We start from the raw sequence: 487587 nt of genomic DNA on the forward strand, positions 1-487587 counted from the left end.
TCCTCTGCAGGCAGGCACAGGGCTCATTCTCTTCAGTGGAGCTTGGGCGTGAAAACAATGACATAAGCTTCCATCTGGCTGCCAAAGCACTTCTGAAACTGTTCCGTCACAAGGCCATTCATTTTACGGGTGCTCTAAAGACAGGGCAAACTGGAGGTCATCATCTGGAATCTCCCTCGTTCCGTCTTTGTCATCTGTGTCCTTCCCGCCCGCCAGCTGCCTCTCTTCTGCCTCTCTGTCCTTCTCCCTCCCACCTGCCTTGCTCCCCTTCTGGGGGCCTCTCCCCGACTGGGGCCCGGCTCCAGCTCCATCCACGAACAACGTTTCCAGAGTGCCCACTCTGTACAAGGCCCGTGCTTAGTACTGGAGATTCCAGGGGGAGCAGGACAGAGCACGAACCTCAAGGAGCTGCTGTAAAATGGGATGGCCCCGTCTGGACACCTTCCCAAGATGCCCGCTTTGGTCCGTTCCACCTACGACCCCCCCCCCTCCCAGGCACCCGTCCTGCTCAGAGTCCGCTGTGAGCCAAGCAATGAGCTAAGGCTTTGCGTGCATTCTTTCCTGTAGGGTTTCACCGCGGGGAGAGTCTATACCCATTTTCTAGGTAAATAAGGCTTAAGGGGCTCTATAAATAGTCCAAGGTCACACAGCGTAGGAAGGGGCGCGCTGGGACCCCTCTCAGATCGCCTGCCTTCAAGACCCATCTTCCTCCTCCTCTGCCAGGCGGCCGCCCCGCACTCGGCAGCCAGCTGCCTGCACTCAGAATAGAAAGAACAAGGCCCGTGAGGGCTGTAGCCCCACCACCGCCGTTCGGAGAGTTTCTTAGAGAGTCTAGTGATTCCTTCTAAAGACCAGGGACTTGGAGATCAGTGTCTCCTCATATTCTTGGGGTTCTAAAAGCTGGATTTTTTTTTTTTTTATCCTCACCCGAGGACATTTTTTTGCATTTATCTTCAGATAGAGTAGGAGGGAGAGAGGGAGGAAGAGAGAGAGAGAAACATCGATGTGAGAGAGAGACACATCGAGTGGTTACCACCCACATGACCCCAACCAGGGCCAGGGACAAACTGCAACCAAGGCACATGCCCTTAGCGGAAACCGAACCCGGGACTCTCCGGTCCGCAGTCCAACGCTCTAACCGCTGAGCCAAACCGGCCAGGGCATAAAAGCTGGATGTTTTGATCATTTCTTTACCTCCAAGACGGTAGGAGAACTCTCCTGATACCACCACGTTAGCATTCTGGTTTGACGCCGGGCCAGTGGCCACTGTCCCAGGGGTCATCCCTGGAGCCCTGAAACCACAGGGAGACCGGGCTGTCTCTCCGCAGCCTGGGACGGGGTCTCAGCAGTCTGAGAAGTGGCTCGTCTGCCGGCCTCCTGGCGAGCCCACGCACGGCCCTCTTCTCACCCTACGAGCCCCTGGACGGGCAGGTGCAGGGACCCCGTGGAGGTGTCTGAAGGGTCGCGTCCAGGAACATGGAAAGCACGGGACGGCTGTCTGTTGGCTGCCCTGTGGTTTGCGTGTGGCGTGTGATTTCCAAGCACGCTTATAAACCGGTGAAATGTTATTTACAGCTCGGTCCACGGGGAATGTTGTTTTTCTGCTGTTTGAAACTGTCAAGTCCTGGTTTTCCCCCCGTATTTCATCTCACGTACTCCAGCCAGCTCAAATTCCCTGTGCCACAAGTGTGGGGGGAGCGGGACTCAGGAAAACTGGGGCGACTCCCCATGTGGTCTTTTGGGGTCACCCAGCCCTCCCAGACAATTTGGGGGCTGACCGCCTCCAGGAACGTTGGCTGTCAGTCTCTTGCCCACCTGCGCTCGCCAAGCCTCCGCACTGAGCTCTGTCTTGCAGGCAGCATTGCGGGGTGGTAATCACGGCTCAGGTAGCTGCCCAGCAAGGGCAGACAGGGAGCTGAGAACAGGGCAGCTGGGAATCCAGAAAAAGGCAGGAAGTCCCGTGTTAGCCTCAGGGAAGTCCACCAGCAGGTAGTGAAGCTTGGGACCTAGGCCAGCTTCAGGGTAAAGACCCCAGTCCCCCAGGAGTCCAGTTCTAGACAGACTGTGTTCCTGGGGCAGGTTCCAGAGTGGGTTTTATGCTGTGTAGGGTGAAGAACAATGGCCAGTTTCAACAGTCCAGGCGGGGATTTGTTATTTCATCCACGGCTTATTTTTAAGGGCTGAGTCTTAATATCTGCGTCATAGAAGTAACAACAGTAAGTCAGCGCCGAGGGGCAGGAGATTAAAGTCGAGCTACCGAGATCTCTCCAGCGGAAGCCAGGCATACTGGACACATACTTTTGTCTGTCCAGCTCCTCCCACGCCCAGTTCCGATAACCTCCACGCAGTTACCTTCCCCACGCAGCCATGGCTACTACGGAATCATCAGCTATTTCGGACGACATAACCTTGGCCCATGGCCCCAGTCGACTGGTCCCAAGGCGACATCTGACCGAAGATAGGCTGACCCGGGCCCTTCCCAGATGTTTGCTCTTGGGATCCAAGTGGCCCAGGCAGCTTGCTCTTGGTGAGGAGCTGGCCCCGGTCAGTGCTCAGCACCTTCCCTCACCCGTGCTCTCTGTTCTGACTTCATATGATGAATCGCCCTTGGTGGGTCTCACACAATGTGCTGACCGACAGCTTCTCCGAACGGTTCATGGGCCGCTGACAGTCTGATGTTCCTGCCTTGCTCTTGCCAAACACCAGAAGATCAAGAGTGATTTAGTCCTTTTCTTCACTGGGTTTCACCGGCTTCCTTCAGAACAGTGGGGAGATCCTGACTCACTTGGCAGCAGGAGGATTCCTTTCAACTCTGCGCTCCCTCCCATCCCCCAGGGTCTGTCCCGCATTCAGGCCTTCTGAGGGGCCCTTTTTATACCAGACACCGGAGCCAAACCTTAGCTCACTTCAGGGAAACCCCTCACGGTTTGGGAGTTAGGTGAACTTAGAGTAAGCTATTTTTTTTTCTTAGCAGCTTTATTGAGGGGTGATTGAGATACAAACGCTGCATAAATGTGATGTACACGATTTGACCGGTTTGGGTATATGCAAACACCCGTTATACCATCAACATAATCCAGGTAACAGACATATCAAACACCTCTCCAAGTTTCTCTGTGTCTCCTTTTTGGTTTGTTGATATAGTGGTAAGAACACTTCATGTGAGATGGATCCTCAGGGAATTTTGACTTGCAGCCCTGGCCAGTTTGGCTCTGTGGTTAGAGCGTTGGCCTGCAGACTGAAGGGTTGAGGATTTGATTCCTAGTCAAGGGCACGTACCTGGTTGCAGGTTCGATCCCTGGGCCCTGTCGGGGTGCATGTGGGAGACAACCAATCAATGTGTCTCTCTCAAATTGATGTTTCTCTCTCTCTCCCTCCCTCCCTTCCACTCTCTCTAAAAAAAAAAAAAAAAAAAAAAAAGAAGAAGAAGAAGTCAGTGGAAAATATCCTTGGGTGAGGATTAACAAAAAAAAAGAAGAAAAAGAAAGAAAGTTTTACTTGCACAATGCCACTTGATGAACCATAGTCAGTAAGCTGACTTTTTGAAGAAGCAGGCTAATTCTGACATGGAACCTCATTTAGTAATTGTGCTGTGCACTCATATCATCCAGTCGATCATGCTTTGGGTGGAGTGTTAAGTATCTGTATCCCTTGGCTCGCAACCCAACACTTAGTAAATACTCAATAAATACAATTTAATATATAAATGAGTCATTCAAACACATTCTTCATGTTTAAATATAAAATTAATTTAAGGACCAGTAATCAAATAGGTAACCCCACTAGGATCCATTTCAAGATATACTGTTACACACTACAGTGGTTTTATAATAGACCCCAATATCAATAAAATTGGGCAAAACTGTCATTTGTGGTTTTTGTTTTGTTTTGTTTTAATCTAGCATAGATGAGGGCCCCAACTGCGGAGGGCCCAGTTTCCAAATATGCATCCTATGTAATGAAGATCTCCTGCCTTGTTTGACCCTCTGGTGAAATGGGAAAGTCTCGCTGGCAAAGCAGAAATGGAGTTTGTCCAAGGGAGTGGCGGGGACACACTGAATGGCCAGTGTGTGTTCTGTCTGGCATGGGTCAGAGCTCAGAAACAACTTCGGAGAGCCCTCCCTTTACCCCAGTCCAGAAAGCAGGGGTCACAGTACCCCTGACAGGTGCACAGGGAAGAACCCATAGGAAGTGGGTACAGAAAGCCCAGTTGGCAGGACTGACAGCATGTGAATGAGGACAGAGCAGCCCCCATGGAGAGAAGCACTAGCTCCAGGGGCAGTGTGGGCCCCAAAAGCCTGGGACACGGTTACTCCAGCCTCTCCACTTCTTGCCACACCCAGACTCCCACACGTGGCAGGCCTGGCCTCCGGTGTAAAGCCCTTGTATGGTCCCAGATTTTCTGTGTGTTGAGGGAAAGCCGTACCCTATCAGAGAAACAGAAATGCCTACCACCTCGCAGCCGAGTGTGGAGACCTGAGGGCCTAGAGCAGAGAAAAAACGTGTATAAACATACACCTGTCTCTGCCTCTAGGCTGTGACCTGGGTGACTCACATCTGCACAGAGAAATGAACATTAGGATTCCAGGCTCCGTGGATGCACAGGGGTGGGCAGAAACCCTCTGCTCCGATCGCCTCTCCAGCCTCTCCAGCCTCGGTGGCTCCAGCTATGTCCCTTGTTAGCATAGGTCAGACGGCTGGAGGCCATTGGTTCTGACCCGCCCAGTTTCCAACCTCTGGTAACAGCACCCTGATTCTCCCCTGGGGACCTACCCTCCCCCCACTTTCATTCCTGGTGACCTCATAGTCCTGCTCTAGAAGTGGACATGTATCCCTGTGCTGGTCAAAAGGTGAGTTCTATCTCTCTGGCCACAGGGTTGATTTAAGAGGAGGGATGTGACCCAGCTTGGCCCAGTTAGCCCAGGACAGATGCTGGAATAGAGGAACGAGGCACCTTTTCCCAGGGGGAAGTCCAGAGGCTGGGGGTGGGAGTGGAGGAGCCGAGGGCACTGTGAGGGCAGCTGGTAAGATTAGAACCAACACAGGGCAGGTCAAAGGGAACCAATGATCCAAGCAAGAAACTCCCTATTCTGAACCCAGCTCGAGTGGGTTCTTGATGCAACCAACAGCCCTCCAGATGAATACAACTGCTAATGGTCCCGCCAATTCGAAAAGGGAAAAAGGGGGCAGCCCTGCCACTGGGCCCCGTTACTGTGGTGCCAACCCGGAGGAGCTCCACTTCTGGGCCTTTTGCATTTTCTCCCTTGAGAGCTTCTCACGCACAGGCACTTCCTGCAAATCCTGATAGGAGAGCACTGGCTCCCCTCCTGCTTCCTCCTCCTTGCATCACCTGATGGGGGGGGGGGGGGGCTGTGAATACCCTTAAATACCTTCAAAGCCATTTTTAGACCTTTTATTCTATAGACTAGAAAGCTACAAAATTAGGAGATGTTTGAAGTGGCTCTTCATCGAGCCCGGAGAGAGTTCTGCTGTTGCTATATTTAAAGGGCCAGCAGCAGGTTTGGGGGCTTATGTCCAACTGTTATGTAATGAATGTGATGTTAAGCTTTGAGAGCCCTGAACACTGGTTGGGAAGGAGGAAAACAGTAGCCTTACAAAGGTTCATGCCCTGGAGATTCTTTTTTTTTATTCCTCACCAGAGGATACTTTTCTATTTATCATCAGATTGGGGGGGGGGGGGGGGAGGAGACAGAGAGACAGAGAGAAACATCAAGGTGATAGAGCCACTTCGACTGGTTGCCTCCTGCATGACCTGACCAGGGCCAGGGACAAACTGCAACTGAGGTATGTGCTCTTGACTGGAATCGAACCTGTGACTCACTGGTCTGCGGACCAACGCTCTAACCACTGAACAAACTGGCCAGGTGCCCTGGAGATTTTTTATGGAGGTTAAGGAGAAGATAATATAGTTTTCTGTGTTAAATAGTGTTGAAGTAATAATGTGTGCACAGATTTGCATTACTATGTAAATTCCCAAAGGAAACTACAAAAAAAAAAAGAAGAAGAAGAAAGGAGGTTATGTATTAATAAGAAAGAAAAATGATAAAGGTAATCAATGGCCAAACAGAAGCTATTTTTAATAAGATAAAGGGACCCATGTGGATTGATCTCTTGTAGAAAAGAGATTGAATTAGTTTTCTCTGCAGTGTGAAAATTACCATAAACTTAAAATGTGGCCTAAGACAACACAATTTATCTGAAATATGGGGTCCTCTCCCAAGCTCATGGGGCTTTAGACAGAATTATTTGCTTGCAATTGTAAGGCTAAGCTTTCCATTTTCTTGTTGAGTGTTGCTGGGGACTGCTGTCAGCTCCTGGAGGCCTCCCGTGTTTTCTCACCACGTGGCCCCTTTCGTAGGCCCTTCCACAACATAGCTGTTAGATCCTTCAGGGCCCCAGGAAATCCCTCTCATGCTCCTAATCTCTCTGGCTTTTTTCCGTCTCTGACCTCTAGACCCTCTTTTAAAGAGCTCACCTGATTAGGGCAGGCCCATCCAGCACAAAGGAGGGAATGCATAGGGGTGTACATCAAGAACCTTGGGGTCATCCTAAATTTATGTCTACCTCAGTGATCAAACTTCTGTACAAAAGCTGAGACTTAAAACATGTCATCTTAATACACTTCTTTTGTTGTTGTTAATCCTCACCTGAGGACATTTTCCATTGACCTTTAGAGAGAGTGGAAGGGAGGAAGGGAGGGAGAGAGAAACATCAATTTGAGAGAGACACAATTGATTGGTTGCCTCCCACACTACCCTGACCGGGGCTGAGAATCGAACCTGCAACCCAGTACATGCCCTTGACTACAACTGAACCCATGCCCCTTTGGTCCTCGGGCTGACACTCTAATCACTGGTCCAAACTGGCCAGGGCAATACACTGCTGTTATGGACTGAATGTTTATGTCTCACTAAAATTCATATGTTGAAGCTGTAACACCTCCCTCATGTGATGGTATTTGGAGGTAGGGCCTTTGAGAGCTGATTAAGTTTAGACAAGGTCATGAGGGTGGGGCCCCAAAGAAGGATTGGTGTCCTTATAAGAAGAGGAAGAGAGACCAGAAGTCATTCTTCAAGCCAGTAAAAGGGTTCTCACCAGAAACTAAACCAGCCAGCACCTTGATCTGGGATTTTTCCAGTCTCCAGAACTTAAAAAAAAAAAAAAAGGCTGTTGTGTCAGCCACCCAGTCTGTGGTATTTTGTTATAGCAGCCTGAGCTAACACAATTCCACTATTAAAGATCCCGTTAATCTATGCCAATATAACCCTTCTGGAAAACAGGCTGTTCAAAAGCTGTGAAATGCCCAGTGTCTCAAGTTTTCTAATGAGTGTGTCCTCCCCCGTACACCTCATTTGTTGATTCATTCAGCAGCTGAGCTCCTAGTCTCTTCTTGGCACTGTGCTTGACCCCAGGGCTAGGACTGCCGTGTGGCCAGTGAGGCACCCAGCGGACAAAATTTAAGGAGGTGCTCCTTTGCACACCCCTGGCTCCATTCTGAGTGCCCTGCCCCCAGGGCCTTGACAATCTTCAGGCACAAAGCTTGTCTGGACCATGGACCTCAGCCCTAAAGCCGTGCCCAGGAAAGGCGACCATCTCCGATGTCTCCTGCTTGGGATCTTCTGGGGGACCCTTCTCTGCTCACTGCTCTTAGCTCGCCTGCTGATTGAGGCTGGGAGTCCTGGAATACCTTGCTCAGGATAAACTTTCTCAAGTAACCAAGGACAGACCTGAATTAGATTTCCCATGGCATTTCTCTGTGCCGAGTGCTTACCCAGGATCAATGTTAGAGCACTGAGCTGATGGTAAATACTGACCATTTCCTCAACCAATTTATCTCAGAAGGAACTTGCCCCCCACCAAGTTAGAACAATCTAGATCTGTTTCTTCTAGAATTCTTTGCATAACAGCAAACCTATATTGAGAACTTTTCCTTATCCCCTCCCTCAGGCCTCAAGCAAGTCAGATGTTTACTTTCCACACTACAACAAGGAGGGATTGAGGGCAAAAACTGGGTGGAATGCTAACCATAGCTAACCTAAATCAGATTGCCAGGCTGGCCACTACCCAGGGTTTGTTTCATACTCTGGAGACAACATACACTGAAAGCTGTATCTTTATACCCTGCTCTGAAGGTCGAGTTCTGATTCAAGACTTATTCACTCCCCTTCAATGCTATTATTTATCCATCCCTTTGCAGTATAAACAACAAAAAGTACTGGAGACTGACCCTCATCTAGGGCCTGTCATTAATTTCTCTCAACCTCATTGTCCTTATACAAAAAAGTAGGGGTAATTCCAGTTGGCTTGCAGGGTCTCTTTGGAGAATTATAAATTATTTATCTGGCACAATTCTTGGAAACTAGTACCCCTTAAGAAAGGGTTACTGCTGCTATAATTGTTATCCCTTCCCATAAGTATGTATTACTGATCTCGGCTTTGAGTGTGAGAGCAGACTGTATCTGTATTGCTGCTGGCATTACAGTGCCTGACACAGAGGAGGCACTCAGTCACTGAATAAGTGTTGAGAGTCTGGAATTTAAGCCAGGATAGAAGGCACTAGGAAATAAGAGTCTACATGCAATTTCCTGCTTTATTTCCTGGGTCTCAATTTTTTTTGTGTTTGGGACATATCTGAAGGGACTGACATATTCAGACAACTGTGCATTAGCAGTAATTGCAACTCAATCCTTACTACTGAAGAACAGTGTCTCCCAATATTTTCAAAAGCAACCTCTGTGGTTCTCACATTGATTAGGATGCTCCCTCATTATACCAACTCAGGTTCAGCTGCCTGCCACTTCAAAAGCCAATACTTGAGAGACAGGTGCTGGTGCAAGGAAAGAGGGTTTATTCAAGTACTGGCAGCCTGAGAAGATGGCAGACTCCCATCCCAAAGACTGTCTTGACATCTCAGTGCAGGCAGGAGTTTTATTCAGGAGAGAGAGGGAAAGCAGAACAAAGAAGTCAGGGGGAGGGGAATGGAAAGTTCTCCACATGTAAATTAGCACAGTCCATTCCAGTGATTATCTTGAAACTGGTCAAGTGGAGGTCCGGTTTTTATGGTCCGGTTTTCACGTCTCCTGGAGCCAGAACATCTGACTCCTCCCCTAAAGCTAGTTCCTGAAACTCTTACACAAATATGCCACTTATACACAGGTTACATATTAGTTAACAATTCATCTTTTATAAGAACACCTTTAACAGAAACAATATAAAGAAATAGAGGGGTGGGTTACACTCCCACTGTGGTTCAGCAGCTAGAATGTTTACTGTCCTTACCTCCCCCCTAATGTACATGAGAAGAATCCTCACCTGTCCAAGGCACCACCATATTCCTCAGCCCCTCATCTGACAACACACTTTCCCCTGCACAGCCCTGCAGTTTCCAGCGGTGGTGTGTTGGCTTGCAGATCTCAGGCAGGCACATCACCATTGCCCGTGGGTCCCAGGATTTAGCTTTGCCGTTTCTATTTGTCAGCAATCCCAAAGGTCCTTAACAGGTAGTTATTTGTAATTTTAAGATGTCAATTTTTAAAAATCAGTGTATTACATAAGATGTTGGTATTACTTATACCAGGTATTATTACTTAATATCTGGTATTGCCAGATGCTCATACAATAGAGAACTATAAAGAAGAAAAGCTATAGACATCTTCCTTTATTTGTTTCAGTCAGGGTAGGCCGCCATGGTACACTAGAGTAACAACCCCCTCCCCCAAATCTCAGCGTCTATAGCAACAAATGTTTATTTCTTGTTCACATTACACGTTTTTTACAAGATGGCTACAGCCCTGCTTCTTGCCTTTTTCACTCCAGCACCAAAGCTAATGGGAAAACCTAACTTCTATCTGGAGCATTGTCAGCCTCACAGGAGAAAGAATGAGACGAAGCAAACGATGTCCTGACTTCTAAAACTTTGCACAAAAGTGACCAATATCGCTGTTTTGGTGAAAGCAAGTTGCATGACCATTCCTGAGGTCAACAGCATGGGAATATATCCTCATGCAGAGAGGAGTCCTGCAAGGAAGAAACTTGGACATTTGGTGAGAGAGAGTTCATCTCCACTACCTCCCCTCGGACGACTTCTCTCCCAAGGTAACTGTTCTCAACAGTTCGGTCTCCTTTCTCATGTGTTTGCCTAAATACATATGTTTTTCATATTTGTGTGTATATATGTATATATACATACATATACATATGTACATGCAAATAAATATGGAATATTGTACATATTGTTCTGTAATGTACTCTGTTCCCTTTATCCTTTGAAGACCTTTTCATATCAGTATATATAAATCTATCCAGTCTTTCTAACAATTATATGCCATTTCATGCCATAATATATTTCAGATCTTGGTGTTTTTTTGGACCTTTCGAAGATTTTTTGCTATTACAAATAAGGCCATGATGTTTTATCCTTAGATTCACATATCTTTGTGTACTTGTATGTGTCTGAATAGGTTTCTGAAAGTCAGTTAAAACAGGACATGTGTGCAGTACAATTTTCAATAGATAGCTGCTAATTTGCCTTGAGAAATGCACGTGGCCATCAGCAATGTAAAAAGTACCTGATTTCCCAAATCCTCAACATCGCTTAATATTATCAAATGTTTTCTTTTTTGCCTGTCCGATTCATTTTTAAAAGAGTAGTTCATTGTTTTAATGTATTTAGTGAATTTTCTGGTTTGTTAGTGAGTTTGGGTATGGTTTGTATGTATTGGCCAATATCACAGTTAGCCTTTTGTGAATTGTCTGTTTCCATTCTGTCCCCATTCTCTGGTGGTATTTTCTTTCACATTGGAATAAGCAATTTTATATATTTTTCTCAATATTAATCTTTTGTCTGTACTACTGGTTGTAAATACAAGCATCTCTCTTTTACCATCAGAAACCTTCCAAAAAACCAGACACCAAGTGCAAATAAGAACCAGCAGCCCCTTTCCTGTCAGTTCATCACTACCAACTCATTTCCTAAAGCAGAAAAAACTCTACATATGTAACAAATTCCTTAGTCTGTCAGATGCATGAAACATTGCCTCCTGATGTCAGGACAGTGAATGTAACTTTTAGTAGGCATGTATTTGCATGTGTGCAGCCACTCCGCCTACCTGAGCACCATCAGCATCTAAGTCACATCACTTTGTTGACATTCTATGCGTTTCAAAACATCTGCGTGTAATCCGGGCATTCCTCCATTCTGTTTGGAAAGTAACTGGAGAACTACTCCCCCATCATACACATACTACTCTTTTGTTAATGTTACATTGAGTTTAGGGGGTATACAAATAAATGTTTCTGTATAAACCTATGCCCCAAACATGTGGTATTGGAGAGAGATATATACTCTATGAAGTCTGAGTGTGAAAGATAAGAGGAGTTCCACCACCCAAAGATTGCCTGGGGAGGCAGCTGGTGAGATGGAGCTCTATTTGCTTACAGTCTGGCCATTTGGTTGTTTGGGTTTCCCCCCAGCTTTACTGAGATATAATTGACATATAACATTGTGGAAGTTTAAGATGTACAATGTGATGGTTTAATATATGTATGTATTGCAAAGTGATCGTCATAGTAAGGTTAGTTAACATGTCTACCACCTCACATAATTATCGTGTGTGTATGTGTGTGTGTATGTGTGTGTGTGTGCGTGTGTGTATGTATGAGATAAGGACATTTAAGATCTACTCTCTTAGCCACTTTCAAGTACACAATATGGTATTAGTAACTATAGTCATCCATGCTGTGCATTAGATCCCTAGAACTTTATCATCTTAACTGGAAGTTTGTATCTATTGACCAACATCTCCCCATTTCTCCCCCTCCAGCCCCTGGAAACCGCCATTCTATTGTCTGTTTCTGAATTTGGCTTTTTGAGATTTCACATGTAAGTGCGACACATGGTATTTGTCTTTCTCTGTCTGACTTATTTCACTTAGCATAACTCCCTCAAGGTTTAATCATGTTTTCACAAATGGCAAGATTTTCTCCTTTTTTATGGCTGAGTATTATTCCATTGTATATGTATACCACATTTACTTTATCCTTTCATCTGTCAATAAACACTTATGTTGTTTCTATGTCCTGGCTACTGTGAATAATGCTGCAATGAACATGGGAGGGCAGATGTCTCTTGGAAACAATAATTTCATTTCATTAAGACATATACACAGAAGTGGAATTGCTGGGTCATATGGTAGTTCTAATTTTAATTTTTTGAGGTATTTCCATATTATTTTTCATAGTGGCTATACTGTTGTTTTAAATTTAATTTAATACTGTTCATGGCATCTTTTTAGTTGCAAAATTTTCTTTTTTCATGTAATCTAATCTGTCAGTTATTTTGTTTAAGGTTTTGGATTAGGAGCCTTACTTTAAGAGAGTTTCTCTATCTCAGAATTATTTCTAAAAAAAATTCCCCTACATATACATATATTTTAAAGGTGATAGTTTTGTTTTGTGTGTAGTTCTTTAATCACAAGGAATTAATTATTGGGTAAGGTGTGAGGTGAGGCAGAGGGAGTTTAATTTATCTGTGTTCCGACAGGTACCATTTCCACCTAATACCATTTATTGAATATTTCCTGCTTTCTCTAGTTGGTTTGAAATGCACCATACATTAAATTCTCAGTGTTTTAAAAAATGTGTTTTTTATCTTAAGCCATCACATTTTATGGTGAGGCTGGTGTACAGGAGGGCAAGTCTCAGGACCACAAGGTTAATTACCAGCATCCATGGATCAACACAGGCATGCTCTGCTCACTGCAGTTCTTGTCACACAGGTGAAAACTGCTCTGATAGGTGTGGCAACTATTCTGATAGCCAGACACCTGCTAGCGTGAAATACCATCATGAATAACTGGAGCCCAGCAGTCATAGATTATTTAGGTTTTTAAGGGGTCATTTGAATTTGTCAGCTATCCTTTAGTGTGTTTTACTTCGGGCCTTTGTAGGTTTGACGATATCCAAAAATTTAAGGGTTCAATAGTTCTGGGGTGAGCCCCTGCAAACGTTCAGGTTCTTCTGAGTGGTGAGCTTTCCTGGTCCAGAGAATCAGAGATTCGCCTGCAACCACACCACTCTGGGGGGCCGTGGGTGAGACCTTGCCAAGTGTTTCCACTCCTCCCCCTTTGTGAAATTGAAGGCTGCCCTCTCCACCTCCACTTCCTGCTCTCTAGTCAGTCCCTCTTCACCCCTCCTCATGCCCTCAGAAGGGGCCATCGGGGCACCCCTCCCCTGCACCTCAGAAATGCCTCAGGCAATCTCTCAGAGAAGTCTGGAGATGCTGGGGTAGCAGGGTACAGCTGATACTATGTGACCACTGCCTTTGAGCCCTCTGTATCCCAGGGATGGAATCACACCAGGTAATTAACAGACAAGTTGACAACAGCCCAAAGAGAGAGGAGGAAAGAGTGGATTAGGAAAGCGGAGGGGGGCAGATGTCTGTTCCCCTCCCCACCTCCCCTTGGAGTGTGTGCCCACCAGCTCCTTTGTGTCCCAGGACAGAGGGTGTCACCAACACCCCCAGGGAAGATGAGATGACAAGTCCGAGGAGAGGGGCAGCCTGGGCTGAGGAGGCAGCCTGACATCGGCGGTGGCTGACAACCTGGGCCAGGGATCATCAGGCCCCAGGCTGCCCCCCAGCTGATCAGGAGTGTCCTTGTTTCTTCAGAAGGCTTCACGGCTGGAGCCCAAGCCCTGGGTGCCGGGCCAGGGCTTCTCGAACTCTTCCTGCTCAGCCACCCCTGCAGCTGGAGGCCTCCTCCCCGGCTCTGCAGGGCACAGCCGCCGCCCCGCAAGTGCAGTGGTTCTCTGCCGCCTCCGGCGTCATCCTGGAAACCGAAGCAACGTTTGTGTCCTACCTCATGTGTCTCTGCTCGTTTGGATATAAAAATGTCCTTTTCAAGTTCATGCCTACCCCTCCCTCCTCTTCCCCAGAATAAAATCCAGTAGAGCTCTGTACTCAGGGGGCTCGTTACGACTGTAATTCATTCACATTCGCCCAATGATTCATTCGCTGTCTTTCCCAATAGACTGGAAGCTCCAGGAAGGCAGCGGCCGTGTCTGTTCTGCTCAGTGAATTCTCGGTGGCTCGCCGGCGTCTGTCTGAGGCTGTGGCTTTTATCTAACCCCTTAGCCTTCTCATTACAAGGCTGCTGGGAATTCCAGTCCTCAGGCAGGTCCGTGTCTGTACCTCCTTTCACAAGCAGCAAGGCCTGGGCAGCGGCCTCACAAAGGAGTTACTGTTCACGAGGGGTCCAGGTGAGAGGCACAATCCATCATTGCTGGGGGCCCAGCCTATCACTCCTGGCACCCTCCCAGTGACAGCGAGACCATGACATCACCTCCAAACACACACAAAGGACGGCCTATTCTGTAAAGCCCTCCAAGGGGAGTTACTTTAGGCTCGTTCTTGCTGCATGAGGTGTGTGATACCACAACTCAGCTTCCCAGGTTCAGTTCAAGCGCACAGATGATTTGGTAGGCGTTTGATTTATCAGACGTTCCCCTAGTCAGAGAAGAAATTGAAGCATGTTTTGCTGAAGTTAGGAAAACACGCCAGTTTGGAAAAGGAGCTGATTTCTCAAATAAGTAATTATAAATTATATCAATCTCCTTCACCTTTGGGCCTAATTCTCCCATCTCCTTCGCAGATTTCCAGTGACAGCCTTTGTCCTTATCATTCTTGATATCCACAGAAGATTTATTGGTTTAAAAAAAAATGCAAATTCCATAAAACAGCATAGCTCTATCTCCAAGTTTCATGCAAAGATGTAGGTAAACAAATTTGTCAGCATTTGAAGATAATGCTAAAGAAAATAATAGTAAGAAATCTGAATTGTGGAATAACTATCACCCTAATTGCATACATGTATTAAATATTTGTTATATGTCAGATACTAAGCTGAGTTCTTTGTCTGCATGAGCTTGTTTAGTCCTCATGGCAACCATTTGAATATGGAGAATCATTGTTCCCATTTCACAGATGAGGAAAGTGATCGTTGGAGAACTTACGTAACTTTCCTAATTCAGTGCCCAGTGGGAGAAACAGAGCCAAAGCTCCGGTGCTGACATACATCATTCTGTGGCCCAGTCTCCTATCCCTGGCCATGAACAAGCAATGGACACTTGTATTTTAGAAAGAAGTAAACCTCCATCATGCCAAGTACAAGCGCTGGTTAGCATGTGTTGTTCCATTCAGGGCCTAACCGATTTGTTCCAGTGAACAAATGCATGCAGATCTGTCCTAAGTGGCTCATTTGTTGACTCTTTTTCCAGGTGATCGAAAATCTATTTTCCTCTTGAGAATGTTAAGCACTGCCCCTCCCGCCCAACCCATCACAATCTGACAGATGAAATTTTCATAAGCGAGTCTGGCTCATTTCTGAGTTCTAGCAAGGCCCGACTCCGGTTTGCCCCGCCGTCAGACGGGAAGCGCTCGCCAGCAGTGCTCCCCTGCTCAGTGTCGACGGTCACCGCCCCCGTGCAAGTCCTTCCTCTGACGCACAGCCCTGCGGCTCCTTTCAGCCACTCGAGTGGGTTGGAGTTTGGTGGTGGTTTCACACCACGTTTGTGGAGTGCTCACTGCAGGCCACCTAAGCGCCATGTGACCTTCCTGCCCCAACCTGGTCCACAACCATCCTCCACTTTGAAACACATTTTCAGTTCCCTTCAGTTCAGTGCAACAGTGAGCAGATACTGTGTGTCCAACGCTGTGCTACTCCGAGCTGCGCGGAGGAGACTATATCGTGCATATTGATCATGGCTCACATGTATGAGGCCTGCTTCTACTCAGACATTCTCTCACGGTGTGCACCACCTCACTCCCTTCTCGCTGCCACAATCTGGTCCCATTTCCCAGAGGAGGAAGCGGGCTCAGAGTGGACGAGCCCCGGGCTATACAGCTGTCAGGCTGAGGACTGAGACTGATGGCAGGTCTGACGCCCCGGTCTGAGCTTTACCCCTGTTCTTCAGTCCCATTTCAGTGCCGCCCAGAGAGAGGTGGAGTGGTCCGGGAGAGCCCACTGGAGGAAAGGGAAGCTGAACTGGATTCTGAGGATTGCACGGGCAGGAAAACAAACAGAGCAGGTTCTCTTGCTTCTGGTTTTTTTTTTTTTTTTCCTTTTCTTTTCTGCAGAGCAGTGGAGAAGGTAAATTAAACCATTTTGTAGTTGGCGTTACTAATTAATTTTAAATTCCACACCTGCCTTGCCATTTGAGCTCAATCTTATTATAGCAGATCTCTCCACATTTCTTTTGTTAGTGTAGATTTTGCACGCAGGGGTTTTAAGTCAATCAAAGAGCATCTGTGCTGAAAGGAATTATTTTTGTGTGCATTAAAACAAGTGGCCCAATTCCTCTCTGAACCAACAAGGAAAACCGATCTAATTCCTGTTTTAGAGGTAAAGTAATGCAGCATAGGAAGAAAGCATTCAGCTAACTACCTCTTTTTTTATTTTTAGTCCATGGTATGATGTCCAGGAAAATGAATTTATACTGTTTGGAGGAAGAGCTGAGATCAGCATAACTAGCCTGAACTTAGCCTTGAGACAGTGTCCTTGACAGTAATGCTTAATACATATGATAAGTGAGCAAGTTATTCCAATAGCAGAAAGGGGACAGTCTGAGAAACAAATTTGAACTTTAATATCCCACATATGACATCTGGATACACCACTGTCCTCTTTTGTTCCACTTTGTACCCTCCCACCCTGAAAGTACCTTCTATAAAATATTCTTTCTGAAATACCCAGGCTTTGTTTGTAAGTCATTTAATTTTCCCCGGGTTGTTGGCTCTATGTCCTTGGCTTTAAATCCTCTACCTCTTTCACAATTCCAATCTTCTTGTCTCTTTTTCAGAAAATAATTTTTCCAAAGTCATATTTTAATGCATATAAGGAGAAAATTACTTGACTTTTATTTAGCATTTCTGAAAGAACTTTCTCTGTTTCAGAGAAGGCTAGGATCAGGCGACTTTCTTTATATCTGGGCAACCCAGCCTCTCCATCCCTATATAGAAATAAACATTGTTGGCGGTAGCCATGTAGCGTGGGCGGGACCAAGCCTACCGTCAGCTGCAGCAGAAAGCCCTGATTGATCTAGGCCGCAGGCAATCCAATTATGGTCACAGGATTTGGTTCAGAGATGAGCCAATCAGCATGAAGCTTTGTGTTGCTATTGGCTGTTTATAGGCAACAACCTCTTCTGTTTCATGGGAACACAGCAGTGTGTAGGCCTGATGGCAGCCAGTCCTCCTACAACCACCAGGAAGTTAGCCCGAGGAGGCAACCAGCATGGGGTATGAAAGAGAAGCGAGGTTGGGAAGAACCAGAGTCTTCACATCATCTTAGTGATCACTGCAGGCCACTGGACCTCTGGACTCCCAGTTAGCCATAAACCCCTTCTTGATTATGAGTTTAAATTAGGTTTTGTTTTTGTTGTTGTTACTTGCAGCCCAAATACACCAACTACTGGGCAGTTGAACTACAGTGGGCAATACCACAACCCCAATGCACTTTATCCATTCTGTCTAACAATCGCATATTGGGTGATTGCATAGTATCCATCGATGGTGTATCAGCTAGGACAGATGAGGCTGTTATGCACAGAAGGGTCCTTTTTACTTGCATAACAGTCTGAAGCAAGTGTTCCTGGTCAGCACTTGGCTCTCTTCCTCGTGGTTCAGTTGGTTTTCCAGGAGCCAGGCTCCTTCCCCCTGGTGGCCCGCCCACCTCCTAGGGCCTTGTCATTCTCATCAGCTGGCAGAGAGGAAGGAGGGTGAAGGGGACACCCCTGCTTCTTAAAAGCCTTGGCCCAGAAATGGTACAAATCATTTCCACTTTCCCTTGGCTAAAATCCAGTCACATGACCACCTCTAACTGCAAAGGAGCCCAGGAAAAAGAAGTGGAATTTTGGTGAACACTTTAGGAGATTAATAAATTACATGAGAAAACATTAGCAGAGCAGTGTGCATAGTATCAGCCCAAGTTCCCGAAAGGCCCCTCTAGGGATACATGAGCTGTGTCTGTTTCAGCGTCAGCCCAATGGCAAGACTTTGCTCTTGCTCTCCTCCGGCCACATTCTGCTTCTGGTACACTCATCGTGACCCCGTCTAAATATACTCTGTCATCCGTATACTCTGTCATACAGACTTAACTGAAGATCTTGTATGGAGACAGAAGTGGAATCAAATTCTCTGCTCCTTTCTCTAAAAACCTTGTCCCATACCGTCAGTCTGTCCTCACCTGATACTCTACTCTGGCCACATGCCTCCCTTCCGCCATCACCAGTCCCTACAAGTCTGCTTCTTGCCCGAGCAACTCAGCTCTTGATCTTTGCAATATGCCCACTCAGCCAGACAAACACCTGGTAGGAAACCAAACACCAACAAAATATTGTTTTCTTCCAACATACTCCTCAGGGAACTTAGCCAATAATTCACTGAATGAAAAGGGTCTCTTCTTGGGGCAGAGCTGGGTGGGGAATCACTAAATAAGAAAATAAATTTTTGCCATAAAAATTCATTTACATACTAAAAAGGACCACAAGGCTATTTCTCCGATGTCAACAGCGTTTACTTCCAGGTAATAGAATTACATGTGGATTTTTTTCTCTTGTATGTTTCTATACTTAATTTTTTTTTCAATTTTTTATATGATGCATCTCTTTAATAATCTGAAAAAAACATAGTAAGGAAATGTATTTTTTGCTCAATTTTACTGAACATTAGGGAACTGTGAATCAAACTACAATGAGATACCACTTCACACCCATTAGGATGGCTATTATGAAAAAAAGAACACAGCAGAAAATAGCAAGTGTCGGCAGAAATGTAGACACATTAGAACCCTTGTGCATGTTGGTGGGGATGTAAAATAATGCAGCCACTGTGGAAAATATGGTGATTCCTCAAAAAATTAAACATCGTATTACCACATGATCCAGCAATTGCCCTCTGGGTTTATAACCAAAAGAACCAAAAGCAGGGTCTCAAAGAGCTGTCTGTACGTGTCCGTGCTCATAGCAGCATTTCTCACAATAACCAAGAGACGAGAGCTACCCGAGCGTCAATCAGCAGATGAACGAGCAAACGAGATGTGGCACGTACATATGCTGGAATAGTATTCAGCCCTAAAAGGAAGGAAATCCTGATGCATGCACATGGATGGACCTTGAGGACACTATGCCAAGTGAAATAAGCCAGTCACAAAACGACAGATTGTATGATTCCACGAGTGAGGTAGAGGGCTCAAATTCATAGAGACAGAAAGTGGAATGGCTGTTGACAGGGGCTGGGGAAGGGGGAAATAGAGAGTTGATGTTTAATGGATACGAAGTTTGAATTGGAAAAGGTGAGAACATTTTGGAGATGGAGGGTGAAAGATGATGATAGATGTACGAAAATGTAAATGTACTTAAGTCCACTGAACTGTACACTTAAAAATGATCCACTGTGGCTCAGTGGATTGAGCATTGCCCCATGGACTGAGTGGTCCCAGTTCGATTCCCACTCAGGCACATGCCCGGGTTGCAGGCTCGGTCCCCAGTAGGAGGCGTGCAGGAGGCAGCCAATTGATGTTTCTCTCTCACATCAATGTTTCTATCTCTTTCTCCCTTCCCCTCTCTCTAAAAATATCAATTTAAAAATGGCTAGAGTGGTAAATTTTGTTATGTATATTCTACCATAATTTTCTTAAAAGAAATTTATCTTTCCATGGAAAGTTCACGAGAATTTTTGACTTGGAAAGCTGTGATCTCTTTTGAATGCCTGCTATCTCCCTAGTTTGGGCTTTCCATCTAAACAGTATTCCTTATGAAATTAAGTTGTAAGTGACATAAAGGAAAATACTGATGATACCCGTATTACACAAGGCTCTGGGATTAATAACATGGCTTCCCTTTCCAAGGATTTGCTATCTCATGAGTGAGACAGACCGGTAAGCTATTAACTGCAGTCCACAGGGAAACAAAATAGCGGCCAAGTGTGGAGATACGAGCCGCGAATTCTGCCTGGGCAGTTTGGGGGGCTTCCCAGAAAAGTAGTGTTTAAACCAGACCTTGAAGAACACGTAGGAGTTTACTAATAGAGAAGAAGGGGTGAATGTGGGGCACACATTAGAATATAGAGTAAAGAGAGATGGGGGACAGCACTGTGACACGAGGAAATCGGCTGACCCACCAGTGCCATCCCCTGAGGCCTCTGCCCCGCCACAGGGCTTCACGGCACTTTGAACACGTCTGGCTGCAGGAAGGCCGGCAGGAAGGCAAGCTCAGGCCTGCGCACGGCAGTGTTGTCTTTCCTGGGGAGATGACCCAGGAAGTGGGCCGACCTCAGAAAGCAGAGTCAAAGCGAGCCATGGGTCAGGGCCAGAGGTGAGACCTGGCTGGCCCGGGGGTGTGGCTCGAGGGAACCACAGAGCTGCAGGAGCTTCTTGTGCAAACAGGGAGCCGGCTCCCTGCTCGTTGGTGCCTGATTGTGTGCAGCTGTTGGTGTTGTAGTCTAACACCAGAAAGAATAGAAGCTTTTCCATTAAATCCAAAAGCTATGTAGTGTTCCTTTGTTGGCACCTAGGACGCAGCCCGTCTGCAGCGCACATCTCCACCCAGACCTACATGCATGGCTGTGTTGTGGGGTGACGCCATGCGAACGGTGCGCAGCTGTGCACCACGCGTGGCCTGGGTGGAGGGAGAACGGAGCATGCGTGTGAACGGGAAATCCGGGGGTGCCGTGCAGTCAGTTGTGGGATGTGAGGAGATCAGCTTACAAAAAGGAGACAGAAGCCATGGAGAATGTTAAGGTCAAAGTCAACTCATTCACATAGTCGCTCTGGTCATGGTGGCTGTTTCCACTCTTTGGGGCCTCTGCCACGTGCTGGTCCCCTGCCTCCTACTGAGCACTTCTACTCTAGGTGACCACAAAGATGGTCCTCACAGCTCCTCCCCACAGCTCCAACCTCCCCTAAGAGGATCCTTGACCCTGCTCCCAAGGCCACAGCACTGTCTAGTACCCGTGAGCATCCACAACCGTCTCTCATCTGGCTACAGCCGGGGCACACATTGTAGGGGACAGGCTAGGTGGAGAATCCCATAACCCCACCCCTTCGTGTTCACCAAGTTCCCAGGATTCAACCACCTCCCAGGGGTCAGGCCCTGACACTCTCTAACCCACAAAACACAAACACCTCTACCCACCTCCCTTCTTGGAAGGCTCCTGAATTTCCCCAGGTGGGCCTGACTCACAAAGAGCTGGAAATTCCCTGCCTGGGGTCAGGACACCCAAGTCTGGGAACACAAAGCCCTGGCTGTCTTTCTTGGAAGGGAAAGGGGAAATTTATCTTTCCATTGTTTTTGGCTGATAGGTCAGAGTAGCAAAAAAAGATAAGCTGCAATTAATTTCTCAATATCTCACCTCATTGCACATGGATGGTCTCCCTCACCTGAGCACCTGGGCTCACTCATCTGCCACCGTAATGGAACCATTGGCCCTACCACCTGTTAGTCTGTTCATGGGCCTTTCTTGGCTCCCCAGGATGTAACTCTTGGATACTTCTGGGTGGGCCACTAATTGCTCCTTAATTTCCTTTAATGTATGTTCAGTGCTGCTCCTAGGTGGCACCTCCTACTTCCTCCCACTCTGTCTCCTGCCCACTCCCAGCTGTTCTCCTGCACTCCCAGGCCCCAGCCTAAAGGGTCTGACCTTAGTGCCAAGTCACACTGAGGCAGCAGGAACTGACCTAGCAAAGCATGACTGAGGGTTAGGAATCCGAGGTGTGAACCCTCCTCGCTTTCATACGAGTCTTTATTGTTCCCAGTTTTATTGAGATATAATTGACATACAGCACTGTGTATGTTTCAGGAGTATGGCACGGTAACTTCATACGATTCTAAAACTACTCTGGAGCTAGGAATCCTGGCATGTCCAACCCAGAGGAGTACTGTCATTTGTATCAAGCCAGCTGACCCCAGGCCCGGTCAAGGAGCTCTGGGATCGCTGGCCTGAACTCAGCTCAGTGGGCAAGGCCCCTTTTTCTCTGGACCCTGGAGTGATGAAGTGGCTCAGGGGAGGTGCTTTTCTTTGTTCATCGAAGAAAGGACTTAGTTGGTTGGCTTTTTCCAGAATATTCTTTGAGGAACTGGCCAACCTGGCAGATTCTGCATATTTGATTTTTCATCTTGACCAGGTTCCTGGTGAAGCTGAAGCCAACCTTCCATCTGATGTCCAAACTCAGGGACTTGACAAGCCTTTATCGCGGGAGACGTGCTCGCGTCGCGGCCTCTCCTGGGCTCCCTTCTCCAGCCACTCCCGGCAGCTCTCAGCTGAGCCCCCCTTCAGCCTCGTGTCTGGTGTGCGGGATGTATGGCAACAGCTTTAAGGCCTCTTCCGAAAGTCAGCTCCTGACTTCCTCGCCCACCTTCCCCAGGCCTGGAAGCTGTGTCCTTTAACCTCCTGGGGGCAGCCCTCGGAGAGCGGTGGGCGTGCCTTGTGCCTGCTGCGGCCCGGGCGCGCCGGCGGATCCAGCATCCGGCGATCCGATTATGTTCCCCAGATTGATCGCATCTCTCGCATTCCCAGGCCGGGCTGATATTTTAGGAGCGTGAATCAGAGTGTCTGGCATGGCTCCCTCTGCAGCAGAGTGCCGGCTGCAGGCATAATGAAGTTGGGAGGGGGAAGAACTTACTTCTCAGGGAGCAATGTGTGTCCCTAACAAGTAAGTCTGCCTGGCAACAGCACCAGGAAAGATACCAGGCTCCAACATCAGAGCCAGAAACTTTATACTGGTGGCTGCATCACAGGGCACAATTTTCCTCCTCGTTTGCTGACCACACTCAGAGAGAGAGAGAGAGAGAGAGAGAGAGAGAGAGAGAGAGAGAGAGAGAATAGAAGTGTTCGTACATGCATTCTCTAAATGATATCCCCTAACCTGCCACCAAACAGGGAGACGGATGAGCTGACATGTCACCAAGCTGTGACTACCGTGGCTGTGTTGTGACTGAGTAATAAGAAATGAGTTTCTGGCCCTGGCCAGTTTGGCTCAGCGGTTGGAGCGTCGGCCTGTGGTACAGAGAGACCCGGGTTCGGTTCCCGCTAAGGGCACGTACTTTGGTTGCAGTTTGTCCCCGGCCCTGGTTGGTCGTGCGGGTGGCAGCCACTTGATGTGTCCCTTCACATCAATGTTTCTCTCTCTCTCTCTTCCTCTCTCTCCCTCCCGCTCTATCTGAACAAAAAATGGAAAAATGTCCTCAGGTGAGGATTAAAAGAAAAAAAAAAGAAATGCGCTTCTGCAGTGGGGTGAGAGGCAGAGAGATGAAACTGCAAGGGGCGGAGCTCATGGACCCTCCGGCTAAATGTAGGACTCTGCTTGGGGAGTGGGGCCCAACCCTAGGGAGCCAGGGGATAGTCCTTTATTTTTTCCCAGTCTCTTAGGCATGTGCTGAATGAGGGGGAAAGTAAAACAGGTCTGATCCAGACGTTCGAACACCTGGGGCTGCCTCCAAAGCAGTGGTCGTTTCCACCCGGCTCTGATCACAATGCCCAGGGCAGCCATAGGCACAGGTGGAAGCTGAGTACAGCTGTGTTGAACTACACCTGGCCTTGACTGTTTGCTCACTGAGTGCCCTTGAGTGTCTCTCTACCCCCCCAGGCATCCCTTTCACCATCTGGAGAATGAACCGATGATCTCTTAGAGGGGGTCCCAGGTCTGACATTCTAGGATTCCAAGGTGAAAACCAGTTTTATAATCTTAAAGTAGGGAATTAAAACTATTTCCATAAGTGTTTATACCTCAAATGCCTGATCTCCGGGCTCTGCTTTGTTACACCGTGTGTGCATCCGAGACCCCAGGCTCAGTGTCCCTGTGAAGACGTATCTGGGATACATTTACATTTTTAGCATCAGTGTAATTCTATTGGTTTTCTGCCACAGGAAGTTCAAGCCTGATTCAATAAAGGGCTTTTATAAAATGAGTTCTTAAAAAGGAAAAACAATGCCTTGCATATGTTAGACCATTGTTCTCTGCATTGTTATCCAATCCAGCATGTTGGGGGTAGCTTATGCTTCAGTCCAAGAATCTGTTAGCAATCCAAAAATTGCATTTTTACTATCTTATTTGGAAGCATGGAATTTAAGATCTGGAATGGACCTTTGTGGTAGGCAGGCACTCCTACTAAATAAAACAAGGGCAAAGAGCCTTTTTGTACATTTTTGTATACCACTCGGCTCCTAATGTAGCTTTCAGATTGTGGGCCTGAAACACTGAACAGAAAAAGCCCCGGTTGCTAACGTAGGAATGAGGAGAGTGTCGTGACCTAGGGTGTGTCCAATCCGAAAGGCTTCCCCTTCCACAGCAGCCATAGCAATGGGGCATTCCGTCTTCAGAGGCAGGGGAGGCCACCGGGCAGGGCCTCTGCCGGTCACGGCGCAGCTGACTTCCCGCGAAGTGCACGTGAAGAGAAGCAGCCTTCCATGGGAATCGAGTTGAAGGCTCCTCCGGGCTTCGCGGGATTACTTTGAGCCAGTCAGACAGAGAGACTGAGGAGTCACAGCCACTGGATAAGCACCTCTGGTCTGAGAGAGCAGGTGTGGCAGCAGGAGAACCCGGGAGAAACCAAAAAGGACAAGAAACAAAACTCCTGAGATGACCCAAATGAGCGATGAGATGGGAGGGGAAATCACAGGGACATTTACCTAAGTCCTGCTGGGGCCGTGTAGTTGCTGAGAGACCCTGAACCTTGACCAGTGGGAAGTCTAAACAGTAATGGACAAGGCAGCACTCAAGGTCAAGCCTGAGGAAGAGGAGGAGTTGAATACTGGCAGGTGGAAAAAAGAAGTCAAAAGCTGGGCCCTGCCGGTATTGCTCAGTGGAGTGAGTGGCGTTCCATGGACTGAGAAGTTCCGGTTCGGTTCCCGGTCAGGGCACATGCCTAGATTTCAGGCTCGATCCCCCGTGGGGGGCATGCAGGAGGAAGCCAATTGATGTTTCTATCTCTCTCTCTATAAAACCAATTTTTTAAAAAGTCAAAAGCTGGGATAATTGAGGGCAGGGGAGGGTAAAGACAGCAGATGCAGAACAAAGATAGTGAGTCTTAAATTTCTGGAGTTCTTTTATACGACGCTTGACCTCATGTAATGAGGTTGACCATTTAAAGGAACTACATAGAGGTTTGGACAAAGACAATAGAATAAGAGAATCCACGTGGGGTCAGGACAAAATTATATCCTTTAGAAATGTCCTCAGATGTTAGAAGTTAACACCAGAACTACAATCCGTATGCGTTTGTCTCTGTTGTACTTTTGGCCACAAGAAACAAGACTCAGCAGAAATGAGTCTGGAATATTTATTATCTCATAACACAAGAAGTTAGGCAAGAGAGGGCAGTGCCAGGGTTCTTCCAACCAGGGGCTGCGTCCCTCCCGCAGTACCCAGTCTTTCCATTTTCCCCTAACTCATCCTCAGACTGCTGTCCCCTTACAATGGTTCTCCTCATGGCTTCTTCAGTTGTAGGCGTCCTTGTAGGTAAAAACACTCAAGACAGGAAACAAGAAAGCCTCTCCCTTATGAAACTTCTCGAGAGCAAGGGATCCCTTCCCGGAAGTGCCTCTTACAACTCTCCCTCGCATCTTTCCAGCCACAGCTTCATTGCACTGCCTCGTGATTGCCCGGAGCCACGTTGGCCAGGGAAACGCTAGACAAACCCCGGCTGAAGCTCTAAGGTTCCTTCTGCGGGGTCTTTCCCTGTAGCACATGGCCGTTCAGGCAGGGTGAACAGACCTGGGATTATTCAGTCTTTGAAGGAGAAGGATTGAGGATTGAAACTGCACTGGGAATTAATTGCTCTGGGTAATGGCGATGGGAGGGCAGAGTGGGGCCCCGATCCAGGCCTGCAGAGCCCCTCTGTGGACTCTGGGGAGCCAAGGTGTGGCTGTAAGAAGTTAGGTGACATATCAGGGCTTCCCAGTTAGGAAGACAGCTCTCCCACCTCAGCCCCTGACTCAGCCCTGTTCACCACCCCGCTGCTCTCTTCTGGTAACATTTTAAACCATCTTAGCTAAGGCTCAATGCAAGGCAAATACTTTTTTTCTACTTTATTAAGATATACTTGACTTACAACATTGGATAACATTGAGATGTACAATGCAATAATGTGGTCCACACACACATATATAGCAAAATGATGACCACAATAGATGAGTTAACATACCTATCACCTCACATATCTTTGTGTGGGTGTGTTGAGAACATTTAAGATATCCTCTTAGCAAATTTCAAATATATAATACAGTATTGTTATCTATAGTCACGATGCTGTAGATGAGATCCCCAGAACTTACTCATCTTATAACCAGAAGTTTGTATCCATTGACCGACAGCTTCCCATTTCCCCACCCCCACTCCTTGGCAACCACCATTCCACTCTCTGTTTTGGTGAGTTTGGCTTGTTTTAGATTCCACATATAAGTGAGTTCATGCAGTATTTGTTTTTGCCTGATCTATTTCACTTAGCATAATGCCCTCAAGTTTCAGCCATGTTGTAACAAAGGGCAGAATTTCTTTTATTTTTATTTTTTAAAATAAGTTTTTATTGATTTTTTTAGAGAGAGGAAGGGAAAGAGAGATAGAAACATCGATGTGAGAGAGAAACATTGACCAGCTGTCTCCTGCATGACTCTACTGAGGATAAAGCCCAAAACCTGAGCATGTGCCCTGACCAGGAATTGAACCGGGATCTTTCAGTCTATGGGACAACACTCAGTCCACTGAGCCAAACTGGCTGGGCAGAGCAGGGTTTCTTTAATCTTTAAGGCTGTGCATGTGTATGGGGGTGCTCATGTGTGTAACATTTTATTTATCCATTCATACATTGATGGACATTTAGGTTGTTTCCATAGCTTGGCTCTTGTAAATATGCTATAATGAACATGAAAGTGCAGACATCTTTTTGAGATAGTAATTTCATTTCCTTCAGATATATACATGGAAATGGGATTGCTGGATCATATGGCAGTTCTATTTTTAAGTTTTTGAGAAACCGCCAGACTGTTTTCCATAATGTCTGTACCAATTTGCATTCCTACCAACAAGGCACAAGGGTTTCCTTATCTCCACATCCTCACCAACACTATTTATCTTTTGTCCTTTTGATATAACAGGTGTATCTTTTTTATTCTAACAGGTGTAAGTTGATATCTCGTTGTGGTTTTGATTTGCATTTCCTTGATGGTTAGTGATGTTAAGCATCTTTTCATATACCTGTTGGTAATCAATATGTCTTCTTTGGGAAAATGTCTATTGAGTTCCTCTGCCAATTTTTTAATCAGATTATTTGTGATTTTGCTATTGAGTTGTATATAAGGAACTTTCCTTATATATTTGTGGCATTAACCCCTTATGTGATATGTGGTTTGTAAATAATTTCTCTCATTCTATAAGTTGCTTCTTCACTTTGTTGATTGTTTCCTTTAATGTGCAGAAGCTTTTTAGTTTGATGGAGTTCCATTTATTTGTTTTTGCTTGTGCTTGTGCTTTTATTGCCAAGACCAATGCCCAGGAGTTTCCTCTTATATTTCTTTTTTTACAGTTCAGGTCTTACATTTAAGTATTTAATAGTTCAAGTTACTTTTTAATTTTTTTTAAATTTTTTCTTTCTTTCTTCATTTTAGAGAGAGAAGGGAGAGGGAGAGAGATAGAGAAACAATGATGAGAGAGAACATTGATTGGCTGCCTCCTGCATGCCCCACCCCCCTCCGGGGATTTGGCCCACAACATGGGCATGTGCCCTGACCAGGAATCAAACTGACGACCTCTTGGTGCATCGGTCGACACTCAACCACTGAGCCACACCAGCCAGGCTCAAGTTACTTTTTATGAGTAGTGTAAGATAGGGGTCCAGTTTTACTCATTTGCATATATTCAGTTTTCCCAGCACCAGTTATTGAAAAGATTATCTTTCCCCCATTGAATACTCTTGGCTCCTTTGTCAAATATTAGTTGGCTGTATATGCATGGGTTAATATCTGGACTCTCAATTCTAGTTCATTGGTCTATGTGTTTGTTTTTATGCCACTACCATACAGTTTTGATTACTATAGCTTTGTAGTATAGTTTAAAATCATGAAATATGACTCCAGCTTTGTTCTTCTTAAGGTTGCTTCGGCTTTTGTGTTTTCATAAAAATCTTATGGTGGTTTTTCCCATTTCTGTGAAACAATGTCATTGGAATTTTGATAGGGATTGCATTGATTCTATAGGTGACTTTGGGTAGTATAAACATTTTAATAATATTAATTCTTCCACAAATACAGGATATCTTTTTATTTATTTGTGTCTTTTGCAGTTTTTTTCATCACTGTCTTATTGTTTTCAGTGTACAGATCTTTCACCTCCTTGGTACATTTATTCCTAATTATTTTCGTGTTTTTGATGCTATTGTGAATGAGATTGTTTTCTTTATTTTTGTTTCAGGTAGTTTATTGTTAATGTATAGAAATGCAACTGATTTTTGTATGTTGATTTTGTATCCTGAAACCCTACTAAATTCATTTATCAGTTCTAAACAGTATAGTCTTTAAGGTTTTTTATATATGATCATGTCATTTGCAAACAGAGATAATTTCACTTTTTTCATTCCAATTTAGATGCCTTTTATTTCTTTTTCTTGTTTGATTGTTCTGGTTAAGACTTCCAGTACTGTATTAAATAGGAGTGGTGAGAGTTGTCACCCTTGTCTTGTTCCTGATTTTAAATAAAAATCTTTCAGTTCCTCACAGTTGCATATGATGTTAGTTGTGGATTTTTCACACATGGCCTTTATTATGTTGTGGGATGTTACTTCTATACCTAATTTGCTGAGAGCTTTTATTATAAAAAGGGGTTGAATTTTGTCAAATGCTTTTTCTGAATCTACTGAGAGGATCATATGACTTTTATCCTTATTCTATTAATGAGGTGTGTAACATTTATTGATTTGCATATGTTCAACCATCCTTGTGTTGCAGGCATAAATCCCACTTGATCATGATGTATGATTCTTTTTATGTGCTGTTGAATTCAGCTTGCTAAAATTTTGTTGAGAATTTTTACATCTATATTCATCAAGGATATTGCCTATAGTTTTCTTTACTTATAGTGTCCTTATCCAGCTTTGGTATTAGGGTTATGCTGGCCTCATAACATGAGTTGGGAGTGTTCATTAATATTTGGAGAAACTGGAGATGGGTTGATATTCATTCTTCTTTAAATGCTTGATAAAATTCACCAATGAAACCATCTGGTATTTTTTTTGTTGGGAAGTTTTGATTATTGCTTCAATTCCTTAGTCATTGGTCTGTTCAGATTTTCTATCTCTTCATGAGTCAATGTTGGTAGGTTGTATATTTCTAGGAATTTATCTATTTTTTCTAGGTTATCCAGTTGGTGTTAATTGTTCCTAGGGGTATTAGTTGTAATGTCTCCTCCTGTATCTATAATTTTGTTTGAGTGCTCTTTTTTATTTCTTGATTAGTCTAGCTAAAGTTTTAACAACTTTGTTTATCTTTCCCAAGAACCAATTCTTAGTTTCATTGACTTTTTCTATTGTGTTTCTAGTCTCTGTTTTTATTTATGTCTGCTCTAATCTTTAGTGGTTTCTTCCTTTTTGCTAACTTTGGGCTTAGTTTGTTCTTCTTTTTCTAACTGCTTGAAATGTGAAATTATGTTGTTTACTTGATACCTTTTTTTTAGCGTTTATGTAAGTAATTTAATCTCTCATCCTTGAAACTGATCAAGAAAGGTTTTCATTTTTACTAAATAATAATGCCTATGGGTTTCTTTGTTTAATGTAGGGGGTTATTGCTATAAACTTCCTTCTTAGAACTGCTTTTGCTGCATGCCATGAGTTTGGATATATTGTGTTTTTATTTTCATTTGTCTCAAGATACCTTCTGGTTTCCCTTTAGATTTCTTCTTCTTTTTCTTTTTTTAAAATCTTCTTTATTTATTTTTTAATTAATTAATTTATTTTTGTTACAGATGTTTCTCCTTTTTACCCCACTGATTCCCCCCTCCCTCTCTCTCCCCACCCTGTCCCTTTGGTTGTTCAGGAATATGTTATTTAATTTCCATGTGTTTGCAAATTTTCAGTTTTCTTCCTGTTATTGATTTTTAGTTTCACCTTTGTGATTGGAAGAGATACTAGATATAATTTCTATCTTAAATTTGTTAAGGCTTGATTGGTGGCTCAACATATGATCTATCCTGGAGAATGTTCCATGCACTTCAGAAGGATGTATATGCTGGTGTTGATTGGAATGTTCTAATATATCTGTTAGTTTTATTTGGTCTATAGTGTTATTCAGGTCAGAGCAAACTCATTTTGCCATGAAATTGAGACAATCCAACATGGCAATAAAGAGATGTTGTCCTTGGTAGAAACAGCAAGGGGTTCAGAATTGCACAGACTTGGTTTTATTCCTTAATTCACTTTCTGGTTGAGAGGCGGTGGGCAGTTACTTCATTTCTCTAGACCCATGATAATCACCACAACTCCTTTGACATGTGAGTTCTTCCTCTGGAGGAAGAGTTGTGAGGGATACCGTGCCAAAGAATGAAGCGTTCTGTACATCTACAAAACAAGTGCTGGCCTAGGGGCTGTGGACAAGGTGGCACGGGAAACAAATGTCCCCATTCTTCGCTCCTCCCACCCTCTGATCTCCATGACTATCCTCCCCACCTTGGCCAGACCCAGTAAGAAGCAAAAAGGAAAAAGAAGGGCAGAGAAGGATGGAGGGGGAGCAGTATTATAAAGGAAAATAGCCAGTACAGTTGTATGTACCTGGTATATACCATCAGGTTTATGGACATAAATGGATATTATTTTTATTTTCAGATTTCTGAAGTTAAGTTTTGGAAAAAAAGAAAAGTTAAATTCCCCATGTATAAGAAACAACCTTAGCACCCTAGACCATGTGGCAGGGACCATGGCTCCTGGCCTTCCCGCTCCTCTCTCCTCTCCTCCAGAGATCAAGCCATGCTAAAGAGAAATGACTATCTACTGAAACTCAGCTTTGTGAGGAATCCCGTGAGAAGTGTGTGCAGAATGATCTTCCTGCCCAGGTAAATGCATTATGCCCGCCCCCCTCAAACCGTCTTCGTGTGCCAAATGAGTTCTTCCACCCTACACTGACCTGTCAGTATAGCCAGACCCTCGATAAACAAGTCTGACAGAAGCCGTGGTAATGACACCGTGGAACGCCATTTGTCTTCTGCTGTGATGACAGCACCAGTCATGCGTGCATCTTGAGTCGTTTTCCTGAAGCGCTGGTGACTCCGGCTGACCATTTAATACAGCCGCGCTCTGTTCCCTGTACTCGTCAGTGACCCACGAGTGATGACAGGGCCCTGTTCCGTTCTGAACTCAAGAGCCAAACATCTGCTGTCCATGCAAGTTTCTCCCAGCGCAGAGATGAGTCAGTGTGCAGTCAGACTAATGAATTATGAATGGGATCGGATGAGTATGGGCGTTTACATGCGCACCTTCCTCACACCTCCCGTTCTCATTTCTACTCCTACTAGGTTCCACTCCTCACCTTGTTCCATTTATCCTCCCTACCTCAGCTTTAAGTCCTCCTCACTGTCTCCTCACTGCAGAGCCATTAGCTCCAAGGCCCCTATCTGTGGATTCGGGTAAAAGGAATCAGTACATCCAACCAGGTATTGCAACCTTATAGGGATGGGGCACATTCCCCAACCCCACAAGAAAACTAGCTGAGCTTCTAAAGCAGATCAGTCTTCCTCATTCTAATTTTCCTTGAGACAGTAACAAATACAGCCTCCAGTTTTGATTATTTAAGACCTTGGGAGTTGGGTCCCCGTTGTTTATTTCACAAATTATACTTTTCTGGTGGCTTGACTCATCACAGGTATGCCAGATACTGACTGACAACTTCTGTTCCCAGGGAACTAACAAATCCCTTCCCTGCTGCCCAGCTGGAGTGGCTCAGTTGGTTGAATATCATCCCGAGCACCAAAAGGTTGCTGGTTCAATTCCTGGTCAGGGCACACACCTGGAATGCAGGTTCAAACCCCAGAAGGTTCATATTGATCATATTGATGTTTCTCTCTCTCTCTCTCTCTCTCTCTCTCTCTCTCTCTCTCTCTCTCCCTCCCTTTCTTCCTTCCTCTTTCTTAGCATGTCCTTGGGAAAGATTAAAAAAAAATCCCTTCCCTGCAAACTCTTTACTCAACTGTGGAATGAGCCAAAGAGGAAATATTTTCAATTGGATTCCTGTTTTGGTTAGATTTTATGTGTTGCCTTTAAAATAAACTCTGAAGGACTTCCTCTCCCCTGCTCTCAACCTGTAGGGAAAGGAATAAAATGAAAGCACTTTGGGGAAGGGCAGACAGGGGAAGGAGGTAGTCTCTCGAAAATAAGAAATGTCTTAATAACTACAAGTTAATTTAGAAATTTGTGGATAATTCCAAAGATAAGATTTAGTACAAATTAGGTTTCTTCTCTAAGCAGCAGTTGCCTTTATGTAATGAATATGTGGAAGAAATTTTTGTCATCTGTGCCTGGAGTTATTTGCTTCAATTGTCTTATTGGATTTCAGTTCTACCTCCTCTTCCCTTGAAAGAGAGAACATTGTTTATTAAAAGGGAGATCCAGTTCCCTTCTAAAGTATCAGGTGCCTGTAATGTCACCCAAAAACGTGTCTATAAACAGCCTCCTCTGCAGAAGTAGTGTAGGAACCTTGCTCAGGTAAGATTATTAGGTCTGAGCATCACATTCAAAGAGGTGCAGGCTTGAGTGTCACCCTTAGAGCAATGTCTCTCAACCCAGTTTTCACATTAGAATCACCTGGGAGAGTGTGTGCATACGTACCAGGCACACTGATTCCTGGGCCGCACCCTGGGGAATCTGTTTCAGCTGGTCTGAGGTAGGGCCAGGCACTGGTAGGTTTTAAAAGCTCCCTGTTGATTCTAATGTGCATCCAGGTTAAGAATTACTGGTTTAGAGCTTGGAGAAGTCTGCCCATGGCTGGATTTGTTGCCCTGTGAACTAGGTAAATTTCTTCCGAAATTCAAAGGGTATTCTCTAGCTGGTCACCTGTCTGTAGCTGATGACAGCCAATAACAAAAAAAGAAAGAAAGAAAGAAAGAGAGAGAGAGAGAGAGAGAGAGAGAGAGAGAGAGAGAGAGAGAGAAAGAAAGAAGGAAGGAAGGAAGGAAGGAAGGAAGGAAGGAAGGAAGGAAGGAAGGAAGGAAGGAAGGAAGGAAGGAAAGAAAGAAAGAAAGAAAGAAAAGAAAAGAAATCTAACACCTGAAGCCAACAAGGGCCAAAGTTCTAAAAAGTCAAATGTTCGCATCTGGACACTGGGTGAATTACAATGATCCTTTCCCTCCCCCCACCATGCGCATACACACACACACACACACACACACACACACACACACACACAGTGACATACTAGAGCTCTACACACAAATTCCAGTTTTGGCCCACTTGGCACAAAACACTGAAGCAGCTGGGTTCTGTCAAAATGGTCTGTCTGCCCTGGCTGGTTTGGCTCAGCGGTAGAGCGTCAGCCCTCAGACCAGTGAGTTCTGGGTTCGATTCCAGCAAGGGCACATACCTCAGTTGTAGTTCATCCTCGGCTCTGGTCAGGGTCGTGCGGGAGGCAACCAGTCGATGTGTCTCTCACATTGATGTTTCTCTCTCTCTCTCCCTCTCTCTATACCTGAAGATAAATAGAAAAATATCCTCGAGGATTTAAAAAAAAATGGTCTGCCTGCCCTTACTGGGATGCAGGTGGCCCCAACTTAGTGACAAGTTGTATTCCATCTTAAATTATTGATTTGGAATCTGAACACATGTCCCCATAGAAATGGTGTGATCATGGTGATAACGTTCTTAAGTTAGCCTAGTACAGCCTTTTAACCCATGAACTACGGAACCAAAGCATACAAGAAGTATCTAGGGCAATCACTGGATTTAGAGCGCTAACAACATGGGTCCACTTTGCTGGATTCCTGCAAACTGAGATGTTCCCTGAAAGAATAATGGTAGAGGCAGGAAAAGTAACATAAAATGTTAATGATACAGGGAAAGGAGAAAGGGGTGGATCAAGCTAATGGGTGAAAACTGGCTTTGGAGACCAAGGAGGGAGGGCATAAGAGCTGAATTTCCAGATCTAAGGGATAGGATAGCGTAGCTGTGAGTAAGGTAGTGTGAGAGGGGGGCTGCCTGTTTAGTAGACCACTGACATTCACAAGGAGATATTGGAGATCTTAAAATTCCCAAATATGTAAACAGGGAGCCATTTATGGAGGCTCTGGCTTTCTTCCAAAGCACATGTCCATGGAGATTTTTCTCTAATTTTTGTGAAGATTTTGGTATCCCTTGATCATGTTTTCAACTTAAACAGAAATTTTAACCTTCTCTTGATTGACATTTTTCACAAAGCAACAAAGTGTTGTTACCAGGAAGTGGTAAGAACTGTAGAGAACAAGAAGCATATGATTCATCTAAAAAGCAGCCATTAATTAACTCCATGCAAAGTCTGCCAAAATAGGGCTCCTTGCCCAGTTCTCTCTTTTTTTTCTAGAGAAGTGAGAAGTATAGCTATTTATATGGAATGTCCTGATTTTTATCATGGAAGTACTCGTTTATGTAATAAGACAAGAAAAGTAAATAGAAGGTATACAGATTTAGGAAGAAAGAAATAAAACTGTCTTTGTTTGTAAATGACATGATCGTCTATGTAGAAAATCCCAAGAATTGACAAATAAAAACCTTGGAATTAATAAGCGTTTTTAGCAAGATTTCAGGGTACTAGGTGATCCTCAAATGAAATAAAAAAATGGAATTTGAAATTAGAAAAACACCACTATTTACATTAATGTAAAAATTTAAATACTTAGGTACAAATCTAAAAAAACATGTATAAGATCTATACAAGGAAAACTACAAAACCCTGAGAAAGAAGTCAGAGCTAAATAAATGAAGAGGTATTCCGTGTTTATGAATAAGAACACTTGACGTTGTTAAGATGTACATTCTTTACAATTTGATGTATAAGTTCAACACAAACCCAATCAAAATTTCAGTAATTATATTTTTGTTATCAATAAACTGATTCCAATGTTTATATGGGACAGCAAAAGACCCAGAACAGTCAACACAATACTAAAGAAGAAGAGGTAGAGGACTTACACAACCCAAATTCAAGATGTGCTACCAAATTACAGTAATCAAGAGAGAGTATTGGTAAAAGAATAGACAAATAGATGGGGAACAAAATAGAAAGCACAGCAATAAACCCATGGTTGGGGGAAAGCCCCAAACATCTAAAATCAGGATTGGTTCCAAAGAACTGCAATATAGCCTTATTCAAATTTGTAAGAACTTTGATAGGAAAAATTTACATACATGGGCAAAGCAGCTGCTTCCTGTGGTGGTGGACCAGGAAAAATCCACACCCCTTCCAGGTCAGAATCCCTTTTTTAAAGGGGGTTAATAGCAAACCATATGGTGGGTAGGCACATAGACAACCAGAAAGAACAATGCATTCCTAAGTTAAATGATAATGTCCTCAGGCAATTATTACACTCTATACATTCATTAATTCCCTCCTGGGCCATTGCCTTTGTCTTTGGGCAGCATTCTGGCTTTCCAGGCAGTCAGCCAAGCACGAGGCTGCAGAGACTCACAGAGAGTTCAGTACTCACAGAGGGTACAGCACTTCCCAGATGCCTTTGCTTCAGGAGCCATATTACATCTCTAAAGTGAGGCCCCCTACACCTACACAAATATAGTCAACTGATTATTGACAAAGGAACACAACTTATTCAATGGAGAAAGGACCATCTTTTTAAAAAATGCCTGTATCCACATGCAAAAAAATAAATCTAGACCCAGACCTTACACCTTTTACAAAGTTAACTCAAAATGGATCACATACCTAAATGTAAAATAAAAACTTGTAGAAGATACCATAGGAGAAGATCTAGGCAAGCTTGGGTTTGGCAATGACAGTTTTAAAAAATTTTATCTTTATTGTTGAGAATATTACAGATGTCCCTCCTTTCCCTCCCCCCCGCATTGACCCCCACCTCCCACAACCACCCCCTGCTGCTTTCCCCACACTGTTGTCTGTATGCATTGGTTATGCATACATGCATATAAGTTCTTTAGTTTATCTCTTCCCACCCCAGCCCCCCACACCCCTTCCCTCTGAGGTTTATCAGTCTGTTTTCTACTTCCCTGTCTCTGAATCTATTTTGTTCATCAGTTTATTTTGTTCATTAAAGTTCACATATAAGTGAGATCATGTGATATTTGTCCTTCTCTCACTGGCTTATCTCACTTAGCATAATACTCTTCAGTTCCCTCCATGTAATCTCAAAGAGATCTTTCTTTCTTATAGCTAATAGTATTTCATTGTATAAATATACCACAATTTTTTTATCCACTGATCTACTGATGGACATTTGGGCTGTTTCTAGATCTTAGCTATTGTAAATAGCACTGCTAGGAACATAGGGGTGCATATATTCTTTCTGATGGGTTTTCAGGCTTCTTAGGATATATTCCTAGAAGTAGGATCACTGAGTCAAATGGCAGTTCAATTTTTAATTTAAAAAAATGTTTTTCCCTTTATTGATTTTAGAGAGAAAGGAAGTAAGAGGGAGAAAAAGATAGAAACATCGATGACAGAGAACATTGATTGGCTGCCTCCTGCATGCCCCCTACCGGGGATCGGGCTCACAAACTGAGCATGTGTCCTGACTGGGAATTGAACTGGTGACCTCTTGGTGCATGGATCGATGCTCAACCACTGAGCCACACCAGCCAGACCAATTTTTAATTTTTTGAGGAAACACAATAAGTTTTTATAGTGGCTGTACCATGGAACATTCCCATTAGCAGTACACTAGACTACCCTTTTCTCCACATCCTTGCCAGCACCTGTTTGATGATTTGTAGATGACCACTATTCTGGCAGGTGTGAGGTGATACCTCATAGTCATTTTAATTTGCATCTCTCTGATGATTAGAGATGCTGAGCATTTTTTCATATGTCTCCTGGCCATTTGTATGTCCTGTTTGGAGAAGTGTCTATTCAGATCCTCTGTCCATTTTTAAATTGGATTATTTGTCTTCTTTTTGTTGAGTTGTATGAGTATTTTATATAATTTGGAAATTTACCCCTTATCCAATGTATCGCCAGCAAATATGTTCTCCTATGCAGTGGGTTCTCTTTTCATTTTGATGCCAGTTTCTTTTACTGTACAGAAGTTTTTTAGTTTGATGTAGTCCCATTTACTTACTTTTTCTTTTGTTTCTCTTGCCTTTGGCGATGTACACATTATGTCTGAGATTTTTCTGCCTACATTTTCTTCTAGCATTTTTATGGTTTCATGACTTACATTTAAATCTGTTATCCATTTTTAGTTTATTCTTGTGTATGGTGTCCTGTAGTTTTCTGAGAATAGGTCTTTTATCTTCTTGGTTAAGTTTATTCCTAAGTATCTTAAATTTTTTGTTGTGGTGGTAAATGGAATTGTTTTTTTAGTTTCTCTTTCTCAATGTTCATTATTGGTACATGAAAATGCCATCAATTTCTTGGTTAAGTTTATTCCTAAGTATCTTAAATTTTTTGTTGTGGCGGTAAATGGAATTGTTTTTTTAGTTTCTCTTTCTCGATGTTCATTATTGGTACATGAAAATGCCATCAATTTCTAGATTTAATTTTGTATCCTGCTACTTTGCCAAATTCATTTATTAAATCTAGTAGTTTTTTGGTGGAGTCTTTAGGGTTTTCTATGTACAATATCATATCATCTACAAATAATGACAGTTATATTTCCTCCTTTCCAAATTGAATGCCTTTTATTTCTTTCTTCTCTTCTGATTGCTGTGGATAAGACTTCCAGTACTATGTTGAATAAAAGTAGTGGAGGCAATGCCTTTTTTGATACAACACCAAAAGCACGATCCATTGTTAGGAGAATGAAAAGACAAGACACAGATTTGGAGAAAATCTTTGAAAAACACATATCCTATGGAACGTGTATCCAAAATATAAAAAGAACTCAAAGCTCAACAATAAGAAAACAAACAACCAAGTTAGAAATGGAAAAAATATCTAACTAGACACTTTACCAAAGAGATATACAGATGGCAAATAAGCATATGAAAAGATGCTCACCATCACGAGTCATTAGGAAACTGCAAATTTAAAAAATGAAATACCAATACACACCTATTAGAATGACTAAAATCCAAAACACTGGCAACACTACATGCTAGTAAGGATGTAGAGCAACAGGAACTCTTTCATTCATTGCTAGGGGGAATGCAAGACAGGATAGCCACTTCAGAAAAGAGAGTGGCAGTTTCTTACAAAGTTAAACATAGTCTTATCATACAATCCAGCAATCATGTTCATTGGGACCAAGCTGTGTTTCCATCAATATTACCAGACATAAAAAAGAAGCTGATCTGTATGGGGAAAAAAATTCTTCAGTTTTGCCCTGGCCGGTTTGGCTCAGCGGTTAGAGCGTCGGCCTGCAGTCCAGAGAGACTCAGGTTCGGTTCCCGCTAAGGGCACGTACCTCCGTTGCAGTTTGTCCCCGGCCCAGGTTGGGTCGTGTGGGTGGCAGCCACTCGATGTGTCCCTTTCACGTCGATGTTTCTCTCTCTCTCTCCCCCTCCCACTCTATCTGAACAAAATATGGAAAAATGTCCTCAGGTGAGGATAAAAAAAAACCAAAAATTCTTCAGTTTTAAAATAGAGTGAGGGGTAATTTTCTGAGAAAGGAGTCACTATGTTTCCAGGTTAGGTCTAAATCAGTTCAGTGCACATTAACTGGAAATCTTTTTACTTTTTTATGCCCTATAGATGCCTTGTAAGTTGATGTGTATTGGGCTGTGCTCTAGGAGACTGAGAGAGACAAAATAGTCAATGACATTTGCAGTTGACTAAGGGAAGACAAGCACACAAACAACTAGCCTTGAAGATAGTGACAGAAGCAATTCTTTTTTTTTAAATTGATGAGAGAGAGAAACATTGATTTGTTGTTCCACTTATTTATTCATTCACTGGTTGATTCTCATATGTGCCCTTTGCCAGGATCAAACCCACAATCTTGGCATATTGAGATGATGCTCTAACCAAAGAAGCTACCTGGCCAGGGCCAAGTCACAGGTGAGGATTCTGTGCAATTAAGGAGAATAGGGCATTCAATAGAGACAATAAAATAAAGCTTTCAAGGTAGAAGGGCATTTTGGAAGAGCCTTGAAGGATTGGTAGAGTTTTTATAGAAGGAGATCAGACAAGGTGACAGTCCAGGTCAAGAGGACATTGTGGGCAATGATCCAGATCAACAAGGCTAGATATTAAGCGATGCAGTTTGGCTGGGGTGGGGCACACACAGAGGAATAATGGAAAGTGTGGCTAAGTGAAGAGATGTAGATGCTATGTGGAGAATTCTGAGTATCAGCCTAAAGCACTTAATTCAGTAGGCTCTTATCAAGCATTATACACTAGCTGGGACCCTAAAATGTTCCTTCTCTTCTCTGTTCTTAGACCTGATGCTGATGGGAAATTTCCTTCCTTCCCATATATATCTTTCTTCTCTTGTCTTCCTCTTTGCCATCCTTCTCCCCTTTCTCATTCTATTCCTGATAAATTTCAGTTCTCCTTCCAGCATATTCCTCTACTTTAGGCAAAGAGTGATGGCTATGACCTAATCTAATTCCATTCTCCTTGGCCCCATTTTTATGAATTTTGGGGGTATATTTCTAACAGCCTAACCTAACATAAGCTCTCTGATTTATGCCTTAAAAGAACTTCTAAATCACCACCAGCTCCATTAAGAGATGAAAAAGCTTCTGCTGTGTGGTTATGAGGTGACAGATAGTGTTGGTGGCCCATTGTGGAGTGGTTCCTATTATTTGCTAGACGGTGATAGTTCATGGAAACCGAGGAATGAAACATAGCCTGCCAGCCTCGGGTGCAGCCCTCACCAAAGGCAAACAACCTCTTAGTAGATGCGTTATCCCCATTTTATTCAGTCTGTAAGCATTTATTGAGTGTTTAATCTGCACCAATTACTGTATAGGTTTAAGGGATAGAATTATAAAAGACAATATTAGCTCACATCCTAGAAAAGGAAAAAAGAAAACATCACAACAGAGTGATAAGTAGTATGATAATGACTGGAACTGTGCTTCTCAAAAATAATGTGTGTGCAGCCCGGCCAGTGTGGCTCAGTGGATTGAGCATCGTCCTATGGACTGAGAGGTCCCAGTTTGATTTCTGGACAGGTCACGTGCCCAGGTTGCAGGTTAGATCCCCAGTAAGGGGCATGCAGGAAGCAGAGATCAATGTCTCTCACATCAATGTTTCTCTATCTTCCTATCTCTCAATAACAACAACAACAATAATAATAATAATAATGCAAAATCACCCAGAAGTCTTATTAAAAGTATATTTTCGCTTTGGCTGGTTTGGCTCAGTGGTTAGAGCGTTGGCCCGTGGTCCAGAGAGACCTGGGTTCAGTTACTGCTAAAGGCACGTACCTCAGTTGCAGTTTGTCCCCGGCCCCAATTGGGGTTGTGCGGGAGGCAGCCACTCAATGTGTTCCTTTCACGTCGATGTTTCTCTCTCTCTCTCTTCCTCTCTCTTCCTCTCTCTCCCTCCCACTCTGTCTGAGCAAAAATGGAAAAATGCCCTCGGGTGAGGATAAAAAAAAAAAAAGTATATTTTCACCCAGTAGGTCTGGGGTTGGGCAAGTCTGCTGGAAATTGCAATCTACAGAAAAGAATCAAGAGCACCAGAAATAGTAAAACATGGTACATGTAAATGACTACATCAATCTGGCCAGTCTGGCTCAGCAGTTAGAACATCAGCACTTGGACCAAAGAGTCGTAGGTTCGATTCCGGTCAAGGGCATGTACCTCGGTTGTGGTTCAGGCCCCGGCCCTGGTTGGGGTCATGCAGGAGGCAACCAATCGACATGTCTCTCTCACATCAATGTTTCTCTCTCCCCCCCCCCTCCTTCCTCCTATTCTATCTGAAAATAAATGGAAAAATATCCTCAGGTGAGGATTAAAAAAAAAGAATACATCAGCTAAGTCCTGCATGAAGCAGATTCCATGACAGAATTAGACATGCATGAGATGTTCTGGGGGAAATGCCCATGAAGGACGCAGGGAAGTAGAAAGAGGAGTAGGAAGGGCTTCAGACAACAATGTAGGTCTGACTCCTGTGAAAGGAGAGGGAAAGGAAGGAGGACCGTGTAGGAGAAGCCTTTTTGAAGTGCAGCTCTTAGAAAACTTTGGCCAGGCCAATTGGGATCTCCAGGGCAAAGATTGCCCATGAGAAGAGCCCCACGTGGGCAAGAATGGCCTGCCTCTAGGATCTCTGCTGTGCTTGGTCATTGGCTGGGAGCAGCCTGGGGATGCTGTGGTCTCAGCAGGAATCCTGCAGCAGGCCTGCAAGCGCCGTAGCTGGCAGCTGTCCAACAACCACTTTCCTCACAGCAGCTTTCTTTCTTTCTTTCTTTCTTTCTTTCTTTCTTTCTTTCTTTCTTTCTTTCTTTCTTTCTTTCTTTCTTTCTTTTTTTTTTTAATAGTATGAGCTCATTTTTATGAAAAAATAAGATAAAAACATCCTTGGAGTACCAGGAGAGACAGGCTGGCCTCCAGCACAGGAGTCACCAGGGGAGCTGGTTACAGATGCAGATCTCTGGGCCTCACCCCTCAGAGGTTCCAGTTCTGGAGGTCTGAGGTAGAGCCTGGGATTCTGTTGCTGCTGCTTTTTCTTTTTCTTTTTAAACTTATCTTTACTGTTGAATGTATTACAGATGTCCCTCTTTTCTCCCCCATTGACCCCCTCCTCCCTGCTCCAGGCCCCCTCCTGCCTTCCCCACACTATTGTTTGTGTCCACTGGTTATGTATATATGCATGTAAGTTCTTTGGTTTATCTCCCCCCTCCCTTCCCTTGCAGGTTTGTCAGTCTAACAACCAATTTATACTTCTTAATTTCTTCACCTTTTTCACCCATTCCCCCAACCCTTCTCATCTGACAACCAACCAAAAGTTCTCTGTATCTGAGTCTGTTTCTGTTCTGCTTGCTCATTTTGTTTGCAGATTCAATTGTTGATAGATATGTATTTGTTGCCATTTTATTGTTCATACTTTTGTTCATCTTCTTCAAGAAGACCCTTCAATATTTCATATAATACTAGTTTGGTGGTGATAAAATCCTTTAGCTTTTTCTTGTTTGGGAAACTCTTTATATGCCCACCAATTCTAAATGATAGCTTTGCAGGATAGAGTAATCTTGATTGTAGGTCCTTGCTTTTCATCACTTTGAATATTTCTTGCCACTCCCTTCTGATCTGCAAAGTTTCTTTTGAGAAATCAGCTGACAGTCTTATGGGAGCTCCGTTGTAAGTAACTAACTGCTTCACTCTTGCTGCTTTTAAGACTCTCTCTTTATCTTTAACCTTTGCATTTTGATGATGATGTGTCTGGTGTGGACCCCTTTGGGTTCATCTTGTTTGGGACTCTGTGCTTGTTGGACTTATGTGTCTGTTTCCTTCACCAAGTTAGGGAAGTTTTCTGTCATTATTTTTTCAAATAGGTTTTCAATTTCTTGCTCTCTCTTCTCCTTCTGGCACCCCCATTATGCGAATGTTGGTATGCTTGAAGTTGTCCCAGAGGCTCTTTACACTATCCGTATCTTTTTGATTCTTTGCTCTGTTTGGGTGTTTTTTTGCTTCATTATATTCCAAATTGATGGTTTGCTTCTTGGCTTCACCAACTCTACTATTGATTCCCTGTAAATTATTTTTTATTTCAGTTTGTGCCTCCTTCATTTCTGACTGGTCCTTTTTATGCTCTTGAGGCCCTCACTAAGTTCCTTGACTATCCTTATAACCAGTGTTTTGAACTCTGAACCTGTTAGATTGCTTATCTCTGTTTTGTTTAGTTCTTTTCCTGGAGTTTTGTTTTGTTCTTTCATTTGGGACATGTTGCTTTGTCTCCTCATTTTGACTGCCTCTCTGTGTTTGTTTCTATGTATTAGGTAGAGTTTCTATGTCTCCTAGGCTTCTTGGAGTGGCTATTGTAGTAGATGTCCTATAGGGTCTAGTGTCACAGCCTCCCTGGTCACCCCAGCAGGGCCCTCAAGGTGTACCCCTAGTGTGGACTTTATACCCTTCTGATACAACTGAGTCTTCATTGCTTTTGGCACATCAATGGGAGGATTTTACTCAGGCTAATCAACTGCAATGACTGGCTTTTCCACAGCCCACAGACCTCTGACTACCTTGGAGGATCAGCTGTGCAGGAGCCCACCACACAGAGCAAGACTTACTTCAGCAGGGCTCTGGTACCCACTGAGTCCATTCCTTGAGTGTGTCACTTGTGGAGGTAGTTGGGGGGTGGTGCTTCGACGTGGTGTAAAGCTGTCCACTAGGTGTGCTGGCTCTGGGGTAAGGTCAGCCATTGCCTGTGTTCTATCCTGGGCCACCAGGCATAAGCTACAAAATGATTTACAGATGGCTGCTTCTTGTGCTGGTCTTGGAGGTGCCCAGGCAAAGCCAAGTTGAGAACCAAGGCTGGCTGCTTCTAGTGCCAGACCTGGGGTCACTTAGTGAGAGATATGGGGCTCACTGAGGCCAGATGCTGTGAATTTCACAGAATTTAGGAAAATATGAAGCAGGAGCCAAGACAGGCCAATCCTATGGTAAAGCCACTGGAATCACCTTGGGTGGGCCTGAAAGTTGGGTGGGGAGGGCCTCAGGGAATCACCAGGGCAGGGCAAACAGTGTGAGCCAGGTTGCTGGAGTCCCAGATATGGTGGTCATCTGTAGGCCCTGTGGGGGAAGGGCTCACCAAAAGAACAACATCCGCCACCAGCATGTCTGTCTGAGAGAAAGCTACCTCTCCACTTCTCACCCCATTGCCACACCACTCAGTTCTTCCCTGTATGTTTCTGGTGCCTTTCAAGCTACCTCCCCGACGATGGAGCCTGAAGGGAGCGAGTCCAAGTAAGTCTGTGTGCGGGCCCTTTAAGAGGAGCTGCCTGGGACTCCAGAAGCTTCATCCTCCCTCAGCCTCATTTCCCACTGGTGTTTACAGCCAGAAGTGATGGGGACTTCTCTTCCTGGCACTTGAACCCTGAGCTGGGTGCCTGGTATGGGGCAGGGACCCCTCACTCCTCAAGAGGACCTTCACAGCTGAGGTGTCCCTCCTGATTTTTATCCACCACATGTGGGTGTGGGACCAGCCTGTCCCAGACTCTGCCTTTCCTACCAGTCTCGCTGTGGCTGCTTCTTTATTTTTATAGTTGTAAGACAGCGGTTCTCAACCTGGGGTCATGACCCCTTTGGGGGTCAAACGGCCCTTTCACAGGGGTTGCCTAAGACATAACAGTAGCAAAATTACAGTCATGAAGTAGCAACAAAAATAATTTTATGGTTGGGGGTCACCACAACATGAGGAACTGTATTAAAGGGTCGTGGCATTAGGAAGGTTGAGAACCACAGTTGTAGGATTTCCTTTCAGCTTGATTTCAGGTTCTGAATGATGGTTATTCTGTAGTTGTGTTGTAATTTTGATGTGGTTGTGGGAGGAGGAAAGTACTATGTTTATCTACACCACCATCTTGACCGGAAGCTCATAGCCACTTTCTTGAAGGGACATGAAGTGGTACAAGATTAAGTAGGTTGTGATAAGTTAAAGATGCATATTTATAGTAGAGCAACCCCTAAAAAAAAAAAATGCAAATGAATACAAAGAGGTATAGCTACAAAGCCAACAGAAGACTTAAACTCAAATAGTTAAAAATGTTTTTTATTAACCGCAAAAAACAAGAAAGGAAGGATGGAGAGACAAAAAAATAGACGGACAAATAAAAAACAAATAGCAATTGACACACCTAATTCTAGTCATTTTTATATGTACATCAAAAGATAATAAACTAACACTCCAAATGAAAAATAAATGATCAGAGTGGATTAAAAAAATCAAGGCCTACTTATATTTTGTCTACAAGAGATACACCTTAAATGTAAAAACTTAGATTGAAAGTAATAAGATGAATAAAGACATGCCTTACAGATAGTAAATGTAAGTTGGAGTAGCTAAATTAAAATCAGACAAATAAACTTAAGACAAAGAGTATTACCAGGAATAAAAAGGGGCATGTCAAAAAAATGAGTTTTAACTCATAAGGAAGACATAACTATTATAAATGATTCTTAGAAAGTTAAACAAGCACTTATCTATGGGCCATTAATTCCATTCCTAGGTAATTAACCCAGAGAATAGAAACATGTCCACAAAAATACTGTACAAGAATGTTCAGAGCAGTTTTCTTTATAACAGCCTAATTTGAGAACAAATCAAATGTTCATCAGCAAGAGAACAGATAAGCAAATTTTGTACATCAATACAACAGAATACGACTTGTCAAGGAAACTAAATCTGCTGATATACCCAACAACATGGATAAATTTTACAGACATTATGCTGAGCAAAGAAGTGAGAAACATGGGAGTACATTCTGCGTGAATCCTTTTCTATGAAGTTTTATAACAGCAAAACTCATCTATTTTGAAAAAAATTTCCTTCTGGGACCAAGGGACACAAGTGAACTTTCTGAGTGGTGAAAATATTCATGGTCTTGGTAGAGATAGGGATTACCTGGGGGCATGCATTTGTTAAAATCCATCAGATTGTATAGCAAGGGGAAAAAAGAACTTGGAAACAAATATAAAGATGTATAAAACATGATATCTGTCCTTAAAATAAAACAAGAAAATTTTTGAGAAAGTGATAGACGAAAGAACACATGGCAACTTCATGAGAAACAAAATATACCACATACTGCAGAACCTTTGTGTTTTCTTTTGCTTGGAGTTGACAACCAATGATTTAGAGACATTGAATAGCAGCACCTGAATATACATGTATGACATAGTTTGTTCGAGCCAATAAAAATAGTAGTAATCTCAAAAGGAACAGAAGTGTGATCTATAGCTTCCAATGCAAATGAAGAGAAAAAAAGTAAAGAATCCTCAACTTTGTGATCTTCTACAGAAGGCAGAAAAGGAGAAAGAAAGAAAGAAGCAAAGGAAAAATAGCAAACAGAAAATACAAAATAAAATGACAAAAATTATTCCAAATATGTCAGTAATAACAAGAAATGTAAGTTAATTAATTCCACAATTAAAATATAGACATTAACAAATTACATCTGGAAATGTATTTTATTTTATTGTGGTAAGAACAGTTAATATGAGATCTACTCTCCTAAATTAAAAAAAACAAAACTTTTTTTTTCTTTATTGATTTTTAGAGAGAGAGAGAGAGAAACATTGATTGGCCGCCTCTTGCATGCCCCAATTGGGGATCAGGCCCACAACCTGGGCATGTGCCCTGACTGGGAATCACAAACCCGTGACCTTTTGGTGCATGGGTGGATGCTCAACCACTAAGCCACACCGGCTGGGCTATTCTCTTAAACTTTTAAGAATACAACACAGTATTGTTAATTATAGGTATGGTTTTATTCAGATCTCTAGAACTTATTCATCTTGCATAACTGAAACTTTATGTTCATTGATTAGCAACTCTCTATTTCCTCCGTCCTCTCTCCCCACAGCCTCTGATAACCACTATTTTAGTGGAATCATGCAATATTTGCCCTTCTGTGACTGGCTTATTTCACTTAGCATAGTACCCTCAGTGTTCATCCATGTTGTCACATATTGTAGAATTTCCTTCTAAAAAGCTGATTAACTACCCAGCTGGTGTGGCTCAGTGGATTGAGCGTCATCCCATGGACTGAGGGGTCCTGGTTCAATTCCTGGTCAGGGCACATGCCCGGGTTGTGGGCTCGATCCCCAGTAGAGGGCATGCAGAAGGCAGCCAATTGATGTTTCTGCCTCACATCGATGTTTCTATCTCTCTCTAAAAAAATCAATAAAAACATATTTTAAAATAAATAAAATAAAATAAAAAGCCCGTTAACATTCCATTGTATGCTTATGCTACATTTCCTTTGTCTATTCCTCTATCAGTGTACATTTAGGTTATTTCCACATCTTGGCTGTTGTGAATAGAGCTGCAATGAACATGGGAGTGCTTATATTTTTTCAAGATCCTGATTTCAATTCATTTGGACAAATATCCAGAAGTGAGATTGCTGGATCATACAGTAGTTCTAGTTTTAATATTTTAAGGTATCGTCATATGGTTTTCCATAGTTGCTGCACTATTTTCCATTCCTACCAAGTATACAAGGTTCCAATTTCTCCATAACACTTGTCTCTGTTTATTGTGGTTTTGACTTGCATTTCCCTGATGATTAGTGACAATGAGCATGTTTTCATATATCTGTGGGCTATTTGTATGTCTTCTTTGGAGAAATGTTTACTCAAGTTTTTAGTCCATTTTAAAATTGGGTTATTAAAGGCTTTTTTTTTTTTTTTTTTGCTATGGAGTTGTAAGGATTCCTTATATTTTTTGAAAATTAACCCTTTATTTATTGGCTATATGGCTTGCGAATATTTTCTCTAGTGTATATTTTTCCTTTTTTCCACCTGCGATTTTGGTGTTGTATCTATGAAATCATTGTCAGGACCAATGTCATGAAGCTTTTCCCATTTTTTTTCTAGGAGTTTTTCAGTTTCAGGTCTTACTTTTTAGTCTTTAATCTATTTTGAGGTTTTTTGTTTGTTTGTTTTTTTGTATATGGGGTGTAAGATAAGAGCCCAATTTCATCCTTTTGTATTTGGATATACAGTTTTCCCAAAACTATTTATTGAAGAAACTATTCTTTCCACGATATGTGTTATTGGCATCATCAAAGATTAGTCAACCATATATATGTGAATTTATTTCAGGTCTCTCTATCCTGTCCCATTGGTTTAAATGTTTGCCTTTATGCCCATACATTGCTGTTTTTATTAATGTAGCTTTATAATATAGTTTGAAATCAGGGCATATGATGTCTACAGCTTTGTTCTTCTTTCTCAAGATTGATTTAGTTATTCAGGGTCTATTGTGATTCCATATGAATTTCAGAATTGTTTTTTTCTATTTTTGTTAAAAAATACCATTGGGATTTTGATATGTATTGCATTGAATATGGAGGTTGCTTTGGGTAGTATGAAGATTTAACAATATTATGTCTTCTAATTTATAAAAACAAGATGTTATTCCATTTGTTTATGTCTTCTTTCATTTCTTTCAACAATATTTTGTAGTTTTCCATGTGCAGGTCTTTCACATCCTTAGGTAAGTTTATTTTTAAGTATTTTATTCTTTTTGATGCTATGGTAAATAGGATTGTTTTTTGAACTTCCTTCTCACTTCATCATTAGTATAAAACCCAGACTAACATAGCTGTAAGAACATGCCCTAAAATGTAAAAAAAAGATTACGATGCAAATGCTAATCAAAAGAAAACCTAGCCCTAGCCAATTTGGCTCAGCAGTTAGAGCGTTGGCCTTCGGACCAGAGAGTCCCAGGTTCGGTTACCACTAGGAGAATGTGCCTCAGTTGCAGTTTGTCCCTGCCCCACTGGGGTTGTGTGAGTGGCAACCAGTCGATGTGTCTTTCTCACAATAATGCTTCTCTCTCTCTCTTCCTCCCTCCCACCCTCCCGCTCTGTCTGAAGATAAATGCAAAAATGTCCTTAAGTGAGGATTAAAAAAGAAGAAAGAAAACAGAAAACCTATATACCAAGATTAATAGCATACAAAATAGAATTTTTTTAAAAAAGTTTAATAAGTTTTAAAAGTGAGGCTTTACAACAATAAAAAGTCTACCAATAATGTAATTGTTAATATTTAGTTAAGGATGATGTGCTATGATGTCTGCAACTTACATTTAAATGCTTCACCAAAAACAAAACAAAACGAACAAGCAAACAAAAACATTTAATGGAGGAAAACATATGGCAAAATGTTAATGTGTCAATCTAAGTAAGTGGTATAGGGGCGTGTATTTTACTATTATTTCAATTTATTGAAACTATTTCAGTGTTTCTATAGTTTTGAAATTTTTCAAAATAAAATTAAAATTTTACAAAGTAAAAATTTTGGGAAAAATTTACTCCAATAACTCATGAGGTAAAGAGAAAAATCGGAAGAAATTATAAAATATGTATAATAAAAACAAAAGCCTTATATATTAAAACCTGTGACCCTGGCCAGTTTGGCTCAGCGGTTGCAGCATCGGCCTGCGGACTAGAGAGTCCCGGGTTCGGTTCCCACTAGGGGCATGTACCAAAAAAAAATAATAATAATAATAATGCAGCCCTGGCCGGTTTGGCTCAGCGGTTAGAGCGTCGGCCTGCGGTCCTGAGAGACCCGGGTTCGGTTCCCGCTAAGGGCACGTGCCTCGGTTGCAGTTTGTCCCCGGCCCTGGTCGGTTGTGCGGGTGGCAGCCACTCGATGTGTCCCTTTCACATCGATGTTTCTCTCTCTCTCTCTCTGTTCCTCTCTCTCCCTCCCACTCTACCTGAACAACAAAAAAAAAAACCTGTGGAAGACAACAAAGTAGTACTCAGAGGGACATCCGTAGCCTTAAATAAATTTATTTAAACAAGAACGATTTTAAATAAATGGGTAAATCCTTACACTCAAATAGCTAAAAAAATTTGAATAACAGAGTAAGTCCAAAGAAAGTAAAATGAAGCCAATAACTAAGAGATGAGCAAATGCTGATGAAATAGAAAACAAACAATGAAAAGATTCACTAAAACCAAGGACCTGTACTTAGAAAAAAATTAAGGGATACAATACCTAGAAAGACTGAAAGAACATTTTTAAAAGTTCAAATAAACAACATTAACTAAAAAGAGGAGATAGATATAGGAACTATATTAAAAATCATGAATATGATAATACAAATGAATGTAGCCATTAAGTTTTAAAAACTTAGATAAAATATGTATTTTATGAAACAACCAAAATTAACCTAAGAAGAAGTAGATTATTTGTATAAACCAATACCCATTAGAGAAAGTAAATCAGTAATTTCAACTACAAGCATCAAGTGTGTTTCATGCAAGTTTTAGTAGACTTTCAAGGAACGATCACCTTTTTTTTCTTTTCTTTCTGAGAATAAAAGAAAGAAAGCTTCATCTTCAATTTGTCATTTTGTTCATGCACAAATTTATGGATAAATTCCCAGCAAAAAAAATTTGCTGGATCAAGGATATGTGCATCTGTCATTTTGATCACTGTTAACATAAAGATTATGCCAATTTATACTTCCATCCGCAGTGTGTGAATGGAATGCTTGTTTCCACATATTCTTACCAACCATGTTTTCAAAAATTTTAACCTTTGTTAATCTAAGCGATAAAAACTGGTATTCCATTGTAGTTTTAATTGCATTCTCTTATGAACAATAAAGTCTATAGTAAAGTTCACCTTTCGATTTTTAAAAAGCCATACGTAACTCTTTTTTGCATACTACTTTGTATTCTTTGCCCATTTTTTTAAAAGTTTTTTTCTTCACTGATTTTAGAGAGGAGGAAGAAAGAGATAGAAACATCGATTGGCCACCTCCTGCATGCTCCCCAGTGGGGATCAGGCCCACAACCTGGGCATGTGTCCTGACTAGGAATTGAACTGGTGACCTCTTGGTGCATGGCTCGATGCTCAACCACTGAGCCACACCGGCCGGGCTATTCTTTGCCCATTTTTATGTGTTTCTTTTCTTATTGATGTGTGGGGACTCTATATAAAATATGTTCAAGTTTTCGCCATTTATTATTTGTGCTTAGATTTGGTTAATAATGTTTTTGACATGAAGAATTTAATTTTTAATATATAATCATATTCAATGGTCTTTCTAAAGTAGCTTTTATGTTTTATGTCATATATTTAAAGACTTTCCCCACTCCAAGATTATTTTTAATCCTATCTTTTGATCCACTGGGAAATTTCTATGATGTATAGACTGAACTAGGGATCCAATTTTATCTCCCCCCCCACAGAGCTGAAAGTGCACCCCAGGTGCTTTTTCTACCACGCTCATGGCCATGGTCACAGATGATGAGGGTGCTATAATGAGCCCTGTCTACGCTGAAAGGGAACACAGGGACATTTGCTTGTAAAAGACCACACCTGAGATGAATCTTAAGGAATATGTAAAAAGTAGCCAGACAAATAAGGACAGGAGAATTGAAATAGTCCATTCCAGCTGAAGACCAGCACGTTAGCGAGGGAACGGCAGGAGACAGGTCTCGAGGGATGAGCAGGGTGGCCTTGGATGCCATACTTAGAAATTTGAACTTTATTTTGAAAATGAAGGGGTACCATTAAAGGTTTTTTTAGGTGGATGAAGGTAATATGCTCGGATTTACATATTAGAAAGTTTATTCTGACAGCACTGTGGAAATGGCTCCAAATGGGGTAAACTTGAAGGCAGCAGAACCCATTTAAGTAAAAACTGGCTTTTGAGAAGGCCACCTGCCCCACGGCCTCTGGATTAATAAGTGGTTGGACTGGACCACACACCTAAGTACCTGACTTTTAATTATTTCCCCATAGTTTCAACAAAACCAGCAGCCAACTTGCCAGGAAAAGATAAAACCTACCAATCGGTGGTTTTAAGTGTGACTATTTTAAAGCTCACGTCCTGTATACTTGAACTCTAATAAGCTCATCTGAAACCTGAGTGTACAGCAGTTTCTAAGTCAGTTCAGCTATAGGATCTCATAGTTGGAGAGAAGCCCAGAGGTCTCTTTTCTACCCAGGACTGGAATCTCTTCCAAAACACACCCAACAGATGGCCTCAGGGCCCCTGTGTGACTGCTCTCTACCTTCAAAGGGAGCTCCCAGGCCTCCTGTTCCTCTGTTGGTCAGATCTAAATATAGAGAGTTCTTTCTCATGTTGAGCCAAATTCTTCCTTCCGGTTACTGTCACCCATCAGCCGCAATGTCTTTTTCCTGGGTCTTCTTTCCTCAAAGAAAAACCATTAGCCGTAGAGAGAGTGGGCATTAGGAAATGCTGTCAAGGGGCAATTATAACGGTTATTATGAAGCAATCTTCAACCTTTACCATCTCATGGCACACACAAACTAATTACTAAAATTCTGCGGCACACCAAAAAAATATATTTTTTGCCACACAAAAAAATAGATATAATAAAATAGATATCATAAAAACAATTTTAGTAGTTTCCTATCCTTTTTGCTCCAAAGTGATTAAAAAAAAAATCAGGTACCTACCCGGCCAGTATGGCTCAGTGGATTTAGCGCCGTCCCATGGACATACTAGACAGCTATTGTATTAGCTGTTGTTATTTTTTTTTTAATTTGACAATCTAAGGGAAAAGAGGTCAGTGCCCCTGACTAAATAGTCAGGTGTTGCATGTTTTAAAAATTATTGTGGCACACCAGTTGAAAAATCTCTGTTATTATGTTTAAAATGTACCAACGGGCAGGAAGGAGGGGGTCAATGGGGGAAAAATGGAGGACAGCTGTAATACTTTCAACAATAAAAAGAAATGTACCAAGGGTTGCACAACATTGTAAATGTACTTAATTAATGCCACTGAAATGTGCACATAAAAATAGTTAAGATGACAGCCTGGCCGGTGTGGCTCAGTGGTTGACCCATGCACTAAGAGGCTGCTGATTCGATTCCCGGTCGAGGCACATGCCCAGGTTGTGGGCCCAATCCCCAGTGGGAGGTGTGCAGTTGATGTTCTCTCTTATCGGTGTTTCTATCTCTTCTCTCTCCCTAAAAATCAATAAAGAGAAAAAAGAAAAAAAAATAGTTAAGATGATAAATTTTATGTTATGTGTCATGCCATAATTTAAAAAAACATTTAGTTTATTAAAATGCCAACAATGCACTGACCGGTTAAAATAACATGGCATGATGCTTTGAACTTTAAATGTTGGTGGCTCTTCAAAAGGACACTGAATTTTAACATTGTCTTCTTCCAACTCACTGTTGCTTCCATCTCATGATGCTTTCATAGATTACTCCCATTCCTCTGTCCTTCAGCCTGGTTTTCCTCTCCAGCTGCCTCTGAGTCTTGATGGATCATTGAATCATGTGAACTTGCTTTAAAAAAATCTAAGTTAGGATAATTAGATCAGTTATTTCAGGACCAAAATTATAGTCCTTTGAACCCAACAGTCCCATGTTGCTCTAGCACAGTTCGAGAGAAGGAAAGATTTTTCAACTATTTTCATTCCAAAATGTTAAGACCTTTTAACCTATGCAAGAGAAGCTTCAGTTTTAAAAGAGAAATCTGAGCGAACAATCATAACCCCAAAGAATCAATGATAATAGTGGAGTTTTTAACTGGCTTATATTTACTAATCCATGAACCAGTTACCTGGTTGTCAGACTAGCTTCAATTATGTGATATTAAATTTTTTTATTTGCATGAGATATTTACTATAAAATTTTCTTGCCGAAGAGTTGAACCTGAGTTTTTCTGTGGGGACAAAATCTGTCATGACCTCTGCTCATCAAACAGTCCAATCCTTGATGGGCTGCTGCTCTCTCTGCCCCCCCCCCCCCCAGCAAGGACCCTGGGTCTCTCAGATCACTCTGTAACCTGGCACCCTCAGCCTCATTAGCTGTGTGGCACCTGCTTTAGTCACCACCTCAGAGGTGCTTGCTGTTTGTCATTTATAGTTGCAGATAATCTGAATAATCTGAATGAGGTGGAATCAAATTGGAAGCCATCTAACATAGTGATTGATCTCAATTTGTTTAAAATCTGGGACTTTGGCCCATCTGGTGTGCCTCAGTGGTTGAGCGTCAACCCATGCACCAAGAAGTCGCTGGTTCGATTCCCAGCCAGGGCACATGCCCAGGTTGTGGGCCTGATTCCCAGTGGGGGGCATGCAGGAGGCAGCCAGTCAATGTTCTCTCTCATCAATGTCTCTCTCTCTCTCCCTCTTCCTTCCTCTCTCTCTAAAATCAATAATGGAAAAAAAAAAATCTGAAACTCTGAATTGAATGCAGCAATGCATCAAGCTCTTTAATGTTAAACAAAGTCTTCTATGAAAAATACCAATTTTTTAATTTGACATAATAGTCTGACTGGTTAGTTCCCTTTCAGTTTACTTTCCTTTTAAAGAACTAATGTATGCACCTCGGAGAGATAAATGTTATATTCCCATAAAGATTTATATCTCCCTAATTTTGATAATATTCTTAGTAAATCTTTATTCTTTCCAAAACTACATTCTTAAAAGATATTATACCCAGATCCCTTTCATATAAGATCCTTGCTAGAGTTGTGCTTTTTAAAAATTGTTTAAAAACAAATTTTGACTTCTGATAATGGTAGAGTAGAATCAAATGGAAATTTTAGAGCTGAAAACTACAACAATTAAAATGAAAAAATGTATTGGGTGTTTTTAACAACATTTCGGAGGCAGCTAAAGAAAGAAACGGTGAACGTGAAGATAGATCAGTAGAGATCATTTATATGTAGGATATACATAAAAGTCTCAAACATTTGGAAATTTAATCAATACATTTATAAAAATCTGTTTTATTTCACAAGTGAAATTTGAAAATGTTTGAATGGGGTTATAATGAAAGTATAAAAAATCAAAGTCTGTGTGACATACCAGGAGAGTGCTCAGAGAGTGCTCAGAGTATAAGCATAAGTAAATGCTTATACTAGGAATTAAGAAAACTTGAAATCAATCATCTATTCATCAGTTGATGACTGGATACATAAAATGTGGTGTATCCATACAATGGAATATTATCTGGCAATAAAAATGAATGAAGTATGATACATGCTACAACATGGATGAACCTTGAAAACTTGTTAAGGGAAAGAAGTTGTTCACAAAAGACCACATATTGTATGATTCCACTTATAGGAAATGTTCAGACTAGGCAAAATATAGAGACAGACGTTAGATTGGTGGTTGTTTAGAGCTGGGGGAAGGGGCTAGCAAGGGGTGGGGTGGCTGATAAAGGGTATAGAATTTCCTTTGGGGGCTGATGAAAATGTTCTAAAATTTATTTGATGTTGGTTTCACTACAGTGTGAATATACTCAAAATCATTGAATTGTATACTTTGAATAGTATGTGAATTATATCTCAACAAAGCTGTTACCTCCCCCCAAATTATCTAAATTTTCAACATAAAGAACTAGAAGGAAAGTGAGCATATGAAACCCAAAGTAAGTAAAAATAAGGAAATAATAAAAAGCACAAGTCAATGAACTAGAACACAGGTGAGCAATAGAGAAAATAAAGCCCAAAGTTGGTTCTTTGAAATGATTATTGAACGTGGGAAACACCTGGCAAGACTGATAAAGAAAAAAGAGAGAATATAAATGACCTAGATCAGAATAAAAGAGGAGTAAAGTCCTACAGACATTGGGGTGGGTGTGTATATGTGCCAAACTCATTGAACTAGATGCTTAAAATGGATGAGTTTTATTGTAAGCAAGTTATACCTCAATTAAGCTTTAAAGGAAGCAATCAAGGTAATCCACCTGATTAACAGACTTTTAAAAAAGTGTGATTATATCAACCAATGCCATTTCTCCGGGCTTTGAGATAGAGGACTCTTAAATTAGTTTTATTCAAACCGATCTAAGCCTTTCTCGCTGGTTGATAACAGTGACACCCCCACCCCTGCATCTCCACTATGTGAGTGTACACATTTCAAAGGCTAAGTTATTACCTCTCATCAAGGTACCCCATGATTTGTAATGATCATTTCAACCCTGCCACTACGCCTTTTTATTATGCACTTTAAAAAGTCCCAGGTGAAACTGAAGATTTACTTGTGCTAGCCATTTCTGTCTTGGCAGGATTCTAAGACCTCGTCAGTGACTAATAGCTACCACAGGGTTTTGACCTTGTTACAACAAAATCCATACTCTGAGCACAGGTCAGTCCATTCAGCGGTTTCTTTTCCCTCCTGTGGCGGTTATGTGTCACAACAAAACAATGTTCAGTACCTGGATGTGTGAGTGAGCACACACCCTGGGAGGATCAAACAGGCGTAGACCAGGACCTGCGGGAACCTCACCTCAGGTCTACGACAGAGAACAAGAAAAGCCCGAGATGTTCTTTAAAACATAACCAGAAGGCACAGTTAGTGTCTACTGAGTAAAGGGAATAAAAGGTGAAAATAAATTTCCTTTACTCCTATGTTATTCACACTGCTGAAACCATCCATGGGAGGTCTTTTGTATGATTCTGGAGGTTTTGTCAACGAATATTTTATTAGCACTTTGTGTCTTTGCGGAGTCTCAGACTTATTCTGAGCAGTACTGCTCTCTACCACATTCTAGCCTTTGCAGTGTTAGGGCTTCTGGTCGGAATCTTGAGGCAAGACAGAGGAGTCTTTCTATATTTCTCCATGGACACTACAGACCCTCACGTCTGTGAGGCAGTAGAGTTCAGGGTTTGAGAGAATGGATTTGGTGTCAGACAAACCTACGATCCAGTCTTAATTTTGCCAGTGATTCAGTATATGGCCTTGGGCAAGCTATTTAACCATTCTGATCCTCAGTTTCTTCGTCTCTACGATGGGCTTAATAATGCCATCTATCTCTTAGGGTAGTCAGATGAGTTTTGTGAAATAATGATTGTAAAGGGCACACGACCGTATCTGACAAAGAATAAAAGAATACTGTTTATTTCTTCATGTTTACATATATTTTCTGCTAGGGAAATTGGCACTCTGGTACAATGCCAGTAGGAACATAAATTGGTCTAACCTTTTTGGAGGGCAATTCAATCTTTTCTGTTCAATTGTTTAAATCCCATGGGCTTCAACCCTGCAATTGCACGCCTTGATGTCTGTATTGGAGAACTACTCATAGGTGCATATTTAACTCTGAAAAACTTGAGTTTGGTGTACAAATTCGCCTTATCACACATAGCGATGGACAGTACTTTTCCTGCATAGTGCACTGGTATGCTGAAGAGTGCTGGCGTTAGTGAAGAAGGTTTTTCACACTTCCGAGAAAGTCTGTTGTAGAAATGATATTATATAAGGATTTAGAATTACGGATGGGAGATTTTTTTTTTTTTAATCATCTTCTCTTATGGATGAGAAAATTTTAGGCCCACTAAGGTGAGACAACCAACCCCAGTTGCCCAACTAGCTGCTGGTGGAACCCCCGGTACAAATTGGTGCTGTTACCCAGCTGTGCCCTGAGAATTCACTCTTACTTATTGTCAGTGCGACAGGCAGAGCTAGTTGTTGACCCGAGAACCATCCTCCCTTTTGTCCTTCCTAAGAGTTAAAACACTAACTCCCCAGACCCCTTGCAGCCAGACCTGGTTCTGGCCGGCTAGACGTAGTGGCCGTCTCCCTGGTGGGCCTTCAGGAAGGCTATTGTTTTCCCGATTTAAAAAGAGAAGGATGTAGCTGGCATGCAATTTCTTTACCCCTCTCCATGTTTCCTCCTGAAACGAAGACAGTATCTGCAATGTCAGCTGCCATATTTCTGTGTAATGACAGGAGCCACACACGGAGTCGAGCAGGTAGGAAGGTAGGAGTCTGGGCGTTGGGTACATCGGAAAGCATCGGTAGGAGCCAAGGTCGGACTACCTCTTATTGCTTCTTGATATGCCAGAAAAGTAAATTCTTTTTTGGATAAGCCACCGTGATCCTATTTCCACTTTCCTTTCATTTTTCAAGGAGAATAGAGGCTGTTGGTGTAAACTCCGCCTTATCTACATTCATGTTGCCTTGGTCACCCCTGTCTCAGAGCAGGAAGGGACCGTCCCTCTTTCCAAACTGAACTACTTAATTGCTTCCTGTCTCCTCCCATCTCCTTCTTTCCTTAAGTTCCCCTCTACCTCTAACCCCCACTCCTTCCTCTAAGAACATCTATTAAATTTTCCTTCAGGTCCGGCCGGTGTGGCTCAGTGGCTGAGCGCCGACCCATGCACCAAGAGGTCACCGGTTCAATTCCCAGTCAGGGCACATGCCCGGGTTGTGGGCCCGATCCCCAGTGGGGGCATGCAGAGAGGCAGCCAATCGATGTTCTCTCTCATCGATGTTTCCATCTCTCTCCCTCTTACTTCCTCTCTCTCTAAAATCAATAAAGGAAAAAAAATTGTTCCTTCCGTTTTGATTCCCTTACGAAATACCATTCTTTTCTTTTCTTCGTGTCCTAAAAGTCTGGGGAGAAGAGGCTCCGAAAGCCTGCCTCCCCCTGGGTGAAAATGGAGTATGCGTGCCCTAATCCAACATATTTTCACTACTCATTCTGTCTGAACTTTTGTAACCTTTGTGGTTATTGGGCTTTTCCATCTTGAACTCTGACCTGTTTCGACGTCTTGACATCACTCTCTCCCAGCTCTCTGACCTGAGTGCTGCTCTGGCCTCTCTACCCGCCTCGCCCTTGGACGCTCCTGACCCTCAGGTCTCCTCCAGGCTCGTCTGCTCTCTCCCTTCCCCTCTCCGGGAAGCTTCAGTTGCCTTGTATTAGCTAGTCGTTTCCAAAACAATGTGTGTATCCCTAGTTGTTTTTTTCCCTGATGTTCAGATTAATATTTTTAATGATCCTCCAGATACTTTCCAATATCTCCTACAACTTGTAACTCAGTAGTACATCCAAAGCCAAAGCCACAATCTCTCTGTCACTCACCAAACCCCCTTTCAGTAAAGTGTATCATTGTTAAGTCCAGATATCTGAACCAGAAAAATGTAAGGTACAGTCAGTTCTACTATAAGCAATATATGTGTTCCTGAAAATCAGCATGTGGTGTGAAATTGATCAATAAAATCCACAGGGCTATGGGGAAAATGGGCACAACACTTAAAACGTTCATCAGGAACATTAGAAAAAAGAGATAGGAAGCTAACAAAAATGGTAGCATTTTTGCAACCTGTGAAATGGTTGAGCAGTGCATAGATAATACCAAAAATGTGGCATTTTAACAAAACCTGAAGCTTGCTCGTGGAAGTGGGTGTCGAAAAGGCTGCAGTTTGTGGGTTATTGTGAAGTGGTAGGAGGAAGATGACTAGAAATCAGACAAAAAGTTGTAACACCGGATGTGGAGGAGTGTGGCTCGTAACACTCATGGTGAACTGAGGCAGCGGGTAGGTGTTTGGGATGTGTGTGTGTGTGTGTGTGTGTGTGTGTGCATGCACACATGTGTTTTGTGTATTCCTAAATTGGATGCATTTTCTACATTCACCTAGTGTTTCTTGAGGGATAATTGTGTATAACTAATCCTGAAATTTGCATTATGTTCAAATTATTCCCTAATATCTCAGTAGGGTTGGAACATATTTGAATTTTCAAAGTTAGGATTACAGTTGAACTGACTGTATCTGATAGGAAAACTCTTTTCACCCACACAGGTGCTGGGTCATGAACTCGCATGACTTTTGCTCTTAGTCACATCTGTGTTAGTCTCCATCCCTGATGTTGCTCCAATCCAGATGCTCATCACCTGCCTTCTGTGCCATTGCAACAGCCATGTCACACCCTTGTCACCACAGTGCCTTGTCCTGCCCCACCGTCAGGGCTCAGGGACTGCCACACCTACAGCTGTGTCCCCGAGCAAACATCAGTCAGTGAGGGCTTCTGTTACTTAATCAGGCTGTGATCCCTGATCCCTGTGCCATTTGTTCATTGTACGATGGGGCAATTTATAGCTGTCAACTGGGGTTGTGGGGTGTAAAGGAGGGAGTCTATACGGTATCCACACAGCCTCTAGAACATAGCAGACATCCAGTAAGTGGTTTTTCTTCTTCCCCTCTCCTAGTTCTTTTTTAAAAAATTAATTTTATCTTTTTTTAATGTTTTTATTAATTTTTAGGAGAGAGAGGGGAGGAAGAGATAGAAACATAGATGAGAGAGGAACATTGATCGGCTGCCTCCTACTCGACCCTGTTGGGGATTGAGCCCTGACTGGGAATCCAGCTGGGACCTCTCAGTCCATGGGAGGACATTCAATCCACTGAGCCACACCAGCCGGGCTCCTTTCCTAGTTCTTATTATTTAAATATATTTTATATCATATTTTTTGTCTGTTTGTTTTATCCTCACCCAAGGATATTTTTCCATTTATCTTCGGATAGAGTGTGAGGAAGAGAGAGAGAGAGAGAAACATCAATGTGAGAGGGACACATCGACTGGTTGCCTCCCGCCTGACCCAGGAGGGCCACGGACGAACCGCAACCAAGGTACATGCCCTTGACCAGAATCAGACCCAAGACTCATTGTTCCGCGGGCTGACGCTCTAACCACTGAGCAAAATCGGCCAGGGCTTATATCATATTTTAAATATGATTTAAAAATAGTAAAGCTATGCATAGCATATCTATGCTTCCTGTAGGATTAAGCCAACTCCTTTAAAAAGGGCTGATCCTCTCAGTCTTGATCTGCCACAACTTTCAACCTCATATTCTTTATCCCTAGCCCAGCTCCCAAACCACCTTTCTGAAGTCTTTCCAACTGTTTCTTCCACACCCTCATCCAGAAAAAACTGTGTCCCTCCCTCTGAACTCCCACCATGCAATGTACACATACCTCTGACACAGCAGCTCCCCATCCTCAGAGCCCTCACCCCATTCACCTTCACTGGCAGAACTCAGATTCATTCAGGGATTCACTCCTCCCCCATGAGACTCCGGGATGCTGGCTCCTCTCTCTGTATCAGGGCACATCCTGACTACTCTGTGCCTATCAGGGTTATCTCATTCCCTTTGCTATGAAGTTTGGAGTGGGCACAGGACCCGATTCTGGGAACTAAGACATGAAGAAAAATCTACCCTGAAATTTGTGAAAAAGATGTCCTCTCTTCTAAAAAACAGATACAGGAAGAAATTGTTTTCTTTCTTGCTTTGGATGTTAGGATGTCTGCTGTGATGGCTGGAACTACTGCAGCCACATTACCTCTAGCCTGGTTTGGACACCAATAGACATAGATCAGGGCAAATCTAAGAGTATTACAGAGAAGGGAAGCTGGAATGTCATGTAATGCACATGGCACCTGCCCTACTTCTGGACTATTTGATATTTGAGACAATAAGTGCCTTTGTTGTTCAAGCCACTCTGAGTTTGGTTTTCTGAATTTGTAGTGGAACACAGCTTGATGAAAACTGACATTAGAGTTATTTATGAGTCTCTCTCCCCATCGATGTTGATAACCCCAAAGGACTTCTTTAATTTTATATCCCCTGCAGTAGGAAGCATATGCCACATACTCAATGCTCAGCAAATATTTGTTGGCTGGGTGGATGGATGGATGCCTCTCCTGGCATCCTGCCTATTGTGCTGTCCAGTATCTGCCTCCTTCTCAAATATCCTGCTAATCGTGGAATCTTGGCATCAGATAAAAGCCCAAGGGAAGGCAAGGTGTCCAGACAGTAAGTCCAGAAAGCCATAAAACACAAAAGTAGCCAAGACTGGTTTCCTGGGAGTGCCTCAAAGTCACCCAGAGTTCTTTCCATTTTCCAATCCCACAGCTGCTTCCATTCTCGACTCTGGCAAGAGCCTGGAGAAGATCATCTGTACGTAAGACGGTACCTGTGCATTAAATCCGGATAGGAAGGCCAACATTTTGTGACAGAATTGGAGAATGATGACCTGTATTCCCAAACAATTGAAGTACCAACAACTAGTCACAGAAGACCCTGAAACTGGGGCCAAATGTTTTTTGCTGACAGTAGTGTGCTCACTGGAAGGAATAATGTGACTTGTCTTGTTTGCCCAAGTTGGGTAAATTCTGCCCTCATGTGATTTCAACTAGTAGCTGAACTACTGGCGGCTGGGTGCAGGCTGGCTCCACCTACAGGGCAGCTCTGGCCCTGCTCAAGAGGGAAACCAGTGTTGGCCAAGGCCCTTGAATTCCAAACCACACAGTTGCCCCTGGTTCCCTTTCTCAGGAATGGTACCTTTGTCTATCCAGGTGCCCACGGTCAAAAGTCATAGAGTCATCCTCTGAAAATGCAAATCTGACCATGTCCCTCCTTTAAAGAAAACCCTTCACTGGTTCCCTGCAACTTTAGGATCATGACCAGTCGTCAGCATTCTGGACACAGCCCTGCAGGAACAGGCCCTCCCTTCTTTAGCATTAACCCACCACCCTGGCTCCCAGCTCACTGTGCTTCAGCCTCTTTGGTCTTGTTTCAGTTCCCCCAATAAGCCTGCGCTCTCGTGCCTGGTCTTTGCAGGTGTATTCCCCATCCCTGGAAAGCTCCTCACTCCGTTCTTTATCTCCTCTACTTCTACTCTTCCCTTAAATCTCAGCTTAAAATCACTTCCTCCAGGAAGCCTTCCCTTGGATCCTCAGACTAGATCAGATACTGTAGATTTCCAAAGCATTCTGCTCTTCTCTTTCCAGTTTCCATTACTTGTCTTCCCCACAAGGTCATCAGTTTTCTTGCTGCTTACGGTGGAAAATGCTCGGCTCTGGAGGTGGCACTTCCCACACAGCAGCCAGAGGTCCTTCTAAAGCAGGTCCTTCTAAAAGAGAAGTCAGTTCTTATCACTCCTCTGTTCAAAACTTGAAATGGCTTCATCACTTTCTCAATAAACTTTAAGGTCTGCTCGGCCTACAAAGCCCTACCATGTCTGACATCTTTTGTCTCCCTGTCTCTTACTCTGCTCTAGCCACAGTGGCTTTCTGGCTCTTCCTGGACTATGGCAAACACAGTCCTGCCTCAGGACGTTTGCATGTGCTGTTTCTTCGGCAAGAAAACCACATTTACTCTCTCATTTTCTTCAGATCTCTGCTAAAATGTTACTTCTCAGGGAAACCTTCATGGCCCACCTTATCTGACTTCAATGTGTGTTTCTCAACCATCAAGCAATTCGCTGATTCTCAGGAGACACTAACTGGGTGTCCTACAAATTTGATTAAATTCTTACACCATCTACCTAGAGATAGTGTCAGATCCCACAGGTTAAGGGCTCAGTCCCACAAGACGGCCCCACCTCAGACACAAATCACAAGTCCAAGGTGTTCCCTGTGCTTGTGGCCTACTGACTCTAAAAGGGAGGTTTGCACAACGCCCTCTTCAGTTTGATTAATTTGCAGAGAGGCCCATAGAGCTCAGAGAAACACTGACTTACATTTATTGGTTTATTATAAAGGACATTGTAAGGGATACAGTGAACAGCCAGAAGAAGAGGTACATAGGGCGAGGTCTGGAAGGGTCCCAAGCACAGGGGCTTCTGTCCCCATGGAACTGAAGGGCACCACCCTCCTGGCACATGGATGCACTCACCAACCCCCACGCTCATCAAATCTCATTGTCCAAGAGTTTTCATAGAGTTTAGTCTGCAGCCCCCCAGCTCCCCCTCTCAGAAGGGCGGGGCCGAAAGCTCCAACCTTCTAATCACTTGCTCCCTCCAGTGACCAGCCCCATCCTGAGGCTATCGAGGGGGCTCCTTATGAGTAACAAAAGAGACTCCTATCACTCAAGAAATTCCGAATTAGGAGCTGTGTGCCAGGAACGGGGCACAAAGACTAAATATGTTTCTTATTACATGACACCAACCAAACGCCCATCTCATTAGTATCTCTCTCCCTTACCCTGGTCTTTTTCTTCACAGCGCTGTCTTCATATGACAAATTATATACTTCTGGGCTCATTTGTTTACGGCCTGTCTCCTGCCCTCTGGAAGCGGCGCTCCGCCGGAGCAGGAGTGTCGTCTATTTTGAGCAGAACAGCACCTGGCTTTAATAGCACTGCCTTCAGGATGATGTGTTCAATTGCTGAGTCCTGGGAAGGTCTGGGGAAGAATCTCAGGATGACTCCTGCACATTGCTTCTTATTTTTAGTAACAGTGCCCCGGGTGATCCATTTACTTGTATTTTCTGGTAATATCCTTGTAGCACTGGTCACTCTACTTTTTCACTAATTCATCTTTTCTTGGAGAAAATGGACCCCTGGGCCATAGCTCCAGCACTTAAAATGGACAATCAGAAGCAGCCTTTGCAAAGAGGAAAAGGAGGGAGGAGGAGACCGTATGACCCGCCTGGGCTGACCACATTGAGCAAATGCAGCTACTTTAATACCAAAGGTCAGAGGCACGGTTTCTTTTATCCTCTTTCCTTCAGAAGACATTACTTTTAGTTTCAAGAACATGCCCAGGTAATTTCTATCGGTAAACAAGGAGAATTAGAAAGTAAATGGATTAACATGCCCATATTTGCTCAGTACAAGCCAATCAAAAGCGTTTCCTTTGTTCCGTCTTGTCTCAAGGACAGCACCAGAGGTCAGAGCAACTTTCTGGGACTCCTGACACTTGGAAATGACAAGTGATAGATCAGGCTTGGCCTGGGGAGGAGCGCCGGTTCCCATCCATTTAGAACAGGAGAGGGGGAGACAGATAAGAAGCAGGGTGGCATCTGAGTCCTGACATTTCCATGACAACTGTTAGGCCGGAACTGAACCCGTTTCCTGCCAACAGAGGCTGACTGGACCCGTTTCCACTCCACCCTGTCCTTGGCTCTGCCGTGATGTGCGGCTTGGGCTGGAGCAGTTCCGTGACTTCCTGGGGCTCGGCTTCCTTGGCCTGGTGCGCAGCGGGATCCTGCAGAGCGGTGGTCAGGTGCACCGGCTCCGGGGCGTCATCCCGGCGCGGGCTCTGACACGCACCAGGTTTCAGGTCTGGGCACGCTGCTAGTCTCTCTCGGCCTCAGCTCTCTCCCTTGTAAAATGAGGAAATGAGTGTACCCACCACTTAAGTCTGTTGTAAAGATGAAGTGATAGCTTAAAACAGTGTCTGGCGCATGGTAAACGTTCAGTGTTCGTGTGAGGGAGAATTCTGTTTTCTCCTCATCTCTGCTCCTCACACTGAACTGTTCTGCACCACGTGTGTGCGTGACTTTCCCACACCAAGCGCTTCTCTTCGCACCAACTGGGTATCTTACAATTTAGCTCTATTCTGACACTGTCTACGTGAAGATAGCGTCAGATCCCACAGGGCACGGACTCAGTCCCTCAAGACCGCCCCTCCCCTGTCAGATGCCAGTCCCCCCTCCAGGTGGTCCCTTGTGCTTCCGACCGTCAGCTATAAGTCAGATATTCCCATGACCCCCCACTCAGGCTTGATCAGTGTGCTAACGTGGCTCACAAAACTTGGGGAAGCAGTTAATTTACTAGATTCATTTATTTACTGTGTTTATTATGAAGATATAACTCGGAACAGCTAGATGGAAGAGATGCATAGGGCAAGGTATGGGGGAAGGGTCATGGACCTTCCGCGCCCTCTCCAGGAATGCCACCCTCCTAGCCCCTCCACCCGTTCACCAGCACAGAAGTTCTCTGAATCCCATCCTTTTGAGCTTTTCGTGGAGGCTCCATTATGTAGCCAAGGTTTATTAAATCACTGGCCATTATGATTAACTTGACCTTCATCCCCTCTCTACTCCTCAGAGATCTGGGGCATGGGGCTAAAAGTTCCAATTCTCTAACCATGACTGGTTCCCCTGGCAACCAGCAGGCATCTTAAGGGGCTTTGCAAAAGTCACCTCATTAACACAAACTAAGGTATGGCTGAAAGGGGCTTGTTATGAATAACAAGAGACATCTTTATCCTCTTATCACTTAGGAAATGTTATTATAAATTACAATAGTGCAGTTAGCTAATATTGTTATCCTCTTAGGGAGTTAAGATGCTTTGGCTGTGGGTAATAAGAAACAGAACTAGAAGTGATTTAAACAAATGTTTTCCAAACTTTTATGATCACATAGGCCTATTGCAAAAAATTTTTTTGAACATACTCTCTAATACAAGCATTTATTTTAAAATTATGTTCTTGTATTATTGTATTAATATTTATATGCATCATAAAAATTTAACTAGAAAACTTTAGAGAATGAGATAACAAACAAGTATAAATAGTTGTTGTAATATTTTCTTTGTACAACCATTTTGGAGACCCCGGGCCTAAACCAGTGGTTCTCAACCAGAGTGGACTTTACCCCCCCAGGGGACATTTGGAGACTCTGGAGACAGTTTTGCTTTCCATTTGTGGTGCTACTGGCATTTGTGGGTAGAGGCCAGGGATGCTGCTACACATCCTACAATGCACAGGACAACCTCTCACAACCAAGAATCATCCTGCCAAAAATTTCAGTGCTGCGAAGGTCGAGAAGCCCTGGCAGCACAATAAGAAAAAGCTAGTATCCCACATGCTCAAAGCCCTGCGATGATGTGGTTCCGAGGCCGGCTCATTCAGAGGCTCGTGGCCCACCTCTTTCTCCCCCTCCTCTCCGCCATTTCCACATCTTGGTCTCGTCCCCTCGTGGTCCCAGGATGCTGCAGCAGCTTCAAGCATCCCATCCACCTGCCCACCACACCATCTAAAGGCAGAAAGGAAGAGCTTCTTCCTATGACACTAGAAAAGAGCAAGGAAACTTCCCAGAACCTTCTAGTCACTTCCGTGTCCGACTCTCAATCAGTCCGGCTGGGAGTTGGACCAACCACGACTCACCACCTGCAGCTGGGGCCCTGCCCTTGGAAGCACATGGCCTTTCAGGGGAGTGATTAAGAGGAGCACTGTGTGAGGGGAAGAAGAAAGAATGGCTTCTGGGTAGACAACGGGGTTGCCCACAGATCTTGTCTCACTTTCTCTGAGAGAGATGCTCACCATAAGAACAGAACCTTCATTTGGAGGTGGCTACTCTAGGCTCTGAAGCCAGACCGCCAGGGTTCAAATTCCAGCTCTGCTACTGATTACTGTGTGGCTTTGGGCAAATTACTTGGCATCTCTGTGCCTCAGTTCCCTCATACACCAAATGAGGATAATCATAGACCCTACTTCCTGGGTTTTGTAAAAGTTAAAAGAGTTAATACACATAGAACCCTGAGAACAGTGGCTGGCTCATAAGAAGTACCCAGTGGTGATACTTGAGTTCTGTCTGAGTGCAGGGTGGGCCCTGGACTTCCGGACTCCTAGGGTAGTCTTGGGACAGATGACATAGGACAGGCAGAGTCTGGAAGCCATTTGTGTGCCACCAATTCATGCATCCCTGACAAGTTTCTTATCCAGAATCTTTACTTTCTCTGTTTGCAGCATGATGAGCAGCAGTTGCCAACATACCTGCTTAGAGGGTGGGATGACCACATGGCATGAATCCGTGAGCTGGGAAAGGCCTTCCTTGGCAGGCTCAGGGACTGACACAGAAGCTTGGCAGCGGTGTGCATGCTAACCCTTTGCCCTGTGTTGACTATTTGTTTAGTCCTAGCTGGAGGACGATGGCAGTATTGCCACACGGTGATGTCAGGGGCTAGGACATATATCTGACATGAATGATTCACAGAATGCAGCAAGGATGTGTGCGTTCTGCAGAGACGAGAGAAGAAAATAGCCAACTCCCACACATTCTGTCACACGGCACCAATACCTGTCTCTAACCCGCTGAGGGATTTGCCTGCAGGGCCTTACTCATTTCATTGGACAAGGTCTGGAAAATGCTTGTAATAAAAGAAAAAGAGATGGGGCCTGGCCGGAGTGGCTCAGTGGTTGAGTGTCAACCCATGCACCAAGAGGTCGCGAGTTCAATTTCTGGTCAAGGCACATGCCCAGTGGGAGGCAGCCAATAGATGTTTCTATCTCTCCCTACTTCTCCCTTCCTCTCTCTCTAAAATCAATAAAAAAAAAAAAAAAAAAAAAAGAAAGAAAAGAGATGGGCAATAAAGCTTAGTTTCCATAGAATAATGCTATAAGTCTCATGAATTAAGCAGGAGTTCTGGCTGTTATTAAATGGTGGGGGCTGCCCTGGCCAGTTTTGCTCAGTGGTTAGAGCGTCGGCCTATAGACCAAAGGGTCCAGGGTTCTATTCATAGTCAAGGACACATACCTGGGTTTCAGGTTTGATCCCCAACCCCATGTGGAGGAAAGCAATTAATGTGTCTCTCTCACATCCATGTTTCTCTCTCTTTCTCCCTCCCCCTCCCTCCCTTTCACTCTATCTAAAAATTAATAAAAAAAATTCTCAGGTGAGGATTAACAACAACAACAAAATAAATGGTAGCTCTGACTAATTTGGTTGAAGCGTCAGCCCGGGGACCAAAGAGTCACGGGTTCTATTCCAGTCAAGGGCACATGCCTCGGTTTCGGTTTGGTCCCCAGCCCTGGTCAGGGTTGTGTGGATGGCAGCCAGTTAATGTATCTTTCTCACATCGATGTTTCTTTCTCTCTCTCTCTTCCTCCCACTCTATCTGAAGATAAATGGAAAAATATCCTTGGGTGAAGATTTAAAGCAAATAATAATAATAATGAAAATAAATGGTAGCCCTGGCCGGGTTTGCTCAGTGGTTAGAGCATCGGCCCGCGGTCCAGAGAGACCTGGGTTTGGTTCCCACTAAGGGCACGTACCTCGGTTGCAGTTTCCCGGTTGCATGTTGTCCCTGGCCCCTGTTGGGGTCATGTGGGTGGCAGCCGGTCAATGTGTCTCTCTCACATAGATGCTTCTTTCTTTCTTCCCTCCCACTCTATCTGAAGATAAATGCAAAAATGCCCTTGGGTGAGGATAAAATATAAATTAATTACAAATAAATAAATAAATGTGTAAATAAATAAATAATAAATGGTAGGGGCTGGTCACAGAGCAGAGAGTAGAGCACCGAGTTCACCAGAGCACCCGCCGCGGCCTGGGAAGTGTTCATGAACCGGCTGTGTGACACGTGGCCATGCCCGGGAGGACCACAGCTCTGTGGAAGGAGGGAAACAAGTGCTCTGGCCACTGCCATTCCTTACAGCTGGTGGGTGTGTCGGTGGCTAGAACAAGAACAGCACCAGGTGTTGGACCGGTGGAGTCAGAGTGGACCTTCATTCAACAACCTCGGTACTTGAGTTCTGGCTAAGAAGGAATTCAGAGCCAAGACTAGAACTATAAGAGAAAGTTTACTTAGAAGGTCACAGAGGTGGAAGAAGTGAGCGGTAGAAGAAATGGGCTCAGGAAACAAGTTACAGAAGCAAAAGAAGGGCCCTTGGAGCTCAGGAGAGAGAGAGAGGCCATGAGAATGTGCTGGGGGTGGGTGGGGGTCCTGGGTATGCTCCAAAGAAAGAGCGGCATGGGTCCTCCGGCATGGGTCCTCCGGCTTGAGGGTGTTTATCTGGAGGTCTCAGGGGAGGCTCCCAATAGACTCTTCATCAGCTTTCCAGGTGTGTCCTTTCAGGGTCGTGGTCTCTACTGATTGGTCAGTGCCAGGGCAGGGGGTCATTAGTCAATGCAGCTGGTCCTGAGGTCAGCCATGGCGTCACTTGCCTGGTTTTGCTGCTTTCCTGGGCCTGGAGCTGAAATACAACTGAGGCCCAGACATATTTGGTGTGGGTCAGAACTTCACTGTCCGGGGGGCTTAATGCTTAAGGGCTTTTTCTGGCCTCCTTGTTTGTTCCTCCTCTAAGGGGGTCTAACCTGCATGACTAGCAACATACCAGGGGAGGAAAGGTCAGAGGAGAGTTGAAACTGAATGACTAGCAATATGCTAGGGGAAGAAAGGTCACCCTCGGGACGAGGTCCTTGTTTTCCCAGTTTTGCCCATCACTAGGCACCCGGGGCTTTCTGCCCTGGTGACCTTCAGCACCTGCCCATCGTCTTTGCTGTGCTCTTGTCTGTCTAACTGCCTACTGCAGGTTAAAGTAAAACCCGCTCCTGCCCCCACTATGGGCAAAGCCCATAAAGACAGCTGCTGAAGCCATCTTGCCATATACTTGGGATAGAGGCCTAGATTTTAAACATTCAGAAGGTAAAAAGACATATAAATAAGTGAGAAGAAAAGGACGAAGAACAGAAGTCCAGTGAAGGAGGAGAGGAGGGAAGGAGGAGACCGAGTCTGCAGGGGGCTCAGTCCACACCTTGAACACCTTGAACTCCTGGCCAACGTGAGATCAAGTCAGCCCTCGAGGAATTAGCGACCCAGTTAGGAAAACCACATCCACAGATATAAAGCAAACGTCAACTAGCACCACCTAACAAAATCCCGAAAGAGGGACAGCACAGAATGGAAGAGGATTCTGGGGCAGTTAGTGAAGGCTCCTGGAATAAATGAGTGCTGAGCCAGGCTGACTTTCTAGGGGATGAGAATTGGAGACTGCGTAAGTAGAAGGTCAAAGGCACCATTTCAAAGGAGGCTAAATTTTGCAAGGCATTACAAAGACACTGGAAAGACAACTTAGATATGAATCCCAACATCTTCTTTATAGCTGTGTGACCTTAGGGTTCTCTAAATTTGAATTTCCTGACTTGCAAAATAAGGATTATAATATCTCCCTCTTGGGTAATTGTGGAGAATAGATAAGACATGTGGATAGAGGGTCCAGCCAAGCAGTTAGCATGCAGTTGACACTTAGTACAGTCTAGTTCCCTTTCTCTTTCCAGTCTTGAATAGAAACCTACTGCTCAGGCTTTGATCAATGTGAAGTCACTTTCTTTCACAGTTGGTACAGGTCATTACTTGCCCCTGAGTTGTCCTATGGTTTCAGGTTCTAAAAAGAAAGTGGCTCAAAAGAGAGAAAAAAATATCAAAAATGGAATTGTGACAAAGCAATCGACTGCATTGCAGCCGCCTATCCATTTGTCTGCACCGCCCTCCTTCTTGAGAATGGGAATTACGTGTTGTAACCCCAGTGCTCAGCCAGGGTCGGCACACGGTTCAACCTTGATCAATATTTTCTAAATAAATAAAAAAGACTGGGGAGGGAAAAATGGGGAGATAGCAAAAAAATTAGATGTGATTATACGGGGGCACTGGGAGACAGTATGAGAATGAAGAACACACACACACACACACACACGCACACACATGGGAGAAAAGAAAGCTTTAAAAACCCAAAGAGGATTAGAAAGAGCAGCACCTATACTTGATTTAATAACCAAAGACAAGAGCAAGAACAGAAATGAGAGAAAGAGGGTGTGTGTGGGAGGGGCCGGGGGGTCATCCTCAACTCAACTTGTAAAGGCCACAGGGATTCTAAAACCCAGAGCAGCTGGGTCCTGTGTAACTGCTAAGACAATGGAGAGGGCTTTTCAGTTATAGGAGGAAGGAGAATAAGGCAGACAAAGTCTCTTTGCTTGGGGCAAGATGTGCAATGATAACAGGTGACAGAAAATAGAGCTGCTGGGTCCTGGCCTCTGCCTCCCCTGCAGAGGAAGCTCAGCATCCTGAAGAGGGCGCTATAGGAGGTGATGAGCAGGAGGGAAAACCGGGAGTTAAGAGTTTCCTGAACCTTAGGTGGACTTGAGTCTCTCAACCCAAGTGAGTTACATCCCAGGGGTCAGGAAGAACTTACTGCAGATAAAGTTGGTGCCTTTCCTCTGTGATCTTTGATAAACCATAAAGAACTGGGACATTTTTCTCAAACTCAAGGGGAGCAAAGATTAAAAAGGTGACATCTCAAAATAGCTAAGACCAGTTATTTCCAAATGTTGACTCTCAGATCCCTCCTGCTGGCCTTTTTAAAAAATGTATCTAAATCTCTGAAGCTCAGATATAGAAAACTGGTCAAAGTGGAGATACTCTGGATGTCATAGGGATAGGAAGGCTGGGGACACCCTCAGTTTGCCTTCCCTTCTTTCCCCGAGACACTCCGTTGAGCCCTAGGGTGAAAACCACCTCTGTAGATCAATGAGGTGTGCCTTTGCCGAATAGGTCATTCATTACTCCCTATACAGGGAAACAGTGAACCCTGGAGGCCAGGAAGCAAGGGTTCCCCAGGAGAGAGCAAGGCCAGACCAACCAAAGTTCCTTCTCCATAGGCTGTGGGTGGAATGCTGCCGTTTCATTCACATGAGATTTGAGCTATATATGTAACAACACCTTTCATTATAACCTTACAAACAAAATAACATTTTTTATGATGGTGGCAGTCGGTGGATGTAACACTATGAAGACCATCCCCAAAGGCTGTTGGTTAAAGAGTTCATGCAAACCTTGGCGGTATGTCTAATGGCTGCCAACACGCTCTTTTCCTGTCGGCTCCTGTTTGGTACTTTAATCAGTAATGTTAACAATATTGCCTTTTATTAAATGCTTAATATATGCCAGGCACAGTGCGAAGTACTACATTTAATCCTAAAGGTAGATATCATTTTTTCACCATTTCATAGATGAGAAATTGAGGCTCAAAAGGACAATTAGCTTATTCAATATCATATAACTAGTAAGTAGGAAGTGAAGACTTAAACCTATACCTAACAAATACCCAAAACTTTGCTATAGCCAGATTAAGGCATTGGTGACATTCTTATGACATGGAGCTTTCAAGCATAGCTAATGCATCAGAAAATAAAATTATGACCCAAAAGATCAGCAGTTCAAAATGGTAGCCCAAATTTAAAATAATGAATGTAAACAGCGTGAATAACCAAAGGTCTAAAACAAAAATAAGCAAGAATAGCAAAACAGCGACACAAATATAAGATAGGAGAGATAGGGGTTAACAGTAGCACATTTGAAAAAGTCTTCGAGGTTTTAATTAAAGACAAATTCATCATGAGTTAATGGTAACTATGGCTGCCCAAATGGTGACCATGAACTTGAGCCATAATCGCAGACTTAGAGAGTCCAAAACAAAGCAAGGCCCAGGCCTGCTGGCACTGCAGTGCTCATGGTCATATCTGCAGTGTTCTGCTCAGGGAATCATGTTTTATGATGGATGGTGATAAAGAGAAGTCCAATAAAGACTGCAAAATGTGTGGAAATGATCTGGGAATACTTGCCTTGGAAAAGAGAAGACAGAATAGGAGAGCTACCTTCAAATATACGAGGCCACTTCTCAGGTTGCTACTTGCGACAGGAGTGTATTCTGCACTGGCAGAGAGAACCAGCCTGCAGGGACACTGGCTTTGTGTGTCAACATTTAAGACCAATAGGGGCCCTACAGCTTGCTTATCAAATGGGGCTTCCAACACTCATCTTCCAAATTAGTTCTTGGAGAGTTTCAGGTAAAGATGGCAAAAAAGAACTTTGGTTCTCAGATTAATATACAATAATATGCAAGTAATAAAATCTGACTCTTCAAAACAAACAAAAGAACAGCCAGCTATCCACTAAACATATACATAGGCTTCACTAGTACAACCATACAAAGAGAGAAGTGTAACTTCTTGCCAGAAATTGTTTAAAGACTTAGGAATAAAATCAAGTTAGCCAGGGGGTGAATAGCTAAACTGTAGTTAAAAAAAAATGGGCACAATACTCAATGCTAGGTGACAATAAAACAATGTTTGCCACATGCTAAGGGAAAAGACTTGTGACGTAAGATTTTATTGAGATAAGGATACTGGCACTAGGCAGGTAGTTTCAAGCATGCAAGAATTCGGTATATATCACCATGGATCCTTCTTGGAAAAAAAAAAATAACATGTTGATCAAGTGGAAATGCAGGCAGGTAAGAAATGAATCAAACTAAAGAAAAATGGACAGGCCAGAACAAAAGAATTAGACATTAGCATTGAATTCTATGGGATTTATGCCATAAAAGTCCATGTAAATGTTAAAATCTTGATAAGGTAAAAATTAGCATAATCAAAATGTAGTAATCGGAGGGGTATTGGGAACAAGCTATGAATGTGTACTTGAATGTCAAAATACCTCGTCTACAAATGAAATGGTTGTTTAGAAACACTCTAACCTATTAAATTTTGTTTTATTTTAAATACTCTTTTCTTCTTAATTGTAGGTGGTTCTTGTAGGAAGCAATATTTTTTTTTCCTTTTTTATCCTCATCTGAGGACATTTTTCCATTTTTTGTTCACATAGAGTGGGAGGGAGAAAGAGGAAGAGAGAGAGAGAGAAACATCGACGTGAAAGGGACACATCGAGTGGCTGCCTCCTGCAGGATCCATCCAGTGCAGGGGACAAACTGCAACTGAGGTACGTGCCCTTAGCGAGAACTGAACCTGGGCCTCTCTGGACCGCAGGTTGACGCTCTAACCCCTGAGCCAGGGCGGAAGCAATATCTTGAGTGGTGAAATGTATTAATCTGAAGGTTGGCACTTTCCTCTTTTTGTTTCAATTTCTTTTCTTTTCTTCCTTTCTTTTTTTATTTTTTGAGTCATTAAATTTAATAGCTTACTAAAAATATCATGGATAGTATGATACATACAGTGGATTATTTAACATCTCTTCCACTTTTAGGCCACTGTGTTTTCCTGTTCTTCAGGGGCCAAAATGGGAATAGTAATGTTCTCCAAGGCTCTCAGGGAAAACCTCCTCCTTGCCTCTCCCGTCTTCTGGAGGCTGCCAGCATTCCTTGGCTTGTGGATGTCTCTCTCTTTAAACACCTCCTGTTTTGTCTGAGTTAAATCTCCCTCTGCCTCCCTTTTATAAGGATACCTCTGAGCACCTTTAGAGCCCACGCTGATAATCAGGATAATTCTATCTTAAGACCCTCAGTGGAATCACATCTACAGAGACCCCATTTCCACATAAAGTAACATCCAATGATTAGGACGTCGATATCTCTAGGGAGCCATTTTCCAGTTTACGTCAAGTGTTATAATCCTGGAACTTGAATTTGGGACTGTAGCTTCCTGATTCTCCAGCTTGCTGATTGTGGCAGAAGTAAACACTGCGTGACATACCAGTTATGAAAAGTTCTGTAAGTGTTTTCTAGAGGCCCAAGTAGACGCCTGATCCCCCTTCCATTAGTGCATTTGCACCCAACTCCCTGTCTGCTTAAACTGCAAGCGTTTCTCCTGTGTACAGCTGAATCCTAATGAGTACGTACAATGTGGTCACATGTTGGTACGATTCGTTATATTTATCTCTCAATACTTCTATCTGTGTATCTGTATAAGAGAGCTGTAAATTTACTATATTCATCTGTACAAAGAAAAGACTCCATCTTTTTTAAAAAAGTATTGCTCTCATTTTGCATATAATCTCCTTCAGCTATATGGTAGTGGTTGTTATGCCGGGAGGAATACAAGGGAAAAGGGATCTAAAGTATACCCCAATCTGGTAAGCTTAATAGAATGAAGTGGTTTAAGGAGTTCATTTAGGTAAATTCTCAGTCTCTCAAATTTCTTCTTCTCCTTGCTTCTCTCCAAGGTGAAATCTGTCTTTATAGGGTAAAGTGGATTATATAAATTTATGGTGGCCTCAGGGAGAGACAAAGTCTTCAAATCCATGCTCAATCCTTTGATCACCTACAGCTCTGCTTTGAACTCGCTGCTGTATGTAGACTCTTTCCTGGACTGGTAGCTTCTGAGGCACCCACCACTGGCATTTACAATCCTGGCCATTCGCCTCTGGTCCTGCAGTCTCACACAATCAGGCTTCTGCCTGTCCACAGACCCTATTGATTCCTCTGCATTCCTGCCCTCAGACATACAGGGACTTCTGGGCCCCTTGCAGGACACACACACGGCATGGGCAATGAGGAATGCTGTCTCAGGTGGAACTGGCTACGTGGAGCCCACCAATGCTGCCGCACTGTTGCCTTGTGCTCTTTTGGAGGTAGGGGCATGCAGGGTTGCTCTAGAGACTGCCGGCCTCCTTGTAGGATGGGTGGGGAAGCCCTTGAGTTCCTGGACTCCTCTTACCTATCTGACAACCTTCCTCTGTGCACATGAGTTGGGTTCTAAAGCAGGTCGAAAACCAGAACCTCGTGTCTGACTTTCTCGATTCCCGTCTGATTCTTCTTTTTGTATAATTCTTGGGGCCAGAATTGGACAGGTTTGGGGGCTCCCATTTCAGCTGTAGCACATCCTCCTTCTCACATACTCTTCTTAGAGTAGCCAGCCTCATGGCGTGGCCCTCACAGGAAGGAGAGAGGTTCCCTCTGTGCTGAAGAAGAAGCTCTGTGATCTAGCATGTTGTGTGTGTGTGTGGGGGGGGGGGGGTGGCATGGCTTAATAATCCTTTTCTCTCTTGATAATGTCTGGCTTTCATGTATATTTTCTTGTTTGAAACTAAGAGGTCAAAGAAATCAGTTGTGATCAGTTTCCCTGTTCCAGGTAGATCTGTAATTTCCCGGTTACAGTAAGCCTTGTAACTCAACAACTCAACCCTGATGATGGAAGGCTGCTGGGAACCCGTTAGGAAGAGAATTAGAATGGATCAGTTTACTATTTTAAAATATTATCCATAACCCTATGTGCTAAGAATGTCTGGAATGATAGCACCCACATTTTAATCATGGTTACTTTTGGACTCAAGCAGTTTAGGTGTGGTGATTACTTTATTCTTTGCACTTTTGGTTTTAGCTTGGATTTTAAAATAATAAGCTGTGGTCTGATAAAATGTCCTTAACAACTTTCTAAAATACACATTTAACTTTATCATTGTCATTTAAAGCTTGATTTTAACAATTTGGTTAGAATCCTTTCTCCCTGTAACTACCCCCCTTGTTCCCCATAGCAAGAACTAGAACCATATAGACTGTCCATAATTTACTCATTCATGAATTGATTGGGCATCTATTGAGCTCTAGGCCATATGTCAGTTATTGAGGAAACAAAAATGAATAAATGTCATTATTTGCCTCTTAGGAAACCACAATTTAATGGAGAATACTAAGCACACAACTGTAACACATTCTGATAAGTATGGTTCCATGATTGTATGACTTTACATGACTCAGTTTCACAACACATCTTTTTTGTTTGTTTGTTTGTTTTTATCCTCACCCGAGGACATTTTTCCATTTTCTGTTCAGGTAGAGTGGGAGAGAGAGAGAGGAACAGAGAGAGAGAAACATCGATGTGAAGGGACACATCGAGTGGTTGCCACCCGCACAACCGACCAGGGCCGGGGACAAACTGCAACCGAGGTACGCGCCCTTAGCGAGAACCGAACCCGGGTCTCTCCGGACCACAGGCCGACGCTCTAACCGCTGAGCCAAACTGGCCAGGGCCACAACACATCTTTATTAAGCATCCACATATGAGCCAAGCCCTATGCTAGGTGCTGGGGACAAAACACATCATTTCCTCTGGAGAGTTTTCACCAGGGGGGCTCTCAGGGTCAGCAAGACCCTCTGCCCCCCACATACACACACACACACACACAAGTCTGCAGGGTGGAGTCCATAGGCCCAAACTCTCTTCACCCTCAACCTCCAGCCAGTTGGTCTACCTGCAGGAAACGAGCAGTTCGAAGAAATCAGAAGTGACAAGTTCTGTGTCATAGATCAAAGAAAACACAGGTGGCAGGATGGGCAGCTGCATAAAGCTCGGTCGGGTCCCTCCAGCCACCCGGGAGGAAATGACTAAGGCAAGGAGCCAGAGTTCTGCACCGGTCCACCCAGGAGGTCTCTCTTGCGATCCGTCTCCACACTGAGCTGACTCACTCGCAGAGCTGCCTGTCCCCCAGCTGCATGGAGAGATTGCTTGTTTCAGGGGACATTGTGAAAAACGTGTTTCATTTCTCATTTCCATTTCTAGGTATGTCACTGACTGCTGAGTCATATTTGGCAAGCTCAGACTCTCTCTTTTCCCTCTGGAAATATGGTTTATAAAGAGCTCGAAGGCATTTTGAAAAATGTATAAGCATAAAAAAAGAATAGTGCTGTTTACCAAAAGGGTTTTACCTATACATAGCTCAATTAAAACATTATCTTATTGCAATAAAAATATTTTGCCTATTTTGTTCTTCACTGAGATGAAAGGTCTTGGAAAACTGGGATCATTTGTGTACTTATTTATATTCCCAGCACTCAGTACAGTACAGGGTAATGGAGACAGGTGTGCTCTACCCGGTCCCTGAACCCAGTGGGAAATCCAGGCATGTTGGCAAACAGCCCAGAAGTGTCAGGAAGGTTTGTGGTGCATTTGGGCATCTTTTGAGGTGCAAGTCTATAGCTCTCATCTGATTTTCAACAGTGTGAGCAAAACAAACAGCTAAAACCATAAAGGAGGCCCTTAGCATCTATTGAATGAACGAGTAATTGTGCAGCTGCTACTCTCTCTCTCTCGACATTAAACAATTAATTGTGGTCATTCTTCAGAAGTACCAGGGTTCGGGAGGAACCTGCACTCTTCATAATACCTGCATTGTTTATTTAGTACCCAATCCAAAGGGAGAAAATAGAAAGAAAAGGAGAAGTTGGACACCATGACAATATCTTCTTGACCCCAAAATAACAAGAGATAGACGACAATCACTTAACATTAGTATTCTGCTCTTGCCCCAGCTAAATGGCACTATGCCTGGGTTATTTATTTCAATTTAACAATAATCGAGCTATTGTAAAACCCAATAACAGTGTCTTACAAAAAGAAGACAGTAAATAGTTGATGGTGATAAGAAGGAATCAAGATGAAGTAAAAATAAGATACTATGAAAATATCACCAAAAAAGTTTTGCTAGAGCTTAGTTCTGTCAGAAATATTTAGGAAAGTTTTAGATTGGGGTTATACCTGTGACTTCTAAATTTATACTCATATTTTTTTTAAAATATGTTTTTATTGATTTTTTTATAGACAGAGAGGAGGGGAGAGAGAGAGAGAGAAACATCAATGTGAGAGAGAAAAATCTATTGACTGCCTCCTGCATGCATCCCCCCCCCCCCCCCCCGAGATCGAGCCTGCAGCCAGGCATGTGCCCTGACCAGGAATCGAACCAGGACCTCTTGGTCCATAAGACGATGCTCAGTCCATTTAGCCACACCGACTGGGCTATTCTTGTAAACATTTTAAAGAAAGTCAAATGAATTGAAGAGAGCAATGAAAGTATAGTCAATGTTTCTAATTTTATATAGCTTTATTTGTAGTTTAAAAAAAAAATCTTCCTCTCCCCAGTAGACCAAAAGTGCCTTGAGGATTCATGTTTTCTTTGGGAAGGCAGCTGTGCCCCCCACTTTACCACCAATGCATACCATGTTTTGTTTCTAACTCCCCACATTTTATACTGAGCACAGGGGTTTACTTTTATTGGTGCTTCAGAAATATCAGTGGTAAAGATAAGTGAGAAGTATCTAGTTATGAATAAATTGTTAAGTGTCTCTCATATATGAGATTGTTCCATTTCTCAGTGATTTACCTGATTTCTGTAGAAGGGCACATGAGAGCTTATCCCGAGTCTAGAACTAAACTACGGACTGAGCATGTGATATATGAGACAGACGTGCAGGCCCAGATTCTGGTTTTGGAACCTGAGGAAATCACTCAATTGGACCGTAAAAATTAGAAGTCTATATATTTGTTTAATTTGCAGAATTTTGACTTTTTAACTTCATTATTATAAAATAAAACTCAGATACAAAAAAAAAAAAAACCCTATCTAAAACAAATGTTTAACTTATGAGTTATAATAAGGCTCTTATAACCATCACCAAAGAAATAGAATGTAGCCAGCCACCTGTCCTCATTTCTTTGTTACTTTCCCATCCCAAGTAAACCACTGTCCTGACTTATAGCAGCGTGGTCTCAGGACCAGAGGTTTTATCACTACCTGGGAACTTGATTGTAATGCAAATTCTTGGTCCTGATCACAGACCTGCTAAATCTGAAACCAGAGGAACAGAGCCGGTGATCAGTGCTTTGAGAAATCCTCCAGGTGTATGTTTCAAGTTTGAGAACCATTGTTTTATAGTAATCACTTCCTTGTGTTTCTTTATAGTTTTATTGCCAAAGTATGCATCTCTAAACACTGTAGTATATTCTTGTCTATTTTTAAAGTTGAATGTGACTTGTAAGGCTCTTTTAATCTTAAGGTTTCCCATCCAGCCCTTTCTTTTCCTTATAATTTATCTGTTAAAAAACCAAGGCTGGCCCTGGCCAGTTTTGCTCAGTGGTTAGAGTGCTGACCCTCGGACTTAAGTGTTGCAGGTTTGATCCTGGTCCTGGGAGGTAACCAATCCATGTGTCTCTCTCACATTGATGTTTCTCTCTCTCTCTCTCTCTCTCTCTCTCTCTCTCTCTCTCTCTCTCTCTCTTCCACCAATGGAAAAAAATATCCTCTGGTGAGGATTAAAAAAAGAACCCAGGCTATGTGAGGTGTAAAATTCCCCACAGTTTGACTTTCCTGACCAACACACAATTTAAATTTGAATATGTGAACTTGCTGATTGTATGCACGGTGCAGTTCAACATTCTTCTTTCCTCTGAGTTTCCTGCAAATTGGCAGCTGGACCCTGGCACTTAATTGGACTTTTGATCTTGTTGGCAAGACTATAAGTGACCTTCTGTTCTTTTGTGATGCTAGAGGCTGTTAATAATGTCTAGATTCATTAATTCATTAGGGGTTGCAAAATAATGATGTTCTAATTGTAGCATTTCTTTTTCATTTATTAGCTAGAATACTTCTATAAAGAGACATTTCCATCTTCTACTAATCCAGTGGTACAATTTATATACAAAGGTAATAAGTGCTTGAATATTTTCTATTTTTTAAAACCAGTTTTGAAGATAATAAATTTGTTCCCCATTATCCTCCAAAGGCGACCAATCATTTTCTAATATAATTATTCATGAGTTACATATATCTGCTAGGTTTTAATCCATTGCTATTATTTTCATTATTGAAGCTCAAATCATCCCATCTTTGGCTAGTGGGAGTCACTCGAAGTTGACTCCTAAGTCCTACTGAGAGGACCCTAGTGGTCTAGTGGCTCTTTGGAATAAGATGCTCAGGTTCATTTTGTATTTGTCCTACCCTGGACCTGAAATCACTGCTCCAAGAAACCCTGATTCTTTTTAGAGCAAAGTGGTATTTCAAGACCAGTCTGAGCACTAGGAGAGCCTGCTAGAAGAAACATTGTTTTTATGACTTCTCAGTGAGTGGACAAAGTTATAAAGAGTGTGTGTGTGTGTGTGTGTGTGTGTGTGTGTGTGTGTGTTACCTAGTATTATGTAACAAATTACCCCCAAATGTAGCTGCTTAAAACAATAAACAGTTACTATTTCAAACAGTTTCTGTAGGTCAGGAATCCAAGAGCAGCTTACCCTGGCAGTTGTGACCTAGGCTGTCGTCGAGATGTTGGCCAGGGCTGCAGTCATCTGAAGCTTGCCTGGATGGTCCCCTTCTGGGGTGGTGCACCCCAAGTCCGGCAAGTTGGTGCTGGCCGTTGACAGGCCTCAGTCCCTCACCACTTGGTCCTCTCCAAAGGCTGCTTAAATGTCCTCACAGAGTGGCAGCTGGCTGTCCCCAGAGCAAGTGATCCAAGAGAACAAGGCAGAAGCCACAGTGTTTTTTTATGATCTAGCCTCGGAAGTCATGCTCTGTCATTCTCAAGCTATTCCTATGGCTACACAGGTCAGTCGAGCGGTGGGGCCTACACGAGGCCACGAACAGACAGAAGACAGAATCCCTGGGAACCATCCTGGAGGTTCGTTGGCATTTAAAGACGAAATACCTCACACATTCATACCGATACTTCCATTTCACATGTAGGATTCGGGGTTTTTATTTAACTTATTCTATAGGATATCTCCTTTCTTTCATACTGAGAATCCTAGCAATTAGAGTATCTCATAATTACCCATTTGCTTTTAGGTTAGTTCAGGTCTTGCAAGAGGCATATGCCAAGATGGGATCAGACATGCAAGAGATTTTGGAGGGGAACCACCTTGGCAGAGTAAAGGGACAGCCTGCAGAACACACTGCCGAGTCTAACGCCTGTGAAAGGGACGGAGGAGGAAGGAGGACAGGTAGGAAGAGCCCCAGACCGCTGCTCAGGTCTAAGAGAGTTTGGACCAGGTGGATGGGGAGCCCTCTAGTCAAAAAGGCCCCGTATAGGAGTCCTGGGACCAGCAGAAACGAGCCCGCACTAGCTAGCCCCACCAAGCTCCATCACTGGCTGGGAGCAGGCCTGGGCGTGGCCTCGGTGAAAGCACAGTGGGGTCCCGAAGCTGGGACTGTCAGTCAGCTATGAGAAGCTCTGGGACAGCAGCTCATTCACATGAGAGCTACAGCTTCATCTCGGAACATACACAGCAGACTCAGTAACACACCAGTGCCCTCACCAGCAGGATCACTGAGAAGAGTTAAGTCGCTTTTGTACATGTTTTCCCCATAACCCTCCTTGTAAAAATATTTATTTTAATTGATTTTTCAGAGGGATGGGGGAAGAAGGGGGGGTGGTGGAGACAGAGACAGAGAGAGACAGAGAAACATCGGTTTGTTGTTCCACTTATTTATGCGTTCATTTGTTGATTCTTCCATGTGCCTTGACCAGGAATTGAACCTGCAAACTTGGTGTATCAGGACGATGTTCTAACGAACCAAACTACTTGGCCATGGCCTGCTTTTATATTTATGATTCAGGATATAGTCATGCACAACTAACAACGGGGATTCGTTCTGAGACATGTGTCATTAGGTGATTTTTATCGTGAGAACATCATGGAGTGTATTTGCACAACACTTAGAGAGGCTAGCCTGCTACACACTTAGGCTGTGCGGTACAGCACTGTAGTATATGCTGCCCCTTGTTGACGAACATTGTTAGGTGGCACATGGCTGCATTGTCACTGCATACTGCATTCTCCCCCTTTACCCTCATTTAAGATGTTCATCTTTCACATATCCTCTGCCCAGTTAAAGTGACACACATCCTCTCCCTTTACTGTCTCCTCTGCCTTTACCAAAATCAGTTCAATGTAGTCTGATTTCAGTGCATCCTTTCGTATTTGAGAAAGGAACTGAAATTCTGATGGTAGCACCCACAGTCTGGTTAGTCATATCACGCCAAGTACAATGTATGGGTCTGTGACATGTGACCTCAAAGCCCAGACTACACGATCCAGCGCTGTTCTGACGGCTCAGTAGGTGGACGCATGACCTGCACCCATCTCCTCTTGCCAGGGTAACTCACATCCCCAGGGCCAAAGCAAGGGGTAAAATCTACGTGAATTTTTGGCTAAAACAGGTCTTGAGGAAGATGTGCTTCTGAGTGGGTTCCTTCTATGACCCTCCAGCATCAGGAGAGTGTGGGGGGCCAGGAGCAGAGCATGTGGCTCAACCCTGCTGTTGTCACAAGTACTTCAGCTGAAAAGTTTGAGAAGCATTAATCTATGTATAGCTTAGGGAGACATTTCAGCTTTTAAAACACAATTTAAATAACAATAAGCGAAGATTCATAAAGCAGCTGGCACAGTGGAGCGGTTATTCTGGGAACATAGGTTTTTAGTCTGGGTTTTGTGTCTTCCCTCCCCTTTCTTAATCACGGCCCCAGAGTTTTCACAGTTCAAAAGGGCTCTGTAAATCAGTTAGGTACACAGAGACAAATCCGGGCAAACTCACATTCCTGAGAAGAATCCCATCAAGATCCCCGAGGTGCAGGCTCTCTGTGAGAAAGTGCCCTTGGACTTGCTGGTGTTCACCCCTGTGGAATACGTGGACGAGTGCAGAGGCTCTCTTTGGCCTTCTGTATGAGAACTGATGAACGTTTTTCTCTCATTTCCTTGATCTTTACCCAAAATTGAATGATGCTGGCTTTCCAGATGCCAGTGGTCTGGATCAGTGGGCTCCCCGGGCTGCCCTGGAGTGCCCTGTGGGGCGTCTTGCTGGGCAAGGCAACAGTCCCCTGGCATGAGGATAGTAACTACCCAGGCAGAGAAATTCATTTCCAGTGCAGCCATGCCCACTCTTGGTCTATATTCCATCTTGCCCCTTAGATTTAAGGAGAGCCCGGCTGGTGTGGCTCAGTGGTTGAGCATCGACCCCTGCACCAAGAGGTCACCAGTTCAATTCCCGGTCAGGGCACATGCCCAGGTTGTGGGCCCAATTTCCAGTGGGGGGCATGCAGGAGGCGGCCAATCGATGTTCTCTCTCATCGATGTTTCTATCTCTCCCTCCCTCTCCCTTTCTCTCTCTCTCTCTAAATCAACAAAGAAAAATATTTTTAAAAGGAGAAGGTGAAGGAGAAGGGGAGCCTGGCTGGTGTGGCTCAGTGGTTGAGCCACCAAGAAGAAGGATATAAAAGCAAATGGGCTTCTGGCTTTGGCTCCTGATTTCTCCTTGAGGCTAAATTCTCCCCAACTCAAACCAAACACCTCCCACCTGCCAAGAAAAAAAAAAATCTGGTGTTAAAAAATATATATATATACTTGTAAAACAGAACATGAACTGATTATTTTTATTACAAGAATTTTTCATTTTCAAGGAGAACATTTGCCAATAGATTCCTTTATTTTTTATTATTTATTTATTTATTTTTTAATCCTCACCCGAGGATATTTTTCTATTTATCTTCAGATAGAGGGAGGAAGGAGGAGAGAGAGAGAGAGAGAGAGAGAGAGAGAGAGAGAGAGAGAGAGAGAGAGGAACATCGATGTGAGAGAGACACATCGACTAGTTGCCTCCCGCAGGACCCCAACCAGGGCTGGGAATGAACCACAACCGAGGTATGTGCCCTTGACTAGAATCAAACCCATGACTCTTTTATTCGCAGGCTGATGCTGTAACCACTGAGCCAAACCAGCCAGGGCACCAAGAGATTCCTTTAAATAACCAATTCTCTGGGCATCTTTAAAAGGAGATTGATTGACAATGGCATGACTTATGTAGAACATTTTTGGTAACACATCCCATGTATGTCCTTGGGGTAGCCTTGCCAGATAAGGACAATGCAAATCCAGGTGAACCAAGGTTGCACTGAAACAGTATTTCTAGAATCATGGTGGACAGAAATAATCTCTGAACATCCAAAGTCTGACTCAGATGTTATAAAACCAGGTTGTGCCTGGTCCTCGCTCCTATTCAATTCAATTCGGTCTGCAGTTGCAGACTACCGTGAGACTTAAGGGTAAAAGGCCTAGAGACTGACTGCCTGGATTTCAGTCCCAGCTGTGCCCCTTACTATTTCTGTGACCTTGGGAGAGTTATTGAGCCCTTTTGAGCCTCTGTTTTTTCATCTGGAAAATGGTTGACATGAGGATTAAATGTGATAATATATTAAATGTGGTAATAGATGTAAAACTAATCTGCCCAGCATGTACTCAGTTATTAATAACTGCGAGATGAGCAGGATGCCATTCGTCAGGCTCAGCACATAGGAGGACAGATGTCCTGTTCTATTCTGATTACACAATCCATGAACCAAGAGCAGGCTCAATGTGCAGCTTCTCCTAACATCTAATTAGCACTGAGAGGACAAGTCTACATTAGTTATACTACACTCCAAACTGCTGTCTTCAGCTAATATCCCTTTAGAGTTCAAATGGTTAATATGAAACAACATATTCAGATATCAGGATTCATACATGATGCTATCATATTTGCTACGTCAGTTTCTGCAGGGCACCAAGGGCCAACTGCATGCTCACTTGCCCTCCATCCGGACAGATAGCATTAATGAAACCGAGCATCCTTCCCATTGAGTCTGGATGGAATCTCAGAGCTCCTTTCAGCACAGTGCCCACAACCACTGCAAATCGATCAGAGCTGGCATGCCTGGTCGGTGGATGGTACTCTGAGGTCTCAAGTAAGCATTCATTCAACTATTTGAATTTCCCTGAAGGAAAATTGTGGCTCTACCTTAAGAGGTCAAAAGACCCTCAGGACAGTAAGAAAAGAAGTTGGATTTCTGAACTTTTTCTTTTTTTAAATATGTTTTTATTGATTTTTTTTAATCCTTACCTGAGGACATTTTTGCATTTATCTTCAGTTAGAGCGGGAGGGAGAGAGGGAGGAAGAGAGAGAAACATCAATGTGAGAGAGATGCATCAACTGGTTGCCACCCACACAACCCCAACCAGGGCCAGGGACAAACTGCAACCGAGGTACATGCCCTTAGTGGGAACTGAACCCGGGACTCTCTGGTCCACAGGCCAATGCTCTAACCGCTGAGCCAAACCTGCCAGAGCTTGATTTATTTTTTTAAAGAGAGAGAGGAAGGGAGAGAGAGAAACATCCATGCGAGAGAAACACATGAATCAGCTGCCTCCTGCACGCCCCTCACTGGGGATCGAGCCTGCAATTCGGGCACGTGCCCTGACCAGGAACTGAACAGGGACCTCTCAGTCCATGAGACGACACTCAATCCACTGAGCCACAGATTTCTGAACTTTTATAATCAAAGATCACCCCTGACGTAGGCCTACCCAGTAACCACAGCATATACAACGTTCCCCAGTTAGCAACATGGGCACAGTGTCTGCAGTGCAAGCTCTTGCCAGAGAGCTCAACCTTGATGTTATTCCAACCCTGCCAACCCATGTTAACTGTGCAACTGACATCACATGAAAGTCAATGCGATCTACCTGTTTAATTCTAGTTATTCAAATAAGCTACATTTTGTAAAAAGCTAGATCACAAAAAACTTGTATGCCAGGAACTGATGAACTTCAATCACTTTGGGCAGTCCCCCTTAAAAAAAAACACACCACAAAAAAACAAATAAAACCGTTTGTAAACAGACTTTGGATGGCTTTCAATGGGCCATTTATATATACAATTTAAAAACACAGAAAATCAAAAGCTTTACGGAATTATGGAGCTGCACAGATACCAGGACTCTAGGAAAATGTGGTTATTGTGGTTATGCATTATTCTTAGCTCTGAGCTATAGGAAAAATGGTAGGTTAAATCATTCTCATTATCTCAGTAAAAGCAAGTATTTCCCCTCTTCAGATGAGACACTTTCCTGGAATATAGATATCAGGATTCATGCACGATGTTATCATATTTGCTACTCAGTTATTCGATAAGTCTCCTGACTTTCTGCTTTTGCTTCTTTTATCGGAACGCTTAGTCACCAAATATTCAATATAGATTGGTCATATTGCACAGGATCAACTCATATCCAGACTTGTCCTGTTTTATCACTGTCTGTTGCTGTGGTTCATTATTCAGTGTATGAAACTTTCAAAAGTTTCTCTCTGAAAAGTAGAACTTCATTTATCTTTGACCATATTGCCTAATAAATCGAAGTTTACTTGCTACAAATCTTCGTCGAATGAGGTCACTTCCTCAGCAGCATTTCTGACAGATGGCAATTGCTGTTAGTAACAGCAGTTGACATCCTGGGAATTCAAATATTCAAAGCAATTCCACAAGACTTTATTTAGTAATCTATTTATGTCTTATAAACAATGTGGCTTGAGCTTCAAGGCATGCTGGGAGTTCCCAGCTAGGGAAAGGATTTGAGCTAAAACCAGCCAAGACCAAAACCCAATGCAGGCCCAAGTCCATAGTCAAGAAGTCTGCATGGGAAAGGTAAAGTGGGGCATGGAGCAGATATTTATGAGCCACAAGTGCTCTAGTTCTTAGGGGTCAAGTCTGAGTCCAAGACATCTGTTGAGATTGCTGATAGTTATAACTGGTTGCAGGGTTCAGAGAAAGAGATTGGCAGGAATTCGCTAAATTCATGGCTTCTGTTTGTAGCTGGACTTCTGTTCTAGCAGGGTACCAGTAGGGTCAGGAGGGAGGCTGTAGCTGGATGTATATATTGCTGCCCAAAGACTAATTTCATCCCCTGAGCAACTCAGACATTGGATGGATGTAGGGCCCCAGATGACTTTCATGCTCCACATGGCAGCACTGTTATAAGCCCCTGTGGTATCCAGGACCTTCTCCTCCCTTGTTTCTGGGCAGCAATGTGCCCAGGCAATGGACTATGAAAGGTCTAAGCTGGTCATAGCAGTCATGTTCTCCAGCTTCCTAGCGGACCTTGCAGCAGTGAGCACCATGTGACCCACGTGTAGCCAGTGAGACAGAAGGGATGTTTGCTGAAGAGGCATTTGGGAAAGTTTTTTTTTTTTTTTAAGAAACAGAACAGACATAGCCCTTCACTCCTTCCCCCACCCCCCTCCTCCCGACTCCCTGCACTGGTAACTAGGAAGGAAAGGCCAAGGGAATTGAAGAGATGCCAGCCCTGCCATCATTGGGCCACTAAAATAATGCCAGCAGTCAATTTGTCTTGCCTGCTATTATATAAGAAGTAAACCCCTTGTTTAAGCCATTGATAAATATTTCATTAATCACAAAAAGCATTCCTAACTGATAGCCTGCTCATAATGGAGAAGGAAATCTTAACCACTATCACGTTCAGAAATTGGCGCTGAGTGTACCTGTGGCAGCAGATGGGAACTGATACGCGCTTGGGGCTGAGGGCCATGCAAGGAGAGCAGCGATGGCCCTGGCTGAAGAGCTGTATGATTCTGTTCGGGAGACCAGACTTGTGGCACGGTCTAATCAGATCCCATCTGAGATATCTGCTCTAGTTCAGAAGACCATGTTTTAAGATGGACTTTACCTAAGATTAGCCTAGCAGAGTCAAGACACTGGAAAACGTGCCATGGAACAAATGGTTGAAGTGAGAGAATTCTAGCAGCAAGGATGTTGGTATGCGGAAGGCATCGCACGGTAGGTGGGGCGTTCTATGTATTCCACCTTTTCTATGCTGGGCAGCAGGTGAGTGTTCTCTAGATGGAGTCATAGCAGGTTCCAGCCCGTACTAGCTATATGATCTTGACAAAGCTGTTAAAGTACTCTCTCTCTAATGTAAACCATGGTGATTATAGTTGATTACACAGTATTATATAACTGAAATTTGCTAAGAGAGCAGAACTTAAATGTTCTCCCCAAAACAGAAAAACTTACTACCTCCCAGTTTCCTTGTCCTTCAAATGGGACAATAATACTACCTACCTTATAGATGTATGTGAAAATAAATAAAATAATCCATGTTAGTTAAATGCCTGGAACACAGTACATATTCAGCAAATGTTATCAGTATTATTTTGAGAAGTAAAGTACATGGACTCTAGAGCCAGACTACTTGGATTCAAATCCTAAATTCATTATTTGCTGGCCATATAACCTTGATTAAGTCTCAGTTTCCTCATCTGTAAAGTGGGGGTAATGACAGCACCACTCTCAAAGGATGGTTATGAGCATGAAATCAAATAATGCAATTAAAACTCTTGGCACAGGTAAGTGCTCAGTAAACACTGGCTTTTATTATTTTTAGCTAGACCTTGAGCAATATAAACTGTATAGAATTGACTTCTTATTCTCAAAATACTTATTTTAGTTTCTAAAAACTAATAAGAGAATTAAAAAATTATACACATGCAAGAGGATATCAGGGAGGGAGGTAATCAGCTTAGGATGAAAATGTGAGAGAAAACACAATGGAGGACGTTGTATTTCAGTGACGGGTCGAGTTGGGATACTGGGGAGAATGAATACTGGGGATTGCCATTATCTTCCATTTTCAGAAGACTACTTTATACATATTACTTATTCTTCCTTCTCTTCGTCTCATTTTTCTGCAGTACACTGAATATTTTAATAATGTAGTTTAGAAAAACACAACATGTGAAATACTTGACACCTTATTTCATAATTGCTCATGTGAAATCATTGCACAATGCACAGTTCAGGCCATGTCTAAACCAAGAAATATGTAAGAACAAGAAGTTACTGGATATAGGAATTGGTACCAAGAAGCAGTAGGCATTTGATCTCATACATAAATTATGTTTAACAGAGATATATGTAGCATGCAGGCGCTATTCCTTTTTCTGTGAACTGTGGATTATGCCTTTGGAAAGGTATCTATCAAGAGTTCTTTAAAGCAAACAAAGAATTTTCTACCTCTAGAATGAGGACTACTGGCTTTAAGACTTTGGTAGAAGACTCAAGTATCTCCCTAACTTGGCCATGCCTACGTTGCTAACCTTCTCTCCTATCATTCTTCAATCACCCATTGACAGGGGTGCTGGGCGGATCTCCTCACAGCCTCCTGTGCCCTGGTCCCATGCTTTGCTCATCATCAGCCAATGCCTGCCTTAGAGTAGGTGCACAAAGACCACTGGAAGAACCTCATCCATTTCTTACCTGTGCTGTTTTGCCAGCCTGGAATCTTCTTCTTCAACATCTCATTAGCTAAAGCTTATGAGGCCTTTCCCCCCATGTGGGTCCTCATTGCTCTCTCTCTTGTCTATGCAACAGCAGTTGTCATCTGTATCACTGTTGGGAAACATATACCTTCCAAATACTGGGCTACTGGGACCACTTCTTTAGTCCCAACAACCTTCTCATGTTTTCCTTTCCAGTATGACTCAGGTGTCCCAGGTGAGATAGCAACATGGGCAAAGCCCCAAAGCCCAAAAGAACTTGGTGTTCAGGGAACAGTGTGTGGGTTTATGATTTGATGGCCGTGTTCCTCAGGAAACATCCCTAAAAAGCAGAATCTCAATCAGTTTCTCCATAGTCAAAGTCTTTATCATATTTTCGCTTTAGGAATGCAATATCCTATTAGAGTCCAACCATATTATTCCAGACTCTTGCTAGAAATCTCATACCCTAACCAACTGTGACATGGCAGTCTATTAAGCTAAGTGGCTTCAAGCCTAACAGCTCTGCTTTAGGGCGAGGCAGCATCCTGGCTAGAAGGCTGCTGAACTAGAAACATTATCTTCCCTCTTCTCCCAAGACGATGCGTGATTGCTCTGTCTTTCCTTTATGATCCTAGCAATCTGTTACAAGAGGAAGCCTTCTCTGATTTGTGACTGACAGGTTTGCTAAGGGTGATAGCTGGCCTAACCGCATGCTGTACCGATGAGAACGGAAGTCATTAGAATTTATCCTGCTACCACTGAGCTCGGACTACAATTTCTTCTTAGCCTGCACAAGTTCTAGTCCTCAAGAAGTTATCTCTGCCATTTATCTTTCCTTTACCACTTCAGGCTTCAGCTCCACACCACAATTTATTTATATGCCAAGTATTATTAGATAAGCAAACATTTGAATTATGGGCAACTGGAGATTATTAGACAGTGGATTTTTTTTTTTTCCCTTTTACCTTTAAAATTCTCTCTTTCTAAAATTCACTACTGATTTCACTGATTTGTGGTCTTGGAGAGCTCCTGAAAGATGGTGGGTAGCAACTGTATAACACATCCAGGCTGTGGGCTCACTAGTGGCAGGGAGTGAGTTAACTTCTCTTTGTTCCTAGAGTCTCACACTGGGCCCAGGCCTAACGACATGTTCTACAAACATTCGGTGAATCATCTCCGTGATGAGTTAAAGATGGCCACACATTCTTTACTCTTCCTCTCTCTTACTGCACAGGGAGGGATGTAATTGCTTGACCAGTGAAATGTGGCAGAAGTGACATCATGCCACTTCTGGGCCCAGGTCTTAAGGGACTAGCAGTTTCCACTTCCTGTGCCTCAGAACACTCTGGAAGCTCTGCCCAGTGAGACTGCTACCCTGAGACTACTTTGCTGAAGAAGCCAGTAGGCAGTCCCAGCAAAGCTCAGCCTCCCACCCATCCCTACTGAGGTGCAGACTTGTGAGTCAAGACTCTCAACGACAAGGTGGACGTCACTTGGAACAGAAGAATGGCCTGGCTGGGCTCTGCCAGAACGTCACGAGCCACCAAATCGTGGGCTAGAAAAGTGGCCGCTGTTTTAAGCCTCTGAGTTTTAGGCTAATTTGTTACATAATGATAATCAGAACACAATCCTGAGGGGAGGTTTCGTGTATATTATTCAGAACCCCAGAGACCAACTTGTGTACTTACAGCTGTCGTTCCCCTGGCTAGAGCGGAATGGAACACATGTAAGAGAAGCCGGGCTAATTCACTGCAGACAGCCACAGTCCGGTAGATGCTGTTGTCATCTTGTGTGCTCCGGGGTGATGCAGACCAGAGAATCAGACTAACCTCAGGACACAGATTTCAGATAGCATTATGTTTGGTCCTTGGAACCCAAGAGGACTGAGTTATCATAGTTCTTTCTTCTGATTAATGGAAGAGTTAACCACTGGATAGAAATAACATTTCTAATAGAATGGGATTAGATGGAAATGAAACAGAAGACCCAAAGACTGTTCATACTGATGGTGGGGTGATAACCACTAGACTAAATGAACATCGCCTTTCTTTCCTCATCCTCAAGGTAGGTTCAGAAAAATATGGTTGCAAATATCAGACTGGGAATAGGATGAAGAACAAGATAAATTCGAGCAGAGAAGGAGGAAGATCTAATCATTAGTGTGTACTTGGAATTCTGGTTCAAGTGACTGCAAAACATCTTATTAGCATTTTAAATTTTTCTGAAAACAACTGAAGGAAACAATTCAAGAATAAAATAGTGACAATATAATGGCTTAATAAGAAAACCTTTGGGTGGGGTGTTAAGAAACCTCAGTTTCAGTCCCAACACCTTAAAAATGATTTGACTTATTCTTAACTCTGTTTCTTTTTGTAAAATAATACCTCAGTAGAAATCATGTGGGTTGAATTACAGGAGAGGAGAAAAAAAGTGTCTTAGAAAAAGACATACTGTATGATTAATAAATAGTAGCAACTCCTGAGTTTAGAGTAGAAACTTCCTTTTCAAACAACCTCTTTTTAAACAAACATCAAGATAAATAAATCACTCTTTTACTGTTATATAAATGCTGCTTATTAAGTTTATATAAAATATTAACTGTGGTTAGATAATGAAAGACAAGTGATTGAACTAGGGAGACATAAATAGCAACATTGTCTAAGAAGAATTCAACAGCTAGATAGTTTCTGTTGCATCTTGAGCTGGGTGTTACTGCCTCACAGTGACAGGCTGTGTGATGAAGGTCAGATCAGCTGGTGATCAAGTGGTCCCTCTGGGCATTGAGGGCAGGAAAGAGCCTAGGAGGTTGCCACGTGGCACTGGCTGAGAGCAGCTCTCCTGGACCAGAAGAGACTTCATAGTCTGGTAGTTAGCCACTGTCACCGAGGGAACACATACTCAAAAGGAGAGGCCATTTCTTTTGTCTAGCAGGCAGCACCAGTGCTTCCCAAGGGGTACTCTGCAGACCCCCTGGGGCACAAGCCCTAAGGTGTTCATTAGATGTGTCCAATCCAGGGACTCACTCCAGGCCAACTATATCATAATTTCTGCACCAGGGGCCCAGGAATCTGTATTTTACAGGCACTCTGGGTGCTTTCCCCGGGTATCCCACAGTGGAAGGACTGCGGCTCTGTGCGTCCTTGCACGCTCACTCCAGCTGCAGTTCCTATGTTCACTGTCTCCTCCAGGAATGCCCCAGAACCCTCCACCTTCTTTTCCCCTCTGGCCGAGATTCCACTGGCTTCATAGAGCCAAACTTCTTGATCTCTTTTTCATAGCCTCTAATTATGCTACTCAATCCTGCCTTATTTTGTAACCTCTTTCATGTGTATAGTAAATCCCCCTTTATGGCTTAATTCCATTAGTTCCTGCCCTGGACAGATAGATCCCACTTTAAATGTTTCTTCTCTCTGAGCAGACCTGTTTCCTACCGTCTTTTATTTTGAATAAGTGTTTTTATTTTTTCTCCTAAGGCAGAAGGAAGGTCAATGCCTACATACCACACCCACCATTGCATTGGGCTTCATTGATTGAACCTAAAGCACAATATTTCTTCTACCAATATTGTTTTGGAATAATTGTGTTTTTTAAAAAAAACAAAAAACAGTATCACCCTCAGCATCAAAATCAATTTATTAAAAATATTTTTTATTGATTTTTATAGAGAGAAGTATCAATGTGAAAGCGAAACATCTATTGCTGCCTCCTGCATTCCCCACCCCGGGGATCAAGCCTGTTACCTGGGCATGTGCCCTGAACTGGAATCGAACCAGCAAACTTTGGTGCATAGAACAATGCCCAACCAACTGGGCCACACTGGCCAGGGCTCAAAATCAATTTTAACTGAAGACTTGATGTTTCTTAATGTTCCCCAACTACATGATAATCTCCTTAGGGGCTAAAACCTAGTCTTATACCTGTTATGTAATCCCTCACCCTACACATTTATTGTGTGCTATTCCTCTTCTCTGGGAACTGCCACCCCACAGACTTGTCATGCTTCCCCTATGCCATTTTATACAGCATGGCCTGGACTCTTGGTCACAGCTGATTGGTAGAGGCAGGCACCCAATCCAAAGCTGGTCAGCCAGGTCCATTCCTTTCTAGGTATTTTGTAAACTTTGAAGATGTTTGAGTTCAGAAGGAACCCAGGAGGTACTTTCCCTATGTGACCAAAAAAGTCAAGGAAGCATCCTACAGAAGGAGAGAAGAACGCTACAGGGGCTGTTGCAGAGGGCACATGAGTGACGGACGGAGTTTGGGTGGCACTACATTTCTGTCCCTGGGAATCTGTTGGAACTCAGAATTTTCAGAATAAAGTCCCTGTTCTGTGTAAACTATTCTGGAGGCTTCAAGGAAGTCTGGAAGGAATGAGAACAAGCGAAAAGGGGTTGTGGATGGCTTTTAGGTAGTCAATCAACAGAGTCTAACAAAACATTATTATCTCAGTCTTCAAAACAACCATGTGCTTTTGCCCGGCTGGTGTGGCTCAGTGGCTGAGCATCGACCCATGCACCAAGAGGTCGCAGGTTCAATTCCCGGTCAGGACACATGCCCAGGTTGTGGGCCCGGTCCCCAGTGGGGGCCATGCAGGAGGCAGCCAGTCAATGTTCTTGCTCATCAGTGTTTCTATCTCTCTCCCCCTTCCTTTCTCTCTAAAATCAATAAAGAAAATAAATTAAAACAAAAACAACATGTGCTTTCAAAATCTATTATTATAACTATTACTATTATTGCTTTAAAGGTAAGAAAACTGAGGCTTAAAGGGGTTAAATAACTTTTCCCCAAACTTGGCTACTGAGCGGGGAGGGGGAAGTGGGACTTGAGGCCAGGCCCCTCTGGTTCCACCGAGCAGAGCTGCCTTCAGGTGAAGACCCGTGGGTGTGACTCTTTCTTGCTCCCAGAACATGAGCCCAGGCTAGGGGTGTTTGAATGAATTCTACAAGCCAGTCCTGCATCTTTGAGTTGTCCCCAACTCCTTGGCAGGGACAGGGATTTGTGCTGCCCTCTGGAGGAAGTACGGAACAAGTGCCGTGTATCTGCCCAGCAGCCCTGGGAGTCAAACTAGTAGAAGTGGGAGCAGCAGGGTGCAGCAGTCCTGAGAGTTCTGCTGCCAACCAGAGCAGCTAGTCTGGGCTGGCCCTGCCACCAGCAATGGCGGAGATCCACTGTAGCAGCGCCAACCACAGCCACCAGGGGGACACTACAGGAAGGAGGTGACTAAGAATTGATCTGGGGCATCTCCACCCCTCTCCACCCTACCGGCATGACTAGAGTTGCCCTTAATATCTGAGATGGATTTGTGGAATGGGTGTGTGTGTGTAGGGGGCCTAGAAGAGGTGAAGGGAGGGTTGGAGGGCAAAACCAATAGGAATGGAGGGAGAGATTCAGGAAACTTTTTTCATTTTCAGACCTCAGATTCTTGACTAAGAGCATATATAGACCCCTGAAAGATGGCAACATGTCAACCTACAAATATTTAGTCTAGAAGGACAGGTCCTTAGTCCTCTCCTTTTTCATTTAAAGAGAAATCCAGAAAAATTAAATAACTTTATTAAAGTTAGAATTGAGCTGCTTGAGTCAGAGCCCAGAAACCCAAGCCAGAAACTAAGATTTAGTGGATTTTCTTTGACTCCACTGGGTGATATTTTCTTTGTGCATCTGTAGGATACATAAAAAATTACACGTAATGGCCTTGGCCATTTCTCACACCTAAGTAGATCTACTCATCACTAGCCCCCCATATGAAAAGAAACTTTTAAAAGCTTTAATTTCTGAAAAGTGATTTGTAAAAATTCAGGGTGAGTGCTGAGGTGTTTTAAGGCCCTAAAATATATTTGAAGTATCAGCATATTCAGTTTTTTCCTCTTTTCCCTTAAATAATGGCTTTGATGGCTTTAACATTCCAGGTGTGCTCCTTGGTATGCCCATGAACAGACACCCTCATTCCACGTTTCCTGCACTCAGGAACACGCAAGGCGGGATTTCTCCTGAAGATTCACACTGCGTCTCCTTGGACGCCACTAGGCAGCTGCAACTCAGGCGCCCCTGGGGCTCCTGGGTTCTTGTGAGTGTCGCCCTGACTTAGGCTGGCAATGGAACGAGCCAGATGGCTCTAGGCGACCTCGGCCCACCACTTCCAAGTCATGAGCAAGCCTCTTCTCATTTCTAGGGATTTAAAAAAGACAAGGGAGTGGAGAGAGATCCTTTCCCCCTACCTTCCTTCCCTGCCACATTCTCCACTATGAAATCTGATGAAAGGAACAGAGACAAGGGTTAGTTGGAAGGAAAATTCCAGCTCCTAAGAAAATATTTGAGTTATTTTAAACAGTGCAAAGAACTCCCTGAAAGGAAATACTACTGGAGGGACAAATAAAAAATGTTTGAAATGGTTCAGAGAAGAATTCTTTTAAAATTAAAGCTGGAATAGGAAAAAGTCAAAAGGATTGGTGAGCTGTGGCATTTTTTATTGAGCCCATGTTAACAAGAAAATCAGAAGAAAACCAGGAATGGCGTGAATGAAGATAGCTATGAGAAGGAAAGAAAAATCTGTGAGGGTGCTTTTAATCAAAATGTTGTTATCTACATGCAAAAATATGTCGGCAACTATAAGCTCCTGCCTCCTACATTTATGACTGTACTTCTGACCTCTTCTCTGACCATGAATTTCTCAATTTCAGGCTTTAAGTGTGCTATCCTTACTAAATGCAAATTTGAGTATGTCTCTGCCTTGCTGAAATCCTTCAGTGGCTCCCTATTGCCTACAGAATAAAGCCCAAGCTCCTGAACATATCACACAAAACCCCTTGTGACTTGCCTTATTTCTATAGCTGACATTGATGCCCACACCCTGGACTGTCTCCCTGCCTTGGGCCCCTATCTTTTCACGGCTGAAGAAGCTCAAGAAGGCTTCCTAATAGCAACTGAAGTCAGGTAAAGGCAGGTAAGCGATTTCATCCCTCCACCAGGATGGGAGCTCTGATTCTGCTTTGCTATTATACTTCATTGGTTTATTCCTCAAACCTTTACCAAGTGCCTTGCTTGGATAGGAACTATGCTAAACATCAAGGATTTAAGAGTGAACTAGATATTTATCCTGCCTACATAGAGTTTCCACACCGAGAAAACTCTGTGTATTAGTTTCCTATCACTGCTGTAACAAATTACCACAAATTTAGTGGCTTAAAAATAACACCAGTTTATTATCTTACAGTTCTAGGGGTCAGAAGTCCAAAATGAGTTTCATTGGGCTACAATCAAGATGCCAGCAAGGCTCTAACCCTTCTGAAGGCTCTAGAGGAGAATTCATTTCCTTTGTCTTTTCTAGCTTCTAGAGGCTACCCATATTCCTTGGCTCCTGGCCCCTTCCTCCAAGGTCAAAGCCAGGAGCGTAGCATCTTCTCTGACTCTCTCTCTCCTACCACCCTCTTATGAGAACCTTGTGATTATACTGGGCCCACTTGGATAATCCAGAATCCCCATCTCAAGATCCGTAACTTAATAACATCTGCACAGTCCCTTTTGCCATGTAAGGTAACATTCACAGGTTCCAAGCATTAGGACATGGACATTTTCGGGGGGGATTAGTCTGCCTACCATATTCGGCTAGTCCTTTTACTTTGTCTTTAAAAACAGTCCTATTTCTATCTCTCTCTCCTTCTCTCTTCCTCTCTCTCCATAAAAATTAAAAAAATAAAAATAAAAACAGTCCTATTTGCTCATTCAGTACACACGTGTTGAGTGCCTACTATGTGCCAGACACTATTCTAGGTGCTGGGAATACAGCAATAATACCCATCAGTAACATACTGACATAAAGCTGCTGCTCTCATGGATCTTACATTCTAGATGAGAGCTAGACGATAAAACAAGTTACACAGTATGTCAGAGTGATGAGGCTTCTGGAGAAAAACAACGCTGGGCGAGGGCCTGGAAAATATGAGATTGGGGTGATTACTATTTCATAAAGAGTGGCTGTAACAGGAAAATAGAAACTAATCTTGGTAATTTAAAAAGAGGGAATTTGCCCAGCTGGTGTGGCTCAGTGGCTGAGCGTCGACCCATGCACCAAGAGCTCGCCGGTTCGATTCCCGGTCAGAGCACATGCCCAGGTTGTGGGCCTGATCCCCAGTTGGGGGCATGTGGGAGGCAGCCAATCGATGTTCTCTCTCATTGATGTTTCTCTCCCTTTCTCCCTTCCCCTATCTAAAATCAATAAGGAAAAAAAATTTAAAAAGAGGGAGTTTAACATAGGAGAACTGTTACACAGGTGATAGAAGCTAACCAGGGTAACAAGGCAACCCATAAATTTTCTTAACACTAAAAAGCTGCTGTCACCCATAGGCTAACGATATGACCAGAGCTTGGGAATGATTCTCATTCCGTGCAACCTAGGGCCAAAGAGGAGATGCATCTACTGCTAAAACACTGCCCAAGGCACAGAGAGAGGAGGAGAAAGGCTTGCCCCTTCCATCTGTCCAAATTCCTCTCATGTTTCTCAAAGGCTAAACCCAGCAGTAAGCTCTTGACAGGGGAGCCTGGGAAACAGCCCAGGGTGGGGCTAGGGTGTGTCAGCACCCTTGCAAGATATGGAAGGAGAAGAGAGGGTGCCAGAGAGCAAGCAGGCAAATGACTAACACAGATCTTTGAACAGACACCTAAAGGAACTCAGAGAATGAGCCATAGAGGTTCCTGGGGAGAGAGCATTCCAGGAGGAGGGAACAGCAAATGCAGATTGGAGGCAGGAGAGTGCCTGCTGTATACTCAGGGAACAGAAAGAAGCCGGTGTGGCTGGAATGGAGAGAGGGAGGATGAGAGGAAGGATATGAGACCAGAGCTCTAGATTGGAGTCAGAGATAATATACAGATCTCTAGACCCGAATAGGAACGCAGGCTTTTCTCTGAGGGAGATGAGAAGCCCTGGTCTCTGCTCTGCTCCAAGCCACCCAGGGTTTCTCACAGGCTCTTCAACAGAAGCTACATGAAGAAAGGGCTTAAAGGATGAGAGTGGTTGCCTGGCTTGGTTGCCCAGCCATTGTGGCTCAGTGGAATGAGCATTGTCCCATGGACGGAGAAGTCCTGGTTCCGTTCCTGGTCAGGGCACATGCCTGGGTTGTAGGCTCGATTCCCAGCAGGGGGCATGCAGGCAGCCGATTGATGCTTCTCTCTCTTCCTTCCCCTCTCTGAAAAGCAATAAAAACTTATTTAAGAAAAAAAAAAAAGGATGAAACTGGTCTATTTCTTCCCTGCCGCTGAGCCATAGGGTGAGGTGAGGATGGGAACTGACCACTGGATTTGGCAATGAGGGAGTCACTCAGGGCCCGAGAAGCTGCTTTCCTGGAGTGGGGGGTGTGGCGGTCTGCTCGGGGTGGAACCAAGAGAATGGGAGGAGAGGAAACGAAGACATGGAGGCAGGTGTGTGAAACCTTTGGAAGATTCCAGTGGTAAAGTGAAGTACAGGGAAATAGGAAATCTAGAAAATGTTTTATTTTTGACCATGGAAAATATTACAGCACGCTTGTAAGCTCTAAAAATGACGCAATCGAGAGAAAATTTCGTGATGCAACAGAGAGAGGGGCAATTGCTGAATCAGTGCCCCTGAGTCGGAGCGGATGGGACTAGCACATGGGTGGAGAGGTTAATCTTCCTTAGGAGCACTGCGAGTTCATCCTAAGCCACAGGGGGACAGAAGGGTGTATGCAGATAGATGCAAGTAGATTGGTAGAGAGGGAGTGTACTAAGTTCTCTTCTGATTGCTTCTATTATACCAATGAAAGAAAAGCACGGCTATTGGCTGTATCAAGCTGGAGGTTTGATGAGGGAGGAGAAGGTATGAAGAGTCCTTTAGAAGAGTGGGAGAGAGGACAAGAAAGTGTAGTATCTTTGCTGAGGAATGTTATTTATTTATTATTTTTGTTAATCCTCCTCACCCAAGGCTATTTTTCCATTGAATTTTTTTTTTCCTTATTGCTTTTAGAGACAAAGGGAGAGGGAGAGAGATAGAAACATCAATGAGAGGGAACATCGATTGGCCACCTCCTGCATGCCCCCCACTGGGGATTGATCCACATCCTGGGCATGTGCCCAGACCGGGAATCATACTGGCAACCTCTTGGTGCATGGGACAATGCTCAACCACTGAGCCACACCGGCTGGGCTCCACTGATTTTTGATAGAGTGAAAGGGAGGGAGGGAGGGAGAGAGAAACATCAATGTGAGAGAGACACATCAGTTGGTTGCCTCTCGCACAACCCGGACCAGGGCTGGGGATTGAACCTGCAACCTAAGTACATGCCCTTGACCAGGAATTGAACCTGCAACTGTTCAGTCCGTGGGTTGATGCTCTAACCACTGAGCAAAACAGACCAGGACAAAATAGTTAGTGTTTTAGACATGTAATAAATACTGCTATGAAGACAGGAGCATGAGGTATTTTAAGAACTCTAGTATTAAGGTAAATAGAATTACACCACATAGGCCCAGCCAATGTGGCTCAGTGGATTGAGCATTGTCCCATGGACTGAGAGGTCTCGGTTTGATTCTGGGTCAGAGCACATGCCCAGTTGTGGGCTTGAACCCCAGTCGGGAGTGTGCAGGATGTAGCCGATTGATGTTTCTCTCTCACGTCGATGTTTCTATCTCTCTCTTTAAAAAATCAATAAAATATATTTTAAAAATTACATCACATAGGAATAAAGTAATAAATCAAAAAATTGAAACAACATTGGACATAATTTAATCCTTGATGATTTGGGGGCACTTTGGTTCTTTTGAATAGTTGAGTAATTTTGCCCAGCTGGTGTGGCTCAGTGGTTGAGCACTGACCCATACACCAAGAGGTTGCTGGTTCGATTCCTGGTCAGGGCACATGCCCAGGTTGTGGGCCTGAGCCCAGTGGAGGGCATACTGGAGGCAGCCGATCGATGTTTCTCTCTCTCTCATTGTCCCTTCCTCTCCCTCTAGTATCAATAAAAGAAAAAAGAAAAAAGAAAATCTGATGCCTTTACAAAAAAAATAGTTGAGTAATTTTTCTGAATGTGTTAGTAATGCCTTGTAGATGTATAGCCAGTAACAGGAAGTTCTGAACTTATGATAGGATGGATAAACCAGATTTTAACTGCAAATCATGAAGATGTGAATTGATGTTTATATTATTTAAAAACATAAATTCTCCTTGCTTGGTAGGCCTCGGTGTCAAAATTCTTTCCATATTTGATATGCTATTGTGTGCTCTGTAGAAGTGATAAACAAACCAGAGGGAAATTAACTCAACTGCACTTTGGCAAACTAAGAAGTGAACAGAGAGTAAGATGGTGACTGGATGCTCACCTTGTCACTAAGAAAGGTTATGTACACATCCCTTAGGTGTGTGAGAAGGGGGTGTGCAGAGATAGAGGAGCCGAGAAAGGGAGCAGACAGGAAGTGGGTTGAGATCTAATCTGTGCTGTTTCTCATTTCCCTCTTCTGCTGCCCTTGTCTGCTACTTTGAAACCTCTGGAAGGTCAGGGAGGATACAAAAGGAATCCCTGACCCAGAAAATCTGAACTTTGGTTGGTTTTTGCCTTTTATTTCCTTCAGAAACACTGGTGAAAGTTCTGCCCAGGGTCTTGAAAGAGCAGTTTTTCTCTAGAACATTTTCTACTATTCTACCATGCCTGAAGGTTAGGGAAGTTATCTTTGTATGTCGAGGCCAATACCTATCTCTTGAGCCTCATAAGAATCACTGAATAAAGTTAATAGATTTGGCTTGCACTTGGGTCAATTATTTCAAATGTATCAAATGGCTATCCAGGAGTCATAAAACAGGTGGCCCTGAAATTGTACTGTCTGGTGGATATAGATTGGCAACCATCCTTTAAGGGCAAAACTATGTTAAAAGTTGAACCAGAGCAAATGAACAACTGATTGTGTGCTATGCGATGAAAGATGATTCCTTAAAACAGATCAACACCTTGATGGTGATGCTCCATTGTGTGTGAAAATTCGATATTAAAAATACCAGTCTGGCCCTGGCTGGTTTGGCTCAGCGGTTAGAGCGTCGGCCTGTAGACCAAAGAGTCCCGGGTTCGATTTCAGCCAAGGGCACATACCTCGGTTGTGGTTTGTCCCCAGCCCCAGTTGGGGTCATGTGGGTGGCAACCAATTGATGTTTCTCACTCTCCCTCTCCCTCGCACTCTGCCTGAAGACAAATGTAAAAATATCTTCAGGTGAGGATTAAAAAAAAAAATAAGTCTGGCCCTGGCTGGTGTGACTCAGTTTGTTGGGCATCACCCCAGACACCCAAAGGTTGCTGGTTTGATTCCCAGTTAGGGCACATGCCCCAGTCGTGGGCTCTATCCCTGGTGGGGGGCATGCAGGAGGCAGCTGGTCGATGCTTCTCTCTCAAAATCAATTAAATAAACACAAACAAAAACACACACCAGTCTGAATTTAAGGCCCTTTCTCCTTTCCTTGGTTCCATCTTTCTTCTTCCTTCTCTCCCTCCTTCCTTCTTAAAGTTATTTTGCTGGGGGTGTGCATGTATTTAGTTTGCGTCTTTGGTTTGAGTTAGTACATTTATTAAATAACAAGGAATCTGTTTTGAGTTAGTGTAAAAGCAAACCAGGAACAATGGATTCCCTTTGAAATTACTGTAACATGGTCAATATTTTTGTTGTTTTATACTTGAGACAGGAGAACTTTAAAATCAACTTGTCAACATGTAGCTAAACTTTGTGAAACTGACCTACTATAAAATGAAACACTCATTTTTAAAAATTCTGTTTGATGTGAAAGGAAAATATTTGTTATTTATTGGAACTTTTCCTAGGTCTAAGAGCTATAGAATTTTAAAGCTGTAATGCCTTAACATCTCGGCTACTCCTCATTTTATAGATGAAGAATATTAAAGATTAAATTAGTGACACAGGAAAAACTCAAACGCTAGCTTCCTAACTTTGTCTAGTGCTTTTTATCACTGTATCACTGTTTCTAATATAAAAACTTTCATCCACATAGTATTTAATCTTACATGTAACCGAGTTTTCATGTACTTTTTTAGGTGTCTAGTTCTAATTGATTGGATTCAATAATGGTTCCCCCATATTGATGTAAATAGGGATGGAATTTATTTTATTATTATTATTATTATTGATTTTAGAGAGAGGAAGGGAGAGAAACATCTAATTCATATGCCATGGGATCAATTTTTACTCATTCATTTTGATATAGAAAGTCCAAACTTAACTTTTTTTTTCTTTTTTTTTTTAATCATCCTCACCCGAGGACATTTTTCCACTTTTTGTTCAGGTAGAGTGGGAGGGAGAGAGAGGAACAGAGAGAGAGAGAAACATCGATGTGAAAGGAACACATCGAGTGGTTGCCACCCACACAACCAACCAGGGCTGGGGACAAACTGCAACCGATGTACATGCCCTTAGCGGGAACTGAACCCGGGTCTCTCCGGACCGCAGGCCGATGCTCTAACTGATGAGCCAAACCGGCCAGGGCCAAACTTAACTTCTTTTTAAAACCCCCAAAGAAAAAACTGGGATGAAAAAAGTTCATGTTCATCCTTAACAACATTTTCGAGTGGGTATAAATGCGTCAGAAGAACCTTAATGATTAAAATAAAATAGCCCCCACGGTGATTAGGGTTTTTTATGAAACAATAATAGAGAAAGGAGGGATTATAACCATGAAAAACAGGCACATTCTGTGTGAACAGAACTGGGAGGTTAGTTTAGTAGAGTCAAAAACATAACAGTGGAGCAAAAACTTACGTTCTAAGCCTAAGTATTTTTCCAGGGTAGAGTGACAGAAAAGTACTGAGAACAGGCACAGATTGTTGTGTTCATCCCCCGGCCCCCCACTTCCCTAATAGACATTAAGTAACCTACTATGTACCAAGCCTGTGGAAGGCTGGGAATACAAAGATGAATCAGGCAGATACCCAAGGAGCCCAGTCTGGTGGGGTGGCTATGCGGAGGAGGTGGGCGGGTGGTGGCAAGACGGAGGGGAGGGAATGGAGTGGGTGGGGGTTGAGGGATGAGATTAGTCTGGGTGGTAGGAATTTAAGTGAACAGATATGTGCAACTTTCTTTCGCAGAAATCTGCACCAGACCCTCTTAAAAAACAGCCTCATTCGCCAGATTTGGCCAGCTATCATGACGCTGGTCTCCTACAGATGTCCTCTCGGAGTAGGTCTGAAAATCCTCCTCCCACTTCTAGTCCTTGCTTTCCTCACCATTAGGGAGTCGGGCAAGTGAGGGGGCGGGCTGAAAACTGCACCCACGTTTGCTGCCTCTGCTGTCTTCAGGAGACAGGAATCCAGGGCTTTGCCGTCGTCATAGCAACCAGGAGTTCCGCGGTCCCCCACCTTCCTCCGACTCATTCCACTTCCCCTGTCGCCTGTGCTGAGCGGCCGCTTCTCTCGCGAGATTTGCGTTCAGCGCTGTGCAGCTCAGCGGTGATCTCACCCGAGACCCGGGGGAGGGAGGTTGCGAAGGAGGGGAAGGAATGGGGCGGGGAGAGGAGGGGAGGGAACGGGAAGGGCGAGTTCGGCGCCACCACCGCCGGCAACTTTGTGAACGAGTTCAGTGCGTGCGTGAGCGAGTCAGCGAAAGTCAGTGCGGCGCTGAGTACCCGGGAGAGGGGTCCCCGGGGAGGGCCAGGTCTGGGCTTCAGAGGCCGCCCCCCCACCCCGGCCACGCCATCCCCTCCAGCCTCCGTGGTTCCCTTCCCATTTCCTCCCGCCAACGATCTTCCCGGGCCTTCCCGCCCCCTTCTGCAGTTACCTGTCCCCTCCCCCGCTCGGCACGCACCTCCCTTTTCCCCGGCGACCACCTTGGACCTCTGCTCCTCGGACCCCCAGACACCCCGCACTTGTTTCCCGCGCCGGCCTTTCCTTCAGCTCCTTCTCCGGAGGCCAGGCGGGCGGGATGGGGGGCGCTGAGCCTCGGAGGTGGTGTGAGCGGGGACCCGAGTGCCCAGACAATAGTTGATGCTCGGGGACGGGGCATCTTCGCCAGGAACGCGCCCCCCGCCGGCTGCTCTCCAGTTTGCATTCCGGGTCTCCCTCGGAGTCTGGCTTCGGAGTTGGGCTGATTCGCCCCCGCCTCCCCCGGGCCCCCCTCAGCTCGGCGCCCGCCCTGGCCCAGCCTCGCCGCCTGCCGTTCTCTGCAGAGGAGGCGGCGAGTGAGTGCGCGCCGACGGTCTACACGGTTTCTCTTTCTCCCCAGGGAGAACGCGCGGCGGACCCGCCCGGGACGCGCGGCGGTGGCACCGGGAGGCCGGGCCCAGCGGTGAGTGGCCACCCTGCCCCGGGTGCGGGCAGGGGAGTGGGGCCGCAGGACTGTTGACAGCCCCCTCCCCACCCCATTTCTAGCCAAGGCTTGGGTCCAGGACCTGGAGCAGGACACCGGGAGGCCGGTCAAAGTTTTATTTCCGATTTGGTGGCGCGCTGATAGCGCAGCCCGGCGGGGGCGAGTCCGGGCTGCGTGCGCGCGCGCACCTTGGAATCCGAAGCTGCACAACTATCCGCCTGGCGCCTGTGGGAGAGGCTGAGAGACCCGCGCCTCGGTTGGGGTAGCTGCGCCCACCCCGCTGCTGTCGTCTCCGCCGGGCGACCCTTCCCATTCAGTTACCTGGGTGAGCGCTTTGCAGGCTGAGCTGAAGGGGAGAGATCTAATCGTGAGAGAGGTAGACGAGCAGCACGGTGCGAGCGGGTGGTTCATTTCTGTCCCTGGGGTCTGGGGGAGTGAATTTTCGGGATGCTCTAATCTGCCCTAAGTATACCGCAAGAGGGCTGGGGAGGCGTGAGGGTACTGCAGAAAGAACTTTACCTCCCTCGCCCCATCTGTTTTCAACTTCCCTCCCGACCTTTAAAAAATTTGCGAGGCTCTATCGCTCCACGGCATTTCTAGGAGGACAAGTAATCGTGTTGGGCAGGTTGAAATTTCATCGGGTTCGCCGTTTAGAAAACATGTAGACAAGGGGAATGGCTCACTTTCAGGGAAGATGTTTAATTGAATCGTTGGCATTCGTTTCGAAGGGGAGCCTTTGGGGACTGATAGCTCCTAGACGGCATCTACCTTGTAGATGTTAGTTTTCATGACGGGAGGGAGCAGTCACTGAAATTGTTGCTACCTGCTAAACGATTATATTTCTAAACTGGGAGCCAGTGATGCGATGTAAATTTCAGAGTAAAGGTGTCGACTTTCATCAGGTTCCAGGTCTATCTGGATGAACTGGGGTTGGCGTTTCCTCTATAAAGCAAACCTTTCATGTTGAAACTCTGACTCAGACTCTTAAAGCCATTGTTTTTATACTGGTACTCTGTGGGAGTTAAGTGTCTACTTTCTCTTATTTCCTCCTGTGGCATATTCGTCCTAGGCAAAGATTCTCTGGCTTAATCTTTTGGAAAAGTACAAGAAAAGTACAATTACTTTTTGAAATAATTTAACAATCAATTCTCTGTAGCTTAGTAACGGTATTTTTTATTTTATATAATCTTGATTTAATGACTTTCACTTTTTACTTTTTCATTTTTTGAAAGCTGTAATTAAGTCACTTTTACGAGGATGGGGAAAAAAAGCCGATGGGAATGATATAGAACAGTGGTAACAGCAGTAGTTTCAAATAAAAGGTATACATAAAGCAGTTTATGGTCACTGATGTCTCTGACTATTAGATGACTTACCAGTTATTAACAAGAATATTAATAGTAAAGCATTTTTCCCATGGAATAAATTATTTATTACTAAAGCATTAGCAATTAACAATGCATTTAAAATGACTTGGGTGATGATTTGCACATAAATGGTTAGGGGCAAAATAAGAGATTTGGGGGGATGAATGGTTTCATGTGGCTATTTTCTTATCTCATTATGCTTAAGGAAAGGACTCTTGAAGTTGTATCATTAGATTTCTCTAGTTGACTGAGAGAACAAGTTTGGCAAGTGGCTCAAGACAGTCAGTAGGTGTTGCTATTAGCTTCTCTGCAGTTCCTGGTACTGCTCCTCTAGTTTGAAATTGCAATGCTGGTGCAGTGAACTTAGATCTGAAGTGTCAGGCAGTTTTGTGACTTCACAGAATTCCATGGCAAGCTTGACTTGAACTCTTGGTAATAATTCCAAAGCACCTCACTGAAATTGTACATTGAGATTGTTTTTACTTTATCCTTTCACTTTTCTGGCTTTTCTGTTTGCTTTTGCTCTGAATTAGGTATATAATTTTGGTGCTCCCCACCCCCTCCATTTTAAAACAACTTTTAAAAAACTACCTTTTAGTAACTTCATTGAAGTCATAGATTGAAGATTGCTTGAGATTAGCAATTCTGTAGACTTTGGGGAATCTAGGTTGACTATGAGTTGAGATATGTGTCTTTTCAAGTTTGCATTTTGAAATTTTCAATAAATGGCTGTTCTTGATGTCTTTGAGCTATGAAACAGGAGCATGAGAAGAGATGGAACAGTATGAGTACAGATTCCCTGACTCTTTCCCATTTAGGGGAAAGTATATTCTTGTGATTAATGATAACATGATTGTGTGTTTCCTATCGGTCCTCACTGTTGTGTTATTATTTCTGTTGGTCCACATCAGTGCGCATATGAATAGTCTGAAGATTTTCCAGTGATGTCTCAGATTTGAGCCTTTTGATTCACTGACCAAATTGGACTTCCTCTGAGGAAGACAAATAGACTCATCCTCATTAATGTAGAGTTAGAGCTCTGATGTAGCATGCTTCTTTCTTCCTTTTGACTCAAATCACAGAAGTTCGTATCTCAAATTCAGACCCCACTCTCCCGTCATAATACTACTACATTCCTAACCTTTTGAGATTTGTGGTAAGCCAGATAGTATTTAGTGAGTGCCGCTATCTGGAAGGCATGCTCTTAGATTCTGTGATTCCAGTGGTGAGTTAATGTGTGTTCCTGGTCTCAAGGAACTTCTGTGCAGTGGGGCCATTCGTAGTGGCCGTTCCTGGTTCGGTGTTAGGTCTTGCATAGCAGGCAATTATCTTTAAGTTTTAACTTATTTAAATTACTTTTTGAAATAATTTAACAATTAAATAATTTAAAAGTAATTTTTTGAAAAATAATTTTGAAATAATGAAGTACTAAAGTATTTGTTCTCAGAAAGTCTGGGCTTAAATTTTTCAGCTATGGGAATCTTGAAAAAAATAGAAAGACTTTTTCTGGAGAGATGGGCGTAATACTTGCCTCACAGCTTTGCTGCAGAAATTGTGTGAGTACTTTATAAACCCATAAAGTCTATTTGCCGTTGCATTTTCTTACTTTCTGACGAACAGACTCATAGACTGTCAGAGGTAGAAGGGATTTTGAGCAAAAATCATTTTGTCCATTTCCCTCATTTTACAGATGGGTAAAGACCAGAAAGTTGGAGTGATTTGCAGAAGGTTATAGAACTTAGTCAGTGATCAGGCAATGCTTGGAAGGTGGGTTTCCAGACTTAGCTGTACTCCTGTTTCCTGTTTTTGCCCCCCTCCCCCCACCAGAGTCTATTATGTTAAAATTTGTTTACTACCTTTTCCCCCTCGCACTTAAGTGTTCAGTATTCACTAAATGTCTGAAATGAGAAGCAGCAAAACTTAAGGAAACAAAATGTGCGTAAAGGTTGAAAAGCTATGAAAACAGCATTGATGTAGTGTTTGGTAACTAAGCTTTTGTTAGAGTTACTCAAATTACAAAATTATGGAAAAAGAAATTATGAGTTAAAGTATTTATATGGTAGAGCCTGTAGGCTTTTTTTTTAAAAAAAGGAATCTTTGTTAACTCAGAGCACTTGTATGTATGTTCTTTAGAGAAGCCAAACTTAATTTATTCTAGCTTACCATTTTCTTCCCTTCTTAAACTCATTTTTCATTTGTAAAAGAAGTGGGTTGTATCTTCCTTATTTCTGGAACAGTGGTAACTTTTAGACCTTTCCTCTCAGCTACCTGTAAAGGGTAACCAGGGGGCAGGGGTGGGGGATGGGGAGGATCAGTCAGGTGGAAGGATAACGGCATAGAAAACTGGGAAATGTAGGAACTTCCTGTTGAGAACGTGACTGATTTATACAGCAGTACCCTACCTTGCACTGGGGTAATCTGAGCCCGGGAGACAAGAAACATTCCTGCCGGTTGGGTGACTGCCCTTTAAACGAGGGGCTCTCCCTGTTCCTGGGAGGGTTAAGCGTTATTTTATGCCTTCAGTGCTCACGCAGAAGTTTGTGTCTTGTTCCATATTCTGTGCTATTTAAAATATGAGTGTTTCACTATCACTTGAAATTGGCAATCTAACCTCTATCCACTGCACCTCTACTTTTTTGGTATGGGAAATAAATTGGCCTCACTGGATTTTTGCTTTTCATTTTCTTCTAAAAAAACAAACAAAAACAAAACAAAGCCCATACACTCACATTTTCATGGCACTTTGTTTTTCAAAGGTTATGCAGTTTACCCTTGACAACACAGATTGGAACTGTGCGGGTCCACGTATACACACATTTTTTTTTCAGTAAGTACTGTGAATGTATTTTCTCTTCCTTATGATTTTCTTAATAATGTTTCATTTTCTCTAGCTTACTTTACTGTAAGACTACAATATATAATACATATGTGTTAACTGACTCTTTATGTTATCAGTAAGGCTTCCGGTCAACAGTAGGCAATTAGTAGTTAAGTTTTGGGAGAGTTAAAAGTTATAATCAGATTTTTTACTGTACTGGGGTGGAGGTGGTTGGGGTCCCTCACCCCTGCATTGTTTCAGGGTCAACTGTATATAAGGTAATTATTCTTAGATGAAGCTCATGTATTCTTTCCGTAGGCTCTCCATGAGCCCTGGAGTGAGTCAGAAACATGGGTAAGACTCCCTTTTGTTAGGCTTTCTTAAACAGAGGATTTGAGTCAGGGTGGACTGACATGCGTGTGGTAGCGTTGGTGATCATAAAGGTAAGACAGTCTATCCAGTGTATCTTTTGAGGATAGAGGCCATTCCACATCCACTTTCTACTATTGTTCTGGTCCGGGAGAGTAAGGTAAATCCAGCTGCAAATAGAACACTAGTGTCTTCTTGAAGATCGAGAGAGGTGACACCAAAATGACACACGGGACCTTCGGACGCTTCCTTAGTTGGACCTTAAAGTAGCAGTGCTTGGTGGGTATGCCACTGAGTCAGTGGAAACTGTTTCTCTGCCTCTGGAGGTCTGAGGTGAGAAAGTTCAGCCTTTAGATTTCTAATTTGTTACTTGTCCTATTGCACTAAGTTGTTCTCTCTTTAATTAGGATTGCAGTATGTACGCCTAACTTTAAACTGTGGGAAACAGGCAATGGCATGATGTTCGCTTTCCCCTCTCAGTTCAGGAGAAGCAGGAGGAGGATGCACGCTTGTTGGAGAATGCTCGCTTGCAGAGAGACAGTGACATTTGTACAAACACAGGGGTCACTCAGAGGCAACTTGAGCAGACAGGACAGACATCCATCTGTGGTGGCCACTGGATTCCTTTTTTCCTCTTCTCCCCCAGAGCAGGTCCCGGTTAAATGAATTTCACAGACCCAGTGGTGAATTTTGGTTATTCCTCCTTTCTCTGTCTACTTTTTCCACAAAGCCTTTTTTTTACCAAAGCTACAAGGATAGTCATTGATTGTTTTTATTTTTCTGTGCTTCAGCATTTTGCTTCCTTTTAGAATGATTTCTGAACTTCTCAGAATAAAGCTATTGAGAAATAAAAAGCAAAGAGCTGTGTGCTGAACGATTGTGTTCAATAATCAAGACTTGACTGTGATCAGTATCTTTTACTTTGGCTCCTGTATTATTTTTCCGTAATTCCCCCCCCCCCCCCCCATATTCTCAGTTGTTTGCCAAGGTAGGAATTCTAGTTTGATACATTGTGAGATTCTTGCCTGTTCTATGACAGTCTCAATTCCCAGAACTGAGTGACTATTTGTAAATGTTACAAGTTTATTTTCAGTTCTTAGTGCTTTCAGAGAAGCAACTGATAATTGACCTGTGGCACTGCACCCCTTTAAAAAGAGAAAGTACTTATAAGGAGGTACCTCTAAGATATGTAATTATAAATTAATAGAATATTTAAAATTTTTCACCCAATTTGACTAACTTTTATTGCTTGTTTCACTGGTATGTACCTAGGGAAGAAATGGAGAGCAGCAGTATTTTCCAATGTTTTCACAAGAAGTATAAGTTTGTGACTTGGACTTGTTAGAACCATAGTACTTTTCTTTTGAAGACTTCAGAAACACATGTTCTTAGTCTTAAAATGAGGATTAGTGTATAAATTGATTTGACTCTTCCTGTTTCCCTAATCATCCTCTGGCTGCTCCACTAAAGATCTCAGAAGTTTCTGCCAGTATACTTTGCCAGGGTCTAACTTCTGAGTAGCTGGTATTGCATGTGTAAAGAGAGTGTACTCTGTGTGTATACATGTTTGGGGTGGGGTTGACTCCTGGCTCCAGATGTGTACTTGGAGAACCTGTTAGGAAGGCATGCCCCGGCGGAGCCTGGATGTAGTTCCTAACTCTGTCTCTTTTCCAGTTTGAGAAATGCCTGTGATTTTTCAAAGAGTTTCAGTGTTACTTAATTTTATTTTTTAAATTAAGATATTAGTGCTGGTTATTAGAAGTAGGAAATGAGGTATAATAACTGCGTAACAAAACTGTGCCACTAGATAAATGATAGGTTATGGAGAGCTGCAGGTTCACAGATAAGACTTATTACAAATCCAGACAACTCAGTCCATAATTGCTTTTGGTGGGATTGTTCTGAAGGCCATTTTCAAGGTAAGTTTAAAAATAGTGGTTTTCAGTGGCTTGGATAGGATGTGTTTGGGGAGCAGTGAGTGTTTGGTGGAGAGGGTAGAGAATCGAGGTGAATGCTGGGGCGTTTTCTCTGGGGGAGCATTTTAACTATCAGGTGAATAGATGGTTTGACGAAACTCAGTAGGTGATTCTGCTTTGCTTCTCCCTCACTCAGCTGAGAACACAGTGGTTTTTATATCACTTTCGGTTAATCAGGAAGCAGCTGCTTGGGGATTGTGGAGACTTCATTTTGGATGGGTGACACAGAGAGCCTCCTACCTTCTGTACAATCCTTTTGATTAACAAAGATAAAAGAGGTCTGGCCAGGTTGCTCAGTTGGTTAGAGCGTCATCCCAAAACGCCAAGATTACGGGTTCAGTCCCCAGTCAGGGCACATACAAGAATCGACCAATGAATGCATACATAAATGGAACAACAAATCAGTCTCTCTCCCTCTTCCTCTCTCTCTCTCAAATAAAAAAATTAAAAAATACAAAGTGAAAAGTGGCACCAAAGTATGGCTCACTTTTCTTTTTCTTTTATTTAATTTTAATTTTAATTTTTTAAAAATCACCTCCATCTACCTGATTACCAGGCCTGGGAGTCTTTTAAAAAAATTTTTTTTTTCTTTTATTGATTTTAGAGACAGAGAGGAAATAAGAGGGAGAGAGAGATAGAAACATCCATGAGAGAGAACATCGATTGGCTGCCTCTTGCATGCCCCCAACTGGGGATCAGGCCCACAACCTGGGCATGTGCCCTGACCAGGAATTGAACTGGCGACCTCTTGGTGCATGGGTTGACACTCAACCACTGAGCCACACTGGCTGGGCTCCATAATATTTCTTATAGTGATTACTCCATTTTACATTCCCACCAGCAAGGAATAAGAATTACTTCTCGTCCTTGACAACACTTAAAACTTTGTTGTTGTTGTTTTTTTATAGTAGCCATCTTAATGGGCGTGAGGTGATAATTTCATTGTGGTTTTGAATTGCACTTCTCTGATAAGTAATAGTGAGCATCTTTCATATGCTTGTTAGCCATTTATATATCATCTCTGGAAAAGTGTCTATCCAGTTCTGCCCATTTTTCAATTGGGTTATTTGATTTTTTTTGTTGTTGAGTTGTAGGAGTATATATATTCTGGATGTTAATACCTCTTAACAGATATATGCTCTGCAAATATTTTCTCCTATTCAGTAGGTTACCTTCTCACGCTTTCAACTGTGTCCTTTGATGCACAGAAGTTTTCAAGTTTGATGTAGTCTCATTATCTATTTTTGGTTTTGTTGCCTGTGCTTTTGGTGTCTCAGCCAAGAAATCATTGCCGTGTACAATGTTATGAAGCTTCCCCCCTTTGTTTTCTTCTAGAAGTTTTTTTTTTTTTTTTATCCTCACCCGAGGACATTTTTCCATTTTTTGTTCAGATAGAGCGGGAGGGAGAGAGAGGGAGAGAGAGAGAGGGAAACATCGATGTGAAGGGACACATCGAGTGGCTGCCACCCGCACGACCAACCAGGGCCGGGGGCAAACTGCAACCGAGGTACGTGCCCTTAGCGGGAACCGAACCCGGGTCTCTCTGTACTGCAGGCCGACACTCCAACCGCTGAGCCAAACCAGCCAGGGCTTCTTCTAGAAGTTTTATAGTTTTAGTTCTTATGTTAGGTCTTTAATACATTTTGGGTTAATTTTTATCTGTGGTGTAAGATAAGCGTTTAACTTCATTCTTTTGCATGGATATCCAGTTTTCCCAGCACCATTTGTGGCAGAGACTGCCCTTTCCCCACTGAGCGGTTTGGAACCCTAGTTGAAGCCCAGGGGACCATTTGAGTCTTGTTTATTTCTGGGCTCTTCTATTCTGCTGGTCTAATTCTCTCTATGCCAGTGTCACCCAGTTGTGATTACATTAGCTTTGTAATGCATTTTGAAATCAGGAAGTGTGAGTGGCACTTACTTTTAATTTTTGCCATTGTACGGGTTGAGTAATAAGAAAATAGAGAAGTTGACAATAGAGAAAACAATTCAAATAACTTTTGATTTCTTTGAGGGGACTAGACACACTTAGAAATGAAGTAACATGATTTAAATGGCAGAATGTTTGCATGGCTACCAATTGGCAACTAGTATAGTAAGAGCTATGTGCTAGAACTTCCTAGTTTACAAAGTACTTGCACTGATATTTAGTCTAATGGCTTGGGACAGCTTCAAAAGGGTGATGGACCTTGAGTTGATCTTGAAGATTGGATGTGTACTTCAGTGGGTATGAATACCTCAAACCATCCATGTCAATTGCATCACATTGCTGTAGGGAAGTCTTTAATGAAAGCCTCTAGTAATCTCAAGATTTTCAGTGGGATCAGTTATTATCAAAACTATCACTTGGGCCCTGGCCGGTTTGGCTCAGTGGTTATAGCGTCGGCCTGTGGACCAGAGAGGCCTGGGTTACGTTTCCGCTAAGGTCACGTACCTCTCTTGCAGTTTGTCCCTGGCCCTGGTTGGTGGCCCTGGTTGGAGTTGTGTGGGTGGCAGCCACTTGATGTGACTCTCTCACATCGATGTTTCTTTCTCTCTCTTCCTCCCTGTCTCCTTCCCGCTCTATCTCAAGATAAAAATGCAAAAAAAAAAAAAAAAAAAATGTCCCCTGGTGAGGATTAAAAACAAACAAACAATCACTTGTGATTTTTTTTGGACGCAGTGTTGCCTTTCCTATTTGCGGTCCAGTAGTTTCTGATTCTTCATATCTGCTCATTGAATAGCAGTGGACCACATACAGAGATAGTGTACTTAGCCACAGCACTGTTTTCATTTGTATGATGTGCCCAAAACAGAAACTTAACCTGGCTGGGTTGTATAGGATGAGTTGAAGGAGAGAGCTTACAGCCAGAACAGCAAATTGAGTGGCTGTTTCAGTAAGTAATTTAGGATACTTCAGATCTATGTTCTCAGCTTCTTAATATAACTATGGGAATAATTTTGATTGGGTGTATTACTTGAAGGGACATTTAGTCGAGTTTCTGTGGAGGGCAGTCGTAGTTTGCTTACATATAGTAGGCCTGTAGTAAAGAGTTATTCAATGCTGACCAGATGAATTTATGTCTAGATGGGTAGTTCTCTAAGCTGTAACTTACTCATTTTTCTCATAAGTATTTATTGACTCCCACTGGATTCGGGGGGGTACTGGTAGCTGCTTCTGGTGAACAAAGGATAGGTACATGGTCCCTGCTTTCGTGAGGCTGATACTCTCCTAGGGACTGCGGTGATCCTCTTCAGTGTTCTGTCCTCTCATCTGGTTGGATTTTCTTTTAGTCCAAGGCCCCCTGTGTTACTTCGGATATATAACGGTGGTAGTTGTTTATTATGAAACTAGCCCTATATTAAATATCTTTGTGTAGAGGAAGAAAGAAACATTAGACACTTTTGCCTTTTGGTTTCCAAGGAGAGATGTCTTGACTAAATTTATTTTATCAAGTGCTTTTCTAAGTAACAACTAAAGGAAACTGGCTTTAATGAATTTTGGTTAAGGTTTTCCTGAGGAACCAAATAAGGTTTTTTTGTTGTTATTGTTAATCCTCACTCAAGGATATTTTTCCATTGATTTTTAGAGAGAATGGGAGTGAGGGAGGGAGAGAGAGAAACATCAATGTGAGAGAGAGACATTGATCGGTTGCTTCCTGCACAACCCTGGGGACCAAACCTGCAATGCATGTACATGCCCTCGACCAGGAATTGAAACCAAGGACCGATATTCCAACTGCTCCGCCAAACTGGCCAGGGCCCAAATAAGGGTTTTAAATTTTTATTTCTTCTTTCATACCTGTGCCAGGAGAATCTAGAAACCTGTTTTCGGATAACTGGATTTTTCCATTATTTGTCAGATCTTAAAAGAGCCATATACCCTTTTTGGATCTTCTTTCAGTTTATTCGTTGTTTGGTCATGTAACACATTTTCAGTGTGCACGTACTATATACCAGGTGATTTTTTTCATTGTAAAAGGAAGAAGGTTGAGTGTTTCCTCGAAGGGCAACTGTTAAAATTCTGTGAATGTATTAGTGTGATTGTGATTTAGTGAGATTTGGGGGATTTTTGCAGATAGTAGATAGAAAAGTTTTTGAAAGAACTAAAGACATAGAAATGTAGAGTTTTTGTTTTTAACTCTAAAACATTTTAGTGGGAAAATTCCATAATGTTGGATAATATAGGCATTAGTTTCACTCCAATCTGAAAAAAAATCAACATTTTCACTCAGGTTTGAGAGTCTTTCCTCGTATTTTTGGTAGAAGACAGATCTGAATCTAACCTTTCTGCTGTTAATTATAACACCCTAGAAGCTGCATTCCTGTTTCAGATGATTGTTGTAGTGCCAGGGTGAGAGATTTGAAATGCTTATCACGTCTTCTAGGTGCTCAGTCCCAAATCTTTTAGGGCTCGTATCATTTTTGTGTATGGTAGTCTTGAGATATGGTGACATCATGTCACTGATGCAGCAGTCTCACGGAAGATACTAGTAACAACACTGTGTTAATTAGCTGGCAGTTGCCCATGCTGCCAAATTATGGCTTTATAAAATGATATTTTCATTTTAATTTGTTGTTAGAAATTCAACAGAGTATTGCTTATGTGTTATAAGATGCAGGTACGGTCCTGGCCAGTTTGGCTCAGCGGTTAAGCATTGGCCTGTGGACTCGAGAGTCCTGGGTTCAGTTCCCGCTAAGGGCACGTAATTCAGTTGCAGTTTGTCCTTGGCCCCAGTTGGGGTCGAGTGGGTGGCAACCACTTGACGTGTCTCTCTCACATCGATGGTTCTCTCTCTCTCTTTCTCCCTCTCTCCCTCCCGCTCTATCTGAAGATAAATGCAAAAAGGTCCTCAGGTGAGGATAAAAAAAAAAAAGGCACAAAAATGAAAAAAAAAAAGATGCAGTTACGTAAAGTAAAACTTAAACATTTTCTTCATGTGGTTTGTTGGCTGTTGGAAGTCTGGTCTCATTGGCACCGAAGAACATTGGAAATTTGTAGTAGTCCTGGCTCTGTGGCTTTGCCATTTTTCTTTCATTTACTAATCAGCAACATTCACTGAGCACCTTCTGGATGGCAGGTACAGTTCTCATCCTGGACATACAGCAGTCAACAACTCTGAGTGAGCTAGGAAGCCACTAGACAGTACAAAGGGTTTTGATCTGACATATTTTTCGAGGATAAAACTCTGCCGTGTAGAGAATAGAATGAAATGTGTTTAGTGGGGAGGCAAGGGTGGAAACAGGGTGCTATTAGGGGGTTCTAGCCATAATCTAGGTGAGTTGTGATGATAGTGGTAGTGGAGGCGATGAGAAGTGGCTGGATTCTGGACATAACCCAAGTGTGGCTGATGTGATTCACTGAGGGGTGAGATGATAGGGAGTGAAAAAGAGCAGAGTCAAGGGCAACACCAAGGTTCTGGCTGAGCAACCGGAATAATGGAGCTGCCATTTATTGATGGGGAAGACTGGAGGAGCAGGTTTGGGTGGGGAATTAAGAGCTGATTTGTACTTGTTGGGTATGAGATACCAGTGGATGTGCAGGTGGAGAAGTCAGGTTGGCAGCTGGGCAGGCCTGTCCATCTTCGTGAGCTTCAGTTTTCTCATTTGTGGAATGGGGAGGGTATTTGCACTTCTCAGAATTCTTGAGATCAAATGAAAAAAAAACTTAAAGCTTCAAAACTTCTGTCCTGTAGTGGTGATATTTTTTCTAGAAGGTACACTGTTCCCATCTTATGTACTTTGTGGTCTCTTTTGAGCTACTTAACTCATAGGCCAGAATGTATTGTGGAAAGTTGGCATTTGTCCTCCAAAGCCTGGCTTTTTCTCTGAATAGATAGAAAAACTTTTTTTTAAATCTATTCTGTGATTTCTGGGCGGCTCTCGGAGAACTTGGTGTTTTGGTTCCTTCCCGGGTGTCTTGGGCTTCATGTGTGTAAAGCCTTTGGAGCACTCCCTGTGCGGCACCAGACTCGCCTCTTAATACACAGTTTCGGGCGAAGGTCATTTTATAGGTGGGAGGACATTGTAGTAGGAAAACAAAAAGACCCTTTCCTTTCTCAAAGTCTTTATTATTTTAGGCTCAGTTAACAAGTATGGTCTCATAGGTCAGATTTATTGGGGAGACCACTCTCCATGTTTCTTGGTTTAGAATATCTATTTTTATAATCCTAGGTTTTTTTGATTGCGTAGAACTTGGTTATAAGCCAGTGAAATATGTTCAAATGTATATTTGAACCCACTGAATTAAAATTTGTTTAAGTTCGGCTGGTGTGGCTCAGTGGTTGAGCGTTGACCCATGCACCAAGAGGTCGCCAGTTTGATTTCCCGGTCAGGACACATGCCCAGGTTGAGGGCCCAATCCCCAGTGACAGGCATGCAGGAGGCGGCCAGTTGATGTTCTTTCTCATCGATGTTTCTGTCTCTCTCTCCCTCTCACTTCCTCTCTCTGAAATCTTTAAAGGAAAAAAATATTTGTTTAAGATACAAGTGAAAAAGTTGAAAGCATCAGCCTTATATTTCAGTCAGTGGTATTTTGAATTTATTAAATGTCTTTCCTTGGAGGTTGTAATAAATAGCTGTATCCTTAAAATGAAGTATTTGTTGATAAGTGATATCTTCCCAACAGTGAGCTATTGCTTTCGGAACATCTTTAGTCAAGAGATGTGGTGCTGGTTCTGTTCCATGGGGCAGTTTGAACAGAAATACCGCTGCTGTTTCTTCACTGCCCTGCTGGTTTCATCATCGCCCACAGGAGCCCTTGCAACCGGCTGCCGCAGGAGGCAGTGGATTTTGGAACATGCAGGACCTGGCTGGTCAGGGGCGCGGCCTCTTTTCCCTTAGGCTGTCAAGTGAAAAATGGCAACAGCCAACACAATAGCTGTCTGGTGTGAATGAATCAAAATGATACCTATCGCCCTGGCCGGTTTGGTTAGAGCGTCGGCCTGCGGTCCGGAGAGACCCGGGTTCGGTTCCCGCTAAGGGCACGTACTTCGGTTGCAGTTTGTCCCCGGCCCTGGTTGGTCGTGCGGGTGGCAACCACTTGATGTGTCCCTTTCACATCGATGTTTCTCTCTCTCTCTCCCTCTCTCTCCCTCCCACTCTATCTGAACAAAAAATGGAAAAATGTCCTCCGGTGAGGATAAAAAAAATAAAATAAAAAACAAAATGATACCTACTTTTTATTTTCTGGTCAGATCGGTAAAAAATGTACTTTTTTTTGTGTGCTGCAGAATTGTAGTAATTAGTTTATAGGTCCCATGGGATGAAAAAGGTTGAAAGTGTATAAGATTCAGGTGGGCATCAGCTGTCCGTGCCCAGTGCAGAGTATGTGAAATTATGTGCCCTGGAGTGCCTAACACACGTTTGTGAGTAACTGACAGTCGTGGGGGACTGAGTGGGGAGTCCAGGTGTTCAGTGCCAAGGGCAGCGCTGGCTTTAATGAGGGAGTGTGTCGGCAACAGGAGCTCAGTGTGTCAGTGGGTATGGTGGAGGCAGAAAGTGTTCGGGTTATTCTCTGGAATCTTTCAAATGAGGACATCTTTCTGTATTAGGGTTTTTGTCAGGTCCTCAAACTTATAAAAAAGATTTACTCATCTGCTCAGTAGTTGTTAAGTTACATAATCTTTCGCTTTTCATTGAATTGGCTTACTATACATTCTTTTACTTCAGCTTCTAAAAAAACCCAAAAAGACCATAGGTAACTAGTGTAATATCACTTGGCATAATTGTTGGGGAAAAAAACCCATGTCATTGTCTTTCCTATTGACGTACATATTAGGGTATTTAGGGCAATTGTAAGAAATAATTTTAAAGGAGTATATCTGTTTAAATCTCTATCTTTTCTATGCTTGTTTCCCTCTAGAAGGAATACAGCTTACTTACATTTTCTAAACTGTCTTTTAGTATTTTCCAAATTGCCTCATTTTTTATTTGAACTGGAGTCTAATAGTCATTTTTACTGGGGAGATACTCTAAGTTTCTGAATCACGGTACCGACATATGCATTCCTAAGTTTTTTAAAATAACACCTTTATTGAATTATAGTTTACTTACTATACAGTTCTCCCATTTGAAGTGTGTAAGTCAGTTGTTTTGAGTACATTTGTAGAATTATGTAACCATCTCCATAAACAATGTGAGAACATCTTAGTCCACCCCAAAAAGGAACTCCAACCCCATTTGCCGTCACTCCCGTTTCTTCCCAGCTCCTCCGCCTTTCTCCACTCCAGTTCCCAGCCGCCATTCATCTGCTTTTCATTTTTGTAGGTTTGCCTGTTCTGGATGTTTTACATGAATTTTGTGCTATTTTGTGACTAGCTTCCTTTCACCTAGCTCTATCAAAGCACATTTAATTTTTTAAAAAAGAATTTTAACTTTGGTGTTAATGTTACAGATTTCAGAATCAAAACCAGATATCCCTGTCTGCTGACAGAAACTACAGCCTGTGCTGGTACCAGAGAAAATAGCAAAACCACATTACCGTGTGTGTGTGTGTGTGTCTGTGTGTGTAGAGTGGGGAGTGAACTTTGAAACTTTCCTGAACAAAAAAGTCACCTGGCTACTGATTCTCGTCTTGCCTGAGCATTATGTGCTTCCTCTTGAATTTTTCGGGTACCTCTTAGAAATCATCTCAGAGTTTTCTGTTTGTTTTACATTTGGTCTGATCTGGGACCAACCCTTGCCATTTTTTTTTTTTTTTTCTGAATTGATTCGCATTTTCAACTTCTCTTAGTTTTATTGCCACCATCTTAGAACAGACCCTTGACTTTCACAGGTGGCAGTAGCAATGTCCTTTCTGACCTCCTTGACACCTGCTGCCGTGTCTTCAGCCCATCTTGTCTGATTACTTCTAATGCATCGCTGAGGTGCCAGTGCCACCCCGGAGGAGCTAAAGTGGTTCCTGTACCTCGCCACATCAAACTCACTCTCTCCTCTTCGCTCTGTGACCTTTTTCTTGGTTCTCTCTTTTCCTGTTTATCTGATTTTCTTTTGCCCTTTCAGGACTGTGTCTCTGCCTTTATATGCTGGGCCTCTGCTCTCTCCTCTTTCCAACTATTGCAACTTCCTTTGAGCCTTTGTTCATTTTCAATTGTAGTTCTATTCCATTAAAAATGCATGTAAAATCTGCCATGTTCCTCACTCACAGCTTTCTCTCTTTTCCCCTTCCTGCGTACCATGCTCCTTACCATTAACTTGTCTCCCTGTTCCCACAAATGCAGTACTAGCCCCTGAACTCTAGTTTTATCTGTATCTTTGTCATCCTTCAAGGCCCACCTCTTCACTGATATTTTCTGGTTTCTATAGCTCACCCTGATTTTTCCCTTCGCTGAAATGCTGTTGTACTGTGTTGTATACTTAAAGAGCTCAGCATTTACTAATCAATGCATGATTCATCAAGAATGTTTAACTTGGAGAAGACTCAGAAGGGACATCGTCTATTGTGAGAAGAGTTGAAAGTCTGTCATGTGGAAGGAGGAGAGATTACCTCTGTCTTTTCAGACTCCACAGGGTAGGACAATGAGAGAAGACATACTGGAACTTTTCTAGTAGAGCCGCATGAGGTATGACAGGTATGCACGGGCTAGTTCCTTCTGGACGGGGTCATTGTAAAGGACAAGCAGACGTTTCACGGGGGCTTGATGAGGGTAGCAGTTCTCAGACTCCTTAGTGTCACAGTCACCTGGGGAGCATTTTAAGTACACAGATTCTCAGTTTTTGGAAAGTTTAGATTAAGCGGTCTGTGAAGCCAGGCTTGGACACTTTTGAGATCCTATGAGAGTCTCGTTTGTTTACCAGATTTTATTGAGTGCCTGCATGTGTGACAATGTAAAGTTGTGGGTTTTGCCTCCAAAGGACCCAGAATCTAGATGAGCCCTGGCCAGTTTGGGTCAGTGGTTAGAGTGTTGGCCCTCGGACAGAAGAGTCGTGGATTTGATTCTGCTCAAGGGCACATACCTGGGTTGTGGTTTGTCCCCGGCCTTGGTTGGGGTTATGGGGGAAGCAGCCAATCGATGTGTCTCTCCTGCATTGATGTTTCTCTCTCTCTCTCTCTCTTTCCCCTTCCCACTCTATCCGAAGATAAATGGAAAAGTGTCCTCTGGTGAGGATTAAAAAAAAGGAAAAGACAGGTGAAACCATGTGATTTCTCTTCAGGTAGATGTGGATTCTTTAAGGATAGGGACCGTTTCTTATTTTGTATGTTCGTTTATCTCAGGGGAATGGGCCTATTGGCATTGCTGTTGACTGGTTTGCACCTTGTTGTAAGGCTTGTCCCTTGCATTCTACATTCATTGCTTTCATACACTTACTTTCATGGTTTAAAAGGAGCCACTCTGTCTACAATTGCTTCATGGCAGGTTAAACCTTTTGATTTTTTGAGGCTTCCTACTAATAAAATTAACACTAGTTACCACTTAGAATGAGTACCCAGTGTGCCAGGCACTTTATGTCGAATTACTGCTAATCTTTGTAACAAGCTGCAAGACAGACATTGGGACTCTGAGTGGGATCCAGGATGTTGAGTTTCTTTGATATAATTTTTTCTTATATTAACATCCATTGCAGCAGCTGCTGAGTTAAGAAATTATCTAGTGCAGCCATCTGCTGGGACCAGGATAGTGGCAGTCATGTTTTAGCTGTGTGCATAGAATGTATCTTATTTGGAATGTCAGAAAGCCTGTCTACATATAATAGGGTAGTCATGACCAGCACCCTGTTGGTTAACTAGTGATTTGTTTTAAACACTGTGCCACACACTGATGATAGAAGCTCTCCGATGAAAGCCTGGTCTTACTGGTAGATTTTTAAAAAAATTGTATCTATGTATTGATTTTTTAGAGTGAGAGAAGGGGAGAGAGAGAGAAAGAGAGAGAGAGAGAGAAAGAGAAAGAAAAGAGAAAGAGAGAAACATGGATTGTTGTTCCACTTATTTATGCATTCATTGGTTGATTCTTGTATGTGCCCTGACCCGAGATTGAACCCACAGCTTTGGTGTATTGGGATGACGCTCTGACCAACTGAACTACCAGGCCAGGTAGATTTTTAAGCCTGGTATGTAGTTTATCATTCGTCCATGTTGAGCCACAGTGGAGAGTCAGGGACCATTTTTGTTTTTTTCAGTGATGATCAGGATTTCCCAGAACTGGCATATGACCTATTTGGTGTGTTTTCCTTCTGTATCTGTTGTAGGACTCTGACCTGTCAAGGTGACCTCCGGAGTACTCAGTTAATAATGGCCATACATGTCTTTTGCTGAACTTTACCAATAATTAATTCTGTGTTAGGTTTTTTATTTATACCATCTAAGTTTATCCTTATGAAATTTCTGTGAAATAGATATCATCAGCATTTAACAGACAATGAAACTGGAGCTTAGAAAGGTTAATAACTTACCTAGCTTTCAGTCTCCCAACTGTTTGCATTTTTTCCAGGGGTTTGCACAGTAGTGATGCCATTTCTTTTCATTTTTGTCACCTTCTACTGCTGGATTTACTAAGAAATGTTAGTGGTAGATGAGTAAACTTTTAGGAGGTGAAGAAGAGCAAGTATCTCAGACTCCTAGAGAAAATTCTTGGATAATATATTGAATTTTCTCCCTTCCAGTGGAGTCAAGGTGATAGTTATCATTGAGTGTTCTCTCTGACCAATTGAACTTAACTGAGATCTGGGAAACAACCTCACTATGGGGTCACATGTGCTAGAGAAGTTCAAGGCCTGGAGTTGCAGATGTTTCTAGTACAGATTGCTAGATGAAATGTAAATATTTATAGTGGTGATGAAATAAATATAAATCTTCACTGAGTTTGTAATAACCACAGAATTTTTTCTTTCCTAGTAAGAACACCTTCACTTTCCAACTGAAGGCAAGACAAGAACCATGAGAACTTTATATTCTGGGTGGAATACTTTCTCATCTTGCAGCGTGGGTTCTGCTGTTAAGTCATCCTGTCCCTGGCTTCCTGCTATGGTCCTACAGTGATCATGCTGTTATCAAGTCAGCATTTGATCCGTTTTGAAATACATGTCTTAAGAGTCTGGAAGCATATCAGAAGCATATAAATTTTAAAAGAGGCTAATGAACTAAAGTTAATTGAAAATACAAAAACAGGTGTAAGATCAACCTTGGCAATCAAATGTCTTTCTAGGAAACACATTTAGTTCATCAAACTGAACTGAAGTTGTTACAGGTGTAGAGAGATCCTTGTCTCTGCTGGTTGCTCCTGGGAGTGGGCTTCTTGTGATATCCTGAGAAAAAGAATTTTCTGAGACTTATATGGGAGGATGTGATATTGTGAAAGCTTTATATCTGTGGAATGAAACCCCTGAGTTTCCAAGGTCCCATTTCCCATCTTCCCCCAAGGAAGAAGTGTAGCTGTGGCTTTAGCAGAGCTAGAATCAGAGCCAGAGTCCAGTTTTCACTCCATGTTGCAGCAGCGTCTAGTCCAGCATCAGGCTAACTTAGTTTGTGTTCCTAGTTGCAGTCTCTCCGTCCATTGCATGAGGGTTCCACATGACCACATGGCTTGGAGGAACATGGTCAGGAGCTAAGGAACAGGAACAAGAGAGCCCTATGAGCCAAGAGGTGAGCTACTTTGTTTGGAGATTATGTATCCCCAAATTTTTATGGGCTTGCCTTGGCTCCACGCATTCTGGTCATTGATTTCTGTTCTAAGGATTGACTGACAGGCACCTTCCAAGTCACCCCAACTGTGCATGTGTAAATCCCCCTTTTGTGGGATCCCTTCCCCCTGTGATCTATGGGGAATGACCTGGTGGTTCCTGGAGAGTGTGAAATTGCAGCTTCCTGGGAAAGCTGCCCAAATGACATGCCTATGATGTCTGGCTTCCCCCTTTGCTTCTTTCCTATTATTATTAGCTAGCTAATTACAACAGTATCAAAGTCACTAGTAAAAGTTCACTTAGTTAACTTAGATCATGATGAAAAAGGAGAACATTTTTACTACCTCAGCTTTTCTGTTGAATTGTGGGCTTTGTAATTTCATTGAATTCATTATACACTTCTTTCAACTTTATGTACAGGTCATTTCTCCAAACCAAATATTTGAGACTTCTCTTTTCTGTTAAATAAATCCTCAAGATTTTCTGCTTTGGTTTATTAGATAAAGATTTTTGGTGGCGTAACAACATGGCTGGATGGTTTTATGTTAGGCTTATTATTTAACTTTAAGAACAAAGATTAATTTTTAAGAATATTGTTAAATTTTGGTGGCTGACCAGGGCCATGATGTGCCTTCTAAATGGGGCAGAGAGCTCAGAGGCTATTTAAGGAATTCAATTCTGGGTGCCCTCGTTATAGCAAGATGCATAAGGACCTTAGTTGTGTTCACGGTTCTTTTCTTCATTGACCACTGCAGCAACGAATCACTGTGAGCAGCTCACCTTGTCTTCAGGTTGCAGTCTTTCATATTTAAGTGCTTTAATTGTTTGAAAGCTCCCTTTTTAATAATGATATATAACTACAATACTCTAAGTCCATTAAGGGCATGCCCCATTATCACCTTGGTCCACCTGCCATCCGCCGCCAAAGTCCATTTCCAAGTAATACCTGAATAGTTATCATTCACCCAGCAAATTCTTACTGAGCTGTTTTGTGCCAGGCACCTGCTGTGGATGAGGGACTGTGCTGAGTTTTGTGCAGAAAATTTAGCAGTCCCGTTCTCAAGATGCTTCATTGGGAACTTGGGAAGAGTTGGGGAAAATGTCCAGCAGGAGATGCAGGAAATAATTTAAATGTATTGTCTCCTTTGTTTTTATTACTACAAATGCATTACATAAGGTTTTGTGGAAAATTTGGAAACTATAAGAAAGCTCGAGGAAGAAGAAAAAAGTCATCCACCCTTCTATCACTCAAGGAATATCATCACCATTAACATTTTTGTGTTTCCTGTCTTTTAAAAATGACTTCTAAAAATAAGCAAAACACGGAGATCTGTTCAGTAAAAGGGGGCTTTAAGGTGAAATTCAATGGGGAGAAGGACACGGCCCCCAGAAAACAGCAGTGTTTGCTCCATGGGGGACTACGGCATCCAACACAGTGTGGCCTTAGGGAAGGTTTCTGGGATTTCTCAGGAAGAAAACATTGGGGAACAAACCAGCAGCAGTATTAACCTTATATTTCTCTGTGCATAGTTTCCGACTCACAAGTGTGTTGTATTCTGAAACTTTGTAAAATGGTAGTTGGCATTCCAAATGCTTTCTCGAACATTTTATTTTAATCTATTCTAGATGAGTAAAACAGAGCCTGCCCTTTGGGATGGGATGCGAGACATGATTTACAAATTACTGTGTGTCCACTGCATGGCCATGGTTTAAGGCTAGGAGAGGTTCCTAACAGGAGCAAGAAAAGAAACAATTTTTTTTTCTTTATTGATTTTAGAGAGAGAGGAAGGGAGAGGGAGAGAGAGAGAGAAACGTCCATGAGAGAGAACATTGATTGACTGCCTCCTGCATGACTCTCGCTGGGGATTGGGCCCACAACCTGGGCATGTGCCCTGACCAAGAATCGAACCAGTGACCTCTTGGTGCATGGGTCGATGCTCAACCACTGAGCTACACTGGCTGGGTGAAACAATTTTATTTTTGAGCGTCTGTTATGTACTAGCACCTTTTTATAGTAAATTGTCTCATTTTATTTTTATAGTGGGCATTTGAGGAAGGGATTTTCCTCATTTTTCTTTTTTTTCTAAATTTTTTTATTTATTGATTTTGAAAGAGAGAGGGAGAGGAATGGAGAGAGAGAGAGAAGAAGGGGGGGAGAGAGAGAGAGAGAGAAACATTGATTTGTTGTTTCACTTAGTTATACATTCATTGGTTGATTCTTGTATGTGCTTTGACCAGGGATTGAACCCACAATCTTGGCGTATTGGGACAGCATTCTAATCAGCTGAGCTACCCGGCATCTGGCTTGTTGGCAATCCTACTTTTAGAAGATAGAAGTAGAAATTGTGATGATTCATGCTAAGAACTTTGGGTGAAAGTGGCTGTTTCTTCACAATGGAAGAGAGTCTTATGGCCTAGATTTTCAGACAGAGATTTGATAAAGCTCAGAGAAAAGAAAGTGTCCCTCCAAGGCCAGCAGAACTGTAAACAGGAGTAGGGTTTCATGTAGATGGGTGGGAAGCTTCAAGAAACAGAAGTTATGACTGTACAATTCCAGGTCATACTAAAAAGCAAAAGTGTGGCCCGCTTCTGAAGAAGCCAGGTTAAAAAAAAAATAGCTATATTGATATCTAATTCACATACGTTATACCTAGCCCGTTTGAAGTGTACAATTCCATGGTTTTTAGTGTATTCACAGCTGTGCGCAGCCATCACATGTCAGTTTTAGAACATTCATTTCCTCAGAAACGCCATGCCCTTGGCTCTCACTTCCCTCCCTAACCCCCTCCCCCCCCACTTAAGCAACCACTGATGTACTTTCTGTCTTTAGATTTGTATATTTTGGATATTTCATGTAAATGGAATAACACAGTATGTGGTCTTTGTGACTGGCTTCTTTCACTTAGTATGATGTTTTCAAAGTTCATACATGTATCAGCTCTTAAATTTTTATTGCTGAGTAATATTCCATTGAATGGCTATATAACATTTTGTTAATTCATGAATTGATGGACATTTGGGTTGTTTTCACTTTTTGGGTATTGGGAATAATGTTTGTGTTCATGGATAAGTCTTTGTGTGCACGTGTTTTCATTTCTCTTGGGTACATACCTATGAGTGGAATTGCTGGCTTATGTTGTAACTCTGTGTTTAACCTTTTGATGAACTTCCAGACTGTATTCCAAGGTGGCAGTCCCCTTTGTCCTCCCACTAGCAGTGTGTGGAGCCTTCCGTGTGTCCGCGTCCTTGCCAGTACTTGTTGCTGTGCTGGCTTGTTCTTGTAGCTGTCCGAATGGGTGTGGAGCAGTATCTCGTTTACTTTGCATTTCCTTTGTAAAAAATAAAATTTAAAATAATTTTTAAATAAACTATTCCTTTTTAAATAATTTATTTTCAATTACAGTTGACATATTAGTTTCAGGTGTACAACATAGTGATTAGACATATAATTTATGAAGTGATCACCCTCACAAGTCTAGTTCCCATCTGACACTGTACACAGTTCTTACAATATTATTGACTATTTCCCAGGCTGTACTTACCTCGCCATGGTTTTAAAATTGACACTTTACATATCTTAATCCCTTCCCCTTTTTTATTCATCCCCCAACTTCCCTCCCATCTGGCTGATGTGCATTTCCTTAATGAGTAAATGACGTTGAGCCTCTTTTCGTGTGTTTATTGGTTATTTGTATGTTTTCCTTGGAGAAATATCTATTCAGATCCTCTTACTAAGAAATTATTTGTCTTTTTATTATTATTTGAGTATAAGAGTTGTTTATATACCCTTGATACAAATCTTTTATCAGATATGTGATTTGCAAACATGTTTTCCTATTCTGTGGATTCATTAATTTTTTTTTTTTAAATCCTCACCTGAGGATATGTTTTTATTGATTTTTAGAGAGAGAAAGGAATGGGGAGAGAAATACTTCCTCTATACACCCCGACCTGGGATTGAACTCATAACCTGGATATGTGCCCTGACTGGAAATTGAATCCACCATCCTTTGGTGTATGGGATGATGCTCCAACCAACTGAGCCACCTGGCCAGGGCATCTTTTTACTTTTTATAGGAAGCTAGATTTTTAAGTGGTGTACAAAAGAGAAAAGGGCATGTAATAATCATGGGAACAAAAGAATAGGCTGAATGGTTGAATGTGGTTGGATATGGACATGTTTTGAGAGCAGGGCTGACAGGATATGCTCAAGGTCTGGATGTGGGGTGTGAAAGAGAGGAGTCCAGAATGCATTAGGTTTTATTTTATTTTTGCTTTTTTCCTGAGCAACCGGAAGGAGGGAAGTTGGGATGTGGGAGACAGGAAAGGCAAAGAAAATCTGGAGGGAGTTAATTGTACCCAAACTTTTGCATTTTATGTATGCAATAAAAATTTTTTTTAGCATTTAAAAAGAAAGACCATTTGAATACCCCCAAAATGGGGGTGGGGGAGGACATCATCATCTCAGAATAAAAGGCAACCTTTTAAATTGGATAAATTTAGCTTTATGAAATACTCACGGACAGGTTCTTTCTCTCGTTTCTCTGAGGACCTACAAATGCTGGTATTGCTGTGCAGACCAGCTTTGGGGATCACTGATTTGTAGCGTTATGTATACATCCTTTGAGTTTGATACTAATAATAAATGAGCATCATGTCTGTCCTGAAACTTGCAGTAAGATTGATTGAGGTTAGAGTCTAAATATGAGAAACCATAAAAAACTTCAGAGTAGGCCATGTGTCATTTCTAGCCCAGAAATACTTCATTTCTTAAAAACAGAGAGCCAGATGCCTTCAAAGAACACATATGGTACACGTGCAGTCATAGTAAAGCTGATACTCATCTTGGTAACGTCTCTGCTAACAGGCTCTATGAAATCATTGTTTCTAAAATTTTGTTTTGAAGTAGCCAAGCTCTAAGTTTTCTTCGGCAAATTGATCTGCCTTGTTTGAGGGGCAAATATAGCTGTGTTTTAACTTTTGGGTATACCACCCCCTCCCCTGCCATTGTGTGTGTGTGTGTGTGTGTTTTTAAACAAGGGATTTTCTTTCTTTTTTAAAAATAATTTTTCTTTATTGATTTTAAAGGGAAATGGAGAGAGAGAGAGATATCGATGAGAGAGAACATTGATTGGCCGCCTCCTGCATGCCCCCCACTGGGGACCAGGCCCACAACCTGGGCATGTGCCCTGACCGGGAATCGAACTGATGACCTCTTGGTGCATAGGTCCAAGTTCAATCAATGAGCCACACCAGCTGGGCTCCTTAGCCATTGTTAAAGCTCAGTGCACTTCGGAGTATTTGGTGAAAGTCACTGGGGGGAAGTGGTACTGCAGTAACAAAGGTGGAGCTGAGTGCCGTGACCCAGAGCTTGGCTCGCACTAGCAAGCAGACTTGTCTGGAGTCCCCGTTGAGGTGTACTTGTGCTTTCCTTTGGTCGAATACCCATCTCCTCTTTGGCAGAGCATTGAGACGCCTCTCAATGAGTGTCACTTTCATTAATTGTCTTCAGAAGTGTGAAAGTGTTGCCTTTGAGTATTACCTGAGAAATATTGTGTGCAGTTAGATAGTACAGAGTAATCTGATTATTCAGTGATATCAAATGCCCTTTGTAAAACTCTGTGACCATGTTAAAGAACAATATTATTAACAACTTTCCCATCCTTGCCAACCGGTTCTATGCGACTTAATGTCTTTTCCCCAAGAAGAGAACTTGAACATGCAGACTCACTTCTCAGCATTTCCCGTCTGCTTTTGGTGTTAGGTAATAGTGTCGTATTGTAGTTGCCTGATGTGTCTGTGGTTTTAACTTGATTGTCTTGCCCTGAGGGATTGGAGAAAATAAGTGAAAAGTTCATTGCTGCTTTGTGAATCAAGCTGTGCCTTGGCACAGAGCGCTGATCATTTTGGCACTGAATCACAGCATTAGATCACCTTGTCTGCAGTTCGGTGCTACCTAACACTGTAGGATTCTCCATAAACTTGAGCTGGTAAAAAAAAAAAAAAGTGTTGTTTATTGTATTCTATTCTCAAATATCTTGCCAAGTTACTGTCATCAGACTCTTTATTGATAGAAAATTAGTTAGGCAAAAATCATTTTCTTCTCCTTGCATAGAAGAGGTGATGAAACTTATGAGAAAGTACATATAAGGAAAGGTTGGAAGTGTTGATTGTGGATTTGAGCCCTGGCTTGAAACAAAGAACTCTTGACTTATAGTGGAATGTTCTATGTATCACTTGTTTCTTTCAGTCTTAGCTTTTGTATGTGAAGTAATGAAAGGAATATGTGCTCCGTGAATCGGTCAGGGTTTTTGGTTCCAGATACTAAGATCTAGTCTAGATAGTGTAAGCACAAAGGGATTTATTAAGGGGAATACGTAGCTTAGCAGATCATCAGGAGAGCTGAAGAAAGACGGAGGCTGAGTTTCTGGGAACGGTTGCCAGTATACTGCACTGTGGAACCCGCCTTCCTAGGAGCTGCTGCCCCTGCTTGGGTCAGAAGGATGCTCCAAATCGGGAAGCCAGAGCCAGAATCACTTCACTTTTGTCTGCCAGCAGAGTGGTTGTCACACACTCTGCCACCTTGCTTCTTTCCCCAGGTACTCCATTCTGTAAGGAGACTTCTGTGGTATGTCTAGTTGGCAGAATATAATCCATAAGTTTCCCTGTACTAAAGGGTAGAGAGGCAGGAAACATAATCCTCCCATCACTGATTTATTTATTTATTTGTTTTTTACATTCTGGGCTTGACACAGTAGGAAACTATTCAACTGTGGTGCTCATTAGAGTACAATTTTGAAATAATAAAACTTTTTTGTATCCAGTGAATACTTGGACATTTGTTCTTGAGTTTTAAGGAAAATGAATCACATAAGTAAGAATTTTATTCAAAACTACACTTGGGGAGAAAACACACAGTGAGCATGTCTAATTATAGATGTAACTTTTAAGGAAACCTACTGTTTAAAAACACTTTTAAAAATTAGAGGTGGTAGTGTTTAAAGAATGTTTAAAACCCTAGCAATTCGTGCTGTGTCATTGTAGAATTGCCATATTAATTTAATAAGAGTATGTTGATAATGAAGCCAAGACACGAATACTTTCCTTTTGCAGGTTGTTTTTTCTTTGGTGAACTAGTCAAAACCCATTCTTGTGCATCTGAGCTTTTGATCAGAGAGAGAGAGTCGAGAGTATGTGGATGGGTCAGTATACATTTATTACTGTTATTAGAAGAACAAGGTAAAATGTATGGATCTGTGATAGTGGGTTAGCAAATTACAAAGGATACGTTATTATAATTTTTAATATGTGGTTATTCAGTGAAAGTTTTATTTTTCTGAAATGAACTTGGCCCTAGAAGGGACTTGGACATCACATGGTCCAGTACCCTAATTTTGTAGCTGAGGAAATGGAAGCCTAGGGGGAAAGGTTAGACAGGTGCGAGGCCTCCTGACTTCACAGCCTGGTGTTTTCCCACGAAACCTCTAGGAAAGCAAAAGTTTCTCCACAGCTAGTGCCTCTTGGGTTCACTTGACATTTAAGTCTTGATATAGTAGTTGGGTTGTCTTTGTGGCATTGATGTTGGTTGGATGACATTGGTGTGCTTGTATATGTCAACTGAATACTTGGAAATTTGTTGTTGAGTTTTAAGGAAAATGAATCACAGAAGTAAGAATTTTGCTTAAAACCACACTTGACTGGGGCGGGGGATTGGAAATGCACAATGAGCATGTCTAATTAAAGATGAAAGTTTCACTTGGCACATACACCAAGCTACAAAAATGAAGGGGGTACATACAGCTCTCTTCTGGGCTGTTCATAAATTTGCTCATATACAACTATTTGAATAAAGCATTCCTCATTGCATGCATAGTTAGTACAAGGTCAAAATTACTAGGGAACTTTAGTCTGGCTCATTTGTCACCTCCTCCAAGTCTGTGCTCAGAGCTTTCGCAGTGTCGTACCCTGGCTTGTTCTGTTTAAGATTGCAGCCCATCTTCTCTCCATTTATTCCTGAACCCCTTTATTCTGCCATCCTGGCCTTTTTCTTTTTAATAACACATATTCCCTCTAACATTATATTGTGTAGGTCCCATAAAATTTGTCTGTATATTATGTTTATTGCTTATGGTATATCTCTTCCAGGCTACAAGCTCCATAAAGGCAGATTTTTCTCAGTTTGTGTATCCTTAATATGTAGAATAAGTAGTGCCTGCCCTATAGTAGATACTCAATAAATGTATGTTGAATGAATACACTTGGCAAAAGCAGCTACTCTTTAGGATTCCTACTAGTAAAAAAAAAAGTAGCGCTTTTTTCTTTTTTTTTTTTTTTGTGGTGGTGTTAATTCTCACCAGAGGGTATATTTTCATTATTTCCATTAATTAATTTTTTTTTAAGAGACTAGTAAAAAGACAGATTCTCAACCCCAGTTAATATTTTATTCATGAACTCATTGGGGATGGCAGAATCATCAGTTGAAATGTAAAGAAAATAAGTGTGTGAGTTATGTTATATACAGTATTCTGGCACTACCTTGCTTTTTTTTGCCAATAAATGAGGAACTTGGATCCAGATGAAAACAATTATTAAATTTTCAGATATTATCTGTGGAACACATTGTTTAGTTATTAAAATTTAGATTACTACATGATAAAAATGCACACAGAGTTTTACATCTACAGACTTGGAAAAGTAGCTGTTTTTTGTGTGTGTGTGTGGTGGTGGTAATTCTCACCAGAGGGTATATTTCCATTAATTAATTAATTTTTTTTTTTTTTTTAAGAGAGTAGAAGGGAGGGAGGGAGAGAAAGATAGAGAAATATCCATGAGAGAGACACATTGATTGGTTGCCTTCCTTGTGACCCTGACTCTGACCCCGACCAGGGCTGGGGATTGAACCCACGACCTAGGTACGTGCACTTGACTGGAAATTGAACCCACGACCCTTCCGTCTGTAGGCTGATGCTCTAACTGCTGAAGCAAACAAGCCAGGTCTACTGTAGCTGGTTTTAAACAAATGATTTAGGTTTTCTTTCTTTCTTTCTTTCTTTTCATTTATTTATTTTTATTTTCAACATTGTGGCAAAAACAAACAAGTAAGAGTATCAAGGTCCTGAGGCAATGGGGAGGGAAGAGGCAGGAACCAAGGTCTCTGTGGAGTGGAAAAATGCTTCTGCAGTCATCCAGATGTGAAAGTACATTCTGAACCTTTCTGGAAAAGCTGAGACATGAGACAGAGAGGTACATTTCATGAAATTAAAGTCTATAATGTTCTAAAATTTTCATTTAGCGAAGCTGGTGGTAATCGCTTAATAACTAAATTGTTTAATAACTAAACAATGTGTTTAGTAAGTTCTAGGGCATAATGTAGTTTATAATGGCTATTTTTATTATATAAAGGTATATTTGACTTTTAGAATTCAAGGGAAATAAAGATGAGACCCAGTGTCTTAGGAAGATGTTAAGTCCAAAACTTAAATGAGTTGCGTAACATCACCCAACAAAGTCAGAACTGGTACTAATTTTTGTCACAGATTTTCACTGAAGTATCCTTAATAGGAGAGGTGTGGATAGACCTGTCTCTGGAGGTAATCCAGGGAACAATTATGAGTTTGTGTAGAGATTTACATTTTATCTTAACATTTTAAAAAATTTATGCAGATTTTTATTCTATACAGATTATTTATGGCTTTCTCTTTTTATGTGTATAAGCATGTGGTGGTTCTTCTTTTTGTTGTTGTTGTTGTTTTGTGTGTAAGAAATGTGCTTATTTAAGGAATTGTCATTTGGAACTTGAGGAAATGAGCAGAATGAAACATCACCTTAGGTTGTTGTCTTAGAAGTGTTAAAAAAATCAGAGTTTTAAAGAACATTACAGCAACCCGGCCGGTATGGCTCAGTGGTTGAGCATTGACCCATGCACCAAGAGGTCTCTGGTTCGAGTTCCAGTCAGGACACATGCCCAGGTTGTGACCCCGGATCCCCAGTGGGGGGCATGCAGGAGGCTGCCAATTGATGTTCTATCTCTCTCTCCCTCTCCCTTCCTCTTTCTCTAAAATCAATGAAGGAAGAAAAGAAAAGAGAACAGTACACTAGGGAAATAAATCAACTTGATCTGTTTTGATGTTAAATATATTATATGAGAGGAAATTAATAACAGTTCAGTGAAAATACCTTATGTAGAAAATATTTTAAATCTTAATTTGAGCCCTGGCCATTGTGGCTCAGGGTTAGAGTGTTGGCCCACATGTTAAAGGGACCCAAGTTTGATTCCTGGTCAAGGGAGTGTGTGCCTGAGGCAACCAATTGATGTGTCCCTCACATCAATGTCCCTCCCTCCCTCCCTCCCTCCCTCTCTCCCTCCCTCCCTCCCTTCCTCTCTCTCTAAAAAAATCAATGGAAAAAAATATTCTCAAGTGGGAATTAACAAAAAAAATACTAATTTGAGTAGACAGGGTTATTATTTTTGTCATTTCAACATTCTGTGTAAGTGAACTAAGATACCATATTTTGTATATTTTTGCTAGAGGTAGTGGTTTGGAAGTGATCAGATGTTTTAAAAAGAGAGGGGGTGGAGATATATGATTTGTGTAGATAATTTGTACATAGTTTCTCCTAACCATGAAATTAGACCATACTTGTATGGAGAAAGACAGCCAACCCCTACCCTACCCCTTCACCAGCAGGGAAGACTCTGAAGGTTTTTACTTCTTAGTCCTTTGTGTAAATCATTTCTTTTTAAATACATGGTTAAATGAGATTTGTCATGCAACTGAGTTACTACTTTATTTTAATATATTCCAAAATATATTTTTCCCAATTGATTAGAGAACAGGGTGTCATAGGAGGAACACTGTGCTCCTGTCAGGAGATTTTGACTTAGTGTTGCTTGTAGAAGGGGGGTTTGCAGTGGCAAATGGGACATTGAGGTCTCCTCCAGCTCTGAAAGCTCATGATCTGTATTTGCTCATGATCCACTCAGTGCCTCCATGCACACATTTTCTAAAATTAAACGTACAGTTGTACGTATTTCATTGTCTCCACACAAAATAGTTCCCTTGAGATGAATATTTTGGGAGCCCACGCCCCTTGCTTTAGTCTGGTCAGTGGGTTTTCCTGCGTGGCTACCAGAGGAATCAGGCAAAAACGTGCTGAGCAGTCACTGGTGGCTCAGGAAGGGTCCTTCTCTGCTAAGCAGGGAGAACTCGATGAACCTCTTAACAATTCCAGACAGCCTCCTAAGACATGAGGAATTTTCGTGTTGGGCCTGGAATCTTCAATGAACAGTTTCCACCCCTGAGCAGTTCGTCACTTGGAGTCCTAATATTAATGTCAGAAATAGCCATCTGAATTTTTATTGCCTTCTGTTTGCAGAGTTTTTGTTGATTGTAGGTGTAAATGTCAGAAGGCCTTTGCAGACATGTATACAGCAGGGCCTCAGTGTTTTGTTGTAATTAATGAGATGCTTAGAAACTTAACCTTTATTTATATCATTTAGCTTGTGGCAAACTTGGTTGCATTATATGTCATTTCACTGAAAGCTGCAGAACCTATCGACAACACTACCACGATTGTTTTACCATGTTTTACCACGCGTCTGCACATACCCGCAGTCCTTTTCTCCTGGAAGGCGTGCTGTTGTGTGTGTTTTCAGTTGAGTGTGTACCACACCAGCCAGTTTACTAGCTCTAGGTGGAGATGCAGAAATACCCTACTGAATTACTGGATTCTTATTCCAGTCTGGCAGTTATGCTTAGAAGTTCATATGTGGTATGTGTTGGCAGGCACGTCTTGGCGAATGGTGAGTGACGTGGGTGGGGAAGAGTGCGGCCGTGGTTTAGATGACTGGGCTGGAAGCCCCTGCTCCACGGTTACGCTGCTCGTGTCGCTTAGTACCCAACGGAGATCTCTAGTCAGTTTTTAGAAATCAGAGCTCCAAAGTCAGAGATAGTTCTAAAGCCCCTGCATTATTTTGTGATTTTGTTTTCTTTATTTTTCACATACTCTGGATTTGAGTTTTGAGGAACTTGGCAGTTTGTTTAAACATGGTCTATATGGAATAAACTAAAGTACTGCATTACAGTCTGACCGTGAGGCTGAAGAAAGCCTGTGTTCCTCTTTGATCTCCCTAAGGTGTGACAGTATTAGAGCAGATGCAAGGCAGGTTTGAGCTTCCGTTGTGTGAAAACTTCATCAGCCAGTTGGCTGACTCTTGGTGGGAAGACAGGAAGAACCACCCACATTTTCCCGTTTGGATTTGAGTCACAGAAAACAGGTTTCCTACAGAAACCACTTGGCTTCAAGTGTACGGAAATTTCATCTTTGATCATAGTGATGGTTTTGTCTTCAGTGTGCATGCATTTTAAATTAAGTGTTTCCCCTCTTTTTAATCCATAGGTTCAGTTTCAAATTTGAATCTTCTGTAGAACTGCCTGTAACCTAATTTCCAAGATTTAAATGTAAGAGGTAGACCAAAAGGACTGTACGGATCAGGTAAGGATCTAATTTTACTTTATCCTAATAATACTCAGCTACTTTGGTAGAAATCTAGACTTACCTTTACCCCCTTTCACATGCATAGAAGGATAGGTGCATTTTTTAAAAGGTGGCAAATTGAATTCTCCAGACAGGTTTTCACCTGTTTGGGATTACCTAAGAGGTGTCAGTGGGGTTGTCTACTTAGACATTTAGAGAAGCGATATGTGGTGGCAGTCCATTTAAAGTGGCTTGTAAAACAATGTTTAAGGTTTTCCTTTTTTTTTGGGGAAGGAAATCATCCTCTCCTCTAATACCTGCCATTTTTCTTCCAGATTCATCAGTTGATCTATCACCTATCTATCTATCCATCCATCCATGTATTTATATTTAAAACTTACAGACATGTGTGGCTTTAAGGTTAATGTCTCTACCTTCGTGGCATCCCACAGTACTTACAATAATTCTGGCATGAGAAGATGAGAGAACAAGATCTGTACTTGAAATAATTTACAATTTACAGGGTTAGTACTTAGACATGAATTTTCCCCAGGAGGAAAGGGAACTGTGTAGACTGGAAACAAACACCTCCCTCTGACACCCAAACAAACAAACAAACAAAACACCCCACATTGATTGCACAGAACAAATTGTGTTAAGTTGGGATTATCATAGTGTTTCTGGATGCAAATGAAAGCACATTTCAGAGAAGTAATATATCGGCTTTTTAAGCAATTATCTAATTGTCTTAATTGATTTTGAGGTATTGAGTCACTTCTGAATTGGTTTCTATACCTCTTTAGGATGGTGACTTTCCAATTTTAAAATGTGTGAAACTCAGTTTTAAATTAATGGCATCGTCTGAAGAGGGGCAGTAGCAATTGAGCAAATAATCCAAAAATCACTTATCAGTAATGCATTGTAGGATGTCCCTTGCAGCAGATTTAGTTCCCTAATTTTATTACCAGTTAACAGGATTTAGTCTATAAAACATTAGCACACCAGCAAAGAGCACAGTGAAGAGAAACTGGCTTGGGATTTGTAACACACTACAGATAATGTGTGGACAAAATTTCTTTCCAGTGCACCCTGGGATCAGCCTTAATCAGAGCTTTGTAGTAACTTCTCAACTGATTTCCTTGCACCAATCTTTGTAAAGTTGGGTCTTGTTACTCTTTGCTTAGAATACTTCTACAGCAGTATTATCTTCTGCTATAGATAATACTCCCCACTGTCTATAGCAGTGATTCTCAAACTTTTTGGTCTCAGAAACCGTTTATACTGTTAAATTATTGAAGCCCTAAGAGAGGGTTTGTTTAGGTTGGTTATATTTTTCACTATTTACTGTGTTTGAAATTAAAACAGAAGAATTTAAAACATGAGAATATATAAACTTAATTTCCTAAGTTAAGAGTGGTGACATCATGGTCATGCAGCTTCTGGAGAACATGGTACACTTACGAGAAAATGAGAGTGAGAAAGGCAAGTAGCACGGTATTATTTTTAAAGGTTAGATTTATTGAGGTATAATATACAAAGTGAAACCCACCCTTTTTAGTATGCAGTTCTTCCCTGGGTTTTGACAAACATATATGGTAGAGTAACCACAATGAAGTTATAGAACATTTCTATTTCCCCAAAATGTTCTCCTACCCTTAGCCTCAGTACCTTTTGACCTATTTTCTAGTCTTATAGTTTTGCTTTTGCCTAAATGTCCTAAATAGAATTATATGGTCTATAGCCTTTTGAGTCTGGCTTTTTTCATTTAACATAATGCACTTGAGGTTCCTCCATACTGTTGTGTGTATCACTAATTTATTCCTTTTTATTGTTGATTCGTATTCCAATGTATGATTTACCAGCTGGGTTGTTTCTAGTTTTTGGTGGTGGTGTGTGTTTTATTAGTATTATCATTAAAATAGTTTTAACTGCCCAGTTGATGTGGCTCAGTAGTTGAGCGTCGACCCATGCAAGAGGTCGCCCATTCGATTCCCGGTCAGGGCACATGCCCAGGTTGTGGGCCAAATCACCAGTGGGGCACGTGCAGGAGGTGGCCAATTGATGTTCTCTCTCATCGATGTTTCTGTCTCTCCCTCTCTCTCTCTCTCAAATCAATAGGGGGAAAATAGTTTTGACCTCACAGATCCCCTGAAAAGGTCTTGGGTACCTCCAGGATCCCGACACCTCTCTCTCAGAACCTCTGGCTCTCCTGAATACTTGCCTGGGTGTGATGTACATGCCAGAATCTAGCCCAAAGTTCTCCTCTGTGCAGGCCTAAGCTCTCTTCTCACCATGAGGCCTACGTGCCTTCTGACCCACCGCTGGGTTGGTCACCACCGTCTTTTGCTGCTGCTTCATTTCCCCATTGCTCAGTAGTTATTTGAGGATGTGATAGTTTTCCAACTTCTTGAGGGCAGTGCCTTTCCTCTCCATCCCAAGCACATGCCCTGCACATAGGTGATGCAATACATGTTTGAATGAAAAAATAATAATTTCTTTACATTTGTAAGGCATCTATTGTATACAAGAGGCTTTCCCATGTAGCATTCATCCCTCATTTCAACTCTGCCTCACACAAATGATTTTTATATCTCACTTTTATCAGATAAGGATATTAAGTCTTAAAGTTGTGGTCTTAACCAAGCTGCACCTTAGAATAACCTGGGGAGCTTCTAATAAATGTGCTTTTACCTCACCAATTAAATGTTAATCTCTGGAGGTCAGGCCTGGTTCTCAATATTTTAAAATATATCACTGTGGAATCTGATGCACAGCCACAGAAAAGTGTGGTGTAGAGTTTGATTTACCATGAAGTCTTAGTGGTGATGTAGTCAAGACTAGAACCAAGGTCTTTGATTACTTCTCTAAGGCCTTTTTCCTCCGTGCTGGGAACTTGTGTGTGGCTCTTTCATGCGAACAGAAGCGCTACAGAGATTGAGAGAGCTGTGGTGTAGGTGTCAGCGTTTGCAATTTGTGGAGATGCTGTAGCCTGAAGACCAGGACACTGGATTTAGAGTCAGGAGGCCATGTTTCCATTTTGGCTCTGCATTTATTAATTGTGAACTAATAAATACTTAAGTCTGTTCTCACGTTTAAAATAAGGATACTACCTTAATTTCTAGAAGCTTATTGTGGGGATCAAATTAGGTAATGTGTTAAAGGATTTATTTAAAAGATTACAAGATCCTTTTGTAAACTATAGTATTTTCTAAAACTTATTTTTTACTTGATTTTAGACTAGTGTGTTTATTGGCTAACTTTCCTTGGGGTTCATAAATTACACAAATAATGCATAAATACAGTCTTGCTGAAATAGTCAAATAACAGAACTATGCAGAGTAAAACCAAGAGGTCACCACCATTGGTTGCATATTTTCAATTCTTTGTGTATTTATTTAAGTGCATAAATATGTATGAATGTGACATGTTATTTTATGGTTGTCTAAACAAAGAGTCATACTTTATATGTTTTGTGGTTATTTGAACTTGATAACATGTCTTAGATCATTCCATATTAGTATACATAAATCCTTTTCATTTTGTTTATTGCTGCTTAATTTTCCCATATATTTTCCATATTGATAGACATTAGCCTGTTTCTAAATTTTTACTTTTGCAAAAAATGCTAATGAACATTCTTAGCTCTTTCTTATTAAAATATTAGTTAATTTTTATTCAAAACATTATCCTCCCTGGTTGGTGTGGCTCAGTTGGTTGGGCATCATCCTGTGCATTGAAAGGTTGCAAGTTCGATTCCCTGTCAGGGCACATGCCTGGATTTTGGGCTCGATCCCAGGAGGAGCCTATAGATGTTTTGCTCACATCGATGTTTCTCTCTCTCTCCAAAAATCAATAAAATATCTTTAAAATTTTTATCCTGTTTTCAGGATATTGAGAGATGAAGTAGTATGTCTTGCTTATGAAATCTTAGACATTTGATGCTCAAGTCAGAACAGAACTTAAATTTTTTTAAAAATTTGTGGTAAAATATACTAGATCTTGGAGAAATTATTCATATGGTTTTTGTAAAATTGGCTTGCTTTATTTATTTATTTTTTGTAGTCTCATTTCACTCTTTGGATAGACTTTTAAAGAGCAGTGTGTGCGTTGCTCAGTTTAACTCCTTTAGATGTGATTGCTACATACTTTTCCCTTTAATAATAGCAGCAGCACAGCAGTATGGCCAGTACTGTTTACGTGGGGCCCTGTGCTGAGAATTTCTTGTATACACCTTCTCATTTCTTCCTCTCAATAACGCAATGCTGTTGGTGGTGTTCTCCAGGTTAGGCATTTAGAAATGAAGAATCAGAGATGTCAAGTCACTTGTGAAGGTTAGATACAGGATTCAAAGATTCTGCTTCCAACTATGGTGTCAGGATTTCGCAGAATCTGAGGTGGTACTCTGCATCTGTGGCATCATGCTTACTTTTTAAATTAGTTATATTTCTGTATTTTGCTTTGTAATACTAATAATAATTTAACAAATGCAGAGATAGAATATGCTTTGGAGCTCTACTTTATAGAAAGTATTTATAATAAAAGCAATATACTAATATAATATAATACAAGCAAATTCTTTTTTTAAAAGTTGAATTTATTGAGGTGATATTGGCTGGCAAAACCATATAGGCTTCAAGTGTACAACTTAACAAACATCCTTTGCACCCTGCATCATGCACCCACTGCACCAAGCCGAGTCCCTCTTCGTCTCCATTCCCCTCTCCACCCTTTGCCCACCTCCACCTACCCTCCACCTCCCTTTCCTTCTGGCTGTCACCACACTATTTCTGTGTCTATGTGTGATCGATCTATCTATCTATCTATCTATCTATCTATCTATCTATCTATCTATCTATCTATCTTCCTAGAAGTGGGATCAATGGGTCAAAGGCAGTTCTATTTTTAATTTTTTGAGGAAAACTCCATACTGTTTTTCATAGTGGCTGCCCAAGTCTGCATTCTCACCAGCCGTACACAAGGATTCCATTTTCTCTACATCTCGACAACACTTGTTGTTTGTTGATTTATTGATGATAGCCATTCTGACAGATGTGAAGTGATATCTCATTGTGGCTTTAATCTGTATCACTTTGAAGATTAATGACATCGAGCATTTTTTCATATGTCTATTGGCCATCTTTATGTCCTCCTTGGAGGAGTATCTATTCAGGTCATTTGCTCATTTTTTATTTGGGTTGGTCTTCTTGGTATTGAGTTGTATAAGTTCTTAATATATTTTGAATATTAACCCCTTATCAGATGTATCATTGGCAAATATGTTCTTCCATTCAGTGGATTCTCTTTATTTTGTTGATGGTTTCTTTTTCTGTGCAAAAGCTTAGTTTGATGGAATCCCATTTGTTTATTTTTTCCATTGTTTTCCTTGCCCAAGGAGATATATTGGCAAACATATTGCTATGAGAGGTGTCTGAAATTTTACTGTTTTCTTCTATGACTTTTATGATGTGATTTACATTTAAGTCTTTTATCCATTTTTAATTTATTCTTGTGTATGGTGTAAGTTGGAGGTCTCATTTTAGTTTTTTGCATGTATCTGTCCAATTTCTCCAACATTTATTGAAGAGACTGTCTTTACTTCATTGTTTGCTCTTGCCTCCGTTGTCGTATCCTAATTGACCATAATTGCATGGGTTGATTTCTGGGTTCTCTGATCTGTTCCATTGATCTTTATGCCTGTTGTTGTGCCAGTACCAGGCTGTTTTGATTACAGTGGCTTTGTAGTATAGTTTGATATCAGGTAGTGTGATCCTTCCAACTTTGTTCTTCTTTGTCAAGGTTACTGTGGCTATTCAGGGTCTTTTTTTTTGGTTCCATATACATTTTTGGAATATTTGTTCTAGATCTGTGAAATATGCCTTTGGTATTTTAATAGGAATTGCTTTGAACCTATAGATTGCTTTGGGTAATATGGACATTTTCATAATGTTAATTCTTTCAATCCTTGAATGTGGTATATGCTTCTTTTATTTGTATCTTCCTCAGTTTCTTTCTTTAATGTCCTATAGTTTTCCAAGTACAGGTCTTTTATCTCCATTACAAGCAAATTCTTATTGAACTTAATAAGAATGGTATTTTGGAGTGAAAATGGCCACTATATGAGGAGATGATTTTGAATTCTGTTTATTAACTAACAGGATGACCTTGCTAAAATAATGCTGTTTCCTCACTGTTAAAGAAAGTGGACTAAATAGTTCACTTTATGCTTAATTTGCCATCAATTCTGAGTAACATTAGTGTGAATAAGATATACCTGTGAGAACATTTGGCAGTGTTCTGGATGAATTGCAAAATAGAATTCTAGTAATATTTCCCCTTACTTGGAATATTAAGGAGAACATTTCCGGAAGGATATGTTTATTCATGAGAAATGAAGGATTAAAATGATTTGTCCCTATTGAAAGTACCAGAAGGGAGATCAAAAATTTTTAAACACTCTGAAATGTATGTTCTTGTCATTTTATTATAGTCATAATTGAGTGTTTTAAGGAGCCATGGGTGGTTACTTCTCCATAATGATTATTATAAATGGAATTAAAAAATATGTTTTTATTTATTATTATAGAGAGAGAAAGGGAGAGAGAAATAGAAACATCCATGTGAGAGAGGAACATCTATTGGCTGCCTCCTGTACGCCCCCTACCGGGGATCAAGCCTGTAACCTGGGCATGTGCCCTGACTGGGAATAGAACTGGGACTTCTCAATTCATGGGACAATGCTCAATCCACTGAGCCACACCAGCTGAGCTTTAAGTGGGATTTTACAGATACATGGTTTCACATATATTCTTTGTGTGCTCCTGTGTCACATTTCACTTGCATGATAAAATAAAATGGATGTTTAAGTGGCATGGACTGGAGTCCATGTGATGGGGAACGTCAGCTTTCTGATCCTTACTCAGTTTCCTTGATAGATGAGACTCCTTTTAAAACTTGAAACATGGTGTCTGAATGGTTGAAACAGACATCATATTGGGTGGGCTCTCAGCCTTACAGATTGAACTCTGTATTTTATTAAGAAGTGAGAGAATGTTTGATAAACCACAGTTCAGACATTATCATACTGTCTCATTTCCGGTTTTTAATTGATGAACATTCTTTACAAGAAATATTTTTGGGCAACACATATTTGATAACTAATTGACAGAAAAGAATGAGTGTGTTGGCTCACCTTCTTGTGTTGACTTGTTCACTAAGAATTGGTCTGGCACTGCAGTATGGGTTTAAGTCACAGGAAGCAACAGTTTGGTAGTGACTTGTAGTTAATATTGATATGTAATAGACTCCAATCAGTAACCTAGTGCAATCTGCTCTAAACAATACATTTAGAAAATGGTCTCAGATTCATTTTTTTCTCCTATTTCTAGACTTGCTAATTTGCTTGGATAGATCCAGAAACCACATTGTACTTTTTTGCCACCTACTTGGGGCTGCTTTCTGAGATGACACACTCCGCCCTTCTGAGGAATTCATTCCTTTTTCCAAAATTTACTATGTTATTTTTATCTATGTTCTGTGCTTAAATTTCCAGCTTTTAGAATTTAAATACTCATGTACATTCTGTCCTAGTGACTAAGGGGCATTATATAAGGACCCCCCCACCCCCTTACTATGTGGACATTACATTCCTTGGCCTAGTATTTGTTTTGCATCTGTATTTCAGTGTAATCCTAACAAGTTCATTCAAGCAGTGGTTGAACTGAGGTTAAGTGGTATTTTGGTTGTTTGGCAGGGTATGACCATAACACTTCTCTTTAAACACAGAATGGCCTGGGGTGACTGTAATATTCAGTTGCATAATCACAGATTACACTTGACAAACACTGGAATGAGTACATGGGTTGAATACATCTTCTGTGAGAAACTGCCCCACAGGATGGAATCTGCCTTAGAAACTATCTGTAGAATTCCCTTGAGATAATTATAATTAATATTATGCTTTTAATTAGAATGTTTTTGATTGGATGGATCTAGGAATAGTTTTTTAGGGTTTCCAGAAAGTTTCCCACCTAACATGTAAAGGAATAGGTTAAAATGTTACCAGTGTTTTAAATACATATTGTATAGATTAAAAACATCCTCCCCACCCCCTTGCCAGTGTGGCTCAGTGGTTGAGCGTCAACCCATGCATCAAGAGGTCGCTGGTTCGATTCCTGGTCAGGGCACATGCCCAGGTTGTGGGCCCGATCCCCAGTGTGGGGACATGCAGGAGGCAGCCAATCAGTGTTCTCTCTCATCAGTGTTTCTATCTCTCTCTCCCTCTCCCTTCTTCTCTCTCTAAAATCAATAAAGAAAAAAAAAATTAAATATATTTTAAAATTATATTTTCTCCTTTCTCTCTCCTCCCTCCTTTCCTGGTATTTTTGTGATTTGAAAACTATTTTTCTAAAGATACCCTCAGAGGTAATTCATTCTCTAGAGACTAGATGGAGTGGGTTTAGAGTCATTGTATTGAAATGAGTGGTAATGTGTCTGTGCGGAGCAACTCTATGGATGTGAGGAATTGCTCTTAGGTAGTCTTGGACAGTACTCCATGTTACTGTGGGCAGCTCAAGAAATGAAATAAGATGCCTATTACAGGGGCCTTTGGGGCATATTATTTATATCTTGAGCCTGATGTGAATATTTTTGAAAAGTTTTTACTTCCTTAATTATTATGTGCAATATTAGGAAATTGGATATATTTGATATGGGACTCAGTGTTTCCATACTCTTAACTTTTACTAATTTTTATTTTTTTAACCACTTGCTTTTTTTTTTATCCTTACCCGAGGACATTTTTCCATTTTTTTGTTCAGATAGAGTCGGAGGGAGAGAGAGAGAGAGAGAGAAACATCGACGTGAAAGGGACATGTCGAGTGGCTGCCACCCAACCATGTCTGGGGACAAACTGCAACCGAGGTATGTGCCCTTAGCAGGAACCGAACCTGGGTCTCGCGGGACCGCAGGCCAACACTTAAACCGCTGAGCCAAACCGGCCAGGGCTAACCACTTGCTTTTTAATTTAAAGTAAGAGTTTTAAATTTTTGTAACTGTTAACATATATTTCTCAGGTATGTTATTCAAGCAGATTTTGCTTGTAATCTTGTTTTTAGAGAAACCAAATTCTGTTGGAAATATTTCCTCTACAGAGGCCCCAAGGTTGGACATTATAGACTTTTTTTGGAAGTATTTATTTATTATTTTAAATTTAATTGGTAGTTTTTAGCTAATAACATGCTTGGTTTAAATAGTATAAAATAGTAGAATAGCTTAAAAGGAGAAACATCATGTGCTCCACTCCTCTTACCGCTCTTCAGAGGCAACTGTTTCCATGCCTTTTTTTTAAAGCTGTTTCTTCTGGCATTTACTGCCATATATCTAAATAATTTACTATACTTCTACAGCTTGAGTTTTCAGTTCTGAACAGTATCTTTTTGCTTCTTTCTACACATGATGAGCATGTAATTCCCTGACTTCCCTTTTCTGTCTGGCTTCCACAGAGCTGCCATTTGGGGACATCTTGGGGATTCCCTTGGGGTTGCTTTTTTTTTTTTTTGAATCTTCTGTTTTCTGGATTCTGTGTTATTATCTTTCTTTGTTCCCTCACTTTGGTGGGAGACGTGTGTGTGTGTGTGTGTGTGTGTGTGTGTGTGTGTGTATACCATTAGCCATACATCCATGAGTGGGATTTAAACTAAGCTTTATTTTCTAATTGTTGGCTGCTACTATGTAAGAACACACTTGATTTTTTTTACATCAAGTTGTATTTTGCAATCTTGATAAATTCATGTATTAGTTCTAGTAGTTCTTTTGTGGATTCCTTGGAATTTTCTACAAAACCGATCATATGATCTACAAATAAGTTTTAATTCTTTGTTTCTGATCTTTATGCTGTTTGTTTCTTTTTGTTACCTTATTGCAATGGCTGGAACCTTCAGTACAGCATTGACTAGAAATTGGTAAATGTGAGTGTTCTTGCTTTATTTTTCAGGAGAAAACAGTGCAGTCTTTCACCTTTAACTGTGATGTTGGTTTTGCAAAAATTGACCTTTCTAAGGAAGCTTATAAGCTTGGGACTTGATTACCCACTGCGACCTGCCCAGTTAGGAAATTATGATCAGTGACTGAAAGTAACCACACGAGATGGTCTGATCATAATTTCCTAACTTAAGTACTATTTTAGCAGCAATGTATAAGTCTTGATGTTTTATTTTTATTGCCATTTGGTACAAAATACTTTCTAATTAAAAAAATTATCTTTGATCCATGAACCCTTTAGAGGTGTGTTGTTCAAATTCTATATATTTGGAATTTTTCTAGATATCTTATTGTTACTTATTTCTAATTTAATTATATTGTGGTTAGAGAATATTCTTTGTGATTCTGATCCTTTAAATTTATTGAGAATTCATAGCTTACCACATGGTCTGTCTTGGTAATGCCCCATGTTTATTTGAAAGGAATGTGTATTCTTTAGTAGTTAGATTTTCTTTTTTTTATTTTTATTTTTATTTTTATTTTTTTTTATCCTCACCCGAGGACATTTTTCCATTTTTTGTTCAGATAGAGCGGGAGGGAGAGAGAGGAAGAGAGAGAGAGAGAAACATCGATGTGAAGGGACACATCGAGTGGCCGGGGACAAACTGCAACCGAGGTACGTGCCCTTAGTGGGAACCGAACCCGGGTCTCTCTGTACCGCAGGCCGACGCTCCAACCGCTGAGCCAAACCGGCCAGGGCTAGTAGTTAGATTTTCAATGAATGTCAGTAAGGTCATGGTAGTTGATAGTGCTGTTCAGATCTTTATCTTTCCTGATTTCTTTTTTGTCTAATTATTCTATCAGTTACTGAGATGGAGCATAAAATCTCCTACTATAATTGTGTCATTGTCTTTTTCTTTCCTTAATTCTATTTTTGCTTCATGTATTTTGAAGTGTATATACATTCATCATTGTTATGTCTTTGTGATAAATTCTCCCTTTTATAATTATAGTGTTCTTTCTTCTCTGGTAACACTCGTTGTCTTAAAAGTTGATTGGACACTCTGTATGCATGGTGGGCTGGTGTTTGTGGTGTTCTACTCGGAGAGATTAGCTTGGGCCTTGCCATTTCATTGGGAGTCCCCCAGTGCCAGTTTCTATTGATCTTTTCTCTCAGGTTGGTCAGTTTCTCTAGAAAAATGTCTTCTAATCTGTAAATTTGAAGGTGGCTGGATGACTACTGTTAACTGATGCTCCATGTTTTCAGTGGAGACTCGTTGCTACTCACCGGGTGCCTGGCCAGATCTCCTCATTAGTTGCATACAGAATAGACCCCAGTCTCATGCTCCCAAGTTGCTTAGTTATTTGGTTAGGGAATTAGTTGGTCCTTTACACAGATCCTAAGACCAATTCCTTTTGTTTTCAGTCTTAACCTTTTACATAGTATCTCAGTTTTGTAGCCTTTCTAGAATTCTGCATCATGAGCAGACTTTTAAATTTTTTTAGCTGAATTTACTTCCTGGTGACCTCTTTACCTCAATTCCAGCAGTTAGGTTTCAGCTTTCTCCAGTTTGCTAAATCAGTTTCCAGTTATGCATTGTCTTCCATCTTTAAGAATGTTGTAAACATCTTTCATATGCTATTATTTCTTCTCCCTTTTTCTTTATTTGTCATTTTTGGAAGGAAGGCAGGTGTATATTCAGTTATCTACATTTATCCCTTAGGGACTTTTTAGTTTATTTACATGAGCCTTTTAGTTAACATATGTTATTGTCAAACTGATCTTTAGGATGTAAAACACTAATTCATCTTTTGCTGTATATTGAAAAAAGAAAATGTGTGTACGGGCCCTGTGTTTTAGTGATTTGAAAACCAATGTATTTCTGGCTATGGATTTCATTTAAATTAGAAAGTATTAGTGGTATTTACTTTCTTTATGCTTGGTTTGGTAGATACTGAGCAGTAATTTCACATTTCCATTTTATGGTTTTCATAGTACTGCCATTTTTTGGTTAGAGGAGGCTAATAATTGCATAAAATGTTATAAATGATTAGTTACCTTTGTATTTTGAAAATGTATTAATTGTTGCTATATTTTTTAAAATTTATTCTTTTCAAAAATTAACTCATTAGGCCTATTATATAAAATAGGGATTTCCTTGACCTGAGTTACTGTTTTAATCTGGGTAAATCAGTTAAATGCACTGTCAGTTTCTTTACCTATAAATGGAAATATAAAGTTTCTAGGGTTGTTAAGGGTATCTTCCTTGTAAGATAAAAGACAGGAAAGTGTTTTAAAAATTATAAAGTAGGATATCTGTGTAAGATGGTGTGTTGAGTAATTAATGTGTTCTTGGGCAGTCAGGAATTAAACTATTTGTGTTTATGCTCTTTGGTAATAATTGAATGCTTGCAAATGACTTTTAGTTGAATATTCTTCATGGTATAAAACTTGTCCCATGCTTTGCAAAATGATGCTCATTTGATGATACCTTTGTAGCCTAGGTTCAGTCCTGCATGAAGGTAAAGTAGACAGCTGCTTAAATGCTGTTATTTAAAGGCTGCTCAGGAACTCATAGACCTCTGGATTGCTTCACATTCATTTTGGAATTTTAGGACGCTTTCCAAAGACGCCTGTTAAGTTGCCCATATTATCACTGGAGAAATTCTGTCTTGAGATGTCATCTGCCTATGGCATGCCAACTTAGTTTAGTTTATCAGTTTAGTTTATCTGGAAAACAGGATCTTAAGGAATAGAGGGTGCAGGTCTGTTTTTTGGAAGGGAGAGTAGAACAAATCTAAAATCTAGAGCAATGTCAGCATGGGAGGCCTTGATAGAGAGCCATAGCTGTTAGCCTTGGGAAGCAAGGAAGTGATCTCAAGTGGAGTAGGGATGATATGGCTGTGTCACAGTACTTTTAGATCCAGCCCTGTCTCATCTCTTAATCATCATAATATTTCTGTGGTTATGGTCATATTCAAGCATAAAATCCATGGCACTTGAATTCCAAAGGTCTAATATGTACTTAGTGATACCTAATATGCTCCTCACATAAGTCTCTTAAAGCTTGTTTCAGTTGTGAGGAAAAATGGAAGTTTTCCACTCTTAATTGGGAGAACTGGGGGAAAAAAAAGAGTATTAATAATTGGCTATTTCTACCAAAGCACAATAAGCATTTGAACAAAGTATAAGCTATTAATTGATGTGTCACATATTTAATAAAATTTACGATCTTCCCTTTCCCCACCTTTTCCGCTCTTGTTTAGTTTATTTGGAAGCAGCTGGATTATAGAGGAAATGATAAATTTTTAGTGATGTTGTCAATTTTTGGATAATAGTTATCGATACATTAGAAATATTTTTTAAAAATAGAAAAGTCATCCAGCTATCAGCTTTTATATTTGTTGACATAAGGTGTAAGTAGCTTCAGTGCTTGAAAAATCATGGGGACATTGGTTTTAGAGGCCATTTGGAAGCTTTGCATTTTCTTATGATTTAAAAAAATTTTTAAATTGATTTTAGAGAGGGAAAAGGAGAGGGAGAGAGATAGAAACATCGATGAGAGGGAACATCGATTGGCCGCCTCCTGCATGTCCCCCACTGGGGAGTTGGCCCACAACCTGGGCACGCGCCCTGACCGGGAATTGAACCGTAGACCTCTTGGTGCATGGGTTGATGCTCAACCACTGAGCCACACCAGTTGGGCTGCTTATGATTTTTGTTTGGGTCCTAGAGATACTCAAAATCTTTATTTTAAGGTAGCATTATTATTAAATTGAACAGACTTACTCTGTGGGCAGCTACAGTGGGATACTTTAAGATTTCTGATGTACTTTGTGTGTGTCGGTCAGGTTGCTCATTCTTGGTACCCTCATCTCTGTGAATGTATTTCTGGGATGGTAACCTCACCTCTATTCTTTGTCCAGTTCCTTCTTTTTGAATCCATGGTATCTAGTATGCTATTATGGAAAATAATTGCATACATACATATTTTTACTCCTTCACTCATCGCTCATCCCCCAACCCCCTGCCCTAGCAGCCACCAGTCTGTTCTCTGTATCTGTGAGCTTGTTAGCATACACACACACACACACACACACACACACACACACACATATATATTTTAAGGTTAGGGCAATACCATTTGAATTCTGTTTTATTTTCTCTTTTTTGCTTTGTTTTGTTAATCTTAATTTTTTAAGGCTCTTCTTTTAGAAAAGTCACTGATCCTACATATTAAACGAAGACTGTCGTTGAATTGCTTGCATGTGCTTGAATGTCAAAATGTTTTTATTGTAAGAGAAAGCCAATCCTAGTTAACACTTTTCTCTGCTAATTAAAATTTAGGATTTTAATCAAGTTATATATAGCAATAATTATGTTGGCGAGTTAGGTCAGTGTCGGAGGAGACTGGTGATGCTGGTCTTTCAACTGCACTTTTACTCGGGACAGTTGGGTATTGACACTGCTGTTGTGCATGTAAGCCAGGTGTTCTAGGTGGTTCCAGGCTAGCCTTCCTTTGCCTGGGTGGTAGAAAGCCAGACAGAATAGGCTTTAGAATTGGATAAGCAATGAAAATGGCATTGCTGGGGAAACTTTGTTCCACCTTTTGCAAATATGTAACAGAAAAGCAACACTAGCCTAAACAAATTTACATTAGAACTTGTTCAGAGAATTAAGAAGATTTGTTTACCTAGCAGCAGTCCAAAGGTGACTCAGGTTTGTCATTTGTCAGTTACTTAAGAACACCATCTTATTATTGGCTTTTTGTTTTAGGATTCACTAACAAAGGAATTACAGAAAACCACACTGAGCTTCTCTCTGGGTAAGGGTTTTTATTAGGAAGAATAACTTGGTAGATGTTACAGCAATTTAAAAAGCTCTAGTCTGTTCTTGACATAATTAAAGAGGAGAGTATTTTAATTTGTTCAACAGCAAACATTGAATGCCCATATGTGAAAAGGACTGTTTCAGTTCTCTGGGGAAGACAAAGATCAGTAAAATGTAGTCCTTGCTCTTAAAGATTGTGTTGTAGCCTTGTAGAGGAAATCAGACACGGGCATAATGGTAATCGAGTGATGAGTGCCCCAAGAGAGGCCCGGAGTTCAGAGGAGAGAGAGAAAGACACTGATTTCCATAAGTGAGGGGAACAGGCTTAGCAGAGCTCCTGCAGGAAGTGGGATTTGTGCATGTGCAGACACCTCTTCAGATTAAGCATGGGCAAATGTTGGGAATACACTTCAGATTTGCTACACTGTCTAGCCTGGTAAGTAAATAATGATGATGCCAGCATTTATTGAATGGCTAACTTGTTCTAATTACTGTTTGTTTTCATTCTTTTCCTCATAACAATAATATAATAACCCACTGAGGTAGATCATACCCATTTTACAGGTGAAGAACTTGATGTACAGGTAAATTAAGAAACTTGAAAGGATTAGGAAACATCTTCCAAGTAGAACTTAGTAGAATTTGACCCCAGACTGGTTCCGGAGAGCCTACCCTGACTTGCTGTGTTATGCTTTGGGAAATGTAGCGAGGTGGATTGGGGTGTATTTATGTAGAGCCTTGAATGCCCACATGAAAATTTTAATATATTAGAAGATACTATTTTTTCCCTAATGGTTCTGTGTGATAGTTTTGAACACATTCTCTCATTTCTTTCAATGTGCCATGTTTTGCTGCCTTTGAAATGCTTTTTCCTCTTTACCTGGTTAATGTCAGCACAGTCTTCAATTCTTTGCTCATATGTTACCTTTTCTGTGAGGCTTTTCCCAGTTACCTTGGAAGGATTCGGACTGTGTAATCTTTTTGTACCCTGTTGTTCCACTTATCTTTGCAACTGAATGAAGCTCAGATAAAACTAAACTGATTGAAAGGGGGGAGAGTGATGAATTTTTAGACATCATATTGACTTTTTCTTACTGCTTTCCTTCTAAGCTATATGTGTTTGAAATACCTAGAGAAGAGGTAAAGTAATATATGCTATGATGCTTTAGTTGATTGGGCTCCTGTGAGAATGAAGGAGAGAGTTTTTCTGGGTTTTGGGTTACTGGGGACGATTTGTGTGAGGCTGGGCATTGGGCTTGACATTAAAGGAGGTGTAACATGTACGTTGGCAGAGGGAACAGGGCACACCCAGCTGAGAGAGCAGCATGAGCAGAGGACAGAGATGGGGCCTAGTATGAAGTAATACTCTCTGCCTTGACACGTGAACTGTCTGTCGGCTTCCTGCTGCACCCGGTGGAGCACTAGACAGCGTCGAGACTCTCATGAAAGTCCCGATTTTCTCTGTTAGTCTGCCAGGAAGATGTGTGGGGCAGGAAAATGTTTGCCTTGTTGTGGTTTGAATTTAAGGTAGGTTCCAAACACATGGAATATAAAACCCAAATGCTTACGATGCCTTTTTGGTAGAAAAATTGCTATTGAAAGTAGGCCTATTTGGTCTAAATTAAACTTACCCTTCAGAAATTCCTTAAAATCTTAAAACAAGTCACCTCCCATTTAACTGGTATGTAATCAGCCCGTCTCGAGTTTCCTCCGACTGTCTTCTTTAGACCAGCATAGACTTTCCGATTGCTGAGATAGACTCTCGTGGTTGAATTCAGCTTCTTCCTCTTTATGTAGAAGCTCTCTGCCTATGATTCAGGAACTAAAGGTATTGAGGGGAGGCCAGGTTAATTGGATCTGTGGAGAGGAAAAAAAATGGAGAAGAACTCTCATAATAAAGGAGGGTGTTGGAATGCAGAGAGAGGGCGTCTTTGTTAGGAAACATCTTCCAGCAAATGGGAACCTTTTCAAGTGCTTTGAGCCATAACCCAAAATACTAACAATGATGCTTTCAAACTGCCTGTGCCCCAAATGAAAAGCCTTCTCCCTTACAAAGTTTGGGTTCAAAGTCATGTTCTCAGAAGCACCCAGCAGGGAAGGAGCAGTCTTCCTCAAGGTGGTCAATGCTATAGTTCACTATTTCCCTGACTGGTCATTCTGAAAATCTGGGCCTGACCTTGGGTAGAATGGACTGACTGGAGGTGTGTCCAGCTCTTGTGTGTCTGGCCTCGGTCCCAGAGCCCTCTCTAGACACAGTTGCTGTTTTTCAGTTTTCCTTTTCTACTGAATATTTGTGGGCCTTAGATGTGAGGTCTGTGAGGGCGTGGACTTGGTCTTGTTTCCTAATATATCCCCAAGGTCTAGAGCAGCATTGTCAAACAGAACTATACTTGACCCTCTAGATATTTAAAACTTGTAGTTGCCATATTAAAAGACAGTAAAAGGAAAGAGACAGATCACTTTAGTCATAGATTTAACCCACCTATCCAAAACATTATCATGTCAACATGTAATCAGTATAATAAATTGAGACATTTTACCTTCTTTGGTTTACACCAAGTCTTCGAAACCCAGTGTGTACTTTATATTTACAGAATGTCTCAGTTGGGACTCCTGTCATTTGAATGCTTAAAAACCGCATGTGACTGCTGCCTACCGTATTGGACAGTGTGAGTCTGGAACTGTGTCTGGTGTATGGTAGAAGCACAGTAAATATCTGTGAAATTAAGGAAGAAGAAAGAAAGGGAGAGAGGGAGGGAGGGAGGGAAGAAGGAAGTGGCAGAACTTCAAAGATAAGTAAACAGAGGAGCACTGTTTTACATGTTTCTAGGTGGAAACTGTCTTGGCAGTTTCTAAGCAGGGCAGCAGCAGAATGATGCTTATTAAATTTTTAGTTTGAAGTCATTTGCAAATATGTTATCTTACTAATACATACCGCTAACAGCGTTGTTTAGATAGGTCAAGTTTTACTGTCTTTAATTTACAGGCTTAGCTAGGTGGAGTGAATTGTGTTGTTTAACCAGGATTCAAACTCCATTTTGAATCCCAGCTCAGGACTTTCTCCTCTTCCTATGGACCTTCTCATTGGCTTGTTAACTATGTCCATACTTCTCTATGAGCACTGGTTGGTACTTAAATATGGATAGATATTAAGAGATAGACTGAATAAATATTGTTAATACAGAGCTATTTAAAAATAGTTATTAAAGGCTACATCTTAAAGTTTGTTTTTAATTTAATAATTAAAGACATGGGTGGATACAGAGCCAAGAAACTTGTGTGTATGTGGCTTGCTCTAGGTATTAGGATCTTCTAAATTATAGAAAGCACATAAAAAATGTTGTGCCCTGGCTGGGTGGCCAGTTGGTTGGAGCGCCATCCTGTACACGAAAAAGTTGTGGGTTCGATTCCTAGTCAGGGTACATACCAAGCTGCGGGTTTGATACCCAGTTGGAGAGCGTACAGGAGGCAACCAATTGATGTTTCTCTCTTATATCAATCTTTTTCTCTCTCGCTCTCAAATCAATAAAACATATCCTCGGGTGAGGATAAAAAAATTTTTGGTGAGTAAAAAGTATTTAGGGCAAGGTACGTGTACATGTGTTTGAAACGGTCCTTCTGTGTAACCCTTTAACCTCTACAGACATTGTTCTCCAGTAGGAATATGCATGAGGTTCTGTTCTAGCGTATGGAAAATGTCTCCTCTATTATACAACCGGAAAGTGACTTAACCAGCACATGACCCACTAGTGCTTAAGTTGCTGGATTTTGTGGCTTGTTTTTCAAGCCATAATGGGTTTTATTGTGCTTAACATTTAAATAGAACCATAAAGCAGATACTTTTGGTATGATTCAATTTATGTCTAAAATGTTGAAGAGAAATTAAAGTTAATTTCTAGAGTGTCAGTATGATTTTATGGAAACATTGCATTTCCGCATCATTTTGGAAAGAGGCCGATACTAATCACTTTTGTACCCAAATTCTACTCTGTAGAGCAGTGTGTTAATGAGATATCTGTGCATAGTACATATGTTATACAAGGTGTTCAAATATTTGAATTTGTGAGAAACAACTCTAGTTTGCAGAAAATGGCATTTATTGAGAAAAAAATAGACCTACAATATAATTTTGAGCTTTTCCCAAAGTCAGAAGATATTGAAAAATATTTTGTTTACTGTCACTCAATTTAAGATAATGTGCCATGAATGTGAAAAAAAGTAATGCAAAAGTTTCTCAGTACAGAATGTATATGCAGGTCTTTATCACAGCACATCCATTGCCTCGACTCTAATTGACCCAAGCTGTAAGCAAAGAAGTTAGTTCTCATTTGTCTTGCATATTTGGGAGATCAGTCACAAGGAATTTTCTCCAGAACCACATAACTATCATTATTTTCCATGTACACTAAGGATTTGAGTGGATAGCTCCTACACATACTTTTGTTTCTCTTTTCATAGCCTGGAGGAATGCTATGAATTCACATAAATGAATTTTTTGAGTGACTGAAGCCCACTCTTTCTGTGCCAAGTCCCAGACTCCAGAGCCACACCTGCTCTTCTTTGCTAATAGGAGAACCTAGGCTCCGAAAGGATGGGCAATGAGGAGGTCCTCCTGGCAGAAGGTGGCGGAATCTCGAGATACATTCGAGTGCATGAACGCCAGACGACAGAGCGTCCGGGACGTGGGACAGCAGTTCCCAGCTCTGGCTGAGCATCCCAGTCACCTGAGGAGCGTTAGAGCCGGAAAGCTCACAGACTCATCTGTTTTATATCAAAATCTCCCTAGTGCATCCTACACTTCAGCCAGGATTTAAAAAAAAATATGTCTTTTATTGATTTTTTTAGAGAGAGAGAGGAAGGGAGAGATAGAAACATCGATGTGAGAGAGAAACATTGATTGGCTGCCTCCTACACACCCCCTGCTGGGCATCGAACCCAAAACCTAAGCATGTGCTCTGACTGGGGATCGAACCAGGACCTCTTGGGCATCGAACCCAAAACCTAAGCATGTGCTTTGACTGGGGATCGAACCAGGACCTCTTAGTCCATGGAATGATGCTCAATCCACTGAGCCACACCAGCTGGGCTCAGCCAGGATTTCAATTTCTCATTGAAGATCTGTCTTGAATCTGTATTCATGGTGTATCATATAATTTTTACCACTGTAACTGTTTATTAGTAGTGATGCTGATGAATCTCCAAAGCATTCAGGAAGGTTGGTTTGCTTGTTTGTCATTTCAGAGACAGGGAGACTTGGTAAAGGGTGAGATAGGGCTGGCTTCTCTGCAAGAAGTCCTGAGGGGAACAGACTCCTACAAGTTGGGTAGGAGGTAGCAGGAGGAGGGACGAGGAGGCCAGAGCTAAGGGCTTTCTGTTTCTCTCTCTCTCTCTGTGCAATGTGGGGGAGCTGGGGAGGGAGGGTACTGTTTTGTATCCTGTTTATTAATTTAATATAAACAATTTTCCATGTAAATAACTTTTTCAAAAGCATGGTTTTCATTGGTTGTTTTGTTACTCATATATTTTCTCTACTTCAAACAGTTAGTTGAACCACTATTTAGGAATTGGCTTGGATGCCTGCTCCTCCCGGGTGGATGCCTTTTTTTCACAGAGGATGTTGAATGAATCTCTACTGGGCTTCCAAAGAATGTTGATTTCAATGTTCCTGTCACACTGACTGTATCTTGCCTCATGTAATTTTTGTGTGTGTGCACATCTAATTCTTTTTAAAAATTTTTTTTTCTTTATTGATTATAGAGAGAGAGGAAGGGAGAGGGAGAGAGAGATAGAAACATCAATGACAGAGAACATTGATTGGCCACCTTCTGCATGCCCATGCCCCCCACTGGGGATTTGGCCCACAACCTGGGCATGTGTCCTGACCAGGAATCAAACCTGTGACCTCTTGGTGCATGGGTCATTACTCAACCACTGAGCCACGTCGGCCAGGGTACACATCTAATTCTTCATCAAACATTTATTGAACCCTTCCTTGGAAGAGGTACTATGATAAGGCCTCATAATACAATGGCGTGAAAAGGAAGTAAAAAATGAAACAGTTCTGTACTTGCGTTCAGCATACTTAGTTCATAGGCTGGGGGGATACAGACATTATTCAGACAATCACACAAATAAATGTTAACTTACAACTGTGTTAAATGATTCGAAGGAGAGGCAAATGGTGCATATGAGAACAGCGCAAATGAATAAGAACAAGTTGTTTTATTTGACCACAGATTTAATATGATAAAGATCAGTGCAACCAAGAAATATCTTTACATTCCAAGAACCTAATGTACTGATAGTATTCTGCTGGGGCTGGAGAATATCGGGGTTCTTCGTGCCCAGCTCTGGCCACCCAGAGGACATCGAAGGAGAGGTCCACACTGAAGAAGAGTTTAGGAAGGATTGCTAATGATTCCTGGTTAGAAGAACTGGAGCAAGTGACAGGAGGGAAAAGAAGACACAGGGAGGACATTTTAACTGTTGTCCAATATCTAGTCATTTATCAAGGTATATAGACGGGATTCTGACAGTTGACGAGCCATGAGACTGTTCTACTGGTACCCTAAGAGTCCACAATTTTTAGATGACCTGAAGCCATCCTATAGCTAATGGGTACCAGGAAGACCCTGAGGATTGTTTCCAGTCTGTGTAAATTTAGATGTGGAGGAAGAGTGTCCAATTGTTTCTCTGCCCAGGGACCCCTACAACTCAACCTTCTAGGCAAGAGGAAGCCACAGAGGCGTGGGGACCTCAGGGAGAGTTGTGACTCCCAATAACTAGTATCTCCCAAGTACAGGCTCCTATAGGTAAATGCTTCAGGAATTCCCCATAGCCCGTAGGGTGAAGTCTGATGCCTTCCCATGGTAGCAGGCCATCTTACTTCCTCCCTGACCCCTCCACGGTCTCTCCTCACTGAGCCTCGTTTGTTCCAGTAACGTGGAAATTCCTTGCATAATGTGACATTTTGTCCTTTGGTGCCCTTGCTCTCTTTTTCTTGAACACTTCTTTCTATTATTATTATTATTATTTTTATTATTATTTAATCCTCACCCCAGGATATTTTTCTATTTATCTTCAAATATATATAAAGGGGATGGGGAGAGGGAGAGAGAGAGAAACATCAGCGTGAGAGAGACACATCAACTGGTTGCCTCCCGCACAACCCCGACCAGGGCTGAGGATGAACCGCAACCAAGATATGTGCTCTAGACTGGAATCAATCTGCGACTCTTTGGTCCTCGGGCCTAACCTCTAACCACTGAGCAAAACCAGCCAGGGCTCTTTCTATTATTGAATACTTTTTTTTTTTTTAGGACCAGCTTAAGTGTTAGCATCTGTAGTTTTTTGGGCTTCCTAGCATTAGTTACTTCATAGTGTACACTTCTGTTATAGAATTACTGAAATTTTTAATTTAATTGTTTACCTTTCTCCTCTAGACTGTAAAGTCCTAGAAGACAGACTATGTATTGTCTGACTTTTCAGTATCTAGAAGGCACGCAGTAAATGGCACATCCTGGGCATTTCGTAGTTTTTTTTTTTTTAAATTTTGGTCTTATTTTATTTATAAAAGAACAGAGTCAGTAAACCAGTTAGTGAATGTAATTTAAATCACCTGGTATGGATACAATAACAACATGAACTGATTGGCTTTGGATGTAACGTCCTGTTAAGTTTTTTAGGACATAATAGTCATTACTGAAACCAAAATGTACAAGACTATAATGGGTGCTGAAAGCAGAACAGATATTCTGTTGAATTTGCTCAATTCAGAGTGCATTCTGTAGTTTTTGAGTGAATGAATAGAATTCTCAGTTGCTTTATCATGTAAATAGCTTATTGTGTGGCTTTGGCTTTAGAAGTTATTATACCTGAGATAAATAGTTGAACTTATAATTGGTTGATGAAAACCTTGAGAAGTGCGGTTTTCTTGAATTCTTTATTAGAGATGCCAGTAGAGAGTGTCATGATATAGTGAGGTGTTCCTTGTTTCTGCTGGAAGTATTTTGAGTTATCCTCTTTTAAAACTCCCTCAGAGTTATCAAACGGTTTTATTCATATTTTCATAAAGAACCACATCTTAATCAGGACTAAGAAAGGGTAAAATGAGGCTAGTAAAAATGGAAAATCACCATTTTTTTAGATAACTGTGGTAAAGAGGTGATAGGTGTTTAAAGAAAAATGTGAGTATTTGGGAGTGAAGGAATCTGTAGTAAGAAATGTTTCCAATAAAATGGAATGTGCACTATGGGCAGCTAAAGAGTAGCTTCTGCTCTAATATGGTGCAGAGCTCAGAGTTTGCAATGCTGACTTAGGATTACTGGAACACACTCATGCTTTCAGGACTTGCTTTAATAAAGGCTTCGTAATTCATCAACACCAGTGTCTGGTTGCCCAGGGCTGATCAGACCGTGGGAAATCTGATGTGCTTAAATGACATTTCTATACATTGCTGTCTCTTAGAAAATCATTTGTTTTTATGCAATGACAAATATACTTCTAGGCAGACAAGCCTTTTATAATGTAATAGGTGAGGCCTGTCCCCAGCTGGTGGATTACGAGGGCAGTCTCCTTATCTTCAGAAAGCTACAAGGTGTGTGTGTGGCATCAAGGCTGGCAAAGGCGGATGGAGGTGTTGAAGCTAATCAGATCCTCCTACAGGTGGAGCTTAAGACTTGCTGCCCAAGTTTGGTTCTTTGTTCCCAGCCAGCACCTTGTCCTAGGTTTCTTCAGGGAGTTGTTCTACTGGGCACTAATCCTTTCCTCAGAGCTTCTGGCTGATCCCAGTCAACGCAGGGCGTACCTCTGCTGCTGTGCCAAACAGCTTTCGTTCCCCTGTCCACCAGATTGCACAGTATTCTTTACAAATGTTGATTTATTAACTGGAACCCTCTGTAAGAGGCTATTATTTTGTAGGTAGAGATTTTATAAATAGGTTTAAGTTTTCAGAATATTATCGATCTCTGGCTCCACTGATCTACTCTCTAGACTTGATGATTCATACCCAGATTTTATTTATAAAAAATAACTTTTTTTTTTTTTTTTTTGTTAATTTTGCCATTGATTTTCAGATAGAGTCAGAGGGAGTGAGGGTGGGAGGGAGAAAAGGAGGGTGAGAAAGAGAGAGAAACATCAATGTGAGAGAGACACATCTGCTGGTTGCCTCCGGCAGGACCCCAACCCTTTGGTCTGTGAGCTGACGCTCCAACCACTGAGCCAAACCAGCCAGGTAAGACAACTTTTTTACTTGAGAAGCTTTTTCTGGTGCGGCTGTCTCCCTGTGACCAAATTTGTTCTCCTATTCTCCATCACCAGCCATATACACCCTTTGTAACATGTTTGCTTAAGATCAGCAGTGGGTACAGTTACCTTCATCCAGAAGCAAACGATTTAACTGCATATTTGAGTTTAGTGATTTGGATCCATGTTTCCGCTGAGTGATGTGCACTCATATTGATCTTCCCGAAGCTTACAGTTGAGCAATATGCTCAAAGCAACTTCATTAACTCATCAAGAGGAAAGGGGACCTGCTATTGACTTTGCCTGCTGGTTAAGCAATAACTAGAAAGAGAGGTAAAATAATTTGTGTGACTTATTTCACTACTAACTTATAAGAGGAAACTATATTAGAACTTGTCCAAAAATTATTTTTACCTTTTTAATTATGGATAAGAAGTTTGTGGGTTTTAGTCATGTTTGGGTTTCCTTGCATGATATAATGCTATTGAACTGTGAAAGAGAAAATGTATAAGGAGCTTATTATAACCAAACGTGCAGTTATCTTGGTCTCTTCGAGATGAAGTCTGGAGAAAGCCCTTAGGAAACTTTTCTTAGAAAGAATCCTTTCTATAATTTTATTTATAGAAATATATATTATTCTGTAATTATGATCCATAATTTTATTAAGTCAATAAAATATACTTCAGACATTATCAATGAAGTAGCTTTGACATATAGTGAAAAAAAATATGCTTAATTTTGGCAAGTTGAAATTGTCAAGCACGGAGCATGTGCTGGTTCTGTGTTTTGTTGCGGCAGAGTCCAGCCCATTCTCTGAATTCTGTGGGGGCCATGCTATGGTTGTTAATTCCTCTAGCATGATATGATGAGCGGGCTTTTGGAGGGATGGTTAAACATGACTCCGGCGCTGTCCTGCTGTGGACTGCACTAGAATTCCTTTCACTGGGGCTCCGTCAGCCCCAGCCTCGTTTCCCTTGGCCCAGTACATGGGAAGATTTATATTTATTAAGTACTAATTATGTGTTAGGTCCTTTCTGGGGATTCTAAATATGTTATTTCAGTTAAGCCTTTTTTACAACTTCAAGATTAAGGAATTAGTCTATGTATTTAAGTAATGGAGTAGTACCTTGTCCAGGGACACACTAAAGGCAAGTCTGAAACTCGGCTTCCTGTCCAGGTCTGATGATGGAGCCCATGCTTACTGTGCGGTGATGCTCTGTGCTTGGAAACACAATGGCTGGAATAACATTTCTTGCTCGCTCTTTCCCAGGTGTCAGTGCTCTTTCTGTATACTTGGGCCAGATGAACATCTTTGTTAAAAATACCTATTCATTCATCCATCCGCCACCTAGCTGTGCATCCGTTCACCATGCATCTAACACATGTTTATTGAATGCCTATTGAGGGCCAGGTGCTGTTGGAGAACTTGGAGCTGTGCTGGTTTCCAGGCCCACTCTGCTTTCATGCAGCTTATACTGAGTTATCCAGAGGTTCACTCATTCATTATACAGGGAGGATGAGGTGAGAGAGGATCTAGATTTCTTTGCCCAGTGCCAGACTTCCAGGAGGCCCTCAACAAGTGTTAGTTTCTTTTGCCCATCCATTTTCACCTAGTATCTATGGCCCTGACCAACTGTTGTCTCTGTGTTTCATTTATGGTTGTACTTTGAATTGTTGACTTGGGTTTCTGTGTTCTTCACAGTTCAAGATTAGTCTGTTCATCTTTAGAAACCAGCAGGTTCCACAAAGGTTCTTGGTCTAAGTGGTCAGTTACCCTGATTTTGAGTAATAACAAGTCAGCACGGGACACAAACTTTCAGGTATAAGATGAATATGGTCTGAGGATCTAATTAAAGCATGGTGACTATTGTTGATAACACGATTGCATAATTAAAGTTTTCAATGAGTGTAGATCTTAAATCCCATCCCAAAGGTAAACATGTGAGGTGATGGATGTAGTAGTTAACTTAAAGAGGGGAATCCTTTCACAGTGTGTATGTACAAGGTGGGGCATAACAATACCAGAATAAACTCCTAGTTCCATGTACTGTACACCTGCTTTTGCCCCACCCTGTATATCAAATCATCAAGTTGTTCACTTTAAATATCCTACAATTTTATTTGTCAAGTATTACTCAGGAAATCTGGGCAGAGAAAAAGACAGTGGTATGATAAAAATGGTATAATTTCTGTGTGAAAATATCATTTTAGCTCTTGTATCAGGTGTTGACACTGATTACATTGTGTATATACTTTTGTTTTGAGTAGCATTGTTAATAATTTACCATATATTACATGCGCCATTTTATTTATTTATTTATTTATTTATTTATTTATTTATTTATTTATTTATAGATATGTGTTTGTTAACCCTCACCCAAGGATATTTTCCCATGATTTTTTTTTTTTTTTTTATAGATAGAGTGGAAGGGAGGGAGGGAGAGACGAAGAGGGAGAAAGAGAGAAACATCCATGTGAGAGAGACACATCGATTGGTTGCCTCCTGAATGACCCTGACTGGGGCCAGGAATCGAACCTGCAACCCAGGTACATTCCCTTGACCGGGAACTGAACCCACGACTCTTTGTTCCACCGGCCAACACTCAAACCGCTGAGCCACACTGGCTGGGGCTTCCATGTGTTATTTTAAAAGGTACTATATTTTGTCTGGCTGGTGTGGCTCAGTGGTTAAGCCAAGCTTGACCCATGCACCAAGAGGTCGCTGGTTCAATTCCCAGTCAGGGCACCTGCCCAGGTTGTGGGCCCGAACCCCATTGGGGGCCATACAGGAGGCGGCCAATCGATGTTCTCTCTCATCAATGTTTCTATTTCTCCTTCTCACTTCCTCTCTCTCTAAATTTAATAAAGAAAAAAAATTTTAAAAAAAGGTACTATATTTTAAAGTGTTGTATAATGAGTTAATGCTAAAACTCATTAAGTAGAACATGAAACATTCTGTTATGAAATAAATTCATTGGGCAGATGCGATTCACTATGGAGAAACTTGAGTTTGTCACATTTTTGGAGTGTTTCTTTTTTAGAATATATTGTATCTTTTGATAAATCTTAGCTATCTACTGACGGATCTAAGTTGACACATTTCAAAATGCGCATTTAGAGCTGAGGCTATTTCTAGGCTGGTTTCTTTGTGGCTAATGGATGATTTCAGACCGTGTTAAAGATAAAAATAATCAAATCTCAAAGATCAGGTAAATGTAACCTTGATAAAAATATTACTTTTAAGAGGAATGTCGCTTTGTGTGGTGCAGGGCCTCGCTTGGACAGCACAGCACCACGCTCTCCAGTTCGTAACAACAGAGATTTTAGTTGATGTTGGTTCCATTTTTATGTCACCACATTTACTTGTTTTCCAAGTGTTGTCATTTTTATCTCTAAGTCTCTCTTAATTCCTTTCACTATGCCGACTCTCCTGGTTCAGGCCCAATTTCTCGCCCAGAAAACAGCAGCACCTTTGACACCAGCACCTCTTTATTCAGCGCCTTTCCTCTTTCAGGCTCTTCCACATCACTGTTGAAATTCCCTGGGGGGAGGGAAGTAAAGTGTATGTGTGTGTGTGTGTTTGCTTGCACATACACATACATGCACATTTGGTTCTGATTGTGACAACCCCTAATACACCTTTGGTGGTTCCTTGTTGCCCGTAGGGTAATCTCAGCTCCTTAGTGGTTGTTTAAAAACTCCGAGGAGTGGTTTCAGCCTTCCAACACCAATCCCTCAGCCCTTCTCCTGGCCCTTCCAGATGTTCCAGTCAATGAACTACTTTCTTTGCAGTCGGATTGTTAGGGATGCTTTATTGGCACCTGTTCAGACTTTCTTTTGTCCAGGTAGCCTTGTAAATGTAAAAGCCACTATTTCACTTTGTTTGAACATCTTATATAAGTACATGATGAAGCAGTTCTATCATCTAAGGTAGCAATGTTTGCATTCTGCTTTACAAGGTGTGAAAAATTCTTACATAGAAATTTTTTTCTTGAAAGGCTATGGCCTAAATGGGATAAAATAACTAAAATTTAATTGCAGTTATTTAGACTAATGTGTTGGAAGTTAGTTGCCAATTTAGGCACTATTTGAAAGTTCTTAATTATTTTTTGTATATAAAGTTAACTTTTCAAATTCATCATAGAATTACAGCATTTTCTTTTGCAATAAGAAATACTTATTTGGAATGTGTGAGGACATGGATATTAACTAAACTTATTGTGGTAATTATTTCCCAGTACATACATATCAAATCAACCATTGTCCACCTTAAACTAATACAATGTTGTACATCAATTATATTTCAATAAAACTGGAGGAAAACTCACACACTCACTCAGTTTGCTAGCCTACCTCTCCTTGTACAATGAACATGATCACAAAGCGTAACAAGGCATTAGCACCACTGTAGGTTAAAAAAAATGCTCATTTATACTTCGGCTGCCTGATTGAATTATAAATTGTCCTGGTTTCATCTGAATACTTCTCTGTATCTGAAAGTGATCGCTCACACTGCAACACTAACTGCCAAGGGCATGCTACGTGCTGGTAACTGATGTCGTTAAGATGGGGGTTTGATGGTCTTCTCTGTAATTGCATGGCGATTGATCCACATGAGTGCTGGGTGCCATAAGTGATAGTGAAGTGGGCGTCTGGCTCCCTGGCTTTATGAAGGGCAAGGCGGAAGCTGGATGACAGGCATTGAATGGAGAGGAAAGCCATTTCATCTCCTGTGGCTCTCAGGGAAAACTTTCATGTAACCTTCGGGGTTTAAGTGTTTCTTTGTGTATTTGGTATTTAAAATGTGTTTCCATGGTGTATGCTCTTTGTTTACTCAAACACTATGTGCACAGCAGCCTTTTCTGTCTTATTATGTTTCCTATCCGCAATGCTTTTCCTCTGTTTGCTTCTTGGCTCATTGGAAACTTATTTGTTGTTCTTCCTTGATCCCGCTGAATTCATCCTCTAACCTTTATGTTCTTTGCCATCCTTGAAGTTGTACCTACCAATGCTTTGATTTATATTATTGCTGTTTTTATTTATATTTCCCCATGAATTAGATTGTAAACTTTTCAAAGGGAGAGTCTATACCTTTGTGATCTTTGGAACTCTGCAGCTTTTTGCTCAGAGCCTCATACCCCCATGATGTTTAAGAAAGGTTTGAATCAAAGTAAATATTTGTTTTTATTTATTTATTTAAATATGGTTTGTTTTTTTTTAAGAGAGGAAGGGAGAAGGAGAAAGGGATAGAAACATCCATGAGAGAGAAACGTTGATCTGCAGCCTCCTGCACAACCCCCCACTGGGGATTGAGCCCGCATCCCGGACATGTGCCCTGACCAGGAATGGAACCAGTGACTTCTTGGTGCATGGGATGATGCTCAACCAACTGAGCCACACTGGCCAGGCGTAAATACTTGTTTTTAAACACAGCCAATACTTACACCTCAATTAAGGTCTGATTTGCTTGGCTGGTGAGGGTACAGATGGATCTCAGTTTTAATTGAGGCTATGACATACTAGTCATTTTTGAGAATAAGGAAACACATAGCTGAAATTTTCTTTGTCGCTTAGGCCTAACCACTTTGCGATGCTCATAACATGCTCCATGATGTGTATGCAAGTCCTGCTTCAGCTATGGACTCCTGCATTTCTAGTTTGTTTCCTCATTAACTGAGTGTTTCTTGAATTCTAGTGAAGGGAAGAGGGAGGCAGTTGATTATCTAGTTGCATTATCCACCCCATCTGTTTCCTGTATGTGACAGCAGTTTCCCTCCATGCCTGTGTCCGTGGTCAGCAGCACTGTGCAGTGTGGCTTCTGATTTTGTCAGTGAGAGCTCACTTTCTAAAGATCTGTTTACTTTTTTAGCCATGAGCTTGCCATTAATACATCCTCTTGTCACTTTAATAACCAAAGTGACTTTAATGTGAAGAGTAGGTGGCACATCATAAGAGCCTGTACCTTCATGTGAGGGATTAGGACTGTCTGTTCTGGAAGGGTGCCATTTCGAGAGGTAAACATTTAAAGAAGTAAGTCTGACTACTCTGTGGAAAATGATCGTGGGTAGAAAGGAGATCATGAGGAATCTGGGGCGGTTGTCTAGTTTCGAGATAACAGTGACTTGGACCAATGTGGTGACAGTGGAGAGATGGAGAGGAGTGAAATATTCAAATTGTCTTCAGGAGGTAGAGTTTGACAGAATGGATATGGGTGGAGTGTGAAAGAAAGGAATGGAGAAGGAAACCTAGATTTTTGGTTCAAGTTCATGGGTAGATAGAGGTGACTTTAACTGAGTTGAAGAAGCCTCAAAATGAAGACAATAAGCCTGTAAAAGGACTTACTTATTTTTGTCATCACTGCTACAGCCACTTTATTTGCTTGCCTCTCTCTGTCTATATAGAATTTTTATTCTTAGAATTTCAGGTGCAAAGAAGAATAAGAAGTAGTTTGTACAACTTGGGATCAAAGAACCATTGGTATGTACTTTACCAGGAAGAACATTTTCCTTGTGTCTTCATGAGTTGTTAAATCCATTCGTGTTAAAAAAAATTACAGTCCCTTGATAAGTGGGTTGTCTCAATAATAAATAAATTACATTAGTTTGGGAGGATAGCTATATTGATTTTTACGCAGAATTTATTATCTGGGAGTTTACACTGAAACTCTTTAATATGTTTCAAGATTTTCCTTTTTTTTTTTTACATTTCAGAGAGAGGAAAGGAGAGGGAGAGAGACAGAAACATCTATGATGATGAGGCCTCTTGCACGCCGCCTCCCATTGGGGATCAAGTCCCTAACCGGGGCATTTTCCCTGATGGGGAAACGAATCCGGGACCTCCTTTGTGCATAGGCCGATGCTCAACCGGCCAGGCTCCTTTTTTTTTGAGATGTCAACACAGTACATTTCTTTTTCTGATTTATTTTTATATTTTAAATTTCTTTTAAAGGTGGGCTGTTCTTCCTTATCTCTCAAGGATAATTACTGCTTGTCTTGTGATCATGTAAGCTTAAAACAGTAGGATGAAAGAAACAAGTGCCTATGGATTAATTTATCCAGTTTGTTATCTTTATTCAGAATTCCTCAGGATAACTTCTCTTGTCTTTCTAATGCTGGATGCTGATTTCAACAGTACCTGATTGCTTTTCATCAAGAAAGTAAAAAGCTTAAAAGAAAAAAGAAAAAGTCCCTGGCCCTGAAGAGTTCTGTTAAATGCCTTTCCTTTTTATCTTACAGGATTTACTTTCTGTGTGTGCTTCTCATATGCTTATTGTATCGACAGGGTGATTTACATTTCTTAACCTTGACGTGTTGTAGATAGTTCTAGGCTACCGCATGCAGTTCACACCAGATTTGCATTATTTTTGTCCTTTCTTGTACATGTCCTTTTATTGCTTTTGGTCTGTGGCCTAGGCCTAGTTTTCCTCTTTGGAAAGAAAAGGTTGACAGGAGAGGGAAGATAAGAGTTAGCAAAAACAGTTTTTTTTGGTTGGGGGGAGGACTAGGTTAAAAATTATTTCTGATTCAGCCCTGGCCGGTTTTGCTCAGCGGTTAGAGCGTCGGCCTGCGGTCCTGAGAGACCCGGGTTCGGTTCCCACTAAGGGCATGTACCTCGGTTGCAGTTTGTCCCCGGCCCTGGTCGGTTGTGCGGGTGGCAGCCACTCGATGTGTCCCTTTCACGTCGATGTTTCTCTCTCTCTCTCTCTGTTCCTCTCTCTCCCTCCCACTCTACCTGAACAAAAAATGGAAAAATGTCCTTGGGTGAGGATAAAAAAAAAAAAAAAAAATTATTTCTGATTCAGTTTATGCCCCATTCCCTGGAAATCAACCATGGAAAAACTTATTCCATATTAAAGACAGACAAGAAAGTATGAACTGTGATTACAAAATCACTAGTGCTGGCCATGAAACATTTCCAGGTGGCATTTGAGTTGTTCGTAATGACTTTAATAGACTCCGGAAATATTCCTACCAGAATAAGTTATTTCTGACTTTTTGAGAAGACAAATACACTATCTTTTTGCTTTTATTTTCTTTTTATGGAGATTCATCTTTTTGGGTTTCCCCAGTTGTAAAACACACCCAGGTAGTAGAGGGGTGTTTAAGCTTCCCAAGATATCTGGTCTTTTATTCAGAGAAGTATTGGTGTTCTGCAATATCCCTTTATAGAGATTCTTTAAAAAGGGCCCGTGCTGTGTGCTTAGTGATTTATAGTTTCATCATCAGCTGTGTTTGGAATTTCATGAGTGGGTTCCTAGTCTTCTTTCCCTTGTCCCAGATTTCAAGAACAACACTTAGTAATAAGATTTTCCTAGGGCCCTTGGGGAAGAGATTTTATTTGGTGACTGAATTGAACCAGAATTTGTAGCCTATGGATGGTGAGGGAAATGCTCCCCACAGGTTGTTTATATTGCAGTGTCGAGTATGGCCCAGATTGTGCCCCTTCCTTTCCCTTTCTTCAGGAAGATTTTCCACCCCCAGTTTTGGGCCTAGGCTTGCCCATACTCTGAAAACCATTCGGGAAATGGTTCAGAGGCACAGAAGGAATCTGACCCTCAGAATCCTAGCTCCCTTTCTCCTGCTATCTTCTTTCTGTTTGAGGACTTGTGGAGGATTTGAGTCAGACGTGGGTTTGTTCTTGTATTATTTTCCATACTGGCAACTGTAAAACTACTTTGCCCCTTTCTGTGTAGTCTCTAATAGGAGTGCTTCATCAGCCCAGGTGAGGGAGAGCTTTGAGCTCTTGACTTGCCATTTGCTGATGGGGGTGGGTGTGGGGTTGCACCTTTTTCTGTGGGATTTTGCTGGAGTAGAGTGATTTATCTAAAATGTTTTTGTCTTTCTAGGCTTCCCCCTCACTGACCCTTTAGTTAGAGAGAGCAGGCTTTTTCTGATGCTGGATCAGAGGCAGGGATAACATTATATGAATCTAATAAGGAAATAAACTGAGGTTAAAGGGAGCCAGATTCACTACTCTTACAGGAAGGGGGAAGGTGAAAACAGGAATGAACTCTGTGGTGGTGTGGAACTCAGGGTGTCTGTATGAACTCACGGTTTTCAGCATCCAAAGACTGAAAGAAAGAAGTGTGTGTGCATAAATGTGCTTGTTTCTCAGATAACTGGAACAGTGACAACCCAGTTGCAGTAAGCACACTCTGATCTTGGTTTCTTTCTTTTTATATTTTATTTATTTATTTTACATATGTAGAGAGAGGAAGGGGGAGACAGACATCGATGTGAGAGAGGAACATCAATCAGTTGCCTTCTGTATAACTGGGGATCAGACCTGCAACCCAGGTACGTACCCTGACTGGGAATCGAACTGGCAACCTTTCAGTGCCCGGGTCAATGCTCAGTGAACGAGCCACTCTGGCTGGGCAGATCATGGTTTCTAAATACCAATTTTCTCACTCACATGGTAGAAATGATCAGAATAGAAAATCACTTTTTGGCAACTGTCACAGAATAATTAATTTGGCCAATAATTATCGATGGACACAAAGTATTGGGCAAAAGGCCATTGAGAAATAGGATATTTATATAGTCTAAAAGTATCACCTCACAAAATACTTATTAATTATAAAGGGAGGAAGAGTAACTTTACAGTGGGGAGACATGGCAGATACTACCTTCATTAAGTGATGCAAGTTCACATTACCAGTCAGGGAAAAGTTTGAAAGAGTGTATCACCTGGTCGGGGAATGAGAGGGCTCCTCTGTGGTATTCCTGCCGTAACTTCAGTCTCGTCATAAGAAAGTATCAGAGAAACCCCGATTAAGGAACAGTCTACAAAACTGGCCTGGTATCTTCAAAATGGTCAGGGTCTGAAAGTAAGGAAAGTCTAAGGAACTCTAGATTGAAATAAACTAATGAGATGTGAAGACTAAGTGCAATGTGAGATTCTGGATCGGATCCTGGATTGGACATCATTGGGATAATTGAAGACAGTCAAATCTAGTCTGTGGATTGGTTGATGGTACTATTTCAGTTTTAATTTCTGGGTTTTGATGGTCATAATTATTGTAGCTTTGTGTCCTTGTGTGTAGAAGTTACTCAGTAAACTCTGGAGGGGTGACGGGCCTTTATGTTGCTACTTTCTCTCAACTGATTCAGGGAAGTCGAGTTATTTGTGCTAGTCTGGCAACTTCTTTTTCTGTAGGTTGGGCTGAGATTATTAAACAAAACAAAATCCCCCTTCTGTTAGTTGACTTAGTTCATATTTGTTTGCTTATCAAACAAACCATTTGTAAGGCTCGAGGATTTGCTTCTCTGTGCAGTCTTGGCTTGCCGTCGCCTGCCGGCGTGGCTTCCTGTTATATCTTGATTGTCTTTTGGTAATTTGCTTTTAGATATTTCCCATCACCTCATTAATATGTTCTTTTCCCTGCCCAATCTTTATTTCTCACTACCTATCTTTTGCCTTTGTAACAGACTGCTGCTTTCAATGGGAAAGTATGGTTCACAAACATGTGGCGTTTTACTGTGTCACCGTTCTCCGACAACGCTGCCTTTCATTTGCCCTTACTTTGTTGTGCTGTTCTTTCTCCTCAGTTCACTGGTGAGCTGTTTCCTTTATCACCGCGCTGCTTCTGCCTCAGCACTGAGCGGGTTTTAGTGAGGAGGGTGGGGTTGGTGGATTGCTGTCTTAGAATTTGGTTTTCAGAAAGGATCCGCAAGGTAAGGGAGTTGGATCGGTGAGTGGCGAATGTGATGCTGTACTGATCCATGATCTAGCCAACTCATGCCTGTGTCTGTGAATGGTTAGCCCCAAAGGTTTAGGCTTAGGCAGATTAGGACCAAGATGGTCCCACTCTAAAATGCATGTGGCTCGGAATGGTGGTGGGATGGCTGTGGGGAGAAGGCTCGTTGTCACAGCACCGTCTCTCTCTGAGAACATCTCCTGTCAGTTGTCTGGTGGGTAGGATCTGTGTTTTCCCCTCAGTGCTGAAAATCATGGTTAAAGGCCTTGAATTGCCCCAGCCACACCCACACCTTTTTTTCTGTGGTAGAACGGAAGTCCATCAGAAGGCTTCTCTTCCTTAAATAGGTTGGAAGAAAACTTCTCTGTAGCAGTTACACTAATTTCCATGTTCCGCAGAAGGATCAAGGAATGAAGCTGTTAAAAAGCCGGAGCGCAGCGACGTGGCACTTCGTTCCACCCACACTGCAGGCTTTCCTGCAGCGTTGCTCTCGCTGCCTCTGCAGTGTAGGTGGCCTTCTCTGGACTGCTTTTGACAGGAAATTGAGCAACCTTTCTTTTTTGGAACAGAATATATTTTACTGCTGAGAGAGAGAGGGAAAAAAATGAAGTGTTTATGTTTTGAAATTTTATGATTAGTTTTTATTTAAAGACCAATTTAAATCTAGAAAAATGGAGGTAGGGGTTAAATTTCATAGCATGCTCAAATATTTCCCAACCTTCTTAGTAATTTTGGGGCCTTTCTTTTTTTTTAACAGAAAGGAAGGTCCGAAGGCCATAACATTATTTTGCTTTTTTTGTTCTTAGTCATTGATGGACATTAAGAAGTCATCTTTGCCCTGGCCGGTTTGGCCCAGGGGTTAGAGCGGCAGCCCGAGGTCCAGAGAGACCCGGGTTCGGTTCCTGCTAAGGGCACGTACCTCGGTTGCAGTTTGTCCTCGGCCCCGGTTGGGGTCTTGTGGGTGGCAGCCATTTATGGACACACACTGTTTTCTTTCTTTCAGTCTTTGGATGCTGAAAACCGTGAGTTCATACAGACACCCTGAATTCCACACCACCACAGAGTTCATTCCTGTTTTCACCCTTCCCTTTCCTGTAAGAGTAGTAAAGCTGGCTCCCTTTAACCTCAGTTTATTTTCTTATTAGATTCATATAATGCTATCCCTGCCTCTGATCCAGCATCAGAAAAAGCCTGCTCTCTCTAACTAAAGGGTCAGTGAGGGGGAAGCCTAGAAAGACAAAAACATTTTATTTTATTTTTTTATTTATTTTTTATTTATTTATTTATTTTCCAAATCTTTATTGTTGGATGTAAAATGTATTACAGATGTTCCACATTTTTCCCCCATTGACCCCCTCCTCCCCACTCCCGCCCCCCTCCCACCTTTTCCCACACTATTGTCTGTGTCCATTGGTTATGCATATAAGTTCTTTGGTTTATTTCTTCCCACCCCCCAAACCCCTTTCCCTTTGAGGTTTGTCAGTCTAGCAATGAATTTGTGCTTCTTAATCCCTTCACCTTTTTCACCCATTCCCCCAACCCCCTTCCCAACTGGCAACCAACAAAATGTTCTCTGTTTCTATGAGAATGTTTCTGTTCTTCCTGTTCATTTTGTTTGTAGATTCCATTGTTGATAGATATGTATTCATTGCCATTTTGTTTGTTCATACATTTTATCTTTTTCTTCAAAAAGACCCTTCATCATTTCATATAATAACGGTTTGGTGGTGATGAACTCGTTTAACTTTTTCTTGTCTGGGAAAGTTTTTATATGTCCATCAATTCTAAATGACAGCTTTGCAGGATAGAGTAATTTTGGTTGTAGGTTCTTGGTTTTCATCACTCTGAATATTTCTTGCCACTCCCTTCTGGCCTGCAAAGTTTCTTTTGAGAAATCAGCTGACAGCCTAATGGGTACTCCCTTGTAGGTAACTAGCTGCCTTTCTCTTGCTGCTTTTAAGATTCTCTCTTTGTCTTGAACCTTTTGCATTTTGATGATGATGTGTCTTGGTGTGGGCCTCTTGGGGTTCATCTTGTTTGGGAGTCTCTGTGCTTCCTGGACTTGTATGTCTGTTTCCTTCACCAAGTTAGGGAAGTTTTCTGCCATTATTGTTTCAAGTAGGTTTTTGATTTCTTGTTCTGTCTCTTCTCCTTCGGGCACCCCCAAGATGCGAATGTTGGCACGCTTGAAGTTGTCCCAGAGGCTCCTTACACTATCCTCATTTTTTTTGGATTCTTTTGTCTTTTTGCTGTTCTGATTGGGGATTTTTTGCTTCCTTATATTCCAAATCGATGGTTTGCTCCTTGGATTTACATACTCTATTATTGAAGCTGTGTAAATTATTCTTTATTTCAATTAATGCCTCCTTTAATTCTAACTGTGTATCCATGATTTCTGACTGGTCCTTTTTTATGCTCTTGAGGCCCTCCCTAAGTTCACTGAGGTTCTCACTAAGTTCATTGAGCATCCTTATAAGCAGTATTTTGAACTCAGTATCTGTTAGGTTGCTTATCTCCCTTTCGCTTAGTTCTTTTATTGGGGTTTTGTTCTGTTCTTTCATTTGGGACCTGTTTCTTTGTCTCCTCATTTTGGCTGCCTCCCTGTGTTTGTTTCTGTGTATTACTTAATGAGAGGTATGGGGCTAGCTGAGACCCGATGCTCGTTTGAAAGAATTTAGGAAAAACCTGAAGCAGGATCCAAGACAGGCCAATCCTATGGTTAAGCAAGTGGCAACAGCTTGGGTGGGCTTGAAAGTTGGGTGGGGCGGGGCCTCAGGGAGTCAGCAGGGCGGGGCTACCAGTGTGAGCCAGGTTGCTGGAGTCCCAGATATGGCTTCTGGCTGCCGCCCCAGGGAAGGGCTCACCAAAGGAACAAAGTCCTCTGATAGCACGTTTGTCCCCGAGGAAGCCCCCTCTCCAGCCCTCGCTCCAGTGCCAAACAGCTCAGTTCTTCCCTGTGTGTCTCTGGTGCCCCTCAAGCTGCCTCCCCTCCGAGCTTACAGGGAGTGAGTCCGATAAGTCTGTGCATTGGCCCTTTAAGGAGCTGCCTGGGGCTCCAGCCGCTTCAGCTTCCCTGAGCCTCAGTTCCCGCTGGTTTTTCCAGCCAGAAGTTATGGGGATTCTCTTCCTGGCACTGGAACCCTGAGCGGGGCACCTGGTGTGGGACGGGGACCCCTCAGTCCTCAGGGAGGATCTTCCCAGCTGCGGGAGCTTCCTCATTTTTATCCACCACACGTGGGTGTGGGACCAGCCCGTTGCACCGCCGCGCCACCCCACCCCTCCTACCAGTCTGGAAGTAGTTGCTTTTTTTTTTTTTTTTTTAATTCTGTAGTTGTACAACTTCCATTCAGCTTGATTTCAGGCGGTTTTGAATGATGGTTGTTCTGTAGTTTAGTTGTAACATTGATGTGGTTGTGGGAGGACGCGATACCGCGTTTACCTACGCCGCCATCTTGACCGGAAGTCTTCCAAAAACATTTTAGACAAATCACTCTACTCCAGGAAAATCCCACAGAAAAAGGTGCAACCCTACACCCACCCCCATCAGAGTTTTCGTCATAGTAGAGATAGGCCTCAATTGTGTTTCAGCTCCAAACCTAAAAAAACAGCAAAATCAGACAAAGTGTCACCATGGCCAACTTCAGGACCAGCTGCGATGACTAATGACCCCCGACTCCAGTGTCAACCAATCAGTAGACCAATCAGCAGAGACCATGGCCCTAAAAGGACACACCTGCAAAGCTGATGAATATTCTGTTGAGAGCCTCTCCTGAGACCTCCCCTGAAATCCCCACCTTTGGAAAACAGATAAACCTCTTGAGATGAAAGATCCAGTACAGGCACCTTTCCCCACCCCCTTCTTCCCTCAGGTGTGCACTCTCTCTCTGGTCACACCCTGCCTTTCTTCCCCCTTCTTCCCTCAGATGTGCGCTCTCTCTCTCTCTGGAGCACACCCTGCCTTTCCTCCCCCTTCTTCCCTCAGATGTGCACACTCTCTCTCTGGAGCACACCCTGCCTTTCCTCCCCCTTCTTCCCTCAGGTGTGCACACTCTCTCTCTGGTCACACCCTGCCTTTCCTCCCCCTTCTTCCCTCAGATGTGCACACTCTCTCTCTGGAGCACACCCTGCCTTTCCTCCCCCGTCTTCCCTCAGGTGTGAGCACTCTCTCTCTGGTCACACCCTGCCTTTCCTCCCCCTTCTTCCCTCAGATGTGCGCACTCTCTCTCTGGAGCACACCCTGCCTTTCCTCCCCCTTCTTCCCTCAGGTGTGCGCACTCTCTCTCTGGTCACACCCTGCCTTTCCTCCCCCTTCTTCCCTCAGGTGTGAGCACTCTCTCTCTCTGATCACACCCTGCCTTTCCTCCCCCTTCTTCCCTCAGGTGTGCACACTCTCTCTCTGGTCACACCCTGCCTTTCCTCCCCCTTCTTCCCTCAGTTGTGAGCACTCTCTCTCTGGTCACACCCTGCCTTTCCTCCCCCTTCTTCCCTCAGGTGTGAGCACTCTCTCTCTGATCACACCCTGCCTTTCCTCCCCCTTCTTCCCTCAGGTGTGCACACTCTCTCTCTGGTCACACCCTGCCTTTCCTCCCCCTTCTTCCCTCAGTTGTGAGCACTCTCTCTCTCTGGACACACCCTGCCTTTCCTCCCCCTTTTTCCCTCAGGTGTGCACACTCTCTCTCTGGTCACACCCTGCCTTTCCTCCCCCTTCTTCCCTCAGGTGTGCACTCTCTCTCTGGACACACCCTGCCTTTCCTCCCCCTTCTCCCCTCAGATGTGCACACTCTCTCTCTGGAGCACACCCTGCCTTTCCTCCCCCTTCTCCCCTCAGATGTGCACACTCTCTCTCTGGAGCACACCCTGCCTTTCCTCCCCCTTCTTCCCTCAGGTGTGCGCACTCTCTCTCTGGTCACACCCTGCCTTTCCTCCCCCTTCTTCCCTCAGGTGTGCGCACTCTCTCTCTGGTCACACCCTGCCTTTCCTCCCCCTTCTTCCCTCAGGTGTGCGCACTCTCTCTCTGGTCACACCCTGCCTTTCCTCCCCCTTCTTCCCTCAGGTGTGAGCACTCTCTCTCTGGTCACACCCTGCCTTTCCTCCTCCGTCTTCCCTCAGGTGTGCGCACTCTCTCTCTGGTCACACCCTGCCTTTCCTCCCCCTTCTTCCCTCAGGTGTGTGCACTCTCTCTCTGGTCACACCCTGCCTTTCCTCCCCCTTCTTCCCTCAGGTGTGAGCACTCTCTCTCTGATCACACCCTGCCTTTCCTCCCCCTTCTTCCCTCAGGTGTGAGCACTCTCTCTCTGATCACACCCTGCCTTTCCTCCCCCTTCTTCCCTCAGGTGTGCACACTCTCTCTCTGGTCACACCCTGCCTTTCCTCCCCCTTCTTCCCTCAGGTGTGCACTCTCTCTCTGGTCACACCCTGCCTTTCCTCCCCCTTCTTCCCTCAGGTGTGTGTACTCTCTCTCTGGTCACACCCTGCCTTTCCTCACCCTTCTTCCCTCAGGTGTGCACTCTCTCTCTGGTCACACCCTGCCTTGCCTCCCCCTTCTTCCCTCCAGGTGGACCTCTGCTTTCTCTCTCCTAAGCTCCAAGGGCTCTTCTTTTGCCTCTGTAACTTGTTTCCTGAGTTCACACAGCCCACCTGGCTCACTTCTTCTATCTCTGTGACTCTCTAAATAAACTTCACTTATATTTGAGTTCTTGGCTTTGAATTCTTTCTTAGCCAAACTCAAGGACTGAGGTCTGACTTTGCTGGTAACATCTGGTGCCTTTTGCCGTTAACAGATAAAGCTCACTAATTACGATGAACAAAACCATGTACAGGGTGTCCCAAAAAATGTATACAGGGTGTCTGTAGATTCTATTATATTTTGAAAATGAAATGTATTTTAATAAACACTGGTTTTATAATTTTTCAAAGTTGTGTATACAGTTTTTGGGGGACACCCTATATATATTTTGAGTGTTAAAAGTTTCTTAATCCATTCTGTAGGTGCAACCTTTACCGATTATGTAAAAAAATGTAAATTTTGTTGTCTGTGGTATCTGACTTAGAGTATCCTTTATAGGTTTGGTTTCCCCAAAGTTTTCTTCTGATGTTGATACCATTTGATTGTGGTAGGGCGGAAAAGACCTGTGGCAAGGTCGTCCTGAGCTCTCTCCTGCTGTGCTGCAGGAGAGCGTAGTGTGGGGACGTGGTAGTCCCGCAGTAATCCTCATTTTGCAGGCAGTTAAAGTAAGCTGTGAAGTACCTTTGCATGTGGCTGAATAAAAGATGGGTATCCTAATATCCAAGGTGATAGGCTGGGAAGAGGAATTTTTCTTCTTGTCCTTGCCAGGAATTGGGAATATCTGAGTGAGACTAAGTTCTGGTTCTTTTTTATGCTTAGCTTCTGTTTTATAAGTTTGGGAACAGGATTTGGGAGTTTATATAATTTGAAATACTGTTTACGTCAGCAAAAATTGGTTTCTTAGAAAGCTCATATGGACACGAATAGTCTGATTTGTTTTAATATTTGTAGAATATGTACATGTACTGTAAATGATTAATATTGGTCACATTTGTGCAAAATTGCCCCCTGTTGAGAACCACTGGTTTGGAACAGTGGTTGCCATAGGCAGATGATGGGCTCACTACATCGAAATCACCTTGTGTGGGGGGTGCTGATCATACAGGTTCTTGGGTTTCTCCCCATTTGTTTAGATGCTGAATAGCCAGTTTTAAGAATTTGTTATTGAAGTGGAAGTGGTTATTAGTTGACTTGAATTTAAATGTGTTGAACTGCACAAAAATAATTTACAAATGAATGAGGGTTTTAGAGGTAAAATATAAATTTCGCAATTATGATTTGATTTGATTTGATTTGTAGCAAGGATTCCCCCTTCCCTTATTTCTATGAGGTACAAACTTTGAAAATAACCTTGTTATACTAAAGCTTATAATCATTTTAATCTAGATTTTGAGAGAATACCTCAAGTTGGACTCAAAAGCAAGATTTACTACTAACTTCGAAGTGGAGAAGGGTGAGTTGGTGGGTCAGTCACAAGGTCACCCTGGGGGAGGGGAATGCCACTTGGATGTTCATTCTTAGAAGACCTGCTGCTGACAGCAAATTTTGATTTAGCAAATGTGGATCTTATATTTTTCCCCATTGGTTTTTCCTCCTTCATTGTTTTACTTCAGAGAGGCAGAAATCAACACAGAGAAGGGGGGACACCCCTGTCCAAGTTTTAGTTGTCATCTTTATAGATAAAATAGTTCGGATATTTTTCTGGCTACTTAAATTAATAATATGAAGTTTTTGTTCATACTTATGTTTCTACTCCATAGTAAATGCATCTCGAGAAATCTCTGGTTTTTTTGTTTTGTTTTGTTTTGTTTTGTTTTTGGTTAATCCTCACCCGAGCATATTTTTCCATTGATTTTTAGATAAAGTGGAGGAGAGGGAGGGAGAGGGAGAAACATCGATGTAAGAGAGACACATCAGTTGGTTCCCCGAACGACCCTGACCAGGACTGGGGATCGAACCTGTAACACAGGTACATGCCCTTGACCAGGAATCAAACCCGGGAGACCCTTTGGTCTCCAGGCGGAGGTTCTAACCTCTGGGCTTCTGTGTTTATTAAAATGTGATGGGAGGAGTTTATACCTCAACCCATGTTCTAAATAAGAATTTGTTAACTCTGATGCATTAGTATATAATTTGGAATACCAAGCTCATCCTGAAAAATTGAGAGGAGGTTGGATGATCTGCTATTTGACATTTCCATTTGCTCTTAGAGTGATGGTGCCTGGGTGCTGCCAGGTAGAAACTCAGTTCTGTCCTACGCCTGTCCTGGTGCTTGAGTTAGTGGGCATTTCTCACGTATTTTAATTGGTTGTAAAAGGGTGTTCTCATTGAGAAAGATAACAGCTTACTTTGTTTAAAAGAGACTTTTTTACAGGCTGAGAATGCTATAATATGCTAAACTTGTAAATTCAGATAAAACAAGTGGTTTGAGGTTGTGAAGGTTTCTTTGGCTTTCTTACTTTGTATTTAACCTTCATCTCAGCCAGATGCTGAAACAAAGGTCTTGGGATTTTTCTGATTGGCTGCTTCGTCAGGAGCAGAAGCCAGTTGCCTAAGGAGTCAGCTCTTCTGGAGGATGGTCAAGGTTATCTGAGCATCTCACCCCCTTAAACCTTTGTGCAGAGCTTAGAGCTTCTCTCCTGAAGCCCTCTGGGTCATTGGAGCACTGCTCTCAAAGTGGTTTGCTATTTCTGACCTCCCTTGAATTTCAGTGAGAGAAATTGGGGACTGATTATCTCTGAAAATGTTTCAAACGACATCAGGACACTTTCCTGGTAGCACTTATTTCACCATTCCCAGCGTCGTTCTTTTTTAATAGAGGTGAAATCTAAGAAGGAATTTTAGAGCTCTGTGATTTTGATCCATGAAGAGCCCACATTTTTTATTAGCTACACACATGAAACACTGTCTCTGGGAGTGTAGCACCTTCAGAACCGTCAAGAATCCCGAGCGGTGAGCAGCAGCCTGCAGGCACGCCCCACCAAGGCAGCTGTAGCTCAGGGACTTCCCGAAAGGAGAAAAATCGGTGTGTATCGCCCAGTGGTTTTCACCTCCGTCTTGTAAGTTGTTTTCAAGATTGGTTTGTTTTCTTTCCTCCTGGAAACTTGTAGAAATGTGCGCTGTCAGTGCAGTCTCTGTATGTCTTACGGTGTTTAAACACTTTTAAATAAGTAACTGCTGGCTGATATACCTGAATTTTAGTTTTATTAGGAGGCCAGGCTTGTTTAAGCTTTGATGTCGTAGTAGCTACACCTTGTCTTTTTAATTAGTTGTTTAGTTTAATAACCTGAGACTTAAATCACTTTATGTTTAATGGCAGTAGTATCTGATGAGGCTAGTACTGTATATCTGTTAAGTCAGTGGGAGATTCCTCTCTCAGGCATTCAGACTTGCTCAGATCTACTCAGACAAGAGACAAGGGAGGCCACGATGACAGTTTTCTAGACCTGCTGGTGGCAAGACCCTTCCTTGGCCTTCTAAATGTGCAGTACTCTTTCCTAAGTGCTCTCTATTTAAGGGACACTTAAAACAAATACTTTCCTCCAAAACACAAGAATCCAAGATGACACACACACAAACACCCACCCCACAAAACTTTGTTTTTTATATGTAGTTCTATGTGTATCTTATTAAATCTGTCGCTCTTATAATTTACTTATTTTTGAGTAGTATTGTTTTAGAATTATAAAATTGAATTTAGAAAGACACTTTTCCCCTTCCCTTTAAAAATTTTTTAAATTGCTATATTTTTGTAAATACCCAGCAAGAAACATAGAATAATGTTGATAATGACATCTGACTAATTTATATGTTTTAAGCATTTTCCCAAGTATTCTATTTTTGTTTTGGATTTTCCTTTTCTTGTGTAGATAATTATGTACCCGTAGGTAGGTGAGATATTATTTAAATTTGTCTGTTATTTCAGTTTAGTTATTGCATTCCAGGCTTCAGATTTTAACTGAGGAAATTTTTTTTTTTATCCTCACCCGAGGACATTTTTTTTTTTTTGTTCAGATAATGTGGGAGGGGGAGAGAGAGAGAGAAACATCGACGTGAAAGGGACACATCGAGTAGTTGCCACCCGCACAACCCAACCAGGGCCGGGGACAAACTGCAACCGAGGTACGTGCCCTTAGCGGGAACCGAACCCGGGTCTCTCCGGACCACAGGCCGACGCTCTAACCGCTGAACCAAACCGGCCAGGGCTAACTGAGGAAATTTTTAAAAGCTCTCTACTTCTTTCTTTTTGTGAAAATAAAATAAGAAAGAATAACACTGATCACATTTACTTAGACTGATAGTTTGCTGGTAGAATCCACAAAAGTAAAGTCAAGCTTTTTGGTGTTTTATGCGAAGTTCCAACCATTTAGTAAGTGAAAAAAGAAAAGAAATTCATGTTAGTGCATTCTCCTAGACCTTTCTTGTGTTATATGTGGTGGTAGCAAGAAACCTAATATTGATAGTGCTTTCCATTGGTCATCAAGGTAATAGAATGCCTATGGCAGATTCAGAGGTCGGTTAAGGATGGAAGCCTGGACAACCTCCCCTTCCTGTCTGTCCCGCCTGTGCACCTGTGCCCTTACCCCCTCCAGTCCACTGATAGGGTTCACCCTCTCTTCTCCTCATTGTTCTAACAAATTATATCTTCGTTAAACATAAAAGAAGAGCTAGCTGTTCACATCCAGTGCAGTTTCCAGTGATAAAAAACAATAGACTAAATAATGATAGGACTTTGACTCTACCTCTAGGAAGAATATAACTCAGTTGTTTACCTGGAGTAGACTTGGTAGGTTCTTTGGATCAAACTAAATTGAAGTTTCATGGTGGCACTGAGGGTACAAAATGGAGATGACTTTTTAAGATAAATACTAGATGAAATTGTATGAACTAAATGCTAAGTATAATATGAAAATATTAAAAATGTACAGTAGCAAAGGGATGATTGTAGAGATTTCCTTTTATCTTTGGCCATGATTAATTTGAATTGAGTTTGGCATGGTTTGAGGTCACCTCAGAATTATTTCACTATGCTTGTTTATTATGCAAAGCCTTCTTTGTTCTTAAAAAAGAAAATTATGAAATCTTTAGCCTAGCAAACATTTTACCAGCCTGCAAAACTGTGATATAACCCCTTCACATTTACTAATGCCATCATACCCTTTTTCTCTTCCCTAAGAACAGTTCATTCTCACTGAATTCTTATCTTGACATTCTTCAGAAATTTAGAGTGCAACTGTCCACATCAAATAGAGAGTTGCCTCTTTTAAACTCATACTAGTGGCAAATAGAACACACAGCAATAGGAATTGAAGTCAGTTGTCTTGGAAGAGTGCCTTATTTCTTAGTTCACACGTAGTCATTTTTTTGAGCCCAGGTTTTATATGGGTGCGATTCTTTATGATGCTACCATGTGACCCACTTTCTTGACTGTGTAGTTAATTTAAAATTTGCTAATAGGAGTGACTTGAACAAAAGTGTTAAGTAAGGAATCAGAAAACAGAAGCAAGCACTTGAACTGTGTGTTTGAATGTGGGCAGAGGTCAGGTGGGGATTTGTGCAAAGCTCTGCCTCCCCTTCCTGGGCGAGAGTATGTTTGAAGACCTGTCTTCTGGGACCAGGTCACAGTGGAACTTGAGATGAAATTTGCATCTGCCAATTCTTCATGATATACCGATGTTTCTAAAAGGGTTTGGGGAACTTAGTGGTGGGGATTCTATTTTGAAACCTGACTTTATCTTAATTTTTGTCAATACCGAAGCATATTTTATATGTAAAAAGAAGTTGTAAATATCTTCACTGTTATTTGGTGGCTTTCATCAAAATAATGCACATAAGCTTAAACTCATATGGTGATGAAGTGTAGTATGCCATGTTTTGGGAGGTCTTAGTGCTCCTGGGAGGAGGCCTTTATTGTGTTCTTTTGGAAATGATTTTTAAGCAAGATTATGGAGAGATGAATAGGCTTGAGAAAAGGTACTATTCACATCTGCACAAAACGTATCAAGGTCTCCAGCAGCTTGATGAGAAAGAAAACACAAGAGGTGTGTATGTGCCGTCCTTCCACGGATGTCAACCTCTTCAGAACAGGGATGTTTCTAAACCATCGTTTGTCTCAGAGCGTGGCTAGCTCTGTGTTCTTCCCATAACGGTTTCCTTAATAAAGAAAGTGGACTGATGGGTACTGGGGATGGGTCTTCAGGAGGTGAAATAATGAATGCTTACTGAGGAACTAATGGACTGATTTTCTTTTCATGGAGTCTTTTTTTCTTTTTCTTTTTCCTTTTGAAGCCTGTAACTTAATTCAATAAATGACCCTTTTCTGCTACTGACTGATGTTCCTCCCCTCCCACTTAATTGGAAAATAAATGGTTTGAGAAATTGGGTAACATTTGATGGGTATTGGTCTTTGTATGGGGACCTCCGGGCATGTTGTAGCCTTGACGCTTTTGTAGTTATAAGAAGTAAGACATTTTACTTCTGTTGCCACTTGTTTCCTCCCTGGATTTATTAGTGGAACAGTTAATTCAATTAAGTAAATAATTATTTTACACCTGTTATATAGAGAGATCTTTTTGCTTGGGATAGAAAATTCAAAAAGAAATTCTCCTTGTAATCAAGTTGTTTTTCTAGAGGGAAGACAAGACATAATTAAAAATTGTTATAATAAATTACCAAAAGGCCTGTAGTGGAAATACAAGTAAAACACACTGCAGTGTCTATAGAGGGAGAATTCAATCCATGGAGGTGGGCATTAAAAGAACCATCCATACACCCATCCATTTATTCATCGATTAAAAGAAGTACCTTTGTTTCTCCATGTAACCAAAGGAATTCATATTTACTATATGAAATCCGGATGTTTCTAAAGGCACACAGATCAAAGTAAAAGCCACCAGTTCTCACCAGACCACGCAGTCTCTACCACCCCGAAATAACATCCCTGCCAGCATTTTTACTTTTTATTGTGAGGTTTTTCAAACATACCCAAAAGTAGACAGAATGGTACAGTGAGGCCCTAGGGACCCATCATCTAGATTCAACGTTTACAGACATTTTGTCATTCTTATCGCGTCCATCTTTTTCCTGCTTTGATTGATTTATTTATTGGAGTTTTAAAACATAGCCCAGATATTAAGCCATGTAACCTATAAATACTTCAGTTAGTATATTTAACAGATAATGACTTTCAAAATGTCACAATATCATTAACTTTAATGAAATTAATGATTATTTACTATGTTTTACTAGCTAGTCCTGTAGTCCATGTTCAGTTTCTTTCATTGTGTCAAAAATGTAGTGTTACAGTTAGTTTGTTGGAATCTGAATCCAAGTGGAATTAATACATTGCATTCCTCTCTTTTGAGCCTTTCTTTCTGTTTTAAAGTATGTTTATTGATTTTTATTTATTTTATTTTTAAATTTTAATTTTTAAAAAAATCCTCACCCGAGGATATTTTTTATTTATCTTTAGATAAAGTGAGAAACATTGATGTGAGATAGACACATTAACTGGTTGCCTCCTGTATGACCCAGCCAGGAAACTGAACCGCAACTGTATGTGCCCTTAACTGGAATCAAACTCCTGACTCTTTGGTCTGCAGGCTGACGCTGTAACTGCTGAGCCAAACCAGCCAGGACTGTTTTATTGATTTTTAGAGAGAGAGGAAGGGAGAGGGAGAGAGAGACAGAAATATCAATATTAGTGGGGCAGACACATTGATCGGCTGCCTCCTGCACACCCCATCACTGAGGATGAAGCCTGCAACCTGGGCCCGCGCCCTGACCAGGAATGGAACCAGCAACCTCTTGGTCAGTGGGTGGATGCTCAGCCACTGAGCCACACTGGCTGGGCTCTTTTAATTCTTTCTTAATCTGTAACATTTTCTCTTCCTTCCCTTTTTTCATACAACTTATTATAGAAGAACCTAGGTCATTTGTTCTTTAGGACTACTAACATTTTATTAATTTTTAAAATTTTTATTCTTTTATGTAATCATATATATTTTAAAAGCAAAATTGGGATAACTTTTATTTAAAAAGTTATTTTTTATATTTAGCGATATAATGAGGACATTTACTCTTCCACAGTTAGTTTTTATTTTCTGTTAAATCTTGTGGCATTATAGTAATTAGAAGTGAGAAAGATGCATTTGATTGTATTTAAAGCAAATCTTACATTAATGATATGTGTTACAACTCCTTCCTTCCTTCCTCCCTCCCTCCCTCCCTCCCTCCCTCCCTTCCTCCCTCCCTCCCTTCCTTCCTTCCTCACTTCCAGCTTCTGTTATGGATGGATATAATATTGGTGATGCAGTTCTCTGAATTGGGAGTTCATTTCCCCCCCTGAGGAAGGTAGATGATGGTTGTGTAGAACACAACCTGGCTGATGTTTCTCTGACAGGGTCGGAAGTAGAAGAGGTAAATGTTGTCCATCTAGACCCTAACTTTCTGGAGATTCCACTCATGAAGGGACCCTCTTTATTATTGCCATCATAAACTGACCTTTATTAAAAAGTTAAGTTTGCATTTTCACATCAATGTAGGCTACCGGGTGGGGAACAATTCCTAGGGATTAAAGGGAGCATGATTGTTTTAGTTTAGTGATGTTAACATTTTAACATTTCTGTATTAGGTTCTCTTTCAGTTACTGCCAAGTTTCTAGCCTGGGAAAAAGAATACGTGTGCATGCTCTCACAAGTAATAATCAGTTATACCAACTGAAGGCTCATGTGGCCATTGAATTTGACAGTCTGCTGTTCTTTATCAGAAAAGCCCCTACTTCATTTGCGATGTTATAGTTGCTCCTGGTAGTTTGTCTTCATGCGTTTGACAAGCTTTAAATTCAGCAGTGATTGCAGAGATCTCTTTATTTCACCTTATTCTTTAATACTAAGCCACTTAATAACCCTATAAAACCCTTGCAATATGGTTTTTAAAATTAACTTTTTAATAGAAGTAATAAATGAGTCTATAAGGTTAACTCCCCATTCCCTTACCCCGCTTCCTGGTTCCCCTTCTAGTGTTCCAGAGGCAAACACTGTTGATTTGCTGTTTGGAATATAAGAGTATTGTATTTTTGTATTTTGAAACTTCACATAATTGCCCTTGCTGGGTGACTCTGTTGTTGGAACATTGTCCCATACACCAAAAGGTTATGGGTTCAATTGCCAGTCAGGGCACATACCTAAGTTGTGGGTTTGATCCCTGGTCAGGGCGCATATGGGAGGCAACTGATTGATGTTTCTCTCTCACATTGATATGTCTCTCTTTCTTTGTCTCTCTCTAAAATTAATAAAAACAAATTCTCATATGAGGATTAATAAAAACAAATCACATATTACATTGAATATCAGTAACTTTTCATTCAGTGACATTTGGAGATCTGTCCGTGTTAGTTTATGTAAATCTAGTTCATCCTTTAAACTGCCGTTTGATGCTATATAGACTACTCATGGGACATTCTCTCGTTGTTATTTTTTTAACCGTTTTCCTATTGCTGATCCTCTGGGTTGTTTTTGATGGGTCCTGATTACAAATAAGGCTTCAAAGAATAGCCTTGTCCTTGACTGTGCACATGGCCGTATGTCTCTCTAGGCAGTTGTCAGGTCATGGGAGAGTGGGGTAGATGCCCCCAGATTGTTTTACCAGGGGACTCCTGTCAGTAGTGGACAAGTTCTCTAATTCCACATGTTTATCCAAAGAAATGGGACAGGCAGGGGCTAAATTTGAAGAACTGATTTGTTTATAATAAATAAGGAGACCTTATTAAGTTCTAATATTTAGTCTTGACATTTTTCTTTAAGACTGATTTTATTTTTTTGGACTATATTTTGCTACCAGATGTGAATATATTTATACATAGGGAATTCTGCAATTAAATAGTTATAAGTAAATTATGATAACGTCTGCTGAGCTTTTGTATAAAAGTAACACCTCGCTTGAGAATTTGTGCATTGGAGGTAAAGCTGGGTGTGAGGGCTGTCTTAATTGCTTCTGAGGTTTGGAAGGCCTCTTCAGTTAACTGCTAATCTCTGTTCTAATGGCTAAAGAATGTGTTGTATATTCAGCATAACACCCACCTCATTATGGACACCACAGGCAGAGGGAATACATAATTAAATGAGAGCCCCTGCTGGGCAGGAATAGGCACAATGCCTTCTTTGGTTTCCCTTAAAGGACATTCTTCAAAATAAAGATGGTATATACTCTTTTCCTTTCCTTTGAATGGTTGTCTGGCATGACAGGGAAGACCAGTGCAGCTCCATCTTCTTTTGATCTCTTAAGAAAAGAATGTAGAAATGATTTTTGATTGATTATGGTCAGGAACTCTGAGTTTTGAGGTTGTCAGTCTTCATATGCTACTTCTTTCTATACAAAAGTTATACATATTTCTTTTAATTTCTAAAACCCTGTAACTGAAGGCCTCTGGGATTCTGGGTCTTGCTCTTGTCATCTATCTCATGGGGCTAATAAGCCACAGGCCTCCCAGGGTTGCAAGAGTGCTGGGTGCCAGTGTGCTGCCTCTTAGGAAGCGAGCTCTCAGCTGCCCAGGACCAGAGAAGTGACCGAGTCCCGCCTTCTGTAGCAGATGAGAAAACTGAGGTCAGGAGTGTGAAATAACCCAGTTAACCCTCCTTCGGTTTGTCCCAACGACTAAAATAATCTTTGCCACACATCAGATTACTTTGTGACTTTGCTTCTTGAGAAACCACAGAGGCAGCTTTTGTGCACAACATTTTCCTTGCCTGGAATTTCCCTTTCTTCTCGCCACCTGTCAGGTACCTTTTCCTCCTTTGAAACACACAAGTTCATTTCCTCAGGAAGGCTTCTAGGGCTAATCCCACTGGTGGATATTATTTCTTATTCATATTCACTCAAGTATATCTTACACTGTGGAAATTTGAACTTACTTGCGTATGTCTTAGAAAACTCTACTGTGTCCCCATTAGTATTTGTAAGGGATCTACACCCTAAAATGCTGGTTATTTAGGGGAAAGGAACTCCTTAGAAGAAAACTATGTTTGTTAACAGTGTAATATTATTTCTGTGTTTTGAAAGAAAATGTCAACTGACAGATATAATTAAATTCTCGGTAAATACTGCCCCACGTTTTCAGCGTATTGGCTTCTGCTCACAAACCTTTCTTCTGCCTTTACTGTCACCTTTCAAGCCAGTAGGTCAGAGCTAAGGATTATGTTCAACAAATTGGAACAGAACTGTCCACTGATAGTTCATATCTTTGCACATGGATGAGTATGCCTGCAACTTTCCCTATGCTCTCATCTTTTTACTACGCTTTGGAAAGTGGTGGACAAAATGAAAATACCAGGATAACTTTGAGGAGAAGTTACTTGTGGACTGACTAGTCCATAAAAGATCCTATGAAAGCCAAGTTAGAAGCTTTTATAATTCCAAACATGAATGAATGCACTACTGAAAGGATATTTCACTGTACAGCATTCACACTTTAATGTAATTTCAACATCGAGTTGAGTGGAGAACTGCTTCTATATGGCATCTGTTTGTAATCAAATATTTTAGTTTTTGTGTTAGGCCCTTCTGGGAATAGGGAGGAAGTATTACAGGCAGCTCCTTCCCCGGTGTTGGTGTGTCTGTTCACATGAAAGGACTTAAAGACCTTAGTTTATATTTGGGGTGTGAAGGAAGAGAGAGCTAACAGCATTTTAGACCAGGAAGGAGTCTTAGCTGTCATCTGTTCATTTTATAGATGAAAAACGGTTATTCACAAAGATCAAAAGGTTTGCCCCAGGTTACTTTACCTGGAGATGGGATATCACTATCCATGCTTTCCTGAGAAACTAGTGTTTCTCTGCCCATTCAGGGACCTGCTAGTATTTCCTGTTGTTACTTATCTTTTGTATTTGAATACTTAGAAAATTAGGTAATTGATGAAGTTTGAGGCTAGAATTTTTTCTTTGAATACTCTTTAGCATGATGCCTGTGAGGTTTTTTTTTTTTTCCTGAGAAGACATCGTAGAAAACCAAAACTTTGTCTAAATTGGAGTTTTATTATTTTCTTATATTGCAAAATAAGTAATTTTTTGAAAAGCATATTAAAGGCCTTCATGTAAAACATTTTTGAAAATCCAAGGCAGTTTCATAGTTTCACCTTTACAAGTGTCAGCGTTCAGTTAATTATGCCTGATTTCTACTGTAAGGACCGGATCTTACTTATCTGTACGTTCCCTGCAGCTTCTAGCACAGAGCAAGATGGTTAGAGAGTTCAGTTGCAGGATAGTTTATTTGAAGTGTCTCTTTCTGTTTTCCTACCCAAATCCTCAGTGAGAATTATTACTTCACCCTTCGCTGCCCCTTGCTTTTCTCTTCCATGTCATTGTGAACCAAGGATCGAAGGAAACCCCGAGAAGATTGTTTGGACATTTGGAATACAAAATTTCTTCCTGATCAAAAATCAGATCACTGGACCAGAACATAATTTTGAATCTCGTTTGTCGAAGTCTTACCATGTGGCAAATACAGAGTAGGGCAAAAGTAGGTTTCTAGTTGTTTGTATGGAAAATAATACAGTAATTAATAAATGACAGTACAAGAATAAACTGCATTTCTCGTACTCACAACTGTAAACCTACTTTTGCCCCACTCTGTGTTTTCCAGATTCTTTGATTACAGAGATAAATCAACAAGACCCCTACCTTTAAGGACCTAAAATCTAGTAGGTGAGGCAGGTATGTATTTAGGTGCAGTAGTGGAAGTATTAGAAGTGTTGTAGGAATACATGTATACTTGCTGTACCTCATTAGTGATAGAAGGACATGGGTATCATGGATGGTATAAGTTCAGTCACAGAGATTTTTTAAAATTAAATTTTATATTTTAAATAGCTAATACATGCCCAGAGAGTAAAATCCAAAAGGTTATATTGTGAAACTAAACTGCATAACTTTTACTCAAATTTCACTAGTTTTTCCGCTGTTACCCTTTACTTTTCCAGGATCCAATCCAGAAATGTCATATTGTGTTTAGTATCTGTGCTTTTTGAAATTTAATTTTACACAAATGGTAGAATACTGTACTATGCTTTCTTTTTCTTTCATTCTAGCTTATGGTTGTACTTGATTATCTGATTTCTTAATGATGAACTTGGAGTTGTTTCCAATCTCTTGATATTGTTAAGAAGGCTACAGTGGCTGTTTTTAAACTTGCAACTGGGCCAGTTTATTTAGGGGAGTTTCTGGATTCAAGAATAAATATCTTCATGTCTTTGATAAGTATTGTTAAACTACCCTTCATAGACATGGAACAGATCTTCACTCCCAGTAGCATTGTGTGCTTTTTTGCTCTCTCTTCCAGCAGTGTGGATTAAACCTTTTGATCCTTGCCAGTTTCATACCCGAAAAAAGAAACACCATTGCTGTATTCCTGTGTATTTCTCTTGTCATAAGTGAGGTTCAACATACTGGTGTGTGTTTAAGAGCAGTTTTTCTTTCTGCGAGTTGACTCTTGAGAGCCTTCGCTCATCTACCTAGTGAGATAAGCTCCTTAAGGAAAAAAGCAGTTAGCACTTTGTGAAAGGAGTTGCTGATTTTTGCTCTGTTTGTATTTTGTCATTAATGGTAAATTTTGCCATGTATAAGTTTATTATTTTTGTATAATCATATTTATTTGTCTTTTACTTTATGAGTTTTAGATTTTATGTCCTACTTAGTTAGAATGAATGGTCTTATGCTCTCCAAGAGTATGAAAAAGTCTCCGGCTTGTTTTCAATACTTTTGTGGTTTCTTAGTCTTAATTTTAAAATTTTTGATCTATTTGGGATTGTTTTGGCGTGAGTTGGTATTCTGTTCTCTTTCTTATATAGCTGCATAGTCATGCCTATACCGTTTTCTGCACTGATTTTATTTATCCTTCATCCCTATATCTCCAAAGTATTTTTAGGATTTTTAGTTTATCCTTTGATTTGATGGTCTTTTTAGGAACCAGTTTCATACATTTTAAATTATTATATATTTATAACACATTTTACTACCTGGCATGTATAAGGCTACTCTCCTTTATTAGTCTTTATCATAATTCCTTTCGTTATTCTTGCTCATTTAAAATGGCAGTTACTTACAATTTTACCTTCCTAGCACAGTAAACTACTGTTTTCATATATTTCCTTCCATTTTTTCCTACACTTTTGGTGATGCTGAGTCATGGTTTAGAGTCTTTTTTTTATTACATCATGTTCTGTAATTAGCACAGTGCCATGCATACAGTAGGTGAATATTTAAAAGACTCATTCGAGCTGCTGTGGGATCCTCACTGGAAAGTAATTTGGGAGTACCTGTTAAAATTTAACACGTATGCATGCGTACACCATAACTGTGCAGTGGCATTACCCAGCGTCTACCCGAAGGAAAATGTGTGCATCTCGTCAAGGAGGCACGGGCTCCAGGGGCAGTGGCGAGTCCTGCCACCCTCTCCTTTCTCTGCTTTCCTATTTAGCCACTGAATACTGGTGAAGATATGAAATCTTGCAGACCTGGGTCATAGCCTATGATGAGCACTTTTAATTTGATTCTTCACCTTACCTTTTGGTTAAAAACCAAAACCAGAAACCTCTTTGGCATGGTAATCCTTGCAGTGGTTCTCAACCTTCCTGATGCCGTGACCCTTTAATACAGTTCCTCGTGTTGTGACCCCCAACCATAAAATTGTTTTTGTTGCTACTTCTTAACTGTAATTTTACTACTGTTATGTTTTAGGTGACCCCTGCGAAAGGGTTGTTCGACCCCTTGAGGGGTCGCGACCCATAGGTTGAGAACTACTGCTTTAGATAAACATGCTAGGATCAGCTAAATATTTTGTTCTTTTCTAATTTCTTAAATCATCACCCACATCTTCCCCAGTTCTGATCATTCCCCCTTCCCTGCTGAAAATCACCACCGCTGGCCAGTGTCCCTGATTGCACTGTCCTTGATGAGTGTGCTGGGCACAGAAACACTCAGTCCCCTGCGGTCCTCCCCCTCTTAGTCTCCTGCTCAGTCAGCAGGGTGAAACCTCTTCTTCACAAAGATAAGATCACTCCATCCTGTAGCCTTTTGGTCTGCTCTTCCTTCCTTTTGGGAGTACAGTGTCTTCATTCCTACCCTGGATCTCAAATCTATAATCCATGTCTTTGAAATCTTTACTTCTGTACCAGGGGATTCCTTGATTAAACAAACATTTCTGTGCACATGGTGGAGGGACACGGGTGCTTTCACACCATATAGCCTCCAACCAAGATTGCATCGGGACACAGAAAACTGTTTTGTGCAGAGTCCTAGAAAACCATCTCCTTCATTGTCTCGGCTTTAGGATGAGGGGAGAGAGGAGAGAACCATTTTAAACCTGGGACTTAAGGGAAGCAGGGAGGTGGAATTGGAATGTTTAAACAACGAAGCAGCAGTTGGATTTGTGCCTGGGGTTTGGGTCAGGCTCTCATGTGCTTCTTTCTGCAGCATACATGCCTCCCTTTTGGACCAGTTGGAAATCTGTGGGCTGGTTACTATGGGAATTGATGGGTGCTGCTGGCAGAGGGAGAAGGAAAGTTCTTGGAATTGATTCAAAAATCATAGGCGAGCAGAGGTTTTTTCCCCTCCCTCTGGCTTCCCTGCTTACCGTTGTTTGACTTGATTAACTAACCTGACTTTGCCTGGCATGAGCATTTGCCACAGCTCACCTCTGGTGTCCCAAGGAGAGGCAGAGGCAGTCCCCTCCCAGGAGACCTCACGGAGAAGAGGACAACACAAAGGGTCTCTGGTTTGGCCGATGAATTTGTTTTAGCAGTTGGGCCCCTCAGGCCTTGGTGAACTCAGAATTAAATCCAAACTTCTGGTTCTTTTTATACTACAGACAAGGAGAAGGGAGCATCAGTATTTAAATGCAGAATCCCACACTCTTCCTCTTCTCTGCTACCACCCCTCACATAAAAGGGGTGGGCGGCATTCAGTTTCTGTTAGAGAGTTGCTGGTTCTGAAATGGCGGAGATAGAAAACAGATGTTTTAATGAGGTGATCTCCACACTGGAAAATAGCAAGTTCAGAATATATTTTGTAAGTCAACCTTCATTAATTTGATTAATCAATGACTTTAAAAAGCCCTACCATAGTATATGCTAGCTGTTTTTATAACTACTCATGAATATGGAATGTAAAGCACTGATTTATTTTTCTAAGAAAAGTATTTGTCTTGAGGAGAGGAGAATATTAAATATCGTGAACATTATAAAGTTCGACAGGACAGAAAGAGTTTTTCCCCCGACATTCTTGGTTTCAGTTCACTGTTTTCTGTTGTTTCTGATTCTTTTACCACTAATGAAAACCTTATTCAGGGGAAACTTTTTCTTTTGAATTTTGAGAGATTTTATGGAGTCCCTTCCTTGGATGTCAGACAGCTGTCTAGGTCTATTCACACCCTGACTTGGGGGTCTCAGAAGTGATGGGTCACCTAGCAGAGCAACCGTGCAATGTTGAATTACCTCGTGATTTGGGTAATTTGTTTGTAAAATGATAACACCTCTTTTTAATTCATTTAACTTCTGTTCTGTGGTGGGGAGGAGGGACTGAAAAGGCCCTCACCCACAGGCCTTGCCCTCCTGGAGCTTCTGATCATGGAGGTAAAATGATGAAAACAAAATACAGGGTAGGGTGTATCTGAGATGGCTTGAGGAAGTGTGGTGGTGGCTGCAAAGTTAAGCAGGCTTCCTTGGGGAAATCATAGAAGCCATCCTAGAGGAGGTAGCAGTGGAGTGCCCGGGACTGTTCCCCACCTCTAGTACTTCCTTGAGTCACAGCTATTGTTATCTGACCTGGATGGTAAAGATCCGGGAGTATTTCAACAGGTGTTTTCTTTGTTTCTCAGCCTCAGAATCTCTCAATGTTCTGATTTCTATTTGTATGCTTTGATTTATATCTGTGCAGCATTTCAAACCTAAAAATACTTTTTTTCTAGTGTATTGATTCGTCAGAGGGCCTGCAGTCTGCCTGGCAGTCTAGGCTTGGGCTGCAAATGTGCTATCAGAAGGGGAGCATCCAATGGAGGAGACAGGTTATACCATGACAGAGAGAGGAAGGGGTGCTGATCCTGAGGACGGTTGGGGGTATGGGGACTGCATGGGAGCTAGAGTTCTGCACCGACCCTGTACCTTTGTTACTCTTCTGTGAACTAGATGCAGCTACTCCCATTGATCTGTGAGAAAGCTGACGCCCATGGTGTTTTAGTTTCTTTTCTAAGGTATGTTCAAGGTCAGCCCATCTACAGTTGTTAGAATTGAGATTTAAACCCATGGTAGTAAATGTTCAGAAACCCTTAAGCTTGCAGAGTAGTTGTGGCTCCTGTGTTGCTCAGATTGAGGTTAGCAAGGCAAGCACTGTGCTCAAGGCCTAACTGGTACGTGGCAGAGTTCAGAGTTATAGACACATGTCAGTGGGCACCTAATGCGGACAGACTCAATGAAAACAGGCACGGAAAAAAGGAAAGCGAAGGATGTGTTCAGTTAAGAGAGAATAGCTCAATTTGCCTGGAGTGACGGCTTCTGTGAAAGGGTATAGAGAGAGATGAATTGAAAATGGGCTGAGACGGACTCCTCTAGGATTTAGAATGACTTAGTGAAAGAATTGGGGCCTTGGCCAGTTTGGCTCAGCTGTTAGAGCGTCAGCCCGTGGACCAAAGGGTCTCGGATTTGACTACTGGTCAAGGGCACGTATCTGGGTTGGGTTGTAGGTTTGATTCCTGGCCCAGGTTGGGGTGGTGCGGGAGGCAACCAGTCAGTGCGTCTCTCTCACATAGATGTTTCTCTCCCTCTTTCTCTCCCTCCTTCTCTTCCACTCTATCTAAAAATCAATGGAAAAATATCCTTGTGTGAGAATTAACAAAACAAAACAAGAATTTGGACCCTTTTTTACAGGGGTAGTATTGAGAAGCCATTGATCTTTTTGGGACAGGTAAAGTGGCTGATGTGATTTATTTTTCATAATGAATTTGAATGTTATCTTTAGCTATATCTTTGAATGAAATCGAAATTGTTCTTAAATTATTTTAAAGATAGGACTAAGGAAATTAAGATTCAGTACAAAAAATAAGGTCTACAGTTCATGAAAGACCGTGAAACCTAATTGTTTTATGGACTATAGTTCTGATTGTATAAATTTTCAGACTTTTGTCAGCTTGGTGAGTTCATGGCTATGAGAAGACTGGAAACACGGTATTCCCATAAATCTATTTGAAAAGTGGTAATTCAGTGACTTATTTTATATACACAGCCACTAAGTCTTCCACAGATGGAGGTTATTTATGGGTCTGTTTCAGATCCAAAGTCTTGCATAGGGAATCTTTCCCATGGGGCAGAAGGCCAGCCAAAGCACTTAGATGGGACTCCAGTATAGCTGTCTCTGGGCTGGCTCCCTTGTCCCAGAAAGAAGCCAGCTCCAGCCAGACCTCTGGTGGTTGCTGTCCTTGTATTATTGCCCAGAAGTTCCCAAAGGGTTCTGGCTGAGCAATGAGCCATCTAGATTATTTATAAAAATATAGCTGTCATATGTTTGGAGAGGATTATACTTTTCTACTTAATAAAATTTTTCTCAGTTTTTAATATCATTGTAGGGAGAAAATGTTTTCAAAACTAGTTAGGACTGATTGTGAAGCATGATTTTTCCTTGAGCCTAGAGGTGGTGGCACAGAAGGATATGGTCCGTAATGTTCCTACAATGAGGTATCAAGGTCATCTTGTTCATAGTTGTTTCTTCATGGCTGAGCTCAGTGCGTGGGACACAGTAAGTCCTATATAAATGCTTGGTGAATAAATGTTGGATGAATCTGGGGTGATTGTTGCTATGGAGTAGCTATTGCAGTTGATGAAAAAAACTGAAGTTTTTAAGTCTCCTTTCTCCTTATTCTATAGGTGTTGTTAGTAATAAAGATTTTTAAATACTTTTCTGATATATTGCTTCAAAATGTTAATAACTCTTAAAAATTCTTTGTATAGATGGGAGTAGAAGAAAGTTTGCACAAGTGTGGAACAATATTGATATTTATGTTGCCCCCAGCGACTTGGAAATTATTTTTGTAATTCTAGTAACTAATTATAAAAAAATGTTATTTTTGTTAACACTTAATAAAAAGTTAATATGTATTAATATTAAATATGATTTGTTTTTCTGATAAAGTAATAGCAAAGTATGAAGGAAAGATGATTATTTGAAGATTCGGTCACCCTAAGAGAGCCTTATGTTTTCTTCAATATAATGAGCATCAGTATGATATGTTGCACATGAGGTGATTATTGGAATATCTTTTGGAAGCGTCTGAACACCACACATCTTGGAGCCAGTATACAGTAGTAGTTTGGGAGATAATAAGTTGTATGCTTATAGCTCTTGAGTTAAAAAGTCATGAGATTTTATTTTATTTAAAAAATTTTTGTTGTTGTTGATTTCAGAGAGGAAGGGAGAGGGAGAGAGATAGAAACATTGATGAGAGAGAACATTGACTGGCAGCCTCCTGCATGCCCCCCACTGGGGATTGGGCCCACAACCTGGGCATGTGCCCTGACCGGGAATTGAACTGGTGACCTTTTAAGGCATGGGTCAACACTCAACCACTGAGTCACACGGGCCGGATGAGATTTTATATTATTTTTTTATTTTTTTATCCTCACCCGAGGACACCTTTGCATTTATCTCAGATAAAGCGGAAGGGAGAGAGGGAGGAAGAGAGAGAGAGAGAAACATTGATGTGAGAGAGACACATCGACTGGTTGCCACCGCACGACCCCAGCTGGGGCCTGGACGAACCACAACTGCAACCCAGGTATGTGCCCTTGGCGGGAACTGAACCTGGGACTCTCTGGTCTGTGGGCTGATGCTCTAACCGCTGAGCAAAACTGGCCAGGGTGTGAGATTTTATTTTTATATTGTAAGAAGGTTCATAGTGTCATTCGTCTCTGAAAATATTTAGCTTTTTATAATTTCATTTTATAATTTTGCAGCCTTATTTCTAGTGCAAAGGAGGTAATTGATAACATTGTGTTTAAGACCTTAGTGGAATTCTGGATATTGTCCATTGTTTTTAATATTTTTATAAGGAAATACTCTTTTATGCCAATCAACATATCAGTTTTGAAAACTGGTCAAATTTAACTATTGATAAAGAATTTTACCTTTTTGCCCTGGCTGGTTTGGCTCAGCAGTTAGAGCATCGGCCCATGGACCAGAGAGTCCCGGGTTCGGTTCCCGCTAAGGGCACCTGTACCTCAGTTGCAGTTTGTCCTGGCCCGGTTGGAGTCCTGTGGGTGGCAACCACTGGATGTCTCTCTCTCTTTCTCTCTCTCTCTCTCTTCCTTCCTCTCTCCCTCCCACTTTACTCAAAGATAAATGCAAAAATGTCCTCGGGTGAGGATTTAAAAAAGAAAAAGAATTTTATCTTTTTATACTTGTTGTAGTTCCTCGTAATCCTTCTGATGGGATTTGAATTCGTAAAAGTGAAATTGGTTTCAGATGGAAGCCACTTATCAAATTGAAGCAGATGTTACTGATATTTAGTGCACTCAAGATGATTTACACAACAGAACCCTTGGAAAACCAACAAATAACGCTTGCAGGAGCCCTTCCTTGACACTCTCTGTCCTGACTAAAGGATTTTTTCTTGATGTGTATAGTCTTGCTATGTTAAGTGGGTTAAGCAGACTAATTTCTACTGTGTAGAATTTAGACTTTTGAGACCAAACTGAACTTATAGGATATACATGTATCTATAGTCACAGTTACAACAGCCCTTTTCTTAGAAAGGAAGTCAATAGGAACAACTTCTATACAGTGATACTCTCCCAACGGAGACCCACGCTCCTCCTCCTGGTGCTGACAAGCACTTGGCACAGGGACCCCCTCTGCACAAGCTCTATGGGAAGAAGAGCCTGGACCCTGCCCAGGGGATAGTAACATGTGAAGTCCAGATAATCTTGGACATGTTTTTCTTTGCTTATTAGTTTCTGTCCAGGTAATCCTATTATAGTCATTAAAACAAAATAGAACAAGACATTTTTAAAGGTTAGATGTCAGTAGTCTGAGACTGTTCCTTTTGTGTACGTGTTTAGATACTCTGAACCTGGGGCTCTCGTTTCTGTGTGTGCTTAGCAGGTGTGTTAGGGACAGAGCCAGGCAGTTCATGTCCCTGAAAGTAATATCCATGGCCACCTCTTAGGTGCCTAGAGCCTTTACAGACAGTGTGGAGCTCCAGCCCTTCCCTGTCCTCTGGGACACAAAGAATGGCTTTATTTACTTCAATGGGACCAGTATAAAATTCTCAATCAAATTAGCATTCATTGTGAAAAAATAGAAATGTGCCATTCTATACTTTTCCTGGGGGTTGTAGGAGAATGTTTTGAAATCAAGGAACTTCGGAAGACAGAAGTTTAAAAAATCCCAGACTTTGCTGATTCATGGTCCTTAGAACAGGGAATGATTGTGCATCAAACTTCAGTGCCTAAGACTGTTTCCCATCTACAGTTCCAAGGTTGTATTTCATTGGCTCATCCTGAAAGATCAGGAGATGTGATTTATTTTTTTGTAAATAGTTTATGTACTGAGCGGGACTGTGAGAAACAAGACTGACCCCTTTCCCTTTGGCTCCTGGAGAAGGGTGTTGCCATTAGGCACTGTCCAGCCAGGCCCAGGAGGTGTGTGCTGCTCACTCCTTTGTTTGTACAGAGAGCAACATGGTTGGACTCTTTAGACTTTACCCCACATGCTGTCGGGTTGTAGTTTTTGTGTTATGTGAAGTAATCGGGAATGACACCTGTAGCTTTGGGAGATTTTAAAAAAGTTGATTATGTGGTCCTTGTCACTAAAGTCTGGAATGGAGAGCTAGCTTTTGGCCCTCATTCTGTGCCCATAAGAGCCAGTTCTTAATGGGGGTGGGGTGGGATACCTTCACCCCAGGACAAATTGGTGCCCAGATTTAAAAGGCTGAGCAAAAGCTAGCAGATGCCAAGTATAAAATATTTGTGATAATGAACTTTAAAATTGGGCTTACATTCTATTTATGGAGAGAAAACATTTTCATGTGAAATAATTGCAATTAGTGGAAGACAACATATAATCTAATTGCTTCATTGACAGTTTTACTTATCCAAGGTTAGGAAAAAATCCATTTATGAAGCTGAAAACATGACTAGGAATTTTGACCTCTGATGTCTGAATAGGAGGAGAAAAAGGTAACTTGGAGAAACTCTGTTCTTCAAAGTGTGACCTTCATGTTCCCTGACATGTTGAGGGTTCTCAGTTGTCTGAGACCTTGAGCAGAGTCTAGGATTAGAATCAAGGTACAGTGTCCTCCCATTTGGAGAAAATATATATGGATGTGTGTCTACCCCACATATTAAGGAAGATAAGCGGTTTTCCCCTATCTCTTGTCTTGAGATGAGAGAAGTTATTAGCCAGAGCTGAAGCTCAGTCCTGTACACCTACACTGATCACAGTGTCTTTCCTGGGGGTTTCTTTAAAAACAAAATCTTGAGCAGCTGGTGTGGTTGAGTGTTGACCCATGCACCAAGAGGTCACCAGTTTGATACCTGTCAGGGCACATGCCCAGCTTGTGGGCCTGATCCCCAGTGGTGGGCCATGCAGGAGGCAGCCAGTCGATGTTCTCTCTCATTGATGTTTCTATCTCTCTCCCTCTCCATTTTTCTCTCTCTAAAATCAGTAAAGAAAAAAAATTGAAAAAAAAAAACGAAAACAAAATCTGATTTTAGCTCTGCAGAATCTGTCTGTTCTCAGCTATGAATGCAGAAACAGTTTGGACAGTCTCTCTGAGTGCTTGTACTGGTGGCGAACTGTTTAAAGGCATATGTGCTATACAGAAATATACATTTGATGTTAATATCAATTAGCATCATTATTTCTTACTTAAGTGTTAATACGCTGATGAGTGTCAAAGTTTTTATTGATTCTTACCTGAATTGCTATTGCAAAGTATATTTTTCCTCTTGGTTATTGTAGTAGTTGTACCAAACAAAATAAGTAATATAGATATTAGGTAATTTAATGGAATTTTCAGTTAAAATCAAATAGTTTTCATGCCTTTTTGTTTATTTTAAAGGATTTCTTTTTGCTGAGTAGGTAATAGGTACTGATTTTAGCTAATTTGGAAAATTGAAAGACAAAAAAGGAAATCCTCATTTATATTTCTAATATTATTTCCTTCGTTGAAACAATTCTTTCACATTTGAAAGCACATTGCTAGTTAATGAGTAAATCAAGTGGATAAAGAGGGTTGGCGTCTAATCAGAAAATTCGCAGGACAGGCGGCGTCTGTTTGCCGGCGGTGACCTTGTAACCTGACCTCTAGATGAGAGCAGTGCCAGGGGCGCTTGTGTCGCGTGTGAAGCTGGAGCCTGGGGTGGAAACGTGCCTCCTGTTAACTTTTACATCAGGTGGTCGTGAAAGGACACTTTCTAAGATGCAATGAAATAAAGTGTCAAGCTTGAAAATCACTTTATTCAAAAGATCCTCTCTGAAATAAAATGTAGTTTCGATCTGCTCTACCATGCTTGCTTGTGCCGCCCAACGTGAACTGCAGGGTTGCCTTTAAAGTGCTGTCAGTCCTTCCCCCAGATTTGCTAGTGAAAGGCTCCAGGTATGAGATTTGCTGTCCTTAGGTAGTGGAGAATTTACCATGCATTTACTTTATATCTAGCTATTGTGGGATTTTACAAAAGCATATACTTTTGAGTGTGTGTGTGTGTGTGTGTGTGTGTGTGTGTGTGCCATCCAGAATACTTACTTAGTGTCCACAGTTATTTGTCGTGGAGCTCACTGTGGATGTTTATTGTTTTCCGTGGTTTGTGAGGTCCTCTGGTCAAAGATAATGAATGGCATTAGCTTTGTGTTTTGTGGCTAAAGATGCTTCCTGTGGCCTCCGGGACAGCTCTGTGAAGAGAAGGATGGAGCAGGTGGTGGCATCCCATCTTACAGATGAGGATACTGAAGAAGCTTGTCTAATGCCCTTTGGCTATTATGTGGCAGCTGCCATTCTTCTTTCCCTTAATTTTATTTTTCTTGGTTATCTTTCCTGCAGTAAAAACACCACCCACACTAGTGATTATAGTAATAACAAGACCTGAGCTTTATTGATCAGTTGCCATGTCCAAGGCAGTGTTTTAAGTGCTACGCATATATTGACCCTCACCTCGGTCCTATGGAATAGGTAGTATCCTCGTTTTAGAGACTGAGGCACAGAGAGAATAAGTAAGGTGCTCAGTTTTAACACTCAAGTCAGAGAGTAATTGAAAAATCCTAAATGAAAATAGGTAAATTATAAGCAGGTGCCAAGCTCTTAGTAAGTAAATGATAATAGTTATGATGATTATAGCATGTGTACAGTTATAATCTCTGTTCATATGTCGTTGCCTTCATTAGCCATTGTCCACAGTTGGTACTGTGTTACTGTTACTGCTGAGTGATCCATTGCATGTATGTGTAGCTGTATTCTGGGTTTTAGGGTTTGATATCAGTTATTCTGTCCTGCATCTGGTTAATCACCTGGTTAGTCAAGGCGTCATGCTTAATCTATATAGACTGGTGCTGTATTGAACTGCAAAGGCCTGTTCTCTGGCCACCCACCTCACTGGACTCCCCCAAGTGCCTGGGGCACTTCCCATGGGACTGGTTGTGTATTGGGGCAGGAACACACTTAAAGTGACTTTTGTGTGAACTCTAGTCTCTGGAATTCTGTATTCTGAGGATCCTCTGACATTTAGAACAAGTCTAACATGAATTTTCAAGTGGAGATAAAGAGAACGTTCTGAAATTGGCTGAAAAGGAATTTGGGGAAGCTGAGAATGTTGTTGCATTAGGATGTTCTGTTTCCCTTGAACTGTAGCCAAGAGACTCTTCATAATAGCCTGCACTTCAAATCCAATTGTACGAAAAGAAATGTGACAACTCTTAGTTTTCTCTCTGCTGATGTTAGGGTGGGAGAATAAGGCCCTTTCTTTTCGTGGGATGCTTACTCTTTGAGTCAGCCTATTTCTCCCGAGGCAGGAGAGTTCCTGATAGAGTCAAAACTGTGAGTGACCTTCACGGCCATTGAAGCCAAAGGGATACCAGAAAGGCCACTGCCATTTTGGATCCTAGGGTTTTGATCTTCTTTGACTTGCTAAGGCCCTGTTTTTAATTATCATTAATAAGCAAGGCATTACTGTGAAGAAAGGGGTCAGGAAATTTAGATACTAATTCTGGTTTCAATTCTATAGCTCAGTATAGATGGTTTGATTGGCTGGGAGGGAACATGAGCTCTACTTGGCTTTTGTTTTCCTCTCTGAACGAATGAAGTGACATTAGTCCTCTTGGGAAGGGTAATTGAAATAGTGAGTAAAATTAATCCCGTTTTCCTAGGGAGCTGAATTAACCTTTCTGGGTCTCCGGGAAACAACTAACGTTAGACCTGAGGCTATACTTCTGGCAACAGGGAAGTCTCTAGGTCCTTTTTTTTGCTCATCTGGAAGTCATGGTGATTTTAATAGAGAACCATCAAATACCTATATACTTAATTGAATTTAGGAACTAAGAATGTCTTTATTAGCAGACAATGACCCCCTGTGTGATACAAAATCATAACCAATGGCTCAGGATTGGAGTGGGGTGCATGCCAGTTTTCTGCTACTGCTCTTTCTTTGTTCTGTTGTGTGTGCTTTATTGGTATCTGCTAACAGAAACCCTGTGGCAGAAGCCAGAACCAGGTGAAAAAATACATGGGAGAAAAATCCTAATAGAAAAAATTCTCTTCTACCAATTTAATTTGTTTTGTGAATAGGAAAGATGATGTCTATTATCTTTCTTTAAAAAAAATCCTCACCTGAGGATATGTGTGGTTTTTAAAAAATTGATTGTTTAGAGAGAGAAAGGGAGAGGGAGAGAGAGAGAGAGAGAGAAACATTGATTGGTTGCCTTCCATATATGCCCAGATGGAGGATCAAACCTGCAACCTTTTTGGTATATAAGATAATGAATGCTCTAGTCAGCTGAGCCACCTGGCCAGGGCTATTATCTTATTATTGTATTTTTGTAATCCTCACCCAAAGACATTTTTTTTCATTTTTGTTCAGATAGAGTGGGAGGGAGAGAGAGGAAGAGAGAGAGAGAAACATCGATGTAAAATGGACACATTGAGTGGCTGCCACCTGCACCACCCCAACCAGGGCTGGGGACGAACCGCAACCAAGGTACATGCCCTTGACCGGAATTGAACCTGAGACTCATTGGTACTCGGGCCGCTGCTCTAACTGCTGAGCCAAACTGGCCAGGGCTATTATCTTATTTTTTAACAGGTTTAAAAAATGGTTAATATATGTTCACTGTAAATAATGGTAGCAATCGCCCTGGCCGGTTTGGCTCAGCGGTTAGAGCGTCGGCCTGCGGTCCTGAGAGACCCGGGTTCGGTTCCCGCTAAGGGCACGTACCTCGGTTGCAGTTTGTCCCCGGCCCTGGTCGGTCGTGAGGGTGGCAGCCACTCGATGTGTTCCTTTCACATCGATGTTTCTCTCTCTCTCTCTGTTCCTCTCTCTCCCTCCCACTCTACCTGAACAAAAAATGGAAAAATGTCCTCGGGTGAGGATAAAAAAATAAATAAATAAAATAATGGTAGCAATAAAAGAAAACCTAAAATTACCCAACTCTTAACCCAGAGATGTATTTAACATTTTTGTAAAATATTCTTATAATTTTTCTACATGTCATATAAAAATACATATATACAACTTTTTTGGTTTTATAGTCTGTCATATTTGTTTTGAGGCTTTATTGATATTTAAATGACTCCTGCACTGAAGTCTTAGATTTAATTTATTTCTCAGAGTGTCCATTTATAGCTTGAGAGTGTTTTCTCTAAGACTGTACCCACTTATGTAAAATGCTCTAAAATCTTTTAAAGAAGATGAGTTTATTAATAAAGCAAAACTTTAGAGAAATTATTTATTCTGGGTAGCCAAATTTTCCATGTAGTTAGTGTTCATTTAACAATGAATATAAGATTTTTTAAAACAATGTTGATGGAAAATTTTCTAGAGTTTATTGCACTCATTCTAGCTGCATACTTTGGCCCAGGGAATATATCTTAATGAAGCAGAGACAAGTAGATATGTCTGTACCATGGTGTTCATTGCCGCATTACTTTTGAAGGTAAACATTTGAAAATATTGTGCAGCAGTTCAGAACTGTATCCAGTACTGCATCCAACAATGTGGTCATAAACCTTTAATTCTAAAATATTTGAGAGAAGGGAAAACAGTCATAGTATAATAAGAGAAAAATGCTTGTTAGGAGTTATACACAATGCCAATTTTATTAAGAAAAAACACTCTACTCCTTCTATATATTTATGAATTTTTATCCTTACATAAAATATATAGATCTACCCACTCACAAATACCTTGATATTTTCTCTCATAAAAAAAGTATAACATGCATATAGAAAAGCACACTGATCCTAGGCTTTCATCTTTGATAAACTTTGCAGACTCAACACACATGAATAAATTTAAAATAAAAATATTACCAGTGATCCAGAGGTTCCTTCATGTCCTCTCCCATTTCACTACCACCACCTCCATGGTAACTAGAAGTAACCAGTGTCCTGACTTAGGTCACCTTGGATCAGTTTTATCTAATTTTGAACTTTATAAAAATGGAATAATATAGTATGTACTCCTTGTGCTGGCTTCTTTTACTGAATGTTTGTGGGTGTAACAGGTCCCCCCACCCCCATGTAGTATTCCAGCATATAACTATAGTCCAGTTTATTTACCACTGAATATCTGTGATCCTCCCAACCCCCATGCAGATTTGGGCCTTTACAGCTAATGCTGTTATAAGCATTCTTATATTTGATTTTTGGGTACAAATGTGTGCATTTCTGTTGTGTATCTGTGCCTAGGAGTGGGATTACTGAGGCTGGGTGTGTGTTTGTTCAGCTTTAGTAGCCAGTGCAGAACCCTTTATTAAAGGAGTTGACCAGTTCTCGGTCACTGACAGTGGCAGAGGCCCAGTGGCTCCACATACCCGTCAACACTGACTTTGAGGCTTTAATTGTAGCCATTCTAGTGGGTGTGGAGTGGACCCATTGTTGTTCAGACTGCATTTTTCTCATGACTGGGGAGTATTAGCAACTCTGACCCCAAGAATTCCTTTCTGAGAAAATCTTCTGTCATTAAAGCTTGTGCTAGTTGAACTTGATTTCAGTTTTAATGGAGACTATTCTCTTCCTCTGGCATTGAGGATGTATGGTGCATCAAGTTCTTCAAATCACCAGACCCAGCACTTATTCTTCCCTGTCATTTAAGTGGAGCGACAACTTGTCATGCATCCAAATTTTGCTACTTGATGATCCAATTTAATGTGATTTCTATTCTGTGTTTGAAATCATGAAATAATTCAGGTTACCCATCTGTTTTACATTGTGACTGATGAAGATGTTGGTCAAAGAATTCAACTTAGGAAATTCAAAGGGAAAAACTCCCTGGCTTTAGTGCAATAATTTTATCTTGATCAGTATGTCAGGAGTGGCTCATCATTCTCTGTTTTATTCAGAGTAACTTTGAAAAGAATCTCACTGTAGAATAGAAAATTACAGGTCACATTGCAAATGCTTGCTAGAACAAACCAGCATTCCACTTGAGTTGAAAGTGTTGTTCACCTTTTATGCCTATTTAATTACAAGCTATGAAAGCACTCAAGAGTTCATGTACATAGTAGATAATATTTCATTTTTAGGAATGGTGACTGGGAATGTTCAAAACCAGTTTGGGAGGCTAGAATAAGGCCATCATTGACATAATGGTTGGGTCAGGAGGAACGCATTCATCCTGACCAAATCAAGACCATATTTATCCTTCCTAAGTATTAATATGACTTTGAATTCTTATAAAGATGGAAGAGTTTTATTTAACCCATTGTCACCCAAACATTTGTTACTTGATATTAGACAATTTCATATATATTGTGATGTGTACCTTATAAAAGAATTTCATTAACTTAAAAAAAATTATAACTAAATTTTCCTTCCTTCCTTCCTTCCTTCCTTCCTTCCTTCCTTCCTTCCTTCCTTCCTTCCTTCCTTCCTTCCGTAATATTTTCCATTGATTTTTTTTTAGAGGGAGGGAGGGAGGAGGAGAGAGAGAACCTGTAATTCAGGCATGTACCCTTGACCGAGAACCGAACCCATGACCTGTTGGTGTGCGTGTTGATGCTCTAACCACTGAACACATCAGCCAGGGCAGTAAATTTAATGTAGGTGCAAAGTGAGTTTGTGATTTAAGTCTGAGCCTAATAGCTCTATGGGATATTTGTGGGAGAATTGTAATCCTGGAGTCCAGTTCCTAGCTTTTAATATTATATTCTCTTTGATCATGAAATGAAACTAATAGTCTTTTAATGATAAAAACTGTTGGTCTTAGAACAAGGAGACTTCATGGTAGGTCTTCATTTTGCATCTTGAAATAACATGGGGACTGAATGAGTCCCCTGTATTCAGGTTTGGTGCTAGGCATTGTCACACATTTTTTTCATTTAATCCTCATCAGTACTGTGAGATAGACAATATTATACACACATTATATGTGAGGAAATTGAGGCTGAAGGAGGTGAAAGGAAGTAACATAATTGGTAAGGGTAGGTGACAATTCCCTAATTCTGCTTTTATTATAATATAGATGGAAAACTAAGTATTTAGAACCTTTGGTTTAAATCAAACATCTGTCAACTCTTTAGATGTCTGGGGCACCAGAAATACATATAAATTTAGTGGTAGTTGTTCAATCTCAGATGAAGGCCAAATAGAATATTTTATGGAGTTGTTCTTCTAGGTTTATTCTTTCCCATATTATGTAAAGGTTGTCAAGCAAGCATTCATTTAAAGGTGCACATGTCAATCAATGTAGCACCAATGGCATTGGTGATGAAATTAGAGAAATTTATGGCTGAACTTTGATCTTTAAAAAAAAAGCATGCATTTATTAATGTTTATTTTTGACCCTGTGGTTCCTAGGGGGCTCTGTCAAGGGACCTGAATGTTATGGAGATCTAAGGTTATAGGAAGATAACCTTAATTAATACAGATAGAAAGGGACTCTGGCATGGGGCAGGTGCAGACAAAGTGCTGTAGGAATTCCTGGCAACCAGAGACAGCTTTGAGATGAAGCCTGAGAAATGTTTTCTGGAGAAGGTCATTTTGGAACTATCCTTGAAGCATGGATAGACTATGGATACTTAGAAACTGGTATCTGGTTGGGGGCAAAGCCATTATAGAGTTTATGTTTTCCTAACTGAATAAATGCTGATCAACTGAGTACTATAAATAAAATTTAAGAAGAAACTTTCCTGTCAACAACAAAACAGTATGTGTTGTAAAACTGTAGCGTTTAGGATGGAGATCAGGCAAAGCCCCTTTTAGCTCTGGCCTTGTCTAGTGAATGTCACCCTGATACTCCCTTTATCTGGTCCTTTACTCTGCCGGTTCAGAAGCATGTGCTGTGTGAGACAGGACATCCTATGCCATCTGTCTTCACTCTTTACGGGTGATCTTCTCCCTGCAGGAATTGCCCTTGCTACCATGTTACTATTTAACAGAGCCTGGCACAGAGGAAGGACTGGATAGTTCCTTCATGAGTGAATGCGTCAAACAAGGATGGAATGAAATAGAAGACTGTCCCCTTTCACTGAATTCATGTTTTTGTTATGAACAGGTACTTGTTTGGATTAGTTGCAACCTGACCTAAAAAATCAGTGTGGTGTTGGTTTACAGGTAAGAGAAACAGTGTGTAGTTTTGTAACTTCACTCAGAAATTGTTTATCTTTCAGCCATGATTGCATGTGGGCCATTGTTTGACCAAGTGGATGATTGTTGATAATGATTGTTTTGTTCCCCCCACTCTCATTCCTTTTCTTAAAATCTTTGGACCAGGAAAACGGAAGGAGAAAGGTTTGTTTTCATTCCCTGTATTGTTTGTTTAAACTTTAAAATTCTGTTGGTTCCCACAATATTGTTGGTTGGGACCACGAGAAAAAAATTTCTAAGCTAGAAATCTTTGATTGGTGTTTTTGTGATTAAATTTTGGTTATATTATGACCTTTTGGTAATCGCAAATCCTTACTGAAGAAATTTTAGGTTAACTATAATAATTAGAGTTACTTTATTAAGTACTTACTGTTTATCCAAAATTTTGCTAAAAACTTTTGCTTCCATTATCTCATTTAATCTTCATTTTCCTGTGAGATGTTGACAGATATACTCTTATTATTGATAAGGCTAAATGATTTCTACAGGTCACTTAAAACTTGTAAGTGGCTGAGCTGGGATTCGAACCATATCTGTCTGCCTTCAGTGCCTGAGCCATTGCGTTTAACTGTTCTTCCCTGGTTTTTCTGTGTATTTATGCTTCTCCCCTCACATGTCTTGGTGGTAGGATGCATTCTTGCTTTATCTTAAAATAACACTGTTGGTTGTCACTAGTCTTTATGTAGTAATATTTGTTGGGTTAACATCTTAGCTGTTTTGGTCAAAACTCATTTACTTTTGTGTGTATGATACTTAGAAATCGTGTGATTTTCTTTTTTTTAACAGCTAAAAGGAAGAAAATAAATTATTTTGCTTTCACATTATTTTTTTCTGATTGGCAGTTCGGTCTAAACAGATTCTAAAAGTCCTCATACAGAACCCTGGAGTTTGGATATTTCTTACTAATTTGTGCAAAACAGCATCTGATGTGTATGGTTTACAGTGCAAGGGCACCCTGTGTGGATAGCAACAAAGCAGCCCCTCTACACGTAAGGTCAAATAGCAAAGGGGAGGGTGAATGGGCGAGAAAGTACCAGTACACATGAACTGATCCACTGTGTGTTTAGATTCGCATCTGAAAATAAATGTCAAAAATTCTTATTGTTACAAGTAGTTAACATCTACATGTTAAAAACATAACTATCAATTTTGTGTCCTATAATGCTATAGTGGATAACTGTTTATTATATGTTGGTCTGCCAGTGCTTGTGGGGAAGGGTGGTATGCTTTACAAATCCAACTGAATAACATGTCTAGACAGAACCAAATGTATAATTACATAAAAACACAGCTCAGAAATTATGGCTGAAAAACTTTAATAATTATTGGCAACTCTGTGCCTTGTTATATTACTTCATATCCTTATTTTCTTGGCTTATCGTTATAGAAGAGTTAAAGTTTATTTTCAGACAAAGCAGAAGATGTCTAAAGTGTGATATAATGCGAATCTGTTTAACTAAAATATATTTCCTACACAAATATATGTTTCTTGATTTGGAGAATTGAATAAACCTAAATAAGAATTCTTGCTCTGGCATTAAATTTGGGTAGAAGGCTTTTGAAACTAACTTAATAGGACAAAAAAGCTGCCACTTTAAATCCAAATATCTTTCAAACAGACTTACTGGCATTGTGTACAGTGTGTGTGTGTGTGTGTTTTAATTGATTTTTAGAAAGAGAGGAAGGGAGAGGGAGAGTTAGATAGAAACATCAGTGAAGGAGAAACATTGATCTACTGCCTCCTGCATGCCCCTGCTGTGGATCAAGCCTGAAGCCTGGGCATGTGCCCTGACAGGGAATCGAACCAGCAGCCTCTTAGTGCATGGGTCAGCACTCAGTCACTGAGACACCTGCCGGACTACCGTATACTTTTTAAATAATTCTAACTACCCTGGCACCTGTATAACTTTATTTTCCTTGTTCTCCCTCAAGTAATCTTCTAGGCAATCCATTCTTCTCTAACCCTTAGCTTTTCACAGGAGAGGAATTTCCAGCATCTTCTCTTCCTTTGTTGGGCTGTTCACTCCAAAGCAGGCTATTATAAACAACCACAGTGAATGTTTCCTTGTTGAGTATAGAAGTTCCTTACATAGCCTAGATACCAGTCCTTCTTTTTTTTTTATAATCGTCACCAAAGAATCTTCAGATAGAGTGGGAGAAAGGGAAAGAGAGGGGGAGAGAGAGAAACATCGATGTGAGAGAGACACATTGACTGGTTGCCCCCCACCCCCATACAACCCTTACCAGCCAGGGACGAACCACAGCTGAGGTACATGCCCTTGACCATAATCGAACCCACAGCTCATTGGTCCATGTGCCGACACTCTAACCGCTGAGCCAAACTGGCCAGGGCCCAGTCCTCCTTTTTAAAGATTTGTATTTTGGCATGAGTTCCTGTTTTTTTTTTAAAGTATCATTTGATAATCAAAAGTTTTAAATATGATTAAATCTAATTTACCAGTTTTTTAAAATGGGTATTACTTTCTGTGTCTTAGGAATTAACCTACACCCAATCTGAAAATATTCTCATATATTTTCTTCAGAAATCTTCATGGTTTTAGCATCTGTTTGGGTCCATGATTCATCATGAATTAATTTTGTTCACATGCTATATTATTAACATTCAATCTTTAAGAGAGATTACCTCTACTTTAGAAATGAGGAATTTGGTCCTCTGAGAATCTGGCACTCTAGATGTCATATGTAATAGTAAATTTGATTTAGAGTTTTAGAACATTTTGAGGATGATTACGATGAAGATATATGTTGTCATATCTGTTATAGCATTTGGTCAAAACCTTTTTTAAGACATGCCTCCATCATTGTTTCAAAACTATTGTCATTAACAAATGAATATTCTTTTGGTAACTGGGTTCATCCCCATAATGAAATCAGTGGTTTTCGATGCAGAACAAGACTGCAACCTTGTGTGCGTGTATTTTACCAGGTAAAGATGTGTTTCTGTACAGATGTCCTATGAAGCTGACGTGGTATGATTTGCCTGTTAAGATACTAAATCAGCCTGGCCGGTGTGGCTCAGTGGTTGAGCATCGACCCATGCACCAAGAGTTTGCTGGTTCAATTCCCAGTCAGGGTGCATGCCCAAGTTGTGGGCCTGATCCCCAATGGGGGGCATGCAGGAGGCGGGCAATTGATGATCTCTCTCATCAATGTTTCTATCTCTCTGTTCCTCTCCCTTTCATTTTCTCTAAAATGAATAAAGAAAAAAACAAAAGATACTAATTCATATTGCAATAAGAAGTTGAATTGAAAGAATCAAATTGATTGAGCCTATTTAACCAGGCCTACTTAATTGTTTTTACTAGATATAGTATAGGCTCAAAATTGCTATCAGTTTTCAGTTCTCTCAGGGTTATATCCCTTATTTCTATTTGAGGTCTCTCCTCTGACCTTGTAGAAACATCACTAGGCTAAAGAGAATGAATTCTCAGCAATCAGTGTGGCTTTGTTGATGGTATATATTTTGTGTTCTTACTATGTAGTAACCTTTCTGCAAGCATTATATTTTTTACAACAATCTGGTTTTAAAGAGAAGTTAAAGATTTTCACAGCACACACTGGGGGTGGTGTGGGAGAACACACAATAGTTTTCTAGTAAATATTCTGAATGAAGGCTTTTTGTAAGCCCTTACAAGTGTCTGAGTTGCAGTAGGTAACACTACAATATAGTGGTAGTTTCGTCAGTTCTGAGATGTGTGGAGTGCTTGTGGGGAAGGAAGGGCTTCGTGTATTGGATGTGACTATGTCCAGGACACTGCTATGGGGGTATGAGCAGGACAGGAAGAAGCTTATGTTACCCCTAAGGGAGCTTCACTTGGTATTGGGATGCCATCCATCAAAATGTATGATTGCACTCATTTTAAACTTGCTATTTATTGGGGGAAAGTCTATCTTTTATTTATTTTGTTATTATTTTTTGCTGTTTTATTTTTAAGTTGTAGTTAGCAACTCTCTCCCTCAAAAGTTTACAGTAGTATATATCAGCTTCTGTTTTAAAAAATTTTCTGCCCTGGATGGTGTGGCTCAGTGGTTGAGCGTTGACCCATGCACCAAGAGGATGCCAGTTCGATTCCTGGTCAGGGCACATGCCCAGGTTGTGGACCCATTCCCTAGTGGGGGGCATGCAGGAGCCGGTCATTCGATGTTCTCTCTCATCGATGTTTCTGTCTCTCTCCCTCTCTCCCTTCCTCTCTCTCTAAAATAAATAAAGGGAAAAATATTTTTTAAAAAAACAAAAAACCTTTCTGGACTTTAAATTCCTAAACCTGGGATCTCCTTGGCCTGGGTGGCACTTATGGTCCCTTATAGTTACATGACTTCTTTTTCCCCCCCTATTCTGTATTTTTAGCTGAGCAAATGAATACAATGAGGACTGTTGAGAGACCTCGCTGGAGTATGCTCAGATTCCATCACAGTGCTAGTGTTCCCATGCTGCAAATTGTGCTTGAGTCTGTGTAAATAGCAAAGGAAACGGGCCAGGTTCATAGGAGACCCCTTTTAAAGTGGCCTTCTCACTAAGGAAACATTAGCTTCAGTCGATAATTCTCAAAGAAACTAGGACAGTTCCCAGGCTCCTCTTTATTTGTAGAGATAAACAACTGGGCATTAATAGAACCATGCAGAAAGCAACAGTAATAAAATTCATTGTGTTCTAATTCTATCCTCTTAGCAAGGCTATGTTAATTTTTTAATTTAAAAATTGCACAAAATGGAGATGTGTATGCACTATAAACTAAATGGAATGCTTTTTTCTTAAATAGCATTTGTTTTGCATAGTGTTTGCTACTTTTTCTGATTAAAATGGGTTAAGATTGATGTTTCTAGTCTCAAGCATATTGACCATTAGTTTTTATGAACTATTTTGTATTGTGCACAGGGACCAAATTTAATGGCCTTAGTTATTTGTTCTTTCAGTATATTTTGATCACAATTTCTCTCATATTTGTTCTCTTGCTCTGGCCAGTTTGGCTCAGTTGGTTAGAACATCGTCTTGTTCACAAAGGGTCATGAGTTTGATTCCTGGTCAGGGCTCATACCCAGGTTTTGGGTTCGATCCCCAGTCTGGGCATGTGTGGGAGGAAACCCGATCAGTGTTTCTCACATCAGTATTTCTCTCTCTCCCTCTCCCCTCCTCTCTCTATAAAAAGCAAACATATTTGTTCCTTTTTAATTGAATGCAATCATGTTATGTGAAAGCTTTCAGTCTGTAAATCAGTTAATATATGTAGTAGTTCATAATTTTAGGGATATAAGTCAAACTGGCTTTGTCCTATAACTCATAGATGAGGTTTTAGAACATTGTTACAGAAAAATTTTCTGACTGCTTGGAACAACACTTTTATTTATTTATTTTTTATTTTTATTTTTTTATCCTCACCCGAGGACATTTTTTCATTTTTTGTTCAGGTAGAGTGGGAGGGAGAGAGAGGAAGAGAGAGAGAGAGAGAGAGAGAGAGAGAGAGAAACATCGACGTGAAAGGGACACATAGAGTGGCTGCCACCTGCACGACCAACCAGGGCCGGGGACAAACTGCAACCGAGGTACGTGCCTTTAGCAGGAACTGAACCCGGGTCTCTCTGGACCGCAGGATGACGCTGTAATCGCTGAGCCAAACCGGCCAGGGCTGGAACAACACTTTTAATTGTCATGAAAGACCAGCCATTCTGTTCATTGCTGTCTCGGTGTCCAGATTTATGTCAGCATTAATTACTGTAAGTGGGGGATCCTTTGAGTCAACACTGTGTGGCGGCATTTACAAATGCACCATTGGATGCTGCCCGGTGCAAGTACGTGTTGACTATTATTTATAGGTAAAGAACACTCGTCTTTGTAGATATAGGGTTCCTTGAATCAAGTAATATTTATTTAGCTATTTAATATGTTAATATGTTTAAAAAGAATTTTCTCTACGAAGAGACATTAATCATTCACTGTTTGTTTGATCAGAAGATGGCACTGACATTTTCATTGTGTAATCATGAAATAGCTAATTTTGTTGTGCTTAATGCCAAGAGCAGATGCACTTCATAGTAAACAGCTTGCAAACCCAAATCTAAAGCATTATTTAAAAGCATATTAAAATCTTTGTATTTTATTGTGATTTAAGAAAGTAATTGCAGTTTGCATTGTGTCAAATGTTTAAAGAAAAATGTGATTGCTGCCACAGCTTAAAAACGCAAAAAGCAAAATTTGGCCCAAGTGTTGTCAAGTATAATGTGTTATTTTGAGAGACTGTCATGCGTGGAGGGTTAGTGCATTAACTCTGGAAGCAGACTGCCTGACTTCAGATCTTGTGTGTACCCGCTTTGTGATGTTGGGGAGTTATTTAAACTCTCCGTGCTTCAGTTGTCTGCGTTGTAAAATGGTAACAATACCAATAATTGTGTGCACCTCTTAGTGTTGTTAGGAGGATGTATAAGTTGATATAAATAAAGTACATGGAACAGAGCCTGGCACATACTAAGGACAAATGAGCAGGAGTATAAAGGGTGAAACAGATAGATGTGTGTGTTACAGTGGTTTCTCCTGTCTCAGTTCCAGTTAATTTGAGGTAAGTCTGTGATGTCCTGATGAGTCAATGATATTTGAAGAGTAACTTTCCTGATAAATATTATTCTAGATTCTCCAGAACATACATAAGGAATAAAAGACATGGTCCCTTCTTGCACTTATTTAAATAGGCACACAAATGGCCTGGCCGGTTGGCTTAGTTGGTTTAGCGTTGTCCCATGTACCATAAAGTCGCCGGTTCGATTCCTGGTGCGGGTTGCAGGCTTGATCTGTGGTAGGAGGATGCAGGAGGCAGCTGATCGATGTTTCTGTCATTGTTGTTTCTATCTCTCCCTGTCTCTTGCTTTAAAAAAATCAATAAAACCATAAAAAAATAGGTACACAAATGAAAGTGTTAAGTAGCAATATATACGTCAAAAAAGATGACTCTTTTTCAGGGAAAACACAGGAGATGAAGAAATTGAAGGGTGAATTTTGATCTTGGAGGACCGGAAACATAAAATACCATCGCAAAAAGTCTGAACTCGATTCTATAAGAGCCACATCTTTATGAAAACAGAGCTCATTATGTTTATTCTTTTGCAGAGTTAGCTAGTCATTCATTTTAGATGAGTTCTAAGTCCCGTTTTTGTTTAAACATTTCCACTGTTTCCATCTAAGCTCTTGTTACTCCACAGTAAAAACCATTGCTCCAGCCTAGAGTTTCCTGACCTTCCAGGTGTGTTTCCGTTCTCAGGCCGTGTGGTATGTCCTAATTCTGGAATACTCTGAATGCCCATCTCTCTCACCTCAACCCCTCTGACACTTGCACCATTCTTCAAAGTCCACTTGTGTCTCAGCTCCAGGATACCTTATCCAGGGACTGGAACTGAATCCTAGCTTCCTAGCTTCAGCCTTCGTGCTTGAAGCGGGCCGCTAAAACTACATGAAAGCTATTTGCAAACTATGAAGTACAGTACATTATTTTAACATTATTCTAGCATTATTTTTTTTACCTCTTATATATTTAACACCCCTCTCCCCTGTTAGCTGACAGCTCCTAGAAGTTGAGAGTTTTGGTTAATCCATCCTAGCCTGGGAAAAAGGCAAGGTGGTGGGAGCTGCAGGTGCATGCTGGGCAGAGCGAACTGGGTGAGCAGGCACAGGAGCAGCCCTCACCAGAGGCTCCGTGGCCGATGAAGGCAGAAGAGCAAGGGCTTCGTTTTGACAGATGGCGCAGGTTTGGGCGTCACTGCAGGGTGACATGGGCCCTGTTTTTAAACTCTTTGACCATTCACATTCTCATGTGAAAAGTAAGGAAGGAGATGTTGCTGTAAACTTCATGGGTGGTGGTTATGAGGCAAAGATGAAGATATGTGTGTGGAAATGCTAATTTTAAAGTGCGTATTAGTTGTTGTTTCTAAAAAACACACAAACAGCAAATGTTAGGCAGAACTTGTAATGTTGTATTGGCTAAGTTCATGCATCATGTTCAGTCCTAGCCAGGAGGTTGATGTGGTTAGGTGAATAGGGACAGGATCTGAGGGGAGACCTTGCTGACTTTGGTCTGGTCCCGAGCTGGCGGCGACAGCTGGGAGTGGGGGTGGGGGTACCAGGAGCCTGTAAACACCAGGGTATTCAGATTGGGATAGGGAAATGATCAACTCAGTGAGGTAACATTACTTTACTCCTTTGGGGAGTTTACCTTGAGCTTTCTGAGTGAGGGCTTATATGACTGCATTTTATGAAGAACCTTTGAGCAGTAAATACGAAACCAGATGACAGGGACCAATTTCGGACACCCCTCTACTCTCTCTCTCTGCACTGGAAATTACAGTAGATTCTGGTAGGGAGGGGTTTGTTAAAGTAGGAAGAAGTCAGCAGTAGCATCCCACAGTGGCTTTGGGATTTAATCTGGGCAGCTCGACTTCGTTTTGTCTGCTGTGACATGCTCTCTGGTGCTTTACCCACCTCAAAGCTAGTCGTGGGCTTTTCAAGTGGCTATGTAATTGGGGACATTGTGAAAAGCCTCTCGCCAAATGTTTTCTTCCATACCCCAAATGAAAAAATACATATCTCTGATATTAACTCAGTTCAGTTCTCCAAATACTTGCAAAAAAAAAAAAAAGTGTTATATGTGATCAAAAGGAGAGGGGACAGAGGGGAGATCATTTGGTGGGGCTGCTTGTGCATCAGTTTACACTTGCATTTGTAGCTCTGCATTCTCATGATCTTGGGTAAATTATGTAATTTCTGGACCTTAAGGTTAACATCTGAAAAATAAGAGTTTTGGGGTAGTGGCCTGTCCTCACTCCCAAGTTGGGAAAATTGCATATTTTAAAAGGGGTTGGAAAATTGTCTCCTGGTCTTCTAAGTATACATGGAAAGCTTTCTAGAGGAGTCTGATACTCCTTAGGAGCCCTTTTTATTCAACAGTGTTTATTAAGGACTCATTGTGTGTCAGGGATGAGTTTGGGGCTGGAGATACAGTCATGAACAAGGCAGGGTCTCTGCCCTCAGGATGCTTGCATTTTAAGGAAAAGAGACAGGAGATAAACTCATAAACACGTGGAGAGGTGACAGGAGTCACTATCACGATGGGTGTGGAGTTACAAACGGGAAATGGACAGCTAAGCCCTATAGCCTGAGCAGAGGGCAGTGGTGATTACATCTGGTGAATGGAGCAGGTCTGAATCCATGTCCTGCTACGTGTGACCCACTTGGAAGACAAGTTATCTAGAGTTTTAAATTTGAGCATGGTATTTGAAGCGTTGGGACTGGATGAGATCAGCTGGTGACTCAATGGGAGGGCTGCTGGGGACCAATCCTGGGCTCCAATGTTTGGAGGTTGGGTGGAGGAGCGAAATAGGGAGACTGTGGTTGGGTTGCTTTTGGCTTCCACTCAGCAAGTCTGTGTTAAACACTAATGTACACTGCTCTTCCTTTAAGCTCAGGGGCAACCTGTGTCTGTGTAAGTTTATATGACTTTTAAAATCCTAATACTCAGTACTTGCAAGGGACTTAGAGTAGATGCCCATGTCCTTCTGGGTTGGCTGGTCAATATGAATGTTGATTGAGTTGGTTATGTTTATAACGAAAGCCTGTTTAGCCTGTTTTTATCCGTGGTACTTGTTATTATAATTACATAATTAAAATTTTATGCAATCTGATTAACTAGGAATATTATTTTTCTACAAAAATATGCTAAGTACTTTGGAAGGCCTCCAAACACAAGCCTCCAAAAAGAATGCTGCCAAGTTAGGTGTGGTTGTGGCCACGGTGAAGGACTGGGGGATAATTACACTTCTGTAAGGACTCTTACCTGGCTTCTGCGTGAGAGCCTCTGGGGCCACCTAATGAAAAAGGGAACTGAGACCTTGTGGGTGATGCTTTTTTGGGTGTGGTTTGTATGAGAAGGATTAGCCTAACAGTCAATCCAGAGACTGATTACTGATGGAAAGACATTGACCTACATCAGGAAATTGGCAAAAGAATGTGTACTATGTTAATTTCAAATAAAATGGGTAAGGGGTGTGTGTGTGTGTGTGTGTGTGTGTGTGTTTCTTGTTCTCTGCTTAAAGCAGCCTTTTTAATTTCTAAACCAGTTATCCCATTACCTTGGTTAAATGAGCTGTATGAACTTCATAAAAAACGGTTTTATATAGTATAGTGTGTGCCAAAAGCCTTTAAAATGGTTATGTACTACTATATTTCTAGGACTTTATCGAAAAACATTTTTTTTTTAAATTCACAAAAATTTATGTTTAGGGATATTTATTAGCTTAGTATCTGTGACATGAAAATGGAGTGCAGCCTGTATGTCCAGTATTGTGAACATGGTTCAGCTGTGATGTGGACACCCAGGGGGCTGTTACACTGTGATTGACATCTGGGCTTTGAAGAACTTTACACGACGTGGAGAAGTGTGCAAGATAATGCTCCATTCCAAAGGGTACGAGGCATTTTACGTAATTGAATCTCAGTTTTAAAATCTGTGCCACAGTATTAAGGGAGTTTACCGCTGGGTGGTAGGATGGTGGGCGACTTTTGAGTTTATATTTTGAATTTTGTAATTTGCACAAATTACAAACAGGTGTTATTTTTGTAACTACATAATAACCTTATTATAGTAATGGATGACTTGAAATACAAAGAGGCCTTTTGAATTTAGTTGCTGTTGAAAGTTGGTATTTCATAGAATGACTTACTAAGAGAGCTCATGAATGGAAATGGTAAGAATTGCTTTTAATCTTTAAAATAATTATTAATTACATATATAAACAAATTACCTTTATTTTAAAAATTAAATATATGCATATATAAGTAATATTTCTCTTTACCTGCATAATAATAAAGATATACTATATAATTAATGTTTTTAAGTATAGGAAGAAAATTGTTTTGAATATTTATAATTATTATTACTAATTTATAAGTTATTAATCTTTATAATAATGAAGATAGGTGAACCGAATAAGATTTTTTTCATTTTAGACATAAAGCAAAACAGACTCTGAGGATTGTTTCCTCAGCTCAAGTTATACAGTTGGTAATGGCAGGTTTGAACCCAGATTTTCTGATTCTGCTCCTGGCACTGCGTTCTGATATTTTCATCAGTAAAGTTAAGTATGAAAAAAATAGTGGGAATCTGGCTTAAAAATCCAGAACTTGTGGACAGAAGAAGGTTAAATGGTCTGGATGAGGTACAAGTCTGTCTTTGAAACAGGAACTTGAGAGCAAAAATGCTTTCAGAAGGAGCCCAGATTTGCGTTTTCCAGAATGGGTGCAGATGTCGGAGTGAAGGAAGAAAACCTTAGAGGTGTTATTAAGCTGTCCTAAGAAACAAAGTAAAATGTACTAATATTGAGATTGAAACTGAGACCCTTGTTTGGGCCCTATGTCGGGTGATAGGTGTTCCTTTTGGAACACAGGTATCCTGGGACTGTAAGGGACTCCACTAGGCAGCCCCCCACCCCATGTTTGCTTTCAGCCTGTTGTGACATGCTGCTTTTACTCAGCAGACTTACAGATTATGTTAGCCAGTTTTAATTAAAACAGCAGCTACAAAATTGACAACTGGCTTAAAAAGATTGTTATGAGGAACCATGGGTTGAAGGTAATGTTGATAATGCAAACACAAATGAGCTGTGAAAAATTGGCAGAGCTAAGACTTCTCCCTGTACAAGCTATTACCAGCTGTGTCTAAGAAAATTTAGTTTGTCTTTGCGTGTGCTTCTGAGGACCAGTGATGATGCTCACCAGGAGTCATAATTATTTCCATACAGTTCAGTTTTTTTTTTTTTATCCTCACCTGAGGACATTTTTCCATTTTTTGTTCAGATAGAGCAGGAGGGAGAGAGAGGAAGAGAGAGAGAGAGAGAGAAACATCGATGTGAAAGGGACACATTGAGTGGCTGCCACCCACACGACCAACCAGGGCCAGGGACAAACTGCAACCGAAGTACGTGCCCTTAGCGGGAACCAAACCCCGGTCTCTCTGGTCCACGGGACAGTGCTCTAACCGCTGAGCCAAACCAGCCAGGACCATACAGTTCAGTTTTTTAAATAATTCTTGCTATTCAGCAACCAAGTATGGCTGAATAGGTGCTGGCTGCCATGCTAGGCTGATGGAGACAAAGCCTCTAAGGAGCCAAGTCTAAAATGGTCTCAGTATGTGCTAAAGTCATCGAATGAGTCGGGTTTGTGGGAGGTTGTGGAGCGTCTCGTCCAAGCCTGTTTTGTTTAGGTGAGGACTTCCCTGCCAGGCTCGCACAGGGATGGGATGAGTGCCTGCTCCCGGTACCTGGGAGCCGTTGTGATTCCTCCTTGCCTTGGCACCATCAAGCTTCACAGAATGGCATCCGGTTTTTCCTTTCTTCAGTAGTCTCTTTACAGAGATGTGCTCAGGCCTGATTTCTAACTTAAATTTCAGCCAGTAGGCATTGCTAACATAGTCCAGCCTGAAAAAAACCTTACATTTAAGGCTCTAAGTCATGTGAAAGGATTGAGTTTTCTTTTTAAGAAATTGTGTGTGTGTGTCTATGTGTGAGATTTCGTGCACTGATTTTATTTAGGATGCAGAGTGGCTCTGCACCCTGGGCAACAGAAAGAGCACTCTGTGACGTCACTTGATACCACCTTTCACTTCTGCACAGAGAGCAGCGTTTCCGGTGCCTGAGACAAGGTTCCGTCCTGTACAGCTGGGGGGTTATTTTTAAGTATATGTCTGAAAGAACCCCCAAGAAGTACCACTTTCTAAAGAATAATGTAGCATATACTTTGGGCTTGAAATATTATAATCAAAACAGGCCTATTAAACGCCCATCCGTTCCTGTGCACTGTTCTCAACCGAGTTAAACAGATCAAGAAGGAGTCTCTCCCATTAAAAACACCTTGCCGCTCTTTATGTTTGTAACTGCATAATTTTCGTAATAATTGGTGAGAGCAATATTATCGGCAGGTTTAGTGTATCTTACCGTCCTCTCCTGCTTTTATGGTGGTGATGGTGGGATATTAGAGCCTTTAAAATTTTCCTAGAGTGTTAAAAATGAAAACATCATAGTAACAGCCATAATTTATACCAAATTATGTCAGGAGTAGAGGAAAGAGACTTCTTCAACTATCTTGATGTTTCAGTTAGGGAACCTTTGAGAAGTAGATAAAAATAGAAAAAAATTATCCACAGCTTTACCATTAAAATAGAAATCTACTTTAAAAGTACTTTTTAAAGTTACACGCTTGTGATTATTTTATGCACTTGAATGACCAGCATTAAATCATGCAGGGAATACTTGAAAAAGGAAAGGTGCCCCAGTGAAAATGAGATGGGGGTGCCACTGTCCTCTTAGTGGTGGTTGTCTTTGAAACAGGCAAAAATAACTCCATGAAAAATGCTTTGAGGCAATGGAAGACTAACATATTTGGACAGAAACAGTGCAGAGATGTATCTTAGAAAATGATTTTGTCATAGCATTTTGATCTTTTCGGTTTAACGGTGCAGTTGAGAGCTGTCCTCCCATTGCTCACTGCTGAGGGGCGAGAGCATCAGTTCCAGCATGAGGGTTATGTAGTGGGGACACCAGCCGTTTGGTGGCAGTGATGATCCAGTGCAGACGTTCCCAGTGAACTGGTTTCCTTGACCTTTCCCTTGTGTATACATGCTGTTCAAGTTCTAAAACAAACTGTGTGCATTGAGTGCTTCCTGTTGAGGAAATGGAGGAGGTATGTGAAGCCCCACGGGTAGTGGTGGACCGGATCAGGGTGGACACACTTTGGATGACTCCGAGTTCATGCATCTGTTTCCTGGATGATTCACCTGCTCTGTAACATCATCTTAAAAGTCAGATGCCAAAATGATTAGAACTTTTGGTCTCTGTTGAAAATTGCCTTTCTTTCTATGAAACAGTCATATGGTTGTGGTCAAGCAGTTCACTTTGGAAAGAAATGATTTTGTGGTGCCTTTTACAATGTTTTATAAATAAACTTGGTTTAAATAATACTTAATACTGCATTGTTCCACTGTCTTAAAACCCATTTCTGTGGCAGTATTCAATATAATATTTACATAAGTTAGTTATGGAAGGTGTGATTATAAATTTGAGGTCTTTTTTATGTTGGTTTAAAATGAACATGAATTAAAATGGCCTTTATTTGTTTGGTGTACAAGTCTGTGCATGTTAACACATATCAGTTTGTATAACCATCCTTACAAGTGTTCCATCCCCTCCAAACGTTTCCTTGGGCTATATTCTCTTCCCACCCTAAACCCTGGCAGCCACTGATCTATTTTCCATCTCTATAGTTTTGTCTTTGCAAAGATGTCATTTAAATGAAAGCATATTGTATATAATATTTTATTTATTTATTTTTCTTTATTGATTTTAGAGAGAGAGGAAGTGAGAGGGAGAGAGAGATAGAAACATCAATGAGAAAGAACATTGATTGGCTGCCTCCTGCATGCCCCACCCTGGGGATCAGGCCCACAACCTGGGCATGTGCCCTGATTGGGAATCGAACCAGCGACCTCTTGGTGCATGGGTTGACGCTCAATCACTGAGCCACACCATCTGCACTGTATATAATCTTTTGAAGCTGACTTCTTTTACTCATATAATGCCTTTGAGATCTGTCCAAGTCATTGTGGGGATGGATAGTATGTGCCTTTTCATTGTGGAGTAGGATCTATTGTGTGGCTGCAGTTTGTTTATCCATCAACCTGTTGAAGAGCATTGCAGTTGTTCTAGTTTTGGGATGTTACAGATAAAGCTACCATGAACCTTTGTGTAGAAATCTTTGTTGGACAGATGCTTTTCTTTCTCTTGGGTGGAATAGGTGGAGTATATGATAGGTATAAATTTAACTTTGTAAGGATATTTTGAACCATTTTCCAGAGTGTCAGGTGTTTGGCATCCTTGTCAGCACTTGGTATTGTTGGTGTTTTTTTTTCTTTTCCTTTTTCCTTTTAATTCTAGTCATTCTTTTAGATGTAGTGGTATCTAATTGTGATTTGAATCTTTGTTTCCTTAATCTCACAGAGATGGGGAACTGTTTTTCTGCCAAGGGTCATTTGGATATTTATAACATCATGTGAGGGCCATACAAAAGTATCAACTTAAAAATTAGTCTACTAGCCTGGCCGGTGTGGCTCAGTGGATTGAGCATTGATCAATGTTTCTCTCTCACATCGATGCCTGCTCTATTTGGTCAGGCTAATTTGGTGAGGCATATGATGTTAGCTGGTATTGATTTCTTGGGCATGGGTAATGATATTGAACATTTTTTTTATGTGCTTATTTGCTTCCATTTATGTACATACTTTTCGGTTCAAGTCCATTTTTTATTGGGTTGTTTCTTTTCTTGATTTAATTTTCAGAGAGGTGTGTGTGTGTACATATTCTGGATACACAAATCTTTTGTTGCATTTGTGATTTGCAAATATTTTGCTCAGTGTGTCTCTTATTTTTTTCATTCTCTCAATAGTGTCTAACTCAGAGCAAGAATTTTTAATTTCAGGCAAGTGCAATACATCTTTTCTATTTTTGTTAGTGGATTGTGCTTTGGAGATGTTGTTCAAGAACTCTGCCTATCTCCAGGCCATAATGATTTTCTTTTATGTTGTCTTCTAAAAGTTCTAGAGTTTTACATTTTATGTTTAGATCTCTGTATGATCTATTTTGGATTTATAATTGTATAAAGTCTGAGGTTTAAGTCAAGTTTCTTTCTTTTTTTTTTTGCATATGGATGTTGACTTGTTCCAATACTATTTGTTGAAAAGACAATGTTTTCTCTATTGAACTGCCTTTGCATCTTGGCTAGACATCTACTGGCTGCATGTGTGTGGGTCAGTTTCCCTGGTACTTCCCGTTTCCCCACGGTTCCCTTTTTCTAGTCTTCTGGCCACAAAGATGGGCTTTAGACTGGCACAGTGCACTCCTGTGACTGCCTGCATTCTGCACCAAGAGGCAGAAAAAGGCTGCAGAGGTGTGCCCCGCATCTGGAGGTCACAGCTCCTTTGGCTAGAGAGGAAGGTTCCTTTCCTCTGAGGTTCAGGTGACTGTGGTCCCCTCTCCCCACCACTACTTTGAGGTTGCCTTGGACTGCGAAGCAAGGGAATAGAGAAAAAAGGAGGAAAATGGGGGCTCTTCACTCATCCCTCCAGGGTTAGAAATCCCTTTCCTGCTTCTCAAGCTAGAACTCAAAGGATTTGTGGATTTTCTCCCTTTGTGTACATCCTGGTGCTCATGTCCAGGTGTCTGCCTGCCTTCAGCCCAGGCTAGGGGAGTTTGGAGGAAAACATAGGAACTTCATCTCTGGTTTGGTGATACTTTGGATTTTTCTCTCTCCCCCAGTCAGTCTGCTATCATTTCACTTTTCAGAGCCCCCAGTAGCTGCTGCATCTGTCCCGCCCAGGGACGGCTGCCCCCAGGTAGAGGACGGCGCGCGCTCCCTATCAGGGCCGGTGTCCCCTCTATGTTGTTTCTAAGCACAAGATTTGGAATAGTGATTTGGATGAGTTACAAAAAGCTTGAAACAGCAGGTATTCTGTGAACAATTATTTCTCATAGATTTTAAAACAAAAGTCCTGTTATCTTGCCTGAATTGATTTACATTTATAAATGTGAGAACAAACCCTCCAGTGGAAACCCTCCAGTTTTGCGGAAATCCTGTGTTAAGAGTACAGTGGGCTCTTTCTCCTGCTCTTCTTCCCTAATGAAAAATTAACAGTTTGAGGTAAATGTGTTAGTACCATAATACAAATTTCCATTTAGCACCTTCTGATTTTTGGTGCGGAAATGCACTCGGGAAGCCTATAGTCATTCACGATTCTGTTTACCTTGGAGTTCTTATCCTTTGTTACAGCAAAAATTGTCTGATGTTAAGCCCTAGTATTGCCTCTGAGATGTGAGTTGATGAAGCTTCACTCTGAACCTCTGAATAAGCTATAGGAGGAGTTAGAGGATTTAGGGAAGTCCAAAAAAGAGAGGCTAATTATTAGCACATTCATTTTCTATAGACTTTGAAAAAAAGTGGACTAAATATAATTATTCAGACATTTGGTCAAAAAAAAAAAAATATGGCTCAGCGCTTTCATAGTGGAAACAAAGACGGCCTAGAAATTAGCAAATTTATTTAAAGTAATTATTTATCAGAAGGAATCTATTAAAAATTATTGAGGGAGTGAATCAACTGTAGGTGATAGTAAATCTCTTAATATCATCCTCAAGAGGTCATGTTAATGATAATTAAGAATAAGCATTTAAATTATGGAAAGTGATAGTAATATATGAATATGGAAAATAGTTGGATAATCTGATTATTCTTTTATAGAAATATCATGATGGTTGTTGTTACTGTTTTTATGTTTTTAGTATCTGTGTTACCCCAGATGATCCAGTCTTGAGGACTTGAACACCACCTCTCCTAGGGCTTGCTGGGCTTCGTATTCCTGAAGGCTGGTAACAGCGGGCAGTTGGAGAGCCCCGCCAGGTCCGGTGCTGAGCACCTGGCATGGCTGTCCCACCTCCCCCTCACAAGCACCCTGGGAGGCTGGTCCTGATGGACAGGAGAGGAGACGGCACAGAAGGGATGGTGCTGAGGATCGAGCCACTGGTCTGGCTCCCGAGCCTTCCTGTGCCCTTAGCCTTTCAGCTAGAAGAATGCCAGTAATTCTGACCACTTTTAAGACTTTTCCCACTTTTAAGGGGTTGGGAAGACTAAATTTGATACTAAAAATGTTAATTGCAGCATTATTTATAATAACCAAGATATGGAAACAATCTAAGAGTTCATCAAAGGATGTATGGGTAAAGAAAATGTGGTATATATGCCATGGAATATAGTTCAGTTATTAAAAACAAGGAAATCCTGCCACTTGTGACAGTGTGGATGGACCTTGAGGGCATTATGCTAAATAAAATAGTCAGACAGAAAAAGACAAATACCATGATGATCTCACTTATATGTAGAATCTAGACAAAACCAAACCAAACCAAGCTCATAGACACAGAGAACAGATTGGTGGTTGCCACAGGTGCAGATGGGGAATTGGGTAAGGTGGGTGAAGGGGATCAAAAGGTATAACTTCCAGTTATAAAAGAAATAAGTTCCAGATATACAGCATGGTGACTGTGGTTAATAATACTGAAAGTTGCTAAGAGAATAGATCTTCAGTATTCTCATCACAGGAAAATAATATTTTTTTGTAACTGTATGTTGATGGATAACTTAGTGTGGTTATTATTTTGCAATAACGGGTTGGGCCAAAGTAGTTTTACAATTGTTTGAGTGGAAAATACAATAATTAATAAATAATGATACAAGGATAAACTTTGTTTTGTGTACTCGCAACTGTAAACCTACTTTTACCCTACCCTGTATATACAAATATTGAATCATATTGAACATCTGAAACTAATATCTGTTGTATATCAAGTATACCCAATAAAAATTAATTATGCATTTTATGAAAGGAAAGAGCATTTTGACTAGGTACATGGGAACTTCAAAAATCAAGTACTGGGTTTCATGATTAACCAGTTTCAACCAAAGAAAGAATGGGAACAATCTTGGTTTTATGATTCATTATGTCATCAGAACATTTTTTTCCACTGATTTCCCCATGTCAGCTCGGTGTAAGTGGTCACTTTTAGTCATCACCCTTTTCTGGAGTACGTCTAACTCCAAGAACTGTGCCGCAGAGTGCTTTGTTAAGCCAGTGCCAGGGGACAGACTCCAGAGGGAGGGTTGAGGTTCAAGGCGATAAGGATTTGGTACTTTTTTCAAATGGATAATTTAGGGTCCTAATGCACTTAATCTTTTGAACTTTCCAAATGATCTTTTGGAGATGAGTCCTTATTTGTGTTCAAAAGAGATGACTCCTTCTCTCTGTCCTCCCTCCCTCTCACCCAAGTTAATTAATGCTCTAAACCAGTTGGTCGATTTTATACTTCTAAGAGAGAATGAGACCCTTAAGGAATTGAGGAATGGTGCTCACATCCTGTCCAGATGGATACTTGTGCCTGGATGTGCATGTTTATACACATTTTCCTTTGTAAATGTGCGGGCAGCAGCCAACTCAGAGTCGGCCAGACAACTTGTGTGGTATTATCCCTTTTTGAGAGCAGTGCCGGCCAATAGCTGAACTCAGACAAGCTCCACGGAGCTGTTTTGCTGTCTTTTTGATAACTGCCTTCATACTTATAGGCCAAGGACATACTAAAGTCATTGGGGGGGGAGACTTAAAAGTGGTCAAAATTAAGGGCCGTCGGTATCAGAATTGTATTCTTTACCTACATTTAAACACTTATTTAGATAGTAGTTTACCCACAGCACATAGACAAATGATAACTATTTGAGATTCAGTTTTATTTCTATTGACAACTGCTCAGGTGGAAAGGCATTTGGAGTGAAACTGGCAGGGAGTTGTGCTCTGTGGTGTTTCGCTGTAAAGTTGCACATTCCTCAATGAAAATGTCTCTGAGTTCACCTGTCATTCTCACTGTATCGTACTCTGTGAGAATTTAAAATGAGATCACTTCATTTGATTCTTATGGAGCCCTTGGGAGATTACCTATGTACTAAACCTCGACAGAAACCAAGAAAGACCCATCTCAATCATGATTCCTTACAAAATTGTGTAATAGCTCGGATTAGCTTAAAATGTGAATTTTAATTCCATGGCCTTATTCTTGCTTACCTGGTTTAGTGTCTCGTTCTGCCCCTCACCCAGTTCATTTTCCACATTGCCACTATAATTCCTGTCCACAAAGCATGTCTAACCATGCCACTCTCCTGCTGAAAGCATTTCTCGTGCACCTCACAGCCTGCGGGAGAAAGTCCGGGATTATTCAGGTGGCCGTCCAGCCCTCTGACGGGAACCTGGGTGGCCACAGTGTCCGCCACTCCCTGCTGCGAACATGGTACTCTGACACACCATGCTTCTGTCACCGCAGGGATCTCACTCTGTTTCCTCTCAGCACTTTCCACCTCCTGATTCTGTGACATTTTACTCAGGGCGTTCCTCCCTCTGACACCCCTGTGCACTCCTGCAGCGCCGTGTTTTCTCCTGGTCGCCTGTCTCCCTGTGCTATCTTTGCCTGTTCGTGAGACGGAGCTATGAATGCCTTGAGAGCAGGGGACCGTGTCTTAGTATTCTGTTCCCCGAGTCCAGTGCAGAACTGACACGTACAGTAGCAGATGGCGGCTTTGGAGTGTGTTCACGTAGCCTTGCATGAGGGCTGGAGTTGCCTTTTGCAGCAGTGACGGAGCTCCCATCACTAGGCGTGTTTCAGGCAGGATCTGAGAGGGCTGTTACTCAAGTCACTCCACCCTCACTTTACTTTGAATTTTTACCTTAGACAATCAGACAAATAACACCTCCTTAGTAATTAGCATCGTATTAATAGCTACTAAATGCCTACCAAACACATGAACACTAACTTTTCCAACAATTCTGGGAGGAGAATGGTAGCATGATTTTTATTTATAGTGATAGAAACTGAGGCCAGAGAGAAGTAAATTAGTCTGCCCAAGATTTTACCTAGCATTAGTAATTATGAGAACCAGCGTTCAAATCGAGGTTTGAATTGAGATGTTGTATACATCTCGCCTTGCCGTTTTTTCCATAGCGAAAACGGATGCTGTGTAATGACAGCGTACAGCAGGAATTCCCCGGTTGTCAGGTAGTGGTGACTTGATGTAAGTGAGCTTGTTGAGTTTGGCAGAAATATTTGGGGGGGAAAATGGTGATTTTTTTTTTTTTTTAAGGAAGTGAAGACACAAATGTAAATAGATTATTTTATGTTTAATTTCTTCATTTGGATTTTGTTTCCAGCTTTAAACAAAACCTGTACATCAAGTTGGAGTAGAGAAGTTGATACTGATTATTCTATAGTCAATAAGTTTCTGAATCTCCCCAAAGACAGGCTTCTCCGCCACACCCTCCCAGCTCTTTGGAGTGACTCTGATTATGTTAGGCAAAATCAATTGCACACAATCCTTTAGCTGTTTTGATGGTAGGTGGTGGAGGAAGGAGTACAATAGAATTTCCAAAAAGTATAACGATGTATCTCACTTATGTAGGCAAGGTACTATTAAGCAACTATAACTTTTAAAAATAAGATGACGAGTTCATATAGAGTCAGAATGCAATTACTTTTAAATCTCAACGTGACTGTGTTCGGGGACAGTGACTGCCAGGGAGTAGTGGAGATCACAGAGCCCCAAAGTGACTGTTACCTAACCATTCTCCTGGCTTGTACAACACAAAGAAGCCTTGTAAACAGCTGGCACTGCAATGTGTTACTGTTGTTCAACTTTCTCTTCCTCTGGCACAGTGCCCCACACGTCCACTCTCAGGGCTGCTTCTGCAGGTCCCACGCACTCTGCCCAGTTAGCTCCCCGAGCAGGTCCAAGGTGGCAGGATGCCCAAAGAAAACAATTTAAGATTTATTTGGATTTGAAAGGATGTTGAATAAGGATGTGGATGTGTGATTTAGATGAAAAAGGACAGTGAATCATGAAATACATTTTAATACTGTAAATTTATTTGAAATTGCTTTTTGGCACATCTTACCATGTATGTTTTAAATAGTCTCTGGCGTCTGCAGTGAAATTTGTGTTGACTGGTAGGGAGAGGGATCTAATTAAACAGGGTTTCATTTTCTCATATACAGTATCTATAGGGAAACCGTTTAGGAGTGTGTTTCTACCAGTCACCAGGAGGGGCTCGGGGTCCTCCCGGCTTTCAGCATCCTAAGCAGAGGGCCTGCGTCTGAAACCCTGAAACCGAGGCCACTGTTGGAGCTCCGGCCAGGAGTCTGCGAGGGGAGGGGGAAGGGAGAGGGGCAGAGGGACTTTCTGGGGCCTCCACCCATTGACTTCTACTTGAAACTTCTACTTGGCAACTGCTGTCTTCAGTGGGGACTCAGTTGAGATGTGTAAGTGGGCACATTGCCAGCCCAAATCAAATCAGATTTCTATGACTCAAGAGGAGGGGTAGGGGAGTGGAAATTAGGTTTGAAAGAGTTGACTCTGCCACCAAATGAAAACTTTATTTTTTAAGTCATGAATCTGTGAATCTGCCTAATCATCTTTTCAAAGTTTAAAGGGAAGCATATTATGCAGGCCTATTTTAAAGAAATATTTTAGTTTGGGGAATTATTTTTTCCAATCCACTGTTATGCTTTGGTAAAATTCTTAATGTCCTTTAATTACATTCTAATAAGTAATCTTTTAAAATTATAAATACAAGTAAATCTGGACTTAGAGCAGGATTGATGTTATAAACTTCAGATTAAAAAGTTCTTTCATGCGTCTCCTAAAGCTAACACGATTTAGAAAGATTTGTGAAAAATCATGTCTTTCTTTTTCTCAGGGTCTGTCCTTGAACTCATGAAAGCTTAGCCTGCCAGGTGTTAAAAACTGCTTTGGGTGGTTATACTCACAGTCCAATAGCAAAGTCTGATGCACGGTGGTTTTTCTTGCCTCTGGATTTTTCTCCCTGGTAAATTCTCTGCATGCAGAGTTCTGTCTCTGCCTTCCAACCTGGGAAAGTTCTATTGCTCCTTCTGGCTTCGCTTCCTTTGCTTGGCCTTTCCCGTCCCACAGGCTGTGCTGCCTGCCCACTCCGCCCCTGCCTCTCACTGGTGTGTGGCTTGGTGCTCCTTCCTGCTGAGTGTCCTCTTGGTCTCAGCACCCACCTCACAGAGATGGTGTGGAGTCAATAACTCCAAGTGGTGCCCAGCCTACCCATCGAAAACACACATCATGTATACCCATCTGTTTTTACATTGCATTGTAATAGCTTCTTTGCTTTTTCTGGATCATAGCTCGCTCTCTCTCTTTTTTTTTTATCCTCACCTGAGGACATTTTACCATTTTTTGTTCAGACAGGGCGGGAGGGAGAGAGAGGAAGAGAGAGAGAGAGAGAGAGAGAGAAACATCGACATGAAAGGGACACATCGAGTGGCTGCCACCCGCACTACCAACCAGGGCCAGGGCCGGGGACAAACTGCAACTGAGGTACATGCCCTTAGTGGGAACCGAACCCAGGTCTCTCTGGACCGCAGGCCAATGCTCTAACCGCTGAGCCAAACTGGCCAGGGCTGGATCATAGCTCCCTTGAGGACAGTTTCCATGTTTTGTTAATTAGAACTATTCCTGGCACCCCTGCCGTGTGTTCAGTAAATGTGTAATAGATGAGCAAGTGTGAGATGGTCATCAGGAAGAAGAGAAAGAAAGATCGGATTTCTCCAGCCTTCACTTCAGTCTCCTCAGCCCGTGGAGGCATGGGGCAGAGAGGTCTGCATATCCCGGAGTAAAGAGCAGGACCCACAGCTCGGCAAGGAGCCACAGACTTTCCACTGCTCTCTGCCTCATTGGACCAGCGGCCTTCTGCAGACAGCATGGAATCATTTCCCACTGCAGGACTGTCTGTCATTGGAAGACTTAATTTAGGAATGCTCTATCCATTTGCTTTAAGTTGTTCACTTAACACTGAGTGTCTGCAAAAGTGAACAAGAGAAATTCTTACAACGAAGTTCTACCAGGATAGTAGGGGAAACACACACACTCTGTCTTTAGTGTGTAAGTGCTTAAGTGAAAAATTAAAGGTTTGAACAGAGAAGGGACTGGTGATTCTTATGATGTTTTTAAGGGACATTAAGTTCTCATTATGGAAGGTAAGTGCTGTTCCTTAAGCCCTGTTCTTTTTAGAGATTTTACAAGCTGGCTTATGTTATATGTATGAGACACCAGACTGTTGCTAGCAATAACAACAAAAATAGCATCAGAGGTCATTATACTCTGCAGTGCCAGTATCTTTGACCATTACCTCCCTGAATGTGACAACACTACAGACATACCACTTAGACCTTCCCTTTGAGCTCTGAGCCTGCATCCTTAAGGGGTTTGCATGATATAATATGGCTACCGGAAGCATCACTTTTATATTCCAAAACGTGGAAGGTGGGAGAGAAAAGAGGTGCCGTTCTGAACAGTCAGCTTCCTTTATGTAACTGGCCTCTGCTAATTTTCTCAAAACACATATGCTTGTTTTTCATTGGTCAGAACTTAGTCATGTGGACTCATCTGGCTGCAAAGGAGACTTTGGAATATAGGTAGTCTTTTAGTTTAGGTGCCTTGCTTCCTGGAGATAAATTTGGGGTTCTGTTAGGAACAAGAGGAGAGTGGATATTGGATAGCTAGCAACAAGCAGCCTCAGCTACATTGCTCAATAAATGTTCTTTGAATGAAGGAAGGAAGCATGATGGGATCAAGTCTTTTGGTGCAGATATTATACACTTACTTTACGTGTTCTACAGTTGTTGACTCTTAAAATCTAGATATTTGGATATCTAGAAAATGAAATATTTGGATTTGCTCTGATCTCTGAATCATAGTGTTAGTTTCTCCTTAGGCATGGAGGGCGGGGCCAGAGTTGTAGGCCAATGAGAGGAGATGGGTTTTGTATGTGACATACACATATGGGCACCTCTGGTATTTTTCCTTCATTCTGAAGTATCAATAGTTTTATTTATTTAAATGGGTTTCACTGAATTATTATTTTGGTTTATAGAAATAGATATATAATTTATGTCATTTTATACGTATAGGTGTTTTTTTCCAGAGATTTATTTGTTTTAGTTTTATTTTTTTCACCTCTGTCCTGGAAGTGATTTTTCGAATGTGGATACCAAAATGAATAGAACATAATTCCCTAAGCAAATACAGTGTGCTAGTGCCAACCTTACACCGCGATAGTACCCTTGAAATATAACTTTTTAAAAATTGTAAAAGTTCTGAGTGCTTTGAAGCTTCCTCAAAAACTGAGGATGATAACAGTTTCCAAAATTATCAGCAATCAGTGCTGTAATTATTTAACTGATATTTTGATAGGATATTTATGGTTTTCTTTGATCTTCCGGTTTCTGAACACAAAATTAAAAAAGAAAATCTTTCTTCATTGTCAGGGAGACTATTTTGGTCAGTCTGGCCTGTGAACTTGTGCTTTCTAAAGAGCAGTGTCTGGTGGGGAACCTTCAAAATAGGTTTTTGTTGGCTTCTTCTTTGGGACGATAGTCATGTACTCTGCGCCCCATTGAAAATATGTTCTATTACTTTATTCTATTGTGCCGAGGAATCAGAAATTGGTTTTCTCAAACCATCTAAATATAAAGAATGGCCTGCTTGTGTTAGTTATGTGGAGAAGTAACTCCCAGGGACTCTCAGCAGCAAGACGGTCTTTCTCCGCAGCTGCCGCTGTTCCTTTTGGAGGACGCCAGTTGCTAAGAGAAGGCTTTGTCTGTTGCGTATGAAATGAACTTTGTTTGGACCTCCCTCAAGCAACTTCAAGTACATGAGAGTCCAGCTGGAAATTCCTTACCAGATGATAATTTAAATGCAGGTCAAATTTAGATCCCAACTTATATTAGTTTAAAAATAGACACTGCCTTTAGAAAGCTGACCTCTGGCACATTGGGGCTTGGGGACCTGATGGGCTATTTCTTATCATTCACACAACCCTGTTTTAGATTCTGAAAGGCACTACGCATTTAAGAGAGATGAACCCCAGTCCTCATGCCAAACATCGCTTCCTTCAGGCCATACTCATTACTGTTGGGGAATTCATGGCGAGACAAGAGACTGTGCATCGTCGAAGGGGATCTGATTTCTGTACATCAGTTTTATTGGGTGTTTTCCAGTTTGACAGAATATAGAAAGAAAATCTGACGGGTTAATTTTAAGGTAATAAGACCATATTATACGCTATATTCTTCAGTTTTATTTAAATGAGTTGGCAGTATTTCTCAAGGAACAGGGTCCGTGTTGGTAGTCCTAATGATAAGAAAGGTAAGACTACTGGTGCTCTCATCTGGGGCTCAAAGTTAGTTTATCAAGTGATGTAACTAAACATGTATAATCAAAATATGGCATAGTTCTTTCATGTTTCAGTTATCACACCCAAGTCTAACGTTCACAGAGAATGCGTTCAGCAGGAAAGTTAATAGGGTAAGGTTAAGTTGGGGAGAAGTTTATTACTAACTTTTTAATTATCAGAGAAGCAAGCATATATTGAGCTTGCATGGATATGTTTGCCTAAAATCTTATTCAAAATTGAAACAAAATGGTATATGTAAAGTTTTAAATACTTGAGTTAGACTTTATTAAAAAGGTAACCCTTGTTAAGGGCAATTTTTTCTTCATGATTTGAAAAGGTAAAATAAGTTTATCTTTATTTCTGGACACCTCTTTTCTTATAGTCTTAATGGTTATCACTTTCACTAACACATTTGCATAACAGTTTCTTTGAGGCTTATATTTTTACACAGAGTTAGTGTTGAGCATTTTTTTTTTTTTGGTACATTTAGCAACACAGAATTATATATTATTTTGTGACCTTCTTGTGTATGTTGTGTTATTTTTTACATCAAAACAAGTATCTTGTAAGAAGAGAAAATGTGGATTTTGCTTCCTTTTGTTTATGAGGTCAGAGCATATTGTGTGTGTGTTTGTGTGTGTGTGTGTGTGTGTGTGTGTGTGTATCCCATGTTATTACAATAAATGATGTGTTTTCGACAGAGGGCTTGTGTGACTATTTTTGCATTGCACAAGTAACGTTTGGACATCTCCAAAACTACCATACCATACTAGCTAGGATAGAAATGTCATATAGCAACACTGTGTTATGCATTTGTGGAAGCACTTATATATTCTTTTCTTTGTTGTGTACCCGTTTGGACAAAAGCAAAACACTCGCAATGGTCATTTTTTCCTTTCAACATAAAAGCTGAAAGTATAAAAAGTAGAATTTTGTTCAAAAAAGCAACTGTAGGTATTGAGTAGCTACCTACTAATGATGTATATACACTATAGTGAACATTTTCAAAGTTAGTGTTAGTGTTTTAATAGGAGCGAAGTTGCTTGTTTCCAGTACAAGGATGTTTGATTAATTTAGTAACAATAATATTTATAATATCTTAATTTATCATGATGCTTAGTAGGTTGCTGAATGCTTAAGTAATAAACACCCTTTTTGATCTTAAGAGTCATCTTTTCAAATAGACAGGACATCACATTTAAAACCAAAAAGAAACCAAATCCACATGGAAAGGAACTATCAATAACTAGATTTTCATCAGTTTTTCAATCAATCTGGATTTTGTTTTTTCAGTAAAGGCTTCATTATTACAAAAAACTCAAGCAAAAAACTAAATGTGGCTCTTGGGAACTCAACCACCTCTGAGCACAGTTCTCTGAAGTTTACATTGTTGTAGCAGTTGGTCAATAATCATCATTCATTGTTTCCTTGAGTCCCTTCTATGTGTCAGGAATCATCGTAGGTTCTGGGGACATTGTATTTTCCCAAACTGGCACAGACTGTCTGCATGTAATTTTTTTTTTTTTTTGAGAGAGAGAGAGAGAGAGAGAGAGAGAGAGAGAGAGAGAGAAACATCGATGTGAAAGGGACACATTGAGTGACTGCCACCCGCACGACCCAACCAGGGCCGGGGACAAACTGCAACCAAGATACGTGCCCTTAGCGGGAACCGAACCTCAGTCTCTCCGGACTGCAGGCGACACTCTAACCGCTGAACCAAATCGGGCAGAGCTGCATGTAATTTTTAGCTTAATGCAGAGACACGAACAAATAGTGTGGCCTCACAAGTGAATCGAACTGCACATTTGACAGGTGTTCTGGAGGCAGCATAACCATGTCTTTTCAGTGGTATACAGGAGCAACCTGATTTGTTGTTGGTGTTCATCTTCACCTGAGGATATTTTTCCATTGATTTTTAGATAGACTGGAAGGGAGGGAGGGGGAAAAAAGAGAGAAAGAAACATCAATATGAGAGAGACACATTGATTGATTGCCTCCTGAAGGACCCTGACTGGGTCCAGGGATCGAACCTGCGACCCAGGTACATGTCCTTGATAGTGTATCGAAGCCATGACCCTTCTGTCCGTGGGCCGACGCTCTCCTGCTGAGCCAAACCAGCCAGGGCAACAACCTGATGTTTTGTTACCTACAAGATGCAAGAGGTTAGGTTTATGGGGTTACATTTTCAGCAAATTGTCCATGAAAGCAAGTTATTTAGAAATATTAGAATGTACCTGATATCCTCATTTAGTTAAGGGTGTGTTTGGGGTGAAGGTGGGAGAGGAAGTGGGGGTGTGTGGCAGGAATCACTTCTAACAAAGATGAGTGGGAATGATCCAAATTTCGACTTGGGAGGTGAGAAAATGTTCTAGCCACCCCCACCCCACCCCTGCGCATGAAAGCTTAATGTGTTTGACAAGCTTAAAGATTGGTGTGGCTGTAGCATAGTCATTGGGGAGATGGTGCTTAATTGTCATGCAGTAGCTTTTAGACTATGTCAGGGATTTTGTTGTTAATCCTCACCTGAGGATATTTTTCTATTGATTTTTTTATAGAGTGGAAGGGGGGGAGGGAGAGAGAGAAATAAAAAAAAACATTGTTGTAAGAAAGACACATTGATTGATTGCAGGGCCAAAACTTGGGCTGGGGATTGAACCTGCAACCCAGGTATGTGCCTCTGACTGGGAATCAAACCTGAGACTCTTGGTCCGAGGGCCCGCGCTCTAACAGCTGAACCGAACCAGCCAGGGCTGGGATTTTTTGTTCATGCCCATTTTAATGAGAAGCCATGGACTGACTTTAGGTAAGGGTGTCTTGTGTTTTCCAAGGCCACTCAGTTGCTGTGTTGAGAAGATAGCAAGAGTAGATGCAGAGAGATAGGCCACACTGATATTATTCTGGGGCATAAAGGGGTTGACTACTTTTTTTTTTTCTTTTGTACACTACAGCTGGAATTTTTAGTGTTTGCATTTTGTTTGTTTGTTTATTTATTTATTTTTTATCCTCACCCAAGGACATTTTTTCATTTTTTGTTCAGATAGGGAGGGAGGGAGGGAGAGAGAGAGAGAGAGAGACATCAACGTGAAAGGGATATGAGTGTTGCCACCCGCACGACCCAACCAGGGCCGGGGACAAACTGCAACTGAGGCACGTGCCCTTAGCAGGAACTGAACCCGGGTCTCTCTGGACCACAGGCCGACACTCTAACCGTTGAGCCAAACCGGTCAGGGCTAGTGTTTGCATTTTGGATGAGCTTTAGTGAAGGCCCCTTAAGGTCCTGCGGTTTGGTCTTAGTCCCTGCAATGTGCCCTTAACTTTGAGCAGAGCTTGGCACAGAGAACGTGCTCAGTAAATATTTCTGAACCGACTGACTGATGGCCTGAGAAAAATGTGCTTCTGTGTTCTGCTCATCCAGGTCTGTCAGCACCCGGTGGTCTGACTGTTTAAACCCGTTTGATGGTGACTGGCCAAGGCAGCCAGGTCGAGCTGCACAGACGCTTGTCGTTGACAACAAGGTCTTTGTTTGGGCACTTTGGAAAATACTGGTGACTGCCAGGGCTGAAGTGCAAGGACATGGTATACTAGCTTTATGTTGTGTGCTGGCAGCCTGGTGGCACAGCCCAGAAAGGACTTGGCAGGAAGGAACAAGTGTGGGTTGCTTGAAGTTTCAAGGGGAGGTGAGGCACGCCAGAATCTAGGAACACGGTGTTAGTTTCATTAGTTAGAAAATTTTAAATTTCAGTGTAATCATGTTTTCCCACCAGTATGAAGGATCAACTTGATGTTTTACTAAAAGAAAAGGAGCAGCAAGAGGAGGGTTCAGTGTGTCAACGAGAGTTCCTTTTATTTAGGAGAAAACCTTGAAATAGCTCTTTAATAGTGTGGACGTCAGCTGAGGCAGATAGCAGCTTTGTTCTCGGACACAGATGGTGTTAGTATACACTCTGAGGATAAACGGTTTCTGTTCCCTGGTTTGGCCTTGCAGGCCATGCCACAGGACCATTCTCAGGCCCTCTTCCTTGAGTGGTCTCTGAGTTCCTGTGTGAAAGCAGCCTTCTGAGGGGAGCCCTTGGGGAACCATCTCAGGCTTTGCCCTAGAGGCCAGAAATTGTGGGTAATGCTGAGGTGTGCTTACCCTTTGCCTTTGGTTACTGAGCTTCACCAAGGTGATCCCTGGCTCCCTAGAGGGGTCTAGGAGTAGCTTTAAGTGTCCGTGCAAAGCTTGGGATACATTTCTTCACTTTTTCTCTGAGAGAAGTAAATGCCATTTTCATACATTTATCTCCCTTTTGTTGCACTGGAAGGCAGGGCCCAGGATTCCTTTTACTTCTGTACTGTTCAATTTCCAGCTCAGTTCCCATCAGAGAAGCACGTCTGTGATCTGACTCTGACCTTCCCTGCAAAATAGTACTGAACAGCTATTTAGGTAGATGTCAGGTATTGTTTTATAACTATATTTGTGAACAATGCAAAATTATATATTTTGAGTATGCAACTAGGGACTAGTGAAATAATTAAATGGATGGACCTGGGTGACTGAGGAGACCTTCACTATGTCTCTCTATGGACACAGTATTAGCAAAAGTATTTCATCATAAGTATCACTGAGAACATAGCCCTAATCAGGATACATAACTTGAGTTCATATTGAAAACTTGAATTATTGCTTCCTCTCTCACAAACAGTGGAACAGAAGTAATGCATGTTATATATAATAACATGCACATTATAAAACCTGTATAATTCTATTCAAATGGATTAAGATAACATTGACTGTTTCTACACTTGGAAAACATGTATGATATTATAAGACGAATAGATTTTAATTCAGCAATTATTTTCTTCTGTTAGTCTTCAAATTGATTTATCGAGTTTCTCATTTGTGTTTGTTGATTCTGTCAGAGAACTTGTGTCCCTGAGCACTGAGAGTGTTGAGCCAGGCTAAGGGAAATCGTGGTTTAATATTTATGACACAAAGCACATCCACTCTTGATCTTAAACATGATTTGTCTACTCAGATAGTGTGTGCATGAGGTTATTGAAAAATCTAGAAAATGAGGCTTTGAAAATTATCATTTTTATGTCTTCCTTTATATATTGGTTACCTTTTTGTTTGTTTTCTGCCTTATTGTACTAGCTAGAACCTCCAGTAGGATGTCAAATAGAAGTGGGGAGAGTGAACATCCTTCTCTTTCTCCTGATGTTGGGGGAACTTCTTTTACCATTAAGGGTGATAGTAGCTGCAGGTTTGAACAGATACCCTTCATCAGCTTAAGGGTGTGCCCTTCTGTTCCTACGTTGCTGAGGGTTTTTAAAAAATCATGAGGAGGTGTTGAATTTTGTCTGTATATGTATATATAATGATGCTTTTTGTCCTTTACTATTGTACTAAATTAATTAGTTTTCAGATGTTACATTAGGTAAATCTATTTTTAGAAGTTAAATCTAACAGGCATTCCTAGGATGAATCCTATTTGTTAATAGTATCTAATCTTTATTATATGTTGCTGAGTTTGGTTTACTAATTGAGAACGTTTTGTGTATATATTAATGAAGAATACTGATCCATTTGTTTTTGTTTTGTGTGTGTGATGTCTGTCTGGCTTTGGTATCAGGATAGTATTGAAATCATAGAATGAGTTGGGAAGTATTCTCTCTCTATTTTCTGGAAGTTTGTAAAGAATTGGCTGGTTGTGGGGGCGGGAAGAGATAAACCAAAGAAGTTACATGCATATGTGCATAACCAATGAACACAGAGAACAGTGTAGTGAAGGCAGGGAGGGTGGGAGTGGGGAGGAGAGGGTCAATAGAGGGAAAAAGGAGGGACATCTGTAATGCTTTCAACAACAAAAGAATTGGCATTATTCTTTAAAAATACCATAGAATTCAGCAGCGATGCTGTCTGGGCCTGGGATTTCCTTTGTGAGAAGATTTAAAATGACTAGTTGAATTTCTTGTTGTAAGTCTATTTAGATTTTCTGTTTCTTCTTGAATTAGTTTTGCTAATTTATGTCTTTATGAATTTGTCAATTTCATCTAAATGTCTAATTTGGAGGCATACAGTTTTTTGTAATATTTTCTTACAATCTTTTTCTATAGGGTCAATCAATAGTGATGCCTCCTCTTTTCTTCCTGATTTTGGTAATTGGTATTTTTTTCTATATTTCTTGGTTAATCTAAACATAAGTTTGTCAACTTTATTGACCTTTTAAAAGAAACGACTTTAGTTTCAGTTTTTTTCTTCATTGTTTTTAATTTCATTGATCCTCCTCCCCCCCACTAAACTTTACTTAATGGCTTTCCTTATACTTGGTTTGGGTTATTTTACTCTTATCTAGTTTCTTAAAGTAGAAATGAATTGATATCATTTTTATTTTCTAACATGGGCTTAAGTTTAATGCTATGCTTTATTTAGCAGCATCCTATAAATTTGAACATTTTTTGTTTGTTTTCATTCAATTCAAAATATATGTTTTTTAAAATACTCACCCGAGGATATTTTTCCATTTATCTTCAGATAGAGAGGGAGAGAAGAAGAGAGAGAAACATCTATGTGAGAGAGACACATGGATTGGTTGCCTCCTGCATAGCCCCGACCAGGGCCAGGGACCGAACTGCAACTGAGGTATGTGCCCTTGACCAGAATCGAACCCGTGCCTCTTTGGTCCTTGGGCCGATGCTCTAACTTCTGACCCAAACCCGCCAGGGCTCAAAATGTTTTTTAGTTTTGCTGCAAATGTTTTCTTTGACCTGTGGTTGTTTAGAAATTATTGTTTTATTTCCAAGTATTTGGAGATTTCTTAAATTTCTTTTGATTTAATTCTTTGGAGTCCCAAACATATTTTGTATTATTTTTAGTCCTTTTAAATTTATTGAGACATATTTTGTGATAGTACAAGTGGTCTGTGTTTAGCCTTGAAAAGACTGTGTATTCTGCTGTGGTTAGATGGAGTGTTCTGTGTGTGTCAGTGATGTCAGTATGGTTAATAATGCCATTCAAGTATTTATATCTATGGCCTTGCTCACCTTTTGTCTAGTTCTTCTATCAATTATTTAGAGTGGAGTATTGAACTCTAATATTGTTGATAGGTTTCTTGTTTCAGTTTTATTTTCATATCATTTGTTTTGGGCCTCCACTGGTAGAGTGCATATACATTTATAATAATATATCTCCCTGATTAATTGACCCTTTTATCATTTTAAACTGTCTATTTTTTTCCCCTGTAATACTTTTTATTTTAAAGTTCCCTTTGCCTAATAACAGTGTAGCTACTTCAGCTTCCTATGGTTACTGTTTATGGTATGTTTTCTGTGTGTGAAGGCTACTGGAATCAAGTCATGTGTCAATATGAGAACGTTACAGTGTAATCCTTTGTATATTTTTCAAATCTGCCACATTTTCATAGCATTTTATTTATATTCATGATAGTTAAAAGGAGAACCCTCTTAAATGATCACACAGTTTTAAACTATCATGCATGTATACAGTTTTATAAAATTTAGCACATACTTAGATTCCTGTAATTTCTACCACAGTTAGGATTCAGAACAGTTTCATAACCCAAGACACTCCCTCATGCAATCTCTTTATAGTCACTTCTCCTCCCACCATATCCCACAGCAACCACTGACTTCACTCCTGTAGTTTGTGTTTTTGAGAACCTTTTTAACGTAATGAATTAGAATGCCATATGGAGCCAGACAATATTTAACCTTCTGAGACTAGCTTCCCTCACTTAGCATGTCTTCGAGGTTTGTCGAAGTTGTTGCGTTTATCAGTTGTTTATTCCTTTTTATTGCTGAGTATCCCACTGTGTGGATGTACCAGCTTGTTTATACATTTGCCTATTGAAGGACACAGGTTGTTTCTAGCTGGGGTAATTATGAGTAGAGCTGCTTTAAAGCTTCGTGTTCAGGTTTTTCTGTTAACGTAAGTTTTCATTTCTCTTGGGTAGATACCCAGGTGTGTGGTTTCTAGGTCGTAGGGTAAGTGCATGTTTAACTGTATAAGAAACTGCCAATCATTTTCAAGAGCAGTAGATCATTCTGCATTCCCACAGCAATGTGTGAGCGTTCCCCTTGCTTCCCATGCCACATGGCATTGCCAGTATGTTTTATTTTAGCCATCTTATATGTGTGCAGCAGTACCTAGTCATGGTTTTACTTCGTATTTCCCTAATGGCACATGATTTTAGGCATCTTTCATGTATTTGCCATTCTTACCTCCTCCTTGACTTGTCCGCTTTAAATTTTCTATGTAAGTGATTTCTGTGGAACATTTTTTTATGCACACTGAATATAATATTTTCTTTATAATGGAGGTCATTGTTATGAACTATAATTAGTATATGGGTTTGGAACTGCCAGGACGCTTTCAAGGGCTATGGAGTGTGTGAGGCTGCTGTGTCTCAGGCTTCGCTTCCCTGCTGTCAGAGCGCCAGGCTCGGCCGCAGTTCCACTTCCCATTACCTTTCTGGGTGACTGCTTTCATGAAACGATCATGAGTAAGCCTGCTAGAACTGTTGGCGAAAGAGTGGTGAAGTGCTCTCGGTAAACGCTGCGGAGCTCTTCTCTAAGTGGAGCGCACGAACTCTAACATCTGTTTCAGTGCTTCTCAACCCGGCCGGGAACTGCTGTGCCGGCGAATGTGAATCCATGTGCACTAAGCGTTGTTTATAGGCTGAGGACAGAATATAACTTGCAATGTATGTTGTATTTTTCGGAAGTAATGTGAGTGCTGCTGGGCAACCCTGGATTTATTATGATAGGTTTTTTTCTCCCAGTGTAATTTTTCTACTAGCTCTTCTTCTTTTGGGGGTTGGGGGGGCATTGTTGGGCGAACAGAGGTTGTAGACAGTTTTCCTGATCAGTTAGATCAGCGGTTCTCAGTCTGTGGGTCGTGACCCCTTTGGGTTGCCTAAGACCAAAACACATGCAGATACGCCCACACACAACATGAGGAACTGTGTTAAAGGGTCGTGGCATTAGGAAGGTGAGAACCACTGAGTTAGATGTTGCTGTTCATGACCAGCCAGAACAGGGTGAAGTATGATTGTTCATTTGTTCTGTTTAACCATAGGTAGGTGGTTAACCAAATGTTCTTTACAACATGGAGCGTGGCATATTTTTGTTGAAAGGATACTTGTAAGCTCTTCAGATTCCTTGAACAAGAGGGCCTGTATGAATTATTATTAATGCCATATAAACTAAACTAAGAAGTGACAGAAAAAAGTATATTGCTCAAATCATTGTTGCATAAGTGTAAATCATGGGTTGCAGGGTTGATTCTTTTCTCATATTCATCATGTCATTTGATGCATTTGCTATAAATAAAACTTGATTGGTGGCTTGGATGTTTAACACAAAGATTATAAAAACAGAAAAGGAAGCTGTTCCCACACATGTAATTTGTATAAGCACAATGTCTACTTGGGGATTCTTGGTCAAGTTCTCACTTAAGTCTCTAAAGTACTTTGCTCTTTGAATGCCTTAAATTGTCAGGCAAGTTCTTCAAAATCTATGTAATTATATTATAATATGATAATTTGTTATGCAGATATCATATCTTAAATGATCAGTCTAGCAGCGTTATTTTCCTTAGTTATTTTTGGTTCTCATTTCAGGAAGTGAAGTAAGATAGTAATTCCTTCTATGTTAATAGAAATGATTTAAGCAGACGTTCAAGAGAAAGGCTGTTGATGTACTAAAATGATCAGCCCACTAATCTTAGTTATGTGATAGTCACGGATGTAATTTATTTTGGGGGCCCTTTATAAAAAATCATATTTACTTAGATTCCCAGATTTCTTCATCATAGTCAAGCAAAACTTATCTTTAAGAAATATTGTTCAAATGAAAGTAGAAATTTAAAATGCTCCTGACCGGGATGGAGATAACTGCTATGGGATGTGCCCCACCAGAAACCAGGGATCCAGTTCTTAATCATTTCATACTAACATTACCCCTAAGATGTTTTTATTGTGAACAAGTAATTATCTATGCTTCGTTTGTTAGAGATTAAAATCTATATATAAACTTGTTTAAAGTGGTTAACCTTAAACATGCCAGTATATTAACTGAAAGTAGACTAAATGTTTCTCTTTTTACATTTGGAGAGTAGTATTTGAATTCCATTGAGATTAACTAGAAAGAAAGAAATTGATAAATTGAACTACATTAAAATTAAGAATTTCTCTTCATCAGAGAACATTGGAAAGGAGCAAAAAAGGCAACTTACTCAGTGGGAGAAGATATTTGCTATATATCTATATTGAACTGAATCCAACAGAGGACTCATCCAGAATATATAAAAATGGGAGTATAAATGGATCCTTTGACCTAGCACTTCCACTCCTAGGTGTGTACAGACTCAACAGAAACACACGCATATGTGCCTCAAAGAACATGTCCAAAAATATTCATAGCAGCATTATTTGTACTAATGCCAAACTAGAAGCAGTTAAAGTATTCTTAATAGTAAATGGAGAAATATTTTGTGTATGTTCATATAATGGCATTGTTGCTTCATGTTACAACATAGCTGAGGGTCACAGGATCAAGTGAAAGAAGACAGCATATTCTATGACCTCATTTAAATAAACTGTTTTGTTGTGCTGTAGAACGGCCAGTTCAGAACCAAGCAGAACTAAGCTGTGGTTCTAGAAGTCATAATGGTCGCTGGCTTTGAAGTTACTGAGGACCTATGAGGGTGGCTTCTGAGGTGTTGGTAATGCTCTTTCTTTTTTTCTATTAAGATTTTTTATTGATTTTTTTAGGAAGAAGGAAGGGAGAGAGAGAACAAAACGTTGGTTGGCTGCTTCTTGCACACCCCCTGTGCAATGGAGGCATGTGCCCTGACCAGGAATCAAACTGGCAACCTTTTGGTGCACAGAACGTTGCCCAACAGACTGAGCCACACTGGCCAGGGCCGTAATGTTCTTTCTTGATTGAGTAGTAGTTACATGGGTGGGTTCACTTTGTGCAAATTCTGAGAGGTGTACACTTAGGATTTTAATATTTGTATGTATATTTCAACTTTTATAAACGTTTACTTTAAAAATCCATTTAACCTGCCTTCTTTTTTCTTCATGTTATATCCTGAAATGGGAACAAGTGATTTAAATTCTTTGTCATAATTGTTCTTATAAACTTTTTTACCTTCAAGGATTGATGCTTTTATTTGGCTATTTTGGTTTTACTATATTTTAGGGGGTTCCTGGACCCAATTCCAGTGTGGGGGTGGGGTTCCCCACACGAACAAGCAATTTTCTGGACACCATCTTGGGTGTCCTACATTTCAACTCAATGCTGATGCCTGTCTACCTGAAGATACTTTCAGATTCCACAGGTTAAGGGTTCAATTCTGTGACTGCCTCCTCCCGACCCCGATCCCTCACACACTGCAAACGCCAGCCACAAGGCCGGGTTGTTAACTGTACTTCTGACCAACTGGCTGGATATCCAGTGTTCCCACAATCCCCTCCTTGGGTTTGATTAACTTGCTAAAATGGTTCACAGGACTGAGGGTATTAAAGGATGCGAATCAGCAGCCAGATGAAGAGACCCACAGGGCAAGGTCTGCGGACAGGGCGCAGGGCTTCCATGTGCTCCCAGGCCTGCACTCTCCCCACATCTCCAGTGGTCACCAGCCGGGGACTCACCGAACCCTGTCCTTTTGGGTCTTCATGGATGCTGCCTTACTAAACTTGGTTGATTCAGTCACTGATCATTCTCTGTGGAGGCTGGGGGGAGGTGGGACGGAAAGTTCCAACTCTCTGATCAAATGGTTGGCTTCATCAGCAACCAGCCCCTGTTCCTGGTTGCTTTCCAAAAGTCACCTCATTAACATTGAATGAGAGACACCTTGAAGCTCTCATCATGTAGGAAATTCCAAGAGTTTGGGGATCTGTGAGCCAGGAAGTTGACTAAGCAAAGACCATCTACGTATTTGGTCACCTGAATGATTGAATATATAATTCTTTTGTATCACAATATTGTACTACTACAAGGATCTTTGTGAAGTCTGAATATTTCACAGGGTCAGAAACAAAATTTCTTGGCCAAATCCCACACCTTGCAACTTGTGGGCTCTAAAAGACATTCCATAATTTCCAAATGTTCAGTTTTTCTCTTTACTGATTGATTATTTACTCTCCTAGGTTATAGCCTAAAAAAACTTTTTCTCAACCCTGATTCTTCCCCAGACTACCATGACATTTCTTTTTTTCCCTTGATTAGCACTCATTTCTTCTTTCCCAGCATCGCCCAGGTCCCAGATACTTCCTCATCTCAGTTACTTACTAATCAATTCTTTGCATAAGATTTATATCTGTGCCCTTTTGCTGAAACTGCTCTCTGAGGTTCCTAGTAGCTTTCTAATTATAGTTTATTTGTTAAAACTCTTCTTGCTCTTACATTTGGCTCTCCTAGCTCTCTGTCCTCTCTCCCCAGCACTGTGGCTACAGGGTTTTCTCTGTGCCAATTTTATAACCCGTGATGCCAGATTTTCTTCCTATTTCATCTACTGTATTATTAAAAGAATATTGAACCATGAAAGAAGTGCTCCATAAATCAATTATTCCAGTATATTATTAATTATTTTCACTGTTTGAGTATTTCCACCCTTGGTTTAACCACATGCACATATCTTTCTTTTCTTTTTGTTCTTTCTCTCTTTCTTCCTAACCTAATTGTAATCTTAGTAGGCATATTATTTCATTTTTCTACCTTCACCTGATATCAGTTATTTTTCCCATGGTCCATATGGTCTTCATTATTGTCACATTAAAGGACAATAAATTATAGGTTATAGTGTGGATACACTATAGTTTTTATATAATCCTGTTGTTGGACAGTGGCTTGTTTTCAGATTCTTACCTTTTTTGTTTATGTTTTCATTTATATAAGCTTTTGCTTCTTTTGCACTATTTACATAAATTCCATTTCTGGGGGTGCCATTGATTACAAGGGTTTTGAACATTTTGTTAAACATTACCTACTTTTAAAGGTGTGATACCAATTTACAAGGTCACAAGCAGTTTTAATTCAGGCTTACCAGTGTCAAATTTACAAAGATTATTTTGCTAATTTAATAATTATAAGTGTATACAATATTACTTTGACACCTTGATAGTTCTAAAATGATGACCATTTCATTTTTGCTTTAATATTTACATCTTGATTGTTAATAAGGGTAAGCATGTCCATTCTGTTTAATATTGAATTAATATTTCCTTATGAATTCTATCCATTTTCTATATCCTATTATTATCTAAGATTATTATGTAATAATCTAATACAAAAGCCATAACAGGGAAACCTATTTAGGTTCTATAATTTTTAAATTGTCTTTTTTTAAACCAGATGTGCAGAAGTAATCCTGCTTATTCACAGACTAGTGGCTTTTGCAGTGTGATGCTTTAAGTTCTTGTAAATCTTCTCATGTTAAACAGGCTTTTTTGGTAACTTTTTTCCCTTTGGTAACTGGCCAGTTTTCTTATTATGGTAGTATAAGGGATTCTCTTATATGCAACATTTTAAAGAGAATGTTGCATTGTGCCTAATATTTTTCTTCTGCCTTTGCTTTTTATTTGAAAATGCTTTCAACATGTAGGATAAAACTTAAGTAATCTAGATATCACATGATAATTCTGGTCAGTAAAAAGTGGCTTTCAAATATTTGGTATAACATTTATGTTGACAGTAATTAATGAGACATCTTTCTGAATTAACCATAACCAATTGATAATAGAGTACAGTTTCATAGGTAGTTTAAATGCAAATTTTTTGCCGTTTATTTAACAATGGATTCTGATCTCTTTCTATAGCATTAGTCTCACAACTGAATGAATATGGGCTGTAATCTGTGCACCATCGACTTAACTTGTTTCAAAATCTTGAACCTCTCACTCCTTGAACTTGTCTTTCACGTACTGTTACTGTTATCTTTCTTTTACTGACATGATGGGTATTTCCTAAAGGTCCATGATAGTTACTGTCTCTTGTATACATTGTTTTTTTTTTTATCCTCACCCGAGGACATTTTTCCATTTTTTGTTCAGATAGAGCGGGAGGGAGAGAGAGGTAGAGAGAGAGAGAGAAACACTGATGTGAAGGGACACATCGAGTGGCTGCCACCTGCACGACCAACTAGGGCCGGGGACAAACTGCAACCGAGGTATGTGCCCTTAGCGGGAACTGAACCCGGGTCTCTCTGTACCCCAGGCCGATGCTCCAACTGCTGAGCCAAACCGGCCAGGGCTACATTGTTTTTCATGAGCTCAACCTTCTTTCATTTTAGCCTATTTCAAACCCACTTTGAACCACAACTTGAGCCCTGGCTTCCCTTACCAGCCATCTTTTTAGCTCCTTTCTTGATTCTGTTCTTTTACAGTAGATTCACAAGCCTAAGTGCCTGGCCAACAATGTAAATGAGTAAAAGCAGGCCTTAGAGTAAAAAAAATATATTTTTCTACACTAAGAAAAGCAATAGAGAGAGTGGAGTGATAAATGGCCCTTGACATAGGCTCCGGGTCAGGAAGACAGTACTGGGGGCCATGGAGAGTGGGATACTGTAGGCCCCATAACGGGCTGTTTGGCTCCAGCCCATGTTGCTGTTTGGGAATTTGGGCCGAGTTACCAGATCTCCCAGTTTTTCAAGAGAAACTGTAAATCAAGACTTGAATGTTAAATATCCTGAATTTTAAGTGATGGTTTGAATTCTTGTAAAACACTGCATGGGCCAAAGAAAATATGCCTGAGGACCAAGTCAGTTTATAGGCTCTTAGTTTATAAATTTGTCATGTAAAGGCACTTAAATTTTGTATGCTATCATCAAGTACTCCTGTATCTCCCATTCTTCCCTTCTGTTTCTTTGTACGTCTACTGGGAGAACCATTCACCCAGTTACGGTATTTAAACCAAGAACATCCACATCATCATTGACACCTTTCTCCCTCATTAGTTCTTAATTTTGGAGAGAGATCTGGCCCAAGGAAAAAGCTTTTTATGAATTAAGGAAGATTTTAACATGTTTATAGGCAGAAGGGAAGAGGCCAAGGGAGAGGATAATGGACAGAACTCAATGTGGCCACTGAGGATGGGCTCCAGGATATAAAATCCAGCTTCAACCTCCATGACCTAATTTACCCTTCATATTTTTATTTCCCAATAATCTTGTCTTAACTCAAAATAATTATTGTCTTTTTTGTGGATGTCATCTTTCCTTGAGGAACTTTATTATACTTTAAAACGTGTTCTTTGTTTTCCCATATTAATTATGTTTCTTAGGCATTTTTGAATTTGATACTTCTTTTCAAATGTTGCTGATTTTCCTAGAATAGATGTGTAGGGGAGGTAAAACTTTGCCTATGCCCTCCTTGGGTCTCCGGCTGGGCCCAAGAAGTAAACTGACCTAGATTAACAAGAGAAGAGCCTACAATTAAACAAACAAACATGGGTGAAGACACAAAAAAACTAGTTAGGCCTAAGTGTTTATATATTGGTTTGAACAAAGAGTAGTCATTGTGAAAAACTAAAATCTATGGGAGGTTAAAGGAGGATAACAGGGTTATTTTTAACAACTTTGTTTCACAAATTCTTAGCCTCAGTTCCCTGTGGCTGGTGATCAGGGTGTTCTTTTCCTCCTCAGGTGCAGGGAGAGCATCTTTCACATGGGAGTTTTGTCTTCTGTTTTCTAAAAGAAAAAGGAGGTCAGAGTGTCTTTTGAACCTGTTTTTAAAAAATTCTTATTATTGATTTCAGAGAGAGGAGGGGAGAGGGAGAGATCCTGCACACTCCCTACTGCAGATCACGTGCCCCATTGGGGATCAAGCCTGCAACCCAGGCATGAGCCTGACTAGGAATCGAACCAGTGACCTCCTGGTACATGGAGGACGTTCAACCACTCAGTCACACCAGCCCTGCTGTACCTGTTATTTTTTAAGTCTCTTTGACTCAAAATAGTACTCCAAATCAGCATATTTGAAGGTGTCATGTTCTAAACCCATTCGGTTTTTTTTTTATCATAGATTTATTTGTAGCAAATGATATAACCAAAAGATTGAAATCAGTGTTGTAGAGGTTCGCCTGTAGTGCCTGTGGGCTTTGATTTATAGGAGCCATGACAGGTAGGCAAGCCACATTGGGTGGGGTAGACTTTCCCATAAGATGTGTGGGTCCCTTGCCTTCTGAATGCAGGTAAACTGTAAGTTAGAAGCTGTCTGGAGCATTGTCCAGCCTCTCTAGCCCCACTCTGGTATTTCTCATGGCTTTAATCTCGTGACTAATGCTTCTCATAGAGAGAGAAGGGGCTGAGGTGGGTGTCATGTTTAACGACACGGTTCGTCATCCACGGTATTCTCCCAGAATCTCCTGACACAGTTTCAAGGTTTTCTAGATTCTGCTAGGCTAGGAAAATATTTTTGGAGGTCTAGCCTCTTATTTCTAAGGTGTTACTGGTCTTTCAGATTTCTTGAGTTGTTTTTTTTTTTTTTAATTCAATCTGTATGCTTTCTGTTTCTTAGAATTTCTCACTGTTCTGGTCTGTTGATGTCATCTGTACTGGGATTTCCTGTACTTCTGTGAATTTATGTATATTTTTATATTTCTTATTAACTTTATTGAAATAGGAGGAGGGAAAAAAGGTAAATTTGTGGGGTGTTAACAGTTTTGACCCAGGAATCTTTTCTTTTTATACAGTTTGCTCTTTCTATTTCTGCTCATGCTGTTTCCCTTTAATCCTTTCCCTGTGTGTACAGATCTCAAATATAATTTGTCATTTGTTTTTGATATGTCTGTGACCTTGCTCATGAGGTTTATTGGCTTGGAATGGTTTCGCCCTGTTGGTCTGCCTGGGAAATACCATTGGGAAAGCTTCTAGTTCAGTAGCTCAAGTCAAGGCCTACATTCAAAATTGGGACCCACCTGCTTAGTAGCTGTGTCACCTTGTGGAATTATGTCTTTAGCTCTTCCTTCCCTCCTGAGGATTATGGATAATAACAGCGTCTGCCTCTTAATGTTGTCGTGAACAGTCAGATGTGATAGTCGCGGTAAAACACCTGGAACACACAGCATGTCCTGAAACATTGGTAGCTTAAAAGGCTTAGATGAGTAAGTTCTTACCTGGACAGCTCCACTCCTGTGGAATTCTCTGTTTGCTTTGCCTGATTTCCCTCCAGCCCGGCTCCTTTCCCAGAACCCAAGTTAGAACTCATGTTGCCCTGCCTTTCCCTCAGCATTGAAAATGATTCTGAGACTGCAGTGCACATCTCACAGTTTACTTTATGTAGTCAGCCAGGGAGTACCTCAGTCATGGTGTGGTGTTTTGGTAGGCTCGTGATACCTTTGTTTCCCCAGGTAAATTGGATTAGATTAAGGCATTTCTTTCCTTATATGACTCTCAATTTAAAAACCTTTAAAACTCATAATGGGATACCCATTTTGCATAGTGTATCAATTCAGGTTCTGTAGAGTAACAGAACCAATAGATACACATAAATGATGCTCAAATCTTGAGGTAGAATTTTTTCTTCTGTAGGTAATCGTACTCTTTGAAATTAAGGCCTTCAACTGATTAGATGAGGCCCACCCACATAATTGAGGGTAATTTCCTTTACTTAAAAGTCAACTGACTGTGCCCAGCCAGTGTAGTTCAGTGGTTGAGCGTCAACCCACGCACCAAGAGGTCACCGATTTGATTCTCATTCAGGACACATGCCCAGTTTGTGGGGCAAATCCCCAGTGGGGGGCATGCAGGAGGCGGCCAATCGATGTTCTCTCATCGATGTTTGTCTCTCTCTCTCTAAAATCAATAAAGGAAAAAAATATTGAAAAAAAGTCAATTGATTATAGCTGTTAATTACATCTACAGAATACCTTTACAGCAACACCTAGATTAGTGTTTGATTAAATAATTAAGTACTATAGCCTAGCCAAGTTAACATATTAAAAAACTAACCATCACATCTAGTATGTAGGCTTAAGCTATGTAGAAAACACTATCTAATTGGCTAAGTTTTATATCAGTACATTTTATGCCATAGATACTGATGTCATCAAACATCCAATTGAATATTCATGTCAAGCTCTGGACAACAATATTATTTTTAGTGACAGGGCATGTATGATGATGTTGAGGTCTGTGCATGTTTATCCAACTTGTCTGAGAAGAATGTTCTCCCCATTTTCAGTAAATATGACAGTTATGATTTGAGTGTGTTTTCTTCATGCTTATTTTTAGTGAAAAGATCTGTATATTGGCTGAATTTCAGAAATTTCATAAAGAACCTGGTATTTATAATTCAGGCCAAATGCACAGTTGTTACTGTATAGAGGAAAGCAAACACTGCCTGCTGATTATTCAGTGCGCTCTGAAAAAAAAGAACGGAGAATTCATGTAGCAAAATTATGGCTTAATAAATTCAGTGACTGTTAGATTGATACACTTAGTACATACCCTTGAGAATGAAAACTAATGGTTTCCCCTAATATATCTCTAGTGTATTCCATTGCAGTTCATTTCTTCTGTTAACCTGTTATAATTGCTTCTTACATAAGTAAAGATTGTCACCTCTGCTTAAAATAGAAATCTGTTCTATGGACCATGGAACTGCTCTTTTTAAAATAGTGCTGTTAGAAAGCAAACAAAATGAATTAGAGTTGAATCAGCTAGAACTGTCACTTGATGTCTTTATGTAATTTACCATCTGTTGTAAGGATTTTGTACATACTCCCACCCATATAAAATATGGATCCTAATATTCTAAATTCTGAATACTATTCTATAACATTTAAAATCAAGAAAAATAGACGGTATCTTTGGTGCCAAATTTAAATACATAGCTTATGCTTTTCCCAGTTGTTAACATTTGTTAACCTTAAATTGTGTGAAGAACCTTTTGTTTTGAGGGTAGTTAGTAGGCTTCTGAGTGCACTTCATTCTGACCTCGGCTGGGTCAGTTAGTTGAGCAAATAGCGGCCCCGCTGCTGGTCACTGTCAGGGTCAGAGACACAACTGTGCGCAGTTCTGCTCTTGAGCGTTTTGTTTTTAATCCTGTTGTACCGATATGAAAAGTTGGTTAGTTTTTTTGGTAGAAAGTTTTATATATATGTATGTGTGTGTGTGTGTATATATATGTATACACACACACACACACATAACTTTTGGTAGAAAATATAATATATAATTTCATATCTATAGAAAGTACATATTTTGAAATGAATCCATAGTCCAATTGATGTGAGCCTAAGAGAAGCAATCACACCTGTTGTGGTTGCCAACTAACAAAATAACAGATTTTTTAAAGGTTTTTTTTAAATACTTTTTTTTGAAAAGCCACAATGTGGATGATGCTTTTTCAAATGTTGTACTCAGACTTGGGGAATTTAAGTGCCCTCTTTCTAAAATAACAAATGGGAACGACGGTTTTGTTCTGTTTAACCTGGTGTTTGGCTCAATACTGTGTTCAAAGCTATAGGGAATTATGTTATTATCTCTTGGAGGACTTACTTGTCTGTGTCTTTGAAACATCCACTATACTGAGCACAAAACTGTGGGATGCTTTTAATGACTATTAGGTAGTGGTGTCCTACCTTTCAGTGTGCTTGTCATCTAATTTTTAAAAATTCAGTTTATAACTAATTTTGTTCTGAAAAAGTATTTAGGGATATGGTCCCCTTGAATTTTACCACGCTGTTACATTTAGTATCAGAATTCACTGATTTCGCTGCAAGCTACATTTGGTTTTTTTATTCTCCTGTTGGAATCACGTTGTCTGCAGTTTTCTGTGGTTATGAACAAGTATGTTCGTCTCAGGGTGACAGTTGTAGTGACCATAAACTTAGCAGTGGAATCGCTGGCTAGTGGGTCATGCTCATGCTTGACGATGTTCAAAGTGATGGTTGCTCCGTACACCTCCCAGCGAGTCTGACGGTTCCAGTGCCCCACGTCTTTGCCACACACTTGACATTGTCTGACTTTTTAAACTTAGCCAGGTTGGTAGGTGTGTAAAGGTGCTTTTCATTTGTATTTCTCTCATTACCAACGAAACTGTCATTTCATGTATTTAAGGACCTTTTGTATTTCCTTTTCCTTTGTAACTTCTGTCCATTTTTCTCCTGTATTGTCTTATCAATTTGTAAGTGATATATTGATATATTCTAGATCTTATATTTTGTTGGTTATATATTTTCTAATTTATGTTTTCTTTTCTTTCTCTCTCTTTCTTTCTTTCCTTTTAATTAATCCTCACCCAAGGATATTTTTCCATTGATTTTTAGATAGAATGGAAGGAAGGGAGAGGGTGTGTGTGTGGGGGGGGGAGAGAGAGAGAGAGAGAGAGAGAGAGAGAGAGAGAGAGACATCAGTGTGAGAGACACATCGATTGGCTGCCTCTCACATGACCCGGACTGGGGCAGGGGACTGAACCTGCAACCCAGGTAGTGCCCTTGACCAGGAATAGAACCCTTGACCCTTCTGTCCATGGGCTGACGCTCTAACCTCTGAGCAAAACTGGCTGGGGCTATTTTCTTGATGGTGTCTTTTAAAAGAGAGAACATGTTTATTTTAATGCAGGGTGAATTTATTGTTCTTTTTTGTATTGTTAACCTATTCTGAGGCCATAACTATACTTTTATTGTCTACTAAAAGTTTTATAATCTTGCCTTTTACATGCAAATCGTAAAATGGAATTGATTTATATAGAGAGTGGAATAGGGATTAAATTTCACCCCCCCTCATTTATTCTATGTATTCAGGTATTTATTTTTATTGTAGACTCGTGGATATTTGTATTATCCTGTGTGTTGTAATCTATTACTCTAATTTTTAATTTTATTTTTCAAAATGTTCTAGATTTGATCCCTTCAGGTTGGTTCCAGTGTCCCTTTGATATGTCCCATCGTTTTTGAGCCCTTCCTTACATTCTTGGACCACAGGATGTTCCAGGCTCATCTGACACTTTCCCTGCTCCAGCTTTGCAGTCAGACATTTCTCCAAGTAGTCTTCCTTTTTTATTGTTATTGGAAGGCAGTGTTTAGAAACCAATATCTGGGTGGCAACTGTGCTCATTCAATGGGCTGTCATTGCCCTAGATTCTCTCAGAGGACAAAACTAGGAAATATATATGTATATATGTGCCTATAGCAATCTGTATCTGTCATCTGTGGAAATATATTAAAAACCATGATTTCTGCCAGGCCATTTGTTGCTAGGTGGATTGAGCTTTTTCCCATGGACTGAGAGGTCCTGGTTTGATTCCTGCACATGCCTGGGTTGTGGGCTCGATCCCCAGTAGGAGGCATGCAGGAGGCCGCCAATCTATGTATCTCTCACATGGATGTTTCTCTTTCTCTCTCTCTACATTTTTCCCTCTCTAAAGAAATCAATAAAACAAAACAAAACAAAAAACCCTCATAATTGCTGTGATTCAAGTCCAACACCATAGAGCTCATTCTGGCCTTTTCCCTTTCTTTGTTTTGTCTCTGGCCTCAGATTATAGTCAGGATATACTGGTTTCCGAAGTGGTTAGGTTACTTCTTTTCTTCCGCACTCCTGAAAATGTGGTGATGTTGGACATTTGTAATTTGATATTGATTGTGTTTCATTTTGAGTTAACCCCATATACTGGTTGATTTTAATGATTTACTTTTTAAATTTTATGAAACATTTCCATGGCTATAAATTTTAAAACTACACAAAAAAGATATATTTAGAGAACTGTCACTTCTCCCCCTATTCCTTGTGTTCCATTCTCATTCCCCTAATTCCTATCCCAATGCACCATAATGCCTGTGACATAAAATTCAAACTTAGTGTGATTGACAGGTCCCTTCATCATCTCAGTTTTAGCTTGTCCTTGCGCACCACATTCTGGCTGCCTCGGATTCTTGTTATTTCTCAAACTCCACTGGTTTATTCATGCCTCCAAGCCTTTGGTCATTTTCTCTCTCTGATTAGGATGATGCTGCATTTCCTCTTCCTTTGTTCATCTCTGATTATTCAAAACCCATTTTAACTCTGACCTACTAAATGAAGACTTCCTTTTCTCACCCTGCTTTTTCCACTGGCATGTCACTCCTCCTGCATGTAATAATTCTCTCCTGTTGATTTATAGCTCCACAGCAATTGGAATATTGTATAACTTTTATGACATTGAATTATTGATACATAGGCGTGATTCAGTTTCTCACACATATCAGTTATGCGGTAAATGCAGTATAGTGACTGGGTTTCAATTCTTTTCATTTATTTTTTCTTTATTCCTTCACTCCTTATTTCACTCATGATATAAGCTCATGCTTACAGAATGTGAATCTGTATAATGTGATGCCATGATCTTGTTGTCCCTGGAGTTTTCATGTTTTCTGCCTCTCCTAATATATTTGGACACAACCCTGGTAATTTAATGGCTTCCTATGATCCCTGGAAAATTACAGTATTCAGTTAAACTTTAGACACGGTATAGAGGGACAAGGTGACATCAAGGGATAGAAATGGTTTAATATATGCAGGCCTAGAAAGTCAAGACTGTTTTATCTCTCAGGATTGCTTCCTTGCCTGAAAAGCTGAAATTTTCTGCCCACTTATCTGTTAGATTGGAAGAAATTGTTATACTGGAAACAGCTCCCTTCAACAGTCTTTTAAGAACCCTAGTCAGCTTTTAAAATACAATTTTTGTCCAAAAGGCAAGTTCATTGACCTTACAAATTGTTTTTGTAAGCTGTTTTTGTTACCCTCTGTTCTGTGTAGATTATTCAGCAGATACGTTAAAATGTAGGGGCTTATTTCTGGTCTCTTCATCCACCATCTGTTACTTTCCTCGTTCCCTCTGGACTGTACTCTCCTCCTGACACTCGTGTGTGTTCCAGCTAGTCATAGCTCCTTCTCCAAGGTCCTACCTGGGGCTCAGAAGTGAGGTGTAGCTGCAGTGCAGACAGCACAATGAGTAGAGGGAAGGCTGCATGGCTGTACTTTGTGTGTGTTTGATGTCCAGGGAGAGTGAGCTATGAGAAAGTATCTACTTATAGAATTGACCAATATGCTTTGTTTATTAAAATACATAATTTACTTTTATAATATACTTTCAAGTGTAACACATCTAAAGACAAATGAATCAAAAATGAACACTTTGATGAATGTTCCCATATTGAACATAATTATGAAACCACCACTCAAATCAGAGAATCCAATATTCCTAGCCCACCAAAATCCCCCCTTCCACCTCCTTCTGGTCTCTACTGTTCCCCCACACTCAAAGGTACCTACTCTCCTGACTTAAATTCTTTTACCTATTTTTGAACTTTATTCAATGGCATCATACAGTATATTTTCTCATATATCTGGCTTTTGTTTCAACATGATGTTTATGAGATTCATTTGTGTTGTTACATCACTTGTAGTTCATTTATATTCATTACTGTATAGCGATCAAACCACAGCCTATGCTGGCAGCCTTTTTTTCTAAATAAGCTGTTATTGGAACAGGCCATACCATTCATTTACATATTGTCTGTGGCTGTTTTTTCCACTCCAAAGGCAGAGCTGAGTAGTTGCCACAGGGCACAGAGACCTTTTGGCCTATGAAGCCTAAAGTACTTAACTATCTGGCGCTTTGCAGAAAAAGCTGACTGACTTCTGCTATATAGTATTCAGTTGTATGAACACTTCACAGTTTATTTGTTACTGAGTTTTGGCTTCTTTTAATATTATTGTGTATGTGTTTGAAACGATGTATCTGTACGTACATTCCTGGTAGGCATTTCCCTAGGAGTGGAATTGCCGAGCCACTGTGTATATTTATGCTCCCCCTTATTAGATAGCGCTGAGCGGTTTTCCAGTCCACACTCTGTCCCGCCGGCTGTGTGTGAGAGCTGAATTGTTCCCGCTCCTAAGACCTTGTGTTCTCAGGTTTTCGTTTTTAGTCATTCTGATCAGTATGTAATTTCACTGTGGGTTCAATGTGTATTTCCTTGGTAATGGTTGTGGTTGAGCACCTTTTCCTATGCTTACTGACAGCTTAGATATCCTGTTTGGGTGACCTGTCCTTTTCTTACTGTTTTATGTGAATTCTTTATGTATTCTATGAGTCCTTTGGAGGATATATGTGTTGAAAGTACTCTTTCCTTCTTAGATTTCAGATGTGTGTTTTGGGGTTAGACTACATGATTTTTGAGTCAGTTTAGTAATTCTGTTTTTGTTTCAATTTCATAAATAGCATTCCAGGGCAATATTACTTGATTAAAAGGCATTTTGTTTGTTTTGTTTTGTTTTGGAGGGAAGAGCTACAATAAACACAGATGATGTGAACTTGAAAATATTTAGAGACAGTCTAATACTACAGACATTTTCTCTCATTTCTAATTTAAGTGCAGTTTACTTACTTGATAAAGGCTGGTTTGCTTCTTTCAGAAAAAGATAAAACTTTTGTTATGCATCTTTTTTATTTTAGTGAAATGTCTTGAGTACTTAACTTTTTTATTTTTAAACTATTTTTGACTTTTTATTTGTGTGTGTTTTTTTTAGGTTATGCATTATTACTATGGATGCTAACTGTCTAAATTCCTGTAACCATGGCACAAGACTATAGTAAGTACTATACAATATGTCCCGTGATGTACGTGCTTTAAAATGTGTTGACTTGTCTTTAAATTGCTCATTGGAGCTGTGGAAATATAGAAGCAAAGTTTTTTAAATCTGCTTTTCTCAAAGGAATCAATTCATTTGGTCATTTGCTTCTTGATTCTTTAGTCATATATAGAAATATATATCATGATAGTAATAAACACAGTCTTCTTGCTCTGCCTATTGTGCACATACTAGCAGAATGGTATTAGGGTTGGAGCCATGTCATGTATCCAGTTGACCCCTCCTGTCACGGAGTTGAGGAACTGACTACAGCTCCAAGGTGGCCCCGTGACTAGGGCAGTCCTATCCCTGCTTTGTCTGCCATCGACTCATCATGGACAAAACATCAGCGAGGGTTGCTGCGCATTACCTGGCCAGAGGGATGGCTTCAGGAATGGTACAGTAATCCTTTTCTAGCCTATGAGACTTCAGGGTAGGTCTGCCAGGGGTGTCTGGCAGAAATCTTTTAATAAACAGAGCTACAGGGAGAGCCTGCCTCTCTCTTCTCCGGGATGTTGTTTGGAGCTAGTGTGAGGTTTGGTGTGTCTGCAGCCTGAGCTAGAAGCCACACAGGGTGGAGGACAGAGAAGCCAGCCCTGCAGCCTGTCTCTCCTCCAGAAGTCCAAACTTTTGAGCCAATACATTTCCTTTTTGTTTAAGCCAGTTTGTGTTGGGAGCCAAAACATGCCAAGTGATTCACTTAATCTCTGTTTTATTTTTAGTAATCCATTAGTTTCTCCCCGGGGAATGTGGGAGTAATTGCAAAGTGAGGCAAAATGGTCTTTTAAATTAAACTGGCAGAGTGTATTGGTGTGTTGGTAGCACCCTCTTCACACTTAACAGTTAACAGGTAGTGATTTCATTTCCCAAGACAGGAGAATAAAATATATTGCTTTTAGATTTACCCTCTCCCCTCAAAGGTTTTACCTTTTAGTCTACCCATTTGGGCTGTGAATGCTGAAAGGGGGCTTGGACTGCCGGCCTGAAGATAGCCCCTTGTATGGGTGTGAATTTGGCAGTGTGGACCCGTTCCTAGAACAGTCCACACCCAATCTTCTGATTCCTTGTTTGCTTTCCAGAAATTAATATGAATATTCCAAACATGGGAACTTCATGAGGAATAACATAACAAATATCCGTATGTGCCTTCCCACAACACACTAGAGACACCGAATGTTTACGATTCTCTGGAACAGTTAAAATCCCAGGCACGCCTCCTTAACTGCAGTGCCCTGCCTCTGCCTCTGAGGAGCCACTGTCCTGTTTGGGCTGTACCCTCCTCACGCGTTTGTCCTTATGGTTCTGTATGCCTTTTAACTTCAGGCCTGTAGCTACTATGCGTATTTGTTATTGGAAATCTCAGTTTAGAATAATAAATTCAGGATCACAGAGAGAGGCTATAAATGTGTTCTCAGATACTTGTGCAAAGGTTGATTGCTAGGTGTCCTAGTGATCTGTACTTTCAAAGGGTTGATGAGTTTAATCAACATGCTGACCACCTTTTATCTTCTGGAATCTGGTGCTTGGTCACTTCTCAGGTCACTTCCTGTCCCTGAATGCATTCCTGTGCAGGTTTGGTACGTGCAGGCACTTTTAAAGCCAGTGTGTCATCAGTGAGCTTTTCATGATATGTCAGTTGCTTTTCAGTTTAAATAGCTCTGTTCATCCTGTGGTCAGTGCGCTTGCTTTTGGCAAACTTAGGTCAATCTATGCAGTTTTCTGTACTCTGACAGTTAGTTGTCACACCTACGGAGTTTTCTTCTTTGCTTACTAAAGCTGTCAGTTTGTCCCTGGTGCTGGTAGCAGTAGTTATGAAAGAGGCATCTACTATGAACAGACTGTGCGACATGGTGCCTGGAAACATAGTACTGTGGGGGAAGAAAACACAATTTTACTTCAACCTGTCTAAACTCTTCTGGCAAAACTAATAACCAAATTCCCAAAGTGAGCAGTGTCCAGCCAATAAAGTCTCCTGGCTGGCTTGCCAAAACCCTTTTAAGTTCTTCTGGCTGGACTAATTAATTAACATGAGACATAGTAACAGGAGAAAAGGACTAAACTTATTGCATATGTACATCCAGGGGTTCCATATGCATATGAGACCTAAGCACTGATCAGGCATGCCATCTTGGGTGAGGTGGGGTGGGGGTAGGGTTGTAGTTTGGGACTTCAAAGGGCAGGAAGGTAATTCACATGGAGAGAGAAAAGCAAATATTTGACAAGTAAATGTTTGCTGGACCATCCTTGATAGGACACAGAGGACTTTGATCAAAAGGGCCGTGCTAGTTTCCTCCCTATCACATACTAGTTTATATTAAGCTATAGTTATCTATGATGATATCTCCCTTCCTGAAGCAAGTCCTCTATCTAAATTATTTTAGGTAGTTAGGGAGAAGGTTAAAGGTTTTTTTTTTGAGTCCTCTGTTTCTTAAAAAATATACAGTTTAAAATAATCAGTAGCCCAAAGGGCATATTTTGGGGTGGCAAACTCTGCTTTTCCTCAGTATCTCCGTCACTTGCAGATCTCAGAAATTTCTGCTGTATTGTTATTTCCTTTTGTGCCCCAATGTGAGCTTTTTTTTTTTTTTTTTTTTTTTTTAATCCTCACCCGAGGACATTTTCCCATTTTTTGCACAGACAGAGTGGGAGGGAGAGAGAGGAAGAGAGAGAGAGGGAAACATCGATGTGAAAGGGACACATCGAGTGGCTGCCACCCGCACGACCAACCAGGGCCGGGGACAAACTGCAACCAAGGCACATGCCCTTAGCGGGAACCGAACCCGTGTCTCTCCGGACCGCAGGCGGACGCTCTAACCGCTGAGCCAAACCGGCCAGGGCCCAATGTGAGCTTTGGCGATCATTTTGTATCATTCTGGTCTGAAATGTATGTTAGGTCATTCCATTTCTGCGTTCAAAAAACTCAGTCTTTTTTGCTGTTGGAGGGATCTTATTATTATCCCTGTTCTTGTTTGGAATGTTATTGTTGGAGCTAGAAACTGAACAGTCATTTCCATTTAGAGATCATTCATTCTTTCAGTTGGGGAACATAATTACTGAGAAGGTGCCAGAGAAAGATCGATGACAATCAAAAGAGGATTTCTTTCTTTTGTTTTCCAGGGTATTATCTTTGCTTAAGTGTTTAACATGTGAAAAAAAAGGTAACTGAAAAGATTTTTATGCCTTAATTCATATATATTGTATCCATATTATAGGAAGGAAAACAGTAACATCTTTTGTTGAAATCAAACTTAGGTTTTTGTGCCTTGTACATGCAGGTTTTTTGTGTGTGTTTTTTTTGTTAAAAGAATGGATTCTTCTTTTAAGTTTATTTAAATGTAACTATCTTTAACATTTTTTCCCTTCAGTATGGACCCAGGATCTTAAATTAAAATGATGCCCTGGCCAGTTTGGCTCAGCAGTTAGGGTTGTGTGGGTGGCGGCCACTCTATGTGTCTGTCTCACGTGGATGTTTCTCTCTCTCTTCCTCCCTTTTTCTCTCCCCCTCACCCGAGGACATTTTTCCATTGATTTTCAGATAGAGTGGGAGGGGGAGAGAGAGAAACATGATGTGAGACACATCAATTGGTTGTCTCCCACACGATCCTGACCAGAGCCAGAGACCAAACCACAGCGAAGGTACCAACCTTGACCAGAATCGAACCTGCAACTCTGGTCCACTGGCTGACATTCTAACTACTGAGACAAACTGGCCAGGACACATTATGGGTACTTTTAAAGGGAAAAAGCCTTTTGAAAGTTTTCTTTAAAAAATAAATAAATTCAGGGCCCTGGACCAGTAGCTTAGTTGGTGAGAGCATCATCCCAATACACCAAGGTTGTGAGTTTGATCTTCAGTTGGGTCACGTATAGGAAGCAACCAATGAATGCATAAATAAGTGGAACAACAAATCGTGTGCTCTCTCTCTCAAAAAATAAAATAAAAAAATCCCCTGGCCACTGTAGCTCAGTGGATTGAGAGTCATCCCATGGACTGAGAGGTCCCCCATTCAATTCCTGGTCAGGGCACATGCCTGGGTTGTGGGCTCGATCCTTGGCAGGGGGCATACAGGAGGCAGCTGACCAATGTATCTCTCTCACATCAATGTTTTTCTCTCTCTCTCCCTTCCTTTCTCTCTAAAAAAATCAATGAAAACATTTTTATAAAAATCAATTCAGTAAACTGAGATTTTTTTGTTTCTTGTGGAGTGATGTCTTCTTATTTATTTTCTACATAAGTGGATTTGTAGACTTGGCTCATATTTATACCTCAAAATGAAATGGTGTCTTTGTGGGGGATGGCCCACTGGGCTGAGAGACCATGTAGACAGTGACTCAGATCTGTAATTAGGTCCTGCTCTCCGCACCCTTGTTAACTTGAAAGCGCTGGCCATAGACCATTTAGTCTGGGAAAGCAATACATGAATCATCTGAATTGGCACAAATGATCTGGAATGATATTAAACATTTTCTACTCTCTATTCTGATTGAGGGAATTAGAAAGGGAGACTTGGTCTTTGAGTTTTAAAGTATTCTAGAGGATAAATATACATCCGTGGAAGCAGTTGTCTTCCCTAGATAGAATGCAAAACAGAGTATCTCATGTTTGTAAACAGTTCTGATTTTGCAGGTCTGTGTTACAACATTCCACCTCACTTTCTATGCTCTCCTTTGTGAAGTAGTGACTTGCTGCCTTCTAGCTCCAGTCCTCCCTCCCCCAACCCATTTCTCTCAGAGAAAGAAATCCAGGGGCTGTCTTGCTGCCTGGAGCCTCAACTTAACACATTTGAGGTAGGGGGAAATTCTAGTTTATATTGTATCTATTTTTTTTACTGTAATGTGTTCTACTTACTCATCATTATCTCTCATACTTAGGATGGAATTTTCATATTATTTTCTTCCCTTTCTCAAAATGATGGGTCAACAGATATATTGAGACCTATTAGGCATCTGGCAATGAAGTGGGTAAAAGTCATTTTTTGTCTTCACTAAATAACAACTTGACTTTGTTTCCATTTATTTTATAACTAAACTTTAAAATAAGCATATTCATTCTGAAGTGGAGGACATTTATAAGTCATTTAGGAATAAAGATAAAATAAAGACTGTTCTTAGATAGAAAGTAAAACTTTTGATTACATTTTTCTTTTTCTTTTGGGTTTTCTCAAGGACATTAATGGTCCTGCCCAGTATTCATTATCTTACTATGTCTTCTCTGAAGAGAAAAAGACGCAGATTTATCCAGTCTGTAGCAAAAACACCAGATTTTCAAGTTGTCACGTGAGGTGACTTTTTAATGTGTGGATAAATGTTTATTTTCATACTGGAGTATGTGTGGGTGGGCGTGGCAGAGGAATGCGTCTTTGACAGGAAGGAGAAGAAAGCTGTAGCTCGCCATGTAATTCTGCGTTTTCCAGGCGTGACTGCTGCTTGGTGTCGTGGGTGGATGTGCACAAGCACGTGAATCGGGTTGTGTTCATCTGTGGCATTGCTATTTGTTAGACATTGTCATGTTCAGTTTGGAGTTAAGAATCAAGCGTTCAGATTATGAAATTGTTAGCTCATCTGCCGAGCTAATTTCATCAGTTGAAAGATTTTAGAGTGAGTTCTTAAGAAATTGACTGGTAAAGTATTTCATATCAGTGAGCAGCCTTGATAAAATCCCTTATTACATGATTAGTTAATCTCTTTTCTCTGACCTAAATCACTAAGACCTTCGTATTAGCAATTTAGGCTGAGTTTATAAAGACTGCCTGCTCATTAAGAGCTGTGATCCTGTTTGCTTAGTGCCCAGTTAACCTTTTCACTTTGTCTCTCTTTGCAATTAGGAGCCAAGAGAGTCCATGCTTCAGTACAAAATACAAATCTCCCAACCTTGTTATCATTAGTTTGCATATTGTATAACTAATTGGATCATTAGCCAACACCTAAACAGAGGGTGTGTGAACAGTTTACCTTTAGTGGGAATTTAACATCACTTTATGGCTTCTAGCTTACTTTGGGTAGATTATTCCTCCCATGGTAGTGAGTATCTCTTATTAATGGGTGCAGTGATTGCAAGACAGTGAGGAATTCTGACGTTCTAATGAGGATAAAAATATCAAAAGGAGTTTCACATTTGATTCCATCTTATCCCCTCAGTAGCATATGCCTTCTAACTTTATGGAAATGAAATCTCAGTTTTCTGAATGAATGCGAATCTCTAATGAAAGCTTCCCATCCTTATTCGTTTATCTTTTTAAATTCTTCCCAAACCAATGACATGGCGTAGTCTGGTCCGTAGGGTTAGGTGGCCCCTCTGTAGTCTGGAAGCTCTGGTCAGCAGTGTGTGAAGATAGACCAGTGTCTCTACTTCTGTCTGAATGTTTGCCCCATCCCTAAAATTTGATATCTCCACTGTATTATTTCATAGTGGCCTCATTTTAAAGATGTAAACACCAGTGTATATCTATTCACTCTGTGAGTATAGAGAGGTTATTGGTAGATTCAGGCCAAGGTCCAGCATTCAGTTTTATTTATTTGAAGCATCAAGAAAATTACAGTTAACCCTCTGTCTTCCAGCAAAATAACGTCTATAAAAATAATACATTCTTGTGAAAATGTAGAAAAGCAGATAAACATAAAAATGAAAAGAAAAACCCCCTATAATTTTACCATTTAGAATAGCTATTATTAACATGGGCATTTCATTATAAAGGGGGAAAACACCTCACACCAGTTGTTAATATAAAACACTGAAGGCGATGGCAGCCGGAAACTTAAATACGTACGTGGTGTGTGTTAGAGTTAATATCTTCTAAGTGACAGTCAGTATTCATTTCTGTGTGTTGTGACCATCTCATCACGGGATAAGGAGAGAGCCTCTTTAATGAGAAGCTGGACTCTGGCCTATTCTCTTAACTTTTGTTTGCAATGATTTCCAAGGAGAGACTTTCTTGTGTAGAGTGTGTTTCTCTATGAGGGCGTGGGGCTTTTTGTTTTTTAAGTGAGAGAGTCATGTAAAATAAGCTGCTATATAGAAAGAACAGAAGACTAATACTGTATAGTTTTACAGGAAATGTCTTCTGTTCCCCTGATGGAAAGATGAGAGGAAAGTCAAGTGACCGAAGGCTGCACATGTAATTCTCAAGGGGTAGTTGTAGGACACAGTCCCTGCTAGATTTTTTTTCAATGTGGTATATGTGTCCTCAGCCACATTCTGTCTCATGTGCTTTTTCTCTCTGCACCCACCCCTCCCCACCCCGGACAGCTCTGCGTGTGTGTACCTTAGCAGTGCAGCGCCGCGACGGCACAGGGTAGACCGGAACTCCACCCTGACTCCAGGTCTCTGACTATCCCACTTTGTGCTTAGTTACAATAACTGGGGTTATTGTCTGGTTTGCAAATCATCACACCACAGACTCAGGCAACACACATCACCCTGGATCTGAAAGAATTTGTCCTTTGCGGCCCTTTGATCATTTCTGAGCATTTGTTTGTGGGCTCCCCTCTCGGAGGTTCAAAATAAGTTGAGGTGCCACAGCCCTGTAGGCTTCCAGGGGCTTCTTTTGAGTGTCTGTCCTTAGGAGAGGCGTCCTCCCTGAGCAGCGATGCACTTCTGCCGGTAATGACCCCCAGTTCCTTGTCCTGAAGCCACTGTGGAGTAAACAGAGCAAATGATGAGAGCTTTGTCTTTTGTCCTCTCTTCCAAGTCTAGAGTGTCCAAGTGGTTTTAAAGGAAGCCTGTATTTTGTGGTATCATTCAGTTTGGGCGCTGTGTTCAGTTGAGATTTTCGCCTGGAATTCTTTGGGAAACTCCACCCCTGGGAGAAAATGAAGATTTTTAAAAGAATGTGTTTCAGCAGCTGTTAATGTTAGGATGAACACAGCACCGCTGTGAAGACCGGCTACACAGCAGCGGCTCGCCAATTGCACTCCTGTGACCGCATCCCTTCCCCTGGGAGACCACTGCGAAATATATTAGGCAGATAGTGCCAAGTTTTTGTAATCTTTATTTTAATTTTATTGGGTTCTGACACCTAAGTTTTTAAAAAATTATCTTTATTGTTGAGAGTATTATAGATGTCCCCCTTTTTTCCCATTGACCCCCTCCACCCTGTTCACACTCCCCACCCAGGCTTTCGTCACGCAACTGTCTGTGTCCCTTGGTTGTGTGTGTGTGTGTGTGTGTGTGTGTGTACACATACATATATATGTTCTTTGGTTAATATTGCCAAGTTTTAGATTATTTTATAAGTTCGTATTGTATTGAGTGTTGGAAAACATTCAAAATGTGAGTAATTGGTGTCATAATATGTTTTTAATTTTAAGCATCAAATTGGGATTTTAGTATTTAAGTGGTTAAAGCAAATTTAATTTGTTTATAAATAATAGCAATCCTGTCTTTCCTGTCTGTTTTACTAATGGGTAGCTTCATGAGACATTTAGATTTTGCATAATCATGGTCAGTAATTCTTAACTGTTGTCTTAGCCCCAGTTTTGGGTTGTGTATTAGTTAGTTTTCTTGCATGGTACTCAGATTTATTACAGGGAACTATTCTCAGCCTGAAATAAAGAACCCTCTCTATTTGTTTATTTGTTACTTGGACTCTTAGCAAGTTACTATACTCTCAGTGGGTTACTGATTCTGTGAAATTTACCACTCAGATGCAGACAGACAGGATTTTGTTTTGATTTGTTTTAGATAAGAATCCAGTGTAACCCCTTTTTGGAAAGGATTTGGATAAGTCATTCAGTTGGCCTCCCAGTCCTCATTCAGTCTCTTTTTCCTCCTCTATCTCTATTTTCTTCTTCTTTTCTCTGAGGGAGAGAGGGAGTGTGTGTGTGTGTGTGTGTGTGTGTGTGTGAGAGAGAGAGAGAGAGAGAGAGAGAGAGAGAGAGAGAGAGAGGTTTGACTTTGTTCTAAGTCAAGGATTGGAATAAAATTAAGTCAGGTAAAGAATAAACCTGATCTGGAAGAAAAGTAGAGAGCAAAGAGTTCAAGTGAGAACTTTGTGGTCTCAAAAGTAAAACACCAAAGAAGAATTGGTCATTATTCCTTTAACTGTTTTATTGTTGTTGTTGGCCTGAGTCACACCAGGTAGCTACCATTTTCTGGCCAAGGTCTGAGGACAGCTTTTGAACAATAGCTAAGTTTTCATTTTTTTGTTTCAACAGTAGATGCTCAGTTAATAGAAAGTTGGACTGATTTGCTGACTTGTTAACTGCAGGAAAAGGAAAATACTCATTATTTCCTTAAAATGGCTGTTGTGATTTTCTTCCAGATGAATTCTTCTTTTATTCTGTGAAGAGTCTATGAAATAAGTTGAATACTTTAAAAAAAATCAAATCTTCTTTTCTGTTGTATACACTAGGATCTCTTTTTCTCTAGAGGAGTATGAAGTATGAGAAGTTATTTTCTCTTTGTATCAAAACAAGAGGGTACACTATTGTCTAGTTCTCAGAGAGGTGATTTCCAACCATTCTTACATTGGATATTTGTGGTACATCAGTCCTCCATAAGGTGGTTGAAATAAAATTTAACCTAGAATGTTGTCATTCTTTGAAATTTTTGGAGTTCCTCCAAGGTGGTATGAAACCACAGCTCAAATCCACACTGCCTTGGGGATAAACCTTTCACTGGTACATGGGCCGTCTTCCTTGGCAAGGAAGACAGTCATCTACCGTGTCCAGCAGAATGGGAGCTGGTGCCAGAGCATTTCTCTTAGGCTTCTACAGTTGCTACTTCAGCTCCATCTGTTCTCATTACCAGGTCTCTAAACTTCATTGTCTGGTTCACTTTCTCCCCACTGTTACAAATAGAGGCAGGGTCATTGCACTTATTGGAGTTTGTATCTGTTTTCTGGAAAAGGGCAAAGTACTCTTATTCCTTTAAGTTTCAATGCTTGGAAAACAAACAAGCAAAAACAAAAGAACAAAGAAAGAAAAGGGAAAGTCTGGTTTCTCAAATAGTTGCAGTCTTTCTTTTTAGACCCCCTTTTATTGGGCATGTTTGTTGAATGTAGGGCACCACTAACTGTCATCCTGGAGTGTTGCTTTCAAATCTAGTAGAGACCATGGTCTATAAAATAGCTTCTTAGTTATTGTTTCTCAGCACAAGAGAAGATGCAATTATTTTGATTTTGTTAGTTTTTTTCCTCTAAGGACAGAGTGGCTACTTTGTTTTTTTCTGTGGCCTGTATGAGGCAATGTGGTTTGTTTGGTGCTGGGATGCTCCTGTGGTCCTGTGTGGGCTTGGCCCATTTTCCAAATTAGGTAAAGAATACAAAAGTGCTGTCTGATAAACTCTAAAAGTGTTATGAATGGGAGAGGGTATTGTCATTATTATTCTCAGCTTGAGTGGCTGACTGTAAATATTCTATGTTAAGTTCATGACCTCCATCTGAGAACCAGCCACTTTTGACAATCCTGGTTCCAGGGAAGTGCTATTTTTTTATTAGGTCACATTTACCTGCTCGGACCGTTTGTGAAAGTAAACGATTTGCACATGTAACAAATATAGCCTATATTGCATTAAAATGAGCTGGTGTTTGGCTCAGCAGTTAGAGTGTTGGCCCGTGGACCAAAAAGTCGCAGGTTCGATTCCACTTAAGGGCATATACCTCGGTTGCGGTTCAGTCCCCAGCCCTGGTCGGGGTCGTGCAGGAGGCCACCAGTGGCTGTTTCTCTCACATCGATGTTTCTCACTCTCTCTCTCCGTCCCTCCCGCCCTCTCTCTCCCACGCGCTCTATCTGAAGATAAACGGAAAAGTATCCTCAGGTGAGGATTAAAAAAAACATGGATGGGTATTTTATAATGTTTACAACTAGAGGAGTCACTGCCCTTTGTGAATGGCAGTGAGTTTCTGTCAGCAATGACCATGGAGTTCCTGGCCACATGAAAAATAACTGGCTTCTGTAATTATTACTTCAGGGTTCAGTCTCACTTCTCATCCAGCGAGAGGATTGTTTCTCTGATGACTGGACCTGTAACCTTTGTTAAGCTTTTATAGAGAATTCTGCTTTTGGGGGGATTTACCTCTTTGCCCTCAGGCTTTTCAATTTGTACAAATCGATGTGAGAGGCTGCTGTCACGGAGGGATGTGTGCCTTGGACTACAGACAGTATAACTTTCAAGAAGAATTAAGAGATGGGGAAGACATTTCCTTCCCCTCTCTCCCAGAGTAATTAGAAAGCACAACTGTTGTTTGTCTAAGTCCCCAAGCCCCTGCAGGTAAAGAAATGCTGCTTCTGCAGCAGATCTGACCCGAGCGGGCGCCCCGTTCAGCGGGAGGCCGCCCTGTCACGTTTGCAAGCGGGCCTCACGCTGCTTCTGCGCGGGTAGCAGCACCTACCTCATCACGGCCTTCTGCATCTCCCAGTAGACCTGAGCTGACTGAATGGGAGCTCTGAGAAGACTGCTGTGCGGACTGGACCTTCCTTGGAGCTGTCCATAGTTTGCACTGACAAGCCTCATGGAGCCGTTTCAGGACACTAATCGCTGGCTGTCAGCAGCTTGTTCGGCTCCGGGGAAGAGCTGGGCTGATGGCTGCCTGTCTGTAAGACTCGCCTTTTCCGAGCTCAGCTGCCTCCCCCTTCCAGTGTCCATTGAAATCAAATCTGTGGAAGGCTGGGATCAAGTTGACTCGCAAAGTTTGTTTTAAGGAATTTTTGTATTTTGTGAAGTATGGTATTATTATAGCTGGGGCTAATGAAAAAGTTATCAGTTATCTTAGAAGTGATGTCTTTGCTGAATAAGAAAAGGAAGGGTACGAAACTCTGAGAGAGAGAATTTGAGATTTTGCTCCCCAGCACACATTATCAGTTTGGTCCAAAGATACTTTTATTAAAAAGAAAAAAGAAAAAGAAAGATACAGTAGCAAAAATACAGTAGCAAAACTGACCATGATGAAATTTTAATTTTTAGGATAGAATTCTTCTTCAGAAGAGAGATGATGTTTAAACTTATCAGTTATTTGGGCATCTTAAAGTGTTTGATCATCTCAAAAAGTACAGAGAAAAGACAGTTGTAGCTTCCATAGCACCCACACCTGTTCATGCTATACGGAATATACTTTCTCGTCCCTATCTCTAGTGAGCATCCTCCATCGGAAGGGAATTAGCTCCTTTGTTGGACCATTTATGAACTGATAGCTTCCACCTATTGCTGAGTAAATTAACCTACAGAGCATGTTCCATATGTAGAATGTTTGGCTCGTGTTTATTAGTCTGTGACATCTCCATCTTAAGGATAAGTAAATAAAGGCCCAAGTGCATAGTAATTTGTTCAAAGTAGCAAAACAAGTCATTTAAAGAGCAGGAAACAGATGGGCCCATGCATGCTTGCTGTAACAGTTAATCCATGCTGACACAGTGCTCACACCACTCCAAACAGATTCCAGGCTGGCCAGCTATTCTGTCACTATTTAGGCAAATTTACGGCGGCTGCACAGTCATAGTTCAAGGTTCTCCTTCCAGATCTTTTGCACTGGATGACACAAGAATGGAGAAACACCCAAGGATCGGTGGTAATAGATGGACTGTTGGGTTAAAAGAGAGGAAGGAGTCAAAGATAGTTTTGTGGCAAGATAGTGGACCCAGCCTGTGAGAGAATAAACCCAAAACCCTTCCTCTGTTCTCCATACTTAACTCCATCCATGCTCTATAATGTCCTGTTCCTTCTGCAATCACCCTCTTCATCCTGTCTGTCCTGTGGTCCTCTCACCTTCTCCAGATGTCAGTTCTGTAATCATGTCATTCCCTTCTCTCCTCCCTTCATCGCTTCATGCCTTTTCTTTGCCCATCACTATCCTTCAGCTCTTTTTCTCTCCAGCACAACCTCCCCACTCTCCAGAATCCTCTCATTTTCTCTTTCTCGTTTCTAGTATGGGGAAAACAAAAACTGGGGGAGGGGGAAGGATTACTCTATCACTCTTTTATACTTTTTCTTCTTTTGTTTTAAAATGGTAGTGTGTTTTTTTGAGATATAAAATACATGCAATAAAATGCGTAGATCTTAAGTGTTCTTAAGATTTATGTTTCTAGTTATTGGCTGTTATGAATAAAGCAGCTATAAGCATTCTTATAAAGTCATGTTTGGACATATATTTTCATTTCTCTTGAAGAAATACCTGGGAATAGAATTGTTGGATCTTAGAATAGATGTGTGTTTTACTATATAAGAAACTGCCAAAGTGCCCAGGCCGGTTTGGCTCAGCGGTTGGAGCCTCGGCCTACAGACCAGAGTTCTGGGTTTGGTTCCCGCTAGGGGCATGTACCAAAAAAAAAACACACACAAAAAAACTACCAAAGTGTTTTTCCAAAGTGGTTGTGCCATTTTATACCTGCATCAGCAATTTATTATTTATTTTTAATCCTCACTGGAGGACATTTTTTCCATTTATCTTCAGATTTAGTGGGAAGGAGAGGGGGTGGGGGGAATAGAAAAATCATTGTGAGAGAGACGCATTGACTGATTGCCTCCCTCATGACCCCAACCAGGGCCGGGGACATACTGCAACCAAGGTATGTGCCCTTGACCGGAATCGAACCTGTGACTCATTGGTCCACGGGCCGACACTCTAGCCACTGAGCCAAACAGGCCAGGGCTGCATCAGCAATTTTTGAGGTTCTAGTTGCTCCACATCTTTACTAGCTTTGGTATTATCAGCTTTTTTTTTTTTTTTTTTTAATTTTAGCCATTCTGGTGGGGTGAGTGTGAAGCAGTATCTCATTGTGATTTTAATTTGCTTTTCCCTGATGACTAATGATTTGGGGCATCTTTTTGTGTACTTATTGGACATTCATATATCATTTTTTGCACAGTCTTTTCATGTCTTGACTGTTTTTTAAAATGATTATTGAATTATCATTTTATATATAAGATTTTAAATACATAAAATGTGTATTGTATATTCAAATAATAAATGCACACACTTAATGGTGCCTCTTGATGAGCAGAAATTTAATTTTAAGTCTAATTTATCATTTTTTTCAGGCTTAGTGCTTTATTGTGTATTACCTAAGCAGTCCTTGCCTATCCATTATTGTGACTGTATTTTCCTGTGTTTACTTAAAGATGCTTTAGGCTTTTATCTATTACATTTAGGTTCGTAACCTATCTTTAACTTGTTATATATGAAATAAAGCAACTGTTGAGGGTTCTTTATTTTTCTTACCTATATCTACTACCATATGTTAAAAAGAGTTTTCCTATTGATCTGAGTTGGTGTCATGGTTGAAAATCAATTGACCGTATATATTTGTGCGTCTGTTCTACTCTCTTCTGTTCTATAGGCCTCTGTCTCTCTTTGTGCCAGTTACACCATCTTGAGTACTGTAGCCTGTAAGTTTTGAAATCAAATAATTAAATCCTCCTGCTTTGTTGTTTTCATGATTGATTTGATTGTTACAGATCTTTTGCATTTTCATATAAATTTTAGAGTCAACTTGTCTTTTTTTTTTTTTTTTTAATCAAAGGCTGTTAAATTTTGACTGGGATTTTATTGAACCTATTTTTCAATTTTGGAGAATATACATTTTGATCATACTGAGTCTTCTTAAATCTCTCCACTTAATTTTAGCAGTGTTCTGTAGTTTTCAATATAGAGGTTCTCCATATCTTTCATTAGATATATTAGATTTTTATGTTCCTGTAAATAATACTGTTTTAAAATTTCATTTTCAATTGTTTACTTGCTAATATAGAGACATACAATTGATTTTTATATATTGACCTGCAAAATCCTAAATTCACTTGGTAGTTTGTGTGTGTGTGTGAGATAGGTTTATTCACATACATAATGATGATAGATGTCTGTGAATACTGAATAATGACAATTTTACTTCTTGCTTTCCCATCATTATACCTTTTTAAATTCCCTTTCCTGGCCTTACTGAACTAGCTAGAACTTTCAGTAAAAGGCTAACTAGAAGTGGTGAGAATAGAATCCTTGCCTTATTACTGATCTTAGGAAAAAATAGTAAGTGTTTCTTTGTTAAGTTTATACCTAAATTTTTTGCATGGTGGCTTCAGCTCTTAAAGCCCTCTAATTCTTTGATCTCCTAGTTTCCAAGTACAAGGTTCTCATTCCATAGATTTCTGGGCTTTTCTTTGCTTGTAACGTTACTGTGTTACCCTCATTCTTTCTTTGTTTTCTGCCTCATTTCCCAAAGGATAACTCTTCCTTCCTTCTTCTTCTTGGTTGTACCTCTGTGAAAGTAGCTTCTTCTCTTTACTGGCTTTTTCTTTTCTTACTCATTTATTTTTATATCAAATATGTATTGAGCAGGTACAATATGACTGATGGTGCTGGAGTCTGGGCTATACAGGTTGATGAGAACTGGTCACTGCCTCCAAAAAGGTCACCATAAAGCATGGGAAGTGCTTTGGAAGAATGGCTGGTTCCTTGGACTCCTGGATGGGAGGGACATCTCACCTGATCTGGTGGGCAGCGAGACGGCCTGTGTGGGGTGGTGATAGTACTGTCCCTTCGCTGCACGTGCAGTTGCCCACACTATACTGTGGTGTGCATTGCTTTGTGCTCCATGCAGTTTTTATGTAAAGAGCTTCCCTAATAGCTCTTTAGCACTCTATGGTAGTAATTTGTTTATCTATAACTTTAGAGACTGTATAATTTTATTTGTATCAGAACTCAAAAATGTTTTGGAATAAATGAACTCACTGAAAACTTTTTTTTTGTTCATATGTATCTTTTACTTCATTGCCAAATGGAATTTTTATTATGAAAATAATTTTGAAGTGTATTGATTTCCCAGGATGATTTTTGTTGACATACTGCTGTGGAGGGCTCCTTTCCCTTCAGGCTGCTGGGCAGTCGGTGGCTGTCTGACTGGCTACTGTAGGCAGAGCCGACTCTGTCTTTCCTTGAATAGCAAATGTTCCTGAGCCACACTCCTCTAGGATTCCTGCGTGGGGGGTTTCATTCCATTTCTTCACCCAAACAATGTGTGTTTCTTTCTCTTTGTGCATCAGAGTGCTTCTTATTAAAAAATTCTGTTTTTCTTTTAAAAGCCATAATGACATCACAGAGCACTTTTTTTTTTTTTTTAATCCTCACTTGAGGATATTTTTCTGTTTATCTTCAGATAGAGTGGGAGGGGAAGAGAGCGAAAGAGAAGGAGACAGAGAGAAACATCCATGTGAGAGAGGCACATCGACTGGTTGCCTCCCATACAACCCAGACCAGGGCTGGGGTTGAACCACAACCGAGGTACATGCCTTTGACCGGAATCAAACCCATGACTCTGGTCCTCAGGCTGACATAGAGCACATTTTTAAAAGGAGGTATAGCCCTGGCCAGTTTGGCTCAGCGGTTAGAGCGTCGGCCTGCGGTCCGGAGAGACCCGGGTTTGGTTCCCGCTAAGGGCACGTACCTCGGTTGCAGTTTGTCCCCGGCCCTGGTTGGTCGTGCGGGTGGCAGCCACTCGATGTGTCCCTTCACGTCGATGTTTCTCTCTCTCTCTCCCTTCCTCTCTCTCCCTCCCACTCTACCTGTAAAAAAATTGAAAAAAAATATCCTCGGGTGAGGATAAAAAAAAAGAAAAAAATAAATAAATAAATAAAAGGAGGTATAAACTAAGGATTAATATATTTTCAGATCATTGATTATACAGCCATGAACAATGTCTTAATGCTAATAGAATAGATTTAGTAGCATTGTTTAGTGATTTCACTGGAATAAAGATGGAAAAAAATTCAACATTTAAAAAGTAATGTGGGGGTGGCCTGAAGAATGGGACTATATCAAACTAAAAAACTGCACATCAAAATGGAACCCACTCTATGGGACAGCATAATTGCCAATGATGCATCAAATAAAGAGTTAATCTCCAAAATATATAGAGTACTCATACAACTCAACAAAAGGAAGATAAAGAATCCACTTAAAAAATGGGCAGAGAATCTAAATAGACACCTCTCCAAACAGGACATACAAATGGCCAAGAGACATATGAAAAAATGGCCAGTGTCACTAATCATCGGAGAGATGCAAATTAAAAGGACTATGAGGTATTACCTCACACCTGCCAGAATGGCTGCCATCAACACATCATCAAACAACAGGGCAGGCGAGGGTGTGGAGAAAGGGGACTCTAGTACTTTGCTGGTGGGAATGCAGACTGGTGCAGCCACTATGGAAAACAGTATGGTGTTATCTCAAAATTAAAAATTGATCTGTCATTTGACCCAGTGATTCCACTTCTAGGAATATATCCTAAGAAACCTCAAACACCAATCAGAAAGAACATATGTACCCCTATGTTCATAGCAGCACTATTTACAATAGCTAAGATCTGGAAACAGCCTGGGTGTCCATCAGCAGATGAGTGGATAAAAAGTTGTGGTACATGTACACAATGGAATACTATGCAGCTGTAAGAAAGAAAGATCTCTTATCCTTTGAGATGACATGGAGGGACCTGGCGAGTATTATGCTAAACAAAACAAGCCAAGCAGAGAAAGACAAATATCACATGATCTCACTTATTTGTGGAATATAATGAACAGAATAAACTGGTGAACAAAATAGACCCAGAGACATGGAAATGGGGTACAGATTGAAGGGAAGAGATAAAGCAAAGAACTTATACGCATATATGCATAACCAATGGACACAGACAACAATGTGAGGGGATGGGGAGAAGGATTGGAAGGAGGGTGTCAACAGGGGGAAAAGGAGAAACATCTGTAACAAAAATAAATTAATAAAATAAATACTATAACCTTTTTGGTTAAAAAAAAAAAAAAAAAGATAACGCGGGGGTAGCCTGAAGAATGGGAAGGACCAGAGGAGGGAGCCCCAAGGAAGCTCTTGGCTGGCCCCCAGCTCACGCCAGAGCTGAGACTTTCATTACAGGAAGTGGGGCTGTACCCCACCTCCTAACATCAGGAGTCGAAAGTGAACATTTCTGGGGCACTGATGAGGGGTGGAGGTGACTGTGTGGAGAGAGTGTCTTTTCTTGGCACTTGGATTTGGCTCCTTCATTTCCAACATGGAAGAAACTTACATTGATTCCCTGGACCCTGAAAAGCTATTACAATGTCCCTTTGGTAAAAACCTCCAGATCAGAGCCTGCAGGTTTCCCTATCATCTCATCAAGTGCAGAAAGCATCATCCTGATGTCAAACTAATGGGGTACTTGTCCCTTCAATGCTCGCCATCAGGTTTCTCGGACCAAAATCAGTCATCATATCTCAAGCTTTGATGACAAAAGTTGTATAGAGCAAGACGTTGTCAACCAAACCAGGAACCAGGGAAAAGAGGCTCTGGCTGAGAGCACATGGCAGTGCCCTCCTTGCGGTGAAGACTGGGATAGATTTGTGGGAACAGACCAGCACCCCATATGTCTGGGGCGCAGCCAACTACTGTGGCAAGAACAGCCCTGCAAGCAACATAGTTACGGAACATGAGTAACCTAGCTTCAGGCATGCGTGTCCCCAAGTCTCTGCCGTGGAAAAACAGTGGAAATGCACAGTAACTGACTGTCTCAAATGCTGACCCTAAAAGACTCTTGCTTCTTCCTTCTACCAGTGGGTTCTTCATTTTCCCCCTAATCAAATTATAGAAAGATAAATTGTGTCTTTCAACCTTATTTAAAGATAATAATAATAAAATAAACATAAAAAGTAATGCAGCCCTGGCCGGTTTGGCTTAGCGGTTAGAGCATCGGCCTGCGGTCCAGAGAGACCCGGGTTTGGTTCCCGCTAAGGGCACGTACCTCGGTTGCAGTTTGTCCCCGGCTCTCATTGGTCATGCGGGTGGCAGCCACTCGATGTTTCCCTTTCACATTGATGTTTCTCTCTCTCTCCCTCCCACTCTCTCTGAACAAAAAATGAAAAAAATGTCCTCAGATGAGGATAAAAAAAAAAGTAATGCGAATTGGGTTAGAGATTTCTTGTTTCAGGCGAATTGGGTTAGAGATTTCTTGTTTCAGGCAAATGTATGCTACTTAGTATCCATGAGATGGGTCTGTATAGCTTTACTGTGCTTAAGCATAGTGTCACAAGTCTGTAACCCAATTATGTAATGAAAGCTCTGCTATCAGCATTTTATTCCCTGAATTTCTGTCATTTACAAAATTTAAATTGTTTAGAAAGATAAAGAAATTATCTTTTATTGCTGATGGATTTTTAAATCTATATTCTTACAGAGAAGAATGTGGTGATTATAGAAAGTGTTTATATACCAAATAAAATCAGTGTATATGAGTATGTTTTATGATTATGTTTTTTTTTTATTTTTAAGCCTCACCTGAGGACATTTTTTTCATTTATCCTCAGATAGAGTGGGAGGGAGGGAGAAAGAGAGAGAGAGAAACATTGATGTGAGAGAGACACATCGACTGGTTACCTCCTGCACAACCCTGACCAGGGCTGGGGATGAACCACAAATGAGGTACATGCCCCTGGACTCGAACTTGTGACTCTATGGTCCGTGGACTGACACTCTAACCACTGAGCCAAACTAGCCAGGCCTATGATTATGTTTTAAAATGCTCTAAAAGTGCAGATATCAACATTCAATCAATTGGACAATCAGTGTTTTAAGTATAATTTGCATTAGGTTGTTTACATTTCTAATATTCTTATGTTGGGGCTCAAGGCAGACTGCCCCAGAGTATGCCACAGTGGAATATTGGTTATTTTAAATTAAAATTACTTGAGAAACAGTCAGTATACGAAGGACACGCTGACCCTTCTCTCTGTCCCCCTGAAAGCAGGAAATAAATCTCCCATGTGAAAGGTACTCTCCTTGCACCAGGAAATAGAGAGACAGCTTCATCTCCAGACCCAGAGAATTCAGGGCTGAAAAGCCTACATAAGTAAACTTTGAGTTTTGATTTTTTTTTTTTTTTTAACTTTAGAGAGGGAGAGGAAGATAGAAACATTGATTTATTGTTCCATTTATTTTATGCACTCATTGGTTGATTCTTGTATGTGCCTGGCCCTGCAACCTTGGCCTATTGGGACATTGCTCTAACCGAATGAGCTACTGGGCCAGGGCAAACTTTGTTACTTCTTTACTGATTTACTACTCTATGCCCAAACTCTGCTTAGATTCCTCACTAATTAAGCACTCAAGCCTATGTTTCTTTGCCCTATTAATTCCTCACAAATTTATTCTTTCTTTGTCTAAAAGGATAAAAATATGCCTATTTTGGTCATTTCTTTAGGACTCCATATCTGTGAGACCTCTGTATGTACAAATTAATTATTCTTTCTTCTGTTAATCTGTCTTGTGTCAAGTCAGTTATTAGATTAGCTCCCCCAACCCCAAACAAGAAGGGTAGGGAGAAATTTTTCCCTCCCTGAAACGCATTAAAAATAAAATAAATTTGGCATTCAGTATAAAAGTGAAATGAAAAGCATGATTATATAATGAAACTATTTGAGCCTTACCTTTGGAGGTTATTATTGTTTTTATATTTAAACTTAAGTCTGCTGTCTTGGGTTTTTTCCTTTCATAGGATTAAAATGCTTCATTTTTAATAAACTTAATAAGAGTTCAGTGTGATTCAGCATGTGACTGCTGTTTTTAAAAATATATATTTTATTGGTATTTTTGGAAAGAGAAGAAGGGAGAAATAGATAGAAACATCAATGTGAGGGAGAGACATTAATCTGCTGCCTCCTGCACGCCCCCTACTGGGGATCCAGCCTGCATGTGCCCTGACCTGGAATCAGACACCTCTCAGTCCATGGGATGACACTTATTCCACTGAGCCACACCAGACAGGCAGCATGTGGTTGTTTTTAAGTGCTGGACAAAGATTTGGGAGGTCCCTTTGAAGGGTGACCGCAGTGGGTGAGGGCCCCACTATGAATGGAGGGTCCATTCACTAGTAGATTGGGGGCTTAGTCGGTGTAATTTGTTCCTATTAATTGAATCTTTCTGAAATTCTACCTTTTCAATTATTTTATCATCTTTCAGACCCAGTCTTTTTTGGTGAGATTGTTTTAGTTAATGCCCTGAGTCTTCTTGCTCCCCTCACCGGGATGTTTGCCCTCATTTGGAGAGAGCTGTCGCACAGGGGAGCAAGTAATTCTGCAGTGTCCATTCCAAGCCCTAGGGTCCCTTTTGGTTATTTCTGATGTTTTATTTATTCTTTTCATATCTCTGCATAGATTGGCCAGATAGAGTTAGATTGCACAACGTCAGCTGCAAACATTTGATATTTTCAGTCACAAGTTAACCAATTGGGAGTTTCAGTTTAGTACTCAGAACTAGGTCACCAGACACATTGTATTAGTCCCATAGTTTAAATGGGCCATCTGTTGAGTCCCTCTGTTATCTATTCCTTTTTTGAATAACAGTGCACCCAATTTAAGTTCCAGCCAAGGAGGCTAGGAGCCTTTCCAAAGAGACTGATGCACTGAACTGTGGTCCCTCCACTGAAACTTGCCCTGGAGAGTTTTCATTTTCCACGTATTTCCTTCTGTATTCCTTTTCCTCAATTGTGAGAGTTTTTGATTGTGGAACTTGAGGGTCATGCTCATTGAAGAGAATTAGAAAAAGCGGGGGGGGGGGGCATAGGGTTGGAAGTAAGAAAAAGGGGCCCTTTATCAGTAGCAATAATGGGATTTCTTCGCAATGAGGCTTTGGGGAAAAGAAGGGCAAGGCTGGACAGAAATCTGTTCCGTACACTTGGCTCTTCTGTGACTCCTGGGAGAGGACTTCAGAAGGGTTGGCTGAGGCCTTAAGCAAAGTAGCTTAAATGAGTCTCCCAAACCATCTGCAATGTGTGTTTTACTTTGTATTTCTGATTTTCTGGGTAGATCTGGAAAGTAAGAATATGCATGGAGTCTTAAGTCTGAAAGGCAGTAGCTATATTGGTAGAGAACTGGACTGAGACATCTTTAAGTATATTATCTAGGAAAAAGAGAAATAGCATCTCTGTTCTGAGCCCTACCTGTTCCCTTCTCTCCTGATCATCTAGCGCCATCCGTGTGCCTCTGTGATTCCCAGTTCTGTACCTCCAGCTCAGACGTGTATTTCTGATTGCCTTCCCAATATCTCCACGCATATGTCCGATACGAGTTATGGTCAACACAAAACTCTTGATTTACATCTAGGGTGATCAGCTCATCTTGGTTTCCCAGGACTTTCTCAGTTTTAACACTGAAAGCCCCACATTCTAGGAAGCCTCTCAGTCCAGGCAAACCAGGATGGCTGGTCATCCTATTTATAGTTTTCAAAACTGTTCTCTCTGAACGCCTCAGAATTAGCCAGTTGCTCCAGATAAACATTCAGGAGTTATCCTTGATTCATCACTTTCTAAATCCATCCGTATGTCATGTTTCTTAACCACAACTAATCTGTCTGCATACCTTGCTTGCTGTTCTACCTCCAAAAATACCAGACTCTCCCCTCTTCTTCATCTCTGCTTTCACCTTAATGTAAGCCATTTGCATCTCGTGTGGGTCACGTCACCCGATGAGGCCATGGAGCCCTGCAACTGCTTCATGGTGACCAAGGCCTCCAGGTGTCCTCACAGTGTGATGCCAGTTGTCTCTCCTGACACACGGGCTTTCTTTACCTTGGACATGCTAAGTTTGTTTGTATTTTAGGGTCTTTCTTGTTGTTCTTTCATCTGTCTGGAATGGCCTTCCTTTGCATAGAGGATTCCTTCTTGACATTCAGCTCTTCTTAAATGACTTCTTCACAGAGAGGCAGGCCTACTTTGACCAACCAATTGATGAGAATAGTCAACCAGCCATCTTGACTACATTACTTTTAAAAACATTTAAAAAAATTTAGTGACGTTAGAGAGAAGGCGGGGGGGGGGAGGAGGGGGAGAAACATTGATTTGTTGTTCCACTCATTTATGCATTCACTGGTTGATTTTTTTTTTTAATATATTTTTTATTGATTTTTTTCAGAGAGGGAGAGAGAGATAGAAACATTGATGTGAGAGATAAACATCAATCGGCTGCCTCCTGCATGCCCCCTACTGGGGATGGAGCCTGCAACCCCATCATGTGCCCTGACCAGGAATCGAACTGGGACCTCCTAGTTCATGGGACGATGCTCGATCCATTGAGCCATACTGAAACTACCACTGGTTGATTCTTGTATGTGCTCTGACCCTTGGAATAACAGGACAACACTCTGACCAACTGAACTACACAGTCACTGCCACCATATTACTATTTAATTTTAATTTTCTGGATGGTACTTTTCACTACCTGACCTTTATATTATTTATTGATTTGCTTGTTCTTGCTCTTTCCTACTAGAATTAAATTCTTCTAGAATGATAAAGGTTTTTCTGCTGTGTTCACCACTCTGTTTCCAGGTTTTAGAACAGTTCCCCTATGTTCACAGCAGCACTATTTACAATAGCTAAGATCTGGAAACAATCCAAGTGTCCATCAGTAGATGAGTGGATAAAAAAGCTGTGGTACATGTATATAATGGAATACTATGCAGCTGTAAGAAAGAAAGCTCTCTTAGCTTTTGAGATGACGTGGAGGGATATGGAGAGTATTATGCTAAGCGAAACAAGCCAAGCAGAGAAGGACAAATAACACATGATCTCACTTATTTGTGGAATATAATGAACTAAACAAACTGATGAACAAAATTGACCCAGAGACATAGAGGTAGGGTACAGACTGACAAAACTCAAAAGAGGGGGTGTTGGGGGGAAGAGATAAACAACAGTGCTTACATGCATGTATGCATGACCAATGGTCAAAGACAGTAAAGCAGGGGATGGAGTAGGGGGGATGGGGAGGAAGGTATCAGTGGGAGAAAAGGTGAAACATTTGTAACAAATTAATAAAAGTAATTAAAAAAAAAAACAGTTCACAGAGTCAGTGTTCAGGAAATATTGTTAATTAAAGTAAAAAATAAATTTAGTCACTCCAAGCTATCTAATTCAAACTCAGAGAGAAAGAAGATTTTGAAAGATTGTTAGCAAGCAAGGATCAGTAAGTGGAAATTAATTGTCCAATGTCTGTTATTACTATTATATAGTAGTAATATATTGTCATCTTTATTTTATATTAGCTAAAATGTTTTCAAAAACCTTTCCAGGTTGATTCACAAATGCATTTTCCCAAACCCCATATTTCTTTTAAGTTCATAAGTTATTCACCCCTGACTTCTCTTCCTATGCTACTTTTCAGGACTGTACCCTGAGTGTGAAAGTAGAACCATTGCATATGTCAGTCTTGGGGGAATGCAGGGAGCCCATCAGTCTTCCTCGCTTGCTTTGACCTAAGCGACTATGGCTTAGAACTTGGGTTCCAAATAATTCTTTGCATTTCAAGTGTTAAAGATACTTTTAAACCAGGGTCTCAACCTTGGAGCTCTAGCATTTGACCCATATCATTCTTGGTTGTGGAGGCTGTCTGTCTCCCTGTAGGTGTTTTGTAGTGCCCGCAGCCTCTGCTCCCTAGATACCAATAGCACTCGACCTCCTGCCCCAGTTTGAGACAACCACACATGTCTCCAGACACTGCCAGATGTTCCCTTGGGGGACAAAATTGAAACACACTGTTGTAAGCAATAACTATGGTTTTTCTCTGTATTCTTTACATTGGGAAATTACTCATTTAAAAATCAAGCAGAAGGCTGTTTGGGGGGAGGGAATGTGGCAGATTTTTGAAAAGCTATTATAAAGGAAGATTGTTCATTTTACACATTACTAAGTTATAAGAATCCATTTTCAACATGTGCTTCTGCAAAGCCATGGTAAGCTTTGCGTTAGAAGCCCTAAAATATTCTGAGGGAATTTGTTCTTTCATTATTTCTATATTTTTCGCCTGCTCCCATCACCATGGAGCTGAACACTTTGAGAGACTTGGGAGGTTAAAAACAGTAATGACAGAGAAGAGAAAATGTTTTCTTCGGCTTCTGTTTTCTTCACTTCCTCCTTATCCCTCAGTCAACCGAATGGGATATTTAATTTGAATGTTTTAAAGTTGGCATCAAGGTAGGAAAGGCATGTTTTGCACAGCATTTTTTCGCTGGAGTAAGCGCACATCATTTGAGCAGAGCTATGAATTGAATTCTAAGATGAGGGAAAGTATACCAGAACTGTGCAGGGAGGGGCCTTTTTCCATGCTGCACCCATTTTATAGATTTATGTGTGGCAAAGGTCATGCTGAATTGCTTAGGCTCCTCTACATCTTACAGCATTTTTTTCCACAGGGAAAGCAAATATCAAAAGGTGTGTATGCTGGTTTTTAGTGTAAAACTGATTCTTTGAATAAATGCAATTCTTATCAGCTTTCTTAGACTGAGACCTTAGCAAGTATTATGTACAAAGCATGACGTCATCACAAATGGTCTGTTTGCGTTTTTCATCTCCTTAGTAGTGAAGATGTTGGACATTGGTCCATGCAGCATGCTTGGACCAGTTATTTAATTGCCACAGGAAATGCAAAAGATGGCCCTGGTTGTTCTTATATTTTTCAGGTTGGGGTTTTTATTTGAACTTCACATTCTCACCCATTTATTGACTTTAAGTATTGTCCTCTTGGAATGGAACATTCACATGTACCATGGATTAATACCAAATTAGGGGAAATTTTTTCCCCCTTATATTTATGAGTAGTGGGTTTTCTGTTGGTTTGTAGGAACATGTACTAATACGTTATTTCTGTTCTGGAAGAAGGGTAGTTTGAAGAATTCTTCCATTTAAAATACAGAGTAGTTTTTCTAAACAAAATAATGTCTTTTCATATTAATTATCAATCCAATAATGGTTTCACTGTGCTGAAACCTTCAAACATTAATTTTAGGAAGTTTAGATACCTTGTTTCTTTTTGAACAGTTACTGCTTTCTTTTTCATGAATGAAGATATGATATTGAATTTAAAAGTGAATCACCTGAAGTGTGGCTCAGTGGTTGAGCATTGACCCATGCACCAAAAGGTTGCTGGTTCAATTCCCAGTCAGGGCACATGCCCAGGTTGTGGGCCCGATCTCCAGTGGGGGGCATGCAGGAGGTGGCCAGTCGATGTTCTCTCTCATTGATGTTTCTATCTCTCTCCCTTTCCTTTCCTCTCTCTCCAAATTCAATAAAGAAAAAAAGAAAGTGAATCACCTAAAGAAAACTATGGAATTATTTACAAATAATTGCAAAGATTGAAAAACAGAAATGTTACAGCTTATACTGCTTTTGCGATATGGACTATGGAGAAAAGATGCTGTTTTCTATAGCATTGAGTCTTTAGCTCCTTGTCAGTTACTCCCAGCATGATACTTGAGGAGACATTCTTTGCATTCTTGAATAAAACTCCCCAAAGGTAATGAGTGCTTTTCTTTGTTCATGTGTGTATCAATAAGAACAAAGATAACAGTTCACAAATTACAACATTTTCTGATTTTATTTTTATGAAAAAAAAATTTTGGCCAGTTTTTAGATGTTTTCTTTTTTGTTCTTACTGTACTGCTTTTTATAATAATATGTGTAGAAACATATATGCAGGAAATATCCTCCCTCCATCTTTAACTTTTTAATACTGCTACTCTGGATGTATATATGCATATATACACATCCACTCACATGCATGTATATTTACATGTGTGTATACATAGGTATGTGTATGTTTATTAATTGCTCTATAAAATGCTTATATTTTTCCTTTGGCTTGAAATTTAGTCAACAGATATTTCTAAGTATCTAATACAGTCATCCCTCGCTACTTCGTGCTTTGACCTTCATGGCTTCATTCTATCACAGTTTTTTCAAATACTATACTATATTTGAAAGTCGAAACGTGAAGTGGTGAGGGACGACTGTATACAAATAAAGAGTCCTACTTCCCGGAAATTCATGTATCGCGGTAGAGTCTGGAACTGATTAACCGCGATAAACGAGGGCCGACTTCTGTGTCAGGCACAGTGCTGGGAGCACAGTGATGAGCTGCTAGAGACCCTGACTTCGTAGAGCCTCAGAGGACCTGGCATGTGCAGTCAAGTCCACACAGAAGGCTGATAATCCTGTTAACATCACCAACCCGAACAAGACTCCTTGCTGGTGATAGTCTCTTCATCCATGAATGTGCTGTTGTTACTTGTTTTTTTCCTCTCTTTACATTGTAGAGATCATATTAACACACATAGTTTTGTAAATTCAAACTTAACATTATATTGTGGTGTCTCGTAATTAAAAACACTGAACATAATTTTAATGAGTATATAATATGCATTTGTGGACAGTCCATAATTTATATAGTTTGGGAACGTTTATGTTGTTTACAGTTCTTTTCTACTGTAAGTAATGCTGTGGTGAATATCTTCTGCATAAAATTTTGTCTTTTGGATTATTTCCTTAAATTGTCAGGATAAAGTAACTGGGTAAGATTATGTAAGCATTAAAAACAAATTTTTTTTTTCTTTATTGATTTTAGAGGGAGAGGAAGTGAGAGGAAGAAAGAGATAGAAACATCGATGAGAGAGAACATCAATTGGTCACTTTCTGGTTGCCCCCCACTGGGGATTTGGCCCACAACCTGGGCACGTGCCCTGACTGGGAATCGAACTGGCGACCTCTTGGTGCATGGGTCGATGTTCAACCACTGGGCCATACTGGCCAGACAGATTACATAAGCATTTTTTTTTTTTTTTTATCCTCACCCGAGGACATTTTTCCATTTTTTGTTCAGATAGAGCCGGAGGGAGAGAGAGGAACAGAGAGAGAGAGAGAGAAACATCGACGTGAAGGGACACATCGAGTGGCTGCCACCCGCACGACCAACCAGGGCCGGGGACAAACTGCAACCGAGGTACATGCCCCCAGCGGGAACCAAACCCGGGTCTCTCAGGACCGCAGGCCGACGCTTTAACCGCTGAGCCAAACCGGCCAAGGCACATAAGCATTTTAAAGGTTCTTAATACATAATCCTAGAACCGACCCCTGATTGAAGGGCTCATGATCAGCTGTTTCTTACCCACTGGCATCAGTTCTTATTGATGGACTTCTATAAACAGAATTTTAAAAAAGAGTTTTGTGCATTTTTCCCTACCAAATAAAAACTTAATTTTTGAAATTTCCAAAAGCTGGTTTTCTAACTGTAGAACAAATAGGAAGCCAACTCCCTCCCATTTAAAGTAGGAGAATTATGTAAGTTTACTTTTTAGTGTGAAGATTCTCTTTATTTTTCTGAGCCAGATTTGATGTGGAGCACTTTTTCTTAAATAATCATTAAACTATAGTCTGAGAGAATGAGACTTCTTCATTAACATCCCAGATTTATACTTCATGTGGAAGATTTTTGTATATTTTTAATGTACTCTGATGACTATAGGAACTAAATTTAGAGATACATCTTTAAGAGCCTGTTGTCATCTATTATTTATTCATTTGTTTATTCATTTATTTAACTGCTTACAACCTCTTATTTAAATATCTTAGATCAAAATACTGTCTACTGTTGGTAAAAATTAAATGATAAGTATTTTTGACTTTACTTATTCAGGTTTATTAGCTGTATCAGGAATGTGATCAGCTATAAGCATTAGAAAATACTCTAGTCAATATATTAGTTTATTTTCTCACATATGAAGCAGCCCCAGAAGTCAACACTCAGGGGAGGTACCCTGCATCTTTGTCTTTCATTCCATTGGTGTCTTTTCTCAGGCTGGCCTTGTGAATGTAAGATACCCACTGCTCTCCCAGGCTTTCTGTAGTCCTGGAAGAATGAGGGGGAGGCAGGAGGCTGTGGGCAAAGGGCTTGCTAGTCTTTTACGTTTTATTAGGAAAGCTAACATTTGCCAGGAAGTTACGTGGTGCAGACGAGAATCCAGGACTGATTTAGAGAACTCCTCATTTATCTCCTGGGGCTAGGATGGAGGATGCCCAGGGCGCTCCAGGGTTGGCTGAACAAATTGAGAATCTCTTATAGAGAAGAACTGGGAGGGATAGATATGGAGTAGGTGATGGAGTGTCTGCCACACCTACTGGAATGAGCACGGTATGTAGTAGTAAGTTTTGAAGTCCTGTGCATTTTCAATTCCCTGATTCTTCATTTCCTGGAATAAATTATACATTTAAAAAAATGTTTTTTATTTCAGACATTCTTATCTAATCATAGCCTGTTATTTTTGTTGGTGACTTGTATGTCAGGACAGCAAATGTTGTGTTTTAGTCTTCATTAATATTATGATGAAAAAAAGGGATTTCAGTTATAATACTCTAAAATAGGATTTTGAAATCTGTTTGAAAAATTTGTACTTTTTAAAAATTCTTTTTAGTAGCTATCTAGAAGGTTACTTTTGTCTCTCGCTGGGTGGCTAAATTGTTTGGAGCATTATCCCACCAAAAGGTTCTGGGTTAAATTCCCTGTCAGGACACATACGTTGGTTGTGAGTTCGATCCCTGGTCAGGACATGTATTAGAGGCAACAAATACAGTTTCTCTCTGACATCAATCTCTCTTGCTCTCAAATCTACAAAATCATGTCCTCGGATGAAGATTTTTAAAAAAAAAAGGTTAATTTTGTTTTATTCATGATTAAAATACGTTTAAGATGATGATTCATTTTCAAAATGTATGGACAAATTCAAATTCTACTTTTTAAGCTTCACATTATATTATAAATTTGCCCATGTAGTGGTATGCCATTTAAAAAATTGCTTTTGGACTTCCGGTCAAGATGGCGGCGTAGGTAACGCGGTATCGCGTCCTCCCCCAACCACAGCAAAGTTACAACTAAACTACAGAACAACCATCATTCAAAACCGCCTGAAATCAAGCTGAATGGAAGTCCTACAACTACGGAATTAAAGCAGCAGCCACATCCAGACTGGTAGGAGGGGTGGAGGTGGACGGGTTGGTCCCACACCCATGTGTGGCAGATAAAAATCAGGACACCTCAGCTGGGAAGGTCCTTCCTGAGGACTGAGGGGGTCCCCATCCCACACCAGACGCCCCGCTCAGGGTTCCAGTGCCAGGAAGAGAATCCCCATAACTTCTGGCTGGAAAACCAGCGGGGAACTGAGGCTCAGGGAGGCTGAGGTGGCTGGAGCCCCAGGCAGCTCCTCTTAAAGGGCCCATGCATGGATTTAACGGACTCTCTCCCTCTAAGCTTGGAGAGGAGGCAGCTCGAGGGGCACCAGAGACATACAGGGAAGAACTGAGCTGTTTGGCACTGGAGCGAGGGCTGGCTGGAGAGGGGACTTTCTCCGAACAAACATGCTGTCAGAGGCCTTTGTTCCTTTGGTGAGCCCTTCCCTGGGGTGGCAGACAGTCCCCATATCTGGGACTCCAGCAACCTGGCTCACACTGGTTGCCCCTGGTGATTCCCTGAGGCCCTGCCCCACCCAACTTTCAGGCCCACCCAAGCTGTTCCCAGCTGCTTAACCCTAGGATTGGCCTGTCTTGGATCCTGCTTCAGGTTTTCCTAAATTCTTTCAAACAAGCAGCATCTGGTCTCAGATAGCCCCATACCTCTCGTTAAGTAATACACAGAAACAAACACGGGGAGGAAGCCAAAATGAGGAGACAAAGAAACAGGTCCCAAATGAAAGAACAGAACAAAACCCCAGGAAAAGAACTAAGCGAAATGGAGATAAGCAACCTAACAGATGCTGAGTTCAAAATACTGCTTATAAGGATGCTCAGTGAACTTAGTGAGAACCTCAGCGAACTTAGCGAGGGCCTCAAGAGCATAAAAAAGGACCAGTCAGAAATGAAGGATGCACAGTTAGAAATGAAGGAGGCGCTAACTGAAATAAAGAATAATTTACACAGATTCAGTAGTAGAGTAGGTAAAGCCAAGAAGCAAACCATTGATTTGGAATATAAGGAAGCAAAAAACATGCAATCAGAACAGCAAAAAGACAAAAGAATCCAAAAAAATGAGGATAGTGTAAGGAGCCTCTGGGACAACTTCAAGCGTGCCAGCATTTGCATCTTGGGGGTGCCAGAAGGAGAAGAGAGAGAACAAGAAATCGAAAACCTACTTGAAACAATAATGGCAGAAAACTTTCCTAACTTGGTGAAGGAAACAGACATACAAGTTCAGGAAGCACAGAGAGCCCCAAAGAAGATGAACCCCAAGAGGCCCACACCAAGACACATCATCATCAAAATGCAAAAGGTTCAAGACAAAGAGAGAATCTTAAAAGCAGCAAGAGAAAGGCAGCTAGTTACCTTCAAGGGAGTTCCCATAAGACTGTCAGCTGATTTCTCAAAAGAAACTTTGCAGGCCAGAAGGGAGTGGCAAGAAATATTCACAGTGATGAAAAGCAAGAACCTACAACCAAGATTACTCTATCCTGCAAAGCTGTCATTTAGAATTGATGGCCATATAAAGAGTTTCCCAAACAAGAAAAAGTTAAAGCAGTTCATCACCACCAAACCGTTATTATATGAAATGTTGAAGAGTCTTCTTGAAGAAAAAGATAAAATATATGAACAAAAAAATGGCAATGAATACATATCTATCCACAGTGGAATCTACAAACAAAATGAACAGGCAGAACAGAAACATTCTTATAGACACAGAACATTTTGTTGGTTGCCAGATGGGAGGGGGGTTGGGGGAATGGGTGAAAACGGTGAAGGGATTAAGAAGAACAAATTGGTTGCTAGACTGACAAACTTCAAAGAGAAGGGGGTTGTGGGGGTGGGAAGAAATAAACTTATATGCATAACCAATGGACAAAGACAATAGTGTGGGAAAAGGCAGGAGGGGGGCGGGAGTGGGGAGGAGGGGGTCAATGGGGGAAAAATGAGGAACATCTGTAATACATTCAACAATAAAGATAAAAAAAAATAATAAAAAATAAATAAAAAATTGCTTTGATGTCATAATTTACTTAACTATTTTCTAATTATACATTTACCTTCCATTTTATGCTGCCACTAATGCTATAATTTATATCTTTATTTATGTAGATTAATTTTTAGTGTTGTGGATTTTTTTTTTTTTTACAATTCCCACATTTTAATGGCTTTTGAAGCATTTTGCTGATTGCATTCTGATAGTATTGTACTGAAGAATAGTTTGAATATTTCTATACTGGAGTAAGGTGAAACATTTCTTTCATATTTTCATTTTCTTTTGAGTCAACTCTTCCTGTTCTTTTCAATTGGTTACTTTTCTAAATAACAACGTGCATATTTTTAAATGATCTAGTCTTACAATAGACATGAGTTAACCAGAGCTGTCACCTCACAAAGAATAGCTATTAATATTTTCTCTGAGCAATTGTGTAAGCTCTTTATGTAAGTAATTATATATTTTATTCATGATATGTATACTCTTCAATTGTCTCAGTCTATGTGCCCGATAATGTATTAGACCCCGGGAATACTATGGTCGGTATAACAAGTATCATGTCCATGATATCAGAAAAATAATGGTACTTTTGTCTTATTTTTTAAAATATTTGATATTTTTGTCATTTCTTTTAGGTCATAATGAATTAAACAGTCTTTAGTAATAATAATTAATGGGTATTTTGTTGTTTAAAACTGTACCTTTATAGAAAATAGAACCCATTCCTAATAGAAATTTGTAAGAAATTTATTAAATACCTACTTTATGTTTATTAAATGATCTTCTAATTTTGTTCTTGTTTTAGTTTTTATGTGGAATACTAACATTTAATAATATTGCTTAAATTTTTATTTATGTAAAATTATAGTGCTTGGAAAATAGTACTTTCTCAATAAATAAAATATTATTACTTTTCTATGTCTTGAGTATTGAGATTGGAACCCTATTTAACTTAGAATTTTAACTTAGAATTGATTGGATAACCTACTAGTTTTTATTTTACTTTATGTTTTGTTTATTGTGTATATTTTTCCTGTGCATATGGAACATATAAGATTTTTTCATTTAATTAAGAAATTTGTACTTCTTCAAGTTGGAAAGAATTATCTGCAATTACTGTACCTCAAATTTGGAACGTATTTTATTGATAATTTTTTGTTTCTTCTTTGGTTTGATTCGACTTTTGTATTCTACTTTTTGTGCAGTTGTGTGTTTTTTTTGTTTTTGTTTTTTTTTATCCTCACCCGAGGACATTTTCCCATCCTTTGTACAGACAGAGTGGGAGGGAGAGAGAGAGAGAGGGAAACATCGATGTGAAAGGGACACATCGAGTGGCTGCCACCCACACTACCCAACCAGGGCCGGGGACAGACTGCAACCGAGGTACGCGCCCTTAGCGGGAAGTGAACCCGGGTCTCTCTGGACCTCAGGCCAACGCTCCAACCGGCCAGGGCTTAAATTTTATTCTTTATCTTACTTATATTTTCCTTTTCTTGAGGTTTGGAGTTGAATTCTTAGTTTATTGCTTATACTAAAAGTTATCATTTTATCTCAGTGTATGATTTTAGCTTAATCCGGTAGGTTAGAAATTTTACTTTTCATTTTTCAAGATTCTAAAGAATCTTTTTTGTGTTTCACTTTGCTCATACATATAGTTGTTATATTGTTTTTATTGGATACTTCTAAAAATTAACTTTGATCCAAGAATAAATATACTTGAATTTAAAAAATAATTAAATTTTAGATTTGTTAGATACTTAACATTTGCTCAGTTATTATATACATACCACAGACAATTAATTGACAAGAAAGTTGATTCCATCTTTTAAGGCATGGAGATCAGTATAACTTTGTTTCATTAATTTCATCCCTTGTTTTCTTCTGTCATTACTGAGTTTGCGCGCCAAGTCTGTGTGATGCTGTGACTGCTTCCTCCCTTTCCTTCTGCCCTTACGAATGTCCACTTCTCAGCTTATGGCTTCCCAGTGGATTTAGAACTGAGATTCCCAGCACTCATTCTTCCCTTGCCTGCTTTGTTATTCTTTTTTTTTATTATTTTTTTTTATCCTCACACGAGGATATTTTTCCACTTTTTGTACAGATAGAGTGGGAGGGAGAGAGAGGAAGGGAGAGAGAGAGAGAAACATCGATGTGAAGGGACACATCAAGTGGCTGCCACCCTCACGACCAACCAGGGCCGGGGACAAACTGCAACCGAAGTACGTGCCCTTAGCGGGAACCGAACCCGGGTCTCTCCGGACCATAGGCCGATGCTCTAACCGCTGAGCCAAACTGGCCAGGGCTGCTTTGTTATTCTTTATAGCACTTTGCAACTTGTCAAAAATATTTTTACTTATTTTTGTGTGTCTTCCAGACATAAATTCAAGAAGGCAGAGAATTTTGTCACTTTCATTCAGTGCCTGGGTGCCAAGGACAAAGCCTGGGGTAGAGTAGACATGCAGTAAATATTTGTCTAGTAACTGATTCTTTTCACTTGATTTCTCCTTTTATGTCTCATTTTTGCCTTGATTTCATTTATTGCTACTTGACATAAAATTTTATTACAAATATTTATTTTATCATGACACCTAACTTGATATTTTTCTTTTACTTTTGACATTCAGTAGTATTGCTTCTTCTGTTTTTGTTTTGGGGTTTTGGGTTTTTTAAGATACAGTTTTGATAAGTGTTGCCTTTCAAATTTTCTTTGTCTTCTTTTGTTTAATACAGCTTGGAAGCAACATGGTTTGATTTTGTTTTTTTACAGACAGAGATTCTTTCAATAAGTTGAAGTAGTTAGTTTTTATACGTTTTTATACTTAACATTACTAAGTTGTTTTTTTATTTCAAGAACTTATATGATGGTTTTGAAGCTATGAATCCTTAAAAATTATAATCAGTTCCTTCTGACATTGACTATGATTTGTTTTCTTCATATGATTTGGAGTGTACCCTCTGAACTAGACCATTTCTGTTTGTGTATTGCACCCATATTCTTAATCCTGTTATTATTCTGAGACCCTCACAGTGCAGTGTGTTTGGATTCATCCCTTTCTTCTATAACACATGCTCTTTTCAGTGAACTGCTGTTCCCGAGCTCTGCATCCTAGCTTTATCCTGTTTCACCTGCAAGATTCAGCTCAACTGTTTTCCTGTGAAGACTCCCCTGACTCTAGCAAACCTTAGCTCTTTGTCCTGTGTATTCTCACTACACTCTGTGTATATTTCTACAAATTTTCTTCTTATAATTCAATGTGCATTACACAGTTCCCAGCATACACTGCCTGCTTAATCAATATGGCTATCTCTGCTTTTCTCTTCTCTTCTTCCTCAGTACTATTTTTTATAACTTAAAAGGTAGTTGCACTTTATTTGTTCTCTGTGCTTTGGTTTGATGTGAATAAATGATTTAATTCTTATGAGTTTTTGTTTTGTTTGTTTGTTGTTTGTTTTAATGCAAGGAGGCCTGATTTGTTTTGACATGTACTCCACTGAGAAAGATTATTAATATTCCTTCCCCTTCCTCAATGTCATCAGTTCTTATTCTTGGTATTTTCTAGCCTGTCCTCACCCTTTCTCCACTCAGTGTAGCTTTTTACCTCATTTAAAAATAAGTGCTAGTTACTTTCACAGGTTTTTATTAGTACTCTACTATATTTGAATGCCTCATGTAACAATACCTCTTTGTCTTTTGCTTTCATTCTCTGAACCGTGCCTTCTACCTCTCTCTATGGAAAGAATGCTCTGATTTCACATCATCAAATCTAGAAAAATTAAAAGTTGTTGGAGAGAATATGGAGAAATGGGCTTGCTCTTGATGAACATTGATTCTTTCCTATTTGTTCACATTTTCTCTTTTGGAATTTTTATTTGACAATTTTCATTTTTTATCATAGCAGCTTTCATTTCCATATTACTGTAACCCTAAATGTCTTTCATTCACTTTATTTCTCTGATAATGTCCCCTTTATTCTGTTGCTCAGTTTTTGTTTCACTTACTATCCTACACAACTTTTTCATTTGGGTCAGCATGTTATTTTTGTGTTTATTATTATTATTATTATTATTATTATTATTATTATTATATTGCTAGGCCTTAGAGCCCTAGTCTTAAAAGTGACCTTTTTTGAAGTAATTTCTCATATGTGCTCTTACGTTGATCCTGAGTTTGCTTTGGGGAAAGAGGTAGATAGGCCTGCCTCATGGTTTTACTGAAGGTTCCACTTTCATTAATTTTGTAATCAATTCAAAATTAGTAACATTTCAAAAGTGCTTTTGAAAGTATAATCCATGTTTTTATGATACTGAATTCATTCTATGGTCCATGTAATAACACAGTGGACTTCTTTCATTGGCTTTAGTGAAGACGGTGGGCTAGATGGAGACTCATCCGGTTTGCTCACTGACACATCCTTTATCATTGTACAAATACCCATATATGGTATGAGTTAGTCTTTTTTAAATAGTCTAGCATATTTCCATGTCTTTTTTACTGATCTGTCATTACTTTTAATAAAAATTTTGGAGTATATTTTATTTTCTTGCACATTACTTCCAAAGTAATTGTGTTTTAAAAACTACTTTATAGCAGATATTTATAAAGAAGTAAATCCTTCTTTCCAAAAAATCCAACTATTTTTATTTTTTCATATTTCCTTGAAGTCCTTGTGCTTTTGCATATGTGTTTACAAAGTAGAATATAGCATGTTTGTTTTTAAGTAATATTATATCTTAAACTTAAGCCATGTTAACTACTAGCCAACTCTATAAAGCAATAAGAGGAAAAAATTTGGTTGTCTAACTAGGCAAATTAAAGAGAATAATTAAACTATTAATGCTAATAAGAGTTCACTACGACTACTAGATATGAACTAAATAAACAAAAAACAATAGCTTTTTAGTATACTAGCAGCGGTATATTAGAAAACATGATTATATTAACGATCCTATAATATTATAATGTACTTCATAATAAATATAACAAAAGCTATGCAATGACTTTGTGGATTAGAGATTTTAAAGAAGATCAAAATAAAGAAGAGTTATATATGATACTGAATAGAAAGGCTCAATATTAAAAATAATTTAATGTTCCTTAAATTAATTTATAAATTTGATAAAAAACAAAACAAAAACAAGAGAGTTTGCCATGAAACTTGAGGGAATGATACCAAAATTAATTGAAGAAATAGAATCAGTGGGGTCAGCAGGATTTATTATAATACGGTGATAGTTGAATTGTGTGGTGTGACGTGGATAGAGAACAGAGCATTCAGATAGAAGAGAGACCACAAAAAGAGACCTTCATGTGCATTGAAACTTGGTTTTGACATTGTATTACAAATCTCTATGCAAAGACTTTTAAACTTTTAGAAGAAAATATAGAAAAGCGTATTTATGATGTTGGATATTGGATTTTTTAATAAGATATAAAAAAAGCCCAAACTATGAAGAAGAGTAATAAGTATGACCATGTGAAAAAGTTTAAATGTATGTATAAGAAAATATATCTTTCACAAAGTTAAAAGACAAGCTACAGGATATGAGAATACATTCAAACACACATCTAATGTAGGATTAATTAAATGAAGAAATGCTAAAAAGTCATCAACAAAGAAGCATTGACCTAGGAGAAAACGGAATGAAACAGGTAGATAAGACCAATGAACAAGTTAAAATTCTCACTAGTTTTCAGGGAAATGTCATTGAATGCAACAAAATAATATTTTGTACCATCATATTGGTAATAATTTAAAGGCAAAGATGTGGTGGCTAATGGTATATTTTAAAATGTGGTTTTATTGATTTTTTAGAGAGAAACAGGAAGGGAGAAATAGAAACATCAATGAGAGAGAAACATTGATCAGCTGCCTCCTGCACACCCCCTACTGGGGATTGAACTTGAAACCGCGGGCATATGCCCTGACCTGGCAAAGATCCAACTGGGACTTCTCAGTTCATGGGACGAGGCTCAATCCACTGAGCCACACAGGCCGGGCTTATGTCACTGTTGGAGTGTAAAATTGTTAGAACCACTTTGGAGAGCATTTTTATAGTATCTAATAATCCTGAAAGGTGGTCCAATGTAAGGTTTCAACAGTTCCCAATTCTAGAGTCCTCTAGAGAGACTTTTATACACGTTCCCAAAGATGATGTGAAAGGAATGGCCATTCTGTCACTGTAATAGCAAAAAATTGGACATAAACTAGATTTTAATTGATAAACTCTAGTGTACACACAAAATAGAAAACATACAGAGGCTATTTTAAAGGATCTATATCTTTTTGTATCACCACGAATAAATCTGGAAGACAATTTTGGGTGAAAAAACAAAATTGCAAAAGGATGTGTTCCAAATGATACCATCTGTATAGATTTTATAAACATACAAAGTACTTAAGGGAAGGGTACATGGCATTTTTAGGAGAGAAATTTCTCTGGAGAAGCTGAGAGAATAATGGGATTGAACATTGATATTTTAGCTGTATTTGTAACATTTTATTCTCTTTTGTTCTGAAGCAAGTTTGGCAGAATATTAACATTTATGAAATCGGGACGATGGATACTAAGTATCTCAAAGTTTTTACATGTTCCAAATGTTTCATAATTGAAAGTTTTCAGTCCCAGTTAAACAGGTCAGATTGAACACACGCTGCAGTTATTTCCTTCCCCTCCTCAAGTCCTACCTCAGTGTTATTAAAGGAATATAAAAAGATACAAATATACAAGGACAAATAAGAACGAAAGAATTAGGAGCAGATTAGAATTATCAACACAGTTTTGGTCAGTGGAGAGATGGTTGTATTGTAACTAAGTTGGTGATGTAGAGAGAGCTGAATATGAATGTCTTTACAGAGGGATTCTAGAAAATGACCCGTTCAGCCCCAGAATTGAAGGCCAAGTAGCTTGGAAGATTGGACTGAGAGGCAGGACTAGTTATAGGTAGATGGTTGTGTCCTTTCCCTGATCAATATAATCATAAAGGCTCTGGAAACAAGGAGGAGTTATTTGAAACATTTTCCTAAGACTGGTTCCCAGAATGCTGGAAGCCAGGCAGGAAATGGAACCATTTTTCTCTAGAAAAACTGAGTGTATTCTAAAAATGACCAATGAATACTGGCATTTTTGGGTCATCCGGTAGAGGGAAAACCCTCTGTCTGATTTAAGCAGGAAAAGAATTTATGGAAGTAGTATTTAGTGACTTGCAGAATCACTGGGAAGGCAGTAGAACTAGGTTTGGAAAATGGGCAAGTACAAGGGATACCAAGTGGCCAAGACAACACTCAGATTACATAAGAAAGATGTCATAGTGCTGTCCCTGAGCACTGGGTGTCAGCTTTGCGTTGCCACCACCAGCACATTAACCAGGTGCCACTGCATCCCAGAGCCCCTGTTGCTGCCACCCACGTCCATGTAAATGATGTCCAGCTTTCCTAGGTAAATCAGCTGGGTTCCTACACAGCCCCCTACAGGAAAGTCTCCTTCGTTGTCAACAAGCCCTGCCCCCACACAGATAGTAAGCATAACAGCATAGTCACTGAGAGCTGACATATAAGCAAAGGCCTCCACGTGAAAAAGACAGTGATCACCACAAACAGAAGAGAAGTCGATTGGGAAAATATAGACAGACACTTGAATATGAAAACTTGATTGTAAAAATATTGCAGTCAAGAAACAAGAATAGGCTTTTTTAATGGAAGAAACAATTCAAGGACACAAAATTTCTTCAAAATTGGGTCCTAGAGCCAATATGAAAAATTAAATAGTCTAGTTGGAAAATGAAATTTAAAATATTCTCCCAAGTACTTAAAAGAAAAAGAAATGGAGGGTGGGAGAGAAAAGATAAGAAACTATTTAGGAAGTTCGATATCTGGTAAATAAATAGAACATTTACAAAATGATAGGGAAAAAAGGAAGGAAAGGAAATTATATATTAAAAAATGAAATAAAATTGCACTTTACTGAAAGAGGTTTGTTTTTATATTGTAAAGACCCACTAGGTGCTAGCACGAGGACTATAAAAAGACACACACAAAGGCTACTTCAGTAAGTTAAAGAAGTGATCTTAAAAAATTCCTGAAAAAGAACATGTAATGTACAAAAGAGCAGGAATCACAGTTTCATTGGATGTTTCAATTCCAGCAGTGGAAGCTAGAAAATAATGAAAGAATATTTTAAAAATTCTAAATGGTAAATGTCTTACTACCTAGAGTTCTATACCCAGCCAAACCATCAGTCAGTTTAAGACTAGGCATGCCACATCTCAAAGCTTTTGCCACTTATATATTTCTTCTTAGGCAGTTGCTGAATGAATATGTGGTCTGTCATAATGGGGAATTAAACTAAGCAAGGAAGATATAAGATCTGGGACGCATAGGATCCATCCTGGGAGTGGAGGGAACTGTCGGGATGAGGATGATGGGACGTTTCTGGAGATGCCTGTGCTGTAGACGTGGAGACCAGCCAAGCTGGGTGGGTATGTGATGATGGAGAGCTCTAGGAGAGAGGGCTCCAGGAAAGAAAAATAGAGGTGATAGGGCACCTGTTGCTTTTGACCATGTAGGAAAAAGTAATGAGAAAAAAGATTTTTTTCTTGTTGAGTTTAGGAAGAATCAAGGGTAGGTACTTAGAAACTAAGCAAATGGAGGTGGGATTTGGGGAATGAAGCAGTTATTAACTCCAGGAAAAAAAGTAAGCAATTGAGCAAATATAGCCATAGTAACATAAGTCCTGATTTTACATTTATATGCACACACGTATACACCTGTATATGTTTGTATATGGCTGTACATACATACACATCTGTAGTAATATGTACATAGAAAGGGTGAGGGAAGTGGGGGCGCTCACTGGAAGCATACTTATTTCTCGTCTTTCAATCAGAACTTCAGCAGAGCATAAGATCGCCAAGTCAAGAAGTAGCACATGAGCATGATATTTAGGAACATGGAAGTTCTGGAGGAGACAGGGCTGTGCTTGAAAGCAATTGCTCCTAGGAGTGCAGAAGACGAAGGAAAACCCTACTGTTGTTGTTTGTTTTCCCTTCTATGTCTGTAGAGCTGTTTGCCTTGAACTAGTGTAGGCATTACTTTGATAAATCAGTAGCATGGCGGTGAGTATCTCTGGACCATAGGCTTCCTTCTTACAGACTGTAAAATCACTCTCGCTGTTTGTTGTGCCACTTGTTTTCCTATTCAGATATAGCTGAATTTATCATTAAGCCTCTACTAAGAACTAAGTGTCCTAAAGCTAAGTAGGCACAGTCCCTGGCCTGAAGCACTTGTGGTTGGGGGAGGGGACATCAGAAAACCTGGAAAAAAGTCAAGATGTTCTGTATGACTGTTTTTTGAGGACCAAGGATTTGGGGGAGTGTTGGGGACTTTAAGAGGAAGCTACTAGCTTGCAAGGGATAGAAATTCTGGCAGAGCTCAGGGGCCTGCTGAAGGAAAGAAGGCTACAGAGAGCTGGTGTGAGTGTGTGGGGGAGTCGCGGGGCTCAGGGGAGAGCTGGTATGAGTGCGTGGGGGGTCCCAGGGCTCAGCGGGGAGCTGGTGTGAGCATGCCGAGGGGTCCTGAGGCTCAGCAGGGAGCTGGTGTGAGTGTGTGTGGGGTCCTGGGGCTCAGCGGGGGTGCTGGTGTGAGCATGCCGAGGGGTCCTGAGGCTCAGCAGGGAGCTGGTGTGAGTGTGTGTAGGGTCCTGGGGCTCAGTGGGGAGCTGGTATGAGTGCAGAGGGATCTCGGGGCTCAGCAGCAGAAAATCCCTTCTGCTTCTGGACAACCGAACACTTCCAAATATGGGGAGAGATTGCAGAGCTCAGCAGTATGAATATTTTCTGGGGTACCCACCATTTTCCCCCTGACAGGGTTCTATCCCTTTGCATTGCTTCTCGCAACGTAAGGATGTCTGCTTTAACTGCAGCACCACTAGCTGAGGCATTCCTGGGATTTTTCCTAGTAAGTATAAAGTGATACAGTTGTTTTGATCTGTGTCTTTGTTGCTTATTATATCCTCGATTGTTATAACAGCAGTTAAGCTTTTTTCTTGTGCTTGTGTTGGAATTCTTATTTCTTATTCCAACATATTCTTTCTTTTAAACCTGTTTTGAATACAAGATTGTCACACACACACACACACACACACACACACACACACACACACTTCAAAGTCAGTTATTTTGTCAGAAAATTTGCAAACTGAAAATCCTTTTTTTTTTTTTTAATCACCAGCAGAGCTGATATTAGAAGGTGACATTACATAGTGAAGGCATAATTGCTTTAAAGTAGAGAACCCTTGTCTTGATTTTTAATATGTCACCTGCAGTCCTTACAAGGTATGCTGTAAAAAGGTCACATGGCAGGGGATGGGGTAGTCCTGAAACAGACTACCCAAATGCAATCTTGAAGGAGAAGGAAGAATTAGGAGAAACAGGGAGAGGTAGGAATAAGCCAAGAGAGGAGGGAAGAGAAGTGTATGAAGTGTGTTCTAGCAGAAACTGCCACCTGGTTTTCCCTGAAGGCACATGAATGCACCCAAGGTGCAGTCAAGTAATTGAGCTTGTTCCCTTTCCCTTTGACTGGAGCGGAAGGTTCAGAGAGTCTAGAGACCTGGCTCTTAATTAGGGAGATCTGCCATGCATTTGGGAAATTCTTTCATCTGAGAGCGGAGGGAGTTTATTGTGAGATTTTAAGCAAGGGAGTGCACGTGTTGTGCTTGCTGGCACACACTTGATCAGCACCCTGCTGAAGAGGCAGACGATCTGATCTTAAGGTTGGTGTTCCACAAACACACAAGACTAGTTTTAAGATCAAACTTACCATTTCAGTTAGGGGATTATTTCACTTTGCCACAAAAATGATAAGGGCGGCCAAGGAACAAAGGAAGAACTTCCTGTCATAAGGTTTTATCTTTGAACACTTGGTTGGTTTGCATTTTACTTAACGTTTTTTTCTAGTTTGTAAATGCAAGTCTAAATGATAATAAATGTGTTAAGTAAAGTCTCATTTAGAAATCAGGGATTTTTAAGTTTGGGGGAATAAATAAAAATAATTTTATTTGAAGGTTATGTATATGTATATTTATGTACATACTTAGTAAGACACATTGTGCATTGAATTTAAGTTATTTCATTTGCTCTTGTGTTAATTTGTGTCAATAAGTTGCTAGAAACACATGTCTAGGGCTCCTGTTTTCAGAACCAGGATATATATGTGTCAGTTGTGAAATGTTTCACCAAGTAATTTACTTCAGCTTGGCAAAGGGGAGTCCTCTCCCTCCCCTGAACTTAGTAGATATTTTCATTCTTCATTTCCCACCCCTCTGCCCTTCTTTTCTGGTTCTGTAAGTACTGGATTAAGTCTCTTCAGAAATGAGCTATTCTGTGCACCGGTTTCTTTCTCCTGTTCTTATTCAGTGCCTGGCTCTGTGTGTGCGCGCGTGCACGCGCCCAGCCCACACACAATGTCTAGAAGAATTAACAAGTTATTAGGAGTCGGGCTGTCCTGAAGGAAAGATGTATCTTTCACTTTATCTGCACTATTTCATTTTTTAAAGAAAAAGGAAGCATATATATAATTCATTTATTAAAAACAATTTTGAAAAAGGCAGCAGTTGGGAAGGAAGGCTTTTAGAAAAATTATTGGAGGGTAAAAGATAAAAATGATTTTGACTGTCATTCATTTGATGGCAATATTTTTAAATTCTGGTTTCTGTCGTCTCTACCATTTATGCCATGCAAACCACCCTTTCTTCCATTTTCCTGTGAATGTGTTTACGTATTTTGCTAGGATTTTTAAAAATTGATTTGAGAGAGAGAGAGGGATTTGCTGTTCTACATTGATGCATTCATTGGTGTTTCTTGCATGTGCCCTGACTGGAGATTGAACCCGCAGCCTGAGCTACCTGGCCAGGGCCTGATAGCAGACTCGATTGTCATTGGTTTACCTTTCAGTTATTTCATTGTGATGGGGCCTTATCCATTTCTAATGGATTCATATTATGTTGTTCTTTAAAGAGATGTGTGTGTGTGTCTCTGTGTGTGTGTGTTTATGGCTATTTTTCATGCCCTTTGATGATGAGTGGATAGAGGGAGGAAGGTCAAATTGTAGTTATTTTTCCTTCGTTGGTGTTGTGAAGGCTCTTTATGGGGGAAAGGGGAAGCAGAAATCTATGTTAAATTTTTGTTATGTGGACATATTTTTACATGCCTCCCTCACATTAATATTTATAAGATAATTGTAATTACATTTTAGATTACAATATAAATTCTGTTAATGTATCAGTTAATTTCTAATTCATTTTAGCAGAGTCCGTGTGACTTGTTTCTCATGATTCCATTTCAAAGACCCTGAACTTCCGTGCTTTGAAGATCAGGATTAGATGGGTCTCTGCCTTCAAGAACCTAATAATCTAAATGAGGAGAAAAGGCCTAACCGTGTGTAGAGTGAATCGCAGAATTTCACAAAGTAGTAGGAGAGGCCTTTTTAGGAGGCAGGTGCTCTGGTGCGAGGACCCTGATGGGTCAGAGCCCTAGATGGGACAGTGTTCTAGGGTGTTCCCAGGCTGTGGGCGGTGCCTCCCCACAGGTTGCCGTGGGATACTGAGGCAGAGTCCATGGCAGAAGCATCATGACTGCTCAAGCTGTAGTTACAGCAATGGCCGCAGGCTGTAGAAGGAGTGTACTCTGGAAAGACAGTGTAGTGTGGCAGACGGGGGAGAAGTCAGGAAAGATGAAGTCTGGCTTCAAGTGGGCTCTCCCCCTCGCGGGCCAACCTTAGGTGGACTCACACCGTCTGGCCCTGAGACAACACGTGGAAAACGAAGGGTTCCGACAAGGTCTTTTTTCTAACAACTCACAGTTTTAACTCCTGAATGCAAGGTCAGAGAGGGACACCCTCAATTCAGGCTCAGTTGTCCCGTAGAGCTTTATAACAAGGTCCACAGTTTGTCTAGGGCAGGCCTATTTCCTGCTGTCACAAGGAGGGAGAAGCACTTTGGGGTCAGGAGCCAAGTGGTCCTGAATTCCAGACCTAAATCACAACAGCGGGATTGCAGTTGAGGAACCACCGAAGGTTCCAGAAAGATAAGTAACATGATCACTGCAGCATTGTAAGGAAGTTAATTATCAATACCCCCACCCCCAACCCACCCCCACCCCCGATGGATGTATTTCTGCTGGATGTAGAGATTCATGCCTGGGTTGGATTCAGAAATGATACTCAGGCTGTCAGGGGAGGCCTTTTTCCTTTTATAATGTATTTTCAAAGTAGTTTTTCTCCATGAATTCTCTAACTGCCAGCTCAGTATTTAGAGAGAGAGAGAGAGAGAGAGAGAGAGAAAGAGAGAGAGGAGAGAGCTATGTAGTGAGTACTTCGTGTCAGAAATGGTAGCCCCGCTGAAAGTGGGGATACTCACCTCATAGGGTTCCCGTGAGGACTGCAGGGACCAGCAGGTGTCAGAGAGTGACTTGGACGGCAGGTTCTGCTCTCAGAGCCATCTAGGGAAAGAGCTTAGACTCAGAAATGTACAGTGAAACACACAGACCATCTGTGGTTAATGCAGTCTGTATTTAAGGAAATGCTAAGACAATGTGGAGTAATTTTATGTTGTAATTTTTTTCTTTTAATCTCTTGGTCTTTGGGTGGTATTTTAAAATCTGCTAAGTGAAATATGGTGACCGTTGATATTAATCATGATTAAATAAAGATTTGGATATTAGAGTTGTGCTTAGAAGGAACTTGATACTCACTTATTCTTCTTACTGACGCTACATTCTGCTCCCTTCCTAAGCTAAGTCTAACTGTGCTTTTCAAGTGTCCTTACATTCTTTTTGGAATAGAAATATTCAGATGAGCCAGTTGTGACGTCCTGTCTTACTGAACTCTCCGGTTTCCCACATTCTGGTCTTTTTCCGGTGAGAGTGCAGGGATTTGAGGGTGGCACTGCCTCCCCTTTCAATAGCGAGCGCCTTACAGCAAGCACTGAACAGGCTCCCGTAGCCTCTGCGGCACATTGTCTCAGTGATGCATGTTCTCAGCCAAGCTCATCCTGTGTGGACCCAAGGCAACTTTCATGGCTTATCTAATTTAAATCTGACTTAGGACAGTTCAGGCCATCCTTGCCCTTCTGACCTCAGAGGAGAAAGGCTCTTCCTCTCCAGGCTCAATGTACAGTTTCAGTTCCTTTGGCTTCATAGCACTTTAATAATGCGCTCCAGAGTGTTGGCCTAGAAGTCCAGAGGGTGACATTCGTCACGTTTGCCCCGAATCTTCTGCAGCAGGAGGGTTGTGAGGACAAACGGTTAGGTGTGCAGGTCCATGGGGTAGTAGATGTGTCCCAGGAAAGGGGACGAGGGAGGATGGCTCAGTCTCTGCTTTGTTTGGGTGGCCTCACCTGGTTTGCCAGTTTTTTACAACTGAATGAAATGAGACTCTTTAGCATAAGGGGACTTTTTTAATGTCCATATTAAGTATAAAGAAAGCATCTGAAAATGAGGAAATATAAGCAATTGTGTTAGTCGTCTATGAAGTAATTCTTTAAATCCTATAAATGCTGCTAATCTTATAATCTTTAGTATTCCATATTTTATGTAGACCTCTTTGATTTCATTTTAATCAGGAGATTTAGCACAAGATCATCTCATTGGAAGGACCTGACATCTGTTGAATTTTAACTTCTTCAGTAATTTGAATGGTTGGAGTTAGAGGTTTAACATAGTGCATTACTTTATAATTAGTATTAAAATGTGTGTTCATTATACCACATTCCCAGATCATATTTTATTATTCTTTTTAATCAACAGAAGGATGGGTTTATTATTTTTCTCCTAAATTTTTTCTTCTGATTATAAAAGTTACACATGTTAATTTTAGAAAATAAATATAGACAAATATAAAAAATTAGTAGTAAGCCACTTATCTAAAGACAAGCATTATAAATCCTTTGGTGAACTTTCTTTGGCTTGTTTATATGTCTATATGTAACTTCATAAAACATAGCTAAATGTATAAACAAATTTGTATCATGAGTTCTTCTAAAACTGGGCCTGTTTGCCCCCAATTATATTCAGTAGGATGCACAGTATAAAAATGTTCTATTTTTTTTTTTTTACGTAAGTTTATAGTTAAATTGTTTAAGAAATCTCTTAGTTTAAAAAAGTTAGTGCTGTTTTTTTTTTTGTTTTGTTTTTTTTATCCTCACCCGAGGATATTTTTCCATTTTTTGTACAGATAGAGTGGGAGGGAGAGAGAGAGAGAAACATCGACGTGAAGGGACACATCGAGTGGCTGCCACCCGCACGACCAACCAGGGCCGGGGACAAACTGCAACCGAAGTACGTGCCCTTAGCGGGAACCGAACCCGGGTCTCTCCGGACCGCAGGCCGACGCTTTAACCGCTGGGCCAAACTGGCCAGGGCAGTGCTGTTTTTTTTTAACGGGAGCTCCATGGAACCTATATCGTACTAGCATGCGTTATCATGCCCTAAGGAAGGCAATGCATAGCATGTCCCTGCCTTATTTAATTATAGAACCCTTCTCCTGTGAATTAATCATGAAGAATTTGAAACAGTTTGGGAAACGTTGACACGCATTCCCCCCAGTATATGAGACATGTATTGGTTGTCCACCTGGCATCCGCCTCTCATATTCCCCTTTCCTCAGATCCTGCTTCTAATATGTTGTTTAGTATCAGATCATATTTGAGAATCAGCTGTCCAGTACTAGGTCACAGTTTGTAGTATTGATGAATACATTTTTAATGTATTTTAAATGAATATTAATGTACAAGTTAGTACATTAAGAACACTCTTTGGCCCTGCCGGTGTGGCTCAGTGGTTCAGTGTTGACCCATGCACCAAGAAGTTGCCAGTTCGATTCCCGGCAGGGCCCAGGTTGTGGGCCCAATCCCCAGTGGGGGCATGCAGGAAGCGGCTGATCAATGTTCTCTCTCATCCATGTTTCTATCTCTCTCTCCCTCTCCCTGCCTGTCTCCCTAAAATCAATTTAAAAAATAATAGAAGAATACTCTTTGGCTTTATTTATCTAGTCTGGTCTCTGACATCCTGGGGCCAGGCATGAACAGTCTCAAAATACCCCTGATGAGCCCGGCCGGTGTGGCTCAGTGGTTGAGTGTCGACCCGTGCACCAAGATGTCACCAGTTCGAAACCTGGTGCACATGCCCAGGTTATGGGCCCATCCCCAGTGGGGGGCATGCAGGAGGCAGGCAGGCGATGTTCTCTCTTATTGATGTTTCTATCTCTCCCTCTCCCTCTAAAATCAATAAAGAAAAAAAATGCCCCTGATGAGTCAGTGAGCTCTGATTTGTTTTCCTTGAAAGTATTACTTTACTATATCTCAAACATTTATTATTTTTCTCTAATTATTCTGATCCACTGTTATCTTTCTACTTATTACCTTTTACTTCACTTTCAACCTTTTATGTTCCTACTTTAAGTTCCTCAAACCTAGCTCTTGGGCATTAAATAATTCTTATTTAAGTGTAAGAGATAAACACTCACATTCATTTGTATTCTTCTTCATTTTGCCAGCTGTTGAATCATTTCATTATTAACAATAATTCCACCATGTAACTTGCTCCATACCTTCTTTTTTAATCACCCCTCTTCTGCCACCAAGCTTCCTGCCAATTTTTCACATTTTCCTTCACCCTCAGATACACAAGTATCTTCAAGCCTTAGTAGGCCTTTGAAATGTAACTTTATTCACTGAACTTTTTCAGCTAGGAGGATAGGTAGGAAACAAGTATTATATCCTCTCTTTTGGTTCTTACTTGGCAAAATAGGCATGTTTTAAATTGTTTTCTTATCTCTAAATCTAAATGTTACTTAATACTGTTATAGATGTTTTGTATCCATAACTTTTTAATTCACTTGATTAATTTCAGGGTAAGTTGTTCGAATGGCTATCCTGTCAGTGTTGCCTTTCTCAGGTGGAACATTTGGAGAGCAGGGACTGGATGTATCAGCTGTTTTTCCCAGTCCTTCCTGCTTTTTGTTGAAGGGGGAAATTCCAGGCCAGAAAGTCATTTGCTGATTCATAAAGCTTCAATTACCCATAACATTGCGCTGAGTTGCTTTTATGTGTTTCAGGCTAACTTGAAAGAATGAGATATCCCTTTATATGAGATATTACTTTTATGTAATGTGAGTGAAATTCAGGAGAGACAAGAAGGGGATATAAACAAAATAGTTTGCCTTATTTGGTTATCTTAGTTAATCTAATGTTCAAGTACTGTGAAGTTAAATTTTTGTTTTAAAATAAAGTTTTCTGCCCTGGCCAGTTTGTCTCAGTGGTTAGAGCATCGGCTTGCAGTCCGGAGAGACCCGGGTTTGGTTCCCGGTAAGGGCACGTACCTCGGTTGCAGTTTGTCCCCAGCCCTGGTTGGGTCGTGCGGGTGGCAGCCACTCGATGTGTCCCTTTCACATCGATGTTTCTCTCTATCTCTCTCCCTCCTACTCTATCGGAACAAAAAATAGAAAGATGTCCTCAGATGAGGATTAAAAATATAAATAAATAAATAAATAAATAAAATAAATAAATAAAATAAAGTTTTCTATTCTAAAGTCAGAATACTTATGGGCATTCTAAATCTGTGTATTCAATTTCATAAACTATTTACATTAATGTTTTCATAAATACTCTAAGATTGTACAGCTCTGAATTATTGGAGCATTTCAGTAGTTATCATGAAAACTCCCGTTGCCCTGAAACAGTGTGAGTTGGCCCTATATTTGAGGTTATGCCAGTTAAGGACTCTAGCTAGCAAAATAGCATTTTGGAATACGGAAGTGTTTCATGAGGAATGCTACAGCATCTGGACGAGTATACCATATTGTACTACAAATTATTTCAGGAAAGAAACTAGTTGTTTTTTTTTTTTTTTTTTTTTTCCTTCCTACATCTTCTCGTGTAGCCTTTGAACTATTCTTTATTCCCTTGGCACAAGGAAAGTTTGCCATGTTGCTCTTTTCATTTGGTTCCTTGAATTATATATTGTTCTCTCTTCCTTACCACCTATTCGTTTCTAGGGAAAATTTTTTTTTCACTTTTTCCTTGTTAATACATTGTAGAAAATAGATAAATAAGGAAGATGGCAAATGAGCACTTGCCTATATTTTATCTGGACTTAGGGGAGAAGATCCTGAATAGAGATTTGGAGGTAAGTGCACAGAGATGATGGAGATGGCTGCAGGCACCTGTAACATCACCAGGCCATACTGGTGGCCATGCAGATGGCTCCCCAGGTGATTTCTCTTCTTATTAAGGTGCACAGGCAACTGTGATCCAACCATGTCAACTCCTGCTTTCCAGAGAAGCATGTTCCCAGCAGCGCTCCCAGGCCTGCCCTCACACCCCAAGGCACTCGGGGCTCACAGGCATCCGAACACCATACCCTTCACCACTCCTGCCAGAAATAGGAAGCGTGCTAAGAGAAGTAAGCCAAGGATCCCCCTGGAATCACCAGCTCTTCAGTGGAGCCTCCCAGCAGTGCTGAGGAGTAAGCGAAAAGCTAGAGGCAAGAGAAAAGGAAGAACGTGGTTGTCCTGGAAGTCTAGAGGAGAGTTTCTGGAAGAGGGAGGGCTCAAAGGTGTAAATGTCTCAGAATGACAAGGACTGTTTACACCTGTGGCTTCCCACGAGTGGGAGGGACTGTTTTCTCCAATGCCCGTTGCAGGTGTGTGGCCTGTGCTCCGAGAGAATGCAGGAAGGCTGGGGCTGGCCTCGAGGGAGGAGGAAGCCCTCTGGAAGAATGCATCACCCGAAAAGGGCGGCCTGTTATGTTGTGGTAGATGACAGACTTTCAACTAGTAGAATTTGAATGAATATTCACGTTTTCTGATACAGTTTTCAACAACTCACTGAACTGAGAGTGGGATTGTTGTTCTAGCTAAATGTACCTACCATGGACTCAGTACCCAGAGCTGTTCAATTAAACATGCTTACAAGGAAATTTTCTATATAGCCCACTCTTTCAGTAGATAGAGGTGACATGCTGTAAGTTAGGATTGCTCTTCTGTTTAATTCTGTTGTTTTTGCCACATTTACTGATGCTTAGATAGGTTTGCTGATAAGAGAATTACTAATAATTGTCAGCACATGTTTGCTGTTCCCATCAACCCTAAGGAATAGATTTTAGGTGTTACTGATTTGCCATCATACAGGCATACCTCATTTTATTGCACTTGGCTTTACTGTGCCTCACAGATGTTGCGCCTTTTATAAATTGAAGGCAGGACCCCCAGCAGAAAGGTTATAGCTCGCTTCACTGCGGTCCTCCCTTTGTTGCGGGGGTCTAGAACCAAACGTGCAGTATCTCCCAGGTATGCCTGTATTACACGCAGCAATGACTATTTTTTACTAGCAGTTCAATGAATTCACAGCATCTCTACTTCTGCATATGATAGTTCGTGCCCAAGGACTATAGTGCAGCAAAATAGCTCTGATGATATAATTATGGGTGGGGAAAGGGAGAGGGGGAAAGTAAGTAGAAAGGAAGGGGGAAAATTGTAATTTAACTTAGTTGTCTGTCTTGAACCTCCTTAGTTTTTACAAGCCATTTTACTGTGGGCACCCCCCCCCCATGTGCCTGTCTATATTTTGAAATTTAAAAAATTGAGTTGTTATAATAAAGATGTAATAGAAGGCTTGGCAGTTCTTTTGTGAAGAAATTTTTATGTTTAAAATAAGACAAAAATAATTCATGAACAATATAAGAAGCAAATGAGAGGATCTGGGGAGGACTGTAGCAGCGAGGCCAGGACTGGCGTTGCCAAGGCTGTTCGGTTGCTGCCTTTTAGTGCTGGCTTTTAGCTTCCTCCTGCCAGGGATAAAACCTCACACACGCTTAAAAAGACAGTCCTGCAACAAACCGTTTTGTAAGGGAAATGAAGTGTGGCAAGAGTTATCATGGTGGGATTGGTGTGTTGGCCTTTCTGAGAATGAAAGTTCTGGCAATAATAGGTGGTTTATCGTGATTTCTGTGAGATTGTGAGAAATGCTGAAAGCATCTGGTTTTTATAAGAATCTACTTAGAATAATTTTTTTCTGCTAGTGTAGCTTTTCTTTGAAAGGTATCTTATGGAAATAAACAGCTTTTCTTTTTTTCCTAGTTAAAAAATAGCTCATAGTTCTGGTTTGGATTGTCAGAAGATTTTTTTTTCTTTGCATTTTGGTTCAGTTGACTGGCTTTCCTTCCATTTTATGAGGGGCATTTGTCGAGTTGAGCTGTGGCCACACGTGCTGCCTTTGGCTGCAACAGTTAGCACGTTCTTCCACTTGCGGGCTTAACCGTCACAGAGCCTGCAAAGTTCTGAAGGGGAAAGGAAGTCAGCCATCTGACAGCAGAACTCTCCAGAAAGCGCAAAAGCCAGGTTTAATTAGGTAGCAGTGCAAAACATTATCCCCTTCACAAAGGTGGGGGAAGAGGAGGGGAGTGAGAACAATTGGCGTTTATCTGCTGGCTGCCCAGCCCAGCCCCTGAGCCCAGCTGGAGCTCTGCTGGCCCTGCATTCTGCAGGCAGCGTGCAGTTTTGAAACACCCCAAATGTTCCAGCCTTTAAATAGCAGTGAGTCTTCTAAAATGATGCTTCATACTGCAAGAGGAATTAAAGCGGCTGCCTTGCAGGCAGGAAGCCGACGAGCAGGATGCTTAATTACCGTGGAAGTAAGTGCTTGTCACCGCTGCGTGGAGCGCGGGGAGCACGGGGGCGTCCTGGGGGGTGGGTGTCAGCAGTGATTTGTAGACAATGCAGCCCTGTCAGTGCAGTGCTGGGTCAGCAGCATCTTCCCCAACATGGATTTGGCAAGAATTTAAAGGCCACCCCTTGTGCCATTTGTGGAGTCTTGGAAAAGGGTCGTCTGCCTTTATTTTCAGGATGTACGCCACCAGGCAGGATTCTGTGCTCGGAATTTGTGCCTCTTGCCTCCTGACTGCTGTGCGCATGAGGAAGTTGGTTTTCTTCGGCAGTCACCTGGAAGGATGCTAGCAATTCTCTCCCCTCTTGCGAGTATGCAGAGGTCTAGCTGCAGCGGTAGTTTGTTTCTGCTCTTAATAAATTATCACTGAAGGGTGGGGTAAGATGCCGTGCACAAGGAAATGCGGGCATTTTGTTAATTAGTGAAGTAGTTCTAGCTTTAGGAGTAGATGGAACTGGAGAGAGCTTGGGAAGAGGTGGTGGTGAATGCTGGATTCATTTGGAAATATTCTTCCTCGTTGGGGTAAGTAATAAAGTAGAGGAAAATAGGAAGAGTGCTCTTGGAAAACACTGTCTATTTTCTCTCAGTTGTATTTGCTCTTGCCAATTATGTTAAGCCTTTATAAAGAAACAGAAGACAAGTTAGAATTTTGAAATATGGGAGGTGTTAAGAAATGAGTGTTGCTGCATATTAAATAAAATAATTTTTCAATTTTTAGTCTTGTTAGAAAACTGATTATGTGTTGCTCCAAGTGCTAAACTTGTTTCTGTGTCTCAAACTTTTGGTCAGCATGGTGCTTTGTGATATTCTGCATTATTAGAGGTCACTGGAGCCTGCTCTTGGTCTGTACTGGGGGTTGGAGTCTCAGTGTCCTGGAATGAGATCCTCCCACACACTGTCACATGCAACAGTTCGATTAAGCTGAAGCATTGATAGTCTTTTAAAATATATATAATTTAAAAGATAGGTTTTATTAAATGCTTTTACTTTCTTTTAAACCTGCTTTATTCAAATATGGGGTTGTGAGCTCTGAGCCATGTTCATTATGGAGTCTTATTTTCATGTGTCTGGGTTTGGCAGTTGCATATTCATTTTTAGATGTATTTATCAAGTGCTAATTCCAATTGTCCTTCTCTTTCAGAGAAAGCATGGGATTATGGCAACCACAGAGTCCCAGTAATACAAGTTCCATTGAGTTTTTTCTGAAAGAAAGATTTTCTATTAAAGTGAAGCAGAGGAACTATTGTGGATTATAATGTTTTGAAGATCTGGATTTTCAAAAGCTTGAAAATAAGGCACCATTTAACCTTTTAAATGAAAAAGATTAAGATCTTATGCAACTGCTGTATTTTCTGGAAACTGTTCTCCAAAAGGGAAGTGCACATTTAAAACTGGATATAATGGTCCTTTCTGCAGGGATTTAAGTCGGATTGCTTTCCCATCATGACCAGTTTGAAACGGTCGCAGACGGAGAGGCCTATTGCCACTGAAAGGGCCCCCGTTGTCGGCACAGATGGCCCTCCCAAAGTCCACACCGATGACTTCTACATGCGGCGCTTCCGGTCCCAAAATGGCAGCTTGGGATCATCGGTCATGGCTCCTGTAGGGCCCCCTCGAAGCGAAGGTCCTCACCATATAACCTCCACTCCCGGAGTCCCAAAGATGGGGGTTAGGGCAAGGATTGCAGACTGGCCCCCAAGGAAGGAAAATGTAAAAGAATCTAGCCGTTCAAGTCAGGAAATAGAAACCTCAAGTTGCCTTGAGAGCATGTCCTCCAAAAGCAGTCCCGTGAGTCAGGGAAGTTCTGTTAGCCTCAATTCCAGTGACTCAGCCATGTTAAAGAGCATACAGAACACGCTGAAAAACAAGACGAGACCGCTGGAGAACATGGACTCCAGATTTCTCATGCCTGAAGCCTACCCCAGCTCCCCTAGGAAGGCTCTCCGCAGAATACGACAGCGGAGCAACAGCGACATCACCATAAGTGAGCTTGATGTGGATAGCTTTGATGAATGCGTCTCACCCACCTACAAGACGGGGCCGTCACTGCACAGGGAGTATGGCAGCACATCTTCCATCGACAAGCAGGGAACGTCCGGAGAGAGCTTCTTTGACTTGTTAAAGGGCTACAAAGATGACAAATCTGATCGAGGTCCAACTCCAACCAAGCTCAGTGACTTTCTCATTGCCGGTGGGGGCAAGGGTTCTGGCTTCTCTTTGGATGTTATAGACGGGCCCATCTCGCAGAGAGAGAACCTCAGGCTCTTCAAGGAGAGGGAAAAACCACTCAAGCGACGGTCCAAGTCTGAAACTGGAGACTCATCCATTTTTCGTAAATTACGTAATGCCAAAGCTGAAGAACTTGGGAAATCATCGGATATTGAAGATAATCGCTCAGAAGATTCTGTCAGACCCTGGACGTGTCCAAAGTGCTTTGCCCACTACGATGTCCAGAGTATATTATTTGACTTGAATGAGGCGATTATGAACAGGCACAATGTCATTAAGAGGAGAAACACCACCACGGGGGCTTCGGCAGCTGCCGTAGCATCCTTGGTTTCAGGACCATTGTCCCACTCAACCAGTTTTAGCTCCCCGATGGGCAGCACGGAGGACCTGAATTCCAAAGGAAGCCTCGGCATGGACCAGGGAGACGATAAAAGCAATGAACTTGTAATGAGCTGCCCGTATTTTCGGAATGAGATAGGTGGAGAAGGTGAAAGAAAAATCAGCCTGTCAAAATCAAATTCTGGTTCGTTTAGTGGGTGTGAAAGTGCCTCCTTTGAGTCTGCACTCAGCTCCCATTGCACAAATGCAGGAGTGGCAGTGCTTGAGACGCCCAGAGAGAACCTGGTGTCGCATCTGGATCGGGTGAAAAGGTACATCGTGGAACACGTGGACCTCGGCGCCTACTATTACAGGAAATTCTTCTTTCAGAAGGGTGAGTGGAGCTCTTTTGTTATTTTAATTTTCTGTGCTGTACTTTCTGAAAGAGTACTATTTGATTTAGCGGTGTGACATAAGATTTTCATATGTTCCTTCTGGTTTTCATGATAGTAAAACAGTCAAATAGGTGTGTGCTGCAATGTATTTCTTTAGTTACTTCCAACTTTCAGGTATTAAAATATCTTGTATATTAAATACTCATGTTTTTATCTTAAGGACTGCAAAAACCATCTTAATGCAGCCTTCCATTGTTAGCTCTTTTGCCATTAGGGTGGGACCATTGCTTTTCCGCCTCTGTGTTCTCATCAGTTAATGGGAATTGCAATACATTTCTATTCATTTCACAGGCACTTTAGTGGGAATTAATTACATGATTTGACAAAAGTCACAGAGCCAATAAGTTTCAGAGCCAGGAATCAGACTCAGGTCTTCTGTATTTGAGTAAAAGAAGTACATGTGGTTGACGTCCTTTCTAGTCTTTTCTGTTTCGTGGGGGAAAATTTACACATACATTGTTGGATTATACTTTGTGTACAGTTTTATCTCCTACTTTTAAGACAGGCACTGTGATTTGTTAAATAGTAAGTTTAAGTGAACTCCTTACGAGTTTTCCAATAGTGTTTTTGAGCAACTGAAGAATGAGTTTGTCGTATAAGCATCCAGGCTAGGAAATGGGATGCTGGCCAAGGAAGGACGTACACCAGTGATCCATTGGCTGGCTCGGTCACCTCTCCAACCCTTTATGCAAATGACAACAGCAATGTTTTGATTTTCTACTTAATGTTTTGGAATCTTATTTAGATTTATTCTTCTGAATGACATTGCATTTTTAGTACTCATTGTGGCTTTAGAATAAAACTTATAGTAAGGTTATTACATGATAGACCCCATTTAAGAGGGTTTATTGACCAAAAGAATCTTACCTTGTTACAAGTATGTCTGTCTCCTAAATATGCATGGCAGTGCTACTGGAATCAATATGATAATGAAGACACCAATTCCATTAAAAAAAATTTTTTTTCTTTCTTTACTGATTTTAGAGAGAGAGGAAAGGAGAGGGAGAGAGAGAGAGAGAAACATTGATTGGCCGCCTCCTGCATGCCCCCCTGGGGATTTGGCCCACTACCTGGGCATGCGCCCTGACTGGGAATCGAACCAGCGACCTCTTGGTGCATGGGTCAGTGCTCAATCACTGAGCCACACCTGGCCGGGCACCAATTTCATTTTTAAGCAATCTTCTCTCAGAATAATTTTTTGGAGTTCAGATTTTAGAAATCACTTTTTTTTTATACTGCCCTTTAAGGTACAGGGTTTCTCAGTGTTGCCATCTTGGCACTGGGCGCCAGATAGTTGTTTGGAGGAGGCTGTCCTGTGTATTGTAGGTGTTTGCAGCAGCCCTGGCCTCTACACCCTAGATGCCAGTAGGTGTCACCTGCCCCCACCCCCGTTGTGACTGCCTAAAATGTCTCCAGGCACTGCCAAATATTCCTTAGGCAATAACATTTCCCATAGCTGAGAAGACCTGCTCTGTTTCCACAGGTGTTTCTGAGCTGCCTGTAAGTGAAGGCCATCTTGCTAAAAACTGACACTTCAAGTCCAACATAAGAGAGAATATAGTAGTTATAATCTTATAAATGTAGTAGTAGGCACTTTTTTCCAGTTAGGCAATATGATAATATTAATAATGAACCTTTTTGAGCACTTACTATGTACCAGGAACTTTGCTGACATGAATTTTCTCATTTCATACTCCGCCCACTGAGGTAGGTACCGTCTTTGATGGCATTTCCAGAGGAGAACACTGGGCCTCCGTGAGTTCGTGGTTAAGCTGCCATAAAGCTAGTGATGTTGAGGCCAGGGCTCTGCCTCTGATGTGTGCAGCGAGGGCTGCCCCTCGCCCCGTGCTCTGCTCTCCCCTGTGTCAGTGAGGAAAGGAGAACCTTTTTATGTTTAAATCTGGTCGAAATTTGTTTAAAGTATTTTTATCTCTCCAATGTTTGGGGGAAAATTGAACGCCTATGTTCCAGCTTAGCTCCTAACACTTCATAAATTTTAAAAGCCACCAATCCACAGTAGTTTCTAATTTGAAGCATGGAAAATACCCTCTTATCCAGCATAATTGGAACTGGTTAATTGAAAATAGCGGGTAAATCAGGAAGTCTTTAAAAACTACATATTCAAAATATTTTATTTTTATTAAAATATATAAAAATATAGTTGCCAAACTCTTGTGAGGCCAAGGGCTTTTCTTGGACAGTGATTCTACTATTTTAAATTCTATATTTGTATTAATAGTTTAAACCACAAGAGCAAAAACATAGACACTAGCAAAGCAATCTGAATATTATAAAATCTTAGGTTTCATTTTTTTTTCCTCATTTTTTGTAGCTGTCTCACCCACATCTAATCCAGCAGCTTTCTTTTTAGTGACTTGCCTTTATTAAGTTTTTCCAAAGCCTTCCACTTAGTTTTTAGTAGAAACAAGATTTATTTTTTGTGCTCACATTCCATAAGCTTTCATAATATTTAATTAAATTTCATAATTACAGTAACAAGTCAACTGGCATAAACAGGTTTGGAAGACATAGCCGAGTCTTTGTCAGCATGAAGTCCAGCTGGTGGGAGCAGGAACCACCGAGTGTGGCACTAGACTGTGCCTGTGAGTGCCATTGGGCATCATCCTCGTGGCTTCCGGAGGGAACCCGGAGCGGTAGTTAATCCAGGAAGCTGGCTCAGTGAGCGGCAGTTACATAGAGTGCCTGTTGTGTTTTCTTGAGCCACACAACTTAGAATTTTTACATCAAACAGATCATTTGTCACAATATGATAATATACAGCAAATTATGACCACGAGTACCATCATTTGAAGCTGATAAGCCCCCTAAAGTATAACTGTATATTAAAATATTTATATAATATCTATGCTTTTATCACTGTATAAAATACAGTTAAGAAATTTGTCTTATAATTTTTATATGCAAATCGATTCACTGCAATTAATACATGAACTCATTTTCCCTCATCAGAACCTGAAAGTGACTCAGTCCTTTGAAAAGAGTACATCAGTGCAGGGGTAATTTATCTCCCAGCAGCGGGCGCAACACTCCTGGCCTGGTTGTCTCTCTGACCTCTTTATCACCACATATGTTCCATTCTTCTGTTTAATGCATTCCTGACTTCATTGTGGCCAAGTCTCTGGGGGAAACAGTTCACTTTACTGTAGACACTCTACTGTCAACATTATATGTAAAGTTTAATTGTGTTTGGCCAATGTTTTTATAAACATCACTATTTTGAAAATTTAATGTTTAGAAGATATTTGGCTTCAACATGTAAGCCCAGTTCATTGCTGGAAAGATCCTGGACCAACAGACGAGTCCCACTGTTTGCACTTATTAAAGCAAGCAGCACACCACCAATGTCCTTCTCCTACCCACTTCTCTTGGTTCTTTTGCTAGTGTGCGATGTGTCTGCTGAGGCTCGCCAAGGATTAAATAATAGTAGTAATGTAGCTCACATTTACTGCCATTACTTTGTGCTTTATGCAGACCTGGTCACTTAGTGCCCATGGGACCCTCAGGTGACACTGTCATTGTGATCAATCCAAATGGTGCAACCACAGCCTTCCCAGAGAGGCACCGACTAGGTTGTAGGAGAGCGTTGCAATCAATCTGGTCATCTCCCTTTGAGCGCCTATGTTTTGTATTTAGCTTTTATTTACATAGTTCATGATCAAAAAAGACCAAGGAAATTGGTAAGTAGAAAACACTAAGTTATAGAATAATTGTTACCTATAGCCAACATGACTCATTGAGGCAACTTCTCCCAGCCATCGCTCGCCTCCTTTGTTGTTCCCATACAGGACTTGTTCAGTTTCGCACTGAGGTGCACAGTTGTCTTTGAGGCACGACCTCCCAGAATCCCATTCAGAAAGAGACATCAACAGAAAAGAGAGCAGCCCGTGGGTTGCCTTGGCGGTGGGGGTTGTTGCTCTGTTACTCAATGCTGATAGGCTTATCTGATGCTGGGTGGGGTGTCACTCTCCAAGTCGAGTTACTGAAGATGCTCTGATAGGGAAGGGCCTCTCCCTTCTGCCCAGTGGCCAGGAGGAACTGCCATTGCCTGGTCCGAAGCTCAGCTAAGAATATTTTCCCGCTCCTGGAAGGAGGGAAAGGGTGCTTGTGCACCTGATTATTCTTCTGATAACTTTAAACCACCAGATGTGACTGTTCTATTGTTCACCTTCCTCCTCCTCCGCCACCTCTCCCCACCCCACGCCCATGTTTTGGAGCACACATGCTTACACCCACACAAATCAGGTTCAGCCGTGTGCTGGGCCTTAGGGTGATCAGTCTGAGGACACAAACAACTTGGATTTCAGTTGCTGTTGTAATGTCCAGTTGTCTTTACCTCTCAGTCTCTTGTAGTCAGCCATCTTTAGCATAATTTCTGTGGAACATAGGCACTTAACTTCTTTTGAGCTTGAAGTGGCAGCTTTAGCACTCAGGTGTACTCTTGGTTTTGTTCTCGGAAGCTGTGCTTCAAGTTCCAGTTTGTTAAATGAGCATCATTAAGTAGCTATTATATGTTTTAGTAGAGTATTGTATGGTACTGATAGAACATCAGGGGGACACCATGCAGCTAATCTTATTTGTAAAAATCGTGCTTATTTTGTTTGTTTTCTAACTTTTTTTTTTAATCCTATGAGTATAGCACTATTAGGCTTGAAGAAACTACTGTGAGATGCCTTATAATTAAAAGTTGTTTTAAAGATATATTTTTTTTACTGTTGACGCTATTACAGATGTCCCCCATTTTCCCCTTCTTTGCTCCCTCCCCCCAGCCCTCGACCCCTTCCCTCAGGCCTTCACTACATTATTGTCTGCATTCAGGGGCTATGCATATATGTTCTTTGGTTAATCTCTTCTAGTCCTCCCATCCCACCCCCAACCCTCTCTGAGAACTGTCAGTCTGTTTCATGTATCCATTCCTCTGGTCCTGTTTTGTTCGTCAGTTTATTTTGTTCATTAGATTCCACATATAACTGAGATCATATGGTATTTGTCTTTCTCTGACTGGCTTATTTTGCTTAGCATGATGCTCTCCAGGTCCATCCATGCTGTCACAAAGGGTAAGAGAGTTCCTTCTTTTTTATAGCCTTGTAGTATTCATCGTGTAAATGTACCACAGCTTTTTTATGCACTTATCTACTGATGGGCCCTGGGACTGTTTCCAGATCTTAGCTATTATAAATAATGCTGCTCTGAACATAGGGGTGCATATATTCTTCCTGGTTGGTGTTTTGGGGTGAAAATAATTGTTTATTTTTTTATATGGACAGTGTTCTATTTCAAATAAGTGGTAAACTCAAGTCAACAAGTTTGTTCCACTGAACTACATTGTACTCTGTGCTCTTGAACTTAACAGTTAATTTCTGCCAAAATTAATTGGGACAGTTTTTATATATGTATAATTGATTGTTTTTTAATGTCCTTGTCTATTACTTTTTATTATGATCACATAAACCGTGTGTAATTTGTTTGAAGGGAGTTCTCTAATTATGTAGTCCTTCTCAGGGAGACTTGGGGCACTAATTTCTTGAGAAACTAGCCTAGGAATGTTGTGCGGCTGACTTTTTATCTGCTCAGGGCTTCTAGTAGCAAGGAGGCCATTAGGTATGACAGTTTGCTTGTTTACTCCTTTGAGACAAACATCCTCTCCTTTCTTGGCTGTGATCTTCTCAGTCTGAGCTTGTCTGAACTCCACCCCCTAAAGCACTCAGGTTTCCATGTTACTTGTGCCAAAGCAGTTCAGAGGTTTGTGGAAGTAGGTTAGAAGGGCATGCGTTTCAACTGCTATTCCACGTGTTTTATTTTTGAAATCAAGAGAGACTGTCCTGACTTTATATTTTTAGAGTGAGAAGGCCGGTAAACCAGGTGCAGGATGGACACCCACATGGGTGCTGGAGTTGGGAGGGCTTTATCCTGCTCCACTCTGGTGTGGAGCTGCATTTCCTCCCCTGTCCCAATGCATGGATTTGAATGGGTTGCTCTCTCCTCCTGCTTCTCCTGGGTTCATGCTGCCTGTGTGACCCCTCCCTCCCAAAGGTGCAGATTCTTTCCCACCTCTGCTGTGAGTCACCCTGCGCCCCTTGTTTCTGCACAATGCTTTCCAGGGTGCACTGGTTTATAACCAGTCTAAGCATTACTTGAAGGCAAAGACCACAGATTAGGCAGACCCAGTACACGTTTCACAGTTGCATTAATGTTTGGTGCTGATGCAAAGTCTATAAGATTTACTTAATTGAGGAGCCGGTGTATCTTGTCTTTATATCATTAGGTAGAGGCAGTGAGGGCCCTCTGTGTATATGACCTTGTGTTATATGCCAGACACCGAATAAATACGTTGTAGTTCCTTTTCCTCTCTTTTCAGGAAATGAGACCACAAACAAGTCTGTGTGGTCACAGTGGTTTTGTGGAAATTAACCAAGACCACCAATTGATCCCCAACAGACCCAAAATACCACTATGGAGACTGATTTTTACCATTGTAAACTTTGTTAGACAGAACTGATGGATGCTAAATTCGGTGGGTGACAGTTTGGGGAGAAACAGGAGGAAAAGCAGGATTTGCATAATCTCAAAGTATCTCCCCGAAGATATTTGTAAACGATAAGGAGAAAGATAATGACATTATGGTGAGAACACCTGGCAGACGCCCCCTTAACCAAGTGAATCAGGGTCCTATCATGAACCCCATGAAATGGTAAACTGAGTAGTTTCCATAATTTCTGTAGTTCTCTTCCCCAAAATGCATAATCTCAGGCCAATCATGTGAAATCACCAAACCCAAATTGAATAATAAAATCTCTTCAAAGATGTCAAAGCCATGAAAGACAAGCACAGATTGAAAAACTGCCACAGACTGCAGGGGACTAAGGAGAAATAACAACTGGTGCAACATGGCATCCCGAGTGGAAAAACTGGTGAAGTTTGAGTTAATGGGATCGTACCAGTGTTAATTTCATGGTTCCAATCAGTGATGATTGTACGATGTGTAGTTACAAAAGATGTTAACGTCCACTGGGGGAGAGTGGGTTAGGGATCTATTGGAAACACCCTGTAGTATTTTTGCAACTTTTCCATAAGTCTAAAAGCAGTCAAGATAAAAATTGAAAAATAAAAAAATCCTTCAGGTGTAGTCAGTAACAGTGGCTAACATGTGACTCATCTCATGAAAATGGCAGTGCTTCCACTTCCTGTGTCAAAGTGCATCAAAGTGAGGGTCATGCTTAATGATGCCCATATTCCAAAGAATTCTGTGCTGTTTTGTAGTCTCAAGGAATTAAGGGCCCTTTCCATCTGTTGTTTAGTACAGTTGATGATACATAATAGAGCTTGTCACCTATTTTCCAAATGCATACCTCATTAAAACTTCAGACACAAGTGAGTCCCTCATCCTGAGCACCACCAAAATTCAGTGCTCAAAAAATATTTGCTCTATTTTATCATTTTTTTGCCTAATCTTCCCATGGAGCCTTCTCTTGTGGGAAGGTCATTCATCTGAGCTTCAGGGCAGTGAGAGAGGAGAGCTCTTCCCATCAGAATCCATGTCAAGTAGAAGCATTTGGTGTAAGGCAGGAACAACCTCTAATCCCTGTGGCAGTTAGTCAACAAGCATGTAGACTCTGCGTGGTCCCTGCCCTCAGGAGTGCAGTGGCTTCTGCCATGACTGCATTTCCAGCTGTCTCCAAGGGACTTCCTTCCAAATCCTTCAAAAGTATTTTATATAGGAAGACATCTTGCTGAAATATATCCCCCTGGTAAGGGGTAACAAAGGTTGTTTTATTTTTTAATTAAAATTTTAAATCCTCACTCGAGAATATTTTTTCCATTTATCTTCAGATAGAATGGGAGGGGGAGAGAGAGAGAGAAAAAAAGAGTAATATCTGTGTGAGAGAGACACATCGACTAGTTGCCTCCTGCATGACCCTCCCCCCCCAATTGAAGAATCGAACCCTCAACTCTTCGATTGCTCTAACTCTGAGCCAAACTGGCCAGGGCACAAAAGATGTTTTAAATACAGACTTTGAGTTAGAAACAGGTGTCTCATTGTAATTTCTTTCATTTGGATGTTAAATAAGTTTTTTTTTTCTGAGCTGACATTTGAATTAATATTAACTAACATTAAACTTAAAGAGTTGCATTACTATGCAAGCTTTTAAAATATTATTTATATTCACTGACCATTTGTGAACCAAATACATTTTTATGCTTTTAAAAATCTTCCTATTAAAAAAGTTATATATATTCATTAAAGAAAAATTAGTAACTGTAGAAAATAAGAAATTAATCTTGTTTGACTAGTAGTGATTTTATTTCTGTCTCATCTTTTTTAATACATGCATATTCATTTTTGAAGTAAAGTTAGGATCATTAAATACAGTCTTATATATTTTTTCATGATGTCATTATTGGTTATGTCATCATTTAAAGTTTCCATCTACTTAAAATTCAGGTTTTCCAGTTTCTCATTATCATAAATAATGCTTACATCAGATGTTCCTAAGTTATTTGCTTCCCCCCCTACCCCCCATTGACCCTTTTCACAGGTTGGTGAAATCTATGGGCTGTCCTTAGAATAATGTTTTTAAGAGCATTAAATAAAAACACAAAGCAATAGAAGCATATTAAAGTACAGTTGCAAGTGTTTAAAATTCTGTGACATACTAATATCTATGCTTCTTTCTTATTGCATTAACAAAAGATCTAGCTTCAAGTCTGATAACTACCATAATTTCAAAGTAGTGATGAGTATAATCAATATTTTGATATATCTGCAACAACTCTAATGCGATATGATTTCTATTGGTCTCAAAATCACATGGATAGCTAATATTATTTTAGTTTGTTGCCTACATCTATAATTGACAGAAATGCTACATTTTATTTAGAAGTTAGTGAAAAGAAAGATATAATTTTGTATATTCAAGTTCATAAGCCCCCCCCCCCCCCCAATTCCTAACAATAGAGAAGTTTAAAAACCTCTGGCCTTAAATGATTTTGTTATGTAAAGTTTTTCCCACATGTTCAATTATTTCCACAAGGTAGAGCCCTCCAAATGAAAGGGTGTGAACTTTACAGGAGTTTTTAAGAAAGCTTAGAGCAGAAAAGTATGGCTGATATGTTTAAGACTATATTGTTTTAACATTTTCTTGTCTGCTTTGAATACTTGCAGTTTTTATTTTTGAGCATTTATTGTAGGCCTCAAATGTTTTTCTTTCTTTGATCACTAGTGAGGTTGAATTTTTAAAAATATAAGTATTGGCTATTTGTTATAGGTTAATAATGGCCAATAAAAAAAATCTCCCTCGCCCTGGCCGGTTTGGCTCAGCGGTTAGAGCGTCGGCCTGCGGTCCAGAGAGACCCGGGTTCGGTTCCCGCTAAGGGCACGTACCTCGGTTACAGTTTGTCCCCGGCCCTGGTTGTTTGTGAGGGTGGCAGCCACTCAATGTGTCCCTTTCACATCGATGTTTCTCTCTGACTTCCTCTCTCTCCCTCCCACTCTATCTGAACAAAAAAATGGAAAAATGTCCTCGGGTGAGGATAAAAAAAAAAAAAAAAATTCCCTTTTTTTTTTTAAATTTTTTTTTTTATCCTCACCCGAGGACATTTTTCCATTTTTTGTTCAGGTAGAGTGGGAGGGAGAGAGAGGAACAGAGAGAGAGAGAGAAACATCGACGTGAAAGGGGCACATCGAGTGGCTGCCACCCGCAGGACCGACCAGGGCCGGGGACAAACTGCAACCGAGGTACGCGCCCTTAGCGGGAACCGAACCCGGGCCTCTCAGGACCGCAGGCCGATGCTCTAACCGCTGAGCCAAACCAGCCAGGGCAAAAAACTCCCATTTTGATTGTTACTCTTTATTTTTCCTTTGTTTCAAATAGATTTTTCTTTGTACTTTTTTCTTTAATTACTTTGATATAATTTATTAATGTCAACATATCTTCATATTAAAGCCTACCTTTTACTGGCAAGTCAGGGGCTAGTAGAGGCTGTTTAGACCCATGCGGTTTTAAGCCCCTCTATTTCATACAGTTTGGCAAACAAACCACCCTACATTTTTTGTTTCCATTTTAAATTTTTTTATATTTTAATTATAGTTGACATTCAATATTAATTTATGATAGTTTCAGGTGTACACCACAGTGGTTAGACATAAAATTTATGAAGTGGTTCCCACAATAAGTCCTAGTACCCACCTGGCACAATACATAGCGATACAATATTATTGACTGTATTTCCTGTGCTGGACTTTACATCCCCATGACTGTTTGTAACTACCAATCTGTATTTCTTAATGTCTTCTTCACCTTTTTCACGCAGTCCCCCAAACCTCCTCCCATCTGGCAACCAGCAGCTTGTTCTCTTTATATATGAATCCATGATAGACCATCCTATTTTTTTAAGTTACTTATGGAAAGAAGAACTGGAACCTCAAAGTACTGTGCACTTTGTAAAAGTGGACGATTACTGTTGAGTAACAATAATTATAAGCTTAGGGGAGTGCTTTGGGACAGAATTCTGGCAGGTGGCCAGTCCTGTGTAAATATCCCCATCCATTTCTCTGACCTGCTTTTGATTATGATGCAAACTCTTGGGCTACTGTATTTAGTTCTCATGGAACCTCCACCCTTATAATAAGGATGAGCCCTTAGAGGACTAAAGACTGAGAATCTCTGAGTGATGTACTTCTCTGAAAGAGCCATTTTTTAACAGTTGGACTCTTTTACCTCCACTTTGACAAACCTTTGTTTCACTTGAAAAGCAGAGTATGCTGCTGCTGCTGCCTTTTTAAAATTCTCAGCGTTTGGACCTGTTACACATATTAAAATGTAATAAGTTGCATGAAAATAAAACAGCTGAACAACTTGAACCCAGTAGGCAGAGATAAGCAGCTTTATAGAAGTATGTGTTACAGTTCATTCAAATTCTCCATCTTCTGCAAATGTTGAGCTAATGAGAATATTGAGGGTTGAAGTTCATGCTGTTGATTGTACTGACAGTGGCATACTTGTAGCCTACCAAGTAGACTGTTTTAAGAAAAAATAGTTTAAAATGGTGAAATAATTTTAATTCCAGTTAGTAGAGTTGTCACTGTTTTGTTGTTGTTAATCCTCACCCAAGGATATTTTTCCATTGATTTTTAGACAGAGTAGAAGGGAGGGAAGGAAGAAGCGGGGGAGGGAGAGAGAGAAAAGACATCACTGTGAGAGATGCATTGATTGGCTTCCTCCCGCAGGACCCTGACTGGGCCAGGGATCGAACCTGCAATCCAAGTATGAACGTGCAACTCAAGTATGTGCTGTTAACTGGAAACGACCTGCAACCATTCAGTCTGTAGGCCAGTGCTCTAAGTGCTGAGCCAAACCAGCCAGGGCACCCCTTCTTTACTAGTATCTTTAGTGTCACCCTTCTATGGTGACTTAAGATGCCTTTTCTAGAGAAAAATGAGGTTTCATTTTTCCTTCTGCGTAGTCAATTAGGGTAACTAAGATTAGAATGTGAACTTTTTTGTGATTTTAACATCTATTACTCTATTATATGTAACTAACATATAGCCATATAGATATATATGCACACACACACATAAATAAATGTTTTCTGAAATGCTTCATACCAATCCACAGTGCCATCAGCAGTGTATGAATTAACGTATTACACCTCTACCAAGGACTGTATTTCATTTAGAAATTTCACTAATTTTTTTAGGTGTGAGATAGTGTCTGTGTTACGTGCTTTCTGTTTCTTTGATTTGTCTTTTTTTTTTTTTTTCCATTTTTTTGTACAGATAGCGTGGGAGGGAGAGAGAGGAAGGGAGAGAGAGAGAAACATCGACGTGAAGGGATACATCGAGTGGCTGCCACCCGCACAACCAACCAAGGCCGGGGACAAACTGCAACCGAAGTACGTGCCCTTAGCGGGAACCGAACCCGGGTCTCTCCGGACCGCAGGCCGACGCTCTAACCGCTGAGCCAAACTGGCCAGGGCTGATTTGTCTTTATCAGCCTGTTTTTCCTATTTAAAATTCTAAATTAAGAATTCTAAAGAAATATTTAAGCCATAAATTATAACTTTACATATGTTTTATAAAAAATAAAATTATACTGGTGTCCCTAGGGAACTGTACAATGGAATATTAATACGAAGTCTGCAAATATTAAAAAAATCACTACAAGCAATCAGAAATTGCTGCTTGAAGCCCTACAACTCTGTGATTGTATTGTTTATAATTAAAATGCCAGGCTTAGCTTTTTTTGCCTAGTGAACACATGCTTATAGGTAGGTCATAACCAGGTGATGTGAACTATATGTGATCTAATTACTTGGAGCTTTGAGTTATTTACTATTTCCCCTCTCTAAGAACGTGATATTATTATTTATTATAAATGTGTCGACCAAAAATATAGCTATTTAGCCCAGCCGGTGTGGCTCGGTGGATTGAGCATCGTCCCATGGACTAAGTGGTCTGGGTTTGATTCCTGGTCAGGGCACATGGCCGAGTTTTAGGCTGGATCCCCAGGAGGGGGAGTGTGGGAGGCAGCCAATCAGTGTATCTCTCTCACATCAATGTTTCTCTCTCTTCCTTCCTCTTTCTCTAAAAAATCAATAAAAAACATATATTAGCTGTTTATGTAAAAAATTTTAGTAATGGCACAACTCCTCATTGTTACTCTTTATACCATCCACGTTAAAACTCAAGAACCAAAACTAATAAGAAAACTTTAGGTTAAACATTTGTTTAGGTGTTAAATATGAAAAATGAAGGCAGGGGAAATCATCCATATATGGAAAAAACATGAATCTCTCTCCATTTATACACCGTGAATCCTTGGCTCAATAGTATGTCAAGTCATAAAGGTTTGTGTGTGCGAACTGTCTAGTTAATCCCTTTAGGCACCAAATTTTATTTAACTGTTTTATTCATAATACAATTTTGGAAACTTTGGGGAAGATAATGTTATAATGGCTAAGAAAATGAACTTTGGAATTAGTAGTTCAGATAATGTTTGAATTCTGGCACTGCTGTTTACTAGCTAGTGTGGCTGGGAAGAGACTTGCGTTCTCTAAATTATAGTATCCACATCTATAAAAAAGAAGAAAATATTGTTTTTTCATGGTTGATGTGAATATTGGCGTGCTTGGCAAAGTGCTTTACTTTGCTGCATTATATCTAATATAGACTCTAATATAGTGCTTGCAGTATTGGTTTGGGGCATTCCAATATGCTGTCACTAAAATATTATTTTTGGTTATGTAATACCTGCATTTCAAGTCATCCATCAGTAGATTTATCCACCCTGCTGTCCAGTTCCTCTGGCTTTCATCCTCCAATGCTTTTTTAAATGCTTTTATTGATTTCAGAGAGAGGAAGAGGAAGAGAGAGAAAGAAAAACATCCATGAGAGAGAAACATCAATTGGCTGCCTCCTGCACGCCCCCTACTGGGCATTGAGTACAGAAAACGCCCGTGCATGGGCCCTGACTGGGAATCAATTGGCAACCTCCTGGTGCCTGGGACAGTGCTCAGCCAACTGAGCCACATCCCCAGCCTAGCCTTTCTTGAACATGCATCAACTGCAGCTCCCCTGCAGTTCTTCCTTTTCTTCCTCCTTTCCAACAAAAGACAGAGCTGATTGTGGGTTTGGCTAGCTCTCTGCAATTGGTGGATAGCTCCCTTAGCAAAGGATGAAGGTAGCTGGTGGGTAGGAATAAATGAAAAATGCTGCAACGGGGGGCAGCAAGTGCTGCCCAAGACTGTGGTCAATGGAAGGTCCTGCAGTTCTGTGAAACTGAAGGACAGGCAGGGCCGAGTTACCGGAAGGACCAGACTGGGGTTACCTCTAAAAGGTTGGATTTTTAGTTAAAGAAAATAAAAAGTAATCTGTTTTAAGATTAAAGTTTTTTAAGGACTCAAAAAGTCAGTCTATGGTGACTTGCTGAACCAGACTCTACCACTGCATTAGGGTTTTGAATTAAATCAAGTGTTTGCATAGAAAGGGTTTTTTCTCTACACCTCTATCATTTTTAGGAGCAAACAGACAGTAGACAAAAAAAGAAAGAAACAAGACTTTTATTGTAGGAATAATTCTTATTCAAGTTGAAAGACTTTTGGAATAAGCAAAGCCAAATCATGATAGTAGCGAATTTAACACAGGAAACCAGACCTGAATCTTCATCTACACTGATAAATGGAAATAGATGAAGACCAAATGGAAATACTTCTTGGAACTAATAGCTAGAACTCTCTTTTAGGAAAAAAAAAAATGATGTTTCTGCATAAACGCACATATACGTTTTGAAAGCTCTTCCCCTAGTTATCAAACCAGAGATGAATGTGTTTAAACATAGTCTGAAGAAAGTGTTAGAAGTTAGTTTATAATTATCTCATCACCATTCCCCCAACTCAAAAATGTACTTCTTAAACAGCTGGGGAAAATTGCACAAAAATATAGCCGGGTGTTGATGATGATACACACACAAAAACACATTTAAATGATCTTTAATTTTTCAACATTTTTAAGTTAACATTTATCATTTTTATGTAGGGTTTAATTTCATTTTAAAATAACACTATTATTATCTTACAAGTTATACTAAAGTGATTGTGTTTATATTTTTATAAATTTACATGTTTGTGTTGTAACATTTCCAAATTTTTGTATTTGACATGTATTAAATATTTGGTTTCACTAATTTGTATTTTTTTGAATTCTTAACACTTTTAAATAAAGTATTAGTATTAATATACCAAGTAAACACTTTCATTTCGCTAAGTATTCAGTCACTCTTTTAGAGGATGTCTAAGTAATATTTCTGATGAGAACTGAAGGACGAGAGGACTTAGTCCAGTAAAGAAGAGTTGTGGAAAGGATGTTCTAGGTAGAGTTTCTCAGGTGAGAAAGGGCAGAGTGAGTTTGAACGACTGAGAGAAGCTCAGGATAGGTAATCCTCAGAGTTCAGAAAGGTGATGGAATGGTTTCAGTTGAAACTGGAGTGAGGTTGGGAGGACCTTTAGGAAGCCATGAAAGTATGCAAGGACCCTGGGGAAACCCTGGGAAGGACTTAAATAGTGGTGGTCAGATGTGCATTCTACAAATGTCATCTGGCTGCTGTGTAAAAGAACTGGATGAAAGCCAACCAGTTAGAAGACTTACGCACATCCAGGCCAGTGATGATGGGGGAAGTCAGTGGCTGTGGGATGGAGAAAAAGCAGATAGGTGTGAGAGAGATTGAGGAACCACAGTTTGCAGGGCATGGCACTGGATCTGCCGTGGGCAACGGGGTGGATGTGGTGGCGGTCGGTAGAAATCCAGCAACGGGGAGCTTCCTAGTTTGGAGGAAGGTGATGGATACTCTTGGGACAAACTGAGTTCCACTAGGTGGATATGGAGATCGAGGGCTTGGAGAAGTGTGGAATGGGCATGTAAACTTTTGAGAGTCGTCAACACTGAGATGGCTGTCGAAGTTCTGAGAGTGGATGGAATATTCAGGATGGGAAGAGGAAGAGAAACTGAGAGTAATAGCCAGGGTGATAGAAGGAAAATCAGGACAGGGTACTGTCAGAAGCCAGGAAAAAAAAAAAAAAATGAAGGGATCAGCTGCGGCAGATGTTAGGGAGAATGAGCAAGATAAGGACCCACATCTCTTTGTTTTTAAGGTGAAGGCTATCATTGGTTACTGCAGTGGAAGTTAGATTACAGTGATTACAAGATGAGGAATTAGGCAGCCTTTCAAGAATTTTCCAATGAAAGAAAAAGAGGAATTATCCTGAAGGGGGATAAGGATTTGAGGGGGTGTTATATTTCAAGATGAAGGAGGCTTGAGCTTGATTAAATGATGATGGGAATGAGTGGGTAGCATGGGAGAAGTCAAAGATCAAGGAAGGGTAGTCAGCACATCAGAGTCCTGGGAAGGTGGGCTGTGTGGAGGCCAGCATTTAGTGTGAAACTGAGTTTGGGGTTCTAAAGGCAGCAAAGGTCTGGGTCCAAGTAAGCTTGTGTGTTTGATGGGACAGGAGGACATTTGCTTCAGAAATGGCTTTCTTATTTCCTCTGTGATTTAGACAGTATTATTTGCTGAGATTAAGGAGAAAGCAGGTGGAGGGAGGGAGGTTGAAGGACAATAGAGGATGTCTGAAGTAGCTGCTCTGGAGAAGGGGAGCTGACCAGGGACAGCCTGGAAATGGTTAAGGTTGTTGGAGATGAATGGACAGTGGCCTGATCTATGTATTTGTGAATTTCCCCAGCAGCAGAGAATGGTCTCACCTGCCCTTCCTGAGGTTTGTTGGCTATGACTGAGGAGTTTCTAGAGTTGGGTTTCAGTTGAAGCCATGACTTGCAAGGAGCAGAATATAATGCCGGTGTCTCACACTCATCTTTGACCCCTCCCCTGTCCTTCTGTGCCGCAGTAGTCAGTTACTCTCTGAAGTTACTGAAGTGTGTGAAGCTCTTGCCCCTTCAGTAAATGGCCCCCGACTGCTGTCTCGTTTTTCTTTCAGTTCTTGTCTGCCTTTTTATACTAGTCTGTCTCGTCCCTTCCTGTTTTCCTCCTTGTTATCAGTTCTGCTATCACATTGCTGTCTGCATGCAAGTCTGGAGCAGCCCTACACTCCAGACTTGGCCAGCTTCGGAATTATCACAACTGTGAAATAAAGCTGTGGCCTTGACCAGACAACGAAGCTTATTAAAATATGTGCAAAGGACGAGTAAATCACCTCTGAGTGATTTGAGGATGTGCATGAGTGTTTGTACATAAATGTTGTGATGTTTATTGGACTGTCTTCAGTTGTTCACACAGGAGATGTTTGTTGCCTGCATTCCATGTGCTTTTCTTTTTTTTTTGAATCTCCGTGGATTATGATAATCTTCTTAGAGAGCCCTCAGTATTTATGATTATGTCTTTTAGAGTTGTTTTTTAGTACTTGCAAAGTATTTTCATGTGGATTACCTAAATTTTAAAACCACAGATTAGGTATTTTATGCTATTTTTTTCTTATTATTCTCATGGATTTTCAAATTCTTATATATTTTATATGGGAATAGCATGTGTTTTCAAATGTGTGTGTATTTTTTATGAGAATAACATACCATGTCACAACTCAGTCATTTAGTCATGTCACATGTAAATGAAATAGGAGAGTGTAATTTAAGTATTTTGGAAGTTTGAAAAATAAGTTATTTACTCTAGCTTTTCATATATTTCTGTGTTTTATGGACTTCCTAATTTGTGAACATCTCATGTATCATTAGTTCTAACTTTTTAAAAGGAGTGTACACACACACACACACACATACACAATGTACACAGAAAATTGCACTTTTTAAAAATTTCTGTGAATTAATTTCATTTTGATCCTGATCTTAATTCTTGTCAGGAGGAAGGCAGACCAGTCATAAGAAAACTTCCCCCAACCCCCAAGGTTGTGCTAAGGTTTGGGGTCTTGAAGAGAGTTCTCTGAATCACAATAAGTCACCTGGTTACCTAGGAGAAGCCCTTGTCCTAGGCCACACGTCCCCTCGGGGTTCAGTGGCTTTGTGGGATGCTATTTGTGTTCGTGACATGGAAACAATCACTGGTGAGGCCCAGTGCTCCGGGACAGGGCTTCTGCCTCCCTGGGCACTGGGCTCTTTTCTGGGGGCCCCTGCACCATGTCCTTGGGATCCCGGGGACCAGAGTGCTACTCAGTGACACACAGACCTTCCTTCTCGCTCCAGTCCAGGGAAATGTTTTTTTAATCTCAGGGAAACTCCTCTGTCTTCAAACTGTATTTTCAGTAGGTTTTGGGGTTTTTTGTTCTGTTTTTAAAGAAGAGCTGAAAAGCCCTGACATGAATTTTTCTCTCAGCAAGGAAGGGGGTGCACCGCAGCCTAAGTAAGTGGTAGGGCGCAGGGAGAAAAACAGATTTCTCTCTTACAAAGGAGTCAAATAGGAAGTTGTAGATTAGAAAAAACACTCAACAGGCTACCTCTCTCCAGTGTTACCTGCTCTGAAATGAAACTCAAGGAGCCAAGTCCTTGTTTTTATAACGCATCGAAGAATATTAAGATTTGTTAAGTGTGTTTACGTGTTATTGATATAAAGTAATTTCTGAGTAGTCTAAAGATCCAGCAGAACATACTATTTTAATTTTGTTTTGTCTTATTTTACTTAAGAACACTGGAACTATTTTGGGGCTGATGAGAATCTTGGTCCAGTGGCTGTGAGCATTCGAAGGGAAAAACCGGAAGAAATGAAAGAAAATGGATCTCCTTACAACTACCGAATAATATTTAGAACTAGCGAGGTAAGTTGCACGTGAGAAAGGTGAGGCTTTGTGGAAGTGAGAGAAAAGCATAGTGGTAGCAGTAGCCAAGCAATCAGAGTTACTATCGCATGGTCACAGACGTCTCTGGAAGGAACAGAGTCCCCTTTCATTCCTGCTGGTGGTGATAGGGGTGCACATGATGGTTAGGGCTGAGCCTTTCTTTCCGCCCAGCTCTGGATGGGCAGTGAATGAATGGGAGTTTTGATTCGGAGAAAGATATGTTCATTACGTGGGGCCCAAGGAAACTGGAGCCCTCAGAACCCCAAATGGGATGGCTCGCCTGTCCTGCTCGGGCAGCCAGGAAACGCCGAGCCGGCGGGGAGCCGAGGTGCTCTCCTAGGAGAGAGGTCTCCCAGGAACTGACGCGCTCCTCCAGCTGTTGCTTAGCACACCTCTGGGCCTGGGGGACGGGGAAACGACCTTTCTGACCACTCGGACCTATTCTCCGAGGCCCAGAACATGGACTGTGGGAGAGACTGTCTCACGTGGGTGACACCGGCTCTCGGAGCAACTTAGGAATCTAAGTACACAGGATATATGAGTTTTTATTTAAAATGAAGTCCAGGTTAAAAAAGAAAATGAAAAATAAACTAGCCAACAAAGCATTTCTTAAAAGCTCGAGAACAAGTTTGGGTTATGAAGTGTCTTCCTAAGCCTGTGGGTGTGCCCTTGCCATTCCCCGCCCCTGGGCACTTCAGGGGCACTCATACACATTAACCCGAGTACCCCTTGAGGTACCTAGAAAAGAATAGTTTCGAAACTAGTTTAAGCAGGACATTTGGCTTTATTTTCCACATTGAGTTTCGGGGGTTGGTGTCACTTGGTCATTGTTCCTAAGCTGGAACTCAGGGGAAATTAAAAATAAGACTTTTAAAGGCATGGCTTTGATATCTAATGATTACATATAGCGGCCAGAGTGAGGTGCAGAACATGCTGCAGTGTACTTTTCTCCGTGCCACAGCTAATTGTAAGCTGGGAATTCTTTCGTTGAACACGAAGACACAGAGATCACACTGTGTTTTTGAAGTTGGTTGTAGGTAGGTGGTTGTTTCCTGGCTTCCGGCTTCTCAGATCCCACCAGATTTCTGGGAGCCTCGGTTACTTTACACCCAAGTATTTTTACCTTCCTGTTCATATCTTTCTCTCCTCCCCAGGCCACTCTGATGTAAGCCCCCATTATAATCTTCCTTTTCTGTGTTTTTAATCCATATAAATTCCTCTTCTTGCCACCGTTTTATAGATGAGCCCTTTCTGGGAGCCTGCCTCTGGTGTCCAGATTGTCCCTTTGAGCTTGCCTTGCAGGCACTCCACACCTGGTCCCTCCGAGATACCGCCTGTCCTGTGGTAACATGACCCCTCGGTTGTGGTGGTGACCCCCCTGCCTCTCGCCTTCCCTGTCCTTTCCTGTCTGCTGCCTCGGCCTGGACGGCTCCACCTGCACCTCCCTCCAGTCCTCTGGTCTTGTGCAGTGCTTTTTCTGCTGATCTCTTAGAGTGAATTAGGTCCTTTGGGTCCATTTCCTTAGCCTTTGATTGAAACATCCAAGTCAAATGTTGTTATGGTTCAAAAAATTATTATCGCTTCTGTTTTCATGTTCAAATTAATGTCTAGCTGATGACAACTCTATTCTAGTTGTTCAGGCCAGAAACCTTAAAGCCACACTTGACTCTTCTCTTTACCTCTGTCCACTCCCACCCCCAAATCTTCTCCTCCCTCTTGACATTACCCCCCTCAAGTGATAAGCAAAATTTGTTGACTTTGTCTTCAAAATATGTCCAGAATTCCACCACTTTTCCCCTCCTGCTGCCTGGGTCTGGGCCAGGACCGGGCCACTATCGTCTCTCTCTGAGAACTGTCCTTCCTGCTTCAGCCCAGTAGGGAGCCTGCTGAGTGTAATCCAGACCTTGTCATTCCTCAGCTGAGAATCCTGTAATGTTTCTCATCTGCCTGGGGAAAAGCCAGTCTCCTTGGTAGCCTAGGAGACCATGCACATCTGAGGACCTCATGACAACACCCCTCACTGGTCTTTCCCAGCCACGCTGGCCTGCTTCTCGTGGGCAGCCTGTGAAGGTCCCAGGCACCCTGTTGTCCAGAGCTCCCCCATTTCCTTCTGGCCTTGACTCCTAGATCACAGGGTCTTCTTCTAGAATTTCTGCTCTCTTATACCCCGTTTCATATCCAATTCCAGACTTTACTTTTCATGAATACTTAACACTATCTCACATATTGCACTTTTTTTTTTCTTTTTTGGTCTCTGCCAGATATAATATAAACCCAGTGAGGGTGGGACTTTTATCTGAGTTGTTTATTAGTACATGCATAATGCCCAAAATAGTACGTTCCCCCCCTCCCTCCTTTCCTGCCTTCCTTTCTTTCTCTGATGTTTATTTAATTGCCACTAGCTTTTGTGTAATCTTTTTCTTTCCAATAAAAATAATCCTTCAATGAGGATTAATTGTAATATCTTTTTCTATCTCTTCATAGAAAGAAACTAGCAAAAGTCCTTTCTTAGAAATGTCTAGATGTCAGTTCCAGTCTATAGCTCCTGGACTTTGTGGGACAGGCCTATATAGTAAAGTCAGACTTTGTTTTCATGCTTTTGCAGGGACTTCTCATGCTAGTAATTTCTCATGTTACTAAATACATCAAGAAAAACAAACATGGTCACCACAGTGCCACTGAGTTGCTTCAGTAAATCACATCAAGATCATAGAAATGCAAACAGATCTTTCATTTCAGTAGAAATTATCATTGCATAACATAAATTTTAAACAACGTACATGTCTTTGTAAGCATGACAGTGTGTTTACCAAGTCTTACAGCATGTGCGCATTTCTAAGCACAGGTGCACGGGATCTTCCAAGGATTCTCTTTTGTAGAAGACATTGACAGAAAGGTCGGGCACACCAGGAATTCAGACAGAAAAACCAGTCGTTCTTTCTCATCTGCTTCGGCTTTCTCGAGTTGAGCTGCCTTCTTTCTGTGACACAGGAGTGGCAGTATTAGCATGCCTGGTCTTGGTTTACCGCTGAAAATACTTCAGCCTTTGTAGCTTCCTATCCCGTCAAGTGATCTCATTGAAGGAGTAGTAACTGTGGTAACTGAGGGGTTTAGTAGTTTCCCATGATTTAAAAATCAAAACAAGACTATTTCTGTTATATTAGATGTTAAGTCATAGGAAAATGGTTTTTACTCATGTTGTTTGAAATCTATTTATAAATGAAAGAAAAGACAATAATCTGATGAATAGACTGCAGATACCTCAAGTGCCCTTTTCTTGTATTGAGAGTAAGATGTTGAATTTTCCTTTCCCTCCCCTCATCTCTCTCCATCAGTTGGCAAATATTAGAGAATTTACTTCCCTGGTGATTCTCCCTTTGGTTCTATTTTCTCTGCTAGTCCTATATCTTGCCCTCTTTGCTTGTTACTTGGACACTGTTACAACATCCTTCTCGCTGTATTCTCTCCCTGCAGTTTCTTCCTCTTGCAGTTCATGTTATTTGCCAACCTAATTTCCTTAACATATACGTCACTGTCATCATCCCAGTTCAGACGGGTTCTGAGATTGCCCATTAGAGCTGGGTGAGGTGCACACCCCTGGTTGGCATCAGGATCTCCAACCCTGGGTCCCCCCACCCCCACCCCCCAGCTAAGCTCTAGCTAAGCTAGTGGTTCAGCTAAGCTCTAGTGGTCGTTCTTACCACTTGCCGCCTGTTCTTGCTCATCTCCATGCTGCTGCTCTCTGACATTTTTTTTGATAGTATTTTTTTCTAGATTTCATGGCCCCCTTTTTAGCCACCCCTTCCATGAGGACCTTTCCTTGTGCCCTGAACCACAACCACTTTAGACTCTTTTAGGACTTGAACTTGTTACACTTTTCTTACTTTTTTCTTTCTATTAAATATTGAGGTGGTATTGGTTAATAAAATTACATAGGTTTCAGGTGCACAATTCTATAATACGTCATCCACATATTGTATTGTGTGTTTATCCCCCTACATACACAAGTCAAGTTTCCTTCCATCCCCTTTTATCCCCCCTTTTTCCTCTTCTACCTCCCCCACCCCCGTTCCCTTTGGCAATCACCATACTGTTTTCTGTGTCTGTGAATCTTTTTTTTTTCCTTTGCTTAATCCCTTCACCTTTCTCACCCAGCCCCCAAACCCTCCCCTCTGACAGCTAGCTGTCAGTCTGTTCTCTCTATCCATAAGTCTGTCTCCACTTTGTTAGTTTATTTTGGTCATTAGATTCCACATATAAATGAAATCATGTGGTATTTGTCTTTCTCTGACTGGCTTATTTTACTTAGCATAACACTCTCCAGGTCCATCTATGCTGTCACAAAGGTAAGACTTCCCCCTTTTCTTAGTAACTATATTCTTCCTGAGTTGCACTTGTGTATTGGTTACAACTCACCCAGTGGCACATCATACCCAGCCCTCCATCAGCGTGCATGTACCCCTCCTCTGTGAGCGCCATTGCGTTGCCGTAGCCTGTGGGGGGAACGGGGGTCTGTGTGGTTGCTGGTGCTTTCCTTAGGTCAGCATTCCATGTTTTAATTACAGTAACAACTTTGCCATGTGAACACGTTGAAATTAAGACTACTTTGCGCTTCATGTCTTGTTAACTTTGCTCCAACAAATCGTTACGTAGGGAAATTTCTTTGCTTATGTTTCTATTTCATAAAAATGGAAGGTGTTTCAAGAAATAAGGGGAAACCTAAAGTAATTTCAGTACTCTCAGTTTTACTGCCAAAATAACTATAATTATTGTCCTGTTGTAGAAGCTTTTGGGGAAATAAATAGTTAATGCTTGCCAGCAATACATTATGAAATTTAAAAATGTATTCCTCCCCTTACCTTTTATCATTCAAAATGGTATAATGTCCAGATTCTCTAAGCATTTTATTCTTCAGATATTTCTCTGAGCTGTTTCCTTCTGAGTGTCCTTAGTGTACTTACTAGCATTTTAGAGCCATGTAGAGGCCTTGATCTTACTGAGCTCCTGAAGGAAATACTATATTTGGCCTTTAAGTAAATGTCCTCAGAAGGCTTGATTATGAGTTCCTTTGGACTTGAAAGTGTTGGCCTCGTTCTTCATATACAAAGTATCTTATATCACTTCCCTCATCCTTTCTCCCTCATTGCCTTAACCAATCAGAAGTCGTTCCCAGGTAACTAAGGAGGACCAGTCTAGGTTTCAGCACATTTGATATACAGCAGTCCCTCCTTACCCGTGGTTTCGCTTTCCACAGTTTTAGTGACCCGCAGTCAACCCCAGTCTGAAAAGACTAAATTTCTCCGGCCATCAACAGTGCCTGCCCCTGACATCCCGCTGCCAACATCATTATGACTCAAAGCTCCAGGGTGATCCCCTCGACATACACCGTCAGACTGTCAGTGTTCGTCACAGTGCCTACATCATTCACCTCGCTGTTTCTCATCACGTGTCATTATTTCATGTCACACAAGAAGGGGAAGCACAGTAAAACAGGGTATTTTGAAAGAGACAGAGACCATATTCACAAAACTTTTATTACAGTGTGTTAGAATTGTTCTGTTTTATGATTAATTGTCGTCGTTACTTTTTGCTGTGCCTAATGTCTAAATTGAACTGTATCCTAGAGGTACATGTATAGGGAGCGGCAGTGTATGTAGGGCTCCGTGCTTTCCTCCGTTTCAGGCCTCCACTGGGGGTCTTGAAGCCTGTCCTCCACGGAAGGGGGCCAGCCTCGTCCCCTCACTGGAACCGTTTCTCTCCCCCAGCTCATGACACTGAGAGGCTCCGTCCTGGAGGATGCGGTTCCCTCGACAGCCAAGCACTCGACAGCCAGAGGGCTGCCCCTGAAAGAAGTGCTGGAGCATGTGATTCCCGAGCTCAACGTCCAGTGCCTGCGCCTGGCCCTCAACACGCCCAGAGTCACGGAGCAGCTCATGAACCTGGACGAGCAAGGGGTAAGCGTGGCTTCCAGGGAGCACTCCTAATGCAGGCTTTCCCGTCCGGCTTCCAGAGGAGAGGCCTGAATATTTCTTTCTGGACAAGGAAAACTCATGTCATTTACTGTACTCTCACAGTTACTCATTTTCTTACTTCTTGGCTTTCTGAACTCTGAACATTTCTCATCTGAAGAAATTCTCTTTGTCAGAATTGATAGATATACTGAAGCTCTGTTCAGCTCTTTTGGTAGTCTTCCATAAATGCAGTGAGTTTTCCAAGTACTCCAGGGATAAGTACTAGCAATAACAGTGATAATAATAACTAAGACTAATGAACCTATTTACCAGGCCCTGTTTTAAGTGCCTTAAATTTAATCTCCCAGCCCTATGAGAATGGTACCATTTTATCCATTTTAGAGACGAGGAAGCTGAGGCACAGAGAGATTAAGTTCACATAGTTAATAAGTTCAAAGTCTGTACTATTAGCTGCAACAACACACAATGTTCAGAACTTAAAATTGTAAAGTCTGCTAGTACCACCAACAAAGTATTTTAGACAAGACTAAAATAAATTTTTTTTTTAATGTGTGTTCTTACTAGTAATAACATGAAAATGCTCAAGATAGTCTCACTTCTATTTTTCCTATACCTTGATTGTGGGTGCCATTTGGTCAAGATGCAGATGTCATTTTATGGACAAATGTTGATGGTATTTTCATAATTAATCAAAAATTTCAATTTTATTAAAATGAATGGAAATTTTAAAAAATTTTGTTTCAAGGTATATTTATTTTTATAATTCAGCCAATAGGAATATATTATGGACCAGTAGTTGGATAGAACTTTTCTAATTATTGCTCTCTCTCTCTATTCATTTCCCTTATGATAAAGCACAGAGAATGTCTATTCATATATATATTTCAAGTTGGCTGTGAGTATTCGTATTTATAACATGTAAATATGGAGCAGTTTCAGTGCTTGAGAAGACTACTGATGCGTGAACTTAACTGTTTTGGGTACTGTTTTCCAGTAAATATTTTGAACGTTTATTCTAACAAAGTATTTGGAAAATGATGATTGGGTTCAACTTAATGGATTCAGTCTCTTTAGTTACTGTGAGTTTCAAGGAGAATAACAACATGTAGACATTGATAATATAACTGTATACTAATCTTTCTAAATTTACATTAGAACAGTTTTTTTTAATATATAAAGGATGTATTTCTTGCCATTTTCTCCTTGTTTTACCCATATTAAGTAAAAAATGGGTGCCCAATTGTATAAATGTTATGAGATCTCTGGCACATTTTATGCCCTCTGTCTGATTGCAAAAGTTGGACCAGAGATGGGGCTAATCTGTGATCCTGGTCCCATCAACACAGGAAAGATAAGGTCATTGAGTTTAATTTAAAGCTACATTTATTTAATTCATAAAACTGTCCATTCTGAAAGTATAGGCTTCTTATTCCTGGCGGGGGAGGGGGGTATTAAAATATACTTTTCCTTCATAAATTATTGATAATAATATGTGAGTTGTTTTCATTAATGCCTTTCTTAGCATAATTGAAATTTGGCAATCTGAGTCTCTTAGTTTTATTCTGGAAATTTTACTAGGTGGTGGAGTCTAGGAATTTAAAATCTGCTGTTTTATGTGAGCAACAATATATCTGGACCTAAGGGCACCCCCACTTAGCTCTGTCGTTTCATTTATATCTTCATAGCATTCAACACCAGGATCATACTGCTAAAAAAAACACACATACCTGGGGAGTCATTTTTTTGGTAGGAAATGTCATTAACGCCTTGGAATCATTTTGAGAAACTGATTACTTGGGCACTTTTACAAATACAGATTTTAAAACAGAAATGCTTGTAAGTGCAGTAGATTATGCATTTGAATCATTGCAAAGCACTTTTGGTTTCCATCTATGTCATCGTTCCTTAAAATGTCATGCTTTGTACATCCTTATGTTTGAAGAGATTCACGGTATGATACCAAGAAACTGGACTCACTAAAAGGTAATTCTAAATCTTCTTTTACATTTTATTTAAATGATTCCTTTAATATCTTCTCTAAACAGCTTACATAATTATGCTTGGAAAAAGAAAACACGATTTGCTTGCTATATTGTGGCGTTCTGCATTTCAGATCTCTGGTGCCTTGTTTTCTCATCTTACCACTTTTAAAAGCTGAAATGAACAGAGAACAAATGAAAATTATATCTATAAAATATGAAAGCATTTCACAGAAATAGGCATTTTTTTTTTTTATTTGACTAGACTCTGATATGTATGTGGGAACTGCAGTACGCATTTTAAATCCTGAAGTTTTAGAAAATGAGTATATGGTCCTGGCCGGTTTGGCTCAGCGGTTGGAGCATCGGCCTGCGGCCCAGAGTCCCGGGTTCAGTTCCTGCTAGGCCCTCGCGGCTAGGGGCACGTACCAAAAAAAAAAGAAGAAGAAGAAAATGAGTATATGCCTTGTGACTTACTCAAGCTTGCACATTCTCCTTCCTGAAAGCTTTATGGGCCCCTCACTGTTTCTTGATGTCCACTTCCATTGTCATATAAAGGGCTGTAAGGAGATGAACCTGACCTGCCAATGATTTCACACTGTCAAGAATTTAGAACAGCTTTTGACTCAGAAAATTTGGTTTCAATCTGGACTTAGTTTATCCATCATGACCCTAGATTTTTACTTACTAGATAATTGAGAGCATCTCTTATGATAAAAACAAATTACCTGAATATGTGTTTACTTATATAGTTCTGAGCCCTTCACCAGCATCATCTGACTTCATTCTCACAGCACCCGTGCAGTGGGTTCCGGTTATTGGCCTATTTTATAGTTGAGAGGATTGAGACTTTGAGAAGGTCTCAGGGCCCTTTTCCCTTAGTGATCCTGAACACTGGATACAAATTTGCATAATACTACCGTTTGCTTTTAAGATTTGCAAGCTTTCATATACTTTTGCATATCTTGAATTTTTTTGATCCTCAGGAATTTCCTTATTATTATTATTATTTTTTAGAGAGAGAGAGGAAGGGAGAGGGATATAAACATCGATGAGAGAGAACATCGATTGGCTGCCTCCTGCATGCCCCGCACTGGGGATTTGGCCCACAACCTGGGCATGTTCCCTGACCAGGAATTGAACTGGTGACCTCTTGGTGCATGGGTCCATGCTCAACCACTGAGCCACACCAGCTGGGCGTAGGCCAATTTTTTAAATAATATGGCCAATTGAGTTACTTTTAAATTTGCCATTTTTCTTCATCAGTCATTTAAAAAACACGTTTATCTTTCCTACTCTGTGCAAGGGGATTGTAAGGTCATCATGCCAGGCCCTGTTTGAGTTCATGCATGTAAAAGCACTGAGTTGAAATGCTAGGCACATGGTGAACATAGTAGCTGGGATTGATCATGATAAAATAACTTGATAGTAGCCTTTTACATGCATTATCTCATTTTACCTTTATAAGCATGCTGTTAGAGAATTGCTGTTATAGGTAGTAGAATGTATTAAGCTTACTTTCATAAATAAGCATAACTATTTCAAATCCAGTAAATGCTTATTGAGTAGCCACTCTTTGAAGGTTATTAAATACTGTAGAGAATAAATAGACTGGTAAGACGCAGTCCTATGGAAGGAGACAAAGTCATATGGAAGTCAGGTTTAATATAATGAGTATAATAAAAGAGTTGCAAGCAAAGAGCAATAGAGGTGCAAATCAATGGGGCCAAGTCATGACTAGTGAGATGGATCAGGATAAGGTGGCCCTTAGAAGGAAAGTGGATTTCATCAGGCCAGAAAGTAAACAGTACAGTGTTCTAGACTCCGAATAATAAGAGCAAAGCAGAGAGAGACAGAGGACAGCCAGCAGTCCAGCTGAGCAGGAGTGTGAGGCACATGGAAGAGAAAAGTAAAAATAAATATTTTTAATGAGCAGTGACTAAGGCAGGCAGTCTGAACAATTTACATGGATGATTTTAATACTCAGCAGCCTTTGATGTAGGTACTATTGTCATTGTTTTACAGACAAGAGCACTGAGACACAAAGAGGCTGAAAGACACCCTTCCCCCCCACCCCCATCACAATTAGGATCTGGTGGAGGCAGGTCTCAGATCCAGGCACTCAGACTGGAGCCCACACCCTACGCATCACCCTGTGCAGATGTCCTCGTTTCCTGCCCCATGAGAGGGAGAGGAGACTGGGCGGATGGCTCCATGCTTTATTGCTCCAGGCTTCAGTGCCCAATATCAAGTATAACATGTTAAACCTGAATAAAATTGGAGTAGAGCTTAAAAACATGTACAATTGCCAGTTTGTAGTAGAGAAGATTGGTAGTCTTGTTTTCATTAGGATGTGTCCAGTTTTATGTACACAGTAGTACTTTACCTAAATGAGTATCTCCACTGTTTTTATAGATACTTATTAAAAATGCAAAGAAATGAAAATTTTTGAGTTCTATTATTCTTTAAAAAGTTAACCTTCAGTTATTGAAGTTAAAAGGGAAAAGTTCTAATTAGGTCTGCAATATATATCTGAAATAGATGTAAGGAAATAGATAGATGTAATAGAATAGATGTAAGGAAAGAAGCAATGTTTATTTGATAATGAATAGCACTCATCCTTTGATTAAGGACATGGGTAAAATTCCTTGCTGAGTTAGCTGATTCATTGCCCTCTTGCATTATTTTGTTGAGGATAAGTGAATTTGACCAGTTCAACTTTCTTCTTTGATTTAGACAGCGAAATTTAAAGAATGAACCTTAGGGAAAACAGTTTTCCAAAACCCACTTTCTATGAATGAAGCTTTGGCAGAATAATTACCATTCCTGAAATTTTAATCTTTTCTTAGATTATATCAGCTAATGCATGTTTAAAGTTCAGTTGCCACCACATTGGTTCCAGACAACTCATGGACCCATATGTACATTATCAGGAAGGAACAGTAGTCAGGTCAGAGAAAGAAGGTAGTGATGTTGGTAGCTCTGTCTTGCCTGTTCACAGGTAATGATTACTCTGCACTGGCCGAGGCTGGGGTGGATGACGGGGTGAAGTCCTTTCTAGTGAGAAGATTCCATGTCCGTCATGACTGGTAGCATAGCATTTGGAAGTCGTTTGGCTGTGATGCTGTTGCTTGTAGTGATGGAGCTCAGCATGGCTAGTAGGATATGTACTAAGGAATTTTTGGATCACAGTCCAAAAAGACAGAATAACTGTAGCTATTTCAGTCTTCTTAATTTTAAATTGTGGATTGTGTTTTAAATTCAGCTTTCAAATAAAAAGTTACACTAATTTTCTTTCCTACAGGACTTAACTAGCTAATACCTTCAAATGGTCCAAAAGTTAAAGTGATCGTGTTTACATCAAGGGATCCCATTTCCACCTTGTTTCTATCTCCTCTCCTCCCCTATAGTTACCACTTTTATTTTTCTTATATAGTCCTATGTATCTTTATATAGATATCACCAAATATACAGATGTAGTCTTATTTCCCTATTTTCTTATACAAAGTATAGCATGCTGTAGACATTTGCTTTTTTACTTAGTATATATTTTGGTGATCTTCTATGTCAGTACATGGTCGGCTTTCCCACTGTTTTTACTGCTGCAAAATATTATATCATGTTGCTATACTATAGTTTATTTCATCAGTTTCCCTGTTGATGGGTATTTGGTTGGTCCCAGTCTTTTCCTATTGCAAACAGTGCTGCAATGTATATCATTGGAATTCATCTCAATGTCAAATTAAAATAGGTGTACTTATTATCAGTTTAATGCCCAATATGAAGCTTTTTATTTTTGCAAGAAATTTTGCACAACATAAGAGAAGATTATTATGTATATAGAATATTTCCTATACATTATGCCACAGATAAAAATAGATTAGAATATGTCTATGCACACATATATAAATACTTATGACAGCATCTCCGTCAGATTTTTAAAATAACTTTCCTACTCAGTATCCATATGCCATTTTTTAAAGTAATTTGATTTTTCTTAGTAATTTCCAATGAGGATATATATTCTAACTAGCATTTTCTTGTTCCTAACACTGATTTTTTTCAGTCTCTTTGACATTTTTTTGGGAGGACAGTATACTGTTGAATATTTAGGAAGTAGTTAAGAGAATTATGTTTATGAAGAACTAACCCAAATAAATGTTATCAGTGTGCATCATGAGGACTTTTTAAAAAATGACCATGGTCTTTATGTACATACAGTAATGGCACAGCTTGTCACAGACTAGCCCACCCACTGAGAATAACCAGAAACATTAGACAAAATAATTTTTTTTTAATTCCTCACACGAGGATGTTTTTCCATTTGTCATTAGATAAAGTGGGAGGGAGGGAGAGAAAGAGAGACAGAAATATCAATGTGATAGAGCCACATTGACTGGTTGCCTCCCGCATGACCCAACCAGGGCCAGGGATGAACCACAGCTGAGGTACATGCCCTTGACCAGAGTCGAACCTGCAATTCTTTGGTCTTCAGGCCAACGCTCTAACCACTGAGCAAAACCGGCCAGAACAAGACAAAATAATTTTTTTTTTAAGATAACATTTTATTTTTTTTCTTTTAAATTTATTTATTTATTTTTTTAAATTTTATTGTTGAATGTATTACAGATGTTCCTCATTTTTCCCCCATTGTCCCCCTCCTCCCTACTCCCGCCCCACCTCCTACCTTTTCCCACACTGTTGTCTGTGTCCATTGGTTATGCATATAAGTTCTTTGGTTTATTTCTTCCCACTATCCAACCCCTTTTCCTTTAAGGTTTGTCAGTCTAGCAGTGAATTTGTACTTCTTAATCCCTTCACCTTTTTCACCTATTCCCTCAACCCCCCTCCCATCTGGCAACCAAAAAAATGTTCTCTGTATCTATGAGAATGTTTCTGTTCTACCTGTTCATTTTGTTTGTAGATTCAGTTGTCAATAGATATGTATTCATTGCCATTTTGTTTGTTCATATATTTTATCTTTTTCTGCAAAAAGACCCTTCATCATTTCATATAGTAACGGTTTGGTGGTGATGAACTCCTTTAACTTTATCTTGTCTGGGAAAGTCTTTATATGGCCATCGATTCTAAATGACCGCTTTGCAGGATAGAGTAATCTTGGCTGTAGGTTCTTGCTTTTCATCACTCTGAATATTTCTTGCCACTCCCTTCTAGCCTGCAAAGTTTCTTTTGAGAAATCAGCTGACAGCCTAATGGGAATTCCCTTGTAGGTAACTATCTGCCTTTCTCTTGCTGCTTTTAAGATTCTTTCTTTGTCTTGAACCTTTTGCATTTTGATGATGATGTGTCTTGGTGTGGGCCTCTTGGGGTTCATCTTCTTTGGGGCTCTCTGTGCTTCCTGAACTTGTATGTCTGTTTCCTTCACCAAGTTAGGAAAGTTTTCTGCCATTATTGTTTCAAGTAGGTTTTCGATTTCTTGTTACCTCTCTTCTCCTTCTGGCACCCCCAAGATGTGAATGTTGGCATGTTTGAAGTTGTCCCAGAGGCTCCTTACACTATCCTCATTTTTTTGGATTCTTTTGTCTTTTTGCTGTTCTGATTGCATGTTTTTTGCTTCCTTTTAATCCAAATCAAGGGTTTGCTTCTTGGATTTACCTACTCTACTATTGAATCTGTGTAAATTATTCTTTATTTTAGTTAATGCCTCCTTCATTTCTGACAGTGCATCCTTAATTTCTGACTGGTCCTTTTTTATGCTCTTGAGGCCCTCACTAAGTTCACTGAGGTTCTCACTAAGTTCATTGAGCATCCTTATAAGCAGTATTTTGAACTCAGCATCTGTTAGGTTGCTTATTTCCATTTCGCTTAGTTCTTTTCTTGGGGTTTTGTTCTGTTCTTTCATTTGGGACCTGTTTCTTTGTCTCCTCATTTTGGCTGCCTCCCTGTGTTTGTTTCTGTGTATTACTTAACGAGAGACATGGGGCTAGCTGAGACCAGATGCTGCTTCTTTGAAAGAATTTAGGAAAACCTGAAGCAGGATCCAAGACAGGCCAATCCTATGATTAAGCAGCTGGGAACAGCTGGGGTGGGCCTGAAAGTTGGGTGGGGTGGGGCCTCAGGGAATCACCAGGGCGGGGCAACCAGTGTGAGCCAGGTTGCTGGAGTTCCAGGTATGGTGGCTGTCTGCCGCCCCAGGGAAGGGCTCACCAAAGTAACAAACGCCTCTGACAGCACATCTGTCCTGGAGAAAGCCCCCTCTCCAGCCCTTGCTCCAATGCCAAACAGCTCAGTTCTTCTCTGTATGTCTCTGGTGCCCCTCGAGCTGCCTCCCCTCTAAGCCTAGAGGGAGTGAGTCCAACAAGTCCGTGCGCGGCCCCTTTAAGAGGAGCTGCCTGGGGCTTCAGCCACCTGAGCCTCAGTTCCCACTGGTTTTCCAGCCAGAAGTGATGAGGATTCTCTTCCTGGCACTGGAACCCTGAGCGGGGCATCTGGTGTGGGACGGGGACCCCTCAGTCCTCAGGGAGGACCCTCACAGCTAAGGTGTCCTGATTCTTATCTGCCACATGTGGGTGTGGGACCAGCCCGTCCGCCTCCGCCCCTCCTACCAGTCTGGATGTGGCTGCTGCTTTAATTCCGTAGTTGTAGGACTTCCATTCAGCTTGATTTCAGGCGGTTTTGAATGATGGTTGTTCTGTAGTTTAGTTGTAACTTTGATATGGTTGTGGGAGGACGCGATACCGTGTTTACCTACGCCGCCATCTTGACCGGAAGTCAAGACAAAATAATTTTTAAAATTAAATTTGGAATTTACTTCTGGAAATAGTAGATATATTTTTCCCTGTTCTTCCTGCTTCATGCAGGTAAAAGCCTTGTACATTGTAATGTACAAAATAAATCTGAAAAGTGGAGAGAAGAAAGCAAATTAGGTAGGAACCTTATGATTTGAAGAACAATCCAGCAATCATTCATGATCAAAACTGAAATACAGAGAAATTTCTTAAACTTGATTTAAAAAATAAACCATAAAACCCTATAGCTTATATCATATTTAATGGTGAAAGACTTCATAGTAACAATTTAAGGATGTGTACTATCATCACTGTTATTCATCATAGAACTGGAAGTTTGAGTCAGCACAATAAGGAAAAAAAAGAAAGAAAGGCATATAGGTAAAGGAAAGGGAAAAAATAAAAATCCTTATTTCAGAAAACATAATAGTCTATGTACAAAACTCCAAGGCATCTACACGAACTTCCCAGAACTACAGGGTGTGTTCAGCAAGGTTGTGTGATTCGACACCAGCTCACACAGATCAGTTAGATTTCTCAACTTGTGGAGACTGCAAATAAAATACAATACCATCCTTCAACAAAAAAGGAAATACTTGGGCCCTGGCCGGTTTGGTTCATCAGTAGAGCGTCGGCCTGCGGTCCAGAGAGACCCAGGTTCGGTTCCCGCTAAGGACTCATACCTCGGTTGCGGTTTGTCCCCAGCCCTGGTTGTGTTGTGCGGGTGGCAGCCACTCGATGTGTCCCTTTAGTGTTGATGTTTCTCTCTCTCTCTCTCCCTCTTCACTCTATCTGAACAAACAAAAAAAAGGAAATACTTGGGTACATATCTAACAAAATAGTCATAGGACTTGTTTGCTGAAAACTGATGAAAGAAATAAAAGAAGACCTAAAAAATGGAGAGACATACCATGTTTATGGATTGAAGGAGTCAACATGTTAATGATGTCCAGTCTCCCCTAATTGATAGTTTAACACAATTACTATCAAAATTTAAGCAAGATTTTTTTGTAAATATAGACGAGATTATTCTGAACTTTTTATGGAAAGACAAAGGAACCAGAATAGCTAAAACAATTTTGAAAAAAGAATAAAGTAGGAGAGATTATTCTACCTGATTTCAAGACTTACTGTTTAACTACAGTAATCAAGACTGTCTCTTATTATTTATTGGAAGGATAGACACATGGGTCAAAGAAACAGAATAGAGAAACCAGAAATAGCCCCACACAAATATATCCAACTGATTTTTGACAAAAGTGTGAAAACAATTCAATGGAGGAAGGATGGGCTTTTCAAACAAAGGTGCTGGGACAATTGGACATTCATAGACAAAAGGAGCTTGACCTAGACCTTACACACCATAGAAAATTTTATTCAAATGGATTATAGGTTGAAATGTAAAACTATAAAAATTCTTGACAAAAACAGAAAAATCTTTGGGACCTAGGGTGTGGTAAAGAGTTCTTAGACATAAAACCAAAAAATTTATTCAGAAAAGAAATAATTGAGAAACTGGAGTTCATCAAAATGAAAAACACTCTGCAGCACTTCTTTTCCTTGGATATTTGCTGATTTGTATGAGACTTGGGGCTTAAGTCAAGCATAAAGGTGAAGATAAAAAGTTAGGTAACAGATCAACTGTCACTGATATCATGACAGCTGCAGAAATAAAAAAATAGAGTTCAAGGGTCACTGGAGAACTTGGATCTGTTAAACAGTCAAGTTGAAATTCTAGAACTGAATAAAATAACCAAAAGTTAAAATCTCTATAGATGGGTTTAAGAGCATATTCGACACAGCAGGAGAGAAAATTGATGAAGTCAGGTTACCAGAAAAACTTTAACTGAAGAATGGAGACGGGAAAACATGAGAAATACGGAAAAGTGCCTAAAGGACATGTGAGCCACTGTTGGAATACATATGTATAATCCAATTTCCAGGAGGAGAAGAGAGATTAAAGCATTATTCAGGGATAGAATCAGTATTTGAACAATTACTTACAGAGAAATTTTCAAAATGGATGAAAGACATGACTTAAGATAGAATCAAGGAGCTCTGCTTGCCTTAAGCAAGATAAATACAAAGAAAATCAGATCTAAGCTCATCATATAAAAAAAAGTTGCTGAAAATAAAAGAAAAAGACAGATTTTAAAAATAGGCAAAGGGGAGGGGCAAGGAAATACCTCCGAAGAAGAACAGTGAGACAATTGGCTATTCAAATGAGAATTCGCTGGCTATAAAATAAGAAAAGGTGGGAGTCAGAAGACATCCATGGTGCTGAAAGAGAATAACTCTCACTATGAATTTTACCCAACAACAATATTCTTTTTAAATGTAGGCAAAACTATTTTATAGTTGGAAAACAGACATGTGGTTGTTCGAGGCTTTTAGTTAATGCAAATAGAAACCAGGAAATGTTTGGGGTGATAGAAATGTTCTGTACCTTGATTATAGTGGTTTATTGGGATTCATTAAATTGTATGCCTCAAACAGATGCAGTTTACTGTTCCAAAATTATATACCAATAAAGTTGATTTAAGAATTGAAGACAGATTTCTGCTTTCGGTCAAGATTAAGAAAGAGGGACTAGGTTTGCCCCCCCCCCCATCTGAAAACAACTTAAAAATTAGATGAAACAATGAAATGGTGATTTTTATGGCATTGGACATCAGGCAGTGAAGAGCAGTGATCTCTGGGAGGTGGGAAGGATGAAGTGGACCCTAAAATAGCACCAGCTTTCTGCCTGAAGGGAGTGTCCAGCCTGCAGTGCTGCAGGGACACCCAGCTGAAGCCCAGGCATCTCCCTGAGGCGAGACGGAGATGTGAGGCCAAGGAGGCTCCCCTAGCATCGCTGAGGACTGATAAGTGCACACATTTGAGGGAACTGCTTGAGGCCAGGGTGAGAATCACCCTCAAGCAGGCGTGGGGAACCTTTTTCTTCCAAGGGCCATTGGATGTTTATGACTCATTCAAGGGTCATACAAAGTGATCAACCCCTGATGTGATGGCTGGAACTGCTTCTCCTGGAGTGTTAGCTGGTATTGATTTCTCGCTGGTGGGCCAGACGTTCCCCACCCTTGCCCTAAAGGTCAAGGGCAAATCCTTAGTCCTCACAGTTTCTCCTCCTACCACGCAGACTGGGAGACCTCCGAGTTCACATGGCATTGGGCAAAGTTTCAGAATGGCTTTGCTGCAATAGTGAGGCAAAATTATCCTCACATTAAACTGTGCTCTGGTACAACCAAACAGCAGGAACTAAAGGATCAGACTGTTTCCAAATAACCCTCTCCCGGAACAAAGCCTGAGCAAGGGTGAAAACTGCTGTAGAATAAAATATTTCATAGTGACTGTTTTGAATTTCTAGATTAAATCAGACAGTTCTGATGGTTTTATTAGAATGGTAAGGATGGGGTTGTTCTCAGGGTCTGTGCCACCTCAGTGCCTTCTTCTGGCTGGGACACCAGGGAAGACAAGGTGAGGCATCACTGCTAGAGCGGTCTCTGAGGACGTGGTTATTCTCATCTGTCTCTTCCGGGAGGGGGCTCTGACTTATCATCCATCCTTCCAGGAACTCAGCTGTGTAGGTCAGATTGCAGTTCCTGTTTCTTTGATTTGGTGTTAAAGTGCCTTTTTATGAGAGGAAGGGTCATTCTGTGTTTTGTTTGTTCCTAGCTGGGGAGTCCATGTCACTTTTGATGGGTGTTGAAAACCACTTTGCTTTGTTGAAATTCAACTCCATCTCAAATATAACCTTAGTCCTAAAATCAGAGTAATTCTTTCCACTTTATTATTTTTCAAAATTGTTTTAGGTATTCTAGTTCCTTTGCCTTTCCATATAAAATTTCAGAATAATCTTGTCCATAATAACAAAAAAAAATCCCTTTTTATAATACAAACATTTGTTGAGTGTCCAGACACTTCTTCTGTCAGTGCTCCGTGGGGACAGTGATACACAAGCACAGAATCATACAGCATGACCCCAAGATTTTCTTTTTTTTTTTTTTTTTTTATTTTTATGAATTTTTATTTATTTTTTTGTTACAGATATTTTACCTTTTTACCCCATTGGCACCTCCCACCCTACCCCCCCCTCCACCCTGTCCCAGGCTTAGTTGTCCATGTCCATTGGTCATGCATACATGCATATAAGTTCTGTGGTTTATCTCTTCCCACCCCCCCCACCCCCCATCCCCTCTTCTGAGGGATGTCAGTCTGTGCCCTACTTCCATGTGTCTGGGTCTACTGTATTCCTCAGACTGTTATGTTCATTATATTCCGTATATAAGTGAGATCATGTGGTATTTGTCTTTTTCTGCTTGGCTTCTTTCACTTAGGATAATACTTTCCAGGTCCCTCCATGTCGTCTCAAAGGATAAGAGATCTTTCTTTCTTACCGCTGCATAGGACTCCATTGTGTATATGTACCACCGCTTTTTTATCCATTCGTCTACTGGTGGACACTTGGGCTGTTTCCAGATCTTAGCTATTGTAAATAGTGCTGCTATGAACATGGGGGTACATATATTCTTCCTGATTGGTGTTTCAGGCTTCTTAGGGTATATTCCCAGCAGTGGGATCACTGGGTCAAATGGAAGTTCAATTTTTAATTTTTTGAGGTAGCACCATATTGTTTTCCATAGCGGCTGCACCAGTCTGCATTCCCACCAGCAGTGTATTAGAGTCCCCTTTTCTCCACACCCTCGCCAACACTTGTTGTTTGATGATTTGTTGATGGCGGCCATTCTGACAGGTGTGAGGTGATACCTCATTGTTGTTTTAATTTGCATCTCTCTGATGATTAGTGATGTTGAGCATTTCTTCATATGTCTCTTGGCCATTTGTATGTCCTGTTTGGAGAGGTGTCTATTCAGCTCCTCTGCCCATTTTTTAATTGGGTTCTTTGTCTTCCTTTTGTGGAGTTGTATGAGCACTCTATATATATTGGAAATTAACCCCTTATCTGATACATCATTGGCAATGATGTTCTCCCATACAGTGGGTTGCCTTTCCATTTTGATGATTGTTTCTTTTGCTGTGCAGAAGCTTTTTAGTTTGATGTAGTCCCATGTGTTCATTTTCTCCTTTATTTCTGTTGCCTTAGGTGATGTATCAGTGAAAATTCTGCTCCGTATGATGTCCGAAATTTTGTTGCCTACATTTTCTTCTAGAATTTTTATGGAGTCACGGGTCACATTTAAGTCTTTTATCCATTTTGAGTTTATTTTTGTGTGTGGTGTAAGTTGATGGTCTAGTTTCATTTTTTTGCATGTAGCTGTCCAATTTTCCCAACACCATTTATTAAAGAGGCTGTCTTTACTCCACTGTATGCTCTTGCCACCTTTGTCAAATATTAATTGAGCACATTGCCTTGGGTCCATTTCTGGGTTTTCAGTTCTGTTCCACTGGTCTATATGCCTGTTCTTGTGCCAGTACCAGGCTGTTTTGGTTATAGTCGCTTTGTAGTATAACCTGATATCTGGTATTGTGATCCCTCCAACTTTGTTCTTCTTTTTCAAGATTGCTGTGGCTATTCGGGGTCTTTTGTGGTTCCATATGAACTTTTGAAGTATTTGTTCTAGTTCTATGAAATATGTCGTTGGTATTTTGATGGGGATTGCATTGAATCTATAGATCGCTTTGGGTAGTATGGACATTTTAATGATGTTAATTCTTCCAATCCATGAACAGGGTATGTGCTTCCACTTTTTTATATCTTCCTCTATTTCTTTTTTCAATGACCTGTAGTTTTCTGCAAATAGGTCCTTTACTTCTTTGGTTAAGTTTATTCCTAGGTATCGTAATTTTTTTGGAGCGATGGTAAATGGGATTGTTTTTTCAGTTTCTCTTTCTGTGAGTTCATCATTGATGTACAAGAATGCCGTCGATTTCTTGACGTTAATTTTGTATCCTGCTACTTTGCCAAATTCATTTATTAAGTCTAATAGATTTTTGATGGAGTCTTTAGGGTTTTCTATGTACAATATCATGTCATCTGCAAATAATGACAGTTTCACTTCCTCCTTTCCAATTTGGATCCCTTTTATTTTTTCTTCATGTCTGATTGCTGTGGCTAAGACTTCCAGTACAATGTTAAATAAGAGTGGCGAAAGTGGACATCCCTGTCTTGTTCCTGTTCTTAATGGAAATGTTTTTAGTTTCTGTCCATTGAGTATGATGTTGGCTGTAGGTCTTTCATATATGGCCTTTATTATGTCGAGATATGATCCCTCTATTCCTACATTGCTGAGCGTTTTTATCAGAAATAGATGCTGGATTTTGTCGAAGGCTTTTTCAGCATCTATTGATATGATCATGTGGTTTTTATTCTTCATTTTGTTGATGTGGTGTATCACGTTTATTGATTTGCGAATATTGTACCAGCCTTGCATCCCTGGAATGAATCCCACTTGGTCATGGTGAATAATTTTTTTGATGTACTTCTGGATCCGATTTGCTAATATTTTGTTCAGGATTTTGGCGTCTATGTTCATCAGGGATATTGGCCTGTAGTTTTCTTTCTTCGTAGTGTCTTTTTCTGGTTTTGGAATTAGAATTATGCTGGCCTCATAGAACGTGTTTGGAAGTCTTCCTTCTTCTTGAATTTTTTGAAATAGTTTGAGGAGAATGGGTGTTAGTTCTTTTTTGAATGTTCGGTAAAACTCCCCCGTGAAACCATCTGGGCCTGGGCTTTTGTTTGCTGGGAGAGTTTTGATTACCTCTTCAATTTCCTTGGTTGTTATTGGTCTGTTCAAGTTTTCTATCTCTTCCCGGTTCAGTTTTGGGAGACTGTGTGTTTCTAGAAATTTGTCCATTTCGCATAGATTGTCGAATTTGTTGCCATATAGTTGTTCATAGTAGTTGTTAACGATCTTTTGTATTTTCGTGGTGTCGGTTGTTACTTCTCCTCTTTCATTTCTGATTTTGTGTATTTGGGTTCTCTCTCTTTGTTTCTTGGTAAGTCTAGCTAAGGGTCCATCAATCTTGTTTATCTTTTCGAAAAACCAGCTCTTTGTTTCATTGATCCTTTGAATTGTTTTTTTGGTCTCTATGTCATTTATTTCTGCTCTGATCTTTACTATTTCCTTCCTTCTACTTGCTCTGGGGTTTTCTTTTTGTTTGCTTTCTAATTCTTTAAGTTGTGAGGTTAGACAGTCAATTAGAAATTTTTCTTGTTTTTTGAGGTAGGCCTGTAGTGCTATGCACTTCCCTCTCAGAACTGCTTTCGCTGCATCCCATAGATTTTGTGTTGTTGTGTGTTCATTTTCATTGGTTTCCAGGAAGTTTTTAATTTCTTCCTTGATCTCCTCGGTGACCCATTCATTGTTTAATAACATGCTATTTAGCCTCCATGTGTTGAAATGTCTTTGCCTGTTCTTGTTGCAATTGATTTCTAGTTTCATGCCATTGTGATCTGAGAAGATGCTTGATAATGATTTCAATCTTCTTGAACTTGTAGAGATTTAGTTTGTGTCCTATCATGTGGTCTATCTTTGAGAATGTCCCATGTGCACTTGAGAAGAATGTGTATTCTGTAGTTTTGGGGTGTAATTCTCTATAGATGTCTATTAAATCCATTTGGTCTAGTGCTTCATTTAGAGTCTCTGTTTCCTTGCTTATTTTTTGCCTAGAGGATCTATCCAGTGCTGTCAATGGGGTGTTGAAGTCCCCTGCTATGATTGTATTGTTGTCGATTTCTCCTTGGAAGTCCTCCAGAAGATTTTTAATATATTTTGGTGCTCCTATATTGGGTGCATATATGTTTATCAAGGTTATATCTTCCTGTTGGATAGATCCTTTCAATATTATGTAGTGGCCGTCTTTGTCTCTAGTTATGGTCTTCATTTTGAAATCTATTTTATCAGATATGAGAATTGCTACCCCAGCTTTTTTTTGCTTTCCATTTGCTTGGAAAATTTTTTTCCATCCCTTCACTTTCAACCTATGTGAGTCTTTTGTTGAGAGGTGGGTCTCTTGTAAACAACATATAGATGAGTCATGCTTTCTTATCCAATCAGCTACTCTGTGTCTCTTTATGGGAGCATTCAATCCATTAACGTTTAAGGTGATTATTGATATGTACTTATTTATTGCCATTTTTGTTTAGTGTGGTTCTATTTTTCTTCCCATTTCTACTGCTAATTACAGCAGTCCTTTTAACATTTCTTGCAGTGCTGGTTTGGTGCTAATGTATTCCCTTAGCCTTTTTTTGTCTGGGAAGCTCTTTATTTGACCTTCTATTTTGAATGATAGCCTTGCTGGGTAGAGTAGTCTTGGATTCAGATTCTTGTTTTTCATGACTTTGATTACTTCATGCCATTCTCTTCTGGCCTGTAGTGTTTCTTGTGAGAAGTCAGCTGAGAGCCTTATGGGGTTCCCTTTGTAAGTAACCTGTTGCTTATCTCTTGCTGCTTTTAGGATTCTCTCTTTGTCTTTAATTTGTGGCATTTTAATTACTATGTGTCTTGGTGTGGGCCTGTTTGGGTTCTTCTTACTTGGGACTCTCTGTGCTTCTTGAACTTGAATGCCTTCTTCCTTCACCAAATTAGGGAAGTTTTCTCTCACTATGTTTTTGAATATATTCTCTATCCCTTGCTCATTTTCTTCTTCTTCGGGGACTCCTATGATGCGAATATTATTACGTTTCCAGTTGTCCCATAGTTCTCTTAAGCTGTCTTCCTGTTTTTTAATAGTTTTTTCCTTTTGTTTTTCTGATTGGTTGATTTTTTCTACCCTGTCTTCTAAATCACTGATCCGGTCCTCAGCTTCCCCTACTCTGCTTTTTAAACCTTCCAATGTGTTTTTCATTTCGGATATGTCATTTTTTATCTCTTCTTGTTGGTTTTTAATTTCCAATTGGCTTATTTTCAGTGTCTCTATGTCCTTACTCATGCTGTTCAGCTTCCTCAAGATCATGGCTCTGAATTCTAGCTCTGTTAACATGCCTAATTGCTCCGCGTTGATCTCATCTTCGGTGGAGGTGTCTTGCTCTTTCATTTGGCTTCTGTTTCTGTGTTTCACCATTTTGGCTATCACTGTGGGCTTTGGAGCCTGTCAAGTTCTCCCTGTGAGTGTTGGTGTTCTGCTGTTTGTGGCTCCCTCTCCTGTGTTTAGATGAGTGAGGGAGGACCCACGTTGAACACCACTGTCAAGTCTTACTTTCCTGGTTAAAGTTGCCAGCCCAGGAAAGGTACTGTTATCCTCTAGCTTTTTGCCTGGAGGCTAGCAGTCTAGGTTACTTGATGCGTTTTGGGTTGTCAGTTGATTGAAAAACTCCCTCTGGTGCTCAGCCAAGGGGCTTTCAGGAGGGTGGGGCAGATGCTGGTTGTTAGTGAGCCTCAATTAGCACTTCAATGGCCCACAGGGTGGGGTTGGATCTCCGAGGGAGGGGCTGCTGCCTCTCCTCAGAGCCCTGGGAAGGAGCAATGTGGCCACCGTCCTGAGTGGCTGCACTCAGCCAAAGCTCTGAGCGCCCTCCAAACCCCAAGTGTCCCGACTCAGTTCTAGTCCAGTCCGCCCTCCCTCCGCCGGAGCCCAAGGTGAGTGGCTGTGGCTGTTTCAGCCTCTGTCCCGGCTGCGCTGTGGAGCTGCCTGGGAGTGTAACCCGAGGGCGCCGCTCCCAGCTGAGGCCGCTGCCGAGCTGCCGACCGTGGGCTCCCAGCCCCGTCTCGCGCCTTCGCAAGCCTACCAGGATCGAGTCTGTCCCTCGTTGTATGGTCCTCGCAAGCTGCTTTTCTGTTGGTTTTTCCCGTCGATTTGTCTGTGTTATAGTTGTAATTCCAGTTTGGTTCTGGGAGACGGTCTGTGTAGCTCCGTTCACTCCGCCGCCATTTTTTTGACCCCAAGATTTTCCAGAGCAAAGCCCTGAAGTGTAGAGAACCCAAACCTGTTCCCAAGGTGGCTTCTGGGGCTACCACAGCTCTACGATGAGCATTGCATGAAAGTATCATATATTGACACACATGAACCCATAAAGATATGTGTCCATGTGTCTCAAAAAGAAATGCAGTTTTATGTAACCCCTAACAATTCAAAACCCCCAAACGATAGCTCTAACTCCATTTACATTTGCGCTTTCTCTTGAAATGTTCCTTATTCCATTTACGTAACTCCTTCTCAACAACTTCTCATATTCTGGCAGGGACATGGTTGCTAACTGAGGATTCTAGGAGCCCAAGTTCAGAGAATGCCACTTACCCTGATTGAACTGCAGTAGAAACTTACATTGTCACTGCAGGATACAGTCATATTGTCACCTCAGAGGACAGAGCAGTGACACTTGGCACAGTTTCAAACCAGAGGAAACTTGACATCCTAGTACATTTTCTAATCCTCTTAAAGGAGCCTTCCTTCCACAACCAGCAAAAACAGTTGGTTCTGACTGCAGGTGGAGTTCTGCAGACTGAGGAATCAATCCAAACAAAACAGCTCGTTGTCTCATTGTCCTCGGGTTCTGCTTCTCCAGTGGTTCTGGGGAAGTTTCCTTACTTATCTTCTCTCCTCTGAACTCTTATTTATTTTTCTCTTTCTTTTTCTTTTCTTTTTTTTAATGAGTCCTTTTGAATGTTGCACAGTGAAATCTTAGGCTTTTATCTAAGAAGTTTTAAAAAGCCATCCACAAATCCAATGTCACTGATGCTTTCTATTGAACAGGGTGACTTTTGTCTTACATTGTTGCATGAGAAGGCCAATCTGGGAGGCACAGAGCCAAACAGCAAATAATTCAAAGCCCCTTCCTTTCTCTGGATTGCTTCATCTCTGATCATTCTCCCTGCAGGGAGAGAGGAAGGATCTGGTTGTATTAAGGACTTCTTTTGTAATAGATGCAGAGCTTACCAGTACTTTTTTTATTTGAGACCTGATAGGGTACTCAGCTTAGTTCCAGAGCCAAGATGAAATCTCTACCTGTGGGAGTTCCCCTCTAAACATTGGCCACATTCAGACATTTGAAACAGGCCAGCTGAGATAAGGCTGAAATGTCAGCGGTATGCAGTTAGGTTTTACTCTTACTTGTTTTGTTTGGTTTTTCCTACGTGGCATATAAAATGACTAAGTCCTAATTCTGTTTCTGTTAATAATTACAATGAGGCTACAATAATGTAAGGTTGTATGCTATTTTAAAAATATTCCTATATATCATTGTACCCAGTTATTTGCAAGTTGCAGACTTGGAACTTCACCTTCCACTTGCTGGAGTAGGCAGAGCAGAGTCAGTTCTGTACAGAACTCCCAGGGAGCCCTCCTGTCCACAGGTCACGTACGGGCTGCCGAACTTCCTTGTCACCCGTCACCTAGGTGGCATGCAGGGGAAGGGGAAGCAGGAAAGCATTTTCCCCCATGACATTGTATGTTATCACTCTTCTGAAACATTTGGTTTGGAAGGTTGAAAGGAGTTGTTCAGATTCCCAGCCCCTTGTGTAAAATGATAAGAGCTGGATATGTTTCAGAATTCAGAAATGTCCAGATTTTTGCAGGGTAATAAAATACATGCACCACATATTAATATCTCCGGTGGGACCTGGGACAGCACCCCACAGTCAAACACATTAATATTTCTGCAGGGAAAGAAATGAATATTCAAACAAAGAATAAATTTAAGATACTAATGTCGGCTCCTATCAACTTTTGCTGCCAAATATGTTTGGTTTTTATCTTTCAACGTTCTGCTTGCAAGTAAGGGGCTGTGGAAACTTGTTGCAGTGATAGAAATGGAGCAGGAAAGCCCGGTCGGATTCTGGTAATATCGAATGGAGCCAGGGCACAGGGCTCACAGGTGTGGGCTCGTGACTCTGCCTCCTGGGCTAGTCCTTTCTCTTCCATTCTCTTTGCTTATCTATCAAATGGGTGATATTTGCTCTATGGACTATTGTAAGGACAAGCTGATGTTAAACATGGAACATGGTGATTGGCATATAATGAGTTTTCATTAAACATTAGCTATTAAAGTTTTGCCTCGTCCCTTTCCCCTTTCCCTTCCTTGGAAACATGGACTGAAGCAGTGGTTGCAACAGGCCTAAGTGATGCCCACGGCCCAGACTTCACTGGAGAATTAAAACTCTACATTTTTTATGTCGAAAATTCATTTCTTGTTAAATGACTAATACCACCTTAAAATTTGTTTGCAAAGTTATTAGACTTTTCAGGGATGAATAAGTGTTTTGATTAACGTTATATTTAAATCTGCTGGATGCTTCATTATAATTGCACCTGAGGAAGGAATATTTGCCGCTCGTTGCTTTGCCATTATGAAGCCCCCTTTGCAGTTTCTGTCCAGGCACTCATCTTCTGGAAACCTTTGAAGAGGGCATTGTTAATTATGCTAGCACTCCAACAAAGATATAACTGAGGTTCATGATTAAGTATATTGAAAAAATGGCATTGGGAAATGTCTTTTCCAATTTTACTAAAAAAATGCAAGGACATTAGTGGGCTTTTTAGGGTAAAACAATTTATTTTAAAGTATCTTTTGTAGCCCTGGCTGAGCGGTTAGAGCATAGACCTGCGGTCCAGAGAGACCCGGGTTCGGTTCCCGCTAAGGGCATGTACCTCGGTTGCAGTTTGTCCCCGGCCCTGGTTGCTCGTGCGGGTGGCAGCCACTCAATGTGTCCCTTTCACGTCAATGTTTCTCTTTTTCTCTCTCCCTCTTCCCACCATCCCCACTCTATCTGAACAAAAAAATGGAAAAATGTCCTCGGGTGAGGATTAAAAAATAAAAAACATAATAAGTATCTTTTGTTAAGTGTACTTCTGCTTTTAAATTTGTAAAGCCCTGGCTGATTTGGCTCAGCAGTTAGAGCATTGGCCTGTGGACCAAAGAGCCTCAGGTTCAATTCCCAGTAAAGGGCACAGTTGCAGGTTTGATCCCTGGCCCTGGTCGGGGTCTTGCAGAAGGCAGCCAGTTGATGTATCTCTCTCACATCGATGCCCCTCTGCCCTTGCTCTCCCTCTTTCCCTCCCACTCTATCTGAAAATCAATGGGAAAATATCCTTGGATGAGGATTTAGACAAAATAAGTAAGTTTGTAAAGGCCTCCCTTTTTAAAGGGGGAGGGGTGATCATTGAAAAGAATTACCTTTTGTTGCCAAGCTATTTTTTATAGCCTTATCCTGTATTTTGTAATCCATTAAAAGAAATTTCCTAAAATGAAAACATCTGTTTTGATGATGCATAATCTTCACATATAGGAGATCTTATTTTTCTGGCCATTCCTCTTAATTCATGAAGATTATAGTTACAGACTCTTGCTCTACTGTATCGTTTGTATCAGAGACAGAAGAATTAAAACAGAAGGATTTCAAGAGGCCAGAGATGTTAGCTATTGGATGGGCCTCTACTCTGCAGGACTTATTAGCACTTAAGTGGGCCAAAGTGGATCAGCTTCTATTTATTGCATGTGTTGCCTGCCTTCACAGCTGAACTATCAGCAAAAAGTCGGCATCATGTACTGCAAAGCTGGACAGAGCACGGAGGAAGAGATGTACAACAATGAGTCGGCCGGCCCAGCCCTTGAGGAATTCCTTCAGCTGTTGGGAGAACGAGTTCGACTCAAAGGATTCGAGAAGTACCGTGCACAGCTTGACACCAAAAGTAAGAAATACTTACACCCTCCTACTAGGTTTATTTTCCTCCTGCTGTGTTGATGTTCACGTGCTAAATTGCCCATAAAACAACATTGCCACTTCTTGCAGAAAAGTGCTGGTGATGGAGGAGAGGAAGCCAGAGAGGGAGGTATGTGGCTGCAGAGCAGCTGAGGACCATAATCAAAGTCGCTAGGTTACACTGTGGAAACGGTGTTATCAGAGGTGGGAAGGAGTAGAGCAGTGCATTTAGATTTGCTCCTGGACAGTGTGGCACACATTTCACTATATTTAGCTGGATGTTAAAGTAATAAAAACAACAATAACAAAACCTTTAGCAATTTATAGCCATCTGGTCATAAGCCCTAGAATTTTCAGCTTCCATTAATTCATTTCATAACCCTCATGCTTATCTTCTTTCCAGCCTTTGCATGGTTTTTCTTATTCATTTTTGTATTCTTCTAATATCTCAGAGGGTTTTGTTTGCTTATTTTCTATTATTATTGTCCATAGTCTTAAGTCCCTAAGAAAATAGGCTTCTTAGTTTGGCTCATAACTTGTTGATTAAAAGCACAATAATGAAGCAGTCTGTTTACTTACAGCTCATGAACATACAAGGTTGTCCACGGCCATTCCCCAAGACATTAATAACATAGATAAGTTCTCAAGAATCTACTTTGGTTAGAGTATGTTGACTACTGTTATGTGTCTGTATGGAAGCAGTTTTAAATTTCATCTCCAAATCTATCCATAGACATCTGTGACCTTTTTCTTTGAGAAGGTCTTTAAATTAGCACATCTGTATTGCAATCTATAGTAATCTCTCTGATTTTCTGTACAGGAAATTAAATAAGGAGTTGAGTCATGAAAACAGAAAAGCATTCATAAACTACTGCAGGGAAGAATTTCCTGTTGCCATGGTTTTGCTGTTGCCAACTTGGAAACGACATTAAAACCCATAAATAACCTAGACTTTTAAATATTATTTTAACGTTCCATGCTCTGTTTGCAACTGCACAAAATGTTAAATCTCAATATGCTCTTAAACTCTTTTTATCCAGATATTCTGACATTTATTCTGTACAATTCATTCATGTTGCCCCAATTTGTTATGTTATATAAATTATCATCACCACAAAGAGCTATTAAAAGGGTCTGGAAAGAGAATGTAATAAGCACTCTGATTCTATAAATGAGTGGCCAGAGTGGGAGTAGATAAGATTATATATTATTTTTGCGTTTATACATTCCCAGGCACCTCTTGATGATGGACAAGGTGAGAAATGTATAGCATGGTCATACTAAAGAAATGTGGTATAGGTAAGGCAGTGGAATAAGAAAAATAATCACTCTGCACTTTTTGCCCCAATATCCCAATGACTGTGAAGGCTGGCAGGGTTGAACCTGGACTAGCAAACTACCTCTGACTGCACACTTTTCCAGTTATGTAATACATTCAGCAGGGAAGGGCTCCGTTTCACTAAGCTGCTCTCCTTCAAGGCTCCTTGTAACCTTTCGAAGCATAGCTTCCGAGCAAAAGAGTTCATAGTTGTTGGGGTTTTTTCTGTTTTTTCAGAGTGACAAGTTTTCTAAGTGAATGAAAAGTAGGAAGGTGTTTTTATTCTAAAGCCCTGAAGAAGGCAGTATGCATATTTATCTTTCCTACTCCAAGCTAATAGGGTCAAAAATAGAGAGGACCCTTAGTCTGGACCTTTCGTCTCACCATTCAAATAGGTATTAAAGATTAACAGACCACAGAAACGGGACAACCAGCCTCTGCACAACCAGGAGCCCCTTACTGGTCCTGGCACATCCAGAGATTATATGAGACTGCTGTGTGCTGTGACATAATACCACATTTTATCTAACTTTATTTTGTGTCAAGAAACTTTTTCTAATATAATCCTTAAAACAGAGGAAATACTTTCCAGAACAACCATTTCTAGAAGATTATGCTGTCTACATGTGACTATGTAGAGGTCACTTGGATCAAATTAAAATATTATTTGCCAATCTTTATTTTTCTGTTTTTTTCTGCCCCCTCCCCACCCTACTTTCCTCCTGTATCTCCAATTACCCATATGTTAGATCACTTATTAGTGTACTGAGGAGTAATAAGACTCTGTTGATTTAATTTTTTAACTGTTTTTTTCTCTATGCTTTTGTTTGGATAATTCCTATTATGTATTCAAGTTCACTGTGTTTTTCTTTTCTTTCACAGTGTCTTAATCTACTGTTAATTCAATCCAATGAGATTTTCATTTCAGATGTTGTAGTTTTCAGGGCCAGAAGTTGCATTTGATTCTCTTTTCTTATATTTTCCATTTTTCTCCTCATTAGGTTCATATTGTCCTTTAAATCCTTGAACATATTTATAATAGTGGGTTTTTGTGTTTGTTTTTTTATCCTCACCTCAGGACTTTTTTTTTTCTTTTCCGATAATTTGTTCAGATAGAGTGGGAGGGAGGGAGAGAGAGAGAGAGAGACATCAACGTGAAAGTGACACATCGAGTGGTTGCCACCCACACGACCAACAGGGCCGGGAACAAACTGCAGCTGAATTACGTGCCCTTAGCGGGAACTGAACCCAAGTCTCTCTGGACCACAGGCCGATGCTCCAACCGCCGAGCCAAACCGGGCAGGGCTATAATAGTGGTTTTTAAAGTCTTTGTGTGCTAATTCCATCATCCCTGACAGTCGGGATTTTCTCCTACTTTGGAGTTACATTTTTCTGCTTCAGGTGTCTGGTTATTTTTGATTGGCTAGTGGACATTATGAATGTGTCACTGTTGAATGTATGGATTTTGTTGTTTTCTTTTAAAGAATGTTGAGTTGTTTTGGTAGATAGTTAAATTACTTTCAGAACAGCCTGATCTTTATGAATCTTTTTCTTAACTTTATTGAAGCATACCTAAAGCAACCTTTACTCTCTGACTAATTGAGCCCTGCTACTAAGGCATGCCTTTTCTTGTACATGAATACCTATATATTCAATGAGATATCTCTACTCCGGCTGATTATGCCCGTGTGAACTGTGAGAATTGTTTGACTTATAATTGTCTGGTAGTGGTTCTTTCACTAATAGTTTTTCTTTGCATTGCTTTGGACTCTCACTCAATGTTTGTACAATTTAATATTCAGCCTGCATATTAGGGAGACCCCTATGCTGATTTTGAACCTCTTTCATTGGTAGTTTCCTCTTGTTTGGTATCGTAATTGGTAAATATCAGCTACCACAGGCCTTCTAAGCACCAGTTTACTTTGGCTTTTCTCTTCCTAACCCTGCGCTGTGCCGTCGTTCCAGAAGTGCCTCCAGGTAGAAGGCCAGGTAGACTCCTAGGGCTCCCCTTTGATTCTCTTTTCTCAGGGATCACTATTCAATGCTGCCTATTGTAAAATGTCTGAACAGTTGCTTCAGGTATATTGTCAACTTTTCTACTGATTTACAATGGGAGAGTGAGTTCTGTACTAAGTACTGTGGTGGACAGAAAGGGAAGTTCCAGATACTTTTTATAGATGCCATCTCCTGTAATCTCCACAAACCCTGCTAGATATCAGTTAGCCCTCTTTTCCAGAATTGGTTTTTTCAGATTCACTAACATGTCCAAGGTTAGACAGCTATTAAGCATTAGGGAAAATGAGCAGATCCTAATGGCATAGTTAATGAAGTATTCAGAAAAAGCATAAATGTAGAATTAAGCACAGTGAAGCCCAGAACTCTGCCTTGTGGCTATGTCTTCCCCTTTCTCAGCCCTTGGGTAAAAATACCCAAGCCATCTCATGAGACAGCTCTACTTGTCATGTTTTATAATTATATTGAGATATTAGTGCTTTAGTACAGGAGGGAGATGCTTAGGGAAGGAATTATTGAACCATTTCTTCTTATTTCCAAGTTTTGTACAGAGTCCATTTTCACATCTCAGAAATAAGGATGTCTAGCAAATAAGTTACAAATGTGGCAGGGTTTGGAACAGTTCCATAATGAAGAAATTTGCAGTAGTGGATTTTCTTGGGTTTTTTTTCTTGTTTCTTTGTTTGGATAACAACCTTAATAAGAATACTTACACTTCTTACACTGCAGTAAATACAAAAATAAACTCCCCTCCAGGCAGTTTGTCATTTGAAAGCTGGAGACCACCCTCATTTTTTTTGTTTGTTTTTTGTTTTGTTTTTTATCCTCACCTGAGGACATTTCTCCATTTTTTGTTCAGATGGAGGGGGAGAGAGGAAAAGAGAGAGAGACAGAGAGAGAGAGAGAGAAACATTGACATGAAAGGGACACATCGAGTGGCTGCCTCCCGCACACACGACCCAACCAGGGCCAGGGACAAACCGCAACCAAGGTATGTGCCCTTAGCGGGAACCGAACCCGGGTCTCTCTGGACTGCAGGCCGACGTTCTAACCGCTGAACCAAACTGGCCAGGGCATGGAGACCACCCTCATTTTAAGCTGTGCATATGGATTATCATTTAGAAAACTCTTTTCTGCCTGAGGCTTGTCAAGTCAGTCTGTAGGAGACTTAGAAGCCCTTTGTATTAATCATTCCTTCAAAGCCTTCATTAATTTGCTGCAATATTAGTGAATACTTGTTGCTTCTCCCATTTTTAGCAGTATTTGTTGTAAAAACCATTGAGAATCAGGGCCTTAGAAGATGTGTAAGACTTTTCATAAAGGAAATCAATCCTTCTTTATTTGGAATATTTGAACTTTGATAGGGACTAGGATAAAACTACCATCTTTAAAAGCGTTGCACATGCAAAGGGCTATTTGGAGTCCTGGAGACTGATGAAGAAAAGGATTCTTTTTTCAGCTCCTTAACTGTGAACTGCGTTATAGTGTAAGGTTTTTCCTTTGAGTGTTTCTGAGATACACTTAGCAAAGAGATTAAAATATCTAAAAGGTGCTATTTAAGGAAACTACACTTTTTACCTCAGTTGTACAAAATTATAAATTATCATCAGTACAGTTCTTGAACATCTTTTATGGGCTAGTGCTTTCATATACATTATTTCACTTAATCCTCAGAGCAGTGAGATAGACAGGAGCATTGGAATGAAATGACATGTTTGCGGTAATTTAGCAAACGGTGCTACTGCCATTCAAATTCAGATCTTCTTACCTTCCAGTTGGGAATCCAGGTACTTGCAAGTATCTTGCAAAGTGAGCAGTGGGTAGAAAATAGTGGCTGATTCCTAAGTACCAGCCATACAGTTTCTCTTGTCCTTTGGTGTCAATATGGTAGCAATTTTGAGAAGCCTGGAGTCCCAGTTTCCTTCATGTGCATAACTCATGCCTTCCTTGAACTGACATAGTGTGGATTTGCCTGCTATAGCAGGGGGTAGTATAGACTTTTCTTGACCCCATCCTCATTAAAGTAAGGTAACTGGTCTCTTACCATGGCTAAAGGTACATTGGAAAAAAATATTAGTAAATATGGTAGATGCCAGAGCAGGTTGAATTCTTGATTTCCCCAAACACTTCATTAGTGAGTAAGAGAAATGGTACCACACGGGCAGAAGTGAGCCTCCTCACAAATACATGCAGGTGTTCCAGAGGTCACTGCTTGTGCCTGATAGTTTCTGAACATTGACTTCTGCATCCCCAGACCCAGAGGCAAGGCTGTGTAGATGGGAGATCTGGGGCTCTTAGATAGATGGCCCCCAGCAGCCAGCTACCTATCACAGTATTTCAAACTATGGATAAGAGTCAGACCCACAACCTGTCTGTGATTTTGTCTTGCATTTGATGTGTTCTGTAGTGGTGAGGACATTAATGAACTAAGTTTAGGCTTCCTTCATTCTGTCGACTTTATTAATCTACATACATTTATTTAACAAGATTACTTTTCTCCTCGTTTTCATAGATTTTTAAAACTAGGAACTTTCCAAATATCAATTGCATGGGCTTGTTTTCCTTCTTTTAGCTTTTCTTAACTCAAACATGTTCATTAGTGACCAGAAAATGGTTATATAAAAGTCAAATTAGCTTTTTCTGATTCAGATTCATGCACGTACACCTTTATCCTCCAAGTTTTAGATTAACTAAAAGCAAAAGAGTCAAAAGAGAAGTCAAGGATGAATATGACATTGACTGTATCAGAAGCTGCTCTACAAACTTATTAACTTGTTCATACCATCTTCTAGTACAGATGCCTAATGTAGGATATTATCTCATCATTCCTCAATTATTCAGTGACTCCTTATCATCTAGTTTGAATATTAGACATTTTGCTTTCTACAACTTAGGGTAGAGTGCTGACCTTGTTAGGGGAACCATGCCCCTCACTGGCAGGTTGATTGGGAAGCAAATCACATGATTATCAAGGTGACCCGTATGATGCCCAAATTTATTTTTTTAACTTTTAAAACTCCATACAAACACAAGGGGTTATTATCTTCTTTTCATTCCTCTTCTACAAGCATATTTCCCCTTTAGAAGTTACTCAATATACTCTCCAACCAGAGAAAAAAAAGATTTTTATCATTTTCCTAATTGTCATTTTCCCAATTGTCATTCTGTTAAATCTTCATAATTGCAGGGTTTTTAGGTAGTTAAAAATATAATAACAGCCTGGCCAGTGTGGCTCAGTGGATTGAGTGTCATCCCATGGACTGAGAGGTCCTGGTTCGATTCCTGATCAGGGCACATGCCCAGGTTGTGGGCTTGATCCCCAGTAGGGGGCATGCAGGAAGCAGCCGATGGATGTATCTCTCTCACATCGATGTTTCTCTCTTTCCTCTCCCTAAAAAATCAATAAAACGTATAAAAAGTATATATATAACACCACTATTGAATGCCATATTCTTTAGTGAACATGACAAACCTTCATTTTCCATTTTCTCTGTAAAGATGAGCAATTCTGTCATGTACATTGTAATTTCAGGATTTGGGAATTCCTTTCTACTCAGAAGGGAAAACTTCATTGTTTTTGCCCTAGTTTCATCTTTATAACATTGGAAACTGTTTCCAAACTGATAAAAATTATCAGCAACACTGGGGTTTTCTAAGGTCCCCAGAAAAAGGCTGCTCAGGCACCATACATGGTATGAAACAAGGCACACAGAAGAAAAAGAGAAAAGACTAAAAGGAGAAAGACACATTATCTTCAGGGTGTCTTTCTTCATGTTCCTCTCTGGCAGTCATCCTTTCACAATCAGACAGACATAAAGCAAAATGTAATAAGTGAATACCGGATGACAACATTTTTTTCTAGTTCATTAATTTGCTTAAACTTGACTTGAAACACATGTAAGTACACGTCAAAGTTGACACGTACACTTTAAAGTTTTAAAATGTACTAATTTGTTCTAAAGGTATTTATAGCAAGAACTCTTAGCAATAGATAAGTTCTTCAGACTCAAGACCTGTCTTGAATAGTTCAGTTATGTATTGTAGTAATTTGTACTTTTTTTTCCTGGTGATAGTCATTAACATATAGAAGATATTTTTCTTAGAGAGTTATATGTTGGTACATATTTTTGCAAGTTTTGAAAAGTTGTCTTTATTCTTCTTTTAGCTTGTTTTTTAAAATCCTTGGCATTTTATGTCAGCTTCAAAATTAAGATCCTCCAAAAAGCTCAAGGTTGAAACTCAGGGCTCTAGACCTTCTTTCCTTGTGGTCTATTCTTGGAGCAGCGCCTAAGGCAGTGGAGCTGCTGCAGTACAGTCACCCTGGGGTGTTTATTAAAATAGATTTCTCTGCCCGGCCCCACACCCACTGAGCAGTGTTTCTGGGGGTGAGGCCTGGGAGTTTGCCTTTTAAACTAGCTTTGCAAGAGACACTGTACATACCGAATTTTGAGACCCACTGCCTTTTGCTGTATGCCAGAGGCTTTGTCTTCATAGCATCATTCTCTAAAATTCAGTGAAGTAGTTTGGTCCTCAAAAATATGGTTGAGGGAGGCTTGAGTTGACCCAGAAAGAAAGCACTTCTGTTCATTTAGTAGCCTGTAAGTCCAGGTCCTTCAAATCTAAATATATTCCCTTCCAATTGAGCAGTTAATAATTCTCATCTCTGGTTGCCAGGTATTTAAGGGTACATTAATTTGTTAATGATTAAGGGGTAGTGATTGTTTTGGTTTTATTTTTCTTAAAGAAGGTGAGATCAGGACACTTAGTCTTAATTGTTGGACGCTGCTATAATACCTTTATTATTCAGTGTTACAGTCTTGTTAAATTTCCATCAATTTTTTAAGAATAAAATAGTTCTCTTGCTCGAATCAGAAACATTGGAAAAGATGTTTAACTTGATGTCTGTGGAAAGAATTGAGGAATCTGTGCACTTGAATAGGAAATCCTTTTACATTTATTGTACATCGACCTTGTCAACAGATGGTAATAGTGCCAATTCAGCACCAACAGGAATTCCCAATTTGTGGTGTGGTGAAGAAGGAAATTTAATTCAGTGCCAACAGCTCAATTGTAATACAGCATGGCTGTGAGAATGTCATGGCTCTGGAACAGCTCAGTAGTATTACAGCTCAATCATGAAGCAGCAGGGCTGTGGAATGGTATGGCTGTGAAGTGGCCCTAGGGGGAGGCAGCCCTCTCCAGCTAGATAGCTCTGCTCTGCCTGCTGTGCTCCACTCTGACTCTGTGCTAGTCTGCTGTGCCCTGCTCTGCCTGCTCTTCTCTATTCTGGTCCTTCTAGACATCGGTATTTTGTCTTTGGTGTTTCAGCTCCAACTGGGAAAACACAGTCCTTCATGGAAAGGAAAGTGTGTTTCCTGAGCCAGAGGGGAGCTGATTTAATGTAGAGAGAAGGCTCCTCCCCTGGTCCCTGGTTGGTCCATCCTCATGCAGATGAGGACTCCAAATCCTCACAGTTTGATTGGTCCAAAAAGCACTGTCCTGATTGATCAAAGACGATACTAATGGACATATAGCTGTGCAGGTCCACAGCTCTGATTGGACAGGGAAAGTCTCAGTTCTATTGGTTGGAATATGATTCCAGGAACTCCTTTATAAGGGTTGGCTAGATACCAGGAACACAATGCAGGCAAGCAGTTAAATTCAGTAAAGTATGGCTTACATGAGAGGCTGCAGTTTAGAAATAGCTCCTAGGCTCTGTTTTTGAATTTGAGCCCAATCAGCCATTATGAGTCCTTCTTGGTAGGTACCTTCTTTCTCAGGGTCTGCAACCCCTAATGAAATTTAGCATTTCCTTCAAATTTGAGTGTAGGCAATAAACCATAGTAGTTAGTATAGTTCTCCCTGTGATTTTATTGCCAAAAGAAAGCACAGGTCTTTCATATATTGTTTGTTGTTGTAGCTATCTCAAAATATTACATCACTACTTCAAATTTATAATTATTGGACCAACTGCTAAAACTCGTTAAGTCTTATGCTATTGCATATTTTTAAATTATTTTGATAAGTGAATTCTCAATATAATTGATTTCTGTTAAAACCTTATATTTTATGTTTTGCACTTAAAAATAGTATTCTGAGAAGGAGTCCATTAGCTTCACTAGACTGCCAAAGGGAATGGGTAAAAAAAAAAAAAAAAAATGGGTAAGGACACCTGATCTTGTCTAGGATCTTTTCATCTTAAACCATTGTTTTTTTTTTCTCTCTTTCTCTTCTTTTGAGATCTTTCTCTTAAATGAACTCTTTTTTCTATTCCTATAGTCATCTCATCATTCTTTTTTTCCCCCTCACTGTAGCCGACTCCACTGGAACCCATTCTCTGTATACAACATACAAAGACTATGAAATTATGTTCCATGTTTCTACCATGCTGCCATACACACCTAACAACAAACAACAGGTAAGAGATCCTTGTGTTCTCTGTGTTTCTTCACCCTTGTTTCATTCCCCCCAGAAACCTAAGTGGCAAATTTGTAAAATTTTAAACCAGAATTTAATGTTGCACCTGTCACAGCAGCAGGAAACTGTATGTTGTAGAAGTAAGGAATAGTAAATGAGCTGAAAACAAACGAAGAGACACAAATTCTAGGTTAACAACCAGCTGGGTGGCTTTGTGAATTAATCGTTTAGGTTTTCATGAAATCTGAAGAGAACAAGTTGAAATCGTGGTGATTAGATGACTCTGCAGGGTTGCAAAGAAAGTATATGAGTGGGTGAAGTTTCATCTCGAGAGGCCAATGTACAAAGCAGGAAAGTATTGATGTTTCATTTCATATTGCAAAGGAGGTTTGGTATATTAGCATGGAGAAAAAATAGGATAAGTGTCAGTGGGATCTCAGAAAAATGGTTTTTCTTAACATGTTTGTTAGATAGCGAGAGACATAAATAACAATTGCCATTTATGTACATCATACACAGAGTTGTTTTTTGTAAACATCTAAAAGTACAATGCGTATTATTAAAATGTAGCCACTGAGAAACTACAGTGCAGAAACTAGGAAGTCACAGATTGTTACAGAGCAAAATGGAAACTGGCAGTATTGTTTTAGAGTACATGGTAGTTGTTGTGTTTAAAAAAAAACATTTCAAAATAAATGATGCCAAATGAAATTTGAAAGAACCAGAGCTAATCCTTTCAATAGCTACTATAAACACAGGCAGTCCCGTCTTACTTCTGACCTTAAAATGGATATGGATTTTGTTATTGCCAATTGTTGTGCTAACAGAACACAGGCCTGCTGCAGAATGAATCACATCCTCTTTCATAGAATTTACCCAAACACAGATCTAATCTAACACTTCATCACTTTAGGTTTGATTAAATCACAAATGTGGGTAATAAAGTTTCACTCTTATGATTACCAAAATAATCAAAAATAGGAAGCAAAGCAATAAATCAGCTATAACTCTGAAATAATCCAATTTTAAGATAAAGTCCCTGATCTGGAGTTTGGTGACAATTTGATTTATGTAAATTCCAAGTTCTAGATTTCTCTGAGAGAAAAAATCATGCTAAGAAAGAAAAATATACTAAACTACTTCTTCTGACCAGTCAGTAGACAAAAAATTACATTAACAAATGATCTTTAAAGGGGAGATAAAGGCCTATTCTACCGAATTACTCAATAGAGAAAGATAAGGGGTTTATGGTAAAATACTTAGTAACAAGGTTCAGTTCATTATTTCTAATTAAATGAGTTGAAATCTGGAGCAGAGTGAGTTGGCATTTAAATAGACAGGTATCTAAATATTTAATTTTGGAGTCCAATCAAGGCAAAAGTGGTATGTCCCTAAATCAGAATGAAAGAATAATTGGTATTGAGAAATTTTAGTGTTCTAGCTAAAGAATTTATTTCTTCTATTTACAGTAGATTACTTTATGTTTGGGGGTGGAGGACACCAGAATGTGTCTTTTAAAAATTTTTTACAGGAATTTGTTTATAAATGCTTTTATTATATTTAATGTGAGATGAATAGATAGATTTATTTCTACTTGGGTCCTTTATTAAGACTTTCATATTACATATCAAGCCATATTTTGAAAAAATAATGTGTCAAAAAGACAGTGACATCATGTATGCAGGAATAACATAGACAAATTTATGTGTTTTTGGTACGTCTGTGATCCTGAGTAGAGTAATAATCTTTAATAATGGGTATATTCTGTACAACAGTTAATATAGACAAGCCTTTATTTCTGTAACATCTGACAATATGTCATGCTGGGAAATGCAGTAAATGGCCTCATTAGAAGATAATTTGGTATGCTTTAAAATTCCTAAGGTTAAAAGTCCATTTCCTGAGCATTCTAACTCCCAGCTCTCATCTCTAATCTAAAAGGCTGTTGTTTCTCCCAGCTGACATCCAATACTGGACCATTGTTTACTGGTATGTAGTTTATGTAAGTTAAAGTCACTGGAGAACTTTTTAAAAGTTTTGTAAGTGCATACTTGTGTCTAATGGTGGATAGTTTATATCAATGTCATGTTATTTTCCTTCGTTAAAGCCTTTATATAATATGAGAAATACAAAATGTATTTAATTTTTCTTCACACTATTGAATTAAACTATCTAATACACCCCTCTTGAAAAGGCACTGGCCTGGGATGACCAGGTGCCTGAATTTGAAAGCCACCTTTTCTTGTGAAACGGGGTGGTCTGAAGTAGCTTTCACTGTAACTCAAGGAGCTATTTAAACTTGAAACTTAACCTGCTTTTAAATTGTTACAACATTGTGGAATATTAATTTCTGCGTTCCCAGCTTGTGACACAGAAAATATACCAGAAAACACCTGAGCCACATTACTTTAAATGGAACTGATTGAACCAGAACGTAAATTGTGTTATAATTACTTCAGCCATTCTCATCTCTAAAATATGTTTCCTGTGGCAAGTTCCTTTCTTGTATGAAAATGGAACAAAACTGTTGTTATGGAAACTAAGGATTTAGAGATGCTGGGACTTGGCATAATATGCCAGATATTGGCTAGATCTATTTGAAAGAGCTATATATGTTATGCAAATTTCAGAATATTCATTTCCATATTCTTCCTTGGAGGGAATGATAAGACAGTCTAAAATAGTGACAATAACTGGAGATTACCTACCTTAATATGTACTGATTAATAATGAATGTTTTAAATTCTGCTACATCAGGGAACTGAGGAGGAAAAAGCAGGGTGTTGTCATTTATATTGTTTGCTTATTTTTTCCTTTAGCTCCTACGGAAGCGGCATATTGGAAATGACATTGTAACAATTGTTTTTCAAGAGCCGGGGGCACAGCCTTTCAGCCCGAAAAACATCCGATCACACTTTCAGCACGTTTTCGTCATCGTCAGGGTTCACAACCCCTGCACGGACAGTGTCTGTTACAGGTATTGCTGCTGGGTGAGCATTGGCTGGGTGGGTGTTGGCTAGGTCACAGATGGCCCCATCTAGCTCTGCTTTCTTGAGGGGCAGTGGGAAGTCTCTTACTATTTATTTTTGTCTTTAAACTGTGCATGGGGATGGTTCAGTTCACACAATGACGTAACCTGATGGCATCAACATTCCCCAGACATGTTGGTTAGGCACCTGCTGTTTCCATTTGCACCTCCTCTTTAGGTGGTGTCCTTCATCCATGCCATCTGGTCCCCAACTAATTACTCATACTGCTAATTATATTTTGCTTTTGGTATGGCAGGAGCAGAAAAGAATGATCATAGTAAGTAGGAAAGAGAGGGGTGTTTTGTGTGTGTGTGTGGTTTTTTTTTTTTAATAACTTAATATTTAAAAAGCCCAAACCATTGCTTAGGACTGATTCACTCTGACATTTCTGACTGCAGTCTTAGAGGCATTTCTGTGCTTTATTAAGCATTTGGTGGAGTTGTTTCAGTGTCCCTTGTCACCCATCTCAGGAGTCTCAGAATTCAGGCATCTATCTGCAGAGCCCTTTGCAAGAATACGGGCGGAGTTTGGTGTTCAGGATAAGATGCTGGGTTGACAGGGGCAGAGTGCCAAGAAGATGTGAAAGGATATTCTAGCTTTAGTAAGACATTTCTAATATGAATCTATCCTTTCAAACTAGGAAGTTTTATCATATATTTTAGTCTCTAAAATTTGGAAGAAGAGGCTTTGTTAATTTTAAATATTTGTTTTTGAATTTATATATGCAGGAAGTGGCCAACACAGATTGATAATTAGATTGTTGTGAGATCCACAACTTGCTAAATTCAGGTGTAATGCAAGTTAATTGCAGGTGTAGAGCAAACACGTTCTGGGAACAAATCAAGTAAAGGTCACTCAGGACGTGCTGGCAAACACCATCCTGGCACATTCCGTGGTGACTGCCTGTGTCATGCTCTTGTGAGCACCATACTATTCTAGGTACTTGACGTGTGTTACCTCATTTTAAAAACCTGTAAGGTAGGTACTGTTTCCATCCCCATTACGCGCACGGGAGAGGTAACTTGCCTGGGGTCAGCTGGCGCTGGCAGAGCCGAGATTCCCCGGCCCTGGGTCTGATCCCAGAGCCCAGTCTCTGAGTGCCTCACTCATGTGCCATGTGAAGCAGGGTCTTTGCTACCAGGCTAGTGACATACCAGTCATTACAGACAAGCCTGTGTGAAAACCCAGCCCCAGGGAGGTGTGTGGTTTCCTAGGCTCAAAGGTGCAAGTGCAAACGGAGGAGACCTAGATCTGAAACCTCTTCTCTAGAATTTGGCCTCTGAAAGCTGCTTAATCAGGTGTGAAAGAGTGAATGTAGGACATTGACAGTAATTGGGGTGGGTAACTGTTTGCACTTAGAAAATACCCCAAGCCATTGAAACATGCTGTGTACTGATTCATGCAAAGGATTTCATGCTACTTTGTAGATGGAAAGCTAAACCCTATTGAATGGTCACTAGGAAGTTTGGGGAGTGGGAACCTATTAATAGCCATGTTTTTTTAAAGTAACAAGAAAAAGGTAAAATTTTAACGATACATGTTTTTGACCCAATAATATATATATATTTTTTTATCCTCACCCAAGGACATTTTTGCATTTATCTTGAAATAGAGCAGGGTTGGGGGGGTGGGGGGTGGAGGAAGAAAGAGAGAGAGACATCAATGTGAGAGAGAGACATTCAGTGGCTGCCACCCACATGACCCCAACCGGAGCCGGGGACAAACTGCAACCAAGGTACATGCCTTTAGTGGTAACTGAACCCGGGACTCTCTCTGGTCCACGGGTCGACGCTCTAACCGCTGAGCCAAACCGGCCAGGGCCCAATAATATATTTTATTTACCTGATAATACCCAACTATTATTTCAACAAGTAACTTCTTTAACTTTAAAATTCTTGAGATAGTTTACAAGTTTTTGGACCAAGACTTTGAAATCTAGGGTACGTTTTAGACTTATTGCTCATCTCAGGACGCTCAATTTTTACTGGAAATAATTTGTATTTAGATTTCATAAAATTTACAATTGGAGAAGTAGAGTCACATACTCAGATTTTTCTAAACAGGCTTTTAAAAAGCTTTCAAGTAACTAAATTGACTGTCCATTTTTTACACTTAATATAATTCAGCAGTCCTTGGTCACACTCACCACAGTTAGAATGCTCAGTGGCCACATGTGGCCGGTGCCAGTCTAAACAGACTGATAGGGGCAGGGTGTCTTCGCCTGCAGCGCTTGGCTCGGTGAGAAGGGGACGCCTGTTTTATTCTTTTCAAGCCTGTACCTCCCACCCCCCAGTCTGATAGTCATGGCTTTTGCCGTCTTTTTCTTATTTTTATTTTGTTGCCTGGATGGCCCATCTTTTTTTTTTTTTTTTTTTTTGAGAGAGAGAGAAAGAAAAATACCTATCAATTGCCTCCTGTACGCACCCCCACGAGGGATGGAGCCGGAAACGTGGGCATTGCATGTGCCCTGACCGGGGATCAAACCCACCGCCTTCTGGTGTCTGGGACAGTGCTCTGAGCCACACCGGCCAGCGCATGGAGAGCCCACCCTTGTACCCCACCATGTGATGCTGGGAGCTTTTGCAGGAGGACACGAACGCCCCGCTCATGACACATGGGTGGCTAGTCTGGAATTTTCTAGTCGCCAAGCTTGTTTGAAGACCCAATTCACTCTTATAAACTGAATTTTGCCCTTTGGTAAATCCAAGCCAACATATCATTTTGTGACATCACTGAAGGAAATCATAAACTAAAATGTGATCTTTTCCTATTGTAAACCATAGGAACATTAATTTTTCTCACTCCTTCTCCAACAGAGGTAGGCATGTTTCCTGGGGGGTGATGAGGTCAGGAGAGGGTTAAAGGCCCAGAATAAATAGGCCACCTCTCTTGTAGACTTTAGTGCTCGCGGAAAGGGTTGTGAGGAGTTTATTTTCTTAGGAAAAGTATATGAAGTAAAATAGAAAATTTGTATCCGTTTTAAGATAAAGTATGAGTCTTCAAATAATTTTTATACCTGTGAGTTTTTCTCATACCCCAGCCACTCCCCAAACTTCTGGGGACATGAATTTATAGGCCTCTTTCAATAGGAGTGCTGTGGTTGAAAAGTATAGCAATACATTGACTTATACTGATTTTATTTCATTTTACTTATATTTATTAAATTTTATTTAATTATTTATTAGAATTTATTTAAATATCCCTTAGTGATGTAGAGTACCTGGAATGCTTTTTATCATTGAAAACCTGTGTTCCCAGCTTTCTCCACTGTGAACACTCCCATTTGTTCACTGACACCTGCTGTGCGCCTGTGCTGTGGAAGGTTCGAGAGTTGTTTTCCCAGAGGAGCTTCTTGCTATAATTGTGTAGAACTCTGGGGTCAATATAGGCCAAAGTCATAGAGAACGCTTAATGAGAAAATGGGATTTCGTGTGTGTTTCAAAGCACAGCTGAGTGGAATTCAGTGGGGGAAAGAAACAATCCAGGAGTGGCCAGCGGTATGTACCGAGGTGTGGTCCCGGGAAGGAAGGCGGAAAGCACAGTGAGAAGATGGGTGAGGGAAAGCTAACCAGCCAGTGCAGGCCCTTGGAATGCTGGGCAGCAGATACACTGTACAGTGTAAACAGTCTTAGGAAAATGTAGCCGGTGTGATGCTACAAGGTAGTCTCAGAAAGACGAGTGTGGAGCTCACTGTGGCTATCCGGTTTCCGCCAGTTCTTGACCACCCTGTCGTATGTGTGCTGGCACTCTTCGAAGCCCTGGTGCAACAAGGGCAGCAAGAGGGAAAATCCTCATAGCAGAAAAGAAAATGAGGCCCTGGAATGGGTGTTCTCTCTCCCTGGAAAGTTTACATAGGAAACACTGTCTAATTCAAACTAATTCCAGAAGCCAGCTAACTGAGTAGTAGACAGAGCCAGGAATTAAGAACTTAATCACTAAGTCTGTGTACTAAAGCTTATGCCATACCTGATAAGAGAGCACTTTGGTCTCTGTAATTTTATTTGTATTATTACAGTGAGCTTAATTATCTGGTCCCAATTGATGGAGCAGATTAGAGGCAACACATCAAAAAGTTTAATAAACGGCCCTGGCCGGTTTGGCTCAGCGGTTAGAGAGTCGGCTTGCGGTCCAGAGAGACCCAGGTTCAGTTCCCACTAAGGGCGTGTACCTAGGTTGCAGTTTGTCCCCGGCCCTGGTTGGTCGTGCGGGTGGCAGCCACTCGATGTGTCCCTTTCACATCGATGTTTCTCTCTCTCTCCACCCCCCCCCCTATCTGAAGAAAACATGAAAAAAAAAAAAAATGTCCTCAGGTGAGGATAAAAAAATGTTTAATAAACGAACTGTTCAGTGGCAAGGATATACTGAAAACATCAGTTAAGTGATTACTGATAAGGGAGATGCAGAAAAACTATTTGCATTAAAAATACAAATTTAGTAAGCACTGCAGTCTGGGGACACTTGGTTTGGGAACAACCACATATACTTCACTCACCCCTGAGGGGTTCACTTTGCAAAAACAGTGCACATTTTTTTTTTTTTTTTTTTTTTTTACAGATAGAGTGGGAGGGAGAGAGAGGAAGGGAGAGAGAGAGAGAAACATCGACGTGAAGGGACACATCGAGTGGCTGCCACCCGCACGACCAACCAGGGTCGGGGACAAACTGCAACCGAAGTACGTGCCCTTAGCGGGAACCGAACCCGGGCCTCTCCGGACCGCAGGCCGACGCTCTAACCGCTGAGCCAAACTGGCCAGGGCTAGTGCACATTTTTTTACACCGTTTTTTAACAACTAATAAATCAGTGGATTTAGGCATTAATCATGAAGAAGGGCTGGTGCAGATAATCACCAAAAGAGACAAAGGTGTCGCACATAATGGGAGAACACAGCCCCATGGGTGAATTAGTCCTGTCCCCCAAAATTGAATCTGAATCTGATCAAACTTCTAGAGAAGCCAATTTACAGGAAATGCCAAAGACATAGTGTGCTTGTATTCAGCAAAATCTAGGTTCTGGACAATCTATGTGACAGACAGCCTACTTTCTTTTTATCCTCACCCGAGGATATTTTTCCATTTTTTGTACAGACAGAGTGGGAGGGATAGAGAGGAAGGGGGAGAGAGGGAGAGAAACATAGACGGGAAGGGACACATCGAGTGGCTGCCACCCACACGACCAACCAGGGCCGGGGACAAACTGCAACCAAGGTATGTGCCCTTAGCGGGAACTGAACCCGGGTCTCTCCGGACCGCAGGGCGACGCTCTAACCGCTGAGCCAAACCGGCCAGGGCCAGCCTACTTTCTTTAATAAAGAAAGTACAAGGGGAAAAAAAGAAAGTGACAGAAATGGAGGGGAATAAACATAATAAAAAGTTTAAGATAAAATTAATTTATTGCAATGTTTGTGGGCCATATTTGGATCAAATTGAGACAAAAAGGCTATTAATAAATTTTAAAATATCTTAAACAGTTGAAAATTGGAGCATTGTCTTACTATTTGAAAGCAAAGAATTATTAATTTTAGAACTAATGTAATGTGTTCATAATAATGACCCTGAGTCTTTCAAATAAATGTTAAATTATGGTCAGTTAACTATATTTAGGAAGGTAGAAATATATGTTAACTCCTCTCAGAAAGATTTCCATTTCCAGTGGTTAAAATGTAATACATGTTGAAAGGAGTTAGTATGATGTAGCCCAAAAAGCACTTGGAATCAGACCCGATCATTAAACCTCTCAGATCTTAAATTTCCCTTCCTGTGCAGTAGAAGGTTGCTTGACATCTACTTAAAATCCCGTAAGTAAAGTATCCCGTCCGTGTAGGCAGGCAGTGTGGTATGTGCACATTAAATACCCATGCCCTTTTTCTTTTCTTCTCTTGAATAAAAATAAATATGCAAGTTTCAACTAGCAGGAAAAATCAAAGTGGGTCAAGTGGTGGAAATTTCTTCCAGAAAGTCTTTTCCAAGCCACAATTAATTAGCATTCTTGTCCAATGTAGCTGGACTTTCTAAGACAAAGATCTGAGATCACTCTTCATGCGTACCTAAACCAGTTCGGGGGAATTTCAGCCTGCCTAGCAAAGCCTACAGCTCGGAGTCCTGCAGGTCTGGCCTCTCCTGTCTCTCAGCCTCCACTGGCACCTCCACCAATCCTCTCCCCGCCCCGTCTCATTCTTGAGACATGTGGAGCTATTTACAGCTCCCAGAACACTGTCCTCTGCTCCTCCTCTTTGCATACGTGGTCTCCAGGCAGGAATGCCTCTCCTCACACACACCCTGCCTCCTCCATCTGATGAATTCCTGCTTTGCTTTTCTTACCTCCCAGGACCAGTTACTGTGCCTCTCCTAGGTGTTTCCTGGAGCACCTCGCACCTCTCCAGGGGGCATGCAAACCACTGGATGTCGTCCCCACCAGACTTGGAGCTTCTGGAGGGCTGAGTCTGTGCCATCTCATTCATTTTTGTTGTTAATCCTCACCTGAGGATATTTTCCCATTGATTTTTAGAGAGAGTGGAAGGGAGGGAGGGAAGAAGAGAGAGAAAAACATTGATGTGAGAGAGACTTATCAATTGGTTGCCTCCTGCACGACCGGGACTGAGGATCGAACTTGCAGCCCAGGTACATACCCTTGATCGGGAATCGAACCTGAGACCCTTTGGTCAGTGGGCCGTCGCTCTAACTGCTCAGCCAAACCAACCAGGGCGTCTCTTTCTTGATCCTCAGCATTAGCACAGTGCTCCGTGTGTAGCTGGTGCTCAGTGAGTGCTGGCGAGTGAATGCTAGGGGAGATCAGAAGCCCCCAGGAGGGAATGCTGGGCACACATTTGTTCTGCCACTGGTCTAGTCTGTCCTTCGCTCGTCTCTGCTTTCTTAGAAAGTTCACCAAGCTGGAAATCTGATCCACGCTCCAAGAAGGGGAAACTTCCCTCTCCTGTTTTGATGCTAAATCCCCTTTTCAATTTTGGGCTGGAACTTATTTATTGCTGTTGCCATGATGTTTCAAAAGTTCAGTTGTCTTATTCTTCTCACTTTCTCCATTGACATGTCTGTTCTGGTTATGTCTGTAATATTCCCACGTATCAACTTGAAATTGGCTCTGGGTAAGAAGAACTGCTACTTCATCCAAGGTCTTTAATGTCAGCAAATGTTACAAGGTCCAGACCCACCATAAATAGCCTACGGGTGGTCTCTTTGGCCATGTGACTCTTATGGATGGTCCCTTTTGCAAGCACCTGAAGACTGGGAGGTTTAAAAGTGTTCTGTCAGGGGAAATAAGTGTGGTCTTGTCACAGAACAGGCTGTCGGCTGTCTGGAAGCTCACATTCCAGTCCTGGCGGGCTCTCTCAAGCTCTGGGCAATCGTTTTACCTCTCTGAGTTTGTTTCCTGGAGAAGTGAAGAATTTGCACCAGCTGTTCAAACGCAGGTTCAAGGATATGCCAAATGACCGAGTAAGACACACAATACCTTCCTAGCACCTCAGTTGTACTCCAAGAATTTGGAGACATGTTGAACATATTTTGTGTTAAAAGGAACACAAATATTCTTCAGTAGAATGCAAAATCAAGATGAATTTTAAGATGAAACTCAAGATTTTATTGGCAGAGTTTGAGGAACATTGAATTCTCCAAGTTCCCTTTCCTTCCAGTGCTCACTTTCCATAACTGTTTCAGCTTCTGAGCTCTGTCTGTCCTGCAGATACCCCTCTCGAGTAGAATATTCTAGTCCTCCACTGTTCTTAGTAAATAAGGCACAGCTATAATTTTGAAGAATGTATTATTTCTAAGGAGATACAATATTGCATACAAGGCAAACAGAGTGCCAAGCAGAAGCCCTTATAATCTGCTTTTTAAAATAGCAAGAACCATTTATAATTAATACATGTAAAGTATCTATGTACAGCAAACTGAAATTCTGGAAAGGCCCCTTTTCTTATAGAGGCAAAAATATTCTTTCTACTTAGGTTTAAGCAGCCTTAGTATCGAGAGTTCAGAATTTGTGGCATGCAACTTAATGATCTCTTAACCTTGTAGAAAACCTTGAAAGTTAGATTAACCCATAACAAAACCCTTTATTTGAAAAGAGCATGCTAGGGTATCATCTTCCTCATCTCCTCCAGTAAGGATTCTATTTCTAATGATGTGAAGCTGCCTTTAGTGTCTGTATCATTTACCTCCCTACCATGGTGAATCAGTGATAATTATAGGTTAAGGATTTTGTTCTTCCCCTCACAGTTCATTCTAGAGGCTTCTAATTATTGGTGGGTTTTCAGTATATGTTTGTCTCAAGTTCTATCAGTTAATAAGCAGATCTGTAGAAAGCCAGTGAGTGTAAGGGGCAAGTGGATGGCTGGAGCTCGCGTTCACACCCCTGCTAAGCATTCTCCCTCCTTATTGAAGATAAAATCACAGCTGCTTCTTGAGAAAAATAACGATTTGAAGTGAAATTAGCAAGAAAAGAAATTACCAATTTAAAAATGAAAGATGTTAAATATTTCTGGATCCTCGCAGGATTCCTCTTAGAAAAGCCAGCAAATCTGGATTTTAGCATTTTTTTGCTTGACTTAAAAAAAAACGTGATCAAATTTAAATTATACAGCTGTCAGTGTTCAAGCCAGAGAGTTCACAATAGACAAGAAAAATTGCCTCTCTAATACTGGTATAATTAGGCTATAATATATGTGGAGGTTTCTGGGAATTCTCTTCTCCAGTTAGAAATGGAGTGTTGCTGCTACCTTTCTTTGTCATGAAGTGAACTAGGTAGTCTTTTAAAAAAAGTTTTTTTTTTCCCTAAAAAGCAACAAATAGGCCATTCCGTGGTATTTTCTGAAAAAATATATAATTTGTATCCTGAGGTTGCTGTTTTTAATTTATCCTATTTTCACAAGAAGTAATCTGTTGTTGAAAAGCCAAGCCAAATATATAAATATATGTATATATATAACAGTAAAGTAATGAAGCAGAGCTCTTCAATTTAATCTGAAAGACTCATACTCTCTAATTATGTTCTTTCAATTCGGGGAGTTCAGAAGAAACAGATTTTGTATTGCTTTTCTAATACTTAACAATTGCATAATTGACTCGCTTTTAAATAATTAGGTAATTTGAAAAGAGGGATGTTTGATCTGTTAGAACCATCATTTCCGGCCCTCTCAAACTTTGCTGAGGTCCTGGATGAGATCTTGGAACATGATATAAAACACAATACTTCTTTGTTTTTATTTAAAGTCTGTTGTTTTAGGGACTTTGTTTTTCCTTTTGAGATGAAAAATAATAGGTTTATTACAGGTGCTCGTATGGTCTTTTTCTTGGTCCCAATTTTAGCAATATATATACAAGTGACTGGAATAGGCTTCTTTACATCACTGTTGCTAAAAGGAGTAGGGAAAGGAAAATATTCTCCCAAACAAACTGTCAAACACCAAAAGTAGAGAATGTGGACCAAAGACTAGTACAGTTTAAAAATAAGATTTTAAAGCACTGTTGCTATTACTATAAAGATCAAAGTCATTTTAATACCTTACTCAAATGTCAGTTTTCATTTTTAAGTTATGCTTTTGATTTGGTTACATAATGCCTGACACATAGGCCAACAAGTAATGTTTGGTTAAAAAGAATTTTAATCCATCTCTCTCATGTTATGCATCTTTTGATATAGCCCTGGCCTGTTTTGCTCAGCGGTTATAGCATCGGCCTTCGGTCCAGAGAGACCCAGGTTCAGTTCCCGCTAAGGGCACGTACCTCCGTTGCAGTTTGTCCCCAGTCCTGGTTGGGTTGTGTGGGTGGCAGCCACTCGGTATGTCCCTTTCACGTCGATGTTTCTCTCTCCCCACCTCCCACTCTATCTGAACAAAAAATGGAAAAAAATGTCCTCAGGTGAGGATAAAATGAAATGTCTTTTATTAAGAATATGTCAGTATATATTTTTTTCATGGAATTATGCTTGGTTTACCATCTGTTAATGAAAACAATATTTTCATTTTAAGCTTTTGGATGTGGTTTTCTTGGCCTAGAAAGAAATGTGTTCTATAAGTCGTAAATGTGGTTGAATGAAAAAGTGTGCTCATGTCAAGCAGAAATGTGCATTATTTCTTGTGAAACAATGATAGTTATTTTCATTTTGAGGGTCATCTTTGTCTTAGAGAAAGTGTATTTTATTCTCATGCTTTGAGACTAAGAAGTGTTGACACTCCTCTTTCTCTTTGATCTTTGCTTTTTTTCTCTTAGTGTGGCTGTCACCAGGTCCAGAGATGTGCCTTCCTTTGGACCTCCCATCCCCAAAGGGGTCACTTTCCCTAAGTCAAATGTGTTCAGGGACTTCCTTCTGGCCAAAGTGATCAACGCAGAAAACGCTGCTCATAAATCAGAGAAGTTCCGTGCCATGGCAACGCGGACACGCCAGGAATACCTGAAAGATCTGGCAGAAAAGAATGTCACCAACACCCCTATTGACCCATCTGGCAAGTTCCCATTCATCTCTCTGGCCTCCAAGAAGAAGGAGAAGTCCAAGCCGTACCCAGGAGCTGAGCTCAGCAGCATGGGGGCCATCGTGTGGGCCGTTCGCGCCAAGGACTACAACAAGGCTATGGAAATAGACTGCCTCCTAGGGGTCTCCAACGAGTTCATTGTCCTCATCGAACAGGAAACCAAGAGCGTGGTTTTCAACTGTTCCTGCAGAGATGTGATAGGGTGGACTTCAACAGACACCAACCTCAAAATCTTCTACGAGCGAGGGGAATGTGTTTCAGTGGAGAGTTTCATTAACAGTGAGGATATCAAGGAGATTGTCAAAAGGTTGCAGGTGAGTCTTTTCCTCCCACTTACCCACATGCAGTTTCCCTTTTATAAACCTCTCGATACAGACCAGAGCCAAGGTACTGAAGCGTGTACTATTACTAGCTCCTCTGCAAACCCCCTTGATGATAGGAAGCGATGCCGAGTTTATCTTACATAATTTTTTGAAAAGAAAAGTAGTAGAACAATCAGGAGAAGACACACTTACTGTGGGTGGAGGGGAAACACTTTTGCATGTAACCTGAGCCCACTGCCTTGGTGACTGATGATGTAGCCCAGACAACCTGCCTTTGTTGTTGAAAAGACTTGTTTGATTGGGTATGTGCTGCCTTGAAATTTTTAAGGACAAGATGAGTAGCAGAATGCGGTTTCTCTTGGCTGCCAGCTCCCGGTAGGTCTCTGTTAGAGGTTTCCTTGTAACTTCGGCGAAGCTGTTGAGTTCTTTGGATGCAACAAGTATGTTCCTTCTGGCCTGATGAATGGAGCCTAGTGAAGGGGAAATAACCAGCCTGCTCTTCAGCTGGCAGCAGGCTATTCAGAAGGGACCCCGCTTGCGATGTTTTGCCAGTTCCATGTCCACCACTTAATACCCTGTTTCATTAAACTGTGCTCTTTTGTTTCCGTGTCTAGTTTGTGTCAAAAGGTTGTGAATCGGTAGAGATGACTCTGCGAAGGAATGGGCTGGGACAGCTTGGCTTCCACGTCAACTACGAGGGCATCGTGGCGGATGTGGAGCCCTACGGCTATGCCTGGCAGGCGGGGCTGAGGCAGGGCAGCCGGCTGGTGGAGATCTGTAAGGTGGCAGTGGCCACTCTGAGCCACGAGCAGATGATCGATCTCCTGAGGACGTCCGTCACGGTGAAGGTTGTCATTATCCCCCCTCATGATGACTGCACCCCACGGAGGTAGGTCTGAGCCGGAGCTGTGAGCCTGAGAGTCTGGGGCTGGGACTGTGTGCCATGTGGAAAGTCGCCTGCCGCCTCGGGGAGTAGGGTGCTGTGGAGACCACCGGATCACATGCGGTGCTGGAAGGTCTGCCCGTGGAAAGTCTGATGCAGGACGCAGCTCGCTTTCGGCATATGGCAACAGCAGCTGGAAAGAATGACTAACTTGGACCGTTCCCAGGATTTACATCTCTCAATTTATAAAGTTACTGTTCCCGATAGAAAAGTCTAGTAATAGCCATCTTAAACATCTTGCACCAGTAGCTGAGAATCAGTGCACACTTAACATGAGAGGACACGCAGCATCACACACTGTCAGACTTATTTCTTTTATCTTCCGGGACACTCATTCTTCTGACTCTCCCATTTGGACCCAGTTGCTGTCCACAACTCAAAGTGCTGTTTGACCGTGGCTATCTCAGCCCGGGGGGCTGAACGTGACTGACCAAGATTTTTCTTAACTGCATCCGTGTGTCGGGAATTGGCTTCAGATGCGCTGATCCTGCCGCTGTTCTTTGGCAGTTGGTTCCAGCCCTTCCCCAGAGGGACACCAGGAGCTCCCTTCCCCTCCCAGCCGCTGCCAAGCCAGCAGTGAGGTTGAAAATTCAATTTCTTTGTCTCTGGGGAGGTTTCTTGATGGAACAAATTTAATCAACTGTTACGTTTCTCCTTTGGGCACACACATGCTATTTTTGCTAGGTTGTGCATTCTTTTAATCTCTTAATTTGTTTTGAACCCATTATTTTCTAAGAGTTTTTCTTAATATTTGTCAGTTAATTCCTAGTCTTCTAAAGCCAAGATAATACTCTTTATCCTATTTCCCCCCCAAACATGACCAGTTTGCACCTGAGCTCTCAGACTCATGAACACCAGATGGTAGAATGTATGAACCGTTATAATGAGTCATTCATGTCCTTTAAAAGGTAGGCAGCAATGACAATTTAAATGTACTTCAGGTCTTCAAACCAAACATTACAGACCAGGCTGTGATAGTGTTTCTTAATACTGCTCAGCTCCTAGATGGCCCAGAGACTGTGTGCCTCTGTGAGAATACAGCGAAATCCCTTTGTCTAAGGCAGTGGTTCTCAACCTTCCTAGTGCCACGACCCTTTGATACACTTCCTCATATTGTGTGTGGGTGTATCTGCACGTGGGCGGACCCGCCCGGAGGACAGAGGAGCGGTGTCTTGGTTCCTAAGACCACTGGAAATATGTGTTTTCTGATGGTCTTAGGTGACCCCTGTGAAAGGGTCGTTCGACCCCCAGAGGGGATCGCAACCCGGAGGTTGAGAACCACTGGTCCAATGGCTTTAAGACATGCTTCATTTGGGATGATTGGATTTCTCGGAACCAAAATATATATCCAGAAGTTTTCATTTCAGCTATTTTTGGGGGTGGGGGGAATATTCTGAAATTGCCTCACACACACCCTGCCTGTGAACCAGGTCTCTCCTGGTTTCTTCAAGCACCTCTGCATCGAGGGTCAGCATTCTGAACTGGGGATCAGGCGGCTCTCGGGGTGCCTCAGAGGCAGTTAGGGTCCTGCAGACACTCTACTGCTCTGTGCTTCCCCTCTTGTCTGTCTTCTGTCCCTAATCTCCCCTCAGATTGCCTACTTGACTGCTCCTAGACAGGCAGCTCTGGGCTGAAGATAACCAAGCTTGGTAACTTGTCGACCTTAATTACGCACAGTGCCGATTCAGCTGCTAGTCCCAGGACCCGCCGACTCAGAATGGAGCCTCCGATCTCCAGGCGCCACCTGTTTGAGAGCAGGGGAAACCAGCTCTTCCCCCTGGTTTCTAGTCCTCACTTTGTGTTGGGGGAGGGGTGGGGGTGTGAGTATGTGTGAGGAAGCAGGATGGAGCGGGCACTGGATACATGTGCCCATGATAGAGGTGGTTTATGACTGAGATACTAGACTAAGTTTGTCTTCTGTGGTGTGTTGGTAAAAACAACATACATTTGTTGAGTATTTAATGTGCGAGGTCCTGGAAAAGCACTTTTATATGGATTAGTTTATTTAGTTCTTATGACAACCCTATGAAGTAATAGTGTTAATATTTTTTCTATTTAAAGGAAACCAAGACTCAGAAAGGTTAGTAACTTTCTAAGGTCTAACTTGAGAATCCAAGTACAAATCCTTTCTTCATATTCCAGCATTAGCAGGGGCTTGGTGTGGCTTCCTGTGGGGAAGAGAACCTTGACGGGGAACGTTTGCGGATCCCTGTGGTCTAAGCACTCCTACTGCAGTCAGTTTCAAGCTACCAGCTGGGCACCATGGAACACAGAGTTGGGATACAGGCTCACCGTTCGCCCGTGTAGACCAGGACAGGCGGCTCCCACCTGCGCCTGAATGGATGAGCCCTGAGCCATAGTTGTCTTCTCCCAAACCGCTTTCAAGTCACCGGCTGCCATCCTCTCCTCGCCTGTGGAGCTGGTCGTGACGTGACTGAGAGTGTGAAGATGCGGGTGGGAGGCTGGGATGAAGGACCAGTGTGCTGCACAGCCAGGGCCTCAGAGACGCCCCCGCTCCCTGTGCTGCCGTTTCCATCACAAGTGCCCCTGTTGGACCTTCTGAGCAGGTGCCACCTGGTGCCATCGGTGCCTCTGGAGGACTGCAAGTCCTGCTCTCCCCATCCCTCCTTTAGACTGACTGCAAAGGAAAACAGTTGAAGCATTAACACCTTGCTACAATTTTCAGCAAAATAAGATAATTCTCGTCTGTCATTTTTTCCTTCTCCTCCACACTTCACACTCCCACCGCTGTTTTCCGAGCAACTAATTACTCTCTTCTTCTTTGTCAGTTGTTACTGCAGCTCCAGCATGAGGCAGAACAAGCAGCCTTCCACCACCACCGCCCCCCGCTCCCCACCCCCTCTCAGGTCACCAGGTACCCGGAGTGGTGATTGTACTAATTATAAACATCTATGTATGTTCACACAGGAGAGTCATTATTTCAAGAGAATAGGGACAGGGAAAGGAAAGCAAAATGTCTGAACCCCTCCTGTGTACCAGGCTCTTTAATGAAATCTTCATGGCCACCTATTTCCAGCAACACATTGAGGAGGAGGTTTGGAAAGGTTCAGTAGTAGGTGCCCAAAGAGCCAGCCCACCAGCTGCTGCAGAAAGGGGTTTGGCACTCACCTATGGCTCCACTGGAAGACCTGCCTCTGGAGTGAGGCGTCAGACTGCAGGAGGGGCCCACCCTGCCGTCAGACTCGAGTTCATGACCAGCACTAATCTCTCGGTGTCTGTCACCTTTGACTCCGCAACAGCCATTCTGCTGGCAAGAAGAAAAATACCCCGGTAACAGACTGAATTGTGATGTTCTGATGGCCTGCAGTGGTGAACCTTCATGCTGTGAGGAGCCAGTAGTCCAGAGTTTTTAAAGACAGCAATCAGCGTCCATTCAGAGAAAGAGAGAAAAACAAGTTACACAAACAGACCAAATGACCTTGTAAATGAAAATGGGTCACAAAGTTTTTTTTCTTCATTTTAAAAGAACAAGTTTTCAAAATTCAAGAGCTAGAAGGGCAGCCATTAGAGATCATCTGGTTCAAAGGAGGATGTTTTTCCTAAGCCAAAGTCACATGGCTTATCAGGGACCTAGCTGTCCTCAAATACCTAATTTTTCTGAGTCAAGAGTCCAGTGTCATGATGATGTTTGATAAACTGTTCAACTGTTTTTCTTTCTGTGTTTCTTAGTATCTTAAGGAAAAAGAGTTATGGGTAAATAGAAATTAAAGGAAACAAATTTTTAAACTGAAAAGAGAGAGTAAGGAGATAGAGTGATTTTTCAGGTTACAGGGTTTCAGCATGTCACCATGTGTCACTTTTAGCACTGAATTTGTCATTTCTGTTGACCATATAGCTTTTTTTTTTAATTTTGTTTTTTATTATTTTTTTTTAGAGAGAGAGAGAAACATTGATGTGAGAAAGTTCAATTGGCTGCCTCTTGCATGCCCCCTACTGGGGCCCGAGCCCACAACCTGGGCATGTGCCCTGACCAGGAATCAAACCCAGACTTCTCAGTCCATGAGACGATGCTCAGGGTCCACTGAGCCACACCGACCGGACCATACAACTCTTTAAAAATTGCTAAGTGTTCCATTTTGTCATAGGCTCTGCCCTGAGTGAGATGCTTATAGACACTATAAGGTGAAGACATTTGGGGGCTTGGAGTAGAAGTATACTTTAATTAGTGACTGAACTAAGACTAATCAAAAGTAGATTAATTCTGTGAGTTCATATCCTGGCTTTGCCCCTTTCTGACTTTGTGGTTGTGGGCAAATGAATCTCTCTAGGCTTCCTTGTTCTCATCTGACAAATGGGGGTCATGGTATCCACACTTCAGAGAGTTGTAGTGGGGTTTTATTGTGCTTGACCCACTGTGCGCTCCGAGTATTAGAGTAGTTCCACACCAGACTTCACCTGGGGTGATACAGTAAACGTCCTTTAGGAACTTTCCTGCATGTCGTTAAAAAGCCAGTTTTTATCTTTGTTCTTCAAGGTACTCTCCCTTCTAGACTCCATGTGTCATTCTCTGTTAGAGGTCAGTCAGCGAGCAGAGGTGACATAGAAATGCGGGTGGCTGAGGTGTAGCTCGGGAAGCTTTGCCTCCGTTCTCTGTGAGTGGATCCTCGCCCCTGCCTGGGCTTTATCCGACTGCACTCGTAATCGCGGGATATGCACGGCGTTCCTCGTTGTCTAGTAAGAGCGATGGAAATGAAGTGTACTGTAGAGAAGACAAAATCTTTGGCTAATGACTTCTTTTAACCAGGTTTAGTTTTAAAAGTTTTGCAGCTTAAAAGACTCTTTAAACGAGGGTTTGAACTATAAGAAATTTAGTGACTGTCAATCCCCAAACCTTCATTTTACAAAGAAACTAAGGCCCAGAAGATGAGAGTAACTTGTCTATTTTCTATCACATCATTATTGTTTCTGTTATCATTATTTACTATCCTCTACCCTAATGCAGTATGGACTTGAAGCAGCCAATGAAGATACAAGTAGAATGTAGTATCATAAAATTAAAACTCAATGAAGACATCTCTGTGTGTGGAAGGGGTGGTGGAGGGGGGATGATGGGAAGCGTGACCTAGGGGAAATTTTTAAAAATTAGTGTCCATAGTTACCCCCAACCTCTCTATCTCTATGAAACCATTAATCTACTGTCTGTGTCTATCTGTGTATTATGGACATTTCATTGAAATCAAATAATAAAATATGGTCTTTAGTGGGAAAAAAAAAATTTGTGTCCCAATTACATATGATAAAGTTCTGTACGTGTGGTGGTTCCGAGCAGCCAATAGAAAAGATCAGAGGTGATATGATCCATGGAGTTTACAAGCTGAAGCAGACCATTGTGCTCTGGCCAGTTTGGCTCAGCAGTTAGAGCGTCAGCCAGTGCACCAAAGGGTCTTGGGTTCGACTCCCAGTCAAGAGCACATACCTGGGTTTCAGGTTCGGTCCCCTGCCCTGGTTGGGGCACATATGAGAGGCAACCAATCAATCTCTCTCACATCAATGTTTCTCTCTCTCCCCTCCCCCTTTTCTCTCTCCCCCTTCCTCACTCCCTTCTACTCTTAAAAAAAAAAAAATCAATGGAAAAAATATCCTTGGGTGAGGATTAACAAAAAACAATCAAACTGAAAACAGACCATTGCTGAGGGGAAGCTAAGCTGGTCCTGGTTTTGAGGTGGAGACAAGTTTTCCCATGGGTTACTGTAAATTTTATTAAGATTCTTTTGAAAAACTACAGCATTCTTGCATTGTATTTACAGATCCACAGCACTAGATACCATATGAGGTGCAATAGTCAGTCAGCAATGGAAGATTTCAAACCATGCTACAGTAATACCTCTCTGAACAACCTGAAAAATGTTGCAATGGTATATTTGTGTCAGAAATCTCAGAATCAAAGCTGGGGTGTATGTCAAAGCCTAAGGTGATATTTCCTCATCAGAGAAAGGTGTTTATTGCATAAGTTATTAATTGCTAAAAGTAATGTCAGATGTTCTACAAAGCAGTGTTTTACACTGTCGATCATAAAATCAGTGCATTTTTAATGAACTGGAGTCGACTAGAGCAGAATGGAAGCTACAGGAGGAAGGGTGTGTATGTGTGTGTGGTTGTGCTATGTCACAGTGTAAAATGTATTTCTTACTAGGACTGTGGTCCAAAAGTTTGAAAGCCAGTGTTATTAAAGCATGAAAAGGGTGCAGTGAAGCCTTGGGCAGAGGGTCAGATAATGATTGGCCTAGGCTTTGGGGGAGTTGGCGGGAGTGGTAAGGAAACTCCAAGGAAAGGTGCCCATTGAAGACTTGAGCTAAGACTGAGGAGGGTAAGGACCCCCGCAAACGCACATGCTCCAAAAGCAAAAGCAGTACTTTCCGGAGCCATGGCTGTCATGAGATGGGAGGGGACACACTGGGGGCACATTTGAGATACATAGACAAGGTCATGAGAGGGCCACGCCTTCTGTTGTACTTATTCTTGCACCAACATGAGCCCCTTTCCTAGATCAAGGCCAGGCCTCCAGCTGGATGCCCTTTGGACCTGCTCAGTCCGGCACAGGAGCCACGAATCACCAGCTACAGGGCCCTTGTAATGTAGTTAGTCCCAGTGAGATGTGCTATGAGTGTGAAATACACCGCATTTGGAAGCATGGAAAATACCTTGTTAATAATTTATAATACGGGTTTATTGATTATAGGTTGAAATGACGGCATTTTGGATATATTGGGTTAAATTTAAAAATTAATTTTACCTGTGTTATTTTTTCTTTTTAATATGGTACTACACATTTTACAATTGTATACATGGCCCGTGGTCGTGGCCCATGTCTTATTTCCACAGGACAGTGTTGGTTTGGACTCTCCTCATGTTATCTCCAAAGTGCTTCTCCCGGGCTATTTCATGACCACCCCTAACCTTTCCCTCCCAGGTCTTCCTGCCTGCTTCTCAATCTTTGAAATTCCTTTAAGAAAGCAAGTAATTTTTTTTTACTTAATGTTGAAATTGAAATGTACAGTTTGAGTTAATGCTTTAGTGGGAATAGGTTTTTTTCCCCAGTAATTTGTCTCTCAGTCAGGTTAATGATTGATTGATCCGTCCTTGGTTGTTTGGAATAAAGGGAGTGAGAAGCCGTCTTCCACATTTCACAGGTTTGGGGCTGGCGCGGTGCCACAGAAGGGGCTACAGCAACAGAGACTTTTGTGCCTGGGGACAGCCCTGCTATGGGAGATTCCTAATGGGGGGGAGGCTGACTTCAAATTATGCTTTGTTCCCTCGTAATTTGAATAATTGCAGAATTTCTCTAATTGGCTTTTATTTTCTTTCTCCTCCTCAGCTAAATTCTGCTCTCAGTTTTAGATTTCAAGATTTCTCCCCACTTAATTTTTTGACTGTCAGTATCCCCACAAACTCAAAACTGCACACCCCTGTAGATCCGGGATCGTAGTATGCAGTGAAGGCTGTGAAGCTCACTGAGTGCTTCCCCTGAAGCCCGTCCTGGGGTCTGGTCCCCTGCCTGTCATGCCCTGGGGGCCTTCCTTCCTCAGGTCTGGTACTGACTCTGCCCCCACCCCCACCCCCACCCCACCCGGGTGACCTTGGGTCTCTGTTTTTCAAGGACTCCATATCTCAGACTAATAGTTGGGGTTGGGCAAAGGAAGTGTCCTGGGGTTCTGGTTTTTGAAGGGAAACTAATCATACAGCCCAGTGATTAAAGATGATTTGAAACAGAGGATGAAGTGTTTGATCCATTTTAACTGTTAATGAGAATCAGTGTGGTTGCACCAAGGAGGAAAAACAACATTAATTTTTCTTCCCTCTGTGTCCCCCCCACAGGAGTTGCTCTGAAACCTACCGCGTGCCTGTGATGGAGTACAAAATGAACGAAGGGGTTTCCTACGAGTTCAAGTTTCCCTTCCGGAATAATAACAAATGGCAGAGGAATGCCAGCAAGGGGCCCCACGCCTCTCAAGTCCCGGCCCAGGTGCCGAGCCCCATGACCTCGAGGCTGAATGCCGGGAAAGGGGATGGCAAGATGCCCCCTCCGGAGCGGGCCGCCAACATCCCCCGCAGCATCTCCAGTGACGGGCGCCCGCTGGAGCGGCGGTGAGTGTGCCTTCCGGCCTTGCTCTCAGGCTCTGCGCACTTTAAATGCTGCCACGCTCATAAGCACTAGCTTTTAGGTCTTCCCATGTCTTCCTAAAAGTCGAGTTGAAACTAGACGCGTGCACGAGCATGGTAGCGTTCTAAAGCCGTGGGCGCAAGGAGGCTCGGTTCCCGCGTGGCCCTCGGCTCCGCGGCCTGGTGTTTGTGCGCTGCTTTCCATTTCCGTGTGGGATCCACGGAAGGGAGTCTTGCACACTTAGCAGCCATATGGGTTGGAACTCAGCAGATGCTCTGAGGTGACATTGACCATATTATCATCTTGGACAGTCTTCATCCTTGGGGGATAAGTGATACAGTAGCACAGAGTGCAGGTTTTGGTTGAGTATCTGTCACCGCGCTAATACCTGTGAGAAACAAACAGCCAGGACAGCAAAACATATTTCCCACTGCTCTAAGAGTCGGGGAAAACAGTGATGTGTTACCTCAGTCCTGAGTAAAAGCAGCAAAAGAAGAGGGATTGAGGGGTCCCAGAAAGGGAGAAACCAGGGTTTGTTAATAAGTCCCTGGAGGTGCCCTCCCAAATGGTAATGGGCTGACTCTTTCTTAGCAAGGATACCCAGCTATGCACTGTACAGTGACGCACTCTGAAACAGAACCTCGACCAAAAATTAAACCGGATTAAGTACTTTTAAAATGTAAATAAAAATTGGCTATAAAGTTTTACATAGCACTGTAAATGTGTTACTCTTGCTTCCCTATGCTACCAAAAGGAGCAGTTTAATTCAGGAAGCAGCTAGTCCTCTTCCAGAAGAAGTCAACTTCTTCCTGTCCACCCACTGTCCTTTCCCCATCACTTCTGTTTGGATCTCATCTCAGAACATGTTTGTGGCTCCTGTGCGGGAGGGATCAGAAACCCTCAGCTGGGAGACATCTGTTCCGGGAGCTGTGTCAGGTAGAAGGACAGTCCCTGTCGGAGACAGACACGTGACCCTGGCTCCTCTGAGCATCAGGAACCTGGTCCTGCAAGAACAGGGTGGCCAGGAGGATGGGGCCCAGCGATGCTTAAGTTGTCATTGGTTCAAATTGGAAGCAGAAAGCTGGAGGTTTCAAAAATCATAATGATGTCTTTTATCTTAGTCTAACTTTTGAACTTTTGCACAAAACACTGTGCCTTAGCTAGTTCAGAAAATACTAGAATACCATGTATAAATGATTCAGTAAAAAACAGACAAACCAAAAAAATGAGTTTTCTTTCCAAAATTGCTCATTTAATCGTGGAGATTTATTTACAGAACCTTGCTATTTATCTCAAAAGATTCCTCTCCTAGAGTGGCTACATTTTCTTCTGGACTCCTCACTTTCATTATTTTTGAGGAGGAAAAACATCCAAGAGATCTCTGAATGAATTCTCTGTTCTACACATTCAGAAGCTGGCTCTCTGAGGTGTGTGCTAACCATGATGTGGCCCGAATTCTGAAAGATGAACCTAGGAAACTTGTTTAGAGAGGATGCTGTTTTCTTCCTCTCCAAAACAATCATCGGGCTTTTACAAGTGAAATGGTTTTTGTGTGATTTTCTTTATACAATGTTCCAGATAATACAATAGCAGAATCTATTTCAGGTCCACATTGACTTTAATATCTGCAACAGAAGCTAAAGATTGTTGCTGAACATACTGACCTCCAAAAGTGAAAGTCTTGTTTTGTAGCTAATGATCATCCTATGATACAGCAGCTTTTAATTCTAAACGGTGCATCACTTCCCTTGTTTCCAGATGGTGTTCTTGAGTTCTAGAGGTTATTTCTTTGTGTACCAGTGCTCACCATGAAAGACCGTGCCTCTCTAAGCTGTGCAGGTGAGCGGCAGAAGTGAGGCTGCCGGTGGTTTTCGGGGAAATCTGACCTCTTCTCGGTTCCTCTCAGGCTTCTTAGTTTCAGGTATTCTTTAGGACACTGGACTTAGATTGCAGATCTTATGATGGATGATGTGGGTGACTTGGAAAATCCTAGCCCTACGTTTTCAGGATATTCAGGTTACTTGGCTCGTCTTCATTTTGAAGTATGTGATCATTTAGATGGATAATCTTTCTTTGTGAAAATGTAAGAGTTTGATTTCCTATTCCATCATTCCTAATTTTTAGTAATACAATATTTATTTTTGAAAGTTTAACTTCAAGTCATAAATACACGGTAATAGCTGAGAAACTCTTTTGCTACTATTTCAGGAATATTCAGGTATAGAGTAGACTCATGACATTCATCAGGAACTTTTAAGCATTTATTTCATAGGCTTCCTGAGAACAAAACACCTTGCTAAGAAATGGATGTGAGAACCCTGGCTGAGTGCTCTTCCATTTGACCCTCCCCTTCATACCAGCCCTGCCCTGGGCGCCGTTTACATCTGTTCCTGGGCACTCCTGACGGATGAGGTGGACCTTCCAGGTGAATCACACAAAAAAACAAATGACAAGGTCTGCCATAAATTGGATCTTACCTTCCAATAACAGCACAAGCCTAATATTGGAACCAAAGTAGTGCCTGGACATTATTTCATCACTGCCTCCTCTCTCCCAGGCTCGGAGGGTGTGTCTGACTGTAGAGCGGCTGTGGGAGGGTAAGTCAGCAGCCGTGTCCAGCCTCCCTGCCCAAGCTACACGTACAGTCGGCCTGCTCTGGCATGGCTCCTTTTACACGAAAACCGCCATGTGCTGTATGTGGGACCATAGCTCTTGGATTGGGTGCAAATTCCTAGACTTACAGGTCATCAAGGATACTTTTTTAAAGCCGTATTTGTGGGACAGGTTATCCTTTTCCTTAAATACCAAGATCAGAATTTTTATGACATTCTAAAACATGTTGCCGTTTGGAGTTTCTAACAAGAATTATTTCTCTCCATTGTGTTCTCTATACATTAAGAGAAAGTGATGCAGTAAGAACAGAATACCCATTTACCATCTAAATAGAACAACATCTAATTCTCTTTGGTTTAAATATATGAGCTTTATGCTTTCCAGGTGGCCTTTTGAGTATGGAATTTTATAGTATTGGTGGGTCTAGTATTTATTAACAGAATTAATATTTGTTCAACAAAAGTAGGCACTATGATGCAGTCATTATTTTGGCCTCAGACGTGTCTGGCGTGTAAGGGTGGAGTGGAAGTAAAAATGGCTGGCTGCAGCGCACTGAACTGTGCTGGGTTTATACGTAATGCAGGGTCGGTTATAAAACCCTGATCTGTGTTAGTGTGCTCAGACAAGTTTAGCTATTAAGGGGCTTTGCATAAACAACAGGCATCTTAGCATATAAAAGAATATTTCTTTTTCTGTTCTCAGATTACCAGCCTTTATGAAACTATTTGGTGTTGGATCTTATTGCATTGACTTTTACCTGCATGCCTGACTGTGTTCCCCTTCCCCGCTGCATTCAGCTCTAGCAGCTGGGTGGAGAGTGCTGCTGCTTCATTTGCAGTGTGAATCTTAGTGGAGTGACGCGAAGCTGCACTGTGGTCCCAGCCCATGCCCCCCTGCAGACACTAGCAGCACACAGGATGGGTAGAGCGTGCCTGCTGAAGACCTGAAACAGACTTCAGTTCTCCTCTCAGAGAACACGTTAGTCATGGGCTCAGCCCATCTTATTTTTAAGACAACGTTCTGCACTCATTTTCCCTGTGTCCGTTTCTCCTTTGAGACAAAGCAGGCACCCATTTGATCCTTCCTCTTCCTTCATTTAGAATATTAGCTGTGTTTAGAAGTTTCAGGACTGGTACTTTCCAGTACCATCCAGCTGGGTCATAATTGTCTGACTCAACTGCAAGACCCTTAAATCATGGAACTTTGGGCTTCCTGGGGTTGCTCAGGCCCAGCCTGCCTTCTGGCATCCATGTTTACAAGGCTGAGGGACCCTCCTTCCGACTCCCGTTGCTTGTCTTCCAAAACTTTGCGCTTGCTCTCTCTTTTTTTTTTTTTTTTGGTCATTTCTTTAAACCTGTCTCATCACCATCCAAATTTTGTGTCATCTGATTTCTTTCTTAATTTTCTTTTAATCCCACACTATGTGACATCTTGAAGTAGTTTATTTCAGTAACCTCAGCCATCATCTGTAGGGGGGCAGTTCCTTAATAATATATATTTTGCCTTGATCTCTTTTTTACTTTCTATATCCATGTGCCTGACTACCTGACCCACCTGCGCTTGAGCATCACGTGTCTCCCAGCAGTCCACACTGACTGCAGTTTCTCTCGTGCCCCCGTCACCTCTTCATCCTCACGCTGTCACCTGATTAAGGACGTTGCCTGAGCATCCAGAGCCGGACTGGGATTCATAATCACCTTCCCCTCCACCCTCATCCCCGTCTCACCCCCCCATTTAGTTATCCAGTCATTAATATTTTTTTTTTTTAATTTTGTTGAGAGTATTACAGATGTCCTCCATTTTCTCCAGTTTGCCCCCCTCCACCCATGTCCCACCCCACCCCCGACCTTTACCTTTTGTCTGTGTTCATGGGCTATGCATATATGCATGTAAGTTCTCTGACTAATCTCTTTTCGCCCTCCTTCCCCCCTTCTCTCTGAGATCTGTCAGTCTGTTCCATGCTTCTGTGTCTGTCGGTTTCTTTTGTTGGTCAGTTTATTTTGTTAGATTCCATATATAAGTGATATGCGATAATTGTCTTTCTCTGACTAGCTTATTTTACTTAGCATAATGCTCTCCAGGTCCCTCCATGCTGTCTCAAAGAGTAAGAAAGCAATCTTTCTTTTTTACAGCTGCATAGTGTTTCATTATGTAAATGTACCACAGAGTTCCTCATTTTTAAGCCTCCTCCTTATCATTGCGTTAGGGGCTCTCATTTCACAGGGAGATTCTTCTGGCCAAAACAGCTCTCCATCCCTCCATGCTGCATATGCATTGGATGGTCTAATGAAGAGGGAACAACTCCCCGGGCCGTGCCTTTCACCACCATCTCCCTCTGCGACTCCCTGCCTGGCTCTAGCATGCCCTGACCCTGTTGCTGTGGCTTCTCTCTCCTTCGTCTTGACACCTGCTTCTCTGCCCTCCACTCCGCCTCGGTGGCGCCTCGTCGCCTCTCAGGAGGCTCCTTTAACTTCCCCAGAACACTCTCTCCCATCTCTACCTTAACTGCCCCTCCTGGGAATGTTGGGATCCCCAAAAGTCGTCTTCCTTCGCGGAATTTATTTCTCATTATCCTCTTTGTTCATGTTTCCAACTTCAGGCAGTCTGTCTTATTCATGGTTGTACCCCAAGAAAAACCACAGATCCTGGTGTTTAAACAGGCTCTCAATGAATTTTTTAAAAAACTTGATTTAGTAATTAAACCAGTATACAAAAGAACTGACTTAAGAAGTGGGAACAGAAGTAAATCAATTCAGGAGAAAATAAATGTGTGTGTTTTTTTTTCTATTGTAAAATACACACTACATAAAATTTACCCTTTTTACCTTTTTTAAATGTACAGTTCTGTGGTATACATCTGTTTACATTGTTGTACAAGCCTATTATTATCCATTTTCAGAACTTTTTCATCTTCCCTGACTGAAACTCTGTATCGATTAGCCCCTAACTCTAGGTACCTCATGTAGGTAGCATTGTATAATATTCATCCTTTTGTGACTGATTTGTTTCACCTTAGCATCATGTCTTTCAAGGTTCATTCCTGTTGTTGTGTGTGTCAGAATTTCCTTCCTGTCTTAGCTCAGGCTACTATAAAAAAATACCATAGCCGGCATGGGGATGCTTAAACAGTATTTATTTCTCACAGTTCTGGAGGCAGGAAGTCCAAGATCTGGGTGCGCAGCTGCAGTTCTTGAGGAGGACCCTCCGCCCGGTCGCAGGCCGCTGCCTCTTGCTGTGTCCTCACATGGCAGAGAGAGGAGACTGGTTTCTCCCTCTTCCTATAAGGGGACGGTTCCCTTCATGGAGGCTCCACCCGCAGGACCTCTTTTGAGCCTGATTACCTCCCAAAGGCCCCCACCTCCTAATGCCCTGTGGGGCTGCTGTGTGGGGCACACATCCAGTTCTTGACCTTCCCTTTTTTAAGGCTGAATACTATGATATTCCATTGTGTGTGTAGCACAGTTTTGTTATCCATGTATCTATCCATACATATGTGGGCGAATCTGTTTATTATAAAAATTAAATGATAGCCTGGCCGGTGTGGCTCAGTGGTTGAGCATCACCCATGCACCAAGAGGTCGCCAGTTCAATTCCCAATCAGGGCACATGCCCAGGTTGTGGTCCAGATCCCCAGTGGGGGACATGCAGGAGGCGGCCAATTGATCTCTCTCCCTCTCCCTTCCTCGCTCTAAAATCAATCAATAAAAAAAAAATTAAATGATAGGTAAAAGTAAGGCACTCTAGTCAGATAAAACTATAGAAATAACACTACATTAAAGTAGAATTCTTTCATTTTCTTGGCGAAGTTTACAGTTCTTCTATTTTAAAGGTATATTATGGGTCTAGATATGTTCAAAGTGAAATGTGAGTTGTTCTTGATTGAATTTCCTGTAAAAGATTTTAATTTTATTGAAATCGAATCATGGGATAGGGGTTGTCCACCAAGATCAGGGCCATACTTGACTTAAACTCACGGGGCTCTTCAGGCTCTGTTTTCCCCAACTCTTCAAAGGAAGTAGTTACTCTGGCATCCACATTGAATGAGAGTTCACATGATTTGCAAGTTCACATCATTAGAATCTGGTACCTTAAAGATGTTTCCTACTGAAGATTCAGGAGATGGGCACAGTGTCTCGAGCTTGGCACACCTCCCAGTTCCCTTCTTCAAGCTCCAGAGGGGGCCAGGGAGCGAGACAGTGTGCGGCAGTGTGGCCCGCTCAGGCGCTGGAATTGCTTATTGTTCCTCAGGCCTCAAAAGTAGCTGTGTGCGCTCAGCGTAGGGCCACATTCCCGCAGGGCTTCCTCCCTGCAGAGCCACCAGTGTGTCAAGCAATTCCGGTCCCACCCCTTGGGAGTGGTGTGACAGAAGGAAGTTCCTTATCACCTCTACACTTCAGTGTCCCCAAGAAACAAATGGGGCTGCAGCCCCACCTCTCAGAGTCTCTGTGAAGATTAAGGCAACATAGTTACTCTGTATCCCACCTGAGCTCCTTGCACAGTCCTGACAGGCAGTGAGGCTTGGAGAAGGGCGGTTGCTGTGTGTCACTGTTGTGTTTGTCGATGCCTTTGCAAACACAGCTCCATGGGAGTCGAGGAGAGCCGGCGGCCCCGGCTGCTGAGGCAGCCTTCTGCCAGTCTGGGCCGCAGGTGTGCTGGGTCAGGGTTTGCACAAGCAGGTGTGTTGTCTTCAGTGACAGTGCCGTGGTGAACTTTGGTGACACGGAGATGATGAATTCAGGAAGCCTGCTGCCTGAAAGAGCCATTGTGAACTGTGCAGATGCAGAAGTTGTGGGAGATACTGCACAGACCCTCCAGGAGAACGAGGTTGGGCCTGAGAAGTGATCTTGTACAATCAGCGGTACGTGTTCTGAGAAGAGCAGCGAGGTGGTGTGCGGTTATGCTTCTCCGCATGTCCGTAAGAAACTATGCTTCTGTGTGTGCCCAGCAGTGGGGGCTGCCCTCCTCCCAGCCCAAGGGAGTGCTCTGCCCTAGGGCCACCCGGGGAGGCCTGGCCTGGTCACATCTTATAGGAGGATCTGCAAAGGCCCACAGTGGCCCTGGGGCTTTCTCAAGCCCTTCTCTCCCCCAACGTGCACACGGAAGGCCTCCCCAGGAGCCAGACCCAGCACGTGCCCTGCTGCAACCCTGCTGCAGGTGGAGAAGGGTGGGGAGCATTGAGCCCCTCACCTGGTGAATGCATATCAGCCACACGGACACATCACTGGGAGTTTAAATTATTCTCCAGGGGAAAACACACATTCTGCTTTATATTTGAAACCACTGACATTGTTCTTTAAGATTTGTTGATTGCACAATATATTTTTAAACATGTAGAAATTAGTGGTAATGAAGACAAATTAGCTACCTAGACCCACCCCCTCAGCCATCAGTGTGACATTCTCTCAGAAGCTTCTTGTTCAGAGTCTCTGACGCGGACGGTCTGGCCCGAGCCTGCTTGTGCTGTGAAAACCCGCGGTGTGGCAGTGGCAGTTTGGGATCTGCCTGTCAGTGCTTGAGGGGAAGTGGTTTAATTTCCTCTTTCCCTGCAGGAGCACCTGCTGTGAAGGGATGAGCTGGGCAGAGTGTCCAGGGGCTGGTCAGCGGGGCCGAGTGTATGTTTGTGGCGCGGGCATGTTTGCGCTCTGACCTTGGGGCTCTGGGCTGGTGGGGCAGTCTTCCGCCTAGTCTAGGCTGCAGGTGCGTTGTCTTCAGTGACAGTGCCATGGTGAACTTTGGTGACACAGAGATGATGAATTCAGGGAGCCCGCTGCCTGAAAAGAGTCATGGTGAACTGTGCAGTTACAGAAGTTGCGGGAGATACTGCACAGACCCTCTGGGTGAATTAGGTTGGCTGTACCGCAAGAGGCCCAGATAGACACCGCTCGGGCCACATAAAGATGGCCCTGGACCTGCAGGCCCATTTTAAGGAACAAGCACCAGCACACAAGGCGAGATGGCAGAGGAGAGGTCAGCTCACATGCCGGTGGCCCTCATGGACTCCCGCCGGCCTCCACCCCCGGAGAGAATCAGAACCCAGCCTAACTACACAGCCTGCAGTCGCCTGATCTGTCACTTTGTGTTGACTTTCGGTTTCCCACTATATTTTTAAAACTGGTAAATGATTACGGCATCCTAAAATGGCACAAAATAAAAGCAGGCATGTAGAGATAAAGACAGCGCAGCCCTGAACGGTGGTCAGCACTGTGTGCTTGTCAAGTAATTGATGGGCTGGTTTGCAAATGGCACTTTATTGTAGAATCAATTTCTGAAAATCCAGAGCATCAGTACTGGTGGCGTGCTGTGGGAAAGTGTCCTGTGTGGTCTCTTCTCTCCTAGCTGGGGCAGGGAGGAGGGAGTGGGGTCTGGGGGTTGTGTGAGGGTGGTACATATGGGCAGGGAGGAGGGATGGGGTTCTGGGGGCCGCGTGAGGGGGGTGCGCGTGGGCAGTGGAGGGGGGCCTGGGGGCCGCGTGAGGGGGTGTGCGTGGGCAGTGGAGGAGGGAATGGGGGCCGCGTGAGGGGGTGTGCGTGGGCAGTGGAGGAGGGATGGGGAGTCTGGGGGCCGCGTGAGGGAGTGCGCGTGGGCAGTGGAGGAGGGAATGGGGGCCTGCGGGCCGCGTGAGGGGGGTGCACGTGGGCAGTGGAGGGGGGCCTGGGGGCCGCGTGAGGGGGTGTGCGTGGGCAGTGGAGGAGGGAATGGGGGCCGCGTGAGGGGGTGCGCGTGGGCAGTGGAGGAGGGATGGGGAGTCTGGGGGCCGCGTGAGGGGGGTGTGCGTGGGCAGTGGAGGAGGGATTGGGGTTCTGGGGGCCGCGTGAGGGGGGTGCGCGTGGGCAGTGGAGGAGGGATGGGGGGTCTGGGGGCCGCGTGAGGGGGGTGCGCGTGGGCAGTGGAGGAGGGATGGGGGGTCTGGGGGCCGCGTGAGGGGGGTGCGCGTGGGCAGTGGAGGAGGGATGGGGGGTCTGGGGGCCGCGTGAGGGGGTGCGCGTGGGCAGTGGAGGAGGGATGGGGTTCTGGGGGCCGAGTGAGGGGGTGCGCGTGGGCAGTGGAGGAGGGATGGGGGATCTGGGGGCCGCGTGAGGGGGTGCGCATGGGCAGTGGAGGAGGGATGGGATTCTGGGGGCCGCGTGAGGGGGTGCGCGTGGGCAGTGGAGGAGGGATGGGGTTCTGGGGGCCGCGTGAGGGAGTGCGCGTGGGCAGCCTCTCCACGCTGAGACCAGCACGGTGCGGGATTCTCTTCTGCTCCCCTTGATTGTGTTTGTATGATGGGACAGGGAATGAATTTATTTTGTTTAGTTTTTTCAGTCTTTAAATCCTAGTATGCCAAAAAAGAAAATCCACTTAGCTTCTCACCAAAGGATTTGGTGGTTGACTTCTTTTTGTGAAATATTTGAGAGTGTTGGTGGAGGGTAGGACTAACCAAAGAGGTTAGTATTTGTGGTGGACTAATGATTTTTATCTATCTAGAGATCTCTCAAATTTTACACTTCATCAGTTTTCTTGTACTTACACACACACACCCCTAGGCATCATTTGGGCATTCCCTCTATGCCTGCTCACCCAGAGTCCAGGGTCAGCTATGACTGCACTGCTTTGATGCAGAACCTGCACTCCTGTCCTGCTGCTTCACACGAGAACTGTGTGCTCCCTCGACCTCACACGAGAACTGTGTGCTCCCTCGGCCTCGCACGAGAACTGTGTGCTCCCTCGACCTCACACGAGAACTGTTTGCTTCATTGGCTTACCATACAGGAGCTCACCCTGCAAGACCCACTTGTTTCTTGGGTCATGACCCCCACCATTCTCCTGTCCATGTCTAGTGCTGCAGCCTAAACCTCCTATATCCTAACTCCTGACTTGTGAAAATCCTTAGTTTCCTACGGGACCCATCCCAAGTGCATTTCTTTTTAAGGCTTTTCCCCTGGTTTTCCCATCAAGATCTGACTTCTAACCTGCCTCGCCCCTCGACCCTCTGTTTATAGTGCCCTCAGGACAGTCCCATTCTACTTATGTTTTTCTTGAAAACTGTAGATTGCTTTTGGGCTCATGCTCTGGGCCAGGCTCTGTTCACAGTTCTTTGCGCAAGTTTTCTCAGTTCATCCACCCAACAGCCCCATAAACTGGTTGCTGTTTACATCTCTTATAGATAGGAAGCCCAGGGACTGAGAGATGAAATAATCTGTGCAAATCATAGCTGCTTAGTGGTGGAGCTGAGAGTAGCATCAGGGCCTACGGCCTCTCGAGCCCCTGTCTTAGCCACCACGCTGCAGGAGCCAATCCTCCACCACCTTAGACAGCACTGCAGGACTGCTCACGGTGAACGTGTGTGGGCCGAGCAGCCAGTCGCTTGCTCTGTGGTCGGGCCTTGGTGGCACGGGTCCCGCGGTGAGAGGGTCCACGCGGGGCTTGGTGCTCTGCTGCCACGGCCATGAAACGTGCAGTAGTGTTTGAACAAGGGGACCCGCATTTCATCCTGCACCGAGCCCCACAAATTATGTAGCCGGTCCTGCCTGCAGTCTATTTTTACTTTCTGTCCTTTATAATCACCCTTAGATATCAAATTGATTGTTCTCAAGAGGTACCCATAACGTGTGCCAGGCTGTGAACTTCCAGCAGCTTGCCAACAGCTGTGCAGTGACGACCCATTTATCTCAGCGTGATGAATTGCCGCATTTTCCTAACCGTACAAGAGAGTTATTCCCTGTTGTAAATTGACCTTGTCATAGGAGGCTCATCAGAACAGGATTTCCATGAGTCAGTCTGAAGAGCTGCTATGAATCATGGTCAGCAAGCCAGGGGCAGCTCTGCTTTTCACAGTTCACAGTAAAACAGGGAAAAGACAGAGGGGTGAGTTCGAAGTTTAACACAGCTTCTTCAAATCTACTCTGATTATAGCACCCAATATATTACCTTGAATCATTTCAGATTTTTATTTTCTTTTTTACAAAATTCTAGAAGAATCCCTGGTTGATATGCATTGCTAAAGACAGACCTTAACTGGGTCCTGTTCCCTGGATGAATAGTGTTTTAATTGCTAAGTTGTGGTAAAAATGCTGTGCTTAATTATAGACTCTGGTATCTAATTTGTCTGTCATTGCTGCTATTTGACACCCCCTCCGTTGCTTTTACCAGCACCCACTGTTCGCATTGAATTGCAGAGGGTCTTTTCTCCTTGCATGTATCTAAGCTGTTCTGTCCCTTTGGAGTAAAAAGCAGGAAATAGAGGCATAATTAAACCTATACTACTTAACTACTCAGGGAAAAAATTACTATCAATTACACAGATACTGAGAATTCCTTATCCATAAATTGATAAATGATCATCACAATTTGAGATCAATTTAATAAGAGTCTGCTAATGTTAACACTGTATGTGTAGCCCTATGAATTGATCCATGAGAAGGGTATGCTGAGGGGCAGGGATTATTTATTAGAAATCTGATTTTTTTTTTTCCCAGTTCTCTTCTTTCCTTTATCCTGGTGTGAAAATGGGAACTGATAGTGATCTTGGGCCATCTCTTCTTAAATGTCCATCCCCTTCAATCCTTTGCTTTCATTGCAACAAAATGCCGTGTGTATCAGTGAAAAGCTGGTGTGTCCTGCAGACCACGGAGATTTTGTCTGTGGGGCGGATGAGTATGACCTTTTCAATCACTTTGTTCTTTGTACAATCGCAAAACCTTGGTATTTTAGCCCTGGCCAGTTTGGCTCAGCGGTTAGAGCGTCGGCCTGCGGTCCGGAGAGACCCGGGTTCGGTTCCCGCTAAGGGCACGTACTTTGGTTGCAGTTTGTCCCCGGCCCTGGTTGGTCGTGCGGGTGGCAGCCACTCGATGTGTCCCTTCACATCGATGTTTCTCTCTCTCTCCCTTCCTCTCTCCCCCTCCCACTCTATCTGTACAAAAAATGGAAAAATATCCTCAGGTGAGGATAAAAAAAATAAAAATAAAAAAAACCTTGGTATTTTATTTCTCCAGAGGGAATTAATAGAAAGCATTTAAGAGAATGTTTAACATCTGTTACTTTTAAAACATTTAGTTATTTCTTGGCTAAATTTAATAAAATGTAGGGAAGAAAATCTACTGAAATTAATACTAAATGATTTAGAAATTTCCTTCCTGACAGTGACCGGAGCGTTCTTTTAAAAGATTATTTCTTACATTCCACAGAAATAAAATCTCTCACAGCAACTGCAAGATGTATTAATCTTGGTCCTCTTGACCTGTTTGGGCACTAACATCTAGAATTTCCCAGGCTCGTTAAGACAGAGAAGACACAAAGATCTGGGTTTAGCTCAAAAGAGAAGGAAAGACTTGTGATCTCTGCTAACTCTTCATTGGCCTCAGCAACCCTTAAAATAGAGTGGGTGGGAAGACAGAGACCCAGGAGGTCAGCATGCTCCTCCCCTGGGAGCCAGTGTGGGGAAACTCGTTTTTGAAAGCGGCAAGACAGTGACCAGCCCCTCTCCCAGGGATGATCGGCTGCAGGCTGTCTCTGGTGGACGGGGACTGCCAGGGCGCAGGGCATCCCTTCTACCTGAACTGGGTCTGTCCTCAAGCAGTATTTGTGTGCTGGAATCACGTGCAGAGTATTTGGAAAGAATTGTAAGGCATCAGAATAAAGGATAATTGGGATTATTCCCCACCGTACATACATCCAGAGTCGTAAAAACTTTTGGGTGTCATTCCATCCATTGCTGTATGTGTGTGGACAGTCAGAAAACAAAGCCACTATTGAGTTATATAAATGCAAAAAAGGGATGGGAATGAATGCTGGACTTCTGGAAATGCTATTTTTTCACTTTGGGATAACTCCAGTAACCAAGTAGAATTTTCTGATACACTTGCCAAATAAAAGAGTTGAGGTTGAGAATGGGCATTCAGTATTTTAGTTTAATGTGCATTTTGGAGAGCAGAGTAAGAAAAGCAAGCCCTGAATACAAATAAGTTACTTCTTGACTTTCCCTATGAAATCATGCTGTCATTTCCGCATAGAAGCATAAACATTTTCACATTCGCCGTAGATGTAATTCCTCGGTATTACTTGTTTACCCTAAAGAGAGTTCAGTCGCCAGGCCCCGACCATGTTAGCATTCTGCTGCCATCTTCCTTCCCATTTTCTGTAACACCTCCCCCTCTTCGCAGCAAGAAACTCAAAGCAGCTGCAAAATGAAACTGTATTTGAAGTTTCTCTGTTTTAGGTGCATGTAAAGACCAAACCCGTGAGGCAGAAAGTGGTGTGGTTACATCTCTTGTTACATCTGGGTTTATGCTGTCCTTAATCCTTTCTTAGTGTTCTTTGTACTCCATCCTCCCATTCTTCCCCCTCGCCAGTCCCCTTCCACTTAATTCAGAATAAATAGTGAGATCTTGGGGATATAATCTTAATGGAAAAGAACAAAAAGGGACATCCATTTTATGGTGTCCAGATAAACGTATTGATCTTTATCAAAACATGTTACCCAGAGTAGGGATGAGCTGGTGTTCCAAGACCACACTGGCCTGTGACCCACCATTGCTGCCCATACACATCCCTGTCTTGACCCTGGTGTCCTAGTGAGGATGCCAGCCATGCAGTTAGCCCATATTTCTCTGAGTCTGGTGATGATAACAGGAGGACTTAGGAACTCTGCCTCGTTTCCTAGCTTCTCGTCACATTGCCCAAGGACCTAGCATCCCAGGTCTCTTTACTTGCCTGTTTCACACTATGTAGAGGAAGCATTGCCAGTAAGTTCTCTTGCCATTGTATGTCAGGTTGATGATATATGTACAGGGTGCATGACATACTTCCATCATCCCCTTTTCTCACATCTAAGAAAGCATATTAACCTTGAATGTGTTATTGTTTTTAGCACATTGTTCCCAAAATCTTGGCACTTGATTACTAGCAACCAACTGTTTTTCATGTGGTACATACTCGCCATGGTTGAGAACCCCTGGCTTATCCTGAACCACCTACAGTACTTCATTTCCTGCACTGTTGATGAGAATTCTTCAAACGTGTTCAGCATCAGAGATACAAAGATAAGTGAGGTTCAGTCCTGCCCTTTTAGGACAGAATCTAGTTGGGGAGATAGACACACAGAAAAGTAACCCTTCCATAGGGTGTGCTATAGCGGTGCAGAGAACAGGTTGTATAGGATTGAGGCTCTAATTCAGGGGCCATTTGGATGTTTATAACATCATTCACGGGCCTTACAAAATTATCAACTTAAAAATTAGCCTGCGATATATGGTCAGGCTCATTTGGTGAGGCTGTGATGTTAGCTGGTGTTGATTTCACGGGCCTTAGATGGCCCGCGGGCCAGACGTTCCCCACCCATGCCTGATCTAAGAACTCAGTATATGATGTTGGGATTAGGCCTTGGATAAAAAGGATCTGTGTGAGTGGAAAGGGGGAAGGTATTCCGAGCAGAGGGGACAAGCTGAGTAGAGGTATGAATTTGGTGGGTGAGTCTGGGAACTGGGGCACGCTGAATGCGACCAGAATGTAGGGGGCGAGGAGACAGGAAAGAGCGTGGAGATGAGGATGGGCTTGGGCGAGGTGGCCCAGGGCCTGGAAGAGGGTGCCAGGGATTTGGTGTTCTGTCCTGTAGGTGAAGGGAGCTGTGGAGAGGTGTTTGCAGTCAGATGCCTGGGGAAGGGAGAGGCACTGGAGGTGAGAGGTGGCAGACACGGAAGCCGGAAGACCAGTCAGAGCACTGTTACACTGGTCAGGATGGAGACGGGGCAGACGAGAACCAGCAGGTTGCAGACCAGTATCTTCTTTGTCTTTGTTTCCCAGATTAGCACCCAGGGTGACTGACCACACAGTTTGTGCCCAGTAAATAGTTGAGCTTAATTAGACCAACTGACCACTGAAGATGAGGAATGTGGAGGAGGGATGTCGAAATATTTAGCTTGGAATAACAAATTTAGGAGAGACAGATTTGGAGTATAAGGGGTAGGAAAATAGAGAAAAATCAGTTCGTTTTTAGGAGATTTGGTTGGAATTGCTGGTGAGGGTGTCCCATAGAGATGTGTGGGAGACAGCTGGAGAGACAGGTTTGTCACTGAGACATCTAGCTCTCAAGTCAGCTCTGCCCTTGGGGCCTGGAAGGATTTGGGAGTCATATTTTTTTTAGTATCTATCCTTATTCTTTTTCCATTAGAAAAGCTTCTCTGTGATTCTGTTATCCCTTCTGTCAGCTTTCTGTACCTGAAACCCCATCCTGCCCCGCTGTAGAAAGTGTCCAGGTTCACGGTAGGAACCTGCCGGTCTCAGTGAACCAGGTTCTGTCCTGAGGCTTCAGCACTTTGGTTTGAGTATAAGCTACCCTGACGTGTGCAAAACCATCCGACCGTGCAGACCAGTTGCAGACTGTCCTGTTACGCAGGGAAAGCGCAGCCTTCTCTAGGGGACAGCAGTGGCTCAGCACTCAGTGTGGTGGACTTAGGGTCAGAAGACCTGGCCTCCTGACTCAGTGACTTCGATTTCACTTCCTTAGTTGTAAATGGGAGATGACCTGTTCCGCTACAAGAGGCCAACCTTGTGTGCCAGCTTCCACTTCTGAAATAAAAGATCGTTGCTATTAAGGTTTAGTTCACACCTAATCACAGTTGTCAGCACCACGTTGATATTCCAGTGGCTACCTCTTTGCCCACTAGACCTACTAGAGTAGAGGCTCTAGAAGGAAAAACATCTGCCCTGAATGCAAAGCTCCAGCTTCTGTCTCGAGAGCCAGTCAGCAGGTGAAGGAGCCATAGCTTTAGAAGGAGATATATTAGGTGCTATGCGGCACACACCAGAATTCATTAATTCCACTAAAATTCAACAACTGTTCCAGGCATTTCTTTCATGGAGGTTTGTATATGGTGATGCTATTGTCAACCAAATTCATAAATACTAAAAAGCAAAATCTGCTTATTCACTCCAGACCCCGAGTAATGATTTAGGAAACAGAGAAGCATACAAAGAATGTGCCGGTCTCCCTGTGGTCCTGGACTCTGGGAGAACCAATGCAGAAGTGAATTAATTGCTGTGTTGGTGTCACTGGGGCTCAGTTACACCCTGCAGTGCTGTACTGGGAAATTGCATGTGCAGTCAGCCTATTGAATTCTGGCAGCTTTTGGAAACATACATGTCCCCCGCCCCTTTTTCTTTTTCTTTTACACCCCCCATCCCCGCCCCCTTCAAGGCAGTTTTCCAGCTGTCCCCTTAGGGAGTAGTTCCACGGGAAGTGTCTTTTGTAGGCGTCCTGCTGGCTTCACTTCCACCATCTCCATGAAGTCGCTGCCTTTGTCATGTTTATATGATATTACCTGTCATGCTTGCCTTGGACCTTTTCCCTTTGAATTGTGACTTCGTGTTTTTGGTTTGTACATACAGGCTGTCTCCTGGTTCGGACATCTACGTGACAGTCTCATCCATGGCTTTAGCGAGATCCCAGCAGTGTCGTAACTCCCCCAGCAGCCTGTCTTCATCCAGCGAGACTGGCTCTGGCGGGGGCACTTACAGGCAGAAATCCATGCCCGAAGGGTAGGTGTGCCGTTTGCCCCCCGTGCGTGGCCGCGGTTGACATCGCTGTCTTTCATCTGTACTTCAGATGTGTAAAATGACTTCCATTCAGCCAGCCTTGATCAATTTACAAAGAACAAAAGGAAAAATGTGGTTAATGTTTCAGATAGGAAAATGTTTTAATGGCTCTTTCAAACCACTTCTTAGTATGTATATTATCCTCAGGATTCAGTGGCAGAGAAATCAAATTACATCTTTTTCTCCATGATGAATATTGTCTATTTCCATAGTACAGATTCTGTCACTTCTTAATATTTTCTCCAAAGTGAACTCAGCAGTATACTGCTTGAACTGGTTGGAGTTTGTTTTGCTATTAGAGTAGGAGAAATGAGCATTATATCTGACAAGACTTGCAAAGTAACAAGCTAAATGCACATGATTTTAGAGACTACTAAAAAGGAAAAAAATAATTAGAATGCCTGAAGCTGGGAAGTAATTAGCAGTAAAACATTACGTGGCGCACATACGCTTTAGCCTTTGCCCAGAGGAACAGTAAAGGAACCATCAGTGACTTCCTGCTGCGGCACCTCTGGGGGAACTTGACAGAGAACTCGGAATCATTTGAAGATCAGATGTAAGGAGTTCATAAAAACTGATGTTTCTATTCTTAGTTTTCCCCAAATATGTATTTTAACAAACGCGCACATGATTTGTTTATTTTCTTGAGATTTTACCATGTTACAAAATAATCAGGCTTACTAAGAATGTCTTCATACTGGGTATTTTTATCCTATAGTGTTTTGTCAGTTCTTACAGCTATTAAGTTTGATTTCTTTGTCGCCAAATGTTTATGTTCGCCGAAAATAGGTAGTAAAACCACTATAAAATACCCTCTCTCCTCACTTGCGGTCCTCAGTATCTCCCCCTGGCTCCCCTTGGTAGCATATCTAAAATGCACATCTTACTCTAATTACTTCTGTGAAACTAGAAAAACTTAGCTTTTATTCATGAGTTTCTCAAAAGATTATACGAGTTAAGTAGTAGTATACCACACCACAAACCCAACTAATTCTTTCTTGTTTTAATCAGTAGATTTTAAGTGGCCCGGTTTGACTTCAAACATAAGAATTCAGTGCAACCTCAGTGTTGGTACAACAATAAAATATAAATGAGCAACAATAACAAAAACATTGTTTTCTTCTGAGTATGATACACTTTTAATGTATGCCACAAATGTAAATTGAAATGTTAACATTTTGGTGAATATTTATGTTATAAACTTGGTTCTAGTGCCCTATACTGCACTCTTTTTTTAAGGAGGTGGTGATTATTCAACTTGATGTTTAATACTAACCCTACTGTAAGTGGTATTGTTTGTGAGTTTACCCGATGACTATTTACCATACTGTGTAATGTCCTTTTTTAAAATATATATATATATTTTTTATATTTAAGAGGGGAAGGGGGAGAGAGAGAGAAACATCCATGTGAGAGAGATACATCGATCAGCTGCCTCCTGCATGACCCCTACTGGGGATTGAGCCTGAAACTTGGGCATGTGCCCTGACCAGGGATAGACCTGGGACCTCTCAGTCCATGGGACAATCCTCAATCCACTGAGCCACACCAGCCAGGCTATAACATCTTTTTTAAAAAATTGTTTTTTAATTCTCACCGAAGGATATTTTTTCATTTATCTCAGATAGGGTGGGAGGGAGGGAGGGAGGAAGAGAGACCAGGAGAGAGTGAGGGGGGGCGAGAGAGAAGGGGAGAAACATCAATATGAGAGAGACACATCGACTAGTCGCGTCCCGTATGACCTCAACCAGAGCCGGGGACAAACTGTAGCCAAGGTACGTGCCCTTGACCGGAATCGAACCTGAGACTCTTTGGTCCACTCGCCAATGCTCCAGTCACTGAGCCAAACTGGCCAGGGCCTATAACATCCTTTTTAATGTGGATGATGTTTTACAAGATGAAGATGATACTGGGGGGACATGCAGGGGAGAAACTTTCTTCTACCCTTCAAGGTTCTTTCGCTGGTTTAATAATTACATCTACATAAGGAAGATAGATTAACAAGAGAAAATGACCAAATTTAATTACATACATGCATATGGGAACCCCGAATACAGAGGTTCAGAGACAGAAAGGGAAAATGAGGTCTCTATGACATTCTGAGCTATGGGTTAGGTAAGGCACATGGGGCTTCAGAAGGAGGAAGGTCATTCACAGGACAGTAAGAGCAGATGCTCAGTATTAGTTTTCCCTGCCCCACAGATAGGTCAGGAAAGTTGTCAATGATAATCTCTCATGGGCACAGCCCCTAATTTAAGTTCTTCTCTAGGCAGTTAAGGAGGGGGCCAAAGTTTCTCTTGAGCCCAAAGGATCTCGATTGCCTTTAGCTCAAAAATAATCTACATACCAGAGTCACAACTTGGGGTAACTCATTCTGAACCCCTACAATATAGTGTCTTCTGCTAAGTGCCAAGAAGTGCTTGCCTGTATCAGTGATGCAAGAGGAATCGATGCACTGGTGCACACATGTTGCTCATGGGCCATGTTTAATGCTGAAGTTACCTGTACAGAGAGGAAAATGATTACATCTGTGTACAGGTGTGGATGTAGTCTGCTACAAACTCAATAATGTTAAATTTTAAAAAGCTTAAAGGCATGAGCCCTGGTTTGGCTCAGTGGTTGGAGCATCAGCCATGCGGACTAGAGTCCTGGGTTCGGTTCCCACTAGGGGCACTTACCCCCTCCCCCCCCAAAAAAAAGCTTAAAAGCACGAGATCATGACAATGGGTCTGTGTGCAGTCACTGTCCATAGATGTCATCTACTCCTTTGTTGTCATCTCTCGAGTCCATGGGCTCAGTGTGTGCATGTGTGTGCAGTGTGCCTGCCTGCTCCCTGGTGGGGATATTGAGACCATCCAAACAGGTGGAGAGGTGAAATTTAGCAGGGTGGTTAAGCATACTGGAGTGGGAGAAGGGCACCTGTCCACGTTTCGGGTGGGAATGAGAGGCAGTCATAAAGCAACTCAATTGAAAAGACACAGGCTCTGTTCTACCACCCTGGGAGGCTTATTTTTAGGCCACACACTTTGAGGAATGTTGACAGGGCAGGGCATGTCCAGAGGGAAGGAAGGATGGACTGTAAAAGGAATTTGGAGACCATGGTGTGAGAAACATAACTGAGGATGTACAACCTGACGTGAGAACTGTGGAGGCAAGGAGATCCTCTTGGATGAAGGGTGAAACTCGTCTGTGAGGGCAACTGAGGCCAATAAATGAAAGCTGTGGAGGCGTTTCCAGCCCATGATGAGGGAGCTGTGTCAAAGCCATCAGCCTGCTCTGGAGAGCAGTGGACTGGCTCCTGGTCACTAAACGTGTTTCCTATCAGCCAGAGGATCACTTAAAAACTCCTTCAAATCTGAACTGTGACTCTTGGACTAGTTAAGTATTCTTCCAAACAAAGGCACAATGAAGCTCTTCAAAAGGAGGCACAATGTAAGGTCTGAACAGTTTTCTGAGCTCCTCAAGAATAGGACCTTTGTATCCCTGATGCCCTAGCATACAATAAGTGAGAGAACTGAAATTAAAAGTCCATGAATGGTCCTGGCCAGTTTGGCTCAGCGGTTGGACCGTCAGCCTGCGGTCCAGAGAGACCCAGGTTCGGTTCCCACTAAGGGCACGTACCTCAGTTTCAGTTTGTCTCCAGCCCTGGTTGGTCGTGCAGGTGGCAGCCACTCGATGTGTCCCTTTCACGTCAATATTTTTCTCTCTCTCTTCCTCTCTCACCCTCCCACTCTACATGAACAGAAAAAAAAAGGAAAAATGTCCTCGGGTGAGGATTAAAAAAAAAAAAGTCCATGAAATGAAAATATTTTTAAGGCAAAATTTAAAAGCAGCCTCATCTTATCATTTATTTGAAACCAGACAGCTGGAAAAGTTTGGCTTTAAATTCAGAGGTTTGAAAAGTTGTGTTTAGTTTCCGCTGCTAACAAAAAGTAAAAGCATCTCTGGCTGGTTTGGCTCAGCAATTGGAGCATCAGCCTGCAGACAGATGGGTTGTGGGTTCGATTCTGGTCAGGGGACGTACCTCAGTTGCGGTTCATCTCCAACCCTGGTCAGGATCATGCAGGAGGCAACCAGTCGATGTGTCTCTCTCACATCAATGTTCCCCTCTCTCCCTCCCTCCCATTCTATCTGAGGATAGATGAAGAAATATCCTCAGGTGAGGATTTTTTTAAAAAAGGGTAAAAGCAACATTAGAATCCAATTCTAATTTTTCTCTCTGTACCTTTTAGAAAAAGTCTTAGTTTAATGCAAATTTATAATAGGGCCATTTCAAGGATATTCACTGTTTTAAGCTAAACAAGGACCCTACTTAGGGAGGAGAGGGCAAAGATCATAATTAGTGAATCCTTTTCTTTTTTTGGTAAATGCGCATTGAGGTTTTCATAAATCAGGATCTCTGGTTTTAATAATGGAGGTAGCTTTGTTTAGTGAGGCTTGCGATTGAGTTTAGAAATGATTGCCATTTATGCGAAAGCAGCTAGGGAGGTGGCACAGTAGGAGCTTTACGAAAATATGTTCTTAGCCTTCTCTGCTTGACAAATACTTTCATATAGATTTTTCTCCCTGCACTTATGTAGTGGAATTGCCATTTTACAAATAAAGAAATGAAGGTGAAACTTTAGTGCCTTGGAGCAGGGGAGCTGGAACTTGGCTCTAGGTCTTCCTCCTCCCAACCCCATGTGGTGGTCTGCCCCTTGCACGCATCAGTTGTAGAAAATAAGACATCTATCACAGGCATCCATCAGTGTAGGTCCTGGTCAGTTTCTTATTGTATAGATTAGTTATAGTTTATTAGTAACCATACACAAATTTGTAAATTTCCACATGAATGAATTTTATAGTCTGGCCCTTTTTCCTGGGCTCAGTCAGGTTACTCTGCCAATTTTGCTAATCAAGGCATATACTTTAATTAAGCTTATATTATATTATTATTCTACACAGGGAAAAATAAAACTGGCTCATTAAATACCTAATAGTCTTTCCAGAAATATGCAATTGCCCTCCCCCTTTGTTTGCCAATTTACCTACTTCTAAGTTGCCTTTCCCAAAGGCCATTTAAAATTAATACATTTCGAAAGTGATCCCTGTGTAATGTAAATGATAGCAATCTTTGTCTTTCAGACCTGAGAGTGCTCATAAAATACTTGTTCCAAGAATGAATGATTTAGCAGATTTATTGATTTAGCAGATTACTGAGTTAAGAGAAGCCCCTGAAATATATCAGTTGGAAGATACATATATAACCTTAGGATGGTGGCATTTTTCCTTTGGCTGTGAGTAACAGTCTGAGGTTGGCTACGCAAGGGCTAGAAGATTTCGGTTTCGTACTCCATGTATCTTAGGTTAGCTCAGTCCTGATGGCTCCCGGGCCTGCTTACAGTTTATATACTTAGCCTACCTGCTGCTTTAAGCAGAGTGGTGTGTTTGGACTATCGCAAGCACAGTTCTGGCACCGTGTCCATATGCACAGGGATGAGTACGCAAGTACAGACAGGCCAGCGAAACTAGTAGTACCTGTTCTTAGAGTGCAGTTCACTACACCCAGGACTCCCTGCCTTTCTGGGTGAGGTTTCTGATGTCCTCTTTGCCTTTGTTTGGGGAAATCACCACAGGTTCGGAGTAAGCCGCAGATCCCCAGCCTCCATTGACAGGCAGAACACCCAGTCCGATCTTGGTGGCAGCGGAAAATCCACACCCAGCTGGCAAAGAAGTGAGGATAGCATTGCCGACCAGATGGGTGAGTAACTAAATTTCTGCCAAAGCAAGTTGCTTTTACACCAAGATGACTTTGGCTACCTCTTGATGATGTCCTCAAAGCATTCTGTTATATAATACAGTCCTGGTTAACAAATGTGAATGAGAATTAAGTCTTGGTTAGATTCTGTATAAGTGAAAGCAACAAATAAGACCTGAGAGAAAACTAAGGAATTCTAAGTGACCCCAAATCTAATAGAAATGACATAAAAATTATTTTCAGGGCTGAAACGAAAATGCCAGACTGCCGAACCACCTGTGTCCTAAGTCTCTCTCCCCCTTTCTTTGTTTTTGCCTCTTACCAGGGCCCTGAAAGATTTGTGGGTATTCTTACTGTGAGTTTAAAATAAACAAATAAAATAAACTATGTACAAAATGGGAAAGAGATATAATTGTTGCTTAGTCATGTGTGTGGCACGGTTAAGATCTCTTTCCTCCCCTGTATGCTTTCCCCCTACTCTGCTGTTTAGCTGCAGCTAAGGACGTGTCTTAGCAGGACAAGGCAGGTGGATAGGGAAGAGCTGCATTCATGAGCCTTCGCTTGGGTATCTGATACATAGCTCTTTCTCTGTATTCGTGTGTAGTTTGCTACAATGACACCATAACACTTGTCAATACAATAAAATTTTGCCATAAAGTATGATCAAGTTTCAACACAATAGCATCAGAGATTTTAATATCAACACAGTTGATAGATCACTGTCTTGAATCTAGACTGTTAAGTGTTTTTCCTTTATCTTTAGTAGCATTATTATCATTCTGAGATTAAAAAGTAATTTTCGGATCTGGAAAAGCTCGTTTTTGAAACAAAGGCTCATCTTTTTATCCTCTCACCAAATGAATTGTCTGGTCCTGCTTTAATGACTGTGCCCATGTAAAGGTACTAACCAAGAATGTAGAAGGGAGTGTTGATGCATTGAGCTAAGACAGGCATTAAGGAAAAGAAATGTAATTCCCAGGTTCCGAAGATATGCTTTGTTCCAGTAATTTCAGTGAGATGTGCCTTGTTATTGAAGCCATCTGCCACTCCCCACTCTTATGCCACCCACCACACAGAAAACCTGAGCATATTCGCACCACCCACCACAGAAAACCTGAGCATATTCTGATCTGTTCTGCTCTTGACAGAATGGTTTTAATCCCATATGCTTTGGTACTGCTGAGATAGTAACGACACGTGTGCAAAGGATCCCTTCTTCATCATGACTTGAGCAGCTTTTTTTGGCTCCTAGTACAGGCTTTGAACAAAGCTGCCATCCAGCCCTTTGTGCGGCACTTGGTGCCACACTTCCTACCCGTGCGAAGTCAGGTGAGGGAGGGAAAGGCATCTTGGGACTAGAAAGGGTAATTATAAGGTTTGCCCTAGAGCCGTGTTCATTCTTTCACAGAAACCCCCCTCTAGTCTTTTTGATCCCTGCATCCCCTTTAGTTTAGTGGCATCCCACTATTAATAGACAACACTCTGAAATTAATATGGATGAATCCTTTTAACACACTCGCTCATCTTTTTGGTAGATATACCTTTTTTTTTTTTTTTTTTTTTGCAAGATACCCCTAGAGCCTGCCAGAGAAGCCTTTCACCAGCCAGTGGCCTTACTCTATCCAAAATCTAGGGCTTGAAATAAAATGTTAAAATAAAATAAATTAGCATAAGTTTTTACATTCCAGAGGAATAACCCAGCCTTTTCTAATTGGCACATCAGAAGGAGTCTCTGGGGCTTAGCTACACCATGCTAGGGAGAAATCGGTAAAAATAATTATGTTCTCATTACTCACTGCACTACATTGAGTGTAAAGATCTGACCTTTATACACTCGGTTTGTAAGAACAAGATTTCTCTAATGCCTTTCAGGTCACCCATTGAGAATGTTGAGGGGATTCTTATTTGTTAGCCAGACCCCGTGTCTCTGTATATCAAGGTGCCACCAGCCGATGCCTCAGTGGAGACTGGAGCTTAGCTTGCTTGCTTCTCTCACTCACCTCAGTGGATGTTCGTTTTTCTGCCTCCCTGCTTTTGGAAACGGTTGAGAATTAGAGTGAAAGAGCGTGTTGCCCAGTTCAGTACATGTCAGGAATGGTGCTACACGAGTCCGGAATCCTTGCTGTTAGCTAGAGGCGTTAAAGAAGCAAAATCACCTTTCACCTTTGGAAGCCCATCATGAACGCCAGCTTGGACTCCAAAAGCAAGCAATTGTTTCAAGTAAACTAGTTGCTGTGTGTCTTTTTTGTTGTGCTTAGCTTACAGTTATAGAGGACCTCAGGATTTCAATTCTTTTTTCCTCGAGCAGCATGAATATACAGGTAAAATATGTCCAGAGGGTCATGGTAAGTACACGTGATTGCATCTGTGCCTGTCTAGGTGATGTAGACTGAGCTAGGTTAGCTACACCTTGCAGTGAATGAATTTCATAAATTCAGTCCATGTATTTTAGACTTTCCTCCAAACCAAAAGTTGATTCCTAACTCTGCGGCGTTGTTCATGGCCTTTGGTTTGGTGGCACTTGGCTGTGCTAATGTGTATGACGTGAAACGTGGTCACCAGCTGCAAGCTTTACCCATCAGCCACTTAGTTTCTCTGACATGCTGTCTATTGTGTAAACTCTCAACAAGCTTATCGCTGAAAGTTAGAGTTTGCTGGTCAGTGAACTAAGAGACGCAGTGACAAGCTGTCTTCATTTGTCAGCATGTGCTTGGGTCTGTTTAGTGCCTGGGCCGTGATGTCCTGTGCTGTATTCCAGAGCCGACGTGCCACCTCCCCGCAGTATCGAAGGTGCTGCCAGCTTTCCGGGAGAGCCCCGGCGGGAGACTGATGCGGCAGGATCCAGTGGTTCATTTGTCTCCGAACAAACAAGGGCATGTAAGTTTGCTGTAAGATAATAACAAGCGTAGATCTCTGGCAGTGTACCTTTCTTGCAAATGAAGACGGTGCAGGTCTGCTCTGCTCTTTCTTCCACGTGGTCAGAGAGGAAGTCGTCCTGGCAGAAGGTGGGCATGTGCTGTCAGGGCCTGGAAGTTCTACTACCAAAGGCCGTAAGGTTGCTTTGAGATAAATGAACTTCCTCTTTGATGTGCACCTGCCACCCCCACCATCTGGATGGAAGGCCATGTGATCCAATCGCAAACAGTCCTTAAATGTTATGAATTGAAGTGTGGTAGAAATGGGTTTTGTTTGTTTATACAATTGCAAGCATGAGATACGGTTGGACAGGCATCTCCTGACATCTTCCCCTGCTCTCTCTCTCGTCTTCCATAGCTGCACACATCGCTGTCCTTTTACCACAGGTCTACACAGGTCCTACCCGCTCACAGGCAGAAGCAGTGGGACAAGGAGAGTCTCGTTCCTCCTCCTTCAAATGCAGTTGATTTCTTTGGTCTGTCTGTTCACTGGAATGTGTATTTATATTTATGTTGTCTTATAGGATAAGGAAATACTGGATTTCATAGTCACTAATTTATAAGATGCTCAGAGGTGAGAGGGCTCCTGGAAGTTTTGCTCTAGTAAAATGAATAGTGAAGAAAAATGAGAGGGAGAGAGGAGATCCCCGGTGTGCAAGCACCTGCCCAGACTGTGTGGAGAGACACTGACTGATGACACGTGATGTCATCACAGTTCTACTTGTAAATGAGATTGCCCAGGCAGTCTGTGCATTTCCCCACCTTCATCACTAACTTCCTTTTTTTATCCTCTCCAAAGGACATTTTTTCATTTATCCTCAGAGCAGGAGGGAGAGACGGGGGAAGAGAGAGAGAGAAACATCGATGTGAGAGAGACACAGAGTGGCTACCACCCACACGACCCCAACTGGGGCTGGGGACAGACTGCAACCGAGGCACATGCCCTTAGTGGGAACCGAACCTGGGACTCTCTGGTCCGCAGGCCGACGCTCTAACCGCTGAGCCAAACCGACCAGGGCCATCACTAACTTTTCTATTGAGTACATGGTAAAATTATATTTTGGATAGGTTGGATTAGAGAAAATATGTTCTTAAAATTAATTTCACCTGTTTCTTTTTACTTTTTAAAAATTGCCCACTAGAATTTTCAAGTACAAATATGGTTCAGGTAATATTTCTGTAGAAATCTAACATACTTGACACTCAGCACATCTCAGTTCAGGCTTGCCCCATTTAGAGTGCCAGTGGCCACGCATGGCTGGGGGCTGCCGGATTCCGCAGCACAGGCTCCGGGCTAAAGAAATGCTGCCCTTCAAATACTAAAAGTAAATGAAGGCCTATAATGCAAACGTTGTTAAGAAAAACTAAGATAGCACAAGTAACGGGTTGATTCTTGTTTAAGGAGAAGAGAGCTTTATCTTTTCACTTTGAAGTGAAACTTGAATGTCCTTGTCCTGCCCCTACCCTCAGTGCACACGCACACACACACACACTTTCTTCTCTCCCCTTTCCTCTTAAAATATTATTTTATTCAGCTATCTTTTGAATTCTCTCTCCCTTTCCCTTTCTCTCTCTCAAAAAATCAATAAAGGAAAAAAAAAAGGAATCTTATTTCTTTGGTAAACTATAAAATGTTCTAAGTAACTAAGCCACTGTGTAGAATGGGTTCTGAACTCATTAATTGAGATAAAATCCACATACCATAATATTCACTTACTTAAAGTGTACAAGTCAGTGGTTTTTTAGTATATTCTGAGGGTTGTGCCATCTAACTTTGGAAAAGTTTTATTACCCCAAAAGAAACTCTGTACCTTAGTCACCCTGACTATTCTCGCCCCCTCCAAGCTCTTGACCACAAAGAATCTACTGTGTGTCTCTGTTGAAGTATCTTCTGGACATTTCATACGAATGGACTAGAATGTGTGGCCTTTTATGTCTGGCTTCTTGCACTTAGTTTCACGTAACATCTTCAAGGTTCATACATATTGTACCATGTCAGTACTTCATTTCTTTGTATGACTGAATAATATTCCGTGGTCTAGAAATACCACATTTCCTTATCCAATTATCAGTTGAGGAACATTTGTTTTTTTCCTACTTTTTGACTGTCGTGAATAACGCTGCTGTGAACATGCGTGTGGAAGTTTTGTGAAGATGTTTGCATCTCTCTCGAGTCGATACTAAGAGTGGAATTGTAACTTTCCCACAGCTGCTGCCCCGGTGACATCCCACCAGCAGCCAGCCATCATCATCATCTGCCCTTTGGATTATGGCCATCCTAGTTGTGAAGTGGTAGCTCATTGTGGCTTTATTTGCATTTCCCTAGTGACTAAAGATATCGAGTAACTTTTCATGTACTTGTTGGCTATTTGTATATCTTCTTTGAAGAAATGTCCATTAAATCCTTTGCCCTTTTTTTGTTGTTGTTAATCCTCGCCTGAGGATATTTTATTCGTTGATTTTTAGAGAGAGTGGAAGGAAGGGAGTTGGGATGAGAGCAAGAGAGAGAAACATTGATGTTAGAGAGAAATATCAACTTTCCTGCATGTGCCCCAGTGGGCCAGGGATCAAACCTGCAACCCAGGTACATGCCCTTGACCGGGAATCAAGCCTGTAACCTTTCAGTTTGCGGGCCAGCGCTCTAACCACTGAGCAATATCAGCCAGGGCTACTCATCTCTAATTAGGTTATTTGAAGCATAAAAGTTTTTAATTGTGATGGAGTCCAATTTATTGACTTTTCTTTTTTTGTGCTTTTGGTGTTGTGTGTAGGAAACAATTGATAATCCAAGGTCATGAAGATATATTTATGTTTTCTTCTAAGAGTTTTACAGTTTTAGCTCTTACATTTAGGTCTTTGATTTTTCTGAGTTTATTTTTCTATGTGGTAAGGATCCAACTTCATTCTTTGTGGATATCCAGTTGTCCCAGCACCTTTTTTAAAAAAATTATTTTATTTATCCTCACCTGAGGGCATTTTTGCATTTATCTTCAAATAGAGCAGGAGGGAGAGAGGAAGAAAGAGAGAGAGAAACATCAACGCGAGAGAGACACCTCGAGTGGTCGCCACCCACACGACCCCAACCGGGGCCGGGGACAAACTGCAACCGAGGTACGTGCCCTTAGCAGGAATCGAACCCAGGACTTTCTGGTCCACGGGCTGATGCTGTAACCACTGAGCAAAACCGCCAGGGCCCAGCACCTTTTGTTGAAAAGACTCTTTTTCCCCTTGCTGAATTAACTTTGACACCTCTGTAAAAATTATACCTCTGAGCACTCCTCAGAAAGCTGTCTCCCAAGTAGATGCGAACTGGGACAGCAGAAAGGAAGCCTGGGAATAAGCCTTACATTCTGCCTTCTGTTGACTGAGCACAGTAAATCTTTTCTAACTATAAAGCCATTTGGAAGTGTCATTTTTCTATTAAAATATTAAAGACTAATGACAGTTTAGATTTTCTTTCTGATTAAAATTATCTCAGTACCTTGCCTGGCTGGTGTGGCCCAATGGTTGAGCATCGACCAGGCACCAAGAGGCCAGTTGGATACCCGGTCAGGGTACATGCCCAGGTTGTGGGCCAGATCCCCAGTGGGGGGTATGCAGGAGGTGGCCAATTGATGGTCTCTGTCATCTACATCTCTCTCCCTCTCCCTTCCTCTATCTCTAAAACCAATAAAGAAGAAAAAAAATTTTTAAATAAAATTACCTCAGTACCATTCACACTTCAGCATAAGTGTTGTAAATAATGAAAAGTGGGTCCGTAAGGAAACGTGTCCAGCACTCCCCCATTGGAACTCCCGCATGGGCTTTTCCAGGCAGCTCCAGCCTTGCTTGGGTTTGTCATCATTAGAACCTTTGACCTTGAGAACCCCGTAACTAGACACTTTGCAGGGTCCTTCTCCCGTGTTCTTTCCTGTTCAAGAAGCAACCCTGTACGTAAGTAAATACTCTTGCTTCCCTTGCAGTCCGACAGCCACTACTCCAGCCACTCCAGCAGCAACACCCTCTCCAGCAACGCGTCGAGTGCGCACAGTGACGAGAAGTGGTATGATGGGGACCGCACAGAATCCGAGCTCAACAGCTACAGCTACCTGCAGGGCACCTCTGCCGACAGCGGCATCGACACCACCTCCTATGGCCCCAGTCACGGCAGCACAGCCTCCCTGGGGGCTGCCACATCGTCACCTCGCTCAGGACCAGGCAAGGAGAAGGTGGCCCCTCTGTGGCATAGTTCCAGTGAGGTGATCTCCATGGTCGATCGGACTTTAGAGACGGAGAGCCATGGCATGGACCGGAAGACAGAGTCCTCCCTGAGCCTGGACCTCCACAGCAAGAGCCAGGCCAGCTCCAGCCCCCTGACGCGGGAGAGCAGCACTTTCAGTATAAATGACGCTGCTTCCCACACCAGGTAACTGACCTTCCCTGCATGCCTGCCGTTCCCAGCCAGGCCTCGGTCCAGTTTCCAGCCTCATCCCACTTCACTGTGCTAAGTGACTAAAGCAAGGGGGGTTTTCATGCAGTGACAGTTATTTTTATATATTCAGTGCCTCTTATTTGCCACTAAGCTACTGTCTTCCTCCATTCCTGATGCATTATTTTAAATTGAGAAAAGTTTACAGATTTAGTCTTCATAAAGTTGTCTTTGATTGTATAAAACTTTTCCTAACTGTGTACCAGGATTAGAAGAATCTTGTAATTTGGGCTTTCAGCTAGTGATAGAGAAAGTAGAATGAAACATCTTTTAAAGACATTACAAGAACATCTTGACCGTATTTTTAAAAGGAAGGCGTCTTTTCTAAGACTAACATGGCCTTACTTACGATGCTGGACACAGCCTCACACTGCCTTTCCCCCAGAGAACACCACTTGCCCCGTGTTCACACGGCAAGGTGTTTGCATTCATTGGCTCCTAACAGTGATGTGTTGAGGGTGGGGACATACAACAGAAAAGAGTAGCTGAAACTGGAAATCCCATCAGCCTTTCAGAATAGAAAAGTACACCTGCCCCTGTATTCCTTTTTTTTTTTATTCTCACCTGAGGACATTTTTCCGTTTTTGTTCAGATAAAGTGGGAGGGAAAGGGGGTGGGGGGGAGAGAAACATTGACGTGAAAGGGACACATCAAGTGGTTGCCTCCCTGTGTTCTTACATAGGCAAAGTAAACACTTTTTCATTTCCTCCTTTTGATTTGAGACTAAAATCCAAAGTATGACAAGATTCTTGCTTTCAGGGAGGAAACGCTCCATCGCTGTCTTTGGGGACTTGTTGATCTTTGTGGTGGTTTCTCCTTTTACCTGTTATTGTCATCAGTCATTGATCAACCTGTGGGACAGCATCTAACCTTGCTGTCTCCTGGGCCTCTTTTATTATTATCCCCAAAGAAAGATAGCAGAGAAGCGGAATTTAGTGCGCTTTCCAGTGGCAATCAGCCACAGCACCTGTCAGGGAGCACTAGGGAACCTCCGCAGCAGAGGACCGCCTCCACTTCCTTTGGGTTTGTTGAACTTGATTAGCTACCTATTCAGTTCTCTTGTTGCCTCTGGATTGTTAATGATCAGAGTCTGAGCTTCCCTTCTGTTGAAATTCCAGGTTGGCCCTACGGTGTGAAGCATCTTACGTGTTTGTTTCTGTTTACCACTCAATAATACATTAGTGGGTAGGTCTGAGACTGCACGGCCCTCAGACAAAGGCAAATTGGCAACGTAGTCTCAGTCTTGAGACCAGGCATCCGGTGACCTGTCCACAACTGAGGAAATAGCATGTTTGTGACTTGAGTGGGTGAAGGAAGGATTTGGAAACGTGGAACAGAAAGCTGGGCATCAAATTCCATGATGTAACCTAGATTCACATGGCACAGAATTAGGACACTCGCTGGCTGTTTTTGGCAAACCCCTTTGTCCCATTAACCATAGCCTGTGCATTGACTTAGAACATTTTTGAGCTCAGAATCGTTTCTCTGTGGTTTCTCAGTCTACGTGGACTCTTGTTTCTTTGGTTTCCGGTTCTTTGTTTCGAAAGGAGGGTGTCTTTTGTAAGAATGATATTCCATCTGGGGTTGTATCTCTGGTCCGTTTGGGTGGTGGAAGACAATCAGTGACTAGTAGGGCACTGGCACAGGGTGAGGGGGGACAGGGCTAGGCCTCAGAGGCCAGAGCACAAAACATCGGCCGCTCCATCTAACAAGTCTGATGAATCCCAGGGGTCTACACAGTTCCCACTGAAAAGCAGGCACTGCCCTGGGCAGCCTGAACACCTCAGAGGATTATCCACATGTTCTGCTTCAGACTGACCATGTGGAAATTAGTTAAATCATCATATAGAAATAACTCTTGTGTTGAAATTTGAACTTGCTGGAGAAGAGAAGAATGTCGTCTTTCAGGGAGGTGGCAGGGCCTCCCACCCACTGATAGGTTGAGTCACGTTCAGTTTTCGACTCTGGTAAATGGGGATGCTGTGCAACTTCAGTCTGTTGATCTTGGCAGAGTGGGCGGGATAATTGGAGCGTCAGCAGCCTTGCTTTCTGGAGGAAGGAGGACTGGGCCGCCCAGTGCACACTGCTGGAGAAACTAAAACCACCGCAAATTAGAGCGTGTGTCCTCGGAAGACAGGAACAGCAATTAATGTGGAGGTCTCTTGACAATGCATAAAAGAGCTTGTACCTGGGACTTGGTGACAAAATCTAAATTACAGTGATTAAGTTCCACTGTGTGTTTCTGCCTGGGCTGTGTTCCTACCCACCCACCCCCCAGTCTCCCTGTTGACGGTTGTGTAGGGTACTTTGTGGCACCCCATGAGAACTACATTAATGTAGGCTGGTAATTACATAGGGTTGTTCTGTGCGAATGTCATTAAGAGAAGCCATACACACTAACTTTCTACAATTAAAAAGTTTATTAATTGCCCTAAAGTGTTGCTCCCTGGGGGGCCAGGGAGAATTATGTATTTTCTATAAGGCTTGGAAAGTTAGGGAGAGGTTTTAATTTTTTTAATTAATATATTTATGTTTTTTGGCAATGGTTGTTTTACCTTCTTGTCTTCAGGTGAATCGCACAATAAAATGTTTTGTGGTGAGCATAGGAGAAGTGAAGATAGTCCTAATTTTAATATACTTTCACCAGCTGGGTTTATTATTTTCTTAGAGTTCTGGCCTTGGCCGTAGGCAGTGCCAATTTGTGTGGTGATCAAAGACCTCCTGAGTATAGAGCTCTAGTCCTGGTAACCAGTGGTGTTGCCAATATTAGAACTAGGTTAAAGAACACACACTGCGTGCACATGTCTTCTGGAACATCCTGACCTGACCTGTTTGAGAGCCCAGACGTGTGCACCCTCCCTCGTCAGCCAGCCATTCCGCTGCCTTCCTCTTGCTTCCTGGAGGTCTCCCGTTAGCCAGTTAGTACCCACTTGATGTGCTCACATATACATCCTTCCTACCATCCAGTTCAAAAGGAATTCTCACCCTGCATCTTATCCTGAACACCTTTGCCTAGCGTGTGCCGCTGTCAGCATAAGAGACGGTTGCTCATTCATTTTGCTGAGCAAATAGGAAAAACTCCTTCCTTAATGTGCCCGCTTTTGCATGATGACTCAAGGCCCCTAGCCAATAAACCATGTCGACGATAGCATGAATCCTCAATTCTGAACTCTTGGAAACCCACTATTATACTTCAAAGCTTTCTGGCAGGAGGGTCAGTTATTTGCAGACAGCTGGTGCTTTCACGTGTAGGTGTATGTGTGGGAGCATATGCATCAAGTCCTGCACAGCAGGAGTTTTTAGTAAAGTCATTTCTGTGTACAACTTTTAATCTGCATAATATAACAAGGAGGGACTTTATTTCAGGTTATATGCAAATATCAATCTAGTCTGGGTATAAGTTGGTCAGTGTCTGACCTTCACTGGAGGGCGGAATAAGGCCAGGAGAAATGCCTGCCCACAGTTGTCAGTACAGCTCAGTGCTTTTTCTAGTTGACCTAGTAAGTTAACTCTTCATGCCAGAAAACCTGTGTGCTTCTTGAGAGGAGAGACGAAGGACTTCTTTATATTTACTTTACATGAACACGGAGGCATATTTGGGCTGTTGTGTGTGTGTCTGTGTGTGTGACAGCTGGGCGGTTGCATTTCATGCTCTGCCCTCCTTGGCGTCCTACGCATGTGCCCTTCTTCTTTGTTTAGAAATTATTGCATAGTCTTTATCTTTACCACCTCTCTCTTAAATCTCCTCTTCCTGGAATTTTTTAAATTGCTAATAATTACTTGCCTCTCATCTATATTGTTTTCTGAAGGTTTGAGAAAAATGGTTTTTCTGAGTTTTATGGACTAATTCAGAATTGGAAAGTGTAGCCTCTAAAATGACAAACCCAGGACTTCTCTTCCCTGTGCTGGGCTCGACATGCCGTACATTCACGGATCGTTCCTGGTAATCTGCCTTGTGGTTTTGCACACAGCTAACGTTCAGGATTCGGTGTTGATTTGCTTTTGTACTGCAGAACTACAGGTGATCTGTCCTCAGCATCCGTGTCTCCATTTCTTCTAGCTTATGGGAGTGAGTGACTATTTTATTCAGAACTTTAGTGCTGTCCATCTAGCCTCAAAGACTAAAAAATAGAACCACTGTGGCTGAAATTTCAAGTGAACATTGAGAAAACAAGACCTCTGTCAAGCCACAGATGTATGGTTGCTCGATGCAGAACTCACCAGCAAAGTCTGTCATTGCTTTGTTCTGTGAAGCAACTGATCAATTATGCAATTGATATGGAAAGCCTAAATTCTCCAAATGCCATTAAATCATAAAACCGGAAGGATTCTGAATGGGCAGAGAGTCCTTTCCTTGTCATATTTAAATCATCCTATCTGGATGAGAATTTATCCAATTGTTTAAAAAAGAGGTGAGGGGCGGGTGATGATCTCAAGAAGAGAGATTCCACAACCTTTCAGAGTAATCTCAGTACTTAAGTCCTCTTCCTCCTCAAAATTTTGTCTCACATCTACCTATGTGAAATTCCTCTAGCTCCAGTTTAAATATACAATTAAGAAAGAATAAATGGTTGTTTTGAGCTGAGCCTTTTCCAAACATGAAGATTGAAGCCTAAGATTATGAAATGTGTAGGCACCAATAAGAGCCCATTAGAAGGCAACTTTTAGAAAAGAAAGAAACTTTGTAACAGCCCTGCACTTCTAGGCAAGTCAGGAGAGAAATACGAGGAAAGTAGATTTGTATCTGAGAGATCCAGGTCCAATTCTGTTGACCAGCACTGTGTACCCTGGGCAGTCATACCGCTTCACCCAGCTTCTCCCTGATCCGTACTCTAAAAACCTGGTTCACTTACTCAGTGGTTGTTTTTATGTTTGTTGAGTGTAAAAATAGTTATCAAATGTATTGCAAACTGTAAATGTCCTTTGAAGACAGAAGGTTTTAAGTTCTCCATCATCTACCTTGATGCAGTTATGGAGCTTCTTTTGACAAACATGTTTCTCCCTCAACTTCTCTTTTATGTGACTGTTTCTACAGTCATATTTTTTGCTTCTCAATTTCCCTTCTTTGTTTTCTTTATCCTTTTGAGATGCCAAACCTGGACATGACACCCTTCTCAGCTATGCTCAGTAAAATGATAATATTTGTAGTTATTTTGTTAGCCTCCTACTGAGGAGCTCAGCATTGCAGACACATTCAGCCTGCGAGCCACAGCGACCCTTGAGGCCTCTTCTGTGGATGAGCAGCCGTACTTCCCTGTCTTTACGTGGTCACGTGCTCTTGTGCTGCCTAACGGTCCTCCTGTTACAGAGGGACAGCTTTCTGTACTGCAGGCATTGGCTCTCCCTTTGGCCAGTTTAATCATTCAGACTTCACTTATTTCTTTCCCCCCAATTGTTTAGAATTGATGTCTTCTGAAGCCCTCCTACATTGTAGAGCCCAGTATTGGAGAGAATTGGCTAGTGCTGAGCACAGTGGAAGGGCACAGACCTCCTCGGTCATTATCCTCCACATGATCTGTCGCCCACAGGCTTATCTGTTATTTGTAGAAGGAATCACAGGAAACTCAGCCAGCGCCCAGCTCCTTTCCCCTTGCTGTTCAGCTGCCATCTAGTCTTAGCCACAGCCATTTAACAAGTGACTGTTGCTGCTGCCCCTCCTGAAAATCACTGTTAACAGGCCCATCCCATCGTGTTCTGTCTGAACGGTAGAAGGCTCCACGTGTTTCCCTCCGTGGCTCTCAGCAGCACAACAGTGGCTGACGTTTCTCATGGGAGGAGGTAGTCTCTGATCATGCAGAGCAGTTTCCCAGGCCCTCACAGCTTCGGCACTTGGGGCTCGGATGTATGATGTTGGGCTGTCCCATCCTGTGTGGTTCACCCCTCTCAAGGTCCCCAAGCAGGTGTATGCCCCCTTTGTCAAGTGGCACTGCCGTGACCGGTGCCCTTTGTGCAGATGGGCACTGAGCACCCTCTCCTTCGAAGCTTCCCGAGCTGGGGGTGGAGAAAAGCATCTGCGGTGCATTTGTTCGTGGCGCCCCCAGTCAGGTGAGACTGTCCCAGGTTCTGGGTTCCGTCGTCGTCGTCGTCGCCTTGTCTCTTTTTTCTGTACGAGGTATGTATGTGTGTGCATCCGCTCTTCCTTCTCCAACTTCAGGTTGGGGAATGACCAAACAAATCCAGCATTGGTCCGTTGTCAGGAAAGGTGTGAAAAGTGTAAGGCCAGCCTCTTCCTGGGAATCCGGAAACACCCAGGCTACATTTCCAGTGGTCCCTCCAGTCTGGCCATCCTCGTGCCTAAACGCACTCGGATATAATGAGAAAAAAGCAGATGTCGCTGTTGTCATGGCGACATACCTGTTGCTGTTCTCTTGTTCCGTATTGTCGGCTCATTGCCTTCCTGCACAGTTCCCGTTTAGAGGCCTTACTTGCTGAATTAACATGAAATCTCCAGGAAAATGAGAATGAAACAGCCCAGCCCCACCGTTTCCCTCCAAAAGTATGAAGCTGACAACTATGTTCAGTTGTTTTGTCATTAAAGCCACTTAAGAGGTTCTCAGTAGAAGTGAGTGAGTTGTATGTACCTCCAGGTGGTTCGTCCTGGCAGGATTGGTCAGCTTCCAGGAGCTCCACCCTCAGCGGGGCCAGGGATGGGGCCACAAAGGAAGGAGGAGACAGCCCATTTTAGAGTGGGAAGAGTTGAGGGGCTTAGGCAGTAGGACTTAAACTCTAAGGACATGAGAATCCTTTGAGAGTTTGTTAATACACAGTTTCTAAGGCTGTAGATCGATGTATCTAGGGACCCTTGGTTTACATCAGCAACTATGGGTGGCACTGTTCCAATGGTGACCTTGATCTTGATACTGTAAAGTAGGATTTTGATGAAGTCACAACAATATGAATAATTCAGCGGATTCAAGCAGTAGTTCTTGACTGGTGTGCACACCTGAGGGGAGAGTTTGACAAAACATGCAGCCCAGGCACCACTCCAGGTTTAGTACCTTAAAGTCCCTGGGATTAGGGCCCAAAATGTGTGTTTTAAAAGTTCTTGGGTGACCCTCCTGTGAATTAGAGGCCAAGTATATGCTAAAGTGCCACCTTCATGCGTGAGTTATATACGTTAATGAATTATTTGTTTTTACCTTTGTTCCCAAATCCAATTGTTAAGTAGGGCTGTCTTGATTATAAATGTGAGTGATGAAAAGTATGCTTACATTTCACATCTGGAAGCTAGTGTCAGCCACCATGTTCACAGATAAAACCAGCTATGGTCTTACTGACGTAGTTAGCCTTTTAAGAATACACTTATATGCAGAAATATAACTGTAGATTTAATTTCTTGCAATAAAAATAAAGCAACATCCAGTATGTGTAAAATACACTATCTTCATGCATAACTCTTCCTTACATTTAAAATGGGTGGCTAATTTATCATTTATTTGACAGTTTTTTTTAAATATTTTGTACCTACAATGGCCAGGGACTATTCTGGGCATGGAGAATACAGCAGTGAGCAAAACAGACAAAAGTTTCAGCCCTCATGGACCTTACACTGAAACAGGAAGACAGACTGTGAGCAAGATACAGAAGTTAATATATAGTTTACTACATAAATGCTAAAGAGAAACCATTTCCTTCGTTCAACAAATATTTTATTGGGAGTCTACTGTATTCTAGCACTGTTAAGTGTACAAAGGTAAATTCCTATCTTCAAAGAGTTTATAATCTAGTATAAAAACTTCCTATCAGAGAAATAATGTTTGTGATTAAATTCAGACAGGAATAAAAGAGCTCCAAAAAACAGTATAAACTATATATATTCTCTCTCCTTTGACGTTTCTAAGCCTTTTCTATAACTTTCCCTATTGTGCAGTAAGTACAGTTGGCTAAAACCAGCATAGCTATTTTGCAAAACATGGAGGAATGATTTGGAAATTAACAGACAATGCAACCTACTTTCTATTCTCATGGCTAATTATTTCTGCTCTGACCAAACATTTAGACTTTGAAAGCCTCAGGGTTTTAAATATCAAAGTTATCATAGCAAGATAACTTGTTGCTGACAAAGATAAAACATGGGCAATTCAAATGTACCTTGGGTACAGTGGTTTTCAGCATGAGTCAGGGACCACAACATCAACTGGGCATGCCTTAGAAGTGCGAATTTCCATGTTCCTCCACCCCACCCAACCTACTGAACCAGACTCTTGGGTGGAGTCCTGCCATTTCTATTTTAACATTTATTTAAAATGTGAGAACCAACTTTAGTAATTCTAACACGTTTGCACTTGCTTGTGGATACCAATCAAGGCAGGTAAAGCAAGCACACGACTATCGAAGCTGAGAGATGTGTACGTTAGACCCTGTTTCGTTGCATCTCATTTTATTGAAGTCAGCTTCAGACACTAACCATGGTGAAGCTTCAGACATTGCTACATCTGTGTTATAAATGTGAACGGGGTGGATATAGTCAGATGAAAAAACCTGCAAACTAAAGAGTAGATCTTGTCACTAAGTAACTAACCAATAGCCACAAGCTTGTCATAGTTTTAAAATATCCCCAAGGCTGCACTCGGACCAATTCAGAAGCATCTCCCTGTGTTAACTCATGTGGCTGCTAATCTGGGTCTCTGATGTTACTCTCTGGGAGTTTGTCTGTCTCTATCTTTATGTCGGTTCCCACTTTCTCTTTACTTTTGGTTCACCTTACCCATTTAGACTCTTTCTAGAACAGAAACCCACTATTATTTTGTTCTTGTTGATCTAATGTACTGCACTTATGCAAGAGTTTTGCATTCCCTTTTCTTCATTTTAAAAGCAGACAGGTGGGATAACTTGTTAGCAAGAGGTAAAAACTAAATGAGATTGCACTGCTTTTCAATGTGTAGAGATATTGTGAGGGTTTTTTTCCTTCCCCTTGAGCTCCTATTGTTTTCTTTTTGTGGGTGTGTTTTCATTAAAGTACACCGTGCATTCTGAGAAAGGCGCGGATCACAAGTGCACATGGAGATGAATTTGCACAATGTGCACATACCCACGTAATCGCTCCTCAGATAAGAACTGGAACATTACCAACATCCAGACACCCTTCCTCCCACACGCCTTCCCCAGTCACTCCTGCCTCCTCCTCAGGGGAAACACAACCCTGACTCCTAAAGCTCTAGACTCATGTTGCCTATTTGGGGCTTTATATAAATGGAATCATACCATATGTTTTATTCTGTGGCTGGTGTCTTCAAGTCAACATTATGTTGGTGAGATTCACCCATGTGCTGCAGGTAGCATTTGTTTGTTTTCTTTCTTTTTTTTTGCCTTTATTGATTTTAGAGAGAGGAAGGGAGAGGGAGAAAGAGAGATAGAAACATTGATGAGAGAGAACAGCGACTGACCACCTTCTGCATGCCCCCCACTGAGGATCGAGTCCATAACCTGGGCATGTGTCCTGACCAGGAATTGAACGGGCAACCTCTTGGTGCATGGGTCACTGTTCAACCACTGAGCTACACGGGCTGAACGCATTTGTTTGTTTTCATTGCTGTAGTATAATTACATTGTGGAAACACTCCACAGCGCATTTATCCATTCTACTGTTGATGAACATTTTGAAGGTTTCCAGTTTGGGGATGTTACAGATTCTTGTACGTGACCTTTGGTACACAATATGTATGAATTTTGGGGGGTGTATACGCAGGAGTAGGATTGCTAAGTCATAGGATAGACACACATTCAACTTTAGCAGGAACTGTGAACCAGTTTGCTGAAGTGGCGGTAACAGGTACCCCACCAGCCATGTATAAGAGTTCATATTGATACACATCCTTTCAGACACTTAATATTGTAAGTCTGTAATTTTAATCATGCGGGTCTCTTCTTATGGCTTAAACTTGCATCTTCTCAATAGCTGATGACACTAACCGCCAGTGCTGACTAGCTCTTTAGATACCCTCTTTTGTGAAATTCCTTTTTAAATCTTTTTAGATTTTTCTGTTGGGTTGTCTTAGTGGTCTATTCTGGATAGGAGCTCATAGCTGGATATATATTTTACATATATTCTCCTACTCTGTATCTTTGGATGAATAGAAGTTTTGTTTTTGTTTTTTTTATCCTCACCCGAGGACATTTTTCCATCCTTTGTACAGACAGAGTGGGAGGGAGAGAGAGGAAGAGAGAGAGAGGGAAACATCGATGTGAAAGGGACACATCAAGTGGCTGCCACCCGCACGACCAACCAGGGCCGGGGACAAACTGCAACCAAGGTACATGCCCTTAGCGGGAACCAAACCCGGGTCTCTCCGGACCGCAGGCGGACGCTCTAACCACTGAGCAAAACCGGCCAGGGCTGGATGAATAGAAGTTTTTAATGGTGTTCAGCTCTTTCCTTTATGATCCAACTAAAGAACTTCAGCTTCCATTATAAAAATGTTCTTCCATGTTCTAGTGCATAATCTTTAGACTTACATGTAAATACACATTCCAGCTGGAAATGATTTTTATATAAGGTCTGAGGTGGGGTTTAAGATTAATTTTCACACCTGGCCATGTGGCTCAGTGGATTGAGCATTGTCCCATGGACTGAGAGGTCCCGGTTTAATTCCCGGTCAGGGCACATGCCGGGGTTGTAGGCTCCATCCCCAGCAAGAGGTGTGCAGGAGGCAGCCAGTCAATGTTCTCGCTCATATTGCTGTTTCTATCTCTCCCTTCCTCTCTCTCTCTCAAAAAAAAAAAAAAATCAATAAAAAATATATTTTAAGATTCATATTCACCTACATGTATTGTCTCGGCCATTAGGGTTCGGGGGTTTTGTGTTTTTTATTTCATTTCCTTATTGGTTGTTTTTTATCAGGGGTATTTTTCCCTTAGTTTTCTTTCTTAGAATAGTTTCTGATTTGCAAAAAAGCTGCACAGGTAGGACAGAGAGCTCCAGGTACCTTCTACTGTTCCTCTGTCGTCATCCCATATGACTGGAGTACATTTGTTATCGCTGAGGAGTCCATAGTTATACACTGTTATTAACTAAAGTCCAGGCATTATTCAGAGCCAGGACTGATAGTTTTTAATTTTTTTTTATGATTTTATTTTTGTTACAGATGTTTCTCCTTTTCTTCCCCATTGACACCCTCCTCCCCATCCCTCCCACCCCGTCCCTGGCTTTGTTGTCCATGTCCATTGGTTATATGTACATGCATATAAGCTCTGTGGTTTATCTCTTCCCTCCCCCCTCCACCCCCTCTTCTGAGGGTTGTCAGTCTGTACCATACTTCCACGTCTCTGGGTCTGCCCTATTCCTCTGACAGTTATGTTCATTATATTCCACAAATAAGTGAGATCATGTGATATTTGTCTTTTTCTGCTTGGCTTGTTTCTCTTAGGATAATACTTTCCAGTCCCTCCATGTCATCTCAAAGGATAAGAGATCTTTCTTTCTTACAGCTGCATAGTACTCCATTGTGTATATGTACCACAGCTTTTTTATCTATTCATCTACTGATGGCCACTTGGGCTCTTTCCACATCTTAGCTATTGTAGTGCTGCTATGAATGTGGGGGTACATATATTCTTTCTGATTGGTGTTTCGGGTTTCTTAGGATATATTCCTAGGAGTGGGATCACGGGGTCAAATGGCAGTTCAATTTTTAATTTTTTGAGTAACACCATAGTGTTTTCCATAGTGGCTGCACCAGTCTGCATTCCCACCAGCAGTGTACTAGAGTCCCCTTTTCTCCACACCCTCACCAACACTTGCTGTTTGATGATTTGTTGATGGCGGCCATTCTGACAGGTGTGAGGTAATACCTCATTGTTGTTTTAATTTGCATCTCTCTGATGATTAGTGACATTCAGCATTTCTTCATATGTCTCTTGGCCATTTGTATGTCCTGTTTGGAGAGGTGTCTATTCAGCTCCTCTGCCCATTTTTTAATTGGGTTCTTTGTCTTCCTTTTGTTGAGTTGTATGAGTACTCTATATATTTTGGAAATTAACCTTTTATCTGATGTATCATTGGCAATGATGCTCTCCCATACAGTGGGTTGCCTTTCCATTGTGATGGTGAATAATTTTTTTTATGTATTGCTGGATTTGCTTTGCTAGTATTTTGTTCAGAATTTTGGCATCTATGTTCATCAGGGATATTGGCCCGTAGTTTTCTTTCTTTGTAGTGTCTTTTTCTGGTTTTAGAATTAGAATTATGCTGGCCTCATAAAACGAGTTTGGAAGTCTTCCTTCTTCTTGAATTTTTTGAAATAGTTTGAGGAAAATGGGTGTTAGTTCTTTGTTGAATGTTTAGTAAAAATCCCCTGTGAAGCCATCCGAGCCCAGACTTTTGTTTGCTGGGAGTGCCTTAATTACCTCTTCAATTTCTTTTGTTGTTATTGGTCTGTTCAAGTTTTCTATCTCTTCCCAGTCCATTTTTGGGAGACTATGTGTTTCTAGAAACTTGTCCATTTTGCTTAGATTGTCGAATTTGTTGCCATATAATAGTTCGTAGTAGTTGTTAACAATCTTTTGTGTTTCTGTGGTGTCAGTTGTTACTTCTCTTTCATTTCTGATTTTGTGTATTTGGGTTCTCTCTCTTTGTTTCTTGGTGAGTCTACCTAAGGGTCCATCGATCTTGTTTATCTTTTTGAAAAACCAGCTCTTTGTTTCATTAATCCTTTGAATTTATTTATTTATTTATTTATTTTTGGTCTCTATGTCATTTATTTCTGCTCTGATCTTTACTATTTCCTTCCTTCTACTTGCTCTGGGGTTTTCTTTTTGTTTTCTTTCTAATTCTGTAAGTTGTGAGGTTAGATAGTCTATTAGAAATTTTTCTTGTTTCGTGAGGTAGGCCTATAGTGCTATGAACTTTCCTCTCAGAACTGCTTTCGCTGCATTCCATAGATTTTGTGTTGTTGTGTGTTCATTTTCATTGGTTTCCAGGAAGTTTTTAATTTCTTCCTTGATCTCCTTGGTAACCCATTCATTGTTTAATAACATGCTATTTAGCCTCCATGTGTTCAAATGTCTTTGCATGTTCTTGTTGCAGTTGATTTCTAGTTTTATGCCATTGTGATCTGAGAAGATGCTTGATATGATTTCAGTCTTCTTGAACTTGTAAAGACTTAGTTTGTGTCCTAACATGTGGTCTATCTTTGAGAATATCCCATGTGCACTTGAAAAGAATGTGAATTCTGTAGTTTTGGGGTGTAATTCTCTTTAGATATCTATTAAATCCATTTGGTCTAGTGCTTCATTTAGAGTCTCTGTTTCCTTGCTAATTTTTTGTCTAGAGGATTTATCCAGTGATGTCAGTGGGGTGTTGAAGTCCCCTGCTATAATTGTATTGCTGTCGATTTCTCCTTTGAAGTCCCCCAGAAGATTTTTAATATACAGTGATACCTCGGTTCTCGAACATAATTCGTTCCAGGAGGACGGTCGAGAACCAAATTGTTCGAGAACCGAAGCAATGAAACCCAATAGGAAATAATGGAAACTGGATTAATTCGTTCCAAGCCCCAGAAAATGCCTATTTACTGGCCTAATTTGTATATAATATGTAGAAAAACATAAGTCTCAACAAGAAATGAAAGTGTACAGTATGTCTAAGGGTTAAATTCAGTGTAAAGCGTGACTCTCTCCACAAAGCGTGACTCTCTCTCTGCACTCACACTGATGACGCAAGCAAGGCGTGCTGGGCTGAATGAACGCCATTCGGCTCAACTCGGCTCATCTCGGAAGTTCGAGTTCCAAATATTTGTTCGGATTCCAAAACAAAAGTTTCTCGAATCTCCTGGTCGAATACCGATTTGGTCGAAATCCGAGGCGTTCGAGAACCGAGGTATCACTGTATTTTGGTGCTCCTATATTGGGTGCATATATGTTTATCAAGGTTATATCTTCCTGTTGGATAGATCCTTTCAATATTATGTAGTGGCCTTCTTTGTCTCTAGTTATGGCCTTCATTTTGAAATCTATTTTATCAGATATGTGTATTGCTACCTCAGCTTTTTTTCCTTTCCATTTGCTTGGAAGATTTTTTTTCATCCCTTCACTGTCAACCTATGTGAGTCTTTTGTTGTGATGTGGGTCTCTTGTAAACAACATATATATGAGTCATGCTTTCTTATCCAATCAGCTACACTGTGTCTTTTTATTGGAGCATTCAATCCATTTACATTAAGGTGATTTTTTTTTTAATTTTTGTTGTTGGATGTAAAATGTATTACAGATGTTCCACATTTTTCCCCCATTGACCCCCTCCTCCCTACTCCCGCCCCCCTCCCACCTTTTCCCACACTATTGTCTGTGTCCATTGTTTATGCATATAAGTTCTTTGGTTTATTTTTTCCCACCCCCCCAACCCCTTTCCCTTTGAGGTTTGTCATTCTAGCAATGAATTTGTGCTTCTTAATCCCTTCACCTTTTTCACCCATTCCTTCATCCCCCCTCCCAACTGGCAACTAACAAAATGTTCTCGGTATCTATGAGAATGTTTCTGTTCTGCCTGTTCATTTTGTTTGTAGATTCCATGGTTGATAGATATGTATTCATTGCCATTTTGTTCATACATTTTATCTTTTTCTTCAAAAAGACCCTTCATCATTTCATATAATAACGGTTTGGTGGTGATGAACTCCTTTAACTTTTTCTTGTCTGGGAAACTCTTTATATGGCCATCGATTCTAAATGACCGCTTTGCAGGATAGAGTAATCTTGGCTGTAGGTTCTTGCTTTTCATCACTCTGAATATTTCTTGTTACTTCCTTGTGGCCTGCAAAGTTTCTTTTGAGAAATCAGCTGATAGCCTTATAGGAACTCCCTTGTAGGTAACTAATTGCTTTTCTCTTGCTGCTTTTAAGATTCTCTCTTTGTCTTGAACCTTTTGCATTTTGATGATGATGTGTCTTGGTGTGGACCTCTTGGGGTTCATCTTGTTTGGGACTCTCTGTGCTTCCTGGACTTATATGTCTGTTTCGTTCACCAAGTTAGGAAAGTTTTCTGCCATTATTGTTTCAAGTAGGTTTTCGATTTCTTGTTACCTCTCTTCTCCTTCTGGCACCCCCAAGATGCGAATGTTGGCACGCTTGAAGTTGTCCCAAAGGCTCCTTACACTATCCTCATTTTTTTAGATTCTTTTTTCTTTTTGCTGTTCTGATTGGGCGTTTTTTGCTTCCTTTTAATCCAAATCAATGGTTTGCTTCTTGGATTTTTGTACTCTACTATTGAATCTGTGTAAATTATTCTTTATTTCCGTTAATGCCTTCTTCATTTCTGACTGGTCTTTTTTTATGCTCTTGAGGTTCTCACTAAGTCCATTGAGCATCCTTATAAGCAGTGTTTTGAACTCTGCATCTGTTAGGTTGCTTTTTCCATTTCGCTTAGTTCTTTTCTTGGGGTTTTGTTCTGTTCTTTCATTTGGGACCTGCTTCTTTGTCTCCTCATTTTGGCTGCCTCTCTGTGTTTGTTTCTGTGTATTACTTAACGAGAGGTATGGGGTTATCTTAGACCAGATGCTGCTTGTTTGAAAGAATTTAGGAAAAACCTGAAGCAGGATCCAAGACAGGCCAATCCTAGGGTTAAGCAGCTGGCAACAGCTTGGGTGGGCCTGAACGTTGGGGTGGGGCCTCAGGGAATCACCAGGGCGGGGCTACCAGTGTGAGCCAGGTTGCTGGAGTGCCAGATATGGCAACTGTCTGCTGCCCCAGGGAAGGGCTCACCAAAGGAACAAAGGCCTCTGACAGCATGTTTGTCCCAGAGAAAGCCCCCTCTCCAGCCCTCGCTCCAGTGCCAAACAGCTCAGTTCTTCCCTGTATTTCTCTGGTGCCCCTCGAGCTGCCTTCCCTCCAAACTTAGAGGGAGAGAGTCCAGTAAGTCTGTGTGCAGGCCCTTTAAGGAGCTGCCTGGGGCTCCAGCCACATCAGCCTCCCTGCGCCTTAGTTCTTGCTGGTTTTTCCAGCTAGAAGTTATAGGGTCTTCTTTTCTGGCACTGGTACCCTGAGCGGGGCACCTGGGAGATGGTCTGTGTAGTTTCCATTCACTCTGTCTCCATTTTGGAATGTCAGGACTATTAGTTTTTGACAAATGGAAGTGCTGTTAAGGGATGCTTTGAGACCACATTCCCTTAACTAACTTTTCAGTAACCAAGTGTCTGTGGTCTCAGCCTGAGCTGGAGAACTCAGTGGTGTTCAAGTAGTTTGAACCTGGGTCCTGTGAGATCACGGGGAAGAAGTGTGGAAGGCCCTCCAGGTTTGTGGTGAACTTGAACTCTCACCTCTAGTATTCTGCCTTTCGGAGTTTTAAAAGTATAATGAAGTGCCTTCTCCTTAAGTCCTATAGACTTTAGTTTTATGATCTTTAACCAAAACATAAAATACATTGATGACGAACAGCTTTTTATCTTTTACTTTTAGTCATATACTATATATTACTTGTCTTACAAATGGAACTTGTATGTTTTGACCCCCTTCGCCCATTTCACAACCCCTCATCCCCCACCTCTGCCAACCATCAACCTGTTCTGTTTTTCATGAAGTTTGTTTGTTTGTTCCCTGTATGTCTCTGGTGCCCCTCGAGCTGCCTTCCCTCCAAACTTAGAGAGAGAGAGTCCGATAAGTCTGTGTGCAGGCCCTTTAAGGAGCTGCCTGGGGCTCCAGTATTTGTGTTTGTCTGACTTATTTCGCTTAGCTTAATCCCCTCAAGGTCCATTCATGTTATTGCAAATGGCAGGATTTTTTTTTTTATGACTGAATAATATTCCATTGTGTGTATATATGATATACCACATTTTCTTTATTCATTCATTGATGGACACTTAGGTTGCTTTCATGTCTTGGCTATTGTAAATTATGCTACAGTGAACACAGGAGGCACGTTTTTGAGGTAATATTTGTGTTTTCTTTAGATAAATATTCAGAAGTGGTAGTTCTATTTTTTATTTTTTGAGGAACCTCCATACTGTTTTCCATAGCAGTTGCACCAATTTACCATCCCAGCTGCCGTGCATAGTGGCTCACTCTTCTCCACATCCTTGCCACACTTGTCGTTTCTTGTCTTTTTGATAATAGCCACTCTAACAGGTGTAAGGTGATGCCTCATTGTGGTACTGATTTGCATTTCCCTGCTGATTCGTGATGTCGAGCATCGTTTCATGTACCCGTTGGCCATCTGTATGTATGCCTTTGGAAAAAATGTCTATTCAAATCCTCTACCTATTTTTAATTGATTTATTTTTGTCTTCTGTTGAGTTGTATGATATATATACAGGGTATCCCCAAAAAAGTATACACATTTTAATAGCTGATAACTTAATTTTCACTCCTTTTCAGGTTTAACTGATTTAAAATAATGGGTGAATCCAGAATAAGCTTTGAACAAAGAAAATTTATCCACTAGACTTTTTATGGGGATACATAAAAGATAAACTTTATGGTACAAAACCAGCAACAGTCGACGAGCTGGGGGCAGCTACTGAAAGAGAACACACACACATCGAACGGCATGATTCCTGATGTTCGCAATTCCGTGGCTTCCCGCTATCTGCAGAGCCTGGACCAGAACGGGCATCAGTTCAAAAACAGGCATTGATAAAAATCTTATTCATTTCTGTAGATTCTTTTAAATTTTTTAAATGAACTGTATGTTAATAAACACGGACTTTATTATCATTCAAATTGTGTATACATTTTTGGGGGGACACCCTATCTATTATAGTGAGAGAGCAAGGAAGGCCATCCCCCTTAATATTTTATGAAATAGTCGTTGTTCTCAACCCAGCCGTAAGCCTGTCCTGGATGATACTCTCACAGCCGACACACTTGGGTCCTTTGTCTCTGTCCTGCTTCTCCCCAGCACCATGAGCTCCCGGCACTCTGCCAGCCCGGTTGTCTTCACCAGCGCCAGGAGTTCCCCTAAAGAAGAGCTTCACCCTGCCGCCGCCTCTCAGCTCGCGCCTTCCTACTCCTCCTCCTCCTCCTCCTCCTCCGGTCCCAGGACTTTCTACCCTCGCCAGGGCGCGACGAGCAAGTACCTGATTGGGTGGAAAAAACCCGAAGGAACCATAAACTCCGTGGGATTTATGGACACAAGAAAGTAAGAATTCTTTTGCTTCTCTTACTTGGTGGTTTGCCAGTAACATGACAGAACAGAAAAGTTTGGGGCAGTTTTAGACAACTGAGGCAGCCAGGCTAGGAGGAAAGGAAGAGTTGATTTGCTAGGGAGACTATTATTATTTTTTCTAAGTAAAACTTGTCTTAAATTATTTCTCCCACCTCATTCCTTAAATAACATGTATTGTAATATATTCAGATTTGAGAATCTTAGCTCTCCTAGGATACAATACATTAGTACCTTCTTATTCATAGGGGATATGTTTTGTAACCCTGTTATATACATACCTTTGATAATTTATAAATTAGGCACAGTAAGAGATTAACAACAATAACTAATAAAATAGAACAATTATAACAATATACTGTAATCACAGTTATGTGAGTGTGGTCTCTTTCTGATAAGGATTGAAAACTGAGACAGCTTCTTGGTGACTAATAGGTGGATAGTATATCCATCTGTCGATATGCTGGACAGAGGGATGATTCACATCCTGGGCAGGAAGGTACGAGGTTTCAGTCATGCTACGCAGAGTGGCACACAATTTAAAACTTAAGAATTGTTCATTTCTCCCTGGCTTGTTTGGCTCAGCAGTTAGAGCGTCGGCCCTCGGACCAATGAGTTGCAAGTTCGATTCCATTCAAGGGCACGTACCTTGGTTGCGGTTTGTCCCCAGCCCTGGTCGGGGTCGTGCAGGAGGTAACAAGTCGATGTGTCCCTCTCACGTCAATCTTTCTCTCCCTCCCTCCCTCCCACTCTATCTGAAGATAAATAGAAAAATATCCTCGGGTGAGGAATAAAAAAAAAATTGTTTATTTCTAGATTCTTCCATTTAATACCTTCATATAATGGTTGACCATGGGTAAATGTAACTGCAGAAAGCAAAACCTCAGATAAGAGGGGGACAATTGTGAACAAACTTCAGAATAATCAACACTCTGGTACAAATACCCCCCTTGTCCCTTTGAAGATATTAATCACAGCTTCCCATTTCGTTCTTTTGTTTGTTTGTTGTCATTAATCCTCACTCGAGGATACTTTTCCATTGATTTTTGGAGAGGGATGGAGGGAGAGAGAGAGAGAAACATCCATGTGAGAGACACATTGGTCGGTTGCCTCCTGCATGGCCCCAGCTGGGCCAGGGATCAAGCCTGCCACCCATGTATGTGCCCTTGACTGGGTATCAAACCCTCAACCTCTTGGTCTGCAGGCCCACGCTCTAACTGCTTAGCCACACTGGCCAGGGTTCCCATTTATTTCTTAACTGGGCCAAGAGGCACCAGAGAGGACATTAGAAAGAGACTACATATACGAAGGACTGACTGATTATAAAGGACTTTACAAAGCAGTACAGCAAAAAAAGAATGAATGATTCATTCAATTACTTTGTTTTTGTCTGCACAAAGCTTGCAGTTGGGATTCATACCCTATGTCTTATTAATAAGTCTGTTGCTAATTTTGGCTTAGTAGATCTCATTGTTTTTTGTAAAAGAGTGATTTTTTTCATCAGACTTTTTATTTTGTGTTTCAAATTGGTTTCGTTTCTGTAACAAGAATTTATCCCAGTAGCTTCTAATGTAACTGAACAGAAATAATTCTCCTTTTCTCTCCTATAACACTTCTCCTTTGACTTGCATCGTTCCAAGCCCATTGTGACCTTCAGTGAACCTTCCTGATTCAGTTGCTGCCATCTCTTTCCTTTTATTCAAGGCGCCATCAGAGCGATGGCAATGAAATAGCCCACACCAGGCTGCGTGCCTCCACCAGGGACCTCCGAGCCTCTCCCAAGCCCACCTCCAAGTCCACCATTGAGGAGGATCTCAAGAAACTCATCGACCTTGAAAGTCCAACTCCCGAATCCCAGAAGAACTTTAAGGTACAAGACAGAGCTTGGGGTAAATAGCAGTTAGAGACCAGGTGGGACAGAGCTGCTCACCACAGTTACACCCTCCCAAGAGGTGTGGGTTCCTGGCTCCTTGTGGGAACCCACTCCCACTATCACCCAGTCTTCCTGACAATTAGTTCATAGTGTTTTCCAGTTGTTCTGCACCTGCAGCCACATCCTTGCAGTCTGGGTTGATATCCACCATCCCTACCCCATGGCTCGCTCCTGTTCCAGTGCTCCCCGCCCGCCGGGCACAAGCTGCACTCTTTCTTGAACATCATTACTCCAGTGTCATTGCCCCTCAGAGCTCCCCAGGGGCATCTGAGGCCCCGTCAGACAGAAATGTTTCTGAAGGGCTTTAGTGCCTTCTGTCCAAAGGGTTCCCTTCTCCTACAGATACCCCTGGCCTGTGTGCTCTTTGGTCTGCACGCTTGCCTTCAGAACTTTCCAGACTCTCTGCATCACAAAGCCTTCTCTCCATCCCCTCTCGGAATTCCAGGCTCCCCTTGGCTTCTCTAGAACCCAGGCTCCCTCCACATCAAGTCCCGAGCGCTCGCTCAGAGCTTCTTTGTGTCCGTGGCCACACCTTGCATTGCCACATGGAAGGGTCTGTTCTGCTCACCTCAGCTTGGAGGAGCCTAGGTAGGCGCTCCGCTCTTGTCCTCTGACCTGAGCAGCTCCCGGGGCTTGGAGTTGGGTGAGTGCGGAGTGGGGCCTGAAGGTATTTCTCCCTGAGTGTAAGGCACCTCGTTCTGTCTGCAGTCTCAGGTAGCCCCAGGAGAAGGGGGTCCACCCCCAGGACGGTCATGGCAGTAAACCTGGACGTGTTCTGTTCATCAGGTTCTTAGATGAATGATTGGTAGTCTGTTTGAAGTGACTAGCAAGCTTAATTTGAGAACTTTGAGAATCGATTGAAAATGGAAGCTAGACTGTTAACTACTAACCATCTTCAAACCAATCAGAATGCAAGGAAGCGTGCCGGTCGGCAGGAGCTGTGCAGTCTTGTCCCGTTCGGGCTTTCTCCCCGCTGTTCTGTGTGCACACATGCACATTTCCTCCAGGCGGGCCAGGCACACCTCCGAAACCTAAAAACCAGCATCTCCAGAGCTGAAATGGACTCCAAACCATTCTGGAGTTTTGCGAAAGAAACAATTTATTAACATAAACATTAAGATCATAAATCATTTTAAAGACTTGCCATTCTTGATTTCTGTAATTTCTGTTTTATAAGCCAGCACTTAACAGTCTGACTCATCACCCAGGGAACAAATGGTTTCCTTAGCAACCTTGAAAAAGATAGTACTTGAAATTTTTTTATTCATCAAAACCCAACGAGGTGTAATAAAATGTTTAAGGACCAGTTTAAAAATAAAATTATTTTACATTTTTCCTTTGATTTAGAGGAAGGTAAATTTTGAAAGGAATCTTTCCTCCAATTCTTAGTTTAACATTTTTGGAAAGGGGCAAGCTTAAAGTTTTCACTGGAAATAATTGAAAGCAAATGTCTGTTTTGCCATTATTTTAGGTCTTGGCTTTTATTTCCAAGATGAATTACTTTAGCATTCCTATTTGAATCAGGGGTGAACGTTCCTTATGTTGTGAGCATATAACTGTCAGACCCTCTGCAAAGAAAACGCTGCTGCTGGTGAAGCCATTACTGTGGAAAGGCCGGGAGCAGAGGCTGGAAATATCCTGTTTTCTCTCCCGTTTCACACCTTTTGGTTTGGTGTCGGATGCGTTCTTCTGAGATCTGCCTGCCTGGCCGAGGCCCTGTCGGTGAGGCCAGCTGCCCTCGGAGAGTCTTCCAGGTCACGCCTGGCCCGGCTCCGAGCCACGGCATCTGCGTCAGGCGGTGACTCGGAGCCCACTCGCACCACGCCGGCTTCACTGGCCAGCAAGTGCCGCCTGCGCGAGCGAGAGCGGTCCTCCCAGCTGCCAGGCTCGCTGCAGGCCGTTTGCCGCGGAGGGAGATGCGGCGGCGCGGCTGGGCCCCGCGCAGGCTGTGCGGCTCCTGCCGGGGAAGGCGCAGAGCTGTCACAGAGCCCTTGGCGGGCAGAGGCGGGCTGCGTCCAGGGGCAGGTGAACAGGCAGCAAACCCACGGCCCTGCTCTCCCGCCAGCACGCGGGTGGAGACCAAAGGAAGAGGCTCGTGGGACCCAATGTTTAGGAAGACCTCACCCCTGCTGATTGCTAGCGTGGGAACCCCGTTTCACTGGCAGCCAGGAGGGCTGGAAGGGTGAGAGCAGTGGCCTGACCTGGAGCGAGGTGCCACCTCTTGGCTGTGCTCCTCGGCTTTGAAATAGAGGCACAGGGTGCCCAAATGATTTTAAAGGTCAAAATCTCCCCCTCCCTTTTTTTTTCAATAAAATTATGCATGGAAGCTCAATATGTAGGATGAGACAGCAGAGTGTCTGAGACCGGAGGGGTGGATATCATGGGCCCCTGGGTCCCACCTGAACATCCCCTCCCCTCAAGCAGTGATGCTGGGATGAGCCCTTAGGGCTCCTCCGAGTGTAGTTTGAAAAGCCCCAGCCTGATGCTCTCTCGGAGCCCTTCCGAGGTGGCCATCTATTCTACTGTGGTTCTCTCCCAGGGGTGGCAGCCCTGGGCGGGGCCACTCAGCAGTCTCAGGTCTGACCTACCTTTAAGCATGGAATTGGAGAGGGCTGGGGTGAGGAGCCCCTAGTGAGTTTGGGCAAGACTAGGCCCTGCTGCTTTTTTTTTTAATCTTCACTGAGGGTATGTTTATTGATTTTAGAGAGTGAGGATGGGGGTGGGGGAGGGAGAAACATCAATCATTTGCTTCTTCTATGCACCCGAACGGGGGATCAAACCTGCAGCCTTTTGGTATATGGGATGGCGCTCCGATCACCTGAGCCACCTGGCCAGGGCAGTCCTGATGCTTCTTTTTATTGTTGTTATTGATTTTTATAGAAAGTGGTAGGGAGGAAGGGAAGGGAAGAGAGAGAAACATTGATGTGAGAGAAACGCATTGATTGTTGCCTCCCGCAGGGGCCTTAAACCAAGGCCTGAACCTACAACCCAGTATGTGCCCTTGATTGAGAATTGAACCTGTGACACCCCCCCCCAACTCTAACCATTGAACAACACCGGCCAGGGCAGTCCCATTACTTTTTAATGCACAGAAAGCATCTTGGTAGATGGCTTCCTTCTGTCTCCCATCCTGCCTCCCTTTGCTGCAGGACGTTATAACTTTTAATAAAGCACGCTGCTCAAAGGACCTCTTCAAGGCAGCTAGCTGTTCACTACTGTGAAGTACGTTAATATTTCCCGAAGAGACTGAAACTAGGATTGGTGGGAAATTTCTCTCCTGTAGAACCATGAGGGTGGGTGTACCCACTGGGGAAGGAATCCCTTTGCTGCATCCAGAGGTGCTAAGAAGGATTGAGAGCAGTGTGCGAACAGACACCTGAGACCTGACTCGGTAGCAGGAGCCCATGTGACTGTCCTGGAGCCTTGCAGGTGGCAGATAGGTTTGTTGTTGTTTTGTCTGATTGCAGTTGGCAAGCCATTTAACCTCTCTAATGACCACTCTTCTCTGTAAAGTGAGAAGATCGATTGTTATTTCCATACCAAGTTCCCTCCACTTAGACTCTCAGAGCATTGGTCATAGCAGCTGTTTCCTAAGCAAGCACATAGGTACCTGGGGTGTCACTCATCATGAATTTTTAAAAGAGCACAATTTTTACACAATTGGCTACACCTGAGACTCATTTACAGTGCCTTTGGTTAATACTTTTTATATATATTTATGTAGCAACTGTGCACACCACATTGTGGGTAGTTTTGACTTGATTAACCCTTGGTTGGTTGAATGGAATCATATTAGACCAGAGCACATGAATGAACCTGAGTGTCAACTCTGTATTCTCAGCTCTCTAAATGGAGCCGTTGCGGTAGGATTCTCTTGCTGCCCCTTCAACGTGTCGTGGAAAGTCCCACCGTGACTTTCTGGCAGCAGAGACTCTGCCTTCCTACTCACTCCTCCACCTGTTCCCACATTGTTCTCCCTGCTGAGGTGAACAGTGGTCTAAGGAACTGAATAAAGAGAGCTTTATTGTTAAAGGACCAGATTCTCTGTTGGCTTTCAGGATGCTGGATATTTAAATGTTGGTGATGTGTCTGTTGTGTCTCAATGAATGGGGTTATCAGAAGCTTGCTCTTTGCAGGAGAATCTTCCCTAAAATCAGATCTGGTCACAAAGGCAAAATACATCCATTAAGAGATACAGCTATCTGGAACATATGTCATTTTTTTTAGAACTATGTAAATTCTTGTCATTTATAAAGATGACTTCCCTATTCTCATTTCATGAACAGAAGTCTATCTCAAAAAATAAATTATTGCCAAAACTCATAATTCATAATTATAGTAGTTAATGTTTATCAAACGCCACCTATTATTTTAGTTAATATAGCGTGATGATCAGATGCTCTTGTTGCCCACCACTTGCCAGGCTTCTGAGGATGCCTTCCTCGCACGTGGCTGTTCCCCGGGGCTGTGGCATTTCATACCACCACTGAAATACGCTATTGTGACCAGTCCTAATAGTCCTGAGATCAGAGAGAGGACATGATTGGGTCAATGACACAAGGTTCAGCTACAACTCACATTTGTCCTGTCCTCATCGTGTTCTTCACCATGACATGGTACTGATGAGTTCACGTAAATACGTATCTGAATTAGGTACTGACCACTGGGCTGTCAGGATATGAAGACTAGAAACTCTCATTTTGGCTCTAAGGATCTAGAGGAGGTGGACCTTGGTGCTTCCTTGTTGGGCTCCAGGATTTGATGGGTGTGCCTAAGAGCAGTGAGTTTGCTAACTCACTCATTCCCCCCAACCCGGGTCTTGGGTGCGTGACCCAGAAAATTGACCTCCTGTTGTCTTGGCACTGTTTTCCAGTTCCATGGGCTCTCCTCGCCTCAGTCTCCTTTCCCTACCACCCCCACCTCAAGGCGGACCTTGCACAGAACATTGTCGGACGAGAGTATTTACAGTGGCCAGAGGGAGCACTTTTTCACCTCCAGGGCTTCGCTGCTGGACCAAGCCCTGCCCAACGATGTCCTCTTCAGTACCACGTACCCTTCTCTCCCCAAGTCTCTTCCATTGCGGAGGCCTTCTTACACCCTGGGGATGAAGTCCTTGCATGGTAAGTTTGTTTTTCTTTTTCTTTTATTTTATTTTTCTTCATTGATTTTTAGAGAGAGAGAGGAAGGGGAGGGAGAGAGAGATAGAAACATTAATGAGAGAGAACATCGATTGGCCACCTCCTGCATGCCCCCCACTGGGGTTGGGCCCACACCTGGGCATGTGCCCCGACCAGGGATTGAACTGGCGACCTTTTGGTGCATGGGTTGACCCTCAACCATTGAATAGCCCTGCTGATGATGGCCACTGTCCCCGAGACAACTGTGACTCAGTTTGCTCAGTGAATGATAACCAGGGAAAGTTCTGCGAACATGCTCAGATTGTCTCAGCTTTCCAACTCCTCCCTCGTTTAGCTTCTCATCAGTAATCCCAGAACGTCGGGCTAAGACATTCGACCTCACCAGACCAAAATAGTCACCTGGGATGCTTGTTGTTTTTTATAATTAAGGTATAAGCGACATATAATATTATTACTTTCTGGTGTTCAATATCATATTTGTTTATATTGCAAAATGATCACCACATTGAATCTAGTTAACATCCGTCACCATATGTCATTACAAAGTTTTTTATTTTTTGTGTTGAGAACTTGGAAGATTTACTGTCCTAGCAACTTTCAGCTATGTAGTACAGTGCAGAGTGGGACACAAGGAGTTTTAGTTGTTCGTATGGAAAATAATACAACTAGTAAATAAGAATATAAAAATAAACTCTGTGGTTTGTGTACTCACAACTGTAAACCTGTGCCCCACCTGGTGTTGTTGACTATAGTCACATGCTCCACACCCTCATGGCTTATCTTCCTCTGTCAGACTGTTCTCAGCACAATGCCCTCAAGGTCCAGCATGTTGCTGCTAATAGCAAGATTTCATTTTTTATGGCTGAAGAATATTCCGTCATATATATACCACCTTTTCTTTATTCATTCATTCATCAATGGACACTTAGATTGTTTCCACGTCTTAGTTATTGCAAATAATGCTGCAGGGAACATGGGAGGTGCTTCTACCTTTTCAAGTTAGTGTTTTGATTTTCTTTGAGTAAATACCCAGAAGTAGAAGTGCTAGATCATATGGTAGTTTTATTTTGAAAATCCGCCATACTGGTTGCACCCATTTACATTGGTACCAACAGAGCACAAGGATTCCCTTTTCTCCACATACTCGCCAACACGTATCTTTGATAATAGCTGTTCTAACAGGTGTGAGATGATATCTCATCATGGTTTTGATTTGCATTTTCCTGGTGATTAGTGATGTTAAGCATCTTTTTATGTACCTGTTGGCTATCTAAATGTCTGGGGAAAAGTCTGTTCAGATCCTCTGCCCATGTTGTCATCAGATTGTTCGTTTTTTGGGGGGTTTTTTTTGCTATTTAATTGTGAGTTCTGTATGTATTTTCTATATTAACTCCTTATCAGATACATTATTTGAAAATATTTTTCTCCCAGTCAGTAGGTTACCTTTTCATTTTGTTAATGGTTTCTTTGCTGTGCAGGAGCTTTTTAGTTTGATGTAGTCACACTGTTTATTTTTGGTTTTGTTGCCTCTGCTTTTGGTGTCAAATCTAAAAATGAATTGCCATAACCAATGTCATTGTCATAACTGATTTGAAAGGGTGTGTCTAAGAGCAGTGGGTTATGAAATTACCACCTGTGTTTTCCACTAGGAATGTACGGTTTCATGTTTTACATTTAGGCCTTAATCTATCTTGAGTTCATTTATGTGTGTTGTATAAAATAATGATCCAGGTTCATTCTTCTGCATATGGTTGTTCTGTTTTCCCAACAGCATTTACTAAAGAGATTGTCCCTTCCCCACTGTCTATTCTTGGCTCCTATGTTGCAAATTAATTGCCATAATATGTGTGTGTTTATTTCTGGACCCTATTCTGCTCCACTGATGTATATGTCTATTTGTATACCAATACAATAGTTTTGATTACTAGAGCTTTGTGATATAGTCTGAAATCAGGAAATGTGATGCTTCCACATTATGCCTTGTTCTTTCTCAAGATTACGTTGTTCTTCTTTTCCAAAATAATTTGGGTTTGCAGTCTTTTGTGATTCAATACCAATTTTAGGATTGTTTGTTCTAGTTCTATGAAAAATGCCATTAGTAGTTTGATAGGGATTGCATTTAATCTGTAGATTGCTTTGAGTAGTGTAGACATCCCTATAGATACCTGGGTTACTTTATTTGTTCTTTTTTTTTTTCATTAGTTTTTTGTTTGTTTGTTTGTTTTTTGGTTTGTGCCCCTGGCGGGAACCAAACCCAGGACTCTCTGGTCCATAGGCCAGTGCTCCAACAGCTGAGCCAAACCAGCCAGGGCGACACTTTAATTATATTAGTTCTTCCAGTCCATCAGCATGGTATATCCTTCCATTTATTTGTGCCATATTCAGTTTCTTTCATCTATGTCTTATAATTTTCAGAGTAGAGGTCTTTTACCTCCTTGGTTAAATTTACTCCTATGTATTTCATTCTTTTTGATGCCACTGTAAATAGAATTGTTTTTCTTAATTTCTCTTTCTGATGGTTTGTTATTAGTGTATAGAAACACGACAAATTTTGTGTATTGTTTTTGTATCCTGCAACTTTACTGAATTAATTTATTCTTAGAGGTTTTGGTGGAGTCTTTAGGGTTTTCTAATATCATGTGTCATCTGTAAATAGTGAGTTTTACTACTTCTTTTCCTATTTGGATGCCTTTTATTTATTTTTTCCTTGTCTAATTGTTGTGGCTATGATTTTCAGTAGTATGTTGAATAAAAGTGATGAGAGTAGGCATCCTTGTCTTGTTTCTGACCTTAGAGGGAAGGCTTTCACCTTTTCGCCATTGAGTATCATGTTAGCTGTAGGCTCTTTTCTGCCAAGGGCCATTTGGATATTTATAAGATCATTCATGGGCCATACAAAATTATCAGCTTAAAAATTAGCCTGCTCTATTTGGTCAGGCTAATTTGGTGAGGCATGTGATGTTAGCTGGTATTGATTCTGTGGGCCTTATTTAGCCTGCAGGCCAGATGTTCTCCACCCCTGCCTACGCCCACTGTGTTGAGAGTTTTTATCATAAATGGATGTTGAATTTTGTCAAATGCTTTTTCTGCATCTATTGCGATTTCATACTTTATTTTACTAATGTAGTGTTATTACACTGATTGATTTGTAGATGTTGAACCATCCTTGTATCCTATAATAAATCTCGTTTGATCATGGTGTATGATCCATTTAATGTCTGGTTGAATTCAGTCTGCTAATATTTTGTTGAGAATTTTTACATCTGTTTATCAAGGATATTGTCCTGTAATTTTCTTTTCTTGTGGCATTCCCTATCTAATTTTGGTATCAGGGAAATGCTGGCCTCATAAAATAAGTTTGGAACTGTCCCTTCTACTTCCATTTTTTGGAAGAGTTTGTGAAAATTGGTTATAATTCTTCTTTGAATGTCTGATAGGTTTTGCCTGTAAAGCCCTCTGGTCCTGGACTTTTGTTTGTTGGGAGATTTGTGATTACTGATTCAATCTCCTTTACATCTGCTCAGATTTTCTTTTTATTTTTTTGGTACGTGCCCATAGCAGGAACCGAACCGAACCCGGGACTCCCTGGTCTGCAGGCCAATGATCCAACCGCTGAGCCAAACCGGCCAGGGCCAGATTTTCTATTTCTTTATGATTCAGTCTTAGTAGGTTATATGTTTCTAGGAATTTTTTCATTTCTTCTAGGTTGTCCAATTTGTTGGTGTATAATTGTTCATAGTAGTCTTTGTGATCCTCTCTATTTCTGTGGTATCAGTTACTGTCTCCTCTTTCATTTCTGATTTTGAGTTTTCTCTTTTTTCTTGTGGTGAGTCTAGCTAAAGGTTTGTCTCTTTTGTTTGTATTTTCAAACAACCAGTTCTTAGTTTTACTAATCATCTTTTTTTTTAAAGTTTCTGTGTAATTTATTGCCTTCCTTCTCCTAATTTGGTGCTTCATTTGTTCTTCTTTTTCTCGATCCTTGAGGTGTAAAATTAGGTTGTTTCAGATTTTTCTTGTTTCTTGATATAGGCATTTATTGTTATGAACTTACCTCTTAGAACTGCTTTGGCTATATTCCATTCGTTTTGGTATGTTGTATTTCCATTTTCTTGTTTGTTTGTTTTTTATCCTCACCCGAGGACATTTTTCTATTTTTTGTTCAGACAGAGTAGGAGGGAGAGAGAGAGAGAAACATCGACGTGAAAGGGACACATCAAGTGGCTACCACCCACACAACCCAACCAGGGCCGGGGACAAACTGCAACCAAGGTGTGTGCCCTTAGCAGGAACCAAACCCAGGTCTCTCTGGACCACAGGTCCATGCTCTAACCACTGAGCCAAACCAGCCAGGGCTGTATTTCCATTTTCATTTGTCTCATGGTATTTTTTTTTATTTTCCTTTACGATTCTTCTTTGACTTGTTGGTTATTCAGTAGCACTGTAATTTCAAGTTTTATGCCATTATGGTGGGAAAAGATGCTTGATATGATTTGAATCTTTTTAAATTTCATTGACTTGTTTTGTAGCCTAACATATTATCTATCTTGGATAATGTTCCATGTGTGCTTGCGAAGAATGTGTATTCTGTCACTTTTGGATAGAATATTTTTAATATATTTGTTAAGTCCATCTCATCTTATGTGGCATTTAAGGTCAGTGTTTCCTTATTGATTTTCTGATTGGCTGAGAACTATCCAATTATATAAGTGGGGTATTAAAGTCCCCTCTATTATTGTATTGGAATACTTCTCCCTTTTGGTCTGTTAATATTTGCTTTATATATTTAGGTGCTCCTCTGTTAATGTGTAAATATTTACAAATGTTGTAACTCCTTGTTGGGTTGATGTTTTTATCATCCTTTGTCTTTTCATCTGATATCAGCATAACTACCTCAGCTTTCTTTTGGTTTCCATTTGCCTGGGATATCTTTACATTCCAAAGTGAGTTTCCTATAAGCAGCAGATAGATGGGTCTTGTTTTTGTTTTTGTTTTGTTTTGGGGGGGAGGGGTACGTGCCCCTAGCGGGAACCGAACCCAGGACTCTCTGGTCTGCAAGCCAACGCTCCAACTGCTGAGTCAAACCGACCAGGGCTTGTTTTCTTTTTTTTTTTTATTTAACTCATTTAGCTACTCTGTGTCTTTTGATTGGAGCATTTAGTGTATTTACATTTAAAGTAATTATTAATAGGTATGTACTTATTGCCATTTTGTTCATTGTTTTCTGTCTTTTTGTAATTCTTCTGTTCGTTTCTTTTTTCTTGTTCTCTTCCTTTGTGGTTTGATGACTTTATGTAGTGCTGTGCTTAGATTCCTTTTTATATTTAGTGTATCTACAATAGGTTTTATTGTCTTGTATCATGAAGCTTACATATAACAACTTACATTTATAACAGTCTATTTTTAGTTAACAACTTATGTTTAAATGCATTCCTAAGCACTATACTTATACTCTCTCACCCAATATTGTTTTTGATGTCAGAATTTACATAGTTTTATATTGTGTATCCCTTACTTATTACAGTTATTTTTATTATTTTTATCTTTTAACCTTCATCCTAGTTTTATCAGTGATTAATCTATTTTTATGTATTTACCTTTTCCAGTTTTTCTTGGTTTATACTTCCATGTTTTCGCGATATTAATTAGCATCCATTCTTTTCAGCATAGAGATGTCCCTTTAACATGTCTTGTAAAGCCAGTCTAGTTGTGTTGAACTCTTCTAGCAATTGCTTGTCTGGAAAACTCATTCTCTGCAACTCTGAATGACAGCTTTACTAAGGAGTGTAGTCTTGGCTGAAAGTTTCTTTGTTAAGGACTTTAAATGTATCGTGCCACTGCTTTCCAGCCTGCAAATCTCTGCGGGAACACCTGCTCCTTGCACTCCCCTGCGCCCAACACGTTATTTGCCTCTTGCTGCTTTAACATTCCTTGTCATTAACTTTTGACATTTGACTTGTAATGTGGTGAGGGTCCATTTGACTTTATCTTATTGGGAACTCTCATGACATTTTGGAACTGTATGTCTGTTTCTTCCCCAGGTTAGGAAAGTTTTCAGCCATTACTTTTTTTTTAATCCTCACCTGAGGACATTTTTTGATATTTTGTTCACATAGAGTGGGAGAGAGAGAGAGAGAGAGAGAGAGAGAGAGAGAGAGAAACATCAACGTGAAAGGGTCACATCGAGTGGTTGCCACTCAAACTGCAACCGAGGTACATGCCCTTAGCGGGAACCGAACTCAGGTCTCTCCAGACCGCGGGCTAACGCTCTAACTGCTGAGCCAAGCTGGCCAGAGCCAGCCATTACTTCTTCAAGTAAGTTTTTTATTTTTCCTCTTTCTCTTTTCTCCTTTCGGGACTCTTACAATGTGAATGTTGGTTCATTTGATGTTGTCTGGTAAGTCCCTTAGAGCAATCTTTTATTCTTTTTTTCTTTTTGCTGCTCTGATTGAGTTCCATTGCCCTGTCTTTGAGTTCACTGGTCCTCTTTTTAAACCTCTCTATTGTGTTTCATCAGTTCAGTTATTGTATTCTTCAGCTCTGTGACTTCCATTTGGTACTTTATTCATCCATTCTTCTCCCAAGTTCAGTGAACAACTTTATGAACATTAGTTCTCACTCTTTGTCGGGTAAATAACTTAACCTTTTTTGAGGTTTTATCTTGTGTTTTTGTTTGGAACATATTTTTCTGTTTTTCTGTCTTCCTTGCCTCTCTGTTGGTTTCTATATACTGGATGAAACAGCCACTTCTGCGAGTCTTAAAGGAGTGCGTTCATGAACCTTACTGTTCATCCCGCCCGAGGTCTTTTCTCACAAACCTCTGTGATGTCCAAGCAACCAACTTTGTTTTCAGTGACTCCTCGTAGTTGAGGGTGTGCCAAAACCTGTTAGGGTCCAAAGGGGGGATCTCAGGCAGTTCTTACATTCAGACTGATAGGAAGCCAGATCCAACTGCAGCAAATGCATAGTCCTGTGGGACTGCACACATAGTCCTGCTGGTCACCAGAACCAAGCAATCGGGAGTGTCACCTGGGCGGCAGTCACAAAGTCAAGGTGCCAGATGAGTGTATAAACTTCTTTCGGGAGATACTGGTGAGCTGGAGTGAGGAAAAGAAAAAAGATGGCATCCATCAGCCTCTGTTCCCCGAGAGCCCTTTCATAGGCCAGCCCCCAGTAGTGTGCCAGATCTGAACCTCCCCCTGGGCCAAAGTTCCAGAACAGCAAATAAGCCTCTTTCACAGAAAGACTGGAGTTTATTTCAGTCTGCTGTCTGTGCAGTGCCCTGATTGTGACAGTTCCAGGGGACCCAGGAATGCCAGGCAATCAAGGGACCTCCCCTGGATGAAGTTGCAGAAACCTGGGCACCAGACATGTGTAAAAGCTGCCCTATCAGATCTTGGTTAAAAAATACAGCTTTCCAGGCCTGGCCAGTTTGGCTCAGCAGTTGGAGCGTCGGCCTGCAGACCAGAGAGTCCCAGGTTCGGTTCCCGCTAGGGGCACATACCAAAAAAAAAAAAAGGACAGCTTTCCAGACCTTCCTCAAGACGTGCTGAAATTGAATTTGAACACAAAGGTTTATTTTGAGAATTAGCATTTTTACCAGATTGGGTAAATTTGGCTAACAGTAGTTTATTTATTTCTTAGATACTGTATCCACTGCCTCCTTCCAACCACTGTTAGAACCTGGGCTTGCATTGTTCTCTCTGTCCCAGGCTATGAGGATATTGCCCGTGGTGTCCAACCACTTGTTTGTGGGTTCATTCAGGGAGCAAGTACTTTAAGGAAAGGCATATCGATCACAGGGTGCCTCCATGTTCTCGCCTTTGGTTCATGATTGCCTCGTCAGCTCTGGGCCCTAACTAGGTCCCAGTTTGATGAGGGGTCATATTCTGGGACTGTGGATTCAATGTGTTCTTTTCCTCTCTCCTCTCTTTGCCCACCTCCATCCCAGGGCTCTGCACCTCCCGTCCCGCTGTGACCCAGCACAGCGGGTACCGGCTGTGGAACCTGTGTTCCTGCCTGTTCATCACACATGCAGCTCTCACCCAACTCCCTTCTCCCCCCTTTCTTACTCTGGGAATTCTGTGTCCATTTATCCCCACATTTCTTTTCCTTTGCTGCTTCTTGGAGCAGTATTTCCTTTAAACTGCTGCTTGCCTGGTTTGCTCTCTCCTGCATCTTTTGTGAACTCAGCCCACTCCCATGGCCATTCCTCCACCATCTCCCACCTGCTCACTGTTCCTCGCCCCCACCCGGCCGGCACCCTCAGGGATCTGCCACCTCCCCTTCTCCCTGCCCCTCATCCAACTGCAGCTTGAGTCTTATTTTTCTTTGCTCCAGGTGGTCATCCCCAAAGAACCAAAACTGACACAAGAAATGTCCACTGTTTACCATCCAGACTATAGAAAAAACCTTCTGGCAGTGACTGGATATGCCAGAAACCGTTCATCCCTTTCGTCCCCACACGGGGCCACTCCCCCTGAATCCCATGCTCCTCTTTCTATCTGCCTTGCTGCTGCCCTGACCCCCTGCACTTCCCCCAGACCTTCGCGAAGCTTCTCTGCGCATGTCGGCCCTGTGGTCTGACGCTCCTGTTCTGAGAGCAGCCCAGAAACCCACACAGAGTCATTCAGCCAACGGAACTGGGGTGAAGGCTTGGCCCTGAGGACGGGGGAGAACCAGCCTCCTCTGAGCACCCGCCCCTCATCTCTTTCCTGAAAGGCAGGCAGCAGCGCCGGGGCCCTGTGTCCTGGGCCATCCTTGTGGGCGGGCCCGCAGCTCGGCCTCGCTGGGTGTGAATACCGCCTGCCCGGCAGTGTGCGCAGTGGAGAGGGGACTTCTCTTTTCCCCATGTGGAAATTTGAGCCCATAATAAAGGGGGCAGAGGGTTATCAGTGACACACAAAATTGTCTGTTCCACCTATTTACCCTTGGTGGGAGCAAGTTTAAATAGAACTAAGTATTTCATATCTGGCAGGATTTGTTGATTTCCATTCACTCATAATTTTGCCAGTTTTAAGCACATTAATAACTAGCAGCTGCGCTTGAGCGCAGTTCTTCATGTAATTTGAAAGGGAAGACGAGCACTAAATATACTCTGGTTTACCAGGCTCTCGTAATTGACGAAGCTTTTTAACTCCTTGTAAACGGTGTTTTCTGGAGTTGCCGCACACGTCAGCCGAGCATTTCGCTTTGTTCCTGCCCGCAGGGGTCTCAGGGCACAGTCCCCTCCGAGGGCAGCCCTTCTCAGGAGTCTGCACCCTCCTGTGCACCGCCTCCTGCCCTAGAGAGAGTATTTGCGTTTCCTGAGCCCCACCAGCCCTCCCTCTTCTCCGCAGGTGAACTTGAGCAGCTGTTCCTCCCTGCCCCGGGCTCAGCAACGGGTTCCCTATTACGATGGCTTAGTAGTTGTAGTTTAAAAATTATTAACTAAGTCCTGCAGGTTTGGCTCAGTGGTTAGCTCATCAGCCTGGACCGAAGGGTCTTGGGTTCAGTTCCTGGTCAAGGGCGCATACCTGGGTTGCAGGTTTGATCCCCGGCCCTGGTCAGGGTCATGCAGGAGGCAGCCAATCCATGTGTCTCTCTCACATCAATGTTTCTCTCTCTCTCCCTCCTTTCCACTCTCTCTCAAAAAAGCAAAGGAAAAATATCCTCCAGTGAGGATTAACAAAAAAGAAAAATTACTCCTTTAGAAGGGTTTGGGATGTTGGATTGCTATAACCCAAAACCGACCCCAAGAGTAGCTTATCGTGTCCTTGGGGAGGAGGAGGATCCCTTTCTCCAGTCCGAATCCCTTGACTGGAAAAGCGAGATGCTGGAGACAAGTAGCTCTTGCAACAGCAGACATGTTGCCTCAGTGAAAAACTGACTTTTCCTCGAGTCACATTGCTAGAAATGAGATAGGAGGTTATAAAGAGCACGATTTAAGACGGGAGGAAGCCAGTTTGTAGGTGAACTCAGCTTTGACATGACCACTAATGACCTGCTCGACTGGAAACTGATTCTAGGTACCGAGTGACTTACATTCCTATCATGGTAACAGGAAATGGGGGAGCTCTGTTTTCAACTACGGTTAGGAAATGGGTCCGCCTCCCGTGGTTCTCCTGTGAGCAGGGGAATGTCTGATCCCTCGCCTCTTCCTGCAGGAGAGTTCTCGGCGTCGGACAGCTCTCTCACTGACGTTCAGGAGGCCCGGAGGCCCATGCCCGACCCCGGCCTGATGCCCCTGCCCGACGCTGCTGCGGATTTGGACTGGTCCAACTTGGTGGACGCCGCCAAGGCCTATGAGGGTGAGTCCCCTGGAGATGGCGGGGTCCAGCTGCGGCCTTGGCAGGGCCACGCTGCGGGGTGAATGCTCTGGTCAGTCTCTGTCCGCTCGGCTTCCTCGGACACAGTGAAGCACACCACATTGCTGGCACAGCTGCTGAGCACGCAGCAGGGTTCACTTCTCGCACCCCGCGATCCAGTCAGAGGAGCCTGGCGCTTCCTCTGCGAAGGAATTCATAACGTGAATATGGGGAGGGCAGGTGGTGGGGGACCCCAGCCGTCACGGGACTGAGAAGAACATGGTCCCTCGTCACATCGTAAAGACATCATTGCTGAACACACAATTGGATCTGTTAGGACGCTGGTCCTGCTGGGCCCCGCCCCCATCCCAACAGATGCTGGGTGCTCTCTGCCCTTCTCCTCCATGCCTCCCGTGGGTGGTGGCACGTTTCCTGTTTGTACTGTTCCCGTGCCAGTCCCTGGCTGAGTGCTCACTCTGGGCCTGTGGTCCTTCGACGGTGCTGAGTTTGTAGCACTATAGGTGGCGCTGTGCCGCATGCTGGCGTAGGTCTGGGGCCTTTTCTGGAGTAGACTGACCTCATTCTAAGATTATCATTGCAGACTTTGTTGTTAAGTACGTCTTCATAAAATGAGGATGATAGCAGATGATTTCTTTGGGGGATGGGGGTTGTTTCTACTGTTCTTCCTTGAAGAATTGAAAGCTATTCAGACACTTCGAAACACGCGTGGTGTGCACTTAGGTCGCAGCCCACCATGGTTTCTCAGGGAAAACACCCTTCAAGAAGCTCGGCACTCGCTCTTTAATGCATTTGATGGCATCCCTGAGTGGAGAGCTGTGGTCTGGAAATGGGCACAAGGCCTGTTTCTAGGGAAACATTGGACAGAATGCTACTTTGATGAGCAGGAGGAGGACCAAAATCGGTCACAACGACTGTTTCTTAAAAGAGTGAGTGCTGCTGCCCATAACACACTCCATCAGTCATTGTCCCTGTGGGGTCAGGCTGGCCCTGCTTCCCGGCACCTTGATGAGGCCCGTGGGGCCACTTGCCGACTGCGGATAGGGCCCAGGCCGTTTGCACGCTACTGAGTGGTTTCTCACCTCCTTTCCAGTCCAGAGAGCCTCCTTCTTTGCTGCTAGTGAGGAACACCATCGCCCCATGAGTGCTGCCTCCAACAGCGACCAGCTTGAGGACCAGGCCCTGGCCCAGATGAAGTCTTACAGCAGGTGGGTCACCCAGTGGTGAGGTCACCCCTCTGCACCACACATCACCACACTGCCCGCAGACATGGGAAGAGCAGATGGAGGCCACGTGTGAACTGAGAAGCTCATCAGTGCAGTGCCAGACACTCCACGTTTTAGATAGAACACTTTGTAACTAAATACTGCAAACACAGTTCAGCGTCGGTGATGACTTAGAGCGGCAATTGCGAGTGTTCTTCCTTATTTAATGCCATTATACACTTATACCCTTGGGTTTATTAGGTGAGGTCAGAAGCATCGTTTGCACTAAAATATCCCAGATTCCTGTGTGGTTTTAGTCCTAGAGTCAGCCATGCTCATAAATGTACCTGCATCAGATCTCGTCGGCAGGATAGTTAAGGTTGTCTGTAAAATAAATAAGCAATGACTGAGGCTCACGGCTTTTCTTATGAGTTAAGAACGTGGACTTCTATTTAATAGGCCAGAGGCTGACTTCCACTCCGTTTCAGGTGGAAAGTGTACTGGATGCATGTGTGACACCATTATACCACAGGTCCTTGAATAACACCGCGTCGGTCTCACGTTGAGAGGCCGTAGGAACTTCACTCTTGGTTATATCAGCAAGCCTTCAGGAAGATTGGTTATGATGTGTCATTTCACTTCAAGCTGCAGAACTTGTCGTGGCGTTAAGTGTAGACTTACTGTATCTTACAGCACCCTACAGGCGGGTAGAACACGTAGTCAGATAGTTTCATCAGTTTGACACCTCTTCCCTTAAACCCTCTGAGGATGGTTAAGAATCCAGGCATCTGTGAAACTTGGTCAGGAACAGACAGCGGCAGGCACAGTGAGGTGGGAGCCGATGGCACCGATTGGTCAGCTTGTGCCTGCAGCTCCGCTGGGCCGGTCTGCGAGGGGTGCTGTCTGCACAGCAAGTGCGAGAGGAACGGCTCGCTCGTCGCCTCGGACAGCTCCGGGAGGAGAGTGGCAGTTAGCTTGGCTGTGGATGACTTGAGAACTGCAGGCTCGGGGGAGAGTCCAGAATGCACCTTCTTAGGATGGGGTCGCCAACAAACAAGTCTAAGGGAGCCAAGTCCCTTTTCTCGAGAAAGGATTGTGGGCAGTTCTTAAACCTTTGTAGAATCATAAGAGGAAGGTGATGATTGGCTGTTCTCTTTGTTCATTGTGGATGAACAAATGCAAATTATGAAGTTAAATATGTTTTAAAAAATTATCAGTGTTCACCCAGACACAGAATTCATTTTGCAAACTTCCAGAAGTCAAGATTGGCTACGATGAGTTGCTTCCATCCTTGTCACCCCTGCCGAGGCGGAGGGTGGCCCAGGCGGCCGGTGGAGGACCCCCACCCCGGACTCTGCTCAGCAGCAGCCACCCGTACTCTTCCGTGTCTTTGGCCGTCATCCCATCCAAACCCAACCATCTTGAGTGATTGTGATCGCAGCTGACCACTTACTTGGAAAGTCCACTTGTTGTCAGGGGTTAAGTGGTTCCTGTCTTAGAAGTTCGAAGGTCATTGTCATTCCACTTACTTGCAGCCTGTGGCACTCCATGCCACCGTGAAGTTTTTGCCTTTGGGGCTTACTATAGCTTTAGAATTAGCAGAAGACAACAAACAGCTCAATTTTAGGTCAAGAATTAGAACCTTCTGTTCCATGATTCCAAAAATTCAGAGTCGCCGCCTGCCTCCTCTGACCCCGGGACGCGGCCGTTGCAGGCTCTGGTTTGCCCAGCTGGGGTCAGTCGAGGAGAGCAGGGGAAGAAGAGCTGACCAGGGTCCTCGGCCCTTGCCCCGTGTGTAATCTCGAGCCAGTGGGTGGCCTTCTCCTCCAACATGGCATTACTAACACTTAAATAAGAAAACTGTGTGTGCACCTCTCTGATCATAATAGCAAAAAATATAAGACATTAAGGGTGGACTGACAAGCTTTCAAAACATGTAGACTAATTTTTTTTTAATATTTAAAAAATAGACTTATGTTTAAGACGTGAGCCCAGTAACTTACCTGCAGCTGGATCGTGGTCACAGACTATTTTCTGGAGAACTGCCCTTTGCTGGTGGCCCCGAGGTGGGACTTACCTCAATTCCTCGCCCACCCCCTCCTCTTAGAGCCACTACAGAGATAGGCATCATTTCAGTTTCACAGCTCCACCTGCCAGAAGCTACCCCTTCTGCCAAGGAGGCCGTCTTCACTTCCTGTCTATCCTCTGTCACAAAAATGCAGCATCCGTAGCAAGGGAAGCTGTCGGTTGGCTGTGGTTCCACTTCTATACCCTTTTGTTGAGGTGACCATTTTCTTCTTTAAAGTGAAAATGCACACCGTGTTGCCATCCTGAGTAGTTTGACATTGAAAACTGTTACAAATACAGCCGCCTCATTTTTTTTAAAAAAAGTCAGACCCAGCGACGGAGGCTTCTGCCAACAGGCACTTGTGTTTGTTGTTCCCAGCAGTAAGGATTCCTCTCCCACTCTGGCTTCCAAAGTGGACCAGCTAGAAGGGATGCTGAAGATGCTTCGGGAAGATCTGAAGAAGGTAAATGCATCTTCTCAAAGCAGATTCCCCAGGCCGTGCAGACGGCCCTTGTTAAGTAGTGTTAGTGGAATGAGGTGGGTGTTGGGGGCTGCACGGAGCTCGGTTCCCATGGACACACGTAGTGAGAAGGCCTTCAGTTGTTCCCTTTTGTGGGAGCCTTCGAGCCTCAGCCAGCCCGCTCTGAGCCCCTCGGGCCTCCCACCCCTTATATAATGAGTGGGTCAGTAGCCCAGACCCACATGTCATTGTGCCTCGGGCCCAGAAACCCGCATCTTGTTTTGTTTGTTGAGCGGCTTTGACTATATTAAGACAGCCCTTCCTAACAAAGACATTAAAACACATGTTATTTACATTCCAAAGTAAACCCGTAGTGAATCTCGCGGGAAGTCCCGTTCCCTGGATTTGAGTATCTTAACACCCAGGACCAGGCTTGTATGTAGATGGTTAGTGCGGTTAGTGCATGAAGAAGGAGCCGGGCGGAGGGTGCGGCCAGACCCCGGCCACCCCTCCCAGCACCTGGCGAGGTGGGCCGGGCTCTCAGTCCCTTTCTGCTCTGCCTCAGGAGAAGGAAGACAAAGCCCACCTGCAGGCAGAAGTCCAGCACTTGCGGGAGGACAACCTGAGGCTGCAGGAGGAGTCCCAGAATGCCTCCGACAAGCTGAAGAAGTTCACCGAGTGGGTCTTCAACACCATAGACATGAGCTAGGCCGAGGGGCGGGGCCGGGCGCCGGGAGCCCCGCGCCATTGGCCGCATCCTCCCTCCTCCCTGCCGACTCCGCCCTCCTCCGGGGCACACACAACACTTGCAGACCAACAATCATCTGCCTTTTATAGAAAAGAGAAAAAAAAGTAAAAATTTTAAAAAGTAAAATAAAGTTTAACTGCTAAAATGTGAATGTCTTTATTTTTTTGCACAATATCTTTATCTGTTGTATTTAAAGAGAAACGGGCCCTCGGACAAGGTTCCCTGGCCCAACTGCCTCTCTTTCCTTCAGCTCTTAACTCTTTCAGGTAGCCCACGCTTCCCCTCATTGTCATGACAAATGTCATTGTTCCTAGGAAAAGGAAAGTTTTAAAAATTGTTTATTTGGGGAGGGGAATTTCCTTACCTTCATTCCTAAACTGCCTCGGGAGGGAGCTGATGCTGTTTGGCCCTGCCCTGCGGAGGTTGGCAGGATGCGCTGTTTACCAACAGGAAAGCCGAGGCCTGAGAGGCCCATGGCTTCAGGCCCCACCCTTTCAGCCGGCACCGCCCTGCCCACCTTTCCCCGGGGAGGCGGCGGTGCTGTGTGCTCCTCAGAGCCCTTTTGCTTTGGCTTAAGTGAGTCCCACCCAATTGGAATCAGCCTCCCTCCAGCTTCCTGGCTTCAATCATTAATTGGTCTCAGATTTTCTTCAACCTAAAATATCATCTGTGTGCATTTTGGCCAAAAGTACAGTATGAGCTTAAAAGATGAAAATGCAGCAAGACTATTTCCAGCTCACTCAGAATGACCATATTAAAAAGTTAATCCTTGTCTCCAAAGCAAGGTCTCACTAGTGTTTGTAACTAGGAAAAGTGGGTGTTAAATTGTGAATTTTAATACTTGTTTGTTAGGAGCAATGACTGTGATGCTAGACGGGCTTCTGAAACCTGCATGCCTCAATGCGCAGCTGAAGCACGCGTCTCTGCGTCCTCCTGGCCACCACAGGTCCTGCTGCAGCAATGGCCCGTGAGCTGTTTCCTCTAGTGAGGCAGCTGCTTTGGGCACCTGGCTGTGGTCGCAAGGCCCTCGGTCCTGCAGAGCACGGAGCCCTGGGCCCACCAGTGTTGAGGGACCCCAGGGGAGCCCCTGGTGGCCCTGTTTCATAATTGTCACTGAACTGACACCTTTCAGGGGGAACATGCAGCAACCTTGTGTCACCTGCTTGGACGTCCCCTGCCCCAGGTAATCCCAACTGGTTCCTCTCGCCACCCCTGAGGGAAACGGTGGATTTTCCTCTCTTCTCCCAACCCCCAGACTTTTATGCTATGGTTTCATTCATGATTGTGATTTCTCCATGGGATTTTTTTTTCTGGTGACATTTCTATCATGGAAATAGGAAGATCTCAGAGTGCTTTGTAAAGATCTCAGTGGTCTCTCTCTGACGTGTGTGAAGGAGATTGTACATTGCCTGATATCTCTTTATACATGAGAACTATCACTAGCATTTAAGCATTCTGAAGGCTTGCTTATCCTTCTGAGTTTAGTTTTTACTTTGTTTTACATTTTATTTGGGGACTTGGGGCAAGCTATTTATTAGAGTTTTGCAACAGAGTTCTTGTTTGAAGCCTTTCAAGACTACTTGTAAAAGTCAAACAATAAAATTCATTTTAAATGCTCTTTTAAAACGCATTGGTATTATTGCTTGAGGTTTTCTCATTGGAAAGACCACCCAGTAACTCACTGACCCTCCCTGCAGCCTAATCTATTCTTCAGGCTCCATTAACATGCAAGATGATGCTTGGAAGTTTCTGTCCTTTTTCAGATTTTAATAAGCTTTCTTACTCTCTGTTCACATGTCCATAGAGAATTCCTAATTTGCCTTCTCTGCTTGTGATTTAATATTTGCAGAGCACTTTATAATTAGTTCTCTCTTCATTATCCACGTGTGGATTTTCCATAACAGCAGCGTCCTTCCCTGAGACCAGCGCATCTTTGGGCCGCCTCTCCTGTGTCCCCAACTCCTTGGTAGATGTTGTGTGCTCAGGAAATACAAACACCAGTTAATATTAGGCTATGCAAAATATAATTAGAAAAGTTAATCTACTGAAAAAAGAATGCATTCCAAAGCCAAATGGAACAAAATTGTAAAATCTACCACACAAGTCTGTTCCTCTCCAATGGTGCAGCTAATTGAGAGCTGACAGTCCGGTATCTTTTCATTGGTTCAACAATTCTACAAATTCTAGAATTAACACACGGTAACACTGGACATCACAAAATACTCTGATTAACAAGCTAAAAAGGTCTGTTTAGACCATGATTCTTACCTGGTTTGGAGGATTCCTACATGATTTCCGAGGGACTTGGGCGTCGGCTGGGAGTCCTGGGAGCAGCTGCCATTGGCCTCCAGTGACGGGGGCTCCCCTTGCGGACTCCACTGGGGCCGCTGGTTGCGCTCCAGTGGCGGGGGCTCCCCTTGCGGACTCCACTGGGGCTGCTGCTTGCGCTCCAGTGGCGGGGGCTCTCCAGTGTGGACTTCACTGGGGCCGCTGGTTACGCTCCAGTGGCGGGGGCTCTCCTTGCGGACTTCACTGGGGGCCGGCTGGTTGCCAGCCCCCCAAAGCCACCAAGGTCACTCCTTGCCAACCTGGTAGCTAGTCTCATACCATTAACAGTGGGTGGTGAGGGCACTCCAGTCCTGTCTAGGTAACACAGGAAATAACATAGCCAAGTGGCAGACAGTCTCATGCAAAAGGGGCTTTACATTTCCTTTTCAGTAAAAACTGGAAAAAAATTTCTTTTACCAGACTGCACTCTCTTTAGCTATAGTTATTAATAACTAAAAGAATAGGCACTGTAGTGCAGGGTATTTAACTATGTCCAGGTTCCTGAGTATTCTTTTGACAGGTTAGCTGACCACAAAGCACCTTGCAGAGGGGAGCAGACTTAAACTATAGCTAAAGAGAGTGCAGTTCGGACGATACTGCTGCTGAGGGAAGCTGGACCTGCGGTGGCGGTGGCAGAACCACTAGCCAGGCCCGCAGTGTCGGCCACACCAGGGTTACAAGACTGAGAGTCTGGTTCTGGCTGGGAATGCTCAATTCTTGTTACTGACTTCCCAAATCAGCTCAGGCAGCGTACCCCAATCTGCAAGAACCTCAGACTTACTAGGCAACTCAAAGTTTCCCTACTGCCTTTATACTTGTCTGAAACTGTTAAGAAATTTTTACTTGAAGGAGGATTCAAGATAGCGGAGTAGAAAGACCTTGAACTCACCTCCTCCTATGAACACACCAAATACACACCTCCACACAGATGAATTCCTCCTGAAGAACCACTGAGGACTGCTTGAATAGCTTCTGCACAACAAATTAGAGAGAGAGACCACATGGGAGAGATGGAGACACGGTAACTGTGGGAACACGGGGATGTCACTGAGGGGCCCCTGTGCAGACTCGCCTGCCCCAGGGCACAGCAATGGAGCTGCCCTGCCCTGCGCCTGCCCCAGCTCCGGCCAGCTGGCCTGCCAAGGCACCTGGCACCATGCGTGACCACTTCGACTGCAGTCAGCCTGCCAGAACCACCTGGTACACCGGCCTACACCGAGGCCATGCCTGCTCAAGGCCACTCCTTCAAGATCAGGAAAGGTAGCTGTTTCATCTAATTAATAGAAACAAATGCAGAAAGTCAAACAAAATAAGGAGACAGAGAAATGTATATGAAATGAAAGAACAAGAAAATAAAACCAGGAAAAATCCCTGACACAGAGGTAATTTACCTGATAGAGAATTCACAGTTATGGTTATAAGGATGCTCACCGAACTTGGGAGAATTGGGGAACACAGTGAGAACTTTAATAAAGAGTTAGAAAATATTAAAAAAGAACCAATCAGAGCTGAAGAATACAATAACTAAAAGAAAAGTACACTGGAGGGAATCAACAGCCAATTAGTTAGTACAGAAGAAGGAATTGGTGATCCAGGAGAAAGAATAGCAGAATTACCCAATCAGAACAGCAACATGAAAAAAACTTTTTAAAATGAGAATAGTGCAAGGGACATCTGGAAAGACATCCACGTGCACTGACATTGACATTATCAGGGTGCCAGAAGGAAAAGAGAGAGAAAGGGGCAGGAAACCTATTGAAGAAATAATGGCTGAAAACTCGCCTGACCTGGGGAAGGAAACACATCCCGGTCCAGGAAGCACAGACAGTCCCCACACAGACAAGATGACCCCAAGGAGACCCACACCAGGACAAATTATAACTAAAATAGCAAAAGTTAAAAACAGAATCTTGAAGGCAGCAAGATTATTATTTTCACATAAGAGGGAAACCCCAAAAGCCCATCAGCTGATTTCTCAGCAGAAACTTTTCAGACCAGAGGGAGAGGCCAGATGCGCTTAAAGTGCTGAAAGGAAAGAACCTGCAGCCTGGAACCCTCCCGGCAAGGTTATCGCTCAGCGTTGAAGGAGAGAGTTTCCGGCAAGGTCATCGTTCAGAGTTGAAGGAGAGTTTCCGGCAAGGTTATTGTTCAGAGTTGAAGGAGAGAGAGTTTCCGGCAAGGTCATCGCTCAGCGTTGAAGGAGAGTTTCCGGCAAGGTCATCGCTCAGCGTTGAAGGAGAGAGTTTCCGGCAAGGTCATCGCTCAGCGTTGAAGGAGAGAGTTTCCGGCAAGGTCATCGTTCAGAGTTGAAGGAGAGTTTCCGGCAAGGTCATCGCTCAGCGTTGAAGGAGAGAGTTTCCGGCAAGGTCATCGCTCAGCGTTGAAGGAGAGAGTTTCCGGCAAGGTCATCGCTCAGCGTTGAAGGAGAGAGTTTCCGGCAAGGTCATCGCTCAGCGTTGAAGGAGAGAGTTTCCGGCAAGGTCATCGCTCAGCATTGAAGGAGAGAGTTTCCGGTAAGGTCATCGCTCAGCGTTGAAGGAGAGAGTTTCCGGCAAGGTCATCGTTCAGAGTTGAAGGAGAGTTTCCGGCAAGGTCATCGCTCAGCGTTGAAGGAGAGAGTTTCCGGCAAGGTCATCGTTCAGAGTTGAAGGAGAGTTTCCGGCAAGGTCATCGCTCAGCGTTGAAGGAGAGAGTTTCCGGCAAGGTCATCGTTCAGAGTTGAAGGAGAGAGTTTCCGGCAAGGTCATCGTTCAGAGTTGAAGGAGAGAGTTTCCGGCAAGGTCATCGTTCAGAGTTGAAGGAGAGAGTTTCCGGCAAGGTCATCGCTCAGCGTTGAAGGAGAGAGTTTCCGGCAAGGTCATCGTTCAGAGTTGAAGGAGAGTTTCCGGCAAGGTCATCGCTCAGCGTTGAAGGAGAGAGTTTCCGGCAAGGTCATCGTTCAGAGTTGAAGGAGAGAGTTTCCGGCAAGGTCATCGTTCAGAGTTGAAGGAGAGTTTCCGGCAAGGTCATCGCTCAGCGTTGAAGGAGAGAGTTTCCGGCAAGGTCATCGTTCAGAGTTGAAGGAGAGTTTCCGGCAAGGTCATCATTCAGAGTTGAAGGAGAGAGTTTCCGGCAAGGTCATCGCTCAGCGTTGAAGGAGAGAGTTTCCGGCAAGGTCATCGTTCAGAGTTGAAGGAGAGTTTCCGGCAAGGTCATCGTTCAGAGTTGAAGGAGAGAGTTTCCGGCAAGGTCATCGTTCAGAGTTGAAGGAGAGTTTCCGGCAAGGTCATCGCTCAGCGTTGAAGGAGAGAGTTTCCGGCAAGGTCATCGTTCAGAGTTGAAGGAGAGTTTCCGGCAAGGTCATCGTTCAGAGTTGAAGGAGAGAGTTTCCGGCAAGGTCATCGCTCAGCGTTGAAGGAGAGAGTTTCCGGCAAGGTCATCGTTCAGAGTTGAAGGAGAGTTTCCGGCAAGGTCATCGTTCAGAGTTGAAGGAGAGAGTTTCCGGCAAGGTCATCGCTCAGCGTTGAAGGAGAGAGTTTCCGGCAAGGTCATCGTTCAGAGTTGAAGGAGAGAGTTTCCGGCAAGGTCATCGTTCAGAGTTGAAGGAGAGAGTTTCCGGCAAGGTCATCGCTCAGCGTTGAAGGAGAGAGTTTCCGGCAAGGTCATCGCTCAGCGTTGAAGGAGAGAGTTTCCGGCAAGGTCATCGTTCAGAGTTGAAGGAGAGAGTTTCCGGCAAGGTCATCGTTCAGAGTTGAAGGAGAGAGTTTCCGGCAAGGTCATCGTTCAGAGTTGAAGGAGAGAGTTTCCGGCAAGGTCATCGTTCAGAGTTGAAGGAGAGAGTTTCCGGCAAGGTCATCGTTCAGAGTTGAAGGAGAGTTTCCGGCAAGGTCATCGCTCAGCGTTGAAGGAGAGAGTTTCCGGCAAGGTCATCGTTCAGAGTTGAAGGAGAGAGTTTCCGGCAAGGTCATCGTTCAGAGTTGAAGGAGAGAGTTTCCGGCAAGGTCATCGTTCAGAGTTGAAGGAGAGTTTCCGGCAAGGTCATCGCTCAGCGTTGAAGGAGAGAGTTTCCGGCAAGGTTATCGTTCAGAGTTGAAGGAGAGTTTCCGGCAAGGTCATCGTTCAGAGTTGAAGGAGAGTTTCCGGCAAGGTCATCGTTCAGAGTTGAAGGAGAGAGTTTCCGGCAAGGTCATCGTTCAGAGTTGAAGGAGAGAGTTTCCGGCAAGGTCATCGTTCAGAGTTGAAGGAGAGTTTCCAGCAAGGTCATCGTTCAGAGTTGAAGGAGAGTTTCCGGCAAGGTCATCGTTCAGCGTTGAAGGAGAGAGTTTCCGGCAAGGTCATCGTTCAGAGTTGAAGGAGAGAGTTTCCGGCAAGGTCATCGTTCAGCGTTGAAGGAGAGAGTTTCCGGCAAGGTCATCGCTCAGCGTTGAAGGAGAGAGTTTCCGGCAAGGTCATCGCTCAGCGTTGAAGGAGAGAGTTTCCAGCAAGGTCATCGTTCAGAGTTGAAGGAGAGAGTTTCCGGCAAGGTCATCGTTCAGAGTTGAAGGAGAGAGTTTCCAGCAAGGTCATCGTTCAGAGTTGAAGGAGAGAGTTTCCGGCAAGGTCATCGTTCAGAGTTGAAGGAGAGAGTTTCCGGCAAGGTCATCGTTCAGAGTTGAAGGAGAGTTTCCGGCAAGGTCATCGTTCAGAGTTGAAGGAGAGAGTTTCCGGCAAGGTCATCGTTCAGAGTTGAAGGAGAGAGTTTCCGGCAAGGTCATCGCTCAGCGTTGAAGGAGAGAGTTTCCAGCAAGGTCATCGTTCAGAGTTGAAGGAGAGAGAGTTTCCAAGACAAGTAAAACTAAAGGGTTGATGACCACTAAATCTACTTTATAAGAAATGCGAAAGGGTCTTTTTTAAGTGAAACAGCAAAGGCCATAACCAGAAGTAAGAACATGTGTGAAAAGAAAAGATCTCCTAGTAAAGGCAAATACAGAGTAAAGTCTGCGGATCAGCCACTTAAAAAGCTAGCATGAAGGTTAAAAGAAAAAAATATCAAAATCCACTATACCTATAATAAGTAGTTAGGGGATACATAACATCTAAAACATAATGTTGAAAACAAAGTGTGAAAGGGGAGAGTAAAAATGTGGTGCTTTTATTTTTTTTTTATTATTATTATTATTTTTATCCTCACCCGAGGACATTTTTTTTTTTTTTATATTTTGTTCAGATAGAGTGGGAGGGAGAGAGAGAGGGAAACATCGATGTGAAAGGGACACATCGAGTGGTTGCCACCCACACAACCCAACCAGGGCCGGGGACAAACTGCAACCGAGGTACATGCCCTTAGCGGGAACCGAACCCTGGTCTCTCGGGACCGCAGGCCGATGCTCTAACCGCTGAGCCAAACTGGCCAGGGCAAAATGTGGTGCTTTTAGAATGGGTTTGAACTTAAATGCCTATCAGCTTAAAATAGATACAGGTTGATATAGGTGAACTTCATGGTAACCACAAACCAAAAACCTACAAGAGATACACAAAAAATAAAGAGAAAGGAACCCAAACATAACACTAAAGAAAACCACAAGGAAAGAGATCAAATGAAGAGGGGAAAAAAAACAGAGAACTACAGAAACTAACAAACAAACAAAAAACTCAATTAACAAGATGTCAATAAGTACATACCTATCAATTACTAATTTAAATGTAAATGGACTAAATGCTCCAATCAAAAGACATAGGCTGAATGGATAAAAATAAAAGCCATCTACATGCTGCCTGCAAGAGACTCACGTCAGATCAAAAGACACACTGCAAGTGAATGGATGGAAAAGACATTCCGTGAAAATAAAAATGAAGAGACCGCTGAGTAGCAATATGCATATAAGACAAAATAGACTTTTAAACAAAGACTGTAAAAAGAGACAAAGAAGGACATTACATAATGATAGCTCAATCTAAGAAGAGGATATAACAATTATAGATATCTACACACCCAACATAGCAACCCCTAAGTGTATAAAGCAAGTATTGATGGACAAAAAGGCAGAAATTAACAGTAATACAGTAAGAGTTGGGGACTTTAATACCCCACTGACCTCAATGGATAGGTCATCCAAACAGAACATTAATAAGGAAATAATGTCTTTAAATGTCACATTAGATCAGATCAACTTAATAGACATTTATAAAACATTTCATCCCAAAACTGCAGAATACACATTTTTCTCAAGTGTACATCAAATATTTTCCAAGATAGACTATATAGTAGATCACAAACAAGTGTCAACAAATTCAGGAAGATTAAAATATCAACCACATTTTTCCAACCGCAATGACATGAAACTAGAAGTCAACTACAGGAAGAAAAAGGAAAAACACAAATACATGGAGATTAAACAACATGCTGCTAAACAACCAATGGGTCAAACAGGAAATCAACTACCTTGGGACAAATGAAAATGGAAACAACTTTCCAGAATTTATGGGATGCAGCAAAAGCAGTTCTAAGGCCTACTTCATAGCTATACAGGCCTACTTCAAGAAGCAGAAAAAATCTCAAACAATCTAACTTGACACCTCAAGAAACTAGAAAAGAACAAACAAAACCCAAAGTAGAAAAGAAAATAATAAAGATCAGAGTAGAAATAAATGAAAACCAGAAAAGATCAATGAAACGAAAAGCTGGTTCATTGAAAGAATAAATAACATTGACAACCCTCTAGACAGATTCATCAAGAAAAAAAAGAGAGCCCAGATAAATAAAATCAGAAATGAAAGAGAAGGTACAACCAACACCATTGAAATACAAAGGATCATAAACGAATACTACGAACAAGTATATGCCAACACATTAGACAATCTATAAGGAATGGTTAAATTTTTAGAAACTATCTTCCAAGACTAAACCAGAAAGAAACAGAAAATCTGAACAGACCAATTACTAGTAACAAAATTGAAGAAGTAATTAAAAAACTCTCAATAGCCCTGGCCGGTTGCTCAGTGGTTAGAGCATCGACCTGCTGACCGAAGGGTTGTGGGTTTGATTCTGGTCAAGGGCACATGCCTCGGTTGCAGGTTCAGTCCCAGGCCCCAGTCTGGGTGCATGCAGGAGGCAACCAATCGATGTGTCTCTCACATCACTGTTTCTCTTTTTCTTTCTTTCTCTCTTTCACCCCCTCCCTCCCTTCCTTCTACTCTCTCTAAAAATCAGTGGGAAAATATCCTCAGGTGAGGATTAACAACAACAAAAAGAAACTCTCAATAAACTCCCAGGACCAGAGCCTTCGCAGGTGAATTCTACCAAACATATAAAAAAGAATTGATAGCTGTCCTTCTCAAACTATTTCAAAACACTGAAGAGGAATAAATGCTTTCAGACTCATTCTATGAGGTTGGCATTATCCTATTTTAAAATCGGACAAAGACACTACAAAAAGAGAAAATTACAGGCCACTGACCCTGATGAACATAGGTGCAAAATTCTCAACAGCTTATTAGCGAACCAAAGTCAACAATACCTAAGAAAGATCATCCCCCAGATCAGTGGGATGTATCCCGGGAATGGAAGGACAGTTCCACCACCCCCGCCAATCAACGCGATACACCAACATAACCAAGGATAAGAATCGTGATCATCTCAGCAGATGCAGAGAAAGCATTTGACAAAATTCAATGCCCACTTATGATAAAAGTGCAACAAAGTGGGTACAGAGGGAGCGTACCTCAAGATAACAAAGACCATATATGCCAGGCCCACAGCGAATGGCATCCTCAACAGTGAAAAGTGGAAACTGTCCCTCTAATATCAGAAGACAAGGATCCCCACACACCACTTTCTCAAAAACGTATTTATATATTCACACAATGGATTATTACTTCACAATAAAAATAAATAAAACCTTGCCATTTGCAACCACATGGATGGACCTAGAGGGTATTATGCTAAGTAAAATAAGTCAGAAAAAGAAAGATTTTACTTATATATGGAATCTAATATATATATATATATATATATATATATATCTATCCCTGGCCGGTTTGGCTCAGTGGTTGGAGCATCAGCCTGCAGACCGAGTCTCAGGTTCGATTCCAGCCAAGGGCACATACCGGTTTGCAGGTTTGATCCTTGGCCCTGGTTGGGGTCATGCAGGAGGCAATCAGTTGATATTTCTCTCTCCCTACCTCCCACTCTATCTGAAAATCAATGGAAAAATATCCTCAGGTGAGGATTAAAAAACAAAACAAAACATACAAACAAAGCAGAAACAGATTCATAAATACAGAGGACAAACTGGTGGTTGCCAGAGGGGACATGGTTGGAGGGGGTGGGTGAAAAGGTAACTGGGAAGAAGAGGGACAGACTTCCAGTTATAAAATGAATGAGGTGAGGGATGTAAGCACAGCATAGGGAATGTCGTCAATAATACCATCACTTTGGCCCTGGCCGGTTTGGCTCAGTGGTTGGAGCGTCGGCCTGCGGTCCAGAGAGACCCGGGTTCAGTTCCTGCTAAGGGAACACACCTCGGTTGCAATTTGTCCCCGGCCCTGGTTGGTCGTGCAGGTGGCAGCCACTTGATGTGTCCCTTTCACGTCGATGTTTCTCTCTCTCTCTTCCTCTCTCCCTCCCACTCTATCTGAACAAAAAATGGAAGAATGTCCATTTTCTGGACATTGGGTGAGGATAAAAATAATAATAATAATACCATCACTTTGTATGGTGACCATTGTTTACCAGACTTGTGGGGATCACACTGTAAGGTACACAGATATGGAACCACTATGTTGTATACTCAAAACTACTGTAATATTGTATGGCAACTATAATTTAAAAGGTCGATAAAAATTAAATGAACAAACAATAAGAAATCTTCACCTAAATCCTCCTGCTGCATAGCAGCCCATTTTCTCCGCCGCCGCTGGACGGAAGGGAGGGCTGCTTGTCCTCTGCACCCTTGGGACAAGCCTCAGCTCAAGACTCGGAGCCGCTGGCTCTCTCCCGAGATCATCAGAAACTCCGTTTGACCATCTCGCGCTTTGGCCCATCTTGCTCGCCTTTCCGCAGGTACCCCCCACCCAGGCCTGCCCGCGGGGCGCTGCCGTGAGTCCTTGCACGATTGGCCTTTCCAGTCCTCCCGCCCTGCAAATCTGCCTCCCCTCCGCCTGCCTTCGTGCATCTGACTCATCACCCCGAGACCCAGGACAGCTTCACCCCTCCTGCCGCCACGCCTCACATGCCTGTCGGTGCGCTCGCCTACAGTCCTGTGAGCACCGTGTCTCCACTTCCCTCCTGTACGTCCTCTAAAGGGGCACATCTTCAACCTGCTCTCCCACCAAAATCCTCTTTGGGCACCTTGTTTGATATCTTTATTTTTTATTTATTTATTTTTTATCCTCACCCGAGGACATTTTTGTATTTATCTTCAGATAGAGCAGGAGGAAGAGAGGGAGGAAGAGAGAGAGAGAGAGAAACATCGATGTGAGAGAGACACATCGAGTGGCTGCCACCCGCACGACCAACCAGGGCCGGGGACAAACTGCAACCGAGGTACATGCCCTTAGTGGGAACCGAACCCAGGACTCTCCAGTCCGCGGGCTGACCCTCAACTGCTGAGCCAAACTGGCCAGGACTGTTTGATATCTTTAGATGAATGCATTCCATTAGGGATCTTATCACATGTTCTGGGGACACATTTATCCTTCCTTTTCCTTAACTGAAGTGCGGTGTCCATTTAAAGGGGCTGATTCCTCTTCTTTTTTAATCTTGTTAGCACTTCCCTGAATCTCTTAATGAGACACCTGGACACACCTCTGTTTCTCCAAGTCAGCATGTAAGAAAAGCGTCACAAAATGGCCCTCTGCCAACACACTCCGGCTCCATTTGAAAAGGAAAAATGGCTTGGGAGGGTGTGTGTTCCCCACTTCACACTGACCCCCCCCCCCCCCATGCACACACACCGCTTCACACACTCCAGCTCACTGCACATTGATGTAACCAGCCCAATAGGCAGACACTTGACCTGGTATCCTCTGGGTCCCATCGCCAAAACCAAGTCACCCATTCCCTTCTCCAACCCCAGGCCCCATCATTCACACACACACACACACACTCACCCCTCCGCCCTCGTCTGCCCTGTGTTCCTGGGAGTGAACGCTCTTAGGAAATACATTTAGAAAGGAGTTTTATTCAAGTTCAAGTAGCAAACTAGACATGACTAATAAAGCTGCCTAGAGGTGGTCCCTTTAGTCACTTGTCTTAGCGAGAGCTGGAAAGAGTTTGTAGCTGACCTAGTCATTTTTCTCAAGAGCCAAAGATATTTGAACAGTTACTTCCCTTAAGCAGCTTAAATGTTGCTCTGCAGTATTAAGACAATGAATATGCTTAGCAAACTCTTTTGTTTTAGTTGGTACAAAGATTAACTCGGCCTAGTACAGCACATTTCAAATTAATGAGGCCGTGTCCACTGAAACATACACTGTAATGCGGTCTGGCCTCACATTTAAGATCCCAGCTTGGGGTGGTGAGCACACAATACAATATACAGATGATGTATTACGGAATTGTGCACCTGAAACCTATGTAATTTTATTAACCAATTTCACCCCAATAAATGCAATAAAAAGGAAAGATTCCAGCTAGAATAGGACTGGGACTTCATTTACAAGCACCAGAAACAATCAATTCTACCCCAAAAGAGAAAAGACAGGGTGGGGGTAGGGCAGTGGGAGTACAGAGTTACTGGTGTGAAGAAGAAACCAGCCTTGATCTCTGTGGTTCTAGAGGCAAAACGGGGAACAATGAATGTGAGTTGCAGGAAACAGATCTACTGTCTCAAGTAGGTGATCAACGGTGATTTCCTGGGCTCAGAGCCAGGAAGAGTCAGGCCGGGAACCACTCTGTGAAAATGCCATCCCTTCGCCTTCTGTAGTGGACTCTTGCTGTCTTGAAATAAACTCGGAGCCATGGGTCACAGACTCCAGGTGAAAAGGGACCTATATTTAAAGTTCTACAGCTTTCTCTCCCAGCCCAAGATTCAGTCTCTTCGTCGTCCGGCGACGAATTCAGCCACCTGGTTTGAGCTCAGGGATGGGGACTGAGGTGGCATGTTTCATCTTTCAGCTTCTCTTTGACAACTTCCTTCTACTCAGGGAACACCCCTCTCCCTTTCATTTCGTAAGTGCTCCCAGTCCTAGCGCTTCAAGTTGTACGGACCAATGGACACTCATCTTCCCAAGTAAGAACCCTCCATATATTGGAGAAGAGCTGGAAAATATCAAGTCTTTCCAATGTAATTTCTTCCCCAGGACAGAAATTCTCTGTTCTTTCAACGTGTCCTCGTATGTCATGGGCTCTGGGCCCCTCCCCACAGGAATGCGACCGGATGCTGTGTATTAAGGCCGCGATTGCTTTAGGTTCATGAGCCCACTGAGTCCTCACCAAGGTCCTGTGAGGTGGGTGCTGTTATTTTTCCTCGTTTTACAAAACAAGAAACTGAAGCACAGAGAGGTCACATCATTTGTTTGCAACAAAATTGCTGGGAATGGTTGAGCTGGGATTCAAGCCAGGCCTTCAGTTCCAGAGCCAGTATTTAATTCATATGTTTTCAATTGCATTGGTCCCAACCCGTGGGTCCCCTCCATGGCCTGAGGGCGTGGACCCTTGCTGATGGGACCCGGACACTGGCGGGTGGGCTGGGGCCCAGGGAAGACAACTCCGGTGCACCCGAAGGCCAGAGGCTGCGGAGGAGACCTTAGCGGACAGGGGCTTGGATGAGAACATCTGTCTCATACAACACAGATGTTCTCCCTACGAATGTCAGTTTAAGAAAACATCTGTTCAGTCCGTTCCAGGTCCAAATCTGGGAGTACAAAGGCTTTGACAGGCCCTCGCCATCCAAGGAATGGGCTTCTCGATGGTCCCTAGACATCAGCACCACCCGGAGAGGTTGTCTGAATTCCTGCTCTTCAGCTCCAGACTCAGAGGTTTGGCATGACTAGGTCCGCGGTGGACCACACAACCTTTATTCTAATAAGCACCCCGGGTGTTTATGACGTGGATGGTTTCTGAACCAGTCTCTTTGAGAAACCCCACCCTAAGCTTTCCAAAGCCCCCCGGACAGCTCTCAGGGCCCGGGAGCCCGAGGGAGGGCGAGGTGTTCTGGGTGCAGGTGTCGCCTGGCTTGAGAAACCGGGGTACTTGCTGCTGCTCGGGAGGCGGAGCCTGGCTGACTGAGCTGGCGGCGGGCACGCAGCTGTGAGAGGGTCGAGTCGCCATACGAGGAGCCGTGTACTCAAGCTGATACATTTTCACCCCGTTCTACACCCAGGTTTTCCTTTTTTAAACCAAGAAGCATTTGCTAAGTGGAAGCCAATTAAATTCTTTGTTTCAAAACCAACTTCTAAATATTGTATCTAACACTCTTCCCTCCTTAGGATAAACTGCAATGATGTTAATTTTACACTCTGGTCTAATCAGATCTCATCACTGATGTCGCTGTAACATCCTGCTGCTGGTGCTGTAACCCGGCCGTGATCAGACAGGAGTCATGGATTTCAAGGTTGGTCACTGCTCTCCACGAGCTCCAGTTTATACTTCGAAGCCCATCTGTTAGAAAACTGTGCCCAAGGTCCTTGCAGTCTGCTTGCTAAAGCAACAGACTGAGAGGCACAAAACAAACCCAGCTCCGGAGTATAAACCCTGATGAAAACCCAAATGCCTCCCGCAGCAGGGCACCTGGGGGTCGGTGTTCCTGTTCAAGACCTCTTCCTGTCACCAGGGCGCCGGTGATCCGCGGGCACAAACTATAGACATACCTCAAGACAATTGCTGGTTCGGTTCCAGACCACAGCAATAAAGTGAGTCCCGATCTTTTTGCTGGTGGAGTGTCTTGCCTTGTTTATAAAAAAATGCAACATACATGAGATGCAACAAAGTGAGCCGCAGGAAACAGTGAGCGCAATACAATGAGGTGTGCTTGCCTTGCGTACTTGGTTGCCTGAAACAACCACCATCTTATTCGTACAGTTTCACAGCTGAGGCGTCTGGGCAGGGCTCAGCTGGGTGAGTCTCCTGCCCCGGTGGCAGAAACTGGGATGAATCAGTGGTGCTCTGCGGGGCTGGTCAAGAGCATCCAGGATGGCTCCCTGCACGTTCCTGGCCCCTCAGTGGGGACCGCAGACAGCGGGGCTCGGCGGGGCCCCTACCCCTCTGTACAGTTGAGCCTCTCCCGGCGCCCTTTGGAGCAGGGTGGTTACGCTTCTAACCTGGTACTCAAGGCGTCAGGAGGCCAAGGAGGAAGCTGCCAGTTTTCTTAAAAGCTGGGTCCAGAAATGGCATACTGTCACGTCCCCATGTGTGGTCAAGCCCCAAGTCCAAGGGAGGGCACAGGGACCCCGCTCCCAAGGGGAAGCTTGTCCCGGAATGTGCACCCTCCCACGGCCGCCCCTCCCCGCTCCCGCGTGGAGCCGGTTCCCCGCAGACGCCAGGCCCTCAGCCAGACTCCGAGAGCGGGTCCCAGTTCACGAAGGAGACGTGGGGAGATCCTGAACCCACTTCCTCCCACGGACACAAGTGCAGAGCTACATACGGAACAATTTCCTCTGAAAAACCCTCCCGCTAGCTGAGCCACTCGCGCACGGAGCAAACGAGGAAACCTCGCGTGGCAAGGAGAGGCTGCGACCTACTGTCGCCATAAACGCCCCCAGCGCGGCGCTCCACGCTCATGAGTCACGGACTCACACCTGGGCTTCACCCTGAGCGGTGAAGGGTTTGAGCCCTACATCTGGCACCCCAACTTTTAAGACGTGCATCTGAGTGACAAGCCCCCAAAGCATCTAGCTTTAAAAGCCAAGGAGCCACGCTGGCCAGTTTGGCTCAGCGGTTGGAACGTCGGCCTGCGGTACAGAGAGACCCGGGTTCGGTTCCCGCTGAGGGCACGTACCTCGGTTGCAGTTTGTCCCCAGCCCTGGTTGGGATCGTGTGGGCTACTCGTTGTGTCTCTCTCACATCAATGTTTCTCTCTCTTTCTTCCTCCCTCTCTCCCTCTCGCTCTATCTGAGGATGAATGCAAAAATGTCCTCGGGTGAGGATAGAAAATAAATAAATAAATAAATAAATAAATAAATAAATGCATGCCAAGGAGGCTGTGTCCATGAAACCCACAGGCTACGGCAAACTAAGAAATTGTTCTTGAAGGGCTTGCACGTGGACCCCCCCCCCAGGACCCACGGCAGTGGACTGAAAAGCACCCAGCCTTTCTGTGGAAGAGGCTTATCTGCTGATCTCACGAGTCAACCTGAGGAGCAGGCATCTAATCCAACACATCTCGGGTCCACTGCATCTCCAAACCCGGACACCCGCAGGCTCCGTCTCTGCCCCTCCCTCGGACTCACTCCCGCTCATCAGTAGCTCCCAGGAAGGGGCTTGTACCCTTCGAGCGTCTGCTCCAGGGAACCCTAGATTGCCGGGCTCTGTGCCAGCGAAGCAAGAGGGGAAAGAGTTCTGAACCTGCTGCCCCTCCCGGAGGCAGCCAGCCTCTCCCGAAAAAGACCTACCAGCCGGTTTCACAGCTGTGGCCTGAGGGGCACATCTAAGGGCCAACCGGAGTCCTCTCCAAAGGCTTGGGAGGGTGGGGGCCTCTCCGCACTGTGCCTCTGCCAGGCTTCACGGGCTGGCATCTCCTGGGAAGCCTGGGCATGCATGCGGTGCCCGGGGGTGTGGGCTGCCGCCCACGGGAGACCCTTCCTCACCTGCTCTGACGGCCAGCAGGACTTGTGTCCATGAGTTCAATGCGGTGGTAGAAAGACTCGGTTCTTCACTGGCCATCACCCCAGGGCTCCGCGGGAGGGCGCAGGGAGGTCTCCTGGGCTCCCCGTGCAGGAGGTGTTTTGCCCACTTAAAAAAATTTTTTTTCTTTATTGACTTTTTTTTTAAGAGAGAGAAGAAGGGAGAGGGAGAGAGAGATAGAAACATCAATGAGAGAGACATCGACTGGCCGCCTCCTGCACGCCCCCCACTGGGGATCGGGCCCACAACCTGGGCATGTGCCCTGACCGGGAGTCCAGCCGGCGACCTCTTCGTGCATGGGTCAACGCTCAGCCACTGAGCCACGCCCATCCGGTGTGTTTTGCATACTTTAAAAGCTGCTGCCGGAAGGTGTGGCTTAGTCATCCGGAATCTAAGTGCTGACTGAGACCCTCCCCTGAGACACTGACAGGTCTTGGCAGCCTCAGCTGCAGGAGCCTCTAAGAGAAGTAGGCTGCTGGGACATCACAGAGGGGACAGAACAACCGAGAGCGAGGGCAGGGTTGAGCAATGCGCTTCATCTTCTACCCGAGGCCACTCCTGATGTGAAGGGGGTCAAAAGATACAAACTTCCAGTTATAAAATAAACGTCACAGGGATGTAGTGCCCAGCATTGAGACTACAATTAATAATGCTGTACTGTATATGTGAACATTGCTAAGAGACTAGATCTTTATATATATATATATATATATATATATATATGTTTTTATTGATTTTTTTTTTTAGAGAGAGAGGAAGGGAGAGAGAGAAACATCTATGTGAGAAAGCAACATCGAAACATTGATCGACTGCCTCCTGCACGCCCCCTACTGGGAATCAAGCCCCCAACCCGGCATGAGCCCTGACCGGGAATCGAACCGGGACCTCTCAGTCCATGAGAAGACGCTCAATCCACTGAGCCACACCAGCCAGGCAAGAGACTAGATCTTAAAAGTTCTCATCACATGAAAAAAAAAAGGTAAGTATATGTGGTGATGGATGTTTACTAACTTACTGCGGTGATCATTTAAAAATGTATACAAACAGTGAATCCTATTGTTCACCTGAAACGAACCAAGTGCTCTATGTCGTGTACGTCTCAGTAAACAAGACTAGAACCCCGGACGCTTCACCAGGAGCCGTAGGAGACGTGCATGCTAGCAGCACCCGAGGACAGCTGCCCGTTCCTCTGCGGTCCGGGGGGCAGGGCAGACCCTCTCCAACTTGTCTGCTGGGCCACGAAGCCCCACCGCTCCTCCCTGCTTCCATGCCCCTCTCCCCAAAGGACAAAGGCGCCCTTCCACTGTTATCACCAGCCAGAGCGCCCTGTGAGCCCTCCGAGGGGAATGGTCGAGGACGAGGACATCAACCTTCACCCCAGCCCCCGTTCTACTAAGACTGAGAATCTCCACCCCCAAACCCCGACAAATGTCCACAACTGTTTTGGGACTCGAGGGGGTCTACCACCCTGAAGGCTAAATATGTGGGGCAGCCCTATGACCTCCAAAAGAGCAGCTGAGGGCCACCAGGAAAGCGTAGGCAGGGCAGTGAGGAGGTGGCTGGCGGGGGTGGTGCAGGGAGCCCCAGCCGCGGCCTCTGCAGCGCGGATGACGGGGAGTTTGTGCTGTGACTGCAGTTTGTGGGGCCGCGACACCCTCTGCTTGTCATCTGGAGGAATGGGAGGCAGCCTGGAGCCAGGAGGAGCTTTGTGTGGGAGGTCTGTCAGCCTCGTCCTCTAGCTGTCTCCTTCCTGCGAGCCCTTGCTCAGCCGTAGGCCTGGCCAGCTGCGCCCATGACCTTCGCTGGCCAGGGAGCTGGCCACAGGGAGCAGCGGGCAGTGGCGCCAAGGACGCCCTTAAGCTGGGGCATTTCCTCATGTTACTGTGACTTTAAGAAAGAAGCTCTGGAAAGGGACACCGCTCCCCAGACAAGGCCAGTCTGCCTCTGACCTCAGGCTTCTAAGCCTCGCTTACTGGGGGTGACTAGACCACTGCCCCAGGCGAGGGACAGCTTCCCTGTGTGCAGCGATGGGGACTTCAGTCCTCCCCTTCCATCACTGTTCTGCAGTGTGGAGGTGTCGGGGGTCTGAGGGGTAATCAGATAGGCACCCCGCACAGTTCCCCTTCTCTCCAAGCAGGAAGCCCTATAAGAGGGGTTCCCCTGAGCCACAAGGGAAATACTGGAGGTCAAGCTAGCCAGGGAAGTACACAAAAGCGTCCTGCCTTCCTAGGAACCACCAGAGGGCTGTGGCCTCCCAGATGGCACTCTGTGGAGGGGATCTCCACGTGCTCGGGTGTCTCTCCTACTCAAACCTCCCTCCTTCTCACCTAGTGTGACAGGTACATGTTATCGAGCTGACAATGCTCCTGGCCCTCTGCTCGTAGCACTTCAGAGCCGTTGGCTGTTGTCCTACCCTGGGGTGGCTCTGGGGGCCCTGCTCCCAGCACCCCCACTTTACAGCTGAGGAAGCAGAGCTCAGGCAGCTGTGGAGATAGATCACTCAGTCACGTAGCTCAGCCTGAGCACAGGTTTGTGGGAGCCCAACGCTCTGACCACTGTGCCTCCCAGCCTGTGGAGCTTGGTTCTATCCTCCAAAACCCCAGAGAAAAGCATCGCCCCTCTTTCTTGAGGCCTCTTCACATCCGTCTTTCCTCCTGGACCAAGCATCCTTGGGCTTCTCATGCCGGGTCTGCCCTCACGGTCCTGGTGACTTGTTTACCTGGGTGCCCTTGGACAGGCGAAAGACAGGGACACAGCATTCCAGCCCCGAAACCAACTCCCCGTTCTGGGCCCCAGGGCCCTCCTACCGCAGCAGAAGGTGCCCCGTTTGTGGTCCCCCCCTCTGTCCCACGGGACTTCACAGGCACCTCCCAAACCTGCGGCTGGTGAACGTGCAGCATTTTAGGGTATTGCTTCTGCGCTCAGAACCTGACATCTACCTCTGTTAAATGTCACCCTGGGAGACGTGACCCTGAACAATGCAGATTCTGTCGTGCAGCACAAGCGACCCCTCCAAGCGTGTCCCGGGCAAGTGTGCCGCGCAGGCCTCGTGGAGTCACCGAGGACGCTGAGCGCCGGCCTGCGCCCCCTCTCACCATCCGGATCCGGCCCCTCATTTTAAACGGGGTTCCTTGGGAAGCGTCGTTCATCCAGTTATGAATCCCCCACTTAACCAACCTGCATCCTCACCCTGCCCTTCCAGGGCCCTCCCTGGTGCCCAGCCTCCTCGGACCTTCAGTCCAGGCTCCCTGTTGAGTCTGAGCGAGATAACCACGGACTCCAGGTTCCCCGATAAACTCTGCAAGGTCCGCCCCGCATCACTCAGCTGCCGGCGTTTCCCGCGGCTCTCCGGAAAGAGCTGGCCCCTGTGGGGCCGAGACCTCAGCGCTGCCACCGAGCGATCAGGGTGCAGGCCACCGAGAGGGTCAGGGTGCGGGCCACGGGCCACCGAGAGGGTCAGGGTGCGGGCCACGGGCCACCGAGAGGGTCAGGGTGCAGGCCACCGAGTGATCAGGGTGCAGGCCACCGAGAGGGTCAGGGTGCGGGCCACCGAGTGATCAGGGTGCGGGCCACCGAGAGGGTCAGGGTGCGGGCCACCGAGTGATCAGGGTGCGGGCCACCGAGCGATCAGGGTGCAGGCCACCGAGAGGGTCAGGGTGCGGGCCACCGAGCGATCAGGGTGCAGGCCACCGAGAGGGTCAGGGTGCGGGCCACCGAGCGATCAGGGTGCGGGCCACCGAGAGGGTCAGGGTGCGGGCCACCGAGCGATCAGGGTGCGGGCCACCGAGAGGGTCAGGGTGCGGGCCACCGAGCGATCAGGGTGCGGGCCACCGAGAGGGTCAGGGTGCGGGCCACCGAGCGATCAGGGTGCGGGCCACCGAGAGGGTCAGGGTGCGGGCCACCGAGCGATCAGGGTGCGGGCCACCGAGAGGGTCAGGGTGCGGGCCACTGAGCGATCAGGGTGCAGGCCACCGAGAGGGTCAGGGTGCAGGCCACCGAGTGATCAGGGTGCGGGCCACCGAGTGATCAGGGTGCAGGCCACCGAGAGGGTCAGGGTGCAGGCCACCGAGAGGATCAGGGTGCAGGCCACCGAGTGATCAGGGTGCAGGCCACCGAGAGGGTCAGGGTGCAGGCCACCGAGAGGATCAGGGTGCAGGCCACCGAGTGATCAGGGTGCGGGCCACCGAGAGGGTCAGGGTGCAGGCCACCGAGAGGATCAGGGTGCAGGCCACCCAGAGGGAAGGCGCCCTCGCCGGGAGAGTGGCTGAGAGCCCGGCGGACCTCGTGTGCAGACCTCACAGCACCTGCGCCGCCGGCGCCCTGGACCCGCGCACGAGTTGCAAAGACTTCGGGCCCCTCCGCATAAAAAGAATCGAGACTCCAGCCCTGGCCGGGCCCACCCGCTTCGGTGGCGTTGGGGGGTGAACCGAGGCTGCCTCTGTTCCTACTTCTTCACATTCTGCACAGAAGACATTTTACCCCGCGCTCTGCTGGGGTGGGGTTCGCCCCTCCTTGGCAATGACATTACTGTAGCTCAAAGTGCAGGGGGCCTCACTCTAAGAATCCCTCTTTCACAAGCAGATCATTAGCCAAGGCGTTGATTAGCCTCATCACCAACAGGTGCTTCTTACAGCATCCAGGGCCCTCAGGAACAGAGCGTCCCTCGCCTGCGTTTCCACGTGTCCGCGGATTAACCGCGCAACGTGCGCCAGAGGGACGAGGTCAACATTTAAGCTCCCGCGCAGGCAAAAGCTGAAGGTACAGTCTTTCTGTAAGTCTCGGAGAAAAACAAGATTTAATAGGCAAAAGGTGTGTTTCCCCCTTGCTATTAGGAACACGGCTACTTTGAGAAGAAGGGTGGACATGTGCGAGCGACACACTGATGGATTTGGAAGGAAACCATAGTGGGCCCTCGGGAGGCATTCACCTAAGTAACTTTGTATTTCCTGTGTGTCCCTTGCAATAGTTACGCTTCAGCGGCTCGGTCTGGACGCCAACAGCGGGCTGCGGGCGCCCTCTGCTGTCTCTTCTGGGTTTTGCCTTGACGTGGAGGAGCTGTGCTGGAGAAAATCTGAAGGCAGAAAGCCTGGGCTCAGAACCCGATCTGAGCCAACGGTTGGGGCTGGGAGTACCCCACTCACTGACCAGGCGACCTCAAAACACTGTTTCTTTCAAAGACGTCAGGTACCTGGGGTGGGGGTGGAGACTGAGGCTCAGGAAGCAGAGGGATCCTCAGAGCACTGAGCAAGGGATAAAGACTGCTTCAACCTGGACGGCGTTCAGAGGACACAGAAAACTTCTGTTAATCATTCCACGTTGCTTTCTGCCTGGACTCTCCATTTTCCTCTCTGAATGATGGCACAATTTCCTACCAAAGCAGAAAGACCCCAGGGAGCCTGGGCAGTGCAGGCGAGACCCAGGGAGCAGGGATGGAGATGAGACGCTTGAGCTGGGAGGGGGCTGCGGGGGCACTGGTCCCTCTGACCAGGGATTCCTCCACAAGTGATCCATCTGCAAGGGATGGTACCAGATGCAGAGACACAGCTCGCTTTTCCCACGTAAGTTCCAGAAGCATCAAGGGCTGTCCGGTATATAAAGCCCGGATGTCCACCCTTCCCCAGGCCACGAGCTCCCATCACTTCAAGACTGTGGGAGAGAGAAAAGGAAGAGTGTTAGATGTCACCAAACTCATCTATGTTGTGAATTATGATTTTATTGAGCAAAATGGTGTGGAAGAGATGTCATATCTTCCCTTCCCACTCCAAATCCAATCTAATCCGCTAGGTTGAAGGGGAATTCTATTTTGATTGTTATTGAATAACCTGCCCTACCAGTCATATAAAGGTCCTGGGGTCCTGGAAGGGGAGGTTCCAGATCAGCTCTCTGTACCCCTGTTTGGTATCTCCTGTGGAGACAGGGGCCCCTGTGTTCATGCCCTCTGAGGTCCAGTCACATCCTGGGGACACTGTGCCCAGAACCTGGGGACACCTATCCCAGGCTTCCTGGGCTTGAGGAAAGCGCTCCAAATCTCATTCTAGTCTTCCAACTGCGCCATGCCTAGCACAGCCCGAGGCAGGGGTACCCCAAGGAAACAGACCCCTCACTCACAGTGCCATCCTTACACCTGGGCAAGAGGCGTGCCCTCCTGAGTAGGGCCCTCTTGTCACTCACACATACACCACACCACTCGCAGGGTGTGTGGAGAACACCTGGGTCACTCAGGATGCGACCCCCAGTGCTGTCACAGTGTCACTTGTGACCCTGAACACTGTCTACCACCATCGCCAGGCCTCACAGGAATGCCTTTCCTTATCGTTTGCTCTGTGTCTTCGGAACCAAAGGAGGCTGGGGCAGAGTGGCCTGGGCTTCCGGGCTGCCCAGAGGCCTGGGTCGGAGCTGGTCATTGGAGTTGCACACCCCTCTGAAACGTGGAAGGATTTCAGCATTGGGAGTGCCTCAGGATAAGAAAAGACAAATTGACTAACTTGTCAGATTCTTCCTCTTTGATCGCATCAAAGGGGTAGTTTTGCGCACAACGTTAGTGCTGAGTCCGCGTCCTTGCTTCTTTCCCGTTCCAGTCCGCGGTTCCGGTTCCGAGCTACTCCCGGCGGGGGCTCTGGTAGCTGAGGCCCATTCTAAACAGTTCACCGGGCTCTCACGTGGTTCATGGATAGGACTAGAGGTAACGTGTTTGAAGTGAGATACCGATTCGTTTTTATTTTTACATTTATGGCAATTTACATTTTTGAGAAATATATATTAAATTGTGTGAATGGAGATACAACTACTTTTAATTGTTTTAGATCCTCGAAACTATGAGAACAAGCCAAGATGATGATAAAAATAGAAAATATGAGAGTGGAGCTCAGAAAAGAAAAGAGGCTGAAAACAGAAAAGAAAATCTTCAGGGAAATGGACTGTGTGAACTTTTAAAACTTGGAAACAATGTATCTGACAAGGTTTGCCTATCACTTTTTTTTATTCTTCACCGGAGGATATTTTTCTACTTATTATCAGATAGAGTGGGAGGGAGGGAGAGAGAGAGAGACAGATAGAAACATCGATGCGATGTGATAGAGCCACGTCGACTGATTGCTTCCCACACGACGTGACCAGGGCTGAGACAAACCGCAACCAAAGTATGTGCCTTTGACCAGAATCAAACCCGTGACTCATTGATCCAAGGGCTGCTACTCTAACTGATGAGCTTAACTGGCCAGGGTAGGTTTGCCTATAAAAATGCACTCATGCTGTTATTAAAACTGACCAAACAAAACAAAACAAAACAAAACTGGATAAAGCCAA

At 42.0% G+C, this 487587-nt stretch overlaps 1 protein-coding gene and 1 pseudogene across 3 annotated transcripts; both read left to right on the plus strand.

Moving 5' to 3' along the window:
• The first annotated feature begins 108066 nt into the window (after positions 1-108066).
• Positions 108067-463612, plus strand: SIPA1L1 (signal induced proliferation associated 1 like 1). Of its 3 annotated transcripts, XM_036252572.1 has the most exons (27): positions 108067-108137; positions 109127-109197; positions 123986-124092; positions 136530-136625; positions 136943-137131; positions 178311-178377; positions 258162-258224; positions 311855-313654; positions 331873-332003; positions 337790-337978; positions 360137-360311; positions 369968-370071; positions 372890-373047; positions 383323-383896; positions 384520-384794; positions 392685-392954; positions 409945-410094; positions 415767-415891; positions 418647-418765; positions 422766-423208; positions 441098-441337; positions 443066-443231; positions 448168-448414; positions 458575-458718; positions 459827-459941; positions 462385-462469; positions 463032-463612. In XM_036252572.1, the coding sequence occupies exons 8-27, from the start codon at positions 312157-312159 to the stop codon at positions 463173-463175; spliced, it is 5352 nt and encodes a 1783-aa protein (XP_036108465.1). In that variant the 5' UTR covers positions 108067-108137; positions 109127-109197; positions 123986-124092; positions 136530-136625; positions 136943-137131; positions 178311-178377; positions 258162-258224; positions 311855-312156; the 3' UTR covers positions 463176-463612. The 3 variants fall into 3 exon arrangements, with proteins under 3 accessions (XP_036108465.1, XP_036108485.1, XP_036108474.1); XM_036252592.1 differs by lacking the exons at positions 108067-108137; positions 109127-109197; positions 123986-124092; ... (2 more) ...; positions 178311-178377; positions 258162-258224 and adding an exon at positions 310414-311235 and having other exon boundaries at positions 462388-462469; XM_036252581.1 differs by lacking the exons at positions 108067-108137; positions 109127-109197; positions 123986-124092; ... (2 more) ...; positions 178311-178377; positions 258162-258224 and adding an exon at positions 311188-311235.
• Positions 276255-276787, plus strand: LOC118624381 (annotated as a pseudogene).
• Positions 463613-487587: the final 23975 nt, after the last annotated feature.

This window comes from Molossus molossus, unplaced genomic scaffold (genome assembly GCF_014108415.1).
Source record: "Molossus molossus isolate mMolMol1 unplaced genomic scaffold, mMolMol1.p scaffold_m16_p_1, whole genome shotgun sequence".
In the NCBI taxonomy this organism is placed as follows: Eukaryota; Metazoa; Chordata; class Mammalia; order Chiroptera; family Molossidae; genus Molossus; species Molossus molossus.

Bases quoted from the DNA above. Each gene is read 5' to 3' on its own strand.
- SIPA1L1 (XM_036252572.1), top strand. From the start codon at position 312,157: ATGACCAGTTTGAAACGGTCGCAGACGGAGAGGCCTATTGCCACTGAA. The intron at 373,048-383,322 runs GTATTGCTGCTG...TTTTTCTCTTAG, and splicing joins ACGGACAGTGTCTGTTACAG to TGTGGCTGTCACCAGGTCCA. The intron at 423,209-441,097 runs GTAACTGACCTT...GCTTCTCCCCAG, and splicing joins GACGCTGCTTCCCACACCAG to CACCATGAGCTCCCGGCACT.